Here is a 510,031-nt window from a genome sequence, read left to right as displayed (position 1 = left end):
TTTTGCTCTGCCCTCCTCAGTTCACGTGGGCACCTTGGAACACTGAAGAAGGCATTTTCCGAACTCACTGTCCTACGGACTTATTCTCCGCACTGTTTTCGCCTCCTTCGCCCTGTTCTCGTGACTGACAGCAGCAGGGGTCACAAGCAGGCAGCCCGAGAGCTCTGCTCACCTGGAAAAGCATTTTTGTGTAGCTTAAATGTGAAGGCCTCAGGCAGTGGCCTGGTGTCCTCCTCCACATGCGCCCATCTTCACTCTTTCATGTGACTGGCCTGTTTTTGAAGGCAGGACCCTGTCACCCTTGGCTAGGCCAGGTATGTTCTGCACCGAAAATGGCCCTGCCCTCTGCATTGGATGGCTAGCTTTTAGGTTGGTTTATTTTAGCAAATAAGCGTTACAGGGTAGGCGAACTGGCTGCATCAGAACCACAATTACCCCTGTGTCTCTGGGTGGGATAAATGGCGGATGGCATTCTGGCAGCTCAGCCCCACTTATCTCAGAGGTTATAGATCTGAGGTGGTTTAGATCCACCCCCAAATCACGAACATTTTACATAAGCCGTGCTAGAGTTAGCATGAAAGTCTCACACAGAAAAATTTGGAAACTGAGAAATCCTAACCTATTCCCACAATCCTGTGTTCCCATTTTTAGGTCTTAAGATACGAAGACAATGGGATAACTGAGGCTGATTTTGCTGTGTGGCCATTAGACCTGGAAATATTGGTGTGATTCTGGAGTTGATTGCTCCACACGTTTGTTTATTTATTTATTTTCCTTTTTTTCCCTCCTCTTCCTCCTCCTCTATTCTTTAAAAACGTATGGAAATGTATCCGGCAATGTTTACTGTAAAAAATAATGTATGGAAATGACTACAATTTGCTAAAATAAAAATCATTGAGCACTTATGTGTGTCAGACACTATGCTAGGTATAAAGAGGGGAAGATGGTTTCCCTGTTCAAAAGAGAGTCACACACACTTAAGTTACAGTGCAGTCATAAATACCGTGATCGCAGTATGCACAGGTCCATTTTCTCTATCTGGGTGATGGGAAGGTTCAAAACTAAGCTAGGTTTTGAATGAGGAATAGTTTCATTTTGAAGCACATCCATTTTGCGATGCCTCTGGAGCTATCTAGTGAACAATTTAGATGCATGGTTCAGAAGCTCGATGGGAGGCTTGGGAACACAGAATGTGTAAAATAAGCATCAGTCTCCCTTTCACCCTCTCTGCACTTTTTAAGGGTCATCTGTCTTTAGTATATATTGGTAAGAGATTTTATGGAGGATACCAATTCTTTTTTTTTTTTTTTTGAGACAGAGTCTCACATTGTCGCCCAGGGTGGAGTGCAGTTGCACGATCTCTGCTCACTGCAACCTCCGCCTCCCGGGTTCAAGCGATTCTCCTGCCTCAGCCTCCCAAGTAGCTGGGATTACAGGTGCCCACCACCACGCCCAGCTAATTTTCGTATTTTTAGTAGAGACGGGGTTTCACTATGTTGGCCAGGCTGGTCTTGAACTCCTGACCTCGTGATTCACCCGCCTCGGTCTCCCAAAGTGCTGGGATTACAGGCGTGAGCCACCGTGGCCTGCCAGCATACCAATTCTTATGAGAGAATGTCAGGGGTAGAAGAGATCCAAGGGAATGTTTGACCAGGTAAAAAACTGATAAAGGTCAAATAGAAATAAGCCTGAGAATTGCCCCATCAGATTTAGTGTTTAGTAGGTATAGTTATAGTGCCAGATATATAATAACTGAGTTCCTTTTGAAAGCATATAGTAAAATCAAATCTGATTAGCCTAAGTAACAGAGGTGATTTATTGTAATGATTCTGGGGTATCTGACAGATTGTAGATATTCTCTCTAGGGTGCTCCTATCCAATATAAATTTCTGTAATGATGAAAATGTTCTATGTCTGCTGTGTCTTAATATGGTAACCATTAGCCAAAAGTGCTACTGAGCATATGAAATGTAGCTAGTGCAACTGAGACCCTGTAAACTAAGATTCCAGTCAAAGAGAAGGGAAAAAACAGTGAGCTTTGCCCACAGTCTTTAAGACCTGCGCCCAGAAATAGTACATAATATTTCTGCTTACATTCCACTGGAAATAACTTAGTCACATGATCACACCTAACTGCAAGGAAGCCTGGGAAATGTAGATTAGCAGTGTACCCAGAAAGACTGAGAACATGGTTTTGGTGAACAACTAGCAGTGGTCAGAATACAAAAAGTAATAATACAGATTTCCTGCTTTCAAGAATATCACAGGTTTAGTGGGAGACAGATGAGTATTTTACTAGCAATGAATAAAGAACATGCTATACAAACCCAAAGAAAACAGTAGATATAGCCTGGATATTTGTTCCTACCTAAATCTCATGTTGAATTGTAATTCCCAGTGTTGGATGTGGGGCCTGGTGGGAGGTGACTGGATCATGAGGGTGAATTTCTTGTGAATGGTTTAGCACAATTCCTTGGTGCTGTCCTCATGATAGTGAGTGAGTTCTCATGAGATCCGGTTGTTTAAAAGTGTGTGGCACCTTGGGAGGCTGAGGCATGAGAATCGTTTGAATCTGGGAGGCAGAGGCTGCAATGAGCTGAGATCATGCCACTGCACTCCAGCCTGTGTGACAAAGCAAGACTCTCTTTTAAAAAAAAGCGTGGCACCTCCCCGCTGCCTGTGTTCCTGCTTTTGCCATGTGACTTACGCGCTCCCACTTTGCCTTCCGTCGTGAGTAAAAGCTTCCTGAGGCCCCCGCCAGAAGCAGATATCAGTGCTATGCTTCCTATACATCCTGTAGAACCATGAGACATGTAAACTTATTTTCCTGTAAATTACCCAGTCTCTGGTATTTCTTTATAACAATGCAAGAACAGCCTAATACAATGGTATTTCTCAAATCTTAATGTACGTATGGATCACCTGGGAATCTTGTTAAAATATACATTCTGGGCCGGGCATGGCGGCTCACACCTGTAATCCCAGCACTTTGGGAGGCTGAGGTGGATGGATCACTTGAGGTCAGGAGTTCGAGACCAGCCTGGATGACATGGTGAAACCCCATCTCTACTCAAAATACAAAAATTAGCTGAGCGTGGTGGCACACACCTGTAATTCCAACTGATCGTCTCATTGATGCAGAGGTTCGGCAGGTTTCCTACAAGTTTGATTGGGCAGGACCCTTGTTCAATTTTTCTTTAATTCTCTTCACTCTGCCCTTTGTCTTCAGGCTGGCTTCCTTTGTGGTAAGTGAGATGATGGCAAATTTACACATCTTACAAAGAAAATATAGTTTTGTTTTTTTTTTCTAAAATTGAACATCCTTTATGAGCCTCTACCCCAGTATATAGAAGGGAAAGTCTTTATGTTGACAAATAATGGTACTTCCTTTTTTTTTTGGTACCTAAGTCTCTTTCTTATAAATGTTCTATCTTGCAGATTTTCTTTCTCTCATTCTAATCAACCTACAAAGTGGATCAATAGTGATAGTGGGCTGGGCGCAGTGGCTCACACCTGTAATCCCAGCACTTTGGGAGGCCGAGGTGGGCAGATTACTTGAGGTCAGGAGTTTGAGACCAGCCTGGCCAATATGATGAAACCCCCATCTCTACTAAAAATACAAAAATTAGCCAGGCGTGGTGGCACACACCTGTAATCCCATCTACTCAGGAGGCTGAGACAGGAGAATCGCTTGAACCCAGGAGGCGGAGGTTGCAGTGAGCCGAGATAGTGCTCCTACACTCCAGCCTGGGAAACAGAGCAAGACTCCGTCTCAAAGAAAAAAAAAATTAGCCGGGCATAATGGTGCACGCCTGTAGTTCCAACTACTTGGAAGGCTGAGGCAGGAGAATCGCTTGAACCTGGGAGGCACAGGATGCAGTGAGCCAAGATTGCGCCATTACACTCCAGCCTAGGTGACAGAGCAAGACTCCATCTCCAAAAAAAAAAAAAGATAGTGATAGTGGTAGGAGGGATTATATGCCCTTATGGTATAGGGGAAGAGAGTGCTTGTAATTAACCTTTGGTTATAAATATATAAGTATATATTTACATAATTATAAATATATAATCTATATTCTTATTTGGTGTGTTCAGGTTACTATAACAAAATACCATTGTGAAAGTTGTCATAGTCTGACCGGGCGTGGTGGCTCACACCTGTAATCCCAGCACTTTGGGAGGCCGAGGCGGGTAGATCACTTGAGGTCAGGAGTTCAAGACCAGCCTGGCCAACATGGTGAAACCCCATCTGTACTAAAAATACAAAAATTAGCCTGGCATGGTGGTAGGCGCCTGTAATCCCAGATACTAAGGAGGGTGAGTCAGGAGAATTGCCTGAACCCAGGGAACGGAGGTTGCAGTGAGCTGGGATCATGCCACTGCACTCCAGCCTGGGTGACAAAGCAAGAGTCCGTCTCAAAAAAAAAAAAAGAAAGAAAGTTGTCTTAGTCAAAATAGAGTCACTAATGTTAAGAAAACCCTGACAAACAGAGCTGAGGAGGACCATGAAGAGAGGGTTGTCACATTTACATGCTGGTAACAAGAAAAACTCTGCAACCTCACACAAAGGCCATTGCAATCATTAACAAAAAATGCTTCCGAAAGGACATCTGCCCAGCAACTGCCCGTTCAACTTCAGACTGGTGTCACCCTTGTTGTTGATCTTTGTAGCCAAGTATAATTATTTCAAAACAATTATGTAATTCTCATTTTTGTCCTTCAGAAACCATACACACATAGTTTACTGTGGCATGCGTGTTTCCATTGCAGTGCTGTATTTTCAAATAAACATCATTTTCTTTTGGAAAGTCTCTCTCTGTTTGCTGTTTAGATTGACATATGTGGTGTCAGAAGTGAGACCTGAAGAAAAGTTCACTATTGAAAGGAATCAGCTATGCTTGGAACCAGTTTGCAGAGTACTCACTTGAACTCTTTGAGCTCTCCACTTCCACAGCTTGCCTTTTCTGGCTTGGTGAGTCTTCTCTCAGGTTGAGCCTCCCTCCTTCAGGTAGAAGCTTTTTTACTTTATTTGGGATCTGGTGTGGATAAGGCAATCTTAATAAAAGATCTTGTGTACTTCTGGGACTATAAAAGGTTTTTTGTGTGTGTCTTTTCTGGTATAAAGATAAGCATCTTTCTGAATTGAGGACTCTTGGTTTCTACAGAATTTACATTCTGTCTGTGAGGCATGTCTTCCCTGGTTTGCATGCCTAGTTTAATATTTCATTTGTTCTGCACAACTGGGTTAAAATGTTGGCAAAAACTCTTATCTTGATCTATTTTTATTTGGTTTGACTCTTTCTTCTTGCTTGTTTCTGAAAATCTTCCAAGAGCCGAAACAAACTTTTTTTTTTTTTTTTTTTTTTTGAGATGGAGTCTCGCTCTTTCGCCCAGGCTAGAATGCAGTGGCCAATCTCGGCTCACTGCAAGCTCCGCCCCCTGGGTTCACGCCACTCTCCTGCCTCAGCCTCCTGAGTAGCTGGGACTACAGGCACCCGGCACCGCACCCGGCTAATGTTTTTTTTGTATTTTTAGTAGAGACGGGGTTTCACCATATTGGCCAGGATGGTCTCGATCTCCTGACCTCATGATCTGCCTGCCTCGGCCTCCCAAAGTGCTGGGATTACAGGCGTGAGCCACCGCGCCCGGCCAAGCCAAAACAAACATTCTTGGCGGTGGGTGCAGGACTGCTAATTAAACATCACTAGAGTGGTTGCCATCAGCTAAAACAATAGTCTGAACTCCTGATATTCCCTGAAAGGATTTGTAGAGTATTCTTTGCTCTCAAGAAATTAATAAGAAATGGAATGATCTTTTCAAACATTAAGGCAGACAAGGTTTTCTGGGACTCTCAGGCTGGTCTTGAGCCTCAAGCAATACTCCCACCTCAGCCTCCCAATGTGCTAGAATTATAGGCGTAAGTCATCATGCCTGGCCCCATTTCTTAAGGTAATTTTGTTTGAAGCTTTTCAGATTTATATCTAAGAAGTTCAACTTTTGCTGTACTTCACTGTATGAGATGTGCAGAGCATACATCATGGCCTCTGTTATTTCTCTCCTTGAAAAGGTATATCTTTTTGCTTGGCTGGAGTGATAACTCTGTCCTTTAACTGTTTCATCAACTCCTATAACATTTTTTCTCTGGTTCCAACTCTGCTGTTGTGGCCTGACGCTGACATGTTTGTCTTGAAGGTGTACAAAAGCAATGTTTTTCTACAGAGTAACTTGATTCTCTAGTCTTGGCTTTTCTTGATGTGTCTGAATTGTTCCATGTAACCAGGAAACTCCCCATGCTTTTTCTGAGATCCAGCTAATTTTCTATTCAATGTACTAGTTTATTTGTTTATATTCCTTTATAATATAGCGTACATTCAAGATGCTGGTCACATTCTTCCTGTGTCTACTTAATTCAAATACCATTTTCATCAAGTTTAACTTCCAGGTTATGTAAACAGGCTTCCCCTAAGGAGAAGCAATTACACTGTAGGAAATTTTTCTTTTCTTTTTTGGTAACTGGGCTTTAAAGAGACAAAACAAAGATCTTAGTTTAGTTTAGCTTTTTGAGATGGGGTCTTGCTCTGTCGACCAGGCTGGTTTTGAACTCCTGGCCTTAAATGATCCTTCCATTTCAGCAAGACTTTACATTTTATCAAGATAATTCATATATTATCTTTATTGGGTTTTAATTAGCTGGAAAACTGAGCTTTTAAAGGGTTAGGTTTCTACATCCATGTAACTTTCTGTATTGCTTTTGGTCTTTTTATTATTATTTTGCTGTGATTCTGTTTTAATCGAATGTTTTGAACCTTTTGACATTATTGGCCAATTTCCCCAGGATCAGAATCCTAAGTCTTTTTGGCCCAAAATTAACATTGGGATTTCTAGTTGGACCCCTGGGAAGCCTCAAAGAATATGTCTCTCATCTTATAGAGATAGTAAATGATTCAGCTTATTTGGCAAATTGCATAGGAGGCACTGTGAAATGACAAATGATACTAGATATTCTTTCAGTTACATTATGGGTATATTATTAGTATAAATGTTCCAAAAATTATATAAACATAAAAATTTAATATGTTATTAGTCATAATTTTGATTATTGTGTTGAAACTTTTAAGTTATATTTATATGGATATGTTATTAATATGAGTATTATAAAGATTATATAAAATTTGGTCAGATGCGGTGGCTCACACCTGTAATCTCAGCACTTTGAGAGGCTGAGGTGGGCAGATCACCTGAGGTCAGGAGTTTGAGATAAGCCTGGCCAACATGATGAAACCCCATCTCTATTAAAAATATGAAAATTGGCCGGGTGCGGTGGCTCACGCCTGTAATCCCAGTACTTTGGGAGGCCTAGGTGGGCAGATCACAAGGTCAAGAGATAGAGACCATTCTGGCCAATATGGTGAAACCCCATCTATACTAAAAATACAACAGAAAAATTAGCCGGGTGTGGTGGCAGGCACCTGTAGTCCCAGCTACTCAGGAGGCTGAGGCAGGAGAATGGCGTGAAGCCGGGAGGTGGAGCTTGCAGTGAGCCAAGATCGCGCCACTGCACTCTGGCCTGGGCGATAGAGCGAGACTCTGCCTCAAAAAAAAAAAAAAAAAGAAAATGAAAATTAGCTGAGTGTGGTGGCTGGTGCCTGTAATCCCAGCTACTTGGGAGGCTGAGACAGGAGAATCACTTAAACCTAGGAGGCAGAGGTTGTAGTGAGCAGAGATCGTGCCATTGCACTCCAGCCTGGGTGACGAGAGTGAAACTCCATCTCAAAAAATAATAAAATAAAATAAAATGTATAGGCTGGGAGTGGTGGCTCATGCCTGTAATCCCAGCACTTTGGGAGGCCAAGGCGGGCAGATCACCTGAGGTTGGGAGTTTGAGACCAGCCTGGCCAACATGAAACTCCATCTCTACTAAAAATACAAAAATTAACCAAGCATGGTGGCGCGTGCCTGTAATCCCAGCTACTCGGGAGGCTGAGGCAAGAGAATCGCTTGAACCCAGGTGGAGGAGGTGGCAGTGAGCCAAGATCACTCCATTACACTCCAGCCTGGGCGACAAGAACGAAACTGTTTCAAAAAAAAAAAAAATTTATAAAAGTCTAATGGTCCTGATATGACACTGTCAGTCATGATACTGAGTTTTCTTTTCTTTTCTTTTCTTTTCTTTTCTTTTCTTTTTTTCTTTGAGATGCAGCCTCGCCCTGTCACCCAGGCTGGAGTGCGATGGCGCGATCTCGGCTCACTGCAACCTCCGCCTCCCAGGTTCAAACGATTCTCCTGCCTCAGCCTCCGGAGTAGCTGGGATTACAGGTGCGCGGCAACATGACCAGCTAATTTTTGTATTTTTAGTAGAGACAGGGTTTCACCATGTTGGCCAGGCAGGTCTGGAACCCCTGACCTCAGATGATCTGCCTGCCTTGGCCTCCCAAATTGCTGGGATCACAGGTATGAGCCACCACTCCCTGCCTAGCAAGTACTCTTGAACACAGATTTCTGATAACTTTAAGATCAATGAACTAAATAAAAATTTCCAGAACTCTAATAAAGAAACGGATGGGTTTGGCCAAGTGTGTTGGCTCACGCTTGTAATCCCAGGACTTTGGGAGGCCAAGGCAGGCGGATTGCTGGAGCCCAGGAGCTTGAGACCAGCCTGGGTAACATGGCAAAACCTCATCTCTCAAAAAAATACAAAAAATTAGCTAGGTATGATGGTGTGAGTTTCTAGTACCAGCTACTTGGAAGGCTGAGGTGGGAGAATCACCTGAGCCTGTGAAGTTGAGGCTGCAGTGAGCCATGATCCCACCACTGCACTCGAGCCTGGGTGTTAGAGTGGAAACCTGTCTCAAAGAATAAAAGAAAAAAAGAAACTGATGGGTTTTATGAATCAAGCAAAAAGCAAAACAAGACATCAATTACATGAAATTTAAGTAGTTGATAAATACAATGTTTTTATGGCTTTTATTTAAGACGTTGTTGGCTCTTTACTAAAATGTTTTGTTTTTCAGATTTAAGGAATTCTTCTCTCATAAGCTATCTATAGTTGACAGCAATTTCTGTTTTTTTTATTATACTTTAAGTTATAGGGTACACATGCACAACGTGCAGGTTTGTTACATATGTATACATGTGCCATGTTGGTGTGCTGCACCCATTAACTCGTCATTTACATTAGGTATATCTCCTAATGCTATCCCTCCCCCCTCCCCCCACCCCACAACAAGCCCCAGTGTGTGATGTTCCCCACCCTGTGTCCAAGTGTTCTCACTGTTCAATTCCTGCCTATGAGTGAGAACATGCAGTGGTTGGTTTTCTATCCTTGCGATAGTTTGCTCAGAATGATAGTTTCCAGCTTCATCCATGTCCCTACAAAGGACGTGAACTCATCCTTTTTTATGGCTGCATAGTATTCCCTGGTGTATATGTGCCACATTTTCTTAATCCAGTCTATCATTGATGGACATTTGGGTTGGTTCCAAGTCTTTGCTATTGTGAATAGTGCCGCAATAAACATACGTGTGCATGTGTCTTTATAGCAGCATGATTTATAATCTTTGGGTGTATACCCAGTAATGGGATGGCTAGGTCAAATGGTATTTCTAGTGTGGAATTGCCACACTGTCTTCCACAATGGTTGAACTAGTTTACAGTCCCACCAACAGTGTAAAAGTGATCCTATTTCTGCATATCCTCTCCAGCACCTGTTATTTCCTGACTTTTTAATGATCACCATTCTAACTGGTATGAGATGGTATCTCATTGTGGTTTTGATTTGCATTTCTCTGATGGCCTATGATGATGAGCATTTTTTAATGTGTCTGTTGGCTGCATAAATGTCTTCTTTTGAGAAGTGTCTGTTCATACCCTTTGCCCACTTTTTGATGGGGTTGTTTGATTTTTTCTTGTAAATTTGTTTAAGTTCTTTGTAGATTCTGGATATTAGCCTTTTGTCAGATGGGTAGATTGTAAAAATTTTCTCCCATTCTGTAGGTTGCCTTTTCACTCTGATGGTAGTTTCTTTTGCTATGCAGAAGCCCTTTAGTTTAATTAGATCCCATTTGTCAATTTTGCCTTTTGTTGCCATTGCTTTTGGTGTTTTAGTCATGAAGTCCTTGACCTTGCCTATGGCCTGAATTGTATTGCCTAGGTTTTCTTCTAGGGTTTTTATGGTTTTAGGTCTAACATTTAAGCCTTTAATCCATCTTGAATTAATTTTTGTATAAGGTGTAAGGAAGGGATCCAGTTTCAGCTTTCTACATATGGCTAGCCAGTTTTCCCAGCATCATTTATTAAATAGGGAATCTTTCCCCATTTCTTGTTTTTGTCAGGTTTGTCAAAGATCAGATGGTTGTAGATGTGTGGTGTTATTTCTGAGGGCTCTGTTCTGTTCCATTGGTCTATATCCCTGTTTTGGTACCAGTACCATGCCGTTTTGGTTCCTGTAGCCTTGTAGTATAGTTTGAAGTCAGGCAGTGTGATGCCTCCAGCTTTGTTCTTTTGGCTTAGGATTGACTTGGCAATGCGGGCTCTTTTTTGGTTCCATATGAACTTTAAAGTAGTTTTTTCCACTTCTGTGAAGAAAATCATTGGTAGCTTGATGGGGATGGCATTGAATCTATAAATTACCTTGGGCAGTATGGCCATTTTCACGATATTGATTCTTCCTACCCATGAGCATGGAATATTCTTCCATTTGTTTGTGTCCTCTTATTTTTTTGAGCAGTGGTTTGTAGTTCTCCTTGAAGAGGTCCTTCACATCCCTTGTAAGTTGGATTCCTAGGTATTTTATTCTCTTTGAAGCAGTTGTGAATGGGAGTTCACTCATGATTTGGCTCTCTGTTTGTCTGTTATTGCTGTATAGGAATGCTTGTGATTTTTGCACATTGTATCCTGAGACTTTGCTGAAGTTGTTTATCAGCTTAAGGAGATTTTGGGCTGAGACAATGGGGTTTTCTAAATATACAATCATGTCATCTGCAAACAGGGACAATTTGCCTTCCTCTTTTTCTAATTGAATACCCTTTATTTCTTTCTCCTGCCTGATTGCCCTGGCCAGAACTTCCAACACTATGTTGAATAGGAGTGGTGAGAGAGGGCATCCCTGTCTTGTGGCAGTTTTCAAAGGGAATGCTTCCAGTTTTTGCCCCTTCAGTATGATATTGGCTGTGGGTTTGTCATAAATAGCTCTTACTATTTTGAGATACGTTCCATCAATACCTAGTTTATTGAGAGTTTTTAGCATGAAGGGCTATTGAATTTTGTTGAAGGCCTTTTCTGCATCTATTGAGATAATCATGTGTTTTTTGTCTTTGGTTCTGTTTATATGATGGATTACGTTTATTGATTTGGGTATGTTGAACCAGCCTTGCATCCCAGGGATGAAGTCCACTTGATCATGGTGGATAAGCTTTGTGATGTGCTGCTGAATTTGGTTTGCCAGTATTTTATTGAGGATTTTTGCATCAGTGTTCATCAGGGATATTGGTCTAAAATTATCTTTTTCTGTTGTGTCTCTGCCCGGCTTTGGTATCAGGATGATGCTGGCCTCATAAAATGAGTTAGGGAGGATTCCCTCTTTTTCTGTTGATTGGAATAGTTTCAGAAGCAATGGTACCAGCTCCTCTTTTTACCTCTGATAGAATTTGGCTGTGAATCCATCTGGTCCTGGACTTATTTTGGTTGGTGGGCTATTAATTATTGCCTCAATTTCAGAGCCTGTTATTGGTCTATTCAGAGATTCAACTTCTTCCTGGTTTAGTCTTGTGAGGGTGTATGTGTCCAGGAATTTATCCATGTCTTCTAGATTTCCTAATTTATTTGCATAGAGGTGTTTATAGTATTCTTTGATGGTAGTTTATATTTCTGTGGGATCAGTGGTGGTATCCCCTTTATCATTTTTTATTGTGAGTTGACAGCAATTTCATAAAGTGTCCTTTTTGAACAAAGATGGAAGCATTTGCTTTTTCTCCCTACTTGATTCCTTCAAAAGTTGGAAACTATTTGTGAGTATTCTTATTTTTATTTTTACTTTATTTTATTATTATTATTATTATTATTATTATTATTATTATTATTTTGGAGATGGAGTCTCACTCTGTTATCTAGGCTGGTGTGCAGTGGCACCATCTCGGCTCACTACCATCTCTGCCTCCTGGGTTCAAGTGATTATCCTGACTCAGCTTCCTGAGTAGCTGAGATTACAGGCACGGACCATCATGCCCAGCTAATGTTTGTATTTTTAGTGGCGACGGGGTTTCACCACGTTCATCAGGCTAGTCTTGAACTCATGACCTCAGGTGATCCACCTGCCTCAGCCTCCCAAAGTGCTGGGATTGCAGACGTGAGCCACCACACCCAGTGTTTTTTGTTTTTTGTTTTTTGTTTTTTTGAGATGGAGTCTCGGTCTGTCTCTGGAGTGCAGTGGTGCGATCTCAGCTCACTGCAACCTCTACCTCCCAGGTTCAAGTGATTCTCCTGCCTCAGCCTACCAAGTAGCCAGTATTATATACATGCGCCACCATGCCTGGCTAATTTTTGTATTTTTAGTAGAGACAGGTTTCACAATGTAGGCCAGGCTGTCTCAAACTCCCAACCTCAGGCGATCTGCCCTCCTTGGCCTCCCAAAGTTCTGGGATTACAGGTGTGAGCCACTGCACCCAGCTGTATTCTTATTTTTATTTAAATAAGTTCAATAAAAATCTTCTCTCTATATAAGGAGGATACAATTGGAACACTGGTTTTACTACCAAGGCTTTGACTGAAATGTCTTAAAAATGTACATGAAATGCCTGGCTTCAAGAATTCCCAGCCTTATAGTGAGTAAATAAAAACAGTCACTTCCCAGCAGGCCCAAGAACATTATAAGTAAAATCTAAAGTCTCCTTTGTTTGCCTTCCTCACCTTAAGAAATTTTTAAATTGGCCAGGCGCCATGGCTCACGCCTGTAATCCCAGCACTTGGGGAGGCCGAGGCGGGTGGATCACGAGGTCAGGAGATCGAGACCATCCAGGCTAACATGGTGAAATCCCATCTCTACTAAAAATGCAAAAGATTAGCCAGGCATGGTGGCAGGTGCCTGTCATCCCAGCTACTCAGGAGGCTGAGGCAGGAGAATGGCGTGAACCCAGGAGGCGGAGCTTGCAGTAAGCCAAGATCGCACCACTGTACTCCAGCCTGGGTAACACAGTGGGACTCCATCTCAAAAAAAAAAAAAAGAAAAGAAATTTTTAAATCTGAGATTCATGTATGCTCAATATAGAGATAAAAATTTATGTTTCTAAAGAGAAACTATAATACATCTTTTGTTATGTAGTAGCCCTGGGCCTTACTTCCAAGTTCTTGTTATCTGCCTGTAGACTGGAGTAGGTCCTGAAGCCTCCTACTTTCTCCAATATTTGGCTGCAGCTTTCACCCTCAAAATGAAAGCTGCTCTATTCCTAAAGTCCTATAAGCTAACATTAGATTAATTTTAAGGAACAAGCCTCATGCTTGGTGTGTGTGCCACGCAAAAAGTTCACCAAACTGCCCAATGTCATGACCAAAGACATCCAAATTACAAACCCAGAGAAGTTAATGTTTTCACACTGTAAACAGCTTTTCCCAAGATGTTGGAACAAGGCTCCATGTCACAATGAGAATTTTATCCTCCTTAATGCTACCTTGTTTACTTCGCAAGATAATGGTGTAACAGAAACTTTGCCATCAATACCTTCTTGCTGGTAACTTAACAAACTCTAACCTAAAAAAATCCTCTAGGAGCCATTGATTAAATTTTTAAAAAGTCTGTGCTATTGCTAATACTACATGCTGTATCTAAGTAAATTATCTGGGAAAATTGAGACCCATGTACACAAAATAAACAATCAAGCCACGTGGTTACAACAGATCTCACCTAATTCTCTCTGGTCTTTGATTTATTCAGCTGTTTGTCTTAAAAATAATTATTTCTAATTGTTATGAGTAAGTAATAATGTATATATTTGTGGGGTACTTGTGATGTTTTGATACAGACACACAATGTGTAATGACCAAATTAGGGTAATCAAGGTAACCATCAGCTCAAGCATTTGTCATTTATTTGTGTTAAGAATAGTCCAATTTGGCTGGGTGTGGTGGCTCACGCCTGTAATCCGAGCACTTTGAGAAGCTGAGGCAGGCATATCACAAGGTCAAGAGATGGAGACCATCCTGGCCAACATGGTGAAACCGTGTCTCTACTAAAAATACAAATATTAGCTGGGTGTAGTGGCACATGCCTGTAATCCCAGCTACTCGGGAGGCTGAGGCAGGAGAATAACTTGAACGCGGGAGGTGGAGGTTGCAGTGAGCTGAGCTCACGTCACTGCACTCCAGCCTGGTGACAGAGTGAGACTCTGTCTCAAAAAAGAATAGAAAAGAATAGTCCAATTCCACTGTTTTAGTTATTTTGAAATATACAATAAATTGTTGTTAACTATAGTCATCCGATTTTGGTTCCAAATACTGATCTTATTCATTACATACAACTGTATTTTAGTGCCATTAGCCATCCCCACTTTATCCCTGCCTCCTGACTACCCTTCCAAGCCTCTTTATTCCACTCTTTATCACCATGAGATTGATTTTTTTTAGCTTCCACAGATGAGTGAGAACATGTGATAGTTGTCTTTCTGTGCCCAGCTTATTTCACTTAACATGATGTCTTCCAGTTCCATCAATGTTGTTGCAAATGACAATATTTTGTTCTTTTTTGTGGCTGAATAGTATTCTACTGTACATATATGCAACACATTTTCTTTATCCATTCGTAGTAGTCAGTCTTCTCTAGAGGGACAGAACTAATAAAAGATATATATATATATATATATATATAAAGGGGAGTTTATTAAGTATTAACTTACATGATCACAGCGTTCCACAATAGGCTCTCTGCAAGCTGAGGAGCAAGGAGAGCCAGTCCAAGTCCCAAAACTGAAGAACTTGGAGTTCAGTGTTCAAGGGCAGGAAGCATCCAGCACGGGAGAAAGATGTAGGCTGGGAGGCTAGGCCAGTCTCTCCTTTTCATGTTTTTCTTCCTGGTTCATATTTGCTGGCAGCTGATTAGACTGTGCCCACCAGATTAAGGGTGAATCTGCTTTCCCTAGCCCACTGACTCAAATGTTAATCTCTTTTGGCAACACCCTCGCAGATACACCCAGGATCAATATTTTGTATCCTTCAATCTGAACAAGTTGATGCTCAGTATTAACCATCACAAGTCTACTCCTAGTCAACTTGAGCCGATACACATCTCCTGAGATCACACATAGTCTTCAAATAAAGACAATAATAAGGTCACAATTACGCCTAACACAATACAACTATCCTTCGTACAACGGGAAACGTACCAATCCCCAAATACTATTACATAAAGTTAACAATATTTAAATGCTGATATGAAGTCAATAAATCTTATGTCACATGATAAAGGAAAAGGAAATAAAATAAAGATATTTTCTTAGTACAAGTTTATACATGCACAAACATGTTTTCAGCAAAAGAAGAAGGAAATACTCATGACAACTACAGTCCCTATTTCTGCACCTAGTCACTTCGTCGTAGCTGGTATTGATGACTACCTTCTTCTACTAGCCATTCTGTGTTCCCTTTGCCTTCAGCAAGCACCTCAGCAGGTTGTGGGTTTTTTCCTGGTGGAGTGACCCAAACCTTCATTCCTGAGGGGTCTGGGCCATTTGTAGTCCTGCCTGGATTGGGCTGTTGTAGTTTTCCATTGACCTTAATCACAGGACATGGTAATACTAAGAGATGTCCTAATGGATCTCCTGTATTCCATGCATTCTCTTCCTTACCTCCATTGTGAAGTAGTAGACTGATTTCATCTTGATAGTCTGGGTCAATCACCACAGCCAACACTTTAACTCCCTTCTTAGCCTGTTGACTTAAAGGTAGGAGGAGCGCAAAGTGTCCAGGTGGCAATCTTAACTTTCAGTTTAACGGAATCGTTGTTGTGTCTCCTGGTGGCAGTGTTCCTTCCTCTGGAACTAAGACCTCTAGGCCAGCAGAACATAATGTTCCAGGAGCAGGAAGCAGAAATTTTGCTAGTGGATCACTAGGGGTGATGGTGAATGGTGCCACTTCCACTCTCACCCCTTGATTCCTGGACCCATGAATCCTGGCTATGGGAGAAACAGTACCATATATTGGATGCTGATTCAGAGCATACATGGTCTTCTGGAGAACTTTGCCCCAGCCCTGCAAAGTATTGTCACCTAGTTGGCATTGTAATTGTGACTTCAAAAGGCCATTCCACCGTTCTATCAATCCAGCTGCTTCAGGATGATGGGGAACATGGTAAAACCAGTGAATTCCATGAGCATGAGCCCACTGCTCCCCTTCTTTAGCCGTAAAGTGAGTGCCTTGGTCAGAGGCAATGTTGCGTGAAATACCATGACAGCAGATAAGGCATTCCATGAGTCCACAGATGGTAGTCTTGGCAGAAGCATTGTGTGCAGGATAGGCAAACCCATATCCGGAGAAAGTGTCTATTCCAGTGAGGACAAACCTCTGCCCTTTCCATGATGAAAGAAGTCCAGTATAATCAACCTGCCACCAGGTAGCTTGCTGATAACCCAGGGAATGGTGCTATATAGAGGGCTCAGTGTTGGTCTCCGCTGCTGGCAAATTGGGCACTCAGCAGTGGCCTTAGCTAGGTCAGCCTTGGTGAGTGGAAGTCCATGTTGCTGAGCCCAGGTGTAACCTCCATCCCTGCCACCATGGCCACTTTGTTCATGGGCCCATTGGGTGATGACAGGGGTGGCTGGGAAAAGAGGCTGAGTGGTGTCCACAGAACAGGTTACCCTATCCACTTGATTATTAAAATTCTCCTCTGGCCGAGTGCAGTGGTTCATGCCTGAAATCCCAGCACTTTGGGAGGCTGAGGCGGGTGGATCACCTAAGGTCAGGAGTTTGAGAGCAGCCTGACCAACAAGGTGAAACCCCGTCACTACTAAAAACACAAAAATTAACCGGGCGTGGTGGCAGGCGCCTGTAGTCCCAGCTACTCGGGAGGCTGAGACAGGAGAATTGCTTGAACCCAGGAGGCAGAGGTTGCAGTGAGCTGAGATTGCACCACTGCACTCCAGCCTGGGCGACCGAGCGAGACTCTGTCTCAAAAAAAAAAAAAAATTCTCCTCTGCTGAGGTCACCTGTTGGTGAGTACTCACACAGGATACAAATATCTTCACGATTTTTGCCCACTCAGAGAGGTCCATCCGCATACCTCTTCCCCAAGTTTCTTTGTCATCTATTTTCCAATCAACACTTCTTCCAAGTCCCTGACCAGCCAAACCATTGGCTACAGCCCATGAATCAGTATATAATTGGACATCTGGCAATTTCTCCTTCCATGCAAAGTGCACAACCAGGTGCACTGCTCGAAGTAATGCCCACTGGGAAGATATGCCTTTACCGTTGTCCTTCAGGGATGTCCTACAAAGGGGCTGGAGTGCTGCAGCTGTCCACTTTCAGGTGGTGCCTGCATATTGTGCAGAACCATCTGTGAGCCAGGCACTAGTCTTCTCCTCCTCTGTCAACTGATCATAGGGAACTCCTCATGAGGCCATTGGTGCAGGCTGGGGGCGAGAAGGCAGGGTGGCAGGAGTGGAGACCATGGGCATTTGAGCCACTTCCTCATGTAACTTACTTGTGCCTTCAGGACCTGCTCGAGCCCTATCTCGTATATACCACTTCTATTTGATGATGGAATGCTGCTGGTTGCACGACCCAGTTTATAACTAGATGGGTCAGAAAGCACCCAGTTCATGATAGGCAGTTCAGGTCACATGGTGAGTTGATGACTTATAGTCAAACGTTCAATTTGCACCAAAGCCCAGTAACAGGCCAAGAGCTGTCTCTCAAAAGGAGAGTGGTTATCTGAAGAAGACGGTAGGGCCTTGCTCCAAAATCCTAGAGGCCTTCACTGTGATTCACCTATGGGGGCCTGCCAAACGCTCCAAACAGCATCCCTATCTGACACTGACCCCTCAAGCACCATTGGATCTGCTGGGTCATATGGCCCAAGTGGCAGAGCAGCTTGCACAGCAGCCTGGACCTGTGTGCTGAGAAGGCCTTGCAGAGCCTTCTCCTGTTCTGGATCCCACTCAAACTGGCAGCCTTTCAGGTCACTCGATAAATGGGCCAGAGTAATACACCCAAATGAGTAATGTGTTGCCTCCAAAATCCAAATAGAACCACTAGCCGTTGTGCCTCTTTCTTGGTTGTAGGAGGGGCCAAATGCAGCAACTTGTCCGTCACCTTAGAAGGAATATCTTGACAGGCCCCACACCACTGTACCCCTAGAAATTTTACTGAGGTAGAAGGTCCCTGAATTTTACTTGGATTTATTTCCCATCCTCTGGTATGCAAATGTCTCACTAATAAGTCCAGTGTGTTTGCTACTTCTTGCTCACTGGATCCAATCAGCATACTGTCATCAATGTAATGGACTAGGGTGATATTTTGCAAAAGCAAAAAGTGATCAAGATCTCTTTGAATCAAAGCTGGAGCATTGATGTACCCCTGAGGTAGGACAGTAAAGGTATATTGCTGGCCTTGCCAGCTAAAGGCAAATTGCTTCTGGTGGGCCTTTTGGACAGGGATTAAGAAAAAGGCATTTGCCAAGTCAATGCCTGCATACCAGGTACTAGGAGGTGTGTTAATCTGCTCAAGCAATGAAACCACATCTGGTACAGCAGCTGCAATTGGAGTCACCACTTGGTTAAACTTATGATAATTCACTGTCATTCTCCAAGATCCATCTGTCTTCTGCACAGGCCAGATGGGAGAGTTGAACAGGGATGTGGTGGAAATCATCACCCCTCCATCTTTCAAGTCCTTGATGGTGGCACTAATCTCTGCAATCCCTCCAGGGGAAAGATACTGTTTTTGATTTACTATTTCTGTAGGTAGAGGCAGCTCTAATGGCTTCCATTTGGCCTTCCCACTTAATAGCCCCCACCCTACCAGTGAGGCAGCCAATGTGGGAGTTCTGCCAGCTGCTAAGTATATCTATGCCAATGATGCATTCTGGCACTGGGGAAATGACCACAGGATGAGTCCAGGGGCCCACTGGACCCACTGTAAGTCAGACCTGAGCTAAAACTCCATTAATTACCTGACCTCCATAAGCCCCCGCTTTAACTGGAGGACCACAATGATGTTTTGGGTCCCCTGGAATCAACGTCAGCTCAGAGCCAGTGTCCAGTATTCCCCCAAATATCTGATCATTTCCCTTTCCCTGATGCACAGTTACCCTGGTAAAAGGCCAAAGGTCTCTTTGTGGAAGGATGGGAGAAAGATTCACTGCATAAATTGTTGGTAATGGGCTGGACACAGTGGCTCACATCTGTAATCCCAGCAATTTGGGAGGCCGAGGCGGGCGGATCACCTGATGTCAGGAGTTCAAGACCAGCCTGGCCAACATGGTGAAACCCCGCTTCTACTAAAAATACAAAAATTAACCGGGCCTAGTGGCACACGCCTGTAATCCCAGCTACTCAGGAGGCTGAGGCAGAAGAATCGCTTGAACCTGGGAGGCGGAGTTTGCAGTGAGCCGAGATCATGCCATTGCACTCCAGCCTGGGCGACAGAGCAAAACTCTATCGCAAAAAAAAAAAAAAAAAAACATTGTTGGTAATGTAGTGGAGACCTTCCTCAAAGGGACCTGGCCTCCCCTTTATTCAAGGAGCTCTGGGTTGTGAATTGGCTGAAGTCTGGAAATTGATTGAGGAGCTGTGATTCTCTGTTTTTATAATTCAAATCAGTGTTTTGTCCATTCAACCTAGACATTTCCTGCTAGTGTAAATTTAGTAGGAATGGAGTAGGCTTCCTATCAATTTCACTTCTAGGAGCACCGTGATTAATTAGCCAATGCCAGAGCTCTACACAACTCAAACTATTCTGATTGCTGTTTTGCCTCTGCTGTCCATTATGGTAGCTATGCCCACCTTGTCTTTGACAGTTGAGTGCCACCACTTGGCCCCTGTGACCTCGGAATTCAGTTATTTCCATTGTATTTATTTTTTATTTTTATTTTTATTTTTATTTCTGAGACAGAGTCTTGGTTTATCGCCCAGGCTGGAGTGCAGTGGCTCAATCCTGGCTCACTACAACCTCCACCTCCTGGGTTCAAGCAATTCTCCTGTCTCAGCTTCCCAGTAGCTAGGATTACAGGCACCCGTCACCACACCTAGCTAATTTTTGTGTTTTTAGTAGAGATGGGGTTTCACCATGTTAGCCAGGCTGGTCTTGAACTCTTGACCTCAGGTGATCCACCCACCTTGGCCTCCCAAAGTGCTGGGATTACAGGCATGAGCCAAACTGCCTGACCTATTTCCATTGTATTTAAATTTTGTAGTTGAGTGACTGTGGTTGCCACTCTTAGATCTGACATACAGAGAAGAGGAATGACAGGGCTCTTCAAAGATACAGGTGCTGCCCTCAGAAATCTATTTAGCAAGGCATTGGTCAAGGCTATATTTTCTGGACCCTCCCAGCTGGGATGAGTAGGTCTAAAGTCACTAATGCACTCCACCATCCCAATCTCCCTAAGCCATTTGATCCCTTCCTCTACATTAAACCAAGGGAAATCAGGCATTTTAGCACACTCACAGTGGACCATATTTTAATACATATTTCTGCTAACCAAGCAAGTAAACAATTAGAACCTTTTTTAACTCCCCAAGCTGCAACATTAAAAGCAGAGTCCTTACTTAGTGGGCCAAATCAATAAATTCAGCCTGATCCAATTCTATGTTTCTTCCACAATTATCCCATATCCTTAGTATCCATTCCACTGCCTGTTCTCCGGGTTTCTGTTTCTATAAATTAGAGAACTCAAACAGTTCCTTTCGAGTGTAGTGCACCTCCTCATGGGTCACACTCTCAACCTCACATCTAGGGGTCCACTAGGACTTTAGTCTCATTATAGGTCTTGAAGCAAACAGAGGTGTTGGGGGTAGCTCCTGAAGAGAATCAACATTATCTTGCCTGGCAGCTGCCTCAGGGGAGGCCATCGCTATTGCCTCAGGCAGTGCAGGGTTTATCTCCTCAGACAAAGGTGGAAAGGCTGATGGCAGCATGGGTCGAGGAGAGGATGCTGCTACTACTGGGGATGGGGAAGCTGTTCCTTCTGGCAAAAAAACGTTCATCAGAGTTTACAAACTCGGTGTCCCCGGCTTCATCAGGGTCCTCCCACAAATCCACATTCCAAGTTTCAGGGTCCCAGTCTTTTCCCATGAATGCCCTCACTTTAACAGTAGACACCTGGCAAAGCTGTGCATGTATCTTTCGTTGGGGGTCAGCCACTCACATGTTAAGAGCTTGTATCTGTTTTTCCACAATTTCAGTTTTCTCTACAGGAGATACGACTCTCACTCAGGGCAATCTTAGCAGATTTGAGGCTCAGTATCTGTTTCTGAAGCCAGGAGACAGAATCCCTGAGTTTATCATTTTCTTTCATCACTTTGTCCATTGAACTTAGAAGCAACCAACCAGCTTCATTATGTTCCTTGGTTCTCCACATATGGTCAAAGATATGTATAGAGTCACTAAACTGTTTGCCTCTCATGAGTGGTGAATCAGGTGTGCCAAATGCATTTATTTTGTATAACTCTGTAAACAGTTCACACCAAGGACTATCAGTGTTCTCCATACTATTAGAAGTAGAGTCCTTAGCATTTTGGGGTCTAATCATATTAAGCAGCCAAATCCAGAAACCCCAAAAATGAAGAACTCCATCCTTAACATTCTGTTCCTCTAGAACCACTCCTGGTACCAAAATCTGTATTAGTCAGGGTTCTCTAGAGGGACAGAATTAATAGGAGATACACACACACACACACACACACACACACACACACACAGGGGAGTTTATTAAGTATTAACTCACACGATTACAAGGAATCACAATAGGCTGTCTGCAAGCAGAGGAGCAAGGAGAGACAGTCCGAGCCCCCACAAATGAAGAACTTGGAGTCCAATGTTCGTGGGCAGGAAGCAACCAGCATGGAAGAAAGATGTAGGCTGGGAGGCTATCCTTTTCACGTTTTTCTGCCTGCTTTACATTCGTTGGCAGCTGATTATATTGGGCCCACCAGGTTAAGGGTGAATCTGCCTTCCTCAGTCCACTGACTCAAATGTTAGTATCTTTTGACAACACCCTCACAGCCACACCCAAGATCAATACTTTGTATCCTTCGATCCAATCAAGTTAACACTCAGTACTAACCATTATACCATTCATCCATTGATGGAAAAGCAGTTGATTTCAACCTGATTTGGGGTATCTAATTATTAGGGTACTTGATATAATAAATTTTTAAATGTATCAGGAAGCTAAAGAACGAGTCATGAATAAACAAAAAATATTCATTATACCATATGGATACCATAGCATATTTCATCCATTCTAAAATGTGGATGAAATATGGGGGAAAAGTAGGGGAACCTCTACTTCTCAACTTAACATCTGAAACTGGGATCAGTTGTATAACACTTGTTAGTAATTGCCTCTGCATGTGCATCATAACTTGCAGAATGGCCGTCGCCCACTTGGCAGAAATTTATTGAGTCCATAACAGAATGCCCTTAAGAAATGCCTCATCACCAACATTCTTGATGGTCAGATGTTGATATTTGTTAAGGTCTTTAAAGAGTCTGAGATTTTACCCTCCTCGCAAGCTAACAAGCTACCTGTTAAATTGTGTGGATCTAAGCATGGGGTGGATGCTGGCAGAAAACATGAGACTCCAGGGGTTAGAGAAAAAAGGCTGCATTTTTCAAGTCAAAAGCAATAGCCAGAATGTTCAGGTGATGTTCATGAGGTTTCCCAAGCCTCCCAATTCCCACAGGGACAACACAGGTGGCCTAGATGGACAAATTGGGTTGTGTTACAGGAGAAAACAGTTGAGCTGGGAGATTTATCATTTTTACAGTGAGTGGCAAATAGGCTGGCTCACTGTTGGGACATTACCTCAGCAAACACCACCCTAAGAAATAGCTAAGGAAGGAGTGGTCAGGGCCTTGCATTCTTGGCATACCCTGCAAGGGCGTGGGGCACTCAAGGTCATGGTGTAGTCTTTCCCATCAATATTGTGTTAGAAAACAGACATCAGTATCTGAATTCAAAAATGGTTTAGAAGAATTAGTCTATCAATATAAAATTATTTTTAATATACCTTAACTAATTTATTTAGTTTCTGTTTTCTTTTTATGAATGTACAACAATAATATGATAAAAATCTATCTTAATAATCTAAAGAACTCTTTCAATAAATGTAAAATAAAAATTCTTTTTTTTCTTTTTTTTTTTTTTGAGATGGAGTCTCACTCTGTTGCCAGGCTGGAGTGCAGTGGCATGATCTTGGCTCACTGCAACCTCTGCCTCTCAGGTTCAAGTGATTCTCCTGACTCAGCCTCCTGAGTAGCTGGGACTATAGGCACGTGCCATCACACCCAGCTAATTTTTTGTATTTTTTGTAGAGACGGGGTTTCACCAGGTTGGCCAGGATGGTCTCCATCTCTTGACTTCGTGATCCACCCGCCTCGGCCTCCCAAAGTGCTGGGATTACAGGCGTGAGCCACCGCGCCCGGCCAAAATAAACATTCTAAATGACGAGAATGAGAATTCATTGTCAGTTTAAGTTTAATTGGCAACATTTTTTCTTTCTTTTTTTTTTTTTTTTTGAGATGGAGTCTCACTCTGTCACCCAGGGTGGAGTGCAGTGGCACAATCTTGACTCACTGCAACCTCTGCCTCCCACGTTCAAGCGATTCTCCTGTCTCAGCCTCCGGAGTAGCTGGGACTACAGGCGCCCACTACCACGCCCGGCTAATTTTTGTATTTTTAGTAAAGGCGGGGTTTCCCCATGTTGGTCCGACTGGTCTCAAACTCCTGAACTCATGATCCGTCTGCCTCAGCCTCCCAAGGTTCTGGGATTACAGGCGTGAGCCGCCGTGCCCGGCCTACATTTTTTCTTTCTTGGTAATTCATAAACTGATGGTGTCTTAAACTGATGATGTCTTGCAATTGATGACATTTGAGACTAGATTAAATATTTAATATTTCTCATTATTATGTATGTGATTTATCTCACTGTAATTTCTAATTTTTATTGTTGGAATGTGGCAATACAGTTTAGTCAATTTACCTTGCAGTTTTGCTAGTTCTCTTATTCTATTATTTTATCAAATTGTTTTTGGTAGTTCACTTGGTTTTTCAAAATATGCAATCATGTTGCCTTCATATGGAAATATTGTTTACACTTTTACTTGACCAGCCTGGGTAACGTGGTGAAACCCCATCTTAAATACAAAAAAAAAAAAATTAACCAGACATGGTGGCGTGTGCCTGTAGTGCCAGCTACTCAGGAAGCTGAGGTGAGAGGATCACTTGAGCCTGGGAGGTTGAGGCTACAATAAGCCCTGATTGCACCACTGCACTCCAGCCTGGGTGACAGAGTGAGACACTGTCTCAAAACAAACAAACAAACAAACAAACAAACAAATGCCAGCATCTGCATTATTGTGTTCACTGGAAATGGTGTGGTTGTATAGACTCTAGCCCTTTCTCTTCAGTATATGAATGAACAGAACAAATACACTGGCAAAAATAGTAACTGTGATAAAATGTGAAAACAATGTATAATTTGATTTGCAAAATTCTATAACTTGTAAAAGATGGTGTTGCCATAGTCTGGATATTAAATCTTGTTTTTAAACACATGGAATTTAGGAATTAATGTGAATTTAAATCACTCCCTATAAGTGATATAATCATATAATTATATCCTTTTGTCTCCATTTAGGTGACCTAGTACATTAATAATTTTAAAATTATATCAAATTATCTTTCATTATACAATATGTAACTTAATCTGCTCAGCAAACAATTGGTAAGTCTCCAATTACTTGTAGACTACTTGTTAGACTGGGAAACTGATACAAAGGTAAACAAGACACAGTGTTTCCCCTTTAAAAAAAAAGTCAGGCCAGGTGTGGTGGCTCCCCTCTGTAATCCCAGCACTTTGGGAGGCCGAGGCAGGTGGATCAGGAGGTCAGTGGCCGGTTCCTGCCTTAACTGATGACATTACCTTGTGACATTCCTTCTCCTGGACAATGAATATCAGAAGCTCCCCACCGAGCACCTTGTAACCCCCGCCCCTGCCAGCAAGAGAACAACCCCCTTTAACTGTAATTTTCCACTACCTACCCAAATCCTATAAAACTGCCTCACCCTTGTCTATCTCCCTTTGCTGACTCCTTTTTTGGACTCAGTCCGCCTGCACCCAGGCGATTAAAAAGCTTTATTGCTCACACAAAGCCTGTTTGATGGTCTCTCTCCACATGGACGCGTGTGACAGTCAGGAGTTCAAAACCAGCCTGGCCAACATGTTGAAACCCCATTGCTACTAAAAATACAAAAATTAGCCAGGCATGGTGGTGGGCACCTGTAAATCCCAGCTACTCAGGAGGCTGAGACAGGAGAATTGCTTGAACCTGGGAGGCAGAGGTTGCAGTGAGCCAAGATCATGCCACTGCACTCCAGCCTGGGCAACAAAGAGTGAAACTCAGTCTCAAAAAAAAAAAAAAAAGTTGTATGTTTAAATGCTTGAGCATTTAAATATTAGACATTAAGTGATTCATAATAATTCAGTCAAATAGTGTTTAGTTTTTTATTTCTACATTTTAATAGTAAAATGTATATGTACAGAAGTATATATAAAATATGTATGTAAAGTTAATAAAATATGGAGTAAACATCATGAAAATACCACCGAGGTCAAGAAAGAGAAGATTGCTAGCTTTCTCTTTCTCAGAGAAGATTGCTAGCTTGTCGTGCTCCTTGGAGGTAAGCATTAGACTTTTTTTTTTTTTTTTGACACAATCTCACTCTGTCACCAAGGCTGGAATGCAGTGGTGTCATCATAGCTCATTGCAGCCTTGACCTCCCTGGCTCAAGTGATCCTCCCACCTCAGCCTCCCAAGTTGCTGGGATACCACCAGGTGGCTAATTTTTTTTTTTTTTAATAAAGGTAGGGCCCAGGCTATGTTGCCCAGGCTAGTCTCAAACTGCTAGGCTCAAGTGAGCCTCCTGCTGTGGCCTCCCAAATTGCTGGGATTACAGACATGAGCCACTGTACCTGGCCCGTTAGACCAAATTTTATTATATCTTTTGTTTCTCTATGGTTTTTGCCAATTATGTATACATATCTAAACAATATGGGGCAGGGTTATTATTATTATTTTTGCTCTGTTTGAAATGTGAGTAAATGGAGTCGTAGTGCAGATACTCTTTTTGTTACTTAATTATTTCACTTAACATATTGTTGCTTATCATGCCATGGTTGTCCATTGCATGAATACACCACAGTTTATTATTTATTCATCTAATTATGGAAATTTGTATTGTTTCCAGTTTGGGGCTAGTATGAGTGAAGCTGCTCTGAACATTATTGTGCAAGTTTTTCTGTGGACGTAGGTTTTTATTTCTCTTGAGTAACTATCGAGGAGCAAATCACTAGGGATTTCTGAGTTACATGAATACATGGTTAACTTTAAAAGAAACTGCCAAACCGTTTTTTTTCCTTTTTTTTTTTTTTTTTTTTTGAGATGGAGTTCCACTCTTGTTGCCCAAGCTGGAGTGCAATGGCGTGATCTCAGCTCACTGCAATTTCTGCCTTCCTGGTTCAAGCAATTCTCCTGCCTCAGCCTCCCAAGTAGCTGGGATTACAGGCACACACCACCACTCCTGGCTAATTTTTTAAATATTATTAGTAAAGACAGGGTTTCATCATGTTGACCAGGCTGGTCTTGAACTCCTGACCACAGGTGATCCGCCCACTTCGACCTCCTGAAGTGCTGGGATTACAGGCGTGAGCCACCGTGTCGGACCTAAACCGTTTTCCAAATTGGCTGTACTATTATTTTGTATTCAAACTAACAACATATGAGTTCCAGTTACTCCACATCCTTGCCAATGCTAGAAATGGCCAATCTTTTTAATTTGAGTAACTTGTGGATGTGTAGTGACACATCTTATTATACTTCCAATTTGCCTTTCTCTACTGAGTAACAATGTTGGGCATTTTCTCAGTGCTTATTGCCATCCATGTATCTTCTTGGACAAAGTAGCCAAATCTTTTGCCCATTTTTTTTTGGAAGGGTAGGGGCTGTCTCCTTATTGAATTGTGAGATTATTATAAATATATTATGTATTATTATTATTTTTGAGACTGAATCTAGCTCTTTTGCCCAGGCTGGAGTGCAGTGGAGTGATCTCCACTCACTGCAGCGATTCTCCTGCCTCAGCCTCCTGAGTAGCTGGGACTACAGGCGCCCACCACCGCGCCCAGACAATTTTTGTATTCTTAGTAGAGACAGGGTTTCACCATGTTGGCCGGGCTGTGCTTGGACTCCTGACCTCAAGTGATCTGCCCACCTCAGCCTTCCAAAGTGCTGAAATTATAGATGTGAACCACAGTGCCCGGCCAGTATTATATATATTTTAGATACAACTACTTTATAATATCTATAGTTTGTAAATATTTTATTCCAGTTTGTGGTTTGCCTTTTCAGTTTCTTTTGAAGAGCGGATGTTTTTCATTTTGACAAAATCCAATTTAGCAACTTTTTCCTGATTAAAGTTTTTGTGTTCTGAGAAATCTGCCTGGCTGGGTGCAGTGGCTCATGCCTGTAATCCTAGCACTTTGGGAGGCCGAGGTGGGTGGATCATCTGAGGTCACGGGTTCGAGACCAGCCTGGTCAACATGGTGAAACCCTGTCTCTACTAATAATACAAAAAAATTAGCCGTGCATGGTGGTGCATGCCTGTAATCCCAGCTACTCGGGAGGCTGAAGCAGGAGAATCGCTTGAACCCAGAAGGTGGAGGTTGCAGTGAGCTGAGACCACGCCACTGCACTCCATTCTGGGTGATAGATCGAGACTCTGTCTCCAAAAAAAAAAAAAAAAGAAAGAAGGCTAGGCTCCGTGGCTCACACCTGTAATCCCAGCACTTTGGAAGGCCGAGGCAGGTGATCACCTGAGGTCAGGAGTTTGAGACCAGCTTGATGAATGTGGTGAAACCCTGTCTCTACTAAAAAATACAAAATTAGCTGGGTGTGGTGGCGCATGCCTGTAATCCCAGCTACTTGGGAGGCTAAGGCAGGAGAATCGCTTGAACCCAGGAGGCGGAGGTTGCGGTGAGCCAAGATTGTGCCATTGCACTCCAGGCTGGGCAAGAAGAGCAAAATTCCGTCTCAAAAAAAAAAAAAAGAAAGAAAGAAATCTGCTCCAACCTGAGGTCAAAAGGATTTTTCTCCACCATTTTCCCATTTTCTTTCAGACATTTTGTAGCATAAGCTCTTATATTTAGGTCTATGATGCATATCAAATTAATTTTCACATATGGTGTGAGGTAAGTGTTGAGGCTAATTTTTTTCCATTTGGATACTCAATTGTTCCAGCACCATTTGTTGATAAGACTATTCTTTCCCACAGTGAATTAGCTTCGCATCTTTGCTGAAAATTGATTGTCCGTATATGTATATATCTAATCTGTATTTATTCTATTCCATTTATATTTATATCCTTACATCAATACCACATTATCATTATTACTGTAGCTTTATAATAAAATATTGAAATTCACAGTATATGTTCTTCAATTTTATTCTTTTTCTAAAATTTTTTTTGGCTATTCTAGTACTTCTCATTTCCATGTAAATTTTTAAATCTGCTTGTAAATTCTAATTTTAGGACATTTGTTGGAAATTTGATTGGGCTTGCATTGAATCAGAACATCAATTTGATGAGAATCAATGTTAATAAACTCAGTGTTTCAACTCATAAACACAGTATATATATATATATTTTGAGATGGAGTCTTGCTCTGTCTCCAGGCTGGAGTGCAGTGGCACAATCTCAGCTCACTACAATCTCCACCTCCTAGGTTCAAGCAATTCCCCTGCCTCGCACTCCTGAGCTCAAACAATCCTTCACCTTAGCCTCCCAAAGTGCTGGGGTTACAGGCATAAACAACTGTACCTGGCCTTCATGCTACTTTATTTTTTACGAATATATATATATATATATACATTTCTTGAGACAGAGTTTTGCTCCTGTTGCCCAGGCTGGAGTGCAATGGCATGATCTCGGCTCACTGCAACCTCTGCCTCCCGGGTTCAAGTGATTCTCCTGCCTCAGCCTCCTGAATAGTTGGGATTACAGGCACGTGCCACCATGCCTGGCTAATTTTGTATTTTTAGTAGAGATGAGGTTTCACCATGTTGGCCAGCCTGGTCTCAAACTCCTGACCTCAGGTGTTCTGCCCACCTCAGCCTCCCAACGTGCTGGGATTACAGGAGGGAGCCATCATGCCTAGCCCTTGATGCCACTTTAAATCATTATTTTATAAATTTTTATTAATTGTTGGTGGTACATGGAATTATAATTGATTTTTGTACATTGACCTTATATCCTGCGACGTTGCTAAACTTTGTCCTAGTACTTCTGCTTACTGGTTATAGTATTTTCTGTATATTCTATAGGATTTTCTACATAGACAATCATGTCTGTCAATGAAGACACATTTACTGGCCGGGTGCAGTGGCTCATGCCTGTAATCCCAGCACTTTGGGAGGCCGAGGCAGCCAGATCATGAGGTCAGGAGTTCGAGACCATCCTGGCTAACATGGTGAAATGCTGTCTCTACTCAAAATACAAAAAGCTAGCAGGGCATTGTGGCACGCACCTGTAGTCCCAGCTACTCGGGAGACTGAGTCAGGAGAACTGCTTGAACCCAGAAGGCAAAGGTTGCAGTGAGCTGAGATCATGCCACTGCACTCCATCCTGGGTGACAGAGCGATACTCTGTCTCAAAAAAAAAAAAAAAAGACATTTACTTAAGCTTTTCTAAACCATATGTCTTACATTTCTTGTTTGCCATATTGTACTGGTCAGGACCTTCAATACCGTATTGAATAGAAGTGGTGAACAGAGACATTCCTTTTTAGCATATTTGAGACATTTACTCTTTCACCATGTGCTGAGACCAGCTTGATCGGGGAGACCCTAACCCAGCGGTGCTAGAGGAATTAAAGACACACACACACAGAAATATAGAGGTGTGAAGTGGGAAATCAGGGGTCTCACAGCCTTCAGAGCTGAGAGCCTTGAACAGAGATTTACCCACATATTTTTTAACAGCAAGCCAGTCATTAGCATTGTTTCTATAGATATTAAATTAACTAAAAGTATCCCTTATGGGAAACGAAGGAATGGGCCAGATTAAAGGAATAGGTTGGGCTAGTTAACTGCAGCAGGAGCATGTCCTTAAGGCACACATCGCTCATGCTATAGTTTGTGGCTTAAGAATGCCTTTAAGTGGTTTTCCGCCCTGGGCGGGCCAGGTGTTCCTTGCCTTCATTCTGGTAAACCCACAACCTTCCAGGGTGGGTGTTATGGCCATCATGAACATGTCACAGTGCTGCAGAGATTTTGTTTATGGCCAGTTTTGGGGCCAGTTTATGGCCAGATTTTGGGGGCCTTGTTCCCAACAACCATGAAGTTTGATTTTAGCTGAATGTTTTCCATAGGTGTCATTTATCAGGCTAAGTTCCCTTTTATTCCTAGGTTGCCGAGAGCTTGATTATGATGTGTCCGTGGTGGTTTTGTCTATTCTGCTTGGGGTTCATTGAGTTTCCTGGATCTGTAAGCTTATAGTTTTCATCAAAGCACAGTAAGTGAATGGTATGCAATGCAGGTGGACTGAGGTGCCTACTATATCTGATGTGCATAGCTGAGATCACATGTATGCCCAGCATCCAATTCTTTAGGAAAGCATTTCTTTCCTATTCCATATGGTTTGCATGACCACTATGCCCCAAGACTAGTCCATGACTCAAGCTGGACTCGTTGATCAGAGCCCTTCCTAGGACTTCTCTGTTAACTGTATCTCCAGGTTAGAGCTAACAGGATGTAACACTGCCCATACTCTCCCAGGAGTCACAGGTAGACAAATTGCAAGAGCAGAGTGACATGAAAAGAGAGGAACTGAGCTAGAGAAGGCCCTGAAAATATTGAGGCTGGGGATGTAGTCAGGTAGAAGTTGCCTATACATGGACATTTTAGTTTTGAGGGCCAATAAATTATTCTTTTGCTAAAACTAACATGAGACTTTTGTTATTTTTATTTTTGCTCAACTACAATGCAGTGCTTATAATGCCACACTAGGAATCTGTAATTTCTTGAGGAAAAAGGTAGGAGTATATTTAGAGTTACATTTTTTTTTTTTTTTTTTGAGACAGAGTCTTGCTCTGTCACCCAAGCTGGAGTGCAGTGGTGTGATCTTGGCTCAGTGCAACCTCTGCCTCCCAGGTTCAAGCAATTCTCCTGACTCAGCCTCCTGAGTAGCTGGGATTACAGGTGCCCACCACCATGCCTGGCTAATTTTTGTGTTTTTTAGTAGAGATGGGGTTTCACCATTTTGGTCAGGCTGGTCTCGAACTCCTGACCTAATGATTCACCACCCCCCCTTGGCCTCCCAAAGTGCTGGGATTACAGGCATGAGCCACCATACCTGGCTACATTTTTTAAAGGAATATAAAACTACTTCCTGACCACTGTTCACCAGTATTCACAATAAACAATATACAATTGGAATAACACTCTGACTACTACAAAATTATTTTTCCTGGCTTCTGGTGAACCAGTAAAATGAATATAGAAAAGAGTGTAAGGGATGAGCAGGGATAAAGAAAAAACATCCAGATCAATAGTTTAAGATAAAGCTTTGTTCTTCCAGGTCCTAAACTGCAACCATCTCTAACCATCTGATTAGGTTTCCATGAACCGAGCCTCAGATCGTCCATGAATTATGACCATTGAGTCAACATAGCACAGGGATTTCAACTTTTTGTAAAGAAAATGTTCACGAGATGAATCTTTACATGTTCATTTTAGTCTTGTTTAAAACACACCAGGCTTTGTCTAGTTTCCTCTTCTGGGTGGGGAGGTTGTTGGCAGTGATAAAATTTTTCCTTTCAGGAATTCTGTAAATAAACCGTTATGTTTATGACTACATGTATAGATTCTGATTAGGTGCTGTATTAGTCCATACTCACACTGCTGATAAAACATACCTGAGATGGGGCAATTTACAAAAGAAAGAGGTTTAATGGACTTGCAGTTCCAAGTGGCTGGGGAGGCCTCACAATCGTGGTGGAAGGCAAGGAGGAGCAAGTCACATCATACGACGATGGCAGCAGGCAAAGAGAGAGCTTGTTCAGGGGAGCTCCTCTTTATAAAATCATCATCTCTCATGAGACTTATTCACTATCACAAGAACAGCACAGGAAAGACTTGCCCCTATGATTCAATTACCTCACGCTTGGTCCCTCCCACAACACATGGGAATTCAAGATGAGATTTGGGTGGGGAAACAGCCAAACCATATCATTCCACCCCTGGCTCCTCCTAAATCTTATGTCCTCACATTTCAAAACCAATCATGCCTTCCCAACAGTCCCCCAAAGTCTTGACTCATTTCAGCATTAACTCAAAAGTCCACAGTCCAAAGTCTTGTCTGAGACAAGGTAAGTCCCTTCCAGCTATGAGCCTGTAAAATCAAAAGCAAGTTAGTTACTTCCTAGATACAATGGGGGTACAAGCATTGGGTAAATACAGATTCCAAATGGGAGAAATTGGACAAAACAAAGGGACTACAGGCCCCATCCAAGTCAAAATCCAGAAGGGCAATCAAATCTTTTTTTTTTTTTTTTTTTTTTGAGACAGAGTCTCACTCTGCCTAGAATGCAATGGGCGATCTCGGCTCAGTGCAACCTCCACCTGCCAGGTTCAAGCAATTCTACTGCCTCAGCCTCCCAAGCAGCTGGGATTAGAGGCACATGCCACCAGACCCAGCTAATTTTTTGTATTTTTAGTAGGGACGGGGTTTCACCATGCTGGCCAGGCTGGTCTCAAACTCCTGACCTCAAGTGATCCACCCACCTCTGCCTCCCAAAGTGCTGGGATTACAGGCATGAGCCACTGCGCCAGGCTGGGCAGTCAAATCTTAAAGCTCCAAAATGATCTCCTTTGACTTCATGTCTCACATCCGGGTAACACTGATGCAAGAGGTGAGTTCCCATGGTCTTGGACAGCTTCACCTGTGGTTCTGCAGGGTACAGCTTCCCTCCCGGCTGCCTTCATGAGCTGGCATTGAGTGTCTGCGGCTTTACCAGGTGCACGGTGCAAGCTGTCAGTGGATCTACCATTCTGAGGTCTGGAGGACAGTGGCCCTCTTCTCACAGCTCCACTAAGCAGTGCTCCAGTAGGGACTCTATGTGGGGGCTGCAGCTCCACATTTCCCTTCTGCACTGCCCTAGCAGAGGTTCTCCATGACGGCCCCGCCCCTGCAGCAAACTTCTGCCTGGGCATCCAGGCATTTCCATACAACTTCTGAAATCTAGCCAAAGGTTTCCAAACCTCAATTATTGACTTCTGTGCACCCGCAGGCTCAACACCATGTGGAAGCTACCAAGGCTTGGGGCTTGTACCCTCTGAAGCCACAGCCAAAGCTGTACTTTGGCCCCTTTTCATCATGAGTGGAGCGGCCAGGATACAGGGCACCAACTCCCTAGACTGCATACAGCATGGGAATCCTGGGCTGGGACCATGAAACCATTTTTTCCTCCTAGGCCTCTGGGCCTGTGATGGGTGGGGCTGCCGTGAAGACCTCTAACATGCCCTGGAGACATGTGATTAACATTCATCTCCTGGTTACTTATCCAAATTTCTGCAGCCAGCTTGAATTTCTCCTCAGAAAATGTGGGAAAGTTAAAAGCTACTTAGAGACTTGTTGAATGGCTTTGCCCAAAATGCTGATAGCAATATAGACAATAAGGTCCAGGCTGACCTAGTCTCAGATGTAAATGAGGAACTTGTTGGGAATTGGAGCAAAGATGACAAAGATGACTCTTGTTATGTTTTAGTGAAGAGACTGGTGGCATTTTGCCCCTGCTCTAGAAATTTGTGGAACCTTGAACTTGAGAGAGATGATTTAGGGTATCTGTCTTCTTCTAAGCCCTCCAAACTGTTCCAAACTCTGTGTGTTACCCAGTTCCAAAGGCGCTTCCACATTTTCAGATATATTTTCAGCAATGCCCCACTCTACTGGTACTAACTTACTATATTAGTCAATTTTCATGTTGCTGATAGACATACCCTGGCTCACACCTGTAATCCCAGCACTTTGGGAGGCCAAGGTGGGTGGATCACAAGGTCAGGAGTTCGAGACCAGCCAGGCTAATACGGTGAAACTGCCCCCCCGCCCCCGTCTCTGCTACAAAAATTAGCCTGGCATGCTGGTGAGGGCTTGTAGTCCCAACTACTCAGGAGGCTGAGGCAGGATAATTGCTTGAACCCAGGAGGCGGAGGGTGCAGTGAGCCAAGATCATGCTCTGGGCGACAGAGAGGGCATCTCAAAAAAAAAAAAAAAAAGAATACCTGAGACTGGGTAATTTATACAGGAAAGAGGGTTTAATGGACTTACAGTTACACGTGGCTGGGGAGGCCTCTTAATCATGGTGGAAGGCAAGGAAGAACAAGTCATGCCTTACCTGAATGGCAGCAGGCATAGAAAGAGTTTGTGCAGGGGAACTCCTCTTTATAAAACCATCAGATCTCAGGAGATTAATTTACTATCTTAACAGCACAGGAAAGACTTGCCCCCATGATTCAATTACCTCCCACTGGGTCCCTCCCACAACACATGAGAATTCAAGATGAGATTTGGGTAGGGACATAGCCAAACCATATCAGGTGCTTTTAAAATATCCAATTTGGCTGGGCATGCTGGCTCATGCCTGTAATCCCAGCACTTTGGGAGGCCAAGGCGGGAGGATCACTTGAGGTCAACAGTTCAACACCAGCCTGGCCAACATGGTGAAACCCCGTCTCTACTAAAAATACAAAAATTGGCCAGGTGTGGTGGTGCATGCCTGTAGTCCCCGCTACTCAGGAGGCTGAGGCAGGAGAATCGCTTGAACCTAGGAGGTGGAGATTACAGTGCGCCAGGATCATGCCACTGCACTCCAGCCTGGGTGAGAGTGAGATTCCATCTCAAAATAAATACATAAATAAATTAAAATATCCAATTTAAATTATGCAATTAATTAAAGAATCATCTATTTAATGTCATGACTTCAGGAAAATTTTCAATTTAACATGAAGTGATTTATTTCGTAGGATCCTCTGAATGATGGCATCTCAGAAATATGGGCTTACTCATAATTTTTTGTTTTGGTGAATGGTTAAAAACAACAAAAGACGGCCAGGCACGGTGGCTCAAGCCTGTAATCCCAGCACTTTGGGATGCCAAGGTCAGGAGTTCAAGACCAGCCTGGCCAACAAGGTGAAACCCCATCTCTACTAAAAATACAAAAATTAGCCAGGTGTGGTGGTGGGCGCCTGTAATCCCAGCTACAGGGAGCTGAGGCGGAGGTTGCAGTGAGCCGAGATCGCACCATTCCACCCCAGCCTGGGGGACAAGAGCAAGACTTCGTCTCAAAAACAACAACAAAAGAAAAATGTTTATATATCCATATTATGTATACACACACACACAAACCACAATGGTCCCTAAGTATATGATAACAAATTCTAATTGAGTAATGACTACGGAAATTTCCCTCGACATCTAGAAAAGCTGTTCTCTAATGCCAAGGAAATAATATGCCATCGTATCAAACATTCTTTTCCGATAAGGGAAGCAACCACAGAAAGCTTTCATTTGTTGAAAGGAACCAGTGCTATTGATGCAAACAAAACAAAATCCCAATGACTCTCCCCAAACTACTTTTATTTATTTTTGTTTGAGTCAGGGTCTCAATCTGTCACCTGGACTGGAGTGCAGTGGCATGATCTCGGCTCACGGCAACCACTGCCTCTCGGTTTCAAGCTATCCTCTTGCCCCAGCCTCCCAAGTGACTGGATTACAGGCATGTACTACCACGCCTGGCTAATTTTTTTTTTTCTTCCCGAGATGGAGTCTCGCTGTGTCACCTGGGCTGGAGTGCAGTGGCATGATCTCGGCTCACTGCAAATTCCACTTTCTGGGTTCAAGCTATTCTCCTGCCTCAGCCTCCTGAGTAGCTGGGATTACAGGTGCCCGCCACCACACCTGGCTAATTTTCATATTTGTCAGTAGAGACGGGGTTTCACTATGTTGGCCAGGCTAGTCTTGAACTCCTGACCTCAGGTGATCTGCCTGCCTCGGTCTCCTAAAGTGCTGGGATTACAGGCGTGAGCCGTTGTGCCTGGCCTAATTTTTGTACTTTTAGTAGAGACAGAGTTTCACCATGTTGATGAGGCAGGTCATGAACCCAAATTACTTTTTTTTTTTTTTGAGATGGACTTTCACTCTTGTTGCCCAGGCTGGAGTGCAATGGCACGATCTCGGCTCACTGCAACTTCTGCCTCCTGGGTTCAAGTGATTCTCCTGCCTCAGCCTCCCAAGTAGCTGGGATTACAGGCATGCACCACCACACCTGGCTAATTTTGTATTTTTAGTAGAGATGGGGTTTCTCCATATTGGTCAGACTGGTCTCGAACTCCCGACCTCAGGTGATCCACCTTGGCCTCTCAAAGTGCTGGGATTACAGATGTGAGCCACCGTGCCCAGCCATAACCCGAACTACTTTCAAAATGAACATATCAAACTTGATTTTTATTAGAATGCAGTTATTTCTTCACATTAGTAAAGCAAAAAGCAAGAGCCCGGTTTTAAATACACTTCATATTTTGTTCTTTTGCTAACACCAAGTCTGCTTTATCTGAATTTTCCATTTCATGAGTATCATCAATTCTCCACTGCTGTCTGCATAGCCAATTATTTTTTTCAGGATCAAGGTCTCTTGGTTTGTCTGCAGTATCTCTTTCCTTGATTTTATGTTATCCAACTGTCAGGTAAATATTTTCTTCTTGTATCATCTTTTTCTTTAACAGCTTTTTTGAGAATTAAATGTTCCAAGTAACTCTTGACAAGCTTAAGTTTCTTCAGGTTCCCAAGTACTTTCAGCATCTATAAATCCCTTCCACATCAGGAAATGCTCTACCTTACCATACATCACACATTGATCCAGTACTTTTTCCACTACAAATTCTTCAGGCTCTGCATCAATTTTTTTTTTGGAGATGGAGTTTCGCTCTTGTTGCCCAGGTTGGAATGTAGTGGCGCGATCTTGGCTAACCACAACCTCTGTCTCCCAGGTTCAAGCAATTCTCCTGCCTCAGCCTCCTGAGTAGCTGGGATTATAGGCATGCACCACCACACTCAGCTCATTTTCGTATTTTTAGTAGAAACAGGGTTTCTCCATGTTGATCAGACTGGTCTCGATCTCCCAACCTCAGGTGATCTGCCTGCCTCGGCCTCCCAAAGTGCTAGGATTACAGGCGTAAGCCACTGTGCCCGGCCCCAACTTTTTTATTCTATTGTTTCCTTTCCATTTTTTTGCTCACCACCTCACATTGCTCTGGGTTGAAGGTCTGCTGTGTCTCCAGCCCTGCATGCCTCAAGCTCAAGCTGCGTCTCAAGGGCTAAATTTAGATTTTAAAAAGACCACTCTGACACTGTTTTAAGCATCCAAGTGAAACAGAGTAACTTTAATCCACCCTGAAAGCCTAAAGTAATGAGACAATTGGGCAGATATGGGGGATATCAAGTAGACTTGCTTAAAAACTGGTTTTGAAGGGAGGACAATGTAATGATTTTCATATTTTCTATTTGAGACAATAAAGAGGTAGAAAACAAGGAAGAACAAGAGTGGGCAGAGGGCAGAGAGGGATGAGTTCAGGGTTGGTTGTTTTGACAGAGGTGCTTTAGGGGGTCATTTCTAATGTGGGTTGAAAACATACATGGGGATCCCGGATCCCACAAGGTAAATTGATTTTGTTTTGTTTTTGAGACCAAGTCTTCCTCTGTCGCCCAGGCTGGAGTGCAGTGGTGTGAGATTTCAGCTCACTGCACCCCCGTCTCCAAGGTTCAAGTGATTCTCATGCCTCTCAGCCTCCCAAGTAGCTGGGACTACAGGCACCCACCACCACACCTGGCTAACTTTTTTGTATTTTTGGTAGAGACGGGGTTTCACCATGTTGGTCAGGCTGGTCTCAAACTCCTGACCTCAGGTGATCTACCTGCCTTGGCCTCCCAAAGTTCTGGGATTACAGGTGTAAGACACTGCCCCTGGCCCTTGATTGATTTTTAAAGTTTTATTATTTGGCTTCAATCTCATTTATATATGAGGAAAATGAAGCTCAGAAGAGTTTCTATGATTTAATGGAGGACTTAAAATATTAGAAAAAAGTTTTATTCTTAATTTAAAAGAAGACATTAATAGAAAGTGAAAAGAAATTGTGAACCCTTTCAAAACCTTTCAATTCAATGTTCTAGTTCTTCATTTCCTTGATACAACTCTGTACCATGGTAATAATTTTTCCGTCTCATGAATAGGAGGAAAAATGACAGGAATGGAGACTACCCTGAGGAATACTTTTGAGATCAGTGGATAGGTGTTCAATGAATAAGTCAGGTATACCTAAAGAAACACTAAATGTACATGTACATCAGTCAGTATCTCATAGCGTAAACAGTCAGATAGCTTTCTCTTTCCTAACCGTTTTGCCATACTACAATGATCTAGTTAAAATACAAATTTCACAACTTCAATGATTCTTCACTGCCCGCAATTAACGCACTGTTTCATAGACTATGTTCTACCAATTATACATTGCCTACATATAATAGTCACTATAAAGAAATAATGGACAGGCATGGTGGCTCATGCCTATAATCCCAGCACTTTGGGAGACTGAGGCAGGGGAATCACTTAAGGCCAGGAGTTTTGAGAGCAGTCTGGGCAACAGAGTGAGATCTTTTGGCTACAAAAAAAATTAAAAAAAAAAAAAAAGTGGGGGGGGGGGCGGGGTGGGGGGGGGCTAGGCGCAGTGGCTCATGCCTGTAATCCCAGCTCTTTGGGAGGCCAAGGGGGGTGGATCACCTGAGGTCAGGAGTTCAAGACCAGCCTGACCAACATGGTGAAACCCCATCTCTACTAAAAATACAAAAAAAAATTAGCCAGGCATGGTGGCGCATGCCTGTAATCTCAGCTACTCGGGAGGCTGAGGCAGAAGAATTGCTTGAACCCAGGAAGCGGAGGTTGTGGTGAGCCAAGATCGTGCCATTGCACTCCAGCCTGGGCAACAAGAGCAAAACTCAGTCTCATAAAAAAGGCTGTGGTGAGCCAAGATTGTGCCATTGCACTCCAGCCTGGGCAACAAGAGCAAAACTCAGTCTCAAACAAACAAACAAACAAACAATAGCAGGGTGTAGCAGCACGTGCCTGTAGTCCCAGCTATTTAAGAGGATGAGGTGGGAAGACTGAGTTAAGCCCAGGAGCTCGAGGCTGCAGTGAGCCAAGATCATGCCACTGCACTCCAGGGCAAGCCCTTGTCTTGAAAAAACAAAAAAATTCAAAAAAGTAATGTGTTGAACAAACACCAAGTACAAAGTATACTAACACAGTGGATAAATGCTACTCCAACTCTGATCCACTGACTGCCAGGATCAGCATGACACTACAGATGGAACTCAAGAATCTGTCATAACAGGCTATCCGGCTGATTGTTCTGAATGTGAAAGTTTTAGAAACACTGTTCCAAGGGTAAAAATGAGGGGACCTAATTTCTTCTCTGTTAGGAATCTTACCCCCCAAAAGGTATTGCAAGCATCTGTTGTGGGGCTGGAATTCCTAAAACCTCTCAAAGCATGCTGTGTGAATAAAAGGACAGTGTTCAGATTTCTGACTCTAACAGACCATCTAACCATGGAAGCCTACAGCCCTTTTAAAACATGTACTTTCAATGTTGTGAGCTGAGTATATATAACAACATATTGCTAGTATGTAGATGTGCTTAAAACAAAAATGAAGTTCTTATCTCTAGCAGAACTGGAGTCAGACCTAAATTACAACATTCAGACAAGGCCTTCCTTTTAAGTAGACATGACAGAATTTTAAATTTATAAAACAAATTAATGTATCGCATACATTCACTTTACATATTCAAAAAACGCTAAACTTAAGAAACTGAAAAGTTGGAAAATAAGAGGTAGTAGTACCCACTGAGTGACGTTCTGGCATTCTATTAAATATTCTACATTAGAAGATTATAGGGAAAAGGGAGCTGAATTCTAAGAGAACAAATGTAGAGAAGGCAACCCTATGGTCTTGGGAAAAGACAATAATGGAAGGAAAAATATATTCAAAATGTATTGTACAAATTGTTAGACATGCATCACTTACAATAAACAGAAGGTAATTATTTGTGGTAGCATAAAGAGAGAAGGGAATAGGCCAGGCACGTTGGCTCACGTCTGTAATCTCAACACTTTGGGAGGTGGAGGCGGGCAGATCACTTGAGGTCAGGAGTTCAAGACCAGCCTGGCCAACATGGTGAAACTCATCTCTACTAAAAATACAAAAATTAGCTGGGTATGGTGGCGCACACCTGCAATCCCAGCTACTCGAGAGGGTGAGGCAGGCAAATTGCTTCAAACCTGTGAGGCAGAGGTTGCAGTGAGCCGGGATCGCACCACTGCACTCCAGGCTGGGCTACAGGGTGAGATTCTGTCTCCAAAAAAAAAAAAGAGAGAGAAAGGAATAGAGTGTTTTGTTAGCTCTGGTCATTCCCACTCTTCTTCTCTCTTGTTGCTATTACTTTGAAGCATTTGGTTTGGTTATTCTATTTTGTTAAGGAATAATTAAAAAGTACATTACTAACAGTTTTGCTTTATATATTGTGTGCCTTGGGCAAAATTCGTGTGTGTGGTTATTCACAGAGGAGGAGCCAGATAGGTAGCTCAGTCCATAAACTATGGAAGGTAGCAGTATCCTTTACTGCAGTGGCTTTCAAATTTGACATGCACGAAAATCTCCTGGAGAGCTTGTTAAAACATAGAAAGCAGGGCCTCATCCCCCACGTTTTTGATTCAGTAGGTCTGGGTTGGGGCTCGAGAATTTGCATTTCTAACAAATTCCTAGGTGATGCTGATGCTGATGCTGATGCTTCTGGTTTGGAGCACATACTTTGAGACCCACTGCTCTAATGGGATCAGTAGTCACAAGGCCAAGCAGCCAGGTAGACACTAAAGGAAAACAGTACCTCCCTGTGTAGGTTTTCAGGACACAACATTAGTTACAAGTTTTATCACCTGCTCAACCAGGTATATAGCTATGTCAATTCTCAAGGGCTTTAACTGACAAAACCAGTTGTTAGAGGACAGTTCTTTCAAGGGTGAACCCAACACCTAAAAAAAGTTTTGAAAAAGTCAGTTATTTGCCTATTTAAGGACGGTTTTAGAATCCACTATTATGGGAATGGATCTGCTTAGCCTATTTGAGGTTTTTTTGTTTTCTGAGACAGAGTCTTGCCCTGTTGCCTGGGCTGGAGTGCAATGGCGCGATTTTGGCTCACTGAAACCTCTGCCTCCCGGGTTCAAGTGATTCGCCTCCCTCAGCCTCCCGAGTAGCTGGGATTACAGGCGCCCGCCACCACACCTGGCTATTTTTTTTGTATTTTTAGTAGAGATGGGGTTTCACCATGTTGGCCAGGTTGGTCTCAAACTCTTGGCCTCGTGATTCGCCCACCTTGGCCTCCCAAAGTGCTGGGATTACAGGTGTAAGTCACTGTGCCTGGCCGCCTAGTGGAGTTTTAATGCCAATATCCTTGGACTAACTTGAAAATGAATAATATAAATTCGAAATTTCTGCCTGCAGTACAATTCAAAATAAGAGTTTCTAAATTTTTTTAATCCTTATGTTAAAATAATAAATAATCTCATTTCAGTTGTTTTTTCACCCAATTACTAAAAAACAAAATAGTCATAAAAAAGAATTCATTTAGCAAAGGTACTATTTGTAGATAGTAGCCACTTATTAAAAACATATTTCTATTAAGATTGTTCTTACATTCTTAGATTTAGAACACCTGATATCTGGACCCAGCTGAGTTTTTATTTTACAGATCATAAAATGGATGAAAGTATATCACAGTAATTAATGAAGCCGTTCTAATTTAGCTTGAAGAGATTTAAAATTCCCAGTGATGGCTTGTACTGCTACTGACGAGCTCATAGACTGGAGCTCAACAAGGTAACCACAAACAGCATCCAGGCAGAGATTTGTAAATCTTCTCCTACAACGAAAAAGACACATGATTAATTACACATTTACAAACATTTCCTCCTGCAGGACTTCTTCCCCACCAACTTCTGGCAACTTTAATTCTCACAGAAGAGGAAAGACCATGTGATTAAGTAAATAAGAAATAAAGTAAAAAAGAAAACTTGGGGGTAGGTGGGTTCCATTTGAAGATTTTTTTTTTTTTTTTGAGACAGAGTCTCGCTCTGTCACTCAGGCTGGAGTGCAGTGGCGCGATCTCGGCTCACTGCAACCTCTGCCTCCTGGGTTCACGCCATTCTCCCGCCTCAGCCTCCCGTGTAGCTGGGACTACAGGTGCCCGCCACCACGCCCAGCTAATTTTTTTGTATTTTTAGTAGAGACGGGGTTTCACGTGTTAGCCAGGATGGTCTCGATCTCTTGACCTCGTGATCCGCCCATCTCAGCCTCCCAAAGTGCTGGGATTACAGGTGTGAGCCACCACGCCCGGCCTGAAGATTTTTACAATGAGAAGAAAGCAGTAAGAGATGATTCCTGCTAATATTCTTTTTCAAAAGAATATCCCTTAAATGGCCAATAATATCACAAAGACATAATTGAAATGTTTTGGTCCTAGGTCACTAATCTAAAGTAGAAGAATACATTATGTATGTTCAGCTGTAGAAAGGATTTAGGACAAGGGTTGAAAATGGAAAAAACTCCTATTTTTCATACATGGTGATCAATATCATTCAAATAGTTATTGCTAATATACACAAGAATCTTCCCATCTTCTCTTCAAATTTTTTACCCAGGTATTTATTAGAAGCATTTAAAAGCTTTTGCTGATCCAATATTTAATTCATAAGTACCTTTCACAATTTAAAACTTGGCTGGGATTCTCAACATATCTTGTCAATAATACATGTATACAATCCAAAAGGTGCAGTGGCTTCTTCATTCTGTTCCAGAATGGATCCTATGAAGAAATATACATAATGAAATGTGAGGCAAATTGTGTCAATTGATTATTTAAATCATTTATACTAAAGTAGACATCAGGATCCATGCAAAACTTATTGCTATTAAAAAGCATTTAATATTACATGGCTACTAAATTATATATCTGATTATAGTTAATATTTCAAACAACATTAAAAACTTATTAATTAACAACACTATGATATTACTTAGGAGGCATATTTGATATACCAATCTACTTTGCAGGGCATGTAAATGTCCTGCTTAGGAATCTGAGATAAGAGAAAAATCTTTCTTTCTATGGGTTGTGACACCACTTTTACTTTGAACCTATGCAGATTTAGTCTGACATCATAAAGAGACTAAACTAGCAGTAACAGAAACTTAATTCTAGGTCTGGCTTCACCAGTTACTAGCCATGTGACTTAAGCAGGTTATTTAACATCTCTGCTCTTGTTTTTTGCAATATAAGATGGAGATACTACAGTTACCTGCTCATTTCCATCACAGGCTAATGTTGTAAAGCCCTGTGTGATGCTGCTATAAAAGACACAATCTACTTTGACAAGTTTTTATTTGGATCTTTTATCCTTAGCATAAAAATTACAAAACATATAGTCTGATAAGGTTCAGCAGGGTGAGAAGGATCTTTAAGCACTGATATTTTAGATGAGGTTATAGTAAATAAATACAATGTAATCTTGTTCTTTTAAAGCAAATGATGATTCTTAATGTAATGAGTTTAGCCCACACCTTGGTTTAGCCTCTTCCACCAAGAGTAAAGCATATTTATTAATATTCAAAAATAATATTTCATTTTAATCATGATATACAGGAAAGCAAGTCTCATTATCAGTTTAAAAAGTCAAAAGCATAATTTCCAAGACTCAACCAAGTGTAATTAGACTAAGTGATAAGATACAAAAATGCAATCAAAATACCCCACTCTATATCTACAAAGTTACTTTAATTAAAGAAAATAATTTTATGTTATTTAATATTTTCCTTACCCGTGATTTGAACAACTGATCATAAACTTCTAGTAGTCTAGGTAATGGTACTCCAATTTCATTCATTGTCTGTATTACGAAGCCCACATCCCAGTTCAAAGTACAAACCTGCTGTTCTAAAAACTGTACGATAAAATCTGGGAAGAAAAAAAAAGATCGGAAATTTGGATTTTTAGCTCTTGATACTAAAAGGTAGGTCTTATTCATAACTGAATAGTTTCTAGGGGGATATCTTCTGAAATCCAATTGCAATTTTTTGGGGCGGGGTTTTTTTTTGCTATGTTGCCCAGACTAGAAATAGTGGCTATTCATAGGAGCAACTACAGTGCACGACAGCCTTGAAATCCTGAGCTCAATCCTCCCACCTCAACCTCCCAAGTAAGCTGGGGCTACAAGTGTGCACCATCACTCTCAGCTTAAAATAAAAAAAAGTTTTTTTTAAATAAAAGTAAGATATATACCAGAACAGGCAAATCTAAAGTAGATTAGTGGCTGCCTAGGGCTGGAGGGTGTGAAGGAATGGGAAGTGACAACTAATGAGCACAGAGTTTCTTTTTGGGATGATGAAAATGTCCTAAAATTAAAATTACAGAACCTAGAAAACTCAGAAAGATATAAGAAGAAAACAGAGACGATTCACGATCCCAATATTGAAGAGGACTTCACTGATAATTTTTTTTAGTAACAGTATTAAAAAAAAAATAGGTTTCCTCACTTTAACAGCTTTTCAGAAAAGGGCAACTGCATCCTGATTTCAGAAATATTAAATGTGTTTTTTAATGCCCCACCCCTAGATTTATTTGACAGTTCTAACTGTGGCCTCATTCTTACTTTTAACTGCCTATCTTATCATAAACAGTAACAGCCAAATTTATAGTTATGGCCAGGCGTGGTGGTTCGCACCTATAATCCCACTATGGGAGGCCAAGGTGAGCAGATCACCTGAGGTCAGGAGTTCGAGACCAGCCTGGCCAACATGGTGAAACTCTGCCTCTATTAAAAATACAAAAAAATTAGCTAGGCGTGGCTAATTCAAGACTAGCTTGGGCAACATCATGAGATCCCTTCTCTATCAAAAGAAAAATATATATATATATAAATAAAACATAGAAATCCTCCTGACTCAGCCTGATTAGCTAGGACTATAGGCACGTGCTACCATGCCTAGCTAATCTTAATTTTTTTTGTAGAGACGGGGCTTGCTATGCCCAGGCTGGTCTCAAACTCCTGGCTTCAAGCAATCTTCCTGCCTTTGCCTCTCCAAAGTGTTGAGATTACAGGTGTGAGCCACCACACAAAGCCCACATGATTATTTCTAAATTAAAATGAAAATTCCTTAAAAAGAACTATGTACAATACAGTGTTATTTATTTATTTATTGAAATGGGGTCTCACTGTGTCACTGAGGTTGGAGTGCAGTGGTTCGATCTCAGCTCACTGCAGTTTTCACCTCCCAGGCTCAAGTGATCCTCCCACCATAGCCTCCCGAGTAGCTGGAACCACAGGCGCATGCCACCATGCCTGGATAATTTTCCTATTTTTTTGTAGAGACAGGGTTTTGCCATGTTGCCCAGGCTGGTCTCGAACTCCTGGGCTCAAGCGATCCATCCGCCTCGGCCTCCCAAAGTGCTGGGATTACACCTGTGAGCCACCATGCCCAGCCACGGTGCAGTGTTTTTTAAAACAACTATCAAAAGTACCAGTTTCACACACTTATAAACATTTATATAAAGTATGTATTTGCTCTTTTATTTCTCTTTATTTTTAGGATCAATAAAATGGTATGGAAAGGGAACCGTTTCCATATTATACCTACAAGAAGTAAGGGTATGAATAAAATGGTTTTATTTCTGACTATGTCCAGAGGGAATAGACCCTAAGTCAGAGATGGTCTGTAAACAAGTTTGAATGCTCATTTGAAAAAAAAAAAAAAAAAAAAAAAATTAGGCTGGGCACAGTGGCGAACACCTTTAATCCCAGCACCTTGGGAGGCCAAGGCAAGCGGATCACCTGAGGCCAGGAGTTTGAGACCAGCCTAGACAACATGGGGAAACCTCATTTCTAATAAAAATACAAAAAATTAGCCAGGCGTGGTTGCAGGCACCTGTAATCCCACCTACTTGGGAGGCTAGGCAGGAGAACTGCTTGAACCTGGAAGGCAGAAGTTGCAGTGAGCCGAGATGGCATCATTCCACTCCAGCCTGGGCGACAGAGAAAGCCTCTGTCTCAAAAAAAAAAAAAAGTTATATTGTGAGGATTTTCATGTCTCTCAATATTTTTAAATAACACAAAAGTAGTTAATATTCTAATTTATGGATGTATTTATGTTGCTTCTATTGTTTTACCACTGAGGAAAACACTTGTAGGTTGGCAAATAGCTCATAATTAGCTACCTTATTTAAAAATTATAGCCACCATATCTCATTAAGAAAGGGATTCAAACACTAAGTTTTAACATAATTATTTGCTATTTTAAAGAAAAACATGCCCTCAACATAAAAAAAGAACAGTTGAATCAATCACAGATTACCTATGCACAAAAACATCAAACGTTTTTCTTTTCTCTTCAGAAACTTGTAAGGGTTACCAACAATATAATCATAGTTTGTCAGTCAGCACAATCCTAAGATAGATAATATAAACTTGGAAAGTTAGTCACAGAAAGTTTCATACTCAACTCTTCATTAACAAATTCTGCCATTCTTTGGAAGTCTTTCCGGAGAGGCAGAATTAAAGTGCTGAACTAAATAGCAAAGAAACTCTTTATTTTACTCGAAAGATCGTTATTTGTCCATATCAACGGAGAAAACCATCAGAACAGAAAATACGTGACTGCACCTAAGATCACAGCTTACCTAAAGGAAAGAAGCGTGGTGTGCCAGCATAAATTTTGCCAAGGAGAACAATCTTGAGACTAAGAGCATGCATTCTATCCGAGGAGCTCAATGTCACACTGTCACTCAATTCTGTAACAAAAAGACATGTCATTTGAAACCCAAATTACTTTTAATGTGAAATGTTTACATTGGTTATTTAATTCTGTTTCAAGGTTCAAAATACTTTAGAACAGATAGTCACATTAATATGATTAACAGATTTGGTGTTTCTGTTATTGTCTGAGATACTCTCATGTCTTACCAGGTTATACTGGTTATTAGATTCTGAGGTGAGTGTCTCAGTATCTTTTATAAGGCAGCACAAATAATATAAATTAAATAACCTTTTCACTGAGTATTCTCCCGAATATTCACTTGGGTCATTCTGTGTATGATCATCCTCCACCATACCCAGGTGACTTCCACTTACTCTCTTCTTAGGTATACACAATTTTCATGAGCCACTAGCAGCTTGCATTATATTAGTTACTAGCAGCTTGCATTCCTCCACCAAGTCACTACATAACGTATGCTAACATACCTATAACTGAACACTTACCTTTCTCTATGATATCTTGCCAAAGTGTCTGCACCAATATAGGGTCTGAATAACCGGCACAATGAATTATTGCAAGTTTGCACTCTGCAAGTTTAAATGGGTCAGCAAATTCCCCATAAAGCTGTGAGAGAAAATCCCAAAATTAACATCCAACTAGAGATCAACATTCAGAGATTAATAGTGAAGCACTCCTTGAAAATTAAAAAATAACCAAAGATTTTACATAAAGTTTCTGAAATATGATATAAAGATGTGATGATGTATGTAGCTGGTTATAACTCCATATTTAAAAAGTTAAGGGTATGGGCCGGGTACGGTGACTCACGCCTGTAATCCCAGCACTTTAAGAGGCCAAGGTGGGCAGATCACGAGATGGGGAGATGGAGACCATCCTGGCTAATATGGTGAAACCCCGTCTCTACTAAAATTTAAAAAAAAAAAAAATTAGCTGGGCATGGTGGTGCGTGGCTGTAGTCCCAGCTACTCAGGAGGCTGAGGAAGGTGGAGGTTGCAGTCAGCTGAGATCACGCCATTGCACTCTAGCCTGGTGACAGAGCAAGACTCTGTCTCCCCCCACAAAAAAAAAAAAAAAAAAAAGGGTAAGGGTATGGTAAATACATTCAAACACATTTTAGCATGTAGAGCTTTTTTCTTGGCTGGGAAGAAGATGTTGCAACGACATTCTATTTATTAATTTTAAAATCCATTTTTTCAAATTTCTGTGGGTACACAGTAGGTGTATGTATTTATGGGGTACATGAGATGTTCTGATACAGTCATGCAATGAGAAATAAGCATGTCATGGAGAATGTCTATTCCTCAAGCAGTTATCCTTTTGAGTTACAAATAATCCAATTACATTCTCTATTTTAAAATATACAGTTATTATTGACTATAGTCACCCTATTGTGCTATCAAATAGGTCTTATTCATTTTGTTTTTGTACCCATTAACCATCCCCACCTTCCCTACAAACCTCCTGCAATGGTATTTTAGAACTAGTGTTGTATAAACAATGGGTTGAAGAATCACAGGAATACTGACAAATCTCAAGGTGTTTCAGGGTACCTGGAACTATGTCTAAGAATAAATGAAGAGGAAGGAACTGCTCAGAAAATTACAGAGAGAGAAAGAGGTTTAGAGAGTTAAGCAAAGATAAGTTAGTTTTTCCAAGGCAAGAAGCGAGGCCATAAATAAGATGGTTTTGGTTTTTTAGTTTTTTTTTCTTTTTGAGACAGGGTCTCACTCTGTCACTCAGGCTGGAATGCAGTAGCACCATCGAGGCTCACCATAACCTGGGCCTCCTGGGCTAAATCAATCCTCCCACCTCAGTCTCCTGAGTAGATGAACTACAACCACACACCACCACACCTGGCTAATTTTTTTTTTTTTTTTGATGGAGTCTTGCTCTGTCGCCCAGGCCCCTAGACTGCAGTGCCATGATCTCGGCTCACTGAAACCCCCACCTCCTGGGTTCAAGCAATTCTCCTGCCTCAGCCTCCCAAGTAGCTGGGATTACAGGCGCATGCCACCACGCCTGGCTAATTTTTGTATTTTTAGTAGAGACAGAGTTTCCCCATGTTGACCAGGCTGGTCTCAAACTCCTGACCTCAGGTGATCTGCCCGCCTCAGCCTCCCAAAGTGTTGGATTACAGGTGTGAGCCACAGTGCCTGGCCTTTTTTGCTACTTTTTTGTAAAGATGAGGTTTCGCCATGTTGCCCAGGCTGGAAATAAGCTGGTTTTAACACAGCTCTCATGCGAGGCTGATAGGTTCTTCATAGCTACTGGCCTGGAAAGAGTAGCTTAGCCTTTTCTAGGAGTCAGATGAAGCAGTGGTGATCTGTCAGCCCAGTGACAAGCTGCCAAAGATGCCTTATCTTATTTGTGGAGATAAGGTAATTTTCCCAATGAAACAAAAAGCAAAATAAAAAACAAAAATTTCTCATTATTAGGTAACCACTATAAAAATTTCACTTGCTTTTTTATTACCTTAGTTATGTCCATCAGCTCAGAATCCAGCTGAGAAACTGCATCCTGTACAGAAGAATGATGGGAATACTGCCTTTGTAGTGTCTCCTGTATCTGAAGTTGGATCCTAGCAACCTAGTTTGGGCAGAAAACAGGATGTCTTAATTTATTTATGATAAATCAACATACGTTTGAAAGAACGGATCCTACTATCTGACTTTAAGTTTGCTAAAATAATGTATAAATGAAGATTTCTATCATAATAGGCTAACATTATCATAACAGACATCAACTAAACATAATAGATTTCACAGGAAGTATACTGTGGCAGACTCCTTGCTGCCCAATATTTATACCTTCCAAGACTGTAGCCAAATGGTTAGACTATACAGCTCAGCCTCCTCTGTAGGGGAGGTATGGCCATACAACCAAGTTCTCTTCAAAGGAATGTGAGTAGAAGTAGTGTGTCATGTCAGGGCTGTAGTTTTTAAGACAGTGAATGTGTTCTTTCTTTTCCTTCCTCCCTCTGCTGAAGATAAAGCAGAGGCCCTAGGGAATGGTAGTGCCAGAAAATAGAACTTGGGTTCCTAAATCAACCACACGGAGGAAAGCCAGCTGCCAATCAGGAAGACTCACCTTGGATTTTTGTGAATAAGAAACAAACTTTTGTATTTGGACGATGGTATGTTTTTGATTCTCTTAGTTAGGGAATTTTAGCCTACTCTACTTCATACATCTACTTATTTGCTTCCAAAATAAATGGTGAATGTGATGTAATCCACTTGCTGTTGAAACAGTTGGGAAAAACATTTATTTTTTATTATTATTATTTTTTGAGACAGAGTCTCACTCTGTCTCCCAGGCTGGAATGCAGTGGTGCAATCTCAGCTCACTGCAACCTCCGCTTCCTGGGTTCAAGCAATTCTCCTGCCTCAGTCTCCCGAGTAGCTGGGACTACAGGTGTGTGCCACCACCCCCGGCTAATTTTTGTATTTTTTTAAGTAGAGACAAGGTTTCGCCATGTTGGCCAGGCTGGTCTCGAACTTCTGACCTCATGATCTGGCTGCCTCGGCCTCCCAAAGTGCTGGGATTACAGGTGTGAGCCACTGCACCCAGCTGGGAAAAACCTTTCGAAATGCCAAAGAGAAAACTTCTAAATTATAGCAATGTTTTTATGACCCAAGTGCATCCTTAAAAATCTTTAAGATTTATATCTAAACATAAAAATAAATACAAACAGACAAAAGCAACTAGAATAATAATGACTTCTCAGACCTATTACTTACCAAGGGAAGAATGGAATGTGGAATAACTATGTGGCTAGTACTCAATGTGGACACAGCTTAAGATCTTTAGCGCTTACCTCCATTTTTTCTTCTAATTCATGAAGAAATTCACCATCGGCAGCTATTGATGAAATGGCAGTGGAACTTTTGGCACTAAGAATGGCTCGAGCAATGTACTCTAGTCGCTGCTGAAGTGAAATTTCTGTGCTAGAAGGGAAAACGCTTATTTTTAGTTAAACAATTTCTTAAGGATTGATGATACAAATACGTCAATTAGTATGTACTGTTTCATACCAAACACACATAAAAAGCCATCTGAAACTTGAAAAAAAATCATTAGATTTTAAAAAAATCTATTTTAGATTTCTAATAAGAGAGATCCACAATTTTAGACAACACATAAAGAAATACATTTATGACTAAAAAGTAACATCCTATTTAAAAAATTTAGGTCAGTATATTAAAACTTAGATTCTTCTAAAATTAAAGAAAACTGAATGTAAGTACATATAGCTCAGTTTTGAATCATTCTTCACAATAAGAATATTATGCCATACCTATGCATGTCAGCCAGTCTGGACAGTACACGAGCAGCATTACTGAAACTTCTGTTCTTCTCGTAATACCGCCAGAGTAAATCCATATAACGAACTCTGTTTTGATCAACTTTGGCCATTCGGACTAGATGTGGCTCCAGAAATGGAGAAGCAACCTAGAAATTATATAGTTATTCAGAAAAATTTTCTAACCACCTACAGATAATGTTCCTGATAAGGAAAATATAGTATTTTTAAGTCAACTACAACTTTGCCTTGTTTTATGAAAACAAGCAAAATTATAATCCAATACTAACAGATAAAAGAGAGGGCAAATTTTCTTATTATAAAAAATTTTTGTTTTACCACAGTTAGCATAAGAGTTTCCAAAACAATTCTATTAGGTTGATAACAATAATTTAGTAGGCTGGGCATGGCGACTCATGTCTGTAATCCTCGCACTTTGGGAGGCCGAGGTGGGCAGATCACGTGAGCTCAGGAGTTTGAGACCAGCCTGGGCGATATATGGCAAAACCTCGTCTCTACAAAAAAATTAGCTGGGTGTGGTGGCGCGGGCCTATAGTTCTAGTTACTCAGGAGGGTTAGGTGTGAGGATCACCTGAGCCTAGGGAGGTCAAGGCTACAGTGAGCCATTATCGTGCCATTGCACTGCACTTCAGCCTAAGCTACAGATTGAGACCCTGCCTCAAAAAAGAAAAGGAAATTTGGCCGGGCACAGTGGTTCATGCCTGTAATCCCAGCACTTCGGGAGGCTGAGGTGGGCAGATCACCTGAGCTCAGAAGATTGAGACCAGCCTGGCCAACATGGTAAAACCCCGTCTCTACTAAAAAGATATAAAAATTAGCTGTGCGTGGTGGCGGGTGCCTGTAATCCCAGCTACTTGGGAGGCTGAAGCAGGAGGATCGCTGGAACCCGGGAGGCGGAGGTTGCAGTGAGCTGAGATCATGCCACTGCACTCCAGTCTGGGCAACAGAGCCAGACTCCATCTCAAAAAAAAAAAAAAAAAAAAAAGGAAATTTACTATAAAATTACAAATTTTTAAATAAAAAAAGGAAATTTACTATAAAATTACAAATTTTTAAATAAACTTTGATAACACAGCTATTGATTCCTAGACATTGAGCTCAAAGGCATTATTGAAATTATCAAATGCTACGTATTCATTAAACAGATTGAGGAACACTGAAACTTAGGGTAGGTAAAAGGACATATCTGAAGTCACAGTGACTTAACAGCAGAGTTAAGATAAGATGACCTACAGGACTCATATTCATAATCCAGTGATTTCTACCCCGCAATACAAACTATCCCAATCAGCTTCGAAATAACAAGAAAATTGGAGCAGTAGCCTACTTTGCCCCTTAGGAAAAGATACTGCATTACTCAGCTTTATACTAACATCTAATAGCAGGCATGGGATGAGAAACTGAATTTTTTACATCTATATATGTGCTTAAATCATTGAGTTACGCTCCTTAAGAATAATTAACACAACTGCAATAAAAAAAGATTTACCTGTAGCAGCTTATCTGCAAGGTCGGCTTGTATTAGCCAATTATAAAGGGCAATACTAAAGAGCTCATCCTTGGATCGCTGTGACAATTTAAGCATTTGTTCAAACTAAAATAAAGAAAATAGTAAAAATTAGCAGTTAAAGGCTCTGTTTCTGGGCATCACAACACTTTAGCCCTATAAACTCCAGTAAGAAATCAAGAATCCTTACATGATAACTTCTAAGAACTACCACCTTTCCCCAAGATGACTGTGCTACCATTACCATGGAGAACTTCTAAACAGTGTATTCTCAGAATGAAAATATACTATGTCCCTTACATGATGTCCTGCTTCTTCATTACTCAGCATATTTGGATCAGATGACAACACTGGAGGACCAGGTTTTTTGGGTACACTGGGAGACTGAGGAGCGGCCTTACTTTGATTTACCAGTTCTTGAAGTGTGTCTGTAATGCATTTGTAACTGTTTAATCTGAAAGAAAATGGAAAAGGAACAATTACATTATTTAACTAGAAAGCAAATGATGGTAAGTGTGGTGACTCACGCCTGTAATGCCAGCCATAGGGAGGTCAAGGTAGGAGGACGGCTTGAGGCTGGGAGTGCAAGACTAGCCAGGGCAACAGAGCGGGACCACGTCTCTACAAAAAATACAAAAAATTGGCTGGGCACAGTGCCTCACACCTGTAATCCCAGCACTCTGGGAGACGAAGGCAGGGGGACTGCCAGAGGTCACGAATTTGAGACCAGCCTGGCCAACCTGGTGAAACCCCGTATCTGCTAAAAATACAAAAATTAGCCGGGCATGGTGGTGCATGCCTGTAGTGCCAGCTATTCAGGTGAGTGAGGCACAAGAATTGCTTGAACCTGGGAGGCAGAGGTTGAGGTGAGCTGAGATCATGCCACTGCACTCCATCCTGGGTGACAGCAAGACCCTGTCTCAAAAAACAAACGAACAAAAAACAAAACAAAACGAAACAAAAAATTAACCAGGCGTGGCGGTGTGCACCTGTAATCCCAGCTACTTGGGAGGCAGAGGCAGGAGGATCGCTTGAGCCCAGGAATTCAAGGCTGCAAGTGAGCTATTATCATGCCACTGCACTCCAGCTCAGGCAACAGAATGAGGCCCTGTCTCAAAAACAAAAAACAAAACCCCCCAAAAACAAAACAAAACAAGTAACAAAAAAGAAAGCCATTGATTTACCTTACCTAAGTATATACAAGGATTTCAAGACTATTTGGCAGAATAGATGTACATATTTGGCATTTAAAATAATACAAACCATATACTTTTTCAATAAGTTTGAGAAGTGTTTGGTTAAACATAAAAGGGTAAAGTCATTAAATATAGTAATAAAAAAATATGTTTTCGCCAGATGTGGTGGCTGACACCTCTAATCTCAGCACTTTGGGAGGCTGAGAAGAAAGGATTGCTTGAGCCCAGGAGTTAAAGACCAGCCTGGGCAATATAGTGAGGCCCTGTCTCTACAGAAATTAAAGAGAAAAAAAAAATTAGCCGAGGGTGGTGACATGTGCCTGTAGTCCCAGCTACTCAGGAGGCTGAGGTAGGAGGATCACTGGATCACTTGAGCCCAAAAGGTCAAGAGTACAGTGAGCTATGATGGTGCCACTGACTCCAGCCCAGGAGACAGAGTGAAGCTTTGTCTCAAAAACAAAAACGAAAACAAAACAAAACAAAACAAAACACCCTCCATATATACATGTTATAGAAAGGTTATATATTTCTTCTTTGTTCCGAGACGGAGCCCTGCTGTGACGCCCAGGCTGGAGTTCTGTGGTGCAATCTCAGCTCACTGCAACCTCTGCCTCCCGGGTTAAAGCAATTCTCCTGCCTCAGCCTCCCAAGTTGCTGGGATTACGGGTGTGCACCACCACGCCTGGCTAATTTTTGTATTTTAGTAGAGACAGGGTTTCACTATGATGGCCAGGCTGGTCTCGAACTCCTGACCTCATGATCTGCCCACCTCAGCCTCCCAAAGTGCTGGGATTACAGGCGTGAGCCACTGTGCCTGGCCTATATTTCTTTTAAGGACACACATTTCCTTTTTAACAGTCTCAACAAATTTGGGAATACTTAAAAATTATCCTTTAAAATGAAATCCTACCGGACACGGTGGCTCATGCCTGTAATCCCAGCACTTTGGGCGGTCGACCTTTACACAAAGAGGCCAGACACGGTGGCTGATGGCTATAATCCTAGCACGTTGCAAGACTGAGGTGGGTGGATCACTTGAGGTTAGGAGTTCAAGACCAGCCTGGCCAAAATGGTGAAACCCTGTCTCTACTAAAAATACAAAAATTAGCCAGGCGTGGTGGTGTGCACCTGTAATCCCAGCTACATGGGAGGCTGAGGCATGAGAATAGCTTGAACCTGGGAGGCAGAGATTGCAGTGAGCCAAGATCACACGACTGCACTCCAGCCCGGGTGACAGAGCAAGACTCTGTCTCAAAAAAAAAAAAAAACATAAAACAAAAAACAAAAAACATTATGCAAAGAAAAGTCTGTATCCATAAAGATGACAATCTGCTAAGGTAATGGAATGCACCTTTCTTGGAAGGCCTGAAGTCCAACTATGTCTTCTTCTGGTTCTCCATGTTTATAGAAATGAAGCCCAAGACCTTGAGGATCTTTTTTCTCTGCAGCCGTAAGAGAAAGTTCCACCACACCCTCATAAAATCTCACTGATGGGAAAGAAAAGAATGAAGACCTATGACTTACTACTAAGTTGGATACATTTTTCCTTAGCTGGCACATGAAAATAATGATCAAGGTTATGTCTCTACTGTACAATAGTCACCCTACTAACATAAAATATTTCTGATAGGTCTTCAGAAGGAAAAGGTCTTAATATGCCTAAAATGCAACTGTTAAATATATTTCTTCATTGGGGGCCAGGTGTGGTGGCTCACGCCTGTAATCCCAGCACTTTGGGAGGCTGAGAGGGGGCAGATCACAAGGTCAGGGGTTCGAGACCAGCCTGACCAACATGGTGAAACCCCACCTCTACTAAAAATACAAAAATTAGCTGGGCCTGGTGGCACGCGCCTGTAATCCCAGCTACTCAAAAGGCTGAGGCAGGAGAATCACTTGAACTAGCGAGGCAGAGGTTGTAGTGAGCTGAGATTGCACCACTGCACTCCAGCCTGGGCGACAGAACAAGACTCTGTCTCAAAAAAAAAAAAAAAAAAAAAAAAGAAAAAGGAAAAAAAAAAAAAAAAATATATATATATATATATATATATATTTCTTCATTGGAAAAAAAAGATCCTATTTCCAATAACAAAAAGGAAAGTTTTAGTTCCCTACTGGGGGGAAAAAATACCTTGGGATTCAAAATAATACCTGTGCAAATAGTTATGGCCTTTACATTATGTTAGATTTGATTTAAAGTAATTTTTTAAAAAGTAAGCAGATTATACCTTAAAACTCAATAAAAAATTTTAAATATCTGAAAAATAAATGTAATCCAGAAAGCAATGTAAAACATACAGTAATTGAACTGGACAAGAACTGAAACTCTAATGCTAAAAAGTTATACATTTCGGCTGGGCGCAGCGGCTCATGTCTGTAATCCTAGCACTTTGAGAGGCTGAGATGGGTGGATCACCTGAGGTCAGGAGATCGAGACCACCCTGGCTAACATGGTAAAACCCCACCTCTACTAAAAATACAAAAATTAGCTGGGCAATGGCCGGGCGCGGTGGCTCACACCTGTAATCCCAGCGCTTTGGGAGGCTGAGGTGGGTGGATCATGAGGTCAGGAGATCGAGACCATCCTGGCTAACATGGTGAAACCCATCTCTACTAAAAATACAAAAAAATTAGCCGGGCATGGTGGCGGGCGCCTGTAGTCCCAGCTACTTGGGAGGCTGAGGCAGAATGGCGTGAACCTGGGAGGCAGAGCTTGCAGTGAGCTGAGATCGCGCCACTGCACTTCAGCCTGGGTGACAGAGCAAGACTCTGTCTCAAAATAAAAAAAATAAAAAAATAAAAAAATTAAAAATTAGCTGGGTGTGGTGTCGTGCGCCTGTAATACCAGCTACCCGGGAGGCTGAGGCAGGAGAATTGCTGGAACCTGGGAGGCAGAGGATGCAGTGAGCTGAGATCGTGCCACTGCACTCCAGCCTGGCTGACAGAGCGAGACTCCGTCTCAAAAAAAAAAAAAGTACATTTCAAAAAATAGAAAGAACATTACAGCTTCTGCAGGTCAGTGTAGTCATCAAATATTGCAACACAATGATACCACATTCCTACGTCCTTTCACTCGGCCTCTGATGCTGAAAGAAGATTTGCATCTGGAAAGTGGCTTTTCATCATTAGCTTGCTTCATTCATACACTATTGTTTGTCTTTTGAGTTGAGTAAAAGATACAAGAAACATTTTATTTCTCACCTTGTCTATACTGAGCACAAACATTGGAAAGGTCCACTTGATTGCTAATTTTTTGATATTCCTTTAATGATTCCCTTAACATTCTTTCTTTTTCAGTCTTATTTTGAACTTGTCGGGAACGCTGGAGAAGCTCATTTGCCTAGAAGAGGAGATAACAAGAACTTAAAAATATATAAAATCAAGCAGACAGATGATGCTGTCAACTAAGTTTTAGTCTATGTCTAAATTTATATATGGTTATTACCATTAAAATGAAAACAACTCTACAAACTTACTTCTTAATTTTAGGCAGAAAAGTTTTTGACCAAAGATTCCTAGCTATTCTTAATTCCTCTCCCAAATATGTTAAGCAAGAGAACTTTTGTCTGGTAATTCTCTTGCCTAGTCAATACATTATTGGGCAGCAGGCAGTCCATGCGACACTGATTTATTTATTTTTTCCACCTGTAGGAAAGGATCAATAAAAATGCCCCCATTAACTCTAATTCACTAAAAGATTTACTTGAAGTTTTAGTACTTTTCCTTAAGCTAAGGAGATAAATTATTCCCTAAATTTCCTTAATTTCTAAATTTAGTGATTTTTCTTAATTTCTCACCTTTGGTTTTTTAATATGGCCTAGAAACACTATCAAAGATTCTTTATGGGCCAGGCGCAGAGGCTCATGTCTATAATCCCAACACTTTGCAAGGCCGAGGCAGGAGGAGGTCAGGAGTTCAAAACCAGCCTAGACAACATGGTGAAATCCTGTCTCTACCAAAAATATAAAAAATTAGCCAGGTGTGATGGTGCACACCTGTAATCCCAGCTATTTGGGAGGCCGAGGCAGGAGAATCACTTGAACCTGGGAGGTGGAGGTTGCAGTAAGCTGAGATCGTACTCAGTCTTAAAAAAAAAAAGAGAATATTCTTTACGAAAAACTTAAAGGAGGTCTGGGCATGGTGGCTCACACTTATAATCCCAGCACTATGGGAGGCTGAGGCAGGAGGATCACTTGAAGCCAAGAGTTCAAGACCAGCCTGTGCAACAAATCAGAACTTGTCTCTATAAAAAACAAAAAAATTGGCTGGGTGTAGTGGTGCACACCCGTAGCCCCTAGCTACATGAGAGGCCTGCTTGAGTCTAGGACTTAGAAGCTACTGTGAGCTATGATCACAGCACTGCACTACAGCCTAAGCAACAGAGTGAAACCCTGTGTCAAATAAAGAAATAAAAATATTTTTAAAAAGGAAAGCTAAGCTTAAAAGAGTATACACAGGTTTTAAGAAGCCACATATTCCAACCCCTTTCTTAGATGAGGATTCTGAGTCTAGGAGAGGTTAAGAGATCTAACTGACTGAGGTCCTATATTAAGTGAAACAAGATGGTTCATCATACATGATACCTCTTATAACAAACAATGAAATAGGTAATAAAGTATCATACCTTAGAACAAATTGCATCATCAGTGCTATATAGAAGTGGGCAGATATCCTGTAAATGTAAACTAATGCCATCAACAGCGGCATTATCTCTGATGTAGCAGTTGATAAGAGAAGCAATTAATGCCCCTGTGAGTTCTTTGTCCCTGATTACAAGATCTTTAAAGGTGGTGATCTTCAGCTGCTCTTGAAGTTCCTAGGAGCATAAAACTTTTCTATCACAATTATAGAAATACCATATTTCTAAACATAATGAAATTATTTTAATAAATTAAAATAACCTAAATATTAATAGACTCTATAATTGAAAAGCGAAAATATACTAATTAGTAGAAACAAATTTTTGCGAACTTACATAAAATCATACAGAGTTGGAAAAGAACCTACAGTAGATCTAGTCCAAAACTCTCACTTTCCAAATGAGAAAAGTAAAGCTTAAGTAGAGCAAAAACTAGAGTCAGATCTCCTGGCTTTGGTTATAAAATGGAAAAAACAATCACTTGGCTATATTTGAAAATCTTGGGCTTACATATTACTCCTTCCTAAACACTGTTAGAATTCCATTATTCTAGGCCTTATAATAATATTGGAGTTTAATCTGTATTGTGAACAAATCTGCTTGTCCAAATGAAGCTCTAAAGTATTGATTTACACTATAGTAAAAGATTCTGTTAGTGATGTGACTGCTATCTCTTTTTTCTAAATTCAAGGAAATATCCAAACTGTGTTAAAATTCTTGAACAAATCTTTAATTTGCATTCATTGAGCATGCCATTGGTGATGTAAGGAAGAGAGCTTTGAAGATGGATCACAAAAACATACCCAGGATAAAAACCTACCTACAATATATTTATCACTCAATAAAACTCAAAACTATTATTCTACTTGGTATGAAAAAGATAAGTTTCATAATTAAATATATTAGCTTGAATTTTTAAAAATAAAAAACAGTATGTGTTTAAAAGAAACAAAACCACCAACAAAAGCCACACTATTCATTGGACACTAGTGGAAAGAATTAGGAGACTGCCTTCCAACGTTGAAAAATGGTATATGAGAGTCAAAAAGTAAGTGTTTCAGAGTAATGAAATATCCATACAGGACAAGGAAAAAAAATTTTTTTTTTTTTTTTTTTTTTTTACAGAATTGCAGCTAGTAACTGGAGAAGGAATCACAGATTTAAAATATTATCCTTTTGGTTGGGCATGGTGGCTCATGCCTGTAATCCCAGCACTTTGGGAGGCCAAGGCAGGTGGATCACCTGACGTCAGGAGTTCAACACCAGCCTGGCCAACATGGCGAAACCCGGTCTCTTACTAAAACTACAAAAATCAGCCAGGCGTCGTGGCACATGCCTATAGTCCCAGCTACTCGGGAAGCTGAGGCAGGAGAACTGCTTGTACCCGGGAGGTGGAGGTTGCAGTGATCTCAGATTGCTTCACAGCACTCCAGCCTGGGTGACAGAATGAGACACTGTCTCAAAAAAAATAAAAAACAAACAAACAAATAAATAAATATTACCCTTTTGTAATCCTAAATGAAATAATAAATTCCAGCAATGATTATCAATGGACAATTAAAGTCTGATGGAGAATTCCACAATGGCAGTATTAGGCTTACTACTTGAATCCAGCAATTCATCTTAGTATAACTAAAAGAAGGACAACGAAACCTTTTGTATCTTCTAACAGTCTGATGAATAAACCACTACCTATGAAGTATTCTATTCTTCCTCAAAAAAGGACCTGACCTGAATCAAGCCTATATAATAAACTTTCATTTTATAGAAAATGCAGGAGATAGAGGAAGAAGCTCGCTACAAAGAGGATTTTAAAAAAAAGCCTTAGAATGTCCTTAGAATGCTGGACATTCTACTGGATTGATGACTGGATTTCTACAAGGCAACAGCAAGGAAAAGAAAAAGAAGGAAAGACTGCTTCAGACTGAAACAGATGAAAGAGAAAAACAAATTCCATGAGCAAACCCATTAAACTGTTTAGATCCTGATTTGAATGAACCAATCTGTAAAAAGACATTTTTAAGACAGATTTTGCTATCAAATATTGACAGTTAATATTGGTAACTATCCAGCCTAGGAGATACGGTGAAACCCCATCTCCACAAAAAAAAACAAAAATTAGCTAGGCGTAGTGGTGTGTGCCTATAGTACCAGCTACTCGGGAGGCTAAAGTAGGAGAATCACTGGAGTCCAGAGAGGTCAAGGGTGCAGTGAGCTGTGATCATGCCACTGCACTCCAGCCTGGGTGACAGAGCGAGACACTGTCTCAAGAAAAACTGGTAACTGATCATGACATTGTTGTTGTTCAAGGAACTGTCTATTTTTTTTAGAAACACAGTATCTTGAAAATGCTGAATGAGTCAAATGTATATGGGAGTTACAGTTTTTGCTCTACTTTTGTATACGTTTAGAAATGCTCACAATTAAATAAAAGGTAAGAATAAATTTCCTCTATATATTCTATCTAACATTTAGATTAATGTTGATTATCCTTATCCTTAGAAAGGATTCAAATGTGAACATCAAAAGAAATATGAACCATTTATTTCCTACAGTGATAAATATCTTCCTTTAAAGTAGGAGCAGTTGCCGGGCATGGTGGGTCACGTCTGTAATCCTAGCATTTTGGGAGGCTGAGGCGGGTGGATTACCTGAGCTCAGGAGTTCGAGATCACCCTGGGCAACACGGTGAAACCCCGTCTCTACTAAAATACAAAAAATTAGCTGGGCGTGGTGGCATGCACCTGTAATCCCAGCTACTCGGGAGGCTGAGGCAGGAGAATTGCTAGAACCCGGGAGGTGGAGGTTAAAATGAGCCGAGATTGCACAACTGCAGCCTGGGCGACAGAGTGAGACTCCATCTCAAAAAAAAAAAAAAAGAAAACATAAAATGAAGTAGGAGTGGTGTATGTGTGTGTGTGTGTGAGAGAGAGACAGGGTCTCACTCTGTCACCCAGGCTGGGGTGCAGTGGCACCATCATGGCTAAGTGGCGCCTCAACCTCCCAGGCTCAAGTGCTCCTCCCACTTCAGCCTCCCAAGTAGCTGGGACTACAGGCATGTGCCACCACACTTGACTAATTTATTTTTTATTTTTAGTAGAGATGGGTCCTGACATCTTGCCCAGGATAGTCTTGAATTCCTAGGCTCAAGTGATCCTCCTGCCTTAGCCTCCCAAAGTGTTGGGATCACAGGTGTGAGGCATGGTGCCCAGTCAAGAGTATTTAATTTAGGTTGTTGGGCCCTTTGAAATTATAAGCAAAAGTCTGTGTGTCCATGTCGATATGCATTTCTTTAAGGGTAGTGAGAGATAGCTTTTTTCAGATTCTCAGAAGAACCTGTAGCTCAAATAAAGGGTAAAGTCCACTGTTTTAAAAAATATGTTTTGTAAAGTATGACTTCATTCACATACCCACAAGTAAAAACTTGTGGCTTTGAAAAAATAGGTCCCCCAAGTTGGTACGCTTTTGTGCCATCTTCCCATAACATACTAACTTCATCATAACTTAAATGCTTCCCAAAATAATCCCCTCCAAAGCCAAAATACTCATCCAAAAAAATCCAAACATAGTATTAATGGTATAATCATAAAAAAATAAAAAAAACTTACCTTCTGAAGTTCTGCCACAATGACAGTGAATTGATGTTCACAAAGAAGTTTCCATAAAGCCAGAGCCTGATATGATTTTCGAACCAACTGCTGAATTGCCTGAAGTGAAATCTTTTCACTTAGTTGAGCCTCTAATGAGAAAACAAAATAAATTATTATAAAATAACATAGGTTAAGTTGCTTTATTTCAAATAAAAACTGTAGTTAAGGTTGAAATCCCTGTTGTTTTCTTCCTAGCCCCCATTAGAGGCAACCATGATAATCAGTAGTATTTATGTTTTTATCTTCTCCGTGTGTGTATATATATATGCTTCTGTGTTTGTGTAGGTACACATAAACCATGAAAATATTGCTGTGTGGCTGGGCGCGGTGGCTCACGCCTGTAATCCCAGCACTTTGGGAGGCCGAGGCAGGTGGATCATGAGGTCAGGAGATCGAGACCGTCCTGGCTAACACGGTAAAACTCGGTCTCTACTAAAAACATAAAAAATTAGCTGGTGGGGGGGATGGCGGGTGCCTATAGTCCCAGCTACTCGGGAGGCTGAGGCAGGAGAATGGCGTGAACCCGGGCGGCGGAGCTTGCAGTGAGCCGAGATCGCGCCACTGCACTCCAGCCTGGGCGACAGAGCGAGACTCCATCTCAAAAAAAAGAAAAAAGAAAAAGCGATGGTGTATTTGTTAAAAATACAGAATTTTTTTTTTTTTTTTGAGATGGAGTCTCGCTCTGTCGCCCAGGCTGGAGTGCAGTGGCGCGATCTCGGCTCACTGCAAGCTCCACCTCCTGGGTTCACGCCATTCTCCTGCCTCAGCCTCCCAAGTAGCTGGGAATACAGGCGCCCGCCACTAAGCCCGTCTAATTTTTTGTATATTTAGTAGAGGCGGGGTTTCACCATGTTAGCCAGGATGGTCTCAATCTCCTGACCTCGTGATCCACCTGCCCTGGCCTCCCAAAGTGCTAGGATTACAGGCGTGAGCCACCACACCCGGCCCACCATCGCTTTTTCTATTCAGTTATATGTTCACAGACTATCCACACTGATAAATATAAATCTAGTACATTTATTTTCACTACTGAGTGTTCCATCATGTAAGTATGCTACAATTTGGCCCATTTTTCACTTGGAGGACATTACACTGTTTCTAGTATTTTGATAATAAAACAATGATGCAATAAATATTCTTAAAGAACATCTCCTAGAAAGCACAGTCAAGTTAGTCTAGGACTGAGTTTCTCAAACCCTAGGTCAACATGCATTGGCGAGTCATGAAATCAATTTAGTCAGTCATCATAGCTTTTTGCTCACCCCTCAAATATAGAAAGTAGAAAATAATTCAAAAAAGAAAGAAATATCAGAGTATAAAACAAAATTATTTCAGGAAAATCTATTTTAGTTTGTGTGTATGCTTTTAAACATCTGAGTCATAATGTAAGATATATTTCTTCTTTTTTTCCCCGAGACGGAGTCTTGCTCTGTTGTCCAGGCTGGAGTGCAGTGGTATGATCTCAGCTCACTGCAACCTCTGCCTCCTGGGTTCAAGCGATTCACCTGCCTCAGCCTCCCGAGTAGCTGGGATTACAGGCACCCGCCAGCATGCCCACCTAATTTTGGTATTTTTTGTAGAGGCAGGGTTTCACCATGTTGGCCAGGCTGGTCGCAAACTCCTGACCTCAAATGATCTGCCCGCCTTGGCCTCCCAAAGTGCTGGGATTAAAGGCGTGAGCCGCCGCACCTGGCCATGTAAGATATATTTCTTACTGTGGGAAAAAGTTTGAAAAAAACTCCTCTAAGGGTATATACCTAGAAGTGACAAAATCAGCTTTAAGAGTATATGTTTAGCTTTTACCGGATATGATCAAATTGCTCTCCAAAGCAGTTGTTTCAGTATGAACTGCCAGCAATTCAAATGCTCCTATTTGTACAAATCCTCACCAATGTTTAGTAATGTAATCTCAAAGCCATACTGAAATATCATTAGCTGCTCAGAAAAAAAATTTGCTAAATGGTGGCTGGGCACAGTGGCTTAGGGCTGTAATCCTAGCACTTTGGGAGGCCGAGGTGGGCGGATCACTTGAAGCCATGAATTTAAGACCAGCTTGGCCAACATGGCAAAACCCCATCTCTACTAAAAATCCAAAAATTAGCCAGGTGTGGTGGCACATGCCTGTAATCCCAGTTACTCAGGTGGCTGAGCCACGATTATCGCTTGAACCCAGGAGGTGGAGGTTGCAGTGAGCCAAGATGGCACCATTGCACTCCAGCCTGGGCAACAGAGCAAGATGCTGTCTCAAAACAAAACAAAACAAAAAACAGAACAGAACAGAACAGAAACAAAATTGGAGGACAGGCAAACAATTTCAACATTTTTTCAAAAAGAGAAAAAATTTAAGGCCAGGCACAGTGGCTCACGCCTGTAATCCCAGCACTTTGGGAGGCCGAGGCAGGCGGATCACAAGGTCAGAGGATCAAGACCACCCTGGCTAACGTGGTGAAAACCCGTCTCTACTAAAAATACAAAAAAATTAGCCAGGTGTGGTGGCGGGCACCTGTAGTCCCAGCTACTTGGGAGGCTGAGGCAGGAGAATGGCGTGAACCCAGGAGGCGGAGCCTGGGCGACAGAGCAAGACTCCATCTCCAAAAAAATAAAAGAGAGACAAAAAATTTAAAAGATAGTAAAAAAGAATTTACAAAATGATGAATAGAAACCTAGGGTCCTCAGTAGGGAAGAAAGTAACTTGGGACAAAAGTAAATGGTTGAGTGTTAACTGAGAAAGTTCTACTGGCCAGACGTGGTGGCTCACGCAAGTAATCCCAGCACTTTGGGAGGCCGAGTTGGGCGGATCACCTGAGGTCATGAGTTCAAGACCGGCCTGGCCAAAGTGGCAAAACCTCATCTCTACTAAAAACACAAAAACTAGATGGGTGTGGTGGCACACGCCTGTGATCCCAGCTACTTGAGAGGCTGAGGCAGGAGAATCGCTTGGACCTGGGAGGTAGAGGTTGCAGTAAGCCAAGATTGTGCCAATGCACTCCAGCCTCGGCGAAAAAGCGAGACTCCATCTCAAAACAAACAAACCAGAAAGTTCTATCACGGCCAGAAAAAGTAACTCTAACCCTAACAATGGAAGGCAAAAGAACTTAGAAAAAATTAAATGGCACAAAAAGTTCATGCAATAACTTATTATTGTTCTAACTTGTATCTGGAATAACTGAAGATTATGAGCACTTTTCAGTTGCCTTGCTCTTTCCTTACTTGTTACTACTTATAATTGATAAAAAGCACAATGAAATATTTGATTCATATTTTTAGCTCTATAAAAAGGCATATTACTAATCATTAGGGAAATGCAAATCAAAATCCCAATGAGATGCCATTCCACGTTCATTAGGATGGCTATATATAAAAGGACAGAAACATGACAAATGTTGGCAAAGATGTGAAGAAATTGGAACCCTTGTGCATTGCTACTAGAAGTATAAAATGCTGTGGCTGGACAGGCGCAGTGGCTCACGCCTGTAATCCTACCACTTTGGGAGGCCGAAGTGGGTGGATCACCTGAGGTCAGGAGTTCAAGACCAGCCTGGCCAACATGGTGAAACCCCAACTATACTAAAAATAAAAAAATTAGCTGGGTGTGGTGACACATGCCTGTAACCACAGCTAGCGGGAGGCTGAGGCAGAACTGCTTGAACCTGGGAGGTGGAGGCTGCAGTGAGCTGAGATCGCACCATTGCACTCCAGCCTGGGAGACAAGAGTGAAACTCCGTCTCAAAAAGAAATAAAGATAAACATAAACATAAAATGCAGTAGCTGCTATGAAACAGTATGGCATTTCATCAAAAAAATTAGTAATAGAATTACCATATGATATAGCAATTCCACTTCTGGGTATATACCCAAAAGAACTGAAAGCAGAGACTTTAATTTGTATTTGTTCACCCATGTTAATAGCAGCATTATTCATGATAGCCAAAAAACGGAAGTAACTCAGTGTCCATCAACAGATGAATGGATAAAGGAAGTGTGGTATATGTGCACATATGCACATATACACAATAGAAATTACTCAGTCTTAAAAAGGAAGGAAATTCTGACACGTTACAACATGGATGAACCTCGAGGACAGTATGCTAAGTGACATAAGCCTGCCACAGAATGAAAAATTTGATTTCATCCTAATAGGGTACCCAGAGTTGTAAAATTCAAGAGACAGAAAGTAGAATGGTGGTTGCCAGGGACCTAGGATAGGGGAAAAAAATGGGGGGTTATTATTTCATGGGTACAGAGTGACTTTTGGTGTTTATTTTTTTTAAGACAGAGTCTTGCTCTTGTTGCCCAGGCTAGGGTGCAATGGCACAAATTCGGCTCACTGCAACCTCCGCCTGCTGGGTTCAAGTGATTCTCTTGCCTGGGCCTCCCGAGCAGCTGGGATTACAGGTGCCTGCGCCACCATGCCTGGCTAATTTTTGTATTTTTGGTAGAGATGGGGTTTCAACATGTTGGCCAGGCTGGTCTTGAACTCCTGACCTCAGGTGATCCACCTGCCATGGCCTCCCAAAGTGCTGGGATTACAGGTGAGAGCCACTGCGCCCAGCCCAGAGTGACATTTTTGGGGAAGATGACAAAAGTTCTGGAGATAGATGTTGGTAATGGGTACATAAAATGAATATACTGAATGCCACTGAACTGTACACTTAAAAACAGTAAAAACGGGCCAGGCGCAGTGGCTCTTGCCTGTAATCCCAGCACTTTGGGAGGCTGAGGCGGGCGGATCATGAGGTCAGGAGATTGAGATCATCCTGCTTAAACACGGTGAAACCCCGTCTCTACTAAAAATACAAAAAAAAAAAATTAGCCAGGTGTGGTGGCGGGCGCCTGTAGTCCCAGCTACTCGGAAGGCTGAGGCAGGAGAATGGAGTGAACCCAGGAGGTGGAGCTTGCAGTGAGCCGACATGCCACTGCACTCCAGCCTGGGTGACAGAGTGAGACTCTGTCTCAAAAAAATAAATAAATAAATAAAATAAAGTAAAAATGGGGCCGGGCACGGTGGCTCACATCTGTAATCCCAGCACTTTGGGAGGCCGAGGCGGACGGGATCACCTGAGGTTGGAAGTTCGAGACCAGCCTGACCAACATAAAGAACCCCGTCTCTTCTGAAAATACAAAATTAGCCGGGCGTAGTGGCACATGCCTCTAATCCCAGCTACTCGGGAGGCTGAGGCAGAAGAATTTCTTGAACCCAGGAGGCAGAGGTTGCAGTGAGCCAAGATCACGCCATTGCACTCCAGCCTGGGAAACAAGAGTGAAACTCTGTCTCAGAAACATAAACAAATAAAAAGTAAAAATGGTAAATTTTATGGTATATATATATTTCACCACAATAAAAAAAAAACATAATGAAATAGGTGTGTATCATGTTTTCTGGTGGAGGAAGGAACAAAAATGTATATGCTAAAAGAGATAGGGAAATATACAATATCCATATTATCCTACTTTCCCAATCACACTTTTTTTTTTTTTTTTTTTGAGGCAGGGTCTCATTCTGTCACCCAGGCTGGAGTGCAGTGGCATGATCTCAGCTCACTGCAACCTCTGCCTCCCAGGAAGAGGTGATCCTCCCAACTCAGCCTTCCAAAGTGCTGGTATTACAGGTGTGAGCCACCACCCCGGACCCAATTACACTGATATTTTAATTACAAATATTTGTGTACAAAGTACATCTTACTAAGAAAGTCCATTGTTTTCTATTCAAGTAATAAAATTTTACTGAGGTCATGTACGCTTAACTGATGAGAAGCAATAATTTACCATGAAACTTCCTCTGCAGTTCCTGTTGCATTTGCTGGGGATTTCCGTTTTCAGGACGCATGAATCCTATCAGCCTCTGCTGCACTTTAGCAGTAGTACTGAAACAGAAATTGCAGAATGTGTGTGTTTATAACAGCTTTATTGAGATATAACACATACAGTACAATTCAAACATTTAATGTGTTTACTTTTTTTAAATAATTCATAAGGTTGGGCAACCAACACCAGAAGGGCTGATGGCCAGAAAAAATTTATGACACAGACTAAACAGATGCTACTTAAAATGACTGAGATTAAATCAATTAAATGACTGAGAACATCAGCTATAAATTTTCCTAATCTGTAGAAAAAAAAAGATCAAGTAAAAAGAGGGGGTAAAGGAGAGAAAGGAAGGAAGGAAATTACGGAAGAGAAGAAACAAGCTAGATACAAAAGAGTTAATATGATTCTCCAAAGAGAATGGGACAGAAGAAACATAGATTGAGTATCCCTAATAAAAAAAAAAAACTAACATCTGAAATGTCCCCAAATCTGAAACGTTTTGCACATCAGCATGATGCTCAAAGGAAATGCGCACTGGAGCAATTTCGATTTCAAATTTTCGGAATGGGGTGCTCAACCTAAGTATAATGCAAATATTTAAAAATAAAAAAAAACGTGAAAGCCAAAACACTTCTGGTTCCAAACAGTTCGGATAAGGGATATTCAATGTGTATCACAATACATAAAAAACGAGAGAAGAAAACTGATCAAAGCCAAGACGTTCATTCTAAAGGCTCACTGAGAGCTGTAAAGAAGATATACCTAAAGACATCATGTGACTTTTGAATTTCGGTAACAAAAAGAAAAAAACACAAAAAAATTTCAAAGTAAACACTAAGTCACTTACAAAGGAAGGAGAATCATACAGATAATGTACTTTTTCATCTACAACATTAAACTTTGGGAAGAAAATGGTGCAAAATGTATACGAAGATCTGAGAAATGGTCTATGATCTTAAAATCCCACATTCATTGGGCAATAAAAACGAACAAAGCATGAATACATCCTACCACATAAATCTCAAACATGAGCCCCCAAAACACACTAAGTGAAAGAAGCCAGACTCAAAGGCCACACAGTATGATTCTGTTTATATGACATGTCAAGAATAGGCACATCTACAGAGATAGAGCAGATCAGTAAGTGTCTGGGGCTAAGAAGTGGGAATGGAAAGTGACTGCTAATGGACATGAGGTATGTCTCCTAGATAATGGAAGTGTGCTAAAACTGGACTGTGGTGATGGTTGCACAATTCTATGAAATTTACTAAAAGTCACTGAACTGAACATTCAAAATGAGTAAATTTAGTGGTATGTAAAGTAGATCTCAAAAATCTGTTTAAAAAATTTCCATAGTCAATGAAACTAATGTTATAGGAATCCAAGGGTTGGTCGAAATTAGGACATGTATTAACTCTATTGTTAAAGGTAAGGGGGGAAATGATATGATCATCTCTGTAAAATGCAGTAAATACATTTGACAAACTCACTTATTGAATATGGTAAGCATATTCAATATGTTAAATATATGAATATGTTAAACATATTCAATAAGGGCTGAGTGCGGATGGCTCATGCCTAAAATCCCAGCATTTTTTGAGGCCAAGACAGGAGGATCACCTAAGCCCAGGAGTGCAAGATCAACGTGGGCAAAACAGTGAGAACTTGTCTCTACAAAATGTGAAATAAAAAAATTAGCTGAGCATGGTAGCATGTGCCTGTAGTCCCAACTACTCAGGAGGCTGAGGTGGGAGGATCACTTGAAGCTGGGAGGTCAAAGTTGCGGTGAGCCGTGATCATGCCACTGCACTCCAGCCTGGGCAACAGAGTGAGACCAGTCTCAAAAAAGAAAACCAAAAAACACCTCAAGTAAGGGTGGATGCAGTGGGTCATGCCTGTAATCTCAGCACTTTGGGAAGCTAAGGAGGGAGCATAACTTGAGGCCAAGAGTTTGAGACCAGCCTGGGCAACACAGTGAGACCCAATCTCTGAGAAAAATAAGAAAAAATCAGCCAGGTGTGGCAGCACACGCCTGTAGCCCCAGCTACTCAGGCGGCTGAGTCTGAGATTGCAGGGAATAATGATCACATCACTGCACTCCAGCCTCAATGACAGAGCAAGATTGCCTAAAAAAGAAAAAAAAAAGAGAAAAGACAGAGATAAGTGGCAGGGCGCAGCGGCTCATGCCTGTAATCCCAGCACCTTGGGAGGCTGAGGCGGGTGGATAACCTGAGGTTGGGAGATTGAGACCAGCCTGACCAACAAGGAGAAACCCCGTCTCTACTAAAAATACAAAATTAGCTGGGCGTGGTGGCTCATGCCTGTAATCCCAGCTACTCAGGAGGCTGAGGCAGGAGCATCGCTTGAACCCGGGAGGCGGAGGTTGCGGTGAGCCGAGGATCATGCCATCGCACTCCAGCCTAGGTAATAAGAGTGAAACTCTGTCTCAATTAAAAAAAAAAAAGAGAGAGAGAGATTACCTTGTGCAGAGAGGAGAAAGCAAGTAGAGCTAGACAAGAAAAGATGGAAAAGATGAAACTATCTCTATTTGCAGATGACAGAACTGCTTCTGTGACAATTCAAGAAACATCAATGAAAAAAACATCCTGCTAAAAACTGTAAAGATAAATGAGTAATTAAGAGAAATTAGAAGTAGATTAGAAAATTTACATATAATTGCAGATGTAATGGTAAAATTCAATTAACAAAAGACCATAATGTTAGAAAAAAAACCAAACAAACTAAAAACATCTGACAAGTAAAATTCCAGATAATTTGGAGGGGGAGGGATGGCAGTAGAAGGCAAGGAAACAAAATGTAATAGAGTTTGTTAAATTATTAATGCTGACTGAGATGCATGTCTGTCAGAATTTAAGACTAACAGAGGAAGAAAAATCATATGTAGAACTTCTTAATTGGTGTTTAAGGTAGAGAGAGGCCTGATCAATCCAATACAATAAGGAAATGGGAAAGGGAAGAAAATAAACAAAAAGCACAAATTCAGGATGGGGAGAAAAAAATCAAACATTTAACTAGACCAGATGCAGTGGCTCACTCCTGTAATCCCAGAACTTTGGGAGGCTGAAGAAGGTGGATTATCTGAGGTCAAGAGTTCAAGATCAGCCTTGCCAACATGGCAAAACCCTGTCTCTGCTACAAATAGAAAAATTAGCCAGGCATGGTGGTGTGGGGCTGTAGTCTCAGCTATTTGGAAGGGTGAGGCAGGAGAATCGCTTGAGCCAGGGAGTTGGAGGTTGCAGTGAGCTGAGATTGCACCACTGCATTGCAGCCTGGGCGACAAAGCAAGACTCTGTCTCCAAAAAAACCAAACCAAAACAATAAACCACATTTAACTAATTCCAATAAAATGGGAAGGAGGTAAATTCTCCTGCTTAAAAGATAAAGACAGGCCAGGCGCGGTGGCTCACCCCTGTAATCCCAGCACTTTGGGAGGCTGAGGCGGGCGGAGCACGAGGTCAAGAGATCGAGACCATCCTGGGCAACATGGTGAAACCCCATCTCTACTAAAAATACAAAAATTAGCCAGGCTTGGTGGCACATGCATGTAATCCCAGCTACTCGGGAGGCTGAGGCAGAAGAACTGCTTGAGCCCAGGAGGCAGAGGTTGCAGTGAGCTGAGATTGCACCACTGCACTCCAGCCTGGGCAACAGAGCAAGACTCTGCCTCGGCGGGGGCAGGGGAATATATATAAATGTATACACACACACACACAAAGTATGAACAATGTTATATAAAAGTGTACTTACTTAGACTCTGTTTTTGCTTTTAAAGAAGTGTATATTTATGTATGCTTTATTATTTATTTATGAATTTTTTTTTGAGACAGAGTTTCACTCTTGTTGCCCAGGCTGGAGTGCAATGGCACGATCTCGGCTCACCGCAACCTCCGCCTCCCAGGTTTAAGTGATTCGCCTGCCTCAGCCTAGCTAGTAGCTGGGATTACAGGCATGTGCCACCACACCTGGCTAGTTTTGTATTTTTAGTAGAGATGGGGGTTTTTCCATGTTGGTCAGGCTGGTCTCGAAATCCCAACCTCAGGTGATCCGCCTGCCTCAGCCTCCCAAAGTACTGGGATTACAGGCATCAGCCATCACGCCCGGCCTATTTATGTGTTTTTATAGTGACAAGGTCTCCTATATTGCCCAGGCTGGTCTCGAACTCCTGGCTTCAAGCAATCCTCCTGCCTTAGCTTTCCAAAGTGTTGGGATTATAGGTGTGAGCCACTCTGCCTGGCCTACATATGCTTTAAAAAGATTATACTGTAATACCTCGTTAACAATTCTAAGGAGTGATGTGACTCCCCCAATGCAATGTGATTATTATTTTTCAACAAAAAGTCCGTATTATATTAGAGGCTTAAAAATATCCATTCTTGGCTGGGCGCGGTGGCTCACGCCTGTAATCTCAGCACTTTGGGAGGCTGAGGCGGGCAGATCACGAGGTCAGGAGATCGAGACCATCCTGGCTAACACGGTGAAACCCAGTCTCTACTAAAAATACAAAGAATTAGCTGGGTGTGGTGGCGAGCGCCTGTAGTCCCAGCTACTCGGGAGGCTGAGGCAGGAGAATGGCATGAACCCGGGAGGCGGAGGTTGCAGAGCTGAGACCGCACCACTGCACTCCAGGCTGGGCGACAGAGCGAGACTCTGTCTCAAAAAAAAAAAAAAAAAATCCATTATTGCTGGGCATGGTGGATCACCTGAAGGTGGTCAGGAGTTTGAGACCAGCCTGGCCAACATAGTGAAACTCCATTTCTACTACAAATAGAAAAATTAGCTGGGCATGGTGGCAGGCGCCTGTAACCCCAGCTACTCAGGAGGCTGAGGCAGGAGAATCGCTTGAACCTAGGAGGTGGAGGTTGCAGTGAGCCGAGATTGCACCATTGCACTCCAGCCTGGGCGACAAGAGCGAAACTCCGTCTCAAAAAAAACCCAAATGTCCACTCTTGGTCGGGCACGGTGGCTCACGCCTGTAATCCCAGAACTTTGGGAGGCTGAGGCCAGTGGATGATGAGGTCAGGAGTTCAAGACCAGCCTGGTCAACATGGTGAAACCCCGTCTCCGCTGAAAATACAAAGAAGAATTAGCTGGGCATGGTGGTGCACATCTGTAATCTAAGCTACTTGGGAGGCTGAGGCAGGAGAATTGCTTGAACCTGGGAGGCGGAGGTTGCTGTGAGCCAAGTTGGAGCCTTCGTACTCCAGCACGGGTGACAGAGCAACAGTCTGTCTAAACACATGTCCACACAAAAACTTGTACAGGAATGCTCATATCAGCATTCTTATTAGCCAAAAAGCTGAAACAACCCAAATATCTATCAACTGATAAACTGAGAAATGAGACAAAGTAGTAATACATGCTACAACAATCAAACCTTGAAAACATGCTTGGGGAAAGAAACAGACACCAAAGGTTATCTGTTGCATACTTCCATTTATATAAATATTTCTATAAAGATTCAATGTATATAAATATGTCTATAAATATTCCATTCATAGAAATATTTCTATAAATATTCCATTTATATAACTATATTTATATAAACATTCCATTTATATAACTATATTTATATAAACATTCCATTTATATAACTATATTTATATAAACATTCCATTTATATAACTATATTTATATAAACATTCCATTTACATATATTCATATAATATATTTATATATTGTGTATCTTATGTAATATATAAAATATAATATTTATGTAAATAGTCAGAAAAGGCAGATCTGTGGAGACAGAAAGTAGATTAGTGGTTGCCAGGGACTGGGGGAAGGTCCATGAATAATAATGGCTGGTCATGGGCACCAGAGTTTCTTATTGCTGTGATGAAAATGTTCTAAAATTAGATAGTGGTGATGGTTGCATAACCTTGTAGATACACTAAAAAATACTAAACTGCACACTTTAAAAGGACCAACTTTGTAGTATGTAAATTATCTCAACAAAAAATACAACGAAAAGAAAAAGATGAATTAATAAACCCTATTTATTCTTACTTTGGATTTCCTAATGGTCCTCCTGCAAACTGGGAGTTTCTGTCTAGAAATTCCTGCAAACCCTTTAGTTCTTGTAGCACTGACTCTAGCAGTTGGCAGGGAACACTACTTTCAATCTGTAAAAATGAAAGATTTTTCAAAAGTTTAAAAACACACCCTCTGTATAGCTATAATATAAACAATTTTAATTTTGAAATGAGTATCTCTATAGTTATTTCTTGTATCAATTCACACCTGTTGATCCGAATAAAGTATACCTACACACTTCCTCTCCTGCCAGTAACACTGATGCATAACTAACATACAATAAAATACAAATACTAAGAAAACATCTTGATTACTTTCATATATTTTTGTATAGTCATCACCCAGACCACAATACAGAAAATTTCCAACACCAAAGAAAGTTTCCTATGTTCCTTTGTAGCCATTAGTCATCCCACCTCTGAGGTAACTACTTTTCTTACTCCTATCAACATAGATTAATTTTACAAGTTTTTAAACTTCATATAAATGGAATCATATACTGTGTTAGGCAAATACACTCTTATTCTTAGAAACTTGAACTTTTTTTTTTTGAGAGACAGCGTCTTGTTGTTGCCTAGGAGTGTAGTGGTGCGGATCATATCTTACTGCAGCCTTGACTTCCTAAGTTCAAGTGATCCTCCTTCCCAATTAGCTGGAAGTACCGGCACATGCCACCCCATATCTGACTAATTTTAATCTTATTTTATTTTATAGAAAAGGCATCTGGCCGCGTTGCCCTGGCTGGTCCTGAACTCCTGGGCTCAAGCCTTCCAAAGCACTGCGGTTACAGGCACGGGCCACTGTGCCCAACTCATGAACTTTAAGAGCCTCACAATTAAAAATATATTTGAACTGGGCGTGGTGGCTCACGCCTGTATTCTCAGTGGAGGCCGAGGTGGGCGGATCATTTGAGGTCAGGAGTTCGAGACCAGCCTGGTTAACATAGTAAAACACTGTTTCTACTAAAAATACAAAAAATCAGCTGGGCATGGTGGCGCGCACCTGTAATCCCAGCTACTCGTGAGGCTGTGGCAGAAGAATCGCTTGAACCCAGGAGGCAGGGGTTACGATGGGCCGAGATAATGCCATTGCACACCAGCTTGGGCAACAAGAGTGAAACTGTGCCACTGCACTCCAACTTGGGCAACAAGAGCAAAAAGCAGTCTGTAAAGTATGCCAATTCATGGAAATTAGTGCTGGGTCCATGGAGTTTTCGTTCATATATATGTCAAAGTATTACATAGTAAAATTTGAGCAATATTAAGTTGCTTGAGTTATCCCTCATGACAACCTTATGAGGGAGATATACTATGCCCCTTCTTTTACCATGAGGTATCAGGCTCTGAAATGTTAAGTAATTTACTCATATTCAGACAGTTAATCAATGTTAGAGATGAGATTTAAACCTGAAGGTAAGCAGTTTGTTGTCCAAGAACGCAAACATATACATAAAAGAATAACCCGCCAGGCGCTGAGGCCCCCTGCCTGTAATCTTAGCACTTTGGGAAGCCAAGGCAGGTGGTTTGCTTGAGTCTAGGAGTTTGAGACTGGCCTGGGCAACATGGTGAAACCCTATCTCTACAAAAACTACAAAAATTAGCCAGGCATGGTGGCGCACACCTGTAATCCCAGGTACTCAGGAGGTTGAGGTGGGAGGATCGCTTGACTCCAGAGGGCAGAGGTTGCAGTAAGCTGAGATTGGGCCACTGCACTCCAGCCTGGGAGACAGAGCAGGACTCTGTCTCAAAAAAAAAAAAAAAAAAAAAAAAAAACAAAACCTTTGCCATCTTATTTGTGTAATATCAGGAAATGTGAAACAATCTAACCATTTATACCATCAACTGGCTACACAAAAATAACAAAATAATATTATACACACTTACTGCAGTGATCTCTCTGTTGCCACTCTTGAATATTCTCTCCACAACTAAGCTTGCGTCCCAAATGTTTCTGGAAAAAAAAAAGTTTTAATGATTGTGCTGTAAATGAATAAAAACAATTACAATAAATTTCTTTCTCTAGGAACTTAATGGCTTTATTCAGTTTTTAAAACTTGCAGTGGTTTCATTTAACATTTTACTAAGCTATCTAGAAGAGTGGAATACTAGAAAATTTTCATACCTGATGTACCTAAGTTTTTCAGATAATGAAATATTACTGAAGAAAAATCAAAAGGCTCTGTATAATAAATTGTAAACAGGAAATTTATAAAGGGGCTCTGTACTGTTTCATACTTTTAAGCAAATGAGATGAATGAAATCATACATCTCAAATCTAAGAGAAATATATATTAGGCATGATAGCTAACTAAGATAACATGATAGACTGATTGCAAAAACAACCACATTTCTTTATCCCTCCCTATATCTATCCCTTTGCAGTATGATTTTGATGTCTCTCCCCTAAAAGGTGGTCTATTTCCCACCTTTTAAATCTGAGTTGGCCCTGTGACTTCCCTCTGGCCAAGTGAATAAGGCGGAAAAGTGCATGGTAAGCCAGTTCTGAGTTTAGAATAAAGGTTTTGCAAGTGTCTACTCTTTCTCAAGGAACTCTGCCACCACCAACTAAATAATCTTTGGCTGGCCTGCTGGAGGATGAGAAACCATGTAGAGAACAACCAAGCTGTTTCAGCTTGGGCCATTCTAGACCAGCTGGAAAACATAACCTTGAACATGTGAGAGTCTAGCCAAGATAAGCATAGCTCTCTTTAACTTCACAACTGATTGCCTATTCTTGAGTTAGCCCAGCAAGACAAGAACTGCCCTGTTGAACTGTAGACACATGTCACTGAGTTATGGGGAAGTTTGTAACACTGTACATTCATATGTAAGTAGATATACAGTTGACCTTTGAACAATATGGGCTTGAATTGTGTGGGTCCACTTATACACAGATTTTTTTCCTACCTATGCTACCCCAGCACATCAAAACCAACCCTTCCTCTTCCTACTCCTCAGCCTACTCAGCGTGAAGACAAGGATGAAGACTTTTATGATGATCCATTGCCACTTAATGAATAGTAAATATATTTTCTCTTCCTTATGATTTTCTTAATTTTTTTTCTCTAGCTTACTTTATGGTAAGAATATAGTATTCTTACCATATGGTAACACATATAACACAAAATATCAGTGTTACGGCTGTTTTAGAATTTGTCTAGCAGGTTTTCTGGTTTTTACGAGACTCCCCCACACTCCTACACCATGCAAAAGTTAAAAAAAGAAAACACAAAAAACATACAAAACGTGTTAATTGATTACTTATCAGTGAGGCTTCTAGACAGTAGGCTATTAGTAATTAAGAAAGTCAAAAGTTGTACATGAATTTTTGACTACATGAAGGTTGAGGAATGGTGGTTGGCATCCCCTAACCCCTGTGTTAAGGAACAACTGTATTTTGATGCTACAAAAATAGATTATGAGAGAGTAAGAGAAATAAAACACAGCAATGAATATAGTTAGATAATAAAAACTGGAATAGAAAAGTTTTATTGATCAACAAGTGAGCTAAAACTAAAATTTAATAGGAATAAATGATGTCCCAAATTCAGAGTTAAAAATATTTCACTACTCAAGATGGGACAAGGTGAGCAATAGTTCATTATTTCATGACAAACTTACCCCATGATCCGAGAAAAGTAAATGCAAATACCATTGTGTTTTCCAGAGTACACAATCTCTGGTCCAGTCACACAACTCATATTTGTGGCCTGAGTTGCTGGGTTTCCCAGAGCACACACTGGAGTTGACATGGCAGGAGGCTGTATACCTTGTATACACATAAGAAAAACAAATCTCTTAATCTTAATCTTAGAACCCATAAATCTCTTAATCTTAATCTTAGAACCCATAAATCTCTTAATCTTAATCTTAGAACCCATAAATCTCTTAATCTTAGAACCCATAAAATTCAGAATTCTCATAACCCAAGTTTGTGTATCTAGACACAAAGGTATTTACAAAAACAATGAAATACATAGATATTTAATTTGGTTTTCCTTAATAAGAAGAGAGATTTAAATGTGGATGGGTACTCCCAGATAGACTTCCAAGTGTTCACAATGCAGAATGAAAAGGAAACAAACTTGCCAGTACTGCTTGTAATGCTGACAGTGAAATAGAACTAATTACACAGATTTTAGGGTTCAATTTAATCCTGGTAGCCAAATAATAGGCTTTCCAGGCTTATTATAAGAGGAGTTCCTCCTAAATAAAGGCATTCACATCCAAATGCCACAACTTGCTTGGACAGCGCTTCTAAAATTATATTTATTTTCAAGGGAATAAGGCAAGTTCATCTTTTTCACACTAAGCATTAAGGTTAACTCATAATGTTAGCACTTCAAAATGAATCCAATCCAAAACAAAGGAAAGAGGTACCATGAGACGGTGTTCCCAAAAAGGATGGATTTGGATAGGGACTACCACTAGGAACAGGAGAACCTAAAAAGGGAAAGAAGAATATAAAGATTTAGAAAAGAATATCTCAATCTTTTGAATGTGATCAAAATTAGGTAAAGAAGGTATTTCCTTTTTCTTTTTTTGAGGCAGGGTCTCCTTCTGTGGCCCAGGCTGGAGTGCAGTGGCATGATCTCGGCTCACTGCAACCTCTGTCTCCCGGGTTCAAGCGATTCTCCCGTCTCAGCCTCCTGAGTAGCTGGGATTACAGGCTCACACCACCACAGGCCGGCTACTTTTTGTACTTTTAGTAGAGACACGGTTTCACCATATTGGTCAGGCTAGTCTCAAACTCCCAACCTCAGGTGATCTGCCCGCCTCGGCCTCCCAAAGTCCTGGGATTACAGGTGTGAGCCATTGCGCCTGGCCACAGAAGCTATTTCTAAGCATAAGGAGTTACATTGTCCACGATATATGCAAGAATTAGGGACTGATCTCCTAGTAAGTTTCTAACAACTCCCACCTTGGAAAACACTGATGTGCGAGTTAATTATTAAATCATTCATCTGTTTCCCTCTGAATATATACCAAATGAGTTATGTAAATATGATTGGTTACATCTTATTTTGCTTCCTTACATTAAGGATTCAATATTAATAGATCACTTTTAAGAATCAGAATCTATAGATGTATTCATCAATTATACAATAGCAGTAAATAAAACATAATGAAAAGGCTTATTGATAAAAATTGCTATAAAGGTTCTAAGATTCAAACGATTAGAAACAATTTCATTTCAATGTTCCATACTCACTAGAATAGACAGGAGACCCCAAGATGGGACCAACATTACTTGGAGGCGGAAGAGTGGTTGGAAATCTCATCTGTGCTTCACCACCATACCTATTTTTATGACAAGAGGTTGAGTTTATTCAGTAAAACAAACCATCCATCTTAAAAACTGGAATTGTTCCTTTTCCTGTTTAGCTTCCAAATAAATGCTTTAAACATTAGAGACTTCAATGTATTGTGCTGACAGTAAAGTATATGCATAAGACTTATAATAAATATTTATTCAGTAAATGTGGACTTGAAACTGCTACCAGGAAGAATTATAAGGGACTCTGATAACTTCTAAGAAAAAGATATGCAATGCATAGAATTTACTTTGTGAGTAAATGGCATTGTAATTTTCATACTAGGTTATGGTTAGATAGTACTTCAAAAAACGTTTCTAACAAAATCACATTTCAAATTCTTAAATATTTTCTAAATAGAAATATCTCTTTGGTACCAAGTTTCCTTAAAGTAATTCAGAAGCCTTCAATACTAATGATACATATTAAGCAGAATTGGCATAGTGTTTGGGGAAGTAAAAAAGATAGATGAGACAGTAACTGAGGTAGAACAAAGTGTAGAAAGTAGACAAGAAGTTACAGAACAGAATCCAGAGTTAAAGTAATAATGCATAAACTATGCTAATTTACTTGCTTCTATTACCATTATAATCTCTCCAGATTTCACCCTTTTGCAAATGAATTTTGGTAATTTGCCTACATAGTTACTCAACTGTTTGGCAAGGCTTTATCACATTGATAAAATCATTTTAAAAAGTGGCCCAGTAAAAAAACAAATAAATAAACAAGAAAAACTTTCACATACCTAAAGAAAGCCCGAGTAGCCCAGGCAGATACTTCTCTATCACAGGCAGCAGTGGAGCAAGCAAGAATAAGGCAAGTTGCACAAGCCTGGTCTTCCTGTGTAAAAAGAGGAATATTGGCCTTATATTAAATACAAATTTTAAAATGATTTGTGTACTGCTAGATGCAGTATTAAAGTCTGTATCTAGCACAGAGCAGGCGTTCAATAAATACTTGCTGACTGAATGAAATCAGTTTGTGTTAAAAAGACAAGTAAACACTACTGGTTTTAAGTTCATCATAAGCACTAGGATTACAGGATGTTCTCTTTTCCTTTTAACCTAGATTCTGACTTAGTTTCTGGCTTATGTCTCCAATTTTCTTCCTGTGGTCTTTCTGCTTTCTAGAAAATAACAATAAGTGGTAACACTGAATACCTACCATGTGTCAGGTACTATTTTAAGAGTTTAGCATATATTAATCCTCATACCACATCCTATTATGATGTATAAGGAAACTGAAGTCCAGAGAAGTCAAGTAATTTACCTCAGTGGTGGAGCTGGGATTTTTAACACAGGTGCTTTGAATCCAGAGTCTGTATACTTAACTTTGAACTACTCGAATTTTAACCGTATCAATTCCAGTTGTGGCTCTGAAATACTAAGATCTCTACACTGTTGCCTCAGGTTTCTTCCTCAGGTCATTAAGCCAAAACAAACAAACAAACAAACCAACCAAAAACAACTTGTCCCTAAATGTCTTGTGCTTTTAATGAAAAGGCATTTATCATATAACCTGAACAAGAAACTCTTACTAGCAGACTTCAATAAGAATTTATCAACAACAGGCCAGGCATGGTGGCTCACGCCTGTAATCCCAGCACTTTGGCAGGCCGAGGCGGGTGGATCATGAGGTCAGGAGATCGAGACCATCCTGGCTAACATGATGAAACCCCATCTCTACTAAAAATACAAAAAATTAGCCAGGCGTGGTGGCGGGGTCCTGTAGTCCCAGCTACTTGGGAGGCTGAGGCAGGAGAATGGAATGAACCTGGGAGGTGGAGCTTAGAGTGAGCTGAGATCACGCCACTGCACTCTAGCCTGGGCGACAGAGCGAGACTCTGTCTCAAAAAAAAAAAAAAGAATTTATCAACAACAGAGAATAAAAATCTGAAAGCTCACTACAAGACTTATATTAATCCTGCTTTCAAATGTCAGTTCACATACAGTGACTTAGGCAAAGAAAGGAATATTGTTAAGATTATCTATTTATGGCTGGGCGTGGTGGCTCACGGCCTGTAATCCCAGCACTTTAGGAGGCCGAGGTGGGCGGATTACCTGAGGTCGGGAGTTCGAGACCAGCCTGACCAACATGGAGAAACTCCGTCTCTACTAAAAATACAAAATTAGCTGGGAGTGCTGGCACATGCCTGTAATCCCAGCTACTGGGGAGGCTGAGGCAGAACAATCATTTGAATCTGAGAGGCAGAGGTTGCAGTGAGCCAAGATTGCGCTATTGCACTCCTGCCTGGGCAACAAGAGCGAAACTCCATCTCAAAAAAAAAAATATATATATATATATATATACATATTTATTACAGTATTCCAGTCCCAATTTACATAAACTATGACTCCCACTGTTTGTTTAAAATAGCATCACATTTTTTAAAAGTATATATAATTACCTGATGTAATTTAAAGAATCTTTCAATCTCTTCTCCATCTCCTCCCACATTACTCACAAGTAGATGCCTCAGTTGATCTACAGGTCTAAGTTTATGAAACATAAGGCTCCCCTAAGAAATTTGAAGAAAGAACATGAATAAGAGATTTACCAAGATTGGCTGATAGCAACTGACTCTACCTTATTTGATAAAATAAATGAAACAAACAAAAAAAACCATTCAACAATACAAAGTAGGCTGGGTATGGTGGCCCACACTTGTATTTCCAGCACATCACGGGGCTGAGGCAGGAGGAATGGCTGAGGTGATATAAAAAGTACAACTGGTCAAAAAGATCATCTACTTCTCTACTCAACCTCCAGTAGATCTATATATCTATAAAGAAAACTTAATGCAATTGCCCCGGCAAAGCTGCCCCTTAAACCAGAGAATTAAAGTTAGATTATTAATTAATCATGTTGCTACTATTTATATCAATTTAGGCAAAAAAAAAAAAAAAAGCTAGAAACATAGTCATACCTTATACCAGAGTAAATTCCAAATAGATCAAAAGACTTAAAGGACAAAATAAAACTATCATAATATTATGTTGGTACAAAAGCAATTGAGGTTTCTGCCATTACAGCTTTTTTTTTTTTTTTTTTTTTTAAGACGGAGTCTCGTACTGTCTCCCAGGCTGGAGTGCAGTGGCGCAATCTCGGCTCACTGCAAGCTCCGCCTCCCGGGTTCACGCCATTCTCCTGTCTCAGCCTCCCGAGTAGCTGTGACTACAGGTGCCCACCACCACGCCCGGCTAAATTTTTTTATATTTTTAGTAAAGACGGGGTTTGACTGTGTTAGCCAGGATGGTGTTTTTGCCATTACAATCAATGGCAAAAACCTCAATTGTTTTTGCACCAATCAATAAACAAAAGCAACTAAGAGTGGATTCTTTTATAAACCTTAGTGAGTGGAAGCTTTTCAACTATGACATATTTCAAATGATGGCTGGGCAGATTGGCTCTCGCCTGTAATCTCAGCACTGTGGGAGGATGAGGTGGGTGGATAGCTTGAGCTCAAGAGTTTGAGACCAGCCTGGGCTTTAGTGAGATCCTGTCTCTACAGAAAATACAAAAATTAACTGGGTGTGGTGGCAAATGCCTGCATTCCCAGCTACTCAGGAGGCTGATGTGGGAGGATCCCTTGAGCCTGGGAGGCAGAGGTTGCCGTAAGCCAAGACTGTGCACCACACTCCAGCCTGGGTGACAGAGTAAGACCTTGTCTAAAATAAAATAAAATAAATAAAATAAAATATCAAATGATAACTGATAATTTTGACTAATTATAAGCTTGTGTGCCTGGGAAAAATCTCAATAAACAAAGTCAAATAAGAAACCAGGAAGGCTGGGTGCAATGGCTCACACCTGTAATCCCAGAACTTTGGGAGGCCGAGGCAGGCGGACCACCTGAGATCAGGAGTTCAAGACCAGCCTGGCCAACATGGTGAAACCCCATCTCTACTAAAAATACAAAAATTAGCCAGGTGTGGTGGTGTGCGCCTGTAATCCCAGCTACTCAGGAGGCTGTGGCAGGAGAATTGCTTGATCTGGGGAGGCAGAGGTTGCAGTGAGCTGAGATCACACCACTGCACTCCAGCCTGGGTGATGAGCGAGACTCCGTCTCAAAAAAAAAAAGAAAGAAAATTATTCAATTAAGCCACTACTTCAGAGAACTTGACAAAAATATTATACATCGCTTATTTTTGTCACTACCATAACAGAATATGTACATACCTGTGCTGAGAGGAGAACAAATTTCTTCGGAGGTAACATGTGCTGCTGTACAACAACTGGTGAATCAGTTATTGGAATATGATCCTTGTTTAAAGGTGTAATTATTTTATCTACTTTCAATTCATCTATCGCAGAAAGAGCCCAGGAATGACCATCAACACGGGCTGTCATCTATGTAAAAGAAATAAATGTTTTATACATCATATTGAAGTTACATAATGCAAAAGAAAAAACTACAGACTTAATAAAGAAGTAAATTTAATAAATAGTACATTAACATGAATATTTTTGAAAGTATTATGTAATTTTCTACTATCTTTTTTTTAAATCAGGTATTTTCTGGGTTTTTGTTTTTTGTTTTTTTTTGAGACGAAGTTGTCTAGGCTGGAGTGTAGTGGCGTGATCTTGGCTCACTGTAACCTTTGCCTCCCGGGTTCAAGTGATTCTCCTGCCTCAGCCTCCCTAGTAGCTGGGATTACAGCCATACGTCACCACGCCCAGCTAATTTTTTATTTTTAGTGGGGACGGGGTTTCTCCATGTTGGTCAGGCTGGTCTTGAACTCTCGACCTCAGGTGATCTGCCCACCTCGGCCTCCCAAAGCGCTGGGATTACAGGCATGAGCCACCACACCTGGCCTCTGGGGTTTTTTTTTTTTTTTGAGACAGCATCTTACTCTGTCACCTAAGCTGGAGTGCGCTGGCACGATCACAACTCACTGCAACCTCGACCTCCCTGGGTTCAGTTGATTCTCCCACCTCAACCTCCCAAATAGCTGGGACTACAGGAGAATGCTACCACGGCCGCCTAATTTTTCTATGTTTTGTATGAACAGGGTTTTACCATGTTGCCCAGGATGTTCTCGAACTCCTGGGCTCATGCAGTCTGCCCATCTTGGCCTCTCAAAGTGCTAATCAGGCATTACCTTTTTTTTTTCTGAGGCAGAGTCTCACCCTGTTGCCAAGGCTGGAGTGCAGTGGCCTAATCAGAGCCCACTGTAACGTCTGCTTCCCAGGTTCATGCAATTCTCCTGCCTCAGCCTTCCGAGTATCTGGGATTAGAGACGCACACCACCATACCCGGCTAATTTTTGTATTGTTATTAGAGACCGGCTTTTGCCATGTTGGCCAGGCTGGTCTCAAACTCCTGACCTCAGGTGATCTGCCTGCCTTGGCCTCTTTCCAAAGTGCCAGGATTACAGGCGTGAGCCACCATGCCCAGCCATAAGCAGGCATTTTCTATACTAATACATAAATCTTTTTGTACTAGAGGACAAGGGCAAACTTTTCTCAAGATAAACTATAAATACTCTTTAATAAAATTATAATTCTCTCAACCAAGTAACTACCTTCTACCATCTTTCCAGGATCAATTAAATCTGCTAAGATACTATCTTTCCTTTAAAAAGTATTTTACTGGCTCGGCGAGGTGGCTCACGCCTATAATCCCAGCACTTTGGGAGGTGGAGGCGGGCGGTACCCGAGGTCAGGAGTTTGAGACCAGCCAGGCCAATGTGGTGAAACCCCATCTCTACTAAAAATAGAAAAATTAGCCGGGTGTGGTGGCACACGCCTGTAATCCCAGCTACTCTGGAGGCTGAGGCAGGAGAACTGCTTGAGCCCGGGAGACGGAGGTTGCAGTGAGCCGAGATTGTGCCACTGCACTCCAGCCTGGGCGACAGAACAAGACTCTGTCACAAAAAAAAAAAAAAAAAAAAAAGTATTTTACCAGCCTAGGCAATATAATGAAGTCCCATCTCTACAAAAAATAAAAAACCACCTCGGTGTGGTGGCGTGTGCCTGTATTCCCAGCAACTCAGAAGGCTGAGGTAGGAGGATTGCTTGAACCCAGGAGTTTGAGGCTATAGTGAGCTATTATGCCACTGCACTCCACTCCAGGCAACAGAGCAAAACCCTGTCTCAGAAAAAAAAAAAAAAAAGTATTTTAATCTTCTAAAATACTTTATAATAAAAAATTTCAAGCAGCCAAAAATGTTGAATATACAGTAAAAGTCCACATGCCCAATACCTAGACTCAACAATTGTTAGCAGTTCGCCATATCTGCATTCTCTCTCTTCCTGTATATTTGTTTTATTGTACTATTTGAAAGTATAGACATCATTTATCACTCTTAAATACTTTTGCACATATCTCCTAAAAATAAGAATGTTTTCTTACAAACCATATAATAACATTTAAAAATGTTATTGGCTGGACGACACGGCTTACACCTGTAATCCCAACACATTGGGAGACCAAGGCAGGTGGATCCCTTAAGCTTTGGAATTCGAGACCAGCAGGGGCTACATGGCAAAACCCTGTCTCTATTAAAAATACAAAAAAATTAGACAAGAGTGGTGGCATGTGCCTGTAGTCCCAGCTATATGGGGGGGAGGGGGTGGCGGGTGCTGAGGTAGGAGGATCCCCTGAGCCTGGGAGGCAGTTGCAGTGAGCTCTGATTGTGCCACTGTACTCCAGCCTGGGCAACAGAGTGAAACCTTGTCTCAAAAAAAAAGTTATCAATTCCCTAATATAATTTAACACCTAACCAATATAAAATTTACCCAGCTGTTCTAATGTCTTTTATGACTATTTCTGATAACTAGGATTTGATCAAAGCTCATACACTATACTTGATGAGTTTTTTTGTTAAAAACAAAAGTCCACCTTTGTTTGAGAAAAACTCAAATATTAAATCAAATTATATGACATGCAGCATTTGTTCTAAAAAAAAAAGTTAGGTGGAGGACAGTGTCTCACACCTGTAATCCCAGCAGTTTGGGAAGCCAAGGTGGGAGGATCGCTTGAGCCCAGGAGTTCAAGACTAGTCTGGGCAATATAGTCAGACCCTGTCGCTACAAAAAATTTAAAAATCGGCTGTATGTGGTAATGCACACCTGTAGTCCCAGCCACTTGGGAGGCTGAGGTGGGAGGACTGCTTGGGCCTGGGCAACAGGGTGAGATGCTGTCTTTTAAAAGAGTAAAGAAAAAAAAAAAGTTAACATTTATGGAATGGTGCTTCCTATGAGTGCCAGGCATTGTTCTGAGTGCTTTACACACATGAGCTCATTTAGTCTCACAACTCCATCGTAGTAGGTACGATTATAACTATTATAGAGGAAGAAACAGAGAGCCAAAAGCATGTCCTCTGCTCCCCCAACACAGCATCCCAACCAGGACAGGGTTTATATCTTATTAAGTTCTGAATCCTCATAGTTTATCACAGCACAAGGCTGGTAGTACATGCTCAGTAAAGCTCAAAGAATAAAAGAAAGAAGGAGAAGGGCACTCCTTACCTCCTTATCTTCCTCCTGCTCCTACCCCAGCTCTTTGAACCTTGTCAGAAATTTGGTAGAGCTCAGGCAGACAATACTCCCATCCCTGGGAGTTCAGTTTTTACTCCTCCCACTTACACACACCTTTTTCCAGTCCCATCTGGAAGGGTTCAAATTTAAGAACCACCAAAGAACCACTAGTTTTCAGTGAAAACTAGAAGCAAAATGCCTGTGAAGAGGTAGCTCTAAAGACAGAGTACCAGACATTCACACCCCACTAGGGGCTGGTTTATCTGGTTTGATCAGCAGCCTCTGTTGGCTATGCAGGACTATTTAGGAGGACAGGCAGGAGTGAGCAGAGGACACCAAGGGGATGGAGACAGGTAGCCTCCCCTCACCTCCTTATACACTGGGGACTAGGATGGGCAGCTGGGGGCAGGGGCAGTTCGTGGGTTCATAGCAGCCTCGGCCCTCACCCAGGAAGACCATATCCACTTCATGATGTATGTGGTGATTTTTGTGTTTAAAACAAAACTGTGTGTTTGTGGGTGTCTCTTTGTTTATGTGGGAAAGAAAAATGAAATACAATAAGAAAGATGTTGGCAACTCAATTCTCTTACGTGAGGTTCAATTGACTCTTCAAACTTTATGTTTGAAAGTTTCCATAATTAAAAAAAAAACAGACAAAATTACAAAGAGATTGTTAGAATAAAATCTAAGTCACAACTGTAATAGATGGCCTCATATTTAAATAACTAAACGAGCAACATATTTAAATGAGGTAAAGATCATTTCATATGAACCTGACATGTTTTCAGAAAAAAAAAGACAACTTCAAAAAAGATGTATGTATTTTCTAGTACATTATGGAAAATATTCCATAAGGGTCCAATGTTTTCTTTAAAGATTTTTTTTTGTGATTACCACAGTAACTTCTAACCTGACAGAGGAAAACAAATAATTGACAGGATAATTTCTTTACTTTATAATTTCTAATAATACGTTATTAGAAGCAAACAGCAATACATCAGAAGATAAAAGTTTCTTCCATATTATCCTTCACTTAAAATTATATAATAGTTTTTTCAGAATTGTCAGGATAACTTACCTGGGTTTCCATCATTGGCTTTTGGAAAGGAAAAGTATCATGGTTGACACACCATAAAATATCATTATCCTCATTTTCTGAGGCTGCCATCAATAGAATACCTAAAAGTTTAATATACAAAATATTATTACATCATGTCAAATATGCATCCTCAATAACCTTAATAATTATTAGGTTAGTGCAAAAGCAATTGCGCTTTTGCAATTAAAATTATAAAACCGGGCTGGGCACGGTGGCTCATGCCTGTAATCCCAGCACTTTTGGAGGATGAGGTGGGTGGATCACGAGGTCAGGAGTCCAAGACCAGCCTAATCAACATGGTGAAACCCTGTTTCTACTAAAATACAAAAATTAGCTGGGCATGGCGGCAGGCACCTGTAATCCCAGGTACTCAGGAGGCTGAGGCAGGAGAATGGCATGAACCCAGGAGGTGGAGGTTGCAGTAAGCTGAGATTGTGCCACTGCACTCCAGCCTGGGCGCCAGAGCAAGATTCCGTCTCAAAAAAAAAAAAAAAAAAAAAAATTTTACAAAACCACAAGTACTTTTATGCCAACTTAAAATTAGCATATATAGATATACACACACAACATCAATCTTTTTTTTTTTTTTTTTTGAGACGGAGTCTCGCTGTCACCCAGGCTGGAGTGCAGTGGTGCGATCTCGGCTCACTGCAAGCTCCGCCTCCTGGGTTCACGTCATTCTCCTGCCTCAGCCTCCCGAGTAGCTGGGACTACGGCACCTGCCACCACGCCCGACTAATTTTTTGTATTTTTAGTAGAGACGAGGTTTCACCGTGTTAGCCAGGATGGTCTTGATCTCCTGACCTCGTGATCCGCCCAACTTGGCCTCCCAAAGTACTGGAATTACAGGCGTGAGCCACTGCGCCCAACCTAACATCAATCTTTATAAACAAACAAGTTACAAAATAAAATAATTCCCTGAAAGACTATATAATTATTTTTAAGGTAGACTCCTTAAGTGTTCTCAATTTTAAACTGTATTTCTCTCAGGTAAACATTTTTTTTTCACATTTTAGCATTTCTGAACTTAGGGTATATCTTGCAGTCAATGGGTTTATCAATTTAATTATTAATTTTATAAAAATATATTTAGTATATAAAAATGCCATGACTGACAAATTCACAATGTAATACAAGCTAATATTCAATGAAATACAGTTTATATACTGGTTAATTCAAACACACCATGAATAAAAATGATGAAGGTGCTAGAGGAATGGCAGAGATAAGTGTACTATAGAAGCAATTATCTGGGCCAGGTGCTGTGGCTTATGCATGTAATCCCAGCAGTTTCGGAGGCTGAGGCAGGCTGATCACTTGAGCCCAGGAGTTCGAGACCAGCCTGGGCAATAAAGTAAGACCTTATTTCAACAAAACATGAGGCAGGAGGATTGCTTGAGCCGGGGAGGTAGAGGCTGTAATGAGTCATGACTGCATATTGCACTCCTGCTTGGGTGACAGTAGACACTGTCTCAAAAAAAAAAAAAAAGGCAATTATCTCAACAAAACTCGCCAACACGGTGGCTCACGCCTATAATCCTAGCGCTTTGGGAGGCAGAGGTGGTAGGACTGCTTGAGCCCAGGAGTTTAAGACCAGCCTGGGAAACATGGTGAAACCCCGTCTCTACAAAAAATACAAAAATTAGCCAGGAGTGGTGGCACATGCCTGTAGTCCCAACTCCTCAGGAGGTTGAGCAAGGAGGATCACCTGAGCCTGGAAGGTTGAAGCTATGGTGACCCAAGATCCTGCCACTGCACTCCAGCCTGGGCAACAGAGTGAGAACCTTCCTCCCCACCCTCAAATGACTTGGAAAAATATTCTGTATTCATGGATTTGAAGACTTAACATAGTTAAGATGGCAACATGCCCCAAATTGATATACTGATTCAGCTATCACAATCCAACCTCACTTTTTTGTGTGTTTTTTGTTTTTGTTTTGAGATGGAGTCTTGCTCTGTCCCCCATGCTAGAGTGCAGCGGTAGGATCTTGGCTCACTGTAACCTTCACTTCCCCAGTTCAAGCGATTCTCTTGCCTCAGCCCACAAGAAGCTGTGACTACAGACATGCCCCCTACACCCGGCTAATTTTTGTATTTTTAGTAGAGACAGGGTTTCGCCATGTTGGCCAGGCTGGTCTTGAACTGATCTCAAGTGATCCACCTGCCTTTGCCTCCCGAAGTGTTGGGCTTACAGGCGTGAGCCACTGCACCCGGCCCCACCTCACTTTTTTTGCAGAAATTAACAAGGTGATTCTAAAATTCATATGAAAATTCAAGAGACTGAGAAGAGCCAAAATCATCTTTAAAAAAATCAGGCCAGGTGCACGGTGGCTCATGCCTGTAATCCCAGCACTTTAGGAGGCCAATGCAGACGGATCACTTGAGCTCAGGAGTTTGAGACGAGCCTAGGCAACATGGTAAAAGCCTATCTCTACAAAAAGTACAAAAATTAGCCGGGTGTGGTGGCACACACCTGTAGCCTCTCTCATCTACTCAGGAGGCTGAAGTGGGAGGACGGCATGAGCCTGGGAAGCGGAGGTTGCAGTGAGCAGAGATTGTGCTACTGCACTCCAGCCTCGGCAACAGAGCCAGACCACCTCAAAAAAAAAAAAAGATCAAAGTTGGAATAGTCACACTTATCAATTTCAAAACTTATTACAAAGCAATGGTAATCAAGACTGTGCTACTGACATAAGGATGGATAATATAGACCAACAGAATAGAACTGAGAATCCAGATTCCATACATTAACGGGTAATTCACTTCAGACAGTAAGATGAAGACAATTCAATGGGGGATATAATAGTCTTTTCAACAAATGGTGCTCAGACAGGTAGATAACCACATGCAGAAGGATGAAGTCAGATTCCTACTTCACACAACATACAAAAATTATCACAAAACAGATCAAAAACCTAAATGTAGGAGTGAAAACTACACTTTCAACTTTTGAATTTCACTACGATTTCAAATTTTATTTTAGATTCAGGAGGTATATGTGCAAATCTGTTACCTGCGTATATTGCGTGGTGCTAAGGTTTAGGGTACAATTGATTCCATCACTCAGGTACTGAGCATAAGACCCAATAGTCAGTTTTTCAACCCTTGCTCCCCTACTTCCCTGACCCTTCTAGTAGTTCCCAGTTTCTACTGTTGCCATAGGGTATTTTCAAATACTTCAAAACACCATATAATTTTAACAATTTTAAGAATATAATCTTAAATCTGATAGTATTTCAGAACTTACCTTTACTATAAAGAGCTCTATGTACTTTTGAAGGCTTTTCTACGGTTGAAGATGCTGAGAATCCAGGAGGTAAGCGGACATGAACCAGCGTCAGTGTATTAGGCCGTGCTAATGGCTGTCTGAATGGACAAGTGCTAAAATATAACCTAACACCTGAAGATGGGGTAAAATTATGCATCAGTAATAGAAAACAAGGACCTGAGGTAAATGTGTTATTGAAGCAATTACATACAGCAATGCAACACTCTGCTAAAACCATACATAACTTTCCTGACTAATTTTTATTTTTGGAGATGGAGTCTAGCTCTGTCGCCCAGGCTGGAGTGCAGTGGCGCCATCTCGGCTTACTGCAACCTCCGCCTCCCGGGTTCAAGCGATTCTCCTGCCTTAGCCTCCCAGGTAGCTGAGACTACAGGCATGTGCCACCACACCCGTCTAATTTGTTTTATTTTTATTTATTTATTTTTTTGAGACAGAATCTTGCTCTGTCTCCCAGGCTGGAGTGTAGTGGCGCGATCTTGGCTCACTGTAAGCTCCGCCTACCAGGTTCACACCATTCTCCTGCCTCAGCCTCCCGAGTAGCTGGGACTACAGGTGCCTGCCACCATGTCTGGCTAATTTTTTGTGTTTTTAGTAGAGATGGGGTTTCACCGTGTTAGCCAGGATGGTCTTGATCTCCTGACCTCAGGATCCACCCACCTTGGCCTCCCAAAGTGCTGGGATCACAGGTGTGAGCCACCGCACCCGGCTCCCCTGACTGATCTTAAATTACCATATAGACTATCTGCTAAAATATATATCTAAGAAAACGTAACTCGAAATTGAGAGGTGAATCAATACATTTCATTAGAAAGAACTTGCAAAGACAAACCAAGAAATCTTGTGTTCCAATTCAGGCTTTGTTACAAAATGTCAGCCACTGCGCCTTTTAGGCTTGGCTTTTGTTTTGCTTTTTTACTGGTTTTTTGAGAAAAGATCTTGCCCTATTGCCCAGGGTGAAGTGTAGTAGCATAATCTCAGCTCACTGTAGCCTCAAACTCCTGGGCTCAAGTGATCTTTCCATGACAGCCTCCCAAGCAGCTGGTACTACAAGGCCGTGCCATCACACCTAGCTAATTTTTGTATTTTTAGTAGAGACGGGGTTACAGAGTTTCACCATGTTGCTCAGGTTAGTCTTGAACTCCTGGCTTCAGGCAATCTGCCTGCCTTGATCTCCCAAAGCGCTAGGATTACAAATGTGAGCTACCATGCCTGGCCTAAGTTTGGTTTTATATCTATAAAATGAAGAAACAGAATTAGAAAAATCTCCCAGTTTTCAAAATCCTTTATTTTACAAACTATTTATATGGCTTTACGGCAGATATAGAAGTAAAAATATATTTCTAATCATAAATTTCCAAATCTAAGAATTTTCAGAAGTTGTAACAGTAATAGCAGATATGTAAATAAAACAACATACCTGCATGTGTGACAGCCAATAACTGACAGTCCAGTGATTCAGAATTTTCAATCACTGCTATTTGGACAATTGGTTTAAAAACAGAACGATCGATGGTCCTAAAAGAAAGGAGAAAATAAAGTGTATTTTTAAAATGTGTCTGCTAAATTATAAGAAACATTTCCCATCAGAATGTTTACATATTTCCATATTTTCCTTTTTTTTTTTTTTTTTTTTTTTGAGATGTAGTCTCACTCTGTCACCCAGGCTGGAGGAGAGTGGCGTGATCTCGGCTCACTGCAATCTCCGCCTCCCAGGTTCAAGCAATTCTCCTGCCTCAGCCTCCTGAGTAGCTGGGATTACGGGCTCGCGCCAGCACGCCCAGGTAATTTTTGTGTTGTTAGTAGAGACAGGGTTTCATCGTGTTGGCCAGGCTGGTCTTGAACTCCTGACCTCGCGTGAGCGTGATCCGCCCGCCTCGGCCTTCCAAAGTGCTGGGATTGGGATTACAGGCGTGAGCCACCGTGCCCGACCACATATTTCCATATTTTCTTTTTTTTTTTCTTTTTTCTTTTTTTTGAGACGGAGTCTTGCTCTGTCGCCCAGGCTGGAGTGCAGTGGCGCCATCTCCACTCGCTGCAAGCTCCACCTGCCAGGTTCACGCCATTCTCCTGCCTCAGCCTCCCAAGTAGCTGGGACTACAGGCACCCGCCACCACGCCTGGCTAATTTTTTGTATTTTTAGTAGAGATGGGGTTTCACTGTGTTAGCCAGGATGGTCTCGATCTCCTGACCTCATGATCCGCCTGCCTTGGCCTCCCAAAGTGCTGGCATTACAGGTGTGAGCCACCGCTCCCGGCCTTATATTTTCTAAATATGCTAAATAATTTAAGACTAGCTTCTTAGGAAAGTAATACAAGAGCAGCAAGAACTGGAAAAACTCTGGAATGTGTATTTTTTACATTTATATTGTTAAGAGTAACCCTATTTTCAAACAAAGATCACAAAAAAAGACTAAAACCATTGGGTGAATGGTTGGTGGGGAGCAGTGTTCTCAGTGTCAAAGTATCATTACTGCTAATTAAAAAAGGAGAAAGGCCGGGTGCAGTGACTCACGCCTGTAATTCCAGCACTTTGGGAAGCCGAGGTGGGCAGATCACCTGAGGTCAAGAGTTCAAGACTGGCCTGGTCAACATGGTGAACCCCCGTCTCTACTAAAAATACAAAAAAATTAGCCAGGGGTGGTAGCGCATGCCTGTAATCCCAGCTACTTGGGAGGCTGAAGCAGAAGAATCATTTGAACCCAAGGTGGAGGTTGCAGTGAGCTGAGATCACGTCACTGCAGTCCAGCCTGGGCAACAGACTGAGACTCTATCTCAAGGGGGAAAAAAAAGGGAGAAAATGGATCTTTATAATGTAGACATTTGGTTAAAATCACCTCAATAAAGTTTTCAACAGTGAGAAAACTGCTATTATGTGTCTCTTGATATAATGTAGTAAGACATTTCACATTGCCTATGTAATACTGGCTAAAAGATATATTACTGCTTGGTGAGGTGGCTCATGCCTCAAATCCTAGCATTTTGAGAGGCTGAGGCAGTCAGATCACTTGAGGCCAGGAGTTCGAGACCAGCCTGCTCAACATGGTGAAACCCCAACTCTACTAAAAAATATATAAAAATTAGCCGAGAATAGTGGCGCACATCTAGAGTCCCAGCTACTTGGGTGGCTGAGGCACGAGAATCACTGGAACTCGGAGGCAGAGGTTGCTGTGAGCCAAGATAGCACCATGGCACTCCAGACTGGGTGACAGAGCAAAACTCTGTCTCAAAGAAAAAAAAGAAAGAAAGAAAGAAAAAATACATATACATATATAAAATACATATAAACATCATATATAAAATATATTACTCAGAATCTAATTATAAAAAAAGATAAATTTAGAAATTTGTATAATTATCCTGCCCTTCCTTCCAAACGTCAATATTATAAAAAAAAAAAAAGGTGGCCAGGGGGCTGTTTTATATTAAAGAGACTAACAACCAATCCAATTCATAAATTCTGATATAACTGGAGAAAAATGGAAAGAAAAACAACTATAAAAGATTTTGAAGCCAGGCGCAGTGGCTCACGCCTGTAATCCCAGCACTTTGGGAGGCTGAGGCATAAAAGCTGGCCAACATGGTAAAACCCCGTCTCTACTAAAAATACAAAAATTACCCAGGTGTGCTGGTGTGCACCTGTAGTCCCAGCTACTCGGGAGGCCGAGGCAGGAGAACTGCTTGAACCCGGGAGGTGGAGGTTGCAGTGAGCCAAGATCGTGCCACTACATTCCAGCCTGGGTGACAGAGCAAGACTCCATCTCAAAAAAAAAAAAAAAAGATTTTGGGGGCATGGTGGTTCACATCTGTAATCCCAGAATCCCAGGACTGTGAGAGGCTGAGGCAGACACGTCACTTGAGCCCAGGAGTTCAAGACCAGCCAGGGCAACATGGTGAGATCCCCTCTCTACAAAAAATACAAAAATTAGCCAGGTGGAGGTGTCCGTGCCTGTGGTCCCAGCTGCTTGGGAGGCTAAAGTTGGAGGATCACCTGAGCCTAGGGAGGTCAAGCACCACTGCACTCAATCCTGGGCAGCAGAGTTAAAAAAAAAAAAAGATTTTGGGGACTACTGGGCAATTTTAATATGGACTAAGTATATTGTTGTTGTGTAACAGACTAAAGGCATGTCGGTGGCTCATGCCTGTAATCCCAGCACTTTGAGAGGCTGAGACATGTGGATTGCTTGACCTCAGGAGTTCAAGACCAGCCTGGGCAACAATGGTGAAACCCCGTCTGTACCAAAAATACAAAAAATTAGCCAGATGTGGTGGCACACGTCTGTGGTCTCAGCTACTCAAGAGGCTGAGATGTGAGGATGCCTTGAGCCTGGGAGGAGGAGGAGGCTGCAGTAAGCCATGATCGCACCACTGTACTCCAGCCTGGGTATCAGAGTGCGACTCCATTTCAAAAAAAAAAAAAAAAGTCATGATGTCTACAATGTACTTTCAAATGGCTTATAAGACAGGCAACAAAGAGGCAAAATGTTAAAATTGAGATAAAGAGTGTATTAGTTTTGCCGGGTGCAGTGGCTCATGCCTGTAATCACAACACTTTGGGAGGCCAAGGCGCGCGGATAACAAGGTCAGGAGTTCGTGACCATCCTGGCCAGCATGGTGAAACCCTGTCTCTACTGAAAATACAAAAAATTAGCCAGGCACAGTGGTGCGCGCCTATAGTCCCAGCTGCTCGGGAGGGTGAGGCAGGAGCATTGCTTGAACCCGGCAGGCAGAGGGTGCAGTGAGCTGAGACTGCAACACTGCACTCCAGCCTGGGTGACGTGACAGAGTGAGATTCCATCTCAAAAAAAAAAAAGTGTATTAGTTTTTGTCACATTGTTCTTTTAATTTTTTTGTGGATTCGAAAAAAATTCCAGAAAAAAATTAGAGGGAAAAACAGAAAATTATGTGTTTTCAATTGTGTCTGCCTTCAGAATTTTTTTCTTGTCACTGAAGAATAAAACAAAACAAAAAGCCTGAGCAAGATAGCAAGACCCCAGTCTACTAAAAATAAAATTAGGTGCGCATGGTGGCACACACCTATAGTCATAGCTACTCAGGAAGCTTAGGCATAAAGATCACGTCAGCCCAGGAAATTGAGGCTACAGCAGACTACAATTGCAACACTGCACTCCAGTCTGGGCAACAGAGTGAAACCCTGTCTGAAAAAAAAAACAAAAAGTTGATTTATTTCACTCTGATTGTAGCAATAATCTAGGCACAATGACAACAGAGGTTGAAAAATTTGAGGCCTTCATTATAAAAAGAGTGTTTGCAGATGGGGTGCAGTGGCTCATGCCTGTAATCCCAGCACTTCGGGAGGCCAAGGCAGGCAGATCACCTCAGGTCAGGAGGTCGAGACCAGCCTGGCCAACATGGTGAAACCCCATCTCTACTGAAAATACAAAAATTAGCCAGGTGTGGTGGCAGGCGCCTGTAATTCCAGCTACTCAGGAGGCTAAGGCAGGAGAATCGCTTGAACCCGGGAGGTGGAGGTTGCAGGGAGCCAAGTCGCGCCATTGCACTCCAGCCTGGGGGACAAGAGTGAGACTGTCTCGGAAAAAAAAAAAAAAAGAGAGAGAGAGTGTTTGCAGCTTGACCAAGGTAGTTGGGATATGTGCAAATGGTAATGCAGATTGTCTGAAGACTTGGCTTCCGCGTTAGGTTCTTGTACTTATTTAGGAGTTAGATCTCAGGCAAATCATCCCTTAGTTTCAGTTTCCTCATGAATAAAATGGGTACTACAACTTTGAAATATTGTGTTCTGTACTTGTGTCAATAATCAGACCAACTAAGCTTGAACCACACATGTCTGTTAAAAGAGTGAGTAGTGGCCGGGTGCAGTGGCTCATGCCTGTAACCCCAGCACTTTGGGAGGCCAGAGCGGGTGTATTGCTTGAGTCCAGGAGTTCAAGACCAGTCTGGGCAACATGGTGAAGCCCTGTCTCTATAAAAAATAGAAAAATTCACCAGGTGTGGTGGCATGTGCCTGTAGTCCTAGCCGCTCGGGAGGCTTAGGTGGGAGAATCGCTTAAGCCCAGGAGGTGGTGATTGCAGCAAGCTGAGATGGAGCCACTGCACTCCAGCCTGGGCAACAGAGCGAGACTCCATCTCAAAAAGAAGCAAACAAAAAACCGAAAGAGTGAATAGTTAAAAGTGGGGAAACTTTGAGACATGCAGTTTCCTAGTCATGATCCCTATGTAAAGTTGCCAGGAAAAACACATGTCAAGCTGTACTTTACGTAGTAAAACCAGTCTACCTTATATTTCCAACTATCAAACATAAGAATAAAAGAGTCTCAAGCTGGGCGCGGTGGCTCACGCCTGTAATCCCAGCACTTTGGGAGGCCGAGGCAGGTGGATCACCTGAGGTCGGGAGTTCGAGACCAGCCTGACCAACATGGAGAAAACCCCATCTCTACTAAAAATACAAAATTAGCTGGGTGTGATGGCGCATGCCTGTAGTCCCAGCTACTCAGGAGGCTACGGCAGGAGAATCACTTGAACCCGGGAGACAGAGGTTGCAGTGAGCCGAGACTGCACCATTGCACTCCAGCCTGGACAACAAGAGTGAAACTCCATCTCAAAAAAAAAAAAAAAAAAGTCTTGGCCAGGCACGGTGGCTCACGCCTATAATCTCCACATTTTGGGAGGCGTGGTGGGTAGATTACCTGAGGTCAGGAGTTAGAGACCAGCCTGGCCAACACGGCGAAACCCAATCTCTACTAAAAACACAAAAATTAGGCTGGGCGTGGTGGCTCATGCCTGTAATCCCAGCACTTTGGGAGGTTGAGGCGGGCGGATCACGAGGTCAAGAGATCGAAGCCATCCTGGCCAACATGGTGAAACCCTGTCTCTACTAAAAATACAAAATTAGCTGGGCATGGTGGTGCATGTCCGTAATCCCAGCTACTCGGGAGGCTGAGGCAGGAGAATCGCTTGAACGCGTGAGGCAGAAGTTGCGGTGAGCAGAGATAGCACCACTGCACTCCCGCCTGGGCAACAAGAGCAAAACTCCATCTCAAAAAATATATATACAAAAATTAGCCAGGCATGATGGCAGGCACCTGTAATCTCAGCTACCAGGGAGCCTGTGGCAGGAGAATCAGTTGAACCCAGGAGGTGGAGGTTGCAGTGAGCCAAGATTGTGTCACTGCACTCCAGCCTGGGTGACAGAGTGAGACCCTGTCTCAAAAAAAAAAAATAAATAAATAAATAAATAAAGGAGTCTCTAACAGCTCCGTTTCAAACATAATGTAGAGTGTCATCTCTTCAACATTCCTTGTCTTTTAGAGACATTTTGATGAGGGAATAATATACTTTTAGAAGGCTACACACAAATAGTATAATTATGCCTGCAAATGAAATGCTTAATAATAAATTACATGTTACCTAGCAATGTTACCAGCAGCAGAGACAACGGCATTCTGTGACACAGAGGCAACTCTGCTCATTCCTTGTCCATCTTGTCCCAAATCATACACCTGTGAATACAAAATCATTCTCACTTAAACATGATTATATACTATACACATATTATTAAACTCTTCCTTTTAAGGGATCCTTTAATATTGGTATTTAATACAAACATGAAAACATTCAGATGCGAAATTTCATAGAAAGGGGCCCCTTCTGAGAAGTGAGTTGGGCTTTTTTTTTTTTGAGACGAAGTCTTGCCCTATTGCCCAGGCTGGAGGGCAAAGGCATGATCTCGGCTCACTGCAACCTCCGCCGCCCAGGTTCAAATGATTCTCCTGCCTCAGCCTCCCAAGTAGCTGGGATTAAAGGCACATACCACCACACCTGGCTAATTTTTGTATTTTTAGTAGAGGCAGGGTTTCATCATGTTGGCTAGACTGGTCTCAAACTCCAGACCTCAGGTGATCCGCCCACCTTGGCCTCCCAAAGTGCTGGGATTACAGGCTTGAGCCACCATGCCCAGCAGGCTTTTTTTTTTTTAGTTACACAGTTCATAGAAAAATTTAAGAGGCGGGAATTGTCTTCCTTAAAAATAAGGATTTATTTGACTCTTAATGGTATAATAATATTAATACTAACCTGTATTACTCCTTTCTCAGATCGTGTATATAAAATATTTCTAGAATTATCAATTGCAATTTGAAGAATAGGATCTAAAAGTAAGACCAAAAAAAAAAAAAGAGAAAAACGTAAACCCAAGGATTAACAAAGCAAATACATTAGCTAGTTACAACAAACTGTTGAATCAGAACTTTGTATTCAGGGGCTTTCTACTCTCTTGCTTTGTAGTTAAATCCTAGGATGTTTGCATAAGATCCAGTCCAAAAAGCATTTTGGTCAGACAACACATGAAAAAAACACACGCTAAATACTGTGACTGGGTTATGAGCATAGAAAGTAAGTTATTTTGTCCTCTAAATGAATTTTAAGCCAAACTGAAAACAAATTCTAAGTTATTTTTTCATGAAATAACTTAGAAAATAAATTCTAAGTTATTTAAACATTAATGAATGTTTACTACATCCTAAAAACACAGAATAAGTATACCTGGTCCTTTATGTTAAGAAACTTCCAGTTTGGCCTAATTGATTGTGTGAAAGAAAATAATTTTAAAATTCAGTCATATTAATCTTTGGGTATACAGATCTTATTTTGCCAAAGCATTTTAAAAATTATTTCACCTGTTGAAATCTCTCAGTTCATTAAAAGCTAAGATATATTCTTTTTATACTGGAAATTTGTTCTAGACCAAGCAAACAATGTATTAGCTGTCTGAATGTCTGTCTCTCTCACATACATACACATATTTTGGTTTAATTATGTACAGCTGTTTTAGACGCAAGTTCTTTGATGCTACATTTATAGGAAATAAGTAAACTGGAGAACAAAATCCACACTTTCTCTGTTATGATCTCCTTACCCTTTAAAAGACCTTATGAATATATAAGAAATGCTACTTAACATAACAAATTGTTTCAATTAAGAATGATAATTTCTGAAGAAAATGTTGAGGGAACAATGTGTTAGAAATTAGTTGTACTTGCCAAATTTATTGTTTTCTACTTACCATCTTCTGAGAACGTGAATTGTAGCAAGGAAGGAACAAGGAAAGAAAGTGAGCTCTTTGAGTGGTTTATTTTCCTACATCTTTGGCTAAACCACCCTGCTTCAGCCTTAAAGAAAAAAGTAGAAAGAAGACTTATAAAAGTATGTAACTCCCTTACAATAACTACTGTATATCCATATTTATAAAAACCTTCAAGTCTTCATGAAATATCAGTTATAATCACTAATACCAGTTATAATCAACAAAACAAGACATATTATTCAAAATTAACTACTGAGTTTAGTCCATAATTTAAAATATCAACCAAATACTGACAAGGAAAGAATTTCAAGACATACTGTTAGATGAAAAGCCAGTTATGGGCTGGGCACAGTGGCTCGCACCTATAAATCCTAGCACTTTGGGAGGCCAAGGCAGGTGGATCATTTGAGGTCAGGAGTTCGAGACCAGCCTAGCCAACATGATGAAACTCTGCCTCTAATAAAAACACAAAAATTAGCTGGATGTGGTGGTGCACGCCTGTAATCCCAGCTACTGGGAGGCTGAGGCAGGAGAACTGCTTAAACCCAGGGGATGGAGGTTGCAGTGAGCTAAGATTCAGCCACTGCATTCCAGCCTGGGTGATACAGTGAGACTCCATCACATTAAAAAAAAAAAAAAAAAAAAGCAATTATGAATTAAATCAATAATCCAAGTGAAAACACATATTTGCAAAAGTGCATTTTGTATTTGTATATGTGTATACACACACAAACACATATGCATAGATATCTATAGAGACATTGATGTCTGCTTTATGTTCCACAAGGACATACATAGAATTAATAATGACTTTTACCTCTGAGGGCTGAGTTTTGTAGGCATGGTGTAGTCATGGGGACTACAGCTTCAACTGTATGCTTGAATATTTACCATAAAAATATATTAATGTCCTTATATAATTAGAAAACAAAATAAAGGCTTATCTTTCCCTACTCCATCAAGAGAGAAAAAAAAACGTTTACAAATGTCAGACTTACCTGGTAGGCTACTTCATATAAACAGCCATCCTTTCCAGCCAAGAAAATTCTGCCATTATCAGTGGAAGTTATTGTTAAAAGGTAAGTATTATCAGTAGGAAGAGAATATAAAGGATCTGGAAGCAACTGCATTCCACTAGACAAACTATCATTAAGAACTCCAGAACCTATTTAAGAAAGAATACATAAATCAGTTTATTAGCTACTCCACAGTTTTTAAAAATCTTTGCATTATCATCAGAATCTATGTTTACTCAATTCTTTTTTTTTTTTCTTGAGACAGTCTTACTCTGTCACCCAGGCTGGGTGCAGTGGCCCGATCTCAGCTCACTGCAAGCTCTACCTCCCGGGTTCATGTCATTCTCCTGCCTCAGCCTCCCGAGTAGCTGGGACTACAGGCGCCCGCCACCATGCCCAGCTAATTTTTTTTTGTATTTTTAGTAGAGGCGAGGTTTCACCGTGTTAGCCAGGATGGTCTCGATCTCCTGATCTCGTGATCCGCCTGCCTCGGCCTCCCAGAGTGCTAAGATTATAGGCAAGAGCCACCATACCCAACCTTACTCAATTCTTACTGACAATTAACATAGTCAACAGCTTCTATAATATACATTTTAAAATTACTAAAAGAAGTCTGATACAATTTGATAATTCAAGTTAAACAGAACCTGCAGAGTGTGTGAGTATGTGTGTGTGTGTGTGTGCCTGTGTGTTTATTATATAGTAAGATAATAAACAAGAAACTAACCCGGCCGGGTGCCGTGGCTCATGCCTGTAATCCCAGCACTTTGGGAGGCCCAGGTGGGCAGATCACCTGAGGTCGGCAGTTCAAGACCAGCCTGACCAACATGAAGACACCCCGTCTCTTCTAAAAATACAAAATTAGGCCGGGCACAGTGGCTCACACCTGTAATCCCAGCACTTTGGGAGGCCAAGGCAGGTGGATCACGAGGTCAGGAGTTCAAGAACAGCCTGGCCAACACAGTAAAACCTTGTCTCTACTAAAAATACAAAAAAATTAGCTGGGTGTGGTAGTGGGTGCCTGTAATCCCAGCTACTTGGGAGGCTGAGGCAGGAGAATCGCTTGAACCTGGGAGGCAGAGGTTGCACTGAGCCAAGATTGCACCACTACACTCCAGCCCGGGCGACAGTGCAAGACTCCCTTATCAAAAACAAACAAACAAACAAAAAAACAAAATTAGCCGGGTATGGTGGTGCATGCCTGTAATCCCAGCAACTCAAGAGACTGAGGCAGGAGAATCACTTGAGCCTGGGAGGCAGAGGATGCGGTAAGCCGAGATCACGCCATTGCACTGCAGCCTGGGCAACAAGAGCGAAAATCCGTCTCAAAAAACAAAACAAAACAAAACAAAAAACTAACCCAATGTTAACTTGTGGAAAAAAGCCTGAGGATTTGGCAGTAATAATCATTAATGTGAGTCAATGGAATTCAACATTTCACCCAGATTAGCTTTTAACTGTAATATCAATTGGCCAAAATACTATTATTTTAAAAAACGTTAACATGTGGGTTGCCATACCTGTTTGCAAATTAGCATAGCTGAGTCCAAGAATTACTATGTCTACAGGGGTCGCCAAAACCAGGAGGTGTCGCACATGAGGTTGAAAGATGCCTAAGATAAAGTAGACACAGGGCAGGAATACTTTCAGCATTTAAGCACTAACAGAGTAAGCTTTTATTACCACTAAAGTGAGCTACTAATTAAATGGTATATGAAAAGTCTGGATGCAGTTTAGTCAATTCTGTTGTTAAAAATATTATTATGTATGATCATTTAAATAAGTAAATTTTGAATGTCATCAAGATAATGAAGAGGAAAAAAAGTTAATAGCAGTGGAAAAGAACCACCTTAGAAAACAATCACTTCAGTATTTAATGCTATTTTAAAAGTGTTATATTACAAAATAGTTTAAATATATTAAAATATAGAGATGTATATTTGTATATCCATGTTCATAGCAGTGTTTTCCACAATAACTAAAAGGTGAAAACAAAATCCAAGTGTCCATCGATAGATGCATTAAAAAAAATGACATATATATATACACACACATACAAAATGGAATACTACTGAACTTTCAAAAGTAAGAAAGTTGGCTGGGCACAGTGGCTCACGCCTGTAATCCCGTGGGAGGCTGAGGCAGGCAAATCACCTGAGGTCAGGAGTTCGAGACCAGCCTGGCCAACATGGTGAAACCCCATCTCTACTAAAAACAAAAAATTAGCCGAGTGTGGTGGCACGTGCCTGTAGTACCAGCTACTTGAGAGGCTGAGGCAGGAGAATTGCTTGAACCCGGGAGGCAGGGGTTGCAGTGAGCCAAGATCACGCCATTACACCCCAGTGTGGACGACAGAGTGAGACTCCATCTCAAAAAAAATAAAAAAATAAAAACATAAAAGGAAAAATGTTCTGATGCATGCTGTAACACAGATGAACCTTGAGGACATAGGTTAAATAAAATGAGCCAGTCACAAAATGACCAATATAGTACCATATGATTCCATTTATATGAGGAAACCTAGAATAGTCAAATTCTTACAGACAAAAAGTGGAATGGTTACTACCAACCGCTGAGGGAAGGAGGAACAGGAGTTTTTAGTTAATAGGTACAGTTTCCGTTTTACAAAATACAGAGTTCTAGATATAGATGGTGGTGAAGGTTACACAATAACGTGAATGGACTTAATACCACTGAAGTGTAGGCTTAAAAACAGTTAAGATGGCAAAGTTTGTATTATGTGTATTTTACCACAATTAAAATATATATAATAGATTTCATTTTGAATTGCAAATAAAAGCTAGACAATTTTAGAAAATAAAACTTACACCTATAGTTATCTACAAAAGAAAAGATTACAACCTTGATAATAGTATAGAGCAATATTTATACACTTAATGCATCTCTTTTAGATTCTATGTAAAGGACATACATTTGCTTTGCTTTTCTTTTTGAGACAGAGTTTCACTCTTGTTGCCCAGGCTGGAGTGCAGTGGCTTGATCTCGGCTCACTATAACCTCTGCCTCCCGGGTTCAAGTGATCCTCCTGCCTCAGCCTCCCGAGTAGGTGAGATTACAGGCATATGGCACCATGCCCAGCTTATTTTGTATTTTTAGTAGAGACACGGTTTCACCATGTGGTCAGGCTTGTCTCGAACTCCTGACCTCAGTTGATCCACCCGCCCCAGCCTCCCAAAGTGCTGGGATTACAGGCGTGAACCAACGCACCCAGTGTCTTTATTTCTTCTTTTTTTTTTTTTTTGAGACAGGGTCTTGCTCTGCTGCCCAGGCTGGAGTGCAGTGGCAGAATCAAGGCTTACTGCAGCCTTGTCCTCCTATGCTCAAGCGATCCTCCCGCTTCAGCCTCATGAATAGCTGGGACTACAGGCACGCACCACCATGCCTGGCTTATGTTTCTGTTTGTTGCAGAGACAGGGTATCACCACGTTGCCCAGGCTGGTCTTGAAGTCTCAGACTCAGGTGATCTGCTCGCCTCAGCCTCACAAAGTGCTGGGATTACAGGTGTGAGCCACCACACCCAGCCTGAAAATATATTTTCAATGCAAGTAAATAAATAGTGTATAAAATGTCGGTTTGGGCTGGGCGTGGTGGCTCACGCCTGTAATCTCAGCACTTTGAGAGGCAGAGACGGGCGGATCACTTGAGGTCAGGAGTTCGAGACCAGCCTGACCAACATGGTGAAACCCTGTCTCTACTAAAAATACAAAAATTAGCCAGGCCTGCTGGCGGGCGCCTGTAATCCCAGCTACTCGGGAGGCTAAGGCAGAAGAATCGCTTGAACCCGGGAGGCGGAGGTTGCAGTGAGCCGAGATCGTGCCATTGCACTCCAGCCTGGGCGACAGAATGAGACTCCATCTCAAAAAAAAAAAGAAGTCTGTTTTTACTTAACTGAGTATCTATAATTGCAAAATGGCCATAATCTTAAAAAATTTCACTTAGGCCTTGCAAAAAAGTAATTTTTGTCTATTATTTCCTCCTATAAAAAGGTACATTTGGCTGCACAGTGGCTCACATCTGTAATACCAGGACTTTCAGAGGCCAAGGTGGGCGGATCGCTTGAGGCCAGGTGTTAAAGACTAGCCTGGCCAACGTGGCCAAACCACATGCTACTAAAAATACAAAAATTAGCCGGGAATGGTGGCACATGCCTGAAATTCCAGCTACTCAGGAGCCTGAGGCAGGAGAATCGCTTAAACCCAGGAGGCGGAGGTTGTAGTGAGCACCAAGGTGACTCCACTGTACTCCAGCCTGGGTGACAGTGAGACTCTGTTTCAAAAAAAAAAAAGTACGGTTAAAGAATGTGTGTGTGTGTGTGTGTATATATATATATATATTTATTTGTTTGTTTGTTTTTTGTTTTTTTGAGGCGAAGTCTCACTCTGTTGCCCAGGCTGGAGTGCAGTGGCGTGATCTTGGCTCACTGCACGCTCCACCTCCCAGGTTCACACAATTCTCCTGCCTCAGCCTCCCAAGTAGCTGGGACTACAGGCGACCACCACCACGCCCAGCTAATTTTTTGTATTTTTAGTAGAGATGGGGTTTCACTGTGTTAGTCAGGATGGTCTCGATCTCCTGACCTCATGATCCACCCACCTTGGCCTCCCAAAGTGCTGGGATTACAGGCACAAGCCACCATGTCCAGCCAAGAATATATTTTAAATTTAAATCAGTCAATTCTCCTTCCTAGTAACTCTGATAAGAGATTTGGCATTATGCTGGGCATGGTGGCTCACGTCTGTAATCCCAAACACTTTGGGAGGCCGAGGTGGGCGGATCACCTGAGGTCGGGAGTTTGAGACCAGCCCGACCAACATGGAGAATTCCCGTCTCTACTAAAAATATAAAATTAGCCAAGCGTGGTGGTGCATGCCTGTAATCCCAGCTACTTGGGAGGCTGAGGCAGGAGAATCGCTTGAACCCAGGAGGCGGAGGTTGCAGTGAGCCGAGATCACGCCATTACACTCCAGCCTGGGCAACAAGAGCAAAATTCCATCTCAAAAAAAAAAAAAAAAAAATAGAGATTTGGCATTATGAGGGTGAAAGAGTAAGTCAAACAATGCTTGTGATATCTACAAGATTTAATTTACTCTGAACTCTGTTCTCACTTCCATGGGCTATCAGGACTATGGCCAGGGCATGGCAGCTCATGCCTATAATACCAGCACTTTGGGAGACCGATGTGGGAGGATCACCTGAGGTCAGGAGTTCGAAACCAGCATGGCCAACATGGCGAAACCCTGTCTCTACTAAAAATATAAAAATTAGGCGTGGTGACATGCGTTTATAATCCCAGCTACTTGAGAGGCTGAGGCAGGAGAATCGCTTGAACTCAGGAGGCGAGACTGCAGTGAGCACCAAGGTGGCTAAACTGCACTCTAGCCTGGGCAACAGAGTGAGACTCTGTAACAGAAAAAAAAAGAAAGGTACACTTAAAGGATATATTTTAAATTTAAATCAATCAATTCTCCTTCTCAGTAACTCTGATAAGAGATTTGGCATTATGAGGGTGAAACAATAAGTTAAACAATGCTTGTGACGTTTCTAAGATTTACTCTAAACTCTGTTCTCACTTCCACGGGCTATCAAGAATATGGCCAGGGCACGGCGGCTCACGCCTGTAATCCCAGCACATTGGGAGGCCAAGGTAGGCAAATCACCTGAGGTCAACAGTTCAAAACCAGCCTGGCCAACATGGCAAAACCCTGCTCTACTAAAAATATAAAAATTAGCTGGGCATGGTGGCACATGCCTGTAATCCCAGCTACTTGGAAGGCTGAGGCAAGAGAATCGCTCGATCCTGGGAGGCGGAGGCTGCAGTGAGCGGAGATCACGCCACTGCACTCCAGCCTGGGCAACAGAGCGAGACTCTGTCTCAAAAAAGAAAACGACTAAAAAAATGGCCAGGTGCAGTGGCTCACAAGTGTAAACCCACCATCCCTGAGGTGGGTGGATTGCTTGAGCACAGGAGTTCAAGACCAGCCTGGGCAACATGGCAAAACCCCATCTCTACAAAAATTAGCCTGGTGTGGTAGCACAAAACTGTAGTCCCAGCTACTTGGGAGGCTGAGGTGGGAGGGTCTCCTGAGCCTGGGCGGTTGAGGCTGTAGTGAGCCATGATCATGCCACTGCACTCCAGCCCGGGTGATAGAGTAAGACCTTAATCTCAAAAAAAAAAAAAAAAAAAAAAAGAGAAAGACAGACTAATAAAATGCAGACACTAAAATTTTTCTTAACATTAAATTCAGCAATTGATGAAAAATCTATAGTGCAAAACCTTCAGGTATATCAAGAAAGAGCAGTAAAAAGCAAATAAAATAAAATTCAAAAAATTACAGTTTAACATTTTTAAAGGCAGTGTCACTTATACCATTAAAGTAAACAGTTAAACATTAATAATCACTTTACATATTTCTAATTAGAATTCAAAATAAAACTTCAATGGAAAATACAATTGTTTAAAAAAGGGTGTTGTCAGCCAGGCGCGGTGGCTTACATCTGTAATCCCAGCACTTTGGGAAGCTGAGGCAGGCGGATCACCTGAGGTCAGGAGTTGAGACCAGCCTGGCCAACATGGCGGAACCCCGTCTCTACTAAAAATACAAAAATTAGCTGGGTGTGGTGGCACACGCCCGTAATCCCAGCTATTCGGGAGGCTGAGGCAGGAGAACTGCTTGAACCCAGGAGGCGGAGATTGCAGTGAGCCAAGATTGCGCCACTGCACTCCAGCCTACTCGATGGAACGAGACTCCATCTCGAAAAAAATGTGTGTTGTTGTTCAGGTCTATACCATTTGGAGTTTACATATACAAACATAATCTCTTCCTTATAGTTTTATTTCTTACCTGCTTTTGGCTTCACAAGCCCCACAGCAAGAATAGTCTCACTAAGTCCATCAAAATAGGCAAGGTCTCCTCTGTGAATAAATGAAGAAAAACATGTTACACATATAAAGCAAATAGGCCAGATGTGGTGGCTCATGTCTTTAATCCCAGTACTTTGGGAGTCTGAGGCAGGAGGATTGCCTGAGCCCAGAAGTTCGAGACCAGCCTGGGCAACATAGTGAGACTGTCTCTACAAAAAAGAAACAAAAAATTAGCCAGGCATGGGGGTGTGAGGCCACTGAGTTGGCAGGATCGCAAAGGCCTAGGAGGTTCAGGCTGCAGTGAGTAGTGATCATGCCACTGCACTCCAGTCTGGGTGACAAAGTGAGAGCCTGTCTCAAAAAAGAAAAGAAAAGAAAAACAGAAAACCAAGTATTATCTTACAATGATCTTTATTATTATTATTACTATTATTTTTGAGACAAGGTCCAGCTCTGTCACCCAGGCTGAAGTGCAGTGGCACAATCTTGGCTCACTGCAATCTCCACTTCACACCTGGCTAATTTTTGTATTTTTTGTAGAGACAAGGTTTGGCCATATTGCCCAGGCTGGTGTTGAACTCCTGAATGCTCTTTATTAGTTAAATAAATTTAAACACAGAATATAATGAAAAGACTGGCTGGGCACAGTGGCTCACACCTGTAATCCCAGCACTTTGGGAGGCCGGGGTGGGCGAATCACAAGGTCAGGAGATTGAGACCATCCTGGCCAACGTGGTGAAACCCTGTCTCTACTAAAATACAAAAAATTAGCCCGGCATGGTGGCGCACGCCTGTGGTCCCAGCTACTCGGGAGGGTGAGGCAGGAGAATCACTTGAACCCGGGAGGCAGAGTTGCAGTGAGCCGAGATCACACCACTGCACTCCAGCCTGGCTAGAGAACGAGACTCCGTCTCAAAAAAAAAAAAAGACTGGGAGAGGTGGCTCATGCCTGTAATCTCAGCACTTTGGGAGGGTGAGGCAGGAGCCCAGGAGAGTTCAAGACCCTGGGAAACATAGTGAGACTTGGTCTTTATGAAAAATTTATATATAACTTTTTCATTTTATATATATTGAATATATATAAATTTTTTCATTATATATATAATGAAAAAATAAGCAAACAAAACTGTTTCAGTTCCAAGACCCAGGGATCCAGACCTGCTTATGGCTAAGGATGAACTAGAAAAATAGGGAAACACAAAAATAGAAAATGCTGCTCCCCATTCCAAACATCTCCACAACAGGGCTGCACATCAAGTAATAGCAATCTACTGCTGGGGCAGGGGTAAGGGTAAGAAGAGGGCCATCTTACAAGGATGGAATCACAGGAAGAGCCTAAGACTGAGGATGTAAGAGGAACACTGAGAAAAAATCTCCAGTAAACCAACTTGCACCCTAAGTACAACAACAGAACCCAAATCCAGCTCAAGTCCTGACCTGGAAAAAGGCAATTCCCCATATAATAAAGATATGCTATACCTTAGCCAAGGAAAAGACATGCCCATTTCTAAGAATAAATACCACTTGCTACTTACTTACAGTATCTACTGTCTTAACATGATTTCTGGCTTTCAATTAAGAAATCATGAGACACAAAATAACAAGAAAAAAAACCCCAGTGTCAAGAAACAAAGTAATCAATAGAACCAGACTCAGCTATGAATCCAAACTATCAGACAAGAAATGTAAAGTAACTATGAACTATACATATAGGCTTTATATAGGAAAAATTACCTAATTAACTATATGTACAAATAGGTAAAGTTGGGAGGTTGAGACGTGTGGATCACTTGAGGCCATGAGTTCAAGACCAGCCTGGCCAACACAATGATACCTGTTTCTACTAAAAATAGAAAAAATTAGCCAGGCATGGTGGCCCAGGCCTGTAATCCCAGCTACTCCGGAGGCTGAGGCATGAGAATCACTTGAACCTGGGAGGTGGAGGTTGCAGTGAGGCAAGACGATACCACTGCACTCAAGCCTGGGCAACAGAGCGAGACTCTGTCTCAAAAAAAAGGGAGAAATAAAACAGACAAAAAAAAAAAATAGGTAAAGAATTTCGACAAAAAGATAAAAATTATAAGAAGTCAGCGAGGCTGGGTGTGGTGGCTCACGCCTGTAATCCCCAGCATTTTGGGAGGCTGAGGCGGGCGGATCATGAGGTCAGGAGATCGAGACCGTCCTGGCCAACATGGTGAAACCCCGTCTCTACTAAAATACAAAAAAAAATTAGCTGGCCATGGTGGCACACGCTTGTATTCCCAGCTACTCAGGAGGCTGAGGCAGGGGAATTACTTGAACCAGGGAGGAGAAGGTTGCAGTCAGCCAAGATCTTGCCACTGCACTCCAGCCTGGGCAACAGAATGAGACTCAGTCTCAAAAAAAAAAGCCAATGAAGGCCAAGTGCGGTGGCTTACGCTTGTAATCCCAGCACTTTGGGAGGCTGAGGTGGGCAGGTCACCTGAGGTCAGGAATTCGAGACCAGCTTGCCCAACCCAGTGAAACTCCGTCTCCACTAAAAATACAAAAAGTAGCCGGGTGTGGTGGTGCATGCCTATAATCCCAGCTACTCGGGAGGCTGAGGCAGGAGAATCACTTGAACCCAGGAGGTTGAGGCTGCAGTGAGCCAAGATCATGCCACTGCACTCCAGCCTCAGCAATGGAATGAGATAAAAAAAAAAAGGGGGGGGGGCCCAGGCGCAGTGGCTTACACCTGTAATCCCAGCACTTTGAGACTCCGTCTCCCAAAAAACAGGGAGATAGAGACAGAAAGTGGAAAAACAAAAAACAGAATGGAGCATCCAAAATGAGGTGTATAACAAAAGTATAGCTGAAATTTCTGAAGAAAGAGAATGTATCAGAATATCTCAAGATAATGGCTGGGCTGGGTGCGGTGGCTCATGCTTGTAATCCCAGCGCTTTGGGAGGCCCAGGAGGGCAAATCACTGGAGGCCAGGAGTTCAAGACCAGCCTAGTCAATATAGTGAAACCCCATCTCTAATAACAATACAAAAATTAGCCAGGTGTGGTGGCCCATACCTGTAGTCCCAGCTACTCCAGAGGCTGAGGCAAGAAGTGCTTGAACCCAGGAGGCGGAGGTTGCAGTGAACCAAGATAGTCCACTGCACTCCAGCCTGGGCGACAGAGCGAGACTCTGTCTCAAAAAAAAAAAAAAAAAAAAAAAAGACAATGGCTGAACAGAAAAGGAGAGAGAGAGAAAAATAAAGATAATAGCTGAAAAAAATTCTAAAAATAATAGAAGACATCAAACTAAAGATCTAAGAAGCTCAGAGAACATGAAGCAGAAAAAATACCACGAAAAAATATGATCTAGACTTTCAAGAAAGCTTCCAGTCATCCTGAAAAGGCCATCCACACAGGAACAAAATAGCTAAATGGCAACTTATGCGGACTAGGATGCCCCATCCTCTTACATCATGCCATTCCACAGGGCCCTTTGATAATTGGCACAGCCTCTTGGAACTACGATCCAATGCTGAGATAGTTGGGGGTTAGAGAACAATGAAATGACCAAGATTACATTTTTATCATCCAGATGGAATTAGGATTTATAATAGAAAGCCAATTGAATATTTAAACTAAGTATAAATTTTACAAAATTGAATTTGTGGACCTTGTGCCTTGATTTTTTAAAATAAGTATATTCTTCAAATAATTTTTCTTTAAATGAACACACACTGCTATGGATCAAATATCTGTGTCCTCCTAAAATTCATGTTAAATCCTAACTCTTAATGTGATAGTATTTGTAGGTGGGGTCTTTGAAAGGTTATTAGGTCATGAGGGTATATCTCATGAATGGGATTAGTGCCCTTATAAAAGAGGACCCAAAGAACTCCCCTACCCCTCTGCCATGTGAGGACAGTGAAAAGATAGCCATCTATGAACATGGAAGTGGGCTTTCACCAGACCTTGATCTTGGACTTCCAGCTTCCAGAACCATGAGGAAGAAATTTATGTTGATCACAGGCTATGGTATTCTGTTTTAGCAGCTCGGACTAAGACACACAGTAAGGTAGGACTGTTTGTTCCATGAGGGCAGAACTACATTCATCTCATTCAGTACTGTTCCTACCACAACAACAGTGTCAGATACATAAGATCAATATGTATGTGTTAAATAAATATGTTGGATGTTAATGGAAATGTAAAAAAATTCATTGAAGTGTTTTTTTTTTTTGAGATGGAGTTTTCCCTCTTGTTGCCCAGGCTGGAGTGCAATGGCGCGATCTCGGCTCACCACAACCTCTGCCTCCCAGGTTCAAGTGATTCTCCTGCCTCAGCCTCCCGAGTAGCTGCGATTACAGGCATGTGCCACCATGCCAGGCTAATTTTGTATTTTTAGTAGAGATGGGCTTTCTCCATGTTGGTCAGGCTGGTCTCGAACTCCCGACTGCAGGTGATCTGCCTGCCTTGGCCTCCTAAAGTGCTGGGATTACAGGCATGAGCCACCATGCCCAGCCGAAAACATATTTTAAAGAAAACAATTATTCTCACATTTATCTGTTCTGTAATATTTTTGCAATGACTTCTCTTGAAAAGATACATACCTAAACAAAAAAGGTTTCATTATTTAGTATAAAAATGAATATGTTATGGTAACATAACAAAGTGGGGAACATTCAGGGTACATGAAAAATAATCACAATCATACATCACTGCTATTACAACTATTACATTTCAACATGAAAAATTGCTATGAAACTTCTAGTAGAAAAAAATGGTTTCATTTAAGCTATAGGTGTTAAGCTGTCATTTAGTTTCAATTTTGTTTCAATAATACAGTGTTTTGTTGTTGTTGTTTCTGAGATGGAGTCTCGCTCTGTCACTCAGGCTGGAGTGCAGTGGCACTATCTCAGCTCACTGCAACCTCCATCTCCCAGGTTCAAGCAATTCTCCTGCCTCAGCTCCCGAGTGGCTGGGACTACAGGCATGTGCCACCACACTTGGCTAATTTTTGTATTTTTAGTAGAGATAGGGTTTCTCCATGTTGGCCAGGCTGGTCTCGGACTCCTGACCTCAGGTGATCCACCCACCTCAGCCTCCCAAAGTGCTGGGATTATAGGCGTTTGAGTCAGCGTGCTCGGCCGATACAGTGTTTTTTTAATGCACGTGTGTTCCTAAAAAGATCATTAATTACTCAGGAACAAGAGTAACATCTTAATTATATGGGCTTTCCTATGTTTATCCCACACCTCATCTAAGGATAATATAATGGACAACTGGCAGTAAAACAAAATCTATCTCTAAAAAGTCAACAGGGAGATCACCAGACCAACACGCTGTATTTAAGCAAAAGTACCTTAGGCTTTCACTCAGAATCATTTCTATACATATAATTTACACACGGGTCAAATTCACAAAATGACAACAAAATAAATAAATATCAGATGCCTACTCCATAGAAATGCAAGGAAAACAGAAGTCTTTAAAAATGTCCAATCATCTCTCAATGAATTGCCAACATCTATTTTTACTACGGGCTAACAGCTTGGGACCCGGGCTCCTGCCACTCAAGAATGGCACCTAAACCAGCAGCAGTTGGCAGCTTGTTAGAAATGCAGACTCTTGAGCCTCACTCAGGACTACTAAGACAGAATGCACATTTGAACATCTCCAGATGACTGATACTGAGAAGCACTGACCCAAAGGCTAGATGAATGAAAGATAAACCAAGCAGCTTCTAATGAGAACACTAGCTACAGTAAAGTTTATATAAATTCCAATCACCCTTAAAGCAAACCAGCCTTAAATACATACCCATCCTCATAGTTCCACATGAATATATCACTGTCAATTGTGAGCCAAGCTCTGCTGATAGGAGGGAACACACCCATCATGCAATTACACTGCATATCTGAGGTAGTGTGGATGTAAGGCAGACAGAGGTGAATCTTATTCTTCTTTAACTTGTTTCAATAGCTTTTGACTTAATATTTACGTAAAAAATCACAATGTGTCCACTCTTTAATACAACATAGAACCCATATACTTAAACGAATTTTAAATAAAACCCTTAAATGAATATATAACACATTAATTAAACATAGAATAAGAATTATAAGAATGAAAAATACCAATTTTAACATTTTTAAAATAAATACAAAGTAATAGGATACGTCCAAACTGCTCAACAAGTTCAGGTGGGAGAGGAACTCTTCGGATGGAACTGATCTCTGGAAGGTTGGGTACGGACAGCAAACCAGGTCCTTGTAAAGGATAATCCATATCTGACATGCCAGAAACGGTGGGATTATCTACAAAAAGAAAATGAAGTATTTATAATAATGTACTGCTCATCAACCAGGCAAACAAAAGGATTGAGTGCCACAAAAAAATTGTGTGTGTTGGTTCCAAAGGTACAGAGAGAATATTCTAGTTTTGACCCAACACAAAGTAGTCCTGAAATATTCCATAGTGAAGGTAGGAACAGTTACTGGTTTCAGGCCTAAAGGGAAAGTCGTATCTCAAAAAACTTGCTCTATAACAAAGGAAATGTTTAATTTTTTTTTTTTTTTTTTTTTTTGAGATAGAGTCTCGCACTGTCGCCCAGGCTGGAGTGCAGTGGCGCAATCTCGGCTCACTGCAAGCTCCACCTCCCGGGTTCACGCCATTCTCCTGCCTCAGCCTCCCAAGTAGCTGGGACTACAGGCGTCCGCCACCACACCCGGCTAATTTTTTGTATTTTTAGTAGAAACGGGGTTTCACCGTGTTAGCCAGGCTGGTCTTGATCTCCTGACCTCATGATCCGCCCGCCTAGGCCTCCCAAAAGGCTAGGATTACAGGTGTGAGCCACCGTGCCCAGCTGGAAATGTTTAAATTTGATAATTTAGTGTTATTTTAAAATAAAAGTGGCTGGGCGCGGTGGCTCAAGCCTGTAATCCTAGCGCTTTGGGAGGCCGAGGTAGGAGGATCATGAGGTCAGGAGTTTGAGACTAGCCTGGCCAACATGGTGAAACTCCATCTCTACTAAAGACACAAAAAATTAGCCTGCCTGGTGGCGTGCGCCTATAATCCCAGCTACTGCGGAGGCTGAGGCAGAACTGCTTGAACCCGGGAGGCGGAAGTTGCAGTGAGCTGAGATCGTGCCATTGCATTCCAGCCTGAGCGACAGGGTAAGACTCTGTCTCAAAAATAAATAAATAAATAAATAAACAAAATGAAAGCATGTAATTGTATTGTTTGTAACACAAAGGATAAATGCTTGAGAGGATAGATACCCCATTTTCCATGATGTGATCATTTCACATTGCATGCCTGTATCAAAACATCTCATGCACCACATAAATATATACACCGTTGGGCGCGGTAGCTCACGCCTGTAATCCCAGCACTTTGGGAGGCAGAGGCAAGCCGATCACAAGGTCAGGAGTTCAAGACCAGCCTGGCCAAAATGGTGAAACCCTGTCTCCACTAAAAATACAAAAAAATTAGCCAGGCACAGTAGCAAGCACCTATAATCCCAGCTACTCGGGAGGCTGAGGCAGGAGAACTGCTGGAACCTGGGAGGCGGAGGCAGCAGTGAGCCAAGATCGTGCCACTGCACTCCAGCCAGGGTGACAGAGCAAGACTCCGTCTCGGGGAAAAAAAAAAAAAAATATATATATATATACACACACACACACACACACACACAGACGCCTACTTATGTACCCACAAAATCAAAAATAAAAAAATTTAAAAATAATAATTTAGTGTTTTTCTATCATTTTGCTAATCTGAAATGGGAAAATATAAAACTGCTTTGGGGCTCAAAGGTAAAATGACTATAAGCAAACAAAATAATGACTGGGGGAAAATACTGCCTTTACCAGCTAAACATTTATAGATTAAAACAACCCATGACTTTTCCCTTTAGATTTATCCCCAAGACCACTAAGACAAATACAAATAATACCCCACAAGCAGTATCTTATTGGGGGGATAAAAACAAAGACTGCTCTATAAAGTGTTCTCATGGGCAACCTTTCTCTTGCTCTAAGACTCCATCACTAAGGACAGGAGTGGGCTGGTCTACTCAGCCTACCTTGCTCCCGGACAAGGTGTTATTTAGACCTGACTGATGACCTACTTATCTCAGGCACTTTCTCAGGTTCTATAGAGTACAAAGATGTTAAGGAAAACTGACATATAAAACAATCTTGAAGTGTATTATGGAAATTTTTAAAATATATATAAGAAAAATACAATAAATACCCATGTACTGATTATCCAACTTAATAACCAGTAATATCCCCAATCACGTTTCATTTTTATCATTGTTCACTCCTTCCCCAATTAATTATCTTTTTATTTTTATTTTTTGAGACGGAGTCTCGCTCTGACGCCAAGCTAGAGTGCATTGGCGCGATCTCGGCTCACTGCAACCTCCAACTCCCTGGTTCAAGGGATTCTCCTGCCTCAGACTCCCGGGTAGCTGGGATTACAGGCATGAGCCACCACGCCCAGCTAATTTTTGTAGTTTTAATAGAGACAAGGTTTCACCATGTTGGCCAGGATAGTCTCAATTTTTTTTTTTTTTTTTTTTTTTTTGAGACGGAGTCTCACAGGCTGGAGTGCAGTGGCCTGATCTCAGCTCACTGCAAGCTCCACCACCTGGGTTCAGGCCATTCTTCTGTCTCAGCCTCCCAAGTAGCTGGGACTACAGGCGCCTGTTGCCACGCCAGGCTAATTTTTTTATTTTTAGTAGAGACGGGGTGTCACCGTGTTAGCCAGGATGGTCTCGATCTCCCGACCTCGTGATCTGCCCGCTTCGGCCTCCCAAAGTGCTGGGATTACAGGCGTGAGCCACCGTGCCCGGCCGGTCTCAATCTCTTGACCTTGTAATCCGCCTGCCTTGGCCTCCCAAAGTGTTGGGATTACAGATGTGAGCCACTGCACCCGGACGAACTCTTTTTCTCTTTTTTTTTTTTTTTTTTCCTGAGACGGGGTTTCACTCTGTCGCCTTGGCTGGAATGCAGTGGTGCAATCACAGCTCAGGGCAACCTCAGCCTCTTGGGCTCATCTTCCACCACAGCCTCGTGAGTAGCTAGGCCTACAGTGTCATGACACCATGCCTAGCTAATTTTTTTTTTTGTTTTTGGGGTTTTTTTTTGGGATGGGCTCTCGCTCTGCCGCCCAGGCTGTAGTGCAATGGCGGCTCACTGCAACCTCTGCCTCCCAGGTTCAAGAGATTCTCCTGCCTCAGCCTCCCGAGATGCCAGGACTACAGGAGTGTGCCACCACACCCGGCTAATTTTTGTATTTTTAGTAGAGACAGGATTTCGCCATGATGGCCAGGCTAGTCTCAAACTCCTGACCTCAAGTGATCCACTCACCTTTGCCTCCCAAATTGCTGAGATTACAGGAGTAAACCACCGAGCCCAGCCAAACAGCATTTTTCTTTTTCCTTTTTTTTTTTTTTTTGAGACGGAGTCTCACTCTGTCGCCCAGGCTGGAATGCAGTGGCGCGATCTCGGCTCACTGCAAGCTCCGCCTCCCGGGTTCACACCATTCTCCTGTCTCAGCCTCCGGAGTAGCTGGGACTATAGGCGCCCGCCACCACGCCCGGCTAATTATTTTGTATTTTTAGTAGAGATGGGGGTTTCACCATGTTAGCCAGGATGGTCTCATCTCCTGACCTCGTGATCCGCCCGCCTGGGCCTCCCATTTCTTTTGAGAAAGTCTCCCTCTATTGCCCTGGCTGGAGTACAGTGGCGCGATCTCGGCTCACTGCAACTTCCGCCTCCCTGGTTCAAGCGATTGTCCTGCCTCAGCCTCCTGAATAACTGGGATTACAGCCACGCGCCACCACACCCAGCTAATTTTTGTATTTTTAGTAGAGACGGGGTTTTACCACTTTGGTCAGGCTGGTCTTGAACTCCTAACCTCGTGATCTGCCACCTCAGCCTCCCAAAATGCTGGGATTATGGGCGTGAGCCACCGCACCCAGCCACTTTTTGTAGAGACAGGGTTTTGCCATGTTGCTCACTCAGGCTGGTCTCAAACTCAAGCTCAAGTGATCCACCCCACTTCCAGGTCCCAAATTGCTAGGATTACAGGCATGAGGCACAGTGCCAGGCTTTTTTTTTTTTTGAGACAGGGTCTCACTCTGTTGCCCAGGCTGGAGTGCAGCGGCACAATCACAGCTCCCTGCAGTCTCAACCTCCCCGTCTCAAGTTATCCTCCCACCTCAGCCTCCCAAGTAGCTGGGGGTCCAAGTGTGTGTCACCATGCCAAGCTAATTTTTGTATTATTGTATTTCTTTTCTTTAAGAGGCTGGGTTTTGCCATATTGCCAAGACTGGTCTCAAACTTCTGGGCTCAAGTAATCTGCCCACTTTGGCCTCCCAAAGTGCTGAGACTACTGGGCTGAATTCATATTAAAGCAAATCCAGGCTGGGCACAGTGGGTGACACCTGTAATCCCAACACTTTGGGAGGCCGAGGCGGGCGGATCACATGAGGTCAGGAGATCAAGACCAACCTGGCCAACACGGTGAAACCCTGTCTCTACTAAAAATAGAAAAATGAGCCAGTGGCGAACACCTATGATCCCAGCTACTCAGGAGGCTGAGGCAGGAGCATCGCTTGAACCTGGGAGGTGGAGGCCGTAGCGAGCCAAGATTATGCCAACTGCACTCCAGGCTGGGTGACAGTAAGACTCTGTCTCAAAAAATAAATAAATAAAGCAAATCCAGACATCCCATTTAATCCTAAAACATAACTTTAATAGGCCGAAGGTGGCAGATCACCATGTTAAATGGCAGTGGGAACACAGAGGGAGGAATCGATAACTTTAGTGAGGATGGGAATGCTAAGAAAGACTTCAGGCTAGGAGTGTGACTTACATCTGTAATCTCAGCACTTTGGAAGGCTGAGGTAGGAGGACTGCTTGATGCCAGTAATTTGAGACCAGCCTTGTAACAGAGTGAGACTACGTCTCTACATAAAAATTAAAAATTAGTTGGGTGTGGTGGCAGGCGCCTGTACTCCCAGCTACTGGGGAGGGCAAGGCGGGAGGACCACTTGAGCTCATGAGTTAGAGGCTGCAATGAGCTGTGATCATGCCACTGCACTCCAGCCTGGTAACAGAACTAGACCTTGACTCAAAAAAAAAGAACAAGAAAAAGAAAGACAACAAAGAGAAACTAAGGACTTTCACAGGGAGTCTGGAAAAAGTTTGTCAGGCAAAAAAAGAACATTGCAGAAACAATAAAAGTAAGATAAAATTCTGAGGAAATCCTGAAGATGGGGCTTCTTACGGAAAATATGCTAAATTCTCTGTAATCAGAGCAACGGGTGAAGAATTGGATGGAAAAGAAGGGGAAGAGACTGGGTGAAAGAGGAAGGTGTGTGTAAAGGCATGAGATATGTAAGAGAAGGACCAGAATGCATGTACTGTTTTTATATCTTGTTTTCACACCTAAGGAGGCCAAAATGAGTAATGTTGTTCAAGATGATAATTGCTAATAGGCCAATCAGGTATTATAAGACACGCTCATTGGTAAGTAGCTGTAGGGAGCAAATACTATCTTTGTTTCTATCATTTCTTTGATTACAAAGCTATCAATGATTTTTATAAATAATCAGAAGTGTTCTCGGTTTACACTGCACAAATTATCCTATTTAGATTACTTTGGTTCTTGCTCACCAACAATCTTTTCTTTCTTACACTTCTCTGGTTTTCTCCAAATTCCATCTCACAAAGGGGTCACTTTTTCTAGCAACTGATGTAATTCCATAAGCCGTGGGGAGCTGGTTATAACTTAAAACTGTTAAACAAATTACTTTCCAGTCACCTATATTGTCAACACATATTCTGCCTTACTCTCCCTGTACATAAGCACTGTGATTTCCCTGTTCTCTTCCTTTATTCCACTGGTAGTTCTTTTAAGATCCTCCAGCATTTCATAACACACATCTCTACACATAATAAAGCGTTTCTTGGCCGGGTGCAGTGGCTTGCGCCTGTAATCCCAGCACTTTGGGAGGCCGAGGCGGGCGGATCACTTGAGGTCAGAAGTTCGTGACCAGCAAGGCCAATATGATGAAACCCCGTCTCTACTTAAAAAACACAAAAATTAGCCGGGCGTGGTGGCAGGCGCCTGTAATCTCAGCTACTCGGGAGTCTGAGGCAGAAGAATCACTTGAACCCAGGAGGCGGAGGTTGCAATGAGCCGAGATCGCGCCATTGCACTTCAGCCTGGGCGAAGAGGGAACCGCTCCGTCTCAATAAATAAACAAATAAATATAAAGCAAAGCGTATCTTTAAGATAACATGCTAAATTTCCAAATTAACTTCGTTTGCTCTTACGATCTACTCAAACACTAACGGGACAAATGAACAAATTTGGGACTTGGATCTGGAGATGCTTCTCATATGGCCTTAGCCATAAGCACTTGAGAGCGGCGAGAAGCTCATTAAGGTTGAGGTCTTTGCCTCTTTCTGCTTCAACTGGGAGCTTGCTCTTCACTCTTGCCCTCTCAAGTATCTACAATGAAGAAAGTGAGGAAAGGAAAAAACCTGAAAATAAGCTGCTTGCTGTTCTCCAAAAATGCAGCCAACAGTGCCATAAATCTCAGCATATCCTCGCCGGGACCAACGCTGGGGATAAGTAGCAAATTAGGAAGTCAGGCGAGAGTCCTTTAGGTTGAGAAAGCAGGGTCACTATCACTCACTTGGGGCAGACACCATAAGCAGCTCGGAAAGGTCCGGGTACATGCGGTCCTCTTGCAACTGACGGTCGATGAGCCGTCCAGCATTTTCCAGAGCTTCCTGCAGGGCTGCGGCAGATGTAGAGGCCGGCATCGCCGCGCCCAACAAAGAAGACGGCATCTCGGAAATCGTAGACACCAGGGTCCAGAAAAAGTCAAAAGCCAAGGAGAAACAAGAAAAGAACCAAGAAGTTAGCTTAGATCCGCCGCCTAGGGCGCGCGCGCCAAACGAGCGCCTTGGCGCCTCGACATGACGCACTTCCGCTTCATCCCGTGGGGAACTGGAAGACGCCGTTCTGGCCTGGGAAGAGGAAGCTGTTAGGAGGGGGCTAGAGGTTGTGGGTGGAGCCAGGAGGCTGCTGATGCTTTCGAGGGGGTTGAGGGTTTTGGGGTGTGGCAGGGTAAAATTAGGGTAGGTTATTTAGGGAAGGGAGGGAGAGAAAGGAAGGGTAGGGAAGGATAAAGGGGAGGGAACTGGGAAGGAGAGGGGCGGGATGGGGTTGGATAGGGTGAGGAGGAAGCAGGGAGGAGGGATACGGTAGGTGGGAGCTAGGTCGTGTGTCTGGCCTAGGAGGTTGGTCAGGTTCCGTTGGTTTAAGCGCGTGCTCGACCTGAGTCTTGGAACTTCCCGCGTCGGTATCCGCTAACTGCAGCTATATGCGTGCGCGCATGAGCGCGCAGTTTGGTTCTCCAAGTAACTGCTCTTGTGAGAGTAGTTAAGAATTGGTAGGTCGCTGTCACAGAGACGGATATAAACCAGTATCTCACTATATTCTTCACGGGCTTCAGTGTAAATTAGAATTCATCAGGCTTTTCCATTTGCATGTCGCAGTCTTTTGACTTTGTTGCCCCTTAGTATAAAATACGTGTTTAAGAAGGAGCTGAGTGCAGGTGGACCGCTGCCGTGCTTTTTATCGTGGCAGAGATAGCAGACAGTTCTAATTCATCTTTTCATTCCCAGCGCTAGTACAGGAACTCGTATGAGATAGGAACCCAAGAGTTCATACAATCCTAAGAAACTGAATACTTGCCTTGTGCCTGGTGCTGGGACTATCAAACTAACACAGTGTTTCCTGTCCTTAAGGTGCTTCAAGCAGAGACAAAGGGCTTCACTATAATTTTTCTATTTGGATAGGTATAAACTATAGCAGAAGGATAGGAGAAAGCAGAGAGGTAAAAGAGGCTTCATTTACTACAGAAGGCAACCTGAGTGGGTAAATCAAAGCACTTTTTAGAAAGCTGTTCTTATTTAGAATCTCACCTAAGAAAGCTTCCAGTTATGTTCTTCAGAATTTCACAAATCAATAACTGAATTACTCTAAATTGGTCTTTTGCTATTTGAATTACATTTTTACTCCCTCAAAGACTTGACTACATTTCTGAAAATTGAAAGTTCTTTGATGTTACCAATCTACACTTAAAATTTGACATAGCCAATATACCAAGAAAAACTGGATTTTTTATTATTGGTATATAGATAGGCAGTTGGGTCTCTAGCTGTCAGTTTACTTTATTTGGTAGACCATAGATTGAAAAGTGGTGGTTTGGCACCGAGTTTGTTTTTAATTTGAGACAAAATACACAAAGTTTTCAACTCCATAAATTGGAAGATTCAACAACGTTGCTGTGATATTCCTGCATAGAAGTAAAGCTCCCCAAAGTGTAATCTAACTAACTTAATTCATTGGCATATTGCCTATGCTTTCCCACTACAACTGCTAAACCGAGTAATTTCTACAAAAGACTGCAAAGCCTTAAATACGGACTCTGGCACTTTACAGGAAAAGTTTGCTGACCTCTTCCCTAGAACAGATAATTATGAATTTTTTTGGTCTTAGGACCCCCTTGATACCCTTAAAAATTATTCAGGATTCCAGAGAGTTTTTGTTTCATGTTGGTTACATCTATTAATATTTGTGAATAACTCAAACTGAAAATTAAAATGTTTAACATTGTATTTAAAAGAGTAACAAGGCCGAGCACAGTGGCTCACACCTGTAATCCCAGCACCCAGCACTTTGGGAGGCCAAGGCAGGTGGATCACAAGTTCAGGAGTTGGAGACCAGCCTGGCCAATATGGTGAAACCCCGTCTATACTAAAATACAAAAATTAGCTGGGCGTGGTGGCGTGCGTCTGTAGTCTCAACTGTTCAGGAGGCTGAGCCAGGAGAATCACTTGAACCTAGGAGGCAGAGGTTGCAGTGAGCCGAGATCGCGCCACTGCACTCCACCCTGGGCAACAGAGTAAGACTCCATTTCAAAAAAAAAAAAAAAAAAAGCATATCAAGCTTAATCCATGTTAATATAACACTTTTTTAAAATGAGAAATCACTATAGTTTCTAAAACAGGGAGAAGAATGCGATTATTTCATATTTTTGCAAATCTCTTTAGTGTCTGGCTCAGTAACGGATGGCTGGATTCTCATATCTGTATCTGCTGTCAATTGAAGAAAAATAACCCTCTTTTAAAGAATTAAAGTCAGTTTGATTCAGACTCAGGATTGCAACCTTTCAGAGAGTTTCTGTTAAAACTGCTCCAAAGTAGTTTTTAGCCCACAGCTTACATATCAGGGGTTGGAAGCTCTGCATGTGCTCAGAAATTACATTAAACATGCTCATAAACTGGGTATAGTGACTCACACCTGTAATTCTAGCACTTTGAGAGGCCTATGCATGAGGGTCTCTTGAGGCCAGGCATTCAAAACCAACCTGGGCAGCCAGGTGTGGACCTGTAGTCCCAGCTACTTGGTGGGCTGAGGCAGGAGCATCACTTTAGCCCAGGAGTTCCAGGTTGCAGTGAGCCATGACCATGCCACTGCATTCTAGTCTGGTTGATAAAGGGAGACTCTGTCTCTAAAAAAAAAAAAAAAAAAAAAAAAAGCTCATAAATTACATTAGAGCAAAATCTCATCAAAGTTTGGGTGTAAGAGTACATCTGGTTATAGATTACAGAGGCATAATCATGAATCCTATGGGACACTATCTTATGTACTGGAAGAGGCAAGGGGTAGGAACACTGAACTTACCTTTTTTTAAAAAATGCATTGATTGAAGCAAGAGACGTGGGAACCTGTGCTCTAACCTGCTTATTGTTTCCAGGGCATTCTTCTAGAAGTCTATACTTAGTCACTGAGTTGGGCTTTGTGAAATTCTGCTGGCAAGCGGAATGAGCAAACTTGGTTTTTTATGTTTGCTACTTTGTCTAACATGTCAACATTTTGTGACTTATTTAGTTGAAGTATAATATATTAATATTAAGAAAAGCTGGCCTCACCGGGCGTGCTGGCTCACACCTGTAATCCCAGCACTTTGGGAGGCCGAGGCGGGTGGATTGCCTGAGGTCAGAGGTTCGAGACTAGCCTGGCCAACATGGTGAAACCCCATTTCTACTAAAAATACAAAAATTAGTGGGGCATGGTGGCGCAAGCCTGTAATCCCGGCTACTTGGGAGGCTAAGCCAGGGGAATCGCCCGAACCTGGGAGGCGGAGGTTGCAGTGAGCTGAGATCGTGCCATTGCACTCCAGCCTGGGCTACAAGAGCGAAACTCTGTCTCAAAAGAAAGAAAGAAAGAAAGAAAAACTGGCCTCAGTTACATATTTAGAAAAAGAAGAAGTATTTTAATAATTGTCAACAAGTGTAGTCAGTTTTTTTTTTTTTAACAGAGTTTTGCTCTTGTCGCCTAGGCTGGGGTGCAATGGTGCGATCTCAGCTCATTGCAACCTCTGCCTCCCAGGTTCAAGCAATTCTCCTGCTTCAGCATCCCGAGTAGCTGGAATTACAGGCTAATTTTCTTTTCTTTATTTTTTTTTTGAGATGGAGTTTTGCTCTTGTTGCCCAGGTTGGAGTGCAGTGGCATGATCTCTGTTTACTGCAACCTCTGCCTCTCAGGTTCAAGCAATTCTGCCTCAGCCTTCCGAGTAGCTGGGATTACAGGCACATGCCACCATGCCCAGCTCATTTTTTTGTATTTTTAGTAGAGATGGGGGTTTTACTATGTTGGTCAGGCTGGTCTTGAACTCCTGACCTCAGGTGATCCACCCGCCTTGGCCTCCCAAAGCGCTGGGATTACAGACGTGAGCCACCGTGCCCAGCTACGCCTGGCTAATTTTCTGTATTTTTAGTAGAGACGGGGTTTCACCATGTTGGCCAGGCTGGTCTCGAACTCCTGGCCTTAGGTGATCCTCCCACCTCGGCTTCCAAAGTGCTGGGATTACCCGTGTAAGCCACCATGCCTGACCTGTTTTTCTTAAAGTGATAAACTCATTTCATTTATTTTTGAAAAAATGTTTGCCAAATACTTAAATATGAACAACTGTACTTTGTGAGTCATTCTTTCAGGTAAAAATAATGTTCCATGAAAAAAGCTAACCACTCAATTACAAGTGGTTTTCTTTTCGATGACCATTCTACTTGGATATGCATTAGCTGGGCATGGTGGTATATGCCTGTGGTCCGATCTACTCAGGAAGCTGAGGCAGGGGAAGATCGCTTGAGTCCAGGAGTTTGAGGCTAAAGTGCTTCATGACTGAACTTGTAAATAGCCACTGCACTCCAGTCTGGGTAACACAGTGAGACCCCATCTGTAAGAAATTTTTTTAAAAACATACTTTATGATTACTTCTCATTTTGTCATACTGAAGGTTAAAAAGACGTATAATTAAGGGTCAGGGTTTAACGAAATGAATACTGTTTATGGCTTTATTAAGGATATTCCTAAGGGAAACTGATTTTGCTTACAACGCCTATGTAACTGAAAAATACAGTGACTACTACAACATTTTGAATCCTACTGCCTTGATTTATGTTAAGGGACTGTTTTAATTTAGGAATTTTAAGATAGAGCATGCTTCTTCAATGATGAGTAGAAACACAGATATAAGCAAAGATTTTATTACTTACATGCCTGGGGGGGCATCTGGCACACCTGGAGGTCAAGGAATGCAGTCAGGGAAAGAGAAAGAGGGACTCATGAGCCAATGCATTTATTGGGTTCATGGTGTTTTCCAAATAGATTTCCCAAGAGGAATTCCCACACTTTAATTGGTGGGTTTAAAGCAAGCATGCACAAATTTGAGGACAAGCTTGTCAGCCCAGAATGGCTTTGAATGTGGCCCAACACAAATTCGTTAACTTTCTTAAAACATTGTGAGATTTGTGATTTTTTTAAAGCTCTCAGCTGTTGTTAGTATATTTAATGTGTTGCCCAAGACAATTCTTCTTCTTCCATTGTGACCTAGGGAAGCCAAAAGATTGGACACCCCTGTTCTTGGAAGTCATGCTGTGACCGAGGTAGTCACTGTGGCATATCTGCACAGTCCATGTAGGACGTCAGTGTCAGCAGGGCTGGTGAAGTAGGCTGTATGTATTTATCCTATGGGGAGGTGGGCACCAGGAGGAAGTTTTACACAATAGATACCTGGATTGATCACATTGAGGAACTGGGAGGAGGTGTAGAACTAGAAACGGTGTCAAGGGTGACTGAACCGTGTTTCTGATATGAGAAAGTCCAACTTATATTCAAAATAAATGCTAAGACAACATAAAATTGTAAGAATTTGGCCGGGCGTGGTGGGCCACGCCTGTAATCCCAGCACTTTGGGAGGCCGAGGCCGGCGGATTGCCTGAGGTCAGGAGTTAGACACCAGCCTGACCAACATGGGGAAACCCCATCTCTACTAAAAATACAAAAAAAATTAGCCGGGTCTGGTTGCGCATGCCTGTAATCCCAGCTACTCAGGAGGCTGAGGCAGGAGAATCGCTTGAACCTGGAAGGCAGAGGTTGCAGTGAGCCAAGATTGCGCCATTGCAATCCAGCCTGGGCAACAAGAGCGAGACTCTATCAAAACCAAAAAAACAAAAAAACGAATACACTACAGGCACCGCAGATTTACCCACTGTTAACCCATTTCCCATTTTCCCTGAGAATACTCTCTGATGGTGCTTGCAGCTGCAGCCTTTACCCCAAGATAACTCACAGATTACAGTCCCGACTTAACCCCCAAAGTTTGTGTCTACTATTTTATTATTTTTGCATCACTCTATTATATTGACTTTGGAAACAAAAGACATTATTCTATTTATAGCATTCTGTTTTTAGTAGTGGAATTTCCATTTACAAAATATAGTAATTCTCGACTGCTGAAAATGTCAAATCCTAGAAAACATAGCATTCCTATGTGTGATGTTAATTCCATGGTGAACTTATGGCACTGAAATGGTGTGACAACAAGGCAGTCACAATGTTGTCAATATTCCACAATGATACTGCGATTGAAGTAGACAACAGATGGAAAGAAAACTAAGAAGCCATGTGTCATTGTGGATTATAACGATAATATGGGAGCAGTGGACTGGGCTGATCAGACGCTCACTTCTTATCCAGCTTAGTGCCAAAGGTACAAGGTTTGGTATAAGATATTCTTTCATAGGCTGTGTGCAGTGGCCCACGCCTGTAATCCTAGCACTTAGGGAGGCTGAGGCGGGTGGATCGCTTGAGCTCAGGAGTTCAAGACCAGCGTGGGCAACATGATGAAACCCTATCTCTACAAAAAATACAAAAATTAGGCCAGGCACAGTGGCTCACGTCTGTAATCCCAGCACTTTGGGAGGCTGAGGCAGGCATATCACTTGAGGTCAGGAGTTTGAGACCAGCCTGGCCAACATGGTGAAACTCTGTCTCTACTAAGAATGCAAAAATTAGCCAGGGGTGGTGGCAGGGCCTGTAATCCCAGCTACTCGCAAGGCTGTGGCAGAATTGCTTGAACCCAGGAGGCGGAGGTTGCAGTGAGCTGAGATCGCGCCACTGCACTCCAGTCTGGGCAATGGAGCGAGACTCTGTCTCAAAAAAAAAAAAAAAAAAAGTCGGGTGTGGTGGCGGTCACCTGTAATCCCAGCTACTTAGGAGGCTGAGGCACAAGAATCGTTTGAACCCAGGAGGTGGAGGTTCATTGAGCCGAGATTGTGCCACTGCATTCCAGCCTGGGTGACAGAGTGAGATTCTGTCTCAAAAAGAAAGAAAGAGATTCTTCTCCACCTTCTAAACGTTAAAGTGTTGAACTCCCACATTCTGTTTAAGAAGGACAATCCTGAGCACACGATTAGCCTTGTAAACTTCAGACTGACAGGCCAGGTGCAGTGGCTCACGCCTTTAATCCCAGAACTTTGGGAGGCTGAGGTGGGCAGATCACAAGGTCAGGAGATTGAGACCATCCTGGCTAACACGGTGTAAACCCTGCCTCTACTAAAAATAGAAAAAATTAGCTGGGCATGGTGGCGGATGCCTGTAGTCTCAAATACTAAATAGCCGGGCATGGTGGCGCACACCTGTAGTCCCAGCTGCTCGGGAGGCTGAGGCAAGAGAATCGCTTGAACCTGGGAGGCAGAGGTTGCAGTCAGCTGAGATCACGCCACTGCACTCCAGCCAAGGCAACAGAGGGAGACTCAGTCAACAACAACAACAACAACAAAAAGGCAGAGCGCGGTGGCGCGGGGCCTGTAATCCCAGCACTTTGGGAGGCCAAGGTGGGCGGATCACCTGAGGTCAGGAGTTCAAGACCAGCCTGGCGAACATAGCAAAACCCTGTCTCTACTAAATACACAAAAATTAGCCAGGTGGGGTGGCAGGCGCCTGTAATCCCAGCTACTCAGGACACTGAGGCAAGAGAAGAGCTTGAACCTGGGTGGCAGAGGTTGCAGTGAGCCGAGATCACGCCATTGCACTCCAGCCTGGGCAACAGAGTGAGACTCCGCCTCAAAAAAAAAAAAAAAAAAAAAGCAAAGGGTGTCGCCTGTAATCCCAGCACTTTGGGAGGCCGAGGCAGGCGGATCACTTGAGGCCAGGAGTTCGAAACCAGCCTGGCCAACATGGCAAAACGTCGTGTCTTCTAAAAATACAAAAAATTAGCTGCGCGTGGTGGTGGACGCCTGTAATCCCAGCTACTTGGGAGGCTGAGACAGGAGAATCGCTTGAACCCGGGAGGCGGAGGTTGCAGTGAGCCGAGATCACGCCATTGCACTCCAGCCTGGGCGACAGAGACTCCGTCTCAAAACAAAAACAAAAACAAAAAAAAACAAACCAAAACAAAAAACCAAAAATTAGCCGGCCGGCACCTGTAATCCCAGCTACTCGGGAGGCTGAGGCAGGAGAATCGCTTGATCCCGGGAGGCAGAGGTTGCAGTCAGCTGAGATTACGCCACTGTACTGCAGCCTGGGCGACAGAGACTCTGGCTTAAAAAAAAAAAAAAAGGGAAAGGATGTTACAGAAACTCTAGATACTACTACCCTCCAGTGGTCTGAGTTGCGTGGCGCTTTCCCGCCTGTCCGGTAGGGGGCGCCGCGCAGAAAGCCGCAGTCCCTCTGCGGAAGGCGCCGCTCTTGGCTTCGGCGGCGCCGCTGTAGCTTGGAGGCGGTACTTCCTCCAGCATTTGCCGCGAGTTATTGGCAAGTTCCCATGCAGTTGTTTGGGCTGTCGCTGTGGCTGGTTCTGTGGTGTGCGGCCAGCCATGGAGCGCTCTGGGCCCAGCGAAGGTGGGTTTCATGAAGCGAGTCCGGGCGGGGTGGGCCGTGTCGGGGGAGCTGGGGCGCCGCACTAACTAGGCCGCCTCTCTTTTCCTCTTGCTCCAGTGACAGGCTCAGACGCATCGGGACCAGACCCGCAGCTTGCGGTAACCATGGGCTTCACGGGGTTCGGTGAGTAACTGCCCCAGGCAGAGACCCTCTTCCTTTTGCAGAGGTTTGAAAAGCCGCAGAGTTGGAGGGGAGATCGAGCTGTCAACTCGGAATTACTGTAGCTCGGGTGCATACCTTGCAGTTTGTCAATATTCTTCTCACATTTGTCTTCTATTCTGCGTATCCGTTGGAACCAACTCAGGTGACAGTTATGAGAGTCCTGGAGAGAGAGGAAGAGAAAGGATTTTTCTAATTTTAAGTCACCAATAATGCTAAAATGAACATTTTTGTAAATAACAGCATTTGTACGAGGATTTTTAAAAATACGTAATTCGGTAGGGTAGATTTCTAAAAGAGAGCGTAGTTTATTCAGAAATATAAATACTTAAAAAGCTGAAAAATTGGGTATGTGCCTTTTAAAGCTTCTTGATGCTTATTGCCGTAATACCCATCAAAAAACTTGTTTCAGGTTATACCAAAGTTAACAGAATTAAGAATGCCATTTTTACCATATCCCTACCAACACAGAGTAGGTATTATTATTTAAAAAGAAAATTATTTAAAAAATGAAAACAAAACTTAGTAGACTGATACATGAAAAATGATTTCTCTTTATTTTCCATTTTAAAATTATAAATGCTGTTTATCCAAACATTGGGATTCTAACTTCCCTGAACCTTTTCTCAAGGTCTTCTTGTTTTCTTTTGACCAGCGTGTATTAATTCTATGATGGTAATTAAACAGTAGACTTACACATATTGGCCTTGGGTTGTGTTCACACATACTAGTTCTGTAGTTTTTCTATTCATTCTTTTTTTTTTTTGGAGACGGAGTCTCGCTCAGTCGCCCAGGCTGGAGTGCAGTGGCAAGATCTCGGCTGACTGCAATCTCTGCCTCCCGGATTCACGCCATTCTCCGGCCTCAGCCTCCCGAGTAGCTGGGACTACAGGCGCCCGCCACCTCGCCCGGCTGATTTTTTTTTGTATTTTTAGTAGAGACAGGGTTTCACCGTGTTAGCCAGGATGATCTCGATCTCCTGACCTCGTGATCCGCCCGTCTCGGCCTCCGAAAGTGCTGGGATTACAGGCGTGAGCCACTGTGCCCAGCCTTTTCTATTCTTTTTTTTATTTTTTGAGGTGGAGTCTCTCTCTGTCACCCAGGCTGGAGTGTACTAGTGCGATCTTGGCTCATTGCAGCCTCCTCCTCCCAGGCTTAAGCCATCCTCCCACCTTAGTCTCCTGAGTAGCTGGGACCACAGATGTGTGCCACCACACCTGGCTAATTTTTTATACTTTTGGTAGAGACGAGGTTTCACCATGTTGCCCAGGCTGATCAATCTCCTGAGCTCAAGCAGTCCGCCCACCTGAGCCTCTCAAAGTGATTACAGGCATGAGCCACCCCACCCGGTATAAATCCTTCATTTTAGTACATCATTCCTTTACTCAGGAGTGAGAAAGTTGTCCATATGTTTGTGCCAAATAGGGGAAATTTTTAAGAGTTTTGATAAAGTTACTGGGGGAGGAGGAGAATGTTTCCATGCTCATCCAGTTCCTTGTTATAGGGCTGAGATTTCTGTTTCCCTCTTAGCTCCTTAAAGTACCTGCATTACTTCTCATGTTGCCCCTTTCGTCTTGAAGCCAACTATAATGCCTCAAATTCTTCTCAGACATTGGATCTCTCCGACTTCTTCTGCCATAGCTGTTCTGCATCTTTGCCTTTAAGGGCCAAATAGGATAGTTTCCCTATTTAAAAGTCCATAACCTTAATTACATTGCAAAGGGTAACTTTTGGGACATTCTCCATTCTGCCTCCCCACATTAGTGTTGTTGTTTCATAGGGTAGGGATCTAGAGGAGGATGGGAAAGTTGCCTGGTTAATAGTGCTTAGTGAAGGGATTGTCATCAGAAGTTTTCTGTGACTCAAACTCCTTCTTCTGTGATATATTATGGTTATATTGGAGCCATGCTATAAACTAGACAAAGTAAGTGTTTATTGATCGGTATTGATCACCTAAAGTTTGGCCAACTTACTGCAAGACAATCACAGTCTCCCATTTGTTCATGTTTTAGGTAAAAAAGCTCGCACATTTGACTTGGAAGCAATGTTTGAACAAACTCGAAGGACAGCTGTGGAAAGAAGTCGCAAAACACTGGGTAAGAAGCTCAGATATTTGTTCTTTTATTGGTTTAAGTACTATGTATACCTCATGCAAGTATATTGAAAAAGAGAAAAGAATGTTGGCTGGGCGCCGTGGCTCATGCCTGTAATCCCAGCACTTAGGGAGGCCAAGGCGGGCAGATCACCTGAGGTCAGAAGTTTGAGACCAGCCTGGCCAACATGGTGAAACCCCATCTCAACTAAAAATACAATAATTAGCTGGGCATGGTGCAGGGGCCTGTAATCCCAGCTAGTCGTGAGGCTGAGGCAATGGCTTCGGTTGAAGTCGGGAGGCAGAGGTTGCAGTGAGCTGATATACCCCCATTGCACTCCAGCTTGGGGGACAAGAGTGAAATTCCATCTCAGAGAACAAAGAAAGAAAAGAATGTTGTTATGCTACTTATCACCGTTGTTGTTTTTTTTTTTTTTGAGATGGAGTCTCGCCCTGTTGCCCAGGCTGGAGTGCAATGGCATGATCTCGGCTCACTGCAGCCTCCACCTCCCCGGTTCAAGCGATTCTCCTGCCTCTGCCTCCCGAGTAGCTGGGACTACAGGCACATGCCACCACGCCCGGCTAATTTTTTGTATTTTTAGTAGAGATGGGGTTTCACTGTGTTGGCCAGGCTAGTTTCGAACTCCTGACCTTGTGATCTGCCTACCTTGGCCTCCCAAAGTGCTGGGATTACAGACGTGAACCACCGTGCCCCGCTTTTTGTTTTTTTGTTTGTTTGTTTGTTTTGTTTTTGAGATGGAGTCTCGCTTTATTGCTGGGCTGGAGTGCAGGGGTGCGATCTTAGCTCACTGCAACTTCTACCTCCCCGGTTCAAGCAATTTTCCTGCCTCAGCCCCCCAGGTAGCTGGGACTACAGGTGTACGCCACCACGCCCAGCTAATTTTTGTATTTTTAGTAGAGATGGGGTTTCACCATGTTAGCCAGGATGGTCTTGATCTCTTGATCTTGTGATCTGCCTGCCTCCTAAAGTGCTGGGATTACAGGTGTGAGCCACTGCACCCGGCCCAATTTATCATTTTAAGACCAACAATGGGCCAGGTGTAGTGGCTCATACCTGTAATCCCAGCACTTTGGGAGGCTGAGGCAGGTGAATCACCTAAGGTCAGGAGTTGGTGACCAGCCTGGCCAACATGGTGAAACCCCGTCTTGACTGAAAATAGAAAAACTATCTGGGTGTGGTGTTGGGCCCCTGTAATCCCAGCTAGTAGGGAGGGTGAGGCAGGAGAATCACTTGAACCTGGGAGGCAGAGGTTGTGGCGAGCTGAGATCGCACCATTGCACTCCAGCCTGGGCGACAAAAGCAAAACTCCATCTCAAAATAAAAAAAATAAAATAAAATAAAATGGGCGACAAGAGCAAAACTCCATCTTAAAATAAAATAAGATAAAATAAAATATAAAATATAAAACAAAATAACTAAAATAAAAAATAAAACGTTGTACAGCAGCAATATCCAGTATTTGGCAGTGTGCCTGACAAAAAATATTTTCAGTCTTTGGAAGAAAACTTTTTGTGGTGAAAAGAAAGCCATCTACATGTACTATTTTTTGAAAAAACCTTTCATTATTTGTTTTATTTGAGACGGAGGCCTGCTCTGTCGCCCAGGCTGGAGTGCAATGGCGTGATCTCAGCTCACTGTGACCTCCGCCTCTTGGGTTCAAGTGATTCTCTTGCCTCAGCCTCCTGAGTAGCTGGGATTACAGGTGACCACCACCACGCCTGGCTAATTTTTTTGTATTTTTAGTGGAGACGGGGTTTCGCCATGTTGGCCAGGCTGGTCTCGGACTTGTGACCTCAGGTGATCCGCCCGCCTCGGCCTCCCAAAGTGCTGGGATTACAGGTGTGAACCACCGTGCCAGGCCAAAACCCATCATTATTATTATTATTGTTATTTTTTTGAGATGGCGTCTCGCTCTGTCGCCCTGGCTGGAGTGCAGTGGTGCGATCTTGGCTCACTGCAAGCTCCGCCTCCCGGGTTCATGCCATTCTCCCGCCTCAGGCTCTGGAGTAGCTGGGACTACAGGTGCCTGCCAACACGCCTGGCTAATTTTGTTTTTGTATTTTTAGTAGAGATGGGGTTTCACCATGTTAGGCAGGATGGTCTCGATCTCCTGACCTCGTGATCCACTCGCCTTGGCCTCCCAAAGTGCTGGGATTACAGGTGTGAGCCACTGCACCCAGCAAAACCCTTCATTATTATGTGAAATTTCAAACACGGAAGTATAGTCATGAACTACCATGTACCTATCAATCAGATTTAACTACTGTAACAGTTCATGGCTAGCATTACTTCTGTTTCCCCTTTCAGATGATTTCGAAGCAAATCTTGGACATCATTTTACTCATAAATATTTTTGTATATACCTTAAAACGATAAGGATTGTTTTAGAAAAAGCTTAACCAAGATACCTGTAAGAGATAGGAAAAACCAAGTTGTTTCCTATCCTCTAGCACTCCTCTCAGTACTTTCCCCTTTTTTTTTTTTTTTTTTATTTGAGACAGGGTCTCACTGCTGTTGCTTAGACAGGTGTGCAGTGGCATGACCTTGCCTCACTGCAGACTCCACTTCCCAGGCTCAGGTAATCCTGCCACCTCAGCCTCCCAAATAGTTGGGACTATAGGTTGGTGCTACCACACCCCACTAATTTTTTGTATTTTTAGTTGAGATAGATTTCACCATGTTGGCCAGGCGCAGTGGATCACGCCTGTAATCCCAGCACTTTGGGAGGGGCGGATCATGAGGTCAGGAGATTGAGACCATCCTGGCTAACATGGTGAAACCCTGTCTCTACTAAAAATACAAAAAATTAGCTGGGTGTGGTGGTGGGTGCCTGTAGTCCCAGCTATTTGGGAGGCTGAGGCAGGAGAATGGCGTGAACCCTGGAGGCAGAGCTTGCAGTGAGCCGAGATCTTGCCACTGCACTCCAGCCTGGGCGACAGAGTGAGACTCTTGTCTCAAAAAAAAAAAAAAAAAAATTTCACCATGTTGTCCAGGCCAGTCTTGAATTCCTGGGCTCAAGTGATCCACCTGTCTTGGCCTTCCAAAGTGCTAGGATTACAGGTGTGAACCAGTACTTTATTTCTGACACCAGATATGTAGGAGTTTTCCCCCACACATCAACCAGTTCTCCAACTGGGTATCCGGTAACTCAGTTTAATTCTGACACCGTCTCCCTGGAGACTACCACAAGACTGCCTTCACTCAGACACTAATCTCAATTCACAGGTTTCGACCAGTGCTTCTAATCTACTGGCTATAAATCAGGGTTCCCATGAACGCTCTTTTTGGTTTGATAATTAGCTAGGATGGCTCACAGGGAAACACTTTACTTGTGTTTAACAGTTTATTATAAAGAATATTATAAATGATACAGATGAACAGCCAGATGAAGTAATGCACTGGGCAAGGTATGGGGTGGGAGAGGTGCAGAGCTTCTGTGCCCTCTCTGGGTGCACCAACTCCCCAGCATACCCCTGTGTTCAGCTACCCTGAAGCTAATCACATCTAGTGGTTCAGGAGTGTCTAGGCTGGGTGCAGTGGCTCACACCTATAATCCCAGCACTTTGGGGGACCAAGGTAGGAGGATCACTTGAGCCCAGGAGTTTGAGATAAACCTGGGCTAACACAGTGAGATCCCATTCAAAAAATCTTATAAAAATTAGCTGGGCATGGTGGCGCACACCTGTAGTCCCAACTACTTGGGAGGCTGAGGTGAGAGGGTCAGTTGAGCCCAGAGGTTGAGGCTGCAGTGAGCTATGATCATGCCACTGCATCACAGCCTGAGTAAAAAAGCGAGAGCCTGTCTCAAAAAAAAAAAAAAAAATTTCTATAGATCTTAATTTTCAGCTTCTCCAGAGATTGGGGGGTAGGGATGAAAGTTCCAATTATCTAACCCGTCAGTTTTTTAAGTGAGCAGCAGTCCCATCCTGAGGCCTAGGGGTCCAGCACTAAGTCACTTCAATAGCATAAACTTAGGTGGGATCCAAAGGGGCTTCTAATGAATAACAAGAGACAGCTCCTATCACTTAGGAAATTCCAAGGGTTTCAGAAGCTCTGTGGCAGGAACCTGAAACAAAGACCAAATATATATATATTTTTTTGAGACAGAGTCTGGCTCTGTCGCCCAGACTGGAGTGCAGTGGTGCGATCTCGACTCACTGCAAGCTCCGCCTCCCGGGTTCACGCCATTCTCCTGCCTCAGCCTCCTGAGTAGCTGGGACTATAGGTACCGGACACCATGCCTGGCTAATTTTTTTTTTTTTTTTTTTGTATTTTTAGTAGAGACAGGGTTTCACCCTGTTAGCCAGGATGGTCTCGATCTCCTGCCCTCATGATCCGCCCCCCTCAGCCTCCCAAAGTCCTGGGATTACAGGAGTGAGCCACTGCACCTGGCCAAATATATTTCATATTATACCACAATATCATCACATCAAAAAACAATTTTAATATCCTCAAACGATGGACAAAGACATGCTATCTGAGGCATTTACAAATGTTTTAAACAATTTAGTGAATGTTTGTACTATCACAGTATAGGTACCCTGTATTTACCATTTTAAGCATATAATATAACATGTTTTGAACAAGGATTGTCTTGTTTGGCTATGTCGGCTTTTTGTTGTTATTTACTTGTTTATTTTTTTGAGTTGCCCAGGCTGGAGGGCAATGGTGCAATCTAGGCTCACTGCAACCTCTGCCTCCTGGTTCAAGCAATTCTCCTGCCTCAGCCTCCCCAGTAGCTGGGATTATAGGCACGTGCCACCACCACCTGACTGACTTTTGTATTTTTAGTAGAGACAGGGTTTCACCATGTTGGCCAGGCTTATCTCAAACTCCTGAAGTCAAGTGATCCGCCTGCCTCAACCTCCCAAAGTGAAACTTTTTATTTTTAATTTTTTTATTTTCAATTTTTGTGGGTACATAGTAGATGTATATATTTGTGGGTATGTAAGTTTTATAGCCCCTAGTACTTTGCTTTGTAAAATAGGTTCTCAGTAATATTTTGAGAATATTAAATTGAATTTAGACCTGTAATACTGTCTTGTTAAAAAATGAAATCTTGCTGCTTTGGAGAATGTTTTAAAATGGCACAATCTGGGCTGGGCACGGTGGCTCACGCCTGTAATCCCAGCACTTTGGGAGCCTGAGGTGGGTGGGTCACCTAAAATCAGGAGTTGGAGATCAGCCTGGCCAACGTGATGAAACCCTGTCTCTACTAAAGATACAAAAATTAACCGGGTGTGGGTGGCGGGCACCTGTAGTGCCAGTTACTCAGGAGTCTGAGGCAGGAGAATCGCTTGAACCTGGGAGGCGGAGGTTGCAGTGAGCCTAGATCGTGCCATTGCACTCCAGCCTGGGCGACGAGAGCAAAACTCTGTCTAAAAAAAAAAAAAAAAATGGGCACAATCTGTTGGAAAGAGCTTGGGATTTTTAATTGGGGGACCTAGGTTTAAGGCCCAGCCCCACAGTCTACTAGATGAGTAACATTGGATGGATTTTCCAATTTCTGATCCTTCATAATCCTGTTGTGTGTGTATCATCTACCTTGGAAGTTTCTTGAAGAGATTAAGATGTTGGGTGTAGTAGCTTATAAACAGCAAAGTACTTTATAAATATTATTTTAAATTCTTGTAATTTTTCTTAGTAAAGCATGTATACATTTTACCTAAGAGGAACTTGGGGGGTTATTAAATTTTTAAATTTCTGAAAAATTGTCTCAAGACTATGATCTCCTTTGATTTTTGTGGACAAATTATTGAACTTTCTTGATTTACATCTTTGGACTGCAATTTCTACGATCTAAACACATGAATCTAAATTGATTATCTCTTTGAAAGATCTACTTAGCTTTAGCATGTAAATAGAAAATACCATTGGGATAATTTATGGAAGTAGTATTCATCATTATATGGGAAGTTATTCATAAGAGTTTTTTTTTTTTTTTTAGTGTTCTTCCAGACTTGGCAATTAGATTACATTTAGACTGTGGAATTAAAAGTGATTCCCTGTGAGCTGTCCTAGCAAATTATGAAATTGAAGAGAGGGGTTGTGGGAACCCTAGTTTCCTACCATGAGACAGTTTGACTTACTTTTCTTTAAAAGTTGAAAATTCTCATATGGGCATTATTTATCTCATGCTTGGTATTGGAGTCTTTCCCCGGGTATTGATAGTACACTTGAGGAAACTAAGACTTTGACCCTTTTAATAGCAAGTTTGTCTGTATATGGGGGTATGAGCTGTCTTGGTTGCTAAGTGCACTAGTGGAAAGGATGAATTACTGTAAAACCCCAATAAAATATGTGCTGTGAAGGGTCTGGAAATGATAATGGTACAATTTTTTTTAAATGTTTTTTATGTTCTTGAAAGCTATAAGTATGTGTAGGACATATGAAATACAAATTTTTTTTTCTTTTTCTTGAGACAGAGTCTCTCTCTGTCGCCCAGGCTAGAGTGCAATGGGACGATCTCGGCTCACTGCAACCTCCTCCTCCCAGGTTCAAGGAATTCTTCCTCAGCCCCCTGAGTAGCTGGGATTACAGGTGTGCACCACCATGCCCGGCTAATTTTTTGTATTTTTAGTAGAGACGGGGTTTCACCGTGCTGGCCAGGCCGGTCTCGAACTCCTGACCTCGTGATCTGCCTGCCGCAGCCTCCCAAAGTGTTGGGATTACAGGCGTTAGCCACCACGCCCAGCTGAAATACAGACTTTTTTTTTTTTTTTTTTTTTTTAGAAGTGTTACACTAGGCTGGGGACAGTGGCTCATGTCTGTAATCCTAGTACACTTTGTGAGGCTGAGGCAGGTGGATTGCTTGAGGCCAGGAGTTCGAGACCAGCCTGGCCAACATGGTGAAACCCCATCTCTACTAAAAATACAAAAATTAGGTGGGCATGGTGACTGGCGTCTATAATCCCAGCTGCTTGTGAGGCTTAGGCAGGAGAATTGCTTGAACCTAGGAGGTGAAGGTTGCAGTGAGCTGACATTGCACTGACGCCTGGTGACAGAGTGAGACTCCGTCTCAAAAAAAAAAAAAAAAAGAAAAACTAAGGGAAAAAGAGGGAGGACTGGCATGGTGTGGTGGCTCACATTTGTAAATCTTGAGGCAGGAGGATTGCTTGAGCCCAGGAGTTCAAGACCAGCCTGGGCAACATGGTGAGACCCCGTCTCTATTAAAAAAATAATAGTAAAAAAGGGGGAAATGGCAGCTGAGTAGGCAGCCTCAATATCTTTTCCTGATTAGTAATATAATTGACTGTAAGACCTGAGGGAGAAGATGAGCCTAGAGTACAAATGCTGCTGCTGCCACCCCCCGAGGTCTGGAGGGATTGGCTGAAAAAACAGGGTGAACTAGGAGCTAAGCAGGCCCATTCTTTTTTTTTTTTTTCGTGGAGATGGAGTCTCACTCTGTGGCCCAGGCTGGAGTGTGGTGGTACTATCTCGGCTTACTGCAACCTCCGCCTTCCGGGTTCAAGCGATTCTCCTGCCTCAGTGTCCCGAGTAGCTGGGACTACAGGTGCACACCGCCACGCCTGGCTAATTTTTTGTATTTTAGTAGAGACAGGGTTTCACCATATTGCCCAGGCTGGTCTCGAACTCCTGAGCTCATGCAAGCCACCCGCCTCGGCCTCTCAAAGTGCAAGGATTACAGGTGTGAACCATCACGCCCGGCTTCAGGCCCATTCCTTTTTATTTATTTTTTTTGAGACGGAGTCTTGCTCTGTTGCCCAGGCTGGAGTGCAGTGGTGCCATCTCCGCTCAGTGCAAGCTCTGCCTCCCGGGTTCACGCCATTCTCCTGCCTCAGCCTCCAGAGTAAGCTGGGACTACAGGCGGCTGCCACCACGCCTGGCTAATTTTTTTGTATTTTTAGTAGAGACGGGATTTCCCCGTGTTCGCCAAGATGGTCTCAGTCTCCTGACCTCGTGATCCGCCTGCCTGGGCCTCCCAAAGTGCTGGGATTACAGGCATGAGCCACCGTGCCCGACAGGCCCATTCTTAAATCTGGACACTATGCTTCTTTTTAATTTTTTTCCAGTTTCTAGCATCAGAGTGCAGAATTGTTGACTCTTGACCCGCCTCAGCCCAGAAGACACAAAAAAGTCAACATGATCTAGCACTGTAATATTTGCCTTACCTCTTCCTGGAGGGTTTTGTCTTCCATATTTGACATGAAAGACTATGTAATTCCTTGTTGATGTTTGCTGGGTAAGCTTCTTCCTCATCCTCCATGTCCCAGCAACTAAAGACCCTAAAGAATACAACATTCCACTTGATAAATGTCCTTTGCTGCTGCTCAACTTGGATTGTATTGTATTTCATTATTAAGTGAAGGAAAAAAATGTTAAAGATTATCTCAGGTTATTGAGGATGGTGGCAATTGAGAACCAAACTATTCATAAATAATCCTTTTTCTTCCTAGTGCCCCCACAATTGTAGAGTGAGATTATCAGAGGGAAAAAAGTTAATATTTAAAATTTTTTTTTGTCTTTCTAGAGTAAACAACTCTAGAAAATTAATGTAGTAGTTTTTTTTTTAATATAGTGAAAGCAAGTTTATTAGGAAAGTAGAGGAATAAAAGAATGGCTACTTTATAGACAGAGCAGCCTATAATATAAATTTTTTTTTTTTTTTTTTGGAGACCGAGTCTCACTCAGTCGCCCAGGCTAGAAGGCAGTGGCACAATCTTGGCTCACTGCAAGCTCTGCCTCCCGGGTTCACGCCATTCTCTTGCCTCAGCCTCCTGTGTAGCTGGGACTATAGGCGCCCGCCCCTACGCCTGGCTAATTTTTTTGTATTTTTAGTAGAGACGGGGTTTCACCGTGTTAGCCAGGATGGTCTCGATCTCCTGACCTCGTGATCTGCCTGTCTCGGCCTCCCAAAGTGCTGGGATTACAGGCGTGAGCCACCACACCCGGGTAGTATAAATTTTATTATGATTTTGATAGCTAGTCTCTGACCAAAATTCTAGTGTAGGAAATTCAGAAAAAAAGTGCTGTATTTTTTTTTTTTTTTTTTGAGATGATGTTTTGCTTTTGCTGCCCAGGCTGGAGTGCAATGGCGCAATCTCGGCTCACCACAACCTCCACCTCTCGGGTTCAAGCGATTCTCCTGCCTCAGCCTCCCGAGTAGCTGGGATTAAAGGCATGCGCTACCACGCCTGGCTAATTTTTTATTTTTAGTAGGGATGAGGTTTCTCCATGTTGGTCAGGCTGGTCTCGAACTCCTGACGTCCGGTGATCCACCCACCTTGGCCTCCCAAAGTGCTGGGTACGAGCATGAGCCACTGCGCCTGGCCAAGAAGTGCTAAATTTATGTTTTAAAACATTAGAAAGTTAATTACCTAAAATCTCACCTTTGAATACTTTTTAAAAAATATATCACCATCTACATTATGCTAATTTTGCTTAGCATATCTGTTAATATTTTCCCAGATTTCTGTTTTCTATCACTATTTTTATTATCTGCAGTTAATATTATATTGCTATGCAGTTAATTTCGTTCAATTCTTTTACCACATTGGCCATTTAGGTTGATAAATTTTTTTTCTAATTTTAAAAATTGTTATAAAATACACATAAAATGTACCATCTTAATATTTAAGTGCATAGTGTTGTGCAGCCATCACCACCATCCATCTCTATAACACTGTTCATCTTGTAAGACTGAAACTCTATACATATTAAACAATTCTTCATTCCCCCTCCCTCTAGCCTCTGATAACCACCATTCTACTTTTTGTCTCTGACTTTGACTACTCTAGATTACCTCATGTAAGTGGCATTATACAATATTCGTCTTTTTGTTTTTCTGTGAGTGGTCTATCTCACTTAGCATAGTGTCCTCAAGGTTTATCCAAGTTGTAGCATATTGCAGAATCTCCTTCCTTTTTGGGTGAACAATATTTCATTATGTGGACATACCACATTTTGCTAATGCAGTTATCTACAGATGGATACTTTGGTTGCTTCTACATTTTAGCTGTTGTGAATGATGTTCTTATGAACATGGGTATACAAGTATCTTTTTTAGACTGTGCTTTCAGTTTCTTTGGATATATACCAGAAGTGGAATTGCTGGATCAGGTGATAATTCTATGTTTAACTTTTTGAGGAACCACCATACTGTTTTCCAGTGGCTGTGGTTGATAATTTTTTGCTGTTACTGCTAACACTCTAAGTTATATCTTTGTGACTATGTTAATTTTTAGCCTTTCTAATACTAACATATTTTGAATTGTAACCGTTGGGATTTTTTTGTTAATCTTTTTTAAATCTTTTCAGAAGCAAGAGAAAAAGAGGAAGAAATGAACAGAGAGAAAGAATTAAGAAGACAAAATGAAGATATTGAGCCAACATCCTCAAGATCAAATGTGGTCAGAGATTGCTCCAAATCATCTTCCAGGTGCCTGATTTTCAGAAAGACTTCTATTAAACTATCAGTTTCTAGGTGTTTATAGAGTTTTTTTTTTTTTTTTAATTTTTTTGAGATGGAGTCTTGCTCTATCGCCCTCTGCAGTGCAGTGGCGTGATCTTGGCTGACTGTAACCTCCATCTCCTGGGTTCAGACGATTCTCCTGCCTCAGCCTCCCAAGTAGCTGGCATTACAGGCATGCGCTACCACCCCTGGCTAATTTTTGTATTTTTAGTAGAGATGGGGTTTCACCATATCAGCCAGGGTGGTCTCGAACTCCTGACCTCAGTTGATCCACCCGCCTCAGCCTCCCAAAGTGCTGGGATTATAGGCGTGAGCATCCTGAGTAGCTGGGACTACAGACGTGCACTACCACGGCCGGCTAATTCTTGTATTTTTAGTAGAGACAGGTTTTACCATGTTGGCCAGGCTGGTCTCAAACTCCTGACATGATCTGTCCGCCTCATTCTCCCAAAGTCCTGGGATAACAGGTGTCAGCTACTGGGCCTGGCCTCCAGTTATTACTTTTTTTGAGATGGAATCTCGCTCTTTCGCCCAGGCTGGAGTGCAGTGTCTTGATCTGGGCTCACTGCAACCTCTGCTTCCTGGGTTCAAGTGATTTTCCTGCCTTAGCCTCCCAAGTAGCTGGGATTACAGGTGTGGGCCACCATGCCCTGCTAATTTTTTTTGTATTTTAGTAGAGATGGGGTTTCACCATGTTGGTCAGGCTGGTCTCCAACTCCTGACCTCGTGATCTGCTCGCCTCAGCCTCCCAAAGTGCTGGGATTATAGGTGTGAGCCACCGTGCCTGGCATCCCAGTTACTTCTTTTTGGCAATGCAACAATGGCCTAACACATTGATGTTGTTTATCTTGTCAGAAAATCAACGTTTGTTTCAGTGATGTTTTGTTATTCTTTTTTTTGTTGTTTGGGTTGGAGTCTCACTCTGTTGCCCAGGCTGGAGTGCAGTGGCACCATCTCGGCTCACTGCAACCTCCGCCTCCCGGGTTCAAGTAGTTCTCTGCCTCAGCCTCCTGAATAGCTGAGGTTACAGGTGCCCACCACCATGCCCAGCTAATTTTTATATTTTTAGTAGAGACTGGGTTTCACCATGTTGGCCAGGCTGGTCTTGAACTCCTGACCTTGTGATCCACCCGCCTCGGCCTCCCAAAGTGCTGGGATTATAGATGTGACTCACCGCGCCCGGCGTTATTATTCTTTTTTTAGTGTCAATGTCATTTGTAGTTCTGCTCTGATTTTTTTTATTTCCTCTAATAATTTTTGGTTTGCTTTATTCTTTGCCTAGTTCCTTGAGGTACATCATTAGGTTATTTGATGTATTTCTACTTTTTATGTAGGTGTTTATTGTTGTAAATGTCCTTCTTAGTACTGTTTTCTTTGTTTTCCGTGGGTTCTGATATGTTTTGTTTCCATTTTCTTTTGTTTCAAGAAATTAAAAAAAAATTTTTTTTATTGACCCTTTGGTCATTTGGAAGCCTGTTGTTTTATTTTCATGTATTTGTACAATTTCCAAGGTTCCTCTTGTTATTGATTTTTTAATTTTTTTTGAGACAGGGTTTCACTCGGTCACCCAGGCTGGAGTGCAGTGGCACATTCTTAACTCACTGCAACCTTCGCCTCCCAGACTCAAGTGATCCTCCCACCTCAGCCCCTTAAGTAGCTGGTACTACAGGTGTGTGCCACCATGCCTGGCTAATTTTTGTATTTTTTTGTAGAGACAGGTGTTCACAGTGTTGCCCAGGCTAGTCTTGAACTCCTGAGCTCAAGCAATCCGCTCACCTCTACCTCGAAAAGTGCTGGGATTACAGGTGTGAACCACTGCGCCTGGCCTGATTTTGGTTTTATTTTGTTGTGGTTAAAAAAGATACTTGAGGGCTGCGCGAGGTGGCTCATGCCTGTAATCCCAGCACTTTGGGAGGCCGAGCTGGGTGGATCACGAGGTCAGGAGTTCGAGACCAGCCTGGCCAACATGATGAAACCCTGTCTGTACTAAAAATACAAAAATTAGCTGGGCGTGGTGGCTCATGCCTGTAATTCCAGCTACTTGGGAGGCTGAGGCAAGAGAATCACTTGAACCCAGGACGGGGAGTGAGCGAAGATCATGCCCTGGGACTCTAGAGTGAGACTCTGTCTCAAAAAAAAAAAAAAAAAATCTGTTTTAAACCAGTGCAGCTGGAAACTTGTGCGTTAATCATAAGGGGGAAAATTTTGGAGTATGAATAGCTTAATATAAATTTGTTTAGTCATTCAACTATTACTTTACTGAGCATCTACTGTGGATAACACAGTGTTTTAGGCACTGAGATATAGCAATTAGCAAGTCAATCGAGACCTTTGTTCTCACTGAGCCCACGTTGTTGTGGGAGTATTTGAAGGGATAGATAACAGACAACTAAATAACCAAATAAAATAACTTAGCAGGCATGTAATGAAGATAAACAAAGGTACTTAAGGTAATGGGAAGTGGTGGTGTGCCTGAAAGTTTAGAAGGAGTGTGCCCTTAGACTTCTTTGAGGGGGAGACATTTGAGGAAACTCCAAAGATGAGAAAGAGGCCGTGTAACAATCTATGGGAAGGGTAAGTCAGCCGACAGAACTACAAGTGCAAAGACCTTGTTGTGAACCAAACTTAACCTGTTCAATTAGAAAGAAGGCCTTGGAGTGGAGATTTGAGCTACGCAGTGGCTCAAATGTAGAAACTCAGATTTTTATGGAGGTTTGCTAGTTCATATACCTCTGTTTAAGGGTAACCTGAATGTGAGAATATATTCTTTTCAATTTTTAACCTAGATGAAAACAAAAAGAAAAATCTCATGTTTTTCCGTCAGTAGATACTGAGTGCCTGTTATAGGTGAAGCATTTTTTAGATGCTAGAAATATGTTAGATGCTAGAACAAAACAGAAATTCGTGCTTTCCTGGAGCTTACATACCAGAGATACTTCATTAGAAGGCAGTGACACTTTTAATCTTATCAAATATTTGAAAGATTAATTGATACAATTAAGAATGCTGAATTCTCAACTCTGGGGGCAGGTGGAGGAGTGGTAGATGGTGAGGGCTATGCTTACAGGTGTTTGCTAGAGACCTTAGTGAGAGTGTATAATAGTCCTCAGGTGTGGTGGATAGGAAACCACTTGGGAATCAGTATGATATGCCCTAGACTCTCAAGCCTGTCCAACCTGCGTGATATTGTTGTTGTTTTCTTTTAGACTTTTAGCATCCTGAAGCCGTGGTTTTTAGTTTCTGTCTCTAGTGATAAGTAGAAAAGAGGGATGAGGAAATGGCTTCACTGGACAACCAGAAACAAAATAAGAACCCATGACTGTATTCTCTCCCTTGGACACCCCTGGTTAGAGTATGGTGTTTTTAGAATGCAAGAATGCTACATTTAATGTTTTGGCAATGTAGGAAACTTGGATTAGCCGTTAGAAATAACTTGTATTTCGGAAATTATATTGAAACATTTTGGGAGTAATATTAACCTCCTTACATGACTGGCATTATTTGCTACTGTGGCAATCAGGGATTGGATTCAAATATAGTTAATTGAGGCACTGGATATCTCAGTGGTTTTTGTCCGTTACTATTTTGTAGTTTTTCTTCTGTATTTCCTTGTTCACCTCTTTTTAAAATTTTTAAATTAAATTTTTATTATATATCTGTATTTTGAGACTGGGTCTCACTGTTGTTCAGGCTGGAGTACAGTGACGCAGTCATGGCTCACTGTAGCCTTGACTTCCTGGACTCAAGTGATCCTACCACCTCAGCCTCCTGAGTAGCTGGTACCACAAGCACATGCCACCACACCTGGCTAATTTTTATTTTTTGTAGAAACAGGGTCTCGCGATGTTTCCCAGGCTAGTCTCAAACTCTTGGGCACAAGCAGTCCACCTGCCTTGGTCCCTGAAAGTGCTGGCGTTACAGGTGTGAGCCATTGCACTCAGTCTCACCTGTCTCTTTATGAGTGCTAATGGTCTAATGGCTGTCTAACATATAATTGCTGTGACCCTTTATTTTTGACTGTGTAAGACATAGTTTTGTTTTTAACTTTCTTAAGATAAAATATTTGGCATTAAACATTTAATGTTTGAACTACAAATTTAAAAAAATTAAAAAATACCCAATTGTTAATAGGAGAGGAAAAGTATCCTGAGAAATGAATACTATTTCCAAAGTGTGCTCTTCATTGCAGCAGAGGCAAAGAGTTTCTGTTTCTGTATTTTCAGGGATACGAGCAGCAGTGAAAGTGAACAGAGTTCTGACTCTTCTGATGATGAGTTAATTGGCCCTCCTTCACCCCCTAAAATGGTAGGAAAACCAGTTAATTTTATGGAGGACGATATCCTCGGTCCTTTACCTCCACCTCTTAATGAAGAAGAAGAAGAAGCAGAGGAAGAAGAAGAGGAAGAGGAGGAAGAGGAAGTAAGTATTTCAGTGGTAATTTAAGAATTCAGTGGAGTAATATCTTTAAAGTACTGTAGAGATCAGTTCTGCTAAACTGTTTTTCATGAGTAAGAGCCAATTTAAAAACTGAGGAAAGGCCGGGCATGATGGCTTAACAACTGTAATCCCAGTTACTCGGAAGGCTGAGGCAGGAGAATCGCTTGAACCTGGGAGGCAGAGGTTGCAATGAGCCAAGATTGTGCCACTGCACTCCAGCCTGTAGACAGCCAGACTCCATCTCCAAAAAACAAACAAAAAACCAAACCGAGGAAAAAGGCCGGTACAGTGGCTCACACCCGTAATCCCAGCACTTTGGGAGGCCGAGGTGGACGGATCGCTTGAGCTCAGGAATTGAAAACCAGCTTGGGCAACATGGCAAAACTCTGTTTCTACAAAAATGCAAAAATTAGACGGGTGTTATGGTGCGCACCTGTGGTCCCAGCTACTCGGGAGGCTGAGGTGGGAGGATAATTTGGGCCCAGGAGACAGAGGTTGCAGTGAGGTCGACAGATGGCACTCCAGCCTGGGCGACAGAGTGAGACCCTGTCTCAAACCGCCCCCCCAACCCCCCGCAAAAAACCTGAGGAAAATGACTGTGGAGTTTATTACTGACAGCCTGTATTGAAAGAACTTCAGGAGGAAGAAAACAACTAAAAAATAATAAATGGAGAGCAGAAAGCAATGTGTTAAAAAGAAATCAATGGATAAAACATTTTGTTAAATCTACGTATGCGGCCGGGTGTGGTGGCTCACACCTGTAATCCCAGCACTTTGGGAAGCTGAGGCAGGAGAATTGCTTGAACCTGGGAGGCGGAGGTTGCAGTGAGCTGAGATCGTGCCATTGCACGCCAGCCTGGGCAGCGAGCAAAACTCTGTTTCAAAAAAGAAAAAAATCTACGTATGCATTGTCTGCAAATAATAATGATGATGGGTAAATTTGGGAGGATTTAAGAGCAAACTGGATCTAAAATTATTGTCAACAATGAAGTAGAAGATGGGAGAGTGAAATCAGAGTTCATTGCTTTGTAAATGTTATTTGGGAGGAGGCCAGAGATACCGGTTAACCTTAGATTAGTTTAAGCCAAGTATATAAGTTTACAATTTTAAGAGTAATTGCCCAGCAGGGCATAGTGGCTCACATCTGTAATCCCAGCACTTTGGGAGGCTGAGGTGGGCGGATCATGAGGTCAAGAGATTGAGACCATCCTGGCCAACATGGCGAAACCCCGTCTCTACTAAAAATACAAAAATTAGCCAGGCGTAATCGTGGCGCACGCCTGTAGTCGCAGCTACTCGGGAGGCTGAAGCAGGAGAATCACTTGAACCCGGGAGACAGAGGTTGCAGTGAGCCGAGATTGCGCCACTGCTCTCCAGCCTGGGTGACAGATTCAGTCTCAGGAAAAAAAAAAAAAAAAAAAAGATATAATCTCCAAAATACTAAAAGGAAAGAATGCTAAAGGAAATGGTCTACATTTGTATTTGACGCTTGGGGTAGATAATTTTTTTTTTTTTTTTTTTTGAGACAGAGTCTCACTCTGTCACCCAGGCTGGAATGTGGTGGCGCCATCACTGCAAGCTTCGCCTCCTGGGTTCACGCCATTCTCCTGCCTCAGCCTCCCGAGTAGCTGGGACTACAGGCACCCGCCACCACGCCCAGCTAATTTTTTGTATTTTTGGTAGAGATGAGGTTTCACTGTGTTAGCCAGGATGGTCTCGATCTCCTGACCTCGTGATCTGCCCGCCTCGACCTCCCAAAGTGCTGGGACAGGCGTGAGCCACTGCGCCCGGCCGCACTTGGGGTAGATAATTTTTTAACACCTCCCTTCTTTATGTGATGAATTATTTTTAGTAATAATTATGAAATGAAATGAAAAGTAATCAGAAAAGCAACAGCTTTTGTAAATCTGTCAATGACTGTCAAAATCGGTATTCTTTGCGTATTCCTTCTCAGTACATAGTACAGCAAATTTGTCAATTTGTGTCTGTCTGTAGTTGATCAAATAAAGCTTCTAATTTCAATTTTGTACTTTTTTCTTTCACATGAAACAACAGATCTATAGTATATATACACACACATGCACATGCATTCATGTGTGTGCATGTGTAAAATTAAGAAAACAAACAAGAATAAAATAAGAATAAATTTGGCAGTTTCATTAAAATTTTTGTTTTACAGTAAGTTCCAGAAATTGCAGTGTTGATTGTATATTTTTTCTTTTATCAGTTCTAGTGGCTTTTAAATATCTCTGTAGGTTGAAATATTTTGACTGGGCACTGTGGCGCACGCCTGTAATCCCAGTACTTTGGGAGGCTGAGGAGTGCTGATCACTTGAGGTCAGGAGTTTGAGACTAGCCTGGCCAACATGGTGAAACCTTGACTCTACTAAGAAAATACAAAAATAGGCTGGGCGTAGTGGCTCACGCCTGTAATTCCAGCACTTTGGGAGGCCGAGATGGGCGGATCACGAGGTCAGGAGGTCGAGACCATCCTGGCTAACACGGTGAAAACCCATCTCCACTAAAAATACAAAAAATTAGCCAGGCATGGTGGTGGGCGCCTGTAGTCCCAGCTACTCGGGAGGCTGAGGCAGGAGAATGGCGTGAACCTGGGAGGCGGAGCTTGCAGTGAGCCGAGATGGCGCCACTGCACTCCAGTCTGGGTGACAGAGCGAGACTCCGTCTCACACACACACACAAAAAATTAGCCAGGCATGGTGACAGGAGGCTGAGGCAGGGGAATTGCTTGAACCCGCAAGGCCGACTCTGCAGTGAGTCGAGATTGCACCACTGCTCTCTAGCCTGGCAACAGAGCAAGACTCTGTCTCAAAAAAAAAATTTTTTTTCATGAAAGTGTTTTTACAGAAAATTCATTTTGTATTTGGTAAAAACTTCTAAATTTTTTTCTCTAAAAATCAGAGAAAATGGCTAAATGATGTCAAACATTGCCATTAAATGATCCATTGCTTTAGAATGCTTTTGGTGAAAACAATTGAGGTATTCAAACATTTACCGTTTTAAATTCTTTTGCCAACCATGTCTTTTGTTTTTTCTTTTGGCATTCATAGAAAACAGCATTGGATTTGCTTAGCATTTTGTTTCTTTGTCATTATAATCTTTGTTTATTTTGAATCTAGTATTTAAATGCAGAAACGTAGTACAACAGGGATTGGAGATATGAAATTACCCTTGAAATGAGCTTGAATGATTCTGAACCATGAAAAACAGTATGTAGAGACCCGAGTAGGTGAGTGTGTTTGTGCATGTGTGTGGTGCAGATAACTGGGAGTTCTCCAGATTAACTTCGTGTAGAATACAGTGGTTATTTATTTTTATTATTTATTTATTTATTTATTTTTGAGATGGAGTCTCACTCTGTTGCCCAGGCTGGAGTGCAGTGGTGTGATCTCAGCTCACTGCAACCTCCGTCTCCTGGGTTCAAGTGATTCTCCTGCCTCAGCTTCCTGAGTAGCTGGGATTACAGGCATCTGCCACCACGCCTGGCTAATTTTTTGTATTTTTAGTAGTGATGGGGTTTCACCATGTTGACCCAGCTGGTCTTGCATTCCTAACCTCAGGTGATCCACCTGCCTCAGCCTCCCAAAGTCCTGGGATTACAGGTGTGAGCCACTGCACCTGGCCAGAATACAGTGTTTATTAAAAGATAAGTAATACAAATATGTTAATTGAAGTTCACATATATGTTATTAAAACTCGATAGGAACCATAGCAAAAAGAACATTAAGTAGTGTCTAAACTAACATTGTTTATAATTGCCATCACCAGGTGATAATAAAAAGCAGGCATATCTTTGCTTGATTTTATCATTGTTTTTAAGTTCTCTACAGAAAAGTGTACTCTCTTATTGTCTACATTACTTCCACTGATCTGATAGAATTAGTGTCTTTATAAAAAGAGTCACCAGAAAGCGTGCACTAACTCCTCCTCTCCCACGGGAAGGGAAGAATGGCTTTTTGAGGACATAGCAGAAAGTGGTCGTCTACAAGCCAGGAAGAGAGGTCTCACCAGAAACCACATTTGTCCATACTTTGATTGTGGACCTCTAGCCTCCAGACCTGTCAGCAAATACATCTCTATTGTTTTAAGTCACCCAGTCTGTGGTATTTTGTTTATGGTTGTGTGAGCTAATACAGGTTTGCAAGGCTGACTAATGGCTGATAAACAGAAGGGAAGAAAGAAGCATATTGCAAGCCAGAAAAAAATTGCTATAGCGAAGGCCCAAATGTGTATAAGTACAGCTATGGTCATGAAATTGTACCTGATTAGTGCATGGCTGAGTTTTCTTACTAGGAGAAAGTAGAAAGATGAGGAGGATGAGATCAAATCCAGAAAGTATGAATAAATACTCTCTGGAGGATGTGTAATTTGGTAAGCTTTGTAGAGGATTACAGTTTTTGTGTTTTTTTGAGACGGGGTCTCTCTGTCACCCAGGCTGGAGTACAGTGGTGCAATCAAAGCTCACTACATCCTTGACCTCCTGGGCTTAAGCGATCCTCCCACCTCAGCCTCTCGAGTAGCTGGGATTACAGGCATGTGCCTCTACACCTACCTATTTTTTTTTTTTTTTTTTTTTAGTAGACATGAGGTCTTACTACATTGCCCAGCTCATCTCAAACTCCTGGGCTCAAGTGATCCTCCTGTCTTGGCCTCCCAAAGTGCTGGGATTACAGGCTTGAGTCACTGCCCAGCCAAAGATTAATTTTTTTTTTTTTGAGACGGAGTCTTGCTCTGTTGCCCAGGCTGGAGTGCAGTGGTGCAATCTCGGCTCACTGCAACCTCCGCCTCCTGGGTTCAAGCGATTCTCCTGCCTCAGCCTCCTGAGTAGCTGGAATTACAGGCACGCGCCACTGCACCCAGCTAATTTTTTGTATTTTTAGTAGAGACGGAGTTTCACCATGTTGGCCAGGCTGGTCTTGAACTCCTGACCTCAGGTAATCCACCTGCCTTGGCCTCCCAAAGTGCTAGGATTACAGGAGTGAGCCACCTCACCCAGGCCAAATTTTTTATTTTTAAAATTTTTGTAGAGGTGGGGGTCTCACCATCTTGGCCATGCTGGTCTCACCTGGGCTCAAGCCATCCTGCCACCTTGACTTTCCAAAGTGTTGGTATTACAGACGTGAGTCATTGTGCCTGGCCAAGATTATATTTTTAAGGATTTTTTTTAATTGACAGATTATTTTTAATTGACATAATTGTACATATTTCCGGGGTAGAGTGTGATCCTCCACACCTGTATACAGAGTGTAATGATCAAATCAGGGTGATTAGCATATCCATTGCCTAAAACATTGATCATCTCTTTGTGTTGGCAAATATTCAAAATTCTCACTTTTAGCTCTTTGAAAATATGGAGTAAATAGTTGTTAACTATAGTTACTTTACAATGCTATAGAACACTAGAACTTATTCTTTCTGTCTAGCTGTAATTTTGTATCTGTTAACCAAACTCTCTTTATACCCCTCTTTTTCCTACCCTTTTCACCCTTTCGTTTCTGTTTCTACTATTCTCTCCGCTTTTATGAGATCAGTTTATTTAGCTTCATCTGAATGAGAACATGTGGTATTTATCTTTCTGTGCCTGGCTTATTTCACTTAACACAATGTCCTGTAAACTCATGTTTGTTACTGCATGTGACATGATTTTATACTTTCTAAATTTAGCCAGATAGTATTTGTGTGTGTGTGTGTGTGTTTATGTTTATGTGTGTATTAAATTTTTAAATCCATTCATTTATTGATGGACACGTAGGTTGATTCCATAACTTGGTCATTGTGAATAGTGCTGCAGTGAAAAGGGGAGTGCAGGTATCAAAATGTGAATTTCCTTTCCTTTGGATATATACTCATTAGTGGGATTGCTAGATTATGACAGTTTTAGTTTCTAAAAAATTGATAAATAATATATATATTTTTGGGTTATATATGACAATTTGATAAATTCGTAAAATGTGTACAGATTAAAACAGGGTAATTGGGATATCCAGGATATCCATCACCTTAAATATTTGTCTCTTCCTTATGCTAGGAACATTCAAATTATTCTCTTCTAGCTGTTTTAAAATATACAACAAGATTATTGTTAACTGTGGTCACCCTACTGATGTTTTAAATACTAGGTCTTATTCTGTCTATCTGACCATATATTGGTACCTGTTAATCAGCCTCTCTTCATCTTTCCCAGCCCCCGAACCTTCCCAGCCTCTAGTAGTCACTAATCTCTCTTTATGAGATCCACTTTTGTAGCTTCTACAGGTAAGAGCATGTAAAATCCATCCTTCCTTCCTTCCTTCCCTCTTTCCCTCCTTCCCTCCCTCCCTCCGTTTTTTTTTTTTTTTTTTTTTTTTGAGTCAAAGGCTTGCTCTGCCACCCAGCCTGGAGTGCACTGGCACGATCTTGACTCACTCCAACGTCTGCCTCCTGGCCTCAAGCCATTCTCATGCGTCAGCCTCCTGAGTAGCTGGGATTACAGGTGTGCACCACCACGCCTGGCTAATTTTTTGTATTTTTAGTAGAGATGGGGTTTCGCTATGTTGGCCAGGCTGGTCTTGAACTCCTGGCCTCAAGTGATCTGCCTGCTTCTGTCTCCCAAAGTGCTGGGATTACAGGCATGAGCCACTGTGCCCGGTCCCCAATCTATCTTTCTAACCACTCATGAATTATGTTCATATTTAAACTCCAAACATATTGTAAATTCAACACATCTAAGATAAAACTTAGGCTTTTATTTTGTCACACTTGAACTTTTGCTGTAGCCACTTAGCTGGTCTCTTTGCCTCAAGGATCTTCTGTTTTAATCCCCTTTCCCCACTGCAGCAAGGTTAAACTATCTGTAACACAAGTCACATTGCAACTAATAGTACTAATTCCCTAAATGAGGGAAAACACCACCACAGCAGGGCAGGACTCCACCTGGCGATTTCTGAATCCAATTTGAGTTTTTTATTGTTCATAATCACTGCGGCATTTTTGACAGTCTATTTAATAGGAAAGCAACCAATTTCACATAGCGGAGTGGCTAGATATTTTAGCAAATATTCTTGAAATTAATGGGGTAATATTTTTAAAAAGAACCTTTCTTTAACCTAGTGTTAACTTTTTTTAAAAAATTAATTTTTTTTTTTTTAAAGATGGGGTCTTGTTTCAAACAGGCTGGAGTGCAGTGAATTTTTTTGACTCTCATTCAAGTGGTGTAATCATAGCTCACTGCAGCTTCAACCTCTTGGGCTCAAGTGATCCTCTTGCCTCAGCCTCCTGAGTAACTAGGACTACAGGTGCATACAACCACATCTGGCTACTTCTTATATTTTTTGTAGAGTGGGGTCTTGCTCTCTTGTCTGTGTGGCCTTGAACTCTTGGCCTCAAGTGATCCTTCCACTTCAGCCTCCCAAAGTGTTGGGATTACAGATGTGAACCTCTGCACCCAGCTAACCTAGTGTTTCTTAATCTGAATGTAAGGATCAGCTTTGGTGCAATTAAAAAGTATGCATGCTTAGGTCCTGTACTCTGGAGATTGATTCAGTATAACTGTAGTGGAACTTGCCTTAACTCCTGCAATTTGTATTATTTATAATAAAAGGCTCCACAGGTAATTCTAATGGATTTCTTCACAGTCTAGTTGTGCTGTTTACTTAATCACAGTTGGGGTCATAGGGTAACTTAGGGTACCTCTGCAGATTATGATCTGTATCATGTCTCATGGATACCTAAGGATATGGGATATTGCTTATAAAATATCTTATTAAAAAAAGGGAATGAAATTATTGCTTTTTTTATGATAGTGAAGCCACTTTAAAGGTTTCATATACCCTTTCATATAGCTCAGAGTTAATATATTTTGATCAGTATTTTATGAAAAAATATTTTTTCTATAATATGTGCATGTTAATGTCTCTGAAGCAGTAGTGTTTAATTTCTTTTGAAGATGGCATGGCAGAGGCCATAAGCTCCTGGTTTTTTGAATCTCGTTCATTTTTATATCCTTGTAGTGCCTGAATTAACTATACCTATTAAATCATAATCATATTCTCAGAAGGGCCATGAACATGTAGATATTCTGGAAACTGAGCCTGTAGCTCTGACAGTTTTTTTAAAAAAATCAAATTTAATTACTTTATTTTTCAATCCTGTTCCTTCTGTAAGTTATTGCTTTTATTATTGAAACTTTATTATTTAGTATCAGGAGCCTTGAAAATGTTCATTTCCTTTACACTCAATAGCCTTTTAAGGATTCTATCCAGAGGAAGTAATGAAAGATTTGGACAAAGCTTTCTGCACAAAAATAATTATCACATTAGTACTTATAATTGTGGTTTTCTGAATGTGTTGGGATTACTGCTGGGGGTGTGGTATGGTGAGATGGGGTCCCTCCTATCAGTTTTTGGCCAGGTCAGCTCTGTTTTTATGTTAGGCTTCCTCAGAGCTTTCTCTTGATGAAAGAGTTCCAAGTCTGAAAATGTTTGAAAATACCAACGTATGTAAAATATTAGAATAATTAGGAAGAATATAAATACCTAGTAATAGGGAGAAGGACAAGTAAATTGTGTTGTGGTCATGTAGAATGTTATGAAGTCACTAAACATGTTTAATAAGGGTTTTTAGTAGCACTAGGAAAGGATGTAAAACTGAATAGACAGTATGATTTCAGTAATTTAAACAATAGATATGTGTGGAACAAAGTACTCCCATTGCTTGCTTCTAGATTGTGGGAATGAGGATAATATATATTTTTTTGCCTTATACTTTTTTTTTTTTTGAGACAGACCCTCACTCTTGTTGCCCAGGCTGGAGTGCAATGGCGCGATTTTGGCTCACTGCAACCTCCGCCTCCCAGGTTCAAGCGATTCTCCTGCCTCAGCCTCCCGAGTAGCTGGGATTACAGGTGTGAGCCGCTGTGCCTGGCCCTGACTCATACTTTTTTATATGTTTCCAGTTTCCACATTGACCATAGCTGTGCCCATAATCAGAAACAATTATTGGTGCTATAAACAATTAATTGTCCCTCATTATAAAGCAATTATGACCTCAATTCAAAAATCTAGAACAGATTAAAAAAACCCAAAGGAAACAATATTGAACATGAATATAGAATAAGTCTTAAGTACTAGTAAATAAGCTTATTTTTATTTTACCTCGTCTCCAAAAGGATTTAACGGACTGGTCGCAGTGGCTCACGCCTGTAATCTCAGCACTTTAGGAGCTTCAGGCAAGAGGATCACTTGAGCCCGGGAGTTCGAGACCATCCTTGCCAATGTAGTGAGACCCCCATCTCCACAAAAAATAAAAAAGCCAAGTGTGGTGGTGTGCACCTGTAATTCCAGCTACTCAGGAGAATGAGGTGGGAGGATCACTTGAGCCTGGGAAGTCAAAGTTGGAGTGAGCCATGGTTGCACCACTGTACTCCAGCCTGAGTGACAGAGTGAGACTCTGTGTCAAAAACAAAAAAGGATTTAATGAAGTGAAATGCATAGATTAGGAAGAAAGAAGGGAAACTGGAAAACTAAGGAAAACAAATTAAGTTAATTAATATAAAACATGAGAAACAGAGTCTTAAATACCAGGCTATGGGTAGGCCAAAAAACCTAGTTGCCATCATTCCTCTCTTTCCCTCATACCTCACATCCAATCTCCAATCCATTAAGTCTTACTAGCTCTGTCTTGAAGGCATAATACCAGATCTCTCCAATTCTCTGTCTCCATTACTACCACTTTAGTCTAATCCTATATCACTTCAGTGTTAGTAGCCACTAAAGTCTCCCAGCTTCCATTCCATTCTTGACTGGACTACTGTAGTAGAAAAAGGAGCAAAATATAGATACAGGGATGCAATATAGAATCGTGATTAAGAGAGTGAGTTCTGGAGCCAGATAGGGCTCCTTCACTTTAAAGCTGTGTGATTTTGGGCACATTATTTAACCTCTCTGTGTCTGTCTTTCCTCCTCTATAAAATGGGACTGATAAAATTCTCCACTCAGATTATGTGGATGGATTAAATGAGTGAATGAATGTATAAAGAACCCTTAGAATAGTATCTGGTATTTAAAGTGTTCAGTGTTAGCTATTATCATTAAGGTCATTTATTTCAATAGGATAGCAAAAGAGGAATTGAAAAACAAATTTAACATGATATCTAATAAAAAACTTAAACTAAAAGGAAACTTTCATATCATTTGAAGGAATTCACTCATGCATCATACCAACAGTCAGTGTTGTACATAATTAAGGAGCAACAGAGGTAACAATCATATTATTATTTAATATTATCCTAGACATTTTTGCCAGTTAAACTAAAATGATCAAGACTGCATTATAAGGAAGAGGTGGGAATATTGCTGTAGTTTATATGACTCTACCTGAAACAAAAGGAACTAACCAAAACTGTTAGATTCATTTAATAATGTTCAGTTTAGAGTGTTAAATGTGAAGGATAACTTTTTCACAATAGGAATAACAACAAATAATTAGGTGTAGTCCAGGAGTTTGAGATTGCAGTGAGCCAGCCATGATCTTGCCACTGTACTCCAGCCTGGGGACAGAGTGAGACTGTCTCAAAAGTAATAAAGTTAGGGAGAGATGAGCCTGAATATAAAGAATAGTATAAAGCTTTTCAAGACATAACATTTAAGTAAGTCAGGCCGGTGTAGTGCTTACACCTGTAATCCCAGCACTTGGGGAGGTCAAGGGGGGCTGGATCACCTGAGCTCAGGAGTTCAAGAACAACCTGATCAACATGGCGAAACCCCATCTTTACCAAAAATACAAAAAATAATTAGCCGGGTGTAGTGGTGAGCACCTGTGGTCCCAGTTACTCAGGAGGCTAAGGCAGGAGGATCACCTGAGCCTGGGAGGCGGAGGTTGCAATGAGCTAAAAATCGTACCACTGTACTCCAGGCTGGGTGACAGTGAGATACCATCTTAAAAAAAATTGAAATAAGTCAGAACCACTAAATAATTGGTAAATATTTCTCAAATTTTTCCCACAGAAGTTAAATAATTAGTCCAATTTATTTATTTGCCTACTTTAGCTATTAAGTGACAGAGTTGTTATGCACACGTAGGCTATCTGTGCTTTTTTTTTTTTCCTTTTACGCTTTTTGTCTGTTTTTGTAGAAATGGGGTCTCGCCATGTTGCCTAGGCTGGTTTCAAACTTCTGGCCTTACGAGATCCTCCTGCCTTGGCCTCCCCAAGTGCTAAGATTAAAGGTGTGAGCCACAGGCAGGTGAGCCACCGTGCCCAGCCTAACCATGCTTTTACAGTATGATGCTGCCTCCCATACTTAGAAGCCTGTGGAATTGAGTGTGGAGCCTGTTTTAAGTGTATATTAGTTAGTGTATTATTAATTTGGCTGCCAGTGACAGAAAATGCAAAACAACAGTGGCTTAAACAAGATAGAAGTCTTTTCTCTCCCTCACATTAATGAATAAGGAGTTAAATGGAATAGAACTAGTTTGCAGGTCCAAGATATCTCAGATCTCGTCTGCGTCTGTCTTTTTTTCTGCCATCTTTAGTATACAGGCTTCAAGTTAGATGCTGTAGCTGTAGCCATTAATTTTGCATTTTTGTCAGTAAGAAGGTAGAGGGACAAAGGTCAAGCGCAGTGGCTCGTGCCTGTAATCCCAGCACTTTGGAAGCCTGAGGTGGGTGGATCACCTAAGGTCAGGAGTTTGAGACCAGCCTGGCCAACATAGTGAAACCCCATCTCTACTAAAAATATAAAAAAATTAGCCAGGTGTCGTGGCACACGCCTGTAATCCCAGCTACTCAGGAGACTGAGGCAGGAGAATCACTTGAACCTGGGAGGTGGAGGTTCCAGTGAGCCGATATCGCACCACTGCACTCCAGCTTGGGAGACAGAGCGAGACACTTGGCTCAAAAAATTGAAAAAAGAAGGTAGAGGGATAAGGATAAAGAAGCCTCCTCATTTTGAACTTTGTATCTTTGTTTAACTTGAGAAGTATAATAGTTTTTCTTTTTTGGAGGCCAGGAGTCTACCTAAAATTTAATGCTTCCAATACAAAGAATGGATGATAAGGGGCAACTAGCAACTAAGCAGTGAGTATCTATATTCAATATTTGTTGCTTTCAGTTATAGCAATGACAAGTTATTTATTTACTTTGGATTTTTTTGGGTCTTTTTAGCCATTGTGAATGGTTCTTTAATGTGTGTGTGTGTGTGTGTGTGTGTGTGTGTGTGTGTGTGTATTATATATAATATGTATAGCATGTGTGTTTATTTGATTTTATTTCATACTCGTGAACATTAGCTACCTTTCTCCAAAGGAATAAAAAGTGTAAAGTTTATTGGTACTAATGCAATCTTTAAACTCTTAAGATTTGGTCAGAGTATTAACATGCATGAATTTCATTTTTATTATTTTTTTTTAGATGGAGTTTCATCTTGTTGCCTAGGCTGGAGTGCAATGGTGTGATCTTGGCTCGCTGCAACCTCGGCCTCCTGGGTTCAAGTGATTCTCCTGCCTGAGCCTCCCGAGTAGCTGGGATTACAGGCACCACCATGCCCAGCTAATTTTTGTATTTTTAGTAGAGATGGGGTTTCACCATGTTGGTCAGGCTAGTCTCGAACTCCTGACCTCAGGTGATCCACCCGCCTCGGCCTCCTAAAGTGCTGGGCTTACAGGCGTGAGCCACCATGCCTGGCCGAATTTCATTTGAATTCTTTTGTGTCTGGTTCTGCTGTGTATTTATTCTACTGTTTCTCTTCGGAAATGAGATGTAATCTTTTTGGTTTATTTTATTAAGGGAAGATTCCAAAAAACTAGCCTCAGCCGAGATTTTTGTCAAGCTTGACTGTGTATCTGTCAGGTTTGTTTATACTGAGGATCACTGAAGCACTCATAAGGGAAATGAAGGTATAGAAACTGCCTTTTTCCTTGCTCCCACTAACAAATGTGAGAAACTGGCCTTACTTTTTTTTTTTTTTTGGAGATGGAGTTTTGCTCTTGTTGCCCAGGCTGGAGTGCAGTGGTGCGATCTCGTCCCCCTGCAACCTCTGACTTCTGGGTTCAAGCGATTCTCCCGCCTCAGCTTCCCGAGTAACTGGGATTACAGGTGTGCGCCAGGATGCCTGGCTAATTTTTGTATTTTTAGTAGAGATGGGTTTTCACCATGCTGGCCAGGCTGGTCACAAACTCCTGAACATCAGGTGATCCACCCACCTCGGCCTCCCAAAGTGCTGGGATTATAGGCGTGAGCCACCATGCCCGGCCGAGAAACTGGCTTTTTTTTAAGAGAATGTTTTAGTTATTCACTCTTTCCCGTTATTTTTCACAACTATTATAATTCATTCCTCAGTTAGCAGTGGCTTTATCAGTAATTCAGAATATTTTTTCAAAGACATGTCAAATCTTTCATCACAATAGGCAAATATATAGAAGACCTGATGCATAAATGTTTCAGACTTCACCAATCTCTATTTTGCCCATTCATTTTCTCTGAGAAAGGGGTCCACTAGTGTGTTTTTTTTTTTTAAGGGATAGGGTTTTGCTATGATGCACAGGCTGGTCTAAAACTCTTGGGCTCAAGCAGTGCTTCTGCCTAAGCCTCCTGAGTAGCTAGGACTACAGGCGAATGTGAGTCCACCCAGCTTGGAGTTTGTTAGGTTTTTTTTTTTTTTTTTTTTTTCTATTTTAGAGACAAGGTCTTCCCATGTTGCCAAGGCTGGTCTCGAACTCCTGGGCTCAAGAAATCTGCCTGCCATGGCCTCCCAAAGTGCTGGGATTATAGTTGTCAGCCACTGTGCCTGGCCTGAGTCTGCTAGTTTTGACTTGAGTACTGATGAAAACTTTAATGCTACTTTCTCATTCCTCCAGTTTCTGCTTGTTAAAATTCTGTGTACCCTTTAGGGACCATTTGAAATATAATTTCCTCTAAGCAACCTCTCCAGATGCTAGCTGCATTTGCTACTTCCCAGGCTTGGTTTCTGGCTTCTTGTTGTTAAATCATTATTTGTGTGCTTGTCCTAACTCCCTTACCTTTCTTTTCCAATCATATATTAAGATCTCAAGTACAGGAACTTTGTATGAAAGGTATGGTTGTTTTTTAAAAGTCCTGTGTCTTCTAATGCAATACCTTATAAATGGTATGTACAGAGTACATATTTGTTAAATGGAATTGAACATTTTTGGTTTTTATAAATGAAAAGCTTGTGACATTCAAATGTGTTTTTTCTTTATGACACATAGCCCTTAGTTTCTATATGGAAAATGGAAGTAGGTATGGAAGTGTGAACAAAGGAAATGTGAGCATAGAACTGTAAATAAACATCTATTTCCATAAGAACCATTATACATGCCTTGCCCTAACCTTCAATTTAGATACATTATAGTTTAATAATTGTAAGAGCTGCCTCAAGATAGAGATGACTTAGTTAATTAAATTTATAGATTAAAACTTTATTCTCGCTTTATTTTAATAACTTATGAACCTACCTGGCAAATGAATCAGAAAAAGTTGTAGTTTTCTTTCCTTAAAACAGTTACACAATACTTTCTAAAAAGTGTGATTGTTTTTATTAAGGTGTAACTATTTGTTTTTTTATTTTTTATTTTTATTTTGTGGAAATAAGGTCTTGCTGTGTTGCCCAGGTTGGTCTCAAACTCCTGGCCTCAAGCAGCTTTCCTGTCTCGGCCTCCCAAAGTGCTGGATAACACGTGTGAGCCACCATACCTTGCTTTTAAGGTGTTATTTAATACAATAATGTGCACAGATCTTAAAGGTTCAGTTTGGTGAGTTTTGACAGTTGTATATATTATGTGTAACCACCATCCCAAATAAGGTACAGAACATTTCTGTCATCTCTATAGTTCCTTGTGCCCCTCCTAGTTACAATACTGTTTAAAAATGATTTTTTTTTTTGGCCAGATGCAGTGGCTCACACGTGTAATTCCAGCACTTTGGGAGGCCAGGGTGGGTGGATCAGTTGAGGTCATGAGTTCAAGACCAACCTGGCCAACATGGCCAAACCCCGTCTCTACTAAAAATACAAAAATTATCCGGTGTGTTGGCACACACCTGTAATTCCAGCTACTCGGGAGGCTGAGACATGAGAATCGCTTGAACGTGGGAGGTGGAGGTTGTAGTGAGCTGATATCATGCCACCGTACTCCTGCCTGGGCTACAGAATGAGACTCCGTCTTGATTTGAAAAAAACAAAAAAGATTTTTTGATAGCTCTAAAATTGGAAGCAAAATTACCAGAGTACTTACTAGTAGGTATGTTATAAACCACATTGTCCCAACTGTGATTAATTTTTTTGTTTCTTATATGTATTTTACTTCAGTTACTAGTTAGTAGTTGCATTTAGTTTTACTGCTAAAGGCACTATATTAAAAATATTATATTATAATTTCTTTTTGATAAACTTTTTTTTACTTATTTTATTCCATTTTGTTTATCTATAATGGTAATAAAATTGTTCTTTCCAGTAGAATTTGAAGGATTATGATTATTTTTCTTAGAACTAAGTAAAAAAAAATTCAAGTGGGAAGTATCAGAGAAAACAGGTGAAAAATCATCTTTTGGCTGGATGCTATGGCACATGTCTGTAATCCCAGCACTTTGGGAGGCTGAGGCGGGCGGATCATCTGAGGTCAGGAGTTCGAGACCAGCCTGGCCAACATGGTGAAACTCTGTCTCTACTAAAAATACAAAAATTACCTGGGCGTGGTGGAGCACGCCTGTAATCCCAGCTACTCGGGAAGCTGAGGCAGGAGAATTGCTTGAACCCGGGAGGTGGATGTTGCAGTGAGCCGAGATCTTGCCATTGCACTCCAGCCTAGGTGACAAGAGTGAGACTCCATCTCAAAACAAAACAAAACAAAACATCTTTTAACCATTTCTATTACTTGTTCATGATTCTAATTTTTTTTTTTTTTTAGGGATGAAGGAGGTTCTAACTCATAATTAAATGGAAACTTTAGGATTACTGAGGATTTTCATTATCTTTGCTATCCTGTTTCCCATTACTACAGAAAATAGAAAGTTGGATTTTTATGACTGTAACTAAGGGCTGGATGTAACAGCAGCTTTCTAGTTGTGAGCACCTGTTCTCCATGAACTCTGTCTGACTCCCTGGCTGGCACGTTCTGTGGTGGGGAGTCCAAGTTTGGGCCACCACTGTGTTGCTTTGTCTTCTGGTCTGAGGCATCTCATCCCCTTGGCCTTGATCATTGCCAGGCACCTGTATCAGTCAGTCTCTTTCCCTGATACATGGGGAGAGGCTGAAGAATTCAAAGCGGGAGAAAACTATCTTTTAGTTCTCAGGAGTTGATGTAAGAATAAGATGATTCATGTAAACACGCAACATAGGACTCATACTAGGCACTCAGAATTGCTGGGTTTTATCGTTGTTTTCATCATCAATACCAATATTTGATCAATAACCAATTTAAATTTAATTGAAGTTGACTTCAATTAAAGAAGAAAAGTTTTAAAAAATTGGTATGAGAAAACTTAACTGTTTTAACTTCAAAGTAGAATTAATGTCCTTTAAAACAGAGTAATTTAATTACACCTGCAAGGTTATGTCAGCAGAGGATGCTAGAAGCTGTGTTCCAAAACCCAGTGACTATGTTCCTTAGGGTTTCGAAACTGCTAATGTGTGAAAATGGGCACTAGGGGGCAATGGAAGCTCTTTGGCAAGCATCTAGTTTTTCCCCTTTGCCTGTCTATAGTGGAAGGAAAAAAAAGAATCTTTTATAAATAATGTCTTCTACAGACTGGAACAAGTGAGTTTGAGATTGAGATTAGTGTTGGAATAATTACTTTTTATTCTCTGAAGAAGAATGCAGAAAAATTCTCTCAAATATATTTAAAATTTTATCTTGAGCTTTTTAGATAAGTAACAGAGATTCCTGACTGGGCGCTGTGGCTCACACCTGTAATCCCAGCACTTTGGGAGGCTGAGGTGGGCAGATCATGGGGTCAGGAGATGGAGACCATCCTGGCGAATATGGTGAATCCCTGTCTCTACTAAAAATAGAAAAATTACCTGGGCATGGTGGCGTGTGCCTGTGATCCCAGCTACTTGGGAGGCTGAGGCAGGAGAATCATTTTGAACCAGGGAGGCGGAGGTTGCAGTGAGCCGAGATCGCACCACTGCACTCCAGCCTGGCGACAGAGCGAGACTCTGTCTCAAAAAAAAAAAAAAAAAAAGAAAGAAAGATTCCTATGTGGGAATTTTAAGGATAGCTTCCTCATACTTTAATATTGAAGTCTATAAAGTTGAATAAGGTTTATTTCTGTGATCATTAGTCTAATCCAAACTTTTGAAAATATATGTCAGATCTTGCCGGGCACAGTGGCTCACGTCTGTAATCCCAGCACTTTGGGAGGCCAAGGCGGATGGATCACCTGAGGTTGGTAGTTCGAGACCAGCCTGACCAACATGGAGAAAACCTGTCTCTACTAAAAATACAAAATTAGCCAGGCGTGGTAGTGCATGCTTGTAATCCCAGCTATTTGGGAGGCTGAGGCAGGAGAATCGCTTGAACTCAGGAGGTGGAGGTTGCGGTGAGCCTTGATTGCACATTGCACTCCAGCCTGGGCAACAGGAGCAAAACTCTGTCTCAAAAAAAAAAAAAAAGAAAGAAAATACATATCAGATCTTGTCACTTCTCTGCTCCAAACCTCCGGTTTCTTCCTATCACTTCAGGTTCTTTGCCTTGGCCTCTGCAAATCACACTGACTTTATCCTCTTCTACCCCCTGGCTTGCTCACTCCTCTCTAGCCACATTGATCTTTCTGGTTTTCTTTGGAGACCTCTATTCTTATTCCCACATGGAAACTTTCTATTTACTCTTTCTTCCACATGGAATAATACCCAGAACTTCACATGGCTCCCTTATTTTGCTTGGATCTGTGCTCAAGTGTTACCTTCTCTGTCCATCTTATATAGGTACCCCCTGCTCCCCATCCCACCTCTTTTCCTATCACTGCTTTATGGTACTTATCATTATCTGACATTTTTGTGTATTGGTTTATTGTCTGTCTTCACTTAAGAGTGTAAGTTCTATGAGGACAATCTGTTTTTTTTTTTTTTTTTTTTTTTTTTTTTACTGCTGTATCCTCAGTGGCTTGACAGATACCTAGCACATGGTAGGTACTCAAGAAATATTAGTTGAATGAATGGAATGGCCATCCTTGGCTGTGGGCATGGCTACTTTCTTCCTAAACATTTCATTGAATCAAAGTTAGCTTCTGATCTGGTCACAATTATTCTTTTTTTTTTTTTTTTTTTTTTTTTGAGATAGTTTCCCTGTGTCACCCAGGCTGGAGTGCAATGGGGTGATATCGGCTCACTGCAAGCCCCACCTCCCAGGCTCAAGCGATTTTCGTGCCTCAGCCCCCTGAGTAACTGAGATTACAGGCATGTGCCACCATGCCTGGCTAATTTTTGTAATTTTAGTAGAGTCAGGGTTTTGCCATCTTGGCCAGGCTGGTCTCAAACTCCTCAAGTGATCTGCCAGCCTTGGCCTCCTAAAGTGCTGGGATTACAGGCGTTAGCCACCGTGCCCAGCCACAGTTACTCTTTAGAAGCTGAGAAGCTAATATTCCACTTACACATTTCTAGGCTAGTCCTCCACAGTTATGTCAAAAGTGTGCAGTCTTTTTAAAGCTCCCTTTCCAGGTAAGCTTTTGTATCCTCTCAAGGGTTGTTTCTGCCTCTGAGCAGTGGTTTTTATTTTGCTCAACAAATATTTTGTGCATCTGCTATGTGAATGGACACTGCTAGTATGGATCAAAATGAGGATACTTTAAGGAAGATGGACTAAGTTATGCAGATAATCCAAAGCATACTTTAAGTGCAGTGACAAATATGGGGGTACTTTTTATCTGACTTTGATTATAGTCTCTTTACTTACAAGTTTTTGTTTTTTTTCTTTTTTTGAGACAGGGTCTTGCTCTGTCACTCAGACTAGAGTGCAGTGGCATGCTCACTACTCAACTGCAGCTTTGATCTTCCAGGCTCAAGCAATCCTCCCATCTCAGCCTCCCTAGTAGCTGGAACTACAGTGGGCGCCACCATGCCCGGCTAATTTTTCTGTGTTTTCTAGAGATGGGGTTTCCTCATATTGCCCAGGCTGGTCTCGAACTCCTGGGCTCAGGTGATCTGCCTGTCTCAGCCTCCCAAAGTGCTAGGATTACAGGTATGAGTCACTACACCCGGCCACCACCCCCCCCGACGTTTTTTTTTTTTTAAGAGACAGCGTATTGCTCTGTTGCCCAGCCTGGAGTGCAGTGGCACAATCATAGCTCACTGTGACCTCAAATTCCTGGGCTTAAGTGATTCTCCTGTCTCAGCCTTCTGAGTAGCTGAGACTGCAGGCGTGCACCACCATGCTGAGCTAATTATTTTATTACTTTATTCTTTGTAGAGGTGGAGTCTTGCTATGTTGCCCAAGCTGGTCTTGAGCTCCTTGGCTGAAGTGATCCTCTTGCCTTGGCCTCGCAAAGTCCTGGGATTATAGACATGAACCACTGTGCCCAACACAAGTTATTTTAATGTCCAGGTATTCAGCATTAAACTCTGGTAAACATCTGTCAATTTAGTGTATACATAGCAAATTGCAAAACTTGCAGACTTAAGTAAGTGGAAATGATGTTAAAGAAGTTCTCCACTCCACCCAAAGCATTGTAAAGTGAGGAACTGGTTGAACTAGAGCAGTTAGTTGCTGATTGGAAAAGAGAAAATTGACAAGAATGATACGTGATTTGAATATCATAGGATTTTGAAAAAATTGAAGAAGTTTCTATAAAATAATACTTGATTCATTCTTTGTGGATTCTAACATTTACTATGAGATTTGTTATGACTTAAATTTTGAATTATGAATTTTATTTTATTTTATTTTATTCAGGATTAAATAAACCTTGACCTAAAAATTTTAATTTTATTTTAAGATATTTTCGTGTAATCTTTTTATACCCCCTCTTCAGTGAAAATTTGAATCTCCTGTTTTTTTGAGATGGAGTCTCGCTCTGTCGCCCAGGCTGGAGTGCAGTGGCGTGATCTCGGCTCACTGCAAGCTCCGCCTCCCGGGTTCATGCCATTCTCCTTCCTTAGCCTCCTGAGTAGCTGGGACTAGAGGCAACCGCCACCACGCCTGGCTAATTTTTTCTATTTTTTAGTAGAGACGGGGTTTCACCGTGTTAGCCAGGATGGTAATCTCCTTTTCTCCTTTTTAGTTGACTCCTTCTCTTATAATCATGAAAAAAAGTTAGGTTGTTCTCCTTTGTATCATTTATCATTTCTTATAGCCATATACCTTCTTCTGTATTCACAGAACTCTTGTTCAGTTTTCAAAAATCTCTTGGCATATCTAGTACTTTCTAAAAACTTTTTTTCTGTTACCCAAGGATATTTACTATCATCAGTAATTTTTCTTCTTCTTTTTTTTCCTTTTGAAATGGAGTCTCTTTGTCACTCAGGCTGGAGTGCAGTGGTGTGATCTTGGCTCTGCTCACTGCAACCTCCGCCTCCTAGGTTCAAGCAATTCTTCTGCCTCAGCCTCCTGGGTAGCTGGTATTACAGGCACTTGCCAACTCGCCTGGCTAATATTTGTACTTTTGGTAGAGACAGGGTTTCACCATGTTGGCCAGGCTGGTCTCGGACTTCTGGCCTCAAGGGATCTGCCCACCTTGGCCTCCCAAAGTGCTGGGATTACAGGTGTGAGCCACCATGTTGGGCCCAGTAATTTCTGTAAAGTAATGGAATGCTCATTTTTAAAAATCTTTCACTTTCATTTCTCTTTTCCTATTTTACTTCCTTATGTCTTCCTGTATAAGCCCCCACCTCTTTGCTGTTTAACTCATGTTTCATTTTATGTTAAAGCGTTTCTTTTTTTTGTTGAGACAGAATCTCACTCTGTCTTCCAGGCTGGAGTGCAGTGGCGCAATCTTGGCTCTCTGCAACTTCCGTCCTGGGGTTCAAGTGATTCTCCTGCCTCAGCCTCCTGAGTAGCTGGGTTTATAGGCGCCTGCCACCGTGCCCGGCTAATTTTTGTATTTTTAGTAGAGACGGGGTTTCACCATCTTGGCCAGGCTGGTCTTGAACTCCTGACCTTGTGATCCACCTGCCTCAGCCTCCCAAAGTGCTGGGATTACAGGTGTGAGCCACCGCGCCCAGCTGCTTTTCTTTTTTTAAAAACTGAATTTAGGCTGGGCATGGTGGGTGGCTCATGCCTGTAATCCCAGCACTTTGGGAGGCCAAGGTGGGTGGATCACCTGAAATCAGAAGTTCGAGACCAGCCAGGCCAACATGGCGAAACTCCATCTCTACTAAAAATACAAAAAATTAACTGGGTGCGGTGGCAGGTGCCTGTAATCCCTGCTACTTGGGAGGCTGAGGCAGGAGAATTGCTTGAACCTGGGAGGTGGAGGTTACAGTGAGCAGCGCCATTGCACTCCAGTCTGGGCGACAGAACGAGACTCTGTCTCAAAAACAAAAACTGAATTTAGTGCAATTATATTTTTCGCTTTGTTTGTTTCTCTCAGTTTACTATTTATTAAATTTATTTTGGGCTACTTTATTTATTGATTACATTTTTTTTTGAGATGGGGTCTCACTGTGTTGCCCAGGCCAGTCTTGAATTCCTGGGGTCAAGTGATCTGCCCCCCTCAGCCTTCCAAAGTGCTGGGATTACAGGCGTGAGCCACCGTGCCTGGCCCATATTTTGTTTTCTACCTTAACAGCTAAAGAAAGTATTCTTGGTCAGCCACAGTGGCTCTCATCTCTAATCCCAGTGCTTTGGGAGGCCGAGGTGGGAGGATTACTTGAGGCTGGGAGTTCAAGACCAGCCTGGGCAACATAGACCCAGTCCCTACAAAATAAATTAATAAATAACTAAAAAGAGAAAAAAGTAAGTATTCTTAGAAGCAAGAATCAGGTAATTATTTTATGACTCCTCTAAATATTAATGAAGACAGCCAGAGGAACAGACGTATCAATTTGCACTTTAGTAGTAGTAACACAGTGTTTGAAAGTAAAATAGTTTCCTTGATCTTTCACCTTTTGTTGACGTATATACAAGTAGATTTGCCTGTGCCAATCTTGAAAAAGATTTGTTTTTTTCTTTTTTCTTTTTTAGACACAGATTCTTGCTCTGTTGCCCAGGCTAGAATATAGTGGTATGATCATAACTCACTGCAACCTCGAACTCCTGGGCTTAAGTGATCTTTCTGCTGTAGCCTCCTGAGCAGCTAGGAACAAAGGTGCATGCCACCATGCCCAGCTATTTTTTGTAGAGATGGGGTCTTCATATGTTCCTCAGGCTGTTCCCGAACTCATGGCTTTAAATGATCCTCTCACTTTGGGAGGATGACATGAGGTTGAGAGTTTGAGACCAGCCTGGCCAACATGGTGAAACCCCGTCTCTACTAAAAATACAAAAAAATTAGTCGAGTGTGCTGATACGTGCCTGTAGTCCCAGCTACTCGGGAGGCTAAGGCAGGAGAATCACTTGAACCCAGGAGGCGGAGGTTGCAGTGAGCCGAGATCACGCCACCACTTCAGCCTGGGCAACAGAGTAAGACTCTGTCTCAAAAACAAAAAATAAATAAAAGAATTATGATATGAAATAAGCATATGCACTATAGCACCAACAGTTCAACAGTGAGCGGATCCTTCTTTTGTGCAATTTTCTAAACAATTAAGATGAATTAACTCATATAATCCTCCTACTGCTCCAGTGAAGTGGAGGTACAGTTATCCATCCCCTTTCGACAGGTGAGGAAACTAGTATTCGGAAGTGCTAAGTTCTCTAAGGCCACGCAGTGGTAAATGGCGGAGTCAGGTTTCAAATTTAGGGAAGCTACTCCAGAATCCATGTGCTTAACCATTATGCCCTGCTACACTACTGGTTGTGACCTGTTCTGCTTCTCAGGGTCATCTCGACTCTCTCCTACATTTGCCTCATACCCTATCTGTATAAACTGTGAACAGTCTTTGGTTCTGACTGTTTCATGCATTCCAGAATACTTTTTCTTCTCTCTGGATGCTGATCAATACTTAGTACACCTCTATTCAGTGGCATTCTACGTAAGCTGTGACCCTTGTAAGGTACTTTGTGACAGACCTATCTCTTTCATCAAGGAAGACCTTTTTCATTTTTCAGAATTATTTTTCCCTGTGAAAACAGAGCATTTTCTCCTTGTGAAAATCTTCACTGACTCACAAAAGTGGTGTTGAATACCTTCTCTTTTGTGCTACCTCTGATTTGTTATATTCCTGTCTTACATTTTTAGTAACAGAACTGTGGAGATATCAGGGTGAAGTGTGTATTAATCTTTATTCTACTTCTAAAAAGATGCCTTGTTTCCTAAATGAATCAATCAACAAATATTCTTTGTAGAGAGAAGGCTAAGGATTTGAGGCTTTGAGAAGACGGTTCAGGTTGTTAATTTGTGTGCATGAGAATGGGGTATACATGAGGTTGGTATTGCCACTGACATCCTAGATGAGGGACTTTTTCAGGAATAGGAAAAATGGTGCAACTCAGACCCAGCTCAGCAGGTGACATTCTCCCTCTCTCTTGGTGGTTGTAAAAGAAAGTCTTCTCCTTGGGGTGGGAGTGAGAGTGTGGGAGGGAGGAGTTTCATTACAGGGTCCCAGGAAGCCAGGTCGCTACTTCTTAGTTCTGTTACAGGCCATCCTTCTCCCTGGCAAGCTCAGCTTCTCTCTTCTTTCATTCCTTCCTGGAATGGTTAATACTGAGGGTAAAGGATAAGGATGGATTCTTAATACAAGTATTAATAAGTGATAAATGAGAAATACCACTGCAAATGATAGGCTCTTTAGAGATTAGTATCTTATAACAAAATACAAATATTTGCTTTCTAATTATGTAAGAAACTTCTGAAATGTTAATTTTGTTTAACTTTACCTGAAACAGTAGTCAAATGTTGTAGAAAACTTTCCTTTTTTCTTTTTTTTTTTTTGAGACAGAGTCTCACTCTGTCGCCCAGGCCGGAGTAGTGCAGTGGTGCAATATCGACTTACTGCAATCTCCACTTCCCGGACTCAAGTGATTCTCCAGCCTCAGCCTCCAGAGTAGCTGGGACTATAGGCATGAACCTCTATGCCTGGCTAATTTTTTTGTTTTATTTTATTTATTTATATATATTTTTTAGACAGAGTCTCACTCTGTCACCCAGGCTGGAGTGCACTGGTGCGATCTCTGCTCCCTGCAACCTCCACCTCCTGGGTTCAAGTGATTCTCGTGCCTCAGCCTCCCGAGTAGCTGGGATTACAGGTGCATGCCACCACACCCAGCTAATTTTTGTATTTTTAGTAGAGACAGAGTTTCATCATGTTGGCCAGGCTTGTCTTGAACTCCCGACCTCAGGTGATCCACCTGCCTCCTCAGCCTCTCAAAGTGTTGGGATTATCGACGTGAGCCACTGCGCCCAGCCCTCAGCTAAATTTCTTTTGTATTTTTTGTAGAAACGGGGTTTTGCCATGTTGCTCAGGCTGGTCTCGAACTCCTGAGCTCAAATCAATCTGCCCGCCTCAGCCTCCCAAACTGCTGAGTTTATACGTGTGAGCCACTGCACCTGGCCAAATGTAGAAAACTTTCTAAAACAAAATACGGGAATGTTGTGAAAAGTTTTTGATTGCTACCAAGGTGGTGGAGAGCCATTGAAGGTTTTTGATGAAAAATGACCTATGAAGAATAGTATTGTAGAGAGCAGTGTGGAAAGAAGTGAAGAGGATGGAAGTGAGGGGGGGCCTTCTCAGTGACAAGGTAGTGTTCACAGTTCCAGATGTGAATAAATTCAAAGTAAATTATGTCATATAATTCATGGTAACTAACCTCTTTCACTTTTATAATTGACAAAGCTGAGGTTTGGTGTGGTTAAACAACTTACTGAAGGTTACAAGTGGAGTTAAATATAGATTCCTGTCTAGATTCCAGGATTTCTGACTTAGGAAGCAAATAAGAAGGAGAGTTACTGTGGTGGAGTGTTCATGGCCAGTATAATAAACAAAAACATTAAAAAAAAAAAGAAGAAAAAGGAAAAACAAGGGAAGAAAAAGGAAGAACAAGAGTTGCTAATATAGGATTTCTTGTATGATTTTCAACTACCATAGTTTCATTGGCAATAATCATTGCTTTTTTAAAATCATGACAGAATTATAAATTGAAACATTAATTTGATTTGCTGCTGCTTAGGTTGTTTAAATGTTTGGGTTTTTTGTCTTTTTTTTTTTTTTTTTTTTTTGAGATGGTGTCTTGCGCTGTCTCCTGGGCTGGTGTGCAGTGGCGCTATCTCGGCTCATTGCAACTTCTGCCTCTTAGGTTCAAGCTATTTGCCTGCCTCAGCCTCCCAGGTAGCTAGAATTACAGGCAGCCGCCACCACACCTGGCTAATTTTTGTGTATTTTTAGTAGAGATGGGGTTTCACTGTTGGCCAGGCTGTTCTCAAACTCCTGACCTCGTGGTCCGCCCGCCTCGGCCTTCCAAAGTGCTGGGATTACAGGTGTGAACCACCACACCCAGCCTATTCTTGAACTCCCGGTGGCTCATGCCTATAATCCCAGCACTTTGGGAGGCCGCGGCAGGCAGATCACCTGATGTCAGGAGTTCAAGACCAGCCTGGCCAACATGGTGAAACCCTGCCTCTACTAAAAATACAAAAATTAGCTGGGCAAGGTGGTGCATGCTTGTAATCCTGTCTACTCGGGAGGCTGAGGCAGGAGAATCGCTTGAACATGAGAAGTGGAGGTTGCAGTGAGCCGAGATCACGCCACTGCATTCCAGCCATGGCGGCAGAGGGAGACTCCATCTCAAAAAAAAAAAAAAAAAAAAAAAAAGAGACAAAAAAAATTATCTATTTATAAATATATTGCTGCTTGTCTGTTTTTGGAATTAAAGTGTTCTTACAGATGTCTCTGTGCGGTTAGCAGTTCTTAGAATTGCCTAGGTAGCATGCAGTAATACTAAATATAATTATAAGGGCTACTAGATGGATCTTATTGACCAAAAGACATACCAAATGGAGGCATCAGTACTGCACTTTGCAAGTGACAATTTAATTTTTTTCCTTTTTTTTTTTTTTTAAGGGACAGGGTCTTGCTCTGTTGCCCAGGCTGGAGTACAGTGGCGTGATCACGGCTCACTGTAGCCTCAAGCTCCCAGGCTCAAGTGATCCTCCCACCTCTGCTTGCTGAGTAGCTGAAACTACAAGTGCGCACCACCATGCCCGGCTAATTTTTTTATTTTCATTTTTGTAGAGACGGAGTCTTGCTCTGTTGCCCAAGCTGGACTTGTACTCCTGGACTCGAGCAGTCCTTCTGCCTCACCTCCCAAAGTACTGGGATTACAGGCATGAGTCACCATGCACAACCAACAGTGTAGTTTCAACAGAATATCACTCATCAAATTAACTTTGCGTTGATGTGAATTAACATTTTATTTGTTTTATAGTTATATTTAATTTGTAATTTTTTCCAGCTTTTTGTCAAAAAAGTATTTTTTTATATGTGCCTACTATAAGCTGAACATTGTTCTAGATACCTAGATACATCAGAGAACAAAACAGACAAAAAAAAATCTTGCTTTTATGGAACTTGCATTCTAATAGGGAGAAATAGATAATAAAGGCTGGGTGCGGTGGCTCACGCCTGTAATCCCAGCACTTTGGGAGGCCAAGGTGGGTGGGGCTCACTTGAGCCCAGGAGTTCAAGAATAGCCTGTGCAACATGGCAAAACCCTGTCTCTACAAAAAATAGAAAAATTAGCTGTGCGTGGTCATGCAGGCCTGTGGTCCCAGCTACTCAGGCGGCTAAGGTGGAAAGATCATCTAAGTCTGGGGCAGTTGAGACTGCAGTGAGTGAGCCATGATTGTGCCTCTGCACTCCAGCTTGGGTGACAGAGTGAGACCCTGTCTCAAAAAAACAACAAAAAAGATAAATATAAACAGTAGAAAGCTGTAAGTGCTATAGGGAAAGGGAACATGTAGAGCACGATAACATGGATCAGAAGTGCTAACTGGGAGACAGGTTGTAATTTAAAATAGGGCGGTCAAGTTAGGCCTCCTTCAGAAGATGACCTTTGAGAAGACTTGAAAGAGATTAGGAAGTTGACCATGTAGATATCTGGGAGAACGGTGCAGGCATAAGGAACAGCTAGTGTAAAGGCCCTAAGGCAGTAATGTGCCTGGCACGTTCATGAAAAAAGCTCTTAGGTGAGTATGGCTGGAACAGAATGAACAAGAGGGAGAGAAGGAGGAGATGACTGACATCAGAACACTAACAGGAGGACCTGTAGGCAATTGTAAAGGCTTTTCCTTTTATGCTGTTTTTTTTCTTTTTTCCCCCTAAGCCTTAGTTTGTCTATAATTATAATGATTTTGAGCATGATTTTTGAGTAATGGCATAATTTGAAAGATGCTTTTTAGGAAGAATGGAAATGACTTGGTAATTGATTATATAAGTGTGGTGAGAGGGACTCATCAAGATTATTAGTTTTGTAGCTGGTAGATAGTGGCAGTAGTTGCTGAGATAGAAAGCAGGATGAGCAGAATTTGGAGGCTGAGTGATAGGGAAGATTGTAAATTCAGTTTTGGACAATTAAGTTGAGGTATTTCTGAGACATCCAGGCAAAGCATCCTGATGACTGCTAGAAATATAGGTTTGTTGTTGAGAGACATCTAGCCTGGGATTATAGATTTTGGAGTCATCAGCATATGTATGGCTATTGAAGCTCTGAGAATGAACAAGATGAGCACAAAGCCTAAGACAGAACCCCGAGGGACAGATAGAGAAGGAAGATCCTGCACAGGTGGCCAAGAAGGAGGTAGAAGGTAAATCAGGGTAATAAGTGTCATGGAAACCAAAAGGAAGATTGTGATAGGAAAAAAATGTGTGGTCAATTGTGTCAGAATTAGATGAAGTAAAATGAGAAGCGTCTTTATTATGTTTAATGACAAAGTGTAATTATTTTAACTTTAAGCAGTAATTCCGATTATATGAGATTACTTCACAGTTTGTTTTTTTGCCAAATCAAAACATCTTTACTGTTTTAGTTATCTACTTCTATGTAACAAACCACCTTAAACTTAGTGATTTAAAAGAATAGCCAGTATAATTTTTCTCATGACTATAAGTTGACTGGAGGTTAGCTGCTTCTTCTGGTCTTACTTTGAATCTCTCGTGTAGCTGCAGTTAGCATATAGCATGTTCACCATGGCCTTACTTACATAGCTGGTGCCTTGGTGGGACAGCTGGAAGGCTGGCTCCGTTGAAACTTGGGGAAAGCACCTTCCCTCTCTCTAGTCTTTCCAACAGTGTATCCAGACTTCTTACTTGATGATTCTGCATGGAAGAAGACAACAAGGGTGTGAATATTGAGAGATGTGATTTCTTGAGGCCATTTTTGGAGACTAATTAACATATCCACCTAAAAGTAGTTGCCTTAAAGCCTAATCTAGGTTCTTTTTTTTTTTTTGAGATGGGGTCTCTCTTGCCAGACTGGAATACAGTCACGGCTCACTGTAGCCTTGACCTTCCAGGCTCAAATGATCCCACCTCAGTCTCCCGAGTAGCTGGGAATACGGGTGTGCACAACCATGCCCAGCTAATTTTTAAATTTTTTGTAGAGATGGGGTTTCGCTGTATTGCCCAGGTTGGTCTCAAACTCATGGGCTCAAGTGATATTCCTGCCTTGGTCTCTGAAAGTTTTAGAATTACAGGCATGAGCTACCACGCTCAGCTTTATCTAGATTTTTGAACTCTTTAAAAAGAAACACGTTGGCTGGGCGCGGTGGCTCTCGCCTGTAATCCCAACACTTTGGGAGGCTGAGGCGGGCAGATCACGAGGTCAGGAGATCGAGACCATCTTGGCTAACACGGTGAAACCCCGTCTCTACTAAAAATACAAAAAATTAGCTGGGCGTGGTGGTGGGCGCCTGTAATCCTAGCTACTCAGGAGGCTGAGGGAGGAGAATGGCATGAACCCGGGAGGCGGAGCTTGCAGTGAGCGGAGATAGCTCCACTGCAGTCCGGCCTGGGCGAAAGAGTGAGACTCCATCTCAAAAATAAAAAATAAAAAAAAAAGAAACACGTCATTTCATTGATTCATATACACATGCACACATAGACGTGTATATGTACATACATGTACATGTACACACACATGCATAAACACATGCACACATCCATGCACACATACATTTCTCTTTTTATTCCTAATAGGATTCTCAATATGTAACTGTTCAGGATAAAAGATACATTTCCCAGCTGGGCATGGTGGCTCACACCAGTAATCCATGCACTTTGGGAGGGCGAGGTGAGTGGATCGCCTGAGGATCACCTGAGGTCAGGAGTTCAAGACCAGCCTGGCCAACCTGATGAAACTCCGTCTCTGCTAAAAATACAAAAAATAGCTGGGCGTGGTGGCGCGCGCCTGTAATCCCAGCTACTCAGGAGACTGAGGCAGGAGAGTCGCTTGAACCTGGGAGGTGGAGGTTTCAGTGAGCTGAGATCGTGCCACTGCACTCCAGTCTGGGCAACAAGAGTGAAACTCCGTCTCATAAAAGAAGAAGATACATTTCCGAGCTTTTCCTGTTGCTAGGTATGGCTCTGTGGCTTAGTTCTGGACAGTGAAATGTAAGTGCAAGAATATGGACAACTTTTGAGAGGAAAATTAATGGGAAGAGATGTATCCCCCCCCCCTTTTTTTTTTTCCCCTGCTGTCTGGAAACCACAGCAGCCTTTTGGACCATCACCTAGACTTGTTGAATTTATGAGGACAACAAGCTGTGGTCCTGATTGTCTTAGACATATGTCAGTCCTGACTTTATTTTGGGTTTTTGTTACAGCCAAAACTAATTCTATCAGGCTTTTGTTTTGTTGTTGTTGTTGTTTTTGTTTTTTCATTAAAAAAATACCAGTTTTGCTTTTCTGCAGATATCAGCAAAAAAAGTAAAAATTAGTTTTATCGAGGTATAGTTTACACACGGTAAAATGCAACCAATTTATGAGTATAGTTTGTGAAATTTTAAAAATGTAAGCATCTGAGTAATCACTACTACAATCAAGATTTAGAACATTTCCAAAAATGTTTCTTTCAAGCCACCTTGCTGTCAATCCATTTTTCCCTCCATTTACCCCTAATCCCAGGCAAATCTGTTTTATGTCACTATAGGTTAATTTAGCTCATTCTAGAATTTTATATAAATGGAAACACTGTACAAACTCTTCTGTGTTTGACTTACTTTGCACAGCATAATGCTTTTGAGACTTGCCCATCTTGTCTCATGTGTTAGTGCTTTGTTCATTTTTATTGCTAAGTAGTAGTATGTTTATGAATCTACCATAGATTATTCATCTTTTGGTAGACAAATAGCTTGTTCTCGGTTTTTGGCTATTCTGTATAAAGCTACTGTGATCATTCTTGTACAGGTCTTTTTGTAGATATATGTTTTTATTTCTCTTGGAAGCAAAATTGCTAGATCATGTGGTAAGTGTATATTTATAAGAAACTAGCAAACTGTTTTTTAGAGTGATTATTACCATTTTACACTCTCACCTGCAAAATTGGAGAATTCTGCCTCCTCTGTATCCTTGCCTACACTTGGTATTGTTGATAATTTTAATGTTAGCTATTCCAGTAAGTGTGTAGTGCTGTTTAATTGTGGCTTTAGTTTGCATTTGCTTGTTGACTGACATTAAACCTCTTTTCTTGTGATGAGGTGTCACTGTGTTGCCTAGGCTGGACTCAAACACCTGGGCTCAAGCAATTCCTTCTGCCTTAGGCTCCTGAGTGGCTGGGACTGCAATGTGCATTGCTATGCCTGGCTAATGTGTACATCATTTGTGAAGTGTCTGTTCAAATCTTTTGTCCATTTGAAAAATTAGGTTGCCTTTCTATTGAGTTTTAGAGTTTAGAGTTTATTTTGAGCTTAAATATTTTGGATAGAAGTATTTTGTCACATAAATGTATTGTAAATATCTTTGTCCAGTCTGAGTCTGCCTTTTATTTTCCTGATCATGTCTGTTGAGGATAGAAATTTTAAATTTTGATAAAATATGTCAGTTTTTTTTTCTTTTTGGTGCGTATTTTTTGTATTCTAAGAAATCTTTCCTTACCAATGATTGCAAAAATTTTCCCTATACTTTCTCATTGTTTTATAGGTTTAGTTTTTACGTTTATTATCTGTTTCAAGTTAATTTTTATGTATGGTGTAAGGAAAGGATTGGAGTTCCTTTTTTATTTTTTCCAAATTGATACCCAATTGTTTGAGTATTGTTTGTTTAAAAGGTCTTCTCATTTGGATTATCTTGGCATTTTTCTTGAAAACAAATTGATATATGTGTGGGTTAATTTCTGATTTGTTTATTTCATTGATATGCCTGGCCATTCTTACTCTACTATCACAATGTCTCAGTTACTGTAGCTCAGTTACTGTCTTAGTTACTATAGCTCTATACATGAAATCATGTAGTGTACAGTTCTCTGACTTGTTTGTTTTGAAAACTGATTTGGTTACTCTGAGTCTTCAAATTTACATATACATTTTAGAATTAGCTTGTAAATTTGTACAGAACTGCCTGCTGAGATTTTGGTTGAGATTGTATTGAATCTGTAGATGAGTTTTGAGAGCCTTACTTTCCTAACAATATTAAGTTTTCCAATCCATAAACACTATATATCTTTCTATTTATTTTAAGTTCTCCTTAATTTTTCTCAGTAACATAGTGTTAAGTGTACAGGTCTTGCACATATTTTAAAAAATTATTTCTAAGTTTTAATGTTTTTTGTTATTATCTTAAATGGCGTGAACCACTGCACCCAGCCTGTTTTAAAGTTTTATTTGTGAACTTTCCAATGTCCTAACTAATATATCTCTTAGAGGTAAACCTAGTTCCAATACACCTTTTTATAAAATATCTTTATTGAGATGTAAGGTCAGAGAAAGGGAGTGATAAGATGAAAGTAAAGTGGTCTACTAATAAGGTAGAAAACAGTGTGACTGAGTGTGATCTGAAGAGAGAACTGTTGTAGTTAAAGATTTGGATATCTTGGTTTGTGGTTTTAGAATCAAAGCAGCACTGGGTGTCAATTAATTCTAGAATTGGACATGAGGGTAAATGGCTGAATAATGGTAAAGAAAATGAAAGACTAGTGTATTGAATGCGTTTTCCACATTGATTAAAATCACCCTGTACTAATGAAGTTTTTACTGTTGTAATTAATTAATACTTTGTGTATAGATTTTTTTCTTTTCTTTTTTTCTTTTTTTTTTTGATACGGAGTCTCGCTCTGTTGCCCAGGCTGGAGTGCAGTGGCATGCTCTCAGCTCACTGCAACCTCCACTTCCTGGGTTTAAGCGATTCTCCCACCTCAGGCTCCCAAGTAGCTGGGATTACAAGCCTGCGCCACCACACCCAGCTAATTTTTGTATCTTTAGTAGTGACAGGGTTTCACCATGTTGGCCAGGCTGGTCTCAAACTCCTGACCTCAAGTGATCCACCTGCCTCGGCCTCCCAACTGCTGGGATTACAGATGCAAGCCACCGTGCCCAGCATGTGTATGTATACAGTTTTTTTTTCCTTCTATCGTCCAGGTTGGAGTGCAGTGGCGCAATCTTGGCTGACTGCAACCTCTGCCTCCCGGGTTCAGGCCATCCTCCTGCCTCAACCTCCTGGGTAGCTGGGACTACAGGCTTGTGCCACCATGTCTGGCTAATTTTTGTACTTTTACTAGTGATGGGGTTTCACTATGTTGGCTAGGCTGGTCTGGAACTCCTGACCTTAGGTGATCAGGCTGCCTTGGCCTCCCAAAGTGTTGGGATTGCAGGCATGAGCCCCTGTGCCTGGCCATATATATTTAAAGTTCTGACTGTCATTGGATTGCAAGATTCATGAAGGCAGGAACCTTCTTTCTTTAAAACCAGAATATCATCAGTGCTAGGCATAGTCAGTACTCAATAAATATTTATTGAATAGTTAATTATAAGAGTGACATCAGGGCTTTGGGTGGAGAGTAACAGAGCTATCTTTATTTCTTCACATCTTAAGTCCTTAAGATCTCTTATATAATTCCTCTTTTTTTTTCTTTTTTCCATTCCCACTGTATTATGTCAATTCAGGTCCTCTCTGGATTATTGCAAGAATATTTTAATAGGCTTCCCTGTGCTTACACTGGCATTTACCTTATACTGGTAATTTCCTAGTTCAGCCTCCACACCACAGCCTTGATGATTTTTTAATTATTAATTTTATTGTGCTAAAAACACATAACATAAAGTTTACCGTCTTAACCATTTTTAAGTGTACAATTCAGTATTGTTACATATATTCACATTATTGTACAATCAATCCCCAGAACTTTTTCATTTTGCTAACTGAAACTCTATATCCATTAAATAGCAACTCCCAGTTTCCTCCTGCCCCCAGCCCCTGGCAGCAACCATTCTGCTTTCTATCTCTATTAATTGGACTGCTCTAGCACATATAAGTGGAACCATATAGTATTTGTCTTTTTGTAACTGATGTATTTTACTTAACATAATGTCTTCAAGGTTCATCTGTGTTGTAGCATGTGTCAGAATTTTCTTTCTTTTTAAGATGGAAAAATATTCTGTTTTATGTTTATGTCACGTTTTGTTGATTAATTCATCCATCAGTGGATACTTGGGTTGCTTTTCACCTCTTGGTTGTTGTGAATACTACTGTGAACGTGGATGTACAAATAGCTCTTCAAGACTCTGCTTTCAATTCTTTTGGGTATATACCCAGAATTGGAATTGCTGGATCATACAGTAATTATATTTTTAATTTTCTGAGGAACTACCAAGCTGTTTTCCATAGTAGCTATACCATTTTACATTCCTACCAACATTGCACAAGGATTCCAGTTTCTTTACCTCCTTACCAACACTTGTTATTTTCTGTTTATTTGATAGTAAAAGTTTTTTGATCCTAGTGTGAAGTGATATTTCATTGTGCTTTTAATTTGCATTTCCTTAATTATTAGTGATGCTGAGCATCTTTTCATGTGCTTATTGGCCATTTGTTTACCTTCTTTGGAGAAATGCCTATTCCAGTCTTTTGCTCATTTTGTTTTTATCTTTGAGACGTAGTCTCGCTCTGTGGCCCAGGCTGGAGTGCAGTGGCGTGATCTCGGCTCACTGCAACCTCCACCACCCGAGTTCAAGCGATTCTCCTGCCTCAGCCTCCTGAGTAGCTGGGACTACAGGCGTGTGCCACCACGCCCGGCTAATTTTTACATATATATATTTTTTTACTAGAGATGGGGTTTCACCGTGTTAGCCAGGATGGTCTCGATCTCCTGACCTTGTGATCCGCCCACCTCAGCCTCCCAAAGTGCTGGGATTATAGGCATGAGCCACCGCGCCCAGCATTTGAACCACCGCACCCGGCCTTTGAGCCACCGCGCCCAGCCTTTCTGGCTAACTTTTTGTATTTTAGTAGAGACTGGATTTTGCCATGTTGGCCAGGGTGGTCTTGATCTCCTGACCTTCCTCGTGATCTGCCTGCCTTGGCCTCCGAAAGTGCTGGGATTATAGGCGTGAGCCACCGCACCCGGCCTTTTGCTCATTTTAAAATGAGGTGGTTTGTTTTTTTCTGTTGTTGAGCTGTAGAAATTAAAAAACATATATAATCTGGATTTTAATCCCTTATATATATGATTTGCGCAAATTTTCTCCCATTTCTCTGTAGATTGTCTTTTTACTGTATTGATTATCTCTTTTGATGCCCAGAACACCTTGGCGATATTTTAAAATCTCAGATTTTTTTTTTGTTGTTGTTGAACAGAGTCTCAGTCACCGTACAGTGGCACAATCTCGGCTCATTGCAACCCTCACCTCCTAGGTTCAAGCAATTCATGTGCCTCAGCCTCCCAAGTAGTTAGAATTATAGGTGTGTGCTACCACGCCTGGCTAATTTTTGTATTTTTAGTAGAGATGGGGTTTCACCATGTTGGTCAGGCTGGTCTCAAACTCCTGGCCTCAAGTGATCCGCCTACCTTGGCCTTCCAAAGTACTGGGATTACAGGCATGAGCCACCGTGCCTGGCCTAAAATCTCAGACTTTATCAAATTACTTTCTATGACTCAGAGCTTAAACTTCTGTTTTTTGGAATCGTATACAGCCTGATTTGGAACTCTCTCTCTGGCTTTTATGTATACAGTTGGCCCTTTGAGAGGAATTGGCTCCAGGACTCTCCTGCTGATCCCCAAATGCAAGGATGCTGAAGTCCCTTATATAAAATGGCATAGTGCTGTATATGTATAACACATACACCCTTGCTGGATGTTCATCATATTCATCTAGATAACCTCTATTTTTTGAAAGATACCAGAAATCTCTTTTCTAACCACCTACTTTCTTAGGCAGAATGGAATTGAGCACTGAACCCTGTGTATACTTCTGTTACAGCAACTGAAACATTTTCATTTGCCCATTTGTTTACCTGTCTTATTTTGCTTTTCTGGACTGACAGTTCTGTGTAAGCAGAGTCTTTGTTAATAGTTCTTTTATCATTAATCTAACCCAGTGTGTGGTATGTAATGAAATAATAAATGTTTGTTAAGTGAATGTTTAGTGAGTAAATGAAGGTATTAGTTCATTCTCACACTGCTATGAAGAAATACACAAGACTGGATAATTTGTAAAGGAAAGAGGTTTAATTGACTCACAGTTTCACATTTCTGGGGAGGCCTCAGGACACTTACAATCACGGCAGAAGGCAAAGGAGAAACACCTTCTTCATAGGGTGGCAAGACAGAGTGCAACATGCAAGCAGGGGAAATGTCAAATGCTTATAAAACCATCAGATCTTGTGAGACTCACTCTCAGGAGAACAGCATGGGGAAACTGCCCCCATGATCCAGTTACCTCCACCTGGTCCTGGGAATGTGGGGATTACAATTCAAGATGAGATTTTGGGTGGGGTCACAGCCGAACCATATCAACGAAGAAATGAATTAATGTTAAGTTAGTGTTATTAGATCTCCATAGTTGCACTAGAATAGACTTTAATTCTGGTTGCCTGCACTGGTAACTGTACTTCAGTGATTTCTGTGAGAAAATAGCACTCATTTTCAAGCTTCTTTTTGGCAGTCCTTACTGTCTTCCCCCAGCACCCAGCAACTTTGTAGCAGATCTTTGTTATTGGCTAGAGGTTTAATTATGGCTTATAGTTGTATGTGACCTTAGCCTAGAAGGGTTGTTTCTGATTTGTAAGTCATTTGAAATCTCTGTAAGGATGTTCATCAGATAGAATTGCTCATATTATTTTAGATATATTTACCATCATTGTTGTTATTGGGTGTAGACCACAGAGCCTGGGAAATAATCCTTTGGTTGGTTTTCAAAATTAAGCCAAAACAAAAAATGGTATATTTTCCTCTCTTCCATTAGGACTGTAGCTCTTGTTATGAATTCTGGTAATAAAGTACTTCATCGAAGTCAAATAGTTTATGATGTTCCTTGGCAGGAAAATCTTGAAAATATTTTACTGTTATAGCAAATTTCACACTAAGCTATATTTCAAAAAGTCATTAGTAAAAGTTCTGGAAAAAGAACAGTCACCATCAAGTGATGTGCTACCAAAAGATGGATTGCTACTATTTTAGATGATTTAGCTGTGCCAATTATATGGGATTTTTATGAGTTATGCCATGCATGACTTCCAGTAAAACTTTGATTTTAAATGTAAACATTCATTTAAATGGTTAATTCACTCCTAATATAAATACTAAGTTGTGTGTCCTTGTAAATTTTTTTAAGTGTTAGAAATTGTCTATATATAGGCACATTCTGCATTGAAATAAATGAAATAATTTTCATCCTATCTTTTTGGTGACAGTATTTCTATTTGCTGAGTGATGAAAAAGTAGTTATGAAATGAGGTACAAACTATGATAGATTCTTCTGTAAGTAGAACATTTCAAGTATTATCTTGGTTCTTGCAAGAATATTTAGCACTTACAAATGAGTTTTCATTATGTTCAAATGTGGTCAGCTGCAAAGAGAGTAGTGACTCAGATTATTCAGTGTAGGAATAGTCCAGAATTTGACCTTTAAATTGTTTTGGAATTTGTGTTTGAATATTGATATCTCTGAAAGAGGTATGTGCAGCACTTTCCACAGTATAGTAAACAAAACAGTAATGTCTTTGTCTTGAAAAAAACTGCAAATTCGCCAACTATTTCTTTACAGTCTAAAACAAAACTACCTTTATTTCTGTATTGTTGCAATCTTCAATCTGCTTTTAGTCTGGGATATAATAATTTGGTCTTAAAAGGTTTTCAGCTTTTGAAAATCTTAGTTATCTCTTGCCTCTCACTTACCAGGCTGGCCTGATGTGATAGCACCTGCTTTTCTTTATGGACATAATCATTACTCTAAAATTTGAGGGTTAATTAAAAATTACAGTCTAGTGTGATGAACAAGGTAGACAGTGGGCCATTTATTCATTTCTAAAACCTCTCTGTGTGTGTATGTATGTCTGCCATATACCAGCTTTTTTGTGCATAGGGGATCCAGAGATGATAAATAGATATAGTCTTTGAGAAGCTTATATTTTGCAGTTTGATAAGGGGGTGGTGGTGGGGGAGATAGGTAAAAAATTACAATGTATTATCATAAGTTCTGTGACTGAGATAAGGAAATGCCATAGAAATGCATAAGAGGGTCATTTAACCCAGTGTTTGAAATGTTGAGAAGTGCTTTGAGCAGCTGGTCACATCTGAATTGAGTTTTGAGGGATGAATAAAAATTAGCCAGGTAAAGAGGAAAAGAAGCCTGGAAAAACACTCTAAGATGATGTGACCAATATAGGAGGTAAGCCTTGGAATACATAGTGGCTATCATTTATTGAGCTCTACCATGTGCCAAACTCTGTTAGGAGTTTGAAACCACTTACTTCACTGTAACCTGTGGGGCAGGTGCTATTATTCATAGTTTGCAAATGAAACTGAGAGTCATAACTTTGCTGAAGTCATCACATGGTTAATTAATGGCATTGCTAGTTTAAAAAACTCTAGCATTTCTGGCTTTTTCTGTAGGCTATTTCCTCCCAGCAAAGGACAGTTTCAAGATGGAGGAGATAAATAGTTACCATGCTGTTGAAAGTTCGTGTATGTAGATTAAGTTCTGTAAAGTGTGCAGAGGGATTTATAGTGACTTGTTTGTTCATTTAGAACTATTTACTGAGAGCCTCTTATGTGCCAAGAACTGTGCTAAGAATTAGGAATAAAATGATAAATGCCAAAATTGAGGTAGAGGGTGAAAGAAAGTGGGGACACCGAGTGAAGCCATAGTTTGAAAAAGCGGGATTGCAGAAGAAAAGATAACGATTGAGCAATAAATTTTAGGGGAAGTCAGTAGTCTTTTAGTTTTTGTTTTTTTACTATGGTAAGTATTAATGCTTTGTTTATATGCTGAAGAGAAAGAGTCATAGCAGGGGAAAGATTAAGATAGAAAAAGCTGTTAGGTCACATGTTTAATTAAGTAGATGGTGAGATGATTCTTGAATTTGTAATAGACATATAATATTAGTAGGATTAGCCTGCTCTTGAGTAATGAGACTTGAATAAACAATGAAACCTCTGATTTAAATGATCACTGTAACCTCTTATGTCTGATTTATGCATTCCTCTTTACTGTCCCTCAGTTGTTCTGCCCATACTCCTGTCTATGATAGCATTCATTATACTGAAGTAGAGCCATTGATATCTCCCTGTTAGACCATATGCTTCTTGTGTGGGAGGGATGAGAAGAGACCGTGTCTGCTGCCACCTAACAACTGGTATAATCCCACTTCAGTAAATGCTTATTGAACCAATGAATCAGTGAATGATTTGGAGTTTCTTATTTTTACCATTTTTGAACAATATTCTTTTTAACTTTGAAGGGTTAAAAGGTATATAGTTACCCTGTGAAGGTTTTGTTGTTTGTTAGAAATTAAGTACTTAACACTTTAAGGTATGCCCCAGAATAGATAGAGAACTTAAAAAATTTTCGATGTTGAAAGGACCTTGTTGGTTATTTTTTAGGAAAATCTGTAATTATTATTTTATACATAGGTTACAATATGCTTAAAAATAATTTTTGATATTAAAGTATGGTAAGCAGATATATCAACCTTTTCGCTCCTCTTGATAAACTGTGATTTAAAGGAAAAATAAATTTCTAGTTTTTCTTTATGAATTATACTATTAACAACTACTGATTTATTTTTACATTTGGATTAAATTAAAATTTCAATTTATGTTGACAATAAGAGATAATTTTATAGAACCTAATGAGTTTCTTAGGTTTATCCTTTTAGAGATTTAAAATCAGTTTATCATCAGAGACCCATTGTAGTGTGTCTAGAAGTGTAGAAAAAAGATACTCTCACACTTTTTTGCTGTTTTTTTAAGCTTTGTGTTTAAAAACCAATGATACAATTTTAAAAAATTGTATTTCCTGTGAAATGTGTTGTGTAGTTCCCCACAAATATGTTATTTTACCGTTAATGTCATGGGGTTTTCTTGTTTCAGAATCCTGTTCACAAGATTCCTGATTCGCATGAGATAACGCTGAAGCATGGCACTAAAACAGTAAGTTTAAAAATCTAGTTTTTTCCTCTCTCAAATTACAGGGCTGTCATGGAAAAGTGAACTGATAAGATACATTTGTATTAAGGCTAATTATACAGTCAACTGATGACATAAAAGCTATAGACATTAAGGAAAAATAGATTACTTTTATGTTCAGTCAAAATAGCCATTTCCTTTTAGTTAAAATAGGAACAATTATTATCACTGTTATTGTTGGCTTTAAAAATCTCTTACTTTTTAATATAGGAACATTATAAGTGGAAGAAAGAAATGAAACTCAAACACAATTTTGCTTTTTATGGTGTGGGAAAATTTCTTACTACCTTTAGCTTTACTTCTGTATCAGTAAAAGGCATGAATTTGTTCATTTTTCAGATGAATGTTGAGATAAGAAATGAACTTTAAGTAGTTACTGTATGGCTCTAAGTATTTATTAATACTTAGTTTACAGATTGCATGTTTATATTGTTATATTTACTTATGTTTGAGTAATCTAAAATATTTAAAGATGAATAATATAGAATATTTGAGATGTAAGGTGAAATCATTGTATCTTATTGCAAAGCCACTACAAAGTAGTAGTTAAATGAGTGAAACATTCATATGAAATGAAAAAAATTATCTTTCCCTTTTCAGTGAAACTACTTTTTTCTAATTCACATGTAAAGAAGTAAGAAAATACATCCCATAATAAGAGGGAAATATCAATCAATAGAGGTAGACCCAGAAATGATATAAACAGGGTCATTCTTACAGTTTTTCTTTTGAAAATATTGTTTTCATAAAAATATTTATGTTAAATATAATGGGTTTATTGTTATTTTAAATGAAATGGAAAAGATGTAAAAATCTCTTAGTTTTAATTTCTAGTGGAAATAGTGATACATATAACTCACATAAACAAAACCTCTTTGGAGTCCTCATTCGTTTTTTTTTTTTTTATTTGTTTTTTTTTTTTTTTGAGACAGAGTCTCACTCTGTCACCTAGGCTGGAGTGCAGTGGTGTGATCTCGGCTCACTGCAAGCTCCAACTCCCGGGTTCATGCCATTCTCCTGCCTCAGCCTCCTGAGTAGCTGGGACTACAGGTGCCCGCCACCACACCTGGCTAATTTTTTTGTATTTTTGGTAGAGATAGGGTTTCACCATGTTAGCCAGGATGGTCTCGATCTGCTGACCTCATGATCTGCCTGCCTCGGCCTCCCAAAGTGCTGGGACTACAGGTGTGAGCCACCGCGCCCGGCCTGGAGTCCTCAGTAGACTTTAAGAATGTAGAGAGTCTTGAAATGAAACTATGTGGGAATTGCTGCCCTAAGACATCATTTCCATCTAATTCTTAATATATTTATTTTTTCTTAAATCAGGTTTTTTATATTTTTGTTCTGAAATTATGATGAAATTCTCCTTTTTGTGTTTTTAAGTAAATAAGGAAAAATTGTAGACTGAGTATTTAAAAGGAAGCTTTTCTGTCATCTAGTCTGGAGAATTTTACAACTGAGAGATGGGTCATGAGTTTCACAAGTTTGATTTAAATATTCCTTTTTTCGTAAATCAAGTTTTATCTTATAGAGAACCATAACTTAAAAAATACTCCAGTATGTTTTACACATTGAAAATCAATTAGAGTGTCTAATTATACTCTTGGCTTAACTCTTTTTTTTTTTTTTTGCAATCCTGCCTTTGTTCTACATGCAAATAAATTTATTTTTAAATAAATGTTGGATTAGAAGGTGACTTTTCTATCTGATCTTTTTTTCTTTTAAACGAGTTATTTTAAAAAGGTCCATAAGGCCAATCTTATTTCTTTCCTATATACTTTACATTTTAGTCCCCCCGTCCCCACCTTACAGGATTATTTAAAAGCAAATACCTGACTTCATATGATTTCATCTGTGAATATTTCAGTATGAACCTCTAAGAGATAATATTGGGCTGTTTCTGAATGTGCACACGTACACTCTTTCTGAATGTGCACACATACACTCTTTCCTACATAATACCGTCTTTATATATCTATTTTTTCAAAAATTATTTAATCTAATATCTCATTAGTGTTCAAATTTCCCCAGTTTTCTCATATATCTTTTTAGAGTCAGTTTGTTCAAATCAGTCTCTTAATGATGTCTGATGTACTCTTAGGAGAATTATCATCATGTTTATTTTTTATATCTCTATAAGATTTTGTGCTTTTTCTCCTTTTAGTGAATATTTAGTGAATATACTTACTATGGCATAATAGTCAACTGAACCCTTCCCACTGAATGTGATGATAAAGTCTAAAGCTTTTTGAAAGGAGGAGAGGGTGATACACATTAATTCTTTTAATATAAATGTTAAAACTGAAAATTTGTGCTCATTCTCAAGTTGGAACAAGACACTTTTTTTTTTTTGAGACAAAGTCTTGCTCTGTCACTCAGGCTGGAGTGCAGTGGTGCCATCTCGGCTCACTGCAGCCTCCACCTCCCAGGGGTAAGTGATTCTCCTGCCTCAGCCTCCCGAGTAGCTGGGATTACTGGCGCTCGCCACAACACCGGGTAATTTTTGTATTTTTAGTAGAGATGGGGTTTTGCCATGTTGGCCAGGCTGGTCTTGAACTCCTGACGTCAGGTGATCCGCCTACCTCGGCCTCCCAAAGTGCTGGGATTACAGGCGTGAGCCACTGCGCCCAGCCTCTGAGCTCTGTTTTCTATTTTTCTAATTACCTCCTTCATATCATTTTGGTAAATGATGAATCATATATACAGTCAGGAGCAGAGATCCTTATACTTCAGTCAATGGTAGCATTGAAAGCCTCATTTTGTAATTTTGCGTTTTAATTTGTCATCTTTCTTCTTAGTTAGGAGAACAGCCAAGTTTGCAGTTTATTCTGTTCTTCCTTGATAAAAAGGAATTTGTCTCATATTTGTCAGACTGCATGTTTGTTTTACATAAGATCTAACAATTTTTAGTTCTCCTTTCTTTTAAACAAATATTTAGTAGAGTTTGTATTTTGTGCCAGGTTCAGTGCTGGGCACAGACAAGGTCTCTGTCCATATGGTGCTTATACTCTTGAGGGAAGGACAGATACAGAATAGAGGAACCACAAATGAAGTTGTAATTTTATATTGTGTTGTAGTGAGATGAACACTGGTGGGGTTAGCCTTATTAGGAGGAGAAATAACTTTTAAATTGTAACAGGAGGGAAGAAGGATAGCATAATGAACGTAGAGGCAAGTGAGTTTGTAGGTGGTGGTAGCAGAAGTCACTTCTAGATTTTTAAAACTACTATTCATTTATTTTTGTTTTTGATTTTTTTTAAGACATTATTGTTCGGGCATAAAAAATGACTTTGTTTTCACTTGTATATTTTCCTTGACATCTTTAGAGTTCATGTCTAATTTTAACATAAGTATTATTATTTGTGTATGATTCCCTTATATTATGAAATCGGTATTTGCAAGTGCTAATTGAAATGAATATGTTATTTTGTCAGTATCTGACTTATTTAATTATAATTATATTAATTACATTTCAAGTCTATTTATTAGGAGAACTGATTTATAGAAACTTCCTTTATGTAAAACGTTGACTCTGGTCAGGTGCCGTGGCTCACACTTCTAATCCCAGCTTTGCGAGTCTGAGGCTGGCAAATCACCTGAGATCAGGAGTTTGAGACCAGCCTGGTCAACAAGTGAAACCCCTTCTCTACTAAAAAATACAAAAATAAGCTGGGCGTGGTGCTACATGCCTGTCATCCCAGCTACTTAGGAGGCTGAGGCAGGAGAATCGCTTGATCCCAGCAGGCAGAAGTTGCAGTGAGCCGAGATTGCACCACTGCACTCCAGCCTGGATGACAGAGTGAGACTCTGTCTCAAAAAAAACAAAACAAAAAAAACCTTTGATTCTTTTACTGTGTCCAATGTATGGTAATGGCATTAAATATTCCTAATGCAGTTCTTTTCTTCTTAGAGGGCAGTAGATCTAGGGACTCTCTGCTTTGAGAGAAAGCTACATATAGCTTAGGAACAATGAGTTACACATTGGATATTGATGTGTGAATTGGACCTAGGAAAGTTCACAGGGAAAGCAATTTTTTTTTTTTTTTTTTTTTGAGACAGGGTTTCACCTTGTTGCCCAGTTGGAGTGCAGAGCCGCGATCTCAGCTCATTGCAACCTCTGCCTCCCGAGTTCAAGCAATTCTTCTGCCTCAGCCTCTCAAATAGCTGGGATTACAGGCATGCGCCACCATGCCTGGCTAATTTTGTATTTTTAGTAGAGATGGGGTTTCTCCATGTTGGTCAGGCTGATCTCAAACTCCCAACCTCAGGTGATCCACCCGCCTTAGCCTCCCAAAGCGCTGGGATTACAGGCATGAGCTACGGTGCCTGGCCTGCAAATTTTTTTTTTTTTTAAGACAGAGTCTCACTCTGTCACCCAGGGTGGAATGCAGTGGCACGATCTTGGCTCACTGCAACCTCCGCCTCCCAAGTTCAAGCAATTTTTGTGCCTCAGCACTACAGGTGCATGCCTCCACGCCCAGTTAATTTTTGTATTTTTAGTAAAGATGGGGTTTCTCCATGTTGGCCAGGCTGGTTTCAAACTCCTGACCTCAAGTGATCTCCCTGCCTTGGCCTCCCAAAGTGCTGGGATTATAGGCATGAGCCACTGTGCCCGGCCGAAAGCAAATATTTTATGGAACCAATATAAGTACTATTATAATGTGATTAGTCACTTAAAAATTCAGCTTTAAAAATAATTGTTTAAGGTGAATATACCGAGCCATTTGACCATAAGGGACAGATAATTCTCCTTTGTTCTACTTTGTTAAATAGATTTCTTAAAGCTCCCTTGGTGTTACTCATTTTGGTAATTTCAGATTCATATGGTTTTCATTCAGTTATGATTATCTTAAAAGTTTTCCTCAGATTGTATGTTGAAAATGCTGAATTATTGTAATTATTTGTAAGATTTTTACTTGTACACTAAAGCAACTTGGTTTATCTTATGGAATTGCAGTGATAGCTATTCTGAGTACATGGTTGATGATTTGGGACAAAATTGTCAAATAGATTTAAAGTATTTTTCTTTATTGCAAAAGAATGAATATAGTAACAAAGTCTAATAATATGGAAGGCAACCATCCATTCCTGCTTTTCAGAAGTAACAGTAGTTGGTGGTTTGTGCTTCCAAGTCCTATAACATAGGGGGTGGGATTAAAGAACAGAAATGGGAGGTTATAATTGACCATATGTCATTTTGCTCCAGTCATTTTATTTTATTTTTTTAAAACCAGGTGTCTGCTTTGGGTCTGGATCCCTCAGGTGCCCGTTTGGTGACAGGAGGATATGACTATGATGTTAAGTTTTGGGATTTTGCTGGAATGGATGCTTCTTTTAAGGCATTTCGATCCCTTCAGCCCTGTGAGTGGTATGTATTCACTTACTTAATATCTTCATATTTGACTTAATATCTTCACATTGGAAGACAGTGCTGTTGGCTTTGGAATCCCATCTACAATGATTTGTATCAAAATACATTACGTTTATATGACTGTATACAGCCTTCATAATTTAAATGAAGTAAAACGAGCCTTACATTTCTTTTGTTTCATAAACTTATATTTTAGGCTGGGCACGGTGGCTCACACTTGTAATTGCAGAACTTTAGAAAGCCGAGGCAGGCGGATCACCTGAGGCCTGGAGTTTGAGACCAGAATGGACAACATGGCAAAAGCCCGTCTCTACTAAAATTACAAAAATTAGCTGGGCGTGGTGGCGCATGCCTGTAATCCAGCTACTCGGGAGGCTGAGGCAGGAGAATTGCTTTAGCCTGAGAGGTGGAGGTTGCAGTGAGCTGAGATTGTGCCACTGCACTCCAGCCCAGCAACAGAGAGAGACTCCATCTCAAAAAAAATTACAAAAGGCTAGGCACAGTGGCGCATGCCTGTAGTCCCAGCTCTTTGGGAGGCCAAGGTGGGTGGATCACCTGAGGTCAGGAGTTCGAGACCAGCCTGTCTGACATGGTGAAACTCCATCTCTACTAAAAATATAAAAACAAGCCAGGCATGGTGGCTCATGCCTGTAATCCCAGCTACTTCGGAGGCTGAGGCAGGAGAATCGCTTGAACCCGGGAGGTGGAGGCTGCAGTGAGCCAGGATTGCGCCACTGCACTCCATCCTGGGCGACAGAGCAAGACTCCATCTCAAAACAAAAAAATTAAAAAAAAAACAAAACTTTGTTTTAAAACATTCCAATTAATTCTGAGAAATGAGAAATTAACATATGTTAAGCCATTAACCAGGTACCAATCTATTTTGTACTGTTTAGGTATGGTCGGCTAGCATTATGTTAGAAAGGGCCTTCCATGTTGCTACAATGAGCCAGCCTTTCTCTTTTTTTTTTTTTTTTTTTGAGACAGGGTCTGGCTCTGTTGCCCAGGCTGGCGTGCAGTGGCAAGATCTTGGCTCACTGCAACCTCTGCTTCCTGGGCTCAAGACATCCTCCCACCTCAGCCTCCCAAATAGCTGGGACTATATGGGTGTGCACCACCATGCCTGGCTAATTTTTGTATTTTTTTCGTAGAGATGGGGTTTCACCCTGTAGTCCAGGGTGGTCTCAAACTCCTGATCTCAAGTAATCCACCTGCCTCGTCTTCCCAAAGTGCTGGGATTACAGGCATGAGCCACCGCGCCTGGCCCATAAGACACTCTCTTTTCTGTTTTTGACCATATCTGCTCTTGTGACATATTGCTTTCTTATGGTATCATTTAACTCAGCGGTCCCCAATCTTTTTTGCACCAGTGCCTGGTTTTGTGGAAGACAATTTTTCCATGGACTAGGGGTAGCGTGGAGGTCGGGGTGGTGGGATGGTTTCTGGATGAAACTGTTCTATCTCAGATCATCAGGCATTAGATTCTAATATGGATTGTGCAACCTAGAGGTCCCTCGCATGCGCATTTCACAATAGGGTTTGTACTCCTATGAGAATCGAATGCTATTGTTGATCTGACAGGAGCCGGAGCTCAGGTGGTAATGCTTCCTCACCCTCCCAACACCTGCTGTGCACCTGGTTCCTAACAGGCCATAGACTGATACCAGTCCATGGCCTGGGCTTTGGGGACTCCTGACTTAACTTGTTTCTTTATCTCCTCTCCAATATTTCCTGTGGAATATCAAAGGCTTTACCATAATTATATTGTATCACTTCAGATGGCATGTATTGTCTAGCTGTTTCACTGTTAGTGACTAGGAATTAAGGTAAATCCCTGGATTAAGGTAGTGACATCTGATTCCTTCATTGTAAAGTTAATATTTTATACTTGAGATAGGCAAGAACTTCGTAGAGAGATAGTTTGGTACTATGTAACTGTCCAGATACTCATCATTCTTTCACTTAATGAGCTTAGTGTCCATTGATGATTTCTTCCTGAATCGGTTATGTCACCAAGGGCTACAAATTGGTGATTTTCCTATTCTGTTATTTCATCTGCATTTATTTCCTGGCATCTTCTTAAAGAAAAACTTTTCCATTGATGTTCATTAGGGATATTGGTCTAAAATTCTCTTTTTTTGTTGTGTCTCTGCCAAAATCCTCAATAAAATACTGGCAAACCGAATCCAGCAGCACATCAAAAAGCTTATCCACCATGATCAAGTGGGCTTCATCCCTGGGATGCAAAGCTGGCTCAACATATGCAAATCAATAAATGTAGTCCAGCATATAAACAGAACCAAAGACAAAAACCACTTGATTATCTCAGTAGATGCAGAAAAGGCCTTTGACAAAATTCAATAGCCCTTCATGCTAAAAACTCTCAATAAATTAGGTATTGATGGGACATATCTCAAAATAATAAGAGCTATTTATGAGAAACCCACAGCCAATATCATACTGAATGGGCAATAACTGGAAGCATTCCCTTTGAAAACTGGCACAAGACAGGGATGCCTTCTATCACCACTCCTATTCAACATAGTGTCGGAAGTTCTGGCCAGGCAATCAGGCAGGAGAAAGAAATAAAGGGTATCCAGTTAGAAAAAGAGGAATTGAAATTGTCCCTGTGTGCAGATGACATGGTTGTATATTTAGAAAACCCCATCGTCTCAGCCCCAAAACTCTTTAAGCTGATAAGCAACTTCAGCAAAGTCTCAGGATACAAAATCAATGTGCAAAAATCACAAGCATTCTTATACACCAATAACAGACAAACAGAGAACCAAATCATGAGTGAACTCCCATTCACAATTGCTTCAAAGAGAATGAAATACCTAGGAATGCAACTTACAAGGGATGTGAAGGACCTCTTCAAGGAGAACTACAAACCACTGCTCAACAAAATGAAAGAGGACACAAAGAAATGGAAGAACATTCCATGCTCATGGATAGGAAGAATCAATATCATGAAAATGGCCATACTGCCCAAGGTAATTTATAGATTCAATGCCATCCCCATGAAGCTACCAATGACTTTCTTCACAGAATTGGAAAAAACTACTTTAAAGTTCATATGGAACCAAAAAAGAGCCCGTATCGCCAAGACAATCCTAAGCCAAAAGAACAAAGCTGGAGGCATCATGCTACCTGATTTCAAACTATACTACAAGGCTACAGGAACCAAAACGGCATGGTACTGGTACCAAAACAGAGATATAGACCAATGGAACAGAACAGAGCCCTCAGAAATAATATCACACATCTACAACCATCTGATCTTTGACAAATCTGACAAAAACAAGAAATGGGGAAAGGATTCCCTATTTAATAAATGATGCTGTGAAAACTGGCTAGCCATATGTAGAAAGCTGAAACTGGATCCCTTCCTTATACCTTACACAAAAATTAATTCAAGAAGGATCAAAGACTTAAGTGTTAGACCTAAAACCATAAAAACCCTGAAAGAAAACATAAGCAATACCATTCAGGACATAGGCATGGGCAAGGACTTCATGTCTAAAACACCAAAAGCAATGGTAACAAAAGCCAAAATTGACAAATGGGATCTAATTAAACTAAAGAGCTTCTGCTCAGCAAAAGAAACTATCATCAGAGTGAACAGGCAACCTACAGAATGGGAGGAAATTTTTGCAACCTACCCATCTGACAAAGGGCTAATATCCAAAACCTACAAAGAACTCTAACAAATTTACAAGAAAAAAACAACCCCATCAAAAAGTGGGTGAAGGATATGAACAGACACTTCTCAAAAGAAGACATTTGTGCAGCCAACAGACACATGAAAAAATGCTCATCATCATTGGCCATTAGAGAAATGCAAATCAAAACCACAATGAGATACCATCTCACACCAGTTAGAATGGTGATCATTACAAAGTCAGGAAACAACAAGTGCTGGAGAGGATGTAGAGAAATAGGAACACTTGTACACTATTGGTGGGACTGTAAACTAGTTCAACCATTGTGGAAGTCAGTGTGGCGATTCCTCAGGGCCTAGAACTATAAATACCATTTGACCCAGCCATCCCATTACTGGTTATATACCCAAAGGATTATAAATCATGCTGCCAAAAAGACAAATGCACACGTATGTTTATTGTGGCACTATTCGCAATAGCAAAGACTTGGAACCAACTCAAATGTCCATCAATGATAGACTGGATTAAGAAAATGTGGCACATATACACCATGGAATACTATGCAGCCATAAAAAATGATGAGTTCATGTCCTTTGTAGGGACATGGATGAAGCTGGAAACCATCATTCTCAACAAACTATCGCAAGGACAGAAAACCAAACACCGCATGTTCTCACTCATAGGTGGGAATTGAACAATGAGGACACATGGTCACAGGAAGGGGAACATCACACACCGGGGCCTGTCATGGGATGCGGGGAGGAGGGAGGGAGAGCATTAGGAGATATACCTAGTGTAAATGACGAGTTAATGGGTGCAGCACACCAACATGGCACATGTATACATATGTAACAAACCTGCACATTGTGCACATGTACCCTAGAACTTAAAGTATAATTAAAAAAGAAAAAAAGAAAAACTTTTCCTCATTAACTGATGTTATTTGGTTACCCTGAAATATAGTTACTACTGAAGAGGCAGGATAAAAGCTTAGTTATCTTTGTTTAGTTGCCCATTTTAAGCTTAAGGGCTGGTGGTGATAAATGAGTTGTTTCTGTTATTGGTGATGATTTCTTTCTTTTTTGAGTATCAGTATTTACGATTTTTAAATTTTCATGTTTCAGTCAATTGCAGTCATTATTCTTTTCGATGTTTAAATTGTCCTAGATTTGTCTAGTAGGAGTCCTTGCTGTATAATTTTGACATGACCTTATTAGTCTTTAAAACTTACTTGGTTTCTGGCACAACATGATGTAGGCTTCCTGTTACATTCCTTTCCAAGTCCTGGAATCAGTACTTCCCCGAGTAGCCCGTCTTTCTTTTTGTGGGAGTGGTATTTAGAGACCAAATCTGGTTGCTAGGCATGCTCATTGATATTGGGATGTTATTGCTTTTGACCTTTTGATGGAAAGAGGTAGAAAATATAGACGCGTATGTATTCATGCATATATGTGTCTATGTTTAAATTACAAGGTCACTTTGATATTTGTATTTCAATTTCAAAATATTTAGTAAACTTTTAAATTTCAGAATATTTTTAAATTTATAGATAAGCTACAAAGATAGTACAGAGTTTATGCATACACTTCACCCAGTTTTTCTTATGATTAACATCTTATCGTCCATTTGTCACAATTAAGAAACTAACAGTTACTATTGATGAATCTCCAAACGTTATTTGGATTTCACTGTTTTTTTTTTTCACTAATGATTCCTCCAAGATACCACATTACCTTTGGTCCTTGTATTTGTTTAGTCCCTGACTGTTTCTCAGTCTTTCATTGTTTTTCATGACCATGACAGTTTTGAGGGGTATTGGTCGGGTATTTTGTAGAATGTCTCTCAATTTGCTTTTGTCTGATGCTTTTCTCATGGTTAGATTGAGATTATGAGTCCTTGGGAAGAATATCACAGAGGTGAAGTGGCTTTCTTATTACATCATATCGGGGTACTTCTATCATGTTTTTTTAGGTTCTTCATGGTAAAGTTACTTTTTCCTTTCCTTTCCATATGCCATTCTTTGGCTGCAAGCCACTGAGTACTGCTCAAACTAGAGGCAGTGGAAAAATTCGGCTCCACTTCCTGGAGTGAGTAGTATTTAAATAAACTTTTTGGTTTTCTTGTGTATTTATTTTGTTGCTCAGCTTGTTTCAACTGTGGTGATTGGGAGCTCTTTTAGTTTGGTCTTTTGTCGCTTTGACATGCCTCCTTTCTTTCGTTTTTGGAAATACTCGCTTAATTTTTGATACTGCAGGACGCTCCAGGCCGGGCGCAGTGGCTCACGCCTGTAATTCCAGCACTTTGGGAGGCTGAGGCGGGCAGATCACCTGAGGTCAGGAGTTCAAGACCAGCCTGGCCAACATGGTGAAACCCCGTCTGTACTAAAAATACAAAAATTAGCCGGGCATGTTGGTGGGTGCCTGTAATCCTGGTTACTTCAGAGGCTGAGGCAAGAGAATCGCTTGAACCCGGAAGATGGAGGTTGCAGTGAGCTGAGATCGTGCCATTGCACTCCAGCCTGGGCAACGAGTGAAATTTTGTCTCAAAAAAAAAAAAAAAAAAAATCAAATGCTCCAGGCTATAGGTGCTTGTATTTTCCCTGCCCCAGTTCTAGAATGAGTTCTTTTCCCCAGGAGAAGTATATTAGCAAATAAGATCTAGGTTCTTTATTATTATTATTACTATACTTTTAAGTTCTGGGATGCATGTGCAGAACGTGCAGGTTTGTTACATAGGTATACACGTACCATGATGGTTTGCTGTACCCATTAACGCATCATCTACATAGCTATTTCTCCTAATGCTGTCCCTCCCATAGCCCCCAACCCCCTGGCAGGCCCTGGTGTGTGATATTCCCCTCCTTGTGTCCATGTGTTCTCATTGTTCAGCTCCCACTTATGAGTGAGAACATGTGGTGTTTGGTTTTCTGTTCTTGTGTTAGTTTGCTGAGAATGATGGTTTCCAGCTTCATCCATATCCCTGCAAAGGATATGAACTCATCTTTTTTTATGGATGCATAGTATTCCATGGTTTATATGTGCCACATTTTCTTTATCCAGTCTATCATTGATGGGCATTTGGGTTGGTTCCAAGTCTTTGCTATTGTGAACAGTGCTGCAATAAACATATGTGTGCATGTGTCTTTATAGTAGAATGATTTATAATCCTTTGGGTATATACCTAGTAATGGGATTGCTGGGTCGGATGGTATTTCTAGCTCTAGAAGATCTAGGTTCTTAATATGCTCATTGCTCCTGGGATGTCACTGCTTTTAGGCTGACTCAGCTGACAAAGCTAGGAAATACATGCATGTATATTATACTAACCTATGTATATAGTATATAGTGTTTTGTATCACTCTACATCCACGTTAACCTGAACACCAGTTCATACTGATGTTCTAACTCTAATCCAGTACTATGTTGATTTATTCTAACCTTCGTGCTTTTCTGTATCATCACTTTCCAATGGTGAGAAACCTAGCTTCCACTATCCATTTACTTATTCAGCCTCAGTATACATGTAAAGCAATTTAAGAATTGTTAATTGTACCTGTGTTCCAATTTAAATTTAGCGTTACAGAATTTTTCTTAATGTCTTTTAATTTGATATTCAAATTAAAAGATAGAAGTCATTTATAAGAAAACACTTATTGGTCAAGGGGTTGGCAAAGTTTTTTTATAAAGGGCCAGGTAGCATTTTAGGCTTTACAGGTCACAAATGGTCTTTGTTAAATTTATCTGTGTGTGTATATATTTATGTGTGTGTGTGTCTGTGTCTATGTGTGTGTTTGTGTGAGTGTATACATTTTCTTTTTCTTTTTGTTTTTTTTTGAGATGGAGTTTCGCTCTTGTTGCCCAGGCTGGAGTGCAATGGCGTGATCTCGGCTCACCGCAACCTCCACCTCCTGGGTTGAAGCGATTCTCCTGCCTCAGCCTCCTGAGTAGCTGGGATTACAGGCATGTGCCACCACGCCTGGCTAATTTTGTATTTTTAATAGAGTCGGGGTTTCTCCATGTTGGTCAGGCTGGTCTCGAACTCCCGACCTCAGGTGATCTGCCCATCTTGGTCTCCCAAAGTGCTGGGATTACAGACGTGAGCCATTGCCTCTGGCCTACTTTTTTCAAGAAAAGACAGTAAAATCTGACTTGATGCCTTGGATCTTTGGTTAAGAAAGAAAATAAAATCATTTTCTAGCTGTAATTTCTGTTTGATTGAGTATTCCTAGGGTCATCACTTGATGATTCCAGTAGTTTAAGAGTGCTGTCCAATATAACTTTCAGTGGTAATGGAGATATTATGTATCTGTATCATCCAGTATGGTAGTCACTCGTCACATGGGGTTACTGAATACTTGAAATGTGTTTAGTAATTCTAAGGAACTGAAATTTCTTAAAATCGAATTTTAATTAAAATGTATATAACTACACGTGGCTAGGTAGCTGCTGTTTTGGATAGTGTATATCTTGAGCCTCCCTTTAAGTGGCCAAATCCAGTGCACACAAACTACCACAATAGATAACAAGGTACCTCTAGACATAAAAATATGTGACTTAAGTTCAAAAACAGGAATGCTACTACCAAAAAGTCACTAAAGTTTAATGCAGATTTTTAAATGAAGAAAAAGTGAGGCCAGGTGTGGTGGCTCATGGCTGTAATCCCCGCACTTTGGGAGGCCGAGGCAGGTGGATCACGAGGTGAAGAGATTAAGACCATTCTGGCCAACATGATGAAACCCCATCTCTACTAAAAATACAGAAATTAGCTGGGTGTGGTGACACCTGCCTGTTGTCCCAGCTACTAGGGAGGTTGAGGGAGGAGAATCGCTTGAACCTGCAAGGCAGAGGTTGCAGTGAGCTCAGATGGCGCCACTACACTCCAGCCTGGCAACAGAGTGAGACTCCATCTCAACAACAACAACAACAACAACAACAACAACAACAACAACAAAAGAAAAAAGTGAAACATGTATATTTTAATATTTATTTTCCCCTCCAATTTCATTCTCTTTATTTTGTTGAATCATTGTTCTAGTTTGTGATTGTAACACCCAATGTGTATGTTAATGATCGCTGCTTGTGTTTTGCCAATTGCAAATTTGGTGAATGTACAGTAAATTCTCATTCAGCTGATACCTGTTGAATATGGGAGAGTCAAACTCTCATATGCCATTAGAAGCCTTTCTTTATTTTGAGACTGATTTTTTTTTTTTTTTTGAGATGGAGTCTGTCTCATGTTGCCCAGGCTGGAGTGCAATGGCATGATCTTGGCTCACTGCAACCTCCACCTTCCGGGTTCAAGCGATTCTCCTGTCTCAGCCTCCTGAGGAACTGGGATTACAGGTGCATGCCACCACGCCCAGCTAATTTTTGTATTTTTAGTACAGACGTGGTTTCACCATGTTGGCCAGGCTGGTCCTGAACTCTTGACCTCAGGTGATCTGCCTGCCTTGGCCTCCCAAAGTGCTGGGATTGCAGGCGTGAGCCACCATGCCCCTGCCCGACATTGGTCTGTTAACCTTTTAAATTACGTTTTTCACCCAAGTGAGAATCCACACATGCCTATAACTCAGCTAAATTCCCCCACATCTTTTTGTCACTGATCTGTATTATTCCTATATTATCCACAAAGATAACTTGAGGGAGTTTGTTGACTGTCTTGAAGATATGGAAACATAGTATGATGTTTTCAGACATCTCCTCACCTGGAATAGCAAACATCAGAATTTGTCTGAGATCCAAGAGGCAGCATCATGGTGAGTAAGTGGATATCAAAGAGGCAGTCACACTCAAAGAACGCTCCCATAGCTATTCAGGAAGGGAGATAGAAGTCCAAGTCTAGGAGTGAAGCTGAGGTAAATAAAGTATTCTGGATTTTGGGCATCTCTGACGAATTTCTCCAGAAGAGCTCTTTGGTGCTGTAGTATTCTTAGCTTCTTTCTCACTCACCTAGCACACTTTAAAAAGACTGACATTATGTGTTTTTTACTTGGTCTATCAGTATAAAAATTGAATTTAAAAAAATGCTTTTCTTTTGTTGTTAAGCACCGTTTATTATTTGATATACATTATTTACCTGAATATATTTTTCTTTCTTGCCGAGACCAGCTCTGTCAGGGAGACCCTAACCCAGTGGCACTAGAGAAATTAAAGACACACACACAGAAATATAGAGGTTTGAAGTGGGAAATCAGGGGTCTCACAGCCTTCAGAGCTGAGAGCCCTGAACAGAGATTTACCCACATATTTATTAACAGCAAGCCAGTCATTAGCATTGTTTCTATAGATATTCGATTAACTAAAAGTATCCCTTATGGGAAACGAAGGGATGGGCTGAAATAAAGGGATGGGTTGGGCTAGTTATCTGCAGCAGGAGCATGTCCTTAAGGCACAGCTCGCTGATGCTATTGTTTGTGGTTTAAGAATGCCTTTAAGCAGTTTTCCGCCCTGGGCAGGCCAGGTGTTCCTTGCCCTCATTCCGGTAAACCCACAACCTTCCAGCGTGGGCATTATGGCCATCAGGAACATGTCACAGTGCTGCAGAGATTTGTTTATGGCCAGTTTTGGGGCCAGTTTATGGCCAGATTTTGGGGGGCCTGTTTATGGCCAGATTTTGGGGGGCCTGTTCCCAACACCTTCTCTTTGACATTTTCATGGTAAAATTATGTAAACTATCTGTAATAGCCTTTTACTTAATTTCCTGGTTTTTGCTTCCCTCTGTAACTGTCATCAAGTTACATAATTTTAAAATTTTATCTTATTAAGATCCAGTGACCTTCTTTTGAGTCATGTTTCAGCTCAGATGTCAGCTCCTCAAAGAGACCTTTCCTCACCATACTGTCAAAAGTAGCTCCTCTCCCACCTCTCCACTGCCACCCACTCTACCCATTACCCTGATTTATTTCTTTTATAGCACTTATAATGATCAGAAATGATGTGTTTTTCACATTTGTTTACTTCTATTCCAGCACCTAAAACAGTGTTTGGGATATACTTGGAACTTATTATTCATTAAATAAGTCATACAATAGTAGTGTTTCATATTTTTTTTTCAGTAGTTTTCTGTTGAGAAATAGAGCAGAAGACTGTTTTCAGCAAGGTGTACCCACCTTTTGGAAAAGAAAGGAAGCATAAGGATTTCTTTTTCTGGAGGATCTGAAATCCTTGGCTTAAACCCTATCAGTTCAGGGCAAGTAAGGAACAGTTTTTGAAATCACTGGCTCTGCACTGTAAGTGACACCTTGAGCTACAGGCTTAAGGCTGATATGTTTAGTTTTTTTTTAAAAAATAAAAATATGTATTCTGAAGATAATTGAATAGTGAGTTTTATTGCATCTTATGATTTCCATTCATTTTATATTAAAAGTGATTGCCACTGAGAAATTTCCATCTATTCAAATGGTATTTGTAGTTCTTGCTATGTATGAACAGTTACTTGATTAAAGAGTTTCAGAGTTCAAATAAATAAAAAAAGAAAAAACAGATACCTACTGTTTTGCGTTTCGGAGTCAATCCTAGATTCTGAAATTTAAAAATTTCTGTTACTGGAAATCAGAATGAATGAGTCAATGCTGTAGTCATAAAGTGTTATACACTGTCTTCTCTGCTAATTTAGCTGAGCTTGTGCCATAACTATCAGTTTTAGTGGGATGACGGGGAGATTACTGTCCTAGATTTTCACTGAAGTATTTTTCCTCCTCTTTCTTTTTTATTGCATATTAATTGATGTAAAATTTAATTCTACAACTAAGTATAACTATAGACTTAATGTGCATAATGGAATGTGAGCATGGATTCTGACTCATAAAGATCTGAATTTGAATTATGTCTTGGCTTGTTCATTTGCTATATGACTTTAGGCATGTCATTTAATCACTTTGACCCTTAGTTTCCTTGCCTGTAAAATAGAATTAATACTACCAGTTTTTTGGTGTTCTGATTGATGATTAAATGAAATAATGTATATTTTATAAAGTGCATGGCACAGTGCCTGGCACCTAGTAAAGCATTCGGTAGATAATAACTCACCTAGTATTTATTTAATATGAAGGAATCTCAGTACACAGATTCTTAAGTTGATATCTCTCATGTCTTTCAAGTATTACTTCCCATTTCTGAGTTTTTAGTATTGTAACATTGGATTTTACCTCTGAAAAATCAGACTACTATTTAAGACTATCACCTGTCCTGATTTCTTTCTTTCTTTTTTTTTTTTTTTTTGAGGTAGAGTCTAGCTCTGTTGCCCAGGCTGGAGTGCAGTAGCACGATCTTGGTTCACTGCAACCTCTGCCTCCCAGGTTCAAGCGATTCTCCTGCCTCAGCCTGCTGAGGAGCTGGGATTAAGGCACGCCACCATGCCCGGCTAATTTTTATATTTTTAGTAGAGACGGGGTTTCACCATGTTGGCCAGGCTGGTCTTGAACTCCTGACCTCAGGTGATCCTCCTGCCTTGGCCTCCCAAAGTGTTGAGATTACAGGCGTGAGCCATTGCGCCTGACCCTGATTTGTTTTTTGGGAGTATAGGCTATTTAGCTTTGGCTCTCTGTTCTCTGTTCTCCATTTCCCTTTTTCTCTCGGGTCCAGTTCTCTTTATTTATTTATTTATTTATTTATTTATTTATTTATTTTTTTTGCCACAATTTGTGAAAACTTCTTAAGCCAATTCACTTTACTAATTTTCTACTCTTTTAATGAACTTTTTAAAAGTCACATTTATTCACGTATAATTTACATTTAGTAAAATTTATTCTTTTTATTTGTACAGTTCTATGAATTTTGAGAAATGCATACAGTCATAGTCATACACTATGATTATCCTCCAAAGTTCCCTTTAGCCCCTTTGCAGTCAGTCCCTCCTTCTGACCCCCAGGTAACCACTGATGTGATTTTGCCTCTGTCAGTAGTTTTGTTCCCTTTTATAGCTGTGTAGTACTCTTTTGTATGACTATATTACATACAGCTTATCTCTTTACCAGTTGATAGACATTTGGCTTATTTCCAGTTTTTAGGTATAAGGAATAAAGCTTCTATAAATACTCCGTACTGTAGAGGTCATTTTTATAGACAGGTGTTTTTATTTCCCTGGGTCAATACCTAAGTGTGAATTGCTTTGTCAGATGATATGTACGTATTAACTTTATAGGAAACCGCCCAACTTTTTAAAAATGCCGTATCATTTTGCTTTCTTAGTGGCAATGTGTAAGAGTTGTAGTTACTTCATATCCTTACCTACACTTGGTATTGTCAATATGTTAAATTTTAGCCATTCAGTTGGGTATGTAGTGATATGTTATTGGGTTTTAATTTGAATTTCCCTGATGATTAGTGATATTGAGCTTATATGTCTTCTTTGATGAAGCAACTGTTCAAAAACTTTTGCCCATTTTAAGAACTGGGTTCTTTTCTTGGATTGGTTGATAAAGTTCTTTATAAGATATGTGTGTCACAAATATTCCAGTCTGTTGCTTAGATAGAAAGAGTTCCATAAATATTTTTTAAATAGAAAAAGTAGTTTCCAAAAAAATTCCACTTTTGTAATATATAATTTATGTATTTGTGTTTTTTAGTTACTAGGGAAAGTTTGAGAGGTTATGTCCTAGAAATGGAAGTGTATTATGTGGGGGTATTGGAGAACTTTCATTTTATATTTTTATATGACATAACAAAACAGCATGAATTACTTTTACAACTTACAAAGATATTTTACACTTCAGAAAACAAAGGACATCAAAAACAAAATTAAAAGACAAATTATAAACAAAACATTGTAACACAGATTGAAAGCAATGGGCTACTCTCCATAATACAGTTTCTGTAAATAAAGAAAGGGATATTTGAAAACTAAAACTAGCCAAAGGAAATGAATTAATAGGTAACAGCAGAAGAAATACAAATAGTCAATAAACATAAAGATATTCAGCTTCATTAATAAAGAAGGAAAAATTAAAGTGCCAGTGAGGTACTACGTATTACCTGTAAGACTGGCAATAGTGAAGAGAACATATACTATCCAATGTGAGAAGGCTAAGGTGGGGGTGTAAATGACCAGACTTTTTTTTCCACATAACGCTTTGATAATGTCTTTTTTTTTGAGACAGGGTCTTGCTCTGTCGCCTGGGCTGGAGTGCGGTGGCGCAATCTTGGCTCACCACAACCTCCACCTCCTGGGTTCAAGCAATTCTCATGCCTCAACCTCCCAAGTAGCTGGGAATTCAGGCATGCACCACCATGCCTGGCTAATATTTGGATTTTTAGTAGAGATAGGGTTTCACCATGTTGGCCAGGCTGGTCTCCAACTCCTGACCTCAAGTGATCCACCCGCCTTGGCCTCCCAAAGTGCTGGGATTACAGGTGTGAGCCACCGCACCCAGCCAGTATATCTTATTCTGATGTAAACTGTAAACTATGATGGCAAGATTTGGAGAAACAAATACTATCAGGCATGGTGGGAGTGTAAATTGGCACTGTCTTATAGAGGGCAATTTGGCATTCTCTTCCAAATTACAAATGCATATACCCTCAGACCAAGTAATCCACTTTTAGGAGTTCCTCTGACAGATATATCCACATATGTGGAAATGATCAGGAACAAGTTTATTTATTATAGCATTATATGTGATGATGACACGTTTTCTTGAATTTTTTTTCAGCACAAAATAAGACTCTGATAATATGTTCTTTTTCCTTTAAAAAAATTCCACAGCTATATTCTTTGTCTTTTATATCTTAGAACAGTACAGACTGTGACCAGTGGCTGAACTCTAGTCCATGGCTTGTTTTTGTATGACACTTGAACTAAGAATGATTTTTACAGTTTTAAAGGGTTGTGAAACAAACCCCAGAATAATGAAGAAGAATATGATACAGAGATCATATATGGCTTGGAAAGCTTCAAATATTTATCTGGTCCTTCACATAAAGTTTGCTGACCCTACTGTAAAAGCTCTTCACAACCGCTTATTATTTTGCTCTTATTTACGCTCTCTGCCTGGTGAGACACAGGCTGAAAAGATTCTTCTTGTATCTCCTTACCTTCTTAACCTCACTGCTTGTGGCCAGTGGAATGTGTCTGTGATCTTAGGAAGTTTGAGGGAGCTGGGGCTGAGAGTAATCCTTGTGTGTGTGTTGGGGAGTCTCTCCTCTATGTGATGGATGCTATAGTTTTGTTGTTGTAAACTGTGCAACAGAGGGAGACAGAGTCTCCCTCTGTTGCCCAGGCTGGAGTGCAGTGGCGCCATCTCCGCTCACTGCAAGCTCTGCCTTCTGGGTTCACGCCGTTCTCCTGCCTCAGCCACCCGAGGAGCTGGGACTACAGGTGCCCACCACCACACCCGGCTAATTTTTTGTATTTTTAGTAGAGATGGGGTTTCACGGTGTTAGCCAGGATGGTCTTGATCTTCTGACCTCATGATCTGCCTGCCTCGGCCTCCCAAAGTGCTGGGATTACAGGCGTGAGCCACTGCTCCCGGCCTGTATGCTGTATTTTTAGGAAAGATAGTAGGTTTTTGACTATATATCTTTGTTTTATTAACCCTATATTGTCTCTTCCACATTGTTTTTTGTGCCTGCTGCCTAATTTTTGTGACAACTGCTTCCATAAGGGCATCCTTGCTGCTTTGAGAACGAACCACCCATGGACTTCATGGTTTCTGGGTAGTTTCATATGAGGCTGTTGCACTCTTTCTGGGAGGTGCTTTCCTAATCATTCTGATCTTTTCCTACTAGAAATTTCTGGATAATTTCCAGTTTTCAGTAGTCCTTTCATTTATCCTGATTTAATATTTTTCTAGGTTATTTCTTTTGGCATTTGGAGTAGGGAAGTCTGATGAAGTCCTCAGCTCTTTTTCCTTAGAAGTCTTCTATATTTCCTATTTCCAAATTCTTAAGGATTTCTTATTTATATTCTTTTTTTGCACCCTCTGGAGAATCAACCTTATATTGACAAAATATATTTTTACATTTTTGGGTGACATTTGCAAGTCCTTAATTAATTAATTAATTAATTTTTTGAGACAGAGTCTCGCTCATTCGCCCAGGCTGTAGTGTGGTGGCGTGATCCTGGCTCACTGCAAGCTCCACCTCCCGGATTCATGCCATTCTCCTGCCTTAGCCTCCTGAGTAGCTGGGACTACAGGCGCCTGCCATAACGCCTGGCTAATTTTTTGTATTTTCAGTAGAGACGGGGTTTCACCGTGTTAGTTAGGATGGTCTCGATCGCCTGACCTTGTGATCCGCCCGCCTCGGCCTCCCAAAGTGTTAGGATTACAGGCGTAAGCCACCGCACCCGGCCCAAGTCCTTAATTTGTAAGTCTTGAGTATTTTGGTTAGCAATAATTAAGACATGTACTAAACATATACTAACTTGTAGTGCATTTGAAATAACATTGCATTTGGCTACCAAGATTTTATACCCCTCAAATAATCTTAGCATTGGAAATAAAGTAGTAGTAATAATAATTACTTGTTTCAGTTACTGTACTAGGTGTCTTTATGTGTATTATTTTTAATCCTCACCCAATTTTATAAAAAGTATTATTTCTCATGTTTTTTTTCAGTGGAGGAAACCAGGACTCAGCAAAGTTATATTAACTAGTACGTCAACTCTGTGGGTTCAGGAGCATCTCTGTATAGTGTTGCCATCTAGTCTTGTCTCCTCATTTTCCATGAAATAAGGAGACTGAGGCCAGGCGTGGTGGCTCATAATCCCAGCACTTTGGGAGGCCAAGGTGGGCGGAACACGAGGTCAGGAGTTTGAGACCAGCCTGACCAACATGGCGAAACCCCGTCTCTACTAAAAATACAAAAATTAGCACAGCGTGGTGGCACGCACCTGTAATCCCAGCTACTTAGGAGGCTGAAGCAGGAGAATTGCTGGAACCCAGGAGGTGGTGGTTGCAGTGAGCTGAGATCGTGCCACTGCACTCCAGCCTGAGTGACAGAGTGAGACTCTGTATCAAAAAAAAAAAAAAAAAAAGAGACTGAGTCTAGTGAAGCCAGTAGACTTGCTCATCATCACGCAGCTAGTTAGCAGCAGAATGAGGACTTGGATCCCTGAACTCCTGACTCACATTCCAGTGCACTTTTCACTACAGCAGGACACCTTGGCTCCTGAGCCCCAAGTGACAGCCCCAAACAGCTGTGTTTATCTGTCTTGCATGTCCCAGCTTGTTTTGCTAGCTGAGCAAAAACTACTTAAAAGGATCCTCAATCTTCACCTTCCCACTCCCTTCCACTTCTACTCATATACTCCACTTGCCCCATGAATAACTTCACAGAAACAATTGTGCAATGTCACTAAGCCTTCCTCTGGTGTCAGAGTTACTCCGTGAGAGAGCATTCACTTCCTCATGACTCCGGTTTACTGGTTAGATTGGCTTTCTCTCTCTTCTCTTTGATCAGAATCTTCGTTGTTTAGGCAGGAATTTGAGGAGCAGATGTTATGCCCCTTGAACAGGCCCTTTAATTCTCCTTAGTACTGTGTCTAATGACTCTTAATCCTGTCCTTTTAACTCTGTGGCTAGCAGACTTAAGAGTGAAGTGAGACAGGAATGATGAGCTTGATGCTGAACATTTCATTTTAATGTTGGCAAAGTAGTCTACAGAGAGTACATGACAAACAGTGAGACAGAGGGAAAATGTTAAAAGTGTTCCTATATAGCAGAAAAACAATGTGAATATTAGTGTGGGATCACTGAAATTTTGGGTTTCCCGCCAAATGTAGATAGAACAGTTTGGTTATTAGTTTGCCAGAGAAATGGAGCCATTGACTGTTTCTACTTTGTCTTCTTAAACTTTTATATTTTTTAGATTTTCATTTCCGTTTTAAAATAAAAATAAATCATCAGAAGAAACAAAGTGATCTCTTATTTTTCATGGTTACTGGAAAAAATTACACTTCCCCCAAATGGGAGTAGCATTAACAAGCATATATCCTGTGAACTGATTCATTCCATTCTTTCTTTAGAGACTTTGGTTTAGCGCTCTGAACTTTCTGATTATCAGATCTTATGTGTTTGCTAATATATAAAATAACAAATTAGACATAATGCCCTATAATTTTCTCAGTTTGATTAATTGCCTGAAATTTGATCTATCAGTCAGTGTTTGATTAGAATAGAGAAATCACATGTAATTTGAACAAGGAAAGATCAGTACGAAGAATTGCTAGCTATAACAGGGTTTTGGAGCAATGAGGATTGGCTAGTAAAAAGTAAAGAGAACTCTAAGGAATATAAGAATAACAGATAAAAGGAGCATCAACCCCTGGGGTTGAGATACAACATCCAGGGCCTCTGAGATTAAGATCCAGACCCTGTTTGAGGGTGCATGGCTGTGGCTCATTGAATGAAGAGAAGTTGCTGTGGTAGAAATCTGTCTCATCAGAATCACTCTGCTATAACACTGCCTTGTGGAGGTACTGATGGAAGATACTGGGTGCTGCTGACTGCTGTGCACTTCAGGAGCCTGACAGTGGAGCAAACTGCACGGGTGCTGGATCTGGACACTGGAGAAGCTGTGTTGCAGTACAGAAGCCTGCCAAGAGGAGCACACAAGACTCTTGGAAAGAAGAGGAAAATCTCCTCTTACAATGTCGATCTAACATCATGCTAGCTAGCAAAGGAAAAATGTTTAAAGGGTCCAAGTTCATTTCTGCAGAGTAGACAGGAAAGGATGAATTCGGAGCTGAGAGACAATAAGTGGACAACTGGCACATTTGGTCAAACTTGTAATTTTATATCTTAGATGGACAAATTTAAACACAAGTCCATAGGTGTTTTCCTTACAAGCTTACATTTAAATTTGGGATCCTGGTCAGAATTTTGCTAAGGACTTCATTCTTTCCCAGTGTTTCAGGAAGGATACCATGGGGCCAGAGCCACTTTTCTTTATTGTAAGGTCCTAGGCTGTGGCCCCTTTTGCTTTTCTGGGCTCCTTTCTCATGGGCATCTGTTTTGGGAGCTTCATTTCCTCATCTGCTTTGACACTTTAATCTTGGACATTGTAGTGAAATGCTTCACATTGTCACACATTCTAATCTCAGAGACCACTCCAAATCTTTTTGAATTTTCTTGGCCATTGAAATTAGTACTCTGGAATCAGTACATTAAGAATGGTTTTTTAAAAACTATCAGCTAGAATTTCAACATTTTAGAAGAAATGGTCAGTATAAATTTGGAGAAGCAGTTTCTAGCTAGTAGTAGCTGTGCAGAAAAACAGTTTTATTGATAAGTATCTGATTTGGATTTAGGAACCAGCTAGGACGAAAAATTCTATTGAGGTCTGGCCAGATAGACATAAATTTTATTTTTCCTTTATATTCTGTGTCCAAAAGACAAATTGTCATGAGTTTTTTTTTTTTTTTCTGAAGTATCCATTTGTTTCTCAGCTTTGGAATTAGAGGTGTAGAAAATAAATGGGACTCAACAGCCTAAGGTTTTGTTTAAAAAGATGTTCTTATTTATTTATATTAAAAAAATTTCTAAACTTTTTTTTTTGGCAAGAAACTGTATGTCAGCATTTTCATTTTTGATAGATAAATTTTATATTTGGGATTTTGATTATTAAGTTGTTTCTCCACCAGAATTCCTTATGGATTTTTGTAATAATCTCTATTTAATGTGTTTAATTATTTGCTTTCCATTTATATTTATTTTGGGATTTCTTTTTTAAGAGAATGGCACCTGTGACAGCATACTGTTAATATTACCCTTGTATCGTACTTTACCATGCCATCTCTGAAGAATATTACAGACCATTTTGGAGCATGGCGAATAACGAATTTTTACCTTAGGAGTTCACTTGAGTAGTCATTTTTATATTTGTGACTGCAAGTCACTTTTAGGGGCTGTACTTCCTTAGTACTGGTAGCATTATTATCCAATGGACTTTTATAGCTTTCATTAGGTTTTCTTTTGTTTTTGTTCTTTAAAGAACATTTTAGTTAACTTAGTATTTCATTTTTCATCTATATTATGAGGCAGTAAGAGTATTCTGTTTTTCCGAAGTTGAGACTGCTTTATATTTATTTCATATTGTCTACAGCTGTAGTGTTCAATACATTAGCCACTAGCCACATGTGGTTATTTAAATAAGATAAAATAAAAATTGGCTGGGCGTGGTGGCTCACGCCTGTAATCCCAGCACTTTGGGAGGCCGAGGCGGGCAGATCATGAGGTCAGGAGATCGAGACCATCCTTACTAAGATGATGAAACCCCATCTCTATTAAAAATACAAAAAATTAGCCGGGCATGGTGGCGGGCGCCTGTAGTCCCAGCTACTCAGGAGGCTGAGGCAGGAGAATGGCGTGAACCTGGGAGGCAGAGTTTGCAGTGAGCCGAGATGGCGCCACTGCACTCCAGCCTGGGCGACAGAGCGAGACTCCATCTCAAAAAAAAAAAAAAAAAATTTAAGTTCTTTAGTTGTACTAGCCATATTTCAAATACTTGATGGATACATGTGGCTAGTGGCTAACATAATGGATAGCACAGATATAAAACATTTCCTCGTCATATAAAGTTCTATTGGATAGTGCTGGTCTGTAGCTTATAGGATGGTATCTTAGTCTGCTTCAGCTGCTAAAACAGAATACCATAAATTGGGTAGCTTAAACAGTAGATATTTGACCAGGCGTGGTGGCTTATGCCTGTATTCCTAACACTTCGGGAGGCCGAGGCAAGTGGATCACTTGAGCTCAGGAGTTTGAAACTAGCCTGGGCAGCATGGCAAAACCTTGTCTCTACAAAAATTAGCTGGGCATGGTGGTGCACGCCTGTAGTCTGAGCTACTTGGGAGGCTGAGGTGGGAGAATTGCTTGAACCTGGGAGGCGGAGGTTGCAGTGAGCCATGATCGCACCACTGTACTCCAGCCTGGACGACAGAATGAGACTCTGTCTCAAAAAAAAAAAAAAGAAAAAACGAGATATTTCTCACAGTTCTGGAGGCTGGAAGTGCAAGATCAAAGTGTTGGCAAATTATGTTTCTTAAAGAGGGCCTGCTTCCTAGATTGGAAATGGCCATCTTCTCTCAGTATCCTCACATGGTAGGGAGAAAAGCAGCTCTAGTGTCTCTTCTTATAAAGGAAGTAATGCCACCATAGGGGCTCTATTCTCATGACCTCATCTAAACCTAATTCTCTCCTAAAGGCCACGCCTCCCAATATGCTCACCTTGGGGGTTAGGGCTTTATCATATGAATTTTTTTTTTTTTTTTTTTTTGAGACAGAGTCTCGCTCTGTCTGTCACCCAGGCTGGAGTGCAGTGGCGCTATCTCGGCTCACTGCAAGCTCCGCCTCCCGGGTTCACGTCATTCCTGCCTCAGCCTCCCGAGTAGCTGGGATTACAGGCGCCCGCCACCACGCCCGGCTAATTTTTTGTATTTTTAGTAGAGACGGGGTTTCACCGTGTTAGCCAAGATGGTCTCGATCTCCTGACCTCGTGATCCGCCCGCCTCGGCCTCCCAAAGTGCTGGGATTACAGGAGTGAGCCACCGTGCCTGGCCTAATTTTTTGTATTTTTAGTAGAGACGGGGTTTTACCATGGCTGCCAGGATGGTCTCGATCTCCTGACCTTGTGATCCACCCGCCTCGGCCTCCCAAAGTGGTAGGATTACAGGCATGAGCCACCGCGCCCAGCCTATCATATGAATTTTGAGGGAACACAAACATGCAGTCTGTAGCAGATGGTAATAGGCTGATATATTGCACTTGTTGATGTAAATCTGATAGGTTTCTTTCTCTCCAAGGACAGATTTTTAAATATTTAACAATACCAATAATGTTTCAGGTTCTGTGAGAATTTTATAATTTATAATTTCCAAACTTAAAATAATCTATAATCTATTTTGTCCTAACAATTACAAATATATTTTTTATTTCAGATTATATATATTCCTACCACATGGAGATAATTACAGCTTTAAAAAATTTTATTTATTTTTTCATTTTATTTCACATATTGACATTAAATTTTTATTGACATAATAATTGTACATATATATGGGGTACAATGTGATGTTTTAATACATGTACTCAATGTGTAATGATCAAATCAGGATAATTTGCATAATTTTTTTTTGTAGGGAGAAAATTCAAAATCTACTCTTCTGGCTATTTTCAAATATATAATACATTATTGTTAACTATACTCATCCTACTATGCAATAGGACACCAGAACTTATTCCTGGGTTCTACATCTGTTTATTAAACCATCCAAGGATTGGAAATATTGGAAAAAAAATTGCATCTGTACTGAACATGTACAGACTTTTTTCTTCTCCTTATTCCTTACACAATATAGTACAATAACTATCTGCATGACATTTACATTGGATATTGAGTGATCTAGAGTTGATATGAAGTATGTGGGAGGATGTGCAAAGGTGATGTGCAAATACTATGTCATTTTATATCAGGGACTTGAGTATCCTTTGTTATCCTCAGGAGATCCTGGAACTAGTCCCCCATGGATACTGAGGGCTGCCTGTATAGTCCTATCCTCACGGAACTTTGATTCTAATGAGGGAAGACTGACTATAAACAAAATATATATAATAGGTGGTGGTAAGTACCGTGGAGAAGTAACAAATGGGGCAAAGTGAGTTATACAGCTCCATTCTTAGAAACCTTGGAGTAATTTTCTTAGTTTATACTCGTGGTGGTTTCCTTTTGTCTCCTTTATTACATGGGACTCTGACATGTGCCCATAGCTAGGGTGGCAGTAGGATCTACCCGATAGTAGGGTGGCAGTAGGATCTACCCGAAAAGCATCCTGCTGATACAGGACCAAAGGATCCTCTTGTTCTCGAGCCTATAAAAGAGCTAATGGTCTTGCTTCTCTTAACTGTGGCCTCCTACACTGTGATTGGTGATGTCTTGGATATTCTGTTTCTTTGGAACTTTGAATATACAACACTTTACTAGGGAATTAGCAATGGAAGTAGAGCAAAAATGTACAGAGGAAACAGAATGCATAACTCTGATGGAATTGAAGTCATGAGGCAGCAGAAAGTTTAAACAGGCAGAGTGGGAGGGTTAGAGGGAATTTAATTGGGAGTAACAGAAGTAATAGTTAATGGAGCCAGAATGCTTGAGTCATGTAATTGCAAAGCAGAGTTGGGAGCAGCAGATGCTAAAGAGTAGTTGCTGTAGTTCCTCTTTGGGTTGTAGGAGCAGTTGTCATATTACTATATAGCTACTAAATGAAGAAGAGTTCTTAGTAAGGCCTGGGTGAACAGCTCTTCTTAGTATTCTGTGTGACCCCATTTGACCTTTTAAGAAATCCCTAAGTAAATAAATAGCCCCTAAGGTAAACTAAGTTTTTCTCTGCTATTTTTTTGCTTGAGAGAGCTATAACTGTAATAGACTTATATTTCTGAACATTTTAGTGCTTGCCAATATTTGGTAATATTTATGTTTCCTATATTTGTAATGAACATTCTTCTTCCTGTACATTTTTTGTTAAATTATTGTTTCATACATAAAAGTTCACCTTTTATTGTATAAAATTGCCTCAGATTAATTTATACACATTGGCAATGGGTAAATAGAATTTTTCACATTATTAAAAACTGAAGGATGCCCATGTAAGCAAAAAAAAAAAAAAAAAAAAAACCACACAAAAATAAACCCAAACCCCTCAATTTCAACCACAAAACATTTTACATATACTTACTAGTTTATTCTGAGAATTTTCTAGCCTTCAAGGATTAAATTACACTGTAAAGTGTGGTAGTGTACCCATTTGATGTCTTTACTGGTGAATTAAGGGCCTTAATATAAAATTGCTTCAGATGTCTCTAATGTTTATAATGTTTAAATTAAAATATAATATTTAGAAAATTACAATACTACTAAGGCTGTAGCTTGAGGACTAATCATAAAATGAATACATCCCTGTAATTACTACCCAGATAGAAGAAGTAGAGTGTTACCAGCACCAGAAACTTGTTTACCAGATATTACCCACAACCTTCTCATCCTGACTACTTGCACCATAGATTACTTTTGCCTATATTTGAATATTACTTAAATGGGTAAATACAGCATATATTGTTTTTGTCTGGCTTCTTTCACTTGATTATATTTGTAAAATATATCCATATTGTTTATAGCAGAAATTTGTACATTTCAATTGCTGTACAGTGTGCTACTGTATGAATATATATCTACTTAGCTATTTTCTGCCTGTGGACATTTGACTTATTTCCGGTTTGGGGCTATTATGAGTAGTTTTTCTGTGAACATTCTTGTAGATGTCATTTGGAACATATATTTGCTTTTCTGTTGGGTGTATACTTGGTAGTGGAATTGCGAGGTCATTGATTATGCATACATTCTGCATTAGCAAGTACTTTTTTTTTTTTGAGACCGAGTCTCACTCTGTTGCCCAGGCTGGAGTGCAGTGGCACAATCTCAGCTCACTTCAACCTCTGTCTCCTGGGTTCAATTCTTTTGCCTCAGCCTTCTGAGTAGCTGGGACTACAGGCATGAGCCACCACGCATGGCTAATTTTTGCATTTTTAGGTTTTAGGGTTTTGCCATGTTGGCCAGGATGGTCTCAAACTCATGAACTCAAGTGATTCACCCGCCTTGGCCTCCCAAAGTGCTGGGATTACAGGTGTGAGCCACTGCACCAGCCCATTAGCAGGTATTTCTAATAGATTTTGAAAATCATTGTAGCAATCTACCCTCCTACCCATAGTCCACAAAAGTTACCTTACATCTTTGCCAACACTTTGTGTTGTCAACCTTTTAAATTTTAGTCATTTTGGTGGATATATAGTAGTATTTCATTGTGGCTTTATTTTGAATTTTTGTGATGCATGATGAGATTAGACAACTTCTCATAACATTGGATATTTGGATATCCTTTCTCAAATGGTTAAATCTTTTGGCCATTTTTCTGGTGGTTGCCTTTTTTTTTTTAAATACCATTTAATAGATTTTAAAAATATGGTGGATCTGGGGACTTTCGTTGGTTTAATAGGAGGCACATATTCACTCGCAATTTTTGGCTTGTTTTTTCACTGTTTGTGATGTCTTTTGGTGAATAGAAGTTACTAATTTTGATGAAGGTAACATTTGCATTCTTTTTTTTATGGTTAGAATTTTTTTGTTTTCTGTTTAAGAAAATTTTTCTTTAACCCCGTGTTGTCAATTTTATCTTCCAGAAGTTTAGATATATTACTTTTAAAAGTTAATAATTAATGCCTACATTGTACCTGGAATTGATTTTTATGTGTGTTGTAAAATAAGGACAAAGATTTATTATTTACAATGTCAAATTGACTCAGCATCATTCATTGAAAAGACTGCTTTCATCACTTTTGTCATAAATCAGGTGGTCTTTTTCTTGTCATATTGCATGGTCAAGGACCTCTATTGTATGTTGAATAGAAGTGTTGAAAATAGACTTTCTTTTCTTGCTCCTAATGTCAGAGGGAAGGTTTTTAACATGTCAGCATTAAGGAAGATACTTGTTATAGTTTTTTTTTTTAATGGTACCCTTTATCAGATTAAGAAGTTTCCCTTTACTTCCTAATTTGCCAGGAGGTTTTATGAAATTATTAGTGAATATCCCAAGTTTAAATACAAATTTTGTTGAAGTACAATTTGTATGCAAGATTTTGCCATTCTTAAAGCCTTGACTTGAATGCTTTGATATTTGCATACACTTGCATAAGTATCACTGAAAACAAATATACCCATCTCCTCAGAAAGTTCTCTTCTTTTTCATTCTATGTCCGTCCTTCCCATAGAGGCAAGTACTTTTAAATTTTTATTGCCATAATATTTTCCTATTTTTTTGACTTTATGTAATTGGGATTATATAATATATAGTATGTTTCTTTTTTGTTTTACTCAATAAAATGTTTATGACATTTATCCATGTATTTCATTGCATGAATATACCAAATGTACAAATTATATATACAACGTGTAAAGTGTACAATTGATTGATTACTTGAGATGGAGTCTTGTTCTGTTGCCCAGGCTGGAGTGCAGTGGCACGATCTTGGCTCACTGCAACCTCTGCCTCCTGGGTTCAAGAAATTCTCTTGCCTCAGCCTCCCTAGTAGCTGGGATTTAACAGACACCCGCCTCCATGCCCTGTTAATTTTTTCGTACTTTTAGTAGAGATGGGGTTTTGCCATTTTGGCCAGGTTGATCTCAAACTCCTGGCATCAAGTGATCTGCCCACCTCGGCCTCCCACAGTGCTGGGATTACAGGCATGAGCCACTGTGCCTGGCCAAGTGTACAATTTAGATTATTGTTTTCAGCTTTTGGATGTAATGAATAAAGCTGCTTTGAACGTTTTTGTATGAGCCTTTTTGTGTGCTATGAACATACCTAAGAATAGAACTGCTGAGTCGTAGGATAGGTACATGTTTACCTTTATATGAAACTGCCAAACAGTTCTCCAACATATTTTTTTATCTTACACTTTACCAGTTGTGTATGAGAATTCTAATTGCTTCACATTCTTGATCATATTTGATATGGTCAGTATCTTTGATTTAACCATTTTAGTGGGTGGGTATAAAATGATACCTTGTGTTTTTTTGTTTTTGCATTTCATAAATGATTAATGATGTGAAGCACCTTTTAATGTTTTTATAGAGCACTTGCATATATTTTGTTAAGTATCTATCTTTTTACACTTTTAGTGGGTTGTTGGTCTTTTTATTCTTTTTTTTTTTAATCAGTGTATTTTAGGAGATACACGTACACACACAGCTATAATCCTTTGCATTACAAATATTTTCTCCTACTCTGTAGCTTGGTGTATTCATATTCTTTTTTTTTTGAGACTGAGTTTCGCTCTTGTTGCCCAAGCTGGAGTGCAATGGCATGATCTCGGCTCACTGTAACCTCTGCCTCCTGGGTTCAAGCGATTCTCCTGCCTCAGCCTCCTGAGTAGCTGGATTACAGGTGTGTGCCATCACGCCCAGCTAATTTTTTGTATTTTTAGTAGAAACAGGGTTTCACCATGTTAGCCAGGCTGGTCTCGAGCTCCTGAGCTCAGGTGATCTGCCCGCCTCTGCCTCCCAACGTGCTGGGATTACAGGCTTGAGCCACCGCGCCTGGCCTTACATTCTTAATGTTGTCTTTTGATATGTTTTATCAGATACCTGAATTACTTTTCTTCCTTTATGCTGGATTTTTAGAAAGTCACATGAATTGACTTGAATATTAAACCTGTCTTGTCTTCCTGGAGTACATTTTACATGATTGTGATATCTTTTCCTTTTATATATATATTGCTGGATTCCATCTGCTATATTTTGTTTGGAACATTTTGTATCTGTGTTCATGAGAGATAGATATAGTTTGCTGTTTCCAGCTTTTGGAAACATATGTTTAGATCATTGATTAAAACATTTTTTGTAATATATGCATTTAACTCCGTAAATTTTCTACTAAATACTAAATTTTCTACTTTAGCTATATGTCACAAGTTCTAATTCATTGTATTTTCATTATCATTCAGTTAACATTTTCTAATTTGTATTGTGTTTTTTTCTTTGATCTAAGGATTACTTATAGGTATCTTGCTTTATTTTCAAACATTCAGTGGTTTTCAGATTATTTTTGAGAATTTATTTGTAACAGTTCCATTAGGATTAGAGAACATATGCTATATGATTTTAGGTTTTTGACATTTATTGAGACTTGATTTACAGATTTGCATATGTCAATTTTTTAAACATTATTTGTATACTTGACTGCATTTTTTGTTGTGGATCCAACATAGGTAAATTAGTTTATTAATTTTGTTGTTCTAATCTTCTCTATCCTTATTGCTCTTCAAAAATTGGCTGGTAGTATCAGTTACTGGAAAAGAGATGTTGAAATCTCCGAGTGTGATTGTAGATTTGCCTGTTTCTCCTTTTAGTTTTGTAATTTTTTGCTTTATGTATTTGGAGGAATGTCACTAGGCATGAGCACACTTAGAATTATTGTATCTGCCTGGTAGATTTCCCCATTTGTTATTATTCTTTTTTTTAATCTTCAACTTTTATTTTAAGTTCCGGGGCTACATGTGCAGGATGTGCAGGTTTGTTACATAGGTAAATGTGTGCCATAGTGGTTTGCTGCACCGATTAACCCATCACCTAGGTATTAAGCCCAGCATCCATTAGCTATTCTTCCACATGCTCTCCCCCTGCCACCCAGGCCCCAATGTGTGTTGTTCCCCTAGGTGTGTTGTTCCCCCACATGTGTCCATGTGTTCCCATCATTCAGCTCCCACTTATAAGTGAGAACATGCAGCATTTGGTTTTCTGTTTCTGCATTAGTTTGCTGAGGATAATGGTGAAATTTCCTTTTTATCTCCAGTAATGTTCCTTTATTTTATTATTTTTTTTATTTTTATTTTTTGGGACAGAGTCTTGCTCTATTGCTCAGGCTGGAGTGCAGTGGCATGATCTCAGCTCACCGCAATCTGCACCTCTCAGATTCCAGTGATTTTCACGCCCGAGCCTCCCGAGTAGCTGGGATTACAAGCGTGCGCTACCACGCCTGGCTAATTTTTTGTATTTTTAGTAGAGATGGGGTTTCGCTATATTGGCCAGGCTGGTCTTGAACTCCTGGCCTCAAGTGATCCACCTGCCTTGGCCTCCCAAAATGCTGGGATTATAGGTGTGAGCCACGGTACCCATCCTTGTTCCTTGATTTTTTTTTTTGTTTTGTTTTTTAAATGGAGTTTCGCTTTTGTTGCCCAGGATGGAGTGCAATGGCGCAATCTGGCTCACCACAACCTCCACCTCCCAGGTTCAAGCAATTCTCCTGCCTCAGCCTCCCAAGTAGCTGGGATTACAGGCATGCACCACCATGCCCAGCTAATTTTTTTTGTATTTTTAGTAGAGATGGGGTTTCTCCATGTTGGTCAGGCTGGTCTTGAACTCCCTATCTCAGGTGATCCGGCTGCCTTGGCCTCCCAAAGTGCTGGAATTATGGGCGTGAGCCACCACGCCTGGCCTTCATTCCTTGATTTTCAAGGCCACTCTGCCTGATATTCGTAAGATATACCAGCTTTATTTTAGTAAGTCTTTGTGAAATATGTTTTTACATTCTTTTAATTCACACTCTCCATATAAATAAATTGTCTTTTTTATGCAGAAGTTTTCTATCCATCCTGTCAAACTTTGTCTTTTAATTATAACCTTTAAGTTAGTTATATTTAATTACTTATAAATTTGGATGTAAACCATCCATCTTATTCACTGTTTTTATTTGTCCATTCTGTTTTATTTCCTCTTTACTGTCTTGTCTTTTGCATTACGTATTTTTTTTTTTTTTTTTTTTTGGAGATGGCATTTTGCTCTTGTTGCCCAGGCTGGAGTGCAATGGCATGATCTCGGCTCACTGCAACCTCCACCTCCCGGGTTCAAGCAATTCTCCTGCCTCAGCCTCCTGAGTAGCTGGAATTAAAGGCATGCACCACCATGCCCAGCTATGTTTTTTTTTTTTGCATTTTTAGTATAGATGGGGTGTCTGCATGTTTGTCAGACTGGTCTCAAATTCCCAACCTCAGGTGAGCCACTCACCTCAGCCTCCCAAAGTGCTGGGATTATAGCATGAGCCACCGTGCCTGATCTGCATTAATTTTTAATACTATGTTTTCTCTTCTCTGTTAGCTTTTTAGTTTATTGTCTTTTACTATTCTTTTAGTCATTAGTCTAAAGATTACAACTTAACAAAGTCTATTATAAATTAGTACTTTTACTACTTCCCAGTCAATACAAAGACTTTGGATCATTAACTACATGTAACTGCATTTACTCCCTCCTGCCATTTTGCAGCTGTTTTCACGTATAGTTGTCCCCTTGTTATAGGCAAGAATCCCTGTATATATTCAAATTTGTGCATACTCAAGTCCTGCAGTTGGTCCTGAGAAATCCACCTATGGGAAAAGCCAGCCTTTTGTGTATGCAAGTTTTGCATCCTGTGAATACTATTGTGAATACTATCTACAATGTTTTATTGTTTCTTTTTTCTTCTTCTTTTTTTTTTTTCTGAGACGGAGTCTCGCTCTGTCTCCTAGGCTGGAGTGCAGTGGAGCAATCTTGACTCACTGCAACTTCCGCCTCCTGAGATCAAGCGGTTCTCCTGCCTCAGCCTCCCAAGTAGCTGGGACTACAGGTGCATGTCACCACACCTGGCTAATTTTTTGTATTTTTAGTAGAGACGGGGTTTCACCATGTTAGCCAGGATGGTCTCGATCTCAACCTCGTGATCCACCTGCCTTGGCCTCCCAAACTGTGGCGTGAGCCACTGTGCCTGGCCTTTTCTTCTTTTTTTAAGAGATTGGGTCTTGCTCTGTCACATAGGCTGGAGTGTAGTGACGCGATCATAGCTCATTGCATAGCTGGGATTATGAGTACGAGCCACTGTCCCTGGCAGAATACTGTATTTTTGATCTGCATGTGGTTGAGAAAAATCAGTGTAAAAGTGAACCCGTGCAGTTCAAAACTTTGTTGTTCAAGGGTCCTCTGTACTTTTACATATTGGTATATGCATTTTAAACCATTCAGGTGGTATTGTTATTTTATGCAGTCAGTATTCATAACTTATTCATTCATTTACTTGTATATTCTCCCTTTCTGTTATTCTTCATGCCATACTCTGTGCTTTTATTAGGGATCATTTTCTTTCTACCTGGAGAATTCTGTGTAGTATCTCTTTTAAAGCAAGTCGACTGTTGACAAATTCTGTTAGTTTTAGTTTTTCTGAAAACATCTTTATTTTGCCTTTACTTTAAGTGATTCTGTAATTCTAGCTACTCACTTATTTCTTGACCTCCCTATTTAAAATATTTATCCCTGTCCTCTTACCTTCCTAGCTTTATTTCCCCCACATACTTATTACCATTTTTTCATATAATATATTTTACTTACTTATTAGCTTAGTATTGATTTTGGGAGGAAGGGCTCACCATAGTTGGCAGGTTGGATCTTCAGCAGCAACAACAGTTAGGTCAAGTTAAGAGTTGCTGTTGGGCTCATCTACAACTTCTATTCATGCCACCATGACTGATTTCATTTACAAGCCTATTGTGTTAACAGTCACAGCCAAACTGGCCAAGTCACTTTGCATGGTTATTCATTGCCTCTTTTGTGGTTGATGCTTTCTGGGATTAACTTGTGACACAAAAAGCTTCATACTTGTCCCCTTTCATATGTCTATCTACATGAGACAAGGAGATCTTCTCCTCATCTCCTTGTCTCAATCTCCTGTTCTTTTATAAGGTTTCTCTCTTATTTTCTGGAAAGGTTGTATCTTACCAGTGTATGTGCTACTTCTTGCTCACCTGATTGAGTTAATATGATATTTAGACCATGGATCAACATGAATTTCTTTGGATTGCCCATATCCCCTGGGACTCTAAAGGCTGGAAAATTAATAATAGCCTTGATTCAGGCATTTAAATGTATGCTGTTGTTAGTTGGATGTGACTGTCAGCTGCTTTTAGTCCTCCTTAATAGGGGCAGAAAAACATGCTTCATGAGATCAATGACTGCATACCACTTATCTGATCAAGACCAATAACCCAGTCTTTATATGCTGCCAAAGAGACTATCTGGCTTTCACGCTATAGTCTTTAATTGGTGATTTGTCACTCTCAGCCTTTTGTTGTTTTTCTCTGTTGCATCGACTGCTCTTAGCAACAGCTATCGAATTCCTAGTCCTTTTAATTACTTCTCTGTACTTCACAAATGCCTGAAATATTGCACCTGCCATGGCTTCTCTTTCACCAACAAAAGTTTCAGCAATTGTGGTTGCCCTACTGTGGCATGTTAGGGACTGTGTGCCACCAGTAATGGGTTTCTCATTGCTAGCCAGTTTGTGGTTGATACAGCATCAGATTCTCATTTGGAGTCAAAACTTCATAGGGCCACTTTTGGTATCAACTCTCCCAGGTCAGGTTTCCCAAAAACACACTTTGGAATGTCTGTATTTGCATGTCAGAAGTTTATATTGGGGAGTGTTTTGGGGTCAATCCCTGTGAGAGAGGGTACAAGGGAAACAGCATTGGGAAGATGGGGAAATTGAATTGCCATGTAGTTGCCATAGCAGCAACAACTGTTCCACAGGGAGATCTGAAGCTAAAATAACCCCTCTGAGATATTTCAGGAATGGACTATTTTACTGCATATTGACCAGTCATTGAATGTGGGCTGTTTTGGGGTGGTATAATAGCATAACCTTTGGTGAGGGAGTTGCAACTCAGGGAAATTCCTGAGGGTTCAGTTATTAGCCATCAGTAGGCAAAATCCCAGAAGCTGGGAGAATGAGCACTTCACTTCTGAAGGGGGAGTTCTGGGTAGCACACCACTGTATTCACTACAGCCACAATGGCAAGATCAAGATCAGTTTTAGTGGAATGGTGAGGGTGGAAAGGTATTGTAGTGCTAAAGAACTAAAGGAGGAGATGAGGAGGCTTGAAAACTTGTTCAAACAGCTTAGCTGTGAAGGGGATGAGAGAGAGAAGATAGTAGAAGTTCCTGAGGAGACTGGGAGAGATGAGATCCAGGATATAAGTATGATTTGCCATGGACTGGAAGAGGTTCATTTCTACCATTGTAATGAAAGAGGAGGAGGAAGAAAGTTCAGGTAAAGATAAGTTTATAACAATAATGAGAGGAAGTTGAGGCAGTTCTTGTTTTCTGAGAAAGAGCCAGAAGATTTAACAGCTGAAAGAGGGAGAGTTGGTTGGGTTGGAGATATAAGGTAATTAGAGAGGTAATTAATAGATTGCAGTGGAGAGTGGGAAGAGAGAGCTACCAGAATAGCCAGTGGTTGGTTGGTTGGTGGTGGTTGTTGTTTTTTTTTTTTTTTTTCTGGTGACAGAGTTTTGCTCTTGTTGCCCAGGCTGGAGTGCAATGACGTGATCTTGGCTCACTGCAACTTCTGCCTCCCAGGTTCAAGCAGTTCTCCTGCCTCAGCCTCCCAAGTAGCTGAGATTACAGGTGCCCATCACCATGCCTGGCTAATTTTTTGTATTTTTATTAGAGATGGGGTTTCACCATGTTGGTCAGGCTGATTTTGAACTCCTGACCTCAGGTGATCCATCTGCCTTGGCCTCCCAAAGTTTTGGGATTTTAGGCATGAGCTACCTTGCCCAGCCGCCAGTGGGTATTTAGAACCCATTTGAGGTTGATGTTCCTGATTTTGTGGAATTATCAATTTGTCCATTTGTGTAACATTTTTTTTTCTGGCAATACTTAATGTAGTAAAATTATAAACATTGTGCTTAGTATCTTACCAACTTTTCTTTTTGTACAGCCATCAGATCAAGTCATTACAGTATAGTAACACAGGAGACATGATTCTTGTTGTATCTGGAAGCTCTCAGGCCAAGGTGATTGACAGAGATGGTTTTGAAGTAATGGAATGTATAAAAGGAGACCAGTATATTGTGGACATGGCCAACACCAAGGTAAGCATTAAACAGAATATTTTAATGAATTAATTCAGCACACATTTATTAACAACTATTTGAGTTATCATGTAATAATTTTCCCCAAAAGTTAGTGTCATAAAACAATAGCAATTTATTTGTTCTCACAATCATGTGGATTGATTGGGTGGTTCTGCTTCATACAGTATCAGCTGGAGCACTAGGATCGCTGTAAGATACAAAAGGGGCCCAGATGGTTTGCAGTCAGTGTCCTGCTCCATGGCATCTCTCTGTGTCTTTGCCTCTTCCTTACTTCTACCCCACCCCTTCCCTTCTTGCTGGCTCTCTGGCTCTCTGTCTTTTTCTCTTGCCACATGTCTAGTTTGGGTCTTTTCACAGTGTGGTAGTCTTAGGTGTATTAGTCTGTTCTCATGCTGCTAATAATGACCTATTTGAGACTGGATAATTTATAAAGGAAAGAGGTTAATTGTTTCACAGTTCTGCATGGCTGGAGAGGCCTCACAATCATGGTGGAAGGCAAGGAGGTGCAAAGTCGTGTCTTACATGGCGGCAGGCAGGAGAGAGCATGTGCAGGGGAACTCCCATTTATAAAACCATCAGATCTCATGAGACTTATTCACTACCATGAGAACAGCATGGGGGAAACTGCCTCCATGATTCAATTATCTCCACCTGGCCCCGCCCTTGACACATGGGAATTGTTACAATTCAAGATGAGATTTGGGTGGGGACACAGCCAAACCATATAATTCTGCCTCGGCCCCTCCGAAATCTCATGTCCTCACATTTCAAAACCAATCATGCCTTCCCCAAAGTCCCCCAAACTCTTATTTCAGCATTAACTCAAAATTCCATAGTCCAAAGTCTCATCTAAGACAAGGCAAGTCCCTTCCACCTATGAGCCTGTAAAATCAAAAGCAAGTTAGTTACTTTCTAGATAAACAGGGATACAGGCTTTGGGTAAATACACTTGTTTCAAATGAGAGAAATTGGCTAAAGCGAAAGAGCTACAGGCCCCATGCAAGTCCAAAACCCAGCAGGCAAATCTTAAAGCTCCAAAATGACCTCCTTTGACTCCATGTGTCACATCCAGGTGATGCAAGAAGTGGGTTCCCAGGGTCTTGGGCAGCCCCATCCCTGTGGCTTTGCAGGGTACAGCCCCCCTTCTGGCTGCATTGAGTGTCGGCAGCTTTTCCAGGCACACAGTGCAAGCAGTCAGTGGATCTACCATTCTGGGGTCTGGAGGATGGTGGCCGTTTTCTCACAGCTCTGCTTGGCAGTACCCCAGTGGGGACTCTGTGTGGGGGCTCCAACCCCATATTTCCCTTTGACACTGCCCTACCAGAGGTTATCCATGAGGGCCTCCCGCTCCCTGCAGCAAACTTTTGCCTGGATTTCCAGGCATTTTCATACATCTTCTGAAATCTAGGCGGAGGTTCACGAACCTTAATTCTTGACTTCTGTGCATCTGCAGGCTTAACACCACCTAGAACCTGAAAGGTTTGGGACTTGCACCCTCTGAAGCCATGGCCTGAGGTGTATCTTGGCCCCTTTTACCTATGGCGGGAGCAGCTGGGATGTAGGGCACCAAGTTCCTAGGCTGCACACAGCAGGGGGTTCTGGACCCACAAAACCATTTTTTCCTTCTAAGCCTCCAGGCCTGTGATGGGAGGGTCTGCTGTGAGGGTCTCTAACATGCCCTGGAGACATTTGCCCCATTGTCTTGGTGATTAACATTTGGCTCCTCATTGCTTATGCAAATTTCTACAACCCAGTTTCCTCAGAAAATAGATTTTTCTTTTCTGTTGCATCATCAGGCTACAAATTTTCTGAACTTTTATGCTCTGCTTCTTCTCGAATGCTTTGCTGCTTAGAAATTTCTTCTGGCAGATACCTTAAATCGTCTCTGTCAAGTTCAAAGTTCCACAGATCTCTAGGGAACTCTAGAAAAAAATTCTTATTTCACTCTTTCCCACCTATCTTATGCCCTTTTCTAATACAGGGGCACAATGCCTCCAGTGTCTTTGCATAGTAAGAGTGACTTTACTCCATTTCCCAACAAATTCCTCATCTCCATCTGAGACCACCTCTGCCTGGACCTTATTGTCCATATCACTATTAACATTTTGGTCAAAGCCATTCAACAAGTCTCTAGGAAGTTCCAAACTTTCCCACATTTTCCTATCCTCTTCTGAGCCTTCCAAACTGTTCCAGCCTCTCCCTGTTACCCAGTTCCAAAGTTGCTTCCACATTTTCGGGTATCTTTACAGCAGCACCCCACTCTACTGGTATCAACTTATTGTATTAGTCTGTTCTCACACTGCAAATAAAGACATACCTGAGACTGGGTAATTTATAAAGGAAAGAGGTTGAATAGACTCACAGTTCTGCATGGCTGGGGAGGCCTCACAATCATGGTGGAAGGCAAGGAGATGCAAAAGCATGTCTCACATAGCAGCAGGCAGGAGAGAGCATGTGCAGGGGAACTCCCATTTATAAAACCATCAGATCTCATGAGACTTATTCAGTACCATGAGAACAGTATGGGGGGAACCATCCCCATGATTCAGTTATCTGCACCTGGCCCCACCCTTGACACGTGGGAATTATTACAATGCAAGGTGAGATTTGGGTGGGGACACATCCAAACTATATCAGTAGGTTTTGACTTCTTGCTTGATTGCTAGGTTGCATGGAGGACAAACATGGAAATTAATTAAGTACCTTAATATCTGGCTTCAGATCTTAGGTAGGATCAGAGGGCCAGCTCAAATTTGCAAGGAGGGAAGGTAGATCCCACCATTATATGGGTGAATGGCAAAATCAAACAGAAATTATGTGGGATGGGAGATACTGATGCAGGCATCTTTGGAAACATTCTACTTAGCTAATTTTATGCTAGGCTTTAGGTCAAGAAGGAGAGAGAGAGCTGACATGCTGTGGTACACACTTATAGTCCCAGCTACTTGGAAGGCTGAGGCAGGAGGATTGCTTGATCCCAGGAGTTTGAGGTAGTGTGTGATGATCATGCTTGTGAATAGCCGCTAGCCACTGAACTACAGCTTGGGCAACGTTGAGACACCCTGTCTCTTAATTAAAAAAAAAAAAAAAGGAAAGAAAGTGGTCTCAGTTTTTTTTTTTTTTTTTTTAATTGATCATTCTTGGGTGTTTCTCGCAGAGGGGGATTTGGCAGGGTCATAGGACAATAGTGGAGGGAAGATCAGCAGATAAACAAGTGAACAAAGGTCTCTGGTTTTCCTAGGCAGAGGACCCTGCGGCCTTCCGCAGTGTTTGGTCCCTGGGTACTTGAGATTAGGGAGTGGTGATGACTCTTAAGGAGCATGCTGCCTTCAAGCATCTGTTTAACAAAGCACATCTTGCACCGCCCTTAATCCATTTAACCCTGAGTGGACACAGCACATGTTTCAGAGAGCACAGGATTGGGGGTAAGGTCATAGATCAATAGCATCCCAAAGCAGAAGAATTTTTCTTAGTACAGAACAAAATGAAGTCTCCCATGTCTACTTCTTTCTACACAGACACAGCAACCATCTGATTTCTCTATCTTTCCCCCACCTTTCCCCCTTTTCTATTCCACAAAACCGCCATCGTCATCATGGCCTGTTCTCAATGAGCTGTTGGGTACACCTCCCAGACGGGGTGGTGGCCGGGCAGAGGGGCTCCTCACTTCCCAGAAGGGGTGGCCAGGCAGAGGCACCCCCCACCTCCCAGACGGAGCGGCAGCTGGGAGGAGGTGCTCCCCACCTCCCTCCCGGACGGGGCGGCTGGCCGAGCAGGGGCTGACCCCCCACCTCCCTCCCGGATGGAGCGGCTGGCCGGGCGGGGGCTGACCCCTCACCTCCCTCCCAGATGGGGTGGCTGGCCGGGTGGGGGCTGACCCCCCACCTCCCTCCCAGACGGGGCGGCTGGCCGGGTGGGGGCTGACCCCCCACCTCCCTCCTGGACGGGTTGGCTGCCGGGCGGAGACGCTCCTCACTTCCCAGATGGGGTGGCTGCTGGGCGGAGGGGCTCCTCACTTCTCAGATGGGGCGGCTGCCGGGCGGAGGGGCTCCTCACTTCTCAGACGGGGCGGCTGGGCAGAGATGCTCCTCACCTCACAGACGGGGTCGCGGCCGGGCAGAGGCGCTCCTCACATCCCAGACGGGGCGGCGGGGCAGAGGCGCTCCCCACATCTCAGACAATGGGTGGCCGGGCAGAGACGCTCCTCACTTCCTAGACGGGATGGCGGCCGGGAAGAGGCGCTCCTCACTTCCCAGACTGGGCAGCCGGGCAGAGGGGCTCCTCACATCTCAGACGATGGGCGGCCAGGCAGAGACGCTCCTTACTTCCCAGACGGGGTGGCGGCCGGGCAGAGGCTGTAATCTCGGCACTTTGGGAGGCCAAGGCAGGCGGCTGGGAGGTGGCAGTTGTAGCTAGCCGAGATCACGCCACTGCACTCCAGCCTGGGCAACATTGAGCACTGAGTGAATGAGACTCCGTCTGCAATCCCGGCACCTCGGGAGGCCGAGGCTGGCAGATCACTCGCGGTTAGGAGCTGGAGACCAGCCCGGCCAACACAGCGAAACCCCGTCTCCACCAAAAAAATATGAAAACCAGTCAGGCGTGGCGGCGCACGCCTGCAATCGCAGGCACTCGGCAGGCTGAGGCAGGAGAATCAGGCAGGGAGGTTGCATTGAGTCGAGATGGCAGCAGTACAGTCCAGCTTCGGCTTGGCATCAGAGGGAGACCGTGGAAAGAGAGGGAGAGGGAGACCGTGGGGAGAGGGAGAGGGAGAGGTCTCAGTTTTTAATGTAAATATTTTTAATGGGATAATGATATTTTAAGATTAAAGTATATTATATATCAGTTAACTACAGGTCAGTAATTATATAAAACTTAAGGTATGAAACACATTTATTTTTGCTAACATATCTGTGAGTTGACTGTTCTTGGCTTGGTGAGGCTGCAAGCTGCAGATAGAGTCTAGGTATGTTTTCTGTGTGTTTGTTCCCCCTTGGATCAGTGGACTACCTGAGGATGTGTTTTTGTCACAGTGATAGAATCACAAGGAAACTCCAGTTCTGGAAGTACATTTTAAGCCATTGCTTCTATCATGTCCACTAACATTCAGTCAGCCAAAGCACATACCTTGTCCATGGCTAACATTGATAGTATAGATAAATATACCTGATCTCTAGCAGGAGGAACTGCATTGTCTTGGGGAAAGGTTGTAGATATAGGGAGGGGTGATGAGTTGGGAACAATAATGTCGTCTGCCACAAACATATTAAAGTGTAACTGGATATGGTTGATGCAGAATTTTGAACGTTTGTTTTAATTCTGATTTTTACTCTTTTCCCCCATCTAGTGCCCTGTTGTAATACAGTAACTCTCATGATTTTTGTCTGAATTGAAATCTTCTATGAGATTAGATTGTCTACGAAAATACAGTCGATCCTCCTTGTTTTCAGCTTTTGTATTTGTGAACTCACCTACTATTTTTTGTAACCCCAAAATCAGTACTCACAGCACTTTCATAGTCATGTGTTTGCATAGAGTGTCAAAGAATTTGAGTTTGAACAAGGTGATATTCTGCCTTCTTTTTCAGCTCTCATACAATAGTCAGGTATCCTTTTTGTGGTCTATTTAATGCCATGCTTTTCCTATTTTTGTACTGTTTGTTGGTTGTTTTGCCATTTAAATTAACCCCCAAGCATAGTGCTGAAATGCTGCTTAGCATTCACAAGTCCAAGAAGTCTGTGATGTGCCTTACAGAGAAAATAGATGCATTAAATAAACTTCATTCAGGCGTGAGTGCTGTAGTGCCATTGGCTGTGAGTTCAATGTTAATGAATGAACAATATATATTATTTATTTATTCATTCATTTAATTATTATTATTATTATTTTTGAGATAGAATCTCACTCTGTTGCTCAGGCTGGAGTGCAGTGGTGCAGTCTTGGCTCACTGCAACCTCTGCCTCTTGGGTTCAAGCGAGTCCCCTGCCTTAGCCTCCCGAGTAGCTAAGACTACAGGCATGCACCACCATGCCTGGCTAATTTTTTTTTTTTTTTTTTTTTTTTTGTATTTTTAGTAGAGACGGGGTTTCACCACGTTGGCCAGGCTGGTCTCGAACTCCAGACCTCAAGTGATCCGCCTGCCTTGGCTTCCCAAAGTGCTAGGATTACAGGCATTAGCCACTGTGCCTGGCCAACAATATATATTAAATAAGCACACATACAACAAAAGTAGGTGTTGGTAAGTTTACAAAAATGTGACCAGTAGCTTGCTGAAACCTAACTTTTTATTCGTTCATGGAACTTTCTAGACCGTAACTACACTGAATAATGAGAATCTGCTGTAATCTTTTTAGGTGCTGTAGATGAGCCATTGGATTAAATTATTACAGTATGTTTCAGACTGCTCTATGTTGAACCCTAGTGAAGTGCCTCTCAAACCCTCATAAGGATCACAATCTCATGTCCTTTCTTTTGTTATTGAATGCCCAGTATGTGTTAGCGATTTAAACAAAATTCAAATATAATTTTTTTTTTTTTTTGAGACAGAGTCTCGCTCTGTCACCTAAGCTGGAGAGTGCAGTGGCATGATCTCGGCTCACTACAACCTCTGTCTTCTGGGTTCAAGTGATTCTCCTGCCTCAGCATCCTGAGTAGCCAGGATTACAGGCGCCCGCCACCACGCTGGGCTAATTTTTGTATTTTTAGTAGAGACGGGGTTTCGCCAGGTTGTCCAGGCTGGTCTCAAACTCCTGACCTCATGTGATCCGCCTGCCTTGGCCTCCTAAAGTGCTGGGATTATAGGCGTGAGCCACCATGCCTGGCCTTGACTTTTTAATAATAACCATTCTGACTGGTGTGAGATGGTATGCCATTGTGGTTTTGATTTGCATTTCTCTAATGATCAGTGATATTGAGCTTTTTTTCGTATGCTTGTTGGCCGCATGTGTCTTCTTTTAAAGTGTCTGTTTATGTTCTTTGCCCACTTTCTAATGAGATTTTTTTTTTCTTGTAAATTTGTTTAAGTTCCTTATCAGTGTTGGACATTAGATCTTTGTCACATGCATTGTTGCAAAAATTTCTCCCATTCTGTAGGTTGTCTGTTCCCTCTGTTGAGAGTTTCTTTTGCTGTGCAGAAGCTTCAAGAAGAAAGGAATCCGATTGGTTCTGTGTCTGTCTCTTTTGGTATTCTCAGGCTTATGTAGTCATCCATATAGAAAGATGATTAGGAAAGTAGGACAAGAATAGCAGAAATCTACATAAAAGTGTAGGAAATTAAAATTAGTTACCAGCATACAAAAAACTACTATATGTTATAATTACATACTATAACTCACCCCTCCTTGCCAAATATTCTCTCTCTTTTGACTTCAAAATCATGGCTTATATGTACTTTCTCCATTTCCCAGATGCAAATATAATTAATTGACTTTGTTTATCTAGGAAATGTTACTGATATCTTAATTGTAGTCATTGGCTTGAGTGATGGGTTTTGGTAATTCAACTACTATTACTTGAAAGTAGTAGATTTCATAGGATACTGTTATAAAATCTTTTTAACCTCTTTTCTGATTTCAGGAGTAATTAGTAATTGTGGTTTACTGGAAAATTCAATGAATAGGGTGTTAAAGGAAGCAATTTATTAATAATATATCTAATCTATCATGATAAAATATTATATACTTCATATGTAAGCAGGCCCTCCTAATTATATTGTTAAATTGTTATATTATTAAATTTGTATCTCTATTCTTTATATCATTTTATATATGGGTATGTATATATAAATATATATATATATATATTTTTTTTTTTTTGAGAGGGTGTCTGGTTCTGTCACCAGGCTAGAGTGCAGTGGTGCGATCTCAGCTCACTGCAATCTCCTCCTCCCGGGTACAAGTGATTCCCCTGCCTCAGCCTCCCGAGTAGCTGGGACTACAGGTACGTACCACCACACCCGGCTAATTTTTGTATTTTTAGTAGAGTCGGGATTTCACCATGTTGGCCAGTCTGGTCTTGAGCTCCTGACCTCGTGATCTGCCTGCCTAGGCCTCCCAAAGTTCTGGGATTACAGGCATGAGCCACCGCATCCAGCCCATAGTTGTTATTCTTTTGCCTCCAGGTATAGGACTCCTTTAAACATTTCTTGTAGGCCTGGCCTAGTGGTGATGAATTTCCTGCTTTTGTTTGCCTGAGAAAGACTTTATTTCTCTTTCATTATAACTGCTGAGTGTACTTGTCTTGGGTGGCTTTTTTTTTTTTTTTTTTTTCCTTTCAGCACTTTGACAATATCATTTCATTCTCTTCTGGCCTATAAGGTTTGTGCTTAGGAATCCACTGTTAAGTCTGATGGGTGTGGTCTTATATGTGACTAGACTTTTTTTTTTTCTGTTATTAGAATTTCCTCTTTGTCTTTGACTTTTGACAATCTGACTATAATGTGCCACTAAAAAGACCTTTTTGGGTTGTATCTATATGGGAATCTCCTACCTTCTTGTATCTGTATGTCTAAGTCTCCTGTTAGACTTGAAAAGTTTTCAACGATTATTTTATTAAATAGGTTTTCTATGCCATTGATCTCTTCACCTCCTGGAACACCCAAAATTCAGATATTTGGTTGCTTTATGGTGTCCCATACATTATGTAGGCTTTCTTTATTCTTTTTTGTTCTTTACTTTTTTTTTTTTTTTTGTCTAACTGGGCTGTTTGGAAAGACCTGTCTTCAAGTTCTGAAATTCTTTCTTGTGCTTGATCTAGTCTCTTGTTGAAGCTTTCAGTTGTATTTTTTATTTCGTTTATTGAATTATTCTAAGATTTTGTTTTTGTAATTTATTTATCTTTGGTGAATTCTCATTCATATCCCGAATTGTTTTTCTGGTTCCTTTGTATTGTTTATCTGTGTTCTCTTGTATATCACTGAGCTTCTTTTAGACTACGATTTCGAATTTTTTTCAGACATTTCATATTTTCTTTTCACTGGAATCTGTTGGTGGAGAATTATTGTGTTCCCTTGGAGGTGTCACTTTTCCTTGCTTTTTTGTGTTTCTTGTGTTCTTACATTGTTATCTGTGCAACTCTTGTAACAGTTACTTCTTCCAGTTTTTTGGATTGGCTTTCATAGAGGAATACTTTTTCCTGTAGATGTATCTATGGTGTTGGTTAGGTAGGGCACTTCAGCATTGATTCTGGATGTGTGTAGTAGTGTAGTCTCCATATGACTTCTTTGGCTTTAAACCCTGTCAGTGGTGTGTGTGTTTTCCTCAGAGGCTTAGGTGAATTTGTTAGTGGAGGCTGTGGTGAGGTTTAATTAGGTGTGGCAATGCCAGGTGGGCCAGTCTTCTGGCCCCAGTGGTGGCAATGTTGGGCTGAATGTCCCTGTTCTTGGGCCCTTGCGCACAGTATATGAGCACTGGTGTTAGTAGGTTCAGACAGGCTGATATTTGGGCCTCCAGGTGGCTTTTTGAGGTGCCAGTAGTGGCAGTGGTGAGTTGAGTGGGTGGGTTGGGCCCCCGAGCATTGTGCATGGTGTTGGTGATGGCAGTATAGTGGCAGGGCAACACCTGGGCTTCCAGGTAGCACACACTGATGTTAGTGGTGGCTGTGACAGACTGGGCAGCCTGGTCTTCAGACCCCCAGGTGGTACACATAGCTGGGTGCCAGGTTTGGTGGTGGTGGCAGGCTGAGCAACCTTGTCCTCCAGCCCCTAGGGGGTGTAGATAGATATAAGCAGTGGTAGACTGGGCAGGGTGAACCCCCAGGCCTTTAGATGGCATGCTTAGGCACTGGCAGTAGGTTTTCTGGCCTGTTATTATGCCATCTGGTAGTACACACTCCTGCTTGGAGTGACCATTGGGGCACAGCAATCCTAGGCTATATGGTAGGGTGGTGTGGTAGGGCACTTGGTTGGGGTGACATTGTCAGGTCTAGGGTGGTGTGGTAGGGCACTCAGGGGGTGACAGTGTCAGGCTTTTTTTTTTTATTATTATACTTTAAGTTTTAGGGTACATGTGCACAATGTGCAGGTTAGTTACATATGTATACGTGTGCCATGCTGGTGCGCTGCACCCACTAACTCGTCATCTAGCATTAGGTATATCTCCCAGTGCTATCCCTCCCCCTTCCCCCCAGTGTCAGGCATTTTGGGGCTGTCATCAGGTCCTCCTGATGGTCCAAATGGGTATAGGCTGTGGTAGGTGGGACGGGGGCAATTCCTAGGCCTTCAGATGGCGTGCTGTGGTGCGGCAGGCATTCTGGGGCTGTTTGGTCTCTTTATGTGCATGTGCCTGAGGTGACTGATGGTGCAGGGGAATCCATAGGCCCCTGGGCAGTGTGATAGAGAGCACTGGGGTTGCTGGTGCCAGGCCTTGTGAGCTTGTCCTTAAGGCCTCTGATGTTGTGCACAAATGCAGGCTGTGTTGGGCAGGGCAGGGTGATCACCATGTCCTGGATAGTGTCCTTGGGTGGTGGTTGCAGCAGCAGTAGTAGGCAGGGAGAGTCTGTCCTCAGGGCATGTGGAAATGAACAGCTCTGCTAAGGGGAAGGCTCAATGACAGAGGTGGTGGGGTTGGTGGTGAGGGAGATTGATGCCAGTGGTAGCCATCCCAGGCAGATACATCTCAGTCTCTGGAGAGCACATGCTTTGTCTCCACTTCCCCTATTCCCTGTGGCATTGGCTGCATTGGCTAGGGTGAGCCTGTCCTCAAGGCACATGTACCACAGTGCTGCTGTTGTGGGTAGCAGGGTTGCTGTCTGTGGTACCTGCCCCAGGCAGGTGATTCTTAGGCTCTGGTCCCTGGCTGCAGCAGCAGGCAGGGAGAGCCTGCCCTTAGAGCATGTGTGGGTGTGCTGGGGCTTTGCTGCCGGGGGTGGGTGGGCAAGGTTACTCTCAGTGGCAGTGACCTGAGGCAGGTGGGTCTGGGCTTTGGCTCCCTTTGTCCTTGAGGCAGCATCCACAGAGCTTTGCATTGTCCTTTCTTCAGTGTACTGGATGCTGTGTGATCCAGAGTGCTGGGGATATTGCTGCTCTCCTGGGTCCAACTGGTGTCATGTGCTACAACCCTCTCAGTGGGTATGAGGGGATGTCATGGGGCCTCCAGGGATGTGGAGATGCAGGTACTGTTTGGCCCCAGAAAGAAAACAGACTGGTGGGGTCTGGGCTCTCAAATTCGTGCCATGCTGCAGGTGCTTGGGTTTCCAGGTGTGCGTGGAACCTATTGTGAGCTTCCTCTTTAGAAGCTTGTTTATACCAGTCTCAGCTTGTCAGGGTTAAGGGACTGTGCTATGGCTAGGATTGCAGGTATCTACAGGGAGAATCTGGATGCTGGGAATCTTTTACTCACCTTTTCCCCACACTGAGGAGCCTCTTAGGGCTCCCAGCTGGTCCTGGCTGGGCTCTGTGCCTTGCTTTCTTCAGTGCCTGTCACTTCTCTGCTGAATTCTAACATTCTCTCTTTGATGCCGTATTTGAAGTGTGATTATCTACTCATTAAGCTTTTCTTTGTAGAGGAGGTGAGTGTCTGGTGCTTCTAGTTAGCCATCTTGAAGTCCCCCATAAGCTTTCTTTTATCAGTTCATCTAGAGCTGATATTGTTAAGTGCCTTTCTCCAGGATTGTCTTCAACTCTTTTTCTTTTCAACATGAAAGCAATTCTTTGCCATTTATTTTTAAATTACATGACTAAGGTGGAGAAAGCAGGTTCAGGATACCTCAGAATGCTTGGACATTTTAGTGGGAGATATCTCCATTAGTGGATCTTAGTCATGGAAGTTAGAAGAGTTTTCAGATGTTTTATTTATTTTTGAATAGTACGTGTAGTCATTCTGATACCCAGCTATTCCAAAAAAATGGCACTTATTATTTGGAGATGAAATATATTAGTCATGTCTTTTTACTGGTGAATACTTTCTCTTAAGAACTTAAAATATTTAATTTTTATTAAAATAACTGTTCTGGGTTTATTTTTGTTTTCTTGAGCAAAAGAAAACTGTTAACTTAAGGTTTTAATAATAGATATAACTAAAAAATTGAATGATTTGAAGTACATTTTATTTCTTTCCATTTTCTAAATATTTACAGAAACTTTAATAGAAACTTCTTAACATTGGTTTCTGCCCTTTTGACATGTCCCCATCATTTTCGGAGTACTTTCTTACATTTTGGCACAACAAGATGTTCCAGGGTCATCTTATACTTTCCCTAATTTGATCCTACCTACTTTTCTAGTGATCCATGGCTTCATTCAACAGGGAAGTCAATTTAGAAATTAAGATTTGGTACTCTGGATATATTCATTGCTGTTGGTTGTCATTGCTTCTAGCCTCAAAAGACAAAGCTAGGAGGGAGATAAACCATTCCAAAAATTAAAATAAGTAAAAAATTATGAGTTCATTTGGATACATCTAATTCTAATCCAACTTTCTAGCCTTTTCCCGTTCCATATTCGTAATTCAATTCTCCAACAGTGAAGAACGTGGCTTTTAACATTATAATTATATTTACTCATTTGTTCAGTGTTACAGTACATGGAAAGTAGTTTCAGAATTGCTACACCCAAAGCTCTTGTTGTAGGGTGAATTCTAAGATGGCTCCTAAGAGTCCCTGCACTTCTCCTTGAATGTAGTTTTGAACTATAAGTATAATGGGCTAGTCACTCCTATGATTACATTGTGTGACACAATGGACTTTAAGAAAGAAAATTGTCTTCAGTGGATCCAGCCTTATCAGGTGAGCACTTAAAAGCAGTTGGGCTCTTCCTGGCAAAAGGTATTCTAAGTGTAGGAGGGACTTGATGTCAGGGAGATTCTCTGCTGCTGGTTTTGAAGATGAAACCAGAACTTGTGAATGATGAATTTGAATATATAGGCAAGGAGATTTCTAAGCAAAATGTTGAAGGTGCTGCCTGGTTTCTTCTTGCTCCTTATAGTAAAATATGAGAAAACCAAGGGAAGTTTTGTTAAAATGGAACCAAGACTAGATGATTTAGTTAATTTTTAGCCTATCGAGATGACAAAGGATGCTAACATATAGCAATAACTTCTGAAAGCATGGTATGGAGAAAGCCAGGGATGTGGCTGTATAATAACTTCAGAAAGATCAAAAGATGAGAGTATTCAGTCACACTGGACTCTTCCAAGAAATTAAGGGTGTGCCTCACAGATCTTCTTAACCAAACCAGGTGATCTCTAGGAAACTTAAGAGTGTTGCTCCTTAACAAGTTAAACAACAGCTATAGATAAAGAACAGGTTGTTTTGCAAAGATTTGTGGGTTTGGCTTTCATCATTACTTAATATGTTTGTTTTTTACAGAACTGCATTAATTTTCCATTGCTCTGTAACAAATTACCAAAAACCAGGGACTTAGGACACCCCCAATTTATTACCTAACAGCTGTTTAGGTCAGAAGTCTGTCACAATGTGGCTACATTTCTCTGCTGAGGGTCTTACAGACTGAAATCAGGGTGTCAGTAAGACTGCACGCTACTAGGTCAGCATTCCTAATGCATTCCTTGCCACATAGTTCCCTCCATCTTCAGGGTCAGCAAAGGAGAATCTTTCTCATGTTGCATCTAATGGAGATTGCACATAGTGTCTAGAAAGCTAAGAGTAGCCCCAGCTGACAGGCAGCAAGCAAATAGGGATCACAGTTCTACAACCACAAGGAACTTGTATTGTGCCAGCAACCAGAATAAACTTAGAAGCAGATTATTTCCCAGAACCTCTAGAAAATAGTACAGTTCTACTAACATCCTGATTTCAGTCTGTGAGATCCTGAGCAGAGAATCTAGCTACGTTGTGCCAGACTTCTGACCTACGCAGCTGTTAGGTAATAAATCGGGGGTGTACTAAGTCCCTAGGTTTTTGGTAATTTGTTACAGAGCAATAGAAAACTAATGCAGTTCTGTAAAAACCAAACATATTAAGTAATGATGAAAGTCCTTGAGGAGTTGTTAGGGATTGTGATCAAACAAAGAGCAGGAGTTAGCTTTTGGGTAGGAGGAGGGAATACTTTTTTTTTTTTTTTGAGATGGAGTCTCACTCTGTCGCACAGTGGCGTGATCTCTGCTCACTGCAACCTCTGTCTCCTCGGTTCTAGCAATTCTCCTGCCTCAGCCTTCCAAGTAGCTGGGATTACAGGCGCCCACCACCATGCCTGGCTGATTTTTGTATTTTTATTAGAGACGAGGTTTCATCATGTTGGCCAGGCTGGTCTCAAACTCCTGACCTCAAATGATCCACCCACCTTGGCCTCCCAAAGCGCTGGGATTACAGGTGTGAGCCACCGCGTCTGGCTGGAGTACTTTTGCACTGGGAATGGAAGGGATAAGAATGAGCTCATATGCAGCTATATTTACAAGTGGTAGCTTTAGATAGGAAATAAATAATGCCTCCATCTATTAGCAGAGACATTTCCTAGTTTTGTATTGGGAGATATTGGGATAGGGCCTTCAGTAGAATTGTAAAGACATAGAACAGCTGTTGATGGTTGTGAGAGAAACATTACTGGAAGAATTATGGAAGTATTACGGGCTACAAAATGTAAATTTGTAGAAACAATCATTCTGCATGTTCATATCCTATTATTGAGTCTTATTCAGGAGCCTAGGTATTTGGATGGACTACGGTGACTGTGGGGGAGAACGGGGGAGGTTATTTTGGAATAAAAGCACTTCATTGTAGATTCAACAAAAGGACACTCAGGATTATGCTGAGAGAGTGGTTCAAGTTTAGGATATTGAAAATTTAAGAATTCAAAAAACTGCAAGATAGGAGGTTGTGTGGCCAGTAAGTGTGATATCTAGAGCCTAAAACATATTTGGTGATAAATATTTGTGAAATCAGTAAATATTGAGAGTTCAGGATTTTAGAAGCATATTATGACCATTCATCATAGTGGCAGAATTAGCCATAGTTGGCACTGCTGAAATATCTTGTAACAAGTCATCAGAATTGAGTAGGCCAAGGAAGATTGAATTTGTTTTTGAGGTATTCAAATGGATATTAAAATTACTCAGGAATTAGACTTGGACTTTAGAATCCTTGATTTATGCAAGCAAATGACTAAGAGTGTGTTAGGGTTGGCAAACCATGGCCTTGGGGCAAATCCAGCCACCACCCTGTTTTTGTAAATAAAAGTTTTATTGGAACATAGACACATCCATTAATTTACTATTCCCTGTGACTCCCTTTGAATTGCAGTGGTAGAGTTGAGCAGTTATAGCAGAGAGCATGTGGCCCACAAAGCCTAAAATGTGATCTGACCCTTTAGAAAAAATGTGTGCAAATTCCTGAATTTAAGCTGTGAGTATTCTCCCCAGCAAAATGTATTCACACAAAATTTTGTTGACCATTTCAGGAGATTTGATAATTCCTGAAAGGTGGTGAATGGACTCTAGTTAAGAAGAACTTTTGGATCTGAGTTCCCAGTATATTCCCTACTATTTTCTGCTGCATTTCGTCTCTTCTTGGGGGTAGGCTTTGTTAGCTCAACATGCCAAAGACATGGGTACTATCATTCAGTAACTACAGATGGCACTGTTACAAAGGGAGCTGTTTTTATAACTCTTGTCATTGGGGTAGCCACAAGAGTACAGACAGATTACAGACAGATTATCAGCAATCTCTCTCTCTCTCTCTGTCTCTCTCTCTCTCTTTCTCTCTCTCTCTGTGTGTGCGTGTGTGTGTGTGTGTTTTGAGGAAACCAGTGTTGGTCATGGATAATTAATGTCCTCTCTCAAAGTATAGCATATTATGAGAAATAAATAGTTGCTTAATTCTTTCTTCTAGGCTATTTCCAGTTAAGGCTGTTAAATAAAGGAAGAGATATTTTTCAGGAGTGCCTATGTTTAGATAAGAGAAGAAGAGAGAAAAAGTAGTTTATTTGGTGAAAAAGTGTTTAGTCACTAACTGTTCTTTAATAGGTGTCTCTTTAAAAATTGTTCCACTAATGTTAGCCATGGTACTGAATCTGTTTAGACCCATTTAAGAATCCTTAGTTGAACTTCATTTTGTTATGACTAATTTTGGTCACTGTTTTAACACAAGGGCACTTAACATTCCCATTGCCTTTGTCATGCTCCTGTCTTTACAAATAAGAAACAACATTCACAGTCTTGTAGGTTTTTTCTGTTTAACCTACTATCTGTGTTCTTATTCTGGGTACTTAACAGTAAAGGTGACCACATGTCCTTTTATCCTAATGAGAGGTGAAGCCAGCTGGACTTTCTGGGTCGGGTGGGGACTTGGAGAACTTTTCTGTCTAGCTAAAGGATTGTAAACACCAATCAGCGCTCTGTGTCTAACTAAAGGTTTTTAAATGCACCAATCAGCACTCTGTAAAAATGGACCAATCAGTGCTCTGTAAAATGGACCAATCAGCAGGATGTGGGCAGGGCCAAATAAGGGAATAAAAGCTGGCCACCCCAGCCAGCTGCGGCCACCTGCTAGGGTCCCCTTCCACCTTGTGGAAGCTTTGTTGTTTCACTCTTCACAATAAATCTTGCTGCTGCTCACTCTGGGTCCGCACTACCTTTATGAGCTGTAAACACTCACTGTGAAGGTCTGTAGCTTCACTCCTGAAGTCAGCCAGACCACGAACCCACTGGAAGGAAGAAACTCCAGACACGTCTGAACATCTGAAGGAACAAACTCCGGACACACCATCTTTAAGAACTGTAACACTCACTGCGAGGGTCCATGGCTTCATGTTTGAAGTCAGTGAGACCAAGAACCCACCAGAAGGAACCAATTCCGGACTCACTAATGTCTTCTGCAATAGGGGTAGTTTTCTTTTATTAAAAAATATCCTTTCTATTTCAAGATGACATTTCAACTCTAATCAATAAATATCAGTAAAAGATCTGCTTTCTGGGGTCTGCCTTTAAGACCTGCATGGGTTGAGTGAGTTGTTGGGTTGCTGTTTAGACAAAGTACAAGAAGTATGGTTCTAAGGATGGAATTGAGTAGCAGCCATCTGTAGAATTCCTGAGTCTGGGAATGAGGAGAGGAAGCTGGTAAACTAGGAACTGACTGGGAGATAAGCAGGCTATGCATTGGATTAAGAGACTAGGCAGAGATGTCAGTGGAGATGGAGCTTAGTTAAGCAGAGGAGGAGACTGAGAGTGTGGTGTAGTGTACAGGATTGGGGAAGACAAGGTAGTTTAGGATCTAAGTCCTCAAAGGCTGGGCATGTCTTGGATTATTGGAATGTTTCTTTTATTGCAAATCATGAACTGTTTTCCTTGCTCAGAGGCAGATATCTAATGGGGCAAAAATCAGACCAGATCCCTGTTAACTGCTAGTCACTAGAAATTATTTTCTTTCTTTTCTTTCACTCCCCTTGCTTCACTCCCTCCCTCCTTCCCTCCCTTCCCCCCTCACTCCCTGCCTCCGTCCTCCCTCCCTCCTCCCTCCCTTTTCCCTTCCTCCCTTCCTCCCTCCCTTTTCCCTCCCTTTTCCCTTCCCTTCTCCCTTCCCTTCCCTTCCCTTCCCTTCCTTTCCCTTCCCTCTCCTTCCCTTCCCTCTTCCCTTCTCTTCCCTTCCCTCTTCCCTTCTCTTCCCTCCCCTTCCCTCCCTTTCCTTCCCCTCCCCTCCCCTTCCCTTCCGTCTTCCCTTCCCTTCCGTCTTCCCTTCCGTCTTCCCTTTCCTTCCCTCTTCCCTTCCCTTCCCTTCCCTCTTCCCGTCCCTTCCCTCTTCCCTTCCCTTCCTTCTTCCCTCTTCCTTTTCCTTTCCTTCCACATGCAATCTGGCCTTCAGCCCAAATTTATCTATACTGAGAACTTGGAGGGAGTACAATGAGCTATTTCTTTGCCCTGAAGTTGTTTGCCCTCGATAATAGGTATTTTCTTTTTCTCTTTTTTTAATTAATTATTTTTTTTCTTAAGCATAGGCTGACAAATTTCTACTTTCAAAAGAGATTAATGGGACCCTTAGAAATCCTTTGGATTTCAATCATTTTATTTTTCAGTACTTTGCACAGATTTTTGTTTTGTTTTGTTTTTTGTTTTGTTTTTGTTTTTTTTAAGACAGAGTCTCACTCTGTCACCCAGGCTAGAGTGCAGTGGTGCAATCTTGGCTCACTGCAATCTCTGCTTCCTGGGTTCAAGTGATTGTCATGCTTCGGCCTCCCGAGTAGCTGGGATTATAAGCGTGCTCCACTAAACCTATCTAATTTTTGTATTTTTAGTAGAAGTGGGATTTCGCCATGTTGTCCAGGCTGGTCTTGAACTCGTGGTCTCCAGTGATCTGCCAGTCTCAGCCTCCCAAAGTCCTGGGATTACAGGCGTGAGCCACTGCACCCGGCTGGTTGCACAAAATTGAGATGAATTTTACTTCTCTATTCATGGCACTCTATTCATTTGCTTATGAAAATAATTTCATGGCACTCTAATGGTCAGTTCTCAGCTCTGGTAATACTGTAACTCTCAGTAGCAGTTGACACAGCTGATTACAGTCACTTCCTTGAAACAGCTTCTTTACTTGACTTTGAATTTACTGTGCTCTCTTGGTTTTCTTCTTACCTCACTGTATGTTCCTTTTCACTCTTGTTTTTTCACCACTCCTTTTCTATTCAACTTCTAAATATTGGAATATCCCAGGGCTTGGTGTTGAGCCCTCTTTTGTATTATGCTTCTGCCTCTGGATACGTGAGTTTAAATATCATGTATAGACACTAATTACATACAAATTTATAGATTTTACTCTATTTTCTCACCTGCCCAGTATTACCAACTACCTACTTGACAAATTTAGATGTATCTCACCTTAACATGTCAAAAAAGGAAATTGTGACTTTTCTTCCTAGACCTATTCCTTCTGCAGTTGGTTGTCTTTATTTCTCAGTAAATGGCATTGCCATTCACCAGTTGAGGAAGCCAAAAACCTGTAAGTTAAACTTGACTTCTCCCTTTTCCCTCACACCCCACATCTGTACCATTGTCAAAATATGTCTTATCAACAAAACTTTATGAAGAAAGTTGTTACAAACATTTGTGTGTAGGTTTCGTGTGAACATGTTTTCAAATCAGTAATACCTAGGGGTGTGATTGCTGATCGTGTGGTTAGACTGTATTTAGCTTTATAAGACACTGTGAAACTGTCTTCCAAAGTGGCTAGACCATTTTACATTCCCACCAGAAATGAATGAGAGTTTCCGTTGCTCTGTAGCCTCACTAGCAATTGGTATTGTTAGTTTTTGGTAGTTTAGCCATTCAAATAGGTGTTTAGTGGGATCTCATTGTTGTTTTAATTTGCATTCCCCCATGATGAATGATGTTGAGCATCTTTTCATGTTTGTCATTCTTTTTTTTTTTTTTTTTGAGATGAAGTCTTGCTGTCTCACCCAGGCTGGAGTACAGTGGTGCAGTCTCGGCTCACTGCAACCTCCACTCCCCAGGTTCAAGTGAGTGTCCTGCCTCAGCCTCCCAAGTAGCTGGGATTACAGGTGTCCACCACCATGCCTGGCTAATTTTTGTATTTTTAGTAGAGATGGGGTTTCACCATGTTGGCCAGGCTGGTCTCGAACTCCTGACCTCAAGTGATCTGCCCACCTTCGCCTCCCAAAGTGCTGGGATTACAGGTATGGGCCACCACACCCGGCCTGTGTTTGTCTTTCTCATATCTTTTTTTAATGAAGTGTCTATATTCAATTTTTTTCTGCTCAGATTGAGGAAGAGAGAAGTGTTCATTTTGTTAATGTTTGTTTTTCAGTTTTTTTTTTAAAAAAAATATATATATTCTCAACTTAAGTCCTTTTTTAAATATGTGATTTGGAAATATTTTTTTCTCTCTTTCTCTCTCTCTCTCTCTCTCTCTCTCGTCTCTCTTTCTCTTACTCTGTCACCCATGGTGGAGCGCAGTGGTGCAATCTCGGTTCACTGCAGCCTCGCCAGCCTGGGCTCAAACGATCCGCCCACCTCAGCTGGGATTATAGGTGCACACCACCGCTCCTGGCTAATGTTTTGTATTTTTTATAGATACGGGTTTGGCATTTTGCTCAGGCTGGTCTTGAACTCCTGGGCTCAAGCGATCCACCCGTCTTGGCCTCCCAGAGTGCTGGGATTACAGGCGTGAGTCAGTCTGTGGCTTTTCTGTTCATTCACCTTGTAAAGCAGAAGTTTTTAAAATTTTAACAAATTCTAATTTATCAATTTTTTTCTTTATAGATTGTTTTTAAAAATATTTTTAAAAATTTCGATAGCTTTTGGGGTACAAATGGTTTTTATTTACATGAATGAATTGTACAGTGGTGAAGTGTGAGATTTTAGTGCACCCATAATCTGAGTAGTGTACATTGTGTTCAATATGTAGTTTTTTTATCCCTCATTCCCCTCCTTAGGCCCTTCTGAGTTTCCAGTGTACCACTGTATATACCTTTGTGTACCCATAGCTTAGCTCCCACTTACAGGTGAGGATATACAGTATTTAGTTTTCCATTCCTGAGTTACCTCACTTAGAATAATGGTCTCCAGCTCCATCCAAGTTGATGCAAAAGACATTATTTCGTTCTTTTTTATGGCTGGGTACTTTTTCATGGTGTATACATACCATATATTCTTTATTTACTCATCAATTGATGGGCATTTTGGTTGGTTACATACCTTTGCAATTGTGAACTGTGCTGCAATAAACATAAGTGTGCAGGTGTCTTTTTGATATAATGACTTCTTTTGCTTTGGGTAGATACGCAGTAGTGGGATTGTTGGATCGAACGGTAGATTTACTTCTTTGAGAAATCTCCATATTGTTTTCCATAGAGGTTGTACTAGTTTACATTTCCACTAGCAGTGTATAAGTGTTCCCTTTTCACCACATGCACACCAACATTTATTGTTTTTTCACTTTTTAATAATGGCCATTCTGGCTGGACTAAGGTGGCATCTCATTTTGGTTTTAATGTGCATTCCCCCAGTGATTAGTGATGTTGAGCATTTTATCATATATTTGTTGGCTTTTTTTTTTTTTTTTTTTTTTGAGACAGAGTTTCACCCTTGTTGCCCAGGCTGGAGTGCAATGGCGTGATCTCGGCTCACCGCAGCCTCTGCCTCCCGGGTTCAAGCTATTCTCCTGCCTCAGCCTCCCGAGTAGCTGGGATAGTAGTTGGGATTACAGGTGTGCACCACCACCCCTGGCTAATTTTTTGTACTTTTAGTAGAGACAAGGTTTAACTATGTTGGCCAGGCTGGTCTTGAACTCCTGACCTCAGGTGATCAGCCCGCCTTGGCCTCCCAAAGTGCTGGGATTACAGGCATGAGCCACCATACCTGGCCTAGGCCATTTTTATATCTTCTTTTGAGAAGTGTCTTCATGTCATTTGTCCACTTTTTGATGGGATTTTTTTTTTCTTGCTGATTTGTTTGAGTTCCTCGTAGATTCTGGATATTAGTGCTTTCTTTGTTGGGCGCATAGTTTGCAAATATTTTTTCCCATTCTGTGGGTTGTCTCTTTACTCTGATGATTATTTCTTTTGTTGTGCAGAAGCTTTTAAGTTTAATTAGTTCCCATTTATTTATTTTTGTTTTATTTGCTTTTGGAGTCTTAGTCATAAATTCTTGGCCAGTTTCCAGAAAAGTTTTTCCTAGGATTTCTTGTAGAATTTTTATGGGTTCAGGTCTCAGATTTACCTCTTTAATACAGGGATGTCCAGTCTTTTGGCTTCCTTGGGCCACATTGGAAAAAAAAGAATTGTCTTGGGACACACATAAAATATATTAACATGGTAGCTGATGAGCTTAAAAAAAATTGCAAAAAGATCTTGTAGTATTTTAAGAAAGTTTACACATTTGTGTTGGGTCACATTCAAAGCCATTCCGGGCCGTGGTTTGGACAAGTTTGCTTTAATCCATGTTGAGTTCATTTTTGTAGGCATACAGTTTTATTCTTCTGCTTGTGGCTGTCCAGTTTTCCCAGCACCATTTATTGAATAGGATGTTCTTTCTCCAATTTATGTTTTGGTGTGCTTTGTCAAAGATCAGTTGGTTGTAAGTATTTGGCTTTATTCCTGGGTTCTCTATTCTGTTCTGTTGGTCTGCATATCTACTTTTATACCAGCACTATGCTGTTTTGGTTGCTGTAGCCTTGTCAATATAATTTGGAGTTAGGTAATGTTATACCTCTTGATTTGTTCTTTTTCTTAGAATTGCTTTGGCTATTCAGGCTCTTTTTTAGTTCCATATGAATTTTAGGATTGATTCTGTGAAAAATGATGTTGGTATTTTGATAGGAATTGCATTGAATCTGTAGATTGCTTTGGGCAGTATGATCATTTTCATGATGTTGGTTCTTGCAATTGATGAGCATGGGACATATTTACATTTGTTTGTGTCGTTTGTGATTTCTTTCAGTAGTGTTTTGTAGTTCTCCTTGTAGAGATCTTTTACCTCCTTGGTTAAGTATACTGCTAGGTTTCTTTTTTTTTTATTTTTTGCGGCTATTGTAAAAGGGATTGATTTGAGAATCAGATCTTAATTTGATTTTCCAGTTTGGTTGCCCTTTATTTTTTTTCTCTTGCCTGATTGCTCTAGCTAGGACTCCCAGTATTATGATGAATAGAAGTGTGGTAAAAGTGGGCAACTTGGTCTTGTTCCAATTCTTGGGAGAGGTGGGGATTCTTTTCAACTTTTCCCCATTTAGTATGATGTTGGCTGTGGATTTGTCGTATATGGCTTTTATTATTTTGAAGTATATTCCTTCTGTGCCTAGTTTGTTGCTTGTTTTTATCATAAAGGGATGCTGTATTTTATCGGATGTTTTTTATGCATCCATTGAGGTAATCATATGGTTTTTGTTTTAAATTCTGTTTATGTGGTGAATTTGCATTTATTGACTTGCATATTAGGCCACTCTTGCATTGCTGAAAAGAAATACCTGAGACTGGGTAGTTTATAAGAAAAGAAGTTTAACTGGCTTATGGTTCTGCATGCTGTACAGGAAGCATGGCACCAGCATCTGCTTTTGGGGAGGCCTGGGGAAGCTTTTACTCGTGGCAGAAGGTGAAGCAGGAGCAGATACTTCACATGGTGGAAGCAGAAGCGAGAGAGAGAGTGAGCGGGGACTTGTTACACACTTTTAAATGACCAGATCTTGCGAGAACTCACTATCACAAAGACAGCACTAATCCATGAAGGATTCACCCCCATGATCCAAACACCTCTCACTAGGCCCCACCATCAGCACTGAGGATTACAATTCAACAGGAGATTTGGCTGGGGACAAATACACAAACTATATCACATATATTGAACCAATCCTTCATCCCTTGGATGAAACCCACTTTATCATGGTCAGTTATCTTTTTGATGGGCTGCTGGATTACGTTTGTTAGTGTTTTGTTGATTTTTGCGTGTATGTTCATCAGGGATATTGGGCTGTAGTTTTCTTTTTTTGGTTACATTTTTTCCTAAGTTTGGTATCAGGATGATAATACTGGCTTCATAGAATGAGTTAGAGAGGATTCCCTCCTTTTTCTCAATCTTTTCTTATCTTTTTTTTTTTTTAACTGTAAGTTCAGGGGTACATGTACAGGATGTGCAGGTTTGTTACATAGGTAAACGTGTGTTATGGGGGTTGGTTGTACAAATTATTTCATCACTCAGGTAGTAAGCCTAGTACCCACTAGTTGTATTTACTGCTTTTTTTCCCTTCTCCCACCCTCCACCCTCTGATAGGCCCCAGTTTGTGTTCTTCCCCTCTATGTCTCTGTGTGTTCTCATCATTTAGCTCCTGCTTTTAAGTGAGAACAGGCGGTATTTGGTCTTTTGTTTCTGTGTTAGTTTTCTAAGGATAATGGCCTCCAGCTCCATCCACATCCCTGCAAAGGACATAATCTCATTCTTTCTTGTGGCTGCATAATATTCCATGGTGTAGATGTACCACATTCTCTTTCTCAATCTTTTGGAATAGTTTCAGTAGGATTGGCACCACTTCTTCTTAGAAGGTGTGGTAGAATTCTGCTATGAATCCACCTGGTCCTGAGTTTTGTTTTTTTTTCTTGGTTGGCTATTTTTTAAATTACTGATGCGTTCTCACTGCTTGCTATTGGTTTGTTCAGGATTTCCATTCCTGATGCAAGCTCTGGGGGTTGTATGCTCCTAGGAATTCAGCCATTTCCTCTAGATTTTCTAGTTTGTGTGCATAGAGGTGTTCATAGTAATCTCAAATGATCTTTTGTATTTCTTTGGTGTCAGTTGTAATGTCTTCTGGATTCTGTTTTCAGTGTTGTACATGAGAGCTTTTTACCAAACACAGATTTTCTCTAGTTTTTCTTAGAGTTTTACTGTTTTGGATTGCGGATTCAGGGCTGTCATCCATTTTGCATTAACTTTTGTATACAGTATGAATAATAGGTTGAGATTATCTTGTTTTGTCATACGATTGATTAGTTATTTCAGCATTATTAGTTGGAAAAACTGACCTTTCTTTATTAAATTTCCTTTGCATCTTTGTCAAATATTAAATATCAATAGTTGATGATATTTGAGTGAGTTTATTTTGGGGCTTTCCCTTGTGTTTTATGGGTATGTGTTTATCTTTTTCTGATACAGTACCATTCTGTCTTGATTACTGTAGCTTTTTTTCCCTTTTCAACGCTTTATATCGTTTATTAATGCAGTATATATTAGATCTAAAATCTGCAGTTTCTAAGCACACCATGTTTAGCTTTTACAGATCCTTCTGCAGTTTTAGGTTATTTCTACAGAGGTACCTTCAAGTGAATGAATAACATATTCTCTAATTCCTGAAAATATAGTACAGAATGAAATGATTTAAATATAATTTAGAGACATACTGATTATGGAAATAGATTATCTCTCAATACAATACTTTCTGTCTTGGTAAAAGTAATAAAGCAAAGAAAATAATTCATTTCTGAAGTTGCTCTCCTTCCCTTGTAAAGTTCTGATCTCTTCCCACTATGCATATGTACCCTTTACTGTTAAGGAAAGCTTTGCATATGTAGATATAGAAGAATAAGCACGAAAATACTAAAGATATGTCATTCTCCTAAAGGAGACAAAAGTGGTTTTCAGTGATTCCTTGCCTCATGTTGATGAGTCTGTAGAATTCAGAACCCATTTGGACACAGCTAGTATCCCTGTTCTTGGGGTAGATATAAGGACACCAGGTCATTGGTAGGCAGGTACAGGCCCTTCCTCTGCTGCTGCAGAGAGATAATGACTCAAGAAAATTGGGCTGAAATTTGTTTTAAAAAAACCCAAAAAATATAAGTAAAAGAATCACAGGTGCTGACTGATTGGTATTACATTTTAGATCAGCCAAATGCCTTTATTTTTACTTTATATATATTTACTGGTGGCTGTAATCAAATGTCTGTCTAAAATTCCTCATTACCCACTGTAGGGTTCTAGCTTCAATATATTACATTGTCTTTTATCAGGCAACTCTGCCATATTCACTCATATTGTATAAGCTTTGATTGCAGTAGATCTGGATTTAATATCGATTTCTAAGCTGGCCTTACGTAAATTATTTGGTATTTGAATTAAATGAATATTAATGATGTACCTTGGTTTTTTGGTTTTGAAGTATCTTCCTATGCCTGTGCCGATCGTATGGGAAAACGAGGCTAATAGTGTAAATAGATAGAATTGCTTGGTCTGGTATTGAGTGGAACTTGCCTCTGGTATTGAGTGGAACCCCCCTACCCCATTCAAAAAGCAGCAATATCTAGTTTCCGTATACCTGTTAATGAGTGCTTTTCTGTTAAAAATCAGAATATGGAAAAAAAGTCAATTTTTTCCCTTATGCACCGCTGAGAGCAAGCATAATTCTCTCAATGTTTTTTAAAAATTTCCTTACAGTGTTACTTCTTCTAGACAACTGAGTGGGTGGAGAAAGAAAAGTGATAAGGAAAATGTTTTCATCTTGTACATCTTCCTCTAGCCCCTAAAATTCTCATCTGACATTTTGCGACATGTATAGTGGTGTCAGCATCTCTTCAAATGTAGCTCCCTTCACGTTGGACCCTCTCAAGTTGGCTTCTTGAAGATCACACCCAGACAGATCACAGTTCTCTAAATTGGTTCCTGCCAGAGTTGCTCCTCTGAGGTTACAATTCTTCAACTTTGCATTTTTTAAGGTAGCCACTCTCAGGTTAATTCCTGTCATCTGACTTCCTTCCATATCCACACCTTTCAGATTAGCACCTTCTAAATTGGCTTTAAGACCAGAAAGATCCTCAAAATTACACAGTTTCAGGGATGCTCCTTCTGCATTAGAACAGAGCATCTTGACTCCCTGGAGATTTGCACAGTCAAGCACTGATCCAGAGAGATCACCTCATTCAAGATTTGCACAGTAAAGATTTGCATGTGCAAGATTACAGCAGCTTAAATTGGCCATTTTGAAGTTAATGTATCGAAGGTCCTAACGAGAAACATCAGCACCACTGAAGTTCAAACTCTGGTATCACAGTTCTGACTTGGTTGGAGTTGCTACCAAAAATCGGACAAATTCCTTTCGAGATATTGGTGAATGATCCTCTGGTGATTGAGAATTCTTTATTGCCACTTCTAGGTGTTCAATCAGTGAGTCAATACCAAAAAATCTTGCTTCTTCTAACACACCCAATAAATTAATGCCATCATTTACAATGAGCTGTCCATGACACAAGTAGTTCAAAGTGGGTTCAAAGTACTCAGGACTTTGGTCAATTAAGAAGGCTCCTCTATGATCTTGCTTATTTCCCCAGACACCTCTGTTCTTAAGCATGTGGGCCAGCATACTGTCAGGTTCTTTATTCGCTAAAGTGCTCCGTGTAGTTGTAAAGTACCTCCCTCCAACATTTAATGTTAGCCATTCTGTGTGGAATCCTAACAATCCTTCAGGAGGCTTAGAATCTGTCTGAAGATCAATAAATGGCTCTCCCTCACACACAAATAAAACATCATCATCCCTGATCAAAGCAATATCATCAGTCAGTCCACCTTTCTCATTATACACACTGGTGGCTTTTATGCTGAGTTTACTGCTGGCCACAGAAAGCAAATCAGATAAAGTTCCATATACAGCAACCACCTTTCCGTTCTTGGGGCTGCTGTTCAGGAATAGGGTCACCCGCCTCATTGCGCTGCCCCCGGTGGGTCCTGAGTGAGCCACCACCCTCCCACTTGGTCCTCCTCGCACCTTTTTCTCTTCCCACCTTTCCCTTCCCTCCACCCACTTGGATTCACCTCCCTTTGCCACCTTCCTGCCCTTGGGGACACACACACACAGGCACTCTGTCCCACACCCAGGGCTCGGCCGGTTTTCCTACTACTACAGCTTTTAAATATTTCTTACATATTAACAAACTTAAACTTAAATTTGGTAGGATGCTTTCCAACTTTTTTTTTTCTTTTTAAAAATGGCTTTGACTATTCTAATTTCTTTACTTTTTCATGTAAATTTTAGAAGCACCCTGTCTATATCTACAAATAATCTTGTTAGAATTATTTTGTGGATACATTCTTTTTGTACATATTTATGGGGTACATGTGATATTTTGTTGTATACAGAGAATATGTAATCAAGTTCAGGTATTTGAGGTATCCATCACCTTGAACATTTATTGTTTCTATGTGCTGGGAAGATTTCTAGTTCTCCCTTCTAGCTATTTTAGAATATGTGAGACATTGTTATTAATTGTAGTCACCCTACTGTGCTGTCAAACATGAGAACTTATTCCTTCTAATTGTATGTTTGAACCTATCAACTGATTTCTCTTTATCTTCCCCCCTCCCCTGCACTTCTTAGACACTGGTAACTATCATTCTACGTCTCTACTTCCACAAGATCACCCTGTTGGGATTTTCTTTGGAATTATATTGAGTCTAAAGATCAATTTGGAGAATTGATGTTTTCAGTATATTGAGGTTTCTGATTCATCAGCACAGTATATCTCCCCACTTATTTAGGCCTTCTGTTTCTTTCGTGTACATTTTATAGTATATCAACATAGGGATCCTGATTATATTAGATTTGTACCTAAGCATTTTGTTTTTTTGAGTTATTACAAATAGGACTTTAAAATATTTTTTGGTTTCTAACTGTCATTGGTAGTGCATAGAAATTTTATTGATTTTTTTGAATGTTTTTTTTTATAGATTCCTTGGGATTTTCTACATAAATGGTCATTGTGTCTTGGAATGAATGTTTTATTTCTCCTTTTACAATCCGAATGCCTTTTATTTTTTTTCTTGCCTTATTGTACTTAACTAGGGCTTCCAGATTGACATTGAATGTGAATGTGGTGGGGTCAGGCATCTTTGCTTAAAACCTGACATTTAGAGAAAATATTTGGTCTTTTACCATTAAATATGTAGTTAACTGTAGGTTTTTTGTACGTACCTATTATGGACTGAATGTTTGTGTCCCCCCCAAATATATATATTGAAGCCATCACCTCCAATGTTATAGTATTAGGAGGTGGGGGCCTTTGGGAGGTAATTAGGTTTAGGTGAGGTCATGAGGGTGGATTCTCTATGATGCGATTAGTGCCCTTCTGAAAGAAAGGAATAGATACCAGAGCTTTCTGTCTCCTGACCATATGAAGATACAGGAGAAGATGGCCCATCTGCAAGCCAGGAAGGGATCCCTCACCAGCTTCCAGAATTATGAGAAATAAATGTATGGTGGTTAAGCCGCCCAGTCTATGGTCTTTTGTTATAGCAGCCCTAGCTGACTGAGACAATATGCTTTATCAAGTTGAGTAAGTTGTTTTCTGTCACTGATTGGCTGAGAGTTTTTTTTTATCATGAATGGCTATTGAGTTTTGTCAAATGCCTTTTCTGAATTTTTTATCTTATTATGTTAATGTGGTTAATTACATTGATTTTTGATTGTTAAACCAGACTTGTATTCTTGGAACAAAGCCTTCTTGGTTGCAATGTACTATTCCTTTTAGATACTAGTTTAATATTTTTTCAAAGATCTTAGCTTTTATGTTGATGAGGGATGTTGTTTTGTAGCTTTCTTATGTCATATTGTACTTGATTTTGGTATCAGGGTGATGGTAGCTTCATAAAATGAATTTGGAAGTGTACTATCCAATTCTGTTTTGGGGAAACTGTTGTGAAAAAGTAATGTTACGTCTTCCTCAAATGTTTGGTAGAGTTTGCCAGTATAGCCAACTGGGCTGGGGTTTTCTTTTCTGTTTTTGAAAGCTTTTAACTATGAATTCAGTATATTTAGTGGATATAGGACTATTCGAGTTCTTCCTTCCTTTAAGTTACCAAATTTATGTGCATAAGATTATTATAATAGTAATATTTCTTTGGGATCAGTACGGATATATCTCCTAATTTTCCCTGAATTGGTGGTAATTTGTGTCTTCTCTCTCTTTCTCTCCTTTTCTTGTTCTGGCTAAAAGTTTATCAACTTTATTGATTTATTTTCTCCTACTTGCCTTCTTTTTCTAATATTTTAAGATGGATGCTTTAATTATTAATTTGAGACTTTTCTTATTTTCTAATAGAAATGCTCTAAGCATTTCTTTAACTGTGTCCCACAACTTTCAGATGTTATATTTTCATTTTTATTCAGTTCACTTGGGATTACCTTTTTGACCCATGGGTTATTAGTGTGGTGTTTAAATATACAAGTATTTGAGACTTTTTTCTTACTGGCTTCTAATTTAATTCTCTTATGATCTAGAAACATACTTTAAAAAAAAAAATTCTGGCCTCAAGTGATCCTCCCACCTCAGCCTCCCAAAGTACTGGGATTGTAGGCATGAGCCATCACACCCAGCCCTTGGAAACATACTTTGAATAATTTTAATTTTTAAAATATCTGATGAAGTGTGTTTTGTTACTTAGAATATGATTTTAGTGAATTTTCTGTGTGCACTTGTAAGGAATGTGTACTCACTTGTCAACACTTAGTGCTGCTCTCTAGTCAAAGCCACTGTCGATCTTCGCATGACTCACATTAACATCTTCCCAGTTGGACCTATAAATTCTTTTTTTTTCTCGTTTTTCAACAGGCTTTTCTTCACTGAGCAGCCCTATAGATTCTTTTTTTTTTTTTTTAAACAGACTTTCCTTCACTGGGCAACCAGAATATTTTTTAAAAAGTACTTAGTTTCTAGCCTGTGCAGTATAGCAGAAACCACATCTCTATAACAAATAAAAAATCAGCTGGGTGTAGCAGTGCTTGCCTTGTAGTCCCAACTACTTGGGAGGGTGAGGTGGGAGGATCTCTTGAATTCAGGAGGTTGAGGCTGCAGTGAGCTGTGGTGGTCGCACCATTGCACTTGAGCCTCAGCAACAGAGTGAGACCCTCATCTGTAAACAAACACTCCCCCCCCCAAAAAAATAAAATTATTTATTTTGGTATAATTTTAAACTTAAAGAATAGCTGTAAATTAAAAGGGGTGTAAAGCTTCTTTATACTTCTTTTTCAGATTTACCAATTGCTAACATTTTGTCTCATTGCTTTATTTTCACCTTACCCCTTCCTTCCTTTTCCCTCCTCCATTCCTCCCTCAATGAACACAAACTAACCCACCTTCCTATCCCACCTGTATATACACACTCATATATATATGCATATGCATATAAATTACATATATGTGTGTTTAGTTTTCAGCTTTTGAAAGTAAGTTGTAAACGTCATGCTCTTTTACTCCTAAATTCTTCAGTGAGGTGTTCCTAATAACAATGCATTTTCATACATAATCATAATTTTCTTTTTTAAGAGACAGGGTCTTGCTTTGATGCCCAGGCTGGATTAGAATCCCTGGGCTCAAGCAATCCTTCTGCCTCAGCCTCCCTAGTAGCTGGGACTACCAGGCACAAGTTACCATGCCTGGTGGATAGCCATGAATTTAACATTGATAACATATTATTATCTAAATCACATTCCACATTCATGTTTCACTGATTATCTCAACAATCTGTATAATGATTTTTTCACCAGTTCCAGGCTCTGATCAAGATCACACATTGTATATAGTCATCATATCTGTTGTCTCCTTTAATTGGGAATGGCTTCTCTGCATTATTTGGTCTTTATTTTTCCTTGACATTTTTTGAGGACTGCAGGTCAGTGATTTGATAAAATATAGAATTTGATTTTACCTCATTGTTTGAATTAGGTTATGCATTTTTAGAAGGACTATGACAGAAATGATATGGTGTCCTCCTTTCTTCATCATACCAGGAAGTATGTGATGTCAGCTTCAGTTTGTCCTTGCATTGGTGATGTTAACCTAGATCACTTGTTTAAGGTGGTGTCTACCAGGTTTTTCCACTATAAAGTTACTGTCTTCTCATTGCAATTACTAAGTAATTTGCAGGGAGATTTTGAGGCTTTGTAAATATTCATTTTCAAACTTTTCTCCACAATTTTAGCATCTATTGATGATTCTTTCCTGAATCAGTTATTACTGTGATGATTGCAAAATGATGATCTTTTAACTCCATCATTCATTTTATGTTTATCAGTTGCATTCTACTAAAAGGAAGAGCTTTGTTTGTTTGTATATTTATTATATTAGTATACACTCAATGGTCCTTGTTTTAGTGAATGGTTTATAATTCGTTACTATCATTATTTATTTTGATGCCCTAACTATTCCAGATTTAGCCAGCAGAAGGCTCTTCAACATGTGCTTTATCCTTTTAACATGTCTCCATCATCTTTGTAGTACTTTCTTTTTTTTAAAAAATACAACAAAATGTTCCACGTTCATCTTGCTCGTTTCCTACCCCATCTCTATAATCAATAATTTTTGCAAGAAGCCCTGGTTCCTTTTAAGGAGAGGTGATTGTTAGAGACCAGGATCTCTGTGTTAGTTTTGCTGGAATATATTACTTCTAGACATTCTTAACATACAGAATTAGAGAATAACTAACACATATATACATATACAACAATTTTATCTACCTATTAAAAATCATGAGTTCACATTGATACCCTTAATTTCTGTTTAACATCAGAGAGTTCATTCTAGTCTTCCGCCTTTTCACTTTTGTAACTATCTTCTCCAACAGGGCTAAACCTTACTCCAGTTGTCCCCAGCACATTTCCTCCTTGGCTTAGTTCTTCATTATATTGAAGGCAGTTTCAGAATTGCTAATGTATACCACTGCAAAAAAGAAACAAATGTATTAATTAGAATTCAATATTTATTTACAGTTCTTTTAGTCTTAGACTGAGATTATGTACTAGGTTCCTGGGCTATTTTAACTAATTACTACAAACTTGGTGGCTGAAAACAAAAGAAATTTATTCTTTTACTATTACAGAGGCCAGAAGGCTGAAATCAAGGTGTTGGCAAGAATGTTGGCTCTAGGCAAGAATGCCCTTTCTTGCCTTTTTCAGCTTCTGGTGACTCGGGGTATTCCTTGGCTTGTGGCTATATAACTCCATTCTCTGCCTCTGTCTTTACATAGCCTTCTCTTTTTGTCTTTTTCTCTTCTCTTTTCTTCTTTAAAAAAAATTTTTTTTTTCTTGAAACAGGGTCTCTTAATGTTGCCCAGGCTGGAGTGTAGTGGTGTGATCTCAGTTCACTGCAGTCTCCATCTCCTGGGCTCAAGCCATCCTCCACCTCAGCCTCCCAAATAACTGGGACTACAGGCACCTGCCACCACACGTGGCTAATTTTTGTATTTTTTGTAGAGATGGGGTTTAGCCATCTTGCCTAGGCTGGTCTCTAACTGAGCTCAAGTGATCTGCCTGCCTTGGCCTCCCAAAGTGTTGAGATTACAGGTGTGAGCCACCACGCCCAGCCCTCTTCTATCTCTTATAAGGACATTTGCTATTGGATTTAGAGCCTGCACAGAATTGCATCTAGATTTTTTTTTTTTTTTTTTGAGACAGGGTCTTGCTCTCTTGCCCATGCTGAAGTGCAGTGGTGTAATAATGGCTCACTGCAGCCTCGACCTCTTGGGCCCAAGAGAACCTTCCATCTCAGCCTTCCGAGTAGCTGTGACTACCGTTGTGTGCCACCATGCCTGGATAATTTTTTTTCTTTTTTTTGTAGAGATGGGGTTTTGCCATGTTGCCCAGGCTGGTCTCGAACTCCTGAGCTCAAGCGATCCGCCTGTCTTGGCCTCCCAAAGAGCTGGGATTACTGGCATGTGGCACCGCACCCAGCCGAGATTCTTAATTATATCTGCAAATAACCTTTCCCAAAATAAGGTCATGTTTACATGTTCTTGGGATTAGAATATGGACATATCTTTTTGGGGGCCATCAACCCACCTACAGGGTAGATAGTTATCTGGGGTATTCCCTTCTGTTTATTCTTTCAGTATATGTGTTACTAATTTGAAATGTAAGGTTGATTTGTTCCTGTTTATATTCAATTTTTGGTTGTCCCATCCTTATTTTTTTGTGTGAATATGTAAAATGTTAACACTGTTCCAAAAGTCAAAAAATGAATAAAGAATCACAAACTATGATGGCTATTATTAAGGAAATGCACAGGTACTAAGGTAAAGAACAATGTGGTGGGCCATGTTTTCTTACATAGAGGACCAGGGAATACTTATTTGAGCAAGTGGCATGTAAACTGAGAGTGAAATAATGAGAAGGAGCCAGTCATGAGAAAGTGGAAAAAAGAGCTTTCCAGCGTAGGGAAAGCATATAAGAAGGCCCTGATATGGAGCAGAGCTGAGCATATTGGAGGAACTGAAAGGAAGGAAGTGGCTGGTATGTGTTGGGCATGAGGGAACACAAAATAAGTGAAGATGGAAGGAACATGGAGCCAGAAAATAAAATTCGTTGTGGACTGTGTATATTAGGGTTCCCTAGAGGGACAGAACTAATGGAATATACATACAGGGGAGTTGATCAAGTATTAACTCACATGATCACAAGGTCCCACAATAGGCTGTATGCAAGCTGAGGAGCAAGGAAGGTAGTCTGCGCCAAAACTGAAGAACTTGGAGTCCGATGTTTGAGGGCAGGAAACATCCAGCATGGGAGAAAGACGTAGGCTGGGAGGCTAGGCCAGTCTCTCATTTCACATTTTTCTGCCTGCTTATATTCTAGCCGAGCTGGCAGCTGATCAGATTGTGCCCACCCAGAGTAAGGGTGGGTCTGCCTTTCCCAGCCCACTGACTCAAATGTTAATCTCCTTTGGCAGCACCCTCACAGACACACCCAGGATCAATACTTTGTGTCCTTCAATCCAATCAAGTTGACACTCATTATTAACCATCACACTGTATAAGAGGTTATAAAGCCAGTAAAAGGTTAAGTGGCATTTTAATTTAATTAAATTGATCAGTTTATTTATTTTGAGATGGTGTCTGACCCTGTCACCTAGGCTGGAGTATACTGGTGCAGTTGTAGCTCACTGTAGCCTCCAACTCCTGGGTTCAAGGGATCCTCCCACTTTAGTCTTCTAAGTAGCTGGAACTATAGATGTCTATCCCATACTCAGCTAAGTTTTTATTTTTAGTTTTTGTAGAGACAGGATCTCACTCTGTTGCCCAGGCTGATCTCAAACTGCAGACCTTAAGTGATTGTTCTGCCTCAGCCTCCCAGAAGTGCTGGGATTATAGTTGTGAGCCACTGTGCCGACATTATGGCATATTTAGAACTACATATATATATATATATATATATATATGTATGTATGTTTATGTATTTTTTTTTCCATTAACTTTTATTTTAAGTTCTAGGGTGCATGTGCAGGATATACAGGTTTGTTATATAGGTAAATGTGTGTCATGGTGATTTGCTGCACAGATCAACCCGTCACCTAGGTATTAAGCCCAGCATCCATTAGCTGTTCTTCCTGATGTTCTCCTTCCTTCCACCCCGCACCCCCGAGAGGCCCCAGTTCGTGCTGTTCCCCCGACAGTGTGTCCATGTGTTCTTATCGTTCAGCTCCCACTTATAAGTGAGAACATGCAGTGTTTGGTTTTCTGTTCCTACGTTAGAACTATATTTTTAAGGGATTATACTGATTGCTATGTAGAGCACATGAGGTAAAATGAAAGCAGAGGTGGGCGCAGTGGCTCACTCCTGTAATCCCAGCACTTTGGGAGGCGAGGCGAGCGGATCACTTGATTCCAGGAGTTCAAAACCAGCCTGGGCAACATGGTGAGACCCCGTCTCTACGAAAAATACAAAAATTAGCCAGGCATGGTGGCTCATGCCTGTAATCCCAGTCACTTGGGAGGCTGAGGCAGGAGGATCACTTGAGCCTGGGAGGCCAAGGCTACAGTAAGCTGTGAACATGCCACTGTACCTCAGCCTAGGTGACTGAGTGAGACCCCTGTCTCAAGAAAAAAAAAAAAAAGAAAAAGCAGAGAGACTAATAACAAACCTGTTACAGTACATATTAACTGATATAGAAGCATGAGAGAATGTTGTGAGAGAATAAGTGATAGTGATGAAAAAGAGAAAAGTGAATAGATTTTAGAAAGTGAATAGAAATAGAATGTATTTTGGATAGAATTGTCAAGAATAGCTGGTGGATTGAATCTGTGTAGATAGAAGGTTTTAGGACTATGGTTATGGGAATATTTAAGAACAACTCTCACGTTTTTAGCTTGAGCTACTAGGAAAGAAACTGATTGAAAATAAAGTGGGCAGAAAGAATCAAGATTTTCCCTGTACCTGTTGTGTTCGAGATGCCTATGATATGCAGATAGAAATGTCAAGTAGATAGTTGGATGTACAAGCCTTGAGTTCAGGGGTGGAAAATGAGATCTCAGACTTGCCGTCTAGTCCTTCCAGGTATTGGTTCAATTCATGCCTCCCACATGGCTAAGAGTCTCCACCTCCCCTCATTTGTATTCCGTAAACATGAACAGAATGTCAGGCCTTGGCCAGATACTATTTGAGGCATTGTAGACAACTTTGGCTGAAGATGATCTCCAGGCCTATGTATCTTTTCAGAGAGTTACTGTTATTTTTCTTGTAAGTCACTTAAATATGTACATTTTACTTCTTTAATCATAGTTTTATTTTGAACTGTGTCAGAGTAAGAGATACTGCAGTTATTATACTAAAAAAGACCAGGCTCTTTTCTATCCCACGTAAATCTGACTTGCTGTATGAGACCACTCTAGCTGACTTTACTGCCTAAGAGGGAATTATGCATTTGTGTATATGTGTGTGTTTATGTTTGCTATGTACTCTAGTTGATTTGGTGTATATGTCAGTTTACATATATCAGCATCACATTGTTTTAATTATAGTGTTTTTATATTCTCTATACTTAATGGAGCTAATTTTCCTCAATCATTTAAAATATATTCTTCCTTTTCTCACATACTTATTTTTACAGAGGCATTGTAGAATCAAGGTTGTTGACACATTTTTAGGAAATATGGATTTCCCTTCCAATCTCTTGCCTTCACCTTGCTTATTTGTAAATGCTTTCTATTCTTGATTCTCTTCCATTGAAGAAAGGAGTTATGATCTTTGAAGAAGGACCTGTCTTTCTTATTTTGGCTTTACCTTTCTTTTTTTCTTCTAAAGAAAGGATGTCATTTTCCTCTCCATTTCCCACCTTACTAAGCACCTGTTACATACAAGCACTGAGTTAATTCCTGAGGTGGGCACAGGGTGGTACACAAAGAGTTAAAGTGAAATAAATGAAACATGTTATGAGAGAAAATTGGGATAAAATAATATGGGTTTATAATTAAAATGGTGCCCTTTTGGGGGAACTAAACATTTTTACATTTAAAAATGACATGTCAGTTTCTAGTCAGTTTATTTTTTACCTTTTTAAAACATCTTTTTTTCCCCTTTGTCTTTATTTTTAAGGGTCATACAGCAATGCTTCATACTGGCTCATGGCATCCCAAAATAAAGGGAGAATTTATGACTTGCTCAAATGATGCGTGAGTATTGTTGATAATTCATCTAATACATTCATATCTTTAGGTATTTTATTTAACATTTGGATTGTTATAATCTTGGCAGTAATGTAGTAAGTGGAATATTAGGAATTCTTATTTTATATATATATATATATATATTTTTTTTTTTTAAGGGGGAGTCTTGCTCTGTTGCCCAGGCTGGAGTGCAGTGGTACGATCTTGGCTCACTGCAACCTCCAGCTCCTGGGTTCAAGTGATTCTCCTGCTTCAGCCTCCCAGGTAGCTGAGATTACAGATGCCCCACCACCACACCCGGCTAATTTTTGTATTTTAGTAGAGACGGGGTTTCATCATGTTGGTCAGGTTGGTCTCGAACTCCTGACCTCAAATGATCTGCCTGCCTCAGCCTCCCAAAGTGCTGAGACTACAGGTGTGAACCATTGTGCCTGGCCTATATATTCTTGTTCTTTACTTTGATTTTATCTGATAGTGTAGTATTTGATTAAACAAAAATAGACACTATGAAAACGAGAGTGGTATAAATTCCTGTAGAGTTTATTAAGGTTGGATCAGATTGATGCTATTAAGTGGACTCAAAGGACTTTGAAGTTGTGACTAATTATTACTTTGTATAATAAAGGCTTATTTCCATCTGAGTCTAATAGCTAACATAAGCTTATTGGCTAAGATTGATTTTGAAAGGAATAACTGAGGAAATTGATTAAATTTGGTGTGTATGTCAGTTCATACATACCAGCATCACTTTGAAGCAAATTAATTAAATTTCCTTGGTTATTAAATTTTTTTTTTTTTTTTGAGATGGAGTTTCGCTCTTGTTGCCTAGGCTGGAGTGCAGTGGCACGATCTCAGCTCACTGCAACCTCCACCTCCTAGGTTCAAATGATTCTCCTACTTCAGCCTCCCAAGTAGCTGGAATTACAGGCATGCATCACCACACCAGGCTAATTTTGTATTTTTAGTAGAGATGGGGTTTCACCATGTTGGCCAGGCTGGTCTCGAACTCCTGACCTCAGGTGATCCACCTGCCTCGGCCTCCCAAAGTGCTGGGATTATAGGCATGAGCCTATAATTTAGAGCACCAGACCCTAAAATTTTTTTATTTTAATTTTTGTGAGTATACAGTAGGTATATATATTTATGGGGTATGTGAGATATTTTGATACAGCCATGCAATGCATAATAATCACATCATGTAAAATGGGTATCCATCTCCTCCCTTCGTGTTACAAACAATCCAATTAAACTCTTAGTTATTTTATTTTTATTTATTATATTATTTTTTATTATATTATTATATATTATTTATTTATTATATTATTTATTTTATTTATTATATTATTTATTTTTTTGAGATGGAGTTCCACTCTTGTCACCCTGGCTGGAGTGCAGGCTCACTGCACCCTCCAACTCCCAGGTTCAAGTGATTCTCCTGCCCTGGCTTCCCAAAGAGCTGGGATTACAGGTGCTTGCCACCATGCCCAGCTAATTTTTATATTTTTAGTAGAGATGGGGTTTTATCATGTTGCATAGGCTGGTCACGAACTCCTGAACTCAGGTGATCCACCCACTTTGGCCTCCCAAAGTGCTGGGATTATAGACATGAGCCACTGCGCCCAGCCTCTTTTAGTTATTTTAAAATGTACAGTTATATTATTATTGACTATAGTCACTCTGTTATGCTATCAAATATTAGGCCTTATTCATTCTTTCTATTTTTTTTTTTTAACCCATTAACCATCCTTAACTCATTCCCATACTCCGCTACCCTCTTCAGCGTCTGGTAACCATTGTTCTTCTCTCTGTGTTCATGAGTTCCATTGTTTTGATTTTTAGATCTCACAAATAAGTGAGAACATGCAATGGTTGTCTGCGTGTCTGGCTTATTTCATTTAATGTAATGATCTCCAGCTCCATTAATGTTGTTATAAGTTACTGGATCTCATTCTTTTTTCATGGCCGAATAGTACTCCATTGTATATATGTACCACATTTTCTTTATCCATTTATCTGTTGATGGATGCTTAGTTTGCTTCTGAATTTTGGCTATTGCAAACAGTGCTGCAACCAACGTGGGAGCACAGATATCTTTTTTTTTTTTTTTTTTTTAGTATTTATTGATCATTCTTGGGTGTTTCTCGGAGAGGGGGATGTGGCAGGGTCATAGGATAATAGTGGAGAGAAGGTCAGCAGATAAACACGTGAACAAAGTTCTCTGGTTTTCCTAGGCAGAGGTCCCTGCAGCCTTCCCGTGGTGTTTGTGTCCCTGGGTACTTGAGATTAGGGAGTGGTGATGACTCTTAACAAGCATGCTGCCTTCAAGCATCTGTTTAACAAAGCATATCTTGCACCACCCTTAATCCATTTAACCCTGAGTTGACACAGCACATGTTTCATTGAGCACGGGGTTGGGGGTAAGGTTATAGATTAACAGCATCCCAAGGCAGAAGAATTTTTCTTAGTACAGAACAAAATGGAGTCTCCTATGTCTACTTCTTTCTACATAGACACAGTAACAATCTGATCTGTCTTTCTTTTCCCCACATTTCCCCCTTTTCTTTTCGACAAAACTGCCATCGTCATCATGGCCCATTCTCGATGGTCGCTGTCTCTTCGGAGCTGTTGGGTACACCTCCCAGATGGGGCAGCCGGGCAGAGGCGCTCCCCACTTCCCAGACGGGGTGGCCGGGCAGAGGCACTCCTCACATCCCAGATGATGGGCGGCTGGGCAGAGGCGCTCCTCACTTCCCAGCCGATGGGCGGGCGGGCAGAGACGCTCCTCACTTCCCAGACGGGGCGGCCGGGCGGAGGCGCTCCTCACTTCCCAGACGGGGCGGCTGGGCGGAGGCGCTCCCCACTTCCCAGACGATGGGCCGCCGGGCAGAGGCGCTCCTCACATCCCAGACGGGGCGGCCGGGCGGAGGCGCTCCTCACTTCCCAGACGATGGGCGGACGGGCAGAGGCGCTCCTCACCTCCCAGACGGGGCGGCTGGGCAGAGAGAGCACAGATATCTTTTCGATGTACTGATTTCCTTTGTTTTGGATATATACCCAGCAGTGAGTTCGCTAAATCATATGGTAGCTCTATTTTTAGGTTTTTGAGGACCCTCCAAACTGTTCTTCATAATGGTTTTACTAATTTACATTTTCACCAACAGCGTATGAGGGTCCCTTTTTCTCCACATCCTTGCCAGTGATTAAATAGTTAAGATTCTTTTGCATTTGTATCTGCTCATCCATGACTCAAGAATATTATAGAATATTTGAGCAGCTTTTCCCTCTATTGTTATATTATATGATTCATTTTAGTATTAAAAGTAGTTCACAGGAATGCACTTCGTATGGTTACATAGAAAATTACAATAAAAAATCTTGAAAGTTAAAAAAATAGGTGGTATTATTTAGGTGAATCATTAGTTAAATAAGAACTTTTTTATTCTTAGGTTATTTTGTCTTTCATCTTTCAACTTTCTGATACTTAAATTCACCTTGTTAACAGTCACTGTTGCTGTTCATATTCTTAGATACTTTATGTTTTCTGAAATATACCTTTAGAAGACAAATGACATAATTTCACTTTCATAGAGGAATTTAAAAAATTAATTTGATCTGAAAGAAACTGAAGTTTGTCAATCTATACAAATAAGAATGTGACTAAAATAAAATAAATATATTTTAGTAAAATTTCTGGTAAATCAGATTATGTAGTGTTAATTTCTTTTCCTATCTTAGTCTTTGCAGCTGCATAATTACTTTTCCAAATAGTTAAGGTATATTTGTTTAAAGTTATGTTTCTTATTTCAGCATTAGGGAATGAACTTTATCAGCAATCTAAATTAATAATATAACATGACTAGGTAAGGTTTATTCTAGGATGTGAGGATATTTTACCACCAGGATATTTCAGTATACTTCATTGCTGAATGAATGAAAGGTTAAAATCATGTGATTTTATTATATGATAAAGTGGACATTTGATAGAATTTAGTCTTTCCCAGTAAAAGTTCTAAGTAAAATACAGATAGGAAGAAATTACCTAAATCTGATAAAAATTAGTTACTAAAATTTAAAGTAAATATTGCATTAAATATTGGAGTACTGAAGCTACTTGCGTTTAAATAGGAAACAAGACAGTCCCATAACTACTTTGAGACTTATGCAGGAGAGACTTTATGCAGTGTCTTAAGAAAATGAATAATTGATACTAATGTTAGAAGAAAACAAATACACTATTGGACCACAGAGGACTTGGGCTATTCTGGTTAAAACTTAACCACAGAGGACCTGGGCTATTCTGGTTAAAACTTAACCACAGAGGACCTTGGCTATTCTGGTTAAAACTTAAGTTGAATAGAGCAGTTGGGAAAAACACTTTGTTCTCAAAACTGTTGGATCAGTGTGAATGGTGGGCTCTCATAGTTGATAATGTTTTAACTTTTATGAGCACTACAGCAGCCTTTCCCAAATAGATTTCCAGGCTGTGTAAATTAGAAGTTTGACAAAAGGCATTCTGTGGTCAAATAAATTTGAGAAGCTTTGAATGTTATATTCCAAGACCAGTGATACACAATAAACACTTAAAAGTTTTTAAAAATAATTTTTAACAACTTTTTTATTTCAGTAGGTTTTTGGGGGACAAGTGGTATTTGATTACATGAATAAGTTCTGCAGTGATGATTTCTAAGATTTTGGTGCACCCATTATCTGACCAGATTACACTATACCCAATGGGTAGTCTTTTATCTCTCACCACTCGCCACCGTTTCCCCCAAGTCCCCAAAGTCCAGTGTATCATTCTTATGCCTTTGTGTTCTCATTGCTTAGCTCCCACATGTGAGTGAGAAGATGCGATGTTTGGTTTTCCATTCCTGAGTTACTTCACTTAGAATAATAGTCTCCAATTCCATCCAGGTTGCTATGAATACAATTATTTTGTTCCTTTTTGTGGCTGAGTAGTAGTCCAAGTATACACACACACACACACACACACACACACACCCCCCACATGTTCTTTATCAACTTGTTGATTGATGGGCATTTGGGCTGGTTCCATGTTTTTGCAATTGCAAATTGTGACCCTGTAAACATGTGTGTTCAAGTATCTTTTTTGCATAATGACTTCTTTTCCTCTGGATAGACACCTGTAGATCCAGTGGGATTGCTGGATCAAACGGTACGTCTACTTTTAGTTCTTTAAGTAATCTTCATACTTTGGTTGTGGTAGTTTACATTCCCGCAAACAGTGTGAAGATTGTAAGTGTTGCATTTTCACTGCATCCCCACCAACATCTATTATTTTTTGATTTTTTTATTATGGCCATTATTACAGGAGTGAAGGTGGTATCGCATTGTGGTTTTTATTTGCATTTCCCTGATCATTAGTGATGGTGAGCATTTTTCCATTTGCTTTTTGGCCATTTATATATCTTCTTTTAAGAATTGTCTATTTTGGCTGGGCATGGTGGCTCATGGCTGTAATCCCAGCATTTTGGGAGGCTGAGGCGGGCGGATCATGAGGTCAGGAAATGAGACCATCCTAGTTAACACGGTGAAACCCTGTCTCTATGAAAAACACAAAAAATTAGCTGGGCATGGTGGCATGCGCCTATAGTCCCAGCTACCTGTGAGGCTGAGGCAGAAGAATCACTTGAACCCAGGAGGTGGAGGTTGCAGTGAGCCAAGATCGCACCACTGCATTCCAGCCTGGGCGATGGAGTGAGACTCTGTCTCAAAAAAAAAAAAAAAAAAAAAAAAAAAGGTGGCAGTTCCAAGATGGCCCAATAGGAACAGCTCCAGTTTACAGCTCCCAGTGTGAGTGACACAGAAGATTGGTGATTTCTGCATTTCCAACTGAGGTACCAGGTTCATCTCACTGGGGCTTGTTGGACAGTGGGTGCAGGACAGTGGGTGCAGCCCACCAAACGTGAGCCAAAGCAGGGCGAGGCATCACCTCACCTGGGAAGCACAAGGGGTCAGGGAATTCCCTTTCCTATCCAAGGGAAGCTGTGACAGATGGCACCTGGAAAATCAGGTCACTCCCATCCTATTACTGTGCTTTTCCAACGGTCTTAGCAAACGGCACACCAGGAGATTATATTCTGCGCCTGGCTCAGAGGGTCCCGTGCCCACGGAGCCTCGCTCGTTGCTAGCACAGAAGTCTGAGATCGAACTGCAAGGTGGCAGCGAGGCTGGGGAAGGGGCACCCACCAATGCTGAGGCTTGAGTAGGTAAACAAAGCAGCTGAGAAGCTTAAACTGGGTGGAGCCCACCGCAGCTCAAGGAGGCCTGCCCGCCTCTGTAGACTCCACCTCTGGGGGCAGGGCATACCTGAACAAAAGGCAGCAGAAACCTCTGCAGGCTTAAATGTCCCTGTCTGACAGCTTTGAAGAGAGTAGTGGTTCTCCTAGCATGGCGTTTGAGATCTGAGAATGAACAGACTGCCTCCTCAAGAGGTCCCTGACCCCTGAGTAGCCTAACTGGGATGCATCCCCCCAATAGGGGCAGACTGACAACCCACACGGCTGGGTACCGCTCTGAGATGAAGCTTCCAGAGGAACGATCAGGCAGCAACATTTGCTGTTCAGCAATATTCGCTGTTCTGCAGCCTCCGCTGCTGATACCCAGGCAAACAGGGTCTGGAGTGGACCTCCAGTAAACTCCAATAGACCTGCAGCTGAGGGTCCTGACTGTTAGAGGGAAAACTAACAAACAGAAAGGACATCCACACCAAAACCCCATCTGTATGTCACCATCATCAAAGACCAAAGGTAGATAAAACCACAAAGATGGGGAAAAAATAGAGCAGAAAAGCTGAAAATTGTAAAAATCAGAGCGCCTCTCCCCCTCCAAAGGAATGCAGCTCCTCACCAGCAACGGAACAAACGTGGATGGAGAATGACTTAGACGAGTTGAGATAAGAAGGCTTCAGACGATCAAACTTCTCCGAGCTAAAGGAGGAAGTTCAAACTCACCGCAAAGAAGCTAAAAACCTTGAAAAAAGATTAGACGAATGGCTAACTAGAATAACCAGTGTAGAGAAGTCCTTAAATGACCTGATGGAGCTGAAAACCATGGCACGAGAACTATGCGACGCATGCACAAGCTTCAGTAGCTGATTCAATCAACTGGAAGAAAGGGTATCAGTGATTGAAGATCAAATGAATGAAATGAAGCAAGAAGAGACGTTTAGAGAAAAAAGAGTAAAAAGAAATGAACAAAGCCTCTAAGAAATATGGGACTATGTGAAAAGACCAAATCTACGTCTGATTGGTGTACCTGAAAGTGACGGGGAGAATGGAACCAAGTTGGAAAACACTCTGCAGGATATTATCCAGGAGAACTTCCCCAACCTAGCAAGGCAGGCCAACATTCAAATTCAGGAAATACAGAGAACACCACAAAGATACTCCTCGAGAAGAGCAACTCCAAGACACATAATTGTCAGATTCACCAAAGTTGAAATGAAGGAAAAAATGTTAAGGGCAGCCAGAGAGAAAGGTCGGGTTACTCACAAAGGGAAGCCCATCAGAATAACAGCTAATTTCTCGGCAGAAGCTCTACAAGCCAGAAGAGAGTGGGGGTCAATATTCAACATTCTTAAAGAAAAGAATTTTCAACCCAGAATTTCATATCCAGCCAAACTAAGCTTCATAAGTGAAGGAGAAATAAAATCCTTTACAGACAAGCAAATGCTGAGAGATTTTGTCACCACCAGGCCTGCCCTACAAGAGCTCCTGAAGGAAGCACTAAACATGGAAACGAACAACCGCTACCAGCCACTGCAAAAAAAATGCCAAATTGTAAAGACCATCGAGGCTAGGAAGAAACTGCATCAACTAACGAGCAAAATAACCAGCTAACATGATAATGACAGGATCAAATTCACACATAGCAATATTAACCTTAAATGTAAATGGGCTAAATGCTCCAATTAAAAGACACAGACTGGCAAATTGGATAAAGAGTCAAGGCCCATCAGTGTGCTGTATTCAGGAAACCCATCTCACGTGCAGAGACACACATAGGCTCAAAATAAAAGGATGGAGGAAGATCTACCAAGTAAATGGAAAACAAAAAGGTAGGGGTTGGAATCCTAGTCTCTGATAAAACAGACATTAAACCAACAAAGATCAAAAGAGAAAAGAAGGCCATTACATAATGGTAAAGGGATCAATTCAACAAGGAGAGCTAACTATCTAAATATATATGCACCCAATACAGGAGCACCCAGATTCATAAAGCAAGTCCTTAGAGACCTACAAAGAGACTTAGACTCCCGCACAATAATAATGGGAGACTTTAACACCCCACTGTCAATATTAGATAGATCAACGAGACAGCAAGTTAAAAAGGGTATCCAGGAATAGAACTCAGCTCTGCACCAAGTGGACCTTATAGACATCTGCAGAACTCTCCACCCCAAATCAAAAGAATATACATTCTTCTCAGCACCACATTGCACTTATTCCAAAAGTGACCACATAGTTGGAAGTAAAGCAGTCCTCAGCAAATGTAAAAGAACAGAAATTATAAAAAACTGTCTCTCAGACCACAGTGCAATCAAACTAGAACTCAGGATTAAGAAACTCACTCAAAACCGCTCAACTACATGGAAACTGAACAACCTGCTCCTGAATGACTTCTGGGTACATAACGAAATGAAGGCAGAAATAAAGATGTTCTTTGAAACCAGTGAGAACAAAGACACAACATACCAGAATCTCTGGGACACATTTAAAGCAGTGTATAGAGGGAAATTTATAGCACTACATGCTCACAAGAGAAAGCAGGAAAGATCTAAAATTGACACCCTAACATTACAATTAAAAGAGCTAGAGAAGCAAGAGCAAACACATTCAAAAGCTAGCAGAAGGCAAGAAATAACTAAGATCAGAGCAGAACTGAAGGAAATAGAGACACAAAAAACCCTTCAAAAAATCAGTGAATCCAGGAGCTGGTTTTTTGAAAAGATCAATAAAATTGATAGACTGCAAGCAAGACTAATAAAAGAAGAAAAGAGAGAAGAATCAAATAGATGCAATACAAAAATGATAAAGGGGATATCACCACCAATCTCACAGAAATACAAACTACCATCAGAGAATACTATAAACACCTCTAGGCAAATAAACTAGAAAATCTAGAAGAAATGGATAAATTCCTGGACACATACACCCTCCCAAGACTAAACCAGGAAGAATTTGAATCCATGAATAGAGCAATAACAGGCTCTGAAATTGAGGAAATAATTAGTAGCCTACCAACCAAAAGAAGTCCAGGACCAGATGGATTTACAGCCGAATTCTACCAGAGGTACAAGGAGGAGCTGGTACCATTCCTTCTGAAACCGTTCGAATCAATGGAAAAAGAGGGAATCCTCCCTAACTCGTTTTATGAGGCCAGCATCATCTTGATAGCAAAGCCTGGCAGAGACACAACAAAAAAAGAGAATTTTAGACCAATATCCCTGATGAACATCGATGTAAAAATCCTCAATAAAATACTGACAAACCGAATCCAGCAGCCCATCAAAAAGCTTATCCACCATGATCAAGTGGGTTTCATCCCAGGGATGCAAGGCTGGTTCAACATACGCACATCAAGAAACGTAATCCATCATATAAACAGAACCGAAGAAAAAACCACATGATTATCTCAATAGATGCAGAAAAGGCCTTTGACAAAATTCAATAGCCCTTCATGCTAAAAACTCTCAATAAATTAGGTATTGATGGAACATATCTCTAAATAATAAGAGCTATTTATGACAAAGCCACAGCCAATATCATACTGAATGGGCAAAAACTGAAAGCATTCCCTTTGAAAACTGCCACAAGACAGGGATGCCCTCTCTCACCACTCCTATTCAACATAGTGTTGGAAGTTCTGGCCAGGGCAATCAGGCAGGAGAAAGAAATACAGGGTATTCAATTAGAAAAAGAGGAAGTCAAATTGTCCCTGTTTGCAGATGACATGATTGTGTATTTAGAAAACCCCATCGTCTCAGCCCCAAATCTCCTTAAGCTGATAAGCAACTTCAGCAAAGTCTCAGGATCCAAAAATCAGCGTGCAAAAATCACAAGCATTCTTATACAGCAATAACAGACAAACAGCCAAATTATGAGTGAACTCCCATTCACAATTGCTTCAAAGAGAATAAAATACCTAGGAATGCAACTTACAAGGGACGTGAAGGACCTCTTCAAGGAGAACTACAAACCACTGCTCAATGAAATGAAAGAGGACCCAAAGAAATGGAAGAACATTCCATGCTCATGGATAGGAAGAATCAATATCATGAAAATGGCCATACTGCCCAAGGTAATTTATAGATTCAATGCCATCCCCATGAAGCTACCAATGACTTTCTTCACAGAATTGGAAAAAAACTACTTTAAAGTTTATATGGAACCAAAAAAGAGCCCACATTCCCAAGATAATCCTAAGCCAAAAGTACAAAGCTGGAGGCATCACGTTACCTGACTTCAAACTATACTACAAGGCCACAGTAATCAAATCAGCATGGTACTTGTACCAAAACAGAGATATAGACCAATGGAACAAATCAGAGCCCTCAGAAGGAATACCACACATCTACAACCATCTGATCTTTGACAAACCTGACAAAAACAAGAAATGGGGAAAGGATTCCCTATTTAATAAATGATGCTGTGAAAACTGGCTAGCCATATGTAGAAAGCTGAAACTGGATCCCTTCCTTATACCTTATAAAAAAATTAATTCAAGATGGATTAAAGACTTAAATGTTAGACCTAAAACCATATAAACCCTAGAAGAAAACCTAGGCAATACAATTCAGGACATAGGCATGGGCAAGGACTTATGTCTAAAACAACAAAAGCAATGGCAGCGAAAGCCAAAATTAACAAATGGGGTCTAAATAAACTAAAGAGCTTCTGCACAGCAAAAGAAACTACCATCAGAGTGAACAGGCAACCTACAAAATGGGAGAAAATTTTTGCAATCTACTCATCTGACAAAGGGCTAATATCCAGAATCTACAAAGAACTCAAACAAACTTACAAGAAAAAAACAACCCCATCAAAAAGTGGGCAAAGGATATGAACAGACACTTCTCAAAAGAAGTCATTTAGGCAGCCAACAGACACATGAAAAAATGCTCTTCATCACTGGCCATCAGAGAAATTCAAATCAAAACCACAATGAGATACCATCTCTCACCAGTTAGAATGCCGATCATTAAAAAGTCAGGAAACAATGGGTGCTGGAGAGGATGTGGAGAAATAGGAACACTTTTACACTGTTGGTGGGACTGTAAACTAGTTCAACCATTTTGGAAAACAGTGTGGTGATTCCTCAAGGATCTATAACTAGAAATAGCATTTGACCCAGCCATCCCATTACTGGGTATATACCCAAAGGATTATAAATCATGCTGCTGTAAAGACACATGCACATGTATGTTTATTGCAGCACTATTCACAATAGCAAAGACTTGGAACCAACCCAAATGTCCATCAATGATAGACTGGATTAAGAAAATATGGCACATATACACCATGGAATACTATGCAGCCATAAAAAATGATGAGTTCATGTCCATTGTATGGACATGGATGAAGCTGGAAACCATTATTGTCAGCAAACTATCACAAGGACAAAAAACTAAACACCCCATGTTCTTACTCATAGGTGGCAACTGAACAATGAGAACCCTTGGACACAGGAAGGGGAACATCACACACCAGGGCCTGTTGTGGGGTAGGGGGAGGGGTGAGGGAGAGCATTAGGAGATATACCTAATGTAAATGACGAGTTAATGGGTGGAGCACACCAACATGGCGCATGTAAACATATGTAACAAACCTGCACATTGTACACATGTACCCTAGAACTTAAAGTATAATAAAAAAAAACTATTAATGTTTTTAGCCCACTTTTTGATGGAATTTTGTTTTTCTTATTTGATTTCCTTGTAGATTCTAGGTATTAGTCCTTTTTCAGATGCAGAGATTATAAAGATTTCTCCCACTCTGTGGGTTGTCTGTTAACTCTGCTGATTATTTCTTTTGCTGTGCAGAAGGTTTTTAGTTTAATTGAGTCCCATTTATTTATCTTTGTGTTTGTTGCATTTCCTTTTGGGTTCTTGGTCATGAAGTCTTTGCCTAAGCCAATGTCTAGAAGGGTTTTTGTTTTTTTTTTTTTGATGTTATCTTGTAGAATCTTTATGGTTTCAGGTCTTAGATTTAAATATTTGATCCATTTTGAGTTGATTTTTGTATAAGATGAGAGATGAGGATCCAGTTTCTTTCTTCTATATGTGGCTTGCCAATTATCCAAGCACCATTTATTGAATAGAGTGTCTTTTCCCCACTCTATGTTTTTGTTTGCTTTGTCAAAGATCAGTTGGCTGTAAGTTTTTGATTTTATTTCTGGGTTCTGTATTCTGTTCCATGGTCTGTGTGCCTATTTTTATACCAGTATCACACTGTTTTGGTGACTATGGCCTTATAGTATAGTTTGAAGTCACATAATGTGATGCCTCCAGATTTGTTGTTTTTGCTTAGTCTTGCTTTGGCTATGTGGGCTCTTTTTTGGTTCCCTATGAATTTTGAGGTTGTTTTTTCTAGTTCTGTGCAGAATCATGTTGGTATTTTGATGGAAATTGCATTCAATTTATAGATTGCTTTTGGCAGTATGGTCATTTTCACAATATTGATTCTACTCATCCATGAGCATGGGGTGTGTTTCAGTTTGTTTGTGTCATCTAAGATTTTTTCAGTAGTGTTTTGTAATTTTCCTTGTAGAGGTCTTTCATGTCCTTGGTTAGGTAAATTCCTAAGTATTTATTTATTTTTTTTTGCAGCTATTGTGAAAGTGGTTGAGTTCTTGATTTGATTCTGAGTGTGGTTGCTATTGGTGTATAGCAGAGCTACTGATTTGTGTACATTAATTTTGTATCCTGAAACCTTACTGAATTTATTTACCAGTTCTAGGAGCTTTTTGGATGAGTCTTTAGGGTTTTCTATTACGTGATGATATCATCAGCAAACAGTGGTCATTTGACTTCCTCTTTACCAATTTGGATGCCTTGATTTCTTTCTCTTGTCTGATTGCACTGGTTAGGACTTCCAGTACTATGTTGAATCGAAGTGGGGAAAGTGGGCATCCTTGTCTTGTTTCAGTTCTTGCAGGAATGCTTTCAAATTTTCCCCATTCAGTATACTGTTAGCTGTGGGATTGTCATAGATGGCTTTTATTTTGTTAAGGTATGTCCCTTCTATGTCAATTTTGCTGAGGGTTTTAATCATAAAACGATGTTGGATTTTGTCAAATGCTTTTTCTGCATCTCTTCAGACGATCGTGTGATTTTTGTTTTTAATTCTGTTTATGTGATGTATCACATTTATTGACTTGCGGATGTTAAACCATCCCTGGTATGAAACCCACTTGATCATGGCGGATTATATTTTTGATATGCTGTTGAATTTGGTTCACTAGTATTTTGTTTAGGGTTTTTACATCTCAGGGATATTGGTCTGCAGTTTTCTTTTTTTGTTATGTCCTTCCCTATTTTGGGTATTAGAGTGATACCTGCTTCATAGAGTGATTTAGGGAAGATTCCCTCTTTCTCTATCCTGTGGAACAGTGTCAATAGTATTGCTACCAGTTCTTTGAATGTCTGATAGAATTTAGCTGTGAATTCTTCTGTCCTAGATTTTTTTTCGTTGGCAATTTTTTTTATTACCACTTCAGTCTCGCTGCTTATTATTGGTCTGTTCAGAATTTCTTTATCTTTCTGCTTTAATCTGGGAGGGTTATATATTTGGAGGAATTTATCCATCTCCTCTAGTTTTTCTAGTTTATGTGCATAAAGGTGTTCATAGTAGCCTTGAATGATCTTTTGTATTTTTGTGGTGTCAGTAGTAATATCTCCCATTTTATTTCTAATTGTGCTTATTTGGATTTTCTCTCTTCCTTGGTTAATCTTGCTAATGGTCTGTCAATTTTATTTATCTTTTCAATAAACTAGCTTTTTGTTTCATTTATCTTTTGTTTTTTTTTTTTTCATTTCAGTTTCATTGAGTTATGCTCTGATCTTCGTTATTTCTTTTCTTCTGCTGGGTTTGGATTGTTCTTATTTCTCCAGTTCCATGAAGCGTGACCTTAGATTGTCTATTTGTGCTCTTTCAGACTTTCTGATGTAGGCATTTAATGCTATGAACTTTCCTCTTAGCACCACTGTTGCTGTATCCCAGAGGTTTTGATAGGTTGTGTCACTGTCGTTCAGTTCAAAGAATTTTTGAATTTCCATCTTGATTTCATTGTTGACCCAGAGATCATTCAGGAGTAGATTATTAATTTTCATGTATTTGCATGGTTTTGAGGTTCCTTTTGGAATTGATTTCCAATTTTATTCCACTGTGGTATGAGAGAGTACTCGATATAATTTTGATATTCTTGAATTTACTGAGACTTGTGTTGTGGCATATCATATGGTCTGTCTTGGAGAATGTTCCATGTACTGATGAATAGAATATATTCTGCAGTTGTTGGGTAGAATGTTCTGTAAATATCTAAATCCATTTGTTGTATAGTTTAAGTCCATTATTTCTTTGTTGCCTTTCTGCCTTGATGACTAGTGTCAGTGGAGTATTGAAGTCCCCCTCTATTGTTGTGTTGCCATCTATCTCATTTCTTAGGCCTAGTAGAATTGTTTTATAAATTTGGGAGCTCCAGTGTTAGATATATACATACATACATATATATATATTTATTTATTTATTTATTTATTTAGAATTGTGGTATTTCTCTGTTGGATTAGTCCTTTTTATCATTATATGATATCGTTCTTTGTATTTTTAAGCTGCTGTTGCTTTAAAGTTTTTCTTTTTTTTCTTTTTTGTCTGATATAAGACTAGCTACTCTTGCTTGCTTTTGGTGTCCATTTCCATGGAATGGCTTTTCAGAAGACAGCAGAAACTTGATTGTTGAATTCTTATCCATTCTGCCATTCTGTATCTTTAAGTGGAGCAGTTAGGCCATTTACATTCAATGTTATTATTGAGATGTGAGGTACTATTCTATTCATTGTGCTATTTGTTGCCTGAATACCTTTTTTTTTTTTTCATTGTGCTATTGTTATACAGGTCCTGTGAGATTTATGCTTTAAGGAGGCTCTATTTTGGTGTATTCTGAGGATTCGTTTCAAAATTTAGAGCTCCTTTTAGCAGTTCTTGTAGTGTTGGCCTGGTAGTGGTGAATTCTCTCAGCATTTTTTTATCTAGAAAAGACTGTACCTTTCCTTCATTTATGAAGCTTAGTTTCACTGGATACAAAATTCTTAGCTGAAAATTGTTTTGTTTAAGGAGGCTAAAAACAGGACCCTAGTCTCTCCTAGCTTGAGGGATTTCTGCTGAGAAATCTGCTGTTAATCCAATAGGTTTTCCTTTATAGGTTACCTGGTGCTTTTGTCTCACAGCTCTGAAGATTCTTTTTATTGTCTTGACTTTTGATAACCTGATGACTGTGTGCCTAGGCAATGATCTTTTTGTGATGAGTTTCCCAGGTGTTCTTTGAGCTTCTTGTATTTGGATATCTAGATCTCTAGCAAGGCCAGGGAAGTTCTCCTTAATTATTCCCTCAAATATGTTTTCCAAAGTTTTAGATTTCTCTTCTTCCTTAGGAACACCAATTATTTTTAGGTTTGTTTGTTTAACATAATCCCAGAGTTCTTGGGGCTTTGTTCATTTTTAAAAATTCTTTCTTCTTTGTCCTTGATGGATTGGGTTAATTCAAAAGCCTTGTCTTCGAGCCCTGAAGTTTTTTCTTCTGCTTGTTCAGTTCTATTGCTGAGACTTTCCAGTGCATTTTGCGTTTCTCTGAGTGTGTCCTTGACTTCCAGAAGTTGTGATTGTTTTTTGCTTATGCTATCTATTTCACTGAAGAATTTTCCTTTCCTATCCTGTATCATGTTTTTGATTTCTTTAAGTTGAAATTCACCTTTCTCTGTTGACTCCGTGATTCGCTTAATAATCGACCTTCTAAATTCTTTTTCTGGCAATTGAGATATTTCATTTTCATTTAGATCCATTGCTGGTGAGCTAGGATGATCTTTTGGGGGTGTTAAAGACCCTTGCTTTGTCATATTGCCAGAGTTGTTTTTCTGGTTCCTTCTCACTTGGGTAAATTATGTCAGAGGGAAGATCTGGGATTCAAGGTGGCTGTTCAGATTCTTCTGTCCCATGGGGTGCTCCCTTGATGTGTTGTTCTCCCCTTTCCCCTAGGAATGAGGCTCCCTGAGAGCCGAACTGGAGTGATTGTTTTTGTTCTGAGTCTAGCCGTCCAGTGGAGCTGCTGAGCTTCAGGCTGGTACTGGGGTGTGTCCGCAAAGAGTCCTGTGATATGATTCATCTTCAGGTCTTGCAGCCCTGGATAGCAGCACCCGAACCAGTAGAGGTAGCAGGGGAGTGAAGTGGACTCTGTGAGCATCCTTGGTTGTGTTTTTGTTTAGTGCGCTCATTTTGTGTTGGTTGGCCTCCAGCCAGGAGGTGGTGCTTTCAAGAGTGCATCAGCTGTGGTCCTATAGCGAGGATGTGGACTTGCCCTAGGGGCTGGGCACAGTGGCTTATTCCTGTAATCCCAGCACTTTGGCTGAGATGGGCGTATCACTTGAGGTCAGGAGTTCGACACTATCCTGACCAACATGGTGAATCCCTGTCTCTATTTAAAACAACAACAAAACAACAAAACAATCACCACCACCACCACCACCACCACCACCACGTTCTAGGGATACCTGGTTAAGTATTCAGGTTTTTCAGGCAGTGGGCGGGGCCATAGAGCTTTCAAGAGATTTTGACCTTTGTCTTTGGTTACCTGGGCAAGTAGAGAAAGACCACCAGGTTGGGGAAGGGATAGGTGTGTCTGTGCTCATTCCCTCCTTGGGCATGGGGCTTGCTTTGGCTGCTGTGGGGGATGGGGGTGTGGTTCCTAGTCCAATGGAGTTATATTCCCAGGGAGATTATGGCTGCCTCTGCTGAGTTACACAGGTTACCAGGGAAGTGGGGGAAAGCCTGCAGTCACAGACCTCTCTCCACTCCCATGCAGTCCCCAGTCCTAAAGGCCAGTCTCATTCCTGCCGTGCCCCCTCAACTGCATCGAGTCTATTTCCAGGCAGCTGGTGACCAGGGCTGAGAACTTGCCCCAAACCATGAACCTCCCTGTTGAGAAAGCAAGCAGACTTACAGTTTTTCGGTGACTCAGGGAGCCTGCAGTGGTGATCCAGTTACCTCAAAGGGTCTATGGATTCTCTCAGCTTTCCTGGTATGTTCCTGTGGAAATTCTTGGTGCTGCTATCCAGGGCTGCAAGACCTGAAGATGAATCATATCACAGGACTCTTTGCAGACACACCCTAGTACCAGCCTGAAGTTCTGCTCAATACTGTTCATGAACACTGTTCATGATGTGAGTCTCTACACACTGCTCTGCCTGTCTGAGTGGGAGCTGCAAGCTAGTCCTGCCTCCTATTCGCCATCTTAAAGTCCATTTAAAAGGTTTTGAATGGGGTATAAGGAAATCTATTTAACTGTATTAATTCTCTAAACAACAGTTTAGATAAAGTTCCACAGGTGTGACATCTTTTACTGGGTATAAAATGTAGTTTATCCCATTCCTTTAAAAGATAATTCTTTAGTTCCCTGTCCAAATCATTGATTTCATAGTATATTGTACGTTTGAAAATGCATATCAGTTTTTTCCCCCATACTGTACAAATCAGGCTTTTTTGTGTGTGTGTGTGTGTGTGACAAAAGTCTTGCTCTGTCGCCCAGGCTGGAGTGCAGAGGCACAATTTGGGCTCACTGCAACCTCCGCCCCCTGGGTTCAAGCGATTATCCTGCCTCAGCCTCCTGAGTAGCTGGGATTACAGGCTCCCACCACCACGCCTGGCTAATTTTTGTATTTTTGTAGAGTCTAGGCTGGTCTCGAACTCCTGACCTCAGGTGATCCGCCCGCCTCAGCCTCCCAAAGTTCTGGGATTACAGGCATGAGCCATCACGCCTGGCCACAAGTCAGGCTTTCTTCAGCCATAGTTCTGTGTGAGGATCAGGAATCTTTAATTGTAGACTCCCATTATATATATTCTTTACAACCTTTTAGAGAAATCTGCCAGTAATAAATTCAGATGGTTTGCTGTTTGGTTGATTTTTTTTTTTCTCACCTCAGAGGGTAGTAATTAGTTATAAGTTAAGCTGTGGAATATCAACCCAGTTGCCTGTTTCACTCAGCAAATATTGTTTGCTCACTATGTGATCTAAGTTTCTGCCTTCATAGGGCTTATATTCTAGTGTAGATGAGTGCTGGGAGACAGATAAGGTACAGCTAGTAATAAATAAATAAAATAGTTTCTCTAGTAGTAAGTGTTAAGAGTAAAGTTAAAGCAAAACGATAAAGAGTAGGAGAGAGGGGTCTACTGCACGTAGAGTAGTCAGAGAAAGCCTTGGAATTGACTTTTTTTTTTTTTTTAAGTTGAGGCTTAAATTATGCAAAGGAGGCAGCCACAGGGAAAGAACTTTTCCTGGACAAAATCGTATTATATTTAATGGCCTTGAAATGTGAATGCAATATGGCATATTTGAGGAAAAGAAAAGACTAGTAGTTGACATTTCATAGATTGGTAGGAAAAGTGAGAGTGATAGGAAATGAGTTTGGAAAAGAGGACAGGGCCACTGAAATAAGGTGTTGTGGGCTAAAATATAAAGTGCTAAAATTTTAAAGTAATGACAAGCCAAGCCATTGAAGAGTACTAAATCTGTACTGTATTTTTAAAATTAAATTAAAATTTAAAAAATTGACTCTTGCTCCTCTCTGGAAGTACCATAATATTATTGGAAAGTCAAAGTCAATAGAAATGGTCTCTTCACAGGTTGTTAACATTTTCCAGTGAGGTAACATTGGGATACTAGCTCATAATAGTTAACATTTATTGAGAACTTAATATGTACCAGCACTGGGCAATACATATTATATGTCTGAAGCACTTTATATTATGTTTTCTTCACAGCAGTCGGATAGGTGGTAATGTTATTACATATTCTAAATGAAGAAACTGATTATATTTTTCCCAAGGACACATAATTCCAAGTGTTGCTTGGATAACATGAGCCAGAATGTGAACCCACTGAGTGGTTTGTGCACTTTATGAATGGTTGTCACAAACATGATGATGATTGATTTACAGATATAGGCAGAAGACGCAAATCTCTTTTATATAAGTAATGGATACAAGAACTTACTTTTTAGAAACATGTTGCAGTATTCTCCCCTTTGGAAGGACAAATTTCCTTTGCATTGAATTTCTCTTGTAGGGCACTACAGTGGTGGTGCTACCACATTGTCTGACTGTGATGAGGATTATCTTACTCATCTCCAAGATCTCATCAGTATAAGTAGACTGGGTTTCATTGTATTCCCATGGTTTCTTAGCAATCTGTTATTTCTTTTAGATAAGATATATGTATATTCCTTCTTGCTGAAGACAGCAGATAAAATTGAAAATAACCACCAAATAAAAGCAGTTTCATTACTTCTCTTCAAATCCTAATATATGGCTTTTGTTTTAAAATATTTTTTTCTTAAAGTATGTTGGATTTGGCACATAACATTATTAAAATAAAGAAATTTTATTCTACAGGTTGAGTAAATGTTACCTGAAATGCTGGGGACCAGAAGTATTTTGGATTTCAGATTTTTTTTAGATTTTGGAATATTTGTATTACTGGTTGAGTATCCCTAAACTGAAAATCTGCAATAAATAATGCCTCAAAAAGCACTCAGAAAGTTACCGATTTTGGAGGATTTGGGATTTTTGGATTAGGGATACTCAAACCTGTATTTCTAATTTTATCATAGATGTTGAACTTCATTAAATGGTTTTTCCTAATATTTGATGTAATCTTGCTGTTGTTTTTCTTTTGGTCTTTTATTGTGCAGAAGTTTATTAATATATTTTCTGATGTTAAACTAGTCTTACATTCCTGTAGTAAACCATAGTTTTTCACCTAAAAAAAATTATGCTCTATTTAGGAATTTTGTATTTTATTTACAATTTCAATTTTATGTTGACAAGAAAATTTTTTTTTCCTCTCTAAAGGACTTTTAAATTCTTTTTGTAATACCTTTATTGGACTTTGGAACAGAGATACTGGCCTCTTAAAATGAAGAATATTTCCCTCATTTTCTGTTATCTGGCCCCATGTCCAAGTTCCCCATTTCTCCAGAAGGTGGATTTTATAACCATAGCCATAAATAAAAACCTTATGGAACCTCTAAGGTCATCTAACAATTTGAATTAAAATCCAAACCCTGGGAATACAGAATTGTTTTTCAAAGTTTGCTTTGTTTTTAAGTTTAGTTTCTCAGATATTTTTTGGAAAAGGTATGTTTAATAAATCTAGAAGAAATTTTAGCAGTAAGCGGAAGCAGTTGGGAAGAAAATACTGTATATGACAAAAATTTTGGGAAAATATCCATGATATAAGAAAGTGTACTCATATTGCATCTGGGTTGAATGCTCCCATAAAGGAAAGGTGAGTGGACCTGGACATGTAAACATAGGAAGTGGGAAGGAGAGGCAAAGGAGCACAGGAATGGGATCTGTGGGCTTGTAAATATAATCTGATGAATAGTAGTTTGATTAAAATGTACTTGCAAGTCTTTCTCAGTCCAAGAGAGAATATGACTTGAATTGAGCTATCAATATTTAAAAATAATGACCACTACTACTCCACAAGGTTAGGAGGAGTACATATATTATCCTTGGAGATCAAAAGCTTCCATTGTTTAAAATGGGCAATTAGCACCCAGAATCATGGTTCTGTTTTTTTTATCCTAAGACATTAGGGTAAAAAGCTTTTAATTTTATTATTGGTTTTATTAAATGGCTTAATTTTATTGTTGAGCAAACTCTGGATTAACAGGATAAACAAAGTAAAATTGCTAATACTTCTGATTATACTTCATTGTGATTGTCAAATGAATATTTTACCACATGACACTATAAAATATCCTAGATATTTTTCAGAAAGAAATAAGAATAACCATGGTATATTTGTTACTTTCCTTCATACTGGAAAACTGCATGGATTGTCAAGAACAACTAGCATCTGATCAGGCATCATCAGAATTCGTAGGTCTAATACTGTAAAGTTTTGGATTAAGAAATACTCTTTTGGTTCAGGAATTAGTTCAGTGAGGGCCTTTGGGCAAAATTCACTCTATACTTCTTAGAGAATCTTATATATCAGAGTGCCACTCTGCTTTTCATTGCTTTATCTTATTCTCTTCTACGTTGGTTAGCATGGCAGAGAGAAACATCAACTGCACGTTTTATAAACTCCTCACTCCCTTGGAAGACTTTATTGAGGGCTATTTAGGTTTTAAATTAGGATCATTTTAGCAGGCTCTGTTGTATTCATAATGGTAGTATCTTCTTCTTTTTTCTCACTCTTGCTTTCTATCCTCTCCTGCCTCTCATTTTGGGCAACTGGAAGCTACATATTTTGAATACTATGACCATGGTGTAGATAGCCTCTGGATAAAAGTTTATTCATCTCAACACATCTTGTATTATCACAGCGTTATGCACTTACTGCTTAATACATACGATGAATGTTTTCACGGTTATAGCTGTTGCTAGTATTGTAGTGGCTGGAGAGCTCTGACTAGGTCAATGTGAGACATTCATGTAAACAGCACATAAGAATTGGTTTAGATGCAGTTGGAGGGAGGATTCAGATGGCAATTGTGAGAAACTATTCCAGTGAAGGCCAAGCTAGCACTCATTGTTTTGTTCTGGCCTCATGTATACTAAGTTAAATTGTGGACATCTTTTCTGAGTGTGAGTTGGAGATGCTAGTGCCTTAACTTTTTAATTCCAGGAGTTTCAGTATAAAACATAAACCTGAGATGAGGCCAATGTAGGAATGAAATGAAGAGGAAGAGGGCAAGATGGCAGTCTTTTTGGTTCTCAGAATGAAAATTCTGAGAATTTTACCAGAATGAAAATTAATGATGAAGTATTAATAGAACTTACTACATTTTACTTGGAAGTAAATGTTAATGAAAACCAGATGATAATGAAGATTAAAAAATGCTTACTTATCCAAAGGAAGTAATTTCTACTTGGGAATTTCTATGATCTAATGAGGAACTATTTTCTAATTTGAATTGTAATAGTGTACCAAGTGAGAACATAAATGACGCTAGTATAATCTGAGTCCATAGTATAGAATTTTTACTAAGCCAGTTCCAACTCAGCACAGAGCTCAGCCCATTGGTACTGATGAGTGAATCAGATGCTTTCATTATTTGAAGGGTTTTTCTATTACATACTCAGGAATTTTTATCTCCAGGTTGGTTCAGATCTGTTACAACTGCTTTCGCCTCCATATCCAGCTAATTGTCATATTTACATCTTTGATGTAATAAGATTTTTGATACTTCTGCCACTTCTAATTTTCCCACTACTATTCTTGTTATACACTGTGATTTTTATGAGTTGTTGCCATAACATTTTGGGGAGGAGAGGGTGTTATGGGCTGAATTGGCTGTATTTAGGGTTAAGGTCTTTAAAAGAGTATGAGGCTATGAATGTGGGCCCTAATCCAATATGACTGGTATCCTTATAAGAAGACAAAGACACCAGGGATGCACAGCCACACAGAAAAGACCATGTGAGGACATAGTGAGAAAGTGTCCATCTATCAGCAAAACAAGGAAAAAGGCTTCAGAAATCAAACCTGCTGACATCTTGAACTTGGACTTCTAGCCCCCAAAACTGTGAGACAATAAAATTTCTGTTGTTTAAGCTACCCAGTCTGTGGCACTTTGTTGTGGCAGCCCTAGCAAACTAACACAGAGGGGGAAGTGTTAGAGGAACTTAAGACTTGCACACATGTACAAACCTGTGCACAGGAATGTGCCCAATAATGGAATGTTCAGGGTCCCTTGTTGTTTGAGGTGTCTTACCATTCTACTTTGTATGCCTTTGGCGAGTCTGCCTGCTGCTGAGAGACATTAGTACATCACTAAACTTGTCCATTTTTTCCCCAATAAGGATAAATATTACAGCACAGGAATAATAGGCATCTAGAATTACGCCCCTTCACCAGATTATGTTTGTCCTGAAGTCCCAAAATTCTGTCTTTTAGTGATCACATTAAATGGAAGGCAGATTCAGCTACACATTTCTGTGGCATTCTTGGAGATTTCAGTTGAAAAAACTTTGTGACTTTTGATCTACTCAGTGTTTGATTATGAAAAATGAATAGTAGTAACAATTGACTGCTTTATATTAAGTTGTTACCAGAATTTAGAATGATTCTTATTTTCTTTTTGCCATTTAAAATTTAAGCCTACATGGAGTATTGTTGAGATTTATAATTGACAAATAACTGACAGTTGATTATAATCTACAGCCTCGGGATAAAATACAGTAAAATATTTTAAACACTCAGGACCCAGAACAGATACGTTTGCTGAATGATTGTAAGAATGCTTGATGTTTGGCTGCAAAGCTATGAATTTCCTTGCCTTTCCACAATTAAAAATATCTGCCTTCTCACAAATCTTAAAAGTTAGACCTATCCTGCTGTTATATGTAATTCATTTTCTACTAACATTGTTCTTTTTTTGTTTGTTTTTTGAGATGGAGTCTCACTCTGTTTGCCAGGCTGGAGTGCAGTGGCACAATCTCGGCTCACTGCAATCTCCGCCTCCCAGGTTCAAGCCATTCTCCTGCCTCAGCCTCCTGAGTAGCTGGGATTACAGGTGCACACTACCATGCCCAGCTAATTTTTGTATTTTTGGTAGAGATGGGATTTCACCATGTTGGCCAGCATGGTGTTGATCTCTTGACCTCGTGATCCACCCGCCTCGGCCTCCCAAAGTGCTGGGATAACAGGCGTGAGCCATTGCCCCTGGCCTAACGTCCTTCTTTTATAACATCTAAAGTAGTTAGAATGGACTTATTTCCCATAATTTTAAAATGTATTCTTTTACATGATTTTAAGTTGCATTTTCAAAAACAGTTTCTGCTGTCTAGAACTTGGAGTAGAAATGTGTTTCATGATGCCTTTTGTCATGATTTTCTCACTCTTTGTGAATCTACTTGTTGTATGTTTTGATATTTTATTTTTTTAAAATCTACTTAATACTTTATTAAGAATTTATTAGAGACCAAATGTTGAATAAGGGTTATAAAACTCAGCATTCAAATGCTTTCCCCATCTATTGGTGTAGTAATATAATCTTTAATTCAGCAGATTATTATCAAACACCTTCTATGTGTAAGTAAGAAACACAGAAATTTTAAAAAAGAGTCTTAACTACCACAGAGTTAATTGCCTCACTTTTCAAAAAGGGAAACTGAAGTGCTTGTTTGTCCACCTTCTTTGTGGCAGAATAGTCCCTTCACTGTGAGTGACTTAACCCATTTTCACTGTGCCTTCCACTTTGTGTAGTCCTAATGGAAGAATTGATTACTTTTGAAATGAAAGGAAAAGTAAACCAGTAAAGTTAAGGACTTAATGAATGATTTTTTTTTTCTATTAACTGATGAATAATCAGTAAAACTTTCAGCTGTGGGGAATTGTGTTTTTGGCAGAGACAGGGAGGCACTCTGAAGAAAACTTGCAACGATTTGCATTTTAGAAAATGTTTTGAATAACTTGCTAATACTTAAAAAAGTACTTCTGTGAAGTTTTACCTCCTCAGTGTTTGCTATTTTTATCTAATCCTATTTTTCATAGTAACTCATTGTGAAATGTTTATCTGTGCATTTAATAGGTTAACAAGGAGGAAAAAGCAGAAAAATAATGTTTTTTTTCCATAGTCAGAAGAGAGAAGAAATATGGAAGAATAGTGAGGCAGTGGCAGGCCCATTCTAATTCTTTTTTAAAAAGGTGGGCATGGAGAAAGTGGATCAAGGGTGAAATAAAAGAAGAGGAACTGGCAGATGTCACACAATAGCCGTAAGATCCATTTGCAAGCATTTGTAAAAAATGACCCCCAAGTACTGAATAAGTCTTTGAGGGTTAGAATTCCCAATAGTTGGTAGAAGTAAGAACCAGAGACTTTAAAAAAAATCAAATTGAATGTAACTTTTACTCCAGGATGCAATGGTGAGGAAAGTTAGGCTGAACATGCCGTATTAAAAACTTTCACTGGCAATGGCAACACATAGATACTGGGAGCATAGAGGAAGGGTTGCTAACATTACTGCTTGGGAGAATTAGGGAAAGTGTCACATGGGCATTTGAAATATGTGTATTGGTGTAAATTCTTTTTATGAAAAAGTAGGGAATTAGAGAGGAGATGGACTTACTGAAGAATATAGAGAAATACTAATTTAGGCTCTCAGTGATATACCATCTAGAGCATGAAAAAATACATAGTCAACCATGATTAGATGATTTTACCTATAAGTAAAAGACATAATTTCATATTTAGACTTGTTTTATATACTGTGAAATGAATATTTACAGACATTAAATCTAGTCGCTTTAGTTTTTTCTTCTTCTTCTTCTTTTTTTTTCGGGGGGGGGACAAAGAGTCCTGCTCTGTCACCCAGGCTGGAGTGCAGTGGCGCGATCTCGGCTCACTGCAACCTCCACCTCCCGGGTTCAAGCAGTTCTCCTGCCTCAGCCTCCTGAGTAGCTGGGATTACAGGCATGCACCACCATGCCCGGCTAATTTTTTGTATTTTTCGTAGAGACGGGGTTTCACCACATGTTGGTCAGGCTGGCCTCAGACTCCTGACCTCGTGATCCGCCCACCTCAGCCTCTCAAAGTGCTGGGATTCCAGGCGTGAGCCAATGTGCCCCGGCCCACTTTAGTTTCTTTTGAGCAACTGAGTGTCATGAAATGTCAATATCATGAAAGAAAGAGAGGTAAGGAACTGCTTAAGGAATCATGGCAGGCATTACACAAATCATGTAATTTGTGAACCTTGATCTCATCTTATTTTCTCCCAAGAAAAGAAGGAAAGAAAGGAAGAAAAGACCAGAACACAGCAATAAAGATACGTTTTTGGGACAGTTGGGGAAATTTTTATTATTAGGTGATATGACTAATTAATTGCAAATATGACCACAATTCTTCATCTTTGCTTATATCCATGCCCTTTGCAATGTGACTTTGCAGCTACTCCCATTAAGGGGCCATCTCTATTTATTCACCCCACGAATCTGAGCTTGTCAACAAAAAGTGGCAGAAGTTATGGTGTGTCTGTTTGGAGCACAGGCACAAGTTCTTGCATGCTTATACTCCCTTGGGAACTATGACATTTGCTGTCCGATCTAGCCCTGGCTATCCTGGAGGGTGAAAGAGTTGGTAGAAGAAAGGTCAGTTGTCTCAGCTCAGGCCGTCCTAGACCATCTTATATCCCGCCAACCCCCAAACTTGTCAGAGAGCTTAGCCTAGATCAGCAAAATTCACCACAGACATATGAGTTAACCCAGCTAGGACAGAACTACCTAGCTGGCTGGTTGACGTGTAAGCAATGATATATGATGGTTATGTTAAGCTATTGAATTTTGGGAATGGTTGGTTATGTATCATTTGTAAACTGATACAGTGATATTACTGAATCATGTTATGTAGAATCCTGTTTATGAAGAAAAATGTTTTTTTTGTTCTTAGAAGATACCAGCTGATGAATAGGTGTGAAATATTATGAAATGTGCACTTTCTTTTAAATGGTATAGCAAAAATAAAGTGTGTGTGGTCTTGTGTGTGTGCATATATATATATATATATGGAGAGAAAGAGAGAGAGAGAGATTGAGAATACAGATATGATGAACTGTTATATTGTGTTTGTTGAAAAGGACATATTTATTGTACTATTTAAACTTTTTTGTAGCTTTGGATCTTTTCAAAATAAAATGTTTGGAGCATTTCTTAATATTGGCTTATTTGGATGTCATCTCCCCAACCTCACCTTTTTTTTCCTTTAAAAGCTGAATTTGAGATAGAGAAAAAAAGGGTCATAAAGATTATAGTTTGTTGCACTCTATGTAATCAAGTTTGTTGATTTGGAGATGGAGTCTCGCTCTGTCGCCCAGGCTGGAGTGCAGTGGCATGATCTCAGCTCACTACAACCTCCGCCTCCTGGGTTCAGGCGATTCTGCCACCTCAGCCTCCTGAGTAGCTGGGATTACAGGTGCCCACTGCCACACCTGGCTAATCTTTTTTGTATTTTCAATGGAGATGGGGTTTCACCATGTTGGCCAGTCTGGTCTCGAACTCCTGACCTCAAGGGATCCACCTGCCTCAGCCTCCCAAAAGTGCTGGGATTACAGGAGTGAGCCACCACACCTGGTCTTAATCAGGTTTTTGGAGGATATTTTTTCAGTGTATTTTAAGTTTCTGCCTACTAGTGCTGGTTTAGATTATGAGAGCCCAGTGGTCAGGGATTGTCTGCATTGGATTATACATAACAGGATTTCCTAAGTCCATGCCTCAGACTGCTTGTAACTATAGGATATCCATGGAGAAAGAGTTCTTTAGTCTTCCACTTGGAGAGGCACAGTGCCAAAGAGTAAGTACATTAAACATCCTGAGAGCTATATTAACAAAAGAAACCAGCATTTTCCAGACATATTGATACAAATTATCCTCTCTCCCCACAGTCAATAACATATGTTATACTTGGGGTATAGTGTTCTTAGGAATACACTTGGAGAAATGAAGATTGTCACTAGTAAATGCTTTTGATGATAGGCTTCAGTAAATTATAAATATTTTAAAATTTGGTTATAGCTTCTAAAGATGAATTATAAAATTAAAGTTTTTGATAAATTATGGCATGGCATAATGGAAAGAGTGTGTACTTTGTAGTGAGAACCAGAGGAACTTGGGTGCTCCACCAGTAGCTTTTTGACTAAGGAGTTCACTACTAAGTTTTAGATTCCTATAAAATGGGATAATACTTGATTCCCAAGATTCTAACCTGAATTAAATGTGTAAAGCCTTGAGTATAGTTGGCGTTCATATTTAAAACTAGCCTTGGATTCATTTGGATGTGAGGGTTTCTCTTATATCTTGATGAGCATCTGTTATATAGAGCAGGTGTGGGTCATGTTGGATCTCATAAGCTTTTGCTGGAAGGCTGCTAGGCAGATATCATTTGCTTTTTATAATGTCAATATAATTATAAAATTCTATAAGGAACAATGATTCACATAAGTGAATCTCAGAAAAGTAAACTTTTCTGTAACTGAAAGTTTCTTCTTCTGTATTTTAAGTATTTTGGGGGGAAACAAAAAGTATACAGTTTCCTACATTATTCATGAGTGTTTTGAATATAATTTAACATCTCTGTAATTTATAATTCATTTCATTGTGGTATAATACATTCTTGACAATGTAGACCTATTTATAGCTTTTGAGTTATTGACTGCTATTTTTATTTTTTGGATTTCTGTCTTTTAAATTGTTACATCTTGCAGCTGTTGGTATGACAATTCTGCAGAAATACCTCAGTCTTTCCTTCAGTTTTCTGCTTCTAATACAGTGGAGATAGGGTAGTGTTGGTCCTAGCTTTTTAGAATTGGTGCAGAAGAAGGCATAAGCAATTGGCATAGTGTGTGATTTTTTGATACCCTCATAGAAATGGAAAATATACTGTTTAGATTACGTTCCTGCAATGTCTGATATAACTTGTAACTAATTTAATTATTTGATTTTTTAAATTTGTTATTCTTTAACATAATCTCATAATTTTTCATTTTAAAGCCATAAGTGTGCTTTTTATTTTTATTTATTTAATTTTGTTTTTGTTTTTGTTTTTGAGATAGAGTCTCACTCTGTCACCCAGGCTGGAGTGCAGTGGCTGATCTCAGCTCCCTGCAACCTCTGCCTCCTGGCTTCAAGCAATTTTCTCCTGAGTAGCTGGGATTACAGGTATGCACCACCATGCCCAGCTAATTTTTTTGTATTTTTAGTAGAGACAGGGTTTCACCATGTTGGCCAGGCTGTTCTAGAACTCCTGAACTCAGGTGATCCACCTGCCTTGGCCTCGCAAAGTGCTGGCATTACAGCTGTGAGCCACCACGCCTAGCCAAGGGTGCTTTTTAGTAATTATCTGTTTAAGTAGTTACCAACACTTAAAAAGTTAATAGCTTTGACTTTATTTGCATTATTGTGTTTACTGGTGACATAATTAAGCCCACTAAAAAGCCTGATTTATAATATCTCAAAAAAGTATAATGTGATTTTTCAGCATTATTAATAAAATAGATGCAGAATTATTACTGTGATTTTTATTTTATATCCAATATAAGATAATAAAATATTACTGGAGGAGTTAAATGTATTGATCAGGGAAGAGTTATTTATAATTAAGCCTTTAAATTTTATGTACATGTTTGCTCATGTTATGTTTGGATGGCCTTTGTTTAATTTACATTTTTCTAGTACTTTCAGCTTACTTAGACATATTTTTATCATACGTTTAATATATAAAACTTGACCTCATATGTCTAGGAATGAAAAAACATTTAATGTCACATTAACCTTGCTGTAAGTTTTATGTAATTTTTACGCAGAATGTTGCTCACGTGTTCTGTATTGCCATATGTAACGGGTAAGATGTCTACACCTTCAAAAATGTTGGAGGAAAGTTTGATAAAGTTCAAGTTTGTTATGTTTTACGATATTATACACTTTTCACCACTTTTAGTAATTTATTTTGGCTACATGAACATAAATGCTGAACAATAATTCCTATATAGGGATTATATACTGTAGAAGATGCAAATCAGTATTTTCTTTTTTATCCTGAAATAAATATGAAAAATATTGTTAATATTATCATTAGTACATCTTGAAGTGTTAAGTCAATTTGATTTTAAAATATTTATTTATGAATTTAGACCAGATGCGGTGGCTCACGCCTGTAATCCCAGGACTTTGGGAGGCTGAGGCGGGCGGAGCACCTCGGGTCAGGAGTTCAAGACCAGCCTGGCCAACATAGTGAAACCCCGTCTCTACTAAAAATACAAAAATTAGCCAGGCATGGTGGCACACTCTGTAGTCTCAGTTCCTCAGGAGGCTGAGGCAGGAGAATTGCCTGAACCTGGGAGGCAGAGCTGCAGTGAGCTGAAACCATGCCACTGCACTCCAGCCTGGGCAACAGAGTGAGACTCTGTCTCAAAAAAAAAAAAAAAAATTATGTATGTATTTATTTTTAAAGAAGAATGTAGAAGTCTCCAAAGAGTTGGAGAGTATACTTGTTTACAGGTTTCCCTATATTAACAGAGGATTTGATAGAGGTTGGGTTGAATTTCTTCTTGGGATTTCTAGGTCAGGCAAGGTAGCATCAAGGACAGCCAATCCACTGCATGTTTAAATTCACACATGATTAAATAAATCTGTTCATGTATGATGCACCAGTATTCTTGTGTGTGGTGACCCTGTTGGCCATTTATCAAATAGTAGTATATGAAGGAGAATGCTGTTCCTATGAAAATTCATGAACTGAATTTAGTTGCAGGGATGGAAATAAAGGTATTTCCATATTGTGGACTTTGCAGTTCTTGAAGTTCATAAAGTTAAAATATCTCTTTGTTTTGACTTTGACTTTTCTGCAAAGACTTGCATATTATAATAAGTGGGTTTTCTTTTTAAAACTGTCCTTTAAATTTCTAAGTTTCTGTGACTGACTACATGGCAAATTTATTTGTATACTATTTCTAAATCCCTTCTTTTCTGTTATGTTTTTATTTTTAAAGTTTATTTTATTTTTTGTGGGTACATAGTAAGTGTATATATTTATGGGGTACATGAGATGTTTTGATACAGATATACAATCTGTAATAATCACATCATGGAACATGGGATATCTGTCACCTCAAGCATTTATCCTTTGTGTTACAAACAATCCAGTTATACTTTTTTAGTTTTCTTAAATGTACGATTAAATTATTATTGACTATAGTAACCCTGTTGTGCTATCAAAAATATTAGGCCTTATTCATTTATTCATTCAATTTTTTTGGTACCCATTAATCATCCCTACCTCCTCCCTAATCCCCCAACTACTCTTCCTAACCTCTAGTAACTATCCTTCTACTCTATCTCCATGGGCTCAATTATTTTGATTTTTGGATCTCACAAATAAGTGAGAACATGTAAAATTTGTCTTTCTTTGCCTGGATTATTTAATTTAACACAATTAACCCCAGTTCCATCCATGTTGTTACAAATGACTGAATCTCATTCTTTCTTATGGCTGAATAGTACTCCGTTGTGTATGAGTACCATATTTTCTTTATCCATCCATCTGTTGATGGACACTTAGTTTGGGTTCAAATTTTGGTTATTGTGAACAGAGCTGCAACAAACATGGGAGTGCAGAAAGCTCTTTGATATTCTGATTTCCTTTCTTTTGGGTATGTACCCAGCAGTGGGATTGCTGAATTATATGGTATCTCTATTTTAAGTTTTCTGAGGAACCTCCAAACTGTTCTCCATAGTGGTTTTATGAATTTACATTCCCAACATTAGTATGAGGGTTCCTTTTTCTCCATATCCTTGCCAGCATTTGTTATTGCCTTTTGGATAAAAACCATTTTAACTGGGGTGAGGTGATATCTCATTGTTTTTATTTTCATTTGTCTGGTGATCAGTGATGCTGAGCACATTTTCATATGTCTGTTTGCAATTTGTATTTCTTCTTTTGAGAAATGTCTACTCAGATCTTTTGCCCATTTTTAAATCAGATTATTAGAGATTTTTTTCCTATAGAGTTGTTTCAGCTCCTTATATATTTTTGTTATTAATCCCTTGCCAGATGGGTAGTTTGCAAGTATTTTCTTCCATTCTGTGGGTTGTCTCTTCACTTTGTTGATTGTTTCCTTTGCTGTGCAGAAGCTTTTTAACTTGATATGATTCCATTTCTTCATTTTGATTTGGTTGCCTGTGCTTGTGGGGTATTACTCAAGAAATCTTTGCCCAGACCGATGTCCTGGAGAGTTTCCCTAATGTTTTCTCGTAGTATTTTCATAGTTTGAGCTGTTAGATTTAATTCTTTAATCCATTTTGATTTGATTCTTGTATATGGCAAGAGATAGGGGTCTAGTTTTGTTCTTCTGCATATGGATATCCAGTTTCCCCAGTCCATTTATTGAAGAGACTGTCTTTTCCTCAGTGTATGTTCTTGGCACCTTTGTAAAAAATTAGTTCACTACAGGTGTGTGGATTTGTTTCTGGATCACCTATTCTGTTTTATCGGTCTGTGTATCTGTTTTTAGGCCAGTACCATGCTGTTTTGGTTACTGTCACTCTGGTTATAATTTGAAGTCAGGTAATGTGATTCCTCCAGTATTCTTCTTTTTGCTTAGGATAGCTTTGACTATTCTGAGTCTTTTGTGGTTCCATGTAAATTTTAGGATAGTTTATTTCTGTGAAGAATGTCATTGGTATTTCAATAGGGATTGCATTGAATCTGTAGATTGCTCTGGGTAGTATGGACGTTTTAACAATATTGATTCTTCTAATCCATGAACATAGAATATTTTTCCATTTTTTGGTGTCCTCTTCAATTTCTTTCATCAGTTTTTTATAGTTTTCATTGTAGAGATCTTTTACTTCTTTGGTTAAATTAATTCCTAGGTATTTAATTTTATGTGTGGCTACTGTAAATGAGATTTTTAAAAATTTCTTTTTCAGATTGGTCATTGTTGGCATATAGAAATGCTACTGATTTTTTTATGTTGATTTTGTATTCTGTAACTTTACTGAAGTTGTTTATCAGTTCTCATAGTTTTTTGGTAGAGTCTTTAGACTTTTCCAAACATAAGATTATATCACCATCTGCAAACAAGGATAATTTTACTTCTTTATTTACAATTTGGATGCCTTTTATAGGTTTCTTTTATCTGATCACTAGCTAGGACTTCCAGCACTGTGTTGAATAACAGTGGTGAAAGTGGACATCCTTGTTGTGTTCTAGATTTTGAAGGAAAAGGCTTTCAGCTTTCTCCTATTCAGTATGATACTAGCTGTGGGTCTGTCATACATGGCTTTTATTATGTTGAGGTATGTTCCTTCTATCCTTAGTTATTTTAGGGTTTTTATCAAGAAGGGATGTTGAATTTTTTTTTCCTTTTTTTTTTTTGAGACAGAGCCTCACCCTGTCATGCAGGGAGAGTGCAGTGGCACCATCTTGGCTCACTGCAACCTCCACCTCCCGGGTTCAAGTGATTCTGGTGCCTCAACTTCCCAAGTAGCTGGATTTACAGGCATGTGTCACAATGCCCAGCTAATATTTGCATTTTTTTTAAGTGGAGTTGGAGTTTTGCCATGTTGAACAGGCTGGTCTTGAACTCGTCACCTCAAGGCATCCATCTGCCATGGCCTCCCAGAGCCCTGGGATTACAGGCGTGAACCACTGTGCCTGGGCAGAGATGTTGAATTTTAGCAAATTGATGGTTTTTCAGCACCAATTGAAATGATCATACGGTTTTAGTCCTTCATTCTGTTGATATAGTGTATCAATTTCCACGTATTTGTATAGTTTCCAAAATTATTCTTGTTATTAATTTCTAGTTTTACTTCATTGTGGGCAGAGAAGATAGTTGGTACTATTTCAGTTTTTCTGAATGTTTTAAGACTTGTTTTGTGACCTAACATATGATCTGTTCTTGAGAATGATGCATATGCTGAGGAAAAGAATGTATATTCTATAGCTGTTGGATGAAATGTTCTGTAAATGTCTATTAGATCCATTTGGTCTGCAGTGCAGATTAGGTCTGATGTTTCTTTGCTGGTTTTCTGTCAACAAAGTATAGCTACTCCTGCTCTTTTTTGGTTTCCATTGGCATGGAATATCTTTTTGCACCCCTTTATTTTCAGTCTGTGTGTCTTTATAGGGGAGGTGTGTTTCCTGTAGTCAGCAGATCAGTGAGTCTTGTTCTTTTATCTGTTGAACCACTCCATGTCTTTTGATTGGAGAGTGTAGTCCACTTACATACAGTGTTATTATTAATAAGTAAGGACTTGTTCCTGCCATTTTGTTATTTGTTTTCTGGTTATTTTTTGGTCTTCTCTTCCTTCCTTTCTTTCCTTCCTGTCTGTTTCTTAGTGAAGGTGATTGATTTAGCTTTTTATTTTTTGTGTATCTGTTGTATGTTTTTTTGGTTTGAGGTTACTATGAGGCTTGCAGATACTATCTTGTAACCCATTATTTTAAGATGATAGCAGCTTAACGTTATTTGCATAAACAAATCAACAAACAAGCAAAAGAAAACTAGTGAAGACTGGCTGGGCGCAGTGGCTCACGCCTGTAATCCCAGCACTTTGGGAGGCCGAGGCAGGTGGATCACCTGAGGTCGGGAGTTCAAGACCAGCCTGACCAACATGGAGAAACCCCATCTCTACTAAAAATACAAAAAATTAGCCAGGCATGGTGGCACATGCCTGTAGTCCCAGCTGCTCGGGAGGCCGAGGCAGGAGAATCACTTGAACCCGGGAGGCAGAGGTTGCGGTGAGCTGAGATTACACCATTGCACTCCAGCCTGGGCAACAGGAGTAAAACTTTGTCCCCCGCCCCCGCAAAAAAAAAAATTACAGCAACAAAAAATACTAGTGAAGACTGTGCCTTAACATAGTCCCCTAGCTTTTTAACTTTTTGTTATTACTATTTATGTCTTATTGTGCTGTCTATGTCTTGAAAAAGTTATTATTTTGGCTGGGCATGGTGGCTCACACCTCTAATCCCAGCACTTTGGGAGGCCGAGGCAGGTGGATCACGAGGTCAGGAGTTCAAGACCAGCCTTGCCAACATGGTGAAACCCTGTCTCTACTAAAAATACAAAAAATTAGCTGGGTGTGGTGGCACATGCCTTAGTTCTAGCTACTTGGGAGGCTGAGGCAGGAGAATCGCTCGAACCCAGGAGACGGAGGTTGCAGTGAGCTGAGACTGTGCCATTGCACTCCAGCCTGGGTGAGAAAGTGAGACTCTTTCTCAAAAAAAAAAAAAAAATATATATATATATATATATATTTATTGTTTCATTGTTTAGTTTTTTTTTTTTTTTTTTTTGAGACGGAGTCTCACTCTGTCGCCCAGGCTACAGTGCAGTGGTGCAATCTCGGCTCACTGCAAACTCTGCTTCCTGGGTTCAAGTGATTCACCTGCCTCAGCCTCCCGAGTAGTTGGAATTACAGGCGCCCACCACCATGCCCGGCTAATTTTTGTATTTTCAGTAGAGATGGGGTTTCACCATGTTGGCCAGGCTGGTTTCGAACTCCTGACCTCAGGCATTCCAGCTGCTTCGACCTCCCAAAGTTCTGGTATTACAGGCATGAGCTACTGCACCCAGCCAAGCTCCATATTTTTTTTTTATGTCAACCAGATAATTTATAAGATAAATATTTGTACAACTTTGTAGGTTTGTTGCAAGCTTTAAATGTGATGATGTATAGAGGGCACAGTACTTAGCACATAGTAGATACTTAATATATTTACTTCCATTCTGTTTTTTGTTTCCTTCAACCAGATGCATTTTAAATACAAAAGGCCAAGTTTGCTATTACTGTCGCGCAAAGCTTGAAACATAAATTCAACATCTATCATCTACTCCTTGTCTAAGCTTAGGCAACGTATTTGTCCTTTCTGAACCAGTGTCTTTATCTGTAAAATAAGACTTAGACTACATTAATTTAATCCTGACCTTTAAAGAAATACCAGTTATCTATGTTAAGAAGAATTTTTAAACTACAAAGAAGGAAGCCAGTGGTAAGTTTTCATTAGGAAGGACTTTGATTAGCAAGAGGAGTGAAAGCAGTGGGTAGCGTAAAAGTAGTTACCAAGAATGGTTACCTTCTGTTTGAGTGCAGGAAGAAGAGGCAAAAAAGGGGTCCCACAGAAGTGAAACAGATGATAAGATGATAGATACAGGTTTGCATTTAGAGTGCCCTTTCTCCATTTGCCAGGGCTGAAAATTTTTCTTCAGTTAAACTCCACAAACATTTTAAAAAAATATCTACTATTTTGGGTCGTTTGCTACATTTGGCAGCAGCCTTGAGCTGAATGCACAGAGATAAAAACAACATGGTCCTTACTCTCCAGGGTACTTTCCTGTCTCCTGTGATCATTGACACTCATAATGCTAAGTTACAGCAATAGGATGGAAGTGGCTCATTCTGGATTGTTTCTTCAGAGTAACAAGAAGCCCTAATTGTCAAGAGACACAGATTCTATAGTCCAAGAGCAGAGTTTTCCTGTAGGTACTTTTCAGCCTGCAAGTTAGCTCAGACTCGCCTGAGAAAGTTCTCTGCAGATAAGAGGGTGCTTGAATCTTCAGTAAGTCCTATTGTCAATTTCTGGATCTTTTCTTACTTCAAAATAACCTCAGCCCCTGCTTTAATAAAAAGGACTTTAAGCCAACAGAGTAAACTTGATAGTTGGTGTGGGGGAAGAAAATAGCCCTTTCTTTATGAGTGTTGTGATCCGGGAGCTTTATATACCCTAACTTAATCTTCAAGGCATTGGTTGAAAGAAGGAAGTGACTTGCTATGTTACACATTTATTTAGGGGTGGAGTTAGGGATTGGAACTCACGTCTGGCTCCATTATACCACATTCCTTCTCTGGCCTTCTTATCTTAAGCCCACAACCATCTGTATCCTGTTCAGAATGGATAGTTGTGTACTAAAGCTGATCCTGTGGTAGTGCGGTGCTTTTTCAAACTGAATGTTAAGATTTTTTTGGCATCATGACCAACATTTTCTACAAAATAAAATAGAGTAGAAATTGTCAGTGTGTGTCGCAAGCAGTACTGTTTCCTGAAGTTTTTGTTTCAGGTGTGTATGTGTCTGTGCGTGCGTATGTGTGCTTGTGCATGTGCTGAGGCTGTGTAAAATGTATCTTCTATGTGCAAATCACCACCTTTATTGAGTGTGGTACGCAGTCACAAGTTCATTATTGTGCTTTTCTCCAGATTTTGAAAACATGCTATATTTCTTTTAGCTGAAAGGAAATATAATGTAGTAGTTCTGAGGACAGGCTCTGGAGCCAGAATATCTAGGTTTGAATCCAGGCTCTGCCATTTACTAAGTGTGTGACTTTTGGCAAGTTATTTAATGTCTCCATGCCTCTATTTTGTCTTCTGTAAAATGGGATTGTGCGAGCATTAATTGAGTTCATGTACTTAAAGTGCTAAGAATAGTGTCATCACATGGTAGCACTCCATAAAAGTTAGTTGCTATTATTATTGTTAGTATTATTGAAAGGTTTATAAACATCTGTCTTAGAGGGATTATGGACATATTGTTTTAACAACAGCCTTCCACAGAGACAGTTGATCCATTTGGTTAATTAATTTGTTGCAAACTTTGCCATTGATTTAGTGCAATACTCCTTTTTTTTTTTTTTTTTTTTTTTTTTTTTTTTTTTTTAAGTACGCTCAGGTTGTTTGTACTTAGCCAGCATTACCAAAGACAGCTACTAAGTCATGTATCTGTTAAGAGCTATTGTGGAAAATTGTGAGCCTGTCTCTGCTAGGTCTTGGCCTATAAAGAACTGGCTGGCTTTATAGGCTGATGTAATCTTGGTCATAGGCCAGCATTGCTGGCTCATAAAATATATGTGTATGTGCTGGCCTACTGTCTTACAGAGGGCTAAATAAGCATTATACTTAGGTCTGCCTGACTCAAGTTCTGTGAGATTTGGAGGAAGATGTTGCTTGGATGATCAGGGGAGGCTTCACAATGGAAATAATGTTTTAGATTGAGGTTGAAAGATGAATGGAAGTCCAGGAAAGTAGCTAAATGAAAATAATTCCAGGCATCAGTAAGATTTCATACCCAGCTGTAAATCCCAGAAGCCTTAAAGTGGTCAAAGCAAGGCAGAAATAAGCAGAAGCAGTGAACAGAATAAACTGTAGGCTGTTACCTTTTAGGCTAACAGACACACACACACACATACACACGCACACACGCATGCACCTGCATGCACACACACACACACATTTTAAATAGACAGGGTATTGCTATGTTACCCAGGCTGGAGCGCAGTGGTTATTCACGGGTGTAATCATAGTGCACTACAGCCTCAAACTCCTGGGCTTACATGACCCTCCTGCCTCAGCCTCTCGAGTATTGGGACTACAGTTATGTGCCTCTGTGTCTTAGTTACAGATTTTTACAGGAACTTAATGGAGGAAATAAAGGTTAAATATATGATTTAAATATGTATTAGGGAATTATTTACATTTCTTTAAATTATGTTTCTTATGTAGCCAGCCATCTCTTAGAGTGAATAGTTAGCTACATTTTATTATGATTATTGATAACATGTTCTACTGTTTATAGAATTGTGTTGTGTACCTTACCTCTTCCTTTATTTAGGCCTTAGCTCCCATGAGAAGGCACCACCTAATGGCAGCTGCTAGAATTGTAGGCAACAAATGCATTGGAAAATTCACAGAAAAAATTGACAGGAAAAGCCCAACCAGTTCACAGCATAATTAGTATAACGTAGTGATATGAGGCAGTCTTTTTTCCTAGACTCTTAAAACACTTATTAATGATGTTTATTATTTATGATTTATAAGCATTAAATGAATTCTATCTTATCCCCACTTCCAACACAACATTCTCATAAACATTAAAAGAGATGAAGTTCTCAAATGCTTAGATTGATGAATGAATTTCTTAAGGTTATGAGGTAATAAGTCTATGATTTTTTTTCTGGTGCCCTTTGTATTTCCTTATATCTAAAAGCAGTATAACAACATTGCAGAAATCTTGGGCAGTTTAGTGAGGCAAGATCTCACCCCTGTTTCCCATGCTCTAATAGTTCAGAACTAGTAATGTTTTGAGAGGAGGAAATATCTTAGAATGTTTTTACATGTACTTGAGCATGCTATAAGTATAGTTTACCTAAAACTTCACCTTTTCCCCCTTAACCTTATGCCAGAAGCCCCTTTCCCTGCTGTGATATAGTTCTTACTTGTGGTATAATGTTCAGTTTTTTTTGTTTTGTTTTGTTTTGTTTTTGAGATGGAGTCTTGCTCTGTTGCCCAGGCTGTAGTGCAGTAGCGTGATCTTGGCTCACTGCAACCTCCACCTCCTGAGTTCAAGCAATTCTCCTGCCTCAGCGTCCCGAGTAGCTGGGACTACAGGCACATGCCAACACGCCTGACTAATTTTTATGTTTTTAGTAGAGATGGAGTTTCACTATGTTGGCCAGGCTGGTCTCCAACTCCTGACCTCAGGTGATCCACCAGCCTCAGCTTTCCAAAGTGCTGGGATTACAGGTGTGAGCTATTGCACCCAGCCAATGTTCAGTTTTAAGTACTATAATTAACCAAGCCATTGTTACTCACTTTTCTCTATTATAAATAATATTGTTAAATACCTTACATATGCAACTAGTTCCATATTTTGGATTTTCTTCCTCTTTTTTTTTTCAAAAAGCATATGTTTATCGTCTGTATTTAGATGCAGAGAAGTAGTTGAGAAAAAATAGTCCCACTTTCCAAAGAATTTATTTTTGTGTACTAATTCTTGCTTGACTGAATTGTATGATTTGACCAATTCCGTGGTAGCTACTATCATCTAGTTTTTATCTTCTAATATCAAGGGATTGGGTAGACTAGCAAGTCCCTTAACTTACCTGTTTTAGACATGAAATTTTGTTTGAAAAAGCTAATTTATTGATTTTGAAAAGTTTTAAAATTACTCGGTTTCTCTTCTAGCTCTGAAAATTGAAATATTTAATTTCTATAATAAACATGTTATCTTCACTCAAGTCATATTTTCTTTTAGAAGTCCTTGATCTTAAGCAAACTTACTAATGATGTTTGAAATACCAAATGCTTTATTCATCTCCACATTTTTCAATAGAGTACTATCTCTTTTTAATGATTTTTTAATTCATCTTATAATTTTATGCAGCTGTTAACATTCCTTTTAACCAGGCAGATGCCTTGGGACTGTGGGAAATTGCAGTAGCAATTAGAGGAAAATAGGGAAGGGTGGGCTGGTCAGTCTTGGGGAGAGCAGGAACAATGCAGAATTTAAACATAGGAATGTCATGTGTCAATTAGGGATACAGCAAAACCCTTCTATAACACTATAAAAGGAGCCCCAAATATTCCGTTGTGTAAAATATGAGATGACATTAAACATAGGGTTATGTAATAAAATTGATTAAATAACTAGGTTGAGCCTGTTGTGGAGGTTGGGAGCCAACTGCCAGTCGTGTTTTATCCAAATTAGTATTAAGGAAGAAGGAGTAATATGGAGGGGTTTCACTGGGCTTAATATTTCGTTTTCCTTTTAAAAATGCAATTGTATGTTAGAGATGAAATCATTGAGATTTTGATTTTAGACCTGTGTAACTGCTAAAAATAAAAGATCAGGTGAATTGAATTAACTCTGTCTGGTGGTACTTGAATATGGAATGAAATCTATGGCCAGCCAGCATGGTTACCTGTTGTTTCAAAACAGCAAAGTTAGTGCTTGAAATCTGTGAAGTTCATTTAAAAAAATAAAAAAAAAAAAGGTTAGCAAAATCACTGATGTTAATGACCAGCCAAGTAGCTATTGTAATTAATGCTGATGGGTTCTGAAGACCATTGGCAAGACAGGAACCCTGAATAGATCAACCATAAGTTTGCCAAATATGGACTATTTATTTTTACTAGAGACTTTGTGGAGACCGGGACTTGAGACACTGTTTTTATATGAGGGTAGTAGCCAGTGTTACCAACCACTTGCTATGTGCCAGGTGAACTCTTATAAGCACTTTGTATTAACTCATATGACTCTCTCATAAGATCAGCAATTGCAAGAGCCTTCCTTTTTTCTTCTCTTCCTCACTTGCTTTTTGTGTGGGAATCTCAAGTAATTATTTTGGGACACACTATTGGCAAGGGGTGGGAGGTACTATAGACTTAGTGGTAAGAGGAGTTAAACATTATAGCACAGTCAGTGCTGAGTTTTTGGTAACTAGTTTCAAGTGTTAGGTATCTTCTAATAAGGACATTTAACTCTGGTTCATGGTAATTCTAAATATCTTATTAAATCAACATATATTTCATGGCTAATCCATACATCAGGTAATCTACCTTGCCAGAGTTGACTATATAATAAAAAATAAATTATTTATATTTTGTATTGTATGAGCATCTAATTTAGTTTTCCTCTTCAGATTTATTTTGAAGAGTATTATGTATATTTATTATGTATGATGAAAGGTATATGAAAGGAATGTATTGTGAAACTAATATCGGTTTATTACGCTTCCTGTAAGAACTAGCATGACCACTCTTTTACTCTAAATATGCCAACCGCCTTGGCTATTCAGGTTTCAGTAGTAGTTAAAATTCTATAAGAATTTCATTTGTTTTTAGATGCAAGGAAAGCCCTTCTGAATGTACCTTCAACAGAAATATCAGCCATTTGTTTAGGAATACTGATATGATGTAATCTGTCTAGATTTTCTGACATAGTTTGATATTTATGTTTTGAAGATCCTGAATTGCATGTAGTTTGTCCTAAATGTTTTGTTTTGAACACAATGTATTTAGCTTTGATTTTTTTTTTGAGACAGAATTTTGCTCTGGTTGCCCAGTCTGGAATGCAGTGGCAGAATTAACAGTTCACTGCAGCCTCGACATCCCAAGCTCAGGTGATTCTCCCACTTGGGCCTCTCAGGTAGCTGGGACTATAGGTGCACACCACCTTCCTGGTTAATTAAAAATTTTTTTTTTTTTTAGAGATGGGGTTTTGCCATGTTGCCCATGCTGGTCTTGAACTCCTTGGCTCAAACAATCCACCCACCTCAGCCTCCTAAAGTGCTGGGATTAGAGGCATGAGCCACTCCACCCAGCCCACGTTGATTCTTTAAAACAATTTTTTTTCTTTGATTCCTAAATACCCACTTCTTGACAAAAGTTTATTTCTCTGTTCTGCGTTATCTGTCAGCCATCTGTATTATTTATATAGATACATTTTAATTCCTCTATAGGGAAAGAAGGTGGGTGGCTCCACAGCGATGTCATTTTCAAGTTAGTAAGCCTAGTTTTGTTGTCCTTTTCTTACTTATTCCCATCCTTACCTCTTTCCCATAGCTGGATTATTAATTTTTCTTACCCTGATACTTACTATCATAATTTGGTGTATTCTTTTTTTTTTTTTCTTTTTCTGTTTTTGAGATGGAATCTAGCTCCGTCGCCTGGGCTGGAGAGTGTGGTGGCGTGCTCTTGGCTCACTGTAACCTCTGCCTCTCAGGTTCAAGCGATTCTCCTGCCTCAGCCTCCCGAGGAGCTGGGATTACCGGTGCCCGCCACCATGCCCAGTTAATTTTTGTATTTTTAATAGAGACAGGGTTTCATTGTGTTGGCCAGGCTGGTCTCGAACTCCTGACCTTGTAACCTACCCTCCTTGGCCTCCCTAAGTACTGGGATTACAGGCGTGAGCCACCATGCCAGGCCAATTCTGTGTATTCTTATGCTACACTATCCTCATCACTAAGCAAGATGTATTGAACTTTTCTTATAATTTGGCCTGGCATAATTTATCATATCGAATTTATTCTTAGCCCTTCTCTACTCTTCCACTCTCTCTCTTCTACCTCCTTTCTGTCTTCCTCCCCCACTTTTCCTCTCTCATGCTTTTTCCTTTACCCATTCTCCTCCTCCTTCATCTCACTTAACACAAATATTAATCCAGAGCATATTCCTGTAAAGTTTTATAGAAATATTGATTTATTTGGGTGTTGATTGCCAGAAATGTGTTAGTCAGTAGGAGTATAAAGCTTTTTGAGGCCGGGCGCAGTGGCTCATGCCTGTAATCCTAGCACTTCGGGAGGACGAGGCGGGTGGATCACCTGAGGTCAGGAGTTCAAGACCAGCCTGGCCAACATGGTGAAGCCCCGTCTCTACTAAAAATACAAAAATTAGCTGGGGGTGGTGGCACACACCTGTAATCCCAGCTACTTGGGAGGCTGAGGAAAGAGAATCACTTGAACCCAGGAGGCAGAGGTTGTGGTGAGCTGAGATCACGCCGTTGCACTCCAGCCTGGGCAACAAGAGCAAAACTCAGTATCAAAAAAAAAAAAAACTTTTTGAAAGCCTTAGGAAATTATGAATGGACTCTTACTGTCCCTTAATAACATAAACTCATTGTTTTTCTTATATTTAAAAATGTCACCTGTTTTAGTTTCTTGTTTTGACTCATGAGCTTTGTGTTATTGTATTTATTGATTATGCTAATAACTTTCAGATTTTTAATGTTTTTTAGAATAATTTCTTTTTGATAGCAGAATAAAATTTTGATATTTTAGTTAGCCAACTTAAGCAAACTAGTGATAGAGTACTTAAAACCAAGAAAAGCGAATAATTGTTTCCATTTAGCCTGAATTATGAGTTTCTATAACTTGAGAGAGAGATAGACACTACTTTTTTTAATGTAAATATTATAAATTGCTAATGTTGTATTGTTTGGAGAAGCAGATCAGGGCCAGATATTTTTCAAAATCGTTACAGATTTTGCACTTTCAATGAATTGTTTTTTTTACTTTATTTAAAGTTATTTCTCTGACCTGTTGGTCCATATGTTTTCTCTTCATCTAGTTCAGCTCCTTCTGTTAGGATGTATCTTATGAGCTACAGGGCACTCCTCTCCAGAACTCTCAGTTTAAAGTCAAATATGAGAGTCTACCTGGTAAGCTGTATGTCTATAGTTGACACTTTTCCTTCTTATTTTTCTGCTGTTTCAAATATTTAAATTATATACACTTTGCTGACCAAACATAAATTAAACTTTATTAGTTATTGCTAATTCCTACCATAATTTCTTCAAGTTATGCAACTGCATATTCCAAAGTATAAATGAGCCTATCTAATATGCTTCAATAGTTCTTTATAAAAAAGAGACTAGGCCTCTTTGTTAGCAGCTAGAAGCTTTGTGACATTTGGAATCACTGGGCCTTCACTGGGCCTTCCCTGGACATCCTATTAGCTATTCGTCATTTATTTTATTACATGAACAGGGCTTGCAGAAGCAGATTTTTTTTTTTTTTTAAGAGACAGAGTCTTGCTCTGTCACCCAGACAGATTGCATTAGTGCAATAATAGCCCACTGCAGCCTTGAACTCCTGGGTTCAAGCTGTCCTCCTTCTCCAGCCTCTTGAGAAGCTAGGACTATAGGCGCAGACCACCAAGAAGCCAATCTTGAAGAAAAAAATACAAGTCAAAGCTTGGCTGAGCCGGCCATGTAGTACACCTATGACTGGCAGGTTCATGTATATGTCATTATTACCGAGTCAACTGCATTCTTTTCTTAATTCCATGAAAAGCAGTCTATTATACATACTGTCAGGGGAAATCTACTAAGAAGATGACTGTGATTGGCTATTACAGACTTGCCATGTCTCGTTTCACTGGTATTACAGGAAAAAAGAAATTTCTTTAAATAATACTTTAAGTGCCACGAAGACGGGACAATTTGTACTTCTTGGTATCCTCTATCCTCTCTCTCAAAGTGCTAGAAAAATGGATTGATCTAACTAATACAGAAAACCGAGGGATAAGATTATTTTGGTCAATCTATAAATCCATATTTTTGAATCTTTTAGAAATAAAGTCTTCCTCATCGATATCACAGAGATGGTATACACTATGCTAAAACAGCTGTTTAATTTAAATTGCATAAAATATTTAGTTAAGCTATATAGCCAAAACACATGCTAACAACAAATAAGGTTAGCCACCTTGGTGGGGAAATGGAGTGATAGTTCTCTAGAATCAGGAAGAATTCATTTGTGGCAGCTGTTTTGTTGGCATGGTGCTAAAGCTTGTTTTATCCCCAACAAGGACAGGATCTGCTGTAGGAGGGTCTCAGCAACAGGCCATGTCGTTATGAGGGTTATTTTTATAAAATAGGTCTCATTGTATTGGCAAAGCTTAATCCTCTGGTGGGTAGAATCCCTTTTATTATAGTTCATATTGTGACTTACTGCTTTTTAGTAGTAAATTAGAAAGGTTCTCTGTTGATTTAACATAAAGATAGCATCTGAAATTGTAAGCAGTTTTGCTATTTATGTAAATATTGTTTCATGTGTTATTGTGGAAAAGGAAGAAAGAACTTGTGGATTTAGAGAATTAAGGCTGAAGGAAATAGTGGCAAGGAAAAAAGAGGCATTTGAGGTATTCCATGATGCTGTCTCATGGTCCTGGGGTCTACATATGAGGAGGTGACACCAAATGCATGTTAAAATTTTATGTCATTAAGTGAAAATTTTTCTTTGTTTTTTAAAATGACATACTAGGCTGGGCGCGGTGGCTCATGCCTGTTATCTCAGCACTTTGGGAGGCCAAGGCAGGTGGATCACTTGAGGCCAGGTGTTCGAGACCAGCCTGGTCAACATGGTGAAACCCCGTCTCTATTAAAATATAAAAATTAGCTGGGTGTGGTGGCACATGCCTGTAATCCCAGCTACTTGGGAGGCTAAGGCGCAAAAATTGCTTGAACCGGGAGGCAGAGGTTGCTGTGAGCCAAGATAACACCATTGTGCTCCAGCCTGGCTACAGAGTGAGACTGTGTGTCTCAAAAGAAAAAAAAAAGTAAAATGACATCCTAGAAAAATCAGAAAACTTAGATCCTGCAAGTTAATTAATGGCTTTGAGGCTTAATTCTCTTATCCATCAAATGTGGACAAGTTAGATCTTTTTACAGGAAAATTAGCTCTTAAGACTGCAGATAGAAAAAAATTTTTACTTCCTTTCCTAAGATGAAATTGTGAGACTCCCCTTGGTATGACAATTATATAGGATCCAATAAAATTCATAATATCAAAAAGAATGAAGTTATCCATTTATACTGTTAGTTGCAGTTTTCACTTACAGCCTTTTTTTAAGAAACCTTTTTTCATTTGAGTACTTCTGGATTACAGTTTTAAAAAGAGTTTTTCTATTTATGTTAATTGATACTTTTCTAGTTATTTTATTTCAAAGGCACCTTAAGTACAGCTCATATTTTTACGCATAAACATTTGTAGTTACTTACGTAGCTAAGATTCAAATACAAAATAAATTATTACAGAGCCTTTTAGAAATACCATTATAATAAACTTAACCACTTTACATGACATTTTATATAACAACAAAAGATGAAGATCTTACAGATCTTGTTCTTTCTGAGTGTTTCAATAGTGGCAAATTCACTTTAGTATTATAAGGTGGGAATAAGAAGGAACTGTTAATATTGCTGTAGTTTTTGTGGGTTTGAAATACTGTAAGCTCTGTAGAGAGCTTACAGTTAATCAAAAATTTATTGTGTTGTCAGCACAATTCAGAGATATTCTTCTGGATATGTAAAATTCTGAAGTCTAAATAAACGTTACAAAGCATTTGACAATCTTGACAAACTCCCTTTAAGGTCTTTTAAAAATCCCTTTTTTCTTCTCTTCTTTTTTGCTGCTTAATGTAAGACTGCTTTTGTGTCATTAGTAACTGAGCTGGTGAAATAGTTTAGCTGGTAGACATATTTTGCTGCAAAAGTCATTCCCTTTTGATCTTAACAAGATGAGCTGTAGTCATTTATCGTTAGAGTCTGTTATCTTGATGAAAGAAGAACCTTGAGTAGATTTATTTTATTACACATCAACTTGATGTGTGAAATTACTTATGTTGTCTGTATTTACAACTGTTAATTCCCAGGAAAACAGGTGTCTTTATATTATGTAGTCCACTGGAATTTAAACATTTTTTTTAAATGGGTTCATCAAGATGTCAAAATCTTCAATTGTTTAGTGTCATTTCTATGTTTTGAAAAGTTGTTAGAAACCTGTGGATATTTAGATTATTAGAGTAACCCTTCAGGGGATAATATTTTAGAAAATAATAGGGAAGGCAGTTTATAAATAGAAGATTTGAATATGTTCAGCATATTAGATATGGAATCAGTACTTACTTGCTTTTTAGGAATTCACGTAATTAAGAAAAATATTGGTATTACTTGCTTTTACAACAACTTTATTGAGATACAATTCACATACCATAAAATTTACCCTTTCAAGTATACAATTCAGTGTTTTTTAGTATACTCACAGAGTTGTGCAACCATCATCTAGTTTTTAGAATAGTTTCATCTCTCCAAAATGAAACCCTGTATTCCTTAGCAGTCACACGCCATTTTCCCTTTACTCCAGTCTGTAGCAACCACTAATTTACTCTGAATTTTAAAATGATGCATTAAAGGTGAAACGAACAATAATTTAGTACACTGATTCTTCCTGTTAACGAAATTATGTAATTAAATGCTATATGCATTAAATACTTGTTAGTAGTATGTTACTAAAGTTTTATTTTCCTCCTGTGATAAGTAATAGCTTATCATCACTGTATACTTTAATTAGGTATGATAGTATATCATTAATTACCCAGTATTATTTAGTAAGAGCTTGTTGAATCTACCTCTTTTTTGTTTTTGTTTTTGTTTTGAAAATTTGAGATAATTTTTTTTTCTTTAACCCCCAAATCGAGACAAATACAATGAACTTAATCGTATTTTTTCTTTGCTTAGAATACTTTCCCTTCATGGTACAAACAACTATTTATATAGTAATTATAATAGAAATAATGTTTACTTTTAAAATAAACTTTGCAATTTTTCTCAGTCTTAGAAACACCCCATTTTTGCACACAAGTAATTGGCATTTTACAGATCATGCTTATTTATTTCCTGGAACAAACTCTCAAGATCCTTGATAGCTGTGCTACTTGGTTGTTTGAATGACTAGTGAATTAGCAATTAGAAAGCTGCAAGGCTAATACGTAAGGCCTGGTTTTGCCTCGTTTAATCCAAGGGTTGAGAGTAAGGAGGTAAAGGGAATATTTTTTGACATTTGCGCTTGGACCAAAGATTCTGTTAGTGAGGAGATATGCTGTATAGTTCACCAGGGATTTAGTTCAGAGGAGAACTGTCAGAATCATCCTAAGATTGTTATTAGATTTCTGGGAGAAAGACATGTCTAAGGAAAATCACTATAAGGCTTCTCTGACTCATTTTGGGAAGTGATGTCAGAACCTGGGGTCTCCAAAATTAATAATAGTACGGTAGTTGTTACTGTGACTATTCCTAATAAGCTGTTTTCTCTATTTTCTCCCCAGACATAGAAATCAAGATATTAGTTTTTATTTGTAAATAAATGAGTGCTGAAACAGTGCCCTTGCTGGATATTGATAAAAGATACCTGGAGTCTGGATCAGCTGGGCTCATGGAAAATGAGTATCATCACACACATAGTCATCACACCACAACTTTTATTGTGGTACACAAAAATATAACCTAAATCCATGGTCTCAGGAGCATGCTTATATATAGATACACATGCTGGATTTTATAATAGCTGTCAGAGGAAGAATGGGTTTCACTTTACAAAATTTTGTTCTGCCCACAGAATTTTAAGAATAAATCTCTTGTATAACTTGATGCTCTTATGTAAAATTAAAAGAAATGAAAAACCAAACGATTTAAAAATAACAAAATAGCTTCTGATAAGAAGTGCTAACAATATAATCTGGTTTTGAGTTTTTTGTTCTTATGTTAACTCTTTTTTTCCATGCTAGATAACTCCATGAGCAACCCCCCAAAGATGCATTGTATTGTTGTGTCTCATGGGCTTTTTCACTGAGTTTGGACATGAGTTTTGAGTATGGCTACAGAAGACTTCTTTTACTGCTCCCAGTTATCATGCCTGGCTTGTGTAATTGGGTAGTCATCATTAAAAAAAGGGGAGGGGGGAGATTTTTTTAACCTTTGAAAGTGATACCCTTTTCAGCCTTGGCAGATCGCAGTGTTCTATCTTTGTCTCTAAAATCCACATCGGAAATGCTAAGAGTTCCCATGCTGGAGTTAGGAGAGGTCGTTGTCAGGAGGATCCTGTAGCACTTTTCAGAAATTAGAGGGTCATCCAGCAAAACTAGGCCACATAGTCTAAGGATCAAGTGCACCCAGTAATATCACTTGGATTTGAAGATCTGCATGCTTTTAAGCTTATCTGTTATTTGGTCTGGTTTCTATTTACCTATTCAAGTCCAGCACAGTTTTTGTAGTTGCTGAAAAATACCTCACTGATATCAGTTTGCATAAATAAAAGTTTTCATCTAATTTTCTTTTCAGTAGGTTGCCAGGTTTATGTGTATTTGCCATAGGACCTCCTCATTTAGCCCTACCCACCCATCCACTCACCTGGCTCCTTCTTGTGGTACAGGGGTGTAGTGAGTGATTCTGTGAATTTTTTAGGATAATTTTATCTCTGTAGCAGGTGTGTGGAAAGTGTTTGGCAGGTGTGGTGTTTGGGAAGTGGCAGCTGTTGAGAAGGTCTATGACCTGGTCCTTACCTTAAGTTTTATAAATGCAGGTTAAAAAATACATATTTAAAAGATCTAACTTTGGTTTAGCCCTTGTTTATTTTAATTGAATCCTTTCACCAGTAATTCAATGGATTGTCTTATTAACTTTCTCAGGTCTTGTTGAGAGCACTCACAGTGAATAAACAAGAATGCACTATATTACAATCACTGTTCTCTGAAATCAGTGGGGCAAGGCACCACAATAAAGTTATTTATCAAGTGTAAATCTTAACCTTTGTTCTGATCATGGCATGCTTTTTACAATATTCTTCTCTCTTTATAATACACTGAGTGTTACTGAACTTTCTGCTGTATGAGAATCATAATTGTGAATATCTTATATGGAATTGTACTGCTCAAGATAGATGCCTGTGTAGGGTCAGGTAGGTACTAAGCAGTGAGTGGGATATTGATTGTAAAAATGACTTTGATTATTTCCCCCCTGTATCTATGCCCCTTGCAATATAACTCTGGAGAGGTAGAGTCTGTTTCCTTACTTCTTGAATCTGGACTGGCCTTATAACTTGCTTTGGCTGATAGAAGTGGCAGAAGTGATGGTATGTCAATTATGAAACTAAGCCCTAAGAGCTGTGTGCATCTCTGCTCATGGAGCACCCTGCCTAACCTACATGAGAATAGGTTGAGCTAGCCTGCTGGATATGTTCTCACCAGTCACCCCATCCAAGAGCTAGCCAGCCACAATATATACATGAGGGAGGCCATTCTGGATAAGCCAGTCTTAGCCAATCTGTCAGGCTATTTCAGAATTATGACAAAGCATAATTATGAGAATTATGTCAACCTGTCAGGCTATTGCAGAATTATGAGAAAGCATAGCCAAAATGAAAGTTCTAGCTGACTTGTAGAGTTAAGAGCAAGAAATGTTTATTGTTTTAAGCTACTAGGTTTGGGGTAGTTTATTAATGCATCAGTGTCTAACTTCTACATAATGATTGGTCTTAGAATGTGTGTCCTTGGAAGGGGTGGGAAGTCACTTGCTGCTTTCTCAGAAAATTGTCCTGAATGATATTTTTGCAAAATTAGTGAATCAAACACAAAAATAATTTATTTCTATGGTTGTTTGCTACCCTCAAGTGTTTGTTGAATTAAATTGCCCTCTTGCAAATACTCATTTTTGTTGTTGTTTTAATGTCCTTTGATAATAGCATTTCATATATTATTTGTTCTATTGATCTTATTAAAAGGGGAAACCACAGGACGTCCCTTGTCATCTTGTACTCCTTTTTCATTCTTGCGTGCTCAATGTTTTGATGAAGTGTGTTAAGACTTATTTCCTCATTTGTTTAGTCATACCACAGATTGCTTTTGACCATTCAAAATATGCATAGGCACCTTGCCTAGGGCTTTTGTGAGCTTACAGTCTAGGAAGATACTGGCTAGTAAACAGCAAGGTAAAATACAGTGGAATAGAAATTCTAATGATAGGAACACATAAGAGGAAGCAATTGAGGGATCAGTGTCCCCCTGAAGAAGTGATATATAATTTTAGGCCTAAAGGATGGATTGGGAATTGTAGAAAAGGGGCAGAAATAGCACTTTATGCATGAAAAATGTATGTAGAAAGACCTAAAGGCAAGATAACTGTGTAATTATGGCTGGAAATATAGAAGAAATAGGGACTAATAGTAAGAGACAAGTTCAGAGTATGATTAGAAACCAGGTTATGCAAGATGCTATAAGACATACAATTGTGGAGGGTAGACTGAAAGGAAGCAACACTAGAGGCAGGGAGGCCAATTAGGAGGGCATTGCAGTAATTTATACTAGAGGCGATGGGACCATAGATTAGGGCACTAGCAGTTGGGATAAAGAGAAGTAGGTGAATTCTAGTGAAAGGCAAAATTGACAGGACATAGGGTCTGACTCAATGGTGAGTATAATGGAGATAGAGGAATCAAGGATGGTGTTCAGGTTTTTGGCTTGGACAGCGGGCTAGATGATTCACTGAGGTGGAGGGGTATCACAGCAGGAGGGGGCTTTAGGAGGAAGACAATGTAATTTTCAAAGTGTCAAGTTTGAAGTACATGAGAAACTTTTAAGAAGTGCCAGAAGATAGCTAGTTTTTTGCCTCTGAAACTCAGAAAATATCTGTTCTGATAGCTTTGAGAGTCATAAGTATTTGATAATTGAAATCAGGGGAAGGGGATGAGATCAACCAGGCAGGGAGCTTTTCACTTTTGAGAAAAGGACCCAAGACTGAATCCTGAGGAAATGACGATATTTAAGAGACAAAGAAGAGTCCACAGAGTGCTAAGATCAACCAAGAAATAGGAGGAAAACTGAGAGTACTGTCACAGAACTAAGAGAATGTGTCAAAGATCTGAGAATAGTTATCAAGATCAGTGGCTGCTATGAGGCCAAGTAAAGTGATGTCTGAAGAAATGTCTTTTGGTTTTAGTAACATGTTCGTACCCTTTGTTTCTAAGCACAACTTGTTCCTCCCACTTAGAATGTTCTTTACCCATTTTTGTACTGGCTGAACACCCAGTCTTCCTTCCAGATGTTTCTCAAATAGTCCCTCCTCTATGAAGCCTTCCCCAGCAAAATTGTTTTCTTGCCCTAGTTTGATAGCTATAGTAACACATATAAGGTTCTCATAGATGGTTTTGTGTACATCTCTGTGCTCTGACAAGATATTGAATTCCTGAGTTCACCAAGTTTGTATGATTTTTTTTTTTAGGACTGGCATCTTGTGTTACTCATCTTTTTATTCTTAATGTTCCACACAGTGGCTGGCAAGTAGGTAGTGCTTGAAAATGTTTGTGGATTTGAAAGCTTGATTTTGAATATGGCCTTAGGCAAAAAGCAGCGTTTCAAATTGCATATTAAAAGTCACTTCAAAACCAAAATTTCTAAGTAGCGCTGCCTATTGGATGAACTTTATCATATACTCTTTTCTCTAACAACATTCAAATACAAATTGCAATCTATTCCAAAAGATGCATTGCTATTGAACATAGGAGAAGGAGGTAGATAGGTAATAATCTATAATTGGCCAAGAATAGACTAGTCTTGTACTCTTTAGTAAGTGTTTGGATCCAAAATGATCTTTCAGGAAAGTGCCACAATATTTAACAGTCAGTCAAAGAGTCTGTTGTTGCCTAGATGTTGGAATAAATTTGATAACTTCTGGAGGATTATTTTAAGTCCATGTATTCATTTGTTTAAGTTAAGTATATTAAGCCACTTCCTACTGAATAATTAATTTACCCCAAGGGTTTACATTGGAAGAGAGTTACTCTTAAAATCCACTGGAGTGTATTAGGGATAAAGGTTGCCTTTGATTTAGCATGCAACACTCCTTGATGTTGAATGAAAAAAGAGATAGATAGACAGATAGATGCCTTATATTTTTGGTTGTAACTTTGAAAATTGGCAGCATCCCTTCTCCCATCCTCTTGGTAATTTAAGTGTGCTTAATTTACTCAAATTCTTTTCTACACCTGTTCTGACATTTTATTGCAGGGATTTTAGGGGCTTGATTATTTGTTGTGCCTCTATGTAAAGGATATTTCTAATTACAGGAGCAAAAAGAATGATGTCTGGAGTCATCTGGAGTCCGAAAAACAAAAAGCTGAGGGGTATTAAGATCTGGTTTATGGAGGTGAATGATTGTCTTAGATAACAGGAGCAAGGACCTGCTGCAATAAGTAAGGATTTCTAATTCCCATGAAGGCCAGAAGGAGAAGCCAGTGATAACAGCTTCAGAAACTGCCCATAAATAAATTGCTGAGCTGAGGAATTATGTTCTGTTACTGAAATGTGTAAAATTATATATAAAGGGCAAGAGAGCAGCATTAATACACATGGCCAGATTCCAACTTCAGTAGGCAATCCCTTCCCTCAGGCACAAAACGAGGTAGTTGAACATTGTAGGAGAAATACACTGTGTAAGCCTGTGTTGTGCAATTCATCTGATGTTGTGACTGTTGTGGTGGGACTGGGAAAGCCTTGGTATACCACCAAGAAAAGAGGCTGCTGGATCTATATGGTCTGTGGGGCCCCTGGGAAGTTGGTGTACTTCTGCTGACTATTATAAGCAGTTCTGCTTAGTTGATTGAGCCAGAGTCCTAGAAGTTATCCTTGATAACTCCTTCTTTTTCTTTGTATGTATTGATGGGGTACAAGTGCAATTTTGCTGCATTGATGTATTGTATTATGGTGAAGTCAGGGCCTTCAGTGTGTCCGTCAGAGGAGAAACATACATTGTACCCACCAAGCAACCTCCTGTCATCCACCCCTTCCCACCCTAAACTTCCTTTCTTTTAACCCCATTTGCACCAGTTCTGTAGATTCTACCTCTAAAAATACATATTGAATCAGTGCACCTTACTCACTATTAAATATAATTTGAATGAGGGAATAAATGCATTCAACTGCCTGAGTTCAAATCACCATCAGTTCTCAACAGATCTTTCACTTGTTTTCCTCCCACTGCAAACATAGTGATATTTTCTAAAAATCACAAATCAAGTCATGTAACTCCCCAACTTAAAACCTCTAGGCTTTGGGCTAAAATCCGAAATGTTTATTACTTCCCACATCATCTTGCATAATCTTGTTCTAACTCTTTTTAATTCATCACAGCAACTGATTTTCTTGTCCTCCAATAATTTAAACTCTTTTCCATCTCTTAGCTTTAGCACCTGCTCTTTCTTCTTCCTGGAATGCTCTTATTTTCACTCTTCTGACAAACTTTACTCCCTCAGCGATCCTCAGTCTAAGTGAAGTTTCTCTGTTATACTTTTTGAAATTCTTGTACTGTTCTTTAACAGCACTTGTTAAAGCTGGAAGTTATGTAAGCTAACCTGTGGGTTTTTTTCTCCTGTGATTTTTTTCTTCTGCTTTGAAAGTTCAGGTTTCCCGTCTTGCCTTAAAGGCTTTACTCCTACAGTTCTCCCTGTTCCCCAAATCATCATTCTTCTTTACTGGCTCATTTCAATCAACTTATTAATATCCGTCAGTAGCTCTCATTAAACAGTAAGAATAACAAAAGACCCCTGTTCACCCTAATTCTCCCTCAGTTACTGCCTCTTTTTTTTTCTTATGATACTTTACGTTTTAGGGTACATGTGCACAACGTGCAGGTTTGTTACATATGTATACATGTGCCATGTTGGTGTGCTGCACCCATTAAGTCGTCATTTAACATTAGGTATATCTCCTAATGCTATCCCTCCCCCCACCCCACAACAGGCCCCAGTGTGTGATGTGCCCCTTCCTGTGTCCATGTGTTCTCATTGTTCAATTCCCACCTATGAATGAGAACATGCGGTGTTTGGTTTTTTGTCCTTGCGATAGTGCCTCTTTTTTGTTGTTGTTCTCCCACAGCAAAAGTTCCAAAGTGAGTTAGTTGTCTGTAGTCTCTGTCTCATTTCTTGTCTGTCATTCACCTCAGAGCCCATTTCAGTTAAGCTTTGATCCACACCGTTCCACTGAAATTACCCTCTTCAGCGTTCTCAGTGACCTTCATTTTACCAAATCCACTGGTTAGTTCTCTCTCCTTTCCTGGCTTCTCAGCAACCCTCAGCACGCTGGACCATTCCCTCCTTGGAACATTCTTTCTTCTTGGCTTTTGTGACTGATGTGGTCTCCCAGGCTGCAAGAGCTGAGATGGAGGTAGGCTGGCAAGATTTTTATTGAGGGGAGGGGATTGCCCATGAAAGATACAAGAGGAGCAAAGCAAGATTGGTCAAGCCTTCAGACCAAGATCTAACACCTATGGAAGTTGAGAGGGGTGGAAGCAGGATTGGGTAGGGAAGACCATAATGCAGATCTAACAAAGTATTTGACAACCCACTGGGACCTCTGGAGCAAAGGTTGCTTGTTAGAGGAAACCCATGTTAGGTAGACTTGGCCAGGTCATACTACCCACAGTGTGCTCTCTTATTGGCTAGGGAAGTATTTGTCCTTGACACAAAAGCAAAGCAGATCCTAAGGTGTTAACAGGTGAAGGTTGTCAGTTAACTGTACTCTTTACAGCTGAATGGCAAGTTGTTTCTTGAAAGGACATCCTAGCAGCATACCCCCCTCCATGGCTTGCTACAGTGATGCACATTTCTTTGTCTTTTCCTTACCTTAGTCATCACTTCTTCTCAGTTTCCTTTGTTTCCTTCTCCTCTTGTTGTCAACCTTTGAAAGTTAGCATATGTCAGGATTTGTTTCTGGACTCTGCCCTTGTTTGTACTTTCTTCCTAAGTCCTGTGGTTTAAATCCCATTTCTGTGCCTCAATCCTTTACATCTCTAGTTCTGCCCACTCCACTGACCTCCAGACTTACAGATCTAATAGCCTGCTAGTTAACTCCTCTTTGGATGTCTAACCAGACACTTTAAGCTATATGACCAAAATAAAACTCTTGGTTTTCTTCTCCAAACCGGTAGCTCTCCTATTTTTCCTTATTTCTATAAACAACACTGCACCCATCCATGTATTAATAATTGACTAGACCAGAGATGTGAGAGTCATTCTTGATTTTTCTTTACCTTTCATGTTAAATCCCTTAGCAAGTCTATCTGTTGTACATCTAAAATATAACACTTACTTGTCCATTTTTCTCCTTCTCCACAATGACCCATGTTGTCCAGTACATTAGAAACCATTATGATCCCTCATGTGGACTCTGCAGTGGTATCTTAACTGGACTGTTTGCTTTCTTTTTGCCTTCCCAGAATCCCCTAGAATGAAAGCTCCGTGAGGGCAAGGGCTTTAACTGTCTTACTCATCTCTGTGTCCATAGCGCCCAGAACACTATCTGGTACAGAGTGGATACTCATTAAATATTTGTCATATGTATAAAGATTGAATGAATCACTTCTTTAGTTGGAATTTATAACATAAATCAGATTATGCTCTTTCTTGCTGTGACATAATAAAAAAATACGTATTTGGTCTCAGTCCCCAGTTTCTGACACTGAGCTCCTAAAACCCTTGTAATTTTTCTGGGTGATGGGATGATGGTGCACCTTCTACAGAGCTCCTAAATCCTTGGAATTTTCTGGGTGATAGAAGCATGTTTTGTGCTAATGAGGTGACTCTTGGTTGACTTCTGGATGGCTTCAACATGGGGCTGGTCACCAGAAAAACCAAGCCATGATTAGACATTTGGAACTTTAAGCTCTACCCCCATCCTCCAGGGAGAGGAGTGAAGATGGAAATTGAGTTAATAATTTATTATGTCTGTGTGATGAAGTCTCCATAAAAAAATCTCAAAACTATGAGAGCTTCCAGTTTGGTAAATACAACCACATGCCAGGAGCCTACCCAACTCCGTAGAGACGGAAGCTCTTGCACTCAGGAACTTCCAGACCTTACCCTATATACCGCTCTTCAATCCGAGTGTTCATCTGTATCCTTTATAATAAACTGGTAAATGTAAGTCAAGGGTTTCCCTGAGTTCTGTGAGCCCTTATAGCAAATTACCAAACCTGAGAAGGGGGTTGTAGCCAAGTTAATTAGAAATACCAGCAAACCAAACTTGCGATTGGCATCTGAAATGGGGGCTGTCTTGTGAGACTGAGTCCTAAACTTGGGTCTGACGTTAACTCCAGTTAGACAGTGTCAGAATGAAATTGAATTGTAGGATGCCCAGTTGGTATCTGCTGGATAATTTATTGTTGGTATGGAAAAACACACACATTTTGTGTCAGAAGTATTACGAGTATAAAAAGCAGATTTCCTTCCTTCCTTCCTTCCTTCCTAACTTCCTTCCTTCCTTCCCTCCCTCCCTGCTTCCTTCCCTCCCTCCCTCCACCCTCCTTCCCCCCTCCCTCCCTCCCTAAAATCCAGTGGTTTATCCGTTTAGAATAGAATCCAGATTGCAAGATTCTCCTTCATCTGGCTCCTTCCTACCTCACTGACCTTATCTCATGTTACACTGTGCTCCAGCCACAGCTTACCTCCATTTCTCACACTGAGCTCTTTCCCAGATTAGGAGGTTTCACTTGTTTGTTCTACTTCCTGGTGTGTTCTAAGGCAAGATAATAGCTCCTTATCATTCAGGTCAAATTCCAGAATGTCATGGCCTCAGAGATACTTACTTTTCTTGTCCATTGTATGTAATTTGGGACCTTTCCTCTGATTTTGTTATATACTTGTATTTTATTTAGCAATAAAAAAATGAATAATTAGAAGAACCAGTTAATTTTTCAAGCTATTTAGTCTCTAAACTTTATTTTCACTTAGGACATTAGAACAACTAGGCTCTTTTTAATTTTTAATTAATTGATAGCGCTTCCTTCCAGTCCTATCTATCAAAGAACGTTTTCTTACCCTCCAGTGTATCTAAAATGAAGAACCCAAAGTAGCTAGACCAGATCCTAGAAAATTGAATGATTTATAATCATTTTAGGAAGGTCCTTAGGTGCTGTACCGTAAATATTTGGTAGTCTTTTTTTTTTTTCCTGTGGTCTTCTAAACCCTCAGAGACTTCCTCAGGAGAGTGACATCATCAAATTTATTTTTATTTTTTGTAATAAAAAGATCATTTTTATGACAGGGTAAAGAAGAGCTAGGCTAAAGACAGGGAGTTCAGCTCAGTCACAAGATTAGTTCTAGAGTCTACACAACAGGAATAAAGGTCCAATCCAGGACACTCATGGCAAGTTGGTGGAAAAGAAGGGACAAGTGTGTGGCATGCTTCAAAATGGGATTCATCAGACCTTATCATCTGATCAGATATTCATTCAGTCATGAGTTATTGGCACTTACTCTGTGTTATATCCTGAGCTAGGTTCTAAGGGATGCTAGTGAGCAGGATAGCTCCCAATCTAGTCAGGGAGAAAAATACTAATGAAGTATAATTATAGTTTACAGGCAGTCCTTTGAAGCTGACAGAATAAAACTTATAGGATGATGATGATAATGATAAAATAATAATATTGCTTGAGGCCAGGAGTTTGAGAGCAGCCTAGGCAACAGAGTGAGACACCTTCTCTACAAAAAATAAAAAAAGAATAAACCAGGCATGGTGGCACATGCCTGCAGTCCTAGCTACTCAAGAGGCTGAGGTGGGAGGATTGCTTGAGCCTAGGAGTTCGAGGTTGTAGTGAGCTGATTAAATGCACTCCAGCTTGGGTGACAAGTGATACCTTGCCAGCCAATCAATCAAAAAAATAATTAAATCGTACATATATACATATAAAATAATAATTCGAGAGAAGAGGTCAGGGAAGACTTTCCCAGGGAGATAATGTTTTAGTTGAGAATGGAGGAGGAGAGAGATACACGTGTGAGGCAAAATTATATTCTAGACAGAAGGCTACATGTGCATTGTAGGGATGGAGAAGAAGGAGTCAAGGATGAATGAGACCACTTCCTTGAACAGTTGTGTTAATGCTGACTCTCCCCAAGTGATACAGGGAAGGTAGGAGGAGAGCCGGTATGAGGGGAAAGATATTACATTCTATTTTTGGCATGTTAAGTTTTAGCTGCCTGCAGGAAAACCACATGTCTGGCTGATAGTTGGAAATGTAGAATTGCAGCCCAGGTGATGGATAGATACATGGATAGTAAAACTTAGACCTGAGAGACATTGTATAGGTGGTGTTGAAGTCAGAGGGATTGGTACATTTACCTCAGAACACTGAGGAACACAAACTAGCTTTTTAAAGACGAAAGTCAGATGTAGAAGGGACAGGAAAACTGAGCATCAGAGGAGGAAAAGGCTTCAAGGAATAGATAGGTGAAGGATGTGCATAACTGTTGTATTTGGCAGCCAGGCAGTCATTGTGGTCTCTCTCAGAATATAGTTTCAGTAAAGTGGCAGAGACAGAAAATAAGGCTGCATAGAAAATGTGAAAGAAGTTTTGGTAGAGAAGGGAAGAAGTGTGGAGAGGTGGAAATAATGGCTGTTTCATTAAGGATGGTGCATGAATACAGGCAGAGTGGAGAGGAAGAATGAAGTTAATGAGTTGAATAACTATAAATAGGTCAACATTTTTAGGAATTTTTCTTTGCCTTTTTTTGGACTCTGTACTAGGGCATTGCCATTTTATTTTATAGCTCTAAGTGTAACAAACCCACTAGTAGTGGATGTCGGAAAGTTGCAGAGTAGCAATGTAATCAACATGTGGACGCTGTCTTTTTGTTCGGTAGTTGACCATTCAGCTGGAATTGCTCCCTATTTATGAAATTTTAATAACACACTTCACTGATTTCTTGGCTGTGTACCTAGTGTTTCTCAGTTTTATTGAAAATCGAAGCAAATTTGTGTCATTTTTCTTATTTAATGATTAAGGCACAATATTTTGGGTAATTTTCTTCCTATAATTAAATGCCATCAATTCAATAAAATTATTTGAGCTTATTTGTAAGGCACAACTAATTAGACTCTGTTCTCAAAGAGTTCACAGTGTAATGTGGGAGAGAAAAATGTACAGTGTAAAATATAATGTGATATGACAAGTTTTATAGAAAGGGAGTGTAATACACTCAAACATACAGAAACACAGAAAAGTTATACATTTAGCCTAGATACATTTCCACAGGTGGGCACTGACCTGAACCTGACCCATATCTCTTCCACATGTTGTGTTCTCATTTAAATAACTTTTTTGAGATTTTAATTTTCCTGTGTAATTTTAATCTTAATGTTGCTATTCTGTTTCTCTAATTCCTGTGGTAAGTGTGTCTTCAAACTGTCTGTTCCTTGAAGGCACACAATTAAGAGAAATACTGGAATGAAGGAGCAAGCGAATGAATCAAGGCATGTAACCAGACTAATCGCTTCAGAAGGTTGTGGATTTTTGTCTGTTTTGTTTAGCACCTTATCTCCAGCACTTAGAGCAGTTCTTGGGATACCACTGGGTCTGTAAATACTTTTTGACTGAATGGAAGGAAGACGTAGGGAGAGAAGGAAGAAAGGAAAATTTTAATGTATTCACTTCTGGAAGAGTAATGAAAAGGAAAAAGACACAAAATCCAATTCTGGCCGGGTGCGGTGGCTCACGCCTGTAATCCCAGCACTTTGAGAGGCTGAGGCGGGTGGATCACGAGGTCAAGAGATTGAGACCATCCCGGCCAACATGGTGAAACCCCGTCTCTACTAAAAATAGAAAAATTAGCTGGGCGTGGTGGTGGGTGCCTGTAGTCCCAGCTACTTGGGAGGCTGAGGCAGGAGAATCACTTGAACTCAGGAGGCAGAGGTTGCAGTGAGCCGAGATTGCATCATTGCACTCCAGCCTGGCAACAGAGTGAGATCACTCTGTCTCAAAAAAAAAAAAAAAAAAAAAAAATCCAATTCTGACAATGAACAATTAGATATTTAAAATAGAGATTTAATTATTGTTTGAAAAAAATTGAATCTCAGTGTATTTTTAAAAATCTGTTCTGTTATTGTGAATAATCCAGCATGGTATTTTCTTTCTTACAGTTTTCAGTAGACTGGGCACCCACAATGGAATTTTTCTGATAAGCAACTTTTATAAACAAGACATCCCCAAACATTTTATATTATGTTTTTCTTTAGATCATTTCCACCTTCTCTTCAATTTCTTCTCTTTTGTATTTCCTTAACACTCCGTTTTAATTTTGCTGTCCTAGGACTTTTAGATTAATATACTTAAAAATTATTGGGTTCTATTCTATCTTATTGATTCATTAGAGGTCATACGCTTCTTGGAAAAACATTTGCTTCTCAAAAATTTATATCTTATCTGTTGTATGCCCAAGACAATATATAACTTAGTATAAATATGGAATTATACTGTCCATAGAAACTCAAATATTCCTGATATCAATATATGTTGCTTTATAATTTTATCTATTTAATGAATTCACTTAATTTTTATTCACTGTTCTGTTTTTAATTTTCTACTCTTTGCATGTGAATCAAATTAAGATAGTTTATTTGGAAGCCATATTGCCAAGCAGCTATGGAAAGCTTTGGCTTACATTTTGAAATTTTTTTCCTTTGTCTTTGGCCAACAGCTCAACCCCTTTGGTGTCCCATCTGGTTAACACACAACAGCTATGGCATATTTCCATTTATCTGGGTCAGAAAATAAAGAGGGCTTCAAATCAGCCTGGATATTACCTACCATTGCTCTGGGTCTGATACAGTGAAAGATGGAAACTTTGTTTTTCCCAGGAATAGATGCAATTAAACCCATTTCTGTGAAATGCCCCTAATTGAATTCTAGATGTTACTTAACTTTCAGAACATATAAGCACCCACCTCAAAGGAATAGCATGTTGCTATATTCTCTCTTTACTTCATCACTCTTCATGTTAAGTTTTCATGATCATACCAGATTTGTTTTGTTTTTTGACTGATGTCTCTTGACTCGGATTTCCTTTGAGAGACTAAACTGGTCTAGGGCAGATCTTATTTTTAGAAGTCCAGAGAGTTAAGTTTTTCCCCTGTGTAGCCAATACATCCATGAATTAGGAAAGTAACTTTATTTTTTTCAACACAAATTATTATCAGTTCAAAACAGCACTATTTATTTTTTCTTTTGATTTGTTAATTTGATTGCTTGTTTTCACACACCTTACCTCATTCCAAAAATGATTTTGAAGAAATGTAAAACAATAAATGTAATACAACATTATATGAAACATTCAGGGCCATGGGAAGGTTAGGGTGAAGGAATAAAGCTAGTTCACAAAGAATTATTAAGAGAAGGTCTTGCTGCTCAGTGTGAGAAGTTAGGTTATAGATTCATCTCCAAACTGTCCAGTGACTACGACAAAAATGGAGACATATTCAGTTAAGCCTCAGGATCTCCAAGAGGAGAAAATAGACCTTTCTTTTCAACAGAGTAAGAAAGAAACACTTTTCCCCAGGGACCTTCATATAGGGAACACTGGTGGATGTAGACAGTATCCTAAACAAAAAACACAATCAATCAAACTTTTCCCAGGACCCTCATATAGGGAACACTGGTGAATGTAGACAGTATCCTGAACAATAAACACAGTTGGGCATTTACTATGGGCAAGAGACTGTATTAAGTGCTTTGTGTATATTTCTCATCCAATTCTTTAAAATAACTATAAAGTATTTCCCATTAGGAAACTGAGGCTCTGAGAGGTCAAGTGACTTGTTCAATATCACCAGTTAGGAGACAGGAGTTAAAAACAGGCAAAATGACTTCATTGTCCTCACCCTCAATCATTTTTCTATACTGTTATTCATGTCGTTATTTTTTGTTGCACTCTTTAACACAAGTCCAAGCAGAACCTAAAAATGAAGAAAAGCCATCCTAAGAGGAGATCAAAGCAATGCAGTCTAAATATAAAATCAGCTCTCTGGGTAGGGGTAAAGTTTAGAGCCATGTTTTAATGTTTGTTAGATTTCTCTGATGATCTAAGGGGAAACTATAGAACTTCTCTGTAAAAAGTACACATATATACGATTTTAGGTACCTCACAGACCCTTCTTACCCTAACCCCTAGTGCACAAAACTATACACAGATCTAGAGGTGGACAGCAGAGAGACAAAGCTATCAGAATTTCGTCTGATAAATCCCAAGTGTTTTACATGGAGACAGCTGTGTTGCTTTGACTGGCTGCTGAATATTAGGGGGCATGTCCCTTCATAAGGCCTAAGTTAGAAGAGATTTCACTAAATTCCAAATCCTAGCTCTCGTAGTGCTTCAGACATTTCCTGGGATTGAGGGAAATGTTTGAAAACTTAAAAAAAAAAAAATCTTTAGTAGTACCTGTCTTACTAGGATGTTTGACATTTGATTAGTTACAGTTTTTATTTGTTACAGTATTAGTTAGTAACTAATAGTTACTAGGTATAGTAAGGGTCATTTTAAGTTATAGAATGGGTCATTTTTAGAATGGGTCATTTTTACTGTTGCATTCTGGTCCTCATTTCTGGAGTAAATTTAAGAGTTGTGCTGTCCATTGCATTTAGACTAGTTAACTATAGGGATAGGTGAAAACCAAACTATGAAAGCAAGCCTTTTCATATTTCAGGAAAACGTGTATTGATTACAGCCTCTGGAAACTGGACTAACAATACTGTAGGAATACTTTTCAAAGTCCCTGTATCAGATTTCCCTATATCAGCAATATAACATAAGAATGCTCTGCTTGCTTAGCAGTGTCTGACCCAATTTTATATAATGATTATACAACCATAGATTCACACACAGTTATCTTTTAGATGTTAAAGTAGAAGGGTATGCTTTGCAACCAGGTTGACCTGGATTAGAATCCTAACTCTGCTACTACTAACTGTGTCACCATGGGCAGATTATATAACTTCTCACATCATCTCTCAAATGGGGATAATAAAAGTAACCATGGTAAAATGCTGAGCTTAGATGAGATAACATGTGTAAAGCCCTTAACATAGTGCTGATATAATACAGACCTAACACATGTTTAGCTTTGATTCATATTATTGTACCTAATGGTGGAGCTGTAAGCAACGAGCATCTCTGTGATTGTTGGTGTAATCCTAAAGGTCTTAAGTAACTGGAAAACATATGGAGAGTATGCCAAGTTTCATCTTGTTTCAGCATGGGCTGTCCTTGTGCGTAGCACTTCTTTAGGATGTCGCCACCAGTACTTTTTATCAAATAGCCTGTTTCTGATGGTAAAATGCTGCTTAGGTGGTTCCACTTGCTCTGTTGATCCTAGTAGTTCATAGCCTCTGTGCAAAGTTTTAAAAGCTTTTCTGGATCTACTTTGTTTATTTTCTCATTTGAACTCTGTGCCTTAGCTGTTGGTGATTTTTTTCTCCTACATGCAGTTCTTCCGCCCGTACACATAGAAAATGTATCCCCCTAGAGTTATTTAAGAGAATAGAGGCTGGGTGTGGTGGCTCATGCCTGTAATCCCGGCACTTTGGGAGGCCAAAGCAGGTGGATCACGAGGTGAGGAGACTGAGACCATCCCGGCTAACACCGTGAAACCCCTTCTCTACTAAAAATACAAAAAGTTAGCCAGGCGTGGTGGCGGGCTAGTCCCAGCTACTCTGGAGGCTGAGCCAGGAGAATGGCGTGAACCCAGGAGGCAGAGCTTGCAGTGAGCCGAGATGGCGCCACTGCACTCCAGCCTGGGTGACAGAGCAAGACTCTGTCTCAAAAAAAAAAAAAAAAAAAAAAAAAGAATAGAGCAGAGCTTATTGAGGGAAACATGCCTGGCTTATGAACAAATGTGTCACAGATATGGGGGGAGAAAGCATAAGGGATGATTGGCTATGACAAGCAGTCATAGTAGGTGGGATCCCTTATACTTGTGTCCTTTGAAAGGATGTTTGACTATGACAAGCAGTCATAGTAGGAGGGATCCCTTATACTTGTGTCCTTTGAAAGTGTTTTCTCATTGATTATGTTAATTGGGAGAAAAGTTGATATTCATTTTGTTAAAGAGAAAGGACTTCATTTCTTTAACATACATCACATTAGCAAGACTTTCAGAGTAATTATCCCTAAAAGGTACAAAATACAAATAATATTAACTTTATTTTGAATTACTTTTATAGATATGGAAAATTTATAGTATTCTTCCTCAAGTGAAAGTACTGCTTGAACCAACAATATTGATAGCATACAAATCCAAAATTGTTAGGACCTTACTTGTTTTCATGGATTCATATAGACAGGACTATGAAATGTTAAGTAGACAGTAATGTGCCATGACAGCACATTAGGTCTGTTAGTTATTTCACTTAACTGAATGTTTACGTTAATTATTACTTAATCCTTTTATACTTTTTGTCTCTACAAAATAGAAATAATACTAGTACCTTCTTCAGAGAGTTGTGAGGATTAAATGGTAAAGTGCTTTTAGAATAGTGCATACTTCATTATGTGTACTTAAATGTTAGCGATCATGATTATGAGTCTTACAGGAATCTTATTCAGATTCTTAGTCCGGTATTCTGAATTCATTATCAAACACATTTTGACATTTCACGATTTCTTCGAATAATTCTCCACATACAAGAGTTCTGTTGTAGATTAATTTGTTAGAGATATCGAAAAGGTTCATTTTTTTAGTGGAAACTTCTAAAGTAATATTGACTTCATTACTTAACTCTATGACTTGATTAAGCATTGTTTAAATTTTCAGTCAGGAAAAATCAATTCCCTTTCAAAAGATGAATATTTATCTCCTTTTCAAATTTGCACTGAATCACTCTTTGGCATATAAAATTTTATCTTTCAAATCTGTTTTGCAGATGTAGAGTCTGGTGCTTTTAAACTTGGTTGGTCGAGTGAAAAATTTGTATATGTATTATACTTCAGAGGCATTAAAAATAAAGAATAATAGCCATAATTATGTTAAACTTTAGCAGTTTGTTGAGAAACCGTAAGCACCTGCAGATACCCAAGAAGAAGTTGTTCCAGAAGCCATAGTGAGCCCTGGCAGCACTCACAGTAAAGGGGTGGATAGAAGCAGATTTCTGTAAGATTTGTTCTATCCACTTGGTCCTATGCTGACCACCATAATCTCTTTCCTCTGTTCCCAAATATCCCATATTCCACCTCCACCTCTGCTTTGCTTCTGTCAGAAGGTAGTAACGTGGCATTACTTCTTAACATAAATAAAAAACAGTCGTCTGTAGTTACAGACATACTAGATCTTTGTCCACTTTTTTTTTTGGAGATGGAGTTTCACTCTGTTGCCTAGGCTGGAATGCAATGGCACGATATCGGCTCACTGCAACCTCTGCCTCCCAGGTTCAAGTGATTCTCCTGCCTCAACCTCCTAAATAGCTGGGATTACAGGTGCACACCACCACGCCTGGCTAATTTTTTGCATTTTTAGTAGAGACAGGGTTTCATTATGTTGGCCAGGCTGGTCTCAAACTCCTGACCTCGTGATCCTCCCGCCTCAGCCTCCCAAAGTGCTGGGATTACAGGTGTGAGCTACCGCGCCCAGCCTCCTTGTCCACTTTTTAAGGCCAAATCCACATACAGTTTTTTATCTTGATACATGTTTTGAGAGTAATTAGTGGAATAGAGCTGAGTGACTTGTTTTATGTCCCCAGATGGATTCATTGTGAGTTTCCCACTCCTCAATCATGTACAACATAGAAATGCAGTTGGAGAGTTACAGAATTCTTCTCTTTGTTCTCAGTGCCCTCTTGAGAAGAGTAGGGTTCTATCAGTGACTTCTTCCTTTTCATTTCCAATTGGTCAGAAATTTGTACTATTAGATGCACTAGATCTTTACTATTCTCATTTCATTTTTTAGTGTCTTTCTGTCTTCTCCAATTCTCCATTTATGTGAAAAATAGGATCATTCTGCTCTTGATCCAGTACCTTTGTCTGGGACACTGTCTTCATTCCTTTTTAGCCCCATACTGTGTAGCCATGGGTCAGGCTCTGTTACTGGAGCATCAGTCTAGGCTGACTTTGGGGCACATTGCTTGGGTTCCTGCCCTGCCTGTCATAATCTCAGCCCCCTTACTAGTGTTATCTGTTGCCTTTCCAAGGTTTACAGAGTACTGTGCATAATCCCTAATGGCTTGCAAGGTCTTTCCCAATCTAGTACTAGCCTATTTCTGTCATCATCTCCAGATATGTGTGCACCTCCTCCCACTTCTACCCCTCGAGTTGTAACTATATCAGATATCAGATCATTTACCATTCCTTTCAAGACCCCTTTCAGGGCCTTTTGCTCTTGATTTTCCTTTTGCCATAAACTCCTTCCTTCAAATCTACCTTACAACCCTTCATATCATTTAGGAGCCAAATCAAATGTTACCTTCTCTCCCCAGCCTGGCATCCTCAATTCCATTCCTCTTTGTCTTGGCCAGGTTTTATTGATTCCCTTCTGTACTTAAATAGCATTTTATGCTTGAACACTCTTTGCCTGCTTTATCTCTCCCTCATTGTTTCCCATTCCTAATGCCATAGCTTTCTGATTTCTACCCTTATCATTCTACTGACATTGCTCTTGCAGAAGTCATCTGTGAGCTCTTGTCTATTAAATCCTGTGAAGGCCTTTCAGTCCTCTTTTTACTTAACATCTCTTTGGAATTTAATACGCATGATCACACCTTTTTTTATTATTATACTTTAAGTTCTGGGATACATGTGCAGAATGTGCAGTTTTGTTACATAGGTATATACGTGCCATGGTGGTTTGCTGCACCCATCAACCCGTCACCTACATTAGGTATTTCTCCTAATGCTCTCCCTCCCCTAGCCCCCCACCCACCGGCAGGCCCCAGTGTGTGATGTTCCCCTCCCTGTGTCCATGTGTTCTCATTGTTCAACTCCCGCTTATGAGTGAGAACATGCACACACCTTCTTTTTAAAAGCATTCTCTTTTGGCTTCCTAACACTTCCCTCTCCTCGTATCCCTTTCTTATGGCCTGCCTAGCTCCTTTTCCTTTTTGCTGCCTATTCTCTCAGTGTCTGTTCCATGAGGGTCTGCCTTTTGCAGTCCCCATGGTTTCATATATCTGTCTACATTCTAATAATTCCTAATTGTATTTCTTTCATCCAGACCCTATACAACAAGATTCTCCACCTGAATGTCACACAGCTCTCTGACTCTTAACCTGCTATTGCCACTTCTACCAAAATTATTACCTTCTATCTTATACCATATCTTCCACAGCTCTGCTTCACTGAATAGTACCATGACTCTAGCCACCTCAAAGTAATGTTTTCTCCTCACTTTCCCTGTTCCCTTGCCTTAGAACAGGCCTTTATCGTCTTTCACTTGGACTGTCCAACCTACAGACTTGTCCCCTCTGGTATTCCCTACTGCCATCCAAGTGATTTTCTAAAACACAAGTCTGATTGTGTAACCTAAGTCACTCTTCTATTTAGTGGCTTCACAGTCTCCTAGAGTATAAAGCCTGTAATCTCAACACATCTCACAGGATACCCTTTACAATCTGGTACTTGCCAATATTTTTACAATCTCGTCTTCTACTTGTGCCCACTGTGTACTTCATCCTCTTGTCAAAGCAAACTACTTTTTTTCCCTATATAGACTGTGCATTTTAAGCCCCCTCCTCTTTGCGTCTTTTATACCAATTTCTAGGATGCACTCCCCACCCCGACACCCCTTTCCATTTTCATCCCCATCTCTAGTCTGTAAATTTCAGCCACAGAATCTCAGCTCTCCCCAAAAGTCACACCTCTATAGAATCCTTCCTAGATCTTTCCCAATGAAATACCTCTTTTTCTGGGTGACTGCCTCATGAGGCGATGGCATGTCTTCCCCTCTTCCCCATTAGGTTATGCATTTTTGGAGAAAAGACACTTTTGTATCTCCATGTATCCACCAAGGTACCTGGTTTGTGGAAAGTATTTAATTTATATTTGTTGAATTGTAGTCCTATGGCTTATACTTATAAAACATTTTCATCAGCCACTCTGTGATTTCTGTGAAGGCAAAAGCCCTATTCTTTTTTTTTTTTTTTTTGAGACAGAATCTCACTCTATCGCCCAGGCTGGAGTGCAGTGGCGTGATCTCAGCTCACTGTAACCTCCACCTCCCGGGTTCAAGTGATTCTCGTGCCTCAGTCTCCCAAGTAGCTGGGATTACAGGTGCACACCACCACGCCAGCTAATTGTCTCTACTAAAAGTAGAGACAGGGTTTCACCATGTTGGCAAAAGTCCTGTGCTATTCATCCTGGTTTCTTCAGGGCCAGGAACAGTGTTTATGGCTTAACCAAAGTTAATTGAAACATTATTTTGAGGAACATTTCAAGAGAACTTAAGAATAGGGTAGTATTAGATAGATACTAAGACATATATTATATACATCTGGTATAGAATTTTAATTTGTCAAAGACTTATTTGTACAAAACTATGCTAGATATTAAGAAAAGAAAGGAAGTCAAAATGGGTAACTGGAAGATGTTAATTTGGCATTTGGAAGGTATATGAAGTTCTCTATAGATTATTTTGAAAGAAATATGAAGCATCTTTGCCATAACTCTGAGCAGAATAGTGCTTAGCATCTACACCCGAGGGTGTTATCTTAGAACACGGTACTATATTTTTTGTGAACTTCATGATAGGCTAAATTAAAAGAGGTTAGAGGGAAAAAAGGAACCCCATCACCTCAACATAATAGAACGTATATCTGAGTTCCCTTCTCTGCCCTCCCCTTCGCTCATCTTCCTTGCTCCCTCCCCCTTAACTTTCTTTTTTCCCCCACTCTCCATACTATATTTAAGGTCACTTATTTTTTATTTTTATTTTTAGAGATGGGAGTCACTCTGTCACCCACGCTGGAGTGCAGCAGTGCCATCATAGCTCACTGCAGTCTTGAACTCCTGGGCTCAAGTGATCCTCCCACCTCGGCCTCCCAAGTAACTGGGACTACAGGCATGCATTACCACACCTGGCTAATTTTTATTTTTATTTTTATTTATTTATTCATTTATTTTGAGACAGAGTCTTGTTCTGTCACCCAGGTTAGAGTGCAGTGGCGCAATCTCAGCTCATTGCAACCCTCTGCCTCCCAGGTTCAAGTGATTCTCTTGCCTCAGCCTCCCTAGTAGCTGGGATTACAGGCGCCCGCCACCATGTTCGGCTAATTTTTGTATTTTTAGTGGAGACGGGGTTTCACCATGTTGGCCAGGCTAGTCTCGAACTCCTGACCTTGTGATTCACCCACCTTGGCTTCCCAAAGTGCTGGGATTACAGGCATGAGCCACTGCGCCCGGCCTATTATTATTTTTTAAGATAGTGTCTTGCTATATTGTTCAGGCTGGTCTAGAACTCCTGGCCTCAAGTGATGCTCCTGCCTCAGCCTCACAAGTAGTTGGGTTTATAGGTGTGAACCACTGTGCCCAGCTAGATCATTGATTGAGATATAGAGGTGAATGCATACATACATATATACCTACACACATACACACACACACACGATATATTTAATATATATAAATATATGAACACAATGTAATAGGTATATAAGTATGTATGCATAATATATATGTTTATGTATCTCTGTATATCCTATTTGAATACCAGCTTTTAAGTTGGTGAACGTTTGACATCTGGTACAGGATTTTAATTTAATGTTGGTTGAAAGCTGTTGAGTACTGTTTCACCTGCAGTGGTTGAGGAGGTCACTTGGAATAGAACTCTCCATGAAATGTAGCATTCTTTCCCTTCTTAATCAGCTACCAAACTGATTTTTCTTGCTGCTTATTTATTTTTATTTTTTATTTTCGGAGGCAAGGTCTCTTTCTGTTGCCCAGGCTGGAGTGCAGTGGTGCCCATCTCAGGTCACTGCAGCCTCTGCCTCCTGAGTTCAAGTGATTCTTCTTCCTCAGCCTCCCGAGTAGCTGGGATTACAGGTCTCTGCAAAAATACAAGAATTAGCTGGCCACCATACCCAGCTAATTTTTGTATTTGTATAGAGACAGGGTTTCGCCATGTTGCCCAGGTTGGTCTTGAATACCTGGACTCAAGTGATCCGCCTGCCTTGGTCTTGCAGAGTGCAGGGATTACAGACATGAGCCACCGTGCCTAACTTCTTGCTGCTTGATTTAATGAAATAAAATATTTTACAAGTGCTTCATAAAGAGCTTTAGAGGTATTTGGTTTATAAGAGCAGAGTGTAAATTTTGACTGAGAAGAATATTGGCATATATTTTAAATTAGGAATCTCTTCTAATTCCATTTGATCAACTTCCTTATCTGAGGTTTGCTGAAGTTTCCTTCAGAAATGTTTAATTACTGATGGTCTTTTCTAGGAATTTAATGGAATTTTCAGCTATACTGATTACAGCTGAAAATAGAAAAGGATGGGGCAATTCAATGATTTTTAATATATTTACAGACTTGTACAACCATTGTGACCATTTAATTTATAGCATTTCTGTCACCCCAAAAAGAGACAATGTTTAATTATTCCCTATTTTTACCACCAGCCCTGTGCAAGTACTGATCTGCCATCTATATATTTGCCTTTTATGTATGTTTCAGATCAATAGAATCATGTAGTATGTCATATCTTGTGTCTAGCTTCTTTTAGTTGGGAGAGTGTGTTTTGAGGTTCATCTATGTTGTGTACAGTGGGTTCAATGGTGGCCCCCCAAAAAGCTATTTTCACATCAAATTCCTGGAACCTGTGAATGTTTCCTTTTTTGAAAAAAGTCTTTGCAAATTTAATTGTTAGGGATCTTGAGATGAGATCATCCTGGATTATCCAGTTAGGCCTTAAATCCGACAAGTGCCCTCATTAAAGGACAGAAAATGAGAAGACACAAAGGGGGAAAAGCAACATAAAGATGAAGGCAGAGATCAGAGTGATGTGATCATAAGCCAAGGAGGCCAAGGAATGGTGCCAGCCACTAGAAGCTTGAAAAGGCTACGAGGGATTCTACCCAGTTCCTCTAGAGGAAGTGTGGCCCTGCAGATACCTTGATTTCAGACTTCCGGAAAAACATAAGGGCCCCAAATCAGGTATCCAAGATTCAACCTTAAGAAACTGGAGACCCAAAAAACCAAAACAGAACAAAAATCAGAGAGAGAAAGAATTAACCTAGTAGGCAGAAGGAAGAAAATAATAAAAAGGAAAGAGCAGATGAATAAAACTGAAATTAAAAAACAAAGAAAAATAACCAATTTGAGAAGACAAATCAAATTGATAAATCCCTAGCTGTATTGATGATTAAAAAAGGAGACCAGGTGTGATGGCTCACCCCTGTAATTGCACTCTGGGAGGCCGAGGTGGGTGGATCACTTGAGCTCAGGAGTTTGAGATCAGCCTGGCCAATATGGTGAAACCCTATCTCTTCTAAAAATACAAAAGTTAGCCAGGCATAGTGGCTCGTGCCTGTAATCCCAGCTACTTGGGAGGCCAAGGCAGGAGAATCTCTCGAACCTGGGAGGTGGAGGTTGCAGTGAGCCGAGATCACACCACTGCACTCTAACCTGCTCGATCTCAAAAAGAATTGCAGACAATATCAGACACCGATATCTTGAATGAAGGAGGTGACATCACTGTAGAACTTAATGACATTGAAAGATAATTGGAAATTTTATGACAATTTTATACAAACATATTTGATAACTTAGACGAAATGGAAAAATTTCCTTGAAAGACACAAATTATGAAAGATCATTCATAAGACACAAATAATTGAGATATTCCTGTCCTGTGTAAAAGACTGGATGTGTAATTAAAAACCTTTCCACTATGAAAACTCTAGATGGCTTCACTGTTGAATTCTACTTTAAGAAAGAAAAAATTCCAATTCTATACAAACTCTTCCAGAAACTAAAAGAAGAAACACACTCCAACTTATTTTATAAGGCCAACATTACCCTGATGCCTAACGCAAAGTCACTTCAGAAAAAGGAAACCATAGACTGATATCCCCAATGAACTGAAACAAAAATCCTTAACGAAACATCAGCAAGTTCAAGCTAACAGTTTATTGAAAGGAGAATACATCATGATTAACTCATATTTAAACCAAGAGTGCAAAGGAGGATTGAAAGGATTGAAAATCAGACAATATAATGCACAGACTTAAAAAAGAGAAAAGATATATCATCATCTCAATTGATGTAAAATAAGCATTTGAAAAAATCCAGCATTCATTCATGATAAAATTTCTCAGCCAACTAGGAATAGAATGGAATTTCTTAGTTCTGATAAAGGGCATCTATGAAAAACCTACAGGTTCAGGTCAAATATCTATTATCCAAAATGTCTGGGCTCAGAAGTGTTCTGGGTTTGGGATTCAAATTGTGGAATATTTGCATATATGTAATGAGATGTCTTGAGATGGGACCCAAGTCTGAGTACAAAATTCATTTATGTTTCGTAATACATTATACACATAGCCTGAAGGTAATTTTATATAATATTTAAAAAAAATTTTTGCATCAAACAGTGTGTGTACATTGAACCATTAGAAGGCAAAAATGTCATTGTCTCAGTTACACATGTGGAGAACTGTAGAGTTTTGGCATCATCATCATTCCTGAATCTCAATTTATATGTCACTGATAAGCATTTTCTTACACTTATTCATACATAAGTACTTAACTGAAAAATATGACATATCATTAATACAGTAAAAAAAAGTAATGTGTTCAGGTTAACTGCGCAGCACAGTAGCATCACCAGAATACGTGTATCAACTGTTACACAGTAGCAACAACAAACAGTGGCAGACTGAATGAACTGTGTGTTGTGTACATGCATTTTGATTGTGACCCATCACATGAAATCAGGTATCAAATTATGGAGCACTTTGAATTTTGGATATTTGGATTAGGGATGTTCAATCTGAAATACACTTAATGGAAAAAGGCTGAATACTTTCCCCCTGTACTTGAGAAAAAAGCAATGATGTTAACTCTCATTATTTCTGTATGCTGGAATTGCCAGCCAGTGCAGTAAGACAAATAAATGAAAGGCTTACTGATTGGAAGGAAGAAATAAAATTGTGTCTATTAAAGAGATCACGTAATCGTCTATATAGAAAATTTTGGCCAGTAACGGTGGCTTGCCCCAGTAATTCCAGTGCTTTGGCAGACCAAGGCAGGAGGATTGCTTGAGGCAAAGAGTTCCAGACCAGTCTGGGTAACATATAGTGAGACCTTATCTCTACAAAAAATAAAAATTAGCCAGGCATGTTGCCATGTGCCCATAGCCCTAGCTACTTGGATGGATGAGGCAGGAGAATTGCTTGAACCTAGAAGTTCAAGTTATGGTGAGCTGTGATCACACCACTGTACTCCAGCCTGGACAATAGAGCAAGACTCTGTCTCTCTCTCTCTCTCTTTTTTTTTTTTTTAATACTTTTAAGTTCTAGGGTACACGTGCACAACGTGCAGGTTTGTTACATAGGTATACATGTGCCATGTTGGTTTTCTGCACCCATGAACATGTCATTTACATTACGTATTTCTCCTAATGCTATCCCTCCCCCTGCTCCCCACCCCTCAACAGGCCCCAGGATGTGATGTTCCCTGCCCTGTGTTCTCAATGTTCAGTTCCCACCTATGAGTGAGAACATGCGGTGTTTGATTCTCTGTCCTTGTGATAGTTTGCTCAGAATGATGGTTTCCAGCTGCATCCATGCCCCTGCAAAGGACATGAACTCATCCTTTTTTATGGCTGCATAGTATTCCATGACGTATATGTGCCACATTTTCTTAATCCAGTCTATCATTGATGGACATTTGGGTTGGTTCCAAGTCTTTGCTATTGTGAATAATGCCACAATAAACATATGTGTGCATGTGTCTTTATAGTAGCAAGATTTATAATCCTTTGGGTATATACCCAGTAATGGGATCACTGGGTCAAATGGTATTTCTAGTTCTAGATCCTTGAGGAATTGCCACACTGTCTTCCACAATGGTTGAACTAGTTTACGGTCCCACCAACAGTGTAAAAGTGTTCCCATTTCTCTACATCCTCTCCAGCATCTGTTGTTTCCTGACTTTTTAATGATTGCCATTCTTACTGGCGTAAGATGGTATCTCATTGTGGGTTTGATTTGCAGTTCTCTGATGACCAGTGATGATGAGCATTTTTTCATGTGTCTGATGGCTGCATAAATGTCTTCTTTTGAGAAGTGTCTGTGTTCATATCCTTCACCCACTTTTTGATGGTGTTGTTTTTTTCTTGTAAATTTGTTTAAGTTATTTGTAGATTCTGGATATTAGCCCTTTGTCAGAGGAGTAGATTGCAAAAATTTTCTCCCATTCTGTAGGTTGCCTGTTCACTCTGATGGTAGTTTCTTTTGCCGTATGGAAGCTCTTTAATTAGATCCCATTTGTCAATTTTGCCTTTTGTTGCCATTGCTTTTGATGTTTTAGTCATGAAGTCCTTGCCCATGCCTATGTCCTGAATGGTATTGCCTAGGTTTTCTTCTAGGGTTTTTATGGTTTTAGGTCTAACATTTAAGTCTTTAATCCATCTTGAATTAATTTTTGTATAAGGTGTAAGGAAGGGATCCAGTTTCAGCTTTCTACATATGGCTAGCCAGTTTTCCCAGCACCATTTATTAAAAAGGGAATCCTTTCCCCATTTCTTGTTTTTGTCAGGTTTGTCAAAGATCAGATGGTTGTAGATGTGTGGTGTTATTTCTGGGGCCTCTGTTCTGTTCCATTGGTCTATATCTCTGTTTTGGTACCAGTACCATGCTGTTTTGGTTACTGTAGCCTTGTAGTATAGTTTGAAGTCAGGTAGTGTGATGCCTCCAGGTTTGTTCTTTTTGCTTACGATTGTGTTGGCAATGCGGGCTCTTTTTTGGTTCCATATAAACTTTAGTTTTTTCCAATTCTGTGAAGAAAGTCATTGGTAGCTTGATGGGGATGGCATTGAATCTATAAATTACCTTGGGCAGTATGGCCATTTTCACAATGTTGATTATTCCTATCCATGAGCCTGGAATCTTCTTCCATTTGTTTGTGTCCTCTTTATATTTCGTTGAGCAGTGGTTTGTAGTTCTCCTTGAAGAGGTCCTTCACATCCCTTGTAAGTTGGATTCCTAGGTATTTTATTCTCTTTGAAGCAGTTGTAAATGGGAGTTCACTCATGATTTGGCTCTATGTTTGTCTTTTATTTGTGTATAGGAATGCTTGTGATTTTTGCACATTGATTTTTTTATCCTGAGACTTTGCTGAAGTTGCTTATCAGCTTAAGGAGATTTTGGGATGAGACAGTGGGGTTTTCTAAATATACAATCATGTCATCTGTGAACAGGGACAATTTGACTTCCTCTTTTCCTAACTGAATACCCTTTATTTCTTTCTCTTGCCTGATTGCCCTGGCCAGAACTTCCAACACTATGTTGAATAGGAGTGGTGAGAGAGGGCATCCTTGTGAATCTACAAAAATGCTATTAGTACTAATAAGTGAGTTTAGCAAGGTCACAGGATACAAAGTCAGTAATTATGAGTCAATTTTATTTCTGTTGACTAGCAACAAACAATTGTTAATAAAATTGTGAAAATAATACCAGTGATTAACAGCATAATACATATGGAAATCTGGCCGTGTGTGTGTGTAGTATTTATGCATTGAAAACCATAATACATTTCTGAGAGAACTAAAAGATCTATATAAATGAGAAGATGTACTGTATTCATGGATCAGAAGAGTCAATAGTGTTAACATTTCAATTCTTCCCAAATTGATGTTTAGATTTAATGTAATCTCAATTAAATTCCAGTTGAATGTTTGGAGATAGAAATTGGATAAGCTGGTTCTAAAATTCATCTGGAAATGTAAACAACTTGGAATAGCCTAAACAATTTTGAAAAATACAAAACTAGAGAACTTACTTTACTCAGGTCACATAAATTGTAATTACACATATTAACATTTATTTCTTTTACAAGAAGAGCTCCTTGAGAGCAAGGATTTTGTTTTTGTTTTGTTTTGTTTAATCTGTGTATGCCTAGGGCCTTTACCTTTTCTTGAATATAGAAGGAACATAAATACTAGGTCCTCAATAAATGTTGCATGAATGAAAGAAATAATTTCACTTTTTATCCAAGCATTTTAGGAATCAACTTTGAGGTCTAATCTATATACAGTGAGGTGCAATTGAATGTTAAATGTGTAGATTTTGAATAGCCAGCGCTTTCTTTGAAGCTGTCAAATATTTATGATATATTCCAAAGGAAATTTTGGGGGTTTTGTTTATAAATTACTTTTGCAAGCTTTCTTCTCCGCTTTATTTGGGAACTTAATCGCTTAACATTACTGAAAGTCAGTTTTCAGAGCTGTCAAACCCAGTGCCTGACATAATGTTAAGATTGCGCTAACCAAATTTTACAAGCTAGTAACTACCAAAATGTAGGCTCAAAAAAGGGCTAGGGAAACAGTACACAGGAATAATAGAGAGGCACTTTGTAACTCCGATATAAAGCAACCTAGTGAAGAGCAAGGGGACAGAACCCCAGTGTTATAAGACACCTTGGCATCTATAAACCAACAGAAATATAACAGATATTACTAGCTGCATACTCCAATATACATTTCCTTTCTTCTCAAATTCTGTATTTTCTAGCTTCTCTTGCAGTTAGATGTGATTAAATGTGGCAACTATGTTTTGACCAATGAGGTGTAATGAAAGGGTAGTGTGAAACTTTGAAGAAGTCTCCGAAAGAAGGTTACAGACCCTTTTCACCCCTTCCATTTTACTCTTTCTTCTGCCAGTAATGTGGATATGATGGCTGTGCACAAACAGCATTTTGTCAGAGCAATAGAATAGAAGGTACTCTGGTCCTTGACTCTGGAACCACCAAACCAGCTCTGGAGTAACTAAATCTAGATTTCTCTTAATGAGAGAGAAGTAGATTTATTGATATTTATCACATATATATGTATATTGCATATATAATTATGTTACGTTTATTGGAGTCTAACATACTTAAAGTTTGCCTTTTTACATGTGTAGGTCTGTGTGATTTGATAAATGAATGGTTGTGTCTCTCCAAAAACTTCCCTTGTGATGCCTCATTATAGAAACCCCTCCATCCCCACCTTTAACCTTTGGCAACTGTTGGCCTATTTTTTATCCCTATAGTTATGACTTGTTCAGAATGTTAATATAACTGGAATTATATCGTGTGTAGTCTTTTGAGTGTGGCTTCTTTAAGCAGAATGTATTTGAGTTGTTTTATATGTCAGTACTCTATTACTTTTTATTGCTGAATAAAATTTCACTCTATGGATGTACTACTTTTTTTAGTGCATTAACAGAATGAAGATTTGGGGTTGTTTCCAGTTTGGGGCAATTGTGAACAAAGCTGCTGTAATTATTCATCTACAGCTTTTTATTTTTTAAAAAATTAATTTTCATTTATCTTAAATAACACTTAGAAATGACGTTGCTTGTGATATGGGAAGTATATATTTAACTTTATAAGAAACTGTTTTCCACAGTTGCAGTTCCATTTTGCATTCCCACAGTCAATGTATGCACATTCCAATTGCTCCATATCCTCATCAGCACTAGGTATCGTTAGCTTTTTTTTTAAAGCCATTCTTATAGGTTTGTAGTAATAGTGTATTGTAATTTTTAATTTGCATTTCTGAAATGACTAGTTATGTTAAGGATCTTTCCATATACTATTTATCATCTGTTTTTCTAACTTGATGAAGTGTCTGTAAAAATCTTTTCCCATTTTAAATATTGATTTATTTTTCTTATTGTTGAATTTTCAGAGCTTTTTAGATATTCTGGATACAAGTTAACACAAGCGTGGGTTTTTAAAAAGAGTCCGGCTTTCTTGGTTTCTCTACCTTGCTGCTGCTTTCACCATGTGATCTCTTTGCACTTGCCTGCTCCTTTTCTGCTTTTCACTATGCAGGCATGAGGTCTTCACCAGGAGCCAAGCAGATGCTGGCACCATGCTTTTTGTACTTCCTAGGCTGCAGAACTATGAGCTAAATAAACCTATTTTCTTTACAAATTACCCAGCCACAGATATTTGTTATAGCAACACAAAATGACTAAGACAGTCTAATTTACCAATATATTTAGGGATTGTATTTAAGAAATCTTTGCATTACCCAAGGTGGTAGACATTGTCCTTCACAATTTTAAGTTTTACAACTACATCTATGAACTATTTAAATTAGCTTTTATATGTATGTAGTGTGAGGTATGACTCAAAGTTGATTTTTTTTTTTGCATAGGGATATCCAGTTGTTCCAGCATGATTTGTATCTGAGAATTATACAGCCTTCCCCCATTGAATGTATTCTGTATCACTTACTTAGCTCTTATGTCTGTTTGCTATGTTTCCCAAAAATAATAAGTACAAAAAGTTGAATACCACATTTGTCTCTTCGTTCTACCCTCAACTTTGCAACAGTAGATATAAATTATGATAGTTTTTTAAATAACTGAACATCACAAATACCAGATGATACTTTAGAATTATGATATGAAAGACCACACACAGACATAAAGTGTCATTATTTGGCTTATTTAAAGTTCTTCCTTTCTAAAAATGGGATCATAATACCAACAATAAGGGTTTGTGAGGATTAAATGAGATTAGGGATATAAACATATCTAGGATAGTGCTTGGAGAACATAGTAGGCACTCAATAAATACCAGGTCTTTTCTGCTCTTCTTCATAGACCATAAATAAAATATCAAAGCTAGTAAGTCCAACAGATATTTCCATTTATTTCAGTGGTATATTAACAGATTGAGACAGTTTTCACAATAAGGGAAAGGGAAAGAAAGCAGTTCACCTAGAAGTACAGATTTATCCAGCATCTGATAGTGACCAATTACACTATGATTTTATGGCTCCAGTTCTCTGAGTCTATGCCTAAAAAATGGATGCTAAAGTGCTAGGCCATTAGATATCTGTCAAAACATTTTATGCTGAAGAACACATATTTTGAAACTTGGAGTGAGATCTGGTCTTGTAAAATTAAAACTGTGTTTCATAAAAAAAGATTTAAAAATAGAATAAGGATCTGCCTGGGCCTTTCTGGACACACAATGAAAACATCCAGAAGACAAGAAAATGACACAGGTGGGATCATTACATTGCCCCAGGCGCAAATGCTTTCTGTCTTAAAATTTTGAATTCTTTCCAGTTACAAGTTCTGAACTTTCTGGCATCTGCCGCATAAATGCATCACAGAGTTTGGCAGAGGTAAAGGGAAGCATTAATTTTGCATGGAAATCACTTTAGAGATCTTGGTTTAATTTTTCTTGAAGGACTACATAAGCAACTTGAGTGATATAAAAGTCTAAAACTTGCAGGCTTGCTTGGCAGAATGAATCTAACAAGGAAGACCTTCTTTTAAAAAATGCCCAAATATTAAGGTATTAAAATTCACAGAAATGGGAAAATGTTCTAATTTCTATATAAAACCCAGAGTAATGTTTATAAACACTTTGGACACAATTTTTATACATGTACACAGTAATTGCACTAAGAATACAGTTGCATTTAGGAGAAATTTATTTGGTGCTCATGTTTTCTACTTACAGTTATTTAAGTTATATGGCTCTGGAACATACTCAGAATATTCATTCAATCAAAGGGTTTGGAAAAATAAAAAGGTCTTATGATATCTAGACTTAGGAATGAATGCTGCAATAAATAACCACTTACACCCTTACATTTATGGCCAATTGATTTTCCACAAAGATGCCAAAACAATTCAATGTAAAAAGAGTAGTCCTTTCAACAAATGATGCTGGGATAACTGGTTATCCATATGTAAAAAGGTGAATTTGGGGCCGGGCATGGTGGCTCACGCCTGTAATCTCAGCACTTTTGAAGGCTGAGGTGGGTGGATCACCTGAGGTCAGGAGTTTGAGACCAGCCTGGCCAGCATGGCGAAACCCCATCTCTACTAAAAATACAAAAAATTTGCCAGGCGTGGTGGCGCGTGCTTGTACTCCTAGCTACTCAAGGGGCTGACACAGGAGAATTGCTTGAACCCGGGAGGCAGAGTTTGCAGTGAGCCGAGATCGTCCTACTGTACTCTAGCCTGGGCCACCAAGCAAGACTCCATCTCAAAAAAGAAAAAAAAAAAGGTGTATTTGGAGCCTTACTTTACCATATAAAAATTAACTCAAAATAAGTCATAGATTTAAGTGTAAAGAAGGTCCTAAAGAAAACATAGGAGAAAATATTTTTAACCTTGGATTAGGCAGTGAGTTCTTAGATGCAACACCAAAAGCACAAATGATGAAAGAGGGAAAAAAAAGATAAGTTGGACTTCATCAAAATTAAAAGTTTATGCACTTCCAAAGATACCATCAAGAAAGTGAAAAGAAAGATAAGCCAAAGACTTGGGGAAAATATTTGCAAATAATGTATCTGATAAGGTACTGACATCCAGAATATTTAAAGAACATCTAGAATTCGGCTGGGTGCGGTGGCTCACTCCTGTAATCCCAGCACTTTGGGAGGCTGATGCGGGTGGATCATGACGTCAGGAGATCGAGACCATCCTGGCTAACACGGTGAAACCCCATCTCTACTAAATATACAAAAAATTAGCCGGCCGTGGTGGCGGGCGCCTGTAGTCCCAGCTACTCGGGAGGCTAAGGCAGGAGAATGGCATGAACCCGCAAGGCGGAGCTTGCAGTGAGCCGAGATTGCGCCACTGCACTCCAGCCTGGGCGACAGAGCAAGACTCCGTCTCAAAAAAAAAAAAAAAGAACATCTAGAATTCAATAAAATGACAACCTAATTTTTTAAATGGGCAAAAGATTTGAGTACATATTTCACTAAAGAAAGATATGCAAATGCCCAATAAGCACACGAAAAGATGCTTGCCATCCTTAGTTATTAAGAAAATGCAAATAAAAATCACAATGGCATTTTTCGTACCCACTAGAATGGTTATAATAAAAAAGACAATTAAAACTGTTGATGAGGAGGCAAAGAAACTAAAACTCACATATTACAGGTACAAATGTAAAAGGGTACAGCCACTCTGGAAAGCAGTTGGAAAGTTCCATAAAATAGCAAACATTTTGTAACTGACAACTTTCCTGAATTTGTTTCCCTGCTCTAACAGTTTTTTTGTTTTTGTTTTTGCTTTTTTGTTTTGGTAGAGTCTTTAGAGTTTTCTGTATGTAAGATAATGTTAACAAAAAACAGAGACAATTTCACTTCTTTCCTATTTGGATAACTTATTTCTTTTTCATTCCTAATTGACTCCAGTACTGTGTTGAGTAGAAATTGTCAAAGTGGGTATCCTTTTCTTGATCTTGGTTTTAGAGAAAAAGCTATCAACTCTGCACTGTTGAGTATGATGTTAGCTGTGGGCTTATCATATATGGCCTTTAATAATGTTGACATGCATTCCTGCTACACCTATTTTGTTGTGAGTTTTTCTCATGAACAATGTTGAATTTTATCAAATGCTTTTTCTGCATCTATTGAGATGTCATGTGGTTTCTGTTCTTAATTTTGTTACTGTGGTAATCATATTTATTGGTTTACATATATTGAACCATCCTTGCATACCTGGGATAAATCCCATTTGATCGTGGTGAATTATCTTCTTCATAAGCTGTTAGATTTGCTTTGCTAACATTTTTGCGATGATTCTTGCATCTATGTTCACTAGGGATATTGTTCTGTAGCTTTCTTTTTTATAGTATCCTTGTCTGGCTTGGTATCAGGGCAATGCTAGCCTTGTAAAATGGGGTTAGAATTATTCCCTTTCTCTTCAACTTTTTTGGAAGAGTTTGAGAAGAATTGGTATTAATTCTTCTTTAACTCTTTGGTAGAATTTATCAGTGAAGTCATCAGGTCCTGGTTTTTTTTTGATGGTGAACTCTTATTACTGATTCATTCTCCTTACTTGTTATTGGTCTGGTCAGATTTTCTACTTCCACACTGCCAACAATCTATATGAAAAAGACACATGCACACGTATGTTTATTGTGGCACTATTCATAACAGCAGAGACTTGGAACCAACCCAAATGTCCATCAGTAATAGACTGGATAAAGAAAATGTGGCACATATACACAATGGAATATATGCAGCCATAAAAAAGGATGAATTCATGTCCTTTGCAGGGACATGGATGAAGCTGGAAACTATCATTCTCAGCAAAGTAACACAGGAACAGAAAACCAAACACCGCATGTTCTCACTCATAAGTGGGAGTGGAACAATGAGAACACATGGATATAGGGAGGGGAACATCACACACTGGGGCCTGTCGGGGGGTGGGAGGCTAGGGGAGGGATAACATTAGGAGAAATACCTAATGTAGGTGACGGGATGATGGGTGCAGCAAACCACCATGGCGCATGTATACCTATGTAACAAAACTGCACATTCTGCACATGTACCCCAGAACTTAAAGTATATATATATAAAAAGAAATTAAGAAAGTAATTTTATTTACAATAACATTAAAAAAATACTTAGGGAATAACTTTAACCAAGGAGTTAAAAGATCAGTACACTGGAAACTATTGGCCAGGTGTGGTGGCTCACGCCTGTAATCCCAGCACTTTGGGAGGCCAAGGCAGGCAGATCGCTTGAGGCCAGAAGTTTGAGACCAGCCTGCAACATGGTGAAACCCTGTCTCTACTAAAAATATAAAAATTAGCCAGGCATGGTGGCGGGCACCTGTAATCCCAGCTACTCGGGAAGCTGAGGCGGGAAAATCACTTAAACGTGGGAGAATCACTTGAACCTGGGAGGCGGAGGCTGCAGTCAGTGGAGATTGTGCCACTACACTCCAGCTTGGGTGAGAGAGTGAGACTCTGTCTCAAAAAAAAAAGAAAAAAAAAATGAAAGAAAACTATCAAACATTGATGAAAGAAATTGAAAAAGACACAAATAGGCCAGGTGCGGTGGCTCATGCCTGTAATCCCAGCACTTTGAGAGGCCGAAGCGGGTGGATCACAAGGTCAGGAGTTTGAGACCAGCCTGACCAACATGGTGAAACCCCATCTCTACTAAAAATACAAAAATTAGCCAGGCGTGGTGGCGTGCGCCTGTAATGCCAGCTACTCAGGAGGCTGAGGCAGGAGAATTGCTTGAATCCAGCAGGTGGAGGTTGCAGTGAGCCGAGATTGCGCCACGGCACTCCAGCCTGGGCGATAGAGCGAGACTGTCTTAAAAAAAAATTAAAAAAAAAGGACACAAATAAATGGAAAGATATTCCATGTCCATGGATTAGAAAAATTAATGTTGTTGACATGTCTAAACCATCCAAAGTGATCTACAAATTCAATGCAATCTCTTTCAAAATTCCAATGTCATTTTCCATAGAAATAGAAAAAAAAAACCCTAAAATTCATATGAAACCACGAAAGATCCCAAATCACCAAGGCAGTGATAAGCAAAAGGCAAAAAGCTGGAGACATCACATCACACTCCCTGATTTCAAAATAAAAGCTATTGTAATCAACAGACACATCAACTACTGGAACATGATATAGTCCAGAAATAAACCCAGGTACTTACAGCCAATTGATTTTCAACAAAGATGCCAAGAACACACAGTCTCTTCAGTAAATGGTGTTGAAGAAACTGGATATCCACATGCAGAAGAATGCAATTAGACCCTTATCTCATACCATATACAAAAATCAACTCAAGATGGATTAAAGACTTAAATGTAAGACCTGAAACTGTGAAACGACTAGAAGAAAACAGGAAAAAACCTTCCTGACATTCTTCTGGGCTTAGATTTTTTATATGTGATCCAAAGGCACAGGCAATAAAAGCAAAAATGGGCAAAAGCGATTGCATTGAAACTAAAAAGCTTCTAATCTTTGTCTTTCAATTAGAATTTTTAGACCATTTCTAATTAATTTTATTATCGATGAGGTTGAATTTACATCTGCCATATTGCTTTTTGTTTTATGCTTATCACATTGCTTTGATTTCTTATCTTGTTTTTGATAGAATTTTTCATTGTATCTTCATTATTATGTATTGATTATAAAAATATGATAGCAATTGCTTTAGAGTTTGTAATATACATCTTTAACGTATCAAATTCTCTCATCAAATAATACTGTGCTATTTCAAATATAGTATAAAACAACATATTTTCCTTCTTCCTCCTAATCTTTACAATTATTGTCATACATTTTACTTGGACATGGTTATATAAAACTCAAAGTACATTAGTGCATTGTTTTTTACCATTTTTGCTTTACATCAATTTATTTTTTAAAGAGATCTAAACATTTTTTAAAATGCATTTTACATTTACTTTCATTTTTACATTTGTAGTATTTTTCGTTTCTTTGTGTAGATTCAGATTTCCACTTTTGTCATATTTATTCTACCTATGTCTTTTAACGCTTATTTTAGTAGATGTCTGATGGTAGTGAATTACCTCAGCTTTTGTCCATTTGAAAAAGTCTTGAGTTCACCTTATTTTTAAAATATATTTTGACTGGCTATAGAATATTAGATTGACAATTAGTTTTTTCTTTTAGAACTTTAAGGATGTTGTTCCATAGTGGTTAGGCTTCCATAGTTTCTGGCAAGAAGCTGCTTACCTCATCTTTGTTTTTCTGTATTTTAAGCTTTTGAAATCCTCCCTCTGGGTCTTGTGGTGTTTGTTCTACCCTCCCTTACTGACAGTGCTCCTTCGCTTAGGACTGTGAGTACAAGGGTGTTACACCTCTGCTCCAGGACTAAGCTGTTGTTGCTTGTTGCTTGGCAAAAGCTCAGAAACAGACAGGTGTATTTCTACTTCTCCCCTAGGGGAATGAGATCTTTGCTTGGGCTCTAGAGTGGGATGTTATTCTTTTAATGACTTATTTTTCAGTGTGTTTTCTGGTGTATGTTAAAAACAGTGCATTAACACATGTAAGTGATTTACAAATACCTGCCTATATAGGGGGCAGACATTAAGCAGTTTGGCTGATCAAGGGTAAAGTCAGAGTAATTTGGAGGCCACTTAGAGAGGGACAGAATTAATAACTCTGATCGATTGGAAGTAGAATTTGCCTCTTCCTCTTCAATTTGATGACAACATGATTCAGATGGTTTACTTTATTTCCATGAGTAACCTCATTTATAAATAGAGAATCTTTTACAGTGCATGTCTTATTTTATTTTAAAATAATTATTAGATTTATGTGCCAAAATGGCGAAGCAGTCTTTATGACTCTTCCCTATTTTAACCTCCCCCCTCCTTTTTTTTTTTTTAAATAAATGAAAAATCTCCTGATCATTTTTAGGACTGTGAGGACGTGGGAAGTTGAAAATCCAAAGAAGCAAAAAAGTGTGTTTAAACCACGGACGATGCAAGGCAAAAAAGTCATTCCCACTACGTGCACATATAGTAGAGATGGAAACCTCATAGCAGCTGCCTGCCAGAATGGAAGCATACAGATCTGGGACCGAAATTTGACTGTAAGTTAAATCTTTTCTTAGAACATGGCCACCTTAAATCTTTCCGTAGAAGATGGCCACCTTACAAAGACAAACGTGTTAAAATATTATGAAGGTGAATTTCCTGAATTTAGACCTAATTTAAACTTCAGTGTTAGGTGATCAAACGTTGAGACTTTTGTAGTATACAGCATTTCAGCAGACATTTCAACTCTGTATTTTTCAGTACATATTATATTTTGTTTTTAAAATAAATTTACTCTTTTGGTATAAAATTTAAAAACCATGGTGCAGCTTATTATATGGCATCTCAGTTTATTTGATTTTGAAAGTGAAGTGTTTAATAGTAATATAAAACAACACTAAGGAGAGAACTAGAAAATACCCTTTAAAAGATTTAAGAAAAACACGAAAAGTCCAAGATGAGCCATCAGTTGTTTTGTAGTTATTTTTCTAGTAATTTAAGTAATATTTTAATATTCTATGACATTTCATTTAGATAGGTTTCAGGTTTTTTCTTTACAGTTTCAGGCTATTAGTAGAATAAATAAAGTTTGGAATTGGAAGGAATGATAGAATCCATATAAATAATGAATACAAAAGCCCTTGGCTAATTCTGTCAATTACCAATAAGCTGTAAAAAGCTTCTTGTTTTATGTATGGATGGTAAAACAAAGATGTTTGTTAAATGGAATGAGTCTAGACACCAGTGTTAAAATAAAATTCTACACAAACACATTTTGGATATCCTTATTTTATAAAAGTTTCTGGCCACATTATTAATTCAGTAAATGTTTACTACATACTATAAACTAGGCACTATTCTAGGCACTGATAATACTTATCAAAAATTCCTGTCCTCATGGAGTTTTCATTCTAGTTAAATATATATGCATATATTCCACCTTTGTCTATCAAATATTTACATTTTGAAGGGGATCCCAGGAAACACAATTGTTTTTTCAGGCAGATGTGTTGGAAGAAGGTTAAAAAGTGTTGATAGACGGGAAAAGAATCTATACTGATAATGCTGAAAATATCTTTGGCATTTTCTGTTTGTCAGATCTTTTTATTTCTGTTTTCATCTCTACTGTAAACCTCATAAAGCTTCATAACAGCATAGAGATCTTAAAAACTTCTTTGAATTGTAAACTGAGTTTTAACCAAGCAGTAAATTTTTTAGTAACTGGTTTTCATCATCTCTGGGTGCTGTTGACTTAAATACAGAAATGATAAAACATGCAGTTTTCTTGTGTAGCTTTAATAGTAGTGTTTTTTGTATAGTGTATATGTATGTGACTTTCTCTTAGAACCCATACATTTTTATAAAGTTGAATATAGTTTTTAAAGATTTGTCTTGTGTATCTTGAAATAAGGAGTATCTCCTATTTTCAGTTTTGTAGAAAGAAAGCCATTGGAATGCCACTTTCTAACAAGTATCTCTTAAAGCCGTTCAGCTAATTACAGTCTTTGATTGTTTTGTTAGAATGTATTTAATAAATGAATGTAAGTTTATTATACCATATCTCATTTGTTATATTTTATTCATATTTTTACATTTGGATACAAATGTGTGTCAACTGGAAACAAATCAAGTTGAAAAGAAAAACTTGCCAGCAGGAAACACAGCTTGATTTGAAAACAGATTTTTAAAAAATTCCTTGCTCCCCCCTCCCCTCCCCTCCCCTCCCCTCCCCTCTCCTCCCCTCTCCTCCCCTCCCGTCCCCTCCCGTCCCCTTTCTTTTTTGACAGAGTCTTTCTCTGTCACCTAGGCTGGAGTGCAGTGGAATGATCTCAGCTCACTGCAACCTCTGCCTCTCGGGTTCAGGCAATTCTTATGCCTCAGCCTCCTGAGTGGTTGGGATTACATATAGGCGTGTACCACCACACCCAGCTAGTTTTTGTATTTTTGGTAGAGACAGGGTTCCACCATGTTGTCCAGGCTGGTCTCAAACTCCTGGCCTCAGGGATCCACCCACCTTGGCCTCCCAAAATGCTGGGATTACAGATGTGAGCCACTGTGCCTGGCCTGGATTTTTAAAAAATTTCTTAACTTTTTTTTCAGCAAGAAAAATAACCATCCACAGGGAAACACTAAAGCTGAAATGAGAATGCCCAGTAACAATAGTTTTTCCAAACAGTAGTTAAATAATTATATGATGGATAATGGTTAATTTGTATTTTGTGATGATTAAGTAAAACATTCATAATTGCCACATTTAATCCTAGAATTTTCATTAGATCAGTAAATTAAACAAAACATATTTTTTTAGAAGTAAGGTATCTCTATTAATGATATATTTCTGTGTTCTCAAGACCTACATTTACTCTAGAGTTATATTGGTCAATATGCTAGCCACTAGCCACATTTGACTATTTTAATTTTAATTAAAATAAAATACAATTAGAATTTCAGTTTCTCAATCACACTGGCCACTTTTTAGGTACCCAGTGGCATCATGTGACCAGTGGCTACTTAATGGACAATATAGACCATTTTCATCATTGCAGAAAGTTCACTGGACATTGCTCCTCAAGAGGAGTGGTTGTTTGCCCAAGGGTCCTTTTATTCATATGATGATGGTCAGCCTTTCATTTGAGAAGAAGGCCTCTTCAGAGAAGCTTCTGTGGATCTGCACTGCCTCCTTGATTCTCTACTTCCCATTCACCAGCATAATTTGAGCAACAGCAAGGCATCTATTGCCTTGTTGGCATGATGTGAGAGAGGGGGACAGAATAGTGGGAGATGACGTTGGAGCAGTAAAAGCATGCACCCTGATTTTGCACATGTTGAGCCTGACAGTCTGCAACACTCTTTTTTTTTTTTTTTTTTTTTTTTTTTTTTTTTGAGACGGAGTCTTGCTCTGTCGCCCAGGCTGGAGTGCAGTGGCACAATCTTGGCTCATTGCTACCTCCACCTCCCGGATTCAAGTGGTTCTTCTGCCTCAGCCTCCAGAGTAGCTGGGACTACAGGCATGTGCTACCACACCTGGCTAATTTTTGTATTTTTAGTAGAGAGGGAGTTTCACCATATTGGCCACGTTGGTCTCAAACTCCTGACCTCGTGATCCGCCCGCCTTGGCCTCCCAAAGTGCTAGGATTACAGGCGTGAGCCACCACGCCTGGCCATTCTGCAGCACTCTTATAGCTATTCATATGGCTTTTTCTCTCATCTCTTTCAGTTCAGAGGACTGAAATTTCTTCTTCTCAGCAAGACCTTCCCTGACCACACCATATTTAAATTGCAGCCTTCTCCCTGCCAGTGGTACTCTCTACCCCTCTTATTTTCTTCCATAGTGCTGATTGCTGTCTGACCTGCTGTACTGTATGTTTCACTATTTTTTTGTTTGTTTGTTTAACTTTTGAGACAAGTTCTCACTCTGTCACTCAGGCTAGAGTGCAGTGGCATGATTACAACTCACTGTGTGGCCTTGACCTCCTAGGCTCAGTTGATCCTTCTGCTTCAGTCTCTCGAGTAGCTGAGACCATGGGCATGCGCCACCATGCCCAGCTAATTTTCTTATTTTTTATAGAGATGGAGGGCTCACTATGTAACCCAGGCTGGTCTTGAACTCCTGGACTTAAGCAGTCTCCCCACCTCGGCCTCCCCAAGTGCTGGTATGACAGGCATGAGCCACTGCACCTGGCCCTCTTTATTGGCTGTTTCCTTCTAGTAGGATATTGGCTGCATGAGGGAAAGGATTGCTGTCTGTTCTACTCCCTGCTGTATTCCCAGAGCAAAGACAGTGCCTAGTGTATAGCAGACCTTCAGTAACTATTTGTTGAATGAATAAATGGATGTGTATGTATTCTAAAATAGTAACATAAAATGAGATGGTCAGTTTAGTTCTAAGAATACATTTAAAGAATAGTAGCATAAAAACATTATCCTAGTTATGTGAATACACAATGAGATAGAGTTGGGTATGTGTACGAGTTTTGGGGTAGGGGGAGAGGAGAGAGGTATTGGAGTAGTTTTTGGTATATTCTTAATAAAATATAAATATATTAATCTGTATATGTGACTGATTTTGGATTTGCTAATAACAGGCAAATTTTTAAAAACTATATTCATGTCTCTTTATAATTCTGGGCTTTCAAATAATTCAGCATGTATAGTCTTATGAATACCTAATAACTTCTCTTCATATCAAAACACCTATCAGATTTATTCTTTGACTTTGCACAAAGCACTGTTGCTGTTCTTTAATATCTATCAGGAATCTACAATATACTAGACTCTTGACTAAAAGAACATACTATGTTTTCTTATCTTGCAATTACTGTTTGTAGGCTAAGTTTTTGTCAGGAAAATTGGGATTCATCTGATTCATGGAGTTTTGTTCTCCCTAGACACAGGTGATGGGAGGGAATAATATTTGGGGTTGTTTGATTTTGCAGTAGGCACCACTAGCAACTTGACCCCTGCTCTATCTGACTGCCTTCTATTGCCCTTTTGGCCTGCAAGCCCTTGCCCAGATTCTTGGGCTGTTCCTTTTGGGAAAATCACCACACAGCACAATGCCTTACCAAGAAAGCCGCAAGATTTCCCCAGCTCGGTTGGCTGTTCAGTGCCCCCATTTTCAGCCATGCCAGAAAGTGGAACGGAGGAATCTGAGGCAGTAATCATATCAGGAAATCAGCTTCTGGCAAGTAAGACAACAAATATGAAGAAAAAAGAAATATCCAGCACACAGCAAATCTTTAAATGTCTCCAGTTGCTGTCAGATAACCCATGTTAAAAGATTACTTTATGTCTTTCTGCATCCTTCTTCTTATTAATACATGTATTCACAGATATATAGATTGGGCATGGTGGCCCATGCCTGCAATCCCAGCACTTTGGGAAACCAAGGTGGGCAGATTACAAGGTCAGGAGTTCAAGACTCCTGTCTCTACTAAAAATACAAAATTAGCTGGGCATGGTGGCAGGCACCTGTAGTCCCATCTACTTGGGAGGCTGATGCAGGAGAATCGCTTGAATCTGGGAGGCGGAGGTTGCAGTGAGCCGAGATTGTGCCACTGCACTCCAGCCTGGGCGACAGAGCAAGACTCCGTCTCAAAAAAAAAAAAAAAAAAATTTGTTTTTATGTAGAGAGAATTTGAAGCTTGTTTTTTTAATTTGAAAGCATAAAATAGTAGATATAGCTTGATTTCTTTGCTTTTTTTCAAAATGTCTTTATTTAAATGGGATCCAGTAATTTTACCTACATGAAATATGTGCTTCTCAAAAAAAAAAGTTGGTTTTTTGGTTTATTATTATTTTATTCTATGCCACTCCTCTCCTCTGTCATTGTCCCATCTCTATCCCTTGATGCTTGTAAATTACCTGATAGGTATCCTTTTATGATTTTCTCCATATCTGTATATCTGTATCTGTTCACATCTGGAACATTTCAACTGATATTTTTGAGGAGCTCTCACCTCACTGAGAATAAGACAAAAGAAATTTAAACCTATAAGTAGTTTGTAAAAAATTCAGAGAATGATCTGTAAGGTAATTTATGACCAGGTGCTACTTTGTATAATGCCCATCATATGGAAGAGTTAGGGAAGGCAGAGGTCAGGTGGGGAGTCATAGGGCCTCTGAAAGGTGCACAGTTTGGATGAGCAACAGGATTAATAGGGATTACAGAGTAATAATGTTCATAGTTTACTAAACAAAGCAGAAATAGTGAGCTATTCTGCATATAAAAATGATACTAAAGGATCTTTTGAGATTCTTACTTCCCAAAACAGTCTTGAATCTTCTCTTTTAGAATCACCAGCAAGCTAATTTGATATAATGAAGGAAAAGTAAAGCAGAATAAAAATAATGTTTTGTGGGAGAGGTGGCACTTGAGTCCCTGGGTGCCCTCAAGTTACTTAAAGTCTCTTAGAAGTCACTTCTCACTGTTGGACACCATCTGCTGTGCCTTACATTAACAATAATTTTCACAATTTAAAAATTTGCTTTTAGTGGGGTTTTTTGTTAAATTTTCGTAATGCAGCTTTGAACATTTTTCTCTCACACCTCAAGTACACTAATTTAAGACAAATTCTCATACTATTTGTTAACTACTTTCTGTAGTGATTTTTTTTTAATGGCTGGTAATTGCATCTTTTTGTTGCTTTTGGGATATTCTTATAAAGCTGTCATAGCCACTAAAAATGAAGGCAGTATTTACTTTTATGGAGGTTCCCTATGTATGTGTACTAAGCTAGATTGTTAGCAAGAAGGAAGAATTTTATGATAGCATGCTCTTAATATTTTCTTTATATTTTTCATTTATATCTATTAGAGCAATCTAAACTCCCTAAATTGAGTGTTAAGCTGTTGGTATTCAAGATTTTGGAGATTTTTAAAAAAATAATGCATTGATATATTTTTAGCATATAATGTTTTATCCTTGTTTCCAGTCTTGTTTGTGATAAATTTGTCATCTGTTATATAATTTTAAAGTCATATGACTTTGATTTTGAAAACATTTTATTACATAGTTATTCATTATTTACTGCCGTCTGCAACTGTGAAGATGCGTGAAGAACTCATGTTTCATTTCAAAATTTTCCTTTGAGATTATTTTGATTTCAGCCTTTTGTTTTTTTTTTTTTAAAAACTTCTTTGACATACCATTTTAGCTATTAATCTTTGGAATAATGTATGGAGAGCTTTTTAAATTCTGATTACTCTATAGTCGATAAGTATCCTTTATTTTCCTGATAGTGATATCATCAAAGACTTGTATAAGTTAAACATGACCTCCAATGGTTAAGACTGTGCTTGCAGCCCAGACTAATGACCTCATCTAGGTGTCTTCTCCTTTCTTTCTGCAAAGACTAATCATTTAACAATAATTCACAACTTTTACCTAATAATAGGTGTTCAAGTTAAAGTAGCACGGTATTCACTATAAGGAGAGGGAGTAGTTGTAGACAAAAAGAACTCTATTTTATTTTTAAACAATTTTTTAATACCAAATGATTTAGAGAATGTTTCTGGTATCTTTGAGAAAAAAGATCATCTGTGTGAAATATAAAGAGCAATGCTAGAAATTCAAAGTTTTGTCTCTTCAATAGACCTAATTCTGGGAATGTAGAAGAATATATATGTATATATTGACAGCTAAATGTCTACTGCATAGTCCTACAGCATGTTTTATAGATGACATCTGAGATATACAATTACATTATATTTTACTTCAGATTTCATGTCTGTGAGTCCTGACTTTCCTAAGCTCTGTTCTTCTCATTTTCTTTATTTACAAAATGAGGGCATGATCCCCCCATGTCATGTTGTTATGAGGATTATATTAGGTAATATATATAAAGCATTCAGATAGGACGTGCACATAACAGGTTCTTAATAACTGCTGGTCTTCGTCTTTTTTCTTTTTAACTCCTAGGGTACTTACAGTTTTTGTAGAATGGTAAAGTTAGACCTCAAGATACTATTTAACTCTGGCTGTGAACATCTTACGCATCCAAGTCTGACAGATTTCTAGGCGACTAAAGGTTTGGTTTAGGAGGATAAAGAGTATAGGTGCCTTGCTCCAGCCAGTCATTCATTGTATGCAAATGTAACCACCATCAATAAGTAACAATGCTATGGACCCATGTTTTAGTTATGCCTGAGTAGATACATCAATTATAATGATCTTTTTACAAATATTCAACAGAACACGTGACATATGAACTATTCTATAGTGCTTTAACATGCCTATTTTCAATGGTTACATTTCCAAAAAAGTATATCATTGATTCAAAACACAAAACCATCATAACTGCAAATTACTTGCAGGCACTAAACTTAAATTCTAATTTGTCAATTATTTTCATAGAGTTATATAAGTTTTAATAATAATGCTCTTGTAAATAATGCTCTTATAAAATGCTCCTGCAAATGCTTTTGTCACACATGCTGTTAGAAGCAACATTCACTAAATGAAAAAATACTGGCTTTTGAAAAAGTTAGGGTAAAAGGTTTTTTAAAAATACGGATGATTATTATCCTTGTTTTTTAAGACTCTGAATAATATAATAATTTAAGACTTCCAGTTAAAACATGGCAGGTTAAACACATTTGTTCAACCATGCTTCCTCCTGAAACCTCACTAAAGTGACAGGAAGGGCTCTTTTTAAAGCATAAACCCAAATGGATGAAGAGAATTAGAGAGGAGATGATAGCAGAAAAGAGGTATCAAGATTCATTTGGAAGCTGGAAGGCAGATGCATACATGGTAACTGACTTAGCCACCTAGAGAAAGCTGAAACCTTAGCCATGGTAGGAGAAGCCTGTAAAAGGCAAACTGATTTGTCTTATAATTCCCTCCTCTGCTCTATGCAGCCAAATCACTGCTCTCCCTTTACCATCACAGAAGACAAAAGAATTACTTTTAAAGGGGGCCTAATAAAGAGACCCTATATTCCAGGCAAAGAAAATCTTCATGTAGAGTTGTTTGTCCTCTCCTCCTCCTCTGTTGTTGTTATTATTGTTGTTTTTGTTATTATTATTATTGCACTTACTAAGTACTTACTGTGAGCCAGGCAATATTTTAAGCACTTGTAATATTTTATTTAATCCACACAGCAACTCTGTGATATAAATGCTGTCATTATTGTTTTACTGATTTAAAAAAAATCCAGAAACAAAGAAATTGACTTGCCTACTAAAAACTACAGTTAGTATGTAGCATAACTGAGGTTCAATCCCAGGCAGTCTGGCTCAAGAGTCTATACTGAGAGTCAGGAAAACTATGGCCATGTACCAAATCTAGCCCACTACCTGTTTTTGTATGGCAAGCTAAGAATGGTTTTTACATTTTTGGATGGTTGTATTATTTTTCTATGGCTGCTGCAACAAACTACCACAAATTTAGTGGCTTAAAATAACAGAAATGTATTATCTTACAATTCTATAGGCTAAAGTCTCTTTGGGCTAAAATCAAGGTGTTAGCAGGGTGTTCCTTTCTGGAGGCTCCAGGGAGAATCTCTTTCCTTGCCTTTTCCAGTTTCTAGAGGCTGCCCTTTTATCTTGGCTCCTGGCACACTTCCTTCATCATCAAGGCCAGCAACGTTGTTGAGTCCTTCTTATATCATAACACTGCAACCTTCTGTTCTGCTTCCCTCTGCCACTTTTTAAAGACCCCTGTGATTACATCTAGCCTACTCAGATAATCTAGGATAATCTCCCTATTTTAAGGTCAGCTGATTAGCAACATTAAATCAATCTGAAACCTTAATTTCCCTTTGCCTCATAAGGTAATATATTAACAGGTTCCAGGGACTCAAATGTGGAAATCTTTGGGAGTATTACTCAGCCTATCATAATGGATTCAGAAAATCAAAATAAAAATATTTTATGACACATGAAAATTATATGAAATTCAAATTTCAGTGTCCATAAATTTTATTATAACAGCCTTGCTCATTCATTTGTATATTATCTGTGACTGCTTTTGTATCATATTAGCAGAATTGAGTAGTTGCAACAGAGTATATGGTCCTCAAAGCCTAAGATACTTACTCTATGGCCCCTTATAGAAAAAGATTTTGACCCCTGTCATATAGTTTCTAATTTGGATTTTAGGGCTTTTCTCTTCGATATTAATGGTAGACATGGGTCACTAGACATTTGGGGAAATCCTCTAACATGAAATACAGAAACTTATACTAAACAGAATAAGCAAGTCAGAGGAGAGAGAGATAATGTAGAAAACTGAAGAAATTTTCAAGGAAAAAATTATTCTCTCTAAGAGTATAATTGATACTCTTAGAGAGAAAATAGAGACTAGTACAACCAAGAAACTAAAGCAGATTACTACCAAAAAATTTGAATGTTAAGAGATTAAGAAAGATCTCTTGCAAAATAAATATGTGATTGAGGGATAAGGGAAGGAACCCCTAGGAGTATTAAAATCTCCTGGAAAGTATATGTAAATATAGTTGAGGAAGCCTAGGAAGTAGAATAAAATACAGTGATAGAAAAAAGATAGGAGACTTACAGTGTCAATTCAGGGTCTAGTATTTGACTAGAAAGTTCTAATGAAAATACAGGAGAGGGAGGTTGGAATTAGGTAAGAAAGAGTTACTAAAAATAAAGAGGTCTCAGAACTGAAAAAAAGTGATTTTCCAGAGAGGAAGGACTCATCTGGAAAGAATGAAAAAGACGCACACCAAGCCATGCGTCATGAAATTTCAGGACACCAGGAATATAGAGAAGATTTTACTCACAGGGAATACAATAGGAAACATGTGACACAAGAATAATAGGACCATGTAATTTGGGATGTTGGTAAGACAGTTGCTCAAATGTAAGACCAGGGATTCTGTATTAGTGCAAAGGGACATCATCTTTCTCAGTCTTCTGTTGAGGTGATGAAATATTTTAAGTTCGGTAATCATTACTTTTAGTGACTGCTCACCAAATCTTCTTAACTCTGTCCTAAGCATTATTTATTCCAGACATACATTCAGCTACATGTGAAACAACCCACCAGGATTATATGCCAGAACTTATGCTCAATATACCCAAAACACAACCTGTCTCTTGTAGAACTCATTCTTCCTTTTGACTTTGCTATTTTTATTATTTTTCCATTTAGAACTTTAGAATATTCTTTGCCTCCTATAACCAGTGTCAGTCTTATCAGTTCTGTGCTTTAGTGTTTCTCACATTCACTCCCTCAATTTCGTCTCTCGCTTTCATTCTACTTCATACCCTCATCACCTTTAACTTGTGATGCTGGCTATCCTCACTCTTCTCTCTCCACGTTCTGATAAACCTAGCCCCAGTTTAAATCACGTTAAACGCAATACTTACTACTTCAGTACTTGTCATGTGCTGAATAAAGTTCAGATTTTCTCAGACTGACACTTCCAGTCTTTCGGTTTATACTTTTTCCCAACCTTTGAGTATCTTCCATAACTTTCTCCATAATCAAAACACTTTTTTTTTTTGACACAGGGTCTCACTCACCCAGGCTGGAGTGCAGTGATGCAATCTTGGCTTACTGCAGCCTCTGCCTCCCAGATTCAAGTGATTCTCCCACCTCAGCCTTCCGAGTAGCTGGGACTACAGTTGCGCGCCACCATGCCCGGCTAATTTTTGTAGAGATGGGTTTTCGCCATGTTGGCCAGGCTGGTCTCGAACTCCTGACCTCAAGTGATCCACCCGCCTCGGCTTCCCAAAGCGCTGGGATTACAGATGGCAGCCACTGCACCCAGCCTAAATCAAAAAACTTTTTAGTCAGACTAGATTATACTTTGTTCCCTTATGATTATCCTCTGATTTACTGCCTTGGTGCCTTTTCCTATACTAAACACTCCACCCTATATGCCTCTCCCACAAGCCCCCCACTGCTGGTAGAAATAGCCACCATCCACTATCCAACATCCGTTGAAGAAGGCCCAATCACATGCCATTCCCTCCATGATGCTCTGTTATGGACTAGAAGATTATGTATCTAGGGATGTAAACCCTGAAAATATTTTGTTTTATTTTTAGTTTGCCTGGTGTTTATTTTGTTTCCCTTTAAGATTAATATGGTCAGGGACTTTTTGTCTTATTTGCTGTTTCTCTGTGCCCAAGATGAGCATGACATATTAATAAATATTTGTTGAATAAATGAATGAATGCTATCAGAGCATTATAGGTTTTATCTTAAATGGGTTTGGTTTTCAATTGCTTTATTGTTGTTTTTAAATTTTAAATCATTGTTCCTTAAACTTACTATCAAATAATTGTGTTTTATAAGTTGTTTGTTTGCTTTAGCCTTCAGTATATAGTGATGCCTATTTGCATCAGTAGTATTTTTAGCCGATTCTTTTCCAATAACTAGATTTTAAAGCATATAGTATTAACAAGTGATATTTAATGAACACTTACTTCGTTCCAGGGACCATTTCAAGTGCTTTTTATATATTTTAATTCATTTAATCCTCAGAACAATACTGTGAATTAAGTACTACCATTAACTACATGTTTTAGATGAGAAAACTGAAGTACAGCAGTGAAGGGTTTAACAACTCGCCCAAGGCCATGCATCTAGTAAGTTTTGGAGCCAGGAACTCTGACTCTAGAATATGCACTCCAAAATTTCACTGCTATATGGTTCAAAAATAAATGACCCTGTTGGGAATATTCTAAAACAAGATTGTGGTGATGGTTGTACAACTCTGTAAATTAACTAAAAATCATTGAATTGCACACTTAAAATGGGTGAATTTTATGGTCTTAAATTATAATTTGATAAAGATGTTTAAAAAGTGGGTGATCTATGTTCTTATTAAAATGGATTATAATGTTTTTCAATATTTCATGTGCAGTGGAACTTTTAGCCCTGAGTTCTCTTGCCACTGGAATATGGGAGTGGGTGAAGTAGGTAATCTATGCCTTGCCTAAGTTGGCTAAGGACAGAAAAGTTTATATGTCACTGTTACGAGCTCTTTGGGGGTGAGAATTTTTTCTTCCTTACCTTTGGATCTGTTGGTATGTAAACCATGCATAGCAGGGACTTGATAAGTATTTGTTGAATTAAATCTCAAGGGCTTTATTTACCTGCACTGTAGATACTTAAATTGTATCCCCAGAAATCCTAGCTTTCATAGTCTAATTTTAAAATATAGACCTTGTGCAGTATACTTAAAAGGTAAAACATATACACTGCTTAGATGCATAGATATTAACATATAGAAGGGAAAAATGTAGCTGGTGAAAACACTGGGTACAAAACTTTGTAGATTAATATGATTGCATATTGATCAAAGTTGCTTGAGGAAGCCAGAAGAAAAATTGAGTTCACATAAGTATTTACTTATAAAGATTTTTAAAGGTATTCTGAAAACATTGGAACTCACAGATAAAGTTGGAAGAATTAAAATTTTCTGCTAAACATGGCAGAAATAGAAAACATATAAATATTTATGGATGTGTATTGATATTTAGGACAGAAAAAATGGAAACCAATCATGAACCAAAAACTTCAGTTTAAAATATATCCATAAGAGATGCTGTTACAGAGTCAAATGTATAAATATAAGCAAGCAGTTAATATAATCTTATATTTTCATTATATTGAATAAGCAGATTCAATAGAAGGATGTAATTTCACTTTGTCACTATTTAGTGACTTGAATTTAGTCAAAATATAAAGGTCAAAATGACGTATTTATTAAAAACAGTAAGATTTTATTTGTTTGTTTGTTTTGAGACAGAGACCTGCTCTGTTGCCCAGGCTGGAGTGCAGTGGCTCAGTTTCGGTTCACTGCAACCTCCGCCTCTGGGGTTCAAGTGATTCTCCTGCCTCAGCCTCCCAAGGAGCTGGGATTACCAGGTGCCCATCACCACGCCTGGCTAATTTTCATATTTTTAGTAGAGATGGGGTTTCATCATGTTGGCCAGGCTGGTCTCAAACTCCTGACCTCAAGTGATCCACCAGCTTTAGCCTTCACATAGGGAAAAGTGAAGGAGGAAGTGGGAAAAGGTTGAGGTGGGTGGATATATCCGATCAAATAGGGCTGTTTTGGCTATGCAGAGTTTGGATACTCTTCTGAGGGTAATGAGAAACCATTACATGGATTTTAGGAGAGGAGAGGATTGGCATTATTCAAGTTACATTTTTAAAAGAATCATTCTGGCTGTTCTGCATGGAGAATAACTACAAGAAGAGAAAGGTGGAAGCAGGGTGACTGGTTAGGGGCTATTTTAGACATAAAGGTAAATTCCTGGACAAGGGTTTTAGTGGTGAAGGTAATGTTTGGACTCTGAAGATTTTTTGAAGCCAGAGCTAACAAATGGATAATGTAAGGCTTATTTTTTACAGTATTTTAAATTATGCCTTTTAAAAAAAGAGTCAGGCAATGATAAAAAAAATAGATAATTTAATTTGGAAAATGATTTTATAAAACGTATTTGCTCATTCCGTGTCATGGTGCCTTATTTTTTAATGGTTAATGGGCTCTTTGAAAGTGAAGAATTTGGGTTGCATGAAATAGGGGAAGCATGTTTTGAATTTGTGTTATTCTAGCCAATTTTGATCAGTTAATTTTATTATTATCTGGTATCAATTGGCAATATGGAGTAAATGCTCCCTAATTCTTAAAAAAAAAAAAACTTTTGACATATTACAAAGCACAATTAGTCCTCTGTGGTTATCTAGATAGGGCTATGTCATCTAAAATGTTCAGACTCTCTGCAGGATGACTATAGTCTCTAAAAAGCCTTTATAAGGGATGCCTCTCTCTAGTAGAGATATTTCCTGAGCCATGTTTCTCAGCATCAGGACAGCTATGATTTATTTTGTAAGTGGACAAGGCCAAACATTACTGTTTTAACTATTATAAACAAAATAGTAAATGTTAAATGTTCACTTAATAGAGCCTCTAGTAGGGCTTTTTATATACACAAAGTAAAGTCTGAGCCAAAAATGTGAAACAGTTCTCTGGTCTGTGTGCATTCTCTTTTAACCTACTCTTTGATTCATTGCAACTGGAGAAGTGATGCAACCAGTGATGATTTGCACTCCAAAGCTCTTGGTGCTGCAGTGAGTCCTTCCTGTTTGGTTTTTTTTTTGTTTTGTTTTGTTTTTTCTTCTACTAATTACCCAAGCCATAGTAATTTATCAAATTTCTTAAAACTTTTCAGAAATGTTTATTATAATATGTTAGATCCAAAATAAAGAGCTTTGCAAGATTCTGTTAAACCTCATCCTTTTATAATATTTTTAAATATTTACCAGGTTTTTTTTGTTTGTTTTTTTGTTTTTTTTTTGGCACAGATTCAAACCGGTAATAGCAAAATGATACAAAACTGTCTTAAAAATGTGGAATGCTTCACAAATTTGCATGTCATTCTTGCACAGGAGCCATGGTAATCTTCTCTGTGTCATTCCAATTTTAGTATATATGCTGCCGTGAACACAATATTTACCAGTTTTGTTCTTTATCATTTTTTATGGTTCTTAGCTTTAGCCAACAAAGTAATGCAAGGATCAAATCTTAATTCAGATATAATTTTAAAGATACTTCCCCAATTTTTTATAGTTAATTACAGAAAGAACTATTCTCATTGAGTGGTGTTTTCATTGAGTAATCTGTTTTTTGTTTGTTTTGTTTTTTGCCGCTTTGTTGTTTTTTGCCATCAAGGTTTTGACCTGGGTGGTAAACACTGATGCTGCATTGATGCTCATGGGGCAGGGCGCTAAAGAGCAAATCACTCCATTTTTCAGGTAGTAACCCTGTTTTATTCTGAAAAACAGTTTTTCTATGCTCTCTATTTGAAAATATAGCAGAAAAGACCTATTATACTTGTCTTGTAAAGCTGTATTTTTTAATCACAGAAAATTACATTTTATATTGTGACTGACTATACACATATCTTTGCATGGACACACAGGCATATATGAAACTGAAAAAGGAGTTAACCATAGCAATTCCTATTGCAGTGTGCACTCCATTTTTTTTTGTATCCCGATTTGTTCCGTGTTTAAAGTACTGATCATAACCTATTAAATTGTTTTTATGACCCACTAATGAGTTAGAATCCAGAGTTTGAAAAAACACTTCTAAAGCATGCCTCAAATATAATTTGATCTTTTCAGAGGCCTTGTGAGATAGGCAAGGCTAATATTAACCCTTTTCAAACATAGCTAAAGCCTACACTTTGAAAACAGAAGTTGGACTAAAGAAATGAAAACAGAAAAAATGGTTTGGGGTGTTGAATGAGCAGAGGTCATCATGAACACAGTGTACACTTGAATGGTGATGGAGAGGAAGAGGGGCTGCAGAGATTTAGAACAGGAAGCAGATGGATGTACAAGATATTTTGTTTGCCTCAGGATTTTTGCCTAAGCCCTTGAAGACATCTGGTATGCCATTAGAAATCACCTGAAGCTAAAATTTACCAGATTGTTGGTATCTTGAAAAGCTACCAAAATTAGTTTGCAAGGCTCTACCCATCAGCTTCTTACAGTCTGCCTCTAGAAATCTCATCTATACCAATCCAGTCCAATTTCTCGAGGTAAGTCTGTTTCCCAAAATTCACTTATTTGCATACTACTTTTATAATTCTTGTCATATGTATACGTCACCATATTGTTTTTTAAATTGTTAGAAATGATTTTATTTAAATATTCCAAATAATTAAAAAATTTGAGATTAACTTCAGACAACGTAACATTAATCATTTAAAGCATACAATCGTTGATATTTAGTGTATTCACAGTGTTGCAACCACCAATTCTCTAGTTTCAAAAGTGTTTCATCACCCGATAAAGACACTCCATACCTATTAAGTAATCATACCTCATTCTCCCATTTATAAAAGACACATTCTCATGTGTCATTTGGCTGCATAAATATGAACAGAAGGAAATGTCTGTTCATATCCTTCGCCCACTTTTTGTTGGGGTTGTTTGTTTTTTTCTTGTAAATTTGTTTGAGTTCATTGTAGATTCTGGAATATTAGCTCTTTGTTAGATGAGTAGATTGCAAAAATTTTCTCCCATTCTGTAGGTTGCCTGTTCACTCTGATGGTGTTTCTTTTGCTGTGCAGAAGCTCTTTAGTTTAATTTAGATCCCGTTTGTCAATTTTGGCTTTTGTTGCCATTGCTTTTGGTGTTTTAGACATGAAGTCCTTGCCCATGCCTATGTCCTGAATGGTATTGCCTAGGTTTTCTTCTAGGGTTTTTATGGTTTTAGGTCTAACACTTAAGTCTTTAATCTATCTTGAATTAATTTTTGTATAAGGTGTAAGGAAGGGATCCAGTTTCAGCTTTCTACATATGGCTAGCCAGTTTTCCCAGCACCATTTATTAAATAGGGAATAGTTTCCCCATTTCTTGTTTTTGCCAGGTTTGTCAAAGATCAGATGGTTGTAGATATGCGGCATTATTTCTGCGGGCTCTGTTCTGTTCCATTGGTCTATATCTCTGTTTTGGTACCAGTACCATGCTGTTTTGGTTACTGTAGCCAAAACAGTGGCTCATCATCACTGGCCATCAGAGAAATGCAAATCAAAACCACAATGAGATACCATCTCTCACCAGTTAGAATGGCCATCATTAAAAAGTCAGGAAACAACAGGTGCTGGAGAGGATGTGGAGAAATAGGAACACTTTTACACTGTTGGTGGGACTGTAAACTAGTTCAACCATTGTGGAAGTCAGTGTGGCGATTCCTCAGGGATCTAGAACTAGAAATACCATTTGACCCAGCCATCCCATTACTGGGTATATACCCAAAGGATTATAAATCATGCTGCTATAAAGACACATGCACACGTATGTTTATTGCAGCACTATTCACAATAGCAAAGACTTGGAACCAAGCCAAATGTCCAACGATGATAGACTGGATTAAGAAAATGTGGCACATATACACCATGGAATACTATGCAGCCTTAAAAAAGGGTGAGTTCATGTCCTTTGTAGGGACATGGATGAAGCTGGAAATCATCATTCTCAGCAAACTATTGCAAGGACAAAAAACCAAACACCGCATGTTCTCACTCATAGGTGGGAATTGAACAATGAGAACACATGGACACAGGAAGGGGAACATCACACACTGGGGACTGTTGTGGGGTGGGGGGAGGGGGGAGGGATAGCATTAGGAGATATACCTAATGTTAAATGACGAGTTACTGGGTGCAGCACACCAACATGGCACATGTATACGTATGTAGCTAACCTGCACGTTGTGCACATGTACCCTAAAACTTAATGTATAATAATAAAAAAAGAAACATTCTAACACTGTCAAAAATGTAAAAAACCAATGTGATTCTAAATAGAATATAGCAAATTCTGAAAATAAAATAAAACAATCATTAGCCAGATACTAGCTAGATACTGTTATCTACCAAGTCTCTGTGTCTTAGATTCTTCCATGTTAAAAAGGGATATAGGCAAAAGTTATGGCGGTATTAAAGACCAATCAATGCTAAATCAAGACTTTCTGCTTGGTATAACTGAAAGAATTGAAGGAAATTTCAAAAATATACCTTTCTCACTATGTGATTCACTGCTATTTAATGTTATTTCCTTTACCATCTAAAATTTGTCTTGATACAGCTGAATTCATCCTTTCCTTCACTTTACTATTAAAGGGGTTGTATATTATTCCCAGAGTCCTTTATAACTGAATTCCTGGAATTCAGGGAGTGTGTTCTAAATATTGGTGATTGCAGTTTTCATTATTATCCTCAAACATATAAAATCCATTATTCACCAAGTAGTAAACTAGATGCTTTCAGAGTTTTAAAGAAAAGATACAGATACTACTTCCAAATAATATAAATCTTTGTTGTGAAAATCAATTTATGCACAATTAACACTTAGAATATAAAGCTGATAATAGTAAATAGACAAGTAGATTTTATTCTAAAAGTTATCTGGTTTAAATTATTTGGAACTTTTATACTATTTCATAGAGCTCAAGTTAATACCAGCTATTATGAGTATTCCAGATTAGCACAATATGGCTTATCTTCTTATGATCTTCTTTAAGTTCTCCAGGGGTGGTTCTGGTATGATAAAAATAGTACTTTGCATCACAAACTTCAGTTTCCTCATCTGAACAATAAACTTCATCTCTACCTAGTTATAAAGTTCAAATAAGATAACCTGTGTAAGTACACAGCACAGTCCCTGGTACTTTGTTGAAGGTCAATAAAGTATACATTTATTTATTCAGTTACTCATATTTGTAGCCATTTAAAAATTTTTTAATTGACAAGTAATAATTATACATATCCATGGCATACATAGTGATGAATTGATCCTTTCCTTCACTTCACTGTTACATTTTATTTGATACATATAATGTATAGTGATCAAATCAGGGTAAGTAACATTCATCATCTCAAACATTTATTATTTCTTTGTGTTGGGAATTTTCAATATCGTCATTCCAGCTATTTGAAAGTATATAATATTTATTGTTAACTATAGTCATTCTGCTGTGGTACAGAACACCGGAACTTATTTCTCCTGTCTAGCTATAATTTTGTTTATCTGTTAACAAATCTCTTTCTAACCCTCCCTTCCCTCTACCCTTCTCAGCCTCTAGTATTCTCTGTTTTACTTTTTACTTCTATGAGATCAACTATTTTTCTCTCACATGAGTGAGAACATGTGGTGTTTAACTTTCTGTTCGCTGCTTATTTCACTTACCTTCCACTTCAATCCATGTTACTGTGAATGGCAGGATTTCATTCTCTTTTATGACCGAGTAGTATTCCGTAGTGCATATATATATCACATTTAATTTATCTATTTATTATTGGATACCTAGGTTGATTCCATATCTTGGCTGTTGTGAATAGGGCAGCAGTACACATGGAAATACAGGTATCTTTTTGACACACTGATTTTCTTTCCTTTGGATACCGTAGGGGATAAGGGAGAGCTTTCCCTTGGTCCCCTGATGTTTTGCTGAAAAATCAACTCATAAAAGGCAAATTAATTAGAGAAAAGGTATACAGATTTACTTATCATGTATATATGGGAGCCTTCGGAATGAAGATCAAAAGATACAGGGGAAATTGTCCATTTTTATGCTGAGGTTCAACAAAGTATGGACAGTCATGTAGAAATATGATTGGACAAAAAGGGGTGATCTAATACTAATAGACTGGGGAAACTCAGGAGGGTCATCTGTTTAGATTCTTTTTGGGTTCTCTGAGTATGCATTCCTTCCTTCCGGGTATGGGACAAGACCCTCTCTAGAGTGGGACTGTTATAACCTACAGACAAACAATGTAGGTCAGATAATTCCTTTGTGGTCAGTTTTTACACTGAAAGCCAGAGGGAAAATTAGAATAATATTTATAGGATTTATGACTAGCTTTGAGGAACAGGGGTTCTGGTTTCTACGACCCACCTTGGGGACTAGGGCTTCTAGTTTCTATGGCTAGCCTCTAGGGAGAATGGGACAGAGAGACAGGAGGGCAGGAGAAAGAGAAAAATGTTTGCTTCAGAGGCTGCTTCTGAGGCTTTCATTTTGGGATATTGTTTTCCGAGCCCTAAAAAATGTATACTTAGTAGTAGCCTTGCTGGATCATGTGGTAGTTCCATTTGTAGTTTTTTGAGGAACTGTTCTCCATAATGGCTATACAAATTTACATTCCCACCAATAGTGTATGAGTTCCCTTTTCTCCACATCCTTGTCAGCATTTGTTATTATTTTTTTCTTTTTGATAATAGTTATTCTAACTGGAATGAGATGTTATCTAGTTATAGTTTTGATTTGCACTTCCCTGATGGTTAGTGGTGTTCATGAGTATTTTTTCTTATACATGTTGACCATATGTATGTTGTCTTCTATCTGTTCAGATCATTTGCCCATATTTTTTGTTGTTGTTTTTATTTTTATTGTTTTTTGAGGCAGAGTGTCACTCTGTCACTTAGGCTGGAGTGCAGTGGTGCGATCTCAGCTCACTACAACCTCCACCTCCCGGGTTCAAGCAATTCTCCTGCCTCAGCCTCCTGAGTAGTTGGGATTACAGGTGCCCGCCACCATGCCTAGCTAATTTTTTTTGTATTTTTAGTAGACATGTGGTTTCACCGTGTTGGCCAGGCTGGTCTTGAACTCCTGACCTCAAGTGATCTGCCCACCTCAGCCTCCCAAAGTGCTAGAATTACAGGCTTGAGCCACCTCTCCCAGCCTGCCCATATTTTAATTGGATTTGTTTTTGTTTGTTTTTCTGTTGAGTTCTTTGTATATTCTGGATATTAATCCCCTATTGGATGAGTAGTTCATTACTCATGTATAAAAAGGCTACTGATTTTTGTATATTAATTTTGTACCCTACAAATTTACTGAATTCTGTTATCGGTTCTAAGAGAGTTTTTTTTTTTTTTTGTTTTTTGTTTTTTGTAGTAAAGTCGGTATGTTTTTCCATATATAAGATCATGTCATCTGCAAACAGGGACATTTTGACTTCTCCCTTTCCGATTTGGATGCCTTTTATATATCTGTTGCCTAATTGCTCTGGTTAGGACTTCCATTAGTATGTTGAATAAGAATACTGAGATTGGGAGTCTTTGTCTTGTTCTAGTTCTTAGCTGAAAGCTTTTTCTTGTTCATAAGATGTCATTTGTGGGTTTGCCATATTTGGCCATTATTATGTTTAGGTATATTCCTTCTATACTTAATTTATTAAGAGTTTTTATCATGAAAGGATGTTGAATTTTATCAAAAGCTATTTCTACATCTATTGAGATCATCTTGTGGTTTTCATCCTTCTTTCTGTTGATGTGTGTGATGTTTATTGATTTGTATATGTTGAGACATCCTTGCATTCCTGAGATAAATCCCACTTGATTATGATGTATCCTCTTACTGATGTGTTGTTAGAACTCAGCTTGTTAGTATTTTGGTGAAGATTTTTGCAAAAGTGTTCATCAGGGATACTGGCTGTAGTTTTCCGCTTGTTGTCGTTGTTGTATCCTTATCTAGTTTTGGTATCAGGGTTCTGCTGGCCTTGTAGAATGAATTAGGAAGAATTCCCTCCTCTTTTATTTTCTGGGATAGTTTGGAAAGAATTGGTATTAATTCTTCTTTAAAGGTTTGGTAGAATTCAGCAGTAAAGCCATCTGGTTTTGGACTTTTTTGTTGTTGAAAGACCTTTTACTACTGATTCTCTCTCATGACTTGTAATTGGTCTATTTGTGTTTTCTTTTCCTTCTGGGTTCAATCTTTATAGGTTGTGTGTGTCCAGGAATTTATTCATTTCCTTTAAATTTTCAAATTTATTGGCATATTGTTGTTCATAGTACTCTCTAATGATCCTTTGTATTTCTATGGTGTCCATTGTGACATATCCTCTTCCGTTTATGATTTTTTCAAATTTGAGTCTCTTTTTTTCTTTTTTTCTGAGTTTCACTAACGGTTTGTTGATTTTGTTTATCTTCTCAAAGAACTAACTTTCTGTTTGATCTTTTGTGTATTTTTTAGTCTTTTTCTTTAGGGTCTCACTCTGTTGCCCAGGCTGGAGTGCAGTGGCTTGATCTTGGCTTATTGCAGCCTCAGCTTCCTGAGCTGAGGTGATCATCCTGCCTCTGCCACCTGAGTAGCTGGGACTACAGGTATGTGCCACCATGCCTGGCTAATTTCTGTATTTTTCTGTAGAGATGAAGTTTCACCGTGTTTCCCAGGAAACTTGAGAACGTTTCCATAGTTCTCAAACGTGTGGGCTCAAATGATCCTCCAACCTTGGCCTCCCAAAATGCTGGGATTACAGGCATGAGCTACCATGCCAGGCCTCAGTCTCAATTTTGTTTATTTATGCTCTGATTGTTTTTATTTCTTTTACTAATTTGGGGTTTGTTTTTTTTTTCTTCATTTTCTAGTTCTTTGAGGTGCATTGTTAGGTTTTTTATTTGAAATCTTTTTATTTTTTGGCATAGGCATGTATTACTATAAACTTGCCTCTTAATACTGCTTTTGCTGTGTGCCATAAGCTTTGGTACATCGTGTTTCTATTTCCATTTGTTTCAAGAAATTTTAAAATTTCATTCTTAATTTTGAGTTTAACCTGTTGGTTGTTTAGAAGCATTTTGTTTAGTTTCCATGTATTGGTATAGTTTTGAATGTTCCTCTTGTTATGTCTAGTTTTATTTCATTGTGGCAAGATAAGATGCGTCATATCTTGATTTTTAAAAATTTATTGAGACTTGTTTTGTGCCCTAACATATGGTCAGTCCTGGAGAGTGTTCCATGTGCTGCTGAAAAGAATGAAGTTGTTAGGTGAAATATTCTGTAAATGTCTTTTAGGTCTGTGGTACAGTTTGTGTAGAAACAAGGTCTCACCCTGTCACCTTGGCTGGAGTGCAGTGGCGTGATCATAGTTCACTGCAGCCTTGAATTCCTGGGCTCAAACGATACTCCTTCCTCAGCCTCCTTAGTAGCTAGGACTATAGGCACATGACATCACAGCCAGCTTATTTTTTATTTTTTGTAGAGACAGAGTTTCACTACGTTGCCCAGGGTTGTCTCAAATTCCTGGCCTCAAGTGATCCTGTGCCTTGGCCTCTCAAAGTGTTGGGTTTACAGGCATAAGCCTCCATTTCCGGCCTGTGGTGCAGTTTAAATCTATGTTCCTTTGTTGATTTTCTGCCTACATGACCTTTCCAGTGCTGAGAGTGGGGTGAAATTCCCTATTACGTATTGAAGTGTTCCCCACTATGTATTGAAGCCCATTTCTCCCTTTAGATCTAATAATGTTTGCTTTATATATCTGGGTGCTCCTGTGTTGGATGCAAATATATTTACAATTGTTATATTCTCTTGCTGAATTGATCCTTTTATTATTATATAATGTTCTTTTTTGTCACTTTATAGCTTTTAACTTGAAGTCTATTTTGTCTGACATAAGCATAGCTACTCCTGCTCACTTGATTTTCATGTGCATGTAATACTTTCAGTTTAAGTGTGTCTTTATAGCTGAGGTGAGATTCTTATAGGCAGAATATGTTTGGGTCTTGTTCTTTCATTCATTCAAATAGTGTATATGTTTTAAATGGGGGAATTTAATCCACTTACATTCAAGATTATTGATAGGTGAGGACTTACTCCTTTCATTTTGTTGATTTTCTGGTTATTTTGCATATCCTTTGTTCCTTATTCCCTTACTTATCATTTTTATGGTTAGGTGGTTTTCTCTAGTGGTAAGGATTGATTATTTTCTCTTCTTACTTTTGTATCAGCTCTACCAGTGAGTTTTATAGTTATACATGTTTTCATGATGGTAGTTATTGTCTTTTCACTTCCAGATGTAAGACTCCCTTGAGCATGTCTTGTAAGACTGTTCTAGTGGTGATAAATTCCTTTAGTTTTTGCTTCTCTATTGGGAGATTTTATTTCTCCTTCATTTCTGAAGGATAGCTTTGCAGGGTATAATATTTTTAGCTAGCAGGGTTTCCCCACCCCTGCTTTCAGTACTTTGAATATATCATCCCATTCTCTCCTGGCCTGTAAGCTTTCTGCTGAGATATCTGCTGTTAGCCTAATGGAGATTCCCTTATTTATGACTTGACTCTTTTCTCTTGAATGCTTTTGGAATTCTTTGTCTTTTACTTATTACAATTTGACTATGTTGGGCTCCAGAGAGGACCTGTTTGGGTTGAATCTGTTTGGGGTTCTTTGAGCTCCCTGGACCTAAATGCTCATCTCTCTCCCAAGACTCAGGAAATTTTCTGCTATTATTTCATTAAATATGATTTCCTCACCTTTACCCTTCTTTTTTCCATCTGGAATGCCCATAGTATGAATATTTGCTTGCTTAATGATATCTCATAAATCCTTTAGGCTTTCATTATTCTTTTTAATTCATTTTTGCCACTGCTTGTGTTATTTCAAAAGATCTGTCTTCAAGTTCAGAAATTTTTTCCTCCATTTGGTATAGTCTGTTGTTGAAGCTCTCAATTATATTTTCTATTTCATTCATTTAATTCTCAGCTCTAGGATTTCTTTTTGGTTCTTTTTTATGATAATCCACCTCTTTCTTGAATTTATTACTTATAAGTTGTTTTCCTGATTTTGTTGAATTGTTTATCTGTATTCTCTTGTATCTCACTCAGTTTCCTTAAGATTATTATTTTGAATTCTTTTTCTGGCATTGCATGTATTATGATTGTGGTCTGTTACTAGAGAATTATGTTTCCCTTTGGAAGTGACATGCTTCCTCGCTTTTTCATTATTCTGTGTCTCTGTATTAATTTCTATGAATCTGGTGGTTGCCTCTTCCAATTTTATTCACTAGGTGTCACAAGGAAAGACTTACTCATATAAATGGATCTTGGGTTGTTGATTTGATGGAGTGCATTAGCTTTGGATCTAGGTGGACACAGTAGTGTAGTTGTCATAAAATTTCTTCAACCGTAATCCATACTGGGGGCATTTGAGAGTTTCTCAGTGGCCTAGGCTGAGAGAGTTTGTGGTGACAGTAGTGCAGCTTTGCCAGGCTTGGGCTAACTGGGCTATCTCTTAGGTTGGGCATTTGTTCATGCACACAGTGGGTCAGGCAGCTTGGAGTCTGGCTCACTGGGGTTGTAGCCACAGGGATGTTACTCTAGCCAGGAGCACAGGCATGCTTGTAGTTGCTTGGCTAGACTAAGGCATGTCTGCTGGGGATGGCTCATAGGGCTGTTTCTCAGCCATGTATTTAGGCTCATGGCTGCTTCAACAGTCTGCAATGTTTCCACTAGGGGTGGCCTACAGCATTGTTTCTCAGACCCTTGTTGAGGATGTGAGGGGGTTGGGCAAGACATGTCTTGAGAGGGAAGAGGGCACTGTGTTTCTGAATCCCTGAGTGTGGGCACTTAGCCACTCCACTGGCCCAGGGCTATGTCAGCTGCTTGCAGACTTGTAGGCCTCTCCCGCCTGGCAGAGGGCATGCAGTGGTTTGGCTAGCCCAAGGATGGATTTGTCCTAGGCAGGACTGGTAGGCTTTTAGTGCAATTGGGAGTGTGGCCCCAGGAGTTGGTTACCTGCTGTGTAGGACCATAGTCACAGCCAATCCTGGGCCCATACTCTGCATAGCTGGGATTGTGACATTCATATATAATGTATGGACTTGGCATAATCAATATGAAACCCCAGTGCTGGAGAAGTGCAGTAGGGCTACTGGCTCCCTGAGCAAGGAGCATTCCAGAGGTGCCTCAGGTAACAAGATGGCACTCTGCTGCAGTAGCTTGTCTCACAGGGGAGAGGGTGTACCTTGTGCTCCTAATCTGGAGCAGTGAAACTGCATGAATTCCTGGCATTTCTCCAGATGGAGCTGAGAGCTTGTAAGGACCATGGGATTCTTCTGTTTGAAGGACTGTGGGCATTTGTGGTGGCAATGGGGGTTGGTGGTGATATTCTGCTTACCTTTTTCCCATGATGGAAAGTTCCCTCCGACGCCAGGCAGATCTGATCCAGGTCGGGGAGATGGGGTTATAGAGGCTATGTGCTTCCATGCTGCCCTCCTGTCATTACAGATGCATCTTCACTCCCTTGCCACACTGCAGCACTCTATCTTCAACACTCAAATCAAATCTTAGTTGTTTATTTGTAGCCTTGGTCCTTTTTAGTCTGGGGGGACAAATGCCAGGCATCTCTAGTTAGCCTTCTTGCCTACCTTCATAGTCTTGTAAATATGTTATAGAACTAAATCAACAGAGTTTGCCCAATGAAGGCAGTTAGCTTTATTGTAATTTGATATATAGAGCTTGACCAGATAATTCATCTCCTTCTCGCTGCTATTTACCTCACCGTTAGTAACAATAGTGGTGATAACAATATTAGTGATAGTAGTAATAATAATTATTTTAATAACTGCTAACATTGTGTACCCACTGTGTACCAGGAATTGTTATTAATGCTTTTCAATGTACTAGCTCATTTTATAGTTATGTGAGGTTAGTGTTTTTATCCCTGTTTTAAGGATGAGTTAACTAAGATTCAGTAATTTACCTAAGGACATACAGTAAGAGGCAGGTAGATCTGAGATTTGACTCTAGGCAGTCTGGCTCCAGGGTCTGTACTTTTAACCAACATCTCTCTAGGGCCTCTCAGTGTGTGGGATCCCATTCATCCAGCCTAAGTGAAGGGCCATCTGAAAGGTAGTGACTCTAGAGGGCTCATTTTCCTCTACAGGTTGTTTCAAAGCCAGGGAATGTATATTATCATGGGCGAAATTGTCTGTTGGAGGATCTGTCTCATATAGAAAAATCCTACTACTTATCTGTGCACCCACAGAGTACCAGCAGAGCCGGGTGAGTGGGGAGGAGAGCCAGAAGAGGCAGAGGGGACATAGTGCAAAGATAATCTCCTGGTCCCCTCTATTACAGTTAATAAGGATCAAAACGGAATACAAGTTGGAGAGGTCAGTTTAGACTCAAGTACAGTCATGCACCACCTAACATTTCAGTTAATGACAGTCTGTGTATGCGGTGGTGCTCCCATAAGATTAGTATGTAGCTGAAAAATTTATATTACCTGGTGATGTCATAGCCATCTTAACATTACAGCACAATGTGTTACTCGTGTTTGTAGTGATGCTGGTATAAACAAACCTATTATGCTGCCAGTAGTATAAAAGTAGAGCAGACACAGTTATGTATAGTACAAAATACTTGATAATAAATGACTTACTGGTTTATGTATATACTATACTATACTATACTTTTAGTGTATTTTAGAGTCTACTTCTACTTATTTAAAAAAGCAGTTGACTGTAAAACATCCTCAGGTTCTTCAGGAAATATTCCAGAAGAAGGCATTTTTATCATAGGAGATGACAGTTCCATGTGTGTTATTACCTCTGAACACCTTTCAGTGGGTTGATATATAATGGTGGAAGACACTGATATTGATGATCCTGACCCTGTGTAGGTCTAGGCTAACATGTGTGTTTGTGTCTTAGTTTTTAACAAAAAAGTTTTAAAAGTTAAAAATTTTTAATAGACAAAAGTTTATAGAGTAAGGATATAAAGAAAGAAAATATTTTGTATAGCTATACAATGTGTGTTTTATGTGTTATAAAAGTTTTAAAAAATTAAAAGTTGATATACTCAAAAAGTTACAGTAAGCTACAGTTAATTTATTATTGAAGAAAGAAAAACACTTTTAATAATTTTAGTATAGCCTAAGCTTACTGCATTTATAAAGTGTACAATAGTGTACAGTAATGTCCTAGACCTTCACATTCACTAACTACTCAGTCACTAATTCACCCACAGCAACTTCTAGTCCAGCAAGCACCATTCATGGTAAGTGCCCTATACAGGGATACCATTTTTTACTTTTTATACCATGTCTTTACTATACCTTTTCTGTGTGTAGATATGTTTAGATACACAAATATTGACCATGGTGTTACAGTTGCCTGTAGTACTCAGGATAGTAATATTCTGTACAGGTTTGTAGCCTAGGAGCAATAGGCTATTCCATATAAGTCTTACCATCTATGTTTGTATAAGTACACTCTGTGATGTTCACATAATGAGGAAATCATCTAACGAACACATTTCTCAGAACTTATTCTCATTGTTTAGTGACCCATGACTGTAATTAGGCAAGGAGTGACTACCAGAGTTTTTTCTCCTTCACTGTATTTCCAAATGCTATCTCTTAAATTGACTAGATTAGAAGTACTTCAGAATTTTATATCTGTTTCCCTTAAGGAAAATAATATGTCAAGCCCATGTACATTGAAGGAAATAATTTATTCTATACTATATTTATGTATTATATATTTTATTACCGAGATAATGAATCAAGATTATAGAAATGGTGTAAAATTAAAACATTTTGCTGAGTTTAAATGGCCATAACTTAAATGGAATTTTTTTGACATTCACTAGATCTAGTAGCCAGATGATATCTTACTATTTTAATTTTTAAACTTAGGAGGTTTGCCTATAAACCATTTATTAGCAGAGGAAGCTTTCTAAATGCTGTGAGTTAAAACATATGGAGATTCTAAAGATACTTGAATGGAGCTTGAATGTATTGCCACACGTGAAATATGTGTCGCAAAGAGGAAAATATATTTTAGACATTTCACTGAATCGTAGTTTGAAGTTAACAGCAAAATACATGATAGGCATTATTTTTATATTGATAAATTAAGAATACTTGGGTTAAACAAGATACAGTAAGCCAAAAACAAAGCATTCCCTACTATATTCCTAAATCTACATGCTTACACAGTAGTCCTCTTATATAAACCTGAAACATATAGGGCTGTGTGTATGTTCAAGTTTGATAGTGATCGCCAGTTTTTGTGGAGTTCCCCATTTATAAAGATAGACTTGGACCAAGTGATTCTATCTTATTCTACAGGAGAGTATTTTTCAATATTTTAAAAACTAGTACCTATGGCCAGGTGTGGTGGCTCACACCTGTAATCCCAGCACTTTGGGAGGTCTTGGTGAGCGCATCACGGGGTCAGGAGATGGAGACCATCCTGGCTAACACGGTGAAACCCCATCTCTACTAAAAATACAAAAAATTAGCTGGACGTGGTGGCAGGTGCCTGTAGTCCCAGCTACTCGGGAGGCTGAGCCAGGAGAATGGTGTGAACCCAGGTGGCGGAGCTTGTAGTGAGCTGAGATTGCATCACTGCACTGCAGCCTGGGCGACAGTGTGAGACCCCATCTCAAAAAAAAAAAAGAAAAAAAAAAAAGAAAAAAAAAAAACACTAGTGCATATTTTGTGTTTCCTAATTATCTAAGAAGACTTTATTAAGCTTTGCTTGCTGTACTCTGTATGTTACAAAAACAGTGGATAGATTGAATATACTTTTTCAAATGCATCTCTAACCTTACCTCACACATCTCTAACCTTACCTCTTTTGGTGGCATTGGAGTGGTGTGATATGGAGAGGGAAGTCTATGATCAGACTTACATTTTTTAGAAATGACTTTGTTCTATAAGGAAGACAGATTGGAGGAAATAAGGCAATAAGCAGGAGGTCAGTTCAGAGATATTGAGTGAGTCCAGTCTTAAGTGAGATGATGAGAACCTCAACCAAGTATGTGGAGTGAGAATGGAGAACAGAGTGTACTAAAGTGATATTAGGATGTAGGACACATACACAACTTGGTAAATGTTTGTATATAAGGAATTTAGGATGAGTTGTTTATGAGAATAAGTAACTGGAGACCCAGGCTACCTGTCAAGGTAGGGAGATTTGCCCATGGAAGTCGGGGGACAGGGAAGGCTGTAATGAATTGTTTTGGATGTGTTGAGTCACAAAATTCTCAGGTCCGTAACCAACTCAGTTTAAAAGTCAATGAGTTAATTTACTAATTTTGGGGGCTTGTATCCATGCCTATTACCCTCTTTCCCTAGATCCTAGCTAAAAATAGGCCCAAATTTTTTTGACTTGAGGCTGGATTTCTGTTTGCAGAACCTCACTGAGGTCTGATTTTTTTCCTCTACAGTTCCCTTGTCTTCTCATGCCTTGACCCTGTGCCTCTTTTACCTATATTACTACTTTGCTTAGGACCTCTGGCCCATGTTTAACTAGCTTTCTTCCTGCCTTACTCAACTTTGGATCAAACTTCCTTCTGGATGCATATCCTTACTGAAATGGCACAGTTATCCTCAGTAGAGATGCATTTCTCAGTATGTGTGTGGACTAATTTTGATAAGGGTTAGGAGAGGATCCTGCACTGTGGTGTGGAAGAAGAGCACTGTACTAACTTTTGTGCTGCTGCTGCTTCAAAACTGGCTGTTTAAGGTAAAGTGCTTGATCTCTCCTTGCCTCAGTTTTCTGTTCTGTAAAATGAGTAGATTGGGCTAAAGGACCTCTAAAATTCTCCCTCCAGCTTCAAAAATTCTTTTTAAAATTTACATCTGCAGTATTTGACTCTGCAGAATTGGATTTGGTAGAATTGTGGTCACAAAAGAAAATTCCCAGTGAATTTTTAAAAATAGATAAATATTTGGTGTAGAAGTTAAATGGACAACTGAATCTCAGTGAGAAAAATTTCAGTAAAATTAAACTGAAAAGGAAAAAAAATTGGAAATGGTTCATTTGTGTAGTAAAGATAATTGACAAAGGAATTAAGTTACCCTGATTGAGCTCACTCTGGAATATATTTTCTCAGTGATTGATATGGTTTGGCTGTGTCCCCACCCAAATCTCATCTTGAATTGTAGTTCACATGATCCCCATGTGTCATGGAAGGGTGGGAGGTAATTTAATCATGTGCGCGGTTATCCTCATGCTGTTCCTGTGATAATGAGTGAATTTTCATGACATCTGATGGTTTTATAAGGGGCTTTCCCCCCTCTTCACACGGCACTTCTTGCTGCTGCCATGCAGGAAGGTTGTATTTGCTTCTTCTTCCTTCTGCCATGATTGTAAATTTCCTGAGGCCTCCCTAGTCCTGTGGAACTGTAAGTCAATTAAACCTCTTTCCTTTATAAATTACCCAGTCTCTGGTATGTCTTTATTAGCCACATGAGAATGGACTAATACAATGATATTAGTCAAGTTGGGATCATTTGTTTAACAAAACAGTGGGGGCATGTCAGAAGGACACAGGAGCTAACTGGGAGGAGCTCCCTATGACCGAATCAGGGGCAAGTCTGTGAACTATAACCCATAGAATAAGTTAAATATCATGAATCCATACTGATAGAAATAATAAGTAGATAAGAAACAACTCTTCCTTACAGTATAATTCCAATTAATAAATGTAGAACGAATAATAGAAAATCACCATGAGGCAGATACCATAATAACACTTATTGTAATCAGGAATCATTAATGGATGCTAAAATTAGTTGAGCAAAGCTCTGATGAGAAGCAGAATATTTACATAGTTTCAAGGTATTTCCTCACAAGATATTTATCAGCTACAAAGGGAGAATTAATAACTTTACACTGAAGAAACCTGCCAGATACCACCTTAACAGAGACATTAAAGATAACATCATCTGTAATAAGACATATTGACATCATATAAATCTTGATATGATGCATATGAAGGCATAACAACACTTCTGTTAGATTCTTACAAAAATGTGTAGCCTTAACCTAATAATGAGTAAACACCAGACAAACCCAACTTGAGAGAGAGTCTGTAAAATAACTGGCCACTAGTTTTCACATGTCAAAATCATGAGCTATCCTAGATTGGAGGCGACTAAGGAAATATGACAACTAAATGCAATGTGAGATCCTGTATTTGATGTGGACTAGAAAAAAAAGCACATTAGTAGGAAAACTGGTGAAATTGGAATGAGGTCTGTAGATTAGCTAATAGAATTCTATCAGTGTTACTCTTCTGTTTTTTTTGATAATTATATAATCATGGTAGATGTTAACATTAGGGGAAGCTGTGATATGGACCTCTCTAACATTTTTAACAACTTTTTGGTAAGTCTAAAATTGTTTTAAAATGAAGAATTTTAGGCCAGGCGTGGTAGCTCACGTATGTAATCCCACCACTTTGGGAGGCCGAAGTGGGCGTATCACTTGAGTTCAGGAGTTTGAGACCAGCCTGGCCAACATGGTGAAACCCTTTCTCTACTAAAAATACAAAAATTAGCCAGGCATGATGACAGGCACCTGTAATCCCAGCTACTGGGAGGCTGAGGCAGGAGAATCGCTTGAACCTGAGAGGCGAAGTTTGCAGTGAGCCAAGATCGCCTGGGCTACAGAGCAAGACTCAAAAAATAAATAAATTAAATAAATAACTAAATAAATAAAAGATTTATAAATAGTATTTTAATCTTAAACATGTTTTTGAAATACCCTTGTTGGTGTCAACGTAGCAGGGATAAGTCAGCTCACTTAAGCCCTCATCTCACACACCCACATGCTAACCTGAAAATGCCAAAATTAATAGGTTTTGAAAATTTTGAAAGAGACAATTTTAGGACGTCAAGAAGGTCTGTTTAATAAATGAAGGGGTAAACTTTTGGTCTTTAACATTCCTGAGGATTACTAAAAGCTTAAGAACATGCACAGGGAGCATATGTACGTATACATGACTCAGCTTTTGAGAGTCACCACCTGGAAGACAATCACGTCTCCCGATGCCATTAAATGGATTGTAGAGCACATAATTCTTGGAAGTGGAGCACAGTTCTCACTCCAAAAGCCAAGAATGGCAAATGCTCACTTTCCTGGCCTCTTTGTATTATGAGAATGCAGGTATGCAACCTAGATTTGGTCAATCAATTCCATGTACTCTGGGCTTTGATTCAGGAGCTAGTGAAAGGAGAGAATATATTCCTTTGTGGCAGCAGGAGTAGTGGCAACATCCAATTTTCAGGGGTAGCAATGCCACTGACGGTGTCACATCCAGCATTCTGGAGTGTGAGTGGTGTCCTCCAGCCTGGTTCTGAGTCTGGAATCTGGCTGGGATCCGGGATGTGCCAAGACTTCTGTATTCTCATATATTTTCTGAGCCTGATTATATAGCCTCTCCAGCAATTTCGGGATCTACTTTCCATTCTTTGCCTAATTTCACTTTATACTGCAGTTGAGAATGCCATCTGATCTGTATCCCTATACAAAAAGTTTAGATATTATTCCATTAAAATGAATTTATGTTGTAAGAGTTATTATGTATATTTTTCAGCACTTCAAGTTTTAATTTGCTTTTATATGTATTATATTGAGTTAATGAATTTAGTTAAGTCATTATAGTGCAGTGGTTAATAGTGTGGACTTCGGAAGTACGCCTGGATTCAAATTCAGGCTCTGCTGCTTATTAGCTGATTGAGTTTTTATGGTTATAAAATGGGGGTAATAGCAGTACCTACCTCCGGACTTGTCAGGAGGACCAAATGCATACACGCACGCACATGCGCGCACATACACATAAAGAGCAGTACTTGGCAAGGTAGTAAGTTTTGTGTCTCAGTATTAGCAGTTATTATTTTGATTCTCATATCAGCTTAGAAGTTTATATGTTTGTTTTCTGGTTGATGTTAATATGTCAAGTTCTCAAACTCCCTTCATGTTAGCAATACCATGTCTTTTGGTGAACCTCTCTAGTATGTATTTTATAGAAGAAAGTTCACATTGATCTGAGATCAGATATCAGATTTTGTTAATTGGTATATTACTGAATTAACTTTGTTATTGACAGTTACTGGGATCTGTACATCATCTGAGTTTTTGGCTGATTTGCTTAGAAGGAAAAGTAATAACTGACACCTCAGGCTTCAGAAGGAGAAAGGTTTATTGTTTTCAAAAGCAAGACTACAATATTAGCCTCAATTATCTTTAGGTATTTCTAGAATAATTTAATATACCATGGTACTTAAAAGGAAACAAAAATGTATCTTACTTGATTAAATAGATTTTGTAAGCCTGAGGAGCAAAATTAGACTATTCACTGGCTGCCCAAGGGATGAGTAAATCAGAACAGTTAGAAGAAATGCAGAACATAAAAACAAACCCAGAGTGAGTATTTATTTAAATAATGAACAGTAGCATCATTGTGTCAGAGCTTTGAAATTCTTTCCCTAGTTGCTTATTTGAGTATTATTCCTTTAAGAATTATAACAATATGATGGAAAAACCTGAGAAATTTCCTGACAATTTTACACATTCTGATCATGTGATTAAGACTCAGTGAAGCAGTTTTTGATTCTTTCCTGGTGGATATGGAAATCATTATCCATCTCTGAAGACTCGTCAAAACTTACCTCAAAGTTTTATTGTAGTCAGTTAGCAGTCTATAAAAGGAAAGACACAATTCACGCTGAAAATGCTGGTAAGACAGGAAGAAGTTTAAAAATTACTCTCTAAATACTTTTCCTGTCTCATTTGTTGATCCAGGAACTCTGATCTGTGAACCTTACTTATGCATGAATGTTTTTATATCTTAATTCCTTTGTTGTTGTTGTTTTGCTCTTAAGCTCTTTCTGGTCTAAGTTTGTTGTACAATTCTGCCAATGGCTCTGACCTTTTACATGTTAGTTGGTGCCAGTGTCATCCTGTTTTGGATAATAAGCTCCTTGAGGGCAATGACTCTTTTGGCTTGATTTCTATAACACTCTTTGATGGTGATCATAATGACTAAGTGGTTTGTTCCATTGATTTAAAATATATCCTTGACTTCTGGTTAGCATATTCTGAGAATTAATAATAATATGGCAACTGTTTCTCAATAGTCATTTACTTTTAAATTGCCTATATCATATTAAAATAAAACAATAGCTGTTATTTGTTGATCATTGCCATAAGTGGTTTGAGCACTTTAAATTTATTATTTCATTTAATTTTCACCACAGCTCACTGAAATTGGTGTTACTATTATTCCCACTTCGCAGATGAGAAAACTAAGGCTTAAAGAGGTTAAGTAACTTGCCTATTTTACAACTAGAAATATTACAGCCAAGAAACCCAGGTGTGTCTGATTTCAAAGACATTGCTTTCAACCACTGTATTATAGTTTTCTTTGAGCCCCTATGGACATTTGCAAGTGATTCTTTTATGTCTCTGAAGTCTATATTTTAAATTTTTTTTTATACACAGCTTACAGAGAATTACCATGAAAAATGAGTGTTTCACTGATTTCTCTTTATTAAGAGCAAAAAATTCTTTAAAAATTCCTCAAATACCTGTTCCACATATCTAACACTGAAAAACCTGTTGTTTCAATTTTTAATGCTATTTGGACTGTGGGAGCAAACATTCCTGACGGTTGCTGTCAGTGCTCATACATTTTTTATTTCCATGATAATTCTTCTATAGATATGTGTTACTCTTTCTGATGTGGTGTTCACTAGTTTTTAATAAATAGGCTATATTGTGTGTGGTTTTTTTCATTGAGAGAATGATGGAGTTAAAAATAATCACAATAATAATTTTAAAAGAACATGCTGACATTTAGATCTAAAGACTTTCTCCTCTAGGCTATAAAGTCTTAAAAGTAGGTCATACTTTGGGTTTAAACTCTGAACAGATACTTGCTCTCTATGTTAGCTTACCTTTTGATCTTAAAGCAGCATTTATTCTTAACTTCAGTAAATTTTAAATTGTCCTTCCAAATTTGGAAATTCTGTATGAAATGAAAAATCACCAGTCATTTAAAGGAGAAAATTAAAGAAACAAGTTTGGCACTTTTCTGTTCTGTCTCCTTGAAGAATTGGAACTTTTCTTTCTATCAGTGATCTAAGCTAGAAATATGAGACAGTTAAAAAAATACAGAAGTTCATCTTCACTTGAATAAAATTGAGGTTTGGGTAGCATCCTTAAATTCTCTATAGGTTAACCAGACGATGGTGGAAAAAGAGAATGTCTGTAGGTTACATCCTGCCTCACTGAGTTAGCATAATCGTCAATTCACTTGCTTCCCAGTACTCTATTCATTACAAGAAAACTGCTGTGGGTCTTTGGAACTATTTTTCCTCAGCTCTATGATCACTACAAACCAATGACCTTTAGCCTTTTCTCTTTTATTTCCCTTATTCACAGCATGCTTTTTTCCCCCTGACACAATTTCACTCTGTCACCCAGGCTGGAGTGCAGTGGCACGATCTTGGCTCACTGCAACTGCAACCCACCCCTTCTGGGTTCAAACGATTCTCATGCCTCAGCCTCCTGAGTAGCTGGGATTATAGGCCTATGCCACCATGCCCAGCTAATTTTTAGTAGACAGGATTCTGCCATGTTGGCGAGGCTGGTCTTGAACTCCTGACCTCAGGTGATCTGCCCACCTCAACCTCCCCAAGTGCTGGGATTACAGGCATGGGCCACCACACCTGTCCACATCCTTTTTTTTCTTTTTTTTTTTTTTTTAAAGACAGACTCTCCCTCTGTCACCCAGGCTGGAGTGCAATGGTGTGATCTTGGCTCACTGCAACCTCTGCCTCATGGGTTCAAGTGATTATCCTGCCTCAGCCTCCCGAGTAGCTGGGATTACAGACATGTGCCACCACGCCCTGCTAATTTTTGTATTTTTAGTAGAGATGGGGTTTCTCCATGTTGACCAGGCTGGTCTTGAACGCCTGACCTTAGGTGATCTGTTTGCCTCGGCCTCCCAAAGTGCTGGGATTACAAGCATGAGTCACCGCACCTGGCCTCACATGCTTTCTTATACTTAGATTTTCTCCTCCAGCCTATCCTGGCCTAATACTTCCTAGTTCCTGTAAGTATAAACATTAGGCTCATTTCTCTGCTATAGGTACTGGTGACTGAAACACTTACTTTTGCATACTGATTATTTTTCTGTAGTAGCATATTTTATATACCAACTATTTTAGAAAGGTCTATTCTGTGGCCAAAGAGAGTTGATGGGCTTGGGGTTGTAATTAAATGTTACTTTAAAAGTTTTAGATGTAGTAACTTTAACAAATAATACAGGATTTGATTTACATACACCTATAGGAATTTTGAAAGGATGATTGCTATAAGTGTGGTACCTGTTTACTTAGAGTGGGTATCCTTTAACAGTATAAACTTCCTACACTTACGCAAGTTTAACAAGTGTTTCTTTTGAGATCAGCTAACTGGTGATGATTCATTTCACATTTTAGTTCTCTTAGCCTTCTGATACCATCCCTCACCCTCACCCATAATACCCTGTCTGCTCTTCTGCTCCCTTCTATATTAACTCTATTTTTTCTTTCCAAATGCTTAGTAAGTTTGTTCTTCCCTTCCTTTCTTCTTCCATCTCTTCATCTTCTTATTGACTGAAGATAGTAATTTAAATTCTTTAAGTTTGGAAAATAAGAATATTTATATTTGACATTACATATTTTTAAAATGTTTTTAATTTTCATGGGTACATAGTAGGTGTATATTTATGGACGACATGAGATACTTTGATACAGGCATATAATGCGTAATAATCACATCAGGGTAAATGGGATATCCATCACCTCAAACATGTATCCTTTCTTCATGTTACAAACAAATCAGTTTGGCAAAAGCTCCAAACTGTTCTACATAGTGGTTGTACTGATTTACATTCCCACCAACAGTATATGAGTGTTCTCTTTTCTCCACATCCTCACCAGCATTTATTTCCTGTCTTTTGGATAAAAGCCATTTTAACTGGAGTGAGATAATTTCACATTGCAGTTTTGCATTTCTCTGATGATCAGTGATGTTGAACACCTTTTCATCTATTTGTTCTCATTTGTATGTCTTCTTTTGAGAAATGTCTATTCAAGTATTTTGCCCATTTTAAAATTAGATTATTAGTTTTTTTCCAATACAATTGTTTGCGCTCCTTACCTATTCTGGTTATTAATCCCTTGTCAGATGGGTAGTTTGCAAATATTTTCTCCCATTCTGTGGGTTGTCTCTTCACTTTGTTGATTGTTTTCTTTGCTTTGCAGAAGATTTTTACCTTCATAAGATCTCATTTATCTATTTTTGGCTTTGATTACCTATGCTTGTGGGGTATTGCTCAAGAAACCTTTGCCCAGACCAATGTTCTGGAGAGTTTCCCTAGTGTTTTCTTGTAGTAGTTTTATAATTTGAGATCTTAGACTTAAGTCTTTAATTTTTTATTTGGTTGTTGTATATGCGGAGAGATGGGGTCTAGTTTCATTCTTCTGTGTATGGATGTCTGTTTTTTTCCAGCACCATTTATTGAAGAGACTATCCTTTCCCAAGTGTATACTCTTGGCATCTTTGTCAGAAATGAGTTCACTGTAGGTGTGTGGATTTATTTTGGGGTTCACTATTCCACTTCATTGGTCTATGTGTCTATTTTTATGCCAGTACCTTGCTATTTCGGTTACTGTACCTTTGTAGTGTAATTTGACATCAGATAATGTGATTTCTCCGGTTTTCTTCTTTTTGTTTAGGATAGTTTTGGCTATTCTGAGTTTTTTGTGGTTCCATATAAATTTTAGTATAGTTTTTTTTTTCTATTTCTGTGAAGAATGTCATTGGTATTTGATAGGGATTGCATTGAATCTGTATATTGCTTTGAATAGTATGGGCATTTTAACAATATTGATTCTTCCAATTCATGAACATAGAATATCTTTCCATTTATTGTTGTCTTCTTCAATTTCTTTCATCAGTGTTTTATAGTTTTCATTAGAGGAATCTTTCACTTCTTTGGTTAATTCCTAGGTATTTAGTTTTTATTTGTAGCTCTTGTAAATGAAATTACTTTGTAGATTTCTTTTTCAGATTGTTTGATGGTAGCATATAGTAATGCTACTGACTTTTGTATGTTGATTTTGTATCTTGCAAGTTAACTGAATTTGTTTATCAGCTCTAATAGGTTTTTGATGGAGTCTTTAGGTTTTTCCAAATATAAGATTATGTCATCTGCAAACAAGGATAATTTGACTTCTTCCTTTCCAATTTGGATGTTTTTTTATTTTTTCACTTGTCTAATTGCTCTAGTTAGACTTCCAGTATTACATTGAATAACAGTGGTGAAAGTGAACATCCTTGTTGTGTTCTAGATCTTAGAGGAAAGGCTTTCACTTTTCCCCCTAATCAGTATGATACTAGCTGTGGGTCTGTCTATATGGCTTTTATTGTATTGAGGTATATTCCTTCTATACCCAGTTTTTTGGAGGGTTCATATCATGAGGGGATGTTGAATTTTATCAAATGCTTTTTCAGCACCAATTGAAATGATCATATGTTTTTTGTCCTCCATTCTGTTGGTATGATGTGTCACTTTGATTTGCGTATGTTAAACTATCCTTGCATCACTGGGATAAATCCCACTTGGTCTTGATGAATGATCTTTTTAGTGTGTTGTTGAATTCATTTGCTGGTATTTTCTGGAGGGTTTTTGCATCAACATTCATCAGTGATATTGGCCCATCATTTTCTTCTTTTCATGTGTCTTTGTTTAGTTTTGGTATCAGGGTAATATTAGCATTGTAGAATGAGTTTCGAAGTATTCTCTTCTCTATTATTTGAAATTGTTTGAGTAGGGTTGGTATTAGTAGCTCTTTAAATGTTTGGTAGAATTCAGCAGTGAAGCCAGCAGGTCCCAGACTTTTCTTTGCTGGGAAACTTTATTATGGCTTCATCCTATTATTTGTTATTGTTCTGTTCAGATTTGGGATTTCTTCTTGGTGCAGTCTTGGTAAGGGTTATGTATTTAGGAATTTATCCATTTCTTCTAGATTTTCCAATTTATTATATAATTGCTCATAATAGCTGCTAATGATCCTTTGAATTTCTGTAGTATTGGTTGTAATAGCTCCTTTTTTATTTCTAATTTTATTAATTTGGGTCTTCTGTCTTTTTTTGTTAATTTTTTTGTTAATTAGTCTGGCTAAAGGTTGGTCAGTTTTGTTTATCTGTTTAAAAATCAACTTTCCATTTCATTGATCTTTTGTATTCTTCATTTCAGTTTTATTTATTTCTGCTCTGATCTTTATTATTTCTTTTCTACTAGTTTTGGGTTTGGTTTGCTCTTGCTTTTCTTGTTCTTTAAGGTGTATCATTAGGTCATTTATTTGAAGTTTTCTTTTTTGATGTAAGTGCTTATAGCTATAAACGTTCCTCTTGGTACTGCTTTTGCTGTATCCCATAGGATTTGGCATGTTATATTTCCGGTACCATTTTTTTTTTTTCAAGAAATTTTTCAGTTTCCTTCTTAATCCCTTCATTGACTCACTGATCATTCAGTAGCATGTTATGTTGTTTCATTTCAATTTCCATGTATTTGTATCATTTCCAAATTCCCCTTGTTGTTGATTTCTAGGTTTATTCCATTGTGGTCAGAGAAGATGTACGATATTATTTCAATTTTTGAATGTTTTAAGACTTGTTTTGTGACCTAACTTATGGTCTATTCATGAGCTAACAAAAAGCATATCTGTTCTGCAGCCATTGGACAAAATGTTCTGTAGATACCTGTTAGGTCCTTTTGGTCTATAGTGCAGATTAAGTCAGATGTTTCTTTATTGAAAATCTGTCTGGAAGATCTGACCAGTGCTGAAAGTGGGGTTTTGAAGTTTCCAACTATTATTGTGTTGGGTTTCTCTCTCTTTAGCTCCAGTAATGTTTGCTATATACATCTGGGTGCTCCAATGTTGGGTGCATATATATTTATAATTGTTATATCCTCCTGCTGAATTGACCCCTTTATCATTATGTAGTGACTTTCTTTGTCTCTTACAGTTTTTTGTCATGAAATCGATTTTGTCTGTTATAAACATATCTATTCTTGCTCCTTTTTGGTTTCTATTGGCATGGAATATCTTTTTCCATCCTTTGTTTTCAGTCTATGTGTGTCCTTGTGGATGAAGTGTGTTTCTTGTAAGCAACAGGTCACTGGGTCTTGTTTTTTCATCCATTCAGCCAGTTTGTATCTTTTGATTGGAGAGTTTAGTCCATTTACATTCAATATTATTGATAAGTAAGGAATTACTTCTGCCATTTTTAATTAAAAAAAATTTTTTTGTGGTCTTCTCTTCCTTCTTTCCTTCTTTCTTTCTTTTAGTGAAGGTGATTTTCTCTGGTGATATGTTTTAATTTTTTGCTTTTTATTTTTTGTGTATCCATTGTATGTTTTTTGATTTAAGGTTACCATGAGGCTTGCAAATACTGTGACATTTATAACCTATTATTTAAACTGGTGGCAACTTAACACTGATCTCATAAATAAACTAAAAAACAAAGAGAAGACCAATAAACTCTAAATTTAACTTCATCCCTCCACTTTTTAGCTTTCTGTTTTTACTATTTATATTTTTTGTACCATGTCTTGAAGAATTGTTTTTGTTATTTTTGATTGGCTCATCTTTTGGTACTTTTCATACCACAATTGCAGTGTTTTAATATTGTATGTTTTTTGTGTACTTACTATTACCAGTACCTTTAGATGATTTTGTACCTTTTGATGATTTGTTTTTTGCCTATTAATATCCTTTTCTTTTAAATTGAATAATCCTTTAGCATTTCATGTAGGACAGGTCTAGTGTTGATGATGAAATTCCTCAGCGTTGTTTGTCTAGGAATTTCTTTATTTTTCTTTCATGTTTGAAGGATATTTTCACTGTCCATACTATTCTAGGGTAAAAGTGTTCTTCTTTCAGCTCTTTAAATGTCATGCCACTCTCTCCTGGCCTGTAGAGTTTCCACTGAAAAGTCTGCTGCCAGGCATATTGGAGCCCTGCTGTATATTATTTATTTCTTTTCTCTTGCTCCTTTTAGGATCCTCTCTTTATCCGTGACCTTTGGGAGTTTGATTATTAAGTGTCTTCTGCTCTTTTTTTAGGTTAAATCTGCTTGTTGTTATATAACCTTCTTATACTTGAATATTGATATATTTCTTTTGGGTTGAGAAGTTCTCTGTAATTAGCCCTTTGAATAAAGTTTTTACTCCCATCTCTATTATTTTTTAACCTCCTCTTTAAGGCCAATAACTCTTAGATTTGCCCTTTTGAGGCTGTTTTCTAGATCTTATAGGTATGCTTCATTCTTTTTTATTCCTTTTTTTCCTCTGACTGAATATTTTCAAATAGCCTGTCTTCAAGCTCACTAATTCTTTCTTCTCCTTGATCAGTTCTGCTGTTAAGAGACCCTGATGCATTCTTTAGCATGTCAGTTGCATTTTTCAACTGCAGAATTTCTATGTAATTATTTTAAATTATCTCAATCTGATTGTTAAATTTATGTGATTTAATTCTGAAGTCCTTCTCTGTGTTATCTTGAGTTTATTTGAGTTTCCTCAAAACAGCTATTTTGAATTCTCCATCTGAAAGGTTACATATCTCTGTCTCCAGCATTGTTCCCTGGTGCCTTACTTAGTTTGTTTGGTAAGGCAATGTTTTCCTGGGTGGTTTTGATGCTTGGGGATTTTTTTTGGTGACTGGGAATTGAAGAGTTGGGTATTTATTGTAGTCTTGTAGTTTTGGCTTGTTTTTACCCACCATTCTTAGGAAGGCTTTTCAGGCATTTGAAGGAACTTGGGTATTGTTATCTCTGTTTTTGGTCACTGTAGTCATATTTTCATTAGGGGGCACCCCAAACCCTGTAATGTGGTGGCTCTCGCACACTCATAGAAGTACCACCTTGGTGATCTTGGATAAGATCTGAAGGAATTCTCTGGATTATCAGGCAGAGACTTTTGTTCTCTTTCCTTACTCCCAAACTTACTCTGTTTGTTTCTCCTAAACAAGCAAGAGTCTCCCTGTGCTGAGCTGCCTGAAGTTAGAGGAGGAATGGCACAAGATGCTTGTGGCCACCACCACTGGGACTGTGCTTGGTCAGACCTGAAGCCAGTATAGCATTGAGTGTTTTACATGGCAACAGGCAAGAGAGAGAGTGTGAGGGTGCAGGAAAAACTACCATTTATAAAACCATCAGATCTCATGAGAAATCGCTATCATGAGAACAGCTTGGGGGAAACTACCCCCATAATGCAATCACTTTCCTCCCTCGACACTTGGGGATTACAATTTGAGATGAGATTTGGGTGTGGACACAGAGCCAAGCCATATTAGGTGTTATATGGTATTTTATTATTATTTTGTAGGCATGTTCTTTATCTGTGTTGGGAAGAAGTCTTATATAGGGTGAGGCTCAGCCATTTTGTATATGTTAAATCTAATGTAAAGATAATGCAGATAAACTTGCAAGGTATTTTAATGTATTTTACTTCCAAATTATGGGATGCTTCAAGATAGCCTCTGAGCTCTATGGAAGCAGAGACTTTTACCTATTTTGGCTGGGTTCTATCTCCAGGTCTAAGCTCTTGGGTTCTGTTCCTGAAAGACACCATACCATGTCTTTCAGGCTGTTTTTATGCCAAATATCCTACTGTTTTCATCTAATTTTATGAAGCCAGTCCACTACAAAGAGTGATGATCACTATGATTATCTCACTATTGACTTGAACTACTTAATAACTTTTAAAAAATAGTTTTATTTTCCAGAGACAGAGAACTATTCTTTTAGTGGTAATCTCTTGGTAGTTCAGTTGTTAGAAGTCACTGTAAAATAACACCAACAAACATGGTTTTTACCAATCTTGTGCCATCTGGAATTTATGGATAAAAATTGTGGTTGGGGACATATCTTTGGCTTTAGATAAAACAACACTGTCAAGTTGAGTACTTCCCACTTCTTTGTAGTTTGTTGTTCATAGGATTTTGAATTATGGCTAAAATAAGTTTGTCTTCTTTAAGGAAGGAAAAGTAAATTGAGTTTTCAAATGTGAAGATTTATTCCATTTATAAAAATGTTCATTTGGAGCAAGAATTTTCTCTACCATTTTTTTACTTTCGTCTCTTTTAACATTCATTGATCCTATTGAATTTTGCTTCTTATTAGTTTAACACATTAATTTTTCATTAATAACATTGTCAATGGACTCACTGATTTTCAAAATGATCCTTAGAAATTGTTTAGGAATGACGTAAAGCTAAAAAGTGTTAATTCTGGATCATAAGCCACATAATGGCATCTTTCTGTGCCCAACTTTGTAAAATCAAACCAAAATAAGATATTAAAAAGGGTGCTCTGTGTACACTAGAAAAGATTCATGTAGGAAAAGGTGCCTGGACTAAGATGTATAAGGCAGGCAGAGAGGAGAGAAGAAGGTTCTCAAAGTAAAGGATAGCTTAGGTAAAGATATAAAGTGGAAGATGGAAGTCTTTCCAAGAGATAGTGACCATTCAGCTGTATCTAGACCAAAGGATTTTCACTGGGAGAGTAGGAATTAAGACCAGAAATACAGGTTGGGACCAGACTATGGAAGAGTATGAGTATCATTGTGCCTGTTTTTATTTATTTACTTACTTATTTTCCTGAAGGTCTGTACATATGGAAGTAACATGTTCAACAAAAAGTTTTAGGAATATTAATTTGGTGAGGCATACAAGATGGTAGGATGAGAACAAGGGGATTGCTTCTTCCTTAATTCGGATTATCATAAAAATTGAGATGAAGGGAGGGGGAAGCATCATGGGAAGTGGGACTTGTGATCTGGGCAGGTCAGTTAAGCTTTCTGATCTTTTGTGGTTTGCCTCTGGACTATAGATGTGATACAAGTATCTTTTCTGATTGTCTCACTGGGTTGTCGTAAGCATGAAAAGTTATAGTACATATGTAAGCACTTTGTAAACTGTGAAGCTCATATACATTCACGATGTTATTACTTATTATTATCATCATTTATTGGCAGATCAGGGGTTGTAGAACATTGTTACTAGTTACTGAAAGAAAGTATTGGGCCGGGCGCAGTGGCTCACACCTGTAATCCCAGCACTTTGGGAGGCCAAGGTGGGTGGATCACGAGGTCAGGAGATTGAGACCATCCTGGCTAACACAGTGAAACCCTGTCTCTACTAAAAATACAAAAACAAAATTAGCTGGGTGTGGTGGTGGGCGCCTGTAGTCCCAGCTACTCAGGAGGCTGAGCGGGGAGGATGGTGTGAACCCAGGAGGCGGAGCTTGCAGTTAGCTGAGATCACGCTACTGCACTCCAGCCTGGGCGACAGAGTGAGAGTCCGTCAAAAAAAAAAGAGAAAGAAAAAGAAAGTATTGGATGTAAGAGACAGATGATATCAAGGACTACTTGGTAAAGAGTCAGAGATGATGCTTAGTGACTGAGAAGAGTATTGTACATTAATGAAAAAATAGGAAGTCAAGACTGGGAGATGCTTTGGAAATAAAAATATATGCGTTTAGCTCTAGGAATATTGGTTGGAGGAGATATAGTACATGTAAGTGGAGATATTCAGTATCATTAACATAAAAGGCTTTGAGAGCAAGGTATGGAATAGAATGAGATTTTAATTTAGGGATTATTTACATGGTAGGTAATTGAAGCCCTTTGCATTGTTGAGCTCTTGGGGCAATGGGTATGGAGGGGAGAGCAGACGGGAAAACCATGCATATATTTGCTCCTTTACATACTCTCCGTCCTGTGCTCTGGTCCCTGTTTTGAGGAGGAAAAGAAACTGTCCTTTATAACTACTACCCATCCACCCACTCGTTTTTAAAATTCTGCCTTGAAATGCAACATTTCCTTCAACAAAACTTCCTTTCAGAACTTCAATCTACAGAATGGGCTTCATTTTTTTTTTTTTTTATACTTTAAGTTCTGGGATACATGTGCAGAATGTGCAGGTTTGTTACATAAGTGTACACATGCCATGATGGTTTGCTGCACTCATCAACCCGTCGTCTACATTAGGTATTTCTCCTAATGCTATCCCTCCCCTAGCCCTCCATCCCCCAACAAGCCCCAGTGTATGATGTTCCCCTCCCTCTGTCCATGTGTTCTCATTGTTCAACTCCCACTTATGAGTGAGAACATGCGGTGTTTGGTTTTCTGTTCCTGTGTTACTTTGCTGAGAATGATGGTTTCCAGCTTCATCCATGTCCCTGCAAAGGACATGAACTCATCCTTTTTTATGGCTGCATAGTATTCTGTGATATATATATGTGCCACATTTTCTTTATCCAATCTATCATTGATGGGCATCTGGGCTGGTTCCAAGTCTTTGCTATTGTGAATAGTGCTGCAATAAACGTACGTGTGCATGTGTCTTTATAGTAGAATGATTTATAATCCTTTGGGTAAATACCCAGTAATGGGATTGCTGGGTCAAATGGTATTTTTGGTTCTAGATCCTTGAGGAATTGCCACCCTGTCTTCCACAGTGGTTGAACTAATTTACACTCCCAACAGTGTAAAAGTGTTCCTATTTCTCCACATCCTCTCCAGCATCTGTTGTTTCCTTTTTAAGGATCACCATTCTGACTGGCATGAGATGGTATCTCACTGTGGTTTTGATTTGCATTTCTCTAATGACCAGTGATGATCAGGTTTTTTTCATATGTTTGTTGGCCACATAAATGTCTTCTTTTGAGAAGTGTCTGTTCATATCCTTTGCCCACTTTTTGATGGGGTTGTTTGTTTTTTTCTTGTAAATTTTTTTAAGTTCCTTGTAGATTCTGGATATTAGCCCTTTGTCAGATGGATAGATTGCAAAAATTTTCTCCCATTCTGTAGATTGCCTGTTCACTCTGATGATGTTTCTTTTGCTGTGCAGAAGCTCTTTAGTTTAATTAGATCCCGTTTATCAATTTTGGCTTTTGGTGTTTTAGTCATGAAGTCTTTGCCCATGCCAATGTCCTGAATGGTATTGCTTAAGTTTTCTTCTGGAGTTTTTATGGTTTTAGGTCTTACAAGTCTTTAATCCATCTTGGGATAATTTTTGTATAAGGTGTAAAGAAGGAGTCCAGTTTCAGTTTTCTGCATATGGCTAGCCAGTTTTCCCAACACCATTTATTAAATAGGGAATCCTTTCCCCATTGCTTGTTTCTGTCAGGCTTGTCAAAGATCAGATGGTTGTAGATGTGTGACATTATCTCTGAGGCCTCTGTTCAGTGCCATTGGTCTATATATCTGTTTTGGTACCAGCACCATGCTCTTTTGGTTACTGTAGTCTTGTAGTGTAGTTTGAAGTCAGATAGCGTGATGCCTCCAGCTTTGTTCTTTTTGCTTAGGATTGCCTTGGCTATGTGGGCTCTTTTTTTGGTTCCATATGAAATGTAAAGTAGTTTTCTCTAATTCTGTGAAGAAAGTCAATGGTAGCTTGATGGGGATAGCATTGAATCTATAAATTACCTTGGGCAGTATGGCCATTTTCACGACATTGATTCTTCCTGTCCATGAGCATGGAATGCTTTTCCATTTGTTTATGTCCTCTCTTATTTCATTGAGCAGTGATTTGTAGTTCTCCTTGAAGAGGTCCTTCACATCCCTTGTAAGTTGGATTCCTAGGTATTTTATTCTCTTTGAAGCAATTGTGAATGGGAGTTCACTCATGATTTGGCTCTCTGTTTGTCCTTTATTGGTGTATAGGAATGCTTGTGATTTTTGCACATCAATTTTGTATCCTGAGACTTTGCTAAAGTTGCTTATCAGCTTAAGGAGATTTTGGGCTGAGATGATGGGGTTTTTTAAATATACAATCTGTCATCTGCAAACAGAGACAATTTGATTTCCTCTCTTCCTATTTCAGTACCCTTTATTTATGTCTCTTGCCTGATTGCTGTGGCCAGAACTTCCAATAATATGTTGAATAGGAGTGGTGGGAGGGCGCATCCTTGTCTTGTGCTGGTTTTCAAAGGGAATGCTTCCAGCTTTTTCCCGTTCAGTGTGATACTGGCTGTGAGTTTGTCATAAATAGCTCTTATTATTTTGAGATACATTTCATCAATACCTAGTTTCTTGAGAGTTTTTAGCATGAAAGGGTGTTGAATTTTGTTGAAGGCCTTTTCTGCATCTACTGAGATAATCATGTGTTTTTTGTCATTGATTCTGTTCGTGTGATGGATTATATTTATTGATTTACATATGTTGAACCAGCCTTGCATCCCGGGGATGAAGCCGACTTGATCATGGTGGATAAGCTTTTTGATGTGCTGCTGGATTCAGTTTGCCAGTATTTTATTAAGGGTTTTTGCTTTGATGTTCATCAGGGATTTGGCCTGAAATTTTCTTTTTTTGTTGTTTCTCTGCCAGGTTTTGGTATCAGGATGGTGCTGGCCTCATAAAATGAGTTAGGGAGGAGTCCCTCTTTTTCTATTGTTTGGGATAGTTTCAGAAGGAATGGTACCAGCTCCTCTTTGTACCTCTGGTAGAATTCTGCTGTGAATCCATCTGGTCCTGGGCTTTTTTTGGTTAGTAGGCTATTAATTACTACCTCGATTTCAGAACTTGTTATTGGTCTATTCAGGAATTCGACTTCTTCCTGGTTTAGTCATGGGAGGGTGTATGTGTCCAAGAATTTGGCTATTTCTTCTAGATTTTCTAGTTTATTTGCATAGAGGTGTTTATAGTATTCTCTGATGGTAGTTTGTATTTCTGTGGGATCAGTGGTGATATCCCCTTTATCATTTTTTATTGCATCTATTTGATTCTTGTCTCTTTTCTTCTTTATTAGTCTAGCTAGTGGTCTGTCTATTTTGTTAATGTTTTTAAAAAACCAGCTCCTGGATTCAGTGATTTTTTTCTTGAAGGGTTTTTCATGTGTCTACCTCCTTCAGTTTTGCTCTGATCTTAGTTATTTCTGGTCTTCTGGTAGCTTTTGAGTTTGTTTGCTCTTGCTTCTCTAGTTCTTTTAATTGTGACGTTAGGGTGTCGACTTTAGATGTTTCCCGCTTTCTCTTGTGGGCATTTAGTGCTATAAATTTTCCTCTAAATGCTGCTTTAGTTGTGTCCCAGAGATTCTTGTATGTTGAGTCTTTGTTTTCATTGGTTTCAAAGAACTTATTTATTTCTGCTTTCATTTCATTATTCACCCAGTAGTCATTCAGGCACAGTTTGTTCAGTTACCATGTAGTTGCATGGTTTTGAGTGATTTTCTTAATCCTGAGTTCTAATTTGATTGCACTGTGGTTTGAGAGACTGTTTGTCATGATTTCTGTTCTTTTGCATTTGCTGAGGAGTGTTTTACTCCAGTTATGTGGTCAATTTTAGAATAAGTGCGATGGGGTGCTAAGAAGAATGTATGTTCTGTTGATCTGGGGTGGAGAGTTCTGTAGATGTCTATTAGGTCTGCTTGGTCCAGAGCTGAGTTGAAGTCCTGGATATCCTTGTTAATTTTCTGTCTCATTGATCTGTGTAATACTGATAGTGGGGTGTTAATGTCTCCCACTGTTATTGTGTGAGAGTCTAAGTCTCTTTGTAGGTCTCTAAGAACTTGCTTTATGAATCTGGGTGCTCCTGTATTGGGCGCATATATATTTAGGATAGTTAGCTCTTCTTGTTGCATTGATCGATCTCTTTACCATTATGTAATGGCCTTCTTTGTCTCTTTTGATCTTTGTTGGTTTAAAGTCTGTTTTATCAGAGACTAGGATTGCAGCCCCTGCTTTTTTTGGCTTTCCATTTGCTTGGTAAATATTTCTCTATCCCTTTATTTTGAGCCTATGTGTGTCTTTGCACGTGAGATGGGTTTCCTGAATACAGCACACTGATGGGTCTTGACTATTTATCCAATTTGCCAGTCTGTGTCTTTTAATTGGGGCATTAGCCTGTTTACATTTAAGGTTAATATTGTTATGTGTGAATTTGATCCTGTCATTATGATGCTAGCTAGTTATTTTGCCCGTTAATTGATACAGTTTCTTCATGGTTTTGATGGTCTTTACAATTTGGTATGTTTTTGCAGTGGCTGGTACTGGTTTTTCCTTTCTGCATTTATTCTTCCTTCAGGATCTCTTGTAAGGCAGGCTGGTGGTGACAGAATCTCTCAGCTTTTGCTTGTCTGTAAAGGATTTTATTTCTCCTTCGCTTAAGAAGCTTAGTTTGGCTGGTTATGAAATTCTGGGTTGGAAATTCTTTAAGAATGTTGAATATTGGCCCCTACTTTCTTTTGGCTTGTAGTGTTTCTGCAGAGAGATGCGCTGTTAGTCTGATGGGCTTCCTTCTGTGGGTAACCCAACCTTTCTTCTCTTGCTGCCCTTAACATTTTTGCCTTCATTTCAACCTTGGTGAATCTAACGATTATGTGTGTTGGGGTTGCTCTTCTGGAGGACTGTCTTTGTTCTATTTCCTGAATGTGAATGATGGCCTCTCTTGCCAGGATGGGAAAGTTCTCCTGGATAACATCCTGAAGAGTGTCTTCCAATTTGGTTCCATTCTCCCCATCACTTTCAGGTACACCCGTCAAATGTAGATTTGGTTTTTTCATATAGTCCCATATTTCTTGGAGGCTTTATTCATTTCTTTTCATTCTTTTTTCTCTAATCTTGTTTTCACGCTTTATTTCATTAAGTTGATTTTCAATCTCTGATATCCTTCTGCTTGATCTATTCAGCTATTTATACTTGTGTATGCTTCATGAAGTTCTTGTGCTGTGTTTTTCAGCTCCATCAGATCATTTATGTTCTTCTCTAAACTAGTTATTCTTGTTAGCAATTCCTCTAACCTTTTTTCAAGGTTCTTAGTTTCCTTGCATTGGGTTAGAACATGCTCGTTTAGCTCGGAGGAGTTCATTACTACCCACCTTCTGAAGCCTACTTTTGTCAACTTGTCAAACTTATTCTCCATCCAGTTCTGTTCCCTTGCTGGCGAGGAGTTGTGATCCTTTAGAAGAGAAGAGACGTTCTGGTTTTTGGAATTTTCAGCCTTTTTGCCCTGGTTTTTTTTTCATCTGTGAGGATTTATCTACCTTTGGTCTTTGATGCTGATGCCCTTTGGATGGGGTTTTTGTGTGGACATCCTTTTTGTTGATGTTGATGCTCTTCCTGTCTGTTTGTTAGTTTTCCTTTGAATAGTCAGGCCCCTCTTCTGCAGGTCTGCTGGAGTTTGCTGGAGGTCCACTCCAGACCCTGTTTGCCTGGGTATCACCAGCGGAGGCTGCAAAACAGCAAAGATTGCTGCCTGTTCCTTCCTCTGGAAGCTTCGTCCTGGGGAGGGGCACTTGCCAGATGCCAGCTGGAGCTCTCCTGTATGAGGTGTCTGTCGACCCCTACTGGGAGGTGTCTCCCAGTCAGGAGACACGGGGGTCAGGGACCCACTTGAGGAGGCAATCTGTCCCTTAGCAGAGCTCAAGCGCTGTGCTGGGAGATCCACTGCTCTCTTCAGAGCTGGCAGGCAGGAACTTTTAAGTCTGCTGAAGCTGCGCCCACAGCTGCCTCTTCCCTCAGGTGCTCTGTCCCAGGGAGATGGCACTTTTATCTTATAAGCCCCTGACTGGGGCTGCTGCCTTTCTTTCAGAGATGCCCTGCCCAGAGAGGAGAAATCTAGAGAGGCAGACTGGCTACAGCTGCTTTGCTGAGCTGTGGTGGGCTCTGCCCAGTTCGAACTTCCCAGTGGCTTTGTTTAAACTGTGAGGGGAAAATCGCCTCCTCAAGCCTAAATAATAGAGGATGCCTCTCCCCCAACCAAGCTGGAGTGTCCTAGGTCAACTTCAGACTGCTGTGCTGGCAGTGAGAATTTCAAGCCAGCGGATCTTAGCTCACTGATCTCCATGTGGGTGGGAAAATTTCAAGCCAGTGGATCTTAGCTTGCTGAGTTCCATGGGGGCGGGATCTGCTGAGCTAGACCACTTTGCTCCCTGGCTTCAGCCCCCTTTCCCAGGGAGTGAACGGTTCTGTCTCGCTGGCATTCCAGGTGCCACCAGGGTATGAAAAGAAACTCCTGCAGCTAGCTTGGTGTCTGCCCAAATGGCCGCCCAGTTTTGTGCTTGAAACTTAGGGCCCTGGTGTTGTAGGCATCTGAGGGAATCTTCTGGTCTGTGTGTTGTGAAGACTGTGGGAAAAGCATAGTATCTAGGCTGGAGTGTACCATTCCTCACGGCAGGGTCCCTCATGGTTTCCCTTTCCTAGGGGAGGTAGTTTCCTGATCCCTTGTGCTTCCCAGGTGAGATGACACCCTGCTCCTGCTCGCCCTCGTGGGCTGTACCCACTGTCTAACCAGTCCCAATGAGATAAGCCAGGTACCCCAGTTGGAAATGCAGAAATCACCCATCTTCTGCATTGATCTCTCTGGGAGCTGCAGACCTGAGCTATTCCTATTCAGCCACCTTGCCAGCCACCCCGGGCTTCATTTTTATAGAGGCATAGTATTAAAAGAGTGAACTTGCTACTTACTATGAATTTCAAAAGGGTAATGAGAGGGTCTTTTATCTCTGGATAGTTCCCTCTCCACTTCATTTGTACATGATGATTTGGAGAGTCTGGCACTAAACTTGTCTTGATGATGAAAAAGGTTGAGAACCATTCAGCCGATGTCACCCTGGGCATCAGATGTATATTGGAGTTCAAATCCCTTAGTCTTTGTCACTGAATCAGGACCATCTGGTAGGATTGTACAAGTTGTGCCCTGTCATTAAGACCCTTGATAATCTGACTCCAGTAAGTCTTCTCTGCCTTACCTTCTACATTTCTATATTCTAACCAAACAAGTCTGTATAATGTTTCCAGAACATACCGTGTACTTTCCTTCCTCCATACTTTTGACTCCTACATAATAAAAAATAAACGTTTAACTTTTGACTCGCAGAAATTAACCTCTGGTAACCTATTGTTAACCAGATGCCTTACCAATAAATAAAGTCAATTATCACATAATTTGTATGTAATATGTACTGTCTTCTTACAGTAAAGTAAGCTAAAGAAGTAAAGTAAGTAAAGTAAGCTAAATGTTACTGTCATTAAGAAAATAATAAGGAAGAAAAAACATATTAATTAAGTGGAAGTGGATCACTATAAAGGTCTTCTTCCTCATCATCTTCACATTTAGTAGGTTGAGGAGGAGGAAGAGGAGAGAAGTTGGTCTTGCTGTCTCGGGAGTAGCGTAGGCAGGGCAAAGTCTGCATATAAGTAGACCCTGCAGTTCAAACCTGTGCTGTTCAAAGGTCAGCTGTAGATGCTAGTTAAAAAAGACACATATTCACAAAAGATACCTTTTTAGTGGAAATTCCTTTATTGACAACCCTCTAGTCATATATAATGCTGAGAAACAACAGCATGAGTATTAGGCTACCAAGCAATTGGTTGTCATTTCTAAACATAGTATGCAGTTTCCCACTCCTTGCCTTAGAAAATAATTATCCCTCTGCCTAGAATATGCATTGCCTCTTTCCTTGCCTGGCAACCTTCTAGTTATCTTTCAAAACCCCCCTTAAATATCATCACCTCTGTAACGACATTCCTGTCCCCTAGGCAGAATTAGTCACTTCCTCCTCCCAATCTGCCTGTATGAAAGCCCATATAGTACTCCTATACTCCATTGTGAGGTCCCCTAAATAGGTGCCATCTGTTTAGCCCCAGCTTCAGAAGTGCTAGGTGCTCCAACCGTTTAGAGAATGAATGAGTTAATGAATAATACAGAAACCCCAAAATGGTCAAAAGTCCAGATTTTTGACAAGAATGATGGGCTAACATCCTTCCCTTACCTAACCATTTGCCAGTTGTGGTTTCTGTTTTGTATTATTTTAATACAAAATTAAACATTTGAAGTTTTATTTTCAATGTTTGTCTTCCTAGGTCCTACTAGAAGACCATTTAATTAAAGGGAGGGCCTGAAGAAGGGGTCTAGGCAGTTTGCATTTGGGCTAATTAGTCCCCGATCTCCATACTAGAAGGTTCTCTTTAGTACTAATCATATTTTCTGTCTGTAGGAGTAGTCTCAATAATCTGTACACAATTCATTCTATTGTTTTCCCTTCAACCAGTCTTAGAAAATAATTTGCAAGAATGTTATTATTTCATTTATTCAGGGAAAAAGAAAACATGTTCTAATTCCCCAGTGGCATATACTATATACAGATTTTAAGGTAGATACTTCTACAGTCAGGAAATGGATTAATACTTCCTAGCAACATACTGCAATGAAGTAGTAGCAATGACATTTTTGTTTTAACTTCTTTGTTATTAACTATGGAAGTCATAATTTGATACAGATTTTTATTTAATTCCATGTTTTTGATATTCTTGAAAACAGTATTTTTAATTTCAGTTTCCAATAGATTTTGTTCCTGTTTTTCTATTTTTTTTATTTCTACTGTTTGTTATTGTCTTCCTTCTTATTTGCTCATTGTCTTCTAATTTCTTAAAGTGGAAGCATAGGAATTTTATTTGAAATATCTTTTTGAATATATACATTAAATGCCTTAAATTCTTCTCTAAACACTGCTTTGTGTCTTAGCTCAGGCTGCCATAACAAAATACTTTAGACTGGGTAGATAACAGATATTTATTTTTCACAATTCTGGAGACTGGGAAGTTCAAGATCCAGGTGCCCCCAGATTTGGTTCCTAGTAGAGGCCCGCTTCTAGCTTGCAGAGGGCTTCCTGTCTGCATCCTCATGTGACTGAAAGAGATGGAGTGGAGTAGGGAGGGACAGGCTCTGTCTTCCTCTTCTTATATGGACACTAATTCCATCATAGCGGCCCATCTTCATAAACTCATCTAAACCTAATTACCTCCAAAAGGCCTCACCTCCAATGCTAAAACATTGGGTGTTAGAACTTCAACATATGAATTTTGGGTGGCACAAGCATTCAGTTCATAATACCTTCCAAAAGTTTGATATTTTATGTTTATGTTTTCAGTGAGTAAATATTTATGTCAAAATATTTTCTACTTTTGTGATTTATTTTTGAACTATGGAATATTTAGAAGTGTGTAGTATAATTTCTAAATATTTTGGGTTTCTAATATTAATCTGTTGATTGTTAATTAATCTGTTAATTGATAGAAATCAATTGCTAATTGAGTTCTATTTTAATCCCATTGTAGTCTGGAATATAATTCCTATGATTTTAAACTTTTAAATTTATAATGATTTGTTTTTTGATCCAGAATATAGTTTATCTCAATAAATATTTCATTTATACTTAGCAAGAATATGTATTCTGTTTGGGGATAGAGTATCCTATAAATATCAATTAGGTCAAGTTGGTTGATAGTGTTGATCATGTCAGCCTATATCTATTGATTTTATGTCTTACTTATTTTATCAATTACTGAGAGAGGAATATTGAAATCTCATCTATAGTTGTGGATGTGTCTATTTCTCCTTTCAGTTTTTTTTTTCTGTATTTTAAGTCTCTCTTATTGGGTATATACACATTTAGCATTATATTTTTTTGCTGAATTGACCCTTTCATCATTATGTTACATACCTTGACTCCTGGTAACATTTCTTATTCTTTAGAGCCTCTACTTTGTCTGATATATAGCTTCTGCAGGTTACTTTTGATTTGTATTTGCCTGGTAAATCTTTTTCTGTTCTTTTATTTTTAGGCTGATCTTCAGTAAGTTTTTTATAGATGTCTGTGGTTGACTCTTGCTTTTTAAAATCTCATATAACAACTTTTGCTTTTTAATTGAAGCATGTAGATCTGTGCTGTCCCATATATGTGACTACAGTTGGCCCAACATATATTCAGGTTCTACATCAGCAGATTCAACCAACCACAGATTGAAAATATTCAGAAAAAATTATAATACAACAATAAAAAAAAGCCCACAAATTTAAAAATACAGTGTAACAACCATTTATGTAGCATTTACATTGTATTAGGATTATAAATAATCTGGAGATGATTTAAAGTGTATAGTAGGATGTACATAGTTTTCATGCAAATACTACACCATTTTATATATGGGACTTGTGCATCCTCAGATTTTGTTATCCACAGGAAGTCCTGTAGCCAATCCCCACAGATAGCAAGGGACAACTGTATTTAAATGTAACTTAGTTAAAATTAAAATTTAGTTTCTTAATCACAGTAGCTGTTTTTAATGATCTCAATATATGTGGCAGGTGGCTACAACATTGGACAGTATGGCTCTAGAACATAGGAGGGTTTACTGCCCCTTGTCTTGATGGCAGCTGAATGCTGCTTTGTGTCTGTAGGGGGTCTTGGGTCAGAGCAAACGCTTTCTTTTTCTCTGTGAAGGGATAGGGTATAGGAGGGCTTCCTGACCCTATGTCAGTGGCAGATAGTTTTAGCCCTATATCGAAATGTAGTATCTGGCCTGTGGCCCTGGGCCAAAGCAGTGCCTGCCACCAGTGGATAGTGTGAAGGACTGCCTAGACAGAGCCAATTTATCAAGACAGAGGAATTGCAATGGAGAAAGAGTAATTCATGCAGAGCCAGCTGTGTGGGAGACTGGAGTTTTATTATTACTCAAATTAGTCTCTTCAAGCATTCGGGGATCAGAGTTTTTAAACATAAGATAGATATAAGTGGGGAGTGCTGATTGGTCAGGTTGGAGATAGAATCATAGAGGATGGAAGTGAGGTTTTCTTCTTGTCTTATGTTCCTGGGTAGGATCACAGAACTGGTTGAGCCAGATTACCAGTCTGGGTCGTGTTAGCTGATCCATCAAGTGCAGGGTCTGCAAAATATCTCAAGCACCGATCTTGGGTTTTGCAATAGTGATGTTATTCATAGTAATTAATAGTGATTTTATCCCCAGGAGCAATTTGGGGAGGTTCAGACTCTTGCAGCCAGAGGTTGCATGACCCTTAAACTGTAATTTCTAATCTTGTAACTAATTTGTTAGTACTGCAAAGGCAGAATGGTCCCCAGGCAAGAAGGGCTCTTTTCTCTAAAAGGCTATTATCTATTTTGTTTCAGAGTCAAACCATAAACTGAATTCCTTCCCAAGATTAGTTCACGCCCATGAATGAGCAAGGACAACTTAAAGGTTAGAAGCAAGAAGTCAGTTAGGTCTGATCTCTTTCACTGCCATAATTTCCTCGGTTATAATTTTTGCAAAGGTGGTTTCATTAGGAACAAAGTGCACTTATGAATAGCCTTTCAGAACATGACATACTGGTAAACAGCAAAGCTTCAGTGTTTTTCCTTTAAAACTCAGGTGAACAGGAGAGTTTAAGAGAAGATTCTGAACTTGTGGAAGTAGCACAGTTTTACAGATAAGAAAATGTTTTCCAGGATAAAGGTAAATACTAAATACTTCAAAGAGTTTTTTTTTAGATTTCAACTTAAGAAAGACTGATTTGTGTTCATCCCCAAAACACATTTGTCTGCCCAAAGGGGAAAACGACCTGACCTGCCTTAATTAAAATGGGTTCAGTGCATCCCTGTGCTTGTATTTAATGATTTACTAATAAATGAGTTACAACATCTTTTTTACTTCAGATTAAGACAGTTTGTTTCGTCATGTTACCTTAAGGCAGTCTCTTTCCTCCATCAGCCTGTTGTTGCAATGTGGAAATGAGGGGTGTTAGATCTTTTTGTTTATTAGGAAAAGCTGGAAATCACTAATTTTTTGAATGCCTGTAAATTGTTGTAAATTCCTCTTCATTTCTTCCACCGTCTCTCTTACTCAAATTAAAAATAAATGATCCTAAGTATAGTTGGGAGTGTTAAAAAAGATAAATGAAAATACAATTTTATTTCTTGTTTTTCTCTGACAGTTACTACTTGGTTAATGATTGTTTTTATGGTTTTAGTTGAAAGGGCTACGTCAGTAGGATCATCAAATCTGAGAGGTTTTTAACAAGGAAAAAGTGTTATTAAAATACTTTGACTATGAATTACAGTGTAATCTTCTTGAAGGCAGAGATTATGTTTTACATCTGTTCCCACAAGCACAGCACAATGCCAGGGACCCAGAAAGCAACCAATAAACATTTGCTTCAAATTGATTTTCTCAAGTGAGTAAATTGGAACTCCTGCTTTTTTGAAACAATACAGTCCTCATAATAAACAAAATATTTATACTCATTTTTTGTTATTATGAGGGCATTTTCTTTAACAAAGTGATTTTAAAAAGGGAAAATGGTTTTAGTTTTGTAATAGAGCATTACAAAAGTTAAAGTTGCATTATACTGACTGCGGTTTTGACTTTTGAGCCAAAAATGCAAATTTAAACCAGTTAACTCCAGAACATAGTACTCGGAGAAAAGGCAAAGGATTATTTGATTTCTGTAATACATATTTTACCAAGATTTTAAACTGTGCTTTATTTTCTGTTTTCTACTCTACTATCCCAGTAATATGATTTCCTTGCTTCCTTGCTCTGGCTCTTAAGTCCGACCTGAAAAAAAGCCCACAGTTTTGCAGGGTAGTGCCATTCCAGATTTATGATTTTTATTTTCTTTTGGGCCTTCCTGGCCTTGGCAGTCTCTTTTTTTCTATGTCCAGTTAATTCTTGTCATTCATCTCTTTGGGTGTTTTCAAACTTCCCCAACTCTTCTCTGGTTTGCGTTACAACCCCCATTTCCTACTCAATTATCTCCTCTCATTTACTTGGAAAAATAGGGACAATAGGCCGGACTTCTGGTAGACTTTGTGCCCTTGTATGTATCTCTGTGCGCATACTGCTGTGGTCTCTCAGCCTCCTTCCCTGCAGTCTCCAAGGAAGAGGTCTTTCTCTTGTAGTTCCCCACTAATCCTTCCACCTGTGTGCCTGATTATGTCCTTCCTGCTTCCTTTGAGCCCTAATTCTATCAGTTACTCCCTTTCCTGTATTTTTATCCTTTTCATCCCTACTGGCTCCTAGAAAATATGCTCAAGTTTCTGCTTTTTATTTATTTTATTTAACAAAAGCTTTCTCCAACCCTAACTTTTTTTATTGCCAGGTTTCTACCCAGAGTAGACTATATTTGCAACATCCACTTCACAAATTAGCTGGAACTGCCCATACCAAAGCCACCGACTGCAATTTAAATTGCTGTCTTACCTACTCCTCCATTAATGACACAGCTCAAGCCCTCACCTAGAACACTGCAGATGTTTCTTGACTCATCCTCCCTGCCTTCAGTCTTCCTTTTTCCAATTCATCTTTCCCACCACTGCAGGGTGATCTTTTAAAATACTCTTATGACAATATTACTCCTCTGTCCTTAAATCCCTTCAGAAAATCAACATTACCCACAAGTTGAAAATTTAAACTCCATAGAAGGGCATATGAAGCCACTAATGGTTTGATCTCTGGCTCTCCAGTTTTATCTGCTCCTGGTCTGTTATTGAGTCCTACCTATAGATCCAAAAGTAAGGTGCTATTTCACACTTCTAAGACTTTTTTATTCAGTGTCCTCTAGTGGAGTAGTATTTCCTTGTATCCCTAGAGATCTCCTCCTTAACTTTCAAAGACTGTGATCCAGCATCCTCACCAGGCTTTACCTGACTTCTTTTCCCATCTTCTATTCCTTCTGAACCTATTAATATTATACTACCATGATAAAGTTGACCTTTTCTTGGTGTTTTTACTATACAGTTTATGGATATTGCCTTTTTTTGTACAATTTATTGTAGATATTTGTTTTGAATGTTTGCCTCCCTTTCTAGACAGATCTCATTGTTGGGTAAGGAGCCATTTAACCGATCTTGACATCTGCCACACCTGGCATAGTGCCTTGCACATAACAAGGGCTCCTAAATGTTTGTAGAATGAGTGAATTTTAGCAAATATTAATTGGTGGTTCTTCTATAAGATCAGCATTATACTTTTAAATTTAGATAATAAGTTTTGGATTGGATGTCTTTAGTATCACTGAACTTAGTGCTGGATGCTGTGTCATACAGTTTCAAGGCAATCTAAAGAATAGGGAAGATAAATTTGTAGCTAGTGACTTAATAAGATGGTCTGTACGAATATATAGGTCTTTTGTTCATATTGTCAAGTGTACCAGCTCATCCATGCATTCCTTTTTTAGTCAAATTGTACTAAACAGAGAAAAGATTCCCTGAGATGTATGATCCTTTTTCTCCTTGGCTTCTAATCTATCTTTCCTTCATTGCCATATAGCTGCCAGAGGACTTCATATACAATGAAAATCTGATGATTTACTTTTCTCTTTATACCTCTTCAGTTCTTCTTTCCATTCACCTATATTCTCATCACTTTGTCTCCTACTTTACCAAATTTGAAGTCTTGTTAGTGAGTAGACTTCTTTTGAGAGTTTGTTGTCACTTACAGAACTGCTCTGCATCCCCTTTGTACCTGCAGCTGATAACACTCACTATTCCCTACTCCAAGCATGTGGGTTCAACAGGATAAACATAACAGCACATTGGTAATGTTTATGTTAAATAAGCCAGTCTTGTCCAAGCATCTGCTGCACAGGCGCAGAAACAGATAAGTTGTTTCAGCAATTGGCTGCCAGGGGAACAGAAGGGTTGCCACAACAAAGTCAGCAAACAACCCCCAAAAGTCTCTAAGAAGTGTGAACTCATGCTGCTGGAAAATAAAAATCAGTCAAAAATTTGTACATTTTGATGCTTGACCTTGACTTTGTTTCTCACATCCCTATGTAGAGATAGGACTATTTTCTGCAGCAATTGGGTTATCTTTAGATGAGTACATTTCAGATTCACTCAGCTTTTGAAGGAAAGTGTATTTGAAATCTCCCTGTTCTCTGGAAAGTTGCTTTGTAGTATAGTTGGATTGTACTCCCTTTGGAAGCTTTGTCTTTTTGACTGACTTTGATAAGGTCAGCTCCAAGGAAACCCAGCATCCTCTTTTCCCTGGCGCCACTGGGCCCGCCACCCTCTCCTCTGCTTCCTCACCCTCCCTTCCTTACCACCTCTCTATCCGTCACTTGAACTGGCTGCCAGGGTTCACAGACAGCTGGGGAGAGAGTGGCTAAATCTGCCCAGCTGCCCGGGAAGCTTGGCAGCCAGGCTGAGGGAAGGAAGCATCGGCTCTCTTTGAAGGTCGGCTGCCAGTGAATCTCAGGCAGCTGGACTTCAAAGGGGGGCACCGCCGGGCTTTCCCTCCCGTCTAGGCAGGTCATTCCACGGCGCTGTGCTTCCGGTGTTGGCATGGTGGCTTTCAAGTTCCTCTTCAATTAAAAGCTGAATTGGGATCTGCACTTGTGTTCACACTTGTGTTTCTTATGTGACATAGACAGCCTAAGATCCCCAACCCCTGTTACCCCGAACTTAGGAGTTAAAGATAAAGAAGAAAAGGTGATATCATATAAAGGGCAACTAAGGAGATCTACAGCAGCGAGTGTGTTTTCCTTATTGCCAGTTAGTAACTGTGCTATTTGCCAAGTTTTAAATTACTTTAGGGACTCTTGGTGTGATCTTGAATAAAGGCCAATCAGCTTGTGCTTATGGACTCAGTTTAGCTATGGCCTGAGATTGGGTCTAGCAATGGATGATAATTTTATCTGTTTTCAGAAACTGGGGTAGTGCTAATAGAACCCACTATTCTACACCTAACTCTTGCTTTACTTCCCTACTTTTCACATTCAGATTCCGTTGGTGGTTAGTGACAGGACTGGCCTAGCAAGGGAAGAACAAGGGTGCTGCACAAACAGAGTCTAGGCTCACTTTAGTTGCAAATGAGGGTCAGAGCAGAGGTAGCCTGAAATCAGAGGAACCATGAGTACTATGTACCATGTATAGTGGTCGTTAAGTGTGCAGATCCTGGGACAGACTGCTTGGGTTCAAATCCTGGCTCTGCCCCTTACTGGTCACATGTCTAGGGTAACTAACCTTACCTTTCTGCACCCCATACTCTCCCTGGAAAGTGGGGATAATAATAGTACTTATCTCTTAGGACAGTTGAGAAGATTCAAAGGGTTATTAGATTCCATGCACTTAGGACAATATCTAGCCCATAGTGAGTGTCCAATACATGTTTTTGCTATTACTATGTACCAGCCCCCATGACTGGATCTAGAGGGAGGTAACAAGTGACTGGTAGGTGATTTTTATTGCCTATTTGTGGATGAAACACTACTAGCTTCTGCCTTAGATTGAATTTATACTAGACTTTTTTGAGAAATCTAAAATAATGCAAAAAGAATGCATTATATAATTTGAAGGAGAAAAAAAGTTATTTTATGCTGTCCATCTCACTCCCTGCACTGTCATCCCTGGGGATACAAGGAGGTGTCATTCATTGAGGGCCATTCATTTCACTCAGCCTCAGTTTTCTTGTTTGTAAAATGAGATAATAATTACACATACCCCAGGAGGCTTTCTTTTAATGATGAAATTAGAAAATGTATGTTTTACTGCACTGAATAGCAACATGTTCAGTAACTGTAGCTGTTGCTGTTATTATCATCATTATTATTATTTCCACCACCATTAATGTTGCCATTTAAAATTCTTACTGAATCACAGGAGGCCTTTAACTTAGCTAACAGTGATTTGACAAATAGAGGTCTTTTTCCTATGGTTTTAGTTTTTTCCAGATAAAAGTGAGCTAATTGTGGGCCAAATTCAGCCTGTCCTCTTTTTTATAAATAAAGTTTTACTGGATTGCATAGCCTTATCCATTTGTTTATGTATTAGCTATGGCTGCTTTCATGCTACAACAGGAGAAGTGAACAGTTGCAACAGAGTCTGTATGGTCCTCAAAGCCTAAAATATGTATTATAAGCCCCTTTCTAGAAAAAGTTTGCTAGCCCTTGCTCTAGGTATATGTTTCTCCAGTAAGGTCCAGAGAATGTTAGTTCAGTCCATGCTAGTCTGTACGATCTGGGAAAAAAAAAAAAAAAAGGTTCTATAGTCAAATAAGCTTTAGAAATGTTAAGGAGGTTGATTTATTCTAGGACTACTACTTAAAAGACTTTGGCTTTTAATATACTGATGTTTATTGTGAATCTTCAAGACAAGGCCATGGTGTGCAAATAAACTCTAGTTTCCCAGGCTTACTTGGCTGTAGTCCCCTAATATGATGATGTTACAAAAACAAACAAACAAAGCAAAACAAAACAAAACAAAAAACAATTCTCTAGGAACCCTTGCTCTTGGGCTTTCTCTCTGGAAGGACTTTCTTTTTAAATCATTCCTCTTGGTAATTTAGGTGATATCCTCATTTGGAGACCTACAGAATATCATATGAAATTCTGTGTTAGTTGTATCATTTTTTTCCCAGTAAAAATTATATTTTGCTTAGCATCAGAACAGTAAAATATACCAGATATTTAAGTCATCTAATCAGATAATATCTGCCTTTTTGAATGATTCTGTATGATGTCTGAAGATTATAAATTAGGGTCTCAAAGTCCAAGAAAGACAGGATGTTTCATTTCATGCCTTCTTGAAATTCTAAAAGCATGGGTCTTCTGTAGGACTTAAAATGTTTTTTTGCATTCAGATTTCTGAAGCATAAATTTAGAGTGCCTAAGTGATATACCAACTGGTCTCAACTAGGGTTTATAAGAAGAGAGATTAATGTGAAGGTAACTTGTGCATTAGCCATAAGGGGTTTGTTTTATAGACTAAAGTAAACACCTTCAATTTCAAGTTGCAAGCACACAGGGAGCCAGAAGATTCCAGAGCAGTGGCATCATATTCTGCCTGTGACTCACACATCTAAGTGGTTGAGCTTTCTCCCGCAGCTGCAGCTTCCAGCTGGTCATCAGTTAGAGTCCTAGGTAGTCACACACTGTGGTCACCTGGTTTGAGATGACCAAACAGGCATATAATTACAACATAGGCCAGTTATGAATGAAGGCTGGGTTATCTCTTTGCCAGACACAGATAAAAAATAAATGCTAAGTCATAGCTGTTTTCTGAAATCCCAGTGGTTGCAATAGTGAACCTGGACTGAAAGTAGAGAACCCTCCTGGAAGATTCCACCCTGGTTGTAAATGCACACTCTCTTTCTCATTTGTGAGCTTCCTCATTAATGGCATAGGGCATTCTTAGCCATTTTGGTGCCCTCCAAAATGCCTGGTTTATAGTTGGTGCAATAAATGTTTTATGAAAGAATATGAGGTCATACATGTTTTCCCCCTTTCCCAACTTGCAAATTATTTCAAGAAAATTCTGTATTTTCTTTTTATTTATATATCTCAGTGTTGTGTGTATAACAGGTTCTCAGTAAATGTTGTTGACATTGTAAATGTAGATTCCAAAAACTTCCTTATTTCACTTTTACATTATGGGGATGCTGAATGGACTTTTCAGAAATCTTTGTCAGATCCCACTGTCTTTTGTTTTTAAATTATTTCTTTAAAAGAAAGGAAGGAAGGAGAGAGGGAAGGGGGAAAACATCTTGACCTGGAACATAATTATCTTTTTAAAAAAAAAAAAAAAACATTTTGTTTTCTTTAGAGTCAGGGGTCTTGCTCTGTAGCCCAGGCTGGAGTGCAGTGGTGCAGTAATGGCTCACTACAGCCTCAAACTCCTGGACTGAAGCTATCCTCCTGGGCAATGAGTGAGGCAGTCCCAGATTCTCCTCTTACCACCTGTGTTGTCAGACCACTGCTGGTACCACTTGTGTTAGTCTGGGTCCTCTGAGAAGCAGACACCAAGACAGGATTAAATGTGTAAGAGATTTACTGGGGAGTACCTAGAAGGGAAATTGGGGAGGGAGCCAGAGAAGTCTGGAGAGAGTCAGACCATGACGTAGACCATGCGTTTGTGAAGGAGAGAGGAAAGAATGGAATATTGAATATCCATCAACTGATGAATGGATAAATAAAATGTGGTACATCCATACAGTGAAATATTATTTGGCAATAAAAAGAAATGAAGTGCTGATACATACTGCAACATGGACGAACCTCAAAAACATTACGCTAAATGAAAGAAGCTGTCACAAAAGGCAGCATGTTTTATGATTTCATTTGTATGAAGTGTTCAGTTTAGGCAAATCTACACAGAAACTAAATTAGTGGTTGCTTAGGACTGAAATATTAAGAAAAAAAAGGGAGTGATTGTGATTGCTCATGTGTATGGGGTTTCCTTTTGGGGTAGTGTGAGGTTCTAAAATTGATTGTACTGGTGGCTGCGCAACTCTTGGAATATACTGAAAACGTTGAACTACATAGTTTAAGTGAGCAAAGTGCATGGTATGTGAATTGTGTCTCAATAAAAATCTTATATCAAAAGAAAAGAAAAAAAGGGGGAGGATGTGCTGAAAGGATCTTGGACTACTGCACGATGCTAAGAAAGTTTTGGCCAAGCTAACTGGAATTCCATTTATCCTCCACACTCAGGCCTTGCAAAGCATACTCAGTGACAGAGGCAGCGAGAGTGTCAGTCATTTATGCTTTTCACGATGGGAGGTGTGAGAGGCTACATTTCTCATAAGCCAAAGCAAGTCGCGTGTCCATACCAAGATACAAAGTATAGAGAAACAGATGCCACATCTTGATAAAAAGAACAGCAAAATTATATTGTAAAGGGGTGTGCCACATTTTCAGTAACTCATTAAATTTTCCCAGCAGCTTATGAAGTGGGTACTATTACTATTCTCATTTAATAGTTGAAGAAACAGGCATAGGAAGATTAGCCCAAGATCATATAGATGTGACCTTGGAATCACAAGTAATTGTGACTACTTGTAAGTGGAAGAGCCAAGATTTGATCTCAGCAGTCTGGCTATATAGTCTGTGCTCTTCATCATTATACCATACTTTCATATAGTATATTAATTTGAATGTCACAAAATCTATTAGAGATATTTTGTTATCCATTTTCCCTCACTGAAATGAAACCTTCACGGAATGGGGTCTTTATTTTGTTCACTGCTATATCGCCAGTGGCTGGGACAATATTTGGCATGTAAATATTAGTTGAATTTATATGGATTTGCAAAGCACCTTTATATGACAGTTCTATACTTGTATCCGCATTGTCCTTCCTACAGGTCTCTAAAATCAGAGAAACAGGAAAAAGTTATATTCAGTCTAGACCTGGATTTATTTTATTTTTTAAATCTTGGCATATTGGAGTACTTTAAATCCTGGTATAGTAAGTAACCCTAACATGTGATTGAAAACATAGAATTATTGGAATTGTTTGGTTACCACTAAGCTTGAAAATAGATTCCCAATGAGAAAAAAAAACAATTCTATTGAGAGGTCATAGGAATAGGTATGAGAGGACAGTCAAATGTTGGTACACCCAGTTTGTTAGGTAGCCTAGCGTTTGGCTCATCTTATTATTGGAATTTGTGTTTTGCAGCATAGTTGCATTTTAGGACCTTTCTGAGAAGAGGTACGCATGATAGACTTAATAAACCTGTAGTATTGACATAAGACAGGGAAATAGCAGATTAACTGTAACTCAGTCTTTTTGTGAGTGGGGGAGAAGGGCAGGGGTGGGAGGTTGCAAGGCATATTATTTTCAAGATTAATAAACTGAAAACTGGAAAAGTCTAGCAGCTTGGCCAGGATCAAACTTAAATGTAGTAAGCTAAAATTTTAGGTCAAGTAGTCCTAGCCCTAGGACTAGTAATCTTTCTATTAATATTTTCTCTATTTTCAGACAGTAATTCATTTAAATTCTTACCTTTGAAATAGTTTTTTCCACTGTTTCTATTTCTTATGAGAGGCATTTTGACCATTTTGAAGACTGTCTTTCTCCTGCATTGATAGATACACTAGAGTAATAGGCAGACATTGGTATCTAGGCAGCTACTGGATATAAACTGACTGACTTTTGGTACCACTGTAAAATGTTAAGATTATTGACAATTTCCAGAGGTGGCATATTTAGGGCTTTGTGGAACAGGCGTGGTGGCTCACACCTGTAATCACAATACTTTGCTGGTTTTTTTGGGGGGACTTTTCCTGTAGGGAAAAAGAGATCAGACTGTTACTGTGTCTACGTAGAAAAGGAAGACATAAGAAATTCCATTTTGATCTGTATTTGAACAATTGTTTTGCCTTGAGATGCTGTTAATCTGTAACTTTAGCCCCAACCCTGTGCTCACAGAAACATATGCTGTATGGAATCAAGGTTTAAGGGATCTAGGGCTGTGCAGGATGTGCCTTGTTAACAATACGTTTACAGGCAGTATGCTTGGTAAAAGTCATTGCCATTCTCCATTCTCAATTAACCAGGGTCACAATGCACTGTGGAAAGCCGCAGGGACCTCTGCCCAAGAAAGCCTGGGTATTGTCCAAGGTTTCCCCCCACTGAGACAGCCTGAGATATGGCCTCGTGGGAAGGGAAAGACCTGACCGTCCCCCAGCCTGACACCCGTGAAGCCTCTGTGCTGAGGAGGATTAGTAAAAGAGGAAGTCCTCTTGTGGTTGAGATAAGAGGAAGGCCTCCGTCTCCTGCATGTCCCTGGGAACGAATGTCTAGGTGTAAAACCCGATCGTACATTCGTTCTATTCTGAGATAGGAGAAAACCACCCTGTGGCTGGAGGCGAGATATGCTGGTGGCAATGTTGCTCTGTTACTCTTTGCTACACTGAGATGTTTGGGTGGAGACAAACATAAATCTGGCCTATGTGCACATCCAGGCATAGTACCTTCCCTTGAACTTATTTGTGACACAGATTCCTTTGCTCACATATTTTCCTGCTGACCTTCTCCCCACTCTTAGCCTGTTCTCCTGCCACATTCCCCTTGCCAATATAGTGAAAATAGTAATCAATAAATACTGAGGAAACTCAGAGACCAGTGCCCGTGCAGGTCCTCCATATGCTGAGCGCTGGTCCCCTGGGCCCACTGTTCTTGCTCTATACTTTGTCTCTGTGTCTTATTTCTTTTCTCAGACTCTTGTCCCGCCTGATGGGAAATACCCACAGGTGTGGAGGGGCAGGCCACCCCTTCATCTTCTGACTTTTACTTCAGGTTCAGGGCTACATGCGCAGGTTTGTTATATAGGTAAACTTGTATCATGGAGGCGGGGGGGTTTGTTGTACAGATTATTTTTTCACCCAGGTATTAAGCCTAGTACCTATTAGTTATTTTTCCTGATCCTCTCTCTCCTCCCACCCTCCACCCTCCCATAGGCCCCAGTGTGTGTTGTTCCCGTCTGCGTGTCCATGTGTTCTCATCATTTAGCTCCCACTTATAAGTGAGAACATGCAGTATTTGGTTTTCTGTTCCTGTGTTAGTTTGCTAAGCATAATGGCCTCCATCTCCATCCATGTTCCTGCAAAGGATGTGATCTCATTCTTTTTTAAGCTTTTGTAGTATTCCATGGTGTGTATGTACCACATTTTCTTTATCCAGTCTACTATTGATGAGCTTTTAGGCTTATTCCATGTCTTTGCTATTGTGAACAGTGTTGCAGTGAACATACATATGCATGTGTTTTTATAATAGAACCATGTCTATTCCTTTGGGCATATACCCAGTAATGGGATTGCTGGGTCAAATGGTGGTTCTGTTTTTAGCCCTTTGAAGAATCAGCCACTGCTTTCCACAGTGGTTGAACTAATTTACACTCCCACCAACAGTGTATAAGCATTCCTTTTTCTCTGCAACTTCATAAGCGCCTGCTATTTTTTTATTTTTCTTACCCCCCCCCCCACCCTTTTTTTTTCTTTCCAACTTTTATTTGAAGTTCAGGGGTACATGTGCAGGATGTGCAGGTTTGTTACATAGGTAAATATGTGCCATGGTTATTGGCTGCACAGATCATCCCAACACACAGATACTAAGTCCAGTGTTCATTAGCTATTCTTCCTGATTCTCTCCCTTCACCCATGCCCCCCAACAACAGGCCCCAGTGTGTGTTGTTTCCCCCTCCCCACGTGTCCATGTGTTCTCCTCATTTAGCTCCCACTTGTGAGAACATGCAGTATTTGGTTTTCTGTTCCTGCGTTAGTTTGCTAAGGATAATGGCCTCCACCTCCATCCATGTCCTTGCAAAAGGACATTATCTTCTTCATTTTTATGGCTACACAGTATTCCATGGTGTGTATGTACCACGTTTTCTTTATCCAGTCTATCATTGATGGGCATTTAGGTTGATTCCATGTCTTTGCTATTGTGAATAGTGCTGGAATGAGCATATGCATGCATGTGTCTTTATAATAGAACGATTAATATTCCTTTGGATATGTACACAGTAATGGGATTGATGGGTCAAATGGTATTTCTTCCTGTAAGTCTTCGAGGAATTGCCACACTGTCTTCCACAATGGTTGAACTAATTTCCATTTTCTTTTTTTTTATTTTATTATTATTATACTTTAAGTTTTACATGTGCACAATGTGCAGGTTAGTTACATATGTATACATGTGCTATGCTGGTGTGCTGCACCCATTAACTCGTCATTTAGCATTAGGTATATCTCCTAATGCTATCCCTCCCCACTCCCCCAACCCCACAACAGTCCCCAGAGTGTGATGTTCCTCTTCCTGTGTCCATGTGTTCTCATTGTTCAATTCCCACCTATGAGTGAGAACATGCGGTGTTTCATTTTTTGTCCTTGTGATAGTTTACTGAGAATGATGATTTCCAATTTCATCCATGTCCCTACAAAGGACATGAACTCACCCTTTTTTATGGCTGCATAGTATTCCATGGTGTATATGTGCCACATTTTCTTAATCCAGTCTATCATCGTTGGACGTTTGGGTTGGTTCCAAGTCTTTGCTATTGTGAATAGTCCCGCAATAAACATACGTGTGCATGTGTCTTTATAGCAGCATGATTTATAATCCTTTGGGTATATACCCAGTAATGGGATGGCTGAGTCAAATGGTATTTCTAGTTCTAGATCCCTGAGGAATCGCCACACTGACTTCCACAATGGTTGAACTAGTTTACAGTCCCACCAACAGTGTAAAAGTGTTCCTATTTCTCTACATCCTCTCCAGGACCTGTTGTTTCCTGACTTTTTAATGATCGCCATTCTAACTGTTGTGAGATGGTTTCTCATTGTGGTTTTGATTTGCATTTCTCTGATGGCTAGTGATGGTAAGCATTTTTTCATGTGTTTTGGCTGCATAAATGTCTTCTTTTGAGAAGTGTCTGTTCATGTCCTTCGCCCACTTTTTGATGCAGTTGTTTGTTTTCTTCTTGTAAATTTGTTTGAGTTCATTGTAGATTCTGGATATTAGCCCTTTGTCAGAGGAGTAGGTTGTGAAAATTTTCTCCCATTTTGGAGGTTGCCTGTTCACTCTGATGGTAGTTTCTTTTGCTGTGCAGAAGCTCTTTAGTTTAATTAGATCCCATTTGTCAATTTTTGCTTTTGTTGCCATTGCTTTTGGTGTTTTAGACATGAAGTCCTTACCCATGCCTATGTCCTGAATGGTAATGCCTAGGTTTTCTTCTAGGGTTTTTATGGTTTTAGGTCTAACGTTTAAGTCTTTAATCCATCTTGAATTAATTTTTGTATAAGGTGTAAGGAAGGGATCCAGTTTCAGCTTTCTACATATGGCTAGCCAGTTTTCCCAGCACCATTTCTTAAGTAGGGAATCCTTTCCCCATTACTTGTTTTTCTCAGGTCTGTCAAAGATCAGATAGTTGTAGATACGCAGCGTTATTTCTGAGGGCTCTGTTCTGTTCCATTGATCTATATCTCTGTTTTGGTACCAGTACCATGCTGTTTTGATTACTGTAGCCTTGTACTATAGTTTGAAGTCAGGTAGCGTGATGCCTCCTGCTTTGTTCTTTTGGCTTCGGATTGCCTTGGCGATGCGAGCTCTTTTTTGATTCCATATGAACTTCAAAGTAGTTTTTTCCAGTTCTGTGAAGAAAGTCATTGGTAGCTTGATGGGGATGGCATTGAATCTATAAATTACCTTGGGCAGTATGGCCATTTTCACGATATTGATTCTTCCTACCCATGAGCATGGAATGTTCTTCCATTTGTTTGTATCCTCGTTTATTTCATGGAGCAGTGGTTTGTAGTTCTCCTTGAAGAGGTCCTTCACGTCCCTTGTAAGTTGGATTCCTAGGTATTTTATTCTCTTTGAAGCAATTGTGAATGGGAGTTCACTCATGATTTGGCTCTCTGTTTGTCTGTTATTGGTGTATAAGAATGCTTGTGATTTTTGTACGTTGATTTTGTATCCTGAGACTTTGCTGAAGTTGCTTATCAGCTTAAGGAGATTTTGGGCTGAGACAATGGGGTTTTCTAAATATACAATCATGTCATCTGCAAACAGGGACAATTTGACATCCTCTTTTCCTAATTGAATACCCTTTATTTCCTTCTCCTGCCTAATTGCCCTGGCCAGAACTTCCAACACTACGTTGAATAGGAGTGATGAGAGAGGGCATCCCTGTCTTGTGCCAGTTTTCAAAGGGAATGCTTCCAGTTTTTGTCCATTCAGTATGATATTGGCTGTGGGTTTGTCATAGATAGCTCTTATTATTTTGAAATACGTCCCATAAATACCTAATTTGTTGAGAGTTTTTAGCATGAAGGGTTGTTGAATTTTGTCAAAGGCCTTTTCTGCATCTATTGAGATAATCATGTGGTTTTTGTCTTTGGTTCTGTTTATATGCTGGATTACATTTATTGATTTGCGTATATTGAACCAGCCTTGCATCCCAGGGATGAAGCCCACTTGATCATCGTGGATAAGCTTTTTGATCTGCTGCTGGATTCGGTTTGCCAGTATTTTATTGAGGATTTTTGCATCAATGTTCATCAAGGATATTGGTCTAAAATTCTCTTTTTTGGTTGTGTCTCTGCGCGGCTTTGGTATCAGGATGATGCTGGCCTCATAAAATGAGTTAGGGAGGATTCCCTCTTTTTCTATTGATTGGAATAGTTTCAGAAGGAATGGTACCCGTTCCTCCTTCTACCTCTGGTAGAATTTGGCTGTGAATCCATCTGGTCTTGGACTCTTTTTGGTTGGTAAGCTATTGATTATTGCCACAATTTCAGATCCTGTTATTGGTCTATTGAGAGATTCAGCTTCTTCCTGGTTTAGTCTTGGGAGGGTGTATGTGTCGAGGAATTTATCCATTTCTTCTAGATTTTCTAGTTTATTTGCATAGAGGTGTTTGTAGTATTCTCCGATGGTAGTTCATATTTCTGTGGGATCGGTGGTGATATCCCCTTTATCATTTTTTATTGCATCTATTTGATTCTTCTCTCTTTTCTTCTTTATTAGTCTTGCTAGCGGTCTATCAATTTTGTTGATCCTTTCAAAAAATCAGCTCCTGGATTCATTAATTTTTTGAAGAGTTTTTTATGTCTCTATTTCCTTCAGTTCTGCTCAGATTTTAGTTATTTCTTGCCTTCTGCTAGCTTTTGAATGTGTTTGCTCTTGCTTTTCTAGTTCTTTTAATTGTGACATTAGGGTGTCAATTTTGGATCTTTCCTGCTTTCTCTTGTGGGCATTTAGTGCTATAAATTTCCCTCTCCATACTGCTTTGAATGTGTCCCAGAGATTCCGGTATGTTGTCTCTTTGTTCTCATTGGTTTCAAAGAACATCTTTATTTCTGCCTTCGTTTCGTTATGTACCCAGTAGTCATTCAGGAGCAGGTTGTTCAGTTTCCATGTAGTTGAGTGGTTTTGAGTGAGTTTCTTAATCCTGAGTTCTAGTTTGATTGCACTGTGTTCTGAGAGACAGTTTGTTATGATTTCTATTCTTTTACATTTGCTGAGGAGAGCTTTACTTCCAACTGTGTGGTCAATTTTGGAATAGGTGTGGGGTGGTGCTGAAAAAAATGTGTATTCTTTTGATTTGGGGTGGAGAGTTCTGTAGATGTCTATTAGGTCTGCTTGGTGCAGAGCTGAGTTCAATTCCTGGGTATCCTTGTTAACTTTCTGTCTTGATCTGTCTAATGTTGACAGTGGGGTGTTAAAGTCTCCCATTATTATTGTGTGGGAGTCTAAATCTCTTTGTAGGTCACTCAGGACTTGCTTTATGAATCTGGGTGCTCCTGTATTGGGTGCATATATATTTAGGATAGTAGCTCCTCTTGTTGAATTGATCCCTTTACCATTATGTAATGGCCTTCTTTGTCTCTTTTGATCTTTGTTGGTTTAATGTCTGTTTTATCAGAGACTAGGATTGCAACCCCTGCCTTTTTTTGTTTTCCATTTGCTTGGTAGATCTTCCTCCATCCGTTTATTTTGAGCCTATGTGTGTCTCTGCACGTGAGATGCGTTTCCTGAATACACCACACTGATAGGTCTTGACTCTTTATCCAATTTGCCAGTCTGTGTCTTTTAATTGGAGCATTTAGCCCATTTACATTTAAAGTTAATATTGTTATGTGTGAATTTGATCCTGTCATCATGATGTTAGCTGGTTATTTTGCTCGTTAGTTGATGCAGTTTCTTCCTGGTCTCGATGGTCTTTACAATTTGGCATGATTTTACAGTGGCTGGTACCAGTTGTTCTTTTCCATGTTTAGTGCTTCCTTCAGGAGCTCTTTTAGGGCAGGCCTGGTGGTGACAAAATCTCTCAGCATTTGCTTGTCTGTAAAGGATTTTATTTCTCCTTCACTTATGAAGCTTAGTTTGGCTGGATATGAAATTCTGGGTTGAAAATTATTTTCTTTAAGAATGTTGAATATTGGCCCCCACTCTCTTCTGGCTTGCAGAGTTTCTGCCGAGAGATCCGCTGTTATTCTGATGGGCTTCCCTTTGTGGGTAACCCAACCTTTCTCTCTGGCTGCCCTTAACATTTTTTCCTTCATTTCAAGCTTGGTGAATCTGACAATTATGTGTCTTGGGGTTGCTCTTCTCGAGGAGTATTTTTGTGGTGTTCTCTGTATTTCCTGAATCTGAATGTTAGCCTGCCTTGCTAGATTGGGGAAATTCTCCTGGATAATATCCTGCAGAGTGTTTTCCAACTTGGTTCCATTCTCCCTGTCACTTTCAGGTACACCAGTCAGACGTAGATTTGGTCTTTTCACATAGTCCCATATTTCTTGGAGGCTTTGTTCGTTTCTTTTTATTCTTTTTTCTCTAAACGTCCCTTCTCGCTTCATTTCATTCATTTCATCTTCCATCACTGATACCCTTTCTTCCAGTTGATCACATCAGCTCCTGAGGCTTCTGCATTCTTCACGTAGTTCTCGAGCCTTGGCTTTCAGCTCCATCAGCTCCTTTAAGCACTTCTCTGTATTGGTTATTCTAGTTATACATTCGTCTAAATTTTTTTCAAAGTTTTTAACTTCTTTGCCTTTGGTTTGAATTTCCTCCTGTAGCTCGGAGTAGTTTGATCGTCTGAAGCCTTCTTCTCTCAACTCGTCAAAGTCATTCTCCGTCCAGCTTTGTTCCATTGCTGGTGAGGAACTGCATTCCTTTGGAGGAGGAGAGGCACTCTGCTTTTTAGAGTTTCCAGTTTTTCTGCTCTGTTTTTTCCCCATCTTTGTGGTTTTATCTACTTTTGGTCTTTGATGATGGTGATGTACAGATGGGTTTTTGGTGTGGATGTCCTTTCTGTTTGTTAGTTTTCCTTCTAACAGACAGAACCCTCAGCTGCAGGTCTGTTGGAGTTTGCTAGACGTCCACACCAGACCCTGTTTGCCTGGGTATCAGCAGTGGTGGCTGCAGAACAGCGGATTTTCGTGAACCGCGAATGCTGCTGTCTGATCGTTCCTCTGGAAGTTTTGTCTCAGAGGAGTACCCGGCCGTGTGAGGTGTCAGTCTGCCCCTACTGGGGGATGCCTCCCAGTTAGGCTGCTCGGGGGTCAGGGATCAGGCACCCGCTTGAGGAGGCAGTCTGCCCGTTCTCAGATCTCCAGCTGCGTGCTGGGAGAACCACTGGTCTCTTCAGAGCTGTCAGACTGGGACATTTAAGTCTGCAGAGCTTACTCCTGTCTTTTTGTTTGTCTGTGCCCTGCCCCCAGAGGTGGAGGCTACAGAGGCAGGCAGGCCTCCTTGAGCTGTGGTGGGCTCCACCCAGTTGGAGCTTCCCGGCTGCTTTGTTTACCTAAGCAAGCCTGGGCAATGGCGGGCACCCCTCACCCAGCCTCGCTGCCGCCTTGCAGTTTGGTCTCAGACTGCGACTAATTTCCATTTTCACCAACAATGTAAAAGCATTTCTTTTTCTCCACAACCTTGCCAGCATCAGCTGTTTTTTTACTTTTTAATTATAGCCATTCTGACTGATGAGACATGGTATCTCATTGTGGTTTTGATTTGCATTTGTCTAACCATCAGTGATGTTGAGCTTTTTTTTTTTTTCATATGTTTATTGGCTGCATGTATGTCTTCTTTTGAGAGGTTTCTGTTCATGTCCTTTGCATACTTTTTAATGGCATTGTTTTTTTCTTGAAAATTTGTTTAAGTTTCTTATAGATGCTAGATATTAGACGTTTGTCAGATGCATAGATTGCAAAACTTTTCTCCCATTTTGTAGGTTGTCTGTTTACTCTGTTGATAGTTTCTGTTGCAGTGCAGGAGCTCTTTAGTTTAATTAGATCCCATTTGTCAATTTTTGCTTCTGTCGCGATTGCTTTTGGCATATTCATCATGAAATCTTTGCCTGTGCCTGTATCCTGAATCAGGTTGCCTAGGTTTTCTTCTAGAATTTTTATAGTTTTGGGTTTTACATTTAAGTCTTCAATCCATCTTGTGTTGATTTTTGTACATGGTGTAAGGAACAGGTCCAGTTTCAGTTTTCTGCATATGGCTAGCCAGTTCTCCTGGCGCTATTTATTAAATAGGGAATTCTTTACCCATTGCTTGTTTTTGTCAAGTTTGTTGAAGATCAGATGGTTGTAGGAGTGTGGCCTTATTTCTAGGTTCTCTATTCTGTTCCATTGGTCTACGTGTCTGTTCTTGTACCAGTACGATGCTATTTTGGTTACTGTTACCCTGTGTATAGTGTGAGTTGGGTAGTGTGATGCATCCAGCTTTGTTCTTTTTGCTTAGGATTGCCTTGGCTATTCATGCTCTTTTTTGGTTCCATATGAGTAGTTTTAAATGGCTTTAAATAATGTTAAAATAGAAATAGTTTTAAAATAGTTTTTTCTACTTCTGAGAAGAATATCATTAGTAGTTTGATAGGAATAGCATTGAATCTATAAATTGCTTTGGGCAGTACGGCCATTTTCTTGATACTGACTCTTCCTATCCATGAGCATGGAATGTTTTTCCATTTGTTTGTGTCATTTCTCATTTCTTTGAGCAGTTTTTTTGGTAGTTTTCATTGTAGAGATCTTTCACCTCACTGGTTAGCTGTATTCCTAGGTATTTGATTCTTTTTGTGGATATTGTGAATGGGATTGCATCTTGGCTTGGCTGTTTTTTGTGTATAGGAATGCTAGTGATTTTTGTATGTTGGTTTTGTATCCTGAGGCTTTGCTGAAGTTGTTTATTAGGTTAAGGAGCTTTTGGGCTGAGACTGTGAGGTTTTCTAGATATAGAATCATGTTGTCTGCAAACAGGGATAAATTGACTTCTTCTCTTCCTATTTGGATGCCCTTTATTTCTTTCTCTTGCCTGATTCCTCTGGCCAGGACTTCCAATACTATGTTGAATGGGAGTAATGAGAAATGGCATTCTTGTCTTGTTTCTGGTTTCAAGATCAATGCATCCAGCTTTCACCCATTCATTATGATGTTGGCTGTGGGTTTGTCATAGATGGCTCTTATTATTTTGAGGTATGTTTCTTTAATACCTAGTTTATTAAGAGTTTTTAACATGAAGGGATGTTGAATTTTATCAAAAGCCTTTTTTGCATCTATTGAGATAATCATGTGGTTTTGTGTTTAGTTCTGTTTATGTCATGAATGACATTTATTGATTTGCATTTGGTAAATCAACCTGGCATCTAGGGGATGAGGCCTGCTTGATTGTGGTGGATAAGCTTTTTGATATACTCCTGGTTTCGGTTTACCAATATTTTGTTGTGGATTTTTGCATTGATGTTCATCAAGGATATTGGCCTGAAGTTTTCTTTTTTTTGTTGTGTCTGTGCCAGATTTTGGTGTCAAGATGATGCTGGCCTCATACAATGAGTTAGGGAAGAGTCCCTCCTCCTCAATTGTTTTTGAGTATGTTTAGTAGGAATGGTACTAACTCTTCTTGTACATCTGGAAAAATTCAGCTGGGAATCCTTCTGGTCCTGGGCTTGGTTTGTCTGGTAGGCTATTTATTACTGGTTTATTTCAGAGCTTGTTATTGGTCTGTTTAGGGATTCAATTTCTTCCTGGTTTAGTCTTGGTAGGTTGTATGTGTCCAGGAATTTATCCATTTCTTCTAGATTTTCTAGTTTTTTTTGCATGGAAGTATTCATAATATTCTCTGAGGGTTCTTTGTATTTCTGTGGAGTCAGTGATAATAACCCCTTTGTTGTTTCTAATTGTATTTATTTGGGTCTTAGCTCTTTTCTTCTTTATTAGTCTAGCTAGTGGTCTATTAATTTTTTTCAAAAAACCAACTCTTGGATTCATTGATCTTTTGAATGGTTTTTTTGTGTGCCTCAGTCTTCTTCTTTTCAGCACCGATTTTGGTTATTTTTTGTCTTTTGCTAGCTTTGGGGTTGCTTTGCTTTTGCTTCTCTAGTTCTTTTAGTTGTAATGTTAGGTTGTTAAGTTGAGATCTTTCTAACTAACTTTTTAATGTGGGTGTTTAGCGCTATAAATTTCCTTCTTAACACTGCCTTAGCTGTGTCCCAGAGATTCTGGAATGTTGTATCTCGTTAGTTTCAAAGAACTTCTTGATTTCTGCCTTAATGTTATTATTTATCCAAAAGTCATTCATGAACAGATTATTCAGTTTCCATATAATTGTATGGCTTTTTGAGTGGTTTTCTTGGTCTTGATTCCTAATTTTATTCAGTGGTCCAAGAGCGTGGTGGTTATGATTTCAGTTATTTTGCTTTTGCTGAGGAGTGTTCTATATCCAATTACGTGGTCAATTTTGGAGTATGTGCCATGTGGTGATGAGAAGAATGTATGTTCTGTTGTTTTGGGTGGAGAGTTCTATAGATGTCTATCAGGTCCATTTGAGCCAGTGCTGAATTCATGTCCTGAATATCTTTGTTAATTTTCTGCCTTTATGATCTGTCTAGTACTGTCAGTGAGTTGTTGAAGTCTTCCATTACTAATATGTGGGAGTCCAAGTCTCTTTGAAGGTCTCTAAGAACTTGCTTTGTGAATCTGGGTGCCCCTGTGTTGGGTGCATATGTATTTAGGATAGCTAGGTCTTCTTGTTGAAATAAACCTGTTACCATTATGTAATGTACTTCCTTGTCTTTTTTGATCTTTGTTGTTTTAAAATCCGTTTTGTCTGAAATTAGGATTGCAACTCCTGCTTTTTTCTGTTTTCCATTTGCTTGGTAGATTTTTCTCCATCCCTTTATCTTGAACCTGTGGCTGTCATGAGTCTCTTGAAGACAACATACGATTTGGTCTTTGTTCTTTATCCAGCTTGGCACTCTGTGCCTTTTAATTGGGGCATTTTGCCTGTTTACATTCAAGGTTAGTATTTACATTCAAGATTAGTATCAAAGTTAGGATTTGATCCTGTCATCATGATGTTAGCTGGCCATTATGCAGACTTGTTTGTGTGGTTGCTTTACAGTGTCAGTGGTCTTTGTACTTAAGTGTGTTTTTGTAGTGGCTGTTAATGGTCTTTCCTTTCCATATTTAGTACTTCTTCAGGACTGCTTATAAGGCAGGGCTGGTGGTAATGAATTCCCTCAGTATTTGCTTGTTTGAAAAGGATCTTATTTCTCCTTCACTAATGAGGCCTAGTTTGGCTGGATATGAAATTCTGGGTTGGAATTTCTTTTCTCTAAGAATGTTGAATATTGGCTCCCAGTCTCTTCTGGCTTGTAGGGTTTCTGCTGAGAGGTCCACTCTTAGTTTAATGGGCTTCCCTTTGTAGGTGACCTGATTTTTCTCTCTAGCTGCCTTTAACATTTTTTATTTAATTTCAACCTTGGAGAATCTGATTATTATGTATCTTGGAATGATCTTCTCATGAAGTATCTTACTGGGGGTCTCTGCATTTCCTGAATGTGAATGTTGGCCTCTCTAGCTAGTTTGGCAAAGTTCTCATGGATGATATCCTGAAATATGTTTTCCAAGTTGTTTCCATTCTCCCCATCTCTTTCAGGGATGCCAATTAGTCGTAGATTTGGTCTCTTTACATAATCTCGTATTTCTCAGAGGTTTTAGATGCTCCTTTTCATTCTTTTTTCTCTATTCTTGCCTGACTGGCTTATTTCAGAAAGCCAGTCTTCAAGCTCTGAGATTCTTTCTTCATTTTGGTCTGTTCTGCTATTAATACTTGTGATTACATTATGAAATTCTTGTAGTATTTTGTCTGTCAGTTCCTGTATCATTTTGTTGTGATTCTTAGTTTATTTGGATTGGATTTCAGTGTATTTCTGCACCTCAGTGATCTTTGTTCCTATCTATATTCTGAATTCTATTTCTGTCATTTCAGCCGTCTCAGCCTGGTTCAGAATCCTTGCTGGAAAGATAGTTCAGTCGTTTGGAGGAAAGAAGGCACTCTGGCTTTTTGAGTTGTCAGAGTTCTTGCACTGGATCTTTCTCATTTTTGTGGGCTGATGTTCCTTCAGTCTTTGAAGTTGCTGTCCTTGGGATTTCTTTTTCTTTTATCCTATTTGATGACTTGAGGATTTGATTTTGGTGTAATGTGGGTTCAGTCAACTAGCTTCATTTCTGGAAGATTATAGGGGGCTAAGGCTCCGCTCCCACTCCCGACTCCTGGACTGCATGCTCTAACTCTGGGGAACTTGTATCACAACCTGACTTTGTTTTCTGGCTCCTTGAGATTAGGAACCCATTGTGCTGGGGTGGGGGCTGAGATGCCCCCAGACTTCTGATCATTACACTTGGATGGGTGGTGTCAGCAAAAGCATTTTGTAGGGTGGTGGCAGCAGGATCCATCCTTGTTCACATGTGCTAACAGCAACAGTAGCAGCAGTGCAGGGGGCTGGAGGGGTTAAGGGTTGCATGCTCACTGGCTGCAGTGCTAGCAGGTACTGGGGTGCCTGCCTCTGCACAGGCATTCCCAGCAGCAGTGGAGGAAGCACAGCTCAGGGGCATGAGGGCCCACACTGGTGTGTATGTGGTCATGCTGGTGGTGGTATTAGCATGGGGTTAGGAAGCTGGCAAGCACAGGTCTGTGTGTGCCCTCTGTGCATGTTCATGCAGCCAGGGGTTGGCTGCTCAGGGTTGGGGAGGGTCCAGTGTTCTCCATCTCTATTTTCACTCTGGCAGCAGTGTTGGCACTGGGATGGGGTGCTGGTGGGGGTGGGGCTGATGGGCTCTGTGCCCACCAAGGCACTGACTGCAATGGTGGTACAGTGGGGGTGAGGAGGTGGTGTGCGCTCTTACCAGTAACAGTGTTAGGACAGGTAACAGGCAAACACTGGTTGGGCAGGGAAGGCAAAATCCACTCATGCAGACACACACCAGCAGAGTGATGTAGGTGGTTGCCGTGGGCCTGGGGGAAGCTGCAGTGAGGGGAGGGAGTGGGCAGGCTGTTGCATGGCCACAGGGGGCTGCCCCACTGGAGCTCTCCACTGGTCAGGCATGGTCTGCCAGTGCAGGAGCTATGATATAGGCCCCCAGGGTTGCCGAGGCTGCACTGCAAGCAGACCTAGCCAGGCTGGGACCCTGGAAGAGGCCAGCTGACTTAGGGGTATTCAGGTCAGACCAGTCCCATCTGATGGGCAAGACTGCCCCTACAGTGTTCATGTCAAACAGTTTCCCTACAGCCAAAGTCTTCTACGGAAGCAAGTCAATCCTAGGGGTATGGGCATCCCTGCTGGTGCTCTACCACAGATGCTCCCACACCAAACTCTGTTGGCTGGCACACTGCCCCTACTACTTTTCTAAGCAGCTCTCCCTGCCAACTAAGTGTCCATGGTGGTTGAAGGGTCTCCTCCTCCTGGGATTCTAAAGGCCCGTGGCGAGAGTGGGTTGCTCCTTGCCATTTCACTTCACCTGCTCCCCAGGAGTCACTGGGGGCCAGAAATGAGTCCAGTGTGCTCTAACCCCACACAAGTTCCCAGCTTCCTCCCCCTTCAGCCCAGCTTCTGTGTCTTCTGTCTACTCGCAGTGTCTTCCCTCTGAAGATCTGCTAGGAGCGTGCCAGTCATCCTGGTTCCTTGGTGGCAGCTGTTCCACCCGGCTGCATGTAGTCAGCTGTCTTGCCCAAATCTCCCCCAACACTGTGAAGCCTAGGCGGGAAGATCGCTTGAGCCCAGGAGTTCATGACCAGCTGGGCGACAAAGTGAGACCACCCCCCGCCCCAGCTCTACAAAATAAAAGTATAAAAACCAGCCAGGCATGGTGGCTTGTGCTTGTAGTCACAGTACTTGGGAGGCTGAGGCAGGAAGATTGCTTGAGCCTGGGAGGTTGAGGCTGGAGTGAGCCATGATTATGTCACTGCACTCCAACCTGGGTGACAGAAGGACACCCTGTCTCAGAAAGGGAAAAAAAAAAGACTTTATGGAAGACAGAGTTTTCTGTTGATAATTTGTCAGACTGTCAGAGAAGAAAAACTAGATTTAGTCAGCATAGCCACAGAAGACAACCAGGACCCATGAGTAGTTGTTAGAAGTGAGTCTTGGACCCAGCTTAAAAAGTTGTTGCCAGTTAGAGCCTAGGCGGGAAGATCGCTTGAGCCCAGGAGTTCATGACCAGCTGGGCAACAAACTGAGACCACCACCCCCCGCTCTACAAAATAAAAGTATAAAAACCAGCCAGGCGTGGTGGCTTGTGCCTGTAGTCCCAGTACTTGGGAGGCTGAGGCAGGAGGATTGCTCCAGAAATTGACTGATATTCCTTATAATGTAATGCATTTTGAACTTCCAGAGGCTCCATGACCATCTGCTGAGAAAAGAGGTATAGAGACAATTTTTCCAATTGGGAGTTTGTATTGTGTGATCCCAGACAGGGCCTTCAAAACTCTGGGATTTTGTGCTTGCGTTTTCCATCTTGGTGAATATTTGAGTCTTGATATTCTCCAAATCATAGTGTAAGGCACACCTAAGAATAAGAGGCCTACGAGATTGTGCCATTGCACTCCAGCCTAGGCAACAAGAGCAAAACTCTGTCTCAAAAAAAAAAAAAAATAATAATAAGCCTATATAAGGTAGTTAATTATCAATCTCAGCTTCCTAAAGAACGATATTCTTTGCTTAGGATGATTATAACAGCAGTTAAAGGACAAGTTGCAGTTTTAGATTCCCGACATTATGCCTGAAGTGTTCTTCAGTTAGGTTGACATTGTTTTCAAAGTGTGAGGATATTTGTCATAATGGACTGTCCAAGTGTTGATGTTTGATGCAAATTTTAGGTCACCTTTGTCTCTTTTTCCTCATTGGAATATACTTTTGTTTCTGGTTAAGGTGAAGTTAATAATTGAAGAGCACTTTTTGATATAAAATTTGGGAGGTCTTCATCTCAATCAACTAAAGACATTGTGCCTCTTTGTTTTATTAGGTCCTTTAAAAGACAAAATGAATTAATTTTGAGTGCATCTCTCCCTCTCCTGTGGGATCTTAATTATTAATATCCAGCCATTTATTACTTTAAAGAGGTGTTGCAATGGAATATGTTGGAGGTCAGAAAGACTGGATGGGGCTTGTTTTGTAGCATATATTCACTCATTCTGCATTATAAATAATGAATTCTAAAAGTTTCAAAACATTACACCTCCAATATAATGTTCCTTTAAAGGGAATCCTAAATGAGGAGACATAAACATGTAGCAGATGAATATTTGGTGAAGTCTCCTCATACTACAGCAAGACAAAATCACCTGTAGTCAAAATCCCATATTCTCATTCCGTTCATTATATTGTATCTACACTATCACCCGTTAGATCTAGCAGAATTTTTTTTTTTAATTTCAGAAACAGATTACTTTTTCTTTACTTGAGCACTGGAAGGCTATATGTCTTTCTACCTTAGAATCCCACTCAGGGTAGTGAAAAGCACAGGGAAGGAAGACCAATTTAGGGAGCATCAGATTCACAATACCATCTCTTTTCTTCTCTGGAGCAACAAGTTAAGACTGTCATATGGAACTGTCTGCATGCTCTGGGCTCACACTGAAGTTTGTGTGATGTGAATCCACTGGATTCTATAACTTTTAAGGTTCTTTATCTCACTTTGTTTACTGGTATATATATGCATACACATCTATATGCATGTGTTTACTTATATTTTCAAATATCGACATTCAAGATTTTATCTTATTAATAAAGTATATATTGATCAGTTAATTGAATGATAAAGTATTATGCATTTGCCTGTTTTGTCTTTCCCTAAGGGTCATGAGAGCTGTAAATGACCCTGGAAATCACTTACTTCAATCTCTTTATTTTACAGAAGACAGAAGTGTGAACCAGACAAGCTAAGTAATTTGTCCCAGGTCACAATGCTAGCTTTTGCTTGAACTGAATCTAGATTTTGTGCCTCCTGGTTCCTGGCCCAGTGCCCTTTTTACTGTACTAAACTGTCTTATCACTCATGAAATGATAGGTCTTTCTTCTATTTGGATATCTATACGTATTGCTTAACATTAAAAACAAACAAAACTTTTAAAACAAACAAATAAAAAACTAAATTCATTTAGGCCAAATGAAGTACAGGACTTTTGGGTAAACTGCTACCACTGTTTATAAGATCTTCCAAAAGTTTCATTTAGAGTTTAGTAGTTGGTAACTTGATGGGATATAAGGAAGTGGCAAATTTTCCTTATTGAGGTTGGTAGCAGAGTTTCGTTTGTCCTAGGAACAGAATATTCCCAGTCTGTTCACATGTGTTCAGAATGATCATTTAAAAATAAGCAAATTTAGGTTTCCAAGATGGCCAAATAGGAACAGCTCTGGTCTGCAGCTCCCAGTGTGATCGACGCAGAAGATGAGTGATTTCTGCATTTCCAGCTGAGGCACCTGGTTCATCTCATTGGGACTGGTTGGACAGTGGGTGCAGCCCATGGAGGGCAAGCCATAGCAGAGCGGGGCATCGCCTCACCTGGGAAGCGCGAGGGGTCGGGGGAATTCCCTTTCCTAGCCGAGGGAAGCCGTGACAGACTGTACCTGGAAAAATGAGACACTGCTGCCCAAATACTGCACTTTTCCCAAGGTCTTAGCAACCGGCAGATAAGTAGATTCTCTCCTGTGTCTGGCTCGGCGGGTCCCACGCCCACACAGCCTTGCTCACTGCTAGCGCAGCAGTCTGAGATCGAACTTCAAGGCGGCAGCCTGGCTGGGGGAGGGGCGTCCGCCATTGCTGAGGCTTGAGTAGGTAAACAGAGCAGCTAGGAAGCTTGAACTGGGTGGAGCCCACTGCAGCTAAGCAAGGCCTACTGCCTCTATGGACTCCACCTCTGTGGGCAGGGCATAACTGAACAAAAGGCAGCAGACAACTTCTGCAGACTTAAATGTCCCTGTTGAGAGCTCTGAAGAGAGCAGTGGTTCTCCCAGCATGGCGTTTGAGCTCTGAGAATGGACAGACTGCCTCCTCAAGTTGGTTCCTAACCCCTGTGTAGCCTAACTGGGAGACACCTCCCAGTAGGGGCCGACAGACACCTCATATAGGTGGGTGACCCTCTGGGACGAAGCTTCCAGAGGAAGGATCAGGCCGCAATATTTGCTGTTCTGCAATATTTGCTGTTCTGCAGCCTCTGCTGGTGATACTCAGGCAAACAGGGTCTGGAGTGGACCTCCAGCAAACTCCAACAGACCTGCAGCTGAGGGACCTGACTGTTAAAAGGAAAACTAACAAACAGAAAGGAATAGCATCAACATAAACAAAAAGGACATCTACACCAAAACCCCATCTGTAGGTCACCAACATCAAAGACCAAAGGTAGATAAAACCACAAAGATGAGGAGAAACCAGAGCAGAAAAGCTGAAAATTCTAAAAACCAGAGTGCCTCTTCTCCTCCAAAGATCGCAGCTCCTCACCAGCAATGGAACAAAGCTGGACAGAGAATGACTTTGACGAGCTGACAGAAGTAGGCTTCAGAAGGTCGGTAATAACAAACTTCTCCGAGCTAAAGGAGCATGTTTGAACCCATCGCAAGGAAGCTAAAAACCTCGAAAAAAGGTTAGACGAATGGCTAACTAGAATAAACAGTGTAGAGAAGACCTTAAATGACATGATGGAGCTGAAAACCATGGCACGAGAAGTTCGTGACTCATGCACAAGCTTCAATAGTCAATTCAATCAAGTGGAAGAAAGGGTATCAGTGATAGAAGATCACATTAATGAAATAAAGTGAGAAGACAAGGTTAGAGAAAAAAGAGTAAAAAGAAATGAACAAATCCTCCAAGAAATATGGGACTATGTGAAAAGACCAAATCTATGTTTGATTGGTGTACCTGAAAGTGATGGGGAGAATGGAACCAAGTTGGAAAACTGTCTTCAGGATATTATCCAGAACTTCCCCAACCTAGCAAGGCAGGCCAACATTCAAATTCAGGAAATACAGAGAACATCACAAAGATACTCCTCGAGAAGAGCAACCCCAAGACACATAATTGTCAGATTCACCAAGCTTGAAATGAAGGAAAAAATGTTAAGAGCAGCAAGAAAGAAAGATCGGGTTAACCACAAAGGGAAGCCCATCAGACTAACAGTGGATCTCTCAGCAGAAACTCTACAAGCCAGAAGAGAGTGGGGGCCAATATTCAACATTCTTAAAGAAAAGAATTTTCAACCCAGAATTTCATATCCAGCCAAACTAAGCTTCATAAGCGGAAGAGAACTAAAATCCTTTACAGACAAGCAAATGCTGAGAGGTTTTGTCAGCACCAGGCCTGCCTTAAAAGAGCTCCTGAAGGAAGTACTAAACATGAAAAGAAATAACCAGTACCAGCCATTGCAAAAACATGCCACATTGTAAAGACCATCGATGCTATGAAGAAACTGCATCAATTAATGGACAGAATAACCAGCTAACATCATAATAACAGGATCAGTAATGACAGGACCAAATTCACACATAACATTATTAACGTTAAAGGTAAATGGGCTAAATGCCCCAATTAAAAGACACAGACTGGCAAATTGGATAAAGAGTGAAGACCCATCAGTGTGCTGTATTCAGGAGACCCATCTCACATGAAGAGACACACATAGGCTCAAAATAAAGGGATGGAGGGGGATCTACCAAGCAAATGGAAAACAAAAAAAAGCGGGGGTTGCAATCCTAGTCTCCGATAAAACAGACTTTAAACTAGCAAAGATCAAAAGAGACAAAGCCATTGCATAATGGTAAAGAGATCAGTTCAAGAAGAGCTAACTATCCTAAATTATATGCACCCAATACAGGAGCACCCAAATTCATAAAGCAAGTCCTTAGAGACCTACAGATACTTAGACTCCCACACATTAATAATGGGAGACTTTAACACCCCACTGTCAATGTTAGATCAATGAGACAGAAGGTTAACAAGGATATCCAGGACTTGAACTCAGCTCTGCACCAAGCGGACCTAGTAGACATGTACAGAACTCTCCATCCCGAATCAACAGAGTATACATTCTTCTCAGCACCACATCAAACTTATTCCAAAATTGACCACATAGTTGGAAATAAAGCACTCCTCAGCAAATGTAAAAGAACAGAAATCACAACAAACTGTCTCTCAGACTACAGTGCAATCAAATTAGAACTCAGGATTAAGAAACTCACTCAAAACCACTCAACTACATGGAAACTGAACAACCTGCTCCTGAATGACTACTGGGTAAATAACGAAATGAAGGCAGAAATAAAGATGTTCTTTGAAACCAGTGAGAACAAAGATACAACGTACCAGAATCTCTGGGTCACATTTAAAGCAGTGTGTAAAGGGAAATTTATAGCACTAAATGCCCACAAGAGAAAGCAGGAAAGATCTAAAATTGACACCCTAACATCACAATTAAAAGAACTAGAAAAGCAAAAGCTTTTCAAAAGCTAGCAGAAGGCAAGAAATAACTAAGATCAGAGCAGAACTGAAGGAAACAGAGACACAAAAAACCCTTCAAAAACACAATGAATCCAGGAGCTGGTTTTTTGAAAAGATCAACAAAATTGATAGACCACTAGCAAGACTAACAAAGAAGAAAAGAGAGAAGAATCAAATAGACACAATAAAAAATGATAAAGGGGATATCACCACCGATCCCACAGAAATACAAACTACCATCAAAGAATACTATAAACACCTCTGCACAAATAAAATAGAAAATCTAGAAGAAATGGATAAATTCCTGGACACATACACCACCCCCCACCCCCCGCAAGACTAAATGAGGAATAAGTTGATTTTCTGAACAGACCAATAACAGGCTCTGAAATTGAGGCAATAATTAATAACCTACCAACCGTAAAAAGTGCAGGACCAGATGGATTCACAGCTGAATTTTACCAGAGATACAAAGAGGAGCTGGTACCATTCCTTCTGGAACTATTACAATCAATGGAAAAAGAGGGAATCCTCCCTAACTCATTTTATGAGGCCAGCATCATCCTAATACCAAAGGCTGGCAGAGACACAACAAAAAAAGAATTTTAGACCAATATTTCTGATGAACGTTGGTGCAAAAATCCTCAGTAAAATACTGGCAAACTGAATCCAGCAGCACATCAAAAAGCTTATCCACCACGATCAAGTCAGCTTCATCCTTGGGATGCAAGGATAGTTTAACATACGTAAATCAATAAATGTAATCCCTCACATAAACAGAACCAATGAAAAACACCACGTGATTATCTCAATAGATGCAGAAAAGGTCTTCAACAAAATTCAGCAGCCCTTCATGAGAAAAACTCTCAATAAACTCGGTATTGATGGAACATGTCTCAAATTAATAAGAGCTATTTATGACAAATCCACAGCCAATATCATACTGAATGGGCAAAAACGGGAAGCATTCCCTTTGAAAACCGGCACAAGACAAGGATGCCCTCTCTCACCACCCCTATTCAATATAGTATTGGAAGTTCTGGGCCAGGGCAATCAGGCAAGAGAAAGAAATAAAGGGTATTCAGTTAGGAAAAGAGGAAGTCAGATTGTCCCTATTTGCAGATGACATGATTGTATATTTAGAAAACCTCATTGTCTCATCCCAAAATCTCCTTAAGCTGATAAGCAACTTCAGCAAACTCTCGGGATACAAAATCAATGTGAAAAAATCACAAGCATTCCTATACACCAATAACAGACAAACAGCCAAATCATGAGTGAACTCCCATTCACAATTGCTACAAAGAGAATAAAATGGGAATCCAACTTACAAGGGATGTGAATGACCTCTTCAAGGAGAACTACAAACCACTGCTCAACAAAATAAAAGGACACAAACAAATAGAAGAACATTCCATGCTCATGGATAGGAAGAATCAATATCGTGAAAATGGCCATACTGCCCAAGGTAATTTATAGATTAATGCCATCCCCATCAAGTTACCAATGACTTTCTTCACAGAATTGGAAAAAACTACTTTAAAGTTCATATGGAACCAAAAAAGAGCCCACATTGCCAACACAATCCTAAGCAAAAAGAACAAAGCTGGAGGCATCACGCTACCTGACTTCAAACTATAGTACAAGGTTACAGTAACCAAAACAGCATGGTACTGGTACCAAAACAGATATATAGACCAATGGAACAGAACAGAGGCCTCAGAAATAACACATCTACAACCATCTGATCTTTGACAAACCTGACAAAAACAAGAAATGGGGAAAAGATTCCCTATTTAATAAATGGTGCTGGGAAAACTGGCTAGCCATCTGTAGAAAGCTGAAACTGGATTCCTTCCTTACACCTTATACAAAAATTAATTCAAGATGGATTAAAGACTTAAATGTTAGACCTAAAACCATAAAAACCCTAGAAGAAAACCTAGGCAATACCATTCAGGACACAGGCATGGGAAAGTACTTCATGACTAAAACACCAAAAGCAATGGCAACAAAAGCCAAAATAGACAATGTATCTAATTAAACTAAAGAGCTTCTGCATAGCAAAAGAAACTACCATCAGAGTGAACAGGCAACCTACAAAATGGGAGAAAATTTTTGCTATCCACCTATCTGACGAAGGGCTGATATCCAGAATCTACAAAGAACTCAAACAAATTTACAAGACAAAAATAACCCCATCAAAAGGGCAGTGGATATGAACAGACACTCCTCAAAAGAAGACATTTATGCAACAATCAGACACATGAAAAAATGCTCATCGTCACTGATTATCAGAGAAATGCAAATCAAAACCACAATGAGATACCATCTCACACCAGTTAGAATGGCGATCATTAAAAAGTCAGGAAACAACAGATGCTGGAGAGGATGTGGAGAAATAGGAACACTTTTGCACTGTTGGTGAGAGTTTAAATTAGTTCAACCATTGTGGTAGACAGTGTGGCGATTCCTCAAGGGCCTAGAACTAGAAATACCATTTGACCCAGCCATCCCATTACTGGGTATATACCCAAAGGATCAGATATTATGCTCCTATAGAGACACGTGCTCACGTATGTTAATTGCGGCACTATTCACAATAGCAAAGACTTGGAACCAATCCAAATGTTCATCAATGGTAGACTGGATTAAGAAAATGTGGCACATATACACCATGGAATACTATGCAGCCATAAAAAAGGATGAGTTCATGTCTTTCAGGGACATGGATGAAGGTGGAAACCATCATTCTCAGCAAACTATGACAAGGACAGAAAACCAAACACTGCATGTTCTCACTCATAGGTGGGAATCGAACAATGAGAACATGTAGACACAGGGCGGGGAACATCACACACTGGGGCCTGTTGGGGCGTGTGGGACTGCGGGAGGGATAGCATTAGGAGAAATACCTAATGTAAATGATGAGTTGATGGGTGCAGCAAACCACCATGGCACATGTATACCTATGTATCAAACCTGCATATTGTGCACATGTACCCTATAACTTAAAGTATAATAATAATAATAATAATAATAATAATAAAGCAAGTTTAGTCATGCTACTCCTCTGCCTAAACTCCTTTAGCAACTCCCTTTTGCTTTCAGGGTAAAATCTAAGCTCCTTAACATGGTATATTGGTCTGTTCTCCCATTGCTAGAAAGAAATACTTGAGGCTGCATAATCTATAAAGAAAAGAGGTTTATTTGGCTCATGGTTCTGCAGGCTATACAGGAAGCATGATGCTGGCATCTGGTTGGCTTGTGGGGATGCCTCAGGAAACTTACAGTCTTGGTAGAAGGCAAAGGGGGAGTGAGATATCTCACATGGCAGGAGCAGGAGTAAGAGAAGGGGGAGGGAGGTGCCACACACTTAAATCTCATGAGAACTCACCCACTATCATGAGGACAGTACCAAAGGGACTGGTGCTAAACCATTCATAAGAAGCCACCTCTGTGATCTAGTCACCTCCCACCAAGTCCCACCTCCAACATTGTGAATTAGAATTTGACATGAGATTTGGGTGGGGACACAGATCCAAACCATATCCCATGGCTTATACAGCCTTGATATCTGGGGCCTGTTCATATCATTTCCCCACCATGCCTTTGGTTTCTCACATTTCCTATAGGTAAGAAGTCTGGCACAGTGTGGCTGGATTCTCTTCTCAGGGTTTCACCAGGCTAAAATCAGAGTATTGCCTTGGTATGTGCTCAGGGTCCTCTTTCAAGCTCATTGGTTGTTGGCAGGACTCAGATCCCTGTTTCCTTGACATGTGGCCCCCTTCATCTTTAAGTCGATAGTGACATGTGAAACACTTCTCATATCTCAAATTTCTCTGAGTTCCTCTTCCCTCACATTTCTGTGACTTTCTTGTCGGCACTGTAGCTCATGCAACTGCTTCAGCCCCACCTGCAATCCAAGATAATCTCCCTATTTTAAGGTCAGCTGACTAGTAACCATAATTACACCTGCCAAGTTCCTTTGACCATATAAGGTATTTATGGACATCACACTAGGGGGCAGAGGTCACAAGGGTAAAAATTTGGCTTACCACAGTGCAGTACCCTCTGACTGAAATACTCTTTCTTGCCCTCACCTCCTGCTCCTGCAACTGCTAACTTCTACTTTATCTGTTAGGTCTCTGATTTATTTTTGCCCCTCTTTTCTCCCTCATTGTCAAGTTTGGGTTAGGACCTTCTCAGTGCTCACGTATTACTCTGTATTTCCCCATTGTAGCACTTGTCGCTCTGTGTGCTGATCTGTATCCTTTCTGGGGACTGCCAAGTCTTTTAGAAGCTATGTTTATCTGGGCACATTTGTGTTTTCTCTGCTTAACTGAGTGTCTGCCATACATACAGTTGATATCCAATAAAAAAACCGTTGAATCAATGAATTCTTTGTATCCATGAAAGATGGAAGCATGATAACTAATATAAAATTCCAAGACTGTTACCCAGAGGAAGAACTGAGAAGCCAGTTTTCACTCAATATATACAGATTATTATTATTTTTTAAATGAACTGGCCTGCTTTTGTAAGGTGGTGTACTCATTACTGGATTTTTTTAGGTGTAAGCCCAGGGATTGGGTGTCAGGGATATTATTTGGAGGGCAAAGTACATGAGCTCTGTTTTGTGACTCATTCTTCATAAGGGTTGCTACAAGAGCAATGGAGATGAGCTCACTTGCATTACCACCTGTGGCTCCCAGGAGGGACTCACATGCTGTCATTACCAGCAGTGCCCCTGTCTTTCGCTATGGAATTACCCTAGGAAAGTTGGTAATGGCCCAGAACCATTGTGTAATTAGCCAGCATGGCATGTGTGTGTGGGTACACAGGTACACACACGCGCGCGCACACACACACACCTATTATAGAGGTTACTCTATTAATGACAGCTATGTAGGGGAGAAAGTTTTTAATGGACCAAATGTCTTTGTTCATATAGACCACACTTTTTGAGGTAATTGACTTCCTAGTACCTCGTGCCAGTTACTGAGTCATAACTGAGTGGCAAGATTGGTGTAGAATTACAAGTCTTTAACTGTGTAGAAACAACATTAGAAGTAAAAATACTATTAAGATAAATCAGTAAGAGAAGGATTATAATGAAGTATTTAAGAATAGTCTTTTTGGTTTCAAACCCCCAGCTCTACTACTTACAAACTGTGTGGCCTTGGACAAGGTCCTTAAGTTTCTGTACCTCAGTTTCTCAAACTATAAAATGGAGATGATAATAATGGAACCTAACTTACAGAGTGATTGTGAGGACTAAATAGGCAAGATAGGAAAGCATATAGTGCCTAGGATATGATAAGCGTTGTATAAGAGTTAGCTGCTGTTATTATTATCATTATTCATTCCACAGGCACATTAAGACCTCCAACCATGTGCAGAGTGTATGGCATATCCTAGGAATACAATAAATATTTTGGGGTAAATAAATAATGTGCTCATTTGTAATTTTGATTTATATTTGCTCTTTCAGATAAATACTGGAAATTGTCCCAATAACTTTATAAGCATAATATGAAGAAGTAAATAAGAAGAAGTTATTGTAGTCTTCTCTTGTATAGAGCTTGCTAGGGCAATCTGGAAAAATGTCTCCTGCTAGGACTTACCTTCTCCGTTCTTTATTAAAGCAAATGGATATTTTTAAAAGCCATTTGGTTTTTCTTTTTTTTAGAAAGCAAATTATAATCATGTGAAATTAGTACTTTGCTTATAGGTGTGTATTATTTTCATCATGATAAAGTGAAATGTTCTTGCCACAAAACTGTTCTCTTCTGAATTGAGGTTGAGATATTAACACTTTGTTTGTCTTTGTGAATAGGTTCATCCTAAGTTCCACTATAAACAGGCTCATGACTCGGGCACAGACACTTCTTGCGTGACTTTTTCCTATGATGGTAATGTCCTTGCCTCTCGTGGAGGTAGGTTAAAAGCTTTCTTTTTGATGTATTTCTCTATATAAAATAATCATCTTTAACAAATATGACAATAATATCCTAGTGTTTAGTAAAGCTTGTTTTGATTTTTGTTAATGCACCTTTGCCAGTCTGATTTCTTCATTAAAATACATTTCTAACTTTGCAACATTGTTTGTATTAAAAATTACCAAGTAAAATGTTTAAATATTTACTTTTTTTTGGCCTAAGTTTTTCATTTAGATTCAAATTCCATAAGAGTTTGAAGCCTCCACAAATGATCCTTGCTTCTGCCTTGGGAAGTTTATAGATGATCACCTATATTCTTTCTATACCATTTTATAATTCTGTGTCTGGTACTTCAAAGTCTTCTATTTGTTGCTTGACCATTGCTTTTTTTTCTCTGCCAGTTCAAATACTAACCCAATTTAGTTTTTTTAAAAAAAGTCTATATCTAGATGAGATTTTTAAAAACAGTTCTATATGATCATATTGTAAGTTTACTTATCCACATTTGTATGGTTGGATATAGCTTCCTAATTTTTTTGCTAAATCTTTATCACATAGATAGGTTGTGTATTGATAGAAGGAGATGGAGAATAGTGAAGGCAGCATTATGGGAGAGTATGGGACATAGCTGAAGATTTTCCTACAGACCTATTTGTGGGGAGAGAAAAGAAATAGCATGGTAAGTAGTTTGGAGCCATGTTACAGAGGGTCTTAAATATCACATAAGGAAAAGAAATACTAATAGCATGGTTAAGTAGATGGGAACTATGCTACAGAGGGCCTTTAGGCAGGTGAATCTAACAGTGCTATATTTAGCTATTCATTCAGTCACTCGACTACTGTATATTGAGCATCTACTATTAGCTAACATTATGCTAGGTGCTGGGTGTAAACTGTAAACATCATAGACAGAATCCTTTTCCTGAAAGACTTTACAACCCAGTGTATAGGATAGTGGAAATGAAGAGAGAGGCAAGAGATGTGGCACAGCTTTCCCCTCAATTTAACTAGTCCCTGTCCTTTTACCCTGGGGAACTCATTCAGATTCTCTTTAAGGAAACTTTACTGTTGTATCTAAACTACTCTCATTTGTATAACTTTAAAAAATCAAAGCACATGTACATGTAATTCTCTATGATACACATGGCAAATGTGGATATGTATAAAATATGTATTTTGGTCCATCAATTCTAACCTGCTACTTGAGTTCAGAGATGATTCCCAATTAAAATTCTATATATTCTTTATTTTAAACAATGGTTCTCATCCCAGTAGTGTATCTGAATCCCCTGGGAAAGTTTTCAAATGATAATTGCTCCACTTAGGAGTTCTTACATCCACTCTTGCATCTTTGGGATGGTATATCCAAGTCTCTGAGGTGGAGTTAGGGGAGAAGAGGGGAAAAAGGGAGAGTGTAGCTTGAAAATTCTTCACAGGTGATAAAATAGGTGAGCCCATAATTACTCAACTGAGTAATTACCCAGTTCATATTTGCTCCCTTAGAAGTATAAAACTAAGTCTATTTCAGTCAAAGCCATTTTGGTGATAATTCTTAATTTCCTTTCCATCATACACACACACACACACACACACACACACACACACACACACACAGTGTGTGTGTGTGTATGTATATGTATATGTGTATACACACACACACACACACACACACACACACACACTAGCTTTTGGATAACTTAATTGGTCAATACCACATGTATGCTGTATTCCATCGTTTTCCTTCCTGGATGTATACAATATGGCAGATGGAAGTCTATTCAGCAAAGAGTCCTCAGGGTGTTACAAGGTGCTTCTGCTAGCTGCATAACCCGCTGGATTAGATGGAATTAATACAGGTTAATGTTTTCTTATTGTTTGAAGATTGTGGAGATATGTAACCTTTTTTTAAAGACTAAAAGCAGGCCAGGTGCAGTGGCCCACACCTGTAATCCCAGCACTTTGGGAGGCCGAGGCAGGTGGATCACTTGAGGCCAGGAGTTTGAGACCAGCCTGGAAAACATGATGAAACCCTGTCTGTACTAAAAATACAAAAATTAGCTGGATGTAGTGGCGCATGTCTGTAGTCCCAGCTACTCGGGAGGCTGAGGCAGGAGAATCACTTGAACCTGGAGGCTGAGGTTACAGTGAGCTGAGATCATGCCACTGCACTCCAGCCTGAGTGACAGAGGAAGACTCTGTCTCAAAAAAAACCAAAAAACAAAAACAAAAACAAAAAAAAACCAGACTAAAAGCAATACAGTAACATTCCAAAGGTGAGCCTTACAAAGTTCTCCCAGTACAAGCAGGTCCTGAGTCCAGCCAATTGTGGATTAGTGCACCTGCCAAAAGTTGGGTTTCAGAGGAAGCTTCGCTGTAAAAATGGGGATTTTTACTGAACTCTTTACTCTCCTCACTTGCACCTGATTCTCATTCCTTATTGGACCCAAGGGGTTGAGGCAGGTCTCAGCTGTGGGCACTGGGGAGAAAGAACAGCGAAAACATTATGTATATAAGTTTGGCTTTTCTGTTCAGGAATTCGTCCTATAGAAATATTAAAAAGGGATTTTTAAAAATTTATTTTTAAGATACATATGGAATACTTCACAAATTTGCATGTCATGCTTGTGCAGGGGCTATGCTAATCTTCTCTGTATCGTTCCAGTCTTAGTATATGTGCTGCCAAAGCGAACACAAAAAGTGATTCCTTAGAAATACTCATTATTCTTTAAATAGCTTGGCAAAGCTGTACTCCCCAGCAAAGTGAAGAATGATAGCTATAGGTAGAATTACACTGGAGAGAAGGGAATCACATGGCTCACCCTTATTAATGTTAATGGATAGCTTTACCCATACACCAGTGGGAAAAGGAATCTGTTGTGGATTGAACTGTTTTCAGTCCTGATAGTTGTTAAATTAAACTCTTCTCAAGAAGTAACGTATGCTCAAATACACCACAGGGGAACTACCATCTGCTCTAATATCATACTTTAGAGTAGATTCTCCAGGGTTCCTTCTAGCTTGCAGATGCTACATCTATCTGGAAAGTAATTTCCAGAAGCCCAATTCATTATCAAATAGCTTTCAACTGTTCTTGCGACTACCGCTTTTTAAGCTCTCTGAACGGTTAAAAAAGTAAAACATGCTTGTGTGAATCTAGCTTCTTTCTTCCTTTCTTTCTTTCTTCTCTCTTTCTCCCCTTCCCCTTCCCTTTCTTCTTTACAGTTATACATTAAGTTTAGCAGACTCTAAACTGGGAGCGAGTTCTTTTTGCACAATTCACTTTTCTGTCTTTTTTTCCCCTCATTCCTCTGTCAGGTGACGATTCATTAAAATTATGGGACATCCGACAATTTAATAAACCACTTTTTTCAGCCTCGGGTCTTCCCACCATGTTCCCAATGTAAGTAGCATATTTTAAATATTTGATCAGCATAGAAGAATGGAAAAGAAGTACTTTTACTTTAATGTTAATTTATATCATATGTCTTTTAGATCTTCTGGAAAAGAGACTTGAGAGAGTGATCAAAATCTGTTTTTTGAAAAATATGTATTTTTTTTATTTTTCACATTCCTCAGACTTCAAGAACTTTTTTGAAGTTAAAATTATGTATTTGATTTATTCATGTGTTTGTGTGTATTGTATGCACGCACAAGTCTTGGAGTAGTAAAATATATTTTAAGAGATTCAGTTGTTCTTTTAATATTGTACAAATGACAAGGTAGGCCTTTTAAAATTTGTGGTTTTTAAAAATTTGAGCTCTAGTCAGCCAGGCATGGTGGCTCACGCCTGTAATCCCAGCACTTTGGGAGGCCGAGGCGGGCAGATCACGAGGTCAGGAGATTAAGACCATCCTGGCTAACAACGGTGAAACCCCGTCTCTACTAAAAATACAAAAAATTAGCCGTGGTAGCGGGCGCCTGTAGTCCCAGCTACTCGGGAGGCTGAGGCAGGAGAATGGTGTGAACCTGGGAGGCGGAGCTTACAGTGAGCCAAGATTGTGCCACTGCACTCCAGCCTGGGGGACAGAGCCAGACTCCATCTCAAAAAAAAAAAAAAAAAAAATTGAGCTCTAATACCTTCAAGGCAGTTTTTAATATTACTGAGCATTTATAGTACAGCTTATTTTCTCATTTTTTAAATCATTCAAATCAATAATTCAGCATCCTTCACTTGTTCAGACTGTCTTGCTGTGGGTAGCTGAACGCTGTTATCTCCAATCTACTAAATTGGCACCTGAAACTTAAAGGTTTTTTTGAAGCAGCTGAGGCAAAACTTGACCTCTAAGTCCTATAATTGGTGCTTAGGCAAATTGTTCTATTTTGGTAGAAATGAAATAATGATCAACAGAGAAGAGCATGAAGATAATGGAAGTGTCAAGGGAAGGAAGCTGTATGAAAGCTGTATGATAATGCAGTACTAACTCTAACATGTCTGCTGCCCATGGCATTTTATGTTAAAACAAACAAACATGAGTTTATAGCTGATGATAATTTTTTGAGCTATTATACCTGCTACAAGTAATGCTAACTATATAACTTCTGATGGTAATTTTTTGAGCTATTATACCTGTTGCAAGTAATGCTAACTATATAACTTCTTTGGGTCATGTCTTAGATTAGTCACAATCAGATGGCCAGACTGCTAACAACAAAAGCCTTGGAATCATAGCCATCAATTAGGTTCCAGCAATGCAACCTGTGGCTCATTTCATGGTGCTCAACTTGATATAACTCAAATTATTTGGGGGTAATGGTAGTGGTGTTAGTGAAAATAGTTTTTAAAGTGGCCAAAATAATCATTACTTAGACATTAGTCATATATATATCTGTCCGTAGACACTCTTAATGTCTATATTGAGTTTTTTAATACTTCCTTTACATTAAAAAAATTACAATGTAGAAGTTAAAAAGCACAGATTCTGGAGTCTGACTACCTAAGTTTGAATCCCAGCTGTGCTACTTACTTTTGTGGCCGTGTGCAAGATGTAATTAAATTATTTTCTTCAGTTCCCTCATCAGTAAAATGTGGATAATAACTACCACATAGGATTATTGTGACGATTAAACAAATTAATATAAGTGCTTGACTCATAAGCCCTATATAGGAGTTACAGAGATGTTTATATTTTATTTAATTCACTAATGATTGCTGGACTGTTGTGGAGGTCATAAGCTTATACTCGTAAACTCTTTTTTTCTGTAGGACTGACTGCTGTTTCAGTCCAGATGATAAGCTCATAGTCACTGGTACATCTATTCAAAGAGGATGTGGCAGTGGCAAACTTGTTTTCTTTGAGCGTAGGACTTTCCAAAGGGTGTATGAAATAGACATCACAGATGCGGTACGTATATTCTTTTCTCCTCAGCCTTGAGAATACCTAAAGTTTGCCTCTTACCCATCTTTTGGTTTTGTTTGTTAAGTAGAATATAAGCCTGGCCCTTAGAGCACGGTGATAGCTGCTTTTCACTCTAGCGTAGGAGTTATCAGTATGTTGTGGATGGCTGAGCTACCCTATCCCTTTCCACAACCCAATATTTCCTATGGACCTACACTTTAGTAGGAATTTCAGCTGGGTTTCCCTCTCTGCCAACCAAATTGAGGAGTGAGGAAGATGATCATCATGTAGGATACAGAAATGAGCATCCCATAATGGGCATGTTTGTGAGGATCTAGGGATTATCGACAGAAGTGAAAGATTAATAAGTGATGAAGTTTAACATTGTTCCGGAAACCATGAAAACTTTGACAGAACTCTGCTTGTGTGGGTTGTAGTCATTAAAGTCAGGCTCAGCTTGCGCTGAACTTAATTGCTATTTAATTATTTGGAAGTTTAAAACATTTCAGATTTAACTTCAACACCTTAAAAAAACGCATTAGTTTTCTTTACAGATTTATATGAACACTAAAACACCAGCATTCACTCATGCATTCATTCATTTGTTCATGTCCTGAGACTGAGACTGGAGCCACATGTAATACAATAAGAATGAAAATTCCCAGAGGAAAATTTGAATTCCTTTAAGCTGTATGTTATTATTTACATGGTAAAGCAAATCATTGTAATTTTCTGAGTATGAAACAGGCCAATTAATGTCTGTGTAAATTTTCTTTGGCTCATTGTCAAATCTTTTAGTAATATCCTATATCTTAAACAGTGCTCTTATGTAGGTTTTTCCAGTTGTTTCGACTCTTTGTAAACAGTTGAGACATATTATGCACTTACGTGACTCAGACAATTGAACAACTGTTTTTAAATTACCAGCAAAAAACTCCTGTCTCTAATGTTCTAGTATTACTATGAAGTCTTAATTTGTGGGTTCTGAATGTAAAACCACGGTATAGAGTATTATAGGAAAAGCGAAATAACAATGAGATTAATTCTAGATGAGTACTTATGTTTAATAGATTCTAATCTCATGACGTAATTTGAAATGTGCCAGCACTCACAGTGCTTTTTCTGGGTGCATTAGGAGCCAACTAAAACACTAGAATCAAAGAAAACAATTGAATCTATCAACTTTCATCTCAGAAAGTAAAATTATTGTGATTGGTTGTTCCAGAAATAAGCTGTGTTCTACTATGCCTCTAAATGACTGTACATTTCAGTATCACACTTGATGTATTTTTAAATTGTAGCTTAAGTTGAACTGTAAATAAATTAAGGGATGTAGACATATGATTGCACTTTTAAAGACATGCTGGGCTTCTGTAGTTTATAGGAAGAACATACTGTTTGCTGGAAAAATCAGTGTCTCATAATATGATACATTTTTGTTCTCTGTGTTACTTTTATAGGTAGATCTTTTTCTCCGTGGTACTTACCACTGCCTCATACATTGTATATTTGTTTGGTTTCGTCTGTCTTCTTCTACCAGGATGTAAGTCACACAGGGCGGAAACTTTTTGTTCACTGCAGTATCCTCGATGCTTTCAACAGTGCCTGGCACATAAATAGCTCTTAATATTAATTGAATGAGTGAGAGATATACTTGGGAAGTGCAAATAAGGCATATTGTAGATCATGTGTAAATCTTCGGTTAGGTGTGTCTTTGGAGAGTGAGGCAGGAGAGAGATATCTAGAGTTAGAAAGGTAAAACTGGTCTTGTATACAATTAGAAGATGACTATCTTGTGTCTTTTTTTTTTAAAGCAGAGGAAGACACATTCAGATCTAAGTTTTGAAATGGTTAATTCTTGTTGAAATACAAGGTTTAGTTTTATCAGATTTGGTGAGTCTGTGTAGATGAAGCCAGAAATTTATAATTTGGGAGACTGGGTGAATGTTCATTGACGTAAAAATACATAGAGATAAAATAAAGCAGATTTTGGAAGAAAGACAGTGAATTCTGTTCTTGATATGTTGAGCTTGAAATACCTGTAGGACTTCTGTGTAGAGATACTCAGTATGCAGATGGTTTAATAAGTTTGGTGCATAAGAGAAAGAAGAGACAGTTTTGGTAAAAACATTTATAGTGCATAGTTGAAATGTTGATTGCTGATGAGTTTGATTAAGGTAAGGGAATAAAGGATAGAAAAATGAGCCCTAAGAAATGTCATCATTTAAGAGACGGGCAAATGAAACTAAGAAAGGAGAAATTTCATTAAATAAATAGAGCATACAATATTGAATCATCTGAGAAAAGCTGGAAGACAAATTATGAGATCCATTGTAATAGATGGATGAAGAGAGAACTTCAAATAGGAACAAAACCACACACCCCAAAGAGTCCTATTAAATTGTTGATTTAGTGAGGGTGAAGGCTTATTGTTATTGTTAACATCAAACAGCATCATTTTTCTGTTTATATATTAGAATGCTATGTTAAATAAAGGGGCTTTTAACAGTCCGTTTGACCTATTGTCCCAAGTTTTACGTCTTCTTGGAATGTAAAAAAAAAAATACATTTCTTGGAATGAATAAAAGGTGGACACTTTGCTAGAAGAGCCAAAAGACACCTCTTTTATAATTTTGTGTTGGAAATACCACACTCCAAGGTAGTAAGGAACTTAACTGTGTGAGTTTTAATTTGCATAAAAGGCAGCATCTCAGATTCTTAATATCAGCAGTTAGTAGTGTACTTGTTTGACTAAGGCACAGACAGTGATGGCATTATGTCTATCCTAGATGTGTTCATTTACTGGACACATATAATTGGTTACGCTCTTCCCACGCCCTCTTCTAAAACAGAATAAACCCCTACATGCTTATATTCTAGGACACCAGGCTCAGTATACATATGTGGAGCCAAACATTGTTTTCAGTCAGAAGATGTTAACAGTCTATGCAGTTATTCCTTTTAACTAAAAACTATCTTCACAAAAACATAGCTTCTTAAAAATATAGCAAGGGCATTTTCTATAATTATTTTTGAAACAAAGTTTTTTAAAAACCCAAAACTTGTTTTAATTCTGTTCTCTGCATTGTCATATTCTTTGAAAAATTTCCTTTCTCTGTTCATTGTAGATTCTCAAGTCTGTTTGCTAGGAGATGGTGTATGTTTCTTTAACATTTGCTATTTCACCATACGATGTTTGCACGCATTTTACAATTCTGCTAAAATTTTTAGACATTCCCTTGTAGTCTAATTGCATTTCCTCAAATTATACACTGAAATGATTTGTTTATGTCCCCACCCAAATCTCATCTTGAATTGTAGCTCCTCATATGTTGTGGGAAGGACCTGGTGGGTTGTATTTGAATCATGGGGGCGGGTCTTTTCCGTGCTGTTCTTGTGATAGTGAATACGTCTCATGAGATCTGATGGTTTTATAAATGGGAGTTCCCCTGCACCTGCTCTCTTGCCTGCCACCATGTAAGACATGCCTTTGCCCCTCCTTCACCTTCCACCATGATTGTAAGGCCTCCCCAGCCATGTGGAACTGCGAGTCAATTAAACCTCTTTCCTTTATAAATATCTCAGTCTAGGGTATATGTTTATTAGCAGTGTGAGAACAGAGTAATACACACACACACAGACACACACACACGCACACAGACTCACACTCACACTCTCTCTCTCTCTCCCCTCATTTGTTATCTAATTCTTTGTGATTTGAATAGTATGCTTGGCCTCTTTTCTAAGATGAATTCCAGAATATAACTTGAATCTTGAGTTTACAAATTCACTTTTGTTTTTTTTTGTAAGACAGCAGTTTATGCTTTTTATGTATTATGTAAAGGGCTTCCATTACTCTGTTTTATACAATAAAAGCACAGGAAAGAAAGAATGGATAAAATACAACTTGGTGATGACATGTCAATTTTTAAAGTTAATTTTATTTAGATGAAATTATTAAATTTTAAGCTTTTCTTAAGAGCCGGTATTTAGGGAAATATTCTGAAATAACAATATTATTAGCTTGGTAGTTTTTCATCAAATGATAATTTATTGTGAAATGACTAATAGAATTTTCTTTTTAACTAGTATGAACCAAGGGACATGGTTTATGCAATTGTACCAGTATATTACCATTTATATTTTTTAACTTAAGCATGGTTAATCAGGTTGTTTTAACCTGATATTGTTTCATGGTCTCTGTACCTCATTCACTTTTGGCAATAATTTCAGAGATAGCAGGCATTCCCATGGGTAAAGAGGGAAAAGGAGGAAAGGAAAAAAGCCAGAAATTTTACACCTGAGCCTAACTTATTTTCTAATTTATTTGTTTGCTTAGGTACTTTGGTGAGAGACCTCTAGTTTTGTAAATACTGGCTGAACAAAATGAGGATAAGAAAGAATTAAAAAACTAAACCTTTATTTTTGAAAACACTGCTATAACATCTAGCATAACCTAGCATATAGCCTCTGAAGCAACAGAAAAGGAAATATGCTTTGATATTTTCAACTAGTATGCCTTGGACATTTTAAAGTTGATTGAAAAGGCCTGGCATGGCGGCTTATGCCTGTAATCCCAGCACTTTGGGAGGCCAAGGCAGGTGGATCACCTGAGGTCAGGAGTTCAAGACTAGCCTGTCCAACATGATGAACTTTGTCTCTACTAAAACTACAAAAATCAGCCAGGTGTGGTGGTAGGAGTCTGTAATCCCAGCTACTCCATAGGCTGAGGCAGGAGAATAGCTTGAACCTGGGAGGCAGAGGTTGCAGTGAGCTGAGATGGCGCCACTGCACTCCAGCCTGGGCGACAGGGTGAGACTCTGTCTCAAAAAAAGAAAAAAAAAAAAAAATATATATATGTATATATAGTTGATTGAAAATCTTAATATTAACATAAGAAATATGATAGTAAAGGTATTTTAAGGAAGAAAAAACCTCATTTTTGATTTCTAGATAATATTTGATTTTCTTTGGGATGTTTTTTAAATAGTAAAGAACAAGGATTATCTTATATTTTTACTTCCTTCTATCATGGCTTGTTTTTCAGAATATCCCTTTCCTGTGAGAAATGCAATGTATAATATGCATACCTCATTCATGTTCTCTAAAAAAGAAAACTGAAAATATTAAGTATCTGGTGCCTTCTGTCAGTTTGAAGTATTATGATGATCATTGTTTTCAAGAGGCTAACTCTACAGTTTGAGAAAGTATATATTGTGGAAATGAAAGTGCTAACATTTTCAAGTTGATTGAAAAGGCCTGGTGTGGTATAAATGTTATATATAACATATAAAATTATACATAACATTTTATATGTTATGTATAATTACACATTACACATGTAACATAATTATGCATAACATAAATTTAAAAAGTATATTCTGGAAATGAATGTGTTAGCACTTTTCATTTCACAAAAAAAGTTTTTGTGTTCTTATTAAGAGAGAATATTGATGTTTTAATTCAGAGAGATTGAAGAGGAAGACTAAATGGATAAAAAGGGCCATGAAATAATAGACCCTTTATGAACCTAGCTATTTATCTTAATTTATAATGTGTAAGGGACATACGGCCATTCAGACTATAGTCAGCCTCCATTATTTGTACTTAGGGAAGGAAGCAGAAAGGTAATTCAAATTAATGGATATTCCAGAAGTCCTCAGAATTGGCTTTGGAATGTATCTTTGTTCTTACATTTGAATGTAGATATAGCCGATCTGGGAATTCACTTCAAACAAATTAATGATACTATGCCCGTGAAAGTTTGATTCTGAAGGAGTTGAGGAACTCATCTGTTCTTTCATTTCATACTGGGAATAGAGTATTTATCTGTTTTACTGATATAAAGTCCCAACTCAGGCAGAATGGCACCTCCTTCTAAGTTTCTAGAAATAAAGGAGTCAAGCATTGTCTCTGCCCAGAGTCATACAAGGAGTAGCATTACACAGGGAGAACTTGAGCTATCAGCACTGCAAATGCTAACTGAAAATAAACTTGAAAGACTACATTTGGCATTTGTCTGCCTTCTAAAATATAGTGAAACCTCCTTAATGTGAAACACAAGGAGATGGAAAAAATGGGCTTTGAATTAACCAGCTTTCCATTATCTGATTTTTATTATGGAGCAATCAGGCAGCTGGTTGACTAGGGAATAGCATTTGCTTTGAATTATGTATTATTTTGAATAACATGATATCAGCTTAATGAAATTTTACTGTAATTCACTTTTTTTAGGAGGATTAAACAATGCATATCCTAGAGGGAGCCTGAGTAACATATTTGTATTTAATAAAAATATTATATTTGCCCACAGCCAAGTGATAGGACAGTATACCTAACATAGGTGTGTGGAGCACTTGCTCACTGAGAACAGAAAGGTGGAGTTTCAGAGCACTGGTTGTTTCTTGGTCTTCCAAGATGTATGAATATTTGATAGGAAAACTGGGAGCAAGTAGAAAATGATGGAGTTTTAGTGTAAATTTGCCAGTACATGTTTCTTTCTCTGCCCCTATCTTTTTTCCAGGGTCAAGAGCCAACTTCTAGCATGGCTTATTAGGACAGTGTTTTACTGTCAAGAAGTGCAGTGGTCACTCACTACTGCTATCTCTAGGAGTATTTTCTTTAATCACTGAAGAAAAGAGATGCCAGTGGAATATGGTGAAAAACAATGTTGCATTTTTGCTGCCTTCATAATTTGGACTACAAGACCACCTTGAAAAACTTAAACCTTTTTGGGGAATTTCCTAAAGCAAGCAGCATACACATATAATTTAAATGGGAATTTGAATTCAGCTGGGCTCACCTACTAAGCCAGCATCAATAAGACTTGATTAAATTACTTCTTGGTTCTCATTCACCTAGAGGTATCATATTATGAAGGTTCCAGAGCAGTTGTTCTTCAGATTTGAAGAATACAGTTGAATGTTTATTTGTAGGCACATGAGAGTAAAGAGAAAAGATACCTCAGATTTCTTGGTGGTTTAACTGCTAATATCTACGATATCAAATCTTAACATGTTTTTAGGTAGGGAAGATGACAGGAACTAGTTTAGTGCTGATTCCTTTTTATTATTTTAAAAAATTATGATACTGTAAAATTGATCTTTTTAAGAAAGCATACAGTTCTGTGGTTTTTAACACATGTATAGATTCATGTAATCACTATCAACACAATCAGTATACAGAACAGTACCCCCTAAAAGCTCCTTTTTGCTATCCCTCTATAGTCACACACACACCCCCTCTTCCACCCCCAACTCCTAAGCCCTGGCATTCACTGATGTGTTCTCCATAATTATTGTGTTGTGATTTCAAGAATGTCATATAAATCAGCGGTCCCCAACTTTTTTGGCACCAGGGACTGGTTTCGTGGAAGACAATATTTCCACAGACAGGGCCAGGATTAGGGTGAGGCAAGTGAGATGCTTTCCTCAATCACAAAGTTTACAGGGACACTAAGACACTTAGTAATCAAGATAAGTAACATTTTAATGCAACAATATAAAAAATGCAAAAAATCTATGGTGAATAAAATACCAAATTTTAAAATAAAAATGGGATCAGTAACAGTGCTGTGCCAAGCTGTATTACAGCCTAAGGCAAAAGGAAAACTCAGTTGGACTGATCCCGTCTTTATTTAAAATGTTGATGTTTTGTTTGCCATAGATTTTTTGTTTTTATTTATTTATTATTATTATTATTGGTGGAGGCTAGAGTTGGGGAAATGGTAACTCACTTCTGCTTGACTGATACTTTGAATTATGGACTTCTTCCCAAATCCACCTACTACTGTTTACTTTTCAGAGTCCTCAGATAGGTCTCTGAAAAGTATGTAGGTCTCTGAAAAACCCTATGCCTTCTGTCCTGGTTTTTAAACAACATTCAGAGGGAGAGACTGAATGGAGTATGTTTCTACTGTCTACAATGGTGATGGAAAAAACAAAATGAAACAGTACAGATTATAGCAAATGTGCTTAGGAGGAAGCTTCTAAGTTAGCTGCACATTTGGAGGGACATTCATATGGTAGGAAATAAAATAATGTCATTGATCCTAGAATGAGTCACCCCTCTTACTTGGGCAGTATGTTCCCTTGACATAACTGTGCCACAAGGCAGAGCTACTGGCTTTTGCTTAATTAGCTGCCATTGGTATTAAGCATACTTGGCCCAGTTTCTCAATATTATTTTCCAGAGCTCATTCCTCTTGCCTACCTGCACACTACGACGTAACTCTCCTGTATAAAAATTAGACTTAACAGATTTTACAACTTCCCTAAAGAGTTCATTTCTGTGTATGACATCCCTTACCGTCAGATCATTTTTTTCTTTATTTTTAGCCTCACATTCTCATGTTTAGAGCCTACATCCTTTGCTCTGGTCCTCATGGAGTTGGAGAACAGCTGGTTAACATCCTCTGCTTCCTTGAAGATTATAAAGTTACTGTTCAGTCTTGTCTTTGTCTGAGGGAACCAAGCTTAGTCTTTTGTTCTTTTTGTTTGTTAACATTTCCTTGTGGATCTTGTTTTCTCCATACCTCTGTTGTCTTTGATACTCTCTTCTCAGCCATTTCTAAACTCTCCAGTGACCAAATTGGAGTAAGGGTCTCCTCAGGGCTGATGGTGTCATGTGGGTGGTAAGGGCATCATCATATTACTAATGTTTATTAATGTAATACATGGCACATAGTAGATGCTTGGTGAAAATGTATTTATTAATTTTGCTTTACCTTTTATTACATTTTATTCTCTTATATTCTTGTTGGGACTAACTGTAATGGCCTATTCCTTACCACCTTCTCAAGTTTTTATTTTTTGGTTAATAGTTTTTAAAAATCAATTTGGAATTTCAGTGCATATATTTTCTTTCTTTTTTTTTTTTTTTTCTTGAGACGGAGTCTCACTCGGTCACACAGGCTGGAGTGCAGTGGCACGATCTCGGCTCACTGCAACCTCTGCCACCTGGATTCAAGCGATTCTCCTGCCTCAGCCTTCCGAGTAGCTGGGATTACAGGCACCTGCCACCGCGCCTGGCTAATTTTTGTAGTTTTAGTAGAGACGGAGTTTCACCATGTTGGCCAGGCTGGTCTTGAACTCCTGACCTTGTGATCCACCCGCCTCGGCCTCCCAAAGTGTTGGGATTACAGGCGAGAGCCACCGCACCCGGCCACATTTTCTTTTAGGATTGATAAAAGAAGTATACATTTATTTTAATTGTCTACTTCTTTAAAACTTTAGATGATCCTTTTTTCAGATTCATTGCAAATAGCCAGGTTTTGGGTTCATTAGAGGAAACACAGATTTACTGCAGATGCTTAAAATACTGGTAATTTAAACTCTAGTGAATATAATTTGTTTTGGTTGTTACACTGTTAATGAATATGATATGTTTCCTGGATCTATTTTGTAAAATATACTCTGTGCTTTGAAGCAAAAGTTATTTGTTTGAATTTGACACTTTATTTTATCAGAAGTCTAATCATTACTCTTCATTAGAATAGGGGACAAATACTGATGTGATATAGTACTTATCACTTTGTTTTTCTCATCTTTATTATCTCTTTTAAAAAAAATCTTTTTAATTTTATTTTTATTTTTTGAAACATAGTCTTTCTCTGTTGCCTAGGCTGGAGTGCAGTGGTGTGATCTCAGCTCACTGCAACCTCCACCTCCTGGGTTCGAGTGATTCTTGTGCCTCAGCCTCTCTAATAGCTGGGATTACAAGCGTGCACTACCATGCCCAGCCAATTTTTTTTTTCTTAGTAGAAACAGGGTTGCACCACGTTGGCCAGGCTGGTCTCGAACCCCCAATCTCAGGTGATCTACCCAGCTCAGTCTCCCAAGGCGATGAGTGAGCCATCGCGCCTGGCCTCATTCTCTCTTAAAATAATAACTTTATAAATTTTTTGTAACTAGCAGATTCTTGATTCAGATGCAGTTTTTTAGATTCTCTATTCTATGTTCTCTTCTTTGAAATAACGTTTACTGTAGGAATCCAGATTCAAACCCTGCAGCGAAGTGTCTTTTCCTATGACCACCTATTTAACAGTGATCTCATTTGGGAAGTTACAGTGTGAGATGAAGGGCCAATCACGTGCTGCCTTAGACTTCGTGAGCAAAAGAATGAGGACCAAAAGGAGGGCTTATCCAGTTTAATAGTTTATCCATTTCCTAGTATCATTTAACCCCATTACAAGCTATATTAAAAAACATCCACTCCTTAGTAGTGCCAGCATTTGCAAATGAAGATTTTTCTGCTTCTATTTCTAGTCCTTTGAAACAATAGAAATAGTCAGTGTATCCCTTTTGATTAAACAGGAACTTTTTTCCCCTTCTCTACACAAAAGTTTGATGTTTTATTTAATAAGTATTTAAATTTATTTAATAGGTATTTAAACTTGTGTAGACATGATTGCCATGAATGGCAAAGCTAGATAAGGAATCAGCCACTAGGTAGTACTTAATTTTATTATTATATTGTTATATTTACTTATTATTATTAGGTAATACTTATTCACTAGGGAGAAACATACTTCCTCTATAAAATATAAAAAAGAGAACTTGATTTGTAGATGTTTAAAAATGTTCAGAATGATACTATTCTTTTCATAATGTGTAAACAAATAATACAGTAATGACTAGAGCTCCATTGTCTAACCCTAGCACCGTATCACATCCCACTGATGGACCAAGTGAAGGACTTTATGTCTTGTAGGATTTTCTGACAGTTTTTCTCCCTCAGCCTGAATCTGATGAATGATGTTTGGTAACAAGTTTTCCAGCTGTTCTATCAGAATTCTGGCCAAACTTTCACAATTATATATAGTGTGGGGAAGAACAAGTTCTATAATTAAAATGTATCCCGGGATAGTATTTTTCCTTTTTGGAAATGATAGATAGTGGTCTTGTAGGAGGATGGGTTGTGAGACCCCCAAAGGACTAAATAAAAGAGTATGATATTTAAAACATCTTTACCTGTACTATAGTAAGATAAATAATATTTTACATATCCTGCGTAGTTCGTCTATACAGGAAGATTCAGCTTTTCCTGTGTTTTCTTGGTTTTACATACTTAATGATTTCCAAGATCTGATTACATATATTTCTTATCTAGCAGTTGGAGATTTAAAAAGTTTCATGCATTACTGTTTTATTTATATAAACATAGGATTGATGGTCATTATCTTTATGCCTATCTCTGTTGATAAATGAAGAAATGTAAAGGAGCCCAGGTCTGTGTAGACCAAACATAGAAAAACCATGTGGAGTTTGGTTTACACTGTGGGTCTTAAATGAAGAGAAATAGCCATATAGTGCTTCCCATGCCTTCTCACAACCTGGTCTCCATAATAAATGATAATATGTCATATAAACAGATAAGGCTCCTCTTCTCTAGAAATGACTAGCCTGAGGCCCCAGTGCCCCAGGCTCCTCTTAGGCATGAGGGGCTCCATATCTTGACACACCTACCATATCTTGGTATCCCATTCTGTGCCCACCAGTGGGAAGCTCTGCTGCATCTAAGTGGATCCCATGAGGTGGGACCTCTGGGGTCATTTGCCTTGTAGGACGACCACCCACCTGGGTCACTCACCCTGTGGACTTCTGTTCCCAGTCTCCTGTTTGTTTCCTACTCACAGACTATCATTAATAAGAATAATTACCAGACTTTCTTCAGTCTTTACTTATGCCTTCTTTGCCTTCACAAATTCTTCTCAAGTAACAGGGCTGGAGCAAACTTTTACTGTTTTGAATTAGATGAACAAAATTGTATTTAATTTTACTTCCCAAGAGACCTTCCATTTTCTCTGAGAACTTTTTCTCATGATGAAATTCTTTAAGCAGGTTTATTATCAGATACAGATGGGATTCATTTAGTGCCAAGGATGACTACCAGGTTCCAGATTTTTGCTGCTTTAGTGGTTACCTTTATTTTATAGCACAGACTGTAAATGAGTTATTTTAGTAAAAGCATTTTTCATGAGTTTTCTGGGAATTAATTTGATAATTAGATGCCAGTTTTTAAAATGCATAATATATGCATCTGTATCAAATGTGTATGACAGGTGCAAAGCAACACTTTCCCTTATTTGGTTTTTCTGCAGCAGCCCCCACATTTATGAAAGTACTATGGCATTTTTTCTTTTCACCATTGCACTCCTATCTGGCCTATTAGAGAATTTTTCAGGATAGGGAAGGGAGAAGATTGAGAAGATTTCTGGCAAAAAAAAAAAAAGACAGTTTCTGGCAAAAAAAAAAAAAAAGTCTGGCCCATGGTAGAATTTCCTTGGAACTGGAGGAATGTGGAGGAGGGGAAAAGGAGAGGCATATGCTCACTTAGCAAGATGTGTAGAGAAAATGTCTGCCTTTAAACTTTTCCATTGAGGGGATATCTGTAGAGATCAGGAGGTGGTGATGAGTCTTAGTTATTGGAGACTGGGGCTTACTCACCATGTTTGCTTCCTGAACTTCAGAGGGATGAAGCCAAGTCTTGTGGCCCATGCATGTGGCAAGGCCATCCCAAGTTTGAGAAAAGCAAGGCTTTGGGAGAGAGTGGAGGGAACAAAGACAGGACAAATAGCCTGGAAAAGTTGAAACAATTCCCATTTTACTCTTATACTTCCCTGGCCCAATATTTTAATATAGAAAACAGTTTTTCTTTCTCTGTGAAGAATATCTTGGGCTTGTGGAAGTCTGAAGAAAGTTCTTTCTCCAGTATTTTTTTTGTTTTTATCTGTTTTCTTTTTATTTGTTTTGGGTTCACATCTTGATCTTCTTTCTTAGTGTCTGGAATCTGCACACACAAACACACACACACGCACACACACACACCCATTCAAATGTGTTGGATAGTCCCGAGGATGTCTGTAACTCTAAGACTGCCTCTATACAAGTCTGCAAAATTGTGTAACAGACTCCTTCACGGACAGGTGTCAGGCTTTTCATTTGAAAATTGTGAAAAATGCTTGTTCAGGGAATCACTGCATTAGCTTATCCATTCTTGTACTATATGACAAAAACCAAACGTGAAAAAACCAGATGGAGTTTGGTTTACAGTATGGGTCAGCAGCTGTGGAGGATCCGGAAATGGAGTTTCAACATAATCATGTTTAAGGTATAAAGTTATGAAGGCTGTTGGCTTTCTTTTAGCATGTAGAATAAGGGCGGTGTTTAGATATGTGCATTGCAGATCCCTAAGATGTTACGCAGGCATTGATTTCTTTTATAGTAACATTTGTGAACTGGGAACTAGTGGGCTTTTTAAAAAAATGATTTTAGTAATAACTCCTTTTTAATACAAACTTGCTAAGGTTTCTACTGGGTTAGGTGGGTTTGGATATGATTAAATGTCAGCTACCTTCTTTCTGCCCCATCTTTCCAAATAGGGCTTTGCATGGTTAAGTAGTAAGGGAATGAACAGTGGAGTTGGAGAAACCTGCTTATTGACCCAGCTCCTCTATGTGCGAGTTATTATGTGACCTTGGGAAAGTTACCACTGTCTACAGCCTCAGTTTCTTCATCTGTGAGATGGGATGAGATTATTAATTTTGTAGTATTTGTGAGGACTCAATTATATTAAATAATATAAAGTTCCAGTACCTAATAATTCCCTTTCTACCATGTCCTAAAATGTAAATCATTTCTCTCTTTGGTTTCCTTCTCCTCCTCCCCTTATTTGCTTCCCTGGTTCCTCTAAAAGTAAACAAAATAACCACAGAAATAAATTATTTGGAAATTTTTGTGGTCTCTTCACTTTTGCTAAGGGGTAATTCCAAAATTCCTATTTTGGAATTTTGACACTGCTAGCTCGACATCGTGCTCTCTTTCTCCCCGGCCTACCCCTCTCTTTTTTCTTTGGTCTCTGCAGAGAAGAAAAAAATCTCTCTGTTGAGCACATTAAGGTCTTGTAACTCCTTCTAGTCATGCTTATGGTCTCCTATTCCAGTTCTTGTCTCTTATTTTTGGGCAAATTTGTGGTTGCCCTCCACTACCAAATTAAAGGGTTAAAATGAAAATGGGCTTTGGTTTAAAAGAATAAGCTTCATTTTGTGCTGAAATGTAAAGTTCAGCTTTGGCAGCTAGAGGAAGCCATTAGTGAACCCACATGTTTTAGGAAATGAAGTAGATTAGTGTAAGAATAAAACACTTTGTCAATTTAATTAAGCAAATAAGTTTATTAAAATATGCAGACTAATTTCAGAACCTAGTTCTTTGCACTGCAGTGGCCTTCTGCCATTGGAATCTCATGATATAATGTGAGGGCTTTCTCTTTGATTCTGTAGATCTCATGTCTTGATGTTCCTTCCTGGTTCTCTGGTCCTTTTATTCAAATGTGCTCTCTATGCTTTATTTGCTGCATTTCTCAGTGAATCCGTAGGTCTGAATGTGTCACGCTCCCAGTAAAGAAGCACTTCTTCAAGAACAGGATGAAGAAAGTTTGGGGTGGTTGGTTGATCGAGGGATTGTACTCTTTCTAAGTATTTATAACTCATCTGTCTTCTGATGTTGGTTCCTTAGGCTTCTAGCAGGCACGTGTCGCATTGTTGTTAAGCAAATCCGGTATGTATGTTTGACAAGTTAGCAGCGTGGCAGCTCAGCTTGCTTCCCAGCCCTGCCGCAGTCTCAGGGATTGTTTGGTTTGGCAGGTAGCCAGCTCTCTGCTATAAGATGCATTTCCTTGACAGGATAAAATGTGGAGCCGCATTAGCTGCAAAGTTTACAAAGGTTAGCTAAACACACACAATAAATATTAATAAACAAAAAAGGCCCACCCACCTTTGGCTTTAAATTTTGTTTCTTCATTTCGTGTTTTAGAATCCTTGTAGTATTTGATTAATAACTGGTCTTAGGGTAATTGAGCCTTAAGTATCCTCTGCCTAAGTCAGATTGCTCACTGGCCTCTCATTTGCTGCTTTAGTGACTCATTGCCACAGTGCATGGGGCTCTGGAATGACTGTTTAGTTTAAGGGGTCTTAGTTGCCTCTCCCTGTTTCGGCATGAAAGGAGGGTAAATATGCTTCTCCGTAAGAACATATACTAATCAGCTATATGTGTGTGTAAAGGCTCTGGAGGGTACAGGATGTGAACAGGAATAGAGGTGAGGTGTCCTTGGACTCCCTGGAAAGCAATCGGACCTTGGTCTGTTGGCTTGGGCAGTTGCTTCTCTCTAACATTTACACCCTCAGTGAAGAGGGAGAGAGTAACAGTAACCTGCTGCCCCTGGAAACTGCCTGTTTGGCTGGATGTCTTGGAATTTATCAGGCCTACATTGTGGATCTTTTCCAATTCTGCACCCTGCTCACTTGAAAACATATTTGAGAACTAGTAATCTTAGACTGCTGAGCCAGACCTCTAGAGAACCAAGAAAGAGAAATAACTCTAATACTGTGCCCTTAATATTGTCCTGGGCCATTTATGGGTGGCTGAGATTTCTGAAAGCCTTTGACAGCCGCTTTCATTATTCTGTGATTCATGTACATTCTCTCTCTCTAGGACCACATTAGGAGGAATCTAACCCTGCTACATTTGTAGGATACCTGAGTATAATAATGATATGAGGAAATCAAATTATTTCTCATGGAGTAATGATTTTAATTTGAAAATTGTCTCCAGCTCTACCTAGCAAAGCAATCCATTTAGGCATGGGTGAACTGTAGCTTTTAATTCATTCCTTTGGTGAACATTTTTTGAGCACCAGACACTAATCTAGGCACTTGGGATATGTTGCCAAACAAAACTGACTGAGATCTTTGCCCATGAAATATGTGTTCTAGTGGGGAAGGCAGACAATCAGCATCATTAATAAATAAGTTATATATTATATTAAAAGATGATACATGCTATAAAAAAAGAAAAGCAGACTAAGGGGAGTTCTGGGGCACAGTTTTAAATTGGGTGGTTTGAATAGCAATGACATTTAAGCAAAGACTAAAAGAGATGAGTCTTGGCTCAGATGGATTTCTTCTACATAGGGTTTCATAAACATGACTTCATGAAGTTATATTTGTGACTCTCCTTATGTTTCCATATACCTGGCTGTGGCCATCTGGGAATTTCCAGTGGTCTATCTCAAATTAGTCTCAGTGGTGGAGCACCTAGAAGCTGCACTTTGTAGACCATGAGCTATTGATATACTTAATTACATCTTCCCAACCAGGAGCAATTTTATTAGGAGAAAATGTGACTTTTATATGTATGCATTATAAACTAGGTTTTACAAGCATAGGTACAAAGCAACAACAACCCCCCCCCCCAAAAATACCCAAACTATCAAATTAAATATATCTTATTTTTTCAAGTTTTTCTGTTAATATTTACTCACTATTATATTTGTTTTATCATCTTTTAGAACTTGCTAGCCTGGGTAGCAGGCACCATAGATTTGAGAAAAATTGTGGAAAGCAAGCCTAAAGTTGTGAAAACCTGCCCCTTTAACTTAATTTTCCCCCCAACTGATGGGGAAAACACAGCCATTCTGATTTGATTTTCTCTGTACAATATCCCAATCCTCTTCAGTGGTACATAGGTTAAGAACCACTCTTCTAGAGTAAGTCTGTTAAATCAGATATGAATTAAATAAAAGTCTTGTAGACTCTTTTCAGCTTTCTCCTTAGTTCCTCTGGAATCTCAGGTAAGGGTTTGCAGCCATTTACCTATTTTTTTTTTTTTGGCCTATTTTTTTGCCATTCACATGGGAGTCAGAATTTTTATTTCTTTGTTTTTTTCTTTCTTTCTTTCTTTTTTTTTTTTTAAGAGACAGAGTCTCACTCTGTCACCCAGGCTGGAATGCAGTGGCACAATCATAGCTCACTGAAGCCTCAAACTCCTAGGCTCAAGCAATCTTCCTGCCTCAGCCTCCTGAGTAGCTCGGACTACAGGCGCGTGCCACCATGCCCAGCTGGGAGTCAATGTTCTATCAAAAAGGATCTGAGAGATTTCAAGATACTCCGTCTTAACAAAAGAGTGGAATGAATAGAGACAAGGAACCAAAGAAATTCAGCCCAAAGTAGATTTAGGAGACGTAGTCATGATTTTCATTTTACCACTAGAACTATAAAATGCTAATATCTAATCATACCCTTTTCCCCTTTAGTCCCTATATATAGTTTGACAAGTGATAGATTATTAATAAACATTGAATTAATGCTTCCACTCATATCTTGTTCTATCAGAGTGAGTTCTATAGAACCTAGTACATGGGGTTTCTGTTTACTAACATTAGCTTCATCTTTTTTCCCTTTAATTCTATCCACGCTATCCTTCCCACCTCTGCCCTCTTACCACAGACAAAAATTAAAAACAGGTTATAGTTCTCACTGAGAACTTGTGGTTCTTTTCAGCCCCAGAGCACCACTTATTTTCCTTACCAGTAATGAATTCATAGGATCATAACTTCCAGTGAACCTTCTCTTAAACAGCTTTTCATTCAGGTTAATGTCAAGTCTTTGTATTCTGTATCTCTGTTTTACTTCTGCTGTTGTCCTGCTGTTTTATCTCATAGATAGGGAGACATTATTAAATGCCTACAAATGTGCATTGTTTCTGAAAAAGCTTTATGAGATTTGGATCTTTGTGAACTAAAAACAATAACCACCTGGTCTCAATCTGCTGTCCAGAGGGACATATTGTATGTGTGTAAGAGCATGAAATTCGCTTCAGTGGTAAGTGTAACTGAGTTATGTGGATTTAGCATTCCATGATGCCAGCCTCACGTGGTAATGGACCTGGGAAACCTAATTTTGTGGTTTCAGGGCTGTCCAGAAAGGGAGATAATGTCAGGAAGAGAACATCTTTTTTATTTTTATGGAGTATCACCCAGATAATAAGTGATGGAATGGAATTTTACTTCAGGAACACAACTTTATGGTTTAAAAGAAAATGTCTGAAAGTTAGAGGTAAACCATCAGGATGATATTTGATATAGTAGACTAGCCATCAAAGTACCAGCAGGATTGTTTCCATTTTTATCTGGCCTCTTTAGTCAACCACTGCGCTTTTCCTTTGCAGAGTGTTGTTCGCTGCCTGTGGCATCCAAAGCTGAACCAGATCATGGTTGGAACTGGAAATGGATTGGCTAAAGTCTATTACGACCCCAACAAGAGTCAGAGGTATTTCATAAGTATTGCCTGTTTTAGATGGATGACAACAACTGGGGGGAGGGATTTCCCTCCCACCCCCGCTTTTATTTATTTCCCACTTTGATGGAGATCCACCCATTTAGAAAATGCAGCTGGAACAAAGTAAAGCCTCAAACTCCTGGTATTGTGCTTTAAAAAGGATTTGAATATTGCCCTTGATCCACACTGAATTCAAAGCGAAAGTTTCCTGGGAATTTGCAGTTGTTTAGCTGAAATGTTGAGTGCAAGGGGGAAAAACGTTCTGCCCACTTTGCATACCACCCTGGACAGAGGCATTAGCAGTGATACATGTAAGAGATTTAACAAAGCAGGGAACTAACCACTTACAGGAAATGGAATAGGCTTGTCCATTTTGCTTCTTTCTTTTTTGGCTTCTAGCAGTTACTGGTTTGGATGTCTCTGTCCGCAGAAAGGGACAGCACAGATACGTTTCCCCTCCACCCCCATGCCCACCCAAGTTTCAAACTTAAGCATACCACTGTATTTCAAAAGTCTGAAAACGTAACTAGAGGTTCAGTCATTTCCTCAGTTATTTCCGTTTTGCTTAGGCACAAAGATGGATATGTGTCATCACCCAGAAAAGATGGTTTTGTTTCTCTCTTTTAAAGTACAGTGACTGAAAAGCTCTTTCTTTAGAGTAAGACTTGGTTAACTAGCATTAAAATTCACATGTGAAATTTACTGGGGTCCCATATAAACCTGTTTTAAGGTCCCACATCCTTTGAGGAAAGGAAAGCCAGCCTCTATTAATGAATATTCATTGGCCATAATTTTGCTCTGAATAGAAGCAGACAGCCCCATCTTCCTTCAGAGCTTCCTGGACTAGAGTTGGAATCCTGGCCTTATACAATAAAGTATATTTATGGTATTTGAAAACAAATAGGATTTTATTTGTTTTTTAAAAAAGAAATTAAAAATGCTAATGTACTTAGGATGGGAGTCTGTTTCACTTGAGAAAATGATGAGCCTCATTTGATAGCACCCATTTAGAAGGCACTTTCTGTGGAAGCTTTGCTTTAAGAAATTTACTTATTTGTATTTGCTTCTCTTGAAAAGGATAACTCTGTACTACTAAGGAGAAGTGCAATGTTCTAAGCACATTTTTGGTTAATCCCACACATTCTTGGGCCATAGCCCCTCGGCAACACTGCCAAGCCAACTCAGTTCCAGACACTTGTACTCTTGTATTTGAAAAGTGGACATATGCCATTTGGGGTGTAGACCACCCAGGTTGCTTTAGTCTGAGACATAAACTAAAATTTTAACCCTGTGACCTTTAGAGTGAAAAGGTTGGGTAATTTTATTATTTAAGATCTTAAAATTTCACATTATTCCTATAGGTTTTGTAAACTTGTGTCCTGTTGCCCTGTTACCTCTCCAACCCTCTTGCTTGTTAATAACTACTGACTGACAGACTTGCTTTTCCATAAGTTTAAGCTATTATCACTGAGAGCCCATCTGTTGCCATCCCTCAGAAAGTCAAGTACTTGTGTAGATGGAGTGCATGCACAGAGTATGTTCCTGAAAGTATCTCATGTTTTCAACATGAAATTTTCTGTTTCTAAGACCAAGTAAAGAAAATAATTTGCTTTTACACCCGTTAGAGGAGCAAAATTATGTGTGGTTAAAACCCAGCGGAAGGCAAAACAAGCTGAGACTCTAACTCAGGACTACATCATCACCCGTAAGTCGTTAACATGCCTCTCAATCATGCATCTCTCTTCTACTCTCATGTGGTTTTGATTGCATAGCTTTAGAGACAGAGAAAGCCCTCAGAATTCAGGCATATATTACAAAATTGCCCATTCATGTGGATAGGACTACGAGTCATGTAACAGCTAACCTCTGTGGCTTCTGTGACTCTTCACAGGGACAGGGTTATTTCATGCAGCTTTCAACCCAAAAGGGAAAAGCCTGTTCGAGTCCAATACATTACTTTATAGCAGTTTTTTCAAGAGTAACAGTCTGTTCCAAGTGTGAACAAGAAAGAGTGCTGGTCTTGGAATCAGGAGGCCTGGGTTTGTCCAGTTCCACCACTGACTGGCAATGTGATGTTGAACAACTTAACTTTTAATCAGGGAAGTATGGCGACCAGAGGAAGGGTCTCTTCCAGCTTTCTCTGAAATTCTATGACCATGTGCTAGACTGATCCACAGGAATTTGTATATAAAATTAACTACCTGGGGTATGAGTAGAAAGCTTACTAGGGCAGAGTGGTTTCTCTCACGTATGTCACACAACCTCATTAATCTGGCAGATGTGTGTTCCCAGAGCCACAATCTCAAACCTGCAACAGGTGACAGCTAGGAAAGAAATAATGGATGCTACAGCAATTATCATTAGCGGAAGGCCCTGTGGACTTTATCAGTGACTCAGTCTGGAGCCCAGGGGGCGCTGTACTGCTGGGTTTTCTCACTGGTGGTGGGTCTCATATGAGACCAAGTCCCTTGGAGCTTATGACCAGTAAAGAGATCCCATGACACTTTTTGCAAGAGTAGAAGTGTTAAAGTCAGTGTCATAACTAGTCTAGCTCATGTAATTACATGCGGCCTACTTAAATTCCTCCAGTCGTTTGAAGTGAAAAGCTATTTTCCCCCTCCTAAAAATACTGTTGTGTTGTGTTGCCCAACTGAGTGACGGGTGGCTGTGTTTCTCAGCTCCCCTGACTCAAGGCAGGCATGTTTTACTGGTGAGTGTTATGGTCTGGCCTGAGTTGGCAGTATAGGTAGAAGGTAGGAGGGGATACTGGAAGAGGTTTTGAGGTGTTATAGACATTTTATTGATATTATAAATTCCCTTTAACCTTTCCCTTCCTTCCCCTGGTCCCCTGGGAAAAGTTTCTTTTAAAGGGGGTTTAATCTGCACGTAAGAGTCAAAAGAAACTGCTAGTACTTTTCTGGGGCAAAAAAAGGGAGTTACTTAATACTTCCCCTAATAACTCTTTCCTTTTCCCCTAGAATATTATACTGTTTTCCTTTTTAAATTCTTACAATCTTTTATATTCTGAAATTTAATTTTGACATTGAGTAAACAGTAACAGCAATTGAACGCATATTACTTTGGTTTTTATTTTCTTATTTTGCTACCATATAGCAGGAGGGATAAGGCCCCATTAAGTCCCCATGCCAAGAGATTTAGGCACCCCTTGCATTCATGGCAACCTTTATCCCAGTTTCAGTGGGATAAGTGTTCCTCCCTTCCGGTTACTCAGTGTTGTCAACTCCTCCTGAGAGGTGGTCACATTTCAGAAACGTGTGAAGTGATTCCAGTGTTTATGAGACATCTGAGGAAACTTCAGGGCTGACAGCAAGCTGTTGGCATTATTCACATTTGGGTCCTGTAAGAAAAAATAAGAGGCAGTCCCAATATGTGTTTCTTTTCAAAACCACGGTAATTAAGTTTTAACTGCTACCCATGGTTTGGGAGATGGGGAGCCTCACCGATGTTTCCATGACAATATTTGACAGTATTTCCTGAGTGCTGTTAGCTGCCAGGAGAGGTGAGCAGTGAGTCTGGTCTCAAGCAAAATTGGCTAATTGGTTACAGTAAGACTGTCTTTTATTATCAGATCAAGACTGTCATTATGACTTCCATTTCATCTTTCAGTTAGTCATGCTTTAACTATGTTTTGGATGGAAAGGTTATTGTTATAATGAAATTTTTCAAATGTGACTTCTTGTAGCTCATGCCTTGCCTATGTTCCGTGAGCCCCGCCAACGGAGTACAAGGAAACAGCTGGAGAAGGACAGACTGGATCCCCTGAAGTCGCATAAACCTGAACCTCCTGTAGCAGGCCCAGGTGACTGTGATCCAGCTAGTGACCTGCAGAGGGGGTTCAGAGGCAGGGTGGGGTAATTGATATAAAATTGGTAAGGTCTTTTGGGCCTGGATGCTTCTTTGTCTTCAGAGAGATTTTACTAGTGTTTTAAAAATGTTTTCTTTTTAGTAACAGAAAAGCTGATGCAGAATCCAGATGTATAAAGCTGATAAAAATTGAGCTTCTATACTGAAATAGGGAGGAAGACTGGGGCCCTTTCTGCTTGGTCTCCAACTAGAGTTTTCCTAGCTGGCCTCAGGGGAACTCGGGGGCTCAGTGGACCTTGGAACCCAGTGTTAAAACCACTGCTCTCAATATTGGCTTAATGTACAACACTGGGCACTTTGACCAGAATCCAGGCTGGATTAGGTTTCACACAAGGCAGAATGTGGCCATCATTTAGATTTGTGTTGATATCACTAGAAGATGAATAAAAGTCTTTAGAGTTTTTGAGAAGTAGGTACCAGAAGAAAGCCAAGCAGCACTGGCTAATAGTATAGCACATACCTTCACTAGAATTTCATTTTCTGTTATCATCTGTGTAGTTTCTATTTGGTCTGCTCCTTCAGCATAGAAAACATTTTGCATATCTATCTTAATTATTTTTTTCATTTTTTTCTAACACCGTCCTAACTAAAGTTTCCAAAAAAGATTTTTTCTTGGATTATTGTGAACCCTTCTAACTATGCACCTTAGTCTCAAGTCACTCCCTTTCTCCCACCTCACTTCTATTTGTCTTATACACAGCTTTAATCCCTAACTCCATTAGCTTTTCATGTTGCTACAGCCTCCAAACCTTCATAAGCTTCCCACTGTCCAATTGTCTTTCCAGAGATTCAAGGTTCTGTACAGTCCAAATCAAATCTACCCCTGTAGCTTTACACCTTACTTCTTTCCTGCTCTGATCTTTTGAGATTACTGTTGGTTCAGTCCTGTCCCCAAATACCCATTGAACTTTCTTCTTTCTGCATTTTTGTACTTAACCCATTCTGCTTATTGAAAATAACCTTCTTTACTTCCTAAGCTTTCACAAATTGGATCCATCTCTTTCATAAAGACCTGTTCAACCACCTGAGCCTGAAGTGCTATCTTCCTCTAAGTGCCATAATAGTTACTGGCCATACAAATTATCTCACAGTTAATTATTTCCTGCCTTATTTAGTTTCTTCTTATCTTGATTTATGAAATTAATCTTTTAGTATTATTTGGCTTTTCATATGTTTATTTTATCTTCCTAAAAAGTCCTACATCTTTCTGAGTACCAGTCACTATACTAGCTGCTAGAGATCTAGTGGGGAACAAATCCCTGCCCTTAAAGAGGTTCCTATTTCATAGGGAGATTATAGTACAGCAGAGCAACATGAATCAGTATGTTTAGCTTATTTGTTTTCTCTTATAATACTCAGCAAAGTACCTGTAAGGGACTTGGAAGACGCCAAGCCCTAAGATATGTTTATTTAAATAGCATCTAATGAATATTGTTTATTTTTATTAATTGAATTCTAAATGTTGATGCCAGAGGAACTTTTTAAAGCATGTAGATGGCAAACTATCTGTAATTTTTTCTATATTGGTATCATTCTGTAAGTTAAGCAACTGAGACATAACAAAAAAATCTCTTCCTATTTAAAAGTGCTATCGGGAAGTTGAGGTTTGGCGATCTCTTTGGTTCTGATTGTCATAAATCTAAGCTGAAAGGATGAAATTCAAGTACTCTTGAGATTTGTGCTCAGATAAGTACAGTGTACACAGATATACCTATGTATCCTCATGCTCATTCAGTTTCTAATTTGATTTTTTTTCTTTTGCAATAGGTCGTGGTGGCCGAGTTGGAACCCACGGGGGCACTCTCTCTTCCTATATTGTGAAGAACATTGCTTTGGACAAGACCGATGACAGTAATCCTCGGGAAGCCATTTTGCGTCATGCCAAAGCAGCAGAAGACAGCCCATATTGGGTTTCTCCAGCATATTCCAAGTGAGAATATAGCTTTTTAAAACAGGAAAATTGTTATGTTTAATGAATTGGGGAGAACATAACAATGTTGTTTTTGAGTTCTAACTTCTCTATTTCTTATTTCATACTTAGATATGAAAAATAGGCCAGGTATTCATGGTCTTTAAACCTAGGCATTTGTATGTATCATAAGACTCTAAAATCATGAATTTTAAAACTAGGCCCATTCCATCAGAGTTGTAGCATAGTATAAACCATTATGTGAAGCTCATCCTGCCTATGATTAAAACAAACAACAAACAAATCACTGCTTATGTGCATTATCTTAGTTGACGAGGGTTAAAAGCAAATGAAGCAGTTTGTAGGTCTGTTATTATGAACTCACTTTTATTTATAGAGCTGTATATGTAAGTAACACTGCAGAGTAGATCCTGCCTGCTCGTATTCCCTCAGACAGCTTAGCATGGATGAATAGGGAGTGGTTCCTAAAGCTATCAAACCAGCTACATTTACATTAAAGATAGGTACTATTATAGAATTTTCCGTTTTTATTTTTATTTATTTATTTAGAGTCAGGATCTTGATCTGTTGCCCATGCTGGAGTACAGTGGCATGATCATAGCTCACTGTAACCTCAAACTCCTGGGCTCAAAGGATTCTCCTTCCTCAGCCTCCTGGGTAGCTAGCACGACAAGCATGCACTGCCACACCCAACTAATGTTTTAATTTTTTGTAGAGACAGTATCTCACTCTGTTGCCCAGGCTGGTCTTGAACTTCTGGTCTCAAGCAGTCCTCCCACCTCAGACTCCCAAAGTGCTCGGATTACAGGCATGAGCCACTCCACCTGGCCAGAATTTTCAGTTTCTAAATTTTTAAACTTTTTAAATTTAATTTTAGATTTTTAGGAAAGTTGCAGAAATAGTACAGAGAGTACATATATACTACTCACCCAACTTCCTCCTAATTTAACACTTTACATAATCTTAGTACAATTAATTATCAAAACTATAAAACTAACATTAGTATAATACTATTAACTAGCCCAGGTGCATTAGCTCATGCTTATAATCCCGACACTTTGGGTGGCCGAGGCAGGCAGGTCACTTGAGATCAGGGGTTCAAGACCAGCCTGGCTAACATGGTGAAAGCCCATCACTACTAAAAACACAAAAATTAGCCAGGTGTGGTGGCATGCGCCTGTAATCCCAGCTACTAAGGAGGCTGAGGCAGGAGAATTGCTTGAACCCGGGAGGTGGAGGTTGCAGTGAGCCAGGATCACACCACTGCACTCTAGCCTAGGTGACAGAGTAAGACCCTGCCTCCAAAAAAAAAAAAAAAAAAAAAACTAAAACTATAGACCTTAGTTAGTTTTTGCCAGTTTTTCACTCATGTTCTTTCTCTGTTCTAGGATCCCACATTGTACTTAGTCTCCTCCCATCATAACAGTTACCTTTCCTATGTTTCATGATTTTGATGCTTTTAATGAATACTGGTCAATTATTGTGTACACTTTCCCTCAGTTGGGGTTTGCTTGATATTTTCTTATATTTGGAATGAGACCATGCATGTTTGGCACAAATAACACAAGAGAGATGTTGTGTCCTTCTCAGTGGATGTCTTATTACTGGTGATGCTAACTTTGGCCACTTGCTTAAGGTTATATCTGCCAAGTTTCTCCACTGTAAAGATGCTTTCATTCTATTTTCAGTTGATAAACTTCTTGGGAGTGATATTTTAAGACTATGCAAATCCTGTTTCTCCTCAATTTTGCTGTCTAATTTTATCATCCGTGAATGAATTTGCCTATAACAGTTATTACTATGGTGTTTGCCTAAGGGTGATTTTCTGTTTCCCTCTTTTCTTCTGTGTTTATTAATTGGAATTCTGCCTAGAGGAAAAGTTGTTCCTTCTCCCACATTTTTTTATTTTTCAAGTATTTTTAAAATATTGGTATGGTCTCTTACATTATTCTGTGAGATAAATTCCAATACTATCATTTAGTTTGTTGCTCAAATTGTTCCAGCTTTGGCCAATAGAAGCTGGAATGGCTTCAGAATGGCTCCTGGCATCTTTCTCAAGCGCCTATATATTTTTTTAGTACTTCCTTACTTTCTGGCACCACAAGATGTTACAGACTCATCTTGGTTTTTCTTACCCCCATTCTGGAATCGACCACTTCTCCAAAGAGCCGTGGCTCCTTTTGTTGGAGAATGGTGATTAGAAACGAAAGGCTGTGTGCTGGATGTGCTCCTTGCTACTGCAGTGCCATTGCTTCTAGGTCCTCTCTGCTGACAAAGCTAGGAAATACATGTATGCATACTAAGCTACCCATCTACACACATCTGTGTTTCTGAATGTATCAATCTGTAGTTATATTTGTAAAACCATGAGTTTGAATTGATGTTTCTGATTTCAGTCCTGTACCACAGGTTCCCTAACTTTTCTCCTTTCTGTATTTGTAACTTCTTTCTCCGTTAATGAGAAACCCAGCTCTTATTTGTTCAGTTCTGGCATATACATTAACTAGTTTTAGAATTGCTAACTCATATCCCTGTAAGAATCACTTTTCCTATCTGCATGGCATAGTTTGTTTACAGTTCTTCTTGTCTTTAGCCTTAAAGTATACTTTCTTCACCACCCCAGTGATTGTGGCTGTGTTAGCCATTTGAAATGCAGTTAGGTTCATTTTTTAGTGTTTATTTCCCTTTTTTGGGTTTTCTTCACGTTCTGTTTATTTTTTGGAGTGTGTGAAATATTACTATGGTTCTAGGAGTCAGAGCTTTAAAAGAGATTTTCTTAGAGAACTGTCTCTTCCTCTTCATTCCTGCTCCCTTTTCCTATTCCCAGTCCCCCTTTTTTTCAGTCCCTTTCCTATCCACCCCTTGTAGCTAAATAATCTCTTTAGTTCCTGGTGTATCTTTCGGGTATTTCTTGAGCAGATATGTAAGTATCTTCTTACATCCCCGTATTTCCTACGTGAAGGGTAGCATAATGTAAATCATCTTTTTTTCTTTTTTGGTCTAAGTTCCACTTGAAAATCTTTGGTGAAGTGTAATTACAACATATGAACACATGTATAGAGTAAAATGTCACCGTTTTTAATATACAAATACTAACCACAACCAACTTTTATCACAAAATTATTGCTAATCTGTGATTATCCACAAAGTAGTTGGTTATCTAAATGTTTCTTCATTAACATTTTAGTATGAAATTTAACTTTAAATGAACTGTGGGAATACTATTTATAAATATGTCAGCAACTTTTTTGTTATGCTATTTTTGAAATTTGAATTGATCAGTTTAGGATTTTAGCTTCTTTTCATCCCCCATCTTTATTGAGGTATGATTGATTTAAAGATTTGTATATATTTTGATGTATAACTTGATATAAATTAAGTCATATTGATTTGCTTTTTTTTGGCTTTGCTTCTTTTTCGCATAGAACTGTGCCCTAGAAATCACTCTACATCAGTTCTTGGAGCTCACTGTCATTGATTTTCATAGTTGCATAGTACTCCGTTGTACGAATTTATCATAGTTAATTCAACCATTCTTCTATGTAAGGATATTTAGGTTGTTTCAGTATTTTGTAAGTACTAACAATGCTATAGTGAATAGAGTTACAGACGTGTATTTTTGTATTACTGGAGGTATATTCAAGTTTTTTTCTAGATGTCTTTATGTATTCCTAAAGTTTTCTCTTTAATTGTGAGAAAACTGGATGCTGATTACTTTTTAAAACATTAATATGCTGGAAAAAGCCTTTTATTAACCAACTCAATCTTTATACTGCTACCAGTCCTCTATCTGCTCATTATTAGGAGCTATTTGCCTCAAATAAAAACACATCACCTTAGCATGCATTCCTTAGAAGCAGGCCCTGAGATAAAGATTTACATAAAGGTGAATTATTAGGGTATGTTCCCAGAGAAAATCAGTAGGGGAGTAGAGATGTGTCATGAAGCCATCAAGTGTGCAGTATCAAGCCGAGTCCCAGGGAGGGTCGCTTTGGCTTAATCCTGCAGGGTAACCCTGGAGACTGTGGTCAGAGTTGTCCTGGTCAGGGCCATGGCAACTAGAGTATTTATACTCCCTTATTTGTTGGTCATTGGTGATGGTTGGAGGTAGGGTTGGGAAAGACACTTCAGGCACTGTCAGCTCTCCAGCATTTTAGAGGTAGGTGCTCCTGCTGTGAGTGAAAGCAGATTGCCCAGTAATGCTAAAAGGATTTGAGGCAATCGAGGGGAAGCACTGTGTCCTCTGCTGTATGTACTGTAGCAGAACAGACTATGTAATGTCAATGTGGTTGTTCACAATTTATATTAATAAACAATACAGATGGAACATCTCTGAACAGTGAATTGGATAATATGACAACAACTAAGAGGTCATATCAAGGCTGGCCAGCGAAATAGCATGCTTTAGCCTTCATTTGAATAGTATTTATATGTGTATAAACTAATCCATGTCAACACATCATTGGCAGTCAGATAAACTTATAGATTATGCCTGTGTTGACACTTCTGTTTTTAATGGAGTATTTTCCATTATTATTAGGGATTTTTTATACTTCAGAAACCTTGTTTAGAAACATACTAAAGATTTGTCAAGAAAACAGTCATAGTTTAAATTTTGTTAAACATGGTGCATGTTATTTTAATGGCTAACTGCTCCAAATATGTGTGTCTATGTTTACACACAAATCACTGAGATGTCTTCAAAAATACTGATATAAATACTCTTTGCTGATTATTCATTGATATTAGCAACGTATAATATAGCAGTATTAGCAGTGTATAATTAGAAGGTGTCAGAGACCTAACTTATCACTGGAGAAAATGAAACATCCAGAAGATAACTTTTAAAACCTGCTGGATAACAAGTCATTTCTAGATTCCAGACCAGGAGCCTGGCCTTAGAATTTCCAGGTTATTGTTCTGACATCTAATAACGAGTTATTTTGATAAAGGAGTAACTTCAATTTAGTATGTGGTTTTCATGTCTGAGATTTAAAGTAGTACATACACACAGTAAAAACAAGCAAAAGATATCCAGTGGTACTAAAGGTAGACAATGGAGATTTGAAAGCCTCTCTTTCACTTAACCCCCAGTTCCTTCATTCTACTGCTTAGAGATACCAACTGCCTCAATTTATTATATATCCTCTGAGAGAGAGAGAGATATGTGTAGATACATTCATTGTTTAAAAATGCAGGTATATAGCATGTTTTACAAGCTGATTTATGGTTTTGTTTTTTACTTAGTATACATTGGAAGATTGGGCCAGATCCATCCAGACATATTTAGCTCATTATTTTTACTTTATGTACCTATTCAATTGTATAGCTATATTATACTTATATAAAAAACTATACCCTCTTGAATGACAGTTATGTTGTTTTCAGCCTTTTTCTTTCATAAACAATACTGGAATTAGTATCTTTGGATGTAGGTATTTGCCCACACATGCAAAACTTCTAGAAATTTTTATCTTTGCCAATCTGATAGGTGAAAATGTATAATTTGTGGTTTTCACCTGCATTTTTATAATTTTTTAGCATCTGTTCTTGAGAAAAGATGCTAAAAGGAGCTTTCTTAAAGCCCTTAAAACCCTGTTTCTTGTGAACTATTTATGTCTTTTGCCCATTTGCCTATTTGGTTTTTTCTTACTGATTTGTAAGAGTTATTTATATTAAGGTTAACCCCTTGTATATCATGTGTGGCAAATATTTCTCCCAGTTAATCGTTTTTTATTTTACTTTGTTTATGGCGTTTTTCTCACGTAAAAAATTTATTTTAATGTGGTGAGATTTAGAAATGGGGTGAGGGGTGCACTTTTGGGGTTTTATTTAGGAAGGCATCTCCCGTCCAATATTAGTCTTGAAATTCTCTCATATTCCCACTCAATACTTTTATGGATTTTTTTTTAGAGTTAAGTCTTCAATTCACCTGGAATTATTTTAGTGAAATTGTTATATTAATTACTACAAATTTGATGTCTTAAAAAGTAGAAATTGATTCTGTCACAGTTCTGGAGGCCAGAAGTCTGAAATCAAGGTGTTGGCAGGATTGTACTTTCTACAGAGACTCCAGGGGAAAATTCATTCTATGCCTCTTCTAGCTTCTAGAGGTTGCCTGATGCCTTGGTTCATAGCCACATCCCTTTAATGTTGCCTAGTCTTCACATTGCCTTCTCCTTTGTCTTCTCCTTTACTCTCTTGTAAGGATACTTACAGTAGCATTTAGAGCCAATCCAAGATAATCCAGGAGTATCTCCTCATCTCAAGATACCCTTTTTCCAAATGAGAGAACATTCACAGGTTCCAAGGATCGAAAGTGGATATTTTTGAGAGAACCATTTTTCAACCTACCATAGTAGAGTTCTAATTTACTTATTTCAAGTTGGTTTAACCAGTTGCTGTAGCACTTTTTATTGTATAATTTAATTTTCCTCATTAAATTGAAATGATACCTTTATTATACCTAATGTACTTATGAATTTTAATCAGTTTCTGGGTTCTCTGTTCTGTTCTGTCAGTTGGTCTGCCTCTGCAAGTATCAATACCAGTCTTCATTGTTGTAGGGCTGCCTGTTCTCATTATTCTTATGAGAATGTGTCTATCTATTCTTGCAGGTCTCCATGACTTTATTAAGTTATCTAGTAACCTCCCCCTCAAAAATTAATGATGCAGACTTGAGTTATATGTATATATTAATTTAGATAGAATTTATAATATTAGTTCTTTCAAACCGAGAACAGAGTTGTCTTTCTAGTCAACATCACTATATCCCTCAGTAGTACTTTTAAGTTTTCTTCACATAGACCTGTCATATTTCCTTTCAAGTTTATTTTTACTTACTTTATCTTTTTGTGCTGTTGTAAGTAGAGTCTTTTCTTACACTAAATTTATAACTTATTTGTGTATGGAAATACTGTGCAGCTACATATATGTGTGTTATTTATATATATTAGTTTTGTATCCAGCTGTTTATTATATTTTCTTATATATGTTTTAAATAATTTTTTATTCACTTAGCTTGGGGTGTATAGGTATAAAATTATATGCAAGTAGTAAGTTTACCTCCTCCTTTCCAATTTTTATACCTACTATTTCTTTTTATCTGATTGCATTGACTGCTGCCAGAACAATTTAAAATAACCATCAGTGATAGTGCACATCCTTTTTTCAATTTGAACTTTAAAAGGAATGATTCTATTACGTTAAACCTTACAAAATTTTCCTTTTTGTAGGTGAAAAAATCAAATATCAGCAGTTTTATATTATTCAATCTAATGGTATTTCCACATAAAATGTGATAATGTTTGAAAACACACAAGATGTTAAGAATCCAATTCTTTATTTATTCATGCAACAGAGATTTACTGAACACCAACTATGTGTTAGATACTGTTCTAAGTTGTAGGGGTACAGCCATTTTATGGAGCTTATATGCTAGTAGAGACAGACACTAAATAAATATATAAATATTAAATGGTAATAATGCTAAGAAGAAAACTAAAAGAGGGATATATCCCTTTTATAAAAAGATAAAAGGGGGACATAGATAAAAGAGGGATAAAAGGGGGACATAGAGTAATCAGGCGGAGAAAAGGCGCTATTTTAGATACAGTGGTCAGGGAAGAACGTCTACAAAAGTTACCTTTGACCTGAGTGAAATGAGGGAGTGAGCCATGCAAATACCTAGGGGAAGAGCATCCCATGCAGCGAACACAAGAGGCCTTTACTGAATTCCTTCATCTCTATGAAAGTGATCATGGAATTTTTCTACTTCGATCTATGAATGGGGTGAATTATATTACTAGATTTCCTAACACTGAGCCATCCTGGCATCTTTGATACGACCGTTATATGATTGTAGTTTATTCTTTCTAAGGTGTTAGACTGGCTTCCTAAAAATTTTGTATATTTTTCTTTTCTATATGTACCCTCAAACTGTTTTGAATACATTTGAACTTATCCATTTTATAAAGATTTGATAGAATTCACCTGTAAAATGTGAAAGCTTTTGTGGAGTGGAGGGTGAGTAGTAATTCCTTAATTTTTCTCTCTTTTCCATCCCCTCCTGGCAAATAGTCTATTCCGAGTTTTCTGACTCTTCTGAGGCTGCTTGGTAATTAATATTTTCTTGGACAGTCATTCATTCAGATTTTCAACTTTCTTTAAATAAGAATTAATTGCAGCTGAAAGTGTTTTTGTTCACTTTCAAAATATCTAAAGATATTTTTCTGCATTAGAGATGATTCAGTTATGTTTACAAATGAATTCGTGCTAGCATAATAGCAGCTCTTGCAAGGTAGGTAGATCAGGCATTGTCATATCCTCACTTTACTTGGGAGGAGGCTGTAGCTTAGAGATCTGCAATTAACAATGACTGAAACTAGAACTAGACATTAGTTCTCTTGATCCCTAACCTAATGAGCTTTCCAGAGGACTGCACTCTTCCTGATACACACCTTTCTGCCGCTGCATTTTGCTATCATCTCTTTGCTTCCACCCAATTTCGTCACCTTGCATTTGTTGCATACTAAGTTCATGGCACTGTCTGTCTGTGGCATGTAATTTGTTAGCTAGGATTGCAGTGCTATTTCTCCTGTGTTCACCTGCTAGAGTATACTGTTTACTGCCAAGTAGCAAAGTATTTGAAAGGAAGCTAATATTTAAAAGGATCTTTTCGTAAAGGTCACTGTAATTGAGAATGTGTGTCTGGTTGGTTTTTTTTCTTCACTGCAATTGACTTCTGTCAGTGATGAAATGAAGATTTATTTACCATATCTCGCTTTATCACAGAAAAGCACAATTAGACATTCCACAAATGTGCCTGCCTACACATGACATACACTCACCAATATCCACTGGTGATGATAACAAAGAGTCTTTAAAGAGTTTACATTTATAGATTATATAAGTTTCATTCCTGGCCCTAGCAATGTAACAGCCATGAAAATTTTCAAACACAGCAGGATCACAGAGGACTCTTGTTCAGCTACACATAGGCAGATTCAGTTTCAGTTTCTTGTAAGAAGATGCTGCTGGAGGGAGAGAAAAGGAGCTGGCTGGGGAATGGGCAGGATGTAGATCCAGAAAGCTATTAGCTTACACGTCAGACAAGGATAGATGTGTGTGGGAGCCTGGACCCTGGCCAGCAGCCTGACAGAATGACAGCTCTGTCAACCACGTCACTTTTCTTGCCAGATAGGCTGCCATTATTTGCTGGTTCAGTCAACTTAATATTCAGTGTGCATATCTTGTCTGATATTGGATATATGAATATGTGTGTATGTATGTGTTAAAATATCATTCCCACCTATAAAGGATCCATTTAAAGTCATGTTGAGTTGTAGGCAATATTTAAAGAAGCCACTCTGTGAGCAAGTGAAGGTTTATGTGTTATTTGTGTCAGGAAGAATCATAAATGCACAGAGAGAAAATATATTTTTTCCAGAGTTATATTTAGGTGACTAATTGTCACTCTCCACTGTATTCCTGTGTAGAAGCCAATGTTTCTGAAAGTGGTTTTGTGAACTGCCTGCATCAGAGCGGTGTATGTAGTTTTTTTTTTTTCTTTTTTTTTGCAGGGTGGGGGGTGTTTAAAAATGCAGATTTCTGGACTCCATCCTAAATCAACTCAAGGGGGCTTTGTGGGATTAGGGGTGGGAATCTGAATATTAAGAGGTGCCCTGGGTGATTGTTTTGCACACTTATGTTTGGTAATAGTAAAAAGTAATTATGGAAAACAAGCAACAAATTATTCTGTAATAGTACAAAAGTAATTATGAAAACAAGCGACAAATTATTCTTTAATAGTACAAAAGTAATTATGAAAACAAGCAACAAATTATTCTCCCTTAAGAAAATTCAAATTTACTGACTAGATTATTTCAATTATAGAAATTCATAGTGAAGAAATATTATTTGCTTAATAAAATTATTTCCTTTAAAAAGTAGCAAGCTGCTATATTGTGTTTAACATATAAATTAATTTACCAAATATATTCTACATACTGCTTTTGGGAAATACATCTATTATATGAAGTGAGGAACACCTGATATCCAAAGCAAGGTATATAATAATAATGATACTTTTATTTTACTTATACTATGCCAGGCTTGTTTTAAAACTTTATATATATTATTAATTTAATCCTCACAGCAGCCCTGTGAGGCAAGTGTTATTATTGTCCCCATTTTACAGATAAGGAGATTGAGGCTTATAATTTGACCAAAGCCACAGAGGTAGCAGGTGGCAAAACTGGGATTTGAATGCAAGCATTCTGGCTTCAGAATCAAGCCTATAACTGTAACTAAGTACAGTGTACTGCTTTTCATCATAAAGCAACTGGTAGTAGTTATTAGAAAACTTGAGTAATAGTGAAGCTAAAAGATCATTGTATGAGCCAGCATGGTGTAACAGAGGGAACACTGGACTAAGAATCAGAAGTCCTGAGATTTAGCTTCAGCTCCGCCACCCCCTGGCGAGTTACCTTCACTGAGGCTGTTTTCCTGATCCATGAAGTTGGGCAGGGCTACACCAATGCCAAGCTTTCGTGCATGTTTTTTAATAGAAATTGTGGCATACAGTTATATATCTTATAAATGGGAACTTATTAAGAGAGTGCTTTGGTGATACCTGGGCTGTCTCAAGCCTGTGTGTTCTTCAAAGATTTTATCTTTGTAACTTGTTTATCCATTTGGTGATAAGGTAGCTAATGGCAATTTTGTAGAATTCTGTTTCTCTTTTCCTGTCTCTTTCTTTGTTTCCTATTTTCACAGTTTCCGTAGGTCTCATGTATGTTCTTTTTTCCATCTTCACAGTCTTTGAACTCTCACACATAGCATAATGAGTCAGTATACCCTATTTATGAGCCTGAGATGTGTTTATTTTCTAAAATATTATATGTTCATTTCCTGAAGAAAATAGAAAATGCTTTATCTAGAAACATCTTGTTGCCTAGTGTGCCTAATATTTAAACAAACAAACAAACAAAAAAACAACAACTTCGATTAGCTCTTCACCAAAAAAAGGAATCATTTCAAGTGGAATTTTTTGGTCAAGGCTTTTATTTAATCTTAATAATTCTGCAATTGTGATGACTGTGTCAGAGTTCATCTGGGCCATATTCATTCTAACAGGGTTAACAAGTGTGTCAGATTGAAAGTCATGGCTATAATTGACTTTGGCTTTGAGGTTTTCCTTCATAATAAACAATGGGCCCTGAGCCAAAAAAGCTTGTGGTTTATACTCATGTACTGATGACTAAGTAATGCAAGTGATTTCGCCTCATACTTGCTCTGTTACCCTGGAGCTCACTTTATGCTTTTTGAATGAATCATATCAGAGGAACATCCATAATTAAAAAGAATTTGACCTGTGGACTTTCCACTGCAGCTGAAAACATTTTGTTACAGTGAAGACGACTTCACTCTGGCCTGAGTGCTAGAGAAGGGCCGTGTAGAAGACATAGGTCAAAGCTTAATCAGAAGAGAAAGGACAGTCCTGCTAATACTTTGAATCTCTCACACAAACAATGCACCCCCAAAATGCCCTTTTAGAAGATTGCAGAGGGACTCTTTATTCATTACTGGCTGCTCTACACAAAATTCCTCTGGATGGAAGCACTGAAGGTGGGACTTGCTTTCTGTTGAGTTTCTGTTATTTTTCTGTAGCATACAGTTGCTGGAAAAGACTCACTTTGTAAAAATAATCTTGAGAATCAGTTTTCCAAAAAGTATCAAGGGGAAATTTAATCAGCACAAAGTATCAGCTATCCAGAATTTATAGATTTGAGAAAGACATTTGCTTAAGCTTTTCTGTTTGCTTTATGAAATCATATTAACTATTAGCAAATGCAGAGTTACCGAAGCTAAAGCAAAATAAAACAAAAAACCTTTTAGCCTTCCCTTGTTTGCTTATTTAATGATTGGCAGCAATGACCACGTTGATGTCTAATCTGCTCTCCTTTTCTTGGTAACTCTAGTAAACAAGTTGACATTTATAATCAAGTGGAAAATGTTTACTCTTCCCCAGATGAGTTACTCAAACTGGAAAATGCAAGGTTCACATCAGCCCTCTGTAAGTTTAGGTTTTTAAATTAGTCGTCAGAAACATGGGTAAGTGTGGGCCATAAACCAGTATATGGAATAGTCTGGTTAAAGCTGACTTCGTTAAGGTAGATACTTCACTCATTCTCCAGTGAGGCTTGCTAGATCCCCATTAACCTGTTGTACACCCACAGTAATTATATATTTGGCTGAATGGAATGTTCCCCTTACCTACTTTTCCTTTGAGTCAGTCCCTTTATAGGCTTTTGCTTTTGTTTTGGGCAAGGGAGATAATCTGCCATGAGGCAGTAAGCTTGAGTTGATAATTTCTTGTCTCTTGAGAAATGAGGTATAAAATTCTGAAAGAATTGTTAGCTAGAAGACACAGAATGGGTAGGTGACAGAATTGCTTTCTGGAAGTGGTGGAATATATTTCTTGCAATTTGTTTGTGTATTTCGTATGTTGCTGTCATGTTTTTAGTGTCTATTTGATTTGTTGGGTTCTACTCTTCCTTGTGGAAGCACCCAACAGAATATTTCTTTTTTATATGTATATACTTTAAGTTCTGGGATACATGTGCAGAACATACAGGTTTGTTACATAGGTATACACGTGCCATGGTGGTTTGCTGTACCCATCAACCTGTCATCTACAATAGGTATTTCTCCTAATGCTATCCCTCCCCCAGCCCCCCATACCCCGACTGGCCCCGGTGTGTGATGTTCCCCTCACTGTGTCCATGTGTTCTCATTCCAACAGAATATTTCTTAACATCAGTGTACAAATTCCATTTCTTCAAGCAGCCCAGAAAGGAAACCATTTTTGTGGCCAGTGACGATGTAAAATAGAGGGCTTGTTGGTTGTTATTGTTTTTATTTGTTTCCTGTTAGCTTTAAAAGTGGGAATTTGTGGACCAGCTTTTAAGTGTTTTCAAATCCATTAACATTTTATCTCTTTGTATCTGTTGTTTTACTTTTGCTTGATGTTGTTGATTTATTTTTATAGTAGTTTTCTGTGCCAAGGGCAAATTAGACCATCCCCCAGGGAAGAAATCTCCTGGTTCTAGTCCTAACATTGCTAGAGGTTGCCTAATCATCTGTTCTTCATTGTTTTGATAAAGTGGTGACTAAAGAAATCCATTTAAAATGTCCTAGATAGCTCTGAATTGAGTTTTTAAAATATTTCTCATATGTGGATTTCTAAACGTTTTCAAAAGAATAACTGCTGGAAATAAATTCAAAGATAAAAATTGCCAAAAAGAAAGGATAGCTACAATGTTTAAAGCTATGATTCTCTCACTATGCTCCTACAAAACACTGGTGTTCCTTAGGCTTGGTAGAGATGTTCAGTGTGCTAAAGTTGAATACTCTTTTTTTGAAGAACCTAGCCTTTATTCAGCAAACAACACACAGCTCTTATTTAAAGGTTCTGAATTATGCTGTAAGAATGTTGGTTTTGAGGGCAGGATGGATTGGAATGAGAGAAAATTCCTTCTGTGGGCCATACTTTGCTTCACTTCCCCATGCCTAACTCCCCAAAATCAAAGACCAGTCCTTTAAGGATGGGCCTGAGAGTGTAACCCCAAATTTTATTCTTTCACCCACTCTTCAGTAGCATCATACAGGGCCAATTTTTCCAGATATGAGAAATATTTTCCCATAGTTGGAGGAAGCTCATCATGTGTAAAAGTTTGTTAAAAATACAAATTCTTACTCCACAGCCTTGTTTCAAAGGCCTGTTTTTCTCCCTTCTTTGCCAAGCTAGGGGAGGGATGGAGCTCTCAAGAGGTACTGCTCACTCTGGTCCACCAGCCAGTGCTGATGAGGTAAATGTAGAATTCAGAGTAACACTTTGGACATTTTATAGCAATTTGATGTATCTGTTGAATCTAATAAAAACCTAGATTTGTATTTTGTAGTCTTTAAATTTTATGTTTCTAGAAATAAAATATTTGTCTGCAGAGTCCTGGAAATTAGAAAACAAAGACTGGCCCTCCATCACAGATGGTTTGAGAAGCAGTACCCTAGGCACTGCTCTAGGTTGGAGGCTAAGGCCCTCTCCAAGGTGCCTCCTTTTTGTCCCAGGAAGGGGATTTGTTCTTCCTTACTCCCAAGCCCAAGAGCGTAGTTCTTTTTTTTTTTTTAAATTTAAAAAGGTCTAATTTTGGTAGAATAAACATGAGATAAAACTTACTATCTTAACCATTTATAAGTATATAGTTCATTAGTGTTAAGTACATTCACATTGTTGTGCAAACTCTCCAGAACTCTTCATCTTGCCAAGCTAAAACTCTATGAAACCAGCTGTCTCCAACCTTTTTGGCACCAGGGACTAGTTTCATGGAAGACAATTTTTCCATGGAATGGGAGTGGTGGGATATGGTTTTGGGATGAAACTGTTCCACCTCAGATCATCAGGCATTAGATTCTTATAAGGAGCTCACAACCTAGATCCGTCACATGTGCAGTTCACAATAGGGTTTGTGCTTCTTTGAGAATCTAATACTGTCACTGATCTTACAGGAGGTGGAGCTCAGGTGGTAATGCTCACTCGCCCACTGCTCATCTCATGCTGGGCAGCTCAGTTCCTAACAGGCCATGGACCAATAGCAGTCTGGGGGTTGGGGACCCCCTGCATTAAACAACTCTCCATTTCACCCTCCACCCAGTTTCTCGTAAGCACCATTCTACTTTTTAACTCTATGGATTTGACTACTGTAGGTACCTCATATAAGCGGAATCAAACAGTTTTTGTCTTTCTGTGACTGGCCAATTTCACTTAGCATACTGTCTTCAGGGTTCATCTGTATTACAGCATGTTATCAGAATTTCCTTCCTTTTTCAGGATGAATAATATTCCATTTATGTATATACCATATCTTGCTTAGCTATCAATGTATAGTTGAGTTGCTTCTACTCTTTGGCTCTTGTGAATAATGCTGCCATGAGCAAATATCTCTTTTATGTTTTCAGTTTTGGAGGGTATATACCCAGAAATGGAATTGCTGGATCACATGGCAGTTCTATTTTTAATTTTTTGAGGAACCACTACACTGTTTTCCGTAGTGTGCCATTTTACATTACTATCTATAGCATGCAAGGGTTCCAGTTTCTCTGCATCCTGGCCAATACTTGTTATTATCTGTTGTTGTTTTTTTTTTCAACAGTAGCCATTCTTGTGGTGAGGTGGTATCTCATTGTGGTTTAGGTCTGTACTTCCCTAATTATTAATGGTATTGAGCATCTTTTCATGCACTTTCTGGCTATTTGTATATCTTTGGAGAAGTGCCTATTCAAGTTCTTTGCCCATTTAAAAAAATTTTTTATTGTTGTTGTTGTAGGAGTTCTTTATATATTCTGGATATTAATCCTTTGTCAGGTATATGATTTGCAAATATTTTCTCCCATTCTGCCTTTTCACTCTGTCAGTTGTGTCCTTTGAAGCACAGAAGTTTTTAATTTTGATGTAGTCCAGTTTACCTACTTTATTCTTCTGTTGTTTGTGCTTTTGGAATCATATCCAAGAAATCATTGCCAAATCTAATGTCTGTGTTTTCTTCTATGAATTATATAGTTTTATCTCTTATGGTTAGGTCTTTGATCCATTTTGAGGTAATTTTTGTGTATGGTATAAGTTGAGGTTCTAACTTTGTTGTATGTGGATATACACTTTTGCCAACACCAGGTGTTGATGGGAGCTGAGTTCTTATTCTCAATTATTCCCCTACCTGACCAACAGAATGAAAAAACAGGTGGTAAACAAGCATTGGGAAAATTGCCAGGAAAATCTAGAGTTTATTGCCTTGGTTTTTCCAATTTGGGGAAAGGGGACCATTACAACTTTCAAGTTAGATGTCATGCCTTGAAATATCACATGAAATATTACGGGCAGGGCCAAGATGGCCAATTCAAAGCAGCGGTGTTCAGAGGCTCCCATTGGAAAAAAACATAATAAGCATGTGAATCCTTCACCAGCAGCCAAGGCATCCAGGTTCTCTCATCAAAATTGACTAGAAGGCTGGTGTGTCCCACAGAAGGAAGGGCAATGTGGTGCAGCAACCCACTTGAGAGCCACACGGGGAAGGGGAACCCCCCTCCCCCCAGCTAAGGGAGGCGGTGAGTGAACACGCTATCCAGCTGGGGAAACTGCTTTTCCCATGGAACTGTGCAACCCACGGATCAGAAGATCCCACTTGCAGACCCAGGCCAGTGGGGCCTAGCATCCTAACCCCGGAATGTGCAGATGTGCAGATTCTTACAGCCTCTCAGCTGGAATCTGCTTAAGCCTACCGAATTCCCAGGGGAAGGGGTGACCAGCACTGGCTATGGCTGCCTGCTATTTGGCTCCTTGGGGGAGGGGCAGCAGCTAGCACTGGGACTAGCAACTGCCTAACACACTAAGCTCTCTGGGTAGGGGAAGGGCAGCACCCATTTCTATAACTCCAGGCTGCATTTTTCCCTTGCTGGAGCCAGGAAGGCTGGACGGCTTGGTCCCAAGACTTGTCCCCACAGCCCAACACACCGGCTGTGGCAGTCTGTGGCCAGAGTGCCTCTTCAGGTCTAACCCTGACCTATTCTTCCTCAGTGGTCATGGCTTCCCTGCATGATCTCCAATAACTCCAGCCAGAGGCTCAGGGACAGAATTGGGATCTCCCTGGGCCTGAGCCCCTAGCAGGAGGGGTGGCCTTAGTCTTTGCAGACCAACAGACTTTGCCTTTTCTCCTGGTAGTTCTGAGGAATCCGGGCAGCCCAGACGAGTGGGTTTCCCCCCAGCGAAACACACCCTCTCCACCAAGGGACAAAGTGCTTCGTTAAATGGGTCCTGCTCCCCATGCCACCCAACTGGGTGAGAACCTCCAACAGAGATTGTCAGACACCCTATACAAGAGCAATTCTACTGGCATCAGGTTGGTGCCCCTCGAGGTTAGAGGTCCCAGAAGAAGGAGGAGGCACCCACCTTGGCTGCCCTCCAGCCTCCTTGAGTGACATCTCCAGGCATGGGAGCGAATCAGATGAATGGGGCCTGAAGTGAACCCCCAGCAAACTGCAGCAGCTCTAGAGAAGAGTAGCCCTGATTATTGAAAGAAAAACAAGCAGAAAGTAACAACAACAGCATCAACAACAACAAAAAGTCCCCACAAAAACGCCATCCAAGGGTCAGTAGCCTCAAAGACCAAAACTAGACAAACTCATGAAGATGAAAAAGAGTCAACAAAAAAATGCTGAAAACCCACAAGGCCAGAGTGCCTCTTCTCCTCCAAATGATTGCATCATCTCTCCATTAAGGGCACAGAACTGGATGGAGGATCAGAGGGACAAATTGACAGAGGTAGGCTTCAGAAAATGGGTAATAAAAAGCTATGATGAGCTAAAGGAGCATGTCCTTACCCAATGCAAAGAAGCTAAGAAGCTTGATAAAATGTTGGAGGAGGAATTGCTAAACTAGAATAACCAGTTTAGAGAGGAACATAAATGACCTGATGGAGCTGAAAAACACAGCACAAGAACTTTATGAAGCATACACAAGTATCAACAGCCAAATCAACCAAGCAGAAGAAAGGATATCAGAGTTTGAAGCCCACCTTACTGAAATAAGACATGCAGACAAGAATAGAGAAAAAAGAATGAAAAGGAATGAACAAAGCCTCCAAGAAATATGGGACTTCATTAAAAAAACGAACCTATGATTGATTGGAGTACCAGAAGAAGATGGGGAGAATGGAAACAAGCTGGAAAACACACTTCAGGATATTTTCCAGGAGAACTTCCCCAACCTAGCAAGACAGGCCAACATGCAAATTCAGGAAATACAGAGAACACCACTAAGATATTCCAAGAGAAGATCAACCCCAAGACACTTAATCATTGGATTCTCCAAGGTCGAACTGTTAAGGGCAGCCAGAGAGAAAGGCCAGGTCACCTACAAAGGGAAGCCCATCAGACCAACAGCAGACTTCTCAGCAGAACCTCTACAAGCCAGAAGAGATTGTGGGCCAATATCCAACATTCTTAAAGGAAAGAATTTTCAAACCAGAATTTCATATCCAGCCAAACTAATAAGCTTCATAAGCGAAGGAGAAATAAAATCCTTTCCAGACAAGCGAATGCTGAGGGATTTTGTTACCACGAGGCCTGCACTGCAAGAGCTCCTGAAAGAAGCACTAAATATGGAAAGGAAAAACCAATACCAGCCACTGCAAAAACACACCAAAATATAAAAACCACTGACACTACGAAGAAACTGCATCTAGTGTGCAAAGTAACCAAATAGCATCATGACAACAGGATTGAATTCACACATAACAATACTAACCTTAAATGTAAATGGGCTAAATGTCCCAATTAAAAGATAGACACAGACTGGCAAATTGGATAAGGAGTTAAGACCCATTGGTGTGCTGTATTCAGGAGCCCCATCTTACGTGCAAAGATACACACAGGCTCAAAATAAAGGGATGGAGGAAAATCTACCAAGTAAATGGAAAGCAAAAAAAAAAACGGGAGTTGCAATTCTAGTCTCTGACAAAACAGACTTTAAACCAACAAAGATCAAAAAAGGCAAAGAAGGGCATTGCCTAATGGTAAAGGGAACAATTCAACAAGAAGAGCTAACTATTCTGAATATATATGTATCCAATACAGGAGCACCCAGATTCATAAAACAAGTTCTTAGGGACCTACAAAGAGACTTAGACTCCCACACATTAATAGTGGGAGACTTTAACACTCCACTGTCAGTGTTAGATCAACGAGACAGAAAATTAACAAGGAAATTCAGGACTTGAACTCAGCTCTCGATCAAATGGACCTAGTAGACGTCTGCAGAACTCTCTGCCCCAAATCAGCAGAATATACATTCTTCTCATTTCCACATGGCACTTATTCTAAAATCGACCACATAATTGGAAGTAAAACGCTCCTCAGCAAATGCAAAAGAACTGAAATAATAACAAACAGCCTCTCAGACCTCAGTGCGGTCAAATTAGAACTCACAATTAAGAAACTCACTCAAAAACCACACAATTTCATGGAAATTGAATAACCTGCTCCTTATTGACTCCTGGATAGATAGTGAAATTGAGGCAGAAATAAAGAAGTTCTTTGGAACCAATGAGAACAGAGACAATGTTCCAGAATTTCTGGGATATAACTAAAGCAGTATTAAGAGGGAAATTTCTAGCACTAAATGCCCACATTAGAAAGCTAGAAAGATCTCAAAACGACACCCTAACATCACAATTAAAAGAGCTAGAGCGGCAAGAGCAGACTAATCCAAAAGCTAGCAGAAGACAAGAAATAACTAAGAGAAGAATTGAAGGAGATAGAGATATGAAAAACCCTCCAAAAAAATCAACAAATCCAGGAGCTGGTGTTTTGAAAACATTAACAAAATAGATAAACTGCTAGCTAGACTAATAAGAAGAGAGAGAAGAATCAAATAGAGGCAATAAAAAATAATAAAAGGGATATCACCACTGACCCCACAGAAATACAAACTACCATCAGAGAATACTATGAACACCTCTAAGCAAATAAACTAGAAAATCTGGACGAAATGGACAAATTCCTGGACACATACACCCTCCCAAGACTAACCCAGGAAAAAGTCGAATCCCTGAATAGACCAATAACAAGTTCTGAAATTGAGGCAGTAATTAATAGCCTATCAACTAGAAAAAGCCCACAACCAGATGATTCACAGCCAAATTCTACCGGAAGTACAAAGAGAAGCTGGTACCATTCCTTCTGAAACTATTCCAAACAGTTGAAAAGGAGGGACTCCTCCCTAACTCATTTTATGAAGCCAGCATCATCTTGATACCAAAACCAGGAAGAGAAACACACACAAAAAAGAAAACTTCAGGCCAATGTCCCTGATGAACATTGATGCAAAAATCCTCAATAAAATACTGCCAAACCGAACCCAGCAGCACATCAAAAAAACTTAATCCATGTCATCAAGTCAGCTTCATCCCTGGGATGCAAGGCTGGTTCAACATACGTAAATCAATAAACATAATCCATCACATAAACAGATCCAAAGACAAAAACCAAAAACATATTTACAAGAAAAAAACAACCCCATCAAAAAGTGGGCAAAACATATCAACAGACACTTCTCAAAAGAAGACATTTACGTGGCCAACAAATGTATGAAAAGAAGCTCAACATCACTGATCATCAGAGAAATGCAAATAAAATCACGAGATACCATCTCACGCCAGTCAGAATGATGATTATTAAAAAGTCAGGAAGAATAAATGCTGGGAGGCTGTGGAAAAATAGGAACACTTTGATTATCTCAATAGATGCAGAAAAGGCCTTAGATAAAATTCAACACCCCTTCATTTTAAAAACTGTCAATAAGCTAGGTATTGATGGAACATATCTCAAAATAATAAGAGCTATTTATGACAAACCCACAGCCAATATTACATTGAATGGGCAAAAGCTGAAAGCATTCCCTTTGAAAACTGATACAAGACAAGGATGCCCTCTCTCACCACTCCTATTCAACGTAGTATTGGAAATTCTGGCTGGGGCAATCAGGCAAGAGGTATTCAGATAGGAAGAGAGGAAGTCAAGTTGTCTCTATTTGCAGATGACATGATTTTATATTTAGAAAACCTCATCATCTGAACCTAAAAACTTCTTGAACTGATAAGCAACTTCAGCAAAGTCTCAAGATACAAAATCATTGTGCAAAAATCACAAGTATTCCTTTACACCAACAGTAGACAAGCACAGCGTCAAATCATGAATGAACTCCCATTCACAGTCGCTACAAAGAGAATAAAATACCTAGGAATACAGCTAACAAGGGATGTGAAGAACCTCTTCAAGGAGAACTACAAACCACTGCTCAAGGAAATAAGAGAGGACACAAACAAATGGAAAAACATTCAATCCTCATGAATAGGAAGAATCAATATGGTGAAAATGGCCATACTACCCAAAGTAATTTATAGATTCAATGCTATTGCCATCAAACTACTGTTGACATTCTTCACAGAATTAGAAAAAACTATTTTAAATTTCATATGGAATCAAAGAAGAACCCCGTATAGCCAAGACAATCCTAAGCAAAAAGAACAAAGCTAGAGGCATCACGTTACCTGACTTTAAACATACTACAAGGTTACAGTAACCAAAACAGCATGGTGCTGGTACCAAAACAGACATATAGACCAATGAAGCAGAACAGAGTCCTCAGAAACCTACACATCTACAACCATCTGATCTTCGACAAACCTGACAAAGACAAGCAATGGGGAAAGGATCTCCTATTCAGTAAATGGTGCTGGGAAAACTGGCTAGCCATATGCAGAAAGCTGAAACTGGACCCCTTCCTTATACCTTATACAAGAATTAACTCAAGATGGATTAAAGACTTAAATGTAAAATTCCAAACCATAAAAACCCTAGAAGAAAACCCAGGCAAGACCATTCCTAGGACATAGGCATGGGCAAAGACTTCATGACAAAAATGCCAAGAGCTATTGTAACAAAAGCCAAAATTGACAAATGGGATCTAATTAAACTTAGAGAGCTTCTGCACAGCAAAAGAAACTATCATCAGAGTGAACAGGCAACCTACAGAATGGGAGAAAATTTTTGCAATCTACCGATCTGACAAAGGTCTAATATCCAGAATTTACAAGGAACTTAAACATATTTACAAGAAGAAAACCCATCAAAAAGTGGGCAAAGGATATGAACAGACACTTCTAAAAAGAAGTCGTTTATGCGGCCAAGAAACATGAAAAAAAGGTCAACATCACTGATCACCAGAGAAATGCAAATCAAAACCACAATGAGATACCACCTCACGCCAGTGAGAATGGTGATTATTAAAAAGTCAGGAAACAATAGATGCTGGCAAGGCTGTGGAGAAATAGGAACACTTTTACACTGTTGGTGGGTATGTAAATTAGTTCAACCATTGAGGTAGACAGTATGGCGATTCCTCAAGGATCTAGAACCAGAAATACCATTTGACCCAGCAATCCCATTACTGGGTATATACCCAAAGGCATATAAATCATCCTGCTCTAAAGACACATGCACACGTATGTTTATTGCAGCACTGTTTACAGTAGCAAAGACATGGAACTAACCCAAATGCCCATCAGTGATAGACTGGATAAAGAAGTATAGTATTCCATGTGGAATACTATACAGTCATAAAAAGGAATGAGATCTGTCCTTTGCAGGGACATGGGTGAAGCTGGAAGCCATCATCCTCAGCAAACTACACAGGAACAGAAAACCAAACGCCTCATGTTCTCACTCATAAGTGGGAGTTGAACATTGAGAACACATGAACACAGAGAGGGGAACACCACACACCAGGGCCTTTTGGAGGTTGGGGTGTGAGGGAAAGGAACTTAGAGGACAGGTCATGCAGCAAACCACCATGGCACATGTATACTGATGTAATGAACCTGCACGTTCTGCACATGTATCCTGTTTTTTTTAAGAAGAAAAAAAATATTATGCATACGTATAATGTGGCCATTTTGCTGGCAACATTATGATTAGTTCAAAAGTAGAAATTAAATGTCATGGAGTTTTGCAAAAAGGACTATGATGTTTAACTGTCTTACCTTCCAAACAACTTAATATTCCCTACATTTTAATTCCTAGTGGGGACCAAGGAAACTGTTGTGATCTAGTGATTAGAAATGACAGTTGAAGTGACCCTGATGCAAACATTTACTCAATGAATTAACTGAGTTCAATACTAGGTGAAAAAAAACAAAAACAAAAACGCAGTATCTCCTTTGAAAAACAAATATTTGTCCTTTTTCTTTTCTCATGGCTGCTAGGAAATTCAGTGCTAAGTTTAATGCTCAATTACCCTTTCATTCCTTGGTTCTTTATTTTCTACCAATTTGTTTTGTTTTTAGTTTCTTTACAAATCAACTTTATTGAGGTACAATTTACATACAATAAAATACAAAATGTACCCATTTCAAGTTTTGACAAATGCATACACCTGTTAATCACCATTTCAGTCAAGATTATAGAACATTTCCATCCCACCAAAACATCCTCTCATGCCTCTTTCTAGCTGTTGTTATGTAGTTTCATTGATTCTGTGCCCTTTGATGTTAGCCATCAACCTCCTACGGATACTTTTGGAAGTATCCTACAGATACTTTTGGAAGGTGGAATATTAAAAAGACTAATATCTTGGCTGGGCGTGGTGACTCATGCCTGTAATCCCAGCACTTTGGGAGGCCAGGATGGGCAGATTGCTTGAGGCCAGGCACTTGAGACCAGCCTGGGCAACATGAGCAAGACCATGTCTCTGCAAAAAAATAAAAAAATTAATCAGACATGGTGGTGCACATCTGCAGTCCTAGCTACTGGGGAGGCTGAGGCAGGAGGATCACTTGAGCCCGGAAGTTCAGTTACACTGAGCTATGATTGTGCCACTGCACTCTAGCCTAGGTGACAGAGAAAGACCCTGTCTCCAAAAAAAGAGTGATATGGTTTGGCTGTGTCCCTACCCAAATCTCATCTTGAATTGTAGCTCCCATAATTGTCACATCATGGGAAGGACCTAGTGGGAAGTAATTTCCCATGCTGTTGTTGTGATACTGAATCTCACAAGATCTGATGGTTTTACAAAGGGCAGTTCCCCTGCACACACTCTCTTGTCTGCTGCCATGTAAGACATAACTTTGCTCCTCATTTGCCTTACACCATGGTTGTTAGGCCTCCCCAGGCAGGTGTAACTGTGAGTCCATTAGACCTCTTTTATAAATTACCTAGTCTCAGATATGTCTTTATTAGCAGCGTGAGAACAGTCTAATACAGAGAGTAACCCCTTAAATGAAATAACCTTTTTGAACTCTACATTTCTTCCTGTAATTTGCCATTTAATTTCCTTTTTTATATACAAGAAACTAGCATTGCAATTTCTTAGTACTTAAATCTCATTACAACTAACATTGATGAGCTGGTGTCCTACGAAGCATTGTCAGATATCCTTGGAAGACCTTGTTCCTTTTTTTCCCCCTGAGAAGTTAAATATCTAATTCAAAGGATTTTTTAACCTGGACAAATTTGTTCTTGAACAGGTTTATCCATACCTAACTGGTCAGCATCTTTGCCAGAAGATGAAATATGTAATAAGCACCAATTGCCTTGTTGTAGCATGTTAGAAAGCCAGTTGGGAATTCAGCAACTTATGGCCTATCAAAACCTGTAGCTGCTTTTCGAAATTTAAGAGCTGTGACCTGTTTATAGATATCATAACAGTGTCTTAAAGTGACAACAAGAAGTTTAACCAACTGGGTTGTGTATGGGGACAGCTTAGGCTCTAGGTACGTGTGTGAGGTAACTGGAGAGACAGGAATAATGATCAACTTATTCACGAGCAATTCTAGTACATGACTCATGTCAGACAACATCAGCATGAGTTGTGGATGGTTTATGCTTTTTCCCCAGGATAATAAAAAAGCAGCAAGAGGTAATATAAAGTTTATCCTGGTTTTCTTGCCAAATAAAAGGAATTATAGTTGTCATTATTTTTACCATTCTGGAATTACGTGGATATAATGATTCTAAATGAAAATACAAGCCGAAATATATAACCTGCAGATGTGCTTTAATGTTTCTTCATAATGCGATAGAGCTGTTTTTTAAAATAAAATCAGAGTAGCATGACCAAAAGGGGCAGACATTATAACCACTTGACATTTTCTTGGAGATATTTCTTATGTGAGTAGTGTGAAAAGGGATGTCATTGAACCAGGTATGTTTACAAAGCACAGAAAGTCTTTGTGCAGATTGCTTGAGGTGTGTGGCAGTATTACAGCCATGTATCAGTGATGTATCCTAAAATGCTTGGCATTTCCATGCATTGGGCTGAGTGTAGGAATGCAGGGGATATTCGTTTTCTTTGGTTTTTATTTTTGCAGGCTCAAATTCATTAGATAAGAAAACAAACTCATATTTTCCCATTTATGTGTACGATAAACACATATTTACACTACTGAAGCCTAGGGACAACCCAGAGAGCTTAATAAATGGTCTTAATAAAGATCATGTAGATTCTTGCTTGGTGACTGTAGTTTGTTCTTCCATACGGTCCCAGTTACCCAGAGTTTCAGGTGGAGGGTGGTTAGGATGGGTGAAGTTCCACTGAATTTGATGCATTTTCATTTTATTTAAGGAAAGAACAGTGTGTATGTACAGTCTGCCACAGAGGGTAAATCTTTAAAAGAATCTTTTGCTCTTTTCCTGAGCATAATTAAATTTCCATTATCTTTTTCTTTGCCAGAAGTTTAATGATTTATATTTAATAATTGAGTTGTAATTTATTCCCCACGTTTGCTCCCACTTGATGAAGGAAGCAAAATCTAATGTAACAAATACTTTCTGACTAAATTTTTCCTTCTCTTCTTTAACTTTTGTTTTAGGACTCAGCCCAAAACCATGTTTGCCCAAGTTGAATCTGATGATGAGGAAGCAAAGAATGAGCCAGAATGGAAAAAACGTAAAATTTGAAGAATCTCATTTGAGAGCTGTTTGCATGAGTGGGAGGGGTATGGGACAGGTTTGGGTTTTTTTTTTTTTTATGCTCATGAAATTAAAAATTCATTTTTATGAACAGGTTTTGTCCTTTGCATTATTGAACTGGTCAAAAGTTTGGTGGCTAGGCTTCACTAAAATTGTGCTTAAATTTTCTTACCTGCAACTATTAAACTGATTACAGATAAACAAGAAACAGATTCTTATTCTATTACCAAGTACTTTAGGTATTTGGAAACTTTATTCAACAATTATTGGTCTTGTCCAGATTCTCATAACCTTAGAGAGGAAAATGTACATTAAGATGTGCATCTGTCTCTAGCAATTCTAGGAACGTAATATAGAAATAGAGATCAAAAAGTTTAATATTTCTGTATAATTTCACAACAGTTGTTTACATGACTGTAAATAATTAGGCTGAGTTCAAACCAAATACATTGCCATACTGGGAAAGAACATGTATCTCATTATCCTTCAACAGCAGAATACAGTGGTTAAGAGTTAGGAGTGGGCTTTGAAGTCAGACTCATGTGGATTCAAGTCCTGGCTTTGCTCTTTACTTCTGGGTCATCTTAAGGGAGTTATTTAACTTTTCTTTTCTAGCCTCAGATGATGAAATAGTACGTACTTTGCAGGTTCGTCAGAAGAATTAAATGGGACATGCCTCACAGAGCATTTAGTACAGTACCTGGAACACAGTAAATGTATACCAAATATTTGCTATTTTAAAATAGGGCTTGGTTTTTATCAGTATTAAATTAGAAAGGTATAGAATTGCTTTGTAAATGTAAAGACTAAACAGAAGACATTGAAAATTATTCTAAAAAATCATTGTGCTTTAGTGACTAAAAAACTAAAACAAAAGTTGGCAGTTTGTCCAAAATAATAATGCATCAATAGAATAAATTCTGTGCATTGGTTTCACACAGACATGGGGTAGTTTTTGCATGTTAAATAGTCCCCTCTAGACAGGTTTTTTAGGACTTGCCTTCTCCCCTCCTGCTCTCATTTGTTCTAGTGATTTCAATAATTATAAAAATGCATGATGATCCCAAAAGTATATCAGAAAACTCCTGGTTTTACAGGCTTCATGTACCCACACCTGCTTCCCAAAAAATATTTTTAAAAAATCACTTGTACTCACACAGCTCCCTTGTCTCTGCAGATTCTGAGGTGGCAGTGGGCATTCTTTTATAGATAAATCCTTAAAAACTTCATTCTCATACACTTTCTCAGTCCTTCCTTCCTACCCCCATCCTCATCCTATTCCCCTTCTCTTGTGACTCAGACTATAGGTAATAGGTAAAAAGAAAAGAACTAACATTTGCTGAGTGTCTGCTACATAGTGAGTACTATCCCAAGCCCTTTACTTGTGTTAGCTGATTTAATCCTCACAAAAACCCTATGAGTAGGTAAAATTGCTAAACCCATTTTCCAGATGAGGCAAAAGAGATTCAACATGTCAAATCATATGTCTGAGGTCACAGCCGGAGAGGGCTGCATGACAGCACCCAAGATCTCTAAACATCAGTAATTAACAAATGGCCCCAAGTTTTCTGTTCCTTTTGAAAAACACTTCATTCAGAATCAATTACAGACCAATATTTTGTTCCAGCTGCTTAGAATGTATAAATTTATTACTTCTTGAATAAAATTTACTGAAAGCATCTCACATTTTCCCCCATCTTAACATAAACATTGCACCATATGGAAGTATTCGTCTTGTACAGCCAAAAGTTGCAGTGGAGGGTTGGAGGAGGAATAAAAACTTGATCATAGTGGTCTTGGCGGAGTCAGCTATGATGTAAGGGAAGAGAAAGGCAAATTTCGCACGAAGATGATTTTCTCATCGTTACCCACAACACAAGTGGGCCTTTTCATATTTGAGAGGATCTGTCTCACTGTAGAGAGTTTTATAAAGAATTATTTTTTCCACAGAAGATTGGCAACATGCACATACGGATTTCAATTTCAAATTTGGTAAGGGAGGAGTTTAGAACCAGGACTGGACAAATAGTGTGTGTTCATTTGACCTGCAGTCCTGTCACCAGAGTGGGCATCAACAGTTATTTATCTTACAGTCCCTCGCACTCCCCATGTCCCTCAGGCCTCATTATCTTCCCCCATGCAACCTTGTATTTGGTCGCTTTCATTTCTAGTTGCTCGAAGGAACTGGCAGTCATCCTAATGACTCCTCCCTCACCTCCCACTCCCACCCATTTAATTATTTACCAGTTTCTTCCCATGCTGTCTTCTGAATCTCTCATATTTGCCCTTCCTCTCTTTCCCTACCACCCCTCTAGAATTTAGACCCTCTTTTAGCCTTCACCAGCACCACTCAGGAGCCTCCTGCCCAAATGATCTTCCTGTTTTTCATTAGGTCCTCATCTAACCCATCTTTCATTCTGTCATCAGAGTTGGCCTTCTAAAGTCAAAATCTGTCATTTCATTCTTTTGCCTAGAGCCTTCCAGAAGCTCTGTGTCAGTACTCATGTGTTTATGTGGCAATTGAGGACATCCAGGATTCGGCCTTTCCCTGTGTTTCATGCTGTAACTCCTGCTGATATGGCACATGCTTCTGAGGCTCAGCCACTACTATGTTCTTTGGCACCTGAATGGCTTTGCACATGTTGTCCCCTCTTCCACCCTTGTCTGCTTGGAAAATTCCTATTTGATTTTGGAAACAGGAATCAATTTGACCTTCCCAAGCAGACAGTCTCCGCTTCGATAGTTGCTTACATATCTCTCAATTATAGCCTCCTTTTATGTTGCGTTATGATTGTATACACATGAATGGCTTGTGGGCCAGTGGTGTGTGCCCATGTGTGTACATGCATGTTTCCTCACTAGGGTGTAGATTGTAAAAACTAAAGAGCATTGGGTTCAGTAAATATTCAGTAAGTTTGTTTAATAAATTAGAGGAGCCATGTTCTATTCACATTTGTATTCCTAGACCCTAGCCCCGAGAAAGGGTTTAAAAAGAGGCGTATTCAATCTTTGGCAGAGGGAGGGAATGAAACAGGCAAGGATGAAGAATGGATGGGAAAAGAATGAGGTGTGAGAAGTGCTTCTGCCTCGCAGATGGAAAGGAGGATCGTTAGTACTGAAGGTTGGTCTGCATCCAGGCTGCTTTACCTCTTCTCTGTGGGGATTTATTCACAGCTAACTGTGATGGCTCAAGGAGGAGGCAGGATTATCTGTGCTATTCCTGGCAGGGCACAGCAAGTTCTAAGCCACCATGACATCCTCAGGTACTTGCCTCCTGTCCTGTTGGACTTGATACTGGGAAGGTCATGTGACCCTGACTTACCAAAGATCTGAGAGATCTCTAGCATGGGGATTCTTAACCTAGGCGGGATGTCTGTGAACTCCCTCAAATTTTATGCAGCATGCTTTGCTTATACTCGTACATTTTTCTGTGGAGAGAATCCATAAATTAGACTCAATTCGAGGATACTGGGTACAGCTAGTAATTCCTTCATCTCCCAGGATAACTGTCTAAAATTGGGCCATTCATACTTGAAAACCAGGACATAACTCTCACATATTCACACACACAGAGTACCAAATAAAACCAACCCAACTAAAACCTTTCATACACTGTCTACCATTTAATCTTAGGCAATCAGTCATATTGCTTTGTAGTCAGACCTTAGTATTTATTCTTTGAAAGATTATGGCTTTCTGTCCCATTAAAAAAACAAGAGGTCAGCTTCACAGCCATATGAAGGCAGAAAAAAAAGTGTGAGCATTTTTCTTAATGTGATCTAAGAACACATATGAGACTTGAGCCAACTTGAGACAAGCTTTAAAGAATCAACATGACTATCTCAGGCATGAGATAGTGTTTAATAATCAGTGAGTCAGATGGGGCAGGAGAAAGGCAAGGTGTACAGGTACACAAACAGCCTGGGTCAGTAGCCCCCCAGAGGTGATATGCCTCATTCATTTGTGAGACTTATTGTGAAGAGATCAAGAAGTTGGAGAGGGTTGTTTACAGACACATTTTGAAAACCATCTTTCTGGAATAAGGCACATGTAACTTTAATTTTTGATTAATACCCTCACCAAAGAAGAGAGAGGAGGACCAGGCCATGGGAGAAGTGCCTGAAGACAGGAGATCTTTGTGTGTGGGGTGTGCGTGTGTTGAAGTATGTAGCTGCAGGAGGAACTTTCAGGGCAAAGAGTGGAGAAACTGCTATTCTAAGTAGTTTTCTGAATTATCAGTTTATACTACTGTCTTCACATTTTTTAATAAAAGCATTTTAAAAGATACTTCACCTGCCCCCAGTAGTAATAATACTCTAATGAAACTTTTGGAAATGCTTATTTTTAATGGTAGATTAAAAATAGCCACAAGTTCATTGACACTTCTCTCCCCTTAAATCTGAGCAGGCTTGGTGACATCTAGACCAACAGAACATGGCAGAAATGATGTTTTTCAAGTCACCAGGCCCAGACCTTAAGAGAATTGCACCTCCTTTCTTTCTCTTGGGACACTTGTTCTTGAATCCTGGCTGCCATGCTATGAGGAAGCCCGAGCAGCCCCATGGAGAGGCCCACTTGGAGAGGAATTAAGGCCCCTAGCCAACAACCCCAAAAGAGCTCCCACAGCTGTCAGCTGGAAGCAACATGTTATTGAGCCATCTTGGAAAACAGATCCTTCAGTTACAGTTGAGTCACATCAGCTCTTGTCACATGAAGCAGAGATGAGCCAATCCCAACAGTGCCCTGCCCAAACTGTGGATTAATGAACAAAATAAATGATTATTGTCATTTGAAGCTACTAAGTTGTGGGATTGTTTATTATACAGAAATGTGTAACTGCAACAACTTAAAAGATAAAATTATTCAACCATTCAATTTGTGCTAATTCAAATATTAGCACAAACAGTGCTAATATTTTGATGAATTACCTTCAATTTTTTTCTTTTTTATATAGTTTTCAGATTTATTTTCTCTTCTCCTTAAAAATAGAATTATTATATTTATGAACAATGTGTATTTTTCACTTATAAAATAAGCATGCAAATTTTCCATATTATAAACCTCATATATAATCTTAGTAGCTACATAGTAGCTCATTGTATACATATATATTCTAAACTATTATCCTATTGGAAATACAGATTATTTTCAAATTTGCTATTATAAGCAATGCTGCTTTGGATAGTTTATGTTGAATTCTTTTCTTAGAATTGGTAAGTTACCCAAAATGGAATTATGCGGGGTCAAAAAGTATGACTCATTTGTTAGATAGGGCCATTGCAATCCTGATTATCAGTAGGTGCCTGATTGGAGAGGACAAAGATGATTCTGGGAAATATTTCTAGTTTACTGGGTTGAACAGTGTTCCCTTAAATTCATGTCCACTGTTAAAAAGTTTAGCTGAATTAAAAGAGTTTAATTGAGCAAGGAATGATTCATTAATCGTGCAGCCTCCCAAGCCAGAGTAGGCTCAGGAACTCCAGCGCAGCCATGTGGTAGAAGATTTATAGACAGGAAAAGGAAAGTAATGCACAGAAAATGGAAATGTACAGAAACAGCCGGATTGGTTATAGCTTGGCGAATGCCCTATTTGAGCACGGGTTGAAGAGTTGGACATCTTTGGCCAAAACTTGGTGATTTGTACAAGAGTAGGCTACAGTCTGTATACAACTCCATATAGGTTATAGTTCATGATGTACAGAGAAATCTTTAGGCTGAACTTAAAATACGTAAGGAGGCAGCTTTAGGCTAAACTGGATTTAACCATTCCCTCCATTTGGTAACCCTCAATTTTGAGAGATTCACCAAAACTTTAGTCATTGATGTCCCTATCACCATTGTAAATGTACTTATTTGGTCTTGAAACCCACTGAGAAATAGCACAACAGTAGGTTGTGTAAGGCGAAAACAAAGACCTGAGGTTATTCTTATTTTTTTTTTTGTAAGGGTTAAAGTAGAGGGTACCTCCTTATGCTGGAATTTTCTGTTTACAGGAGAAAAACAAAACCCACCTGTTCTAGGATCTATGTGTTTCCTGAAGTCTTAGTTTGATTATGTCACATTTGGCATGAGTGACTCCATTTTAGTTTGGTCTGGTCTGTTGGGGCTTAGAGCATGAGCCCAGTCCAAAACAATGGCCTCCCATAACTTTGTTTAAAAATTACCCCCTTCTGGTCAGGTTCTCATATAAGAGTGTGACCCAAATTTAAGGCCTTAATGTCACTCTCAGTAATTTTTTTTTAATTTTTATTTTTTTTAGGCTGGGCGTGGTGGCTCACGCCTGTAATCCCAGCACTTTGGGAGGCCGAGGCAGGCGGATCACGAGGTCAGGAGTTCGAGACCAGCAGCCTGGCCAACATAGTGAAACCTTGTCTCTACTAAAAATTAGTCAGGTGTGGTGGCAGGCGCCTGTAGTCGCAGCTGCCTGGGAGGCTGAGGCAGGAGAATTGCTTGAACCCGGGAGGCAGAAGGTGCGGTGAGCTGCTGAGATCGCACCACTGCACTCCAGCCTGGGCAACAAGAGTGAAACTCCATCTCAAAAAAAAAAAATTATTTTTTGAGACGAAGTCTCACTCTGTCACCCAGGCTGGAGTGCAGTGGCATGATCTCGGCTCACTGCAACCTCCGCCTCCCGGGTTCAAGCAATTCCCTGCCTCAGTCTCCCATGTAGCTGGGATTACAGGCGCCTGCCACCATGCCTAGCTAATTTTTGTACTTTTAGTAGCGATGGGGTTTCACCATCTTGGCCAGGCTGGTCTTGAACTCCTGACCTCATGATCCACCCGCCTCAGCCTCCTAAAGTGCTGGGATTACAGGTGTGAGCCACCGCGCCCGGCCCACTCTCAGTTATTGTACCATCATTTTGGGTTTCCTGTCTCAGCACGTAATTCATAGTTTATGATGTCCTCATGGTCACACATTTCTTTTAGCTCTTATCCAGTTGAAGAAAGATCATTTGACATTCTAAAGATGTCTGCATGCAAACATTTAGAACTGTTGAGAGAATACAGCACACCAGGGAGACTATTATGACTATGAGGAGGACAATACCAAGAGTTTGCAGTATGCGCCTTAGCCAGTGTCCCCATAAAGCAAACCACCTAAAATCAAATAGATTAAAGAAGGAGCTAGATAAATAATCTACTCACTTTAAGCAATCTCTTTGTTAATCCCCTACCACTGAACTTCTATAATACCTGATGTGATGTGTTTCTCCATGGGCAACAAGAAGTGCCAGCAGCTGCACAGATATTTCTCTGTTTAGCCAATAAGTAATGTAGAGCAATTATATTATTTAGCATAACTTTCACAAGATAACCTAAAGTCCATTGTGTAACCACAGCCTTTACAGTAGAATCTGCCATAGAGCCTATCATGAGGGCTAAATTTCTAGTTATTGCCCCATTTACTCCAAACTATGAAAAAAACCACCTAACAAATGATGTCTTTCTAGAGCAGTGAAGACCTCCTGGCAATGTTCTCTTTAATCTATGATGTAGGTTAAGAGGAGTGGACCAATGTTCTATTTCTGACTGATTATGAGGCAATGTATGTACCCTTAAAATTTCTCACCTACACTGGACCTTCCATCTGTCTAGACATAAGGTTATCCATATAGAAGGCTGGCTGCAAAATCCTTCCCAAGAAAAATTATGCCCCACGAGTGCACACAACAGACCCCCTTTTCACTTCTATTGTTTGCAGAGGCCTAAGCAAGAGGGAAAAACAGAAAGATAAGAGTCTCATGATAGTAGAGAAATCTTGATCTGTGATCTTGGGAAAAAGCTGTCTACATAAAGGATGCCATCTTCTTCTGGGGAGAAACTTCCCTGGTTAGCTTTACTTTAAGGATTCCAGTGGGTGTATAGTTCCAAGAGTGTAGAGGGACCCCTCTGACTTGTGAGATTGTGAACCCAAGGTTCAAGGTCCTGAAGTTTTGCTACTGTGTGGATGGCAAGGGCAGTCTTTCTCTGATGTTCTCAGGAGATCCAATCTTTGCATTCTAGATTGTGAAGGTGTTGATTGTCTTCAGTCAGTGAAGCATGAAAAGATTTCTTTACCTGGTGAAAATACACTGTTGCATAATGAGCTAGTGTATAACATCAACCCTCTTGCATGGGAAAGCTTTTATACAACCAGAAAACATGCATTGAAAATGACAATTGAATGAAATCCCTCTATAAATGTTTAAATGGCCCATCAGGGAGCAGAATGTACCTGAAGTTTTGAATGTCTTCCTAGGAATATGGGTTTGACAATCAGGTAGCAAAATATATCTGAAGTTTTGATTGTCTTCCCAGGAATGTGGGTTTGACAAACCAAACACTGGTCATAAACTATTTTGACAATTTAGAAATCATCACACCGATACATATATTTAATTTGGATTACTTTATCTTTTCCATGATGAGTCATGGAATGCAGAATTTTTAATGACAAAAGCTTTAAGGACTCAGGAAGGATAAGGCAGTCATCCTGGTTCTCCATGAGTCCATCCTTAACATTGGACTTATGTCTTCTTGAATACCAGTTGTTTCTCCAATTTAGGTGCATAGCACTGATAACCGATGGGTTATCTTGAGTAATTTGACTTAGACCATGGAGTTCATTCAAAATATATATCTAAACATTTTCAGTATTGGCTGATTTAGCATGAAAATCTGGCAAAGTATTTCCTTGGTATTCAATTAATTTTTGTTCTGCTTGGGTTAGCAGTTTTATAAACCAGTCAGTCTTTTCATTGAAGTTCTAGGAATTCTTACCCAGTCCAAAAGATATCATTCTAAAGTTATCAAAGCTTGTTTTCAAGAGTGCTTTTCAGGGTCCTTTCCATCCTTTCATGAACCTCCTTAAGTACATCATATTCTAGGATTTTGCATGCTTGTGAAGTTTTTAGAAACTGCATCAAAATTAAGCAATTAACTGTGGAAATGACTTCAGTCAGTTAAAAAAAAAATTGACAAAGAAATTTGACTATTTCTGTGGCCTATAATAACTTAACCATGTTATGATCTATAGCATATACTCAGACATATTAGAATTTTAGAAATCCCATACAATTTTGGAACATATATTTATAACATTCATTAAAATATAACCTGAAGAAGGCTAATCATTATTTCTTATTTGACAGTGCTTCCCATGTAACTTAACATGTCAAATAATCCTGTTTAGCTCTCTTTTGGATGCCTCAGGGACCAAAGTTAGAGATCAAAAAAATACTTAATTTTGAGGCCAAAGTTTGGTTTTGGGAAGCCTGACAAATATGTCAAAAGTTTAAAATACTTGACCAAAATAGGATCACAGATCATCGCAGAACAATATCATTCACTTAAGCAAAGTCATAATTAAAAGATTTTTAAAAACAAAAACTTGTACTCTTTGATAAAGGAGACTCAGTTTTCTAAACAAGCAAAAGACCTAAGACAGCACGAGACAGAATCCATTTCTTCTTCTTTACTGTCTCCTTGTTTTTCCTTTTTGCAGTTTACTCAAAAGGTGAATGAAAATATATTGCTGTGTCTTATTAATACTACACAAAATTTTTGTTTAAAAGAGAACACCAAATTTTACTTTTGTTTTAGTATAGTAATACTAAAACTAATTTGAATAAAACCTCATAAATAAATTTATCAAATCCGTCATCTTTTAACCACAAGGTTTCCATAAACCTTTCCATTTTACATTTCCCCCAACTTGCTGTACTATCTTGTTTTATCTTTTTTTTACTCCTTCAATTTGAAAACTTTAGTTTTAAACCAGGCAATTTTTTTAACATACATTTTTATGCCTTTATAACTTTCCTCACGAAATGCATATTTTGCTTTTGCTTACATACTCTGTATACAGAATTGTTTATCTCATATCTAGTAGTTTTTAACTCTTAGTAGCTGTAATTTCTAGTGAAAACCCTAGAAAGTAATTTTGAGCTGTTTTATATCAGTATTTGTAGATAAAAAAATTTTTAAATTTTGTAGAAAAGTAGTTCTTCGAGGCCGGGCGCAGTGGCTCATGCCTGTAATCTCAGCACTTTGGGAGGCTGAGGTGGGCGGATCACCTGAGGTCAGGAGTTCAAGACCAGCCTGACCAACATGGAGAAACCCCGTCTCTACTAAAAATACAAAATGATCCGGGCATGGTGGCAAATGCCTGTAATCCCAGCTACTCAGGAGGCTAAGGCAGGAGAATCGCTTGAACCCAGGAGGCAGAGGTTGCGGTGAGCTGAGATCGTGCCATTGTACTCCAGCCTGGGCAACAAGAGCAAAACTATCTAAAAAAAAAAAAGTCTTCTAATTATTGTTTATTAATATATCTAAGTATATTTAGCTTTTCTATACCATATAAAAATAACCTATCAAGGTGTATAACTCATGTTTAATAACATTTCAGTATCTTAACTTACAGATGATTCAGACATTATATGATTATATATTACTTAATTTAACATAACATGACTCTAAGATTTTAAATTACTGAAAAGAATTTTGACACAGGTAGCTTCCCTAATGTCTTCACCCAGCCATTCTAGGTCCCAAGTAGCCACATGGCACCCAGGAGGACTCTGAAGATCAGGGCCTGTCTGAGTCCATCAGGACAGAAGACAGAGCTGTGAAGACTTTACCTGGACGACCCAATCCCTCCCAAAATAGCCAGGAGGCAAAACAGGAAAAGCAGAGGAAGAAGGGGCCATATTGGGCTTGATTCTGGCGTGTGGCTGCTGGTCTAGGCTCTAAGAACATGTCTCCAGACCTCATCATGGCCACCTATCCAGACCCCTGAATTCAGAGACTCTACACCAAAGACATAAGCTCACGGTCAAATCAAGCAAGTATCAAATTATATTTAACTGATAATTTTGAAACCATTTATATTTTGCCAACAATTTAAAAACTAGTTTCATTTACCAAATATCACATATACATAACACATATAGACATAGAAACACATAGAAGAAGATCTTATAGCTCTCGTAAAGGATTTTCATTTGCTGGCTTTTAAATAGTTTTTATTTTCCTTATATGATCTATCAGTCTTCCAATAACCAGTTTTATTGCCCTAAGGAATTGTTAACTAGGCAATAAATTTGCATTTCTATAGGTACAACTCTTAGGTGGAACAAAAAAAATTATAATTCATAAGCGCAGACCTAAGATTTTAGGCCTAAATATTTTATCATCACTTAAACCAAGGGGAGAAAAAACCTGCTGAAGTAAAAGTTCACTTAAGATGTGAAAAGCAGAAAAGCACCTTAAACAAAGGTATGATTTTTTTTTTCTTTTTTGAGACGGAGTTTCGCTCTTGTCGCCCAGGCTTGAGTGCAATGGCGCCATCTTGGCTCACTGCAATCTCTGCCTCCCAGGTTCAAGCAATTCTGCCTCAGCCTCCTGAGTAACTGGGATTACAGGCACGCGCCACCACGCCTGGCTAATTTTGTATTTTTAGTAGAGATAGGGTTTCTCCATTTCTTATGTAAATTTAAAAGAATGGTAAGAGTTTGTAATGTACATAGGCAGACATCCTTAAAAATGGAGATTTTTGTTTATAAATTTATTTTACAAAAGAGTTTCAAGGCCGGGCATGGTGGCTCATGCCTGTAATCCCAGCACTTTGGGAGGCAGAGGTGGGTGGCTCACCTGAGGCCAGGAGTTCAAGACCAGCCTGACCAACATGGGGAAACCCCATCTTTATCAAAAATACAAAATTTAGCCAGATGTCATGGTGCACACCTGTAATCTCAGCTACTTGGGGGGTTGAGACAGGAGAATCGCTTGAACCCGGAAGGTGGAGGTTGCAGTGAGCTGAGATCATACCACTGCACTCCAGCCTGGGTGACAGAGTGAGACTGTCTCAAAAAAATAAATAAATAAATAAAAGAGTTTCAAGATAGCCAATTAAATTCCAGAAAGATGTATTTTAGTTTCATAGGGTGTTCTTTTTAACGTAGCTACTGTTTTTTAGCTAAAATGACTTAGTTCAGGGTAACAGGTGGAGCCCATTAAGGAATATGGCCAATCCAGTATGCCTGGATTCAGCATGGATAGATCTGAAAAGGAAGCAAGCCTGTTTTACCAGAGGGGTCTACCTTTTACAAACACCCTATGTAGGATAGCTTTCTTTCCACCTTTGGGGTGGGATAGTAACGAAGCCAAAACGTTAGCAGATTTAATTTTTTAAATCAATTATCACTTAAGCTTTTTATAAAGTCTTTAAATAAAAACACTGATATCTTTTTAGGAGCCTCTGCATATTAATAGGCATTCCTACATAAGACTAATTTGGAAGCCCTCATTTTCAAATGCACTTCAGTGCAGTGTTGTTCATTTGGAATGTTCCACTGTAACTTATCTTTAGTAAGATTTCACCATTTCTGTAAGACTTTGCTGCTTGTGGGGCCTAATACTTAAGCATATATAAGCCAGAAGGAACTCAATTTTTCATAAATTAAGGATTCCATTTTTACCTCAAATATTGGCTTTGGCTTTCAGGTTCCCTTGATCAACTTAGCCAATGACTTTTTCCTTACCTAAGCACGCAAGAAAACTGAAACAAAGGGGTAGAACACAAAAATCCCTGCAAATTTCCAAAAGCCTAATTTTACACCTCCTGCAATATTGCCATTTATTTCTGACCCAGTCAGATGGAGGAAGCCTCTAATTTGATCCAAGCCAGTTAATTATTAGATCCCATCCGATCCTGGATCCAGTCCAGTTTCTGTTGCTACTTCCCAAACCCAGTTTGGATCAGAAATTTGCTCAAAGAAATTCAGAGAGCTCAAAACACAAATCTGTGGAGCTTCAGAATCCGAGACAGAATTTACCACCATCCTCAGTTGCTGCAAGAGGGCAATGGACACAATGTGCCTGGCGGGTACCTCTCTTGGTCACCCAGCACTCCCAGGAGTCACTGGAAGCTTTACTTCGGATCCCACTTCTTATGCCATCTGTTAAAAGGAAAACTTTGGCTGAATTAAATTTGAAAGAGCTTAATTGAGCAAAGAACGATTCACAAATCGGGCAGCCTCCCAAGCCATAGTAGGCTCAGAGACCCCAGATCAGCCACGTGGTGGAAGATTTATGGACAGAAAAAAGAAAGTGACACACAGAACAGAAGTGAGGTACAGAAACAGCTGGATTGGTTACAGCTCAGCATTTGCCTTAATTGTACACGGTTTGAACAGTTGGCCACCTTTGATTGGCCAAAACTTGGTGATTGGCACAAGAGTAGACTGCAGTCTGTTTACAACTCCCTTTAAATTATAGTTCACAATAAACAGAGAAACCTTTAGGCTGAACTTAATATATGTTAGGGATGGAGCTTTAGGCTAAACTTGATTTGACACCACCCAGAGCCTCAGAATGTGACCTTATTTGGAAACAAGGTCTTTGCAGATACAATTAGTTAAATTAAGATGAGGTTATACTAGATTAAGGTGGGTCCTAAATCCAATGGCTGGGATCCTTATAAGAAGGCCAGGTGAAGACACTGAGACACAGAGAGAAACACACACAGAGGGGAAAAGACCACGTAAAGACAAAGGCAGAAATTGGAGTGATATTGCTGCAAGTCAAGGGCTCCAAGAATTGCCTACAACCACTGGAAGCTAGGGAGAATCAAGGAAGGATTCTTCTTTCCTAGAGTTTCTTGAGGGAGCTTAGCTTTTCCAGCACCTTGATTTCAGACTTCTAGCCTCCAGAACTCCGAGAGAATGAACTGCTATTGTTTTAAGCCACCCAGTTCCTTGTAATTTGTTAAGGAAGCCCTAGGAAACTAACACATCTAACAACAAGATGCGAGGAACACTTGAATCCAGATGGAGCTTTTTAAGGTTGCATATCCCCACAGTTCACGAAGGGCTGAGAAAAAGAGAAAATCACAAGAAGATCCTCAAGTTTCAACATCAAAGTCTACAATTCTCCCCTCTCTCCCTCGGTATGGACTTGAGTTATGATTGCTGTTGTAAGCCACTACGTTCTGGAGTAATTTGCTACACAGCAATAGAAAACTAATACAATTTCTAATGCAGCTAATTCATTTTACACTTTGAGTGTCCAGAGTGTCTTTCTATTCCATCTTCTGAGGATGAACCAATTAAGAACTTGTCTTAAGGCCATGTGTTCACTTTGTTTTTCTTGATGGATTAGGGGTGAGAGGACAGATTTTATTCTGTAGGATGGGAAGACTGTCATGAACTACTTGGGTCAACCAGAGATTATAGCTACAGGAAAAAATTAATATTCTTTCCTTTGGTTCTGTTGAGTCAGTAGAGTTGCTGCCCGCCTCCCCTTGGTCAACTCGCCTGGCAGTGGTTACCCAGGCTGCTGTGGCTTCCAAACTTAGTCTAATCTGCCCATCCCACATCCTCAGGACAGACAGACGTCCAGTATTGTAGCTTTCTAATTCAAAGTCTCCATGAGGCTACAAGCCTGTAAGTCTTCCTCACAGCTTTTTTTTTTTTTTAAACTCTGAGATGTCTATGGTTGAATAACTGATGACAGTTTTGCTTTTATAAAGTAACTTTGAAGCGTGGGTGGCTGACAACAACTGGCCTCTCTCCTCATATCTGCCTGACAGTACTGATGTGACCAGATATCTGGTGCTGCTCGTCAGATCTGTCAAGTTCATCAGGCAAAAAAGAAACAGATGAGGGAGTAATATTTGCTACATTAACCAAGAAGTCTTACTTAGTGTATGGCTGATATCTTGGAAGTAGCATGAAATATGAAGTCAGAAGTTTTGGGTTCATGTTTCTGCATTGATATTTGGTAATTTTGTGGGTAAAGTCACATGAACCCTGAACCTCAGTTTCTTTATCTGTGTAATGAGGGCAGTGTTAACATACCAATCAGC

At 39.6% G+C, this 510,031-nt stretch overlaps 3 protein-coding genes, 3 non-coding genes and 1 pseudogene across 8 annotated transcripts; 2 read left to right on the top strand and 5 right to left on the bottom strand.

Moving 5' to 3' along the window:
• Positions 1 to 15,564: 15,564 nt before the first annotated feature.
• LOC134730477 (uncharacterized) lies at positions 15,565 to 19,375 on the bottom strand (annotated as a pseudogene).
• A 17,367-nt stretch (positions 19,376 to 36,742) lies between these two features.
• Positions 36,743 to 124,330, bottom strand: NUP155 (nucleoporin 155). 2 transcript variants are annotated; one of them, XM_034960156.3, is made up of 35 exons: positions 121,187 to 124,330; positions 114,648 to 114,785; positions 114,289 to 114,385; positions 108,488 to 108,558; positions 103,145 to 103,237; positions 101,607 to 101,773; positions 100,588 to 100,693; positions 99,600 to 99,673; positions 98,934 to 99,025; positions 92,966 to 93,063; positions 91,507 to 91,659; positions 88,239 to 88,339; positions 83,858 to 84,028; positions 82,086 to 82,196; positions 80,424 to 80,518; positions 79,576 to 79,664; positions 78,744 to 78,806; positions 77,985 to 78,132; positions 76,248 to 76,314; positions 74,338 to 74,453; positions 68,269 to 68,366; positions 62,461 to 62,591; positions 58,838 to 59,029; positions 57,415 to 57,553; positions 55,568 to 55,703; positions 53,321 to 53,474; positions 53,003 to 53,107; positions 51,487 to 51,641; positions 51,007 to 51,136; positions 49,665 to 49,778; positions 47,675 to 47,795; positions 47,095 to 47,205; positions 44,240 to 44,376; positions 43,121 to 43,227; positions 36,743 to 42,285 (listed from the first exon to the last, which is right to left on the bottom strand). In XM_034960156.3, exons 1-35 carry the CDS (start codon positions 121,341 to 121,343, stop codon positions 42,147 to 42,149), a joined length of 4,176 nt encoding a protein of 1,391 aa, XP_034816047.1. In that variant the 5' UTR covers positions 121,344 to 124,330; the 3' UTR covers positions 36,743 to 42,146. The 2 variants fall into 2 exon arrangements, with proteins under 2 accessions (XP_034816047.1, XP_034816049.1); XM_034960158.2 differs by lacking the exon at positions 121,187 to 124,330 and adding an exon at positions 121,032 to 121,180.
• Positions 77,494 to 77,554, top strand: LOC112439945 (U7 small nuclear RNA). The gene has a single exon (XR_003028164.1). It is a non-coding gene; the product is annotated as a U7 small nuclear RNA (small nuclear RNA).
• Positions 124,331 to 129,545: 5,215 nt separating the features above from the next.
• WDR70 (WD repeat domain 70) lies at positions 129,546 to 495,275 on the top strand. Of its 2 annotated transcripts, none has more exons than XM_034960155.3 (18): positions 129,546 to 129,750; positions 129,847 to 129,912; positions 131,961 to 132,044; positions 142,341 to 142,461; positions 146,718 to 146,913; positions 186,487 to 186,546; positions 191,817 to 191,950; positions 224,902 to 225,055; positions 261,785 to 261,861; positions 347,882 to 348,056; positions 440,241 to 440,340; positions 443,659 to 443,743; positions 445,547 to 445,685; positions 463,682 to 463,782; positions 465,417 to 465,496; positions 467,495 to 467,611; positions 469,444 to 469,606; positions 495,085 to 495,275. In XM_034960155.3, the coding sequence occupies exons 1-18, from the start codon at positions 129,726 to 129,728 to the stop codon at positions 495,170 to 495,172; spliced, it is 1,965 nt and encodes a 654-aa protein (XP_034816046.1). In that variant the 5' UTR covers positions 129,546 to 129,725; the 3' UTR covers positions 495,173 to 495,275. The 2 variants fall into 2 exon arrangements, with proteins under 2 accessions (XP_034816046.1, XP_034816045.1); XM_034960154.2 differs by having other exon boundaries at positions 129,592 to 129,750; positions 142,344 to 142,461.
• Positions 243,745 to 255,545, bottom strand: LOC134730435 (BTB/POZ domain-containing protein KCTD9-like). The gene has a single exon (XM_063604495.1). The coding sequence runs from the start codon at positions 252,131 to 252,133 to the stop codon at positions 251,477 to 251,479; it is 657 nt and encodes a 218-aa protein (XP_063460565.1). The 5' UTR covers positions 252,134 to 255,545; the 3' UTR covers positions 243,745 to 251,476.
• Positions 362,831 to 362,934, bottom strand: LOC112439881 (U6 spliceosomal RNA). Its single transcript, XR_003028113.1, has one exon. It is a non-coding gene; the product is annotated as a U6 spliceosomal RNA (small nuclear RNA).
• LOC112439875 (U6 spliceosomal RNA) lies at positions 442,929 to 443,035 on the bottom strand. The gene has a single exon (XR_003028108.1). It is a non-coding gene; the product is annotated as a U6 spliceosomal RNA (small nuclear RNA).
• Positions 495,276 to 510,031: the final 14,756 nt, after the last annotated feature.

This window comes from Pan paniscus, chromosome 4, assembly GCF_029289425.2.
Source record: "Pan paniscus chromosome 4, NHGRI_mPanPan1-v2.0_pri, whole genome shotgun sequence".
Taxonomy (NCBI): domain Eukaryota; kingdom Metazoa; phylum Chordata; class Mammalia; order Primates; family Hominidae; genus Pan; species Pan paniscus.
The sequence above is the reverse complement of the archived record's forward strand: the minus strand, read 5'-3'. Positions and strand labels throughout refer to the sequence as shown.

Excerpts from the sequence above, each read along its gene's own strand:
- NUP155 (XM_034960156.3), bottom strand. The coding sequence starts at position 121,343 with ATGCCGTCTTCTTTGTTGGGCGCGGCGATGCCGGCCTCTACATCTGCC. Across the intron at positions 79,665-80,423 it reads GCTACTCGGGCTTTCTTTAG|GTATGGTGGTGAAGCACAGA; the intron begins GTATGTGAAAGT and ends TCATAAAAATAG. Across the intron at positions 53,108-53,320 it reads ATGAAGAAGCAGGACATCAT|TTTGAACAAATGCTTAAATT; the intron begins GTAAGGGACATA and ends TCTTTATTTTAG.
- WDR70 (XM_034960155.3), top strand. The coding sequence starts at position 129,726 with ATGGAGCGCTCTGGGCCCAGCGAAG. Across the intron at positions 146,914-186,486 it reads AGGAAGAGGAGGAAGAGGAA|AATCCTGTTCACAAGATTCC; the intron begins GTAAGTATTTCA and ends TTCTTGTTTCAG. Across the intron at positions 445,686-463,681 it reads AAATAGACATCACAGATGCG|AGTGTTGTTCGCTGCCTGTG; the intron begins GTACGTATATTC and ends TTTCCTTTGCAG.
- LOC134730435 (XM_063604495.1), bottom strand. The coding sequence starts at position 252,133 with ATGAGGCGGGTGACCCTATTCCTGAACAGCAGCCCCAAGAACGGAAAG.